The 505,540-nt window shown below is 44.0% G+C and overlaps 1 protein-coding gene and 2 long non-coding RNA genes across 3 annotated transcripts; 2 read left to right on the plus strand and 1 right to left on the minus strand.

Annotated features, from left to right (window-relative positions):
* Positions 1–24,792: 24,792 nt before the first annotated feature.
* Positions 24,793–26,815, plus strand: LOC119086843. Its single transcript, XR_005090208.1, has 2 exons — positions 24,793–24,858; positions 25,125–26,815. It is a non-coding gene; the product is annotated as an uncharacterized LOC119086843 (long non-coding RNA).
* A 26,604-nt stretch (positions 26,816–53,419) lies between these two features.
* LOC119086853 lies at positions 53,420–56,731 on the plus strand. Its single transcript, XR_005090221.1, has 3 exons — positions 53,420–54,037; positions 55,359–55,504; positions 55,746–56,731. It is a non-coding gene; the product is annotated as an uncharacterized LOC119086853 (long non-coding RNA).
* An 18,629-nt stretch (positions 56,732–75,360) lies between these two features.
* Positions 75,361–359,864, minus strand: Ust (uronyl 2-sulfotransferase). The gene is made up of 8 exons (XM_028861084.2): positions 359,010–359,864; positions 245,412–245,455; positions 191,223–191,378; positions 177,725–177,804; positions 169,394–169,547; positions 118,346–118,443; positions 116,223–116,380; positions 75,361–75,760 (listed from the first exon to the last, which is right to left on the minus strand). Exons 1-8 carry the CDS (start codon positions 359,266–359,268, stop codon positions 75,480–75,482), a joined length of 1,230 nt encoding a protein of 409 aa, XP_028716917.1. The 5' UTR covers positions 359,269–359,864; the 3' UTR covers positions 75,361–75,479.
* Positions 359,865–505,540: the final 145,676 nt, after the last annotated feature.

Below are 505,540 nucleotides of genomic sequence, written 5' to 3' on the forward strand. Positions count from 1 at the left end.
ATATACAGGGTTCACGGGGGACGGATACTTTGTCTCTTACACCATCACCTGTCTGGAGGGAACTGGGTAGAACTTGTTAAGAGGTTCAAATGTTGTGAATACATTTGGGGACACCCACCTTCTCCTAAGCCTTCATAAGTCTTGCTACAGAGCAAGGCTGGGTGACTTGTTATGACAGAGAGCTCAAGGACATGAGTCACCAACACTTCTCTGTCTAGAGTTTCCTCCTGTGGACAGATCACATTGGTCAGGCCAAACGCTGACAAATACTCAGGTAGAGACCCTGAAATACAGCTTGAGGATTGGGCCTGTGGCTCGGTGATAGAGCGCTAACACAGCATGCACAAGCTCCAGGTTCGATCCCCTGCATTGGGGAAGAAAAGAGTTGACATCAGAGGTCAAGAGAATCTGCAAAAGAAAAGAAGCGAGAGATAAAGGTAGGCATTGAAGGAGATGAGGGAGAGAGAGAGTTGGCATGGCTTGGGAAAGGCAGAGGAAACAGAGGAGCGATTAAGCATTCCGTGACCACTGGGTTGGGATTTCCTGTGTGCACATTTCAAGCTTCGGGAGATGCCCCCACTGGCAAGTAGTTCCCTTTCACTCAAACTTACCAAAATGAGTGGCCCTTTCTCCTGAGCAAACTATCCTAGAAATCAACAGAATCGGTAGTGATGGATCAGTCCTCCCATTGGGGCAAATCTTTCAGCTTTTATGGCTGGGAACAGGTCAATATATCTTTATACAGTCTTCAAGGCCAGTTATGTTTATGATTATACTTATAATTATTCTCAGGGGTGGAGTGTTGCACAGCTCTCTGGACAGTGCGTGGTTGGAGGCCAGAGGACAACTCTGTAAAGTTGGTTCTCTCCTTCTGCCTTTTCGTGGGTTCCGGGGATTGAAGTCAAGTCACCAGGCTTGTCTAGCAAGAATGCCTTTACCCGCTGAATCATCTCACCAGCCCTCAATACATTTTTTTTTAAATAGGAGGAAATTAAAACAAAAACATGTGACCACTGACTGTACCTCATTTGAAAATGCTATGGAGTTTTTCCTCTCCTATAGATAGATCATATTGGTCAGACCACATGCTGACTTATGCATTTGTTTCCACCAAATGAGTCAGTTGAGAGTTTTAAAACACCCAAAACAAAAAACCCAAGTATCTCCCGATTGTTCTGGAAGACTCTCTAAAAAAGGAGCTGCTTGGTCTTCTTGGCTTACACTAACGAAAGTAACCAAGAAAACCTGGCTTCACTGTATTTCAAACAATAATATTAACTGTTTCCACTCCACTGGTGGGAATAGAGTGGTGAAAAACTATACATCGGCTTGGCATGCTTTCAGATCGGGTGTGTGTGAAAAATATTTGTTCCATAACCCAAGGAGCAATGGGTGAGAGCAGAGTTACTCTGTTTCCTGAGGAGGTCTCCATATATACAGGAGCATGTATCTGGGATGGTGGGATGGGACAGAGACACTTTGAGGGATGTCAGCCCCTGTGCATTGCCACCAAGATCTTGCCTGTATGGAACTATGGTAAGAGTGGGCAAATGTAAGTAAACTGGGGTGGTTTTTTTTTTTACTTTTACAGTTACCCCCCCACATACACACACTTAACAATATTTCCAATGTCTATAGCTTTACTTAACCACTGTAAATGAGAATATTTCAGAACTAATTCTGAAGCGTTTGTGATTTTCCTTTTGGAGGAAGGGGAATCATGTAGCCCAAGCTAACTTTGAAATTGCTGCAAAGTTGAGGATGACATTGAACTTCTGGTTTCTCCTGCCTTTACCTCCAGAGTGATGGGGTCACAGGAACATTCCACCCCGCCCAGTTTTGTGTAGTGCTGCGGATCAAACCTAGTGCTTTGAGCATGCTGGGTTAGCCCTCTACCAACTGAACTCTATGCCCGGACAATTCTTTAGCTTTAAGTAACAAAGCCTGAAGAGTTAGGAAATCTTCTTCTTTCCTGTCTAGAACATGACATGTCATTTTGTCCCACATGTCCACACTGTATATATTACTCATCTGTCATTCACTCAGTAATTCTTGCTGAGCAAACTGGGTGTGATGATATGTAGCGTTTGGCACTCTCCAGTTTCAAGAATTCCTGGAGGTCTTGGCATGGATCCTCTGCAGATGGGGTAGGTAACTACAGTTTTGAATGATGTCATAGACAATGATAGGATGGTGTGATCTATTGGAGAAAAGACTTAAGACACCATCAAGGTTGTAAGCAGAAGCTCCGTTCCCATTTCTTTGCCATCTCCCAGAATTGAAATGCTGTGGTGTCTTAGTTCTCACATCCTGGGAAAGGACTCAGGCACGGAGATTTGTGTGGCTAGAGATTTACTGGGGGAGTGTTCTTGAACAACAGCCAATAGAGGAGGTAATGAAGCACGGTTGAGAAATTAAGCTGAGATGCTGTTGCAAGTGAGGTCTCAGCTGACCTCACAGGGATCTGAGGCTTGGATGGCTCTTCAGAGTTATCTTGGGTTAAGTCAAAGGGAGTAGGTGCTTATCTCTCCACATCACTTGCTCACCATCGGATGCTGGCTAGTCTTGTAGACATGAGGAAAACATTGGCAAGGCAATTTCCATTTGATGGGGGCTTTTCCCAAGGAAGTCCAGCCGTGGGCCTTTGACAACCCAACATATCTGATAACTGAAGAATCAAGGAATGCCCTTGGCCTCAAGGAGGACCAGGCCTGGGCAGCAAAGTATTTGCTACAACCCGGCTCTTACACCTCTTGAATCTAACATGGTATGTTCACTTCCACTGGGAAGGACTTTCCAGAATTCTGCTTGGGCTCAATTCTTTGATAAATTCACAAAAGACAGGTGACTGGAAAAACTACAGCCCCTCTCCCACAGCTGACTCTGAGGGGCCAACGTACACACATCGCCTTTATTACTGCCATTTGTAAGTTCCGGCCTCCATGACTAAAATCTGTCCTGGTACAGGCAACTTATCTGGAGAGCTGACCAGACCTCAGTCTTGAGGGGTCTGAACCCCTCACTCCAAGGTTCTTTTCAGACTGTGGCTTCTATGTTTGTTCATTTACTATCGAAGTAATTGGTCAGGGGTAAAAGCACCTGGGTGCTAAAATTATTCCTTCAGTTTTTATTCTAGCATTTGGGTAATTTGGGTCAGTTTATCCATGGGTATAAACTTACCATCTAAATTAATGGCCTTTTCCTTGTCTGCTGGTCTCAGGGCACTGGGTTCTTGATGTAACTGAGTGGCAGCCATGATTTAAAACTGAATGAGTCTCTCTGCAATGCTCAGTGGAAGCAGTATTGCTCTGGAGACTAGGACCTCCAATGCACTGAGCCTAAAGTTTCAGGGATGGGAGCTTCCAATTTATCAAGCAGGAATTTCAGCATTGTGTCTGTTTTCAGCCCCGCTTCCAGTTTCCTGGGGCTCTGTCATAGACTGCATTGGAGCACGTCACAGTTCATGGGCTGTAGGTATGTGAGATGAATAATAGTTGGAGAATGGTGTTCCATTCTTGAGGAAGGTCATCTCTGAGCTAACATCTTGGCTGCACCTTTTAATAGCTGCTTGCACAACTTCATCGGGCTGGGGAGTTCTAGATGATACATAGGACCAGTGAGTCCCACGGTCTTGCATCTACCATTGCAACTCTTTAGCTGTACAGTGGGACCCTTGTTTAATTGAAATCCCATGACAATTGGATTGCTTTGCAGGAGCTGTTGTATCAGTCTGGCTGAGGTTGGTAAGAAATTTTATGGCACATTCTTTCTTCAGTCAAGAGGAGGTCTTTCTTTTTAGATGGAAGTAGTTTGATGTAGTCAGCTTGTCAGCAAATGGGTGTACTGGACAGATGGTGCCAAACTTGGAACTCAGTATTGGCTCTGTTCTGCTGGCTTGCCTGTGGCAATAAATGGCAAGTTTTACTCATGGGGAGCTAGATGACATGGCCATTGTGGCTCCCTCCATGGCTGGTCACCAGTACTGGGGAGGCTGAGGACAGGGCTGGCTGTTGTCAGAGGATCAGGTCATTTCATCTGGTTATTTAGTGAGCCTTCAATAGTAGATGTTCTTGAGTGGGCATTGTCACAGCAAGCAAAGTCTCCCACACTTTGAGTACACTTCCACACGTACAACCACATGCCTCTTCCTGAGACTTCCTTGTCTCTGACTTTCCTTGTTGTGGTGGCTTGAATAATAATGCTCCCCATGGGCTTGTATATACTTGGTACCCAGTTGGTGGAACTGTTTGGGAAAGATTAGGAAGTGTGGCCTTATTTGAGGAGGTGTGTGTGTGTGTGTGTGTGTGTGTGTGTGTGTGTGTTGGGGGATTTGAGGTTTCAAAAGCCCATGGCATTCCCAGTTAGTGTTCTCTCTCTCTCTCTCTCTCTCTCTCTCTCTCTCTCTCTCTCTCTCTCTCTCTCCCTCTCCTCTCTCTTCTCTCTCCCTCTTCTCTCTCTCTCTCCTGTCTGTCTGTCTGTCTGTCTGTCTCTCTCTCTCTCTCTCTCTCTCTCTCATGCCTCATGTGTCTGGATCAGATGCAATCTCTCAGCTATTGCTCTAACGCCCTGCCTACTCACCTCTCACCTGCTGTCATGCTCACACCCATGTTGGTCATGGGCTCTCCCCTTTGGAACTGTGAACCCTCAAATCAAATGTTTCTTCCATAAGTTGACTTGGTCATGGTGTCTTTTCACAACAATAAAAGGTAACTAAGACACTCATCTTTTCCATTTTCTCTCAGATGTCACACTATTTATTTACTATATTGGGAAGAGGTAGAAGCACTTACAGAGACATCAACTTTATTTCTTCAGATGTAGTTCTTTCTGTTCATTCCAAACAACTAATATAAGTGTTCTGATAACTTCCAGAGTTCCCTTTCAATGATACACTTAGGGACCCAGGAAAAGATCCCTAAGTCTATGGACCACTGAATCTACAGACCCAGCACACTTATTGTGAGCTTCCTCTAGGTCAGGACATCACATGGCCTGGCTTTCACACACCTGTGCTAATAAGGCTCCATCATGATAATTTGGGCATTGGTAAGAAATGTTAATCTCAGACTCTGTATAAAATAGTTCTCAAGAGTCTAAATGAGCCGGGCACAGTGGCACATTCCTCTAGTACCTGTTATTTGAAAGGCTTAAAGGAGAATCACTTGAAAGATTTAAGTATTGACTTTCCACCCATGTAGCCACCTATAAAAGCCCAGGGGAAATTCACCACAGTGATTTTCCCTAGTGCTGTGTGGTTTTTCCCCCTCAAGACTCCATCTTGTTTCCAGTCAGTAGGCCTGTGTCAGACTGGCTCAGTTCTAGGTACTAGTTACAAGATCATGCATCTTTATTGGAATGACTATTCCCCCATAATAGATTTTTGTGGTCTTGATCAAGCAATGTTCTTATAAACTACTCATTCATGCTGGGAGGCCATATTCCTCGTCCCTTGTAGAACCTCTCTGCCAGCCAGGAATTGTGTCTACGTTCCTTAAGCAAGACCGTTCCCTTCCCCCAGCCCCTTTCTCTTTGTTTCACCAAACAGGCTGCTCTGCCAGGGGTAGGGTCCATTTTCATGCTCTCACTTCTGTGAGCCTCTGGCTCCCTCACCTTTGCCCAGAAGCTCCAGCTTCTCTTCCATTCCTGTTGGAACACTCGCATTTCCAAGTGGCCCAGAGCCATCTTGGTACTGTATTAGCACAACCTTCCACAGCCTTTGCAAAGATGTTGGATAAGAAGTGCTTCCATGGCAACAGATCTCCCTCTCTGTCCAAGTTCATCTTCCTCTCTTGACCCACCACCTTGGGATCCAGTCACAGGCACTCTCAGCTCCTGTTAGCACAGGTAGCCAGGTACTAGACTGTAGGTCCTGTAGAACAGAGACCCTTTGTCTAGAAGACTCAGAGCTACCCATTGGGACTCAGAAGACTTGATCCTATCTATCTATTGGTGTGATGTCTAATAAGACAAAAGGGACTCATTTATAAGTTAGAGGATTTCCTAATGTCTTTGAACAAGGGATGAGCAATGTTGGGCTTAACCGAGAGCAGCCTCAATGAATAGGCCACTTCTACATTCCCTAGGGTCCAAAGGCTGTGGTCTTAAGGTTTGGAGTACACCAAGATATATGTCCCCATTCTAAGTCTCAGAGGACCATAGATGCTCTCATGTTTTCATAAATAGAATTTTTTTCTCACTATTTCTGCTATTCTGATGTCTCCTTTTTTTTTCAGTCAGAAATAGACCTAGGGTCTTTTCCTATATCTACAACATAAATTTATGTTAGGTTGTGCCATATAAAATCACTGTTATTCTAATGCTTAGAACCTCTAAGACAGTGTTATAGAATAATTTAATAAAGCCTTTTTCTTGAGCTGGGTGTGGGGGCACACACCTTTAATCCCAGTACTGGGAGGTAGAGGCAGGTAAATCTCTGAATTTGAGGCTAGCCTGGTCTACAGAGTAAGTGAACTTCAGGACAGCCAGAGCTGCAGAGAGAAACCCTGTTTCAGAAAAACCACACACACACACACACAAATAAATAAATAAATAAATAAATAAATAAATAAATAAATAAATACTTTTCTTCTAACAAATTTCCCATTTTAGTTAGTAGCTCTCCCATTTGTCCAGTTGCCTAGACCAAATCACAGAGTCATTTTTTTTCTTCTTTCCTATATCTAATGTTAACAAATTCCATATGATCTATCTTCAGGAATGTGTGGAGATTTTTGCCATACTGTATTACCTCTATAGTAACCACTTTGTGCCATCTCTTCACCTGGGTTATTATCATATCCTCCTAGCGTTTTTTCTTCTGCTTCTTTGATCTACTTTCTGCCCATATATCAAAGATCCTATAAAACACAAATCTGGTCATGTCTCTCCTCTGCGCAAAATCTCTCAATGGTGCCTGTGATGGTTAATTTTAAGTGTCAACTTGTTACAACCTAGAATTACCTTGGAAGAGAGTCCTAATTGGGGAGTATTTAGACCAAGTTGTCCCATGGGCTTACTTGTGGGGAATTGTCTTGATTATTAATTAATTGATTAATTAATTAATTGATGTAAGAAAGACCTAGCCCATTGTGGGTGGCACCATTCCCTAGGCTCGGGGTCCGGAACTGTACAGAACAAAAGAAATCTAGAAGAGAGCAGAAGCAGAGAGAGAGAGCAGACGGTAAGGATCCATTCACTCCTCTCTGCTCTTGACTGTGGATGTGGAGTGACCAGCTATCTTAACTCCTGCCCCTGTGACTCCCACACAGGGTGGATTATAACTGGGATTTTAAGCCAAATAAACCGTTTCTTCCTCTAAGTGTCTTGTGATCAGGATGTTTTATCACGGCGATAGAAATGAAACAGGAACAGCCTCCCAGGTCACTTAGAATGAAAGCTATGGTCTTTGCATCAAGCCTTGCATGAACTGGCCCTCTGACCTGTTCATCCTTCTAGTTTATTCTTCTGCCCATAATTCTTCCTTCTCCCATCCACAGGCTCCTTGGTGTTCACTGGACACATTGGAATGGATTGGGAGTTTGGCTCAGTGGAAGAGTGCTCACCTAGCAAGCACAAAGCCCTGGTTGGGTCATTAGACCTGAGAAAGGCCCGGCATGACTTTAATCACAGCACTTGGGAAGCAGAAGCAGGCAGATCTCTTTGAGTTTCAGGGCCAACCTGGTTTACAGAGAGAGTTTCAGGAGAGACAGGGTTACTCTACAAAGAGACCCTGTCTCAAAAAAAAAAAAAAAAAAAGCCAAAAGAAGTAAGGAGAAGGAGAAGGAGAAGGAAGAGAAGGAGAGGAGGAGGAGGAGAAGGAAGAGAAATAGTTCTGAGGGTTCTGCTTTAGAGCCCTTGCAGCATACAGTTTACCTCAGTATCCACGTGGCAGCTCTTACCTCATTTAAATGTTGCTTTCCTTCCCAATTCTGAGTACCACCTCAGCCTCATTACTGTTCTTCTTTCCAATCTCACCACAGTGAGAAAATAAAGTTTGGTGGCCAGGAGGACAGAGGGGGTAGTTTATTAATGACAAAGTCATAGTAAACGTGCCTGACATGTAGCCAAGGATAGCTATGAATGTGACCCAACACAAAGTCACAAATTGACTTAAGGTGTTAGAAGATTTGTTGGTTGGCAGGGAGTAGTGGGTAACTTGATTGTGCAGCTCAGTTGAGTGTGAAGTTTGTGGAAGACCATGAGATGCTGCAACATCTAAAGGTTGGACCAGTATGTCAGGGTATTGTCTTTAAGGGGTCTAGCTATCAACATGCTGCATCTGCATCCCTGGAAAGATTTGCTCACTGACTGACTGAATCTGTAATGGCTTCATCATCAATGTTATTCACCATTTCCCTCAGGGGGTGCCACTGGTTTTGATCTGTTCCCATTATGAGTAAGGCATCCTTAAGCATCCTTAATGAAAACAAACCATTTGAAAGTTGTGAAAGTTAATGAAACTCATATTTCTCAAAAGACAAAAGTGAGCTGCACGATTTAAACAACTGATAAATAACTTCATTGTTTTGAAAATCTCGGGGGCTACAAAGTTTGCAACAAATAAACAAATGGAGAGAAAATATGCTAACTGAGGAACAGCAAACCAGTTTCTCTGCAGCCAGGCCTGGTGACTCGGGCTTGTGATCCTACTACTTGGAAGGTGGAAGGCGAAGATCAGAAGTTTAAGGCTCTCTTTTGGTGATGTGTCAAGTTTGGGGCCAGCCTGAACTCTGTTTAAAACAAAACAGAATGAATAAATAAGTAGGTAAATTAAGAAATTTTCTTCCCAACATGTGGGTATGATGTTTGTGGGAAGGCATACTGAAGTACTTAATTTTTTTTAAAGGAAAGCTTTTCTCTTTTCTCCTGTGCACAGTCCGTCCTCCTGACTCCCTTATTTACTGTCTTGGCAATGGCTGGGACTTAAAGAGTCAATCCCCTCCTCCATCACAAGTAGTCAGCATGGGGTCTGAATTCCAGCCCTTGTCATCTCTATTTCTTACATTATTTTTTTTTCTCAATCCCTGCCGTGCTTAGGCCTCATCTTGACCAGATCCCTCAAGAGCTAAGAAGAGAGGTTAAAAGAACCATTTCTCCCAACACCATACCCAAGAGCAGTGGTTCTCAATCTGTGGGTCACAATCCCTTTGGGGGTCAATGACCCATTCACAGAGGTCGCCTAAGACCATCCTGCATATTGGATATTTACATTTTGATTCATAACACTAGCAAAATTACAGTTATGAAGTAGCAATGACATTAATTTTATTATGGGTTTTTTATGGGTGTGTGTGTGTGGGGGGGTCACCACAACATGAGGAACTGTATTAAAGGGTCGCAGCATCAGGAAGGTTGGGCACCACTGCCCTAGAAGGAGTCTGACTTCTTACACAGTGATACCCATGTCACAGTTGGCTCTAACCAGTCACTGCCAGGTCATGTGATGGGGCTTAAACACATGTGGCCACAGCTGCACATGCAAATACATTTACAACCCCTTGTGGCATATTCGTGCCCCCACAAAGGAAATAGTAAGATTCGGCTTAGAGATCCCTGTGTCTTGGATTGGTAGGTTGCAACCATACCTTCTTGCATCCAGGATTGCTAGCACAGGTGACAGCACCTGTTCCCCTGCTGTGAAGTCTAGGCGAGGGAGACAGCAGCAGTGGCGTTTTAACCCTCTTGGGCTGAGACTAAAGGGCATGGAAGGGCTTTTTATTTCCAAGCCCCACTTGTCAGAAACAGTTGGGAACTCCCTCCCTCATCGCTTCAAGATGTTTGCAGGCTCTTCGTAGTTCCAAGGCTTCATAGTCTAAGAATACATTTCGTCTTTCTCATCTCCCAGCCAAGTTGCCAATACCGTCCTGACTTTCTGTTTCACATCCTTAATTTTTCCCTCCTGGATTAGCCTCGTGTGCATAAATGATTATAGAAAGGATACAACAGATGATGAAGTGAATCGTTGCAGAGTATGGAATTTCATGACCCAAAAGACATACAAGTGGTGCAATGTGGGTGGAGCAGGAATGGGGGGTGTGGGTACGCAGGGAAAAAAGATACTGAAGTACTTGAGTGCTTGATTGGGTAAGCAGACAGAGTCCAGGGTTAACCCAGGACTCCACTGGCTGGCCTGAGGCTCATATGGTGTCATCTAGACAAGAGTGTCAAGTCTGATGGCAAATCCTCTAAATGGACCCTACCTGGATTGCTATGCTCAGCCCGTGACACTCTGCTGGTTACCAATGACCTGAGAGAGGGGAAAGGTAAGTGCAATATCCACATTGTTACATAAGATGTATATTTTAAGGGTTGTGTGAATATACTAAGTGCTGACATTATCATACTGCATTTGGATATGCTTTTCCTGTCTTTGAGTTACATGACATTAAAATAATTGATTCCATTATCTTTTAAAGTCTTGTTAGTTGAGGCAACACTAGGGGACGATGACCTTCATCAATGTGTTGACTGTACTTGGCAGGCCTAGGAAGTGTTTGACAGGTTCAGATGTGTTAAGCATATAACTGTAGCATACATGTCTAAGGAAAATTGTTACTTAACAGAGAAAACTTTAGTCTTTTATGAGTTAATTTAAATATTTTCACAGAGCATGAAACTGATACTTCTTACACTTAGATAATTACTGTAATCCTAAATACACAAAGAAATAAAGGGAAAGGTTTGCAAACTTGATTTCATCACCGATAATTGACATTCTTGGTTTATAGTGTTCATGAATTGGCGGCTCATTTCAAGCCTTGTGACAAAAAATGCCTTTCTAGACGCAAAGACTATCAGGCCTTTAAAAAAAACGAAATCATGTTCTCAGAGCACCTTTTGTTCTCAGGGGCTTGGGAGACAGCTTGCGGGAAGCTAGGTTCTGTTGTTAACTTTGACAACCTCTCTGCACTGTCCAGCTCGGCATGCTCTTTCTGCTGTTCCTGTGGAAGCTGTCCTGTGTTCATCTTTGCTCCTCTTCAGGGCACTGGTTCTCAACTGGTGGGTCACAACCCCCTTGGGGGGCCAAACAACCCTTTCATAGATGTTACCTCAGACCATCAAAAAACAGATATTGCATTATGATTCATAACTGTAGCAAAATGACAGTTAAGAAGTGGCAACTGGAATAATTTTGTGGTTGGGGGGTCACCACAACCTGAGGACCTGTATTAAAGGGTCACAGCGTTGGGGAGGTTGGGAACCACTGCTCTAGGGACTGACAGTGGAGGGTGGTTTGGGTTTACCTTCCCCCACCCGGTTTTCCAAAGGATTTTGTTGTGAATATCTTTATTTCTTTTGTTTGCTTGTTTTGAGACAGGGTTTCTCAGTGTAGTTTTGGTGCCTGTCCTGGATCTCGCTCTGTAGACCCGGCTAGGCCTCGAACTCACAGAGATCCACCAGGCTCTGCCTCCTGAGTGCTGGGATTAAAGGTGTGCACCACCACCGCCCGGCTTTTATATCTTGTCTAACTGTTCTACACTTTTTTATTTGCATTTGAGCCTTTTTCGTCTTCTAAGTGTTTCCAGAAGGCAATTGAGTTGTTCAGAACAGCCCCAGGGGGCCAGGAAGATGGTTCAGGAACAAGCAGGAGGCCCTGAGTGCAGATACCCAGAACCCACAGACAGCCGGACACAGTGGCGCACAGCTGTAATTCCAGAGCTCATGTGACAAGAGGGGAAGCAGAGGCAGAATCCCAGAAGCTGGAGGGCCAGCCAGCCTGGAGTGCACAGTAGAAAAACAAGAGAGATCCTGCCTCAGCCAAGGTGAGAAATGAGCAAAAACACCAGAGGTAATCCTTGGACCTCCGAATGTACACCATAGCAAGCATGCACTTGTGTACACACACACACACACACACACACACACACACACACACACACACACACACACGCACACGCACACACACACACTACAAAGATTACAGACCCAGGTGACCAGGTGTCTGAAAGTGAGTTAGTGTCTACCAGGGACGTATATCAGGAAACAGTCTAGGGGAGGGCATTGTGTCCTGAGTGGGGTGTGTTGTTCTTTGTCCCTACTTGTTCCTTTCCTTGTCTAACTCAACCCCCATTTTTCAAGAAGCCTCACTTCCTCAGGGCTGCTCAAAGGCATCCATCAGTGACTTACCATTCTGCCGTATTATGGAGGTTCATCCATATTGAAGTTGGCGGCAGCTACTTCATATTCTGTCACGTCTGCGCTTCGTTATGGATGGAAATTAGGGTTGTTTCAATCGCTCTACTTATTATGAACAATGGCTTATATCCATTTCCTGGCTACCTGTGAAAGCATTTTGCAGGGCAGAGTTGATGGGCCAACCTAGCAGGCAAAGCCCAAGGTCTGACGGACTTCTGCTGGACCACACTGAAGCAGGCGTCCTTGTGGACACCGGACACTGCCAAGAAGTGCACTGTCTGCCCAGCATGGGGCTCTAAAAATCACGTACCACTTCCATTTGCATTTCTCTGGTTACACATGAGTCGAGCATCTTTTAATGTTTATTATTGATCAGCTTTCTTCCTTTGTGGAATATTTATATTTTTTTCATTTTCCTCATTGGGTTATTTAAATTACTTCTAGTAGCACACATGAAGATGTTTATATACTATACATATGTTATTGACTCATAGACATTCTTAATATTTTTGCCATCCTAAACCTTCGCCAGTTTTGTGTATGGCAGTTGTCTTGTCTCACCTGATGACATTTTGTTTTTATTGTTTATTGTGTCTTTGTATGTGTGCAGTGTTGTGTGTATATGTGTGGTATATGTGTAAGTTTGTGTAAGTGTGTGGGTATGTGTGGAAGCCAGAGGTTGGGTTTCTCAATCGCTCTCCACCCTCTTTTTTGAGACAGGATCTCCCTCTGGCCTGGAACTCACTAATTTGAATAGACTTACTGGCCAGCAACCCCCAAGAATCTTATGCCTTCCCAGTGCTTGGATTATTTTACTTGCTGTAACATCATGTGAAGGTCTGATATATCATAGGGGAAGGTCCTTAACTTTATCTTCTTCAAGAATATTGTAATGACTTTTCCTTTCATAGGAATTTCAGAATTAGTGCACTAATGTTCAAGAAAAATAATGTGGGAATAAACTTGTCAGTCTATGAATCTGTTACGTAGAAACTGATGTCCTTGCAACACTGAACTTCCTGACCTATGAAGTTAATATGTCTCTCCATTCGTTTAGTTTTTTTTTAATAAGACGTGGTGTGTGTGTGTGTGTGTGTGTGTGTGTGTGTGTGTGTGTGTTTGGGGTGGGCGTGCATGTGCCAGGGGCCACCTGTGGAGGTCAGGGAAGAACTGTGTCAGTTGTTACCTTTCACCTTGTGTGAGACAGGGCCTTTTATTGCTTTCTCCAGGCTCGCTGACTGGCCAGCTTCCGGGACCCTGTCTCTGCTCTCCATTTTGCAGTAGAAGCTGTGAGGTTACAGGTGTGTACCCCTGCATTCAGCTTTACTTGGGTTCCGGGGATCTGAACAGCAAATGCTTTCCCCACCAAGCTACCTCCCTAGCCCTGCTGTTATTTTTTTAAATAATACCTTTCACCAAATTCACTCCTATTACTGTACTGTCTTGAATTTCATTGGATGCTTTTTCTGGATCTATTAAGACGATCTATCGCTCCCTTTTGTGTGTTGTGTCCACTGCACGAATAGATTTTCTCACTAATACTAAGCTTGCATTCTCACATTAATCTCATTTGATTATGCCATAATACATCACACGGGACTATGGCAGACAAGATTCAGTTTGCCAACACTTTGGTTTTGCTTCTATTTTTATGTATTTGTTTTCTAATTTTGGATAAGAACAAATATAATTTGGTAAAAATAAATGGAGATACCATTTCCTGTTTGCCTGCTTCCTGGAGAGTTTGGTTAAATCTGACACTATTCACTGCTGAATGTGAGGAATGTGTCCCTCCAGGACCAGTCAACCTTGTGGGAAGGTTTTAAAATTCCAATTTAATTTATTAACAGTTACCAAATTGTTCACATTTTGCTATTATTGCCTGAAGCATCTTTTGTTATTTCTGTTTTTTTAAAGAATTTTCCATTTCACTTACAAATCTCAAAGGTAGTTTTATTAATCTACTCACTTTTATTATATATGTACTTATAAATTCTATATCTATGATTTGATTTTTTTTAGACTTAATACTTGTTATTTCTACCTTTTGCTCTCTTTTCTCCATCTCTTTTGCAAGACATTTTTCTATTTATTGGCTTTTATAAAGATAGAGTTTTTTGCAGCTTGGTCCTCTTTGTTTATTTTAACTTGCTTCAAATTTTCTGTTCTTACCTTTTTTGCTCTTTTTTCCCCTTGGGTTTGTTGTGTTGTTTTCCAAAATTAGCCTATGAAACAGGATGCTGAGTTAAAAAATGTAAAGCAATTAATAAAAGCAGTATAATGGCATATAAATTCCCTTCTCTATACTGCTTACCCACCCCCCCATTAGTGTGGAATTTATAGGTTCTCTTTTTAGTTTTTCAGTGTTCCTCTAGAAATCTTAGCATGCAATTTTAATTAACAGGTGGAATTTAGTCAAATTGTATCTTTTTGAAGAATCCAGTCCTGTCTACTTGCTTTATGCCCAGTTTCCTCTCAGTCCACTTACATGCTGTTATTATCCAGCATTTCATTGTATCTTATTTTAATTTTTAGTTCCCACAGCTCTAACAGGCAAGTTGCCCCTTCTTGGACTCTTAAGTTCCGAGACTGTCCCCTGACCTCCCTTGGCGTTCAGAGCCCTCCAGAGTGTGGACTTAAGTCTGGCCTCGACTTAGAGGGCGTCAGAACCATTCAAACCCTCACGTTCAAGAAACTCTCGCTCTTTCTGAGAACTGTTTGCCTCAGACAAATTTCCCCTCTCTAGAGATGATCAAACAGTGGCCACTCACTCACCCTTTTCCTGTTTTCATACCTGCTGTGTGATGTTTTCTCTCTAATGAAACAACTCTAGGGGAATTTTCTAGAACCCCTGAAAACCTGCTTTTAAAAACAAAGGTCACGAAATAGTTCCCCTCTTACTAAATTCCAGAAATTTCTGTCGGTTCCCTTTTCCTGTCCCCGAGGCTGAAGTCTAGGGGCCCTATTGGCAAAACAACTCCTTTGGGAGTCAGAAGGTCTGTGAAATTTGAAAACAAATAACCCTGAACAAGAGGGGAAGCCGGGCTTAACTTGTCAGAGGGCACACTGTGCCTGTCCTGATAAAGCATGGCATGGAAGTCTTTTAAGACAGCGTGCTCTAATCTGGCAAGCCCAGCACAAAAAATGATAAAGATAAGAGAGAAATATGATCAGTCACTCAAAAGAAGAGAAAGCCTGAAACAGCCACTAGAAAATAAAAGCCATTGAATTGTCACCGACGCTGCTGGAAGTAGAGAATTAGTTGGTTCTGACTTAGGATAGGGGGAGGAACCCTGTGTACATCAGAAACCAATGAACTCACGCTCAGACTCAAAGGAGTCTCTTTCCATACATCCCAGCACAACACACGGTGCTCTTAGTTTCAGAATCTCACAGCCTCTTATACAGCACATTCATAACAGAGGTGGTAGAGGGAGGCTGGCCTGTCTGCTGCATGAAGACAGAACAAATGTCCTCCCTAGCTACGACATGACCACAGGACAACCAGGCCCCAGTGTGGAGGCGGTAGAGGGGACAAGGACAGGTCTTTGGAAAATGCATCCACAAAACTGAGCCAATCTCTGACTCAGGAACTGGAAGGGAGGTAGTTCCTGTGGGGACAGGGAAAATTTTGTTTGCGAAATCTGTACTCAGGATGATGGTTTTGGTTTTTCAGAATCAGTGAAATGGGTTTTCCTAAGATAGACAATCATGTCTTGATTTGATAGTGGGGAAAGTCCTTCCATAAATATGCAAAACGAGAGTGCTTCTTTTTTTCTGCTTGAGTGTTCACTTCTGTTTTGTCTTCTTGCATCTCATCCTCTGGGCAAGTGTGCTGTCGGGACACTTTGTCTCTGATGGTCTTTTTTCTTTTTATGTTTCTTTTTTGCTTGCATGTATGTATGTACACCGTGTGCATGCCTGATGCCCATGGAGGTCCAAAGAGAGCATTGAATCCCCTGGAACCAGAGTTACAGATGGTTGTGAGCCACCTTGTGGTTGCTGGGACTCAAACCTGGGTCCTCTGGAAGATCAGCCAGTGCTCGTAACTACTGAGTCATCTCTCCAGCTCCATCTCTGGGTGTCTTAAATTTCACTTTTCTTTCTTAAATATTTTAATTTTTTATTATGTGTATATATGTGTATACGCGCATGTGTGTGCCTCTGAGTGTGGGTTTATACATGTGAGAACAGTGTCCAACGAGGCTAGAAGAGGGTGTAAGATCCCCTGGAGCTGGACTTGCAGATAGTTGTAAGACCCCTGAAATGGGTGCTGGGAACTGAACTCTGGTCGTCTGCCCTTAACCACTGAGCCATCTCTTCAACTCAAGTTTGCACTTTTCTCTCTTTGTGTAGGACCTGCTTCACTCACCCTTCTGGAAGAATTTGGCCAATACTGGCCATGTTTGCAATATTGCTAATACATAATCTGTCAAATGGGCACTTGGGGTGTATCTTTTGTAAATCTTTTCATATTCTATTTAGATTCAATTCCTCCCCTCCCTCCCCCATCTCATTATGTAGCCCAGGCCAGCTTCACACTCATTATGTATCCTGGGCTGGCTTCGAACTTCTGATCCTCCTGCCTCAGGTTCCCAGGAGCTGGTCTTACCATTCCTGGCTTAGATCTCACTTTTTCTTAAGATTGAAGTGTCTTGTGTCTTAAAATTTTTCTGTTTCCAAGAGAATATTTCATGTTTAATTTGTACCATATCCATGTAGGTATGATTGTAGGTAGCATTCTTGAGAGAAGACATTTGCTCTGCTTCTAATGAACACTTCAAAACTGTTGAAGTGTTTTGTGAGGCCGTGTTTTTAAATTTTGCATTTAGATATGTTTACTTAAGTTCTTATTTTAAGTTATATTAATATTTTCCCAGTGGAACTATGCGTCAAGTATTATTTTTTACATGTTTGTTTGATTCTCACAGTAGTCCCACATACATTTACTGTCAAGGTTTCCATGTGATATATGAAGAAACCCTGGCACAGAAAAGCTAAGTCATTTCCTCAGATCACATAGCTCAGTACACTGCTCCCAGCCTCAAGCCCAAACATCCTGGCTCAGTACACTCTAGCCATGCTCTGCTGTGATGACTCTCTACACAGATGTGTTGAGAATTTAGCCTGTTTCCCGAGTTCATTCGCACGGAGAGGGTGCATTGACTTCTACAAACCAACGATACTGGACAAAACCAAACATGCCGCACACAAGAGGACTAGCACTGTGTACTTCTACTTTTTGTGAGGCGCCTTCCGGAATAATTGCATAGAGACAGGAAGTAGAGTGGTGATTGACAAGAGCTGAGAGGAGAGGAGAATGGGGAGGTGCTTAAGGGGCTCAGAGTTCCAAGCTGGCATGAGATGCTGATGGTAACCCCGCCACAACACACAGATACGCCCCCTGGCACTGAACTGTGCCCCTAACGGGGGTAAATTTTATCTTACATGTATTTTCCCACAATTTGAAAAGCATGAGGTGGGGGGGTCTCTTCAGTAGACCAGTAGTGCAATGACTACAGAACGTCCGTTTGTCACTGGGAGTTTCCAGTTCCTGTGTTCAGCTTACTCCAAACGCTTCAAAAGTAGTGGGCACTTCAAAAGCAATGGACGCTTCCAATCAAATCGGAAGGTGGGCAGGGGAGAATTGTTCAAGACTGGGAGAGTCTGCAGAGACCAGATTTATTCACCTTCACAGGTTGGCTTGAGGCTGTTGGTGGAAAGGCCATATCAGGGCTGGGACTGGCTGGGAGGCCAGAAGAGCTCTAGATGTTGCCCCGTCCCAGCACAAGGAGAAGGACAATCATCATGTGCCATATGACAGTAGTCGTGTGTAGTTGGTGTGTCCGCCAGGCTGGTCTCTGAGAGTGGTCCTCTTGCTTGGGGTTCCAGCTCGAGTCAGGACAGTCTCTTCTCCATGTATGGCTTCAGGCATGGCCTCTCTCACAGGAATAACTGCGGCTACTTTATCAGGCACCAGGGCCCACACACCATTCAGTTTCATCCCCTTTAGCTCACTGTTAATTCCTCCAAATTCCCCCATTAAACTAGGGCCCCCGGTGCCCTCTCAGAGCACCGGGAAATCAACTCCCCTCCTTTCCCTTCATGTTCCTGGATTGTAGGATTCATTGTCAGTGCTGGGGATTGAACCCGAGGCCCTGTGCCTGCTAGGCAAGTGCTCTACCACTGAGCTACAACCCTAGCCCTTCTTTTCTCCCTCCTCTTTCTCCTCTTCCTTCCTCACTTCCTCCTATTTCTTAGATGAGAATGACCTTAAAGTCATTCCCCTGCCTCCACCTCTCCAGGCATTCACGGTCACACTTGCTTTTATCTGGACCTTTTCTACCAGTCAGTATATGCCCTCTCTGCTGCACTCCACAAATGACTCCAGCAAGCAGCGACAGGATGCTCCCTGTCACTAGGGACTGAGCAATCACAGGTGGGATGAAGGAAAGAGTTCCTTAACTCACCCAAGGCCACGCTGCTATTGAGTGACAGGTTGAAGAGCAGAATCTTAACAAAATCCTATCACAGATCTCTTCCTTGTTGTATGTTTTTAAATGGTATATGAACGCGCGCGCGCGCGCACACACACACACGGAGTCCTACACTCACACCCAGGCACACATCTATCACACATGCACATGTTAAGTCTGCAGAGGTTTTTCAAAGGCTCCTAGCTACTCTTGAACGTAAGTTCACACTCAGTGGCTTGGTGCTTTGGGGCCTGCCCCCTGGGACCTGCCACATTTTCCTGGCCTCTCCTAGTCCACATGTCTCCAGAGTGGCAGCCCTCCCTTCCCAGCCTGAGATCTGTCTGTCAGGTTAAACTTCTCTCTGACACCATTGACGGTCCAGTCCCCACTGCCGGAAGCTCCGGCCCTCTTCCACCCCACCCAGTCCATCACCGCCATGAAACCCTTTTCCATCTGCATGACTTCCCGTGAGAGGCAGCTGGGTCCCCAGCTGGATCACCCCAGTTTTCAGGAACACTCCCCAGGAGCCGGTCATCTTACCCACACAGTCCTGGCCTTCCATCCTGTACATCCTAAGATACTCAGGGACAAACCTCTCCTACCGTCGGCTTCCCATATGTGTCCCAGCTCTTTAATCTTCCGTAGCCCATGTCAATATACCCATCGAGGCCTTAATCGAAGTATAGACACAGGTCCCGCTTTCTGTATCTGTCTCCACAGTTAAACTCTTCCAAACCCCAGGCCTCTGGGTGTCACCAGGATGCCACATGCCAGCCAGGCATTCAAGTTCGTGAACTCACTTTTCTTATTAGGTCTTCAACCTTGGAGAGAAGAGAGTGAAGAAGGGAATTTGTGTAGTTTCAGACACTTCGGCAGGGGTGTCTTGCCCAAACTAATATGATGCAGTTGGGCTAAAATCCTTTATTCTTCTGTGATTGAAAAAAAAAGGCTACTTCATATTGTTAGTAAATGCTGTCATAGTCATTTGGTTCAACAGATAACATTATGTCTTACAAGATAGATATCCAAGGCAATTCTTTGAGCGGCAGCATTGAGGCTGGCAAGGTGGATCAGTGGGTTGAGGTGCTTATCTCTAAGCTTGAAGACCCGAGTTGTGTCGTCAGAACCTACGTGGTAGGTTGAGGGAGGGAACAGCTACCACAAGTCAGTCCTGACCTCTACACAAGTACCATGCTGCGTGCCCTACCTAACCATAGACACACAGGTAGACAAATGTAAAAAGCAAGACAACAACAAAACCATCCCCCAAGAGTGGGCATTATAAAGACAAAATGTCAAGCCAATGACTTCTTTCTTAGGCTAGCTGGCATGAAGGACCTCGCCTGGACTGGCCTTTTGGGGACAAGGAGCCCTGGGGTGACCAGATGTATAAGGGTATCAGAGAAGGGCTAGTTTATGGGACTACGGTCTTGATGGGAAGAGGGGAGGAACAGTTAGGTCACCAGATGAAAATGGGAAAATTCTAGAAAAAGAAACGCAAGAGAAAAGGGAACAGAAATGCATAAATAAAAATTTAAAAGACATATTTCTCTTAAACGTTTTGCCTTAGCTTAAGGAGTATGTTAAGACAAAGGATTCAGACTGATTTTTAAAAGTTCATTCAAGCTGGGTAAAGTGGATTACCGTAATCCCAGAATTTGGGGGTGGAGGCAAGGGCATCTGGGGCTCAAGGGAGTTGAAAGTTGCCCTGGGTTACCTGAGTTCCTGTCTTAAAAAACAAAATGAAGGAAAAGCGGAGAAGGGGAAGGAGGAGGAAGAGAGGGAGGAAGAGGAGGAGGAGGAGGGAGAAGAGGAAGAGGGAGAGGAGGAGGGGGTAGTTTATGTAAAAGCACCCACCACATTCTCTGTGTTCGTTGAAGTGCAGTTTTTCTCACTAGAATAATCAAGCGATCTTTTGCTTTCGTGTCCATTCTTCCTAAAGGGAAGCTGTTCTGTGGATACTTGCCCATTTCCTATATGCTACCGTGGGTTATGAGCTCTTAGGAGAAAATGCTTACCAAAGCGAACAGAAATTAGTATTGCTACTTTATCCCTCTTGGGTTCTGCGGAAGCTTTGCATTGAGACATCTTACATGCACCGTTTGATCTCTGCCTTATTTATTTTCATATCAGCACGAGTGTTTCTGGCTCCGGGTTGCCTCGGCAGGCAGATGTGGCCATGTCCAAGAGAGACCTGGCATGTGTCTTTCCATGTCGGCATGCTGACTTACCCTCGAAGGCTGAGAAACTATCCAAGTGGGGGTGGGGAGGACAGGGGGAAAGGGTTGCCTTTCTCCTCCTACCTCCTGGTCCAATTACCCAATAAAGATTTATCATGCCTTTTGTCGAGGAGCCCTGTGACCTAAGTTTGCTCTTTGCCTCCATTCGGGTATCACAACCTATTTTAATGCATTCAGCTTTCCCTAATGAAACCCACATGTCTTAAATCAATAAAGCCATTGTTTAGCTTTCTTCTCTCTTTCCACAGTGCCTCTTGCCTGCTCTGTTTTGTTTTCATCCTTGTTTGTGGGAAATATGGCTCTTTATCTAGAATCTTCCCTTAACTCCCTCCTCCCTATGAGGTCTTTTTCTTATCAATTCTTTTTTAATGGTCATCAGTTTGTTGGCACGAGGCTATTAAATGCTTTTTAATAGACTGGCCTAAAGGGGATTTCACTTTTTCAGATTTTCTTTCTTTTTCTTTTTTTTTTGTCTTGTTGTTAATGGTTTGCTTTAGATAGGCTAAGAAAATAAGAGCGGAAAATTCAATGTCTTTGTTCAATCTTTGTATATATACAGGACATGAAAAGCACCCTGTGTAAACTCGGCTTATTTTGAGTGCCTCCAGGCTCTCTTATCATACCATTTAACAAGACCAAAGCCCCCAAATTGCAGCAAGACCCTCTTTGGTGACTTTCTGCTTTGGATGAATCCAAAAACCCTCAGAAGGTTGCCTGATGCACAGTCAGGCCATTCTTGCAAGGAATGTTTATTTATCTCAAAATCCAGGACTTCAAAACAGAAACCTACCGAAGTCTCAGAGACAGTACAAAGGGATTTTCGTCTCCTTGAGTGGGTCTTTCTAGGTCTCTCCAAAAGCTTTCAGTAGCTCTCCAGTGGATGTGGATGAAGAGCTGACAGTACCTCCTTCGATTCTACCAGGGATCCTCTCCTTCTCTGAGTTATCCTGGGAAAGTGGATAGACCTTCAGAAAGGAGAACTAGGCCATTGATGGTGATGATGAGACACTGGGTTCTATCTAGGCTACAGTGTTAGCATCGGTTCATCTCATTCACCAAATTCTCTTGACCAAATGGGACCTAAAGGAGGCTGAACAAATGAAAGGCTGGCCTTCACCGCCAAGCTGCCTTCATGACCCCACTCTCCTCCTTCCTCGCTCACCTCCTTGACTCTCTTGAGGCTTCTTGCCATGGCTTTTTCTCAGCTCAAGCTGAGTCCTAGCCAGCCATTGCCTCCTTTCCACTCAGCCTCCTTTCCTGGGCTCTTATTAAAATCATATCCTGGTTGTTAAAAACAAAAAACAAAACAATTTTCTGTAGTGAAAGCTCTATTGTTACCATTCTGGACTTCATGGGAGACAGAGAGCTGGAATCCAGTCCCCAACAGTGTAGAGGTCACCGGACGATTTTCAGGATGTCAAAACACCAGTCTGACCCCCATGGTAGCCCCTCCACAGGGAAGCAGTGAAACATAGGCATGAACACAGATACCCTGCTTCTTCCCGGTGAAAAGTGGCGTGGTTCCCCAACTGTCCACATAGGTTCTTGGAGGACCCAGAATTCTGCTCTGATCTCCGTGTCATGCTGATACGTTCCTGTCTTCCTTATTCTTCCCTTGGACCCTTGCCTCAGGAAACACTTCCTCTTTCCTGTCTGGAATTATTCCTTTCTCACTTCTGTAAACTTCTGCAAGTCATTTCACAGCCCGATGTTGACGGGTTTCCCGAGGCCGGCCTTTCTTGGCCCTTTATTTCTTTGCTTTCTTTGCTTTGGGGAAGCGAGACGAGAGTGGACACAGATGGGAAGCTAAGTGTGGTTCCACGGTGCCAAATGCCTCCTAAGAGGGGAACTCTGCTTGAAAGTGAAAAGGGTTTTCTGGAGGAGGGTTCCATACAGTATGCCTGTGGCTGGGGACAAAGTCTCCAGGCTAGTTTGGGGACTGGAGTCAGACTTGAAAAACTTTCCTGGATGCCCCACAGACTCTGCCTCAGACAGAGACCAGCTTTAGATGGTACTTGAAGCTAAGATGCTCTCTACCTCCCTCTCCCCCTTCTCCCTCTCCCCTCCTTGCCTCTCTGCGCTCCCACGCGCTCACACACTCGCAGTCATATAAGTTAGCATGCATATTGACAAAAAAAGGTTGATATGGAGTGTCTTTTCTTTTTTTCATTAAGAAATTTTTTGGTTCATTTTCCATACCAATCACAGATCCCCCTCTCCTCCCTCCTCTGGCCTCTTTGAGTGTCTTTCTCAATCACTGAACCTACAGCTCACCAACTCAGCAAGACTTGCTGACCAGCAAGTGCCAGGGTCTTCACCTTTGTGCACTGAGTGCTTTCCTGGGTGAGCCAGTTCCCCAGCTCCTGAGGCCAAGGCGTCCTCACTCTGTCCTTCATTCTAGCAGATCCCTCACACTCTCTACCACTGACTGAGGCAGACAAGGAAACGGGGTACTCTGAGGATTGTCAGAGATGCACGGACATTTAAGAACTGGAGGTCTAGCAGAGCTAGGGTGACACATTGTTTTCGCCCTGAGTTAACTGACTGGGTAGTACCTGCTGTGGTGGCTGTCACTCCTGAGCTATACACAGGTCTCAGCCACCTTCATGGAAAGCAGGTTGTGTGTGAAAAAATGATGGGGTGGGGGCTTGTTGTCTTTGTTTGGTTTCTATTGCTCTGAGGACACATCATGACCTAGGTAATACTTATAAAGAAAGCATCTAATTGAAGGGACTTGCTCACACTTCAGAGGTCCAGTCAATCATGGTGGGGAGCATGGCGGCATGCAGGCAGATGGGGTGCTGGAGCTGAGAGTCCTATATCTTGACTCAGAGGCAACAGGAAGTCCACTAACTGTTACACTGGGTGAAGTTTGAGAACGAGACCTCAGAGCCCTCCCCCACAGGGACACACTTCCAACAGAAGGTGTGGCCCCAGATTAAAGGTGTGCTGTAGCGGGTAGCCATTCCAGATTTGATCTGGAAGTTCCAACCCCCATTGAAGCTTCGGTAACTGTCACACCTACGAGGCAGGGCCGAGAGAGGACCCTGAAGACACGAGATCCGGATGGGTCGGCTCTCTTGGTTCCTGGACCCTGGACACTGGAGGTAGACCCAGCAGAGTTCTCCAGAGAACACCGCCGGACTGCGCTACACCTTTCCCAGACGCTCTAGCCTATCCCTCCACTTATAAGTTACCCCACAAAATAAACCTCCCTTTTAACTACATGGAGTGGCCTTAATAATTTCACCAACAGTGTGCCCTCCAGCCTCAAGGTCTGGATTAAAGGCATGTGCCATCCAGACTCCTCCAGCAAGACCACACATCCTCCAACAAAGCCACACCTCCTAATAGTGCCACTCCCTGTGAGCTTATGGGGGCCTAATACAGTCAAACTACCACAGGGGCGTTTCTTTAGTGAAAAGCAAAAAAATGCTTCATCCCTATGGCTGCGTCCCACTACCAGAAGGATGCCCAATCTTTTAGCTTCTTTAGACCACACTATCGTCTACAAAGGCTGTCTCCCAGAGCCTGGAAACCAAACTCAAAACAAACAAACCTCGTAAAGTTTTAAGTGCTTTTATGCTGTTGTCTTCAGCTCTGTTCATAACCGTCCTGGGCTGCATGGAGCCCACAACCCACAGCTTGGACACTCCTAGAAGAGCTATCTGGGGCACTGTGCTAACAAAGGTGCCGAGGCCTTGCTGTGACCTGCAAGAAGAGGGTGGTGGGCGTGGCGTGGCAAAGGAGAGTAGCTGCAAGACTTGGGGGCCTTTGGGCCTTACAACTTCTAGAACAAGAGGAAGAAGGAATTGGCATTCCTTTCCCAGCATGCCTAAGGGGGCGAGTGTAAGCCTGTCCCCGCTGGCCTGTCTCTTCCAGCTCTTTTGGCCCCTCCCGGTCCTGATAATCCTGTCTGACCTTGTAAACTCACTAGAGAAGAAATGACTTGGGCGAAGCGACTCAGGAAAGAAGGGAACACATTGCTCTCAGCTCACGGGAGGAGGGTGGGTGTCCTCAGACTCTCTCTTACTGATTTTGGAAGAGTGCCTGCCTCCCGTGACAGTACCTCAAGTCGGCAGCACAAAGTGCCTGAGAAATGCTTATCTGTGGACTCAATGTGTTAACAACACAGACAGAAGACTTGGAATATCATCCTGACTGGATTCAGTGTGGTAACACAGACAGAAGACTTGGAATATCGTCCTGACTCCACACTGGTCAGCTACTGTCATATAATTGCTCTCAATGCAGTCTCTCCATTTCCCTCCAGGAAGACCTTCTCCTGTGGTGGCTCACGGCTGAAGATTCCGTGTTGTCCCGAAGCATGTCAGAGCTCGTGACTCACCAGGTAATAGTGGCACCACAAGATCTGAGCACAATAAATCTTGACGGAATCTTGACAGTCTCCTTCTAGTTCACGGAGCCAAATGAAGGTGAGTGAGGAAAGGCTGTGTGCTGCGATGGTGGCGGGTTTGATGGACAGCCTACGTGTGCTTATCATTCACCCTTGACAGCAGCCAACCCGCAGAGTGAAGGTAGGTGCCCTCAACAGACAACAGTGAGGGGAAATGCGCTGTAGACAAAAAGGAGTACTGCTCAGCCAGAAAGAAGAAAATTACGTCATTTGCAGGAACATGGTAGAAGTGGTGATCATCCTGGTAAGCAAAATCAGCCAGTGTCGCAAAGATAAGTCTCATACATAAGAGGTAGGAGAAAGACGAAAGGGGGACAAAATCTTCATTTCCAGTTTAATTGAAAGAAAAGACTATTAGGGATGGGGGGAGGGGACTGGAGGAAAAGAGTAATAGAAGAGGGGATATGATCAAAACCCATTCTCTCTACATGTGTGGGAATGTCATAATGACATTTAGCTTTGTATAATTAATAAATGTTATAACAGAGAGGAAAGGAAAGAGAAGAAACATCTTGAAGAAAACCACATGAAGAGGATGAGTGCTGTGTGGACTTCCTGCTTCATACTCATGCCCCCTGACCTCCCCACCCACCTTTCCTGCTGGTATCATCACCTTGGGTTGTACCCAGGAAGGATCCAGGCCTTACTCTTTAAGCTCATGAGTTCCCTCCTTCCCAGGGAGAAGCACAGGTGAGGCCCTGAGTTTATCTGGTTCTGGGGATGGAATCCAGCAGGAATGCCTGGTGTATGGGACCACTTGGCAGTGTTTACATTTTGCTAGAGAGAAGTATTAACTGAGATTATGGGGAGAAATGCAGTGCATATTTTAGCTCGCAGACCCTTTCATTTTCCGGTAGTGTGTTTCAGAAAACTGGAGCTAGAGTGTAGGTAGTTGATGATTCAGCGAGAGCCATCTCCTTCTCCATGCATCTCAGGACCAGAGGTGGGTAGTCCACTGTCCCCCACAGAGCTTGCTCCCTGACTGCTGAATAATCTTCATAGTTTCTCCGTCTAAGCTAAACGCTGTGGGTGCTGCTCCTCAGTGGAAACAGGATCAGTTGGCGACTGCTCCTGACAGAGAGCAAAGAACTCCCTGAGAACGTAGCTCACTGCAGCAGCCCCCACAGCCCAGCTCTGGGACTTGGCCGGAGTCTTGCACTTCAAAGAAGCTAGGGGCACCAAGCCTGTACCTGCTTCCTGTCACTGCAGCGTGTGTGACAAAACCTGTGTTTAACTTGGGTGAGCGTCAGAACATTCCAACTAAGAGCCTGCGCAGAAGGTCCACATGTGAACCCTGTGTCACGCTCCCAGCCCTGAACAGTTTCCAGTGGGGCCGACAAAGTCACCGCCATGTGGACACAAAGGCCATGCCTGGGGTTGAAACGAACTATTTATCCACTTACTAAACCGGGACAGTTACTCTCATGGACAGGGCTAACACCCAGAACTGCTGGGTCCAAATTCTGAATAGTCTCATTGTATTCAGTGTTTTCCAGAGCATGAATCTTTCCCAGCTTTGTGAAAATACAAAGATGGGTTTAAATTCAGAATGGATTCTGTGATATCTCTTCACAGTGTGTGCAATATACATCTAATCCAGAACGTCTTGTCAATACAACAAAACTTATCACCATACCTCTAATGCACTGTCTTCTTATTAGGATGATTTTTCAGTTGTTCTTTTCTTTTTAAGACTTATTTATTTTAGGTATGTCTGCATGCAGGCAAAACATCCACACACGAAGACAGACAGACAGACAGACAGACAGACAGATAGGTAGATAGATAGATAGTTAGATAGATAGATAGATAGATAGATAGATAGATAGATAGATAGATAGTAGATAGATAAATAGACAGATAGATAAATAGATATTTTTAAAAAAGAAGTGAGCTTACATTCCATCTACTACTTCTTCAGGTCCCTTGCAAAGAAGGTGAAGTTCAAGTCAGATGCTAGACACTGGTAATGTAACCCCCTGAGTAGTTTTTGTTTGTTTCTCTTAGACATCTGCTCTACCCACTGTCCCCTAGAAGGGCCACCCTCACCTGCATGTCATTACACATTGTCGCCGGCACTCCAGATGTGGGGTCTGGATCTGTCACTGGTCAATAATCCCAACAGCTCCTGCTCTTCCTAGGGTCTTGATGTCCCACCCTGGGTAAGCTGCCCTTCCTTCCTGTTCCCGGTGTTCTGAGCTGGAGGAAATGGAGATGTCCTGAGACTATGTGCTAAAGGTCTTCCTCTGTCTGCTGACGAAACCACAAACAGGGTGAAGGTGTAAAGATGAGCTTCTTCCATCACTCACAGATGAGAAACTGTGGCCTGTGTTAGACTGAAGGAGTCCTTTCTTATCTTGATATGATCCCTGTCACCCTTCTTGTCTAATAAATATTAGGAAGGTGCTGGTGTGTCGTAGTTCAAAGAGAAGGTGCTAAACAAGTTACCCTTCAGCTGAGAACTTAATTAGCAGAGTTATTAGCATCACACATTGGTAACATGATGGGGGACCCTCCCATCTTGGGAACAGAAGGCATTTCTTGCTCTCATAGTATTTCCCCCCCCAGGAGGCCTTCCAGCCTTGTGTCTTAGTCTGTGTGTTGGGAGTCAGGGAGTCTCTGGAGAGGGTGTGGTCCGTTTCTTTTGTCCATGGACAGCCAGTTGTTCTAGTAGCCTTTGTTAACAGTCATGTTTACTAAATAGAGTTCATCGTTAGTCAACCCAGTGTGGAGGATTTGTGTGAGTCTGCCTCCAAGTTCTCTGTTCTATCCAATTGATAGCTACCTGATTAGTATTAGAGAACCTTACTTCATAAGAAATATATAGGCTAGGGATATAGCTTACATGGTAGGGTACTCGCCTAGCATGCGTGATGCCCTGGATTTGTTCCCCAACACTGCGTTGAACTGTCCATGGTGGTGCACACCTGCAATTCCAGAATTTAGGAGCTGAAGGCAGAAGGCTCAGAAATTCGAAGTCATCCTCAGCTACATAACGAACATATAATATTGTCTGTTAATATTTGTGGTGGTTTGAAAAAAAATGGCCCCCAAAGGGAGGGGCACTATTAGGGGGTGTGGCTTTGTTGGAGTAGGTGTGGCCTTGTTGGAGGAAGTGTGTCACTGTGGAGGCAGGCTTTGAGGTCTTATCTATGCTCAAGCCATGCCCAGTGTCTCAGACCACTTCCTGTTGCCTGTGAGTCAAAATGTAGGAACTCTCAGCTCCTTCTCCAGCACCAGGTCTGCCTGTGTGCTGCCTTGCTTCCCGCCATGATGAAAATGGACTAAATCTTTGAGCTGTAAGCAAGCCACCACAATTAAATGTTTTTCCTTTATGAGGATTGCCCTGGTCATGGTGTCTCTTCACAGCAATGGAAACCCTAACCAAGACAATATTATATCATTAGTCTCAAAATCAAGTTGTGGATCTACCCACTTTGTTCTTTTTCATTTTCTTTTAGGCTTATTTATTTTATTTCATGTATATGTTTTTACCTGTATGTATGTATTCAGAAGAAGGCATTCGATCCTCTGGAACTGGATATACCAATGGTTATGAGCCTCTGTGTGGGCACTGGGAATAGACCTTGGCTCCTCTCAAAGAGTATCAAAGTGCTCTCAACCACTGAGTTATCTCTCCACCCGCCTCTTATTCACTTTTTTTTTTTTTTTTTTTTTTTTTGGCTATTCTAGTTCCTTCTCCTTTTCATACAAGTTTTGGAAAAAAATATTGTGTCTATATCGACAAACCTTTTCCTGATATGTTAGAAACTGCACAAAACCTATATATCATCAATTCAGACAGGATGGGTACCTTTTCTAGGTGAATCTTCCAGATTTCAATGTTTGTTTTCTCCCTGAGGTTGGGTCCTTTTTGGTTTCCTCATTAGGATTGTGTCACTCTTGGCCTCGAGAATCTACTCCTGATTTGCTGGATTCAGACTTAAGTGCTTCATTTTTGTCATAATAAATAATATATTTATTTGTTTGCTCATTCATTCATTCATTTTGTGAGACAGAGTCTCACTCTGTAGCCCTGGCTGTACTCAAACTCACAGGGATCCACCTGCCTCTGTTTCCCAAACCCTGGGATGAAAGGTGTGTGCCACTGTGCGTGGCTCTGTTTTACATTTTTTAGAGAAAATTTTGTGAGGGATAAGTGAGGTGCACAGCACAATGCAAGGCACCTGTAAAGATGTTAGAAAATGGCACTGGAGCAAATCCATTCAGCTGTGGTTTCACCATGGCCTTTTTTATGTGACAGCAGTAGCTAAAATCTACTCCTCCCCAAGCCCTAACATAGTCCAATTTTGTTAACTGCAGTCTTCATGCATCAGTCTCCCATGTTCATCCTTCACATCTGTTACTTGGAGTCATTTGATCTACACCTCCCTCTTCTATTCTCTGTCTCTAATAGCTGACTTTTAACAGAAAGATTCACATTTACATGAGAACATGTGATCGTTTTCTATGTCTAGCTTATCTCACTTAGCACAGTATCTTCTAGGCCTTTCCACGTGGTGGCAAATGGCAACGATTTCCTTCATTTAAGGCTAAATAATATTTCTGTCTCTGTCTCTGCCCCAATCCTCTTTTCTTTCTGTGTTTGTGTGTGTGTGTATTTTTATTTATCCATTTTATCTTTTATCCATTCATTCATTAGTAGATATTTAGGTTGTTTATATTAGCTATTGCAAATAAAGCTAAATGGAAGTAGGAAGGAGGAAATCTTTTGGATTATGAATTAATTTCATTTGGGTATATACCCAGAAGAGAGACTTTTGGGTAACTTGACAGTTCTAGTTTTAACTCTGTTTAGGAACTACTATCACATTTTAACAGTTGATGCACCAATCTACATTCCCAGCCATAGTAGGCAAGGCTCCTTTTTCTTTGCAACTTCACCTAAATTTGTTATTTTGCTGTCTCTGATAAGAGCTACTTGAACAGTTGTGGAGGGCTAGCCATGGTGGTTCTAATTTGTATTAAGTCTTTAATTTCAGTACATCTGTGTTTGTGGCTGGCCTATAAAGATATAATTGGGTTTATTATGTAATCCTGTGCTTGTGACCTTGTTGAACTCACTCATCAGCTCTAAGGCTTTGAGGGACGTTCTTTATGGAATCTCATATGTGGTCCCTTATGCCATCTGCAGACAGGGGTGGCTTTGATTCTTCCTTTTCAATCACTGTGTCTCGTCCATTCTTTTCTTTTTTCTTCTCTTCTCCTTTCTTGTCTTAATGCACTGGATAGTGCCTACAACACTGTGTTTAATTTGAGTTGTGGGTTCAAACATTGTTCTCTTATTCCTAATATTAGATAAAAAGTTTTCAGTACTTATATATGATCTAATGTACCAGTTAAAATACAGGGGTGGTGGGATGAATTAAAAATATGACCCAACCATATGTCTTCCACCAGAAACTCAATTCACTATAATGATACAGGTAGGTTGGAAATAAAACGATAGAATAATATATATCTTGAAAATCATAATCAAAAGAACATATCAGTGTCTGATAGTTATGAAATAAAGTAGACTTCTAAAGAAGGAAAACTATCAGAGACAGATAAAACTTTTAACATAATTATCAAAGGGTCAGTCCACTAAGAAGACATAACAGTCTACGGTGGTTGAGTTTCCAAGTGTTTTGAGAGTTTCTTCTAACCTGCATTATTATTCTAGTTGGCTTCCACTGTGGTCAGAGAAAATTCTCTGTAGGACTTCAGGTATTTTTGGTTTATCAAGTTTTGTTTTTGCTTTGGGGTGTGTGTGTGTCCTAGGATACAATCTATCTTGTTACATGTTCTGTAGGAACTTGTAAAGAATGTGCATACTATTGCTGTTCCATGGCACTACTATGGTCCAGGAAGTCCAACTCCCACTCAGTTTTTCTGCCTTCACTGAGATGTGGGATTGGGATGGGAGGGAGTAAAGAGGAAGGAAGGTTGAGTACTATAATGCAGTGAAGATAGAAATCTTTTCTGGTAGGTGGGGCTGTGGTGTTTGACTGGAATCGAGAAACTACTGTTTAGAAAAACTAGTTTTACTAGACTGCTCTTTTCTTGGCCTTCAAGACTACCGACAGGAGGATTTTTATAGAAATTTCCCATATTCATGCATTTTCCATTGCTTATTTCTTCAGTTCCACACCCTGGATGCAAGAGTCGAAAGGTCCTATGCACCCACCACTGTCGTTCTTTGTGTCTCTTCCTGATTTGTCCTGTTCCCCACCACTCAGTGTGGTCTTCACAAGCATGTTAACGTGCAGAGATACTTGCCTATCTCGCTATCATTTGCTCACTTGCCCACCTCTTTCTTCCTTTTTATGAGTCCCCACATCAGGCCAAACAGTGACATCCCTTTGGAGAAACCAGTGCAGCTGTCATGTTGCTTGAGGTACTGTGGGTTTGTGAAACTCTGCCTCTCCATCCTTCCTATATTCTCCTTCCAGACAGTAGGCCTCTCATGTTTATCTGGGGTGATTTGCTTTTGGAGTGTGTTCTGGGTCCAGCATGTCAAATACCTTTGGGAACTGTGGCCTGGACACAGACAGACTAAGGATCAAGTTCAGGTTATCTAGGTGAAGTAGGCACAGCTGTTGAGAATCAAGAGTTGGGATGTGAACGGTGTCAGCCAGAGGATCCTGCTTTAGTTTCAAGAGCTACTGTCACGAAGTACCACAGACTGGGTTACTTGAGCAACTTTTTTTTTTTTTTTTTTTTTTTGCTCATAGTTATAGAGACTATCAGTCTCAGACTAAGAAATGGGCAAGTGTGGCTACCCTCAGGTTTAGTTTCTACTGAGGCCTCTCTCCTTGGCTTGGACATGGCTGTCTCCTCCTGGTGTCTTTACATGGTCTGCCTGATTTTGACATATGAATTTCAGGGTGGGGCACAATTTGGCCTGCAACACTTCTCAAATGGCCACAATATGGGGTTTGAAACTGGCCAGGCATTTATTTGGTGGGGTAAGCCCCCCTGCCACCATTTCAAACTTCAGCCCCCAACCCCACCCCACCATCTGTGATTTCAGTTGATTCAATTTCATTTGCCTGCAGTCAACCACAGTCTGAAAGTACTGGGTAGAAAGTTCCAGAAACAAACAAAAAATTATGCCTTAAGTTGTACATGGTTCCGAAATTTGGGGCTGTCCCCTGCCTGTCGCTGTAAGTAAACCATCCATTTGTTCAATGTATCCATGTACCATAAGCCACCATCCACTAGTTACTTAGTGGCCATCTCAGTTATCAACTGGAGTGTTGCAGTACAGGAGTGCTTGCATTCCAGTGATCTTTATTTTAGTAATAATGATCTCAAAACGTAAGTACAGTGGTACTGACAATTTTATTGTATCATTGTAACTGTTCCATTCTATCACCATTGCCCTCTTATTGTGCCTAGCTTGTAAATTTTATCATAGATCTAATACATATATATATGTGTGTATATACATATATATAATGCATATATGTAGGGCTCAGTGCTATCCAAGATTTCAGTCATCCATCTGGGAGTCTTGGAATATATAGCTCATGATGAAGAGGGGTCTGTTTTATAACCTTGCTATTTACCTTTTCTGAACCTGTGTCCTTTTCAAACTAAGCCAAATAAGCCTTCCTGAGTGCTCTAGGAACTTCTAATAGAAAGTGTGTCCAAGGCGTCTCGAACACTGTAAGCTTTGAATAATGTCATGCTCTCATGTCACAGCATCTCCGCATTATCACTAAAGGGAAATTCAGCCTTTGCTTAAGCTCCTTTAAAATGAACACCATGCAGAACTAACCCAAGACTCAGATGCTGAGCAAGTACAGTGCAGCCGCGAAGTCCCAGGTTGGCTCCAGAGCAGCTTTATCTAATGGAGTTTGAATGGAGCCAGGCTCGTCAGAGAGATCAAGAAAATCCTAATAAAGTCCAAGACTCAGAGGAGAAAAATCCACCCCAGAGGTTGGAGTGGCAAGAATGAGCACTGGGTTAGGACAGGTAGAATGGTGGCAGTCTGTATTTTTGTGGCAAGACAGAGCTTTGGGGGACATTCTGAGATCATCTGTTAAGTGTCTGGGTGTCTCGGGGGAGGGGAGTCACAATCACTGTGAATTACAGGCACTCCTCCAAATGAATTCATGCTTTGGACCAATCAGACCCTTGATAATAAATTGAGTTGGCCTGAATTGTCACCCAGACTTGATCATACCTAGAGACTCACCGGATTGCTGGTTTCCTAATAGAATGCAACACACATCATTACAACCCTTTGAAAGGAGTACATGGCTCTTAGTCTTTCTCCCATAAAGTTCTGATGGACTCTATTAGCCTTCCTGGAACTAAGTCTACCACAGCAATGGACAAATCACACCCACCTGCTTAATTCACCTCCTCTGCTAGGCATCCTGGGACCTTGGTCGGTCACTTAAACATTCTGAGTGTTGGATTTCCTGTCCATCAAAAGATAGCAGACATCCTCTCTTGGCTAGATTGTCACAAGAACATGCTAACAAAGAAGGGCTCAGCCCAGTGCTGGCTACTTGAGCATGGATGACTTCTCTGTGGTCCAATGGTGATACTGTTCAGCATCCCCCATACGTGTGTGTGTGTGTGTGTGTGTGTGTGTGTGTGTGTGTGTGTGTGCTGTATTTGTGTGATGCATGTGGGTAAATGTGTGGGTATGAACACTCATGACCCTTGCAGAGACCATAGGAAAACATCAGGGACCGTCTATCACTCTCTGCCTCATGACCTCAAGACAGGGTCTCTCACTAAACTGGTGTTAGCTGTTTCAGCTCGGCTGGGAGACCAAAGCGCTCTTGAAGAGTCCTGTCTCTGCCCTCAATGCTAGAGTTACAGGCATGCATAGCCACGCCCGACCTTTTATGTGGGCACTGAGGATTTGAACTCAGGGCCCATGCTTGTACAGTGAGCCCTCTTGACCATAAGCCATTTCCTTATCTCCTTTCCCCACATCGTGAGAGACCCTGAGCTTAGGCCTCTTGTGTGCTTACCATTCTATCTCCAAGCCCTGTGAGCAGTTCTTGGTCTATAAAATTTGCTAGATTCATGGAATAATTGAGTGACTGACCTCTTTGGTCCCCACAGATGTTTTAAAGAAAGGCTCCGCTATAGTGCTTCAGGCTGGCAAAGGCTCCAGCGGCTGCTGTATAATGCTCTCTGACCTCTCCGTTCACTGTGTCTCTCTGTTATTGCTATCAGTTCTCATCAGGGTTTTCTAATCAGGGCTGGACAGAAGGCCCCTGAGGTATACAACCCTGGGCCTGCGTTTTATAATAGTTGTTCTTTCACATGATCTCTACTTCCTGCCTCTGTGGGGGAAGGGAAATAATGGCCCATATCAACTTAGTATTGGTTAATCTCTGAAAGGAAGATTTACCCTGCTCATCAAGTTGAGCATCGCTGACATTAAAATGGACCTTTACAATCTTCCTTTTTCTTTCTCTCTGCTGCTGGGGATTGAACCCAGAACCTCGGCTTGTAGACTCGATCCCTTCCCCCATTTCTTTTCATTTTTGAGACAGGGTCTTGCTAGGTTGCTTAGGCTGACCTCTGACTCACAATGCACCCAAAATCCTGGGGTTTCAGTCATGCACCCCTTACCCAGCTAATTCTCCAGTTTTGATGCACTAAATAAAATTTCCTGAGCACTCGGTTAACACACCTCCCCCCCCCCCTTATTTCCATCAGGATAGTAAAGATGATGTCAAGCAAAGTCTTGCACTGGCTTGGCTAATCTCGTTTTTTCCCCCCATTATATTTACAATAACCTGATCACTGGTTCCCACATGTCTTCTGAATATCCCACTGACCATAGCTTTACTCAGAAAGAGTAAACCTCAGAAGTGCATTGTGGAGCTCCCAAACCTGAGTGCCAGCAGGGCCTCAGTTGGAGCAGGAATGAAAAACAACTGCACCATAGTAACCAGCCATCATTCTGTCTGTCTGCTGCCCAAGAGGGATCTGAAAATAGTCTAAATTCAACTTTAAAATCCACTGTTCTGTGAAGGGCTTGTAACACTTGGCAGCCCTGGAAGGCTGCCTGAGAAACAGGACTGCAATTTAGACTACTGGTGTCCAGCTGTAAGCCTCCTCAGAGGGGAACAAGCCACCCATTCATAGAGCTGTTGTGAAATTTCCTTCCCAGCAGCCCTTGCAGCCAAGGAGGCATATACCTGGAGGAACGGTTCTTGGGAATTTTGCTCTTCCCAATGCGTTGCTCCCGCACCATTATTTGATTGTAAATTGCCCCGTCTCTTTCTCCTGCTTAACACTCTTTTGCTCTAGCCTCTCAGCCCCACAGTTTCTCCATCTTTCAGTTTTTCCTCCTTCAGTCCTAAGGTTGGACGGATGGGCATGAGCCAGAGCTCATTGTCTGGAATTTTTAAAAACAGTTAGTAGAGGAGCTGTGTATAAATTGCTAGACAAACCAGCCCACTTTGGAGAAAGGAAAGAATTGCCATTAATAATTAGAGTAGGGAGGAGTGACTTGGATGGAGTAGGGTCCTCCTGGGCAGGCGATAACGCCGTGTCAGCAGGTAGGGCTGGCTGCACCATACGGGGCTAAAAATGCATCAGAGAAGGCTCCGTGTGTAGTAGTGCTGGCCTCAGTATCACTCTGTAGTTACACTTGATTGTGGTGTTAGATTTTGTTCTCCACCTTGACCAGAGCACAGTCAATGGAGATTAAAACGGGGTTAGTGATGGGCTGGGTCTCTTTTTGCTTATTCTTTAGTCTGCGATCATTCTTTGTGTTCTGTGACTAAAACACGGCACGTTCAGCAGTCAGGTGGCTCAGCCCATTAGGTCACTAGTTTGAACTGGGACGTTAGAATGTAATATTCCAGTCTCATAAATACTATTTCCTACTTGATTCTCATTTTATAATATTTCATTTAGCACATCGCTGCTTTTAAACAGAGCATCCTCAGGGACTCACCACGTAAATGGCATTGCCATCCTTCACAGGTAGCATACATTTTGTACTTTTTCTTCAAACTAGATATCCAGTTAATACAGCTTACCAAGAAACATAATTTTTCAAAATTCAATAGGTAGTTCTTGTACAACAATGTGTGTGAGAAACCTTAAGAAATCAATTTAAAGGAGAATGCGTTTACATGTGTAAGCACTTGGGCCCCACCGCACTAGGAGGCGTGATGAATTAGAGCCCGAGTCTGTACAGAATGGCTGGAATATAATAGCTCTCACATGCAGCCTGGTGCAGCTGGGCTTCCCGGTGACTCAAGTCCCTTCAGAGGTGTAGACATTGGTATTGTGATTTTTCAAAAGGTGAACAACTCTTGGTAAAGCTCCAAGTCAAACAAAGCACACTTTTACACGGACCTGAGACAGCTGCATTCTGGGAAAACTTTCGGTGAACGTGCGATGCCGTACAAAAGTTGCTTTGCCGTGTTATGAAATACAGAGTCAGAACCTATGGCTGCATGACAAAAGGGCATTTTCACCTAGACGAATAGCTCGTGGCACCATCAGAGGTCATATGAGACTTTGCGTGGTTGTCCTCTTACTCACCAAACACCGACAACAACCTTTAATGATGATGACAAGGGTCTAGGCATTTCAAACATCCCTGAGAATGGTGGAGCAACCCTCGCCCTGGCAGAAAACAGCACACTGAGACCACGCTGATGCTCTTGGGTGTCAGGAACAACACCCCTCATTACTGAATGCCCACAACGGACGTTCTCCTCTTCCCTGGGGCAAGGAGAGGCAGAAGGAGGCAGAGAAAGCCTGGAAACCAGTGGGCGCTGCCTTGGGTAGCCCTCTCGCTGAGTCTGATGCCTAGATTTCTCAGCCTGTGTGTGGTTTTTATTTTTAATTAATTAATTTGTTTGTTTGTTTTTTGAGACAGGGTTTCTCTGTGTAGTTTTGGTGCCTGTCATGGATCTCGCTCTGTAGACCAGGCTGGCCTGGAACTCACAGAGATCCGCCTGGCTCTGCCTCCCCAGTGCTGGGATTAAAGGTGTGTGCCACCACCGCCCGGCTTGTGGTTTTTATTTTGTCGACTCCCACTACGTGTGAAAACGGTAGTCACTTCTGGCAGTTACAGAGACTCGGATTTCCTTTTAGGCCTCGGGTAGTGAGAAGTCTAAAATAGACGTGGAACTAAAATAGAACAAGGGTTCTTAGCTCAGTCTCCGTGTTGTGCTTCAGTGGCGCCCTCAGCCTTTGGGAACCCTTGCGTGGGGCCCAAAGACGGGTGGCATGTCAGACACTCTCTAGGTCATGATGCTTCTGTGGCTCTGTTTATGGTTTTTTATTTTATTTCAACCTGATGACTTTAAAATAAAATAGTTCCCATTTTGGGGAAGTAGAAAAGTATGCCAATGTGCCCCCTCCCCTTCAATATACTTGTTAATGAGACGTTCAACAGTTTGCTACAAAGCAGCCTTGTGTTAAATAATTTTACTACATTCGGGCTAATGTAGGAATGATGGGAACTTTTCAGCTGAGCTGGGATGTTCAGGCGGTGAGCTGGAGCAGATACATTTTTTAGCTTATAGCATTTAAAAGTGATGAGGAGTTTATCAGGATGTAATTGTACTCTGAATTCAGAACATAGAGATTTAATCAGATTCTTCTAGAACTCTAGGAAACAATCAAGGTCATAGATTATGGATGAGGTCGGCCTGATGCATAAGTGGATTGATGGATTTTTCCCAAGTTGCCTTCTGAACCACCTTGTTTACTTAGAAGCTTCTTTTACTGATACTCTACCTGCAGAGATTAAGTTCTCGTGACTCCGTGGTAATCAGAGGTCTGTGTGGACGTCATCCTTACTACACGATGTCTCTTGAGCCCTGGCTGAGTATAAGACATTGATCTAAAGGCCCGACGATTGACAGAACAAACTCACTGTCAGATGGTGATTCTGGGATGTGAGATATATGCCAGGACAGGGAACGTCCAGGACCTTTCAGGAATACAGAATGGCCTGCCTCACTCCATAATAGCCGAGAAATCCTCTGAGGAGGTAGCAGCCCTCCTGGGCTGCGCAGATGTGTCTGTGTATAACAGTCAGCTGCCCTAAGTGAACAGAGGTGTCCTGATGAATGCAGACACTGCCGGGTGGGGGTGGGGGGCTGCTGCAGTAAGGGGTGCAGGCAAGACTGGGGTGGAAATCGTCCAGCAGCATCAGGGCCTCAGTTGCCTCTCAGTTCTGCCGGCTCAGCTACTTGGTAAGCAGAGGGCCTTGCGGGGTGGCTCGTTAGCATGACTTGCATTTTGGTGAGCGTTAAAAGCTCCCATTTCTGTGGACTATCGTTACTTGTTGAGAATCTGTGTTTGGAAAGCAGCCTGCAGACTATCTGGGTTGGAGAATGAGGGGCAGGGAGGGTGGTTTCTAACCGGGAAACTATGTGCTGACTAGAACCACGCTGAAAGCGGTGTGGTTTCCACAGGGTGCATTCTGGAACGAGCATATTTTGCCTTCACCCTGGAACAAGGCCTTTGCTGAAAAAGAAAACATACCTTGGCCACGAAAGTGCAAAGCTTCTTCCCCCTCTCTCCGCAGCTCCGAGCAGCTTTGCCCACTGAGGGTTAACTAGTCCTGAGGCCATCTTGTCTCCCCAAACCACAGAGATCTTTCCCTGCCTCCCCCTTCCTTCACACAGATGTTTATGAAGAGAGAGCAGAAGTCACTGCCAATTCAGTAGGCTCCTTGCTCTTTTGTGCATTTTAAAGGCATTTGCTCTTTGGGAAGAAACTCATGAGAAACGAGGATCTTGCTGGCTTGGCCGGAGGCTGGTTCATTGTTTGCAGGGAGGGCTGGTTGCCATGGTTTTGGACGACAGACAGCTGCATTTTCTTAGAGTAATTTTTACTTGCAATTGGATCTATTAAATAGCCAAGGTGGCTAGTTCCCAGCAGCAAAAGGCCTGTGAGTTATTTGCAAACACTCCAGTATGTTATCACTCAAAATCAACTGTACACGGTTTTTAGTTACTCAAGTCTCCCCAGATAGGCCCAGTTTGGCCCAAATTCTGCTCCATAGAGGGCAAGCCAATCTTGTTTCAGAAGGCTTACTGTCCTGATTTTTTTTAAAGTTGTTTATTTTTATTTTGCGTATGAGTGTTTTGCTCACATGAATGTCTGCGTACTATGTGAGTGCCTGGTGCCCATGGAGGTCAGAAGACGGCTTCAGATCCCCTGGGACTGGAGTTACAGATGTTTCTGAGCTGTCATGGAGGTGCAGGGGGCAGCCCTGACAGCTGAGATGGTCACAGCCTTAAGGAGGCCACAGGACTGTTCCTTCTGTCTGTCCTTACAGGAAACATATGGCTTGTAGCAGAAAAACCTTTAAAAGAGGAGTGTGCTGTGTAGTTACTATAAAGTGAGGGTATTGCAATAACTTCTTTTGTGGGGTGCTGTGGTCTTCTCTACCTCCCTTGAATGGCTGATGCTCTGGAGTGTACCCTGACTTATTTTCCATTATGTTGGCTTTACTATCCTTTGAGCTCTCTTTCCATTTGTTAGAACTGGTGTCCTGTACCCTTAATGTAGATCTGAACCTGAACCAGACCATACCCCTGCACAGCTCTCTCTGGGACAGAAAGTTAAGGAGCTGTCTGTAATAGCCTGGAGAGATGGCTCAGAAGTAGAGAGCAAGTATTGCTCTTCCAGAAGACCCAAATTTGGTTCCCAGCACCAATGTCAGGTAGTTCACAACCAATAGCCTGCAACTCCAGCTCTGGGGGATTTAACATCTTCTTCTGGCCTCTGGGCACTACACTTAGTGGCACACACACACACACACACACACACACACACACACACACACACACACACTGTCTGTGCCTAACAACCACCCTTGATTTATGGTTCTAACCATAACCTCCCTGTTCTTTATCATGAACCCCATGTTGAATTAAATTCCATGATGTGGAATGTCCTACCACCCCTATAAGAAGTCGGATTTCTCCTTAGTTCCACGAACTGAAGCAAGCTGTGCTACAGGTCTGCTTGGAAGATGGCTCTGTCTGGTGGCCGCTCTTTGAAGAGCCTGCTCGACGGGCCCTCATCAGCCCTTCCTCTCATGGCAGCTACCTCTCTGTCATTCTCACTCCCCGGGCTTTAAGGGAGAGTCTGCGCTTCCCTTGAAGGCCCTATCATGTTTAGATGTTGATGTACTGCACCGTTTCTGTCCAATGCTCTCCCTCCCACCTGGAGGACCAATCATGACCGTGAGGCCCATATGTTCCAATATACCTCCCTCCTGAAGGGCATTATGAATTGTGTCAGACCTTCCGCCATTACCTTACTCGACGCCACTATTATCCGATTTCCCCTCTGCTCTTGCCTTCTCTACTAGGTCATTGGTTCTTTAGGTCAGAGGCCATTCGAGCTCTACTTTTGTAATGGTTCTTTCTCCACGGCCAACTTTGAATGTGCCCCCGGATTCCATGAGTTGGAAACTTAGTCTCCCATGCCCTAGTGCTGAGAAGCAGGACCTATGGGAGGTGACTGGGCTATTGAACATCTGTCCTTGTCAGTGTGTCAACCCATTCAGGGAGGAATGCCTTTGTTAGAGGAGTGAGCTCTAACATAAGCTTGCCATGTCCCACTCACCACGTGATGCCTTCAGCCATGTCATAGTGCGTTAAGAACCCCTCTGCAGGTCCCCACTGTGGACTTCTAAGCGCTGTGAACCAACAAACCTTTATTCTTTGTGAATTTTCCTGGGATTGCTTTAACTTACTCTGTCCAGATGTAAACATGTGTCTGTTCACCCCAGATGGGGCACCAGAAACAGACTCAAGGCTCCACCCAAGTTCACCTTGGTGAATCCATGAATTTATTGAGCTAATTTGTAGAGTGTGGGTGAGAGGTTATTTACTGTAGTGTGGATGACCCCCAAATAGCTGCCTCACTGCAAAGTGGGTGACAAGATCAGGGAAGTCTGTATCTTTCCCACTTTTAGCTAGTCTTGTACTTCCTGTATACTCGAGTATGACCCCTTGCAGCTGAGGCAAAGAGGGAAGGTGTAATGGCTGGAATCGTAGTGAGGGTCCCATGATGTCCCCCGCCCCTTCTGCTGCACAGTGTTAACAGCTCCATTATCACCACCACAGGTCTGTCCACCTCCGTGTTGTTCTGCTTATTTTGTTGCCATGACTACTGGTCCAAAGTGGTGATGGGGAGATCATGTTATGCTGGAGGAAAAAGCCATACTAACAGCACCCAGCTTCAGGTATTTTGTTCTAGCAACCAAAAATGGATGAAGGTACCTAAGATGGATTTCTGATGTTCACTCAAGAAACCAATTAGGCCCAATGCAAGCTTTCTTTTAAATAGCATTTTTTGTTGAGTAGACCTACAGCACTTTTTTTTTTTTCATGTTCACTCCTCTAAGCATCATGATTGCTGTGGGCACATGGTTTTTGATCATCTAAACACAAATTCTGTCAAATTAAAAAATGCAGAACAAGATCCATTGGCCGGATGAGCTAACATTGGCTAATGCTGACAGAATAAAGCTTGGGAATTCAATAAAAGGATTATACTCTAATCTCTGGTGTAATCATTGCAACCTCCCTTCCCCATTATCTGTCTTCTGGCTAGAGAAAGTCTTCTCTCCTAAGCAGCTCAAGCTGTCTAACTCTTAATGGAAAACACATTTGATTCAGGAGCCACAATTTCCCTTCTTTGAAGACCAATTTGAAAATATGGATACTACTAAATTCATTTTGAGATTGGCAAGCACGGAGCAGCCCAGAGTCCATCATGTGGTAAGTCATGGCATCAGGAGCATAAAACAGCTAGACACATCATATCCACAGTCAAGAGCAGAGAGAAACAACACTAGTGTACCTACCTATTCACTTGTTTATGCTCAGTTCATTTTCTTCACTCTTATAAAGTTCAGGATCCTCTGCCTAGAGAATGGTGCTGCCCACAGTGGGCTGGGTTTTCCTACACCAGTTAACTTAAAGCAACCCCTCACATATATGCCCACAGGCCACTGGTCTTCCTATGTGGTCTATTGATAAAAGAAAGACCTGTGGTGGTGAAAGAGAAGAGTGTGGATGGGGAAGGGGCTAGGTAGGTAGGGTGGGGAAGAAGTAGGAGAGTAAAGAGAAGAGGGTGAAACATCAAGAGGTAAGCAAGACAGTGAGTAAACTCATCCACAGGGGATTGATTGGTGAAAAGCAACATCCATAGCATACACAGAAATGACAGCTGAGTTTAGTTAAATGCCTTGCTCTGACATCCCATGTCTTTTGTACTTAAGATGTTTAGTTAACCATGATTTAAAATAGAACACTTGGGTCTGAATCACAGTACTACTTCTTCCTTAGCAATGTGAATTAAGATAACTGCATCCTTACCAAGAGGGTGTTAGTGGCTCTGTCACCCCACCACCACCGTGAAATACTATTTATTATCAAATTTAGATACAAAGCATTTATGAATCCTGTTTCGTAAGCATCTACCACACAGAACCAAAACAATATTGACCCTTAAATTTAGGTTCCCTTCAGTATGTGAATTTCCCTATCATGAAGTGATAATAATCCCAGCACTCGGGAGGCAAAGCCAGGTGGATCTCTGTGAGTTCGAGGCCAGCCTGGGCTACAGAGTGAGTTCCAGGAAAGGCACAAAACTACACAGAGAGACCCTGTCTTGAAAAGCCAAAAAAGAAAAAAAAAAAGAAAAAAGAAATGATAATACTTACTTTGAATCAAGTAAGTAAGTGAAGATGGGATCATAGTTCAACAATGTTCCATGTGAATTGTTCTGCGGATTTTCTGTCGAAACACGCTTTCAGTCAATATACATTTTAAAATGCCTTCTTGTGTGAGGCATTGGGTAGCACTGGGGAAAACAGTGGGGAAAAAACCTTACCATTCTTTTGCAAAAAAACACTACACTTCTTTCAAACAGGGATAAACTGGGTGGTTACTGCAAACTCTTAGGTGGTTGGGGGAGCCAGATATGAAAGCCCTCCAGAGTAGTGTTCATGGAAATGAGTCAGTACCTGTGGGAATGGACAGGTAGATAATTAACTAGAAAGCCTCTTTCTTCAATCCTTTTGGATCTGTGGGAATCTATAACCCCTGAGGTCTTCACACTGAAGCAGGAAGAAGATACTGGATAATTGAGACCCTCAGTCAAACAGCAGGTGGCCTAACATTGAGCACCAGGAACCCTATGACCTCACTAGACCTTCCATTGTACCGTGTGTGCTCAGTCCCTACCATCTAAATACTTAATGCCTCTTCAGTAGCCTAGGGTGTGGTGTGGGCATCTTATTTTCTGATGGTGAGCATCTTATATTCCATGCTGTGCTTGGGCTCATGAAGGTTGGCATGGTAGCCGAGAGAAAATAGGAGAAGTAGTGCCCCTAGAGGGTCTTTCACTCAGTCATTGCCTCATGCCAACCAGAGAGATGAATGTACTTTGAGTGTTTCTCTTCCCATAAAGAGCTCCTGGGTTTATGCATGGATGGAAAAAAAAATCACACAGTTCCATCCCAAGATGCTTTAATCCACTCAACATTGGAAACCCCATTTCTACTCAGGTACCAATCCTGGTAATCTTGAATTGTAGAATCATCAATAGACAATTGGTGTCTACCATTGTCAATGATACCAGGTCTGCTTGACAGAACTCCTTTATCAGGCAGTGTACCATTTCCAGGTGTATTTCACTGACCCTTGCTCCAAATTGGTGCATTGAGTTCAATCATTTTTTTTTCTTGTCTTGACTTAAAATCCAAATAATTCCTATTGAAGTATGACATCAACCTAAGTCACAGTGGCTTTCCCGCATGGTCTTCCTGCCTGTATCTTCTGACTGCCCTGCTACAGATCAGTAATGTGTGGGTCTATTTGCCTTCTTTGACTCCAGTTATTCCTCAACCAATGAGAGTGTTTTACCCAACCTGGTTTCTATCAAATTATTGTTTACTCTCTTGACAAATTAAAATCTCTTTGCAACCAGACTTGACAGATGAAATCCAAAAGAATACTTACAGTCTTAGCTTGAGTGTATCTTGCTGCTATGTTATTTTAAAATCAAAATAAAAAGATAACACACACACACACACACACAGCATACACAGCACACATGGCCACGGAATAATTTGGTTTTCTATTACTCCATGAGAGGAAAGAAATCGCTCTGGTCATTTTTCAAGTTGAGAATTCAGCTTCCTGAGTTCTGGGTAGTGTTCGGGTTTGTTTCAGATTACTTGAGTCAGGGCCCCCTGGCAATTACACTCTGGGATGTTGACCTCTTTCCAAGAATTGCTTAAAAAGTAGAGGAAAAGGATGAGTGAGCTGACCTTAGCAAAATTAGATGAAAGAATCAGATGCCATTTTCCAACTATAGTACATTGTGACTCGGCTGTCAAGGCTCTAGGTTTCCAGTCATTAAATGCTGAGTGACCTTTAGACACAGACATCCCCACCCCCTCCAGTGGATAGTAACACTACTGTATTTGATGAAGTCACAACACACAGGTCGTGACTTGCCATGGGATAAGAATTGTCTGGACTTACTTTGTACAAGACGGGGCAGTTTTTCAATGTGTTTTTTAGTCTCCGTGGAAGCTCTGCTGTTCAGTTATTGAGTTTTTGTTTCCATTAGCACCTTTGTGTTTTACCCAGCATCCTTCTCTCTCCATAAATCTGCCATGATGTTTCGGAGAAGACCCTCTGAAATTCTGGCCAAGCCAATCAGTCCCATTCAGTTAACCTTTGCTCTTGCTGGCTAATTCATCTTACCACTTCAGCAGCTGACGGTGCTACATTTTATCTTAGGATTAACCAAAGTTCTGATAAAGCCACTTAGTAACAATTAGATGGGTTCCTTGGAGCTTACCTAGCTCTAAGACTGTTGAAAGAGAACTTTTAACTCATGTGTGGCCGAGTCACCCTTTGGGGGATCTCAAGAGCTCTTCAGTCCCTTCCTTTTTCCTGTCTGCCTTCCTTGTTTAATTCAATTGATGGCTTCGAGTGTGTCAGGCTCTGCGGGGGCCTTTAGGGCACATGTCATGTGCAGGATCCACGGGGGCTGCAGTTTGCAGGCTACTCAGCCTTTTCCTTTGCCCCTCCTCCCCCGCCCTCCCCGGGGTTCTAGGGTACTTTCTTTAAAGGAAAATCGTCACGGTTTCACTTGGCTTCTTCACACCTCCCACTCTCTTCATCCACACTGCCGCCAGTCCAAGAGCAAGGCTAGGACTTCTTAGACGACCTTTGTGACGGTGACGCACACAGTGTGGGCGGGGGGAAGCTCTCATGAAAATGAGCAGGCAGAACATACAAGCTGCAGCAGCTGCTAGGACCAATGGGCACAGAAGATCAACACAAGAGCATCGGGCAGAAATAGCAAGGAGAAAGCCAAGAGCAGAGCAAGGTGAGGCACAAGGTGGACACTATCTTTATTAGGAAGAATGCATCTGGGCCAGACAGAACCAGGTACCCGCCAGGGCCCACCCACAGAGGGGTACCAGAGCTCAGTCCCAGTTTCACGTGAGGTGTGGGATGTCACCCTAAACCTAAGTTAGCTGGTGAGATCTGGCTTCCATCTTCAGGCAAATATAACCTGTGTCCGCTATCTAAAAAAACTCCATATCCACCTTCTCCCTTGTGTTGTGGAATGTTACCAAAGTAGAAAAGAAAAAAAAAAAAATCCATAAATCTCTGCTGGTCCAGTTCTTTCTTGTTTTGTAAAGGGGCCCAGAACAAGTCCTCCACTTCTCCAGCCCACACGGAGTTCTCCCCGTGAGCCCTGCAGTCGGCAGGCCTGAATCATGAAATCCACCCGTTAATCACCCTCCACCTCAGAGAGGGTGTGGGGCGGGGAGCCCTCCACGGCACCTGGAGGCCTGAGAACTGGGCTCTGGGCCAGCTCTGCTCCTCTGCATGCTGGTTAGGTCGCGGTCTCAATTTCCTCTTCAGCCTTGTTAAGAGACACAGGCTAAACCTGTGCACGCTGACTCGCTCTAAAACTCGAGGTTCCCAGATTTTCTGGTCGCTTGTTTCAAACCCTCTGGGCAGAACTCTTGGTTCCTATTGCTTTCTCCTTCCCATCACAAGGCTTTTGTTTCCAGCAGGCGTGGACGTGGGTAGCCCCGCAAACACATCGCTTGTCCCTTGGAGGCTCGGCACTTCTCACACTTGGGCGGCATCAGGATCTCCCGGAGGCTTGGGTGGAAACCCAGGTTACTGAGTTGCCCTCAGCACTCTGGCCTCTGCACTTGTTTCTCTAACAAGACGCCAGGTGAAACTGTTGCTGCTGTGGCTGGCGGCCCGTGAATTGGGCCCATATTGAGATCCACCAGCTTACTCACATCACAGCTGGTGACAATATTATATCTGGGTGGTATTACCATAACAGCTGGTACCTAAGCTCTCCTTGAGGAGGCATCTGGGAAATCCTGCTTGAGTTGGGTGACAGACACCTTTGGGTGTCAGCCAAGCAGCAACAGACTAGGAGTCGAAAGATGTCCCTCAGAAGACAGTGATGGAGACCAAGAGGCCACAAGAGGATTTGCCTCTCTCGTCCCAAGGGCTGGGAGGTCCCACAGGCTAGAACTAGATTTAGGGAGAGGCTGGAGCATGGGTTGCCTGGTTTTCTGAGGGGCCGGAGACCCAGGAAGGTTTCTGGGGATGCTAAGGCTGAAGCCAAGCTCTCGGGGAGCTCTCAAAGATGTGGACAAGCCTTTATTTCATGAAGTGTTTGTATTTAAACGTTAGACCTTTAAAGAAAGAATAAACTGCTGGGCGTGCTGGTGCACATCTGTAATCCCAGCACTCAGGAGGCAGAGGCAGGTGGATCTCTGTGAGTGTGATGCTAGCCTGAGCTACATAGTGAGTTCCAGCCAGGAACACATAATGAGACCCTCATTTTAAAAAAAACAAAAACTGAAATTCCACTAAAATCATTGTAATTAAACTTATACCACATTGCACAAGAGCTGTGAACGTTTCAAAGTTATAGGTTTCTTTGATCTTTACCAAAGTCTTGTCAGAGGGAAAAGAGTAGAATTGTTATTCCCAGAGGGAAACTGAGGCACAGATAGATGGACGGTAAAACCATGGAGTGTAGGTCTACAGACAGACAGTGCAGGCAGCTTCTTAGAGGCCCCGGAGAAGACCCTTTGTCCTTAGGGCTCCATTTTCCTTTCGAATGAGGTCAATCCAGAGTTCAAACCTACTTCTGAGTAAGCTGGCAGGTGGACTGGGGCTTCTGGAGGGCTCGCGGAGGAGATTAAATCATTCCGGCTCGCGATGAGCATCTGCTTCTCAGGCCGAGTCTCGGCCTCTCCTGGAAGAGCCGTCCATCATCCGCCTGCGGGAGGGAGGCAGACAGCAGTGTGATCAAGCCGAACCGTCTTTACATTTTACAGTCACACGTTGCACTCCAGCATAAATCTTGAACTAAAGAGGTCTAGAGCACATAAGAGCCAGTTGGGGCCAAATCCTCGGGCTTTCTGGCAATGCTTACTCCCTCTGTCTCTGTGGCCAACAAACAAATCAATTCCATTTTAAATCAAAATGACAGGATCCCTGGCAGTTTCCTGGGGCTTCCAGCACTATCCCTAGAGAATTCCAGGATGGCCAGGACCCTGAGGCTATCTCCCACTTAACCTGGCTCTTCCATCTTTAGTTGGGTAATAATACCAGGCTCCTACGAGACTCCTTAACAGGAAGAAGGCCAGATCCCACAACGCTAGACCAGGCAGAGGGGATCTGGGATTAAAAAAAGGGGCAGACTTTTTTTTTGGGGGTGGTGGGAGTGCTGACATGATCATCCATCTGTCCTCAATGTCATCAGCCCCATCCCCACAGACATCCCTGGACCTGGAGGTAAAGGAGAGCCCACTGATGGTCCCACAGTAAAACTGCTTGAGTTTACCAAAGCCCCCATGCACCTGAATGGTTTCCACCTCCTGGTTACCCTTCAGGGAAACGCTGGTAAAAGCTCAAAGTCTTTGGGACCTGAAAGAACCTGTCATGGATAACAGGTGGCGGCGGCGGCAGCGATGGCATTGGAACCTGTGTTCCCACAAAGCCCTTGTTCTTTACTGTGCCACGCAGTGGTTCATTAATGAAGAGCCTTGGAGAAAAGAAAAACGAGGGACTCTGCCCACAGATTCATCTCCTCTTATATGAAGGGATTATGTTGAATTTGGGCGTTAAATGGTTTCTTCTTTTCTCAATACCCTGGGAGTTACAGGTAGCGGTTCTCTCTCACCTTCCTCCTGCCGCCTCCTCCTCCCTAGCTCTTTACCGCTTTTTACTTGATGAGGGCTCTACACACACACACACACACACACACACACACACACACACACACACACACTTCCTGCTTTCATTAAGACTTTAAAAATTAATTTTATTATAATGAGCCACATTAAACTATTTTCCTTTTTTTTTTTAAAAAAAAAAAATTCATTTAACTTTATTTTATGTGAATTGGTGTGAAGGTATCAGATCCCCTGGAACTGGAGTTACAGACAGTTGTGAGCTGCCCTGCAAGTGATGGGAATCGAACCCTGGTCCTCTGGAAGAGCAGCCAGTGCTCTTAACTGCGGAGCCAGCTCTCCAGGACCCCTGCATAAAGCTATTTTCATACATGTTATGTACTTTGAGCCTATGTCCTCTCCCTTCCATTAAGATGTTTTTCTTCACCCGAAAGTCTCAGAGTCCAGAGCCTCTGCTCTATAGACACTCTCTCATCATAGTTTAAGGAGAGCGCTGCTCTGAAATCTGTGCGGTGGGTAGCATGCCAAACTTCTGCCTTAGAATCCACAACTTTTTTTTTAAATGTATTTATTATGTATACAGTGTTGTGCCTGCAGGCCAGAAGAGGGCGCCAGATCTCACTACAGATGGTTGGGAGCCACCATGTGGTTGCTGGGAGTTGAACTCAGGACCTCTGGAAGAACAGCCAGTGCTCTTAATGGCAGAGAATCCACAACTTGATACCATCCATTTCCTTTCAGTGTGACGGGAAACGTCGGGTGAGGACTGTTAGAGACTTCCTAGTGAGGGCGTCTCCTCCTAACCTGAACAACCTTTCTTCTTCCTGCACACTTCCGCCAAGGTGGCTGTGTCCCAGCTGAGTTCCGGTTTCTTGAAAGGTAAGAGTGTCCTAACTGGAAAAACTTCTATTTCCTTTATCTGTGGTGATCTTCTTTGAATGGTGGAGCCCAAATGTAGTTCTTGGAGTTTTACTGAGTATGAAGTACTTCCGCAGGAAGTGCCTCTGCCCTCATAAACCCAAATGAAGCCATGGGAATGGCAGAAAGCTGTAATTCAATAGCTGCCTCCCCTTGATAATGACATTCACTCGTGTCTACCAGCTACGTGACAAGGGTGCCTGATGACTCCCTGATTCTTGAGACCATCACTGACCACTGCTGATCCAAAGGCAGCTGTGAACTCCGCTCCCTCAGAGCTCTGTATCCAAACACAGCTTTGTGTCTCCATCATCCCACTCCGGGTGTCCACAGTGTCTCTCACTCAGGTCCTTTCATTTCCTTTATGGCCTCAGTAAATCATCCCACGCACTGCAGAGCAGGGAGACGTGTGATTTATGAGACCTACCTGCTTGGTTCTCTCAGCGGAAGATTCCCTCGGTGCACACTTTTCCCTCTTCACATCTTTCCTTTTTGGATTTTTAAGATATTTAAATAAAATGTTCCTGGAGTGTTGTGACCTGCCGGTGATGATTTTCCAGAGATAGTCAGTTATTATCGCGTGTGTGTGTGCGTGTGTGCGTGTGCATGTGTGCGTGTGTGCGTGCGTGTGTGTGTGTGTGTGTGTGTGTGTGTGTGTGTGTGTGTGTGTGGTGTATGCCTGCATGTGGAGGCCAGAGAATAACGATTATTCCTCCAGTGCTAGCCACATTTTCAAGTTCAGATTTTAATTTTTTATTATTATTATGTACATCTGTGATAACTGAGGCACATCCCTGTGCCATGGTGGGGGGCAAAGGGCAACTTTCGGGAGGCAGTTCTCTTCCACCATGGGTTCTGGGTTCAAACTCAGGCAAGTGTGGTGGCAATCGCTCCCCCCCCCCCTCTTCTTTCTGAGGCAGGTTTCTCACTGGCCTGGGGCCATGAGAGGCTGGATGGTGAACAAGCACGCCCCAGAGTCATTCCTGGCTCTGCCTCTCCAGCACTGGGATTATAAACACCCAGTGGCAAGCACCTAAAGGCAGCCCATTTCCCCAAACTCCAGAAGTCAGTCCGAACATCCAGAGATGAGCTCAACCTGAACTATAGAAGGATTTCTGGTGGTTGGATAAAAGCCAGCACTCCCCAGGAACTTGGGAAGCTGGCTCCTGTCTCCCAAAAGGAGTCCTTTCCCTTACCCCTGGCAGAAGGGACCTATGGACCTCCAGTGACTGTACACTTGTGGCAGCCACCAGCGTATCAAGCTCCATGCTGGCCCTCAGTCCTTACTCACAAGTACTTGTCATACATTTCAAAATCTCTGTACCAGTCTCCCTGACTTTCCTCCCAGCTAATCGCTGGTCTTGTAACCCTGTTGTTCTCACTATGCTCTCTCTATTCTGTCCCTGCTGTGTTCTCTCTCTCTCTCTCTCTCTCTCTCTCTCTCTCTCTCTCTCTCTCTCATATTTACAATAAAAACCTTCCCCTTAACCATACCATGGAGATGTCATGTCGGCAGTTTCTTTTCTGCAACCCCCCTGCATACATCCAGTATAAAAAAATATTATTTTTATTAAATACTGTGTATCTGTGTCAGTATGTGCACATGGGTGCTGGTGCCCTCAGAGTCCAGAAGAGGGTGTCAGATCCCCTGGAGCTGAAGTTAGGCAGTTGTGAGTTACCCCATGTGGGTCCTGGGAATCAATCACATCCCCTGCTGGAGCAGTCCAGGCTCCTAACTGCTGAGTCAGCTCTCCATCACCATGCCTGGCATCCCGCTGGAGCAGTACAGGGTCCTAACAGCTGAGTCAGCTCTCCATCACCATACCTGGCAGCCTGCTGGAGCAGTCCAGGTTCATAACAGCTGAGTCAGCCCTCCATCACCATGCCTGGCAGCCCGCTGGAACAGTACAGGTTCATAACAGCTGAGTCAGCTCTCCATCACCATGCCTGGCAGCCCGCTGGAGCAGTCCAGGTTCATAACAGCTGAGTCAGCCCTCCATCACCATTTTACAAGGGTTTGGGGGATTGAACCCACAGCCTGGGGCTTTCAGGGCAATCACTGACTGAGCTGCCTCTCAGGTCCGGTCAGTTTTCTTCTCCTCATCTCCCAGGGACCCCTGAGCTCCTTCCCTCACCGTGTTTTCCACCGGCTCCCTGGCCCTTTGCCCACGCATTCATTTTGAGTGCAGGTAGGGCTTACAGATTCAGCGCTCACCAGACACAGGAGCTGCCCTCACGGAGGTGGTTAAGGGAGAGGTAGCAGTCACATGTGTGTTCAAGGTGGTGACCACAGCAGGCAGACACAGAGAGCAGCCTCTGCTGAGCTGAGACAGACTCCTGGGCTCTGCTGTGGGAACCAGGCAGAGAAGCAAATGGGATTCTTGGAAGTGTCTGATTCGACTGAGCTCTGTGTTTTTATGTCTGTGGGGTTTTAGTTGGTCACCTGACTGTGGTAGGAAACCTGGGGGGCATGTGACAGGTAGAGGGAGAATCATCCCCTGGCAGAAGCTAGGAGGCAGGCTTCTGCGTGTGTCCCTGCTGTATTCAATAAACCCAGACATAAATGGTGCGTGGGTGTGTGCATGCGTGTGTGTGTGTGTGTGTGTGTGTGTGTGTGTGTGTGTATGTGTGCACGTGCGCGCGTGCGCATGCATGTGCACAAGCATGAGTTCACGAATGTGTGTGCGCATGTGTGCACTTCTCCATAGCTAACTAATCCAGTCTTCATCCAGACAACTGAACTCACCTTGGGAATTCAAAACACCATCTTACTAGGTTTTCCCCGAAGACAAAACAGAGTGCTGGACTAAGAATTTCGGGTTCTTTGTTTCCAAATCAAGACCAGCACTCTCCCTTGTCCTATTTCTCTATGGAGAGACCATTACTTGGATTTGCTTTTCCCTATTCAAGTGCTGAAGAACGTCTAAAAGGCACCGCTTACCTTTTTGAGTTAAAGCATCACTTCTGGCCAGCCTTGGTTTGGTTTTTACTCACTTTGCTCCTTGTATCCATGTTCGGTATCTAGAAATAGATGGGATCCCGAAACAGGTGGAAATAGACTTGGATGGCAGTAGCTGAAACTCTGTCTGACATGCAGATGCGTTTCCTTGGAAGGGAGGCTCATTTCCTGCCAAATGGTACTTGAGACTCCATCTCACCGCTTGTCTACTCAGCAGTGACAGAAGAGCCCACACATCCCTCGGTAGCCACTCTGGTTGTTAATCTAGATGCCACAAAATTCTGTGAAGAGTGTTTATTTTTCTCAGTCTCCAAAAGGGAGAAGAGAATGGGGACCTACCACTTCAATAAAAGCATAAAAGTCACCGGGCGGTGGTGGCGCACGCCTTTAATCCCAGCACTCGGGAGGCAGAGGCAGGCAGATCTCTATGAGTTCGAGGCCAGCCTGGACTACAGAGTGAGTTCCAGGAAAGGCGCAAAGCTACACAGAGAAACCCTGTCTCGAAACAACCAAAAACAAAACAAAAAAAGGGTTGGGGATTTAGCTCAGTGGTAGAGTGCTTGCCTAGCCAGCACAAGGCCCTGGATTCGGTCCTCAGCTCCAGAAACAAACAAACAAACAAACAAACAAACAAACAAACAAAACCAAAAACATAAAAGTCATGCAGTTGCCATCACTATATTATCAAATTCTCGAATTAAAAAATTCTAAATGAGAGCTGGGGAGATGGACTACTTACCATGCGAGCATTTGGACTAGGTTGAGATCTCCAACATCTGTGTTAATGCTGAGTGGGCATGGAGGGCTGCCTGTAATCCCAACACCTGGGAGATGGAGACAGGATTCTCAGAGCACGCTAGTTAGACTAGCCAAATTGGTGAGCTCTGGCTCAATGTATAAGGTATACAGTGACCAAGGAAGACACCGGACATCAACTTCTGACATGCATATGCACTCAAATACAAAATATTTTATTATATTTTATTTACTATTACTGTGTATGGTATCCCAATAATCCCTGAAAATTGTTATTAAAAGGTTAGTTTGTAATATATTAATATTATATCAAAATACATTAATGATGAAAACGTAACAGAGTTTGTAACGATGTAAGCAAGTAATTCATGGAATTAAAGACATCTCAGTTTTTTTCTCCCCCCTCCAATCCCTGCACCTGTGTTGGAGATTCTGCAAGGCTGATGAATTGCCCAGAACATTGCCAAGTTACAGCTCAATTATCGTGGGTTTCCTCAGCAGTTATTTGTTGCCTACCTCTGAGTGTGAACTAACATCTTTTCAGCTATCAGGCAAAACCTCTGGAATGTAATAGCTTTACTCACCATTGTTCACCAAACCCCAAGCTAAGAATATCATCAGTAAAACCTAAAATCTATAACAGAGTTTCCCCCACTGCACTATAACCTGCTGCTTACCAGGTGTTCCCACCAATGCGCTGGGAAAACGCCTTGATTTATGGCTTTCTTTTGTTCTGTCAATACAGAAGTTCACGTAACCGCTTTCACGTTGGTACACGTTGTTCTCAGGTCACGAGCAGTCACCTTTGGCTTTGGATAAATTATATATCGTCCCCTTTGCTGTGAGCGCTGTGTTTTGCATGGACGCTGAATGAGAACAAACGAGCGCCAGGCGGTAAGTTTAAATTTGAGAAGTTTCCAATGATTTTATAATTAAGAAGTGGAACGCTTTTTTTCTGAGGACTACGAACAACGCAGTAAATCAGAGAACGGACCAGAATGAATGGAGGCGTTTTTAAATGGCAGGCAGGACACATAAGCAGGTTAAGAAGTTCTCTTTTGACTGGAGACAATTTTTGATATAATATTAATATTATATATTACAAACTAACTTTTTAATAACAAATTTCAGGGATTATTGGTATACCATACACAGCAATAGCAAATAAAATATAATAAAATATTTTGTATTTGAGTGCATATGCATGGTAGTAGTCAGAAGTTGATGTCCAGTGTCTTCCCTGGTCACTGTATACCTTATAGATTGACAAAGGTGGTCAGTGGAGTTGTCCACCTGTCAGCCTGGCTCCTGGGCTAGCCCAGAGGGTGGATCTAAGGCCAGTGTGAGTCATACCCATTGCTCTCTGTTCAGAGTGAAAGCCTTCCCAGTGGGATGCCAAAATGGAAGTGGGAAGTGAAAATGAAGGTTAAAGTGTGCACCTGGGGGACAGGGAATGTGAGGTCCATGAACCCAAGAGAAGCAAGCTAAGGTACGCATGCAAACTGAAAAGGAAAAGTTGGTCACTACCCAATGATTCAGCCAGAGCAGACTCCAAGAACACTCTGAAATAGGACAATGGTGGACTATTGGCCAGGGAGGGTGACTTCAATAACTTTGATATTTAGTTTATATGGCCGAAGCTGTTAATCAGGAAAAAGAAAAATCCATGCTTGGGATTGGATTACTCTTGAATGACCTCCCCTGGAAATCACTGTTCCAAGCTCTGTTAGTGCTCAGGGATCCTGGTGTTTCAGGCAGTGAGTAGCTTTAGGCCAAACCGGTTTAGTCAGCTCTAAGGAGGCCTCAGAGTCAGCATCCAGATCCAAGCCAGCCTCCCAGCTCCAGCCTTCCCTCTTCCAAGTGCCTCTGCATGCCCCACTTCGACTCCACCTGACAGCCTCCTTCAACTGTTAACCCCCGCAGTTCATTAAAACAAGCTGTTTTAACAGGTTCACAAGAGTTAGTCACCCTGAGAGGTTTCAGAGCTCTGCTGTGACTGGAGACTGGCACCAGCAAGGCTCCCCCATGAGAAGAAGGTCTGGCTTGGAGAATTGTGGTTTAGAGTCATGCATTCACCGGTTATAGTTTGCCTATGTCATGAGCTTGAGACTAGTAGAGCATATTAATGTTTGGGACCAATGAATCTACAGTAATTTATAAGAATGTGCTTTGAAAACCCGAATTCCAAAGCTCTTGTCCCTTCTCTTTGTAACAGACCGCTTTTGGAGTATGGTGGAGATGTAAGCCCCCTCCAAGGAGAGACACACACCAGTAAGCTTCTACCTGTAGGATTTGGAATGCTAATCTGAGAATTCCATGTGTGTTCTGATGTGTCATAGATCCTCTAAGCTAATAGGATTTGTAAGTACAGAATGATATGAAGCATATGTTATTTTAAATATGTAGAATTATATTTTTACACGAACCTCAATAGTGTACAGGAAAAGATATACATAGGTAGAGAAAAACTTGGAAAGATGTGTGCTATGACGTGAATGCTTGTGCAATATCAGTGAGATTGTAGATGATTTAAATTTTCTATGAATTTTGTCTTATTTTTTTGAATTTAATTGTATTTTTCTCTACTTTATTTTCACTGAAGCAGTCGCACTTATGACAGATCTTCAAAACAGAAGACAGAGCTATCAAAAGCAAATCTAAAAAGACACTTGGGTGGATGCTGAGTGGCTGCTGGGTACAGATTCCCCACCTGCCTCTGGGACCACATGGTTCATGGGAATTTTCTTCCTGGCCTTCTGATTGGCTCAGATGTGGGGGCCTGACTCCAGCTAAACCCACCGGTGTCTTTTCTGAAGAGTGTGTGAACAATGACTATCGAGGGGCCAGGTTTTTCTTTGGGGACAGAGTAAGAAGCATTTGGGGTTGTGGGGGCCATTTTTCTGCTTGCCTCCAGGATGTAGACAAAAGCAAGTAGCTACTGAGTCCCTGGCTGCAGCTGCCTTTGAGACTGGTAGAACCAGCACCCTCTCTGAATTCTGAATCTTCAGTTCTTCCCATGGTTTTACAGAAGCCTTTTGTTCTTCTTTCATTGTTGTTTTGTTTTTTATTTGTTGTTTTGTTTCGTCTGAACTAGTTAGAATTTGATTTCGGGCACATGGACCAAGGACACAGTTAAGAAAATCCAAGAAGAAAGCACAACCCTGGTTTTGAAATACACGAAATTACCAGCACTTCCTGACTCCACAGGTCATAATTGTCTGTGTGTGTCTGGCTTGGGGAGGACCTAGAGAAGAACACCAAAGAGACAAGTGGAGATGACTGGCTAAGCTCTTCGGATCATCCTGTCTGTTGAGGAGGCGGAACTCATCTTGGCTGGGGGAAGAAACAGACAATACCAGGATTGTTCAAGCTAAGGTTATGACCATAAAAATTACATTGCTTCTCTCGCTTACGAATGTGATGTACGGGATAACACATTTACAGGGTTGTGAAGGATTTGTGTGCTTTTTTTCTAACTCAATGAGCTAGAAAGCAATCCTAGCACTAATTGGGCAACTGAAGGTATTTATACTTTGCTAAAACCTCAGCAAATTGATAGAAATAGTCTACAAAAGAAATTATTCTACATGTGGGTTTGTGTTCTTCAAAGTCACTGTATCCATAAGCACTGGGACTTGATTATTCTAGGAGTATATATGAATAATACTTGAAACAGTGAGACTCCAGAAGGAATGTGTAGCTGGAAGTTTTCCTGTGTCCTGCCCAGTCTGCAGACCACTTATAAAATAATCACTCCACTCAGAAACTTATATTAATTATAACTGCTAGCCCATTAGCTCAGGCTTATTACTGACTAGCTCTGACACTTAAATTAGCCCATAATTCTTATCTATGTTTAGCCACATAGCTTGGTACCTTTTCTCAGTTCTGCCTTGATAACTTGCCTGCTCTGTGTCTGGCTGGAGACTCCCTTCCTCTTCCCAGAATTCTCCTTGTCTGCTTGCCCCACCTATACTGGCTACCTGGCTGGCTACTGGCCAATCAGCATTTTATTTATCAACCAATCAGAGCAACACATATTCACAACATACAGAACAATATCCCACAGCAGGAATGTCTTGTCTCTCTCTCTCTCTCTCTCTCTCTCTCTCTCTCTCTCTCTCTCTCTCTCTCTCTTTCTGTCTGTGTGTAGGCATAAGGACAACATTGGGTGCCATTCCTTAAGCGCTATCCACTTTGTTTTATTTTTTTGAGACAGAGTCTCTCACTGGCCTGGGACTTGCCAAGCAGTTCAGCTGGGTAGCTAGTGAAATCCAGGGGTCTGCCTGTCTCCACCACCACAGCCTGTCAGTGGGATTACAAATGAGCACAATCATATCTGGCGGTTTTGTTTGTCAAGTGAGTTCAAGAGAAGGGGATCGAACTCGGGTGTTGACACTTGCAAGGGAAGCCCTTCACCAACTGGGCCATCATCCTGGTCCCAAAGTGAACCTCATAATAATGATCTTCTTAACGGAAATAGAATTCATCCAAGTGAAAAGCTGCAACTTCCAATCCAGTTCTATCTGTCTAGATCCATACTGAACATGAGGGAATGACGGTGCTTACATTTCATTTCAGTGAGTTTAGACTATTATAACATGTGGGAGAGGAGAGGAGAGGAGAGGAGAGGAGAGGAGAGGAGAGGAGAGGAGAGGAGAGGAGAGGAGAGGAGAGAGAGAGAGAGAGAGAGAGAGAGAGAGAGAGAGAGAGAGCAGCCAGAGGCGTCTGGAAGAGTCGAGGGCTGGGAGAGAAAGCAGTAGACTGAACATGGCCAGCGACTAGATAGGCTCTCTGGGAGAGCAGGGAGGATAGCATTGAGGGCAGAGAACAGAGAAAGCACACTGAGAATAACCTGGGCAGAGGAAAAAACCAGCCATTATAAAAAGAACAAACAAGTTCCAGAAGGAGGGAAGCCTGCGGAGGTGAGAAGGGCCAGTGTGGGCTTTGAAATGTGTAACAGGTACTCGTGATACCGGGGAAGCCAGGAGGCCGACATGGGTTTGGGTATGCACCCACAGGCAGCCATTTTGCCCTTCTGCCAGGGTGAAGAGAAAGGACTCCTTTTGGCAGATGGGAACAAGTTCGCGAGGAATGCTGGCATTTCTCTAACCGCCAGAAATTTAGTCTATAGTCCAGCTTGAGCTCATTTCTGGATAGACGGACTGCCTCTCGGAGCTTGGGGAATTGAGTTTCCTTGGACCTGACAAAAGGATGGTGTGCCTCCACACCATCTAGGTCCAGGCTTCAGTGCCATCCTTCAAGGAGGTCTGACAAATTGTTAGAACTGTGTGAGATCGCGTTCCAGAGACAAGCTCCCTGCCTGGCTGGGGTCTTTTTCTTCTTCCAGCATGGGATTCCTGGGGAAATTCCCATTCTTTGGGGCCTGCTCTTTGAGAGACACAAGTATCTCTTTCGATATCTTCATTTCTGGCAGGCAGGTTGCCAGCCAATAGAATAAACGAAATCCACCTACAATCTGAAGAGTTTTTATTTGTGCTATTTTATTTATTTATTTGTTTATTTATTTATTTATTTGTGCTATTTTAAGAAGCAGGAGAAAAGAGTCTGCAGGCAAAGGACCGTATTCCCTGTAGTCAGGAGTGTTTGTGAATCCAAGGACCTGAGGCTCTCTGTGGAGGAAGTCAGCATGTGGCCTTACCCTGCCCTTGCAGGTCTGCCTTTTGGTTTAGTCTGACCAGTCAGGTAAACCGCTAGTGGCCTGGATTAGCCAACAGTTCCAAGGAATAAAAAACTATGGAACTCACATTGTTCTATGATTAAGCTTCAAATCCAGGGCAAATGGCTGAGGTGCCTATTGAACATATCAAAACGGACCTGGCTGCCAGATTGTCGTGGGATCCCCCAGTCCCTACTTTATTACAGGGTAGACCCTACCCCCTACCCTGAACTCTCCAGTCCAGGGGGTTGGGCTGCTTCTCCCTATATAACCCAACCATTTTGGTTGCCCACTTTTTTTTTTTGCATTTCTGGGCCTCCTGGCTGCTGCACTTGGTTTCCCCCTCCCTCCTCCCTGCCCCTAGCCATCTCTCACATGGTCCAGCTCAGGTTGGACATGTCCACTCTGGCCTCTCCCAGATGTCCAGATCCCTGCCTATGACCGTGTTCTCCCACACGTCTCTAATAAACTTTCTCCTCCGCCACACCTAGATGCAGTCATGTCCCTTCTCTTTTCTTTTGATTTCTTTTTTTCATTCACTTATCTCACCTGGTCATTATCATGATGAAGTGTCTGGAAATGCAGCGGTGAACTGAATGTCTCAGGTGTGTGTGTGGGGGGGGTAAGTGGGATCGAGGTTGGTCCTGATATTTTTTTCTTCTTCTCCACCCAATACCCTTACTCCAAGCATTTCACATTGATCTTCAAGGACTTGAGAAAAGGGACACTTTTCTTATTTCTACTCAGCGAACCTCTCATCTTAATCCAGACACACTGATATTCCCCCCTTTACTTCCTCAAGACTAAGAATTGTACTTAAGTGATGGGTAGAATGTGGGGAAGATTATACCAGGTGAAACATTGACCCAGGCTAGGTTGGTATCTGCAATTATAATTTTTAAAAAATCCCAAATTGTTTTGTTTGAGGCAGGGTTTAACTGTGTAGCTCTGGCTGTCCTGAAACTCCTTCTGTAGACCAGGCTGGCCTCGAACTCACAGAGATCTGCCTGTCTCTGCCTCCTGAGTGCTGGGATTAAAGAAGTATGACACCACTGCCCAGCTGAGTTATTGTTTGTTGTGGAATAGGATATTTAACTATGTAAAGATGTGTTGCATTTATTTGTGTTGCAGAATAATTGTTTGACTATGTAAAGATGTACTGCATTTGTTTAACTATGTAAAGACGTGTTGCTGTTTCACCTTGCCTGCCTAAGGTTGCTGATTGGTCTAATAAGAAGCTGAATAGCCAATAGCTAGGCAGAAGAGGGGTAGGTGGGTCTGGTGAGCAGAGAGAAAAGGGGAGCCAGCCAGCTGGGAAGATGTGAGGGGATTGTGTGTGTAGATGGATTTTTCTTTGGAGTGTTAGCTCACACACACATACAAAAAAAAAAAAAAGACACAGAGACTTATTATTAGTTATGAAAGCTCAGCCTATAGCTTAGTCTTTTCCAATTAGCTCTTATAACTTTAATTAACCCATTTTATTAATTTACATTTTTCCTTGTGGCTTTTTATCTCTCTTCCATCTTGCACCCCCTGTTTCCTCTCTGTGTCTGCTGGCATCTCTCCCATGCCTAGATTCATCTCTTCTTCTTTTCTCTCTGCCTAGTTATTGGCCAGTCAGCTCTTTATTAAACCAACCAGAAGCTGTCTTGATAAAGACACATCCTCACAGTGTATAAAAAGATTATTCCGCGATGGGGGTTGGGCTGGCAACCAGCCTGTGGCCAGCCAGCCAGAAGCCAGCCAGACATGGAAGAATCAAGAAAGCAGGATGGACAGTATGTAGAGGTAAACAAACCCCGGGCCAGCACATAGATCAATAGAAATGAGCTAATTTAAGTTTTTTTTAAAGGCTAGCTAGAAACAAGCCTAAGCTAAGGCTGAACATTCATAATTAGTAAGTCTGTGTGTCATGATTTGGGGGCTGACAGTCCATGAAATCCTGCTAGAATTGTTTTTTATAGTTTTGCTTTGTTGCAGGGCTGAGGACTGAACACTGAGGCCCTGCCTCTGGTTGTCTTGCTGTTTCATTGGCCAAGAGTTCAAATGCTGCGTTCCTGTCAGCTTGTTAGAACCCTGAAGTTATGTCCCATGACTAAAGAAAAATGTGAACGATTTCCTGTACATTGGCTACAGCAGCATAATTCAGACAAAAGCCTGGTAAACAGGGTATTTTTGACAGGGACCTTCTAGAACCAATTCTACAACTGTGTGACCATGTGACAGTGCAAATCTTTCTGCCTGTCTGAGCTGTAGTTTCTCAATCCACAAAACTGACTACATCTGAGTCTGATAAAACATACATGACAACATTTTCAAACATGATACAGTGCTACACAAATGTACAACAATTATGTTGAACTAAGCGTTACCTCAGATTCTTAAGTTATCCAATTCAATATAACCTTTGTATTTTCAGCTTACAAATTCTGAAACATAATTTAAAAACTATTTCAAGTTTAGCATCTTTCACTGCTACACATTACGTTGAAAACTCTTTGTATGAATGTATATGAAGACCAGATATTGGTTGGTGTTTGAATCATCAAGGTTTAACCGACTAGTACATTTATAATTCTGGAAGCCTCACACCTTCCAATGGCTTCATTGAGAGAACGGTGTACAAGGTAATGACTGTGTATGAGGACAGGAAGATGCGTCTGATGCCTGCTTTCCTTAGGATGTAATTCTGAGACCAGTTAGTTACAATGTGCTTGAGGCTGGCCCTTGGGATCCTAAAGTCACATGCTTGCTTTTAGGTGAGTTCCACCCCAATGGGCCTGTAGCCCTGTGAGAAGATCGACTTTTGACCCTTCATCTTTGCTACAGCAATTAAATAAATCACTTTGTTTTTGTGAGTCAGTGCTCTGCTGTCTGGACATGCTTGCCTCTAAGTCAAGTAATGTTTCCTGTAAGAGAAAAGAAAGTAGATGGCCAGGAAAGACATGTGTTAAGGGGGAAAAGTCAAAACAAAGAAACTCTGTGCATTTGGGGTAGAGAAAATAAGAGCCAAGATTCTCTACACCCCCCGCCCCGCCCCACACACCATGTCCCGGTGCATGTAGAAAATATTAGATGTGTATAGTCCTCAGGGGTTGAACAGAGGTGGGTTGGGCCCTCGTTCTAGCTGCTTATGGCTACCAAGGTCTATGATGGCCACTGGGAGCCCTGCCTACTGCCCAGGACAATGAAAAGGAGGAAGGAGGAGAAATCACATTAACCTACCTCAGCTCATTTACACAACTTTCGACTGTCTGCGCCAGTCAGCTCTTGCACACATGTATTTCCTGGATATGGCTTCTTGAGCTCGGAATACTCCGTTAACGCCACGTGCTCCTTTTACACCATTCAGTTCAGTAAGGAAGCGTGCAAGTAACACTCTGCGGGTAACGAAATCCGTCACGCAGCAGCTTCCAGTTCTGGCTTCTGTCTTTGCTTGGCTCTATAGGGCACAAGTGCAGCTAGTGAGTTTCCCTTTGCCCCTCAGGCCTGCTGGAGGCAGAATTCACCCAAAGAGTCTCATTTTCTGAGTGACAGCCATTGGGCAAACCCCGGTGAAAGGCAATGGTAGAGAGATGCTGAAGGGGCATGATGCTTGGGAATCAATCAGCCTCTTAGGATACAGAGCCTGAAGGAAGAATAGGGGTCAGGGAGGAAGGGAGGGCAATAATCTAACCTATTAATTAACTCAGAGACTAGAAATCAGCAGTCGCTTTGGATGACTTTCCTGTTCTGAATGTCCAAGGTTCCTCATTGCCTTGGGGAAAAAAATAAATATTTTTCCTGCAAGTCCTTAACAATCAGGCGCAATTTTATCTTGTGTCTGATAAACAGTGAAAAACAGGGAGGTGGGTTTTAGATTCACACAGCAGCAGGAAGTGCTTGAGCGGTGGCTCTCAACCTGTGGGTCCCGACCCCCCACCATGGTCGAGTATCAGATATCTTGCACATCAGCTATTTATATCATGATTCATAACAGTAGCAAAATTACAGTTATAAAGTAGCAACAAAATAATTTTATTGGTTGGGGGTCGGCGCAAATGTATTAAATGGTTGCAGCATTAGGAAAGCTGAGAACCACCGTTTCTGAGCAGGCCTGTTTGTTTCTGCATTCCTCCAGGCCATTTGGGGGGTTCTGGTGTCTTTTCTCTATTTTCCAGACAGTGTTTACACAGATCTGCACCAAGGGCCGAGTACTGCTTCAGATCTGCTCTCACCCTCACATCACCCAGCCATTCCACTGAAGTACACCTCAGACCCCAGAGAAGTTGTCTCCTTATTGAGATGATCTTAGACACCATATTTAGCCACTCTGCATATATATATATATATATATATATATATGGTTTTCGAGACAGGGTTTCTCTGTGTAGTTTTGCACCTTTCCTGGAACTCACTCTGTAGCCTAGGCTGGCCTCAAACTCACAGAAATCCACCTGCCTCTGCGTCCCAAGTGCTGGGATTAAAGGCATGCGCCACCACTGCCCAGCACTCTGCATCTTTTGTACCTTAAAAAGTGTACACAGTTATCTGAATCTCTGTTTTTAGTTTAAACCCAGCTTTTTTTTTTTTTTTTTTTTTTTTTTTTTTTTTTTTTATTTTACAACATCATTTATTTCAACATAATAGCCACAGATTCCCCTGTTCTCCCACTCTTGCTCCCCTTCCCCCTTCCCCCATCCCACCCCCCATTCCCACCTCCTCCAGATCAAGGTCTCCCCCGAGGACCGGGATCGACCTGGTAGACTCAGTCCAGCCAGGACCAGTCCCCCCCTCCCAGACCGAGCCAAGTGTCCCTGCATATGTCCCACGATTCAAACAGTCAACTCATGCAACAAGCCCAGGACCCGGCACTAACACACGGCTGCCTCCCAAACAGATCAAGCCAAATGACTGTCTCACCCGTTCAGGGGGCCTGATGCAGTTGGGGGCCCCTCAGCCTTTGGTGGAGCACTGGGAGTCTAATTAGTGAGAAAGAAGAGGGTTTATATGAGCGAGAATTGTTGAAGCCAGGGTTGGATAAAGCACAGGGACAAATAGCCAAACGAATGGAAGCACAGGATCTATAAACCCAGCTTTTTTGATGTCCTCATACAATCTTGATTTTTTTTCATTGTACAATTTACCTTTATAGCTGCAATAATAGTAGGGCCTGGGAAGTAACTGCTGTAGTCACCACTCAAGGGCCATGTTAGAGCCAGGTGGTGGTGGCACACGCCTTTAATCCCAGCACTCAGGAGGCAGGGACAGGTGGATCTCTGTGAGTTCAAGGCCAGCCTGGTCTACAGAGTGAGTTCCAGGATAGACTCCAAAAGCTACAGAGAAACTTGTCTTGAAAAACAAAACAAAAAACAAAAAACAAAAAAAAAAACAAACAAAAAGGACCAACTTAGAATTTCAATCATGTTGTGACTTTAAAACCTTCCCAGGATAGGTGACATGAAAAAATCTACTTTTAAATAAAAAATAGGTTTAAAATCATAGCAATAAGAAAACAGTGTAGTTAGATCCTTGGGTATAACCTTCAATCCCACCATGTACAGTAAAAAATGAGAAGCTAATCCTTGAAGCTTGAAGTCTGGGTAGGAAAGGCTTTAAATGTCTGGGTTCCTGGAAAATGCACCGGAAAATCTTGGGTGCCGGCAGAGTCTGCCTCCTTGAATGGAAAGGTGTTATATGTGAGTGGCATTCAGCTTATGGAGATACATGTTGATGTACACTTATGACATTCACAGTTTTGTACAGGTCTATTGAACATCAAGACAAAGGTTTTCTGGGAAAAAAAAATAACAATAAACCCCAAATGGGCCACATGACTTAGAGAAGCTAATTATCTATTGACCGAGGGGGGGCTGTGTTACTGTGTTTTATTCACAACAACCATGGGTTCCTTCTGGACCACAAGGCTCTGATGAGCGGAGGGAAGTCAATCCATAGGGGAGAAGCATGAAGCTTGGAAAACTCTTGGAATCTGGAGATATTGTTGTGGATACAGCTCCCCCTAGTGTATTGAACAACACAGGTGCCCTGCACAGAGGCCAGGCCCTGCTCTCCCTTCCTCAGCCCATTCTGAACCACTTGGGATCTGTTTAGTATGTTCAACCTTTCTCTTCCCTAATCAACCCCAGGTCAGGGACGAGAGCGGGACAGACGCCCTGCATTCCTATGAGCACCAATAGACATGGGCGTCGTGAATTCACTTGAACTGTGCAAATACCACAAAAATATTAAACATATGTTAAAAGTATATTCATTTACTTTATTATTAGTTGCTCACAACTGCAGGGTATCACCTTGTAGAGCTGGCTGTCCTGGAACTTGCTGTATAGACTAGCTGGCCTCAGATTCACAGAGATCTACCTGTCTCTGCCTCCCCAGTGCTGAGAGTAAAGGTATGTGCCACCACGCCTTTACTTTTGAAAGTTTCTACACTAGTAGGTTTCCACGTGGCATTTTCAAAAGTCTTTATTAGTAGTATTTTCCATACACCTCCTGTGCCCTGCCCACCCATCACCCTGGGATGAAGGCTCTGAAAGGCAGCCTATGCTCCGACAGTTTGTCCTACACCCATGCACATATAAGCAGAACTAAATGGACTCAGAGGGTGTGAGAGAAGCGGGAGGGAGAGGGGGAGGGAGGGAGGGAGGGAGAGAGAGAGAGAGAGAGAGAGAGAGAGAGAGAGAGAGAGAGCATGTAAAGAGGTTGGGATGGGACATTGGAGGCAGAACAGGGGAAGAATTGTAGAGGACCGAATGGGAGGTGGATTGGACCCAAACACATTATAGGCATATATAAATATTAAATAAAACAAAATGATTTCAGAAAGAGTTGCCACATTTTTCTTGATGTAGGAGAATGTATGTAAAGGAGACCGAGCAAAATCAAAAGATGATTCTAAGCTATTCACTAAAGGGTTATTTGTCCCCATCTCGAACCTGCAAATCCATGTTCCTTGAGCAGGACACTTGTAGCCTCTGGAAGCAGAAGGAAGGCAGCTCCTCCCGTGAGGTAAAAGTGCTGCGTGACTTATCCAACAGGATGCTTCTCCAAGCGTTTGCCTCTGGAATATCCATCCCTAAGGATGTCAGTGGATCTTGCTCAGGTAAGGGTTCTATGTCAATGCTGAAGCACTTGGGATCTGGCAAAGATAAATAATTTTTAAGGAAACCGAAATATGCCTCAGAGCCCTGACGATGCTGTTACTATGACACCATATGTCAGGACAGCACTTGAAGAACTGTGGTATTTCCCAAATTAGCACGTTGTTATTTTTTCATGCTTATTTTCACAAACTCCATCCATTAATTTTCCTTTGGGGATACATACTGGCCCAGGATTTCAGTATCTTTCCATCAGAGCCAGAGAAGAAACAGCACAGAGTGCCGGCAGGAGAGTATACTAGGTCTGAGATAAATTTGAGAGCTCCGAGGACATTTGTGGTGAGGATCGTAGCTCTTTGCCATGTGTGAAAACTGGTACTGTAGTGTGTTAAAGTTTCAGTCACGGCAGCCCTAGACTAGATGTGGAGGGACCAAGACACTGTAGATAACACCAGTCCATTATCTCACTACCCCATGGAAGGCAGCAGGAACCCACAAAGGCACTACTATAACTTCTACGTTTTTATTTTGTTACAGCTGTGATTTGACTTCTAAGAATGAGAATCAGGACTTCAGAAGTACAGGATCATATACTGCTGATTTCCACTACTTTTTTTTTTTTTTTTAAATCAAAACTGTTCCTTACGACAGCCAGACATGGTGGTGCATGACGCCAATCTCATCACTCAGGAGGCTCAGGCAGGGGAAGCGTGAGTTCGAGGCAAGACTTTGTCTCCAAAGCATGAAAACAGAAACAGACGCAAAATCCTCTTTTTGTGTGCTGCCTCGGTGAGAATTCACATCGCTCTTCTTCTTGTGGTTGTGATTCATAGGATCCCACAAGAGACTTCAGAGAAGTCAGAGGCAGCACGTTGTGACGTAGGGTTGTGACGTAGGGTGGGAGGGATGGCTCAGAAGGTTACGGGACCTGCTGCTGAGATGACAGCCTGAGTTCAATCCCCAGGACCCACGCAGTAGGAGGAGAGAATTGACTCCTGTAAGTTGTCCTCTGACTTCCACACATGCACCCGGGTACCTCATCTGCTCACACACACTTACACATGCAGACACACACACACACTAAATACATACATGTGATAAATAAATGTAAACCAGAGGTGAATCCTAGAACTCACAGCGAGGCCAAGTCCCCTCAAAGACTTTGAGGAAAATCAAAATCCACAGTGTTTCGTCTCGGATAAAGCACATGAATTAGGACAACAGAGGCCAGGCCAGGAGGGACAGTCCTTGCTTTCTCTCTGACTCACGGGTAGTTCAGTGAGCCTGTCCATGTGGGCTCATTTCCCACTTCTGAAGTGCGGCTCGTAGACACAAGGGACTGGGAACCCACAGGCCTGGATTCACGTGTGATTATATGTTCTCTAGCTCCAGTTCCCTGGCTTAGGAAGCATTGTGTCTCTTCTGTTAGCATTTGGGGCAGGAGGGTGACAAAGACTCAGTGCAGATGCAGCTCTTAGATGTCCCTGGACCTTCTAGATGGGTTGATTTCAAGCACGCGGAAGTCAGTTCACACCAACGCCCGGTGACAGACTAAGCGGGATTTGAACTCTGGACTTTCCTATAGCTCGGTCTCCGTCCTGGTTTTGTGTAGCTGCTCCAGGCTCCACCTCATAGCCAGTGTGCTGTGTCTGGCAGACCCATCCTGCAGGCTGCTTCTCCTCACGACTGGAATCAAAGGCGTGTTACAGGTCAGGGCTGAATGTTCTGGCAGACACACCATGGACAGACGGCCCCATGCCTGTTCAAAACATACAGTGTCTGGCGAAAGCCAGATTGAAGATTGCTAACCTCACCCGCCAAGATTCCAAAAGGAAAAACTTAGCTCAGAGTTTTCCTCTTCGTAGTGATTTTTCTTCCTTTCCTTCTCTCTCTCTCTCTCTCTCTCTCTCTCTCTCTCTCTCTCTCTCTCTCTCTCTCTCCATTCCCTCCCTCCCTCTCTCTTAAAAGGGAATCCCCATGTTTACAAATTGAAATCCAAAATGCACAAGCGGTCAGTTCATGATTCTGTGACCCACGAACGTCTGTAGGTCTGGGCTTCCTTGGGAATCAGTAGCAGCCCGGGGAGCATTGAGCCAAGCCTGCCCTAGCTGGAAAGGAATTCTGCAGAGGGAAACGGTGAGGAGGCCTGAGCGCTCCCGGCCTGGTTAGCCTCTGGTTTGGACTTCCAGAGACATGTCTGCACTCAGCTTCTACTAGTTTTATGGGCTGCATTTTGAGTCTTTTTTTTTTTTTTTGAGGTGGGTTTTTCTAAACTCCTTATAGAAACTGAGACAGGAGTCTGCATTTTGAATTTAAGAGAAATAAGAATGAGATAGGTAAACGGGGCTCAAATCTGTTTACCGAAAATAAGAACATGGGGGGGGGGGCGGGGAGAGGGCTGAGTGAGCAGAGTGCTTGTTGGGTTAAGCACGGAGAGCTGAGTTTGATCCACCACACCCTGTCAAAGCCGGGTGACAACGTCTGTCACCCAAGCCATCGGGAGGAGCAGACACGCAGACTGCAGGGATTCCCAGGACTGTAGCGGTGGAAATTGTGAGGTCTAGGTTTGGAGAGGAACCTCGTCCTGAAAAATAAGACAGAGGGTGGTGGGTAAGATGGCTCCCTGGGTTCAACTCGCAGCTTGGGTTCAATCCCCGGGACCTCCATGGCAGAAAGGGAGCACTGATTCTGGCAGGTTGTCCTCTGACCTGAACACACAGGCACCCAGAATAAGTTCTAAAAAAGAAAAAAAAAATGTAGCTATAAAATGACAAGAAGGTGGAGACTAGAGAAAGACAGCTCTAGCCTTCACCGGCACACACACACATACCACACATGCCCTTAAAGGAAAAGGAGTGGGGCACCTTCTCTTTAAACCGTAACCTCTAAAATAAGGAGAAAATTCTAGAACAGAACATTAATTTCATATCTGCCTTGAATGTCTGTTTGATAACTAATAACTAATTATAAGGCCTTCTTTGGTGGAATGGGGCTACATTGCCAGCCCCAGTTCCAGGAGAGCCCAGAGTGGACCTGAACCCAAAACACTAGAGTGTGGTAGGTGGGCCTGGGTGTGTCTGGCTGCAATTTATTTTTACTCTGGGTTCTGGGTCAGTAGTTTAGAGCTGCAGAGATGGTTCAGTCTGTTAAGTGCTTGCCTGAAAATGTGGGGACCTGAGTTTACCCCCCCCCCAACCCATTTGGGAAAGAGAACAAAACAAAACAAAAGGAAAAAAACCCAGCTCGGCATGATGGTGTGCCTATCACCTCAGTACAGAGGTGGCAAAGTTAGGTGGGACCCTACAGCAAAGTCTAGGCCAGTAAGACCTTGTCTCAAGGGTCAGGTGGGTGGATTCGAGCTGGAGACATAGTTTCCTGGCTAGACACTTGCTGTACAAGCCTGATGACCCAAGTTTAATCCCTGGGACCCGTGGAGAAGTAGGAAGGAAAGAACTGACTCCACAATGTAGTCCTCTGACCTCCTCACATGTGCCTTGGTATGCGCATGCTCCGTCTGTCTCTACCGCAACAATAAATAAACGGAAATTTATAGAATGAAGATGGATGGAGCCTGAGGCTTGAGGAATAACACCTGAGGATGTCCTCTGGCCTCCGCATGTCCTCACTATACAAACACATTCACCCCCATGAACACACACATGCACACACACACACACACACACACACACACAGAGGGGTGGGGTGGGGTTAGCGTTAACTATTGACCTAGAGTGTGCGATATACTTGCCTCTCTCCTCTGAGCCTTGGTTTTCCGCTGGAAAATGAGGAGACGATCCAGGCTGCTCCGCCGTCCTCTACTGCAGCTCCAGGAATCTGACTGTGGACTTTCTTCCTCCTGGCTGGTGTTCAGTTCTGCTATGGCTTTTCTGAAGGAAGCTGGGGGTCATGGAATGAACGGAGTCCCCTCAAAATACACGTTGGCCTAGGGTCTCAGCAAGTTAAAAGGAGGCCTTCAGGGCGAGACCTGACACAGGACGGCTGGATAGAGACGTGTGAACACACCGAGGGAGGACCATGGGAAGACAATGGAGTGGAGATGGTCATTTGCCAGCCAAGGAGAAGCTTTAGAAGCCAATATGGTCAATGTCTTCATCTTTGCCTTCCAGCCTCCATGCTGAAGATTGCAGTAGGTGGTACCCTGCTACAGAAGCCCAAGATAATACAGCGGGCTCTAGCAACTTTTCTTGACTTTGAGAGCAATTCTATGTGTTTTTCTTTTTTTTCTCTTCCTTCCTTCCTTCCTTCCTTCCTTCCTTCCTTCCTTCCTTCCTTCCTTTTCTTTCTTTCTTGTTTTTTTTTTTCCTAAGTTTTTTTTTTTCTTTTCCAAAACAGAATCTCTCTATGCAGCTTTGGCTGTCTTGTAACTCACCGTTTAGACCAGGCTGGCCTTGAACTCAGAGATCTGCCTGCCTCTGCCTCCCGAGTGCTGACATTAAAGGTGTGCGCCACCACCGCCTGGCTTCTCATGTGCTTTTCTTAATAGATCGGGTTTTACCCCAAAGTAGGCTTTCTTGTATTGGGATTATCAAGTATTTTCTTCACTTTTTAAAAATACATTTCTTTATCATCAGATAAAGTAATTACAGTAAAATAAAACTACACTTTCTTGAAGGAAACTTCACAAGTTTGACCCTGCTTTTCCTATATAATTTTCTTAACTTTATGTATATTGGTTTGAGGGTGTCAGATCCCCTGGAACTGGAGTTATAGACAGTTGTGAGCTGCCATGTGGGTGCTGGGAATTGAACCTGGGTCCTTTGGAAGAACAGCCAGTGCTCTGAACCACTAAGCCATCTCTCCAGACCCGACCTTGCCTTTTAAAAGTAGCTATGGCTCATTATTCTACCTTTCATGACATGCTGCCTGCAAGGGTTAATTTTCATTGTCAATTTGACTGAATGTGGAATTACCTAAGAGACACACCCAGAGGTATGTCTGCGAGGGAGTGTCTGGGGAGGTTTCATTCAGAAGAAAACCTACCTTAAGTGTTGACATCACTATCCCACGACTGGGCCCCAGATAGAAAAGAAGAGTTGGGGAAGAAGCCAGATGCGCTCCAGCCTTCTTGTCTTTCTGCTTCCCAACTCCAGATGCAATGTGACCGGCTTCTCATACTTGCCTCCTACTCTCTCCTACCACCGTTTCCCCAACAGGATGGCTAGAGTCCCTCAAACCCAAAGAAAGTCTTCTTTACATGAATGTTGTCAGTGAAGGAATACAGTATATATATATATATATATATATATATATATATATATATATATATATATATATATAAATTGATTGAAAATCAAATAGTTCATTAGATTAACCCGTGGGTACTGACCTTAGAACTTCACGTAAGGAAGTTTAGAGCAAGCAAGCCATGCTGATGTGGCACAGCCTGCCTTTGGCAGTTCTCTGGATTTTAAATTTCATTCAATCAAATTCAATTTCCTGAGTTACAGGGCGGGGGGATGCATGAAGCAATAAAGAGCCCTCTCCACTTACCACCTGTTGAGGAGACACTCAGATTTCTTAAACAGTATTATCAAAATAGACTTTTCTTGCAGTGAATGCCCAGATTCTGATTCTTTTACACAATAGTCACCTGTAGCTGGAATGTAGTATACAACATTTACAAAACACTGAGGGGGATCTGTCTCTGTCCACCCCCTCTCCCTCTCTCCCTCCCTCTCTCTCTCTAAATTCCATTGCACCACAGCATTAACACTTCCTAGCGAGGTGTTTCCAGCATGAAGCCCACTCACTGGCAAGGTAGAATAATCAGCCTTTGAGGCTCTGCACTCCCGTGATTCCAGTGAGCTGACGCACTGAGAGATGCGGCAGGTCCTTCCTTTCCTACCCTATAGTGCACACTGTAGATACATACGGTGTGGCTGAAATGACTATTGCTTCCCCACACCATGGGCACGTATTTGAACACTTGGTCCCCAGGTGCTGGCACTGTTTTGGGAGGTTCTGTGTAGAAACCCACAAAGGTTTCCTAGTGAGAACTTACTCAGGTTCTGAGAATCTGAGCTTGCTTTACCCAGCAGGGCTGCCTAAGGGGATGATTTGACCACGGCTGGGCATGTTTACCAGGTGTTTGGAAGGGTCTGCACTTGGCTGTGCGGTATGCTTTGATCTAGCAAGGGGGAGGACTTTTGCCCCGCCCCTTAGCATTGTTATAAAAAGTCCTTTTGAAGAGCCAGAAGGGGCCGGTGGATTTTGATCCAGGTCCTCCTGAAGCTATCCTGTGTTTCTGTCCGTCTCCTCTCCGCTCTGTTTCTATCTAAAAGTTTCTTATTCCTCTCTCCTCTTCATAGGAACCCTTTAAAAGATGGGAGCTAGCCTCACACAGTTATGGAACCTTTAGGGGGTGTAGTTTTGCTGGAGGAAGTACATCCCTGTAGGGCTTTGGAAATTTGCAGCGCTGCCCTACTTCTCTGATAAAACGTGATGTAAGCTTCCTGCTTCTCCCATACCTGCCCGTTGCCATGACTCCCACACAATTATGGACTACCCCTTTAGTACCATAAACTAAGATAAAGCCTTTCTTCCTCAAGTTGCTTTTGGGCATGGTACTTTATCACAGCAACTGAAAAATAATTATACTACACTCACAGCAGATGAACAATAAGCCGATCAGCACACATAGGAATAGAGCCAATTTTTTAGTATTTTACACATACAACTAGATGAATGAATGGCTAGCTCAAGGTTTTTAGCAGGGGTTTTTAATTAATGAATTTTGGTGTGTATGTGTGTTTGAAATTTTTTTTTTGTGGGGGGGATCATAGTTACAAGGATGAAAGTTGATAGATTTTTCAAGGACACACATTAAAAAACAACAACAACACATCTTGAGGAAAGAGGGAAGTCTTTAATTTCCAACTACCAAAATAACAGAAAAAGGTCAACTTATTTATATTCATTTATTTCTATGGGTAATGAATAAGTTAAGGAACACTTCACCTCAAACACAGATTGTTTTTTGTTTAAGCTAAGCTAATGCTTTAGTTCCATATATATTTTCAAATTCCCATCAATGTCAAACACCATTTTTTAATCCTTAAAAAAAAAAAAGATTTACAAGCACTTTTACAGCATTCAAGGAAGTCAGCTGAGGGTTCATAAGAATAATTTTCCTTTTAAAAAACATCCATCTGACCAAAATAAAATCATTTTAATTAACTCCTTCCTGAGTAACTAAAACCTTGGAATGTGCTGAAAGGTTATAATAAATAAGGCAAGGACCAAACTAGCTTAAAATGTATTTTCTTTTTTAAATTAAACTATGTAAAATGTACAATATATTTCATGAGATACAAACTATGTCGGGCCAAGGCCCAGGTGAGCTGATGAAGTACCTTGACTTTTGGGGCCTAGGGGTGGGCTGTGTGCTGGGAGAAGACACCACGAGGGTCCTGCAAGTAATAATAGCCCCCTCTCCTGAGAAGTGACAGGGACCACGGGTGGGAATCAATGCCTTGGAGCACACAGCAAGTGCTGTGCAAACTTCTAGGAAGAAGGGGACCAGCTTTATGAGCAATCAGCTGTCCCGGTGTCTTAACAAGAGCAGGGAAAAACAAGCCAATACAACTTCATCTTCAGACTGTGAGACTGCACACTGGGTGTGTAAGCTCACCGACACTCTATATACGATGTCATGGACATGACTTGCTGCTCTTCTTCTACTAGTCTGGAGAATGGTGGCTGTTTTCTAGATTGCTCTGGAAAGTCTGATTAATGGGAAGGCTCAGGTCTCTCTGAACAGCATAAAGGCTATTTCCCCTTCTGTGAACAGTTCTGTTATTCACTTCCTGTCCCAGTTCTCTGAGGCAGAAAGGAGGCTCATGAGTGGCCAGTACTGGACTTCCGTCTCTGTGATTCCTGCCCTTCCCTGGGTGCCCGTGGGCTGGAGCCTTCTTAATGCATTTCATGATGAAGTAGCTTCAGTATGTATGCACTGGACTGTTTTCAAAATGACTGGCTTTAGACTTTGGCTTGTGTCGAGTTTTAGAGAAGGAAGGGGAAAAATGCTAGAGAGACTTGATGGTCTCTGGGAAGCAGAAACCGCGTGGCTTGTGTCAAGTCAGAGTCCTGTATAAACTAACTTACTTGGCTAGTGTTATTCAAGGGCCGGCTCTGGGGTAAACCTGAAGCAGATACAAGTTGTCACTGGTGTCCTGCCTGCTGCCACCACCACACTCTGGCTCTCAGCGAGTTGCACAACACCCAACAGAGAGAATATGCACTTTTCAGGACTTTTTTAAAAGACAGACACAATTCAAGGAATGGAAGTATCGTGGGTGGTGGGGAATTGGCGGGAGGGAAGAAGTGGAAGGCATATTTGGGTGCAAAAGGCTTGCCCAGTGTCTACTCAGGTCACAAGGGGTTGCCAACCTACTCAAACGCTGGCCGAGCAGTGCCCTGTCCAGAAGTCTTGCTGTTTCTGGCATTGATATCCCTGGGAAAGATTATTGGGAGCAAGCAGGTTCTGTAAAATACGATTCAACTGCTGTTTACACAGGACTTAGGGAGGGCCCTTTGTTACTGAATCACAGCAGCTCTTGCAGGTCTAGAAGTTATGAAAGAGACCAAATTCTGTAAAGCACAATTTGGCTGTGAGTGTGCTTGGGAGAACTGTGCCTGGTGGACAGCCACGCTTACGATCCCTGGCATAAATATCAAGGCCAAAGGTAAATCAGTGTCTGGTGCTTCCACTTGGAACCACCCAGGAGGCAGAGAGGCTTCAGATGGCCACGGCCTTCTCCTGATGCCACACGGCCCTCATATTTGATCTGTCCCGCCCACACTTGACATAACAGGCAAACGCCGTTCCTCGTTACGCTCCTTCCAAACAGAATGACACTTGAAAATGGAATGTCTCGGTGGAGCTTACCATGCGTGCGCTTTCATCTTGACAAGTTTCCCCGGCTCTGATTGGGTGGGTGCCAGAGCTGTCTTACGTTCTCGGCGACAAGTACTCTGTTCTTGGTGACAGCGTCCCCTGAGATAGACCAGAGGCTGCGTCCTACCCTCCATAACCAGGGGACCCTCCCTCGTGTTCCTTTCGGTCCCCTTTCTACTACCAGATGCTTTTAGACCCCCCTCTCTCTGAAATGGTTGTTTCTACTGCAAGATACAAATCTGGATGGATATCTACTGTGGAAGTAATATTTTTAGAGACACCTTATGATAAAATGATAAAAATGATTGGGCTGGAGGACACATTTCTCCCTCTTCTCTCACTGTAAGGGGTGGGCAGAGGATAGGGAAGGCTGTTTTATGACGAGGTGCCTTGTGCTGGACCAATCTAGTGTATCTGGAAAGACTCAAGGAGGCAAGAAAAAAAAAAAAAAACAGAATAAAATTAAACAAATAAAACCCGCAAAACCGGGCATCTCCCAATGACCCCAACATGTGGGAATGTTTTGTTCTTTTTAATGCACCCGAGCATTAACGAAAGTTCCTTCAGATGTTTTCTTCCCCAAAGAACTTTCTGGGAAGCAGGGCACACAGCCGTGGTGGCGACGTCACGCTGGTATCACCTCTTATAGATGTCTTCCAGCCACTTCTCATCATCTTGTTCCTCGTCGTCGATTGGCTCCTCGGTCTCCAGAGGGGTGGGAATGAAGAACTGTGGCCGCAGAGGAGGTCTGGTGCGGGACTTCAGTCCCAGCTTGCGCTTCAGCAGGTGGAACTGCTCTTTGACGTAGTGGTAGAACTCGTACTCATACCTCATTCTCTGGTAGAGGATCTGCAGGGCCTCGGGCGAGGGGACAGTCTTCTTCACGGTCACAGTCATGTTGCCAAGTTTCCTATGCTCTGGAAAAGAACCAGGGAGTCCGTGAGCAGCTATCCAGGAAGGCCTTGGCTCAGGAGTAACCAGTGTGTGTGTGTGTGTGTGTGTGTGTGTGTGTGTGTGTGTGTGTGCCCGCAGGCGTGTGTCTGGGATTGGACATTCAACGAAGAGAAGATGTCCCCCGGGATGTGGCCAGGTGTCTCATTTCTAGACTGGAGAAAAAGAACTCACTTGTTTACAGTCTCCTCCAGTGTGTTCCAAAGTGGGTAAAGGCAGGTGTGGTAGGCCCCCGCCACTTGAGTGGATTAGGAGGGAGGATCATGTTGGAGTTGGCAGTTAGCATATTAGTACAGTGAGACCCTGTGCCAATGAAAATGAATAAATAAATGGACACTGCTGTGCTTGTCTTCTACAAAAAGAGAGGAGAGAATGAAGAAGAGGAAGAAGAAAAGGTTCTTGTGAATAATAATAATAATAATAATAATAATAATAATAATAATAATAAATATTATTATTATTGAGACAGGGTCTATTATGTAGTCCTGGCTGTCCTGGAACTTACTGTGTAGACCAGGCTGGCCTCTAACTTAGAGATGCACCTGCTTCTCTGACTCACCTCACCCCCCAGCCCCAGGGCTGGAATTAAAGGTGTGCACCACCATGTCAGGCTGGAGTCTTGTGATTTTATTATTTACTAGTTAAATGATTGGAGCCAAACTGTTCTAAAATGAATCTGGAGAAGGTTACAAAAATCACATAAAAACGCAGCCATTGGCTGAATATTTCACAGAACTAGGCAGAGAGAATGCAGGCAGGAAAGGCAGACTTGGGGAAGGATAGCGGTTTCCTCCCCCCCACAGAAGGGCTCTCAGCTAGTGCTCCTGGTCTTCTGTTCCCACTCCTCTCCAGGGAGGTAAGCCATGTACACTGTACCCGTGGTTCCCATTTGTGTGCTGGGGAAGGAGACTAAGAAGCTGCTCCTGCCCGGCAGTGGTGGCGCACACCTTTAATCCCAACACTCGGGAGGCAGAGCCAGGTGGATCTCTGTGAGTTCAAGGGCAGTCTGGGCTACCAAGTGAGTTCCAGGAAAGGCACCAAAGCTACACAGAGAAACCCTATCTTGAAAAACCAACCAACCAACAACAACAACAATAAGAAGTTGCTCCCTGGGGCAGGTGCCTGTCTGTGGACCACACATCCTGTAGGATGGTGCACGACTTCATGCCACACATGTAGTCATTTTCTTGCCTACCTTCATTTGGCAAAGCTGGCATCTGGACTGCCATCTCTCTGTCTCCACTGTGCATTTATCAATCAGAGGAGAACCCAAGTGCGCGCGCGCGCGTGTGAGAAAGTGGGTGTTATTTATTAGCCCCTCAAATCCCACAGGCAAGTACCCAGAGCACATGCTGGGTCATCCTAATGACTTCGGTAGGAGGTAGGTCAATAGGCTGCAACCATTCCAGCAGCCAACAAAGCATTTTAGCACATTACACTGTCCTTAAAATAACAGAGCCACAATTATTACTAGGTATGAAACCATTTGGAAATGGTTTCCATGGAGTCTCTTAACAAAAGGCTTCAGTGGAATTAGCAACATTTTAATAGTATCCATGGAGTGAGTCCAGGATAGCACATCTGCTCCCGGGCAGCCACGGCTCTGGGGACTCTGCTCAAATTCCTTCATACTGCCTTACTTTAGCCACATTTTATAAGGCAATGAAATCTGCAGTGAGATCCCAAGGGGTCTTTCCACACAGTCGCACCACTGTCCTGACCAGTGTACCCACTTTTGGGAAGCATTGGTCATAACAAACAGGCCAAGCGGTCTGTCTGTCTGTCTGTCTGCAAACTCTTTAGAACAGGCAGAGAAAGCAAAGGGGAATTTCTCATTTTCAGTGATGAGAGTTTAGAAAGACCCTTTCTTGGGTAGCAAGAGATCCCCAAGTACACACACACACACACACACACACACACACACACACACACACACAGAATGGGCTCTTGCCCACCAAAATTCATTTTTGTGGGGGTGGGGTTACGGCAAGGACTTAGGTATCCTAGGCTGGTCTTGAACTTGCTAACTGCAGCAATCCTGGACATCAGAATATAACCATTAGGAAGTGAAGGGCATCCACGGGCACCCTTTAATAACTTCCAGGGGTGCATGGCTCTCACACTTACTGGGGACATTTGCAAATAAAGAATCCAAGCCAGAACACTTTCCATGCAGGCAGGAGATGGGGAGGCAATGCCAAGGTCAGTCTGGCAGTGCATTTGGCCCATGGAGTATTTGTTTAGAAATTGACTTAGTTGTAAGGACTTGGTCTATTTCATGTGGAATATGAATTTCTTAGAGGGAGGCCATAGAACTCAACATGACTATCCCCCCTGAAAGAGATGGTGTACTCAGACCCTAAGTGCCAGGTCATTATTTTATGTCACCTGCCTCACTGCTATAGAAATTCTCTAGTCCCCCTGCTTTAGAGGTTTAGAAACTCTGGGTTTTATACACGGAGAAAGCAAGTATTTTAAGTTGATGCTCCTCCAATCAGGCCTCCTCGCTGTGTCCACTGCCACCTCATTCCCCTCTCTGTACAAATATTTATTGAATAGCCGTTTAGAGCCAGGTGCGGGCTTCAGAAAGTGAATGGGACATTGTCACCACCACCATCCCCAGACATTCTGACAGCATGCCCTGTGCCAGGCTGGGTGAGATACACACACACAGGGTTTCCATTCTTGTGAACCCCCACTCACAATGCTATGGAGTCATTTATCACCTTTACAGACGGGGGCTCTGGAATCCAGGAGCCCTGCTCAGGCTCACAGAGCCGGAAAGCAGAGAAGCTAGAAGTTGGGTCTGAGACTCCGACAAGCTGAGCCAAGTTTCAACCATCTCCATGCTGAAGTGGAGCTGGTCTCCCAGGCTACGGGAGCACCTCCTCCTCCCACAGAACTAGAGGCCTCGGGCAGGGGAAGGCAAGGCATTCTGGTTTGTTGCTTGGCATTAGTACTTCCCCTCCACAGTCAGAAGCCAGTGCCGGTGGATTTGTCTTACGTACTCTGAATAAAGATGAGGCTTTCATGCCTACCTTAGAGATCTCCACTTTGCCCAGTTCACCAGCAGGCACCAAGGACCTGAGAGACTGGCTCAAGGTGATAAGCCTAGTGTGTGAAGTCCTGAGCCTGGAAAGAAGGCTTTCTGATTCCTTCCTAGCACCTTCTGGCTATATCACAGGCTATTAATTTCCAAATGGAGTGGAAATCTGTAACCACCCACTTCTCCTGGCCCAGTGTGTACTCTGGCATTAAGGGGATTGGCCAAAGAGAAGGGCCTTGAGTGTTCTATCACTCAAGGAGGGAGGCAGTAATGTGGGGCGTCCGGGAGAATCTGCTGAAAAAGGGAGCAGCCAGCAAAAGTCTTTTCAGAACGAAAGGGTCTGTGTCTTTCTCTGTGTTAGCTCCCCATGGTTCCCATCTCCACGCCAAGACTATAACAACGGTCCACACTGGTCTGTTGATTTGAAATCTGCATTTGAAAATCCATCGGGAAGACTGGATTAACCCCAAGGGCAACTCTGGGTGTTACATAGGCTGTTTGTTGCTTGCTAAATTCCCTTCCCACCTGAGGGTCTTCCCTACAAACCTCCATGTCTAGAAATCGGATTTCTTGACCCTTCCCACCTGAGGGTCTTCCCTACAAACCTCCATGTCTAGAAATCGGATTTCTTGACCCTTTTCACCTGAGGGTCTTCCCTACAAACCTCCATGTCTAGAAATCGGATTTCTTGAGGTAGGCTGGGGAAGTCACTGCTGCTCTGGACAGGTCGTGGAATCTGCTCCCCCGTCCCATTCTGTTGAAGAAGCCATGTAATGGTGATAGGTCACTTTCACAAACAGTAAAGCTGAAGAATTACCACCATAAGGGATGGTTTGCCACAGACTTAACTATCTGTGCTGACAGATCACCTTACAGTTAAAAATTTTGTGCTAAGTGTATTATAACGATAGGCAAAAACTGAAGAAATCCAAGCACCACTGGTCTGAGGGACATCTGTGGGACTCTTGTTGTATCAATGGTGTTCAATGATTTGGTTGGCCACCATTTTTGATATTTTTTCATGTTGTTTTTTTCCATCAGAACAAGAAAATGCTTTTTTTTTTTTTTTTTTTTTTTAAGTGAGGCTGGGCAGGAGTGACAGTTTGCCTCCAGAGGCTCAGGCAGGAGATTCTCAGGGCTCACAGGTAGCTAGACCAGCTGAACTGTTAAGCTCTGGGTTCAGAGAGAGACCCTGACTCAATAAATAACATGGGGAAGAACTGAGAAAGACATCTGATGTCAACTTCTGTCTCTCTCCACGTGTGCACATTGTACACGTGTATATACACCCATGTGCATGTACATCACACACATACACAGACAAATATAGAAGAAGTAAAACATTCATTCAGATCACACCCATTTGGCTCTGTGCCAAGGGACCCACTGTGGACATAATTTAAATGGGGTCCTTTTGGTCAGCCTTGAATATTTCCTTGTGGAAGATGTCATACTGTGCTCCAGGGAACATCCTCAGAAAATTGAGCTTTCAAGGGAAAGACTGCCCAGCACAGACAAGTCCTTCAGGGCTTAGGGAACCTCACCCTGGTTCAGTACCGTGGCACCACTACATGGGACACAGGGGCCATCACAAAATGTGCAGATGCTATACCAACACCTGGCCCTTCTAGGGTGCCACCCTACTCACAGTAGGCATTCAGTGTTCAAACATGAGAATAAATATTGCTCACCAAGAACCTAGCTTGTGTGTAAGACTGTGTGGTAACAAGCGTGATGTGTTTAACTCCAGCTGAGGCTATGAATGGATTTGGCTTTACTGACCCAGATCTGGACATTTGGCACAAGCCTCAACTCTCTCCACCTCTGCTGCATGGACGCGATGTTTAGACTGGTTCATAATCTTCGGGACTCTAAAAAGTCCCTTTGATGTAAATACAAAAAGAAATCACAAACCTGCCCCTTGCAGCCTCCCCCCCTGCCCCTCTTAGTCTGTCAAACACGTATAATGGAAATACATTGTTGCCTTGATTCTGGGCCAGGATAAACAATCTGGAAACAGTGTGTAAACTCAGCTGCGGCGGAGGACAGAGGCCTTGCTTTATGACCCTGGAGATGGTTAACCCAGTGTAAAGAACCAAACCTCATTGCTGACTGGAGCTGTGTTTTGATGCTGGACAGACTCTGCGGCTCCCCTTCTCCATTTGAGAGAATGAATACTCCACAGTGACTAGAGGACCTCCCCCTCACCAATCTAGACTTGTTTTAAACCTGTTGCGGCAGAGGTCATGCGCAAGAAATGGGTATGAGCTTCGTAAGTGAGGTCAAGTTTTACTGGGGTTGGGGGCAAGCATCATCAAAAGATAGGCATCATTGTTCAGCTTCCGGTTAGCTGAGTGGTGACTGCCGAGAGGCCCTGCCGCCTTAAACAAGCATTCTGTTTTTAATATCTGCATTTTTATTATTCCCTGGTTGGATTACATACAGAAATTTCCAGCACACAAAGAGAAGCACACTTTCTCAGGTGACAGGTGTGATGAAAATCACCATCAGGTGGGGTGGAACTGGAGCAGTAGGTAGTAGGAGAGGGAGCACCAGGGTATGCGCCCCCGGGGCTGAGGGAGCACCATCGTATGCGCCCCGGGGCTGAGAGAGCACCAGGGCATGCGCCCCAGGGCTGAGAGAGCACCAGGGTATGAGCCCCAGGGCTGAGAGAGCACCAGTGCATGCACCCTATGGCTGAGGGAGCACCAGGGCATGCACCCTAGGGCTGAAAGAGCACCAGTGTATGCGCCCGGGGGCTGAAAGAGCATCAGGGCATGTGTCCTGGGGCCGAAGGAGCAATGGGCATGCACCCCCGGGGTTGAGAGAGCACCAGGGCATGCGCCCCAGGGCTGAGAGAGCACCAGGGCATGCGCCCCGGGGCTGCAAGGCTAGCAGTTCCTGCCGAGCCTGGCACCATGCTGGCTGCCACGGAAACCGTGTGAACACGATGTGTGTCACAGATAGAGTAAACTCATTTCCTGAATTATGCAGGGCGGCCACACAGTTCAGACACATGAAATACCACTGCAGGGCAGCCAGGCTGCCCTGCAGCTGCGAGCGGCGGAAATGAATGTGTGTCACTTGGACTTCACAGCGATGGGCGGGGCTGGCGGGAGCAGCTTTTGATGTACCTCTTGCAGCATGATTGATGGCATGCGAAGGTCAGCTTCTTGGAGGTATGGCAATTAAGAGAGAAAGGGGGTGGGAGGGATGGGGGGAAGGCACTTCACCCAGCGACTCTGAGCTTAAGGTTGGTAAAGTAAACAGAGAGAATTTTTTTTTTTTTTTTTTTTTTTTTTTTTTGGTCTTCGTTTCACATCTAGAAGTATAAATAACTAAAAACTAAGTTGAGATCACTTTGAATTTCAAGAGAACCTTTGCTCTGTGCAGCCAAATGCAAATTACATGGTTTTCTCCATTCCCCCAAACTGCGAGGCTCCTTTGATGCGTGAAAATGAAGGCGTTTTAACACTCAAAATCGGCTTTGATACTTGGAAGCAGGGCCTCAATAAAAAGAAGCAGGAGAATGCACTTGGCTTGCGTGGAGTGGGTCACCGAAAGTCCACGAAAAGACCCAAAAGAGCCGTTGTCTATTTTGGGATGGAGGCTAGCTGGTCAGTGGTCTGCCATGGGTCATGTAGCTTTAGAAATGTCACACAGGTGGGATCTCCATTCCATAAAGATAAAGATAGAGGGTGGCCTGCCGGAGTGACTCCTGCCTGGGTGATTCAACTCCACATCAGTTATCTTGGAGCGTGCTGAAACTGCTAAGGAGGCAGTGGCCATGGTAGGCGCTGTGGCAGGGGCAGCAGCTGTGGTGAGGTAGTGGCTGGTGGGGCGATGGTGTTGGTAATTCGTTGCCAGGACTTTGCCTGGACTCAGTACACACATTAACTGATGCTGTATTGTGTATCCACTAAGCCCAATGCAAAGAATATGAGAACCTGTAAGAGCTGGAAACATAGACCCACCCCTGAGAAGGAGCAAACAATAGACAGACATTCAGACATGTAACAGTCCTGCTATTCCACCTGGGAATCCTCGATCCCCAGGGACCTGGTGGGCCTCCTTCTAATGGAAAATCAGAGAAGTGGCAAGAAGAGGTACCACAAGCTTTGATCTTTGGACTGAGCAAATGCGTTTTTGTTGTAGGTTCAGAAGAATGCTCTGGGTCAACAGATAACCTAGGATGGATACCAGCACCGGCAGGGGCTGTACACGGGTCTGGGGATCTGCAGTGTTGATGATCACTGCAGCCTTCTAACTACACATGACGATCCTGAAGCTTAGACCCAAGCACCAGGGCTGGGAGAGACACCCTGTCCCTCCTGGTGCCATTCACATGCTGAGAGGGATGTGCATGGGGTCACCCCAGTGCCTCTCTAGGTCAGGGAGCTAGCAGTTGGCTTTCCCTGGCACCCAGATTTGGTAGACAGAGGGTAAATTGCTTCCAGGTATTTTCTCCCCAAGACTTTACCCCAAATCAGTCAACACAGCTTTGAAAGACTCTACTACCCGAGACACATATACATGCTTCTCAAAATAGTGTTTTGCTGTCAGATACAGGCCCAGACATGGGATAGCAACAATAGAATGAATTTCTGTTTAAAAAATGTCTGGAAGAAAAGCCCTACTGGAAGGCTCATCATGGCTTTGTCAATAAGATGTACCTTCTTGTGGGCAATATATTATTGTCTTTTACTTGAAATCAGGACTGACAAATGTGGTTTTGTTACTCTTTGTACTTCCGTTAATTTGTCTGGTGTCAAAGTATGGAGACCCAGGTCAATGGCTGATGAGGAAATCAATACCCTGGTGAAACAGGTAGCTTACCGGAACAGAGACCAAACAAAGCAGGGTAGCATACAACTATTATCTCAACACTCAAGAGGTAGAGGCAGGAGCAGCTCATGTTTCAGGCTAGCCTGGGCTACACAGTAGGACTCTGTCTTAAGAAAAGAAAGAAGAAACAAAGATGGTTAGGAGAAAGATCAGCCTTGCCCTTCTAAGTTCCTTTGGCATTTGACAGTTCTAGAAGCTTGACAATAGGTGGGATACGGAATTCTTCATTGCTCACCACTTACATTGCTCATCATTTACATGGTTCTGGAAGGCTAGTGTTACTTATCTTGTACACATTCTCTCTCTCTCTCTCTCTCTCTCTCTCTCTCTCTCTCTCTCTCCCTCTTCCCCTCCCCCTCCCCCCCTCTCTCACACACACACAAAGGAGGCACCCCTAGAGAGATTTATTTCTCCTTCAGTGTGCTCAAGTTCACTGCTGAAATCTACCCCTGATGTTAGGTCTACGGCTGACACCCCCAGACGACAGCAGAGACACAGGGAAATTCTCCACCTGACTTTTTACGGTGGTTAGTGTGCTTCCCAGTAATCGGGTTACTTACGCAGTTATACATAGGGTTGTCATAAAGCCCGAGGGAGGCACTTTGTCCGCTTTATAGCTCGAACCTTTCTAAGAGACAGTAGTAGTTTTCAACTTAAAAATTCATATATCTGCACACACAGATGCTTACATGTGTATATATAAATACATTCATAAATAGAGGTTGGCAAAGTTTTAGGGAAACTTGTGGAAAAATTGAGACACTAAAATGCCTTTTAATCAAGCCACAATTATTACTATAGCAACGCATTTCCCCTCAGTGTTTTTATTTATGCATGTGAATTACAAATACATTGGTTATATTTTATTTAGTTTTATGCTCTTTGAAATTTAAATTGCCACATGCATTTTTCTTTATCCTTAATTATTCCAAGTTCACCACTCTACCCCTTTAAGACAAGATCTTATTCTGTATCCAGACTTCTCTGGAATTTATGCAAATCCTCCTGCTTCAGCCTTTCAGTAACTACTAGAATTTACAGGTGTGAGTTGCCACACCCAGCCTTTCATGCCCTAATTTGCAGCACATTTTAAGATATGATGTCTGAATATCATATAAACACAACATTTCAAGCCGGGCGTCGTCATCGTCGAATGCCTTTAATCTCAGTACTTTGGAGGCAGAGCCAGGTCTGTGAGTTCGAGGCCAGCTGGGTCTACAGAGCGAGATCCAGGACAGGCACCAAAACTACATGGAGAAACCCTGTCTTGAAAAAAAAAAAACAAACAAACCAAGAAACACACACACACACACACACACACACACACACACACACACACACACACACACAAGAACCCATTCCTACTCATAGGATTTTTGTTTGTTTGTTTGTTTCTACAACTCTAAATAATATGAGATGGCATCCTAATTGGCTAGTGAATGGGGGCCCTGTTTCCCTGAGTTCAATGCAAGTTCAGATGCCCAGGGGTCAGTTTTCTTCCTTCTCGTGCTGAGGCTTCAATTCCACCAGCTCTATGACATTCATATAAATTTTATATAACGCAATTCCCCTAAATGGCAAGACATAATCTGTGATCTGTCGCTTGGCTTCCTGAAGTTTCAGAGTGTTCAGTTCCGCCTCTATTGGCTGACTATGAGGGTGGAGAGAACTATGGCAGTGAACTTGTTGTGTAGGGCTGCTTATAGCGCATGCGACATGCAGCAAACCCCGGCAGTTTGTACTGTACGATGATTACAATCACAGACGTGAAACAGTCCCCCCGTTTTTCTTTCTTTTGGTCATTCTAAAAGGATTTTTAATAGGACAGAGTCCATTGCAGCCTCTGTTTGGTTTTGGCACTGTCTCTATCACTGTCATCGGTCTTGATGAGTGACCTGACCGTGAGTCCCCAGAGCCAGCAAGTCGGATGCTTTCTCTGGAATGTTAACCATGGTGACATTTTGATAAACCCTTCCAGGACCGTGAATGATGAAGCTGGTCGAGGAGGCTGAACATGCAAGATAAGGGAGATATTTAACCTCCTGCCCAGGCATTAAGAAGCTAAGTTAATGAGAAGCACTACTCAAAATAACTGTTCCCGAGTCACGGAGTGTGAGATGAAGTTCCGAGGATGCCATCAATTCCCCCAGTGTGAATGCGATGCCCCCCTGCAAATTTGATCCGCTCGATCTGGGCAACCCTGAGCACTGGGTGGCAGCAGGTGTCGGAGGGAGGTAAACTGCCTCCTATTTTCCCCATTAACTATAAGATCTACACTACGTGTGCTGGAGAGCAGGCCACACATTTGCAAGTATATCCAACAGTGTGCCTTAAGCAAAGGCCTAAGGAAAAAATGCAATGAAAGTTCAAATCCCATTCATAGGGGAGGCCCAGTTGGTTATTTAAGTTATCTAAGTTCGAAATTGCCAACTGAATGTCAGAAATGCCAGGGCCATCTGAGGGAACAATGCCACGGTAAAGTCACAGGGCTTTACAGCAGAGTAGCAACTGTTTGATATTACCATTTATGTACTGTAAAAACGTTACAGACACAGTAAACTTGCAAAGCCAACCTGGGAAGAAAAAAATATATCTTAAAAAATGGTACCATATAGTTTTGGAAGTTCTTGTTGTGGCAGGAACATGTCTTTGTAGTTGGAACTAAATGTTAATGAGAAACATTAAGCACTTTCATGCTTCTGATGTGAAAAAGCAAAAACAAACCGGAAGGAGCATGGATGTGTTTTAGGCAGAAGCTCGGCAGCGGGCTGTAAATGAAGGCCGTCGGGGGGGAGGGGAGGGGGAGGGCTCATGAGTGGAACTTTCAGGCCCAAGGTTAAGAGAAGCTGCAGATGCCTGTGGCGTTGGTGAAAGAGAGGACAGCCAGCCAGGACAGACTTGTGTTGCAGTGCAAGCCTGAAAGGTGGTGATGTGTGCCAGCTTCCTTGGCCCTTCCTGCACGCTCTCTCTCTCTCTCTCTCTCTCTCTCTCTCTCTCTCTCTCTCTCTCTCTCTCTCTCTCTCTCTCTCTTCCTTTCCTTCTATTTTGCCTCCCTCCTCCCTCTCTCCCCCTCCTCCTTTTCCATCCCTCTCCTCTCCCCTCCCGCCCCCTCCTCTCCTTTCCTCCCTTGCTTTCTGTGACTGGAATTGAACCAAAGGCCTTGTGCATGGGAAGCCAAGCACAGACCTCCGAGCTTACAGCCTCACCCCTAGCCACCTTCTCAGCTAAAACAGAACACAAGGTTTACAAGGAAACAACTCACCAGGGTGGAAGGAGCATGCGATAGATCGGAAGAAGCCAAGACAGAGGCACTGAGGTCTTTTTTAAAATGCTCTAGCTCTCAACAGGCCTCATCATGTCTGGTTCACTTTAGAATAGCTTTAAAGCCAGGTGGGGGAATGGGCAGGGGTGAAGGGATAATCTGAACTGTCATTCAAGGCAGACTTCCAGACTGTATTCAAAAGATGGAAAAGCAAAGATGTCTGAAGAGGAAAATTCAACTGGAAAAGCTGCAAGCCATTACATTCTAGATTTACTGGAGCATGAAATGAAATTTCACGATGTTCTAAAAACAACAGCCCAACTGCTTAAAACTGAGTAAGCGAATTGGCATTAGAGCCATACCATACTTTTATCTCATTTTGATATAATAGTGGAAACTGGTTCATAAGGGCACAATCCTCTTTTAAACCACGCACATTTAAAGAAACATGAAGAAAAATCACCTCTAATTGGTTCTGCCTTCCAACGAAACCATACTTGGATGACTTTCAGCAACTTTTCCTCTTGACACCTGTCACAGAGTGATTGATTTAAAGGTCCCCATGGACCTGACCTGGGCTGTCTACAGTTCTTATAGCCCCAAGGGTAGGGACCCGAACACACACCTTCACTGCTACATCTCTTGAGTTTCCACAATGGCTGTGGGTCTTCAGACAGAAATACCGGGGTGGGGTTGCGGGGCACGAGCTTGATTTTCAAATGTCCCTTCTCCCTGTCTTCCTCTTTGAGAAAATTACCAACGATGTCTGGTCCAGGGAACAATGCAGTCAAGTTCCATGACAATGTCATAGTCTCTATGTCACTAGCCTCTGGTCTCCCCCGCCCGGTGACCTCTCTTAGACTCACACAGTAATCTGGTACCTGTCACGTTGTAAAATAGAGTTCTTTGACAATTGAAAAAGAACCTATTACGTGTTACCTTTCAAAAGAGAGTTCTGACGTCACCACTCGTCTGTGTGTGCATGTGCTCAGAGGTCAGAGAACAACCTGTTGGTTCTCACCTTCTACCACATGGGTCCTGGGGAATCAAACCTAGATTGTGAGGCTTGGAGGCAAGTGCCTTTATCTTGAACCATCTTGCCAGCCCCAATAGTTTCTTTATAAAACTATATGAAGTCATTTGTTTTCTAGTGCATGTCCCCTGAGGCCCCAACATGTAAGATGTGCGCATTACTGGACTCATGATAGAGTCAGGAGAATCTTAGCATGCATGTGATTTCTTTTAGCAATGATAACATTGTGATGCCATGAACATAAATTGCTGTAGACAATGATCCCAACAAGTTGCGTACCCTCACTGGAAACTCCTACACCATTTCTACACAAATGGATCAAATGCCATATCTTAGATATTACAAATGACAATAAAATGAACTCCCAACTTCTTGGCAAATTAGAGGGGAATGAAATCTCTTTGCTTCTTCTTTGTGAGTGGATTTAATTCCTTCCTCCTTTTCTGAACATTTGCAGAAAAGCCCAGTACACAAGAAACTTCTACTTATTTTTTATTTTTCCCTCTCCATTTTCCCCTGCAAAGTCCAAAGCACCAGGTGTTATGGGCACCATGGGGAGGGAGCTAGAGCATGCAAAGTATCATTCCTGCTCTTAAATTCTGCTGACCCTGGTCAGAGGCAACACAGGATCATGGGAACCACAACTCCTGTTGTATCAATCCCATGTTGGGTGATTCTTGGAGATCAAAGTCAGGTGCAGCGTTTCAAACCATGTGCAATATTTTTGGCTACCAGAACCAACTGTTCAGAATAGCCTTGGAGATGAGCTCTAAGCATTCACTTTTTGGCCACAAGAATGTGTTGAAGGTGTTTAGACCACCATGCCTCTGTATTCTTGAGGTGCTTAGATCCCATTTCCCATATGTCAATGGTTGCAACATAATTCTTTAGATCCACATGGAGTGTTTAAGAGGGAGTTAGGTTTCAGTTCCATATAACACCCTTAGTTCATCTCCGGGCTGGAGAGAAACATAGATGACTACCTTTTCCTAATGTAAAATAAATATAGATGGAGTAGGTTGAAATTCAAGTTTATACTTTACAGCAGCAGATGATGAACAAGCCATTCCATACTGTCATGCTAAAACTGGATGATATATGAGTGTGGTCTATAGACCCAAAGATGAACATGGAGATAAGAATGCTAGCATTTTAAGGGGAAATGCATTTCACTGTAAGTGTGAAATCTTTTCAATTGCTATCCACAGCATACCAACTCAGTGATATTTATGAGTAATAAAAGGCCTTTGGAAAAGATTTGAAAACTAATAATTCTTTTTAGCACCTTAAGAAGACCCAACTACAATTTAAGTTGATTTTTACTAGTGAGTAATCGGATTTGTTTCTGACTGTGTATTTTGACATATAATGTAAAAATAAATGTTAGTGAATGTCAACTCACTTTAAATTGAATAGCGAACACATCCTAGAATATTTCTCTGCCTCTGCAACTAGAATGGTTAGCATACTAAAAAGAGCCTTTAAGTTCATCAGCCTTTGGTTTGCTCACACATTCTAAGGAACCTCAAGACGCCAGCAGTCGCTTAAAGCAACCAGGCAGAAAGGGTCTCCATTTCTGCTTCGCTATTTTAGGAAAATAAGCAGTTTTGCTTGGACTGTTTACGTTCTTAAATTCCATTCCCCGATGCCTTAAAGACCCTTATGAAAGCCAAAGTTGTTGACACAGCAGAAACAAATGGCTTCACTGTTGTCCAGGCTGGGCCTTTGCAAACACCTTAATAAAGTGGTCATTTTCATAATCCCAACCATTAAAACCTTTGCCCTATGAGAAAGAGACTAATACATCAAGATGTCAGTGAACAGCCTCATGTCAGCATCGCCCTGCTTCCTAGAAACACTGACTTCTTCTTAGGGATTTAGCAGAGGAACCTGCCCCCCACTCCTGCTTCTCAGTTAAGCTGCTTACCCACACTGATGTTAGTTAGCCTCTTCTCTTTGTTCTTTGCATAGAGAGGGAGTGAAGGTCATGGCCACACAGGCGTGTAGGGGTCACCCAGGCCTGGGTGTTAGAGCTGCCTCTACCGACCGCCAGCTCAGTGAGGGCAGAGGGAGGCCATGGATCCGCTCCAAGCTGATGGTTCTTGAATCTATAACCTCAATAAAATTATAGTTTCTAATTCATAGGACGGCTGTTAGGACTAAATAAAAAATACAACAAAGGGTTTGACAGCTGGTCCTGAAAACTAGAAGACCCCAACAAGAGCAAAAACTGCCATCACTATAAATGGAGTTGCTTGTACGAACCCTGACCAGTAACAAAAATAAATAAATAAATAAATAAATAAATAAATAAATAAATAAATAAATAAATAAATAAAACAGTCATTAGTCTAAGAGGTTACAAAGGACGGGTTCTCATGTACAGTGTGACCACAACTGACTCTTGTCAGAACAATCCTGCACAAAGGCCCTTTCACCTTTATACAAAAGACACTCCCTTGAGGACATCTGCCCAGCAATTGTTTGTTCAACCTCAGACCAGCACCACCCTTGTTAATCCTGCGGCCAAGGACTGCTAGTTCAAAATGTCTTGTGTAATCCGTCTCATTTAGGCTTAACAAACTTCCTCTAACCTTCATGTCTTTGAAGATGCTCATCATCTGCCATGGCATATATATTCCCATAGCTATGTTCTAGTGTCCCAAATAAATATCATTACTCCTTAACATAATAATAACACAAATCTCTGTTATTTAGATTGACAGAATAATAACAAATACAATTCTCTGTTTCAAAGTGTTCTATTGAAACATCAGTATTCTGTCATCAAACCAGAAAAAAAGTTGAATTCCCCTAATTAAAACAAAAAAGAATTCAAGTTTGAATTTAATCAAAACTGAGAGTATATTACTAACTCCATGGAATTCCTTACAGACATATCAAGTCTTCTTCAAAAATTTAAGAACTTCTAGTCCAGGGACAATATTTCTATTCTATACCATGTTCATGAACATTTATGGAACTTTCTCCATCTACGTATTCATTAGCTTTACAAAAGTCTCAGAATGGTTCTTGCTTATAGATACCACACAACTTAAAATCAAACATACTTTCTTTAAAACATGAACAATATATTTTGGAGGCTCCATGTATTTTTCTCTCTGGTCCCATTTGGGCAACATTATCTTTTTAAAATTTTGTTTTAATGTGTGTGTGTGTTTGTATGCAGGCATCTGTATGCATGTAAAGGCCAGAGAACAACTTTCAAGAGTTGCTTCTCTCTTTCTACTGTGGGCCATCTTGTTAACTTTCCATTTTTTCTTGTCTTGCTCTTGGCCTGTCCTTGACAAATAACAAGCCTTCAAAAAAGTTAAGCTTTGTGAGATCCCCATTGCCATCACCATACTAGCTGGATATTTGAGGGAAAAGACAATGTAATGATAAAGACACAAAGGGTACATCAGGTCCCTGTGGACATCAGGAACTGTACCATTTAATCCTTGATCTGATTTCCTGATTTATGTAATGTGAGAAAACCAATTCATCCTTGTTTCTTATGGAACGACATGCTATTTAATTAATGAAAAAATAAAAAAAATATCATTTTGGGATAAAATTGGAATTTCAGTCAAAAGTCCCAAGGATGCCCAGAAATTGGTATTAGAAAAAGCAGGTCCAGTCAAAGACCCTTTGCTTTCTGTGCTGGTCTGTCCATTTTCCCCAGAATGTTAGTTACTTGGTGGAGCCAGCTCTGTTTTCTACATCTCTTCTGATTGGATATAGGAATATTGGCTATTCTATCATTCTCTAACCTTGAGTATAACTGTTTCCCATGGATGTAGCTGTACAAGAGCTGGAGTATATTCCAGTGACCATTAAAGGAAAAGCTTGCTGTTTGCCTAGTCCCGGCCTGTGGAATCCACATCACACCATGAGGGCTGGCCTTTGACCTCCAACATTCCTATCAACTCCAAACCCCATCATCCTTCCCTGGAGCCTAAACTCTGTCTTAGCTGCCTCCCACCCAGTGGACACACATGCCTGGCTGTTGCCCTGGCTCAGGCTTCTTAAGTCATCCTAAGGCTCATGGGTCTTTACGAACACTGTGAATAAAATGGAGAAGAGTCAAGAGGACATGTTCAGGTAGTCCCGTTCCAACTCACCTCAGCACTCCATTTTTCTCCTATCTCTTGAGTTTCAACATTTTTCTAGAATTAGTATTCATCACATAAAAACTTGGAATCATTATTTGTATTCTCCAGGGGGTGTGGTGCTGATGGCTAACTTCTATCTAAAGGAGCGTCATGGCTTTTATATTTATCACTTAATTTTGAAGGAATTTCGAAAATATACTTTATGGAAAGATATCAAGGAGGCCTAGCTTCACTCCTGAATCATGCTGGTGTTTTCTTCTCAGCAAGGAGCCTCATCAGTCACCAGGAAGAGTAAATAGGCAAATGTCACTCGAGCATTCCTGCAGGATTGTGCTATGGAATGCAAGCAGAAGTTGGACTGTCCACACCTACCAAGCCTAATAAATCAGTGCCCTCTGGATGTCGCAGCATGGAGACTTTATTAGGTGCCACCTGTAATCACTCAATTAAAAACAAATAAAGGATGTATGCTTAAGTCTCAGCCCCTCACACTGAAAATAGCTGCACTGTTCACATCTGGTTTGGCTAAACCCTGATCCTGGTATTTTAATCTTAGAAGGTGGCACGTTCGCTGCTACAGAGTTAAGGCAATTTGTTCTCCAATTAAGGACAGTTATGCACTAATGGGAAAGATCTATGTGCTCCCTCATATAATGAAACCATCCAGTGTATCTGCATGGTTGTCCCAAATGGTCAGGCTCCCAGACCTGATGCTTGGCCTTCATGGTTGGTGTCTGCAATAAGATAAACATGGCAAGATGGTTAGAGAGATGAGAGAGACCTAGAATGTTAGTATTTCAGGGTTTGGAATCTACATACATTTCATACCTCCTATACAATAACCAGGAAGTACTGTGTGTGTGTGTGTGTGTGTGTGTACATGTGTGCATATGTGCTCATGCACATTCATCTCACAGTGGGTTTTTAAAGAACCACTGACAAGAACTTGGCAGATAGAATCCAAAGAGAAGTTGTTGAAGCAAGGTTAGAAATCTCTACAGAAAGGATCTGGCAGTGTGACAAACCACAAGTAGAATGCAGAATGGCGCCTGTGTGCCTGAGATCTTCACCTGCCCTTGGTCAACACTGCCTATCCTGTAGGGACTTACAGGGCGCAGGGGAGGGACAAAATAATGTGTGTCTTAGCAATGGCCAAGTGACCCAGGGTGTTCTCCTTTCAGGACGTTTTCACCTGACAATTGAATCATTTTTCCCGAAATGTTTCCCATGTTTAACATTCCACGTGTTTATGATATAATATGTGGAAAAGTTTAAAAATCATCTGTAACTGCAGCACACAGGTACATGACTAATAGCGTAAGCATTTTGAGGCATTTCAACTTTATCGTTTTCTTGTGCTTACACCGTTTCTCAAACACAGTGGTATTGTCTTATAAATACGGTTTGCTTTCCTTTCTTGCTTCAAGTCCCAACACATGTCACACACGTTTCTAAAGTGTGCTCTACTAGTTTACCTGTGTAATGGCTTTCACACTGGAGCACCAAAGTCTACTTAACCCATTGTACTGTTATCTTATTTTACAGAGTTGTTTTTATTTTTGTGTACGTGTGAGTGTGTGTGCGTGTGTGTGTGTGTGTCCACAAGAAGGCAATGGCTCCCTTAGAGCTGGAGTTACTGGTTATGAGCCCTCTGAGTGGGTTCTGGGAACCAAACTCAAACACTATAGAAGAGCAGGAACTATTCTTCACTACTGAGCCCTTTCTTTGGCTCTCCTCTTATTTTTATCTAGACAGTAGCTTCTATGCACTGATTTGAATGGCTTATGGTATACAGGTTTTTTTTTTTCATCCTCAAGAAGTTGAACAAATTAAGGAATTAAGGATGTGTATAATTAACACATCACGAGCATGCAATTTGATAAGATTTCACAGCTGTATAATCCTCTACAACCAGGACCACAATCAAGACCCAGGATTTTTCCTTCGGTTTACCAGCTAAGGGCACTTTGAAAGCTCATATTATACAGCATTAAATTACTTTTAGCCAGGCATGGCATCTCATCCCTGTAATTCCAGCACTTGGGAGGTGGAGGCAGGAGAATCAGGAATTCAACACCAGTCTGGCTACACACTGAGTTTGAGGCCAGCTGGGACTACATGAAACTCCATCTCAAAAATTCCAAACTAATAATGATAGTAGCAAATTATTAATATACACATCATGGAAATTACTCTTTTCCCCAGGTTGTATAGTGCACTCCTAAAGTGGCATTTCCCTGCACCCTTCCCATCGGGGGTTTTATACTGCTTAGCAGTTGCTCATATAACGGATAATAACAATGTAATGGGAAATGCACTCTCATTTTTAATGTGGATTTCTGCTACGATTTGGGTTCTGAGTGTTCTCTACATAGTCGGTGCTATTGGGGAATGGTGGGAACATTAAGGAGGAGAACTTGTAGCAGTTCTCAACCTTTGGGGTTCGTGTATCAGATATTCTACATATCAGACATTTACATTATGATTTTTTTTTTCGAGACAGGGTTTCTCTGTGTAGCTTTGCATCTTTCCTGGGACTCACTTGGTAGCCCAGGCTGGCCTCGAGCTCACAGAGATCCACCTGCCTCTGCCTCCCGAGTGCTGGGATTAAAGGCGTGCACCACCACTGCCCGGCTTACATTATGATTTATAACAGTAGCAAAATTGCAGTTACGAAGTAGCATTGGAATCATTGTATGGTTGGGGTCACCGCGATATGAAGAACTGCATTAAAGGGTCTCAGCATCAGGGAGGTTGAGGATGACCGAGTTAGAGGGGGGTCTTCGGGTTGGTGGGGGCATGCCCTTCAGAGGCGGCCATGGGACTCTGTTGTCCTCTTTCATTTCCTGGCTATGAGGTGACCCACTTTTGCTCTTCAGGGGCTCTGACCATGATGTGCTGTACCCCTAAACCTCTGACCCCCACCCCAGCCTGATATCTGATCATGGGCTGAAGCCTCGAGCCCAAATAAATGTTTCTACTTGGTAGCTGATGACCTCAGGCAATTTTTATAGTCAATATGAAGCCGACTCATACTTTCCTGGGGGTATTACTGAGATTTGGTTTATTTTTCAATATATTATTGAGTACTTGAGTTTTCCTCTACTTTTTATCTCTTAGTGTTTTTGTGACCCAGAAAAAAAAAACCCTTCATTTCTCAATAACACAATATCAACATAATGCCATGCATCATGGTTGCATGTATGACTAACTGTTAATTACATTTCAACATGCTTAAAGTTTGAGCTGAATATATCTATTCATTACTTTCTTTATATGTAGATGTCTCTTAGTGCTTTTTCTTATTTTTAAAATTACATTTTATTTACTTTGTGTATGCATGCTCTCGTGCTCATGTATGCATAACAGAGGAGGGAACCGATGGAGGTCTGAGGACAACTGTAGGAATCAGTTCTTATTCCTCCACTTCCTAGGTGGGTCCTGGGGGTTGAACTTAGGTCACCAGCCTTAACGTCAGGTGCCTTTACCCACCCAAGCATCTTGCTGGCTCCTTTTTTAGCCAGACCCTGTCAGAAAATCATCATTTATACTTTTGTGTATTTTTTTCTTACGCTTTTAATTTTTAAAAAGTTCCTAGTGCTAGAGCATCTGGAATTTGTTAAGACTCGTGGCATAAGATGAGACGACTTTTCCTCTGAGCAATTAGCCAATACGTTTCTCCTCTTTGTTTACTCATTTGGCTTAATGGTCTTTACTGTACCACGTTCCACTTTCACACAGCCCCCTCCCTTCTTCTCTTCACCCTTTGAGCCTCTGCTGCCTTCATTATTTTAAAACAGGAGCTTCCCAGTATTCTGGAATCTTCTAGGGCAAATTTCTTCTCAATTAAAAAAAAAAATCACTAGTCATCTCCCATGTTTATTTTTCCAGATGACACTGAGGATCACTTTAACTAATGAAAGCACATGCTAATTTGAGAAAAATGCCTCCTTTTTTTTGCAACAGCCCCCCCCTCCCCGCCCCATTCTGCATGAATATGAATGTCCTCATGCCTCACATTTCTGTGGTGGTTGATGTTGCTCTCCAAGCAAAGTTTGGTACCCACACTGCAAGTGGAAATTTGGGGCTTGAATTTCTCTCTGGGGCTAGAATTGTTAAGGAGAAATTCTGAGCCAGTTTAGAACATGCTACCCTTCAAATGGGTGAGAGAGCACAGAAGATTGGATTTCAGAAAACCAGGACTTTTAATGTTTAAAAAGCCCTATAAATGCTTTTGAAAATGTGTTTCTCAACTGACTACTGTGTTTTAGTGTGAAGAATCCTTGGTGGAGAATATTAAAAAGACAGGCTATCATTACAGCATCATTCTCCACATAGTCTCCATGTCAACGTTAATTCAGCCTTAGCAATGACTAGTAAAATATGGTTAAGTATTAGGCATCATTTCACACCGTTGGCTTGCTTGCTCCATTTCACAGATGTGTGGAAATAATGTCTGGCTTCAATTTGCATCGAGATGGGGTGGACGTGTATTTTTTACTCCTGGTTTATTTTTAAAATAAACAAGAGCAAATGGGAATGTGCCATCGGATGTGGTCAGTCAACTTCATGTGACCTCAGAATTTGTATTAGAAAACAACTCCAGTTACTAGTTTCAAAGGTGAGTTTCAAAGTAACGCAGGAGGAAAAGAATTCCTCCCTAACTCTAAACAGAAAGCTATCCAAGGAGCCAAGATGCCCCAATCAGAAGGCACCACATGGGTAACCTACTACCAAGATGAGGGCTGAAGCCTGCAGGGACCCATGCCACTCTTCACATCAAGTCTGCCAGCAACACTAGGATTCACGCTCGGACAGATGCTGAAAGGGTTGTGTTGGTCTAGCCTTGGAAGCTCAAATACTAGGCTAAGTCAAGCCCTTGTTCAAGCCTTGCCTGATCAGGGAGATTTGTAGAGCACACTTCTGGGTGTGTTTGTGAAGGCACTCCTACAGATAGTTAAGGATGGAAGACCTATATGCAGGAATGTGGGAAAAATAAAGGGAGGAAAGCTCGAGCACAGGCATGCTGCTCGCGGATTCCTGGCAACCCTGAAGTGAGCAGCCTTCTATCCCATGGGCTCTTACTCCCATAATGCTCTTCTTCACCAATATTCAGAAGAAACCAAAACAAAACAAAACAAAAAACAAAGCCAGCTAGACCAAGATCTCGGAAACCATGAGCCAAAATAATTCCTTTTTCTCTCAAGTTGCTTTCTAGGGTAATTAGAGTAACAGGAAACTGACTAACAGACTGCTCTGGGATAGCCTATGCTAACCACATATAGCCTGCATATCCACACCCAAGAAGGGTCTTTGAATAGACTTGATTACCTGTGAATTCTGTTCCCTTGCCCCAAATAGAACTCTGTGATCCATAAATAGTGTTGTGAGGGTATACTCCAGGCACATGTATTATAATTACATTAAAGCTATGTATGGATTTGAGGAAAAATTTCTTTTCAATTCTCTATCACATAATTCTTGACTATGGCCTGGAAGAAATGAGAGCTGTTGACAGCCACATGCCTGGTATCCAGAAATCTGGCATCTGTGTTTTCTATGGTGAGCTGGGAAAATTTCCAGAATGTTCTCGAGCAGATTTCTGAGAAGATGAGTTCTTTTTAGGTATAATTGAAAGGATTTTAAACTTCCAAACTTGGGTTGGGCTGAAGGGAAATCTGCACCTCTTTAAATAAGAACATGAAACCCCAAAAGGCAATTAGAGAGAAGAAGAGCTAGGATGGAGTTCCTTCACTCCTAAGACCCCACTCCTTTCTCTCAGGGGCACTGTGGGGCTTCCTAGTACCTTCCTGGTCCCATCCCAGGGTGGACAACCCAATCATCAGAGAAGTCAATGTTCCCAGTGTTCCCAATGTTCCCAGTGCTCCACATACACTTCTGAATGTTCTCTCCACTTGTCCTTCTTGTGTCTAGGATGATGGGATATCATAAACCAAACCATCATAATGTAAACTATGTTAGTAGGCCAGTGAGACCCTTCTCCTTAGTTCTCAACACCACTGCATCATTAGTAAGAAATGAAATTTACCCCAAAAAATAAAAAAAGAAGGGAAACAATGTAGGAAGACCTTCCATAACAAGCCAATTTTAGAAGAAATAACAAACTTCCAATAGGCTTCTGAGCCCTAAATAGCTCATGCTAGCCCACGTGAGCCCGTGGTCCCCACAGGCACTGTTTATCTAAAGGCCCAGGCCTGGGACTCAGCTTCAGATCTCCTAAATATCTCTGAATAGGAAAACAGCACAAGATGATAAAAAATAATGCCAGAAGAGTCACATTCATAATAGTAATAAAGAAGTCCTCACCAACTTACAAAATTTGGCACACAGTTGAGACACGGTTTATTTAGGCAATGTGAACTCATGACGGGGGGAAGACACTTTCCAATTTTTAGGACAAAATATTGAGCCTTTGATGTTGACATATTGGCTTCTTTCTTTGGGGGGAATTGTGCGAAGGTTCTATTTGTTTGTTTGATTTGTCTGCACGTGTTTTCTGCTTCAGATTAATCTGATAGCCGAAGTTTGTGTTATTGGAGGAGATTTTGGTTTTGTGCCCAAAGCATTAGACTACTGAGGATATCATTAAATGAACTTGAAAGTGACTTGGACCTTTTTTGAAGGAACTCTTCAGATGTGTGACTGCCTTCTCCAAGCCTTTCATTCTTCTGTGAAGATGAAGCCACAGGCATGCAGAAGTTGCTGGTAAGCCAATAAATTCCAAGGTTGAACAAGACATGGACGGCACTGCTCACACTCGATATTAAGCTCAGCCCATGGATGTGGATGTCTGAGTAACTTTCCCACTGACCTCCACTACAAAATGCTGAAAGGTAAGAGCGGGCAGACCACGCTGTGATCTGGGTGCCTCTCTACTGACGCTAAGAAAGAAGGGAGTGAGAAGAGCTGGGAGCTGTAGGTCCATCCCATCACCACAGCCACAACATGGCAACAGAAGTCAGAGACTCACGAGGCAATTTTTAGTCTTGAGATGGGACAACATGGACGGCATTTTACAACAATATGCTATTCCTTGAGGACGAGGAACTGGTAGAAATTTTAGGTTGGGCAGAGGGAACTGCTTAGCAGACACTTCATGAATCTGATTTATGTTTTATGAGGAATTAAGTTACAGGGTTGTTTTTTTTTTCTTTTTTAAAACTCTGGACTATTAAAATCAACCATTCAGCCAAAACTGTATTTGGGATTTAACATTTTCTTTTAGAAAAACATTCTTAAAAGTGACGTACTCCAGGCACTAAAAGGCTGTGCAACCCTATTTTAACAATATGATGGGGCCTACCTTCAACCAAAGCAAAGTTAATAATAATATGGCCTAAGATCAAGGCTAATAACACATGTGGTTCAGTGTCTACTTATAGACACTCTGGGAGTTGTGTGGTCTTTGGTGATAACCATTGGGGCTGATTCTGAGTTGGTAAAAGTAAGCTAATCTTCCATGGTCAATGCCAGGAACCAACTCACATGCCCTATTATACTTAGGCAAACAATATCCCATGCTATAATGTGGAAATTTAGAAGTGTGGCCGAGCCAAAAATCACCCTCCACAAACACAAGACTTCATCATCACTTGGAATGTCAGCACTCTATTCCAGCTCCGAGAAGACGGGCAGCCTCAGCCCACCAGAGCCAGTTCTGACTAAGAGGCAAGCCCAGATTACTCTGGGTTGTGTTCTGACAGATCACACCTGGCTGTGCTATCACTCATGGCTTGGGAGCTCACTCTTCTGCAGCGGGGTTCTCTCCTCTGCAGCGAGGCTCACTGTCAGGTAGATGGGTAAGCAGATGGTAAGTGAGCTCTCCCAAGGACCACCCTCTGTGACGTAGGGTGGGCAGTGAGTGTGCAGGCAGTCTGGGGTGGGGCGGGGGGCTGCAGAGTTGCCATATCCATAGACTGTTGGGGGTGGCTGAGACTGCGTGCACAGATTTCAGCGTTCTCCGCTTCTGGGTTGGGGGTGGACACACACACGATTTTTCCTTTGTGTAAGCTGGGTGATGATGGGGCCGTCAGGATTTCCTGAACACCAAGTGATGTATCTTAGTAAGATATGTAAGAATGTCTGCTAGGGGAAGAGCAAATGGTTGCATAAACAGTATCATGTGCTGGAGGGAAGGGAACTGTCTGGGCTGCTTCTCACTAGCATGGCCCTGCTGTGGATATTGCTTGCTCTGGATGCTGTGAATGTGTTGCTCTGATTTGGCTGATAAATAAAACACTGATTGGCCAGTAGCCAGGCAGGAAGTATAGTATAGGCAGGATAAGCAAAGAGGAGAATTCTGGGAAGTGGAAGGCTAAGTGAGGAGATGCTGCCAGCCGCCGCCACCATGAGAAGTAAGATGCAAAGTACCAGTAAGCCACGAGCCATGTGGCAAGGTATAGATTTATAGAAATGGGTTAATTTAAGATATAAGAACTAGATAGTAAGAAGCCTGCCATGGCCATACAGTTTATAAATAATATAAGTCTCTGTGTGTTTACTTGGGTCTGAGTGGCTGAGGGCCTGCTGGGACTGGAGAAATCTCCAGCTACATGGCCCCATGTCTGGAGAGATGCCATTGCTAATTATTTCCTTTAGAGTGACCAATCACAGGTGGTATAGGGAGCTGATATAGTAACTACATCTAAGTCTGAATCCTGGTGCTATGTGGCCTATGGCAAGCTACCTCAGGCCCCAGGATATAACTATTCCCCAAGGCAATAGATATAGGGCTTTCTTAGTGCTGGAATCTACATGTCCAGAATCAATGTATCAGCACAGCCTCACCACCTCTATGGAGGACTCTGTCCTGCTTGTTTTAGCTCCTAAGGTTTGCTGACCACACTCTGACAATGTAATCCTAATCTCTCCCATTTTCCATGGCCACTTTCTCCATGTCTTTCAATTTCTGTGTCCCATCAGGTCCATCCTGATCCAGTATGACCATCTTGAGTAGAGTCTATCTACAAATACCTCATTTCTAAAACAGTCATGGTCTCTAATATAAAAGCTTAGGACTTCACCACAATCCAACCCCTGATGCTACCAAACAGAGCTGTAAAGAAATGAGGCAATGTCAGTTTGAGGTCCTGTGCTAAGTGTAGAGAGGTAGTTGTGGTAGGAAGGGTCAGCTTAAATGTTTAGATCAGAAAGGAACTGAGTGCAGGAAAGGATCTTATCTCCCTGAGTTCTGGTGTCCAAATACTACTGTGGGGCAACACACGTCCAAGCTCGGAAGCCAAATCACACAGGGAACCATGGAGCTGCAAGAGCCCCAGACATCTGAAAACTGGTCTCCCCAAGTGAAGGCATTTTACTTCACAGGTTTAGGAATTCTGAGTCAGTAGGAGAAGAAGCTACATCAGGTTTCTCAAATAAGCTCTGAACCACCCTCTCCCACTCCCCCCAAAATCACCTCAGATGAATACTTTTGTAAACTACAATAAAAGCAAACTGTTAGGAAAAAAATGGCTGTGGTCTTGTCAAATCACTGTGTAGGTCCCCAAATGCTTATTCTCAGGCTCTGCTTTCATCTCATCACAGGCTGGCAGCATGCTGCTTGTGAACTGGCACCACTCTGTGCTCTTCCACTTGGGGTCACAGTGCGTGGTTAGGGCCAGGGTCACCGCAAACACAGAGGCCCCCTTGGGACATGCTCCCAGACAGGAACGCCGTTCCTCCCGTGACTCCTAGGACAAGTGACTGGTTTCTCAGCCACACCCGGGGGACAAGCCTGGCTAGGGAACCTTCCCTGTGTCTCCCTGCATGGTGCCTCTGGGTTTCCTTCGAGTTCTTTCCCTACTGACTGACTTTCCTTTCAAACCAGCTTTCCAAGTGCACACAGTGGATTCCAGCAGTCCCAACACCCCGGCTCATATGGAATATATTTAGAGAGGGGAGGGGGAGAAACTCCAATGGTGAGATGATTTTTGAACTGGCTTGGCCATAGTGTGGCTGGAATTTCAGCGCTGGCTTTCGTTTGCATTCGTCATGACACATTGATTATACAAGCTGTTGCTACTGCTACGCAAACAGCTGCAGCCCAGACCGCTCGATGCCTTCGTCTTCTGTACATCAGCTGACTGACAGTGTTCACTCAGCCAGCGCCTCGGCTCTCTTGCTTGGAAGCCGTCACCATGGTCTGTGGACATGCACAATGACGTTTCTCCTAAAGGAACACCCGACAGCCCAGACACAGAGGGGTCTTTTCTTACCAGGCTCAACTTAGGAGGTTATTTCTGAATAGCCAGGATCTCAGCTTATAATCTTTTTTTTTTTTTTTTTGGTTTTTCGAGACAGGGTTTCTCTGTGTAGCTTTGCGCCTTTCCTGGAACTCACTTGGTAGCCCAGGCTGGCCTCGAACTCACAAAGATCCGCCTGCCTCTGCCTCACGAGTGCTGGGATTAAAGGCGTGCGCCACCAACGCCCGGCTCTCAGCTTATAATCTTAAGAGTGTCTTTCTTTCTTTATCAGTTCTTCTTTTTTTTTTTTTTTTTTTTTTTTTGGTTTTTCGAGACAGAGTTTCTCTGTGTAGCTTTGTGCCTTTACTGGAACTCACCCTGTAGCCCAGGCTGGCCTCGAACTCACAAAGATCCGCCTGTCTCTGCCTCTCAAGTGGTGAGATTGAAGGTGTGCGCCACCACTGCCTGGCTCCTTATAGTTCTTAACCTGTGAGCCCTCTCCTAAAAGAGACCTCGAATATGGCACCAACATGTCTTCTAGCGATTTAAAACAGTGGCTGGAGCCCATGTTTAAATATGTTCACATCACTGTAACCGAAATACCTGACAGAAACATTAACAGAGGGAAGGCTTATGTGGGCTCCGAGTCTCAGAGGGCTTCAGTCCACGACAGCATGGAAGGGGTGGAGGCGTTCATGATGGTGGGAACATGTGGTGGAGACTTCACATCATAGTGGGCCAGCAAGAAGAGACTGAGTCAGGACGTGAGGCCAGCTATAAGTTTTGGGTGTTTTGTTTGTTTGTTTGTTTGTTTGTTTGTTTTCGAGACAGGGTTTCTCTGTGTAGCTTTGCGCCTTTCCTGGGACTCACTCTGTAGCCCAGGCTGGCCTTGAACTCACAGAGATCCGCTTGCCTCTGCCTCCCGAGTGCTGGAATTAAAGGTGTGCGCCACCACCGCCTGGCAGCTATAAGTTTTTTTTTTTTTTTTTTTTTTTTGGTTTTTTGAGACAGGGTTTCTCTGTGTAGTTTTGTGCCTCTCCTGGAACTCACTTGGTAGCCCAGGCTGGCCTCGAACTCACAGAGATCCGCCTGGCTCTGCCTCCCAAGTGCTGAGATTACAGGCGTGCACCACCACCGCCTGGCCCAGCTATAAGTTTTAAATACCTACAGCTTCCACCAGCTGGCACCCCCTCCTAAAGGGTCCACAGCTTCCCCAGATAACAGCTTGGGACCAAGCGCTCCAAACAGGACCCCGCGTGGGCCATTTCAGATTCAAAGTGTATCAGAGCCTCATCCTAAGAGCAATGTGCACAGGGTTCCACTGATGGCTTCCCATGAACGGGACCTTGAGTTGGCTTGTTTTGGGGCCTGAGATTTTGCCATCACTTCAAGGCACTGATGCTGATGGCAACCCTCGTAGTTTGTTCACACCCCGGCCTGGCTGATACTCCATGAGAGGAATGCGTATAACACATCAAGTCAGGATCAATGGAACACAACACTGGGCTCTAGAACCTTCACCTCCAGGGAGTTGGGACATTCAAAGTTAATTGCAATGTTCTGACGATGTGCCTCTACTTCCTCATCCTTGAAAGTCACTAGAACAACAGACAAGCAATTCTAACTTTGCGAAAGACCGCAAAGTCTCAGGGACGGTGAGTTGGAGAAGGACGGTCATGTCAGACAGATGTCCATCAGCTTCTGGCAGAGGGAGAGCAGCTGGAGGCTCGCATCTAGTTGGCGGAGCTGAGGGGGAGCTCCCGGGGTGGGGGAGAGAGCGCCAGCCCACCTACTGCAGTCTCTAGGGGAGCTGGGCATGAGGCTGGCAGTCTGGGTACGAAATAAATTCTCCCCGGGCTGCATGCATGCGTGCATGCGTGTGTGTGGACATGTGTCTCGTGATTCTTCACCTCTTCCTGAGGGAGACTTTTTCACTGCATGGGGAGCTGCAGCTGAAGCTCCAAGGGACTTGCTGACCCAGAGAAGACAGGAGGAGAGAGAGACATGGGCTACCATACAAGCTCTCCAGTGACCAGGGCATTCAGGGTGACCTGCTGACCTGTTCCCATGGCAACAACCAGATGTGTGCTCCACTTCCCTACCACACCACACTTCACCTCTTATCCCCCAAACAGATGTGTGCAGGACTTTCTAGTGGGAAAACTCAACAAGCTCAAGAGAAAAGGAGATCTGTGACAGTTACTAAAGTGTTCCCAGTGAACAGCCCGGGGTTGCTCGATCACCCTCCGTATGTTATGTCAGGACCCAGGAAGGCTCCCACTGCGTGGCACTTTAAGCTCTGTTTTCTCTCAGGACAGAGCTATGCCACCAGAGGGAAGCATCCAGACTGAAGAAGAGATGCCCTGACCAACCCCACTGTCAAAAGGAGCCCATGGTGAGCAGAGAAGTGGGTGTCACGGGCATAGAGGAAAGCATTTGAAGACGATCTTCCTCATTTGAAGAGCTTTAAGACAGCAATGGAAAGATGAGAATATTAGATGCAGAAATATCTTTTTTGTTTTTAAAGGAGGGAAAAAGTCAACGAGAAAGAAAACTAAGAGGGAAAAATAATGTACACGGAAAAGTGACTAGGGGTCTGGATATCTGGTGAAAAAATGCTCATGATACAAATCACTGAGAGCAAGCCGGGCGGTGGTGGTGGCACATGCCTTTAATCCCAGCACTCGGGAGGCAGAGCCAGGCGGATCTCTGTGAGTTCGAGGCCAGCCTGGACTACCAAGTGAGTCCCAGGAGAGGCGCAAAGCTACACAGAGAAACCCTGTCTCGAAAAACCAAAAAAAAAAAAAAAAAAAAAAAACCAAAAAAAAAAACCAAAAAACAAAAATCACTGAGAGCTACTGATCTGCAGTGTGTGTGTGTGTGTGTGTGTGTGTGTGTGTGTGTGTGAGAGAGAGAGAGAGAGAGAGAGAGAGAGAGAGAGAGAGAGAGAGAAAGTGACAGAGACATAAAGAGACAGACACAGAACCGAGCCTAGCATGGGTTTTGAAACCCCAAAGCCCACCCCCAGTGACACTCTTCCTCCAACAAGGCCACACCTCCTGATCCTTCTTCACCAGTGCCGACCATTCTTATTCAACTCGCCACACCCCCCTTCCTGCGCTTGGGCCCTCTGAGCTATTCTGTCATGCTGTGGTGCGACAAGGTGTCCCTCAACAGACATGGCCGTGCTACCTTGGAGTTCCAACCCTCTAGAACCACCAGTTCAATAAACCTGGAGTTTCCATGATATGCCCAGCCTGTGGTATTCTTTACAGTAGAAAAATGTGGAGTAACCCCATCCCATGCATCTCATCCTAGGAAGTGATGCAGGAATAACTTAGTAGAGTGAAATACTGTCAAGAGACAAAGTCCGAGGGGACCGGGAAACCGGGTACCTGACAGATCTCTGCAATGCAAGGCAACCGAGCAGAGCTGTGCAGGAACTTCCCGAGAAAAGAGCCCAGGCTCGAGCAAGAGGTTAGGAATTCCGAATCCAGGAGGACAGAGAGCGGGTGTCTGATAATACTGAAATAATATTAAAATAATATTGATGCAACATCAAAATTTGATAGGTACAAAATTTGATAGGTACACTTAGATAAATCTGAGTGTTTTCTTTTAAAGAAAGGCATTAATTAATTCCAGGAGAAAAAACAACATCTGGTGCTAGAAGTCAAACAAAACTGTGATACACTAGTGAGTAACTGTGATATACTCTGTGGGTCAGGAGTGAACCTCATGAACCTTGGCAGTGACGTAGATGGGGCTGTGAGGCCACAATGTCTGTCCTATTAGGAGGGTGGGGGAAGAAGTAGAAGAAAGGGTGATGGGTTAAAAGAACTAAAGAATGTCTCCTGTAAATCACTCAAGACGTGGCAGCCTGCGCACACTGGTTTAATAAACAGCACGGTGTGGTCAGAAGATCCATGTAACCACATGGAAGGTGGCAGGCTTGCGGAGCTGAGTCTGTGGCGAGGCTGGATCGTCAAGGATGATTCCTCGTGTGCATCTTTTGATAGCACTGGGTTTTCGTTAAAGAGGCGCCACTTTAATACATAGTTTAAAAGCAAGAAGGTAAAATTGTAGGAACCCATGCTTTGATGCACGGTTCTAGTCATGTCTGACTGGCCAAGCGGAAGCATCTAGAAGGACTTGGGGAAGACTAGGGAGGTGACACCTTAAACGCCCACTGTCGTCTCAGCAGCGGGAGTTCTGCCGGGGTTTCTCTGCGGGTCTGTGGGGAAGGGATGAAGGTGCTTGCCACCTTCCATGAGGCATCACACAGCACACAGTCATGCCAGTTTCTGAGCTCTTCATTATACCCTTTTACAGTTCGGCACTCTTTGTAAGACTAGACAAGACAGGGCATCATAGCCTGACCCCCCCCCCCAAAAAAAAAATGTCTGAGAGCCTACAAAAACACAGACCAAGAAATGATATGTCTACTTGGAAAAGATTTGGCTAGAGAAAAATAGAACATTCTGCTGCACACCGCTGAGTCAGACAAAACCGGCTAGGGCCATGTCACCCCTCAGCTGGGCTGTGTGCCCCTTGCCTCCCCGCCCCTCCCCCCCAGTTTGGATATGTTTTCTAAGCAAAGGGGGAGGGGGCTGGGTAAAGCCACAGCCCAGAGCATGAAGATGGTCCTCAAGTCCTTTGTCAAGAGCCCTCCTGCATCACCACGCCGATGTCTGGGTGGACAGAGGCTTTATAGAAAGGTTTATAAACACCAGCTGCCCACCTCTGGGGTCAGGTTTTTAATCTTGGCTCTAGAATAAAAACAATACGCAGGGAAGTCCAAAGGTGAAGTCTGTGATGAGTAAGTTCATCCCTTAGTCATAATCTCACTCAGGGGCCAAGCATGTTACTGTCGGCCTGACTGAAAACGACTCAGAGTGGAAGTGATTACGTTCTAAAGCAGAGGAAAATCTCCCCCCGCCCCCCCGCCACGAACGCAGATGGCTGCTCTCCCCTCCACGGCCCCGGATGCCACCAGACAACTGTCATTAGGGGAAATGACTCATAAAAGGGGAAACTGTACCCCCCCCAATCTAGTCTGGGAACACTGTGCAAATTAGGGAGACATGGGTATGTGTGCATTTGAGGTTCTCCACAGGGGGAAGCTGGGACCCAGAAAAGATCAAGACCCACGAGACGGAGGATAAAACCAGCACACGTGGGAATCCTGGAGGTCAGGGGCTGATACCTGGAGACTGAGAAGGGAATTCCAGCAGTTACTGCAAGGCACACAGGACCACTGGAAACTAATGGGTGCAGTCCTGAAAGCTGGGAGAAGAGATGGGAGAACTCTGGGTGGAGCTTAGGACCCGGAATTGCCCTAGTTACTGTAAGGAAGCGAGAGCCTTTGTGGTCAGAATAGGAAGAGGACAAGGGTGGCATCTGTGGCTTAGCCACCAGTCCGGAGACTGGTGTTGGTGACCCAGGTCCATGTTGCATCACAGACTTGAGGCTGTTGGTCCTGTGGCCTTGTCCAGACTGCTGCACACAGAAGGGTGACTGAGCCAGAGAGGGATCTGGGCTCAGCCCAGGGAGGCAGGATCAGCAGGCATGGGCCCCTGAAGGCTGCACCAGCCCTCATGTGTTCACTCGTGGGATCTGTTTTGATTAACATTGCAGTCTCCCACACCATGTGACAAACTCCTATGTATCCTTTAAGGCTGGGCCTGAATGCCCCTAACTGGGTCATGGGGCTCCAGACTGTTTGGGACATTTTTCTATGTGTTTTGTTCATTTTTTAATATCATCCTGACCCAGGGCTGGCAAAATTCAGACATCTAAATCTACATCCTCATGTTTAATGTGTTCAGCACTAGTTTCTGTAAAGTTGTTATTATTAGAAAAATCAGTGTTCTAAGCTAAGTCTTTTCTGTTGCTGTCACTGGAGATACATCTCCTAGAAGATTCTTTTTTAAAAAAAGATTTATTTATTTATTGTGTATACAGTGTTCTGTCTGCATGTATGTCTGCATGCCAGAAGAGGGCACCAGATCTCATTATAGATGGTTGTGAGCCACCATGTGGTTGCTGGGAATTGAATCTGCGTCCTCTGGAAGAGCAGGCAGTGCTCTTAACCTCTGAGCCATCTCTCCAGCCCTCACAGAAGATTCTTTCTCCTAGAGGAGGGATGACCTTAAGGCAAGAGCAATCGACAAGCAAATGAAAAATACGTTAAAAAAAAAAATACCAGTCAAGGTAGTTGCTATTTCCAGTAGAACAAGTAACAATAGAGGAAGCAGATAACACACACACACACACACACACACACACACACACACACACACACACACCCCTCCCTCCCTCCCTCTCTCTCCCTGCGTGTGTGTGTACTTTGCTATCACCTAAGCATTCCTAACATAAACGTGTCTAGAGGCTGTAGCCTCATAAGATAATGGTTCTGTAGGCTGTCACGGGGTTACCAGGCTGCAGTTACAGAATCCCTTCTTCCCTTCTGCCCTTCCAAGGAATGTGTTCTCTAAGACACTCCAAGTGTTTGAAAGTCAAAGTGAAGAGGCGCTTCTGGTCTGTGACAGTTTCCCACTCTGCCCCGGAGCCACTGACAGACACATCATCACCTGCACCAAGGACCTAGAACTCCCCTCTCCCCCCCACTCTCCATCAGACAGGTACCACCTTTTCAGAATTGCTGTCTGCAGTGTGGATTACCACACACACACTGAAGATCACACAGTGGTGACTTAGGTGACTTATGGTAATTTCTTTTTCCTTCTTTTTTTTTTTTTTTTTTTTGAGGTGGTGGTGGTGGTGGGTTCAAGACAGGGTTTCTCTGTGTAGTTTTTGTGCTTGTCTTGGATCACACTCTGTAGACCAAGCTGACCTTGAACTCACAGAAATCCACCTGGTTCTGCCTCCCGAGTGCTGGGATTAAAGGCGTGCGCCACCACCGCCCGGCTTTCCTTTCTTTTTTTCCCCTTTTCTCCTGATGCTGGGATTTAAACCCATGGCCTCACACCTGCCATGTAAGTACTCTACCACTGAGCTATCCCCCCCAGATCTTATGGTTATTTTTAAATTTGTGGTTTTTAATTAAATGAACTTTACATTGACAGAGACCATCTACAGATTTTAAGCTTGCACCTTCAACTGAAACACACTATGAACACTTAACAATCATGAGCCTGTGAATTAACTGATTGTGAAGAATATTTTTTAGAAGGACGCAACTTTTTGGTGTTTTGTGGTGGTTCTGGGGGCTAAGCTTGAATAGCACTTCTGTTACTTAGGACAGTGGCCCTGTCCATGGGACTTGTTAGCTCTGGGAGGGTTGTACAGCTTCTTTCAAGCCTGGGTTCCTGGCTTAGAAAATAAAAAGACTTGCCCAACTCAGAGGATTTGCCCAAGAAGCCAGCAAGGCGGTCTACCTGGAAGTGTGTATGAGCTTTGAATTGCTAAGCCCATGATCCTCTCCTAGACACTGTGGCTGGCTTTGTGATCTAGGACCATACTCAAGAAAGGATAAATAATGCATCTGCTTGTTTGAACATGAATAAGTCTACACACACACACGCACACACACACGTACATGCGATCTAGTACTAATAGTATTAGAGTCTGAGCTCAGGACATAGCTGATAAAAACTATATGGAGAATATGGATAGGAGATGAACTAGGAGCAGAGATGGGTCATAGTCTCAGCACTAATAATTGAGTTACTTAAACACTTTTTAAAATTGATTTTTTTGAAGGTAGGTTATTTGAATTTCTTCTGGCCATTATTAAATTATTTTAAGGCTCTAGGATGTCTTAAGTTTTTGTTTTAGGTCAGCAGCAATAGAAAGTGGGAAATAAAAATGGAAATGACAGATAAAAAGACAATATCTATTTAATTTGGATATTTTAGAATTGTAGATATGAACACTCATAACTAACAATATACAGACTTGTATATAAACATCACACAGAGAGGCACACTGTAGATAAACTTATTTGATTCCTGTAATACCAGTGGCTCTCATAAAATGTAATTTACGTCTACAATTGATGAAATTTCAGGTTGTTTGAAACCCAGGACCCCTAGCTGGGCCCCTAGCAAGGCATAATCATATATCTGTGTTCAGACATTATGTATGGGTACTGCCTCTGTAAGCACTGAGTTTTGTCTGGAAACCATGGTTACCTCCTGGCGAAAATGGGGAGATGCTGCCTCCTGCTGGAGAAATGCTAACAGTGCATTAATAACATTCTTAAGGATGCTTGGATATGAAAAACAAAGTTGCAAGATTGAAACCTTAAGAGTTTCTCTTTAGATAATAAAAACAATTTGGGCACGCATTATCTACTAAACAGCAGACAGTATGGGAGGTCCAATATTCAGCACCAGTTAAGGGTAACCAGTCCCAGGTCAAATCTCAATGGCAGACTTCATTTCAAAGTCCTAACTCCCTGGCATTTCTGGTTAAGAATTCAGGAATAGCAACTAGCCCTTACTGACTTGGATGATACGTGGTGTTTTTTAATCCTCTGAACATGTCAGTGTGGCTGTATTTCCAGTTAACATCCTCCCTCCAGGAACATGAAATTCACCAGAAGAGAATGGTTCCCCTTTTCCTGAGTCAGAAATAACAGAAGTGGTGTGTCTTCAAGGCGGAAGGTGCCAGAGTCATAGCTCAGCTGTAACGGATGAACTATGAAGTCCCTTGTCCACTCCTTCCCCCCCCTCACTCTTGCCCAATCTCTTTTCTTACCTAACCCCTCTCCCACCTTGTTCCCTCCTTCCCATTTCCTCCCCCCACCCTTTTCTGGCTTGTCAGATGACAGAAAAATCTGAAGTCATGGTTTCCCACATTTATTCATGCCTCTCAATAACTCATTACCAAATGTTCACATATGTTAAGGACTGTGGATCTGGCCAGCTAAGTCCTACCACAGCCCTTTAAAGTAGGTAATGTTTATGCACATTATAGGGAAACTGAGGCTTAGAGAGGCATACCGTGCCACAGCCATACAGTTAATAGAGGATGTCTCCCGAGTTACGCACACACGCACAGTGAACAAGCAAACACAAACTGCCACAGCATTTGATTTGTGCTCTCTGTCATCATTACCAATAAAATGAGCGAATTTATTTTCTTAAATACCTCCTTGTAAATGAACTTAGTTTGCGAAGTCAGCATTTAAGTCAATGGTTTGGAACTTATTCTAAGAGTTGGCAACTGTGGTCTCAAGACCTTCCATAAATGCCTAGTGATTTTCCCATCATGCTCCCAGAGGACTTGCAATGGAAACAAGCGGATGAGCACTCAGGTGATGTTAGTAACAGAAAGCAGTTCAAACGCAAGGTTAAAGGATCAGACACATGCGTTCTCACGCTCTTGAAGGAGGAAACTTGTGGGTGGACCACACAGTTCCGTCCGCCCGCTAGGTGGCGCTATTGAACAAGACTAACTTGGACGCTGGTCTGGCCAGTACTGCTCCCATGCCATACAGTCACATGCTCTTTGTTCTTAATTAACTTGCTCATTTACTTTGGCTTTTTACCATCCCTACAATTTCAGCTTACAAAATCAGGTCTGAGTAATATTCCGTTAGCTCACAGTATGCTGGGTTTGTTTGCGTTTGTGGTCCCGGAGAGCAAATCCAGGGCTCCGAGCATGGTAGGCAAGTGCTCTGCTCCCTCGGCCCAACATTTCAGTGTATGGAGAGTTAAGGAAGGGAGACACAGCTACATTAAAATCCACAGCTCCGACGTACCGGAGTCTTCCCCTTACTTTCACATTTCGCTATAGACTTGTCTGGTCTGGCTTCAGTTTCTCACTCAAAAAAGGGCTGACTGGATAGTAAAGGCGGTGGAGATTAAGTAATAAGAAGTAGAGCTGTGTGGTGGTCAGTCCTCACTGTGAACGTGACTGGACTGAGAGTCACCATGAAAATATGTGTCTGAGTGTGCTATGAAAATGCTTCCAGGAAGGTTCCAGTGAGGACAGAAACACCACCCATGGGTGGGTGGCACCATCCTATGGGGAGGCATCCCAGACTGAATTTTAAAAAAAGAGAGAGAAGGAGGGCTGGCTACCTGCTCCCAGCTCTCTCTCCTTGCTTCCAGACAGCTGAGGCCGTGTGACCGGCTCCCCTCACATTCCCGCTGCTACCCCTTCCCCACCATGTGGACTGGAGCACCTCTACCTGTGAGCATCCCCCACCCAGACCATCAGGCCACTTCTCCGTCATGGATTAGGTCACGACATCCAGAAAGCAAGGAACGCAGGAGGCATCTGTTACACCAGTGAGGCGTTTCCTCTCAGTTCAACCTGTGTCTTCCTTGTTCTCCAACTCCAGCTCAGTCAGGTCTGAAGACTCATTTAGAAAACACACTGCGAAGGACCTAGCATTTGTAATGAACCCGAAGACCTGAGCAGACTCTGTGCTATCCACCAGGTTCAAACCTTGCATTCTGTTTCACATTAATTAGTTATAATCATCAACTTCTTTTGAGATACGCTAGCTGGGTCTCCTAACAGTCAAACAGTAATATAAAATTAACATTTTTTTTTTTTTTTTTTTTTGTCATAAGACCAGTTACCAAATGGTCAGAGACAAACTTGCTCAATGACACCACACCTTTCTGCAGTCGCTGAACGGGGCAGGTGCAGTCAAAGCGGTACTTGGGGTGGGCCCCAGCTTCACTAAACGTTGCGCTGTTAAAACAGGCAGCGGTCGTTTGAAAGACACCACCCTTCCTATCTGAAAATAAGTGACCCTTCACCCTATTAAAGGACACCGCCACCGTCGCTAGTCCTGTCCCTGAAAACCCAGCGCTTCCTGCCTGCCGTTGGTATGAAACTCACAGGCATGTCGTCAGTGTCGCTGCAGAGGTCCCGATGACCAAAATGTACCAGGCTCCTGCATTTTTGTTTTTCAGTAACAGGGCATACAACCTGCGATCGGCAGCCACTGGAGAGTTTGCATATGAAATCGTTTTTCTGGGTGGTCAGTGAATCCACAGTGGTCACAGCTCCCCAGAATAATCCTCCTCAGTGACTCGCATTTTAGTGTTTCTTTGTTCTGTTCTTTAATCCTGCTTGGTTATAAGATGTGTGTGTGTGTGTACTGTACATACTGATCCACATGGGCATAGGTGTGACAGTGTGAGTTTGTGTATGTGGAGCCTTGAGATCAACCTCGGGATCCTCCTCAACTGCCTGCCACACCTTATCATCGCTGTTGCTTCTGAGACAGGTTCTCTCACTGAACCTATAGCTCGGTGATCCAGCTTGCCTGGCTGGCCTGTGAGTTCCCATCATCTGCTAGTCTCTGCCTCTCTGGTGCTGGGATAGATTATCATGAAGCAAAATCGTCTCTTTCCAAAAACCGTTGGAGGAATTTGGTCCTTTAATAAAAAAGTAGCTATGTTGCACTAGTGTGTAAACTTCATGGCGATCTTAGCTGGTGTCTTAGATAGTGTGCACCATGCCTGACGTTTAAGTGGGTATGGGAATCCAAATTCAAGTACTCATGCTTGTAGCAAGTGCTTTACTAACAGAGCCAAACTAAAAGTTTAAATGTATGGTTTTCCAGTGTTGGGGATCAAATCCAGGCTGTGGACATGCTAGGCAAGAGCTCTGCCATTGAAATGTACTAAGCCCTAAAAGTCTCAAATGGAGGAAGCGCCATGACTTTAGTGTGCCACCCATGAGAACAAGGTGGTCTGGTGTGAATAGATTAAAGAGATCTATGCCTCCTTTCGCCTGTCTGGCCCTCATGCACCAATCCACATTGGTGAGAGAACAGCATGGCGCTTTGTGTTTGCAGAAGCCCAGGTACAACAAGGAACTGGTCAGGAATCTCCGCTCACCCCTCATCCTCTGAATGAGGAACTCTTGGGACAGAGGAGCCATTTGATGGCTTGGCCTTCGGTGTCATCATAAGGGAACAGCAGAAGACATTGCCAAGTAACCACAGCGCACCGAAGTTACTGAGCTCTCGGCCCATGGTTCGTTTTGTCCCGCACACACTTCACGGCAGCAGAGAGCCAGACTGAGGTTATCAACTGGGGTTTATAAATGGATTGCCACAATTTCTACTCAGTAACTGAGTTTCCAACAGAGAGGGGCAGTCTTGGGGTCCCCTCTGTGCCAGGAATTATCCTTTGTACCACTTTGCTATTAGAAAAGGGTAGGATTGGGGCAGCCAAGATGCACCCTGAATGCAGAATAGATGCAGGGCATCAATGCAAGCCTCTGGAACAGCTGCACTGGGCTCCTGAAAGCCTTTCATCCCACTACACAAGAATACCAGATGTCCCTTATTCCTTCTGAGGCCTTTAACATGTTGTTACTGCCAAACTCAAAGGGGAAAGAGAGCTTTAATTTACTGTTAGGAAGACTGTAGCTGTAGGTAAAAGAGCTAACAGCCATCCAATGGTCACAAATCTTTTCTACTGTAAGCGATGGGCGTACAGATCACGGGATCAAGGCTCACCGTTCCCAAGATGTCACCTGGTTAACTGGAGAAAATAGAGTGTCCCTTTGAGATGAGCTTTTTGTTTTTGCATGTGTTTAAGAACAGAGATGTAAATGTCTTCATCTAAACGAGCAAATCTCCATCCTTGCCACTTAGCAAATGTCTGGATAAGCATGTGGCACCAAGATTCATTCAGTCCATCATCTCACATTGTGACACACATACACACACGCGCACACGCACGCGCACACACGCGCACACACACGCACGGTCCACTCAAGAATGACCGAATTCTTCCTTTAAAGATTCTAATGTAGGGTAAGCTCTCCTCCTGCATAAAGAGCAGGGCTCACACTGTCTTACGGAACCATTGTTGGACACAGCCGAGTGTTGACACCCTTCACATTTAAGGATGCAGACTCTTCCATGGGCCTGTGGTTGCAAGGGCAGAGGAAGTTCCAGTTTCCAAACTCAGCAGCTGAAGGCTTCTAGCTACTCAAACTGATATTCCTGATGAGAAGACTCACAGCAAAGCTCACCTTCGGGTGTTCCGGCATATTCTTACATGCAGATAAGTTAGATTTTTTTTTTTACCCTGAATGAGAGAGCTGGGAGACCCTTGAAGCACCTGCCAGCCATTATCCAAATGGCAGGGCCCCAGAGTAAGGGTCCCCCAGGCAAAGGCCAGTTTGCCTGGGCCTTGGTGATGCAGATGTGGTTCGAAGTCCCCATCTGACTGTCTGCAGACTTTGGGAGTGTTCCCTCTGTCTGCTATTTCTACCAGGCCATATGCCCTCTCCCAAGAGCACAAAGCCACAAGCTGATCAGTGAATAAGTATGCAAGGCTTGGCCTGCAGCAGTAGATTAAGGAGTTCAGGAAAGGGAGAGGCAAAAGGGCTTCTTTCTCTCAAGCTAAATACTAATGAGAAGAAAATAAGTGATGGATTTCTAGAAGTAATTATCTTCTCAGTGATACCGTGGGCTGTCCCGCAATCACGCTGCCACTTCTATTTGGGGAGCACTTGGTGTGTGAGAATAAAATCTTAATTGCGTTTTCAATTTCCTTCCCCTATCTAATCTGCTGCTGGGATTTTACACGCCAGAGTGCTTTTGTAACGGCAGCAGGGCAGAGCTGCCTCATCTCAAGGAGCTCTTCCCTCCCTCCTGTTTGCATCCAGGAGCTGCAGGTGTGCGCATGCATCCACATCCCTTGTTCACTCCAACAATACGCTGGAGTAAGTTGGTGGAGGATGTTGTGAACTTCTGTTTTTAAGGAGCGGGTCTTAGCCATTGGGACGCTAGCCTCGGTGAGTCTGTGTTTCACCTTAAAGCTTGAGATTTTGCAGTCAAAAGCCCACGGAACACAAGTCTTTGAAAGCCCAGGAACACAAGATATCACATCACACCTTCATCTCCCAAGTCGTTGTCAAGGCAAGAAAACCCGGGAGTGGACCCCGCAGGGAAGAGGGCTTACACATGGACTTACCTGGGTCCTTGTAGATGCTGAGCACGCCCTTGAAGTAATGAGGTAAGAATCTTTCCAGTAAAAGCAGCACGTCCTCCAACTCCTCCAGAATCCCCACGAGCAGGAAGTTCTCATTCACGTTCAGCTTGGCACGCTCCAGCGCCCACTCGCCAGGCTCCCTTGACAGACAAGAAAGTCTCTTTCCATCAAAGGCTTTGATGTGCAGCAATAACTCAAGGAAGGCTGATCGCTTCTATCCATCGTGTGTTGTAACTCTCCCCATCCCTCCCCCTCAAGGCATCTGTGTAAGCCCCAACCTGCATTCCTTCTGGGTCTAGCCGAGGTCTAGCCTATTCTAGAACAGCCCGAGGTCTAGCCTATTCTAGAACAGCCCGTTCTTCTCCCGTTTCTCTAGCTGAGGGATCTTTTTACATGCACACCAGGGGCGGGGCACTGAAATGAATATGCCTGTCTAGGTATTTAATGAAAGACAATTATAGGCACAGGCACTTAGGACCTGAGCAGATGGCTAGAATGACTTTTTTTTAAATAGATGAACCAAGTGGAACCCATTTACTGAAGTTAGAGTCACTGACAACATTTTTGTGATGATCAAAACTAGTGTCCAATAATGCCTGCTAATCATCTCATCCTTTAAAAAGCATCAACACTGGTTGTTATTATTGTGGTTCGTTTGAGTTACAGAAGGGAAGGAGCCGAATTTCTTTATAGGTCAGATTTGGGGGAATTTGGACAAGCCAAGATAACTCTTGAAACAATAACAACAACACAACAAGGCTCACCTGCTGCAAAGGACTGCTGTAAAGGTTCAACAAAGTGATATTGGTGGAGTGAATCTGGGGGTCCTCATGTGAACTAGATAAGGCACCCGAGCACACTGCTGAAGGTTTGGAAACAGCCAGTTTGAGGCCCACTTTAGGGAGTTAGAATCATATTCCTCAAATAAACCCCTCCATTGTAATAAAAAAGAAGTCATTTGATCCTGTATCCCCAGCCCCCAAAGCGCTGACACTGATCACTGATCATCCGTGTCAATGCTGGGGGAAGGCTGCCTGAGCCCAGGATGCTGATAATGCCTGAGCTTTGCATCATAACTACTATTCTTCTCTCACAGTAAGCTAATCAAAATGGCAGCATCAGGAAGACTCGCCATCAAACAGAAATGAAAATGTAAGCCCCCCAAATGACAAGAATATGTCATAATTTAGAATCAGCCATGCCCCCCCATGGCCAGAACCTAAGGACCCTTAATTCCTACTCAGTGTCCCAAGCTTTAGTTCCGCCATGCAAAGCCAGTGAAACTTTGCAATCTTTTCTTCTCTAGGTTGTAGCCGTGTTCTTAGAACCATGCATACGGTTTCCAACTAGTGCTACGCCAGTACCACCTAAAAAAGCAACTCGGGATGCTTGTGCCTGCCCTGGGGTATGCCATCCACCCGAGTAAGACTTTGTGTCAAACAGGTTCTGTGTTCAAGTCAGGACAGCTTGATCTCTGGAGAGTACTCTATGTTCGTCGATCCCAGCCTTCCTAATGCTGCGACCCTTTAATACAGTTCCTCATGCTGTGGTGACTCCCCAGCCGTAAAGTTACTTTCTTTGCTTCTACTTCATAACTGTCATTTTGCTACTGAATCATAATGCTGTGTTTTCTGATGGTTTTAGGTGACCCCTGGGAAAGGGTCTTTCGACTCCCAAAGGAGTCATGACCCACAGGCTGAGAACCACTGTTCTGTGGGACTGTATCTCATTAGAGACAAATTGGGTGTGTGCCTCCAGAGCGTTGGACCAGATGGAGCTTGCCAAGCACAGAGATGGTCATGGGTCACAAACAACCACTGTGGAGGAGCAGGCTGGCCACCTGACGCTGGTCTCCACTGTCTTGTTGGGTGGTGGTGACAGCTGTGTTTTGGGTAGATGAATGGGTTTGGTGGGTGTCGCTGTATGTAACCATCCCTATTGCTGTGCCACGGAGCCTCACGTTCCCTATATGACACCCAGAACGGCGGATGATACTCTTGAAAAGGTACTGTCATCATGAACTGAATTCCAAAAGGTTGAGGGGCTTCCTGCAGAACGTTCCCACAGAGTGCCCGTGTGGCGGGGTGCTATCCCAGCATGCTTACCTACACCTGGGGTGCTGTCCACAGAAATACGGAATGATGTAAAATAACCGGGGGTTGGAGCACTCAGGGTAGTTTTCCAGAATGCACTCATTGATGTCCTAGGAGAGAAGACAGAGCAGTGAAAGGCCCATTGTCTTAGCAGGGCTTTGCTGAATGCCATACAATTAAAAAAAAAATTGACACACAATTCACCCCAAACCCTTAGGCAGACGGAGAAAACTCACAGACTTCCTAAGAAGACTTTTCTTTCACCTCTCAATATCTGGGTGCACTGGCCAGAGATGTGCATGGCCTGGGCAGGTCGGGCTCTGCCTGCTTGGCTGAATACCCTGCATCCTTCATCTTCTGGAGGCTGGAACACTGAGCTGGGTCATAAGCAGGATAAAGAAAGTCCTACCCCAGTGGCTGTCTGCCAGCCCACAGGTCTACCACAGACAATTAATGTTTATGGAATTAATCCTGTAAGATGTAATTCTTAATGAATTTTGAGCTAATCATGGTGGCCAACCCTATACAAGTGAGTTTATGTATACAGACATCTGAGGAACAACTGTGAAGTCTGACAGTCTCATAAAGGGTTTCCAAATTTCAGAGAAGCTGCCCGATTTCCAGGGTTGTAAGTATGAAAACTACAGGGTTTGGGAACATAAGCATCCTATCACTTTGAAAGGCAGCGGTATGATTCTCAGGTTTCCTTTTACATGAGGCTAGAGATGAGCTTTGCTAGCACTGCAGGAGTGTGGAAAGTCCAGGGGTGGGGTGGAAACTGAGTGGATGGGCTTACATCCAGATCCCGATGGAGCTGGCAGGTGAAGGTATGGGGAGTTGGTTGGTTAGTGAAAAGGGGGGGTATGAGCAGAGCTGGTAGGCTATGGGGTTTCAGAAGGCCATGTCCCTATAGGACACCACAAATAACCCTGCAATGTCCACCCGTGGGAAGTCATAAATTTCCAGTTCAGAGAGTGCGGTTAACTAGGCTTCTTTTCTCAGACCAAGGCACATCCTGGGGGACTTCAAGGGGTTCCATTTGAGCCCATTAGGATGACGAATGGCACTCACTACAGCCCGGCTAAGGAAATTCTGTAGGAAGAAGTAAATAAAAGATGTCTCCGGCAGAAGGTCAAGGGTAGCACTCGGTATCCACTGCTTAGGGACACAGACAGGGAAGCTCCAGACGGAGGCCCTTGGGAATCAGCTCCTGACCACATGCACAGACGGCCATGTGAACTCCCAGGGTCAGAATCTCTCAGTGCAGTGTCTTGTTCAGTAGGGGTCTCTCAGTTTCTGGGGAAAATAGAACCTGCTTTATTATGATCATCTTTCTGTGATGGGCTTCTCTTGGCACATATGTATTTTAAAATGATCTCACAATTCCATCTCTTTTCATCCCTTTAATTTTTAAATTTTATTTTATTCTGTGTATATGAATGTTTTGCCTGCATGTATGCGTGTGTGCCGGTTACACGCCTGGTGCCCAAAGGAGGCCAGAAGAGGGAGTTGGATCCCTAGAACTGGAGTTACAGATGGCTGTGAGCTGCCATGTGGGTGCTAGGAAAAGAACCCAGGTCCCCTGGAAGAGCAGCCAGTGCTCTGGACTGCTGAGCCATCTCTCATACCATTTTTTTTACTTTTAACGATTTAAGTAGAAATGGTTTACTTTTATTTAACTAGTTTTTCTTGCTTAGTGTATATAAATCGCTATGAGACTTCCATACACATATATCGTGCATCTTGCTCCCACTTGCCCTGCACTCCCCTCCTCTCCCCACCCATCCCCTCCCCTCCCCACCCCTCCACCCCTGCTGGTTTACCTCCTTCTCCCTCAAGCCTCCCTTCTGCTTCTTTCCCTCCTGACATGCACACACGCGTGTACATCTGTAAATCTAGATTCTGCCTGTGAAGGAAACATCTGCTCTATTTCGTCTTTCTTCCCCCACTACACTGTCTTGTCTGCTTCCTTTTAGAACTCTTTCTTCCCACAATAAGCCCCACCCGTCTACCTTCATATTCTATATACATACACGCCACATACACAAAAACCCACATATATATATATTGAAGTGTAGACTCCCCATATGAGAGAAAGCATTATGAAATTTTTGTCTTCCTGAGTCTGGCTTATTACACTTCTCCTGATGACCTCTCCTTCCCTTTATTTTTTTTCTGGCAAATGACCTTTTTTAATTCTTCTTAACAGCTGGATAAAGTCCTATTGTGTGTGTGCGTGCATACATATCATGTGTGCTTCTGTGTATGCACGTGTGTATTTTGCGCATGCACGTGTGTGCATTTATCATATCACATTTTCTCTACTCATTCATCTATCTCTGGACCTCTAAGCTCCTGGCGTCTCTTGGCTGTTATAAGATGTGCAGCACTAAGCATGCATGTGTGTAGCCAGTGCCGTGGTGTGACGCTGCCTCCGATTCCTTTGCGTATCTGCCCACACATGGCGTGGCTGTGTTGTACGGCAGTTCTAATATTAGTTTTCTGAGGAGCCTCCACGCTGACTTCTGCAGTGGCTACCCCGGTGGGCGTTCCCACCAGCAGTGTGTTGGCTTCCTCTTCTCTTGCCGGAATCATCTGCTTTCTCTCTGACGGCGATTCTGACTGGGGGTGGGGAAGCTTCCCCCCTTATTTGCATGTAGTACTTCTAGGGTAAGAGTGTTTTTAAAAAAATCTTTAAAACTCACATCTGAATTGTCTTTAATTTAGAGTGGGAGGATCTAAATTACACTACTTCAGTAGTGACCGTAGTCAAGTTAACTTGACTTACTCCTCAGGACCTTGGGTTCAGTGTTCCCCCACAACACTCTCCCCTGCCTAAGGCGAGCACTCTTTTACAGTTAGGTCTTGGGCACAGGACTCAACTCCACTCATAATTTCACACCATTGGGGAAATAAAGAAAAATACTTCAAAGTGGGCACTGAGGATAATTGAAATCCTTCCTGTACCCAAAGCTATAACAATCTAACCCACCTGGAATTTATCCCAAGCAAATTGTATAAGCATTTGCTTTAGAATCCCAACAAACCCAAAGAAAAATGGCCTATGTATTTTGCTGTTTATCATTTGGGTAGCTAAAAGGAACCTGGGTTCTTGTCTCAGCTCTGCAATTAGCTGAGGGTCCTTAGCAAAATGATGACGGCCTTGAGCCTCAATTTTCTCATCCATGGGACATGGGGTGAACCTCACAACTCATTTTATGAACTGATGGACAGAGCTGTCCAGGTCTCTAAAGCAGGTTTTGTGTGTTGAAGAACTAGAAAAGATGATCGTTCTTTGATTCCAGTGTTACATGTAAATAAGAACCCTTAGTGTTTTCCATCTGTACTATTCTATATCAATGTTTCGGAAAGGTACTGATGTCAACAGATCTCACCCGGAGGTACTGCTTGCTAGAAGTAGTCCTTGGCAAGTATTTGTGTCTCACAGGCTCAAGTGTCTCATCTGTAAAATGGGAACAATGTTTGCACTCCACCCAGACCCTTAGAAAGCATGCATGCCCTTTATTTTACCTGCCACTCAACTCTTCATCTTATGCCAACAGACTGTACTTTCAGCATCTGAATCCCTTCCCCTTTTTGGTTCTATATAGTTTATACACAGTTTTAAAGTAATGACTTCTGCTAACTCAGAGAAAACAGGAAGAAAAATATGGAAATATGAAATGTGTGATTTATGTTTTGTCAAAAACACAACTGGTTGGAAACAAGCTAATAACATGAAGCAAAAGCAGGCAAAATTCCCCACCCCCACCTCTGTAGAGTGTGACTTTCAGCTCAGCTAACTTCCTACATGAAGCCACAAGACAATGTAGGAGAAAAAAAAAAAAAAACCCAAACCTTTTCCAATATGGATTTAAAAGAGATTGGGAGTAGATCTTCCCACTCTAAGGTGACAGACATTAGAGGAGAGTTGAACAGTAAAGGACACACAGAAGGGCGATTTATCGTGCTGGCTCTAACAGCTGTGTTAGAAATGGGACAGGGAGGAATTCCTGAGTCCATTCACTACCGAAGCATTAAAGGCATCCTTGGCCCACAGGTGGGCAGTGGCAGTCGGAGGACGAATTTGATGGGTTAGTCAACTTAAGTAAGTGGAATGGATGTGATCTAAGCTAACTTTCATTGCATACACTCTGCCTCATAAGCCTTTATTTTTCAAACTATATATATATATATATATATATATATATATATATATATATATATATGACCCAGAACCTTAAAAAATGACCCAGAACTGGAAGACTTCTCAGAGAAGTTTAATGGACTTCAAGGGGCCAGTGGCCAGGTATCCTCATTTCCCACTCCATGCTCAGGTCTGGCCAGAATCATGGGTGACATTATCCTTCTATAGGGGGATGGGAAGTGTCCTTTCGAGTGGATCTGCACACAGCCCTCTAGAAAGCATCACCATTAGGAAGTAGCACTTTCTTCTTTTGCAAGTTCCCATGGGGGTGGTAGAAGGTCACACCTGTGGTCACTAGTGACTTTGGTGTCCGTGTGGTCCTTTATGCCACCTTTGAAACCCTGGCTATATGTCTGTGTCCTGTGGTGGGATGATCTGGGTAAACAAGGCATCACTCTCCCTTCGCTATGACCAATATTCCCATTTGCTGGGGGGCCTAGTTTAGTGCAGCTCTTAAATCCTAGTTTGTTGCTGTGATAGACAGTCTGACTAGAAGCAACCTGGGGAGGAAAGGGTTAATCGATTTAGACTCCTGCATCACAGTTCATCACTGAGAGGAGTCAGGGCAGAGACTTAGTAAGTCTGCACCAGGCTCAGGCAGACTCTACTGTCCTCTCTACATGTACTCAGGGTTTGGGGCTCCTTGGCCCCAGGGTGTTAGCCAGTTTCTGTCGCTGTTAACAAAATACCTGAGATAAACAACAAGCAGGAAGAAATGACTATGTTGGTTCATGGAAACTATGCAATTTCAGTCCATTGCTACTGAGGTAGAACATTACAATAAGAGGGTGTAGAGAGAGGAGCAAGCTGCTCCCCTTGTAGCAGCCAGAAAGCAACGAGAGAAAGGGTAGGGAGAAGAGACTAGGGTCCCAAAATACCCTTCAATGCTCCTAATGACCTAAACCCTCCAACTAGCCTCTGTTTTATGCCATTTCCCGCAAGTTCCAACAGCTGGGTGCCAAGCTTTATCAACCTGTGAATTTCTGAGAGACATAAAAATCCAATCAAGATGCCCAGTATATAACATTCCACTCTCTCTTGTTCAATGGTTTCAGCCTTATATTATCTTTCTTGTCACGTCCGATCATGTGAACGTCCCTTATAGTGTGAAGGCAATACAGACTCCATCTTAGGGTAGGGCTATCATCTTAGACCACCTGCTGTACTCAGTTCCAGGAAGGACCTCAGGAATGTGCCATAACAACTCGAACGGATACAGGGCAGTATGCTCCCGCACACATTCTGTCTGTGGTTTATGGCCCTTGAAGATATCTAGATAATCCTGCTGAGCGGCCCAGATGATCCTGCTCAGCAAGTTGTGGTTTCCCACCAAAAAGTCTAACCCAATGGTTTCAAATGTGGTTTTGAGTCCAAAGTCTAGACCAATAGTTTCAAAAAAATCACCTTGCCCCATATCTCTTCTACCCAATCCCAAGTTGCCAAAGCAGGTAATTCCCAGCTTGCAGTTTTTCCCTATAAGAACTCTCTACCCCTGGGCTCTTGGCTGCTGGCACATTTCCCTCCATCTGCCATGCAGTGGCCCAGGTTCAAACCTGACAATAAAAGGACCCTTATGTGCTTGCATCAGAAAGAGAGACCTTGGTGGTCTCTGGGGGTTTCTCAAAACGGGTACAACATCAGCAGTTCTCAACCTGTGGGTCGTGACTCCACAAGGGGTCACATATCAGATAACCTACATATTAGATATTTATATTACAATTCGTAACACTAGCAAAATTAAGGTTATGAAGTAGCAATGAAATGATTTTATGGTTGGGGGTCACCACAACATAAGGAACTATATTAAAGGGTCACAGCATTAGGAAGGTTGAGAACTACTGCTTTATTATCTTAATGGGATCTTGGAAAATAATTACTGTGGTCCGATTATAATCTTAAATTGAAAATGAGTCAACAGGGCTAGTTTTCCCACATCTCTACCATTACTAATATGCAGCTGAAAAGCCAACAAAAAACAAAAAAAAACAATGACCACAACAAAGCAATACAAAAGAAAACTCAAACGGATTATGATGGCACATACTGGAATCCCAGCCCTCAGTAGACCAAGGCAGGAGGATTTTGAGTCTGAGGACAGTCTGGGCTACATAGTAAGACCCTGCCTCAAAAAGCCAAACACAACAACAGCAACAACCACCTCTGTTGTGGTTTAAATGAGAATGTGTTCCCCGCCCTCCTTAGTCTCAGGGCTTTGAATGCATGGCCCTCAGTTGGTAGCACTGTTTAGGAAGGTTAAGGAGGTGTGGCCTTGCTGGAGGAAGTGAGTCACGGTGGGTGGTTTCCTGAGACCAGAAGTCTCAGGCCACTTCCGGTTTGCTCTCTCTGCTTACGTTTCAAGATGTGATTCTCGGCTTCCTGTTCCTGCCACCCAGCCTGTGCTTCCTGTCATGCTGCCCTGCCATGATGGAACCTCATCCCTCTGGAACTGTAACCCAAAGCAAACTCTTTCTTCCGTAAGGTGCTCTTTGGCAATGGTGTTCTACCGTTGCGACGGAAAAGCAACTGGTACCAGTCCCCAAATTTTAAGACCCTCAAATTGGTTTTAACTTTCTGTGACTTTAATCCAGTGTAATACAGTTTGAGTCAAATCATAATGCAACATTTTTACATGTTAAATGTCTATAAATATTAAACAAGCTCTATTTTTTTTTAAACACACATTCTTGCCTTTGTGGGAAATCTTTTTCCCTCATGCCTATGGCAAATCAGTAGGGAAATCTCCTCTCACTGAATCAGTCAGTTCATCAGCCACAGAGCACAGCAGCCTCACCAGCAGGAACCCATCTGCAGCCATGGTTCATCTCAGAGAAGCGAGGAAGCATGCTGAGGCAGAAGTTCCCGAGTGAGGCAACATGGGAATATAGAACGTGGATTCAGTAAATGACTCTGGGCTCTCACTGCACTCTAGAAAGGTACATGAAATTCAAAAATGCAAAAAACCAGTGAGGAGCAGCTACATTCTGGGTCAGTACACCCTCTCCTACTGCTCCAGGTGGATAGAGCCCCCAGTCAAGAAAAACCTTGTGTCAAATATAAGTGGAACTTGGGCTAATCTAAACACTCTGAAAGGTCTAAGGAATAGCAGCTGTATGTGGGCTTGGCATCATTTGGGTTAGCATTCCCATTGGGCAGAGTGATTCTTCCTCCTGAAGCTTGACATTCATAACAATGATCAAAAATAGCTACTAGATAAGATTCAGAAGGACCGTTAGAGACAGAAGACAAATGATGAGCACGGCATGCCAAAGCAGCTGTGGTGGTCCCCACAGCTACGGAACAAGGGAAGGGGTGAGGCAGGTGGAAGTTCTGTCCTATATTTATGGCACAGGAAGAGAGCAAGGTATCTCACTGTGACGGGATGACAGACGGAGGCCCTGACCACCTTTGGTGAGTTGGTCGCAGGGTCTCATGGGTCTGTGTCGGCATCTGCTTGAGGTGGACTTCTAACTGTGATAACCACCTGGCTCAGTAGGGACAGAGCCAGGCACAGTTTCCTCACTCCCTTCTCTAACATACCACTTCCCACGCTAGAGTGGGAGTGATTGCCACAGTTCCCCATGCCCTTGAGGGGACTGACGTTCCCAAGGCATGCAGAGAGACCACTGTCCTACTGACTTCCTCCCTGACCTCTACCTACAGGAATGAGCTCTTAGTCAGGTGTCGGGTGGGAATGGTCTCATACATTAATGCATGCATAGTAAGAGGTCCAGTTCAGTGTGATCCCTGGACATGCTTTCATTAACTCAAAATGGCAACAGTGTAGTGGAGGGCGGGGAGAGGAGCAGTGGACCTTTATGGAACATCGACCACCATATTCATAAAAGCTAGTGGCATGAATGAGACATATCTGGGGACTTTAAATTTTTTTATCTTGTTTAAAGAGCAATGTTCAGGGACTACTAACAGGGTGGGAAGTGGGAAGGGTTAATTAAAGTGGAGGTTATGGCTGTTGAGGATAACATAAGTCATCCTACTCTGATGGCAGCCCACTGCCTTCTCTCAGACCCCCCCCCCCAATCACTCTGAATTCACTGCCAGGTTCTGAGTTCTGCTGTTGCTTCTGGAACTTTTAGCCAGGGCCACCAGACTCTCTCCAATTCTGTGGCTAAAACTGGGCTTGCACATGCAGGACTTCGGATGTCCCACTAAAACAAATCATAGTACAGAGAGGCCCAGTGTGGCTCCCTGCCCTCCTGAAGATGACTTATCTTTTGTCCGGCTCTACCCGTTGGGTGGTTTTAACACCTTATCTGATGTAAAGGTTCAAAAATCTAAAAATCTGGGCTCTAGTCAACACACCTAGCTCAAGACCATGTGGGCAGCTCAGGTGACCTATGTCTGCATCTCATTTCTGCCCACTGTCTGGTGCAGTCTGTCTGACCCTACTCTGCCCAGTAGGATCATGCTTTGCAGCTTGTGTCCAAGCCTCTGTCGTAGAAGTTTTCTTCATACCCTGGCCCCTCTAGATTCTAGAAGAGGATTCTCTGCTTTCATCAGCTCCCCCTCCCCTCCTTCCAGGTTAGGTACAGACTCTTCCCCTGACTATCACGTTGGTCAACAGCATAAGCTCTGGAGATGGCCATCTCCTGGATTCTGGGCATTTTCTGGACATCACCGACCCTCACTGTATCATTTATACCTTAACTTGCCCACTGCCGCTGTGCCTGCTACAGTGGGGACATTAGGCTCTTGGGCTCCAACCCAGAGCCCCACCCCACCCTCGCCCTGCACCTATGGGAGCAGGTGATCGCAGGGCTGAGGAAGTGCCGTCTCATGAACTTGAATCACGACTCCTTGCTCTTACGATTAAAGTGTGCCTTGTAGAAAAAGAGATCAACAAAACAACAACAATCTCAGCAACTACACACGTTTATCTTCCTTTTCCTTTCCGAGGCAGGGTACCGGCCATTGAGAGCTCTATTATTCCCACCTAACCTCTCCCGGAAGAGGCACTGCCCAACCCATGTTAAAAAGGTGAGGAGTAGCGTTCTTACATGTATAATAGCGTTAAGAGCTACGCGGCAGCCACATCTTTAATGCCAAAAAAATAGTTTAAATCTTGGCTAGGGAGACGGCTCCAGGGGTAAAGGGTTTTCTGTACTAGCATGAGGAACTGAGTTCAGATCCCAAGGACCATGTAAAAAGCTGGGTATGGTGCTAAGTACTCTCGGAGCTGGGAGGCAGAAACAAGAGCATCCTGGGTATTTGACGGCTAGCTGGTTTAGCCAATCAGTGAGCTCCAGGTTCAGTGAGAGCCAGTGGCTCAGAAAAAATATATGGTGTAAAACAATTGAGGAAGACACCTGATGCTGACCTCTGACCTCTGACCTCTGCAAGCACACATACTGGTGTCCTGGCCCAGCAGGTACACACATTCATATACCACACATACACAAATTTAACAACAACAACAACAAAAACATAGTGTCTTTTATAGAAAAGAAATTTAAGACCCAGTGAGGTAGTTTAAGCATATAAAATCATTTGTTCCTGTCTGACCATTTGAATTCAATTCCTTACAACCCATGAAAAGTGGAGAGAACTAACTCTAGAAGTTGCCCTCTGACCTCCACATGCACACCCATGTACACCCTCATACACACACACACACACACACACACACACACACACACACACACACACACTACATCACACACATAAATAGTAATAATAATAAATAAACAAATAAAGTAAAGTTTAAAAATAAAAAAAATTCTAGTGATTATAATTTCTGTCTATAATGTCACTATCTCACATTTCCAGTAAAGCATATTAATTCTTTGATCATTTCAGTTGTCATTATCCACTGTGAATGAACAGAGGCCCTTTGAGTCTATAAAAAGCCAGAGACCTCAATCTGGCCCTTAGGGAGGTATACTGCCCACAGGGTGGGTGCTAGGCTGGCTTTCTTCACTGAGCTCTCCGAATCTTCTGGAAACCATACCTGCCAGAGCCAATGCTGTTCCAGGCTCCAGGGCAGGAAGGGCAGCCAGGTATGTAGACTTTTGCCAGCCAACGTGGTTATTTTATTAGGCAAATCAGTGTCTACAGATTCTAGCCTAAACCCACCGGGCCCAACCCAGTTTTGTACAAACATTTTCAAAGGTGAAGTGGAATACATTAACAGTCGCTAATTCTCATAATTATAGTGTTTTTGGCTAATAATCCCTCTCCTTCTGCATCTGTCTCAAACATTAATACAAAGAATGTCTTTAAACAGGGGTCAGCCCCAGTGGGAGTTCCTTACAAAACCATCAGGTACTCTATACCAAGTGGGATATTGAAGGGCCTTCCTAAGACAAGAAATGTCTTGGCAAAAATATGCAGGGCATAAATTTTACAGACTCGTAAAATGGAAGGACTGAATTTAGGAACTGGTTGAAAGCATACTGAACGAAAGGCAATCTAAGCTGGGTCTGGTGGCCACTTGGAAGGGTGAGGCAGGTTCCAAGTTCAAAGCTCGCCTGGGCTACAGAGTAAGTTCAAGGTCAGCCCGGGTCACTAATATAGACCTTGTCTCAAAAGAAAAGGTAGCAAGAGGGCTGGGCATATAGCCCTGCAGCTGCCTAGCATGAGTGAGGCTTGGGTTCAGCAACCCATTTTCACATGCTGTACGATGTGTTGGCTGTGGCCGTTCTAAGTGAGAGATTCTCTCCTTTTACCCTGCTTCTGCTTCTCTTTCTCATGCTTCTCTCCTCCCTCCTTCCTTATTAATTTCATGGTTCCTACCTCCTGGACTCCTGAGCCCTTAGTCCAGAACCGGGTGTTAATACTTCTCAGCCTATGGGAACAATAAGGAGACTGTTGACCTGTCACAAGACAACAAGCTGCTCCCTTCCGATCTGCCAGTCTGTGGTTTTGTTCTTTATCTCCTGAGGCCTCAGCTTCTTAGGTTCACAGCTCCAGGCAGTGGGTGTCTTGCTATTACCTTCTGCATCCTTTCTTGAGAGGGACGGGAAGTGCAGGACCCCACCAGGGCCTGGTCTGGCCTCCACCTTGGCATAGACACCATCTGGACCTCTACCCTTTACCCACAAACCCATTCCAGGTAGCCACGGTCTGGTTCTTCACCAGAGCGAAGCTGCTATTGTGCCAAATCTCAGTTTTTATTCCTTTGGGTTTCCTCTTTGGCACTCGGCTGACTTTTGTGATATGTTTGGGGGCTGAGGGAATAAAACGTCACCGTACCACAGGCAGCATGTGTGGGCCATGCATGCTCCCTGCTACAGTGAGGTCTGTTAGAAAACCTCGTTCAGCAGAGGCACGAGTGACCTGAGATCTATGGAGCACAAGTCACAAGAAAGAATCTTGGTACTGTGTCAAGCCTGTGCCAAAGCCTCATGCAGACTGATTGAAATGGGATCATTTTTCGCTTCATCTATCAGAGTGCTGAAGCTAGACATCAGTGTGATTTTTTTCTACTGGTGCAGCGAGACACTCACATCACAGAAGCGATCGCCAAGCTTCAAGTCACTTCCACTGTGTTGTTTGAAGCATGCCGGGAATACAAAACTTTCATCAGCTTTGCTCTAAGTAGTCCATTATATAGTCCAAATTTCTAGACAATTCTTCTCTCTGCATTATAAAACACGCCCAGTGCCAGACAAGTACTTTATGGGAGTAGTCTTTGGAGATGATGAAATTTTTATTTGAATTGAGCTATGCTTGGGAAATCACTATGGGAATCTGGACATCTGATAAAAGCTTTTAGATGGTGGTGCCGCTTTCCAATAAACAACATCATAAAAAATTCAGCAGCAAAGTCAAGTCCAGAATACGACTACAATACATTTTTAAAGCAAAAAAAAAAAAAAAAAAAAAAAAAAAAAAAAAAAAAAAAAAAAAAAGAATAAGAAAAAGAAAAGAAAAAAAAAACAGTAATTTACTTCAGCGACAGAACAGGTGTGTCTTTAATAGTTATTTGCAAAATGGAACATGTACTGATCTACAACCCATTCCCCAATGTAGGAGGCAAATTTCAGACACGTGTTCCATTTGGAGGAATTAATGGCTGGGATTGTGCACCTTGGCGGTCTGCGACTCTGGTCCATAGATGGTCCAGAGGGAGCCAGATGGCTGGACCTCTGCCGCCAGCACTCTGTCGTGGGTCTCCCCAGCAGTGCCCAGGTTTGTGCCTCGTCCCACTGCCTGGTCCCATACGGGCTCCAGTGTCCTACTGCCAGAGATTCAGACCAGCACAGGGCTGGAGGCTGCTTCTGTCTGCAGAGGGCAGTAGTGATTATACTTGGGAACATAGAGTCCAGAGTCAAGATAAAGCTGTCCTTATCTTGATATTTTGATGCTGATACAACCTTTACAATAAACAGGGGGTCGGATTTATAGAGTCCTGCTTTCCTACCCCTTTATCTAGTCACATGGAAAATGGGCAAGACCCACTACAGTGGTCTTTATATATGGGTCACAGAATAATTTTATGAATGGACTGCCTTTGGATTCAATGGCTCTACCATTAGCTGGAAAATTTTCCCTTAAAAAAAATAACCATAGAAATACATTTTAAGGGGCTAGGGAGATGACTCCATGGTAAAATGCCTATTGTGGAAGCATAAGAACCCAGATTTGGATCCGCAGCACTCACGTAAAAAGTCAGATGCAATGGTGCATGTCTGTAACTGTAGTGCTGGTTAGGTGTGGGCAGAGACAGTTAGATCCCAGGGGTTCACTGTCTAGCCAGTCCAGTGAAAACAGAGAGCTCCAGGTCCAGTGGGAGATCCAGTCTCAAAAATGAGGAGCGGAGAGATAGAAGACACCCGACATACACCTCCGGCCTCCACATGCACTGGGAAGGGTGAGCACACCTGCACACCTCCACCACAGGTGTGCATGCACATCCAACCACAGGTGTGCACGCACATTCATCACAGGTGTGCACACACATCCCACCACAGGTGTGCACGCACATCCACCACAGGTGTGCACACACATACACACGCTCAGAAAGAAGAAACCCATTTTCAGCCCCAACTGCTCAATCTCTCTGATACCAGAAGGCCAAGGTGCTTGCGAGCTCTAGACCAGGGATCAGAAGGCCAGCTGCAGTTCAATTATGATGTGGAAAGAAACACATCTTTCACCTCCCATCACTTCACTCTGTTAAAAGAAGCTCTCGGGGTAAGGCAAGCCTCAACACAGGGTAGTGTTTCCTGGAGACAGAAGGACCAGAGCAAGCACGCTCAAACAGATTCTCCTGGCAGGAAATTTACTGAGTGTAAGAACGGTTGGAATTTCTGGGGAATCAAGTATTTTCTTTAAGGGTTTTTATACGATAAAAGTTATTTATGGCCCCTTTGAGCCGTATAAGTCTCTGAAAGCCACAGAAACTGTCTTAGCACCATAGAATTTTGATGATGCTGTCTTCCCAGTTGAAGAATTCCACAACTCTTTTTTTTTTTTACTTCCTTTCTTTCACATCCAGTAGTCCAAAGTTTGGGGCTGAAAATTCCAAAACAAACCACAAAAGTCACACTTTCAACTTCTGGCCGTCTAGAACACAAACAGCATGCCTGTGGATATTTTTAAGGCCACAGCCTCTCAACACAGAAGGTCATGACAGACCCACAATGAGATTAATGAAGAAACGGTGAAGGCAAATATAATCATCACTTGAAATTAGCCGGGAATTTCCATTTTCCTAGCATCACGGGTGACTAAGATTTGTCCATGTGACGGAACTTTACCTACATATTTTGTGAACATCTGACATTTTTTTCCGTAGTGGATAGTAAAAAGCAAATAAAAATTCCCAGGGAGAAAACACTGAGTATAGTCGCCTTCAGCTATAATTATTCTCGCAACCTACCCCCTTGTTTGCTTACTCACTCATGGACTGCTTATTCCCTCTTGCTACCTCCTCTTCCTCCTCCTCCTCCTCCTCCTCTTCTTCCTCCTCCTCCTCCTCTTCTTCCTCCTCCTCCTCTTCCTTCTTTCTCCATTCTCTCCTTCTCCTTTCCCTGGGCTGGACACCTAAGGCAGAGCCTGTGTGTGCTGGGCAAGCGCTGTCTACAGCCTCAGTTTCTGTTTTTCTCCTTAAACTTTCCTAAAGTTTCTTGGGCTGTTTCCCCGTTGGGGGAGACATTTATGAACCATCACCCTTCCACCTTCATAGTTTCCCGTCCTGAGTCTGCTGAAGCAGTGGTTCTCAACCCTCCGAATGCCACGACCCTTTAATACAGTTCTTCATGTCATGGTGACCCCCACCATAACATTATTTTTGTTGCTACTTCATAACTATAGTTTTATCATTCTTAGGAATCATGATGTAAATAGTTTTGGAAACAGGTTTGCTAAATGGGCCGTGACCCACAGGTTGAGAACTGTTGCTCTAGAGCCTCTGAATTTGAGAAGCAAATGCAAAGGGAAGGAAATGTTTTCTGAACTCAATTTAAATATGTAAGAGTTTAATGCTGACGGGGAGGTCAGGTCCATGACCACAGCTCATTTAGACACAGGTATAAGATTCACAGGAGAACATATTTGGTGGAGCTTTATTTCACTTTGTCTTATCACGAATGATTTCCAAAGCCACAGGGCGGTGTGGAGGGGGGAAGGGGAGGCAAGAACCAGTTCTTTGGCTTTTGTTTATTTGAATTTACTTATTTATTTAATTTTATGTGGATGTGTATGTGTGTGCCCCTGAGCTTATGTATATATACCATGTGTACGTAGGAGTTCAAGGACATCACAAGAGGGTATCAGATCCTCTGAAAATGGGGTCACAGAAGTTACCATGTGGGTGCTGGGAACTGAACCCAGATCCTTTTAAGAGCAATAAGTGCTCTTAACTGAAGAGTCATCTCTCCAACCCTGAACAAATTCTTAATAATAACTAGAGAAACTCATGGAATACTCAAGATGCAATGATCAATGATGGCTAACTAACCAGACGTAGAACAGTCTCCAACACTCTACTTTTTGGGCTACTAGTATCAGCTCACACTCTAGAATTAAGAAATTCCAGTGCCCACAGGTACCAATGAACAGGAAGACTCATGGGCTAAAGCCTGAAGTGAATTGGGATGGCACCTCCCTTGTCTCAGGGGGTCAAACACTGCCTAGATCCAGCTAACCACAGCCAGGTGGAGCTTGTGCCGGAGTTTCCTAACTTCAGGTGAGCTCCTAATTTTTAACTGTTCTTTAACATCAGTGAAGAAGATATGTCAAAAAATAATGCATGTATGACTCCTTTTTGTCCTCATTGTCTCACCATAGCCACTATGAGATTGAGTACTGTTATGGTTTGAATCTGAATTGCTTCCCATGGCTTATGTTCTTGGCGCTGTTTTAGGAGGTTATGGAAACTTAGAAGTTAGGGTCTATCTTAAGGAAATAGGTCACTGGGAGCATGTCCTTGCCAGGATAATATCGCTGACCCTTTACTATCCCTGTGCATCTCATGATGTGAACTGTCTGTCCTGCCACGCCTTCCCTGCCAGGGTGGGACAGACCCTCTGAAACTGTAAGCTGAAATTACTCCCCCTTCTTTTCACTTGTCTCCATCAAGCATTTTGGTCAGAGTGGCAGAGAGGTAATGGAAACAGGCACCCCCCTGGGAAGACATATAAGATTTATAACTTGCTTTGTTATATTTCTGAAAAGAATAAATCGATAAGGGAAAGAAATCTATGCTGAGACTAGAGCGCAGGAGAGAGAGATGGCACATGGGAGACGAAGAGAAGATTCTGGATTGTCGCCAGGTCATCTGGTTGAGGCTACCTGGTAGGATCCTTTCTACTGGACAGATTACAATGGGTGACAGGTTTCACCTTTTGAAGCATACATCTCCTGGCTTATAAGATGCAGGCCGTCATAACTCTTTCACAGGATGGTAGCGGGCACTGGAGAGCATGCATTTGAAAACGCTTTCTGAACTAAAGAGAAGCCTGCCCAAGGGTAGTGAGTGCGTCTATGCTTTGAATTGTGAGCCGGTTGGTTAAGGGATGTGGAAGGTTTAGAAGCACTGGATAAAGGAGCAGGAGGAAATAAATGCAAGGCCTCGAGGATTCCACTCAGCCCCAGGGGAAGACTGCCATGAGAGGGACAGGGAAGCTGGGTAAAAACTGGAGCCTGGCCAGCCTCAGCTACACAGTTCATGATAATCCTGGGCTACAGGAGATCCCATCTTACAAAACAAAAATAATCAAAAAAGGAAGTAAAGTTAAAAACCATAGCAGTCAAGAAGGAGAGCTGTGGTCTTTAGGGATCTGGTTTCCTTCAGAAAGGGACCCAGGACTATTGGTGAAATTATTAAGGCCACTCCACGTAGGCTACCCACTACACAGGACTGCAGGGACCATTGTGAAACCTGACCAGTAGAGCTGGGAATATCCATGGCAAACTGAAAATCTCAGACTGACTTTGAAATCTTGGAAAATGTTCACACCACTAACTTAACTCTCCACCCTAGGTCAAAGCGTCAGAATTCACTTCAATGAGGCCCACGGAATGTAACTCGTGGTGCAAGAACACCCTTGTGAGCCTAAGATTATAAACGATTCTTGCATTGTTGCTACTTTCAATGATAGGCACTCTTTTATGGAACTTTAGACAAACCTCTCTTTAGTTCATAAACTAGTTAATAAACAAATTGTCTTTTTGTAATGTGCAAACTGATCCCAGGGAAAGAGCACTTCACTGTGAGTTTGTTCTTGAACTTTTCCTTTAGGAAGCCAGACCTCTCTATACATTCTTTGCTTCTTAGCTTTTAGTCCTAAGGGCTCAGTTGATTCTCAACCCACTGGAAGCCCAAGAGTGCTGGTTTGATTTAAGAAGCAAAGAGAGTTATTGATGTAACAGAATATTTTAAAAAACAGTAACCACAATTTTAGAGAGTCATAGTGGAGTCTTCATAGTCTGGAACTACTAGGAAGGCAATGTCCATGATCTTCCGAACATGTGGCCCCAGGCCACTTCCTTTGGGGGCATTCTGTATCAGGCAGGAGACATATGCTTCAGTGGACGCTCAGCAAGTCGAGAGGGAAGACATCTTTATTCCATTTTCTTGCCCTGCCAAGTGGGGCCTAGAAATCTACCTTACTGACACCCAGAACCTGAGGACTTAGGGTGTCAATTGACCTGGAAACAAATTTAGAAGCAACTTTCAGCTGGCCCTGGCAGAAAAGGCCTGGAATCTCAGTTCCTTGGGAGGCTGAGGCAGGGGGATTGAAAAATTCAAGGTCTGCCCACACCATTTAGCCAGACTCTGTCTCATAAACAGAAAGTACAAAAGGAACTGGACATCTATATCTGGGGTAGAGCATTGGCCGAGCATGCACTGGACTTGGGTTCAAGCTCGAGCATCCTTGTCACCAAATAAATCAGCGCCGGTCACTTTCCTTTACCAGCGGGGACACAGGGAAGCAGAATGCTACAACTCAGTGTGTTGAACCCCTCAAAGGGGACCTCTGACTAGAATTAAATTTCATGATATAATGTATTTTTGTGCAATTCTAGGAATTTCATTGCACTCAGAATAAAGCATTCTGTAGGGATCATATTTGTGACATGAGAGAGAGACCCCAATACCCCTTTGGTACTGGATATGGCTTTCGTTCTGTAAAAAAATTTACTTATTTTATGTGTTACTATTATTTTTTGTCTGCATGTATGTCTGTGTGCCACGTGTGTACCTGGTGTCCATGGAGGCCCGAAGAGGGTATTAGATCCCCTGGAACTGGAGCTACAGACAGTTGTGAGCCACCAAGTGGGTGCTGGGAATCAAACCTGGATCCTCTAGAAAAGCAGCCAGTGCTGTTAACTCCCGAACCATCTCTCCAGCCTTGGATATGTTTGTCTTGAGCAGTTAATGTACATCTAAACCACTGAGTGCACTTCAGTTTGCATTATCTGGTGCATTCCAGTGCCAGGCTTCATTTGGACCATTAAAAAACAAAACAGCCGGGTAGTGGTGGCACACGCCTTTAATCCCAGCACTTGGGAGGCAGAGGCAGGCGGGTTTCTGTGAGTTTGAGGCCAGTCTGATCTACAAAGTGAGTGAGATCCAGGAAAGGCACAAAGCTACACAGAGAAACCCTGTCTCAAAAAAACTCACTTCTGATTGAGATTTTAAATTGTTTTCCTAAAAAGCATAGCTAAAACTTCCATTTCCAAGTTGGACAGTACACCAACCATCAAAGAGACATTTGCGCCGATAGCATCCCCCGAGTAGTTCAAGTGCCTAGAGGAATGTCTACACCTGCCACTTAACTCTGCCACAGTGGTCCTTAGAGCATGGTCTCCTGAACTCTGGAAGGGCCCTGACAACCTACAGGAAGTCAGAGCCATATCTGAGAACACACAAAATCAGTTTCTGCCTTTTGATGATGGTCCCATAGGCATAAGGTGACAGGAACACAGCCACTATCCCTGGTGTTCTTGACCATCACACTTGCAAGGGTAACAACCTATCAGTTTCTCTTGAAATGCTCTTGGTGGAACCATAACAAATTACTCATTGTACTACATGTCACGCCATGAGCACTCATCTTTTTTTTATATCCTGAGAAGAGACTGGGGAGGCTTGCAGGAAGCGCTACTGTGGCCTCTTGGCAGTTTGGCAGTGAAGTCTAAGAACAGAAGTCTAAGAACAGCTCGCTTCTCAGATCAGGGTGCTTAAACAGACGGTGAAAAAGCATAGAGAATTACAAAAGAAATCAAATATACAGATCACCCTCAAACAGTAAAAAATTATGACAAGGACTATATGTGCCGGCCTAAAGTACTAAGTAATAAGATTTCTCAGTGCCTTTAGAATCTGTCATGATTTCTACATGAGTGTTGGTAGTTTGCGTGACACTCTGAGACATCTCCAGTCACAGGGACACTTCAGGTTCAGGTGATGCTGCTGCAGCTTGCTGTTTATATTCAAAACTTTAGAGAATACTAGGTCTGAGGAATTGGGGCTGGAAAGAAGGATCAGTGATAAAGAGCACAGGCTGCTTTTCCAGAGGACCAGGGTTTGATTCCCAGCACCCACATGGCAGCTCACAACTGTATGTAACTCCAGTTCCAGGGGCTCCAACACCCTCACACAGACATATATTCAGGCAAAACACCAATGCACATAAAATAAAAATAAACAGATTTTAAAGAGAGGCCAAATTGTTTTCTATTGGGGTTCAGATGCTTTGGAATTTACCCACTGAACTTTTGGGAGAGTTCTGTGGACCCCAGTTAAAGACATCTGCTTTTTGAGTCTTGATAGACTAATATGCACAGTTTCTACACTTAGATTTTTATCATTTCCCACAACCCAACACAGTATGTATCATTTGTCTGTATGTTTAGAATCTGTTTCAGATCATGGGAAAACCTCTCTGTGAAGGTTAGGGTTTGAGTCCTTGCTCAGGGCTTAGGAGTACCCAGCCTGTAGTAGATACTCAGCCAGTAACTGAGGTGAATGTCAGGTGAATGACTAGACAGGATCAGCTGCCATACCCTTGCAGGGGTTCTCAACATGTGGGTGACAACCATCGGAAAACAGGTATTTCCGATGATCTTAGGGACCCCCAACCAAAAATTTATTTTCACTGCTACTTCATAACTGTAATTTTGCTCTTGAGTGGTGTCTCAGTTCCTAAGAGCACTGGAAATATGTGTTTCCTCAGTGGTTGCGACCCACAGATTGAAAACTGATGCCCTATTGGGTCTACATGGAACCTGGAACTTTCATCTTTCTGTATCTGCTCCTGTAGGTAATGTCATCATATTCATGCCTCATAAATGTTGCGGTTTGAGTCAGCCTCATTATTTGATCTAAACTGTCTTAGGGGAAGTTGATGTGTTCAAAGAACTCAGTGAGGGGCGAGCAAGATGCTTTAGTGAGCAAAGACACTTGCCAGTAAGTCTGATGACCTGTGTTTGATCCCTGGAACCCCAATGGCAGACAGAGGGAACTCCCACAAGTTCTTTTCTGACCTCCATACACACACTGTGGCATGTGTGCAAGTGCACACACACACATACACACACACACACACACAAATTGAGAGAGTCAGTCAGACAGACAGGACACAGAAAGAGAATAATTAAATACATAAATAAACAAAACCTCAATTAATTAACAGAGAGCCTCTTAGCATTGTGGGAGGTAGGGGGTTTGCAAGGTTTCTACAGAGTCCTGGCGGCTTCCCTAGAGAAAAAGCCAATGATCTACATGAGCCAGCATCTCCTGTGTGGTGATATATTGTGTACCCGAATAAACTTGCCTGGGGATGGAAGACAGAGCCAGCCACTAGATTAAACATAGAGGCCAGACAATGATGGCACACACCCTTCACCCTATCACTCGGGAGGCAGAGATCCATCTATTCTAGGCCACACTGGTCTAGGCTACATGAGAGAAACAGAGCCAAGCAGTGGTGGCACACACCTTTAATCCCAGCACTTGAGATCTCATGCCTTTGCTTGGGAAAGACACACACCTTTAATCCCAGGAAGTGATGTCTGGGCGGAGAAAGTATATAAGACATGAGGAAATGGGAACTCAACTCTCTTTAGACTGAGGATTGGGTAGAGGTAAAAACTTGTGGCTGGCTTGCTCTGTTTCTCTGATCTTTCAGCTTTCACCCCAATATCTGGCTCTGGGTTTTTGTTGTTGTTGTTATAAGACCTTTTAAGATTCGTGTTCCACTGCTGCTTCTGTGGGCTAGGAGGGAAAGTGTGAATGTGAAACTCTTGACTATCTGGGCTGTAACTTTACCCACAAAAACAGGCTATGTCCTGTGAAAAAGATCAAAGAGCTGAATGGAAACCCATTATCCAGTCAGCTCAGCAGAAAACATTTTCTTTGGCATCTCAATCTTAATACACTGATTGGCTTAATGATTCTCATTTAAAAGTAAGAAAAAAAATCCCACTGGCATCAAAACTTGCTTTTATTCCTCTTCAGATAATTAAATCACAAAGCGGTTTGTGCTGTTACAGAAAACACTGAAGAAAAATAAAACAAACAAACAAAAGCAACCATAAACTTGCCGCGGAGAATAAATATTTTCAAAGAACTGATAATAAAAATATTAAAATATAACAGAAACCAGAATACACTGGTCTACAGCCCTTTCTATAGTATTTTGTTTTGTTTTGTTTTTACTCAAATGGCCTATTTTTCTTATTGTGGGTTATCTTGACTGTAAGGGCAAACTCCAAATAAAATATTTAAAAGAATAAAGGAAGCAAAGTATTTGAACTTTCTTACTGGGCACACTCAATTCTCCTTGTGTCTAAATGTGAGATTTCATCACAGAGAGGTTAAAGTTATTTTTCATAGTTTTTTATAAGTGTTTTGTGTTCTTTTATATTAATTAAATTTGTGAGACAATTTCAACACACTGTATATAATGCATACTGGACAAAGCCACCTCCCCACCCTCTTTCACCCCCAACCACCATCCACACCCCTCTTCGACACAAATCTTGATGTGATTTTAAGTTAGATTTTCATTGACTTAGGTATTCCTCCATGAGGAAGGATAGAATTAACAAAGTAAAACTGAGTTCCTAAAGAGTTCGGAGCAGTTTTTATTTATCATACAAACTGGCCAGTTTTCATGAACTCTTACTTCAAGGGCAGTCAAGGATTCAGAAGGTCCTGATTAGATAGTCCTTGCCTCTCAGATCGGAATGGCTCAGGACTGACTTTGGCTTCTCACTTTACAGACTCTCTTCTTGGGAGATTGAATACAATTGCCTAAAATGAACAAGGTCTCATTGACCAGGAAGGACACAAGACAGAGCTAGACACCACGAGGTCCCCTCTTGCATTTCTTTTTTCTTTTTAATAATTATATCTATTTTTATTCTATGTGCATTGATGTTTTGCCTGCATGTATGGCTGTGTGAGGGTGTCATATCTTGGAGTTACAGACAGTTGTGAGTTGCCAAGGGGGTGCTGGGAATTGAACTTGGGTCCTCTGGAAGAGCAGTTAGTGCTTTTAACTGATGAGCCATCTCTCCAACCTGCCCTCACCCACCCCTCCCCACCCCGCACTTCTGTGGTCTATGATTAAAAAGCTCCAAGGTAGTCCAAGTTGATTTTGGTTCATTTGAACATGGATAAAAGCCAATCACTTTGTTTTCCTGAGGTGTTTACTCTCTTGTTTCTAAATTTGTGTTTCTTCTGTGTTCTTTTTGAGACAGGGTCTCATGGAACCTTGGCTGGTCTCAAACTTGCTTTGCTCTCAAGGATGACCTTGAATTTTGATTCTCTTCTCTCCGTTCCCCAAGTGCTGGGATTAAAGGCTGGTAGTGCTGGGATGGAACCCAGGGCCTCCTGGGTTGGTAGCGCTCTACCGACTGCGTTCTCACTATTTCCCCTTCATTTTGGTAATAGTTTCATGGGTTTCTTTTTTCTTCAATGTCCTCTTTGTGGTTTTTATTTTATTATTATTTTTTAATTTAATGGTCTAGCTTCTGTAAAGTCAGTTAATAGGCACCGGTAGTCTGCCCATGTCCTTTGTGAACACTAAAACTCTTGGTAACCAGGTGCTCTCCCTACCCCAGCCTGCCCTTCAGGGACTCAGCACCAGCAGCCATTTCATCATCAGCCCCCAAATGGGACACTAGTCCCTTTAAAAAAAAAAAACCTTTGCAATCACAGCCATCCCTCTCTTCCTCCCCCCTCCCCACCCTCTCTCTTTCTCTCCCATCCCTGCTCAGAAGCAGCCTTTGGCTCCCTCTCCCCCAATAAATCTCTTGCATGAGATTTGCTGCATTGTGTGATTTCTGCGGCATTCCTTGGTCCTGATCCACCAAGGTACTCTTCCTAAAGAAAACCTAACAAGGGGGCTGGAGAGCTGGCTCAGCGGTTAAGGGCACTGGCTGCTCTTCCAGAGGTTCTGAGTTCAATTCCCAGCAACCACATGGTGACTCACAACCATCTGTAATGAGGTCTGGTGCCCTCTTCTGGCATGCAGGCATACATGCAGGCAAAACATTGTATGCATAATAAATAAAGAAAGGAAAGAAAGAAAGAAAGAAAGAAAGAAAGAAAGAAAGAAAGAAAGAAAGAAAGAAAGAAAGAAAGAAAGAAAGAAAGAAAAGAAAACCTAACAAACAGAAGGTCAGGACTTGGACATCTTTGTGGCTTACACACCTTCAACATGAAAGCTCTGAAACTTCTAACCTGTTCAGAATTTCTTCTCAGCCAACACCCAACCCTCCCCCCAACCCCCACTTCACCTTCTTAATTCCTCATGAACAGTTTAGCTGTTCTCAGCAGGCGTGCATACTAAGGTCAAGGAACCCTACCTCCATGGAGCTCCATGAGCCAGAAATAGCTTCCTTACAGCTCTAGAGGGCTCCGATGGTAACAACACCCTAGGAATTCGAAGATCCTGCCTTTGAATACCTAGTATCTCATTTTTATTGGCTGACAGGAAACTGGGAGTCCCCACCCTTCTGGGAAGGAGTATTCCAGATGGAGCAGCTGTGGGCTGTGAATGTGGACTCACGCACTGCTGAGATGGGGACAGAGGGGGTAACTGGCTATGAACCACCGCCTGGGGTTATGAGTTACCAGACACAGAGGACAGGAAGGAGGGGACAGAGGGGATCACATCCTTGGGAAAGGGCAGATGTCTCCTTTGAAGGATGGATTTGGGAAGGAAAGAGGCCAAGATGAATCAGGCAGATGGAATGGAATGTGGTATGTTTAAGGGGAGGTAGGAGGAGGGTGGACTGTATTACAAGTTGTGTCTGTGGCTCTCAGGCACACATAGCTTCAGAGCAGGGACCAGGGAAGACTCACATGCTTCTCGTCCACCTTTCAGAGAACCCTAAAAGGAACTTGCCGGGGGTGGGGGGGGTGGGGGTGGGGGGTTGGCTGCTGCTGTCGAGTTTAACACACATGGAATTAACTAGAGTTAATTGACACATGTCACAGGCTCAGCCTAGCTGCTCAATCTCAAATTTCAGTTCTTCCTAGGTCCTGCCTTGTACTTTTGACCCCAACAACTTTCACTGTCTTTGTGAGATTCAGCTCAGGTGGCACCTCCCCTAGGCAGACTTAGGACAAGATACCCCCTGCCCCACCCACTCCGAGCACACCCCCACCTGTCATTCTGAGATAATAGGCCGGATCCTATTTGTGTGGCCACGTCTCCCCTAGGCCAGGACCCAAGGGAGCAGGATCTGTATCTTGTTTCAGCATCCCCAGTTCCACTATTGAATTCAACCAAAATTAGGATGCCCGTTGTCTCCTGGGCTTGAATGAACACACATTGGATGAACAGACATGCACAATGGACCTGATCAAGAACAAGAGATGAGAGATGAGAATACATATAATCACCATAGCAGCAAAGTCCATTCCAAACACAAGGAGTTATCTGCTGTGCGGCAAATACTCCACCAAATCTAAAAATCAATGCGTAAGGAAGAAATATTTTGGGGAAGTGGTATAGAAATGGCAATCTATGGATTGTTTTGCAGAGAGCCACAAACTCTCAGTAGCACTCTCCAGGGGTGTGTGTGTGTGTGTGTGTGTGTGTGTGTGTGTGTGTGTTGTGTATACGTTTTGGAATAGGATATATACATAGTACAGGCTTCCTGCAAACTTGCAGTGAGATCCTCCCGTGTCCTGAGATTACAGGGTTGAGACAACATGTGGAACTCTGGGTGTTCTTTCATGAGAGAGCGGGCTTCGTTCCACAGCTGGATCCTGTGCCGCAGAACTATTTCATCAGTCCACAGATGACACAGTGTGAAGAGACCAGAGTCTCTATTTGTTTTTAGTGTGTGTGTGTGTGTGTGTGTGTGTGTGTGTGTGTGTGTGTATGTGTGTGTGTCCTTACCCGTGCATGAAGGTGAACATGTAGAAGTCAGAGGTCAATTCTGGTGTCTTCCACCATTGCTATCCATTTTTACTTTTTGAGACAAATGTCTCCCACTGAATGTGGAGTTCATTGTTTTGGCTAGTCTGGCTGGCCAGCCAAGCCCCTGGAATTCTCTGGTCTCCACCCAGGTGCACGCCCCATGTCTGGCTTTTTTTACGGGTGCTGGGGTGCACACTCAGGTCTTCAGTGGTCTTGCCGCTAGAATTTTATCCACTGATCCATCTTCCCAGCCCCAAGACCACAGTCCATTGACATCTTAGGGCCGCCAGAGGCATACTATTGTGTCTAGTGGCTACGATCTCTTTGGCCAGCATCTTTTCATCCCTGTCTCCCCCAGACTGCTCTCTGCAGAGCTTAGCTCTCAGTCTCTGGGGATTAGGATACCATGAGGAAAGTCTGGGCTCTTGGAAGATTCAGTCAGTGCTCCTGGCTTCCGGGGAGGATGTTCATATCACTGTCTAGGCCACAGAGTAAAGGGCTGGCAAGATAAAACAAAAACAAAAACAAAAAACAAAAAACAAAAACAAAACAAAACAAAACAAACAGACAAACAAAGCTGCAATAAACAGTGAGATCAGGGAAGCAAGTAATTAATGTCTCTGTCTTTGGCATGTGGTGGGTGGGAGCAGGTGGGAAGCAGATCCAATATGCCACAGGCTATCACGGGCTACAAGTCTCCTATGAGGTCATCTGAAGGTTAAAACCTATTTCCCAGTAGTGTCAGTTTGACAAATGTAAGATCCAGGAATAGATCCAGTGGCTTCAAGCACATCCATTTTCGTGGCTTCCTGGATGCTTCCAGCCTGTACTCATCAATAGGATAAAGACAGGTACACACATCACCATCAGCAGCAAGTATTTATGGAGCTGGATGGTATGCATGGCTCTGAGAAGACGGGAAACGTAAGACCACTGGTGTCCCTCTTGAGAGGCTGTCCCTCTGGGTGGGGGACAGAGATGAGGATGGCAGGGGGAGGAGTACAGGGCACAGCCGCTTCTGTGGCAGGGACTCAGAGGATGGGGGACCAGGGGCAATTTGGTATTATAGGATCCTAAAGCCACCTGCACCTGGCACAGAGCTGGAGGTGTGGCTCTGGAGTAAGCGGCATCCCAGCAAATGCAGAACAATCTCCGAATATGCACGCACACAGACAATGCCCTGTTTTGCAGCATTAGAGATTCCTAAGGTATAAATACTCCTGACATGGCCAAACTGCTACAGTGTAATATGACTTGTCCCCTCGAAGGCACACGTTGACATTCCACTGCCAACGTAACGACACGGAGAAGTGTCGGAAGCTGTAAGAGCTGACTGGGTTACGGGAGCTCCAGTTTCTTGGGGACACTAACGCCACTCTCATAAGACTCCGTTAGTCTTGGAAGAAAGGTAAAAGGCACATCAGTCCCCTTGCTCCCTCTGCGGTGGATATGCCCCCCTCCCAGATTCAGGTGTGGCCAGTATGACGGTATCGAGGGGGTGGGGCTTAAGGAGGAGACTGGGCTAATGGAGGGAACCTAGTTGCCCTCCTGACTTCTAGGTAAGGGCTAGCTACAGCGATCACCTCCTCTGGAGGAACCATTATGGAAGCATAGAACATCCCTCCCCAACTGCTGCCTATGCCTTGACTGTGGATATCTAGTCTTCAGAACTGAGAGAATAAATGTCTATAAATTATCCACTCCTGGGCATTGTTTTTTAATTATTAGCATGAGTAGACGAAGACTCATCTATTCCATGGGGTGGGGAAAAGTCCAGTGAATCACCACCATAAGTAGCCCACAGGTAACTGGGAAGCCTGCCTGGGAATTAGATATGCAAATTACACATGAGATAGATAGATAGATAGATAGATAGATAGATAGATAGAGAGTTCAAGAAGGATATGCTGACAGGATAGCATCGTTTTCCAACTGTGACCCAAATATTTGTTCAATTACCCACTCCACAAACGATCTTTGGCTGCTTACTACTACGTGTCAGACCACCTTTTCAGGTGCTGAAGAAATGCAAGATGGACAGACAGACAGACACAGGCCCTGCCCAAATGCAGCACATCCTAACACTTCCCTAAGTGCTTAGCTCCAGGAAGGGCAACGTGAAGCCGCACACAAGGCAATGAAGGTGTTTCCTGCCTTCAGGAGCTGCCAGTCAGGCTGGGGAAGGACCAAGAAAACAGTCACCAAGTCTCACAGGATGGAAAGAAGCAGGTCTACGTGGTAGTTGAGAGCATGGCTTCTGAAGTCTGGCTGCTAGGACTTGCCTCTTAGCATCATTACCAAGTGGATGCAACTCAAGTCTGGGTGGGTAACCTCTCTGAGGATCAGGCCTCATGTGTGTGTGTGTGTGTGTGTGTGTGTGTGTGTTGTGCGTGTGTGTATAATGTGTGTATGTGTGTGTGTGTGTATGTGATGTGTATGGTGTGGTGTGTGCATGTGTGTGGTGTGTGTGTGTGTGTAGTGTGATGTGTGTGTGTGTGCATGTATGTATGTTGTGATGTGTGTGTATGGTGTGATGTGTGTGTGTGCATGTGTGTATGTTGTGATGTGTGTGTATGGTGTGATGTGTGTGTGTGCATGTGTATGGTATGATGTGTGTGTGTGGTGTGTGCATGTGTGTGGTGTGTGTGCATGTGTGTGTGTATGGTGTGTGGTGTGATGTGTGGTATGTGTGTGTGCACGTGTGTGTGGTGTGTGTGTGCACAGGTGAGTGGGCATGCTCACTCATGGGCATGTATGGGAGTCCAGAGGTTGACATGGGAATGTCTTCAGGTGCTCTCCACCTTATCTGTTGAGACAAGGTCTCTCACTAAGCCCAGAGCTCCTTGTTTCAGCTAGGCTGCCTGGCCGCCAAGCCCACAGAGTCTGTGCGTCTCTGCCTTCAGCACGGGCTTACAGGTGTATGCATCCACCTTGGCTTTAACTCGGGCACGAGGGCATCTAAACTCAGGTCCTCTTGGTTGCATAGCAAGCATTTTACCTACTGGGCCATCTTCACTGCCCTGGGCTTCTCATTCCTTTCTCTAGGATTGCTGGGAAGATCAAATTAGGTACACAGGTGCTCAAGACAACCTGAAGTGTAGCCAGACTCAAGAATAAGTCAGCGAAGAGAGCCAAGGACCCTGAGAATGCTGGGAAGGACATGGCTAGAGAGAGGAAAGAGGCAGAGGCATTTCCACTTGGGTTAGAGACACAGAAATGAAAAGGGAAATAAAGCTTCTCTCAAAAGAGGACGTGAGAAGTGTGGCGTGATTAGCATTTAATTGGGCAAGCAGTAGGTCAGGGCAAGAAGGATAGGTCCAGATTAGAAAGAGCCTAATGGCCTGGAGAAGGATTCTGGAATTGATCACAGAAGGCAGGAGCCAGGGGACTTCTCTTGCAGAGAATTAAATGGCAGAATGCATTTCAATACGAACCTGGCAGTGCCCTGCCAGCTGAGGAAAGGCAGTCAAGGCAATCAGAGGTGAGTTAGCTGCTGCTCCATGCTTGAAAGACTTCCCGGTGCGGGTGGCCCCAGCCAAAGAGGGAGAGGAATTCCGAGCGGCAATTTGAAAGGAAATTAAGGTTTGACTGGATGGACAAAGAACGTCTTTTAAAAATCAGGGTAAGTTGGAGCTAGGTGTTGCACAGGTATTGTTCAGAAGGCTTAAGTATCATAGGCATTTTGATTAGACAAAATCAGACAGAGGGACTGGTCTGCATGAAATCGTGCAGGAGTATGCAAAGAGGAGGGTTTGAAGTATCTACGGAAGGAAAGATGTGAGGCGGACTAGCCAGGCTGCAACCAAACAGAAAACACTGTCTAAATAAAAAAAAATAATCACTCGGCTTTAACACCTGGGGTTTTTACATTAAGGTAAAGGCAGGAGCCAATTAATGGTATTAACCATCTAAATTTAATCAGAAGGGTAGTGAGGGGAAGCCAGGCTGAGGTATTGGAGGCATGTCACCTCAAAGGAATTCAAATGAGCGTTTTTATTCTCTCAGGTCAATTGAACAGTTTCTACTGCAAACCATAGAGGGCTACGGGGTGACCATGGGAAGTGGGGGTCACTGTGAAGTGCTCCCTGCAGGGAAACCACGCCAAGTAGGCACCGACATTCCTCCTGGGAATCTCAGCTCATCTGCTTCCACGTCCCTAGTTAGATGGACACTCCAACCCAAGGGGCCCTCGCTTTCCCAGGGCCAGATATGCTCAGGACCTTCCAAAGATCTTTCTAGCTTTTTGCAGATGCTCTCAGGAAGTAAAACAGCCAAGCACAGGGGTACATACCCGTCATATGAGAACCTGGGAGGCTGAGGCAGGGGGATATGAAGTTCGAGCCTAGCCTAGCTGAGGATACATAGCAACTCCGACCTCAAAAACAATTACACAAAAATCAAGTCAAAGGAGACTTAGTAATAGAAGAGGTCTGTGCGTGTGTGTGTGTGTGTGTGTGGGGGGGGGGGGGGGGGGGGGGGTCTCAGCATCAGAAAGCGGCTGGACCTACCCAGGATCATAAAGAGGCAGCTCATTTTTTTCATCTCTATCACAGTTGAAATCAAAGTTAAAGGTGGTCCAAGGTCAGTTTCAACCAGCTGTTGTTTTTCATCTTTCCTCTGTATTACAGAATTGTGGATGATGAACCTATTCTGCATTCATTACTGTAGCTTATTAAACATGCTCGGGAGGCACTGGCTGCCAGGGAATCTCCACTCACGTGAAAAAGAAACACCCAGAGTCTTCAGGGGACCACAGCAAGACTGAATTCACTTTGTCCACACAGGCTGTAGAGAAGATTCCCCTGGAACTGGGGACCGTAAAATGACAGCTATGTAATAAATAGAGAAATGTGTGTGTGTGTGTGTGTGTGTGTGTGTGTGTGTGTGTGTGTGTGAATGCACATAGGGGAAAACATTCTTTAGCTTTTTCCTTAGGTTTTTTTTTTGTTCCTAGATATTGGGATTTAAACCATTCATAGTCCTAGTGAAAAGAACTCCCTGAGTCTGGATTCTAAACATTACACTCTAGAAGGGAAAAAAATGTGATAATGAACAAGAGTTGCGAATTAGTAATATAATTTTTACTTGGATCACCTGACTTCTGTAAGAAACCCATTCTTGCCACAATTATATATGACATTGTTCTACAGACATTAATGAAAACAAACAGATGAAACATAAAAATTATGAAAAAGGCTGGGCATGGTGGCACACACCTGTAATCCCAGCACTCAGGAGGCAGGAAGATCTCTGAGTTCGAGGCCAGCCTGATCTACATAGTGAGTTCCAGGACAGCCAGGGTTGTCACACAGAAAAAGAAAAGAAAAGAAAGAAAAAAAAAGAAATAAAATTGTGCAAAAGAGAAAATTATTATCAGCTGTGGATATAATTTTATCTAGAAATAGAAAAAATTTCCTAGAAATCGATGGATAAACTGTTGTTAATCCTGAAATTCACCAGAGAAAAACCAGTTCCATCATTTTGGCCCAATTAAAGCAAGCTTTCATTAAAAATTAACATGCTGACCAAGAAGGAATTTGATCAGGATCACCCCCTGGAAACTAGCAGGGCTTATATGGAAAAGCCCATAGGTCACCATACTTTTCCATGAGGCTTTGTTGTTTTCCAAGAACTGTAACTCCCAGCATTCCATAAAGTTACCTGGTCCTTGGGCAGGTGGGCTTACAGGTTAACTTAGGGTCTAACGCAGTAAGTTGGCTGATAAAAATAATTAGAAATTAATAGCAATGACAACAAAGAAGATTAGTTTAATTAATTAACTAAATACCTAGGAATTAGCTGAATGAGAAACCTGCGAGAGCTACATAAGGAATACTCTTAAAACCCTCTGCCAGGTCTCAGGCAGTACAGTGTTCAGAAATGATGGTCTTAGCTCAGGCTGGAGTAGAGAAGGATTTCTGATGGTCGGATAAAAGCCAGCATTCCTCCGGAACTATGGAATGTGTTCCCTTCTGCCAAAAGGAGTCATTTCCCTTACTTCTGGCAGAAGGGACACAAGGCTCCATTGACATGCAGCTGTGGTTGCATATCCAAGTGCATGCTGGCCTCCAGGCTCCCCTTTTCACAAGTACCTGCTATACAATTCAAACCCCACGCTGGTCTCCTGCCTCTTTTTACCTTCCCCAGGCTATTCCAGAGCCCCCATCCTTTATAATGGCTAAGATTCCCCTCCGCTCCAACTATTCTCCCTTCTCTCACAGACAGCTCTGGCCATGTCCAGTCTGCTTCTCTTTCTCTCTGTTCTGGACTCTTCCAGATGCCTCTGGGTATTTTTTTTCCCTCTTATTCACAATAACCACCCTCAACCATGGAGGGGCCATTTCAATGGTTTCTTGACTACACTTCTCACATACACCGTCTTGATTCAGAAGAAGTACTGAACAAAGGGGAAAGTTCAATTGCTATCAAACAATAGCTGCACTTAGAGATTTGTTAATCTCTAAGTGATTTGTTAATCGAGACTGTAGCGGGAAGCTGGAAGACAACAACAGAATTCTCTGAGTGTGTATGGCGAGTTGGGGTGCAGAAAGAGTTGATTCAATGATCCTTAGGAAAAATGAGAAAGGGAAGGATAGGATCTTAGCAGATAAGAAATGGGTATTATTTGGTGTCCACTGCATATTCTACAACTCTATTACTGTGTATTATATCACATATTATTCTATAACAAGTGTATCATATGGTTATGTAATAGTTTGCACATGGAACTGTCCATACATGTAATATATATACTAGTCTCCAATATCCAAAGATATGGAATAAGGTGCCAAAAGAAAAAAAATGATGCCTCTAGAACTAAAAATTTATGATAAAGATGACCATTTAGTGGGGAAACATGCTCTTCCATAAGGGTTGTCAGGCTAATCTGTGAGCTGTCCAGAGGGAAAAAAATACTGGGCTATATGTTATATCTGGCAGGAGTATATATTTCAGATAGATTAAAGACTTTAACTTGACAACAGCCACGATTTAGAACCCTCTGGTAGGCACCACGAAGGATGTGCTCCATGGGTTCAGAGTCAAGAGAGTCTAAGTGTAGCTAGCACAAGACCAGAAGCTACAACAGAGAAAGTAGCTACTAAATTTGACCACAAAGAAACATAAATTATGCATTAGGATACCACAAAGAGATTATAAACCGGGAGAAAGAATTTACAGCTTATACATTAAATAGCAGGCTAAATCCTGTCATAGTCAAAAGTTTCGAGAAATCATACTGATGGCAAAACACGGGGAAAGCTGCAATCAGAAAAAAGACATCCAGCGCCCCTAGAACACACAGCAACTCCAGTCAGTGTGGTGGTTTGAGTGAGAACGGCCCCTGTGGGCTCATAGGTTTGGATACTTGGTCCCCAGTTTGTGGAACTACTTGGGAAGGATTAAGAGGTGTGGCTTTGTTGGAGGAGGTGTGTCACTGCGGGGGGGGGGGGGGGGGCGTTGACAAAAGCCCATGCCAGTTCCAGTCTCTCTTTTTGTCTGCCACTTGCAAATTAGATGTGAGTTTCAGCTACTGCTCCAGGACCATGCTTGCCTGCTGCCATGCTCCCCGCCATGATAAACATGGACTTACTCTTTGAAACTGTTAAGCAAGACCCCAATTAAATGCTTCTCTATGTTGCCTTGTTGTGTTTGATCACAACAAGAGAACAGTAACTAAGACAACCAAATGCAGCTTAAATCTCCTGGAGACACCGTTTCTCATCCTTGAGGCTGACTGAAATGTCTGCTGACACACTGCCACAAAGTGAGGCTGGGGAACTGAGTAAGATCCAGCATAGACCTCTTTCCCCAAATCCAGACACCAGAAGGAGGTGGGCATGTCTCCCCCGATGCTCTTCGGATAGCACCGTGTGTTACAGACACAGTGGGGCCAGTTCATAACTAAAGAGACAAATACTCTTCCATTTCGGGTGTTTTCAATAACCATGTTAGCGCCAAACTGCCACGGTGAGAGCAGGCACACCACAGACATTTGCCAACAGTACATATTTGCTCTGCTCTCCCCTGACCCAGGTGAGTGTTCTGGGGACACCACTAATTACAGTTTCTGAAATCTCTGTCACGTTGATGTGTCCCTGGCAGTTATGGCTTTAATTTGCAAATCTGAGAATGGATGAGTACGGCTGAATGATTTTTAGATTCTGTGGCATTTTGCCTTTCATTTTCCAGTTGGTAGAGTCGTTTGTAAGGGCTTTTATTTCAGTGTGTTAAAGAACTAAGCTTTCATCCTACCACAGTAAGTTCTGTCTAACCTTTTTTTTTTGTACAATAAACTTAATTTATATTGAAACAAATATAAAATTCATTTCCTCTGTTTTCTTCCGCTGCGGTGAGCACCATGGCCCCCAGATTACTGGAGGGTTCTTATACATCTATGGTTTCATATATATATTTACATTCTCCTCTTACCATCTGGAATTAATTTTGTTACAAGGATAGAAGTATTAACTTTATTTTTATCCAATTTTTCCTAGAGTCTTTATTGGCAGTTGTATAGCTTTTTGATGGAATAATAATAATGATATCAAATTTTGATGATAGCCAACATTACATCAGATTTGTCCATGAAATGCTCTGACCACTAATTGGAAGGCAATGAGCTATGGGCCACAGGCTTTTGAAGAAGGCTGGGTGAGAAGTGACATGAGCTTTTTTTTTACCCTCAGGTGGGAGCTGGTCTGTGAGAAGCGACAGAGGGAACATCAGGCTGAGCAGGTGACTACATGCTCCAGCACCCACCTCAGTCCATGTTCTTTTCCACCCATTGCCGGAGCTTTATTGGGAAATCACTTGAGAACATGAGCCTCCACAGCTCTGTGTATCTCTTGCTTTCTGTTCAAAGTGTGGCACTCAGAGGTGTTCACTTGGCACTTGGATGAAAGATATGAAAGAAGCAAGATTTCTGGTGTAAACTAGGCTGCTGGTAGATAGAAGCCATAGATAAATGCTTCTCTCTTTCCTTCTTTAGGTCCAACAGATTTCAGGGCCAACTCTGATCTGCCCAAAGAATCCCTATGAGCTTATCTACATCTGCCCATGGTAGCTACCAGTTAAAAGATCCAATATGTACCGTGCCCTAGGGAGTTGGCTAGGTTTCCAGTACAAGGCATTATTTCCTTGTTGAGCAGTTCTTATGTCCAGTTAGAGAGCCATTGGTTACTGCTGAGGCATGTGTGCCACTATTAGACCCTTAGGGTTATCATGTCATACTGGTTGTTGTGGTTTGTGTATATCATAACAATTAATAAAAAAATAGGCTATAAATTTGGCAAACAGTAAGGAGGGGCATATGAAGGTTTGGAAGGAGGTAAGGCAGGGGAAAATTTAGTTATAATTTCAAAATATTTTTTTAATTGAAAAAAAGAATGCAATATACACCTGGGAATAATGCCCAAACTCTAATACCATCACACCCAGCTCAGACCTCTGGCTTTGATTCTAATATGATTTTAGGCTAAGATAGTGACCAGCCTGGTTTAAACATGGTGAGTGGTAATTTGAAAGAAAATGGCCCTCAAAGGGAGTGGCACTATTAGTAGGTGTGGGCTTGTTGGAGGAAGTGTGTCACTGGGGGGTGGGCTTTGAGGTCTTGAGGGTGGGCTTGAGAGTGGGCGAGTCGACTTCCTGTTGCCTCTGAGTTTTAAGATGTAGGACTCTCAGCTCTAGCACCACATCTGCCTGCATGCTGACATGCTCCCCACCCTGATGACAATGGACTGGACCTCTGAAACTGCAATCCAGCCACCTCAGTTAAATGCTTTGATTTATAAGAGTTGCCACGGTCATGGTGCCTCTTCACAGAGAAGAAAAAAACAAAACAAAACAAAAACTAAGACACAGAGTGCCCTCTCCAAGACATGGGCTGAACTCTGTTGCTGCAGCAGCACTCGGAATAGGAACATCATGAAAGGAGTAGATTGGGCTGGAGAGATGGCTCAAAGGTTAAGAGCACTGACTGCTCTTCCAGGGGTCCTGAGTTCAATTCCCAGCACCCACATGGTGGCTCACAACCATCTATAATGAGATCTGGTACCCTCTTCTGGCATGTAGGCATGCATGCAGGCACAACACTGTATACATAATAAATAAATAAATCTTTAAAAAAAAAACTTCTTTATTAAAAAATAAAAGGAAGCTGGGCGGTGGTGGAGCACGCCTTTAATCCCAGCACTCGGGAGGCAGAGACAGGCTGATCTCTGTGAGTTCGAGGCCAGCCTGGGCTACCAAGTGAGTTCCAGGAAAGGCACAAAGCTACACAGAGAAACCCTGTCTCAAAAAACCAAAAAAAAAAAAAAAAAAAAAAAAAATCCAAAAAAAGACCCCCCCCCAAAAAAAAGGAGTAGATCATAGGGGGTCATAGGGGTAGGACCTTCATGACAGATCAGTGCATTTCCTACAAAAATGTGTTAGCTATCCAAGGGGTTTGGCCACCTTCCTGCTTCTTTGCTGACTATTTATCTTCCACTCCATCACAAGTCCAAGATCCTCAGCAGGAACTGAATAGATGCTGGCACTATGCTCTGAAGACATCTGGCCACTAGCCTCTGCCCTTTAGCCCCGTCTCAGTAATAGAAAATGGACTGAGGAGAGCCATTTGCATATGAGGTGGAGGAGGGAAAGAGAAAGCTGGTAGGATGGCCCCAGAGTTTCTTGTCTGGGTGTCTGAATAGGTGGAGGTACCCCCTCACTGATAATAACATAGCAGGAAAATGCATGCTGCAGGAAGACTTGGAATGTAGGTCCATTTTGCCACAGCTACTCTCTGGACAGTGCCTGGCATGTTAGACTTGCTGAAAACCCACTAAAATTGTACACAGAAGAGGAGCAGAGAGGAAGACACTGGCGGTGCCTCCTCCCTCCCCCACACACTTTTATCTGTTGCCACTGTGTAACAGGAGCCATGATGAGGGCTGAGAATGGAGAAAAGGGACGTATTCTATTACAAATTGGACTTCAGCTAAAAATGGAAGGCTTCTACAAACATGAACTAATCTTAAGGATTTAGGAAGCAGTATCAGAGGAAGCAAAATAGACATAATCCACACTGAATAGCAATTACTTCGAGAAAGAAGATCAGAAGCAATAAAGTCAGCAGAGGCTAATCTGATTGCCTAGGCTCTGAAGACTGCTCATACTCTCCCAGGGTTTTTATTATTAGTGGGTGTGGATAGAACGCCTCAATTGGATCTGAGATACATAGCCATCAACGTCCCTCCTTCCTCACTCTGCTTGATAAACTCATCGGAAACGCTTCTGTGCATCGAATTCAAGAAGTCGGTTCATCTAAAACACGGAAGGTGTTTCACAGTCAACAAGGCAGTCACCTTACTACAAAGGTCGCACCAGGGTTGCTTACTTCTTTCCTGAAGAAGGAGCACGGTGTAAAACATGAGAGGCTAGATCTGGATGCAGACGACACTCCACTGTTTTACTTCTATGGTTTTTGGGTAGTCTTGCTGTTTTCTTTGTGGTGTGTGCCTGTTGGTTTAGAGGAGAAATGTTCCCTCCCCCATTGGATGAGATATTTGAACACTTGGTCCCTAGCGGGTGGTGTGGTTGTGGGGGAGGGTTAGATGGTGCATCCTTGCTGGAGAAGTGCATTGCAGGGGTGAGATCTGAGAATTCACAGCCTCACTCTACTTCCAGTTTATTCTCTGTTTCATGACCACAGTTGAAGATGTGATCTCTTGGGTTTGTTTTTTTTAAATACAACTATTTTAATGACTTATTTTTATTTTCATGTGCATTAGTGTAGCCGGAGTTTTCTCCAGTCCCGCCTGGGCTGGCAGCCACTCAGACTCAAATAAACACACAGACGTTTATATTATTTAAACTGTTTGGCCTAATGGCTCAGGCTTCCTGTTATCTAGTTCTTACATCTTAAGTTAACCCATTTCTATAAAAATCTATCCCTTGCCTTGTGGCTCATGGCTTACCAATATCTTACATGTTGCTTCTCCTCATTGCGGTGGCAGCATCACCTCACCCAACCTTTCCCTTCCCAGAATTCTCCTCTCTCTTTGTCTTACCTATCCTATACTTCCTGCATGGCTACTGGCCAATCAGCATTTTATTTATCAGCCAACCAGAGCAACACATTCACAACATAGAAAACATCCCACAACACATTAGTGTTTTGCTTGCATACCCTGTGTGAGGGTTGTCAGGTCCCCTGGAACTGGACTTACAGACAGCTGTGAGCTACCATGTGGGTGCTGGGAATTGAACTCAGGACTGCTGGAAGAATAGCCAGTGCTCTTAACTGCTGAGCTGTCTCTCTAGCTCCGATCTCTTAGTTTCTTGTCCTGTCCCCATGTCTACCACTTGCTGCTATTCCCTCCCTATCATGATGGACTCTTACCTGTCTGGAACCATAAACTGCTGTGGGATGGTCTGTATGTCAAATTGCTCTGATTGGTCAGTAAATAAAACACTGATTGGCCAGTGGCCAGGCAGGAAGTAGGTGGGACAAGGAGAGGAGAATTCTGAGAAGTGGAAGGCTGAGGCAGAGAGACACTGCCAGCTGCCGCCATGACCAGCAGCATGTGAAGACACTGGTAAGCCACCAGCCACGTGGCAAGGTATAAATTTATGAAAATGGATTAATTTAAGCTATAAGAACAGTTAGCAAGAAGCCTGCCACGGCCATACAGTTTGTAAGCAATATAAGTCTATGTGTTTACTTGGTTGGGTCTGAGCGGCTGTGGGACGGGCGGGTGACAAAGATTTGTCCTGACTGTGGGCAAGGCAGGAAAACTCTAGCTACAATAAACAGTACACATGCTTCCTTCTCTAAGCTGCCTTGGTCATTGGCATTTTATTACAGAAAAACAAAACAAAACAAAACAAAAAACATCAAATGACACAGGGGGCAATTTCCCACCCACTAAACAACTGGCAGCTCCAACACACCTGCTTTCTAGACGTTATTCTCGTCATGAAATTGACTGGACTTTGCTTAAAATTCTCACATTAATTCCTTGAATATCTGCACGAGTTTAGGGTCAGAGAAATGTCTGTCTTGGAGGCTTAGGGGATTCAGTGGCCAAATGAAGTCCTGCCCCACCTCCGTTCCTTCATTCTTGATCTCTTTCCTAAACGATCAGTGAAAATACCACATGGATAAAACAGAACATCTCTTGAAATTCATACTAAACCATGTTTATCGGTACCATCTCTTCTTTGTACCACTCATTAGTCTGTCATTAAAGGGACTGAAAGCAGTCGGTTAAAGTGTGCTTTGCGGATCTTACCACTTAGTAACCAAGACCACCCAGATAGCCAGTCTTGAGTGCTTATTCTATAGGCTTCCTTATACTCAGGGGCAAGTCAGACATTCAGCGGCATTTCAGGAAATCAAGTATGTACAACATCAGTCTCTCTTCTCCTCCCTTTCTCTGTTTTCTTTGTGGGCAGGGGTAAGGTCTCTTGCTTTATAGCCCACACTAGCCTCAAACCTGAGATCTTTCTGCCTCTGCCTCCCAAATACTGGGATTATAGGTGTGTGAGGGTTGGTTGTCAGATCAACAGAATCTTAAATGATCTAGCACAGTGGTTCTCAACCATCCTAATGCTATGACCATTTAATACCTCGGGTTGTGGTGACCCCTAACCATACAATTATTTTTGTTGCTACTTCACAACTGTAATTTACTGCTGTTATGAATTATAATGTAAAAATATATGCTATACAGAATATCATCTGAAACCTCCGTGAACGGGTCATTTGATCCCCAAAGGGGTCACCACCCACAGGTTGACAACGGCTGACTTGGGAAAAGGGTTTCCAGTCATACCTGTGGAGGATTATCTTGATATGTTAACTGAGGTGGGAAGACCTGTCCACTGAGGGCAGCACCATTCCCTGTTTAGGATCCTGGAACTGTATAAACAGAGAAATGGGACTAAACAACGACATGCATTCCCTGCTCTCTGTTGCTATTGGGGGGCTATGATATGGCCAATGGACATATCAAGCTCCTGCTGCCTCTTTTTCCTCTGCCATGATGGACTGTACCCTTGATGCCTGGCCCAGAATACACCTTTTCTCCCTTAAGTTGCTTTGTCAGAGTACTTTACCAATGCAAGAAGAAAATTAGTTTAACTATGCAAAGATGTGTTGCTGTTTCACCTTGCCTACCAAAGGCACCTGATTGGTCTAATAAAAGCTGAACGGCCAATAGAAAGGAAGGAGGTATAGGCAGGACTTCTGGGCAGGGAGATTCAGCAGGGGGAGAAATTTAGGCTTGGGGGAAGAAAGAAAAAGAGAATCCAGGGAGACTCCGGGGGCCAGCAAGTCAGACACAGAGGAAGCGGGAAAGTAGGACACACAGAATGAAAGAAAGGTTAAAAAGCCCTGAGGCAAAACATAGATGAAGAGAAGCAGGTTAAATTAAGTTAAAAAGAGTTAGTGGGACAAACCTAAGCTAAGGCTGAGCATTCACAATTAATAAGTCTCCGTGTCTTTGTTTGGGAGCTGGTTGGCAGACCAAAGAAAACTCCAACTACAGAGGTGTGTGCCACATGCCCAACTACATACCAGTTTCTTGTTAGGTGCCACCTCTTCACCCTTCCCCCATCATCTGGCCACCCGCTCCGCTCCTGCTGACATCTGCAATATGCCCTCAATGTGGTGACCAGTCCACCACTCCCTCTTCCTAGTCTCTATACTTCTTTGAGTCCAAAGTCCTTAGCCCTGTCCTTCAGTCTCTAGCCATTAGAGGGCAAGGCTGCCGTGGCTCACGGATCCTGAGACTTGTTTTGAGAGGCCGAGGGGAGGGAGTCTTTTTCCAATTACACACTATCTAATTCAATTTACATTTATTAGAAGAACTGCCAGCTATTTCATGTTAATATTGACATTTTCATAAGTGCCTGCAATTAGAATTCAAGCTGAGACTCCAATAAATCTCTCAGATGTCTTTACCCTTACTTTTCCTTGTCTTCAGATGACAAAATATTTTGGAGAACTTGTTTGGAGGTCAGGCAGCCTTTGGGGGAATTTACACTGCGTATGTAAAACAGCTGGGCAGAGGGAAAATACTGCGGAGCGAAATTGGGGACAACTCTGGCAGTGTGCCAGCTTTTGCAAAACAAGTGTGGGGTGTAAAATTCAAATTTCATCACGGATTAGTGGAGCCACTGGCTTTTCACTTTTTGAGGTTCTTCGCCCCATTGGTTCTAAGAGCGGTCTCCTGCAGCCTTTCCTGACGGCACTTGAGACCTGGTTCTGTTAGCCGGCGTCGTTTTATTTCACATGCCACTGTGTGAGTGTGCCTACGCTGAAAGAATCTCACACAGCCCCCCGAAGAGACAGCCACGCATTCCAAGTGCCCTGCCAACCTATGGAAGGGGAAGAGGTGAGGACCACATGTTAAAAGTTCTCCATTCATCCAAACGCTCACTCTCGCCTGTTGCAGGAAGAACAGCTTTCTAAAGTGAGATCTTAAATGCAGTGTGCCATACTCGTTGGCTTCCCAGTCATAAACATTCTCTATTTCGATTTCCAGTAAAATGCCTGGCTGAAGATACACATGGGATATTCATAAAGACAACAGATATTGCACTACACCGTCTGACTCTGTGTGTGTGTGTGTGTGTGTGTGTGTGTGTGTGTGTGTGTGTGTAAACGCTCATGCACACATGAACAAATGGACCTCAGAGGTCAATGCCAGGTGTTGTCCTCAATTACCTTCCACCTCATTTTTTTCCTTTCTTTTCTTTTTTTTTTTTTTTTTGAGAGAGGGTCTCTCACTAAATGTAAAGCTCACAAATTCAGTGCATATGGCTGGTTAACAAGTCAGTAGGTATGGCTGGTTAACAAGTCAGTGGGTATGGCTGGTTAACAAGTCAGTGGGAATGGCTGGTTAACAAGTCAGTGTGTATGACTGGTTAACAAGTCAGTGGGAATGGCTGGTTAACAAGTCAGTGTGTATGGCTGGTTAACTAGTCCCAAGGAGCCTTCGGTCTCTTTATCTTCTCAGCACTGGGACTATAAATATGTCCAAATTTAAAAGAAAAAAAATTGTGTGTGTGTGTGTGTGTGTGTGTGTGTGTGTGTGCTTGCTGACACATGTACCTGCATTCTGACACATGCTTCTGGGTGCTTTTAAAGGCTATAGGTTCTTTTGTCACTTTTGTGTGTGTGTGTGTGTGTGTGTGTGTGTGTGTGTGTGTGTGTGTGTGTGATCTGTGGATCAAACTCTGGTCCTTAGCCTGAACATAGGCACCGGCCCCCTCTGCTCCATCTCCTGGGCCAGATACCCAGCTTTTTTTATGTGGCTTCTGGGAGACCGAACTCAGGTCCTCACGCTTCTGCGGCAAGCACTTTACCAACTGAGCCGTCTCTCCAGTCCCTGGACTTCTTTAAGACCTTTATTTGTATGTGTCAATTAAAAGTCTAGAAAAGGGAAAAATTTAGGGGGGGGGCAAATATAGCTTTTTCTAAATGAGCAGAGGCACACTTCTCCAGTGAACACAGCCCTTGAAAATTCACCAGGGGAGAGTGGACATGTGGCTAATTTCACCAGTTCTCAGCCACAGCTACACATCACCCTCACTTCTGGGCCTTTAAGTAACGGAACAAAACAAAACAAACCCCTCAAGTCCAGGCTGCATCGTAGACTAGCCACATTCCTGTACTATGTTTCAGGCATTGGTGGTTTGGACTTGACTCTACCCCCACCCCCACCTCCCCACCCCCCCCACCCCCCCACCCCCGCCGTGACTCCCAGGAGCAGCCAAGGCTGAAGCAAGGCTTTAGTAAATACCAGCCACCTGGCCCTGCCAGGGTAGGGTGCCAGCCCACAGCTGCAGGGATTGCTGACTCACAGTGAGGGAGGGACAGATGAGCTCAGCGGACAGATGGCCAGCGGGATGCACCTGGCTGTGCTCTGGTGGCCGCTGTGGTTGTTTGATGGTCCTGATGGGACCTTGCTCGGAGAAAGCAGGTCAGGCGAAGCCGCCCTCAGGGAACAACATCTGGAGAAATGCTGCCTCTCCTCCAGCTCCTCCCCACCACGGGCTCCAGCCCAAGGGGTGGTTCTCCACAGAGTAAGCCTGTCTGCTCTGGGGAGTGTGCACGTTTTCTAGAGTGTTCCATCGCCAGCAGGAGTTCCCTCCTCTGCTCTTTATTCCTGCTCTCTCTGCACCCCATCCCTCCAGCCTCGGAGGCTTCTCCTCCTTTGGGAAGCCGCCCCTGTGCCTGCAGCGGACATTCCTGGATGTCACTCTTTTCCTGATTAAACAAGTGCCAGCCGGTGACAACTCATGTCACTGTATGAACCTGTCCCCTGCCTCCCAACCCCTCCCCCTCTCTCTGTCAAGTCCTCTCTCTGCCCTTCTTGGGCTACGCTAGGTTTGCACTATCTACTGCTAACCAGCAGGAGCAGCGGCCAGGACTTCTAACTGCTTCCTTCCCCATTGCCTCCCTGGCCCACTTGGAGCTGCTCCTTGTAGGAGGATGACAAGCTGGAGACAGCGGTTCCTTGGCCGATCTCACCCTTGGATCGCTGTAGTAGTAGCTAAGGGTGAGCTGGTACTTCTACATCCAATGGGAGCTCCTCCTCTCTACGTGGCAGCCTCAGTGACGTTTGGTGGTCGGAACTGGAACTGGATCTGTTCCTACACAGCTTCTCCTGGCCCAGCACTTGGCCTGCTGGTGTCGTGATGGATATCCTTACACAGCCTGACTGTAAGGATTCGGCCCTTAATTGCGTCATCAACCTTCGACAGCGTCCCAGCCTGAAAAGCGGGTGGGCCCTCTGTGCGCCCCTCTCTTTCCTTTCCGCTCCTGTCTATCTCTCTCCCCTCTCTTCTTCTCTTTCCTCTCTCTCCCTCCCTCCCTCTCTCTCCCTCCCTCTCTCTCCCTCCCTCCCTCCCTCTCTCTCTCTCTCTCTCTCTCTCTCTCTCTCTCTCTCTCTCTCTCCCTCCCCCCAATAAAGCTCTAAAAAGGTAACTCTGGCTTGTGATTCTTCCAACCAGCCCTCTCCTCCACCAGCATGGCCAGCCACAAGGAGCAGCGCCACAGCATAAACCAACACTGACTCTATGTAGTACTTCCTGATCCTCACTGGCAGATGGGTTCCTGTAGTTCTCATAACTACACATATCTTTCTGCTGACTTCCACGTTTTCCCTCTCCCTGGCAACCTGAGTGATTAACACAGCTGTGTACATTGGCCCTTTTCGGTGGCTCGTTTTTTTCCCACTTGCTTCTCCACTCTTCCTCAATGGTGTATAGGTATGGAAGAAGGGACAGAGGGCCGATGCTTGTCTCTGCACGGGGGAATGAATGCATTGACATGAGGGGCCACACACCATAACCTGATGTCCTAGTTGTTGTTGAGTTTTCTTGTTGTGGCTACTTATCATTTATTGTCAATTTGTTATCTGAGAAGGGGGAACCATAATAAAGAAAATGCCTCCACAAGACTGGTCTGTAGGCAAGCCTATGGGGCATTTTTTTAGATTGACGATAGATATGAGATGGTGCCCCCCCCCCCCCAGCAGGTAGGTGGTTCTGGGGTTTCTAAGAAAGTAAACTGAGCAAGCCATGGGAACAAGCCAGTAAGCAACACTCCTCCATGGCCTCTGCATCAGCTCCTGCCTCCAGGTTCCTGTCCGGACTTCCCTTAATGATGGGTTACAAGCTATAAGATGAAATAAACTTTTTCCCCCAAGTTACTTTTTGGTAATAGTGTTTTATCACAGCACTAAAACCCCTATCTAAGATAGAAATTAGTACCAGGAGTGGGGTAGATGACAGACTTGACCATATGTTTTGGGGAGGATTGTGGTGGTATTTAAACTTTGGGCTGGAAAAACCATCGAGTACTCAGAGATAAGCGGGTTATTCTATGGGAGTTTGGAAGACAAGCACATTGAGAGCAATACAGAAGACGGAGGCCTGTGTACAGCTGACGCTCTCTGAGGGCAGCTCAGGAGGTGGTTGGTGCCATTCTAATCTCCAGCTCACAAGGCTTCAAGCGCTCTGTTTCTCCTTTGTTCCAAAACTCCTTAGTAGTTCTCTGCTCTCCCTCTCCCTCCCTCCCCCCCTCCCCCTCTCTCTCCACCCTTGTTTGCCAGATGACCCAAAGTATTGTACATCTCACACAGTGGCTTTTTCTTATAAAATATCTGCAGCGGAACGTGAAAGACTATCTCTCAGCCAGGGGCTCCTAGGCCCCAGGAACTTGTCTTCCCCTCTCCAGTCCCTTCAGTCCTCAGAGAGGCAGGGCATACTGATCATATGACTTAATAACCCAGTGCTGACACGAGCTCCAAGCAAATAAACATGGGACACATGGCTGCCAGCCGACTGGGATCACGATGTATCTCCAGCTGTTGGGAATACAACTACCCCTATGGATGGGGTCCAGTGAGGCCATATGAGACCTTAGCAGGGGCAGCAGACCTGATAGTTCAAGGCTCAGCCCTGCATGTTAGGTGCCCCATAAAAGCAGCAGCCTTTGCAGGATTTGCAGGATCCCTGAGCAGGGAAGCTCCAGCCAGGGGGGGGGGGAGTAAGGGAGTGGGGAGTGGATGGGGGGTCCCTTTCACTAGAATACTAGCAGTTGTCTCTTGAAATGTGACTACTGAGCAAAGGGACCATTTTTAGGCCGCAAAGATCCATTAACAGAGCCAAGGGTACAGACATATCAATACTGATATGTGTTCTTGAAGGATTTTAGGTTCCCATAGAGGTTTTCAGGTTCTGCATAGATGGCTTAACTGGTTCTCCCAATGACTCAAGAGAAAGGCTAAGAAGATAATCAACAGTCCCATTGTACAGATCAGACAAGTGAGGCCCACAGAGGCCAAGCTCTGGCCGAGTCACCAGCTAGCACAGTTGAAAAGCAGGCAGCAATACACCAAGCCCCGGGCCCTTCACTGGCCTGCAACCAGAGGCCAAGTCTGTAGTAGCTAGAGAGCAAAGGCTTCCTTTCCATCCTCCAGAAAGATTCTGGAGACAGTTATCTGCTGAAACACTAAAAAATCAAATGCTTTACTGGTTTTTCTTCTTAAAGAAAAATGATGTCTCAGAATGGAGGGAGAGCTCGAGGATTCATTCTTAGAATGACGGAGACATCCGAGCCAGTGAAGACGGAGTGGAAAGTTCCACCCGCCAGCATTTCACACCTATAGCTCCCAGGCTAATGATGTCCAGAGTCCAAATGCTCAGGCAAATTAAAATGCATAACTTTCTGCAGCAGGGGACATTTAAGGGACAGGAAGGAGACTGGTGAGAGAGTAAGAGGAGGGACAGCGGACAGCATTGGGGAGGAAGTTTTTGAGCGAGATACAATGACACACAGGCACACACACACACACACACACACACACACACACACACACACACAGGTCAAAAGGAAACCCATTGTTTTCTAGGCTAACTCAAACTATTAGTAAGAAAAAAAAAAAAAAAAAAAAAGCTGATTCTGACCCACTGTCAGGCTTCTCCAGAATCTAAGAAGGCCAGCATGACTCACTGGATTCCTTATGAATTAAGAAGCTGTCAATTACATAGCCTTTCTTTGAAACAGGCATTATTTCCATGGTTTCCAGCCAAGTTGAATGACTCGTATCACAGAGGCAGCTTACTCGATGGGAACATGCTCCCCATGCCTTCCTGCCCTTCAAGTAGCGGGGTGGCCCATTGGGGCCACAGCTATAACTGAGGATGAAGCTCGACATGATAAATATTCCACCTTCGAAGTGTGCACAGCTGTTGGGAAACGGCGAGCAGAGTTATGGATGCACAGCTGGCTGAGTGAAAATGGACAGCACAGGAAACTCAGAGTCTAGAAAGGGCGAGGCTTGGCAGGAAAAGCCCTTGTCTTAGCGTTACTCTTGCTGTGATGAAACGCCACAACCATAGGCAACTTGTGGAAGAAAGGGTTCATTTCATGCACAGTTCCATGTATCAGTTCATCATCAAACACAGTGAGGGCAGGAACTCAAGCAGGGCAGAAACCTGATGTCCAGGCTAGGGAGGGGTGCTGCTTACTGGCTTGCTCCCTGTGGTTTGCTCAGCCTGCTTTCTTATAGAACCGAGGACCGCCAGCCGAGGGATGGTACCACCCACCATAGGCTGGGCCCATCCCCATTAATAACTAAGAAAATGCTCTACAGGCTTGCCTTCAGCCTGACCTATAGAGGCATCTTCTCAATTGGGGTTCCTGCCTCTCAGATGACTCCAGTCTGTGTCAAGTTGACATAAATTAGCCAGCATATCCCTGTCTCTTGCTTTCCTCTCAAAAACTCCCAGTTGCTTCGAGTTCATGCTCTCATTACAAAGGATCTGGGTTCCTGGTATCTCTTGCCAGCCTCACTCTGTGGGGTTGAGAAGACAAAGATGGTTGAGCCTGTGGCCACTGCCTTTCCTCGGGTCAATCATCTGTGTGTCATCAATTCGTCGAAACATTATTTGCTGGTAAATGTCAATAAAATGTTTTGGAACGAAACAGCAAGTTTGACAAAAACTAGATGTTTCTTGAAATTATAAAGAACCAGAAAATGCTTGATTACTTGAAAACAAATACCTACCCCTATTTTGAGATAAGGTCTGATGCATTCCAGGCTGGCTTCAAAGTCTATACAGCTGAGGATGACCTTAAACTTCCCACTTCCACCTCCCAACTGCTGGCACCAGTTTATGAAATGCTGGGGATCGAACCTGGGGCTTCATGGCTATTAGGTAAGCACTCTACCAACAGAGCTACAGCCCCCACCTCAAACAAATGGTTTTAGTGGTTGTCTCTGTGAAGACAAAGACGTGTAGGTGACATTAGAGCAGGTAACGATACAGGAGACAATTCTGCCCAGAAAATGCAGTGCTGCGCTGGGTCCTCTTTCCCTCTACATTCAGAAGATAAAACATAAGGTCTGAGGGGTGTTTGTCACACTGCAGGATTGGGAGGTTTGTACTCCTTCCAGTTCCCGACCCACGCTGCCAGTCCCACACCTGTGTAAAGAGGAAGTGACCTCATCACCTCCACAAGGCACACAGAGTCCAGTATCCCCTTCCATCTTTTTCCAAACCACCCACTGCAGCAAGGTACCGCCCCCTCTCCGGCCTCTTCAGCCAGAAGCCGGCTCAGCTGAACACTAAGAAGTGCCACCAGACTTTGGACCAAGAGCACACTGAGATTTTTGGCAGCTGGATAAAGCGAGAGGAGTCAGGGCACTGAGATCTGGAAGAGAGCCCCGATTCAGGCCATCACTGAGTCTGTGGGCATGTGGCATGCAGGGAGTGGCCTGGTGCACAGTCCCCAAGGGGGTGACCTGCTCAGTTCAGCTGAGGTGGCATCCTCTCAGTTTTGCTGAGAAAACACTGTCTCCCCACAGAGACACAAACAATCCCCTTTTTTGATTCACACAACTGACCATCCAGGCTTGCCAAATTGAAGATGGGTCTGACTGGGACAGTTTTCTGTCATGAGACTATAGAGATGAAAAAAAAAAAAAAAAAAAAAAAAAGACGTTTCAGCTATTAAAAAAGAAAAAAAGCAATAGACCATCTTCCAAATAAACAAACTATTCTCTGAAGAAGAAAACAGCCTTGAACAGGGTCAGACCAGGGCAGATGGGATCACTCGGGCTCTCCTCCCAAACCTCCACGCCCACCCCCAGTTTTCCCTCTGCCACAGTGGGGAGCCTGGCCAAGAAGCAATCTGGTGAGCTCAGCTGAAACAGCCATGTCCAGAGCACAGTGTTCATTTCTGGGAAAGAGGGCACCGTCAAGTCCCTGAGGGTAGAATTCCACCAGGGAATGTCCCTAGAACCTCTCAAGTTGGAATCCACCCAGGCACTTACCTGTGCAGCTTTCAACATCGGGAACTTCTAAGAACATAATCTAGGCCAGGCAGCAGTGGCGCACGCCTTTAATCCCAGAACTTGGGAGGCAGAGCCAGGCGGATCTCTGTGAGTTCGAGGCCAGCCTAGTCTACAGAGCGAGATCCAGGACAAGCACCAAAACTACACAGAGAAATCCTGTCTCAAAAAAACAAAACAAACAAATAAACAAAAAACCCCATAGTCTAGGGCTGGGGAGGTAGCTTGGGGATAGAGCACTTGCCTAGCACATGGGAAGCCCTGGATTTGATTCTCAACACTGAAAATGACAAAAAGCAAAAGAAAACCCACTGAACCATGTCTCACTCCCAGTCTGCAATTTCTCCTTCTAAAGATGATAGCTTATTACTCATGCAGGCCTTGGAGGACTGTGACATGTGGACTGCTGCAGTTCTCAACCTGTGGGTCATGACCCCTTCAGGGCTCAAAAGACCCTTTCACAGGAGTCACATGTCAGATACCCTGCGTGTCAGATATTTACATTACAATTCATAACTGTAGCAAAATTACAGTTAGGAAGTAGCCATGAAATAATTTTATGGTGGGGGAGGTCACCACAACACGAGGAACTGTATTAAAGGGTCGCAGCATCCTGAAGGTTGAGAGAACCACTGATCGACAGAACGGCACTAAAGTTTGACAGAGTAGAAGAATCCAGATGATTCCCCTCAACTCCCACATGCTATGTGAAAGACAAACTTGGAAGAGTCGTGGCCTCCCATGGAGATCTCTAAACAACCCAGGCTGACGCTAGGATAGAGGGTAGCTCCCCAAAAACTTGACAGTGGGGCCTTGTTGTGGAGGACAACATCCACACAGTTCACTGAATACAGAGAGATCGAGCTGGTGCCCACATGGAGCCTTCACCCCTATATTCTAGTCTCTTTGGTGTGCAAAGGTACCCTCCAAGCTACTGCAAGAGAAACCTGGACACCAACCCAGCCACAAAACCTTTGATTTAGGCTGGGCGGTGGTGGCGGCGGCAGCGGCGGCGGCAGTGGTGGCACACGCCTTTAATCCCAGCACTCAGGAGGCAGAGCCAGGAGAATCTCTGTGAGTTTGAGGCCAGCCTGGTCTACAGAGCGAGATCCAGGACAGGCACCAAAACTACATGGAGAAACCCTGTCTGGAAAAAACAAAAACAAACAAACAAACCAAAAAAAAAAAAAAAAAAAACCCAACAGCAACCTTTGATCTACAGTCTGTCCTTCCTGTACAATGTGCTGGGACAATGGTAGCACAGAACTTGTTTGAGTGGTAAACCAATATCTGTGGTTAACTTGAGGTCCACTTCACAAAAGGGAGCCCATGGCCTACACTGCCTGAATGACCAGGAACTGGGGAGACCAAGGGTAGAACCAAACACAACTGGAAAAAAAAATCAATGAAATAATTCCTAATAGATCAGTGCCTGTTCAGTCCTCATCAGAGAGGCTTCTCCCTGCAGCAGCTGGGAGCAGGTGCAGAGACCCAGAGCCAGACACTATGTGGAGAGACAATCTAAATTGGAGGTCTCCATTGGATCTCTCCCCTCAGAGCTTGGGGAACTCCATAGAAGAGGAGGTGGAAAGATTGCAGAAGTCAGAGGGGATGGAGAACACCAGGAGAACATGGCCCACTGAATCACCAAAGTAGGGCTCATGTGGCCTCACAGAAACTGAAGCAGCATTCATGGAGCCTGCATGAGTCTGTGCAAGGCCCTCTGCATGTACGTTATGGCTGTTAACTTGGTGTTTTGTCGGGACTCCTAATTGTGGGAACCAATCTCTGACTCTTTTGCCTGCTCTTGGGACTCTTTTCTTCCTATTGGGTTGCCTTGTCCAGCCTTCATATGAGGACTTTTGCTTCATCTTATTGTATCTGTTTTGTCGTGTTTGGTTGTTGTCTTTTGGAGGTCTGCTCCTTTCTGAGGAGAAACAGAGGGGGAGTGGATCTGGGGGAGAGGGGAGGTTGAGATTGAGGGGAGGGAGCTGGGAGGAGTGGAGGGAGGGAAAACTATGGTTGAGATGTATTGGATGAGAGAAGAATCTATTTTCATTAAAAAAACAGAGACAGTTCATTTCCATATCTTTTCCTTCTCAGCATTTTCTTAGTATTAAGACTAAGTCAGATCTTTGAAATATATTTTTAATTAAATAGGATGTACTCTTTTAAAACGAACATAAACCTATTGTAAGAGTCAATACAAACAACAAAGATAATTAGAAAACGTTATTCCTTTGGGAAGTGAGTCTGTATTTTGACTACATACATCATGTCACCAAATAAAATCTATCAGTAGCCGTACTCCTAACTGGTAATTTAAAGACAAAGATAAGGGCACCTGACACCATAAACTAAACTAAACTAAACTAAACTAAACTAAACAACTAAACTAAACTAAAGAATTAAAAAATCACCGGATCTTTAGGGAAATGAAATATTGAAATGCTTAGAAAGATTTTAAGAATCATTACCATGAGGTATCTTGGGGGATTACCAAGTCTAAGCATGAAACCGGAGCTCAGAGCTCCTCAGTAAGCTTCTGTTCCCATGTCAGGAAGAGACGAGAAATGGGCCTTTCATTCTGGTGCGTGGCAGGCTGGAATGAGGCACACAGCTCAGCCTTCCATTTTTGTGAGTAGTTCCTGTGCTCTTTTTAAACAACTGGAGGCCAACATTAGTCTGGAGATTCGGAAAAGCCAAGTTCAGCACTGCAGACAGTCATGGGAGGAAAGCTTGAAGTCAGAGGACTAGCAACTCCAAGGTATACCCTTGTGGGGACAGGACTCCTAGGTCCCTTTGGATTCTCAAGGTCCTCACGTGAAAAAGCCCACTCCCTCAAGAGGTTGCCATGGGAACTGAAGAGAAGGAAGAATGAGAACAAACATTGCAACTCTCTGAGAGAGATCCCTACACACATCTGTTGTTAACGACGACGGGAGTGGCAGGTCAGGGCTCCCAAGGAGTGTCCTAAAACTCAGCGATAAAGACAAAACTGAGCAAAGCCAATCTGGAACCAGCTGTAGTGCGCTGGGCCATCTGGAACAAGTTCTCACCCACAAAGGCTTCCACGGTGTGGGAGCTCCCAACCTGGACTCGCCACTCCAAGGGCAGAAGAGAGCCACCTCGGCCATGCAACAAAACTTACCAGGTAACGCTCCTCCTGCCTCATGCTGGGGGTGCGGATCATGTGATTCTGCTCCCCTCTCCAGTCTCCAAAGCGACGGAAAAAATAGTTTGACAGAAACCTACTGACGGGGTCTCTAATGATGTTGATGTAGACGGGCTGGTCTCCTCCAAACCTAACAAACAGGGCACACAAACAAGGAGTCTGTTACAACTCATCCCTGCTGCAAGAAAATAAGGCCTGCTGGGACAAATTTCCCCTCTAGGTTAACTGAATCCAACCATTGCCCCTTTTCTGAGGTGCCTCCCATCACTTAAACAGGCAACTATAAATCGATAGGCATTTTGTTACCATGCAGGAAACAGAAACTCATGATCCAGATGCCCATCCAGACACTGTAAGACCAGTTTTTTGTTTGTTTGTTTTTTAAGGAAAGCACTCTATATATCATGCCACATGACAGTGTTAAGGTACAAATGTCTTGTTTTCTCAGTAGGTACAGCTTTGTCGAGGACTGGACCTTGTATTCCCAGTGGCTGGTGCAGAACCCACCGGCATACAGGTGGCCCTTGGAGATTGCTTGAATCCATTGCTTGATCCTGAATGCTTTAGTGGTGACACAGCACTTCTATTTTGTAATTCACATTATTTCAGCCACTGAATATTTACTATTCATCATGTTCTTTTTTTTTTTTTGGTTTTTCGAGACAGGGTTTCTCTGTGTAGCTTTGCGCCTTTCCTGGAACTCACTTGGTAGCCCAGGCTGGCCTCGAACTCACAGAGATCCGCCTGGCTCTGCCTCCCGAGTGCTGGGATTAAAGGCGTGCGCCACCACCGCCCGGCTCATCATGTTCTTAATACTTGACACAGCAAACTCAGGGAAGACCTGCCATCTTCCATGGACTGAAAACCAGAGTTATCCCCATTATGTCTGGGGAAACTGAGGCATAGAGAGGATAAATAACTTGTGGCTATGCCAGGAGATGAACAGAAGTTATCTGGATCCAGAATCTTTACTTTTAACCACAGAAAGAAAATTCCAGAGTTAAGAAAAGTAATGATGCAAAGATATAAGAAAGAAGTGCCAATCAAGATAATTCTCCTCAGGTGATGGAATTATTCCCCAGCGTGGAGGCTGAAACAGGAGACGTAGGAGTTTGAGGGCAGCCTAAGCTACATAATGATACTCGATCTGAAAACAACAACTGAAGTATGTATCTACCAGGCATGTCCAACATGTGATGTTGTCATCTACAAAGTCTGTGCTCTAGAACTATGCAACTGAGTTCTAAACAAAGACCTGAGCAGTGTTTCCCAATGAATTAAGTAACTTATTCAGGTTTTTGTGTTGCGTTGCATTCATGGTTATCCCAGGGTGGACTTGGGCCAGGGGCCACAAGGTGGCCATTCTAGATGGCTGCTCTAGCTTTATAATACTTCCACGGGATTCCACATCTGCAGTAAGAGCCTGTCCAAGTGGAAGACCTTCAAGACCAACACCAGGAACCTGAAATTCCCTTCAGGTTCTCACCCTCCCACCCCCAACTTACCCCCACTCTCTACCCTCTACCCCCTACCCCGCCCTCTGAACTGCTCAAGGAAGTGATCCCAGGGAGAGGCTTGTGGCAAGAGCTCAGGCTCTGGGCAGAGGCCACTTTCTAGTGATCTTAGGAGAGAACCTATGGCCCTGTGATGAGGTTCCATTGACTTCTGGAGAGAACCTGCAACCCCCATCTGATGAAAGTGTTTAGCATTTTACCAAGGGACAGAAACTATTCAGATAAAACAGCTGACAGGATCCAGATCCCAGCTCTCTTGCTAGAGGACTATCTGCTCATCATTCAAAATCCAGCTTAAGTCATAATCCTATAAATTCAATAACTGTTCTGTTGTTTTTTAGAGTCAGGATCTCATGTAGCTCAGGCTGATCTCAACCTAAGTCTGCCCTGAAGTTGAGATCTTGTTCGGGCCTCAGGGGCACCAGGTTTTATACACTGTTAGCAATTGACCTCAGTGTTCTCAGTCCCTGAATTCCGGCCTTCGTACTGTGTTGACATGTCTGTCTCTCACAACAGACTGTGAGCCTCCAGTGGCCAGGGCGTATGTCGTCTAGCGGTGTAGAGCACACAGTAGGCACTCAACAGATGGTGACTAAATACATACAGGAATGCCTTCATGTATGCTTCCTGGTTGTTCAGCTTCTGTCAGTATAAGCATTATATTGCTAGAGCAAAGTAGATACAAGTCTCCAATATGTTTTTGTGCATTAAATTTATACATGGTTGGACCCAGCATATTTGTACATTTAAAGATATTCAATAAGAAGACATTAAAGACTGGAGACACGGCTCAGTCTGTAAAGCACTCGCTGTCCAAGAGGAGCTGAATTTGGCCCCCATGTAAAAAGCTGGGCATGGAGCCATGTGCTTGTAATTCCAGCAATGGTGAAATGTGAGGCAGAGAAAGGAGGACCCTGGAACTCACTGGCCAGTTAGCTTAGCCTATTCTTTGAAGCTCCAGGCCAGAGAGACCCTGTCTCAAACAAAAGGCACCTGAGAAATGATGCTAAAGGTTGTCATCATGTGCATGCGGGCGTGCGTATGCACACCCACGTGCACGTGTACAAGAAAGCAAGAAGATTCTAAAGGAACACAAAGGAAGGACTCTCTAGTTGTGAATTTCAGGCCCCAGGATGGAAACATGCTAATTTGGATTTCCCAGTACTGACATATAGGAAGACATGTTGCCTATGTGAGGTTCACCCTGCTAAAATGAACCTTGTCCATTCTGGGATATAAGCAAGATGACATCCGTGCTACTGGACAGATGGCTCACTATAGTCCCAGGAGCTAGCTGTGCCTATCACCATCTAACCTGCATAAACACAAACCCTAGATTTCTCATCCTCTCTTAACAAACTGGGCTCACAATGATGATAAACAGAAACTACAGTAATAATTCCAGGGAACAGGATGAGGAAAAAGGCACAGCGAGTTTACAGACCTCAATGGTATAGCCACCTTTGTGTAAGGAACAACGACCGTTGCCGACCAGCAGAACCTCTCTGTCATGTAGACCAATAGGCAGCGTCTCATTGGACACGAAGACACAGGCAGGAAGATGCCGAGGCTGGCTGTGCACACCAGTAGAAGACGTCAAGGCTGGCTGTGCACACCAGTAGAAGACGTCAAGGCTGGTTGTGCACACCAGTAGAAGATGTTAAGGCTGGTTGTGCACACCAGTTGATGTCGAGGCTGGCTGTGCACACCAGTAGAAGATGTCAAGGCTGGTTCTGCACACCAGTTGATGTCGAGGCTGGCTGTGCACACCAGTAGAAGACATCGAGGCTGGTTGTGCACACCAGTAGAGGACGTTGAGGCTGGCTGTGCATACCACCAGTAGACTTTGCTCTCTAGCTTGCACTGAGGGGAGGGAAGTGGAGTCAGTGCTTGCTGTGGGGAGCTGGTGACAACGGCCTGAAGGAGAGAAAAGGAGGGACCGGGCCGATGACATCAGGGTTCCTGCTCAGAGAGGAGGATGAAATGGTAAGGGGGAAAAAAACAGGAAAAGAAAAAAATCTATGAGGTGACCTGGAGGAAAACTCAGACTATGCTTGTCCTGGATGGGCTACCGTGATGGCTGAACTCATGGCCACAGGGGCCTGCTCCCTACAGTACGAAGCTGAGGGAGACTGCTGCCTGAGGAAGACAAATTCAGATCTAAATCGGGAGAGCTCACAATAAAGCTCTCCCCTTGAATGCCAACGCCCAGCTCTGTGTAAGTAGGTGCGGACAAGTGTTAAACACCCTGCATCCATTTTTTTTTCTTTATTTTGATTTTTCCAAGGTTGAAGCTTCTGGGTCAACATTAAAGGAATCAGAATCCAAAGGGATCCCACTGCTAGTGAGAAGGGGAGCAAAGTCAACAGCTAGAGAAGAGAGGCAGAAGCTGCAGTGGATTGTGGGAGTGTTGTGGTCTGACTGGCTCGGTTGAAAAGGACGCCTTCAAAGGGCGGCTGCTTTCAAGCTCTGTTCCCATAGTAATTCCGACTTCCCTTGAGAAAGTGTCAAACGCCTCTGCGGGCAGCCAGCAGCAGCCTCTCTTTGTTCCTCCCTTCTCTTCCTACCTTTCTTTCACAAGTCGGTGTTGACATTGGGGCTACCCTGTGAGCGGAGGAGGAAACAGAAATTGGGAGTGTCAAGGAGAATCCTGGGTAAAAAGGAGGCCTAAGAAAGGTTAAGGGAGCCGGGCGGGCGGTGGTGGCCCACATCTTTAATCCCAGCACTTAGGAAGCGGAGACAAGCTAGTCTCTGTGAGTGCGAGGCCAGCCTGGTCTACAGAACATCTTGCAGGACAGCCAAGGCTACACAGGGAAACCCTGTCTCAAAAACAAAAAACAAAAAACAAATAAACAAACAAACAAACAAAAAACCCAAAACTGAACCAGGAAAAGTTAAACGAAGAAGGTTTGCCATTTTCAGCACGAGAACCCCTATGGTTTACTTGACGGCTTCAGTGGCCTTAAGTCCTAATGTCGTTTACAAAGTTGCCACAAAAGGAGAACACAGTTGAGGGCGGAGAGAAAGTCTAGATTGGGACAAAATATTATCCTCTGGTCCCCACAGAAGTCCAGAAGACAAATAACAAAGAACAGGGGTGTGTGTGGGGGGGGTGTCAGGAGAGACAAGCTGAACTCCGTGTGTCGTAGACGGTGCAGCATACTCATCAAAGACACACTCCAGAGAGGCTGCTGATGTTGAAGTGTTGAGATTTAAATATATATCCTAAAGTTACTTCAACAACCAGTGAAAGACATAAGGAGCTACAACCCACAATCATAAAGGCCCATCTTCGGCGTCCCCATGAAGAGCAGCACCTTCTGGGCCAGGGTGGTTTGGACTCAGTTCTCCCTTCATCCAGAGGAATAAACAATTGTCTGGCCCACATTTCCAAGGAGTTCAAAATAGGTATCAGAGAACATCCTAGGGAGAACCCTACAAACCCAGGCCAAAGCTGAGCTCTCTGCCGAGCTGGTAGGGCTCTGGCAGGAAGCCGGCTCCACAGTCCCTGCAGTAACACCTGATTGGTGGGATGAACAGAGCTGCAAATGGCCAAAGGATCCCTTCGGACTCAGCAGAAAATGAGTAAAGAGCAAGGGGTTAAGTGATGGGTACATGAAGTCAGCTGACTAGAGAACAGTCCAGAGCGCCCAGGACAGCATTTTACATGGCTGTTCTTGCCTACATGTCAGATAAGAAGGCCATTCTTAATGGAGAAAGATAAAAGGGAGAAAAAAGCAAAACAAAAATTTGCTATACATACAGGGCCTTCAAGACTTCATAACACGCCTGTGAGAAAAAAGAGATGGGATCGGGGGTGGGGGTGGGGGTAGGGGTGGGGATCCAGCCTGATTCTGATAGGCTGTTCAACAGCAAGGATATTGCTACCAGTTAATGAAGCATGAAAGTTTAGAAGTATTAACAAAGGACAGCGCACTAGTCTGGTCTCTTCGTCTGGTTTCTCACTCGAGCAGCATCCACTGGTTGTAGGGGCAGGTTCCTCGAGAGCAGCTCGATACGTTTTATGCTCAGAATTCAAAAACAGAGAGCTCAGGTTTCAAGGTATCTAACAATTCCCAACTTGGCTGTTTTTCTTGCTCCTTGGGTTTTTTGAGAGGGACTTTCTCTGTGTAGTCACAGTTTGCTACTTATACCGAAGAGGTCCGTAAATAAAGATACGCCCTTGGAAACGAAGGTGAGCTGACTCTGAATCCCCTGGTTATGAGCTTAACAGTGGTCCTGCCAAGTATCCAAGCTCTTCTTCCCATCAAGCTCTTTATAGCTAAGGCCTGGTCCTGGGCTGCAGGAAGCGGGGAACAGAGGGATGCACAGCTCCCACAGGAACAACCTCAGCAGGCCATGCACAGCCCGATCTCCTCTCCAGCCAGGTCCCTCCTCTTGTCTATCCTTGGTGCATTTCCTCCAGCTCTTCTCTGGACTGCTTTCCCTCCTGCCGTTCCTCTACTGGGAATGTCCTCGCCTCTCATTGCTCTAAAGCCGACTGGAATCTCATGCTTAAGCAGAACCAGGAGGAGTCTGCCGCTCTCCCGTCTCCCCTAGGGGAAGCCCGATGACTTCTCTCCCTGCACCCATCACATTTGACCCCACACTTCTGTGGTGGAAGAACAATTCAAGGATTCCAAAGAAAGAGGGGGGAACGTTCTGAGTTCACTAGGGAGTCCCAGCTACCCTAGCATAGGGAAGGCGGAGGGAGGATGCTTCACCAATGTGCTCTGAGATGAGAGATGGGGAGAGAGGAGACAGCCTGCCTGTGAGTCTGTCTGCTCCAGCTGGAGGATCACTGTGGACTAGTGAGCCTAGAGCCAGCTTCAGGACTGCCACAGAGATGCATTATAAGTCACTGTGAGTTCCTGTCACATCCCTCTCTCAGAGGGCGTTTCCTCATGGTCCAACCATCTGTACCAGAAGGGAGGGAGAAGGAGCTGCCCCCCCAACTCTAAAAATGAGAAAACAGATAGCCTTCCCCCAAAAGGCTGCATGGCTTGCCCGCATCCTGGGCAGGAGGAAGACTGTGACACTTAGGGGCCCTGCCAGCCAGGGCTCCACCGTCTTCTGCAGATGTGGTATCTTCTAAAAGGCTTTTGATTTATTATTATTTTTTTTCATCCAAAGTTAAAGCAATCAAGATTCTACCCCTGTATTTGATGGTAGAGATCAGGATAAAATACAACTACCATGCTGGGCGCTGCTGATCTAATTAAGATACCGGTTTCAACTTCTCATTAGAGTTTTGAACTGGCCTAAGATCATTATTCAGATTTGTTGTATTGCAGCTCGGATGTAAAGATCTAACCTAGAAAGAAAGAGGAGTTAATGACTGAAGTTTGAAGGTGTGAAGGGTGGCGCAGAAGGAAGTCACTAGAACAAACCCAAACCAGAAATCTCTCTCTCTTTACAAATCATCAAACACATGGCCCAGAACATCCATCAAATCCCAGTAGCCTCATTATGACTAATGGCATGACTTCTGGAGGGGAGAATCAGGGTGCATACACCAGCCAACCCAGCAACGAGCCATGTTGAAAAACGGTGAGCGGGGCCAGCGCCCAGCCTTGTTACTGTTGGCCATTTTAAGCATTCTATTTCCTGTCCCACAGAACTCTGGCTCATCAAGCAGGCCCGGGGGACTTCAGGCCTGGGAGGCTCACTTTGAACTAGAACGTGGCAACTCCTCTGCTTAATAATGTACCTTTGCTGACTCGGATTCCTCCTTTATACTTAGTTGGCACAGGACCACCTGGGCAGCAGGGAAGTCCTTTGAAGGCTAAAACCTGCACCAAGCCTGGTGGGATGTCAGGCATCAGGCTGCGCAGCAGAGCATCTCCACAGCCAGCCTCCTGAGGCACCAGCCCACAGCGGCAACTGGGTCAGCACCAACTGACAGCTGGTACACACTGTGCGTGAATGGAGCACCCCGGTAAACTCTTTGGATCGTTTGATGGAACTGTTACCCTAAGGTTAAGATGGCCCTGTTAGACTGCTAGCCAGGGGTCTCAGGAGCCCTGGGCTAGTCAGCAGATCAGTCTCTGGACCCAGTGATCTTTTGACTGACAGATACCAACTGTGAGTAGACGGCCGAGCCAGTAGGCACAGCCATCTGTCCCTAAGGGCCACCCGTCCAAGGAGCAATGACACTCTAGGGGGTGATAATGGGCCAGAGAAAGGACACACAGAACTCGAAGCTGCAATTTAATCAAGAGAAGGCCCCCCAATCTGAGTTTGAAAACCTACACTATTAAAAGGGGGAAGCCACGGGACAAAACAAACGAGCAAGCAAACGGATCAAAGATAGCTCACCATCATCAACTACGCAAGACTAGGGATGCTTAGTTTAAAAACAGAAAACGTTGGTTGGAGGTTGGCATGAACTCTTTGGAGCAGAAGAAACATTCATTACCCTACTGTTGCGTTGATCCGAGAGTGCTATGCAGGTTCACACTGCAGAAAAACGTGTGACCAAATTCTCATTTCTCGTCTCTTTGTTGCAATACAAAAATCGGATCCCACCCCCCCTTCAAGTACTGTGCCATTGAAAGTCTTCTCACTGAAAATAATTCCATGTTTTTATACTATTTCAGATGTGTTGTAGGAACAAATGCTTCAGACTTTGAATTCTCTGTAGCAAAGCTAACTAGATTGAACAGGTGTCTCTGTCTTTCGAGGACGATGGCTCTGGGTTGTTGTCCAGGTAGCCTGCTAAGGCGTTGCTCCTTAGATGGCACATAAAGACTCAGAAGACAGGAAGTGACCACAAAGCTGGAGAGAGACTCACCTGGAGAAGTTGAGGAAGTGAACATGTCTCGTGAATAAATAGGGCTGTTCGGCGGTGCTGATATTCTTAATCAGTTCCATCTGTTAAAGGAAGGACAGGATTAGCATGTGCGGGAACTAAATCCCCAAGCCACATTAAACTGAAGGTTATCTGGCCTCCTCCTTCCATCCCCACTTATATCTTCTGGGCCGGGACCAAGCAGTTGAATTTGTTGCAAAGCGTGAGCTTGCCCCTAAGGTTCTTTCATGACTAAAGCAGCAGCTTTCTCTCCAGACTGATAGCCCTGTAACCTGATAGCCCTGTAACCAATTTAGCTGATCATTGCTCGAAGGACTATGCAATTGATTGATTAATCATTTTTTCATGTGTGTTCGGTGTGTGTGTGTGTGTGTGTGTGTGTGTGAGAGAGAGAGAGAGAGAGAGAGAGAGAGAGAGAGAGAGAGAGAGAGAGAGAGAGAGAGAGAATGAGAGAGAGAGCATATTGAGTTGCGAGTACAACCTTGGGTGTGCGTCCTTACCTTCTACCTTCTACCTTGTTTAAGAAAGAGTTTCTTGGCCATTTTTCCTCTCTGTATGCCAAGCTGTGTATGGCCTGTGAGTTCTAAGAATTCTGCCTCTGCCTCCCCTTTGGCCACAGGATCCTGGGGATCTGGATTTACCTTTGCTGGTGCTATGTGCATGGCTTTTACATTGGGTCTGGGCCCTCGAACTCAGGTCCTCTCACGTGCATAGTGAGTACTTCTCCCCGCCCAGCCATCCTCTCAGCCCCAGATTAAGTAATTTCAACCAAAGACATGAACTGCATTTTACAGGACTGAAATGCAGGTGTGGTGATACTTTTAATTGCCTCCTTTAAAGTCACACCAGGAAAAGGTGTTAGTCATTTTCTTATATTCCTGTGACATTTTTGAGATTACAGAAATATTTCAAGCTGGTGTTGTAGCATTTAAAGTGGGGATAAAATAAGCACCCCTTATTATTTTTCTCTTTGCGTATACAAATTCATAAGGAATATATTTCAGGGGGAGCTCCCAGGCCTCTGAAGGTCTTGGAATCTTTTGGTGGGTGGTCATGTGGATTATTTATTTGCAGTTATCAGTAAGGCAAAATGCATTTTATGTTGATATAAGCTGACTTTTACGGTCTCCTAGGACATGTCATGATACAGAAAACACTCAGTGAAATGAGTTAGAAATTCCAGGCATTTTTAGGCCTCCCTGACATCCTGAATTCTTTCTCTAGAATTTCCAGTTGGCCCTACCAAAATGGACATGGTGATTTTTTTTTTTTTTAAATGCATTCTGAAGACTGCTACTGTAGATAAATGTCAGAGATGCAGTATTTCAGAGTCTATGAGCCAGAGGAAGTTGAAAACTTAGAAACGAGAATGGCCATTCACATGTTCAGCACAGTAGCAAAGACAAGAGTGAACCGAGACTTTAGGACAACTTCAGTTGTTCTGAAAGAGAACAGGCCCTGGCTCTCTGTTTCCCAAGTGGAACACAGGGGCTGCCCCATGGGTATATGCTTGATCATTATTCATGTGATAAATTAACTCAGTCAAACACATGCTCCTTTACAGACCCAGACAATCAGTCTAAACCCGCTAACTCTTAATAATCGGAGAAATGATTATAAGTTAATTAATAGTTGGAGAAATCAAGTTGAATTTAACAGTTAAATGAGTCAGCTCTGAAACCTGGGATTTTTGTTAGCTGGGAGACTCTGGGGAGAGCATGGTGAATAATGGCCTAGTCCTTCCTTGGGCTTGAGTGCAAAGGAGATTGGATCCTGTTTCCCTCCAGTTTCCCTTCCAAGTACTCCCAGCAAGCCCTTGCTTCTGGTCGTCAAGCTTCCACATTGTTAATTCTGAGCTGTTATGGATTGCCCATCTATAGGCCTAAGCATCTCAGCATTGCTAATGTGTCTCAGAGGATGACTACTTAGGAAAAGAACTCTTGCCGATGTGTGTGTTTAAGACAAAGATGATTCATGCTTTTATCGCTGTATTATTTTAATTCAGATAGTTCTCTGTGTACATAGTAGTCATATAAAGTATGTGTCCAGTAGCACGGCAGAAGCAAACTGGAAGACATTGGCTCTTTCCCAGACTCAATACTCTAGCACCCCCTCGAAACACATTATCAATAGGACTTTTGAGAGCACTGCCATAGTCATAAAGCTGTCTATTTCTCAAGGAAAATGGATTAGTGGGGACGACGCGGAACCCTTTCTAGACATATCCTCAAACACACTCAAGACGCCAGCGCTCACATTTATCGCGTTAGTGGAATGAGGGCAGAGCGCATTCTTCCATGCTTGTCATTCTTCCCCCAACAGTAAGTCACTTCTGTCATACGCACAGGCTGAACACTCCTTGTCCAAGCACCATCTGACCTTCCCAAATGCTAACACGTGACCCATTTCTAGTGACAAGCAATGGCCTCCGGAACCCCTGCTGCCCATTTCCCAGCCTTCCCGCTGTCATTCAGAGCCTGCCCCTTCTTTCTCCTTGATCCTACCTACACCGGTGCCATCACGGCAGCATCGGCACTACCTAAAGTCACCAAAGAGTGCACCCCTGCTGTTCCTGGCTCCTCCAGGGCCGCGCCTGGATTCCTCCTGATTCCACCGCCCGTGTCCGCTCACCCTACTTACTTGGGCAGGAGATAAGCACACAAGCACAGAGGGTAGAGAGCCTAAAGAATGTCCCAGTGGAGCTGCTAGGCCCACCAGACCCAGAACCACACTCTCGAGTCTCATTCAGTTTACCCTCTACCCGCCCCGATGCATCCTGGGACCATCTGGCTCAGGTTACGGTTACTCTCTATATCCCATCAAACTAGACTACTCCTTACTTCTTACTCCTACCGACGTCTATACCAAAGCCTGACCAGGATGAAGCTTAGGAACAAGCTGCCTCCCTCTGGAATATTTGACTTCCCCCCTCCCTACATTTCAAGTCCTCCCTTCATTCCTTCCAGCTAAAATACATCCCTCTTCCAGCTTGACTCTCTGGGTCCCTCTTTTCTTTAACATCCAAGATCTCCAACTCAACCTTAGGGAATCTACCACTTGACATGTGACTACAAAGAAAAAAATATATTGGGTCCTCTCTCTCAAGAAGTTCACAGTGTTGAGGTGGGATAGACCAGAGGGAAGGTGAGATCCAGGGATATGCCACGAGTGGAAAGCACACAGGTGATGTTTCCAGCCCACCTGCACACCCGGGTGGGCACTTCTCCCGAGGGGGCGTCCTCTGTGGTGTGGATGGGTTAACAGTAAAAAGGGTCATCGTGGAAACAGTGTGAAGTCAAGGTAAAAAACCAACACAAATGGCTGAGGGAATTCTCTGGACCAGATATTGGGTCTTATTAGATCTAACTGTCAACTTGACACAGCCTAGTGTCCTCTGAGAGTAACTGCCTGGGCCCAATTTAGCGCATCTGTGGAAGATCATCTTGATTACTAACTGACGCACCACTGCCATTCTTAGGTGGTCCTGAAGCGTATAAGAAAGCTAAGCATCAGCCTGTGGGCACCACGCTGATGAGTGCTCCAGCATCCTGGTCTTCCATGTTTCTGTTTCAGGTTCCTACCCCGACTCTCCTTAATGATGAGCCGTGACCTGGACGTGTAAGTCAAATACGCCCTTTCCTCCCTAAGTTGCTTTTGGTCAGAGTGTTTTACCAGAGCATCAGAAAGGATTTTAGAACAACCAGTAAAGGATGGGCAAGGAAGTAGGTGACGAGAGAATGGATAGAGCCAGATAATGGAAAGCAGAGCAGACCATAACATTAACTCTGTGGGGATCTGATGTCAGAGAAGATTTATTTTAATGTATTTCATATCTGAGATAAAGGTGAAAAATGTGAAGAAGAATGACGATTAGAGGCTGAGGCCAGGAAGCTCAGTGGTAGAGCACTCGTCTAGCAGGGAGGAAGCTGAGATCTGGCCCAGCACGGAAGGACTGGACAGGACGCTGGGCCAGGCAGATGGGGGTGGCCGCGATGGCCCCTGCTGGCGTCAGGTGCTAGTGAATTCGAAGAAACTCTGGTGTTGGGTTTTGCAAAGGATGTTCTAACATGACCTACAGCAGATGTTGAGGCAAAGGGTCTGGAGACCCTTAGCCGTGAGAAGGATAAGGAACTGCAGAAAGGGCTTCGAGGAAGATCGAAGTAAGGAGCTTGGTGGGTACCTGGGGATAGGAAGCCGGGAAAAGAAGCCCAGACACCATCCCTCCTAGATCCTCAGCTAGGACAATGAGCACACCGTGGTGGTACCCATCTGTGGTGATGGGCTCCTGGAGGAGGAACAAATTTGGCTGCAGAAAGAGGGGAGATGGGTCTGTCTTTGATGATCTCTGCCTAGATAAGATGCACTTCTCTGAGCTTCCTCCACTCTTCATCTGAGGAGGTTTGGGGACGCCCCTTCTGATGGTCCACTAGCCCAGCCTGCATTCTCTTCTTTGACTTAGGCTAAGTTCCAGGAGGGCTGGGACCAGGCTTATGTGTCCCCTCAAGCCCCCACCAGGCGTCTCCAGGGAGTTTATAGGATAAGCACACCCCTTTAGAAATGCTTGGTTGGTATCAAGACACCTGTCAGTAGCTGAAGACATAATTGTCTGTCACCCAGGCAATGAAGTCAACCTTTCCTGGAACAGACTAGCAAGTTCATTATCCTACACAAGACTCACTGTCAGCCTTCGCCTTGTAATATCCAAGATGTGAGAATGCCAAGCAAAGCCATTTTTCTGAGTATTGGGGGAGAGATGTGTCACACATCGTACCAGATAATTCTTATTCCCAGTCTGTGCTCCAATTCCATAATATTTCAAGAGTTAAGTATTATTATCATCCATTCTTTGACATTATGGAATTGGAGCACAGACTGGGAATATGGATTTCTTTATTTTAAAGATTAATTTGTTTTGAATGGCATGTATGTGTGTGGGTTCTGCACGTGAGTGCAGGTGCCGGAGGACAGAGGCTTCAGATGGCCTGGAGCTGTAGTGACAGGCAGTTATGAGCTGTCTAGCACTGATACCAGGAACTGAACTTGGGTTCTCTACAAGAGCAGCATGGACTCCCAATTACTGTGCCGTCTCTCCAGCCCCAGAGTACACAGATCTCGTAAAGTCACCATGATCCAAAAGGTGATGCCAGAATTAAAATCCTCCAGCCCTGTTCTTCATCACCGAGTGGCTGTCTACGCACACTTCCCAGTTAATGATGTAGACATAAACTTTTTAAATGGAAACAGGGGATTGGTTGGCAGAATTGGTTGGGATTGGAGAATGAAGAGGGACTAGAGAAAATAAAACTTTTGGCTTTTATAGGATGTACTCAACAAGTGGTAGACCAAAAAAAAAAAAAAAAAAAAAAAAACCACTAAGAAATATAAGTATTGAGGCTCTAAGTGTGTGGCCCTGTCTTTTCTACACACACACACACACACACACACACACACACACACACACACACACACATGCACGCACGCACGCACACGGGAAGGGTAGAGTGAAGAGAGAGAGAGAGAGAAAGAGAGAGAGAGAGAGAGAGAGAGAGAGAGAGAGAGAGAGAGAGAGAGAGAGAACAGAGAATATAAAGATTATTTTCTAAAATTTCCAGAGTGGAAAAACAGTATATATCAATAAGAACAAGGGTGGATTTTAAATACTTAGAAAAAGGGTAAGTGTGCCATGAAATGCATCTAAAGGAGGAAGTTAAATCTACCTAGGGTGATGGACTGAAATGGAACCAAGGTTTAAAAAGGAAGGAAAAGACAAAAGTCAAACACCCATACTACACAGAGCGGGGTTAGGAAGCAGTTTCCAGTGGTTTGCTTCCCTGCTCAGGGCAGGATGGGCGAGCACAGACGTTCATCTGCAGCTCTGAGGATGACTCTGCTCCCTGTGTCTTCAGGAAACGCTTGACAGCTTGTCAGTAGGAAGGGTATCCAACCCTACTTTGGTCTGAACTCTTGGGTCACTCATCAACAGCTAGATGCCCTGTAATTTTGCAAAGCATCTTAAATCAAAGAAAGGATGTGTGCTTATTAGCACTTCAAAGCAAAAGCAACCAGCCCCAGAGGGGGAACTGCGGGTCCTTGTTCCAACCTTAGAGGTTGGAAAGGATGACTGAAGGTCTCGGGTTACCTGACCTCTTCTTGGGGTACAAGCAGACCCTCAGCACAGTCCTCTTTCTAACTTTAGCCCAGGGCTATAATAATCAGGCAAGTTCATGCCTGCAGTGAAGAAGACTTCCACCAGGGGGAGCAATAACATGAGCGTGGCAAGGGTCTGAAGTAGATACAGAAAATTAATGGATATAATACAATTCCAAGGAGAAGAAAAACTGTTTTTTTGTTTTTTTTTTCCAGGTCATATGGCTTCTCTCCGTTGTCTTTTATTTCCTTCAGGTTTGCATTAGAGGACTCTGCTTTTGTCTGAGGACCCCAAGACAATGTGGAACCCATCCCCATGGACTGACTGAGCTTATCTTCTGGTTTGATTCCAGAGACAGTTTGGAGCAGCACTCTTGAGACAATGGACGCTGTCTATCTTCTTGTAAGGGCAGGAAGCCTTGAGGGTTATTCTGAGAGGCTTTTTCAAAATGTTTCTAGGGGAAGAAGGTTCCTGGGATAGAAATGCAGAAGGAGACAAGCAGCCGAGGACGCATCTGACTCAGTATCATGACATACATGCTGTATTCCCAGCTACTTGGGAAGCAGAGGCATGAGGGTCATGAGTTCAAGACCAGCCTGGACTGCATAACAAAGAGAGTTTGTTTCAAAACATAAATGAAAACTTCATGAGGCCTTTGGGAACAGAGAATTCCCCCCTCATTTGGAGGATTTGCACAAGAAAAGGAGCGTCTTCAGTGAGCACTCTTCATGTGGAATTTGTGATCTGGTCACCCTTGGTAGTCTTTCCTCAGATACACACATACCTGGGCGCTTCCTTACAAACCCACTTCTCTACTTCTGCAGTAAGATGTGGGGATAAAGAGTGTGCGAACACCTTTACAGGTGTCCTTACACCTGGCACAAGAACCGTTTTGAATGGTTCCCCTTTAACTACTAAACAAAATTCCAGCCCTTCGACTCACCATTCAAACTTAGGATTTGATCCCGACTTGCTTTTATGGATAATTATTCCACATTCCCTTTGACTTACATGTATGTGTGTCCTTTGTTCTTGTACACACTTATTTCTCCCTCAAAAGCAGGGTGCAATACCTTCCTAATAAAATTGCTTCAAAGATCAGAAGGCAGTTACGTGAACGACAAGCATTGTGCGTGGTGCTCAGTGACCGCCATTAGCAGCAGATCCTCAATAAACATCTATCAAAATAAATGGATAACCACAGGAAGGATGATCAGGTGACCAAACAGAGGACCGAGTACCAGGGAAGCCCCAGAGGCCTCTCTGTGGTCTTGAGAACTGTGGTTATTATTATTATTATTATTATTATTATTATTATTATTAGTCTCATTGCTTTATAGTCAGAGTGCAGACTTGGATGCCGATGTGAGTGAAAATAAAGGGGCAGGGAGGTATGACACAGTGTACGATAACAGCATGCCGCCCTGCTCTGTACCAAGAGGTTAATACGGCCTGAAGCACATGGGCACAGGACTGCCATCTCTCCCAGCCTCTGAATGGTTTTCAAGGCTTATGTTATTCGAATGGTTATCTGACAGAATCAGAGCTGGTGTGAGGTGTATAGTGCAATACTAACCTTTCCTGCTATGATGGTCGGGAAGGATGTAGACTAGGCCAGTGCTTTCCAAATTATGATGGATAAATTCTGTGGGATCCAAAGGACATTCACAACATACATAAAAATCCCCTGACCAACCAAGACTGGGAAAGTCTAGGAGAAACTTGATGTCTAAAATATATTTGCATATATGTATATGTATATATATATATACTATATAATATGTATATGTAGGGCTAGATAGGTATGTAGGTAGCTAGAGATAGATAGATAGATAGATAGATAGATAGATAGATAGATAGATATGATAGATAGATGATGATGATAGATAGATAGATAGGAAGACAGACAGATAGATAGTAATATGCTTGACGTCTTAGTGTGAGGACTAGAATTTAGATCCCTGGCCTTTGTATATGGGGCAGTCATGACAATCTGCCTGTAATCCCAGGCCTCAGGAGGTGAAGACATGTGATTCCCAGGGCAAGCTGGTGAAGTAGGAAACTCTGGGTTTAGAGGGAAACACCTCCTCAGCAAACAAAGTGAAGAAAGATGGAGGAAGAGAGCCAATGTCAAGCTCTCCCCCACTAACACAATCACCAACACACGCATACACATGGGCACATACACATGAACACACACACACACACACACACACACACACACACACACAGTCATCAGAACATGTACACAAGTGTGCCCACAAACGTGAACATTCAAACACACTCTCATAGCATACATACACAGCATGCATCTTAAGACTATGCATCTTTAAAATGTGAAGAATCACTGTGAATCTCCTTAATGTTAAGGCCCAGAGGACTCCCCAGATTATGAGCTATGCACTTTCCCTTCTTCATCGATGGAGGGAGCCTGGAATCACAAGGAACACATTTTGGGGAAATGTTGATGTGAGGACCCTGACAGGGCTTCTTCCTTAGCCTGGCTGCTGCATCCCAGAAAAACCGTCTGTGCCACTTAATTTTTTTTTTTTTTTTTGAAAAGGAATTTTCTGGACTCCTTCCCAGAATCTACAGCAGAAGGGCACTGGGACTCTAGGCTTCCAAAAGCTCTACTGGAGAGCAAGCATATTGCATTATGGGAACAACCTTTGGATTTGGAAGAGCCCAGGTCCAGTCCAGCCATCATACCCAGTCAGTTCAGTATAATTATTTTTGGAAGGTGATGAATTATCTCAGGTTCTCACCCAGAAAACAGGGAATAACACTTACTCATTGGTATATTTTTGGTCCCAAATGGTAAAATGACATAATCAGAGGAAATAATTTACACATGGACATTGTTTCCCATTTGTTTTATACATCCTTGGGACCTTCAGTAGAAAAAAAGTGAATAATGAAGTTATTTGCTTTTGCTAATTTTTGAGGTTTAGAGGCTAATTTTTGCCTTTCTCCGACTAGAATAGATGGATTCCACTTGCTGTGAGAGGCTTGTGGTACTCCAACCATCACTGTATTGAGAGCACAGGACTAAGTCACTTTAGGACTAGCAACCAGGCTCTGAAGACTCATGGCCATAATTCCTTGCCTTCACTCACACTAGATGGAACCTCTGCTTTGCAAGAGATCATATAAATCACACCCCTAACTGAAATCTATATTGAGTATAGATGAGATAGTATCATCATGGGCTTATGTTACATGCAACACAAAAGTCCAGCACTTGGCCAGCAGCAGCTGCAAGCTCTTCTGTGGAGGAGAAATTATTCTGAGTCCAAATTTCAAAGGTGTGTCTATTTCTATGAGAGCAGATGCAGCGGGGTTTTTATAGGCATCCTAACATTTGGTGTTTTCATGCTCCTTTCTTGCTTAATAATCCCGTAGGCTAGAAAGTTTTAACCCTTAGCTATGAATGTGCAGATGTGTGTTTGCACATGTGTGTGCATATATGTGCATGACAACAACTACCATTTAGGGGAAAATGTACGTGTTCACTTAATCCTGCTCCAGGGAAATGTCTTGTGGGTGAATAAAACAGCACAGATAATCCCAGTCCTATAAATGGATGTAATTTTGAAGTTCACTTGTAAATCAGTAGTTTGGATCATGGAACACGTTTTCTCATGACAAAAAAAAAATTGTAAAAAGAGTCCTGACCCGGCACCCAAGAAACTGTTTAACTCCTACAGTGCCTGAAGCAAACAATTATTTTCATTATTTAGAGAGAACAATGTTTCCATGGGAACTATTCTGAGAGTTCTACTGTAAGGGTGAGAGCCACTGACTATAAAATTTTAACTAGTCTCTTAAATCACACTGCCCTTTTCCCTTAATAAATTACCAAGAAGAGAAGCTATTAATACCACAAATTATTTCCTGAATGTTAAGTTAAAATAATATTTCTTTCTCCGCTGTCGTATGTACTTTCAAACATTAGTAAAGGGGATCCCACAGAACAAGGACGAGTCTCTCGGAATGTTATGGAGATAGACCAGATCTGCTTCTCGGCCATTCTCCTGTGTGCAGGAGACGGATAAGCCGGCTCCAGGGAAGTAGTGGCTACTGTCCTCACCTTTATTTTTACAGACTGGGATATCTCTCTTTCCTTCCAAGTCTTTACCTTTGCTTTAGTCTTTTTGTTTGTCTGTTTTAACACTCATCTTATAGTTTAATAGGGATTGGCAATAAATGATGAAGTAGAGTCTTGGACACACTGACCACAGGAATCAGAACCATAATATGTGGAATATGATAGAAGTTGTATCAGTGTATCACAGAATCACAGTGCTGGAAAGAACCTAAAAAGATTGTCTCACCTATTCCCTGGCTTCCCGACAAGGCAACCATTCCAGGCAGAGGAGAGCTTCAGAGGGAAAGGATGGCATTGTCTTTAACACTTTCTAGACCTGACCACCTCTTCGCTGTCAGGCTCTTTTTGTTAACATTTTATTTAAATTATTCCATTCACAGTTACAACTGTATATTTAAAGCAGGGAACAAAGTAGGCTTATTACTCAAAACTTCTACAATGCACTCAGCGTTAGAGGTTCGTGTTCTCTCCCCTGGGCTGTCCTGAACATTCCAGTGTCTGATCGTCTAGTCCCCTCTTCTGGGCTCTCTGGGCTGTCTGTATGCCTTTACCAGTGAGCACCCGGACGGAGTCTAACAAGACATCTGGGAGTTCTGCATGGCATGCACACGAAGGAACATTGAGGTATAATCTGCTAAGCAGGCCCTAAGACTTGGATACAAAGGAAGGTAAAATTTAATAACCATAATAAAATTATAAGAACACAGACTATTTATTTATAATCATTTTCTTCTGGGTAGTAAAAAGATGCTAATCAGCCAAAGTAAGGGGATCAAGGGAATTCCATCACTATTAAACAATTTATGCATGAAACATGATACTCCCCCCCTCTATTTCTCTCTCTCCTTTGAGACAGGGCGTCACATGTAACTCTGGCTGGCCTGCAGCTCACTATGTAGACCAGGTTTGTCTTCAATCCATAGAGATGGGCCTGGCCCTGCTTCCGTAATGCTGGGATTTGAGGTACGTAGTTTTAAATGCCACACACACTTTTCATTCTCTGTGTTTAGTATGTACATACGCACGGGTGTTCATATTGTGTGTGTATGCATATGAACATGATTTTGGAGGCCCCAGGGGTTCAACCTCAGTCTTTCTTGGTTGCTCTCCACCTTATTATTTTAAAAAAGATAATTGTGTATGTGTTTGCACATTTGTGTGTGTGAATGCAGGTATAATATGTGTGTGGGGGGGGCATGTGTAAAGGTCAGAGGACAATTATGTAGGTCCTCACCTTATACCTTATTTTGAAATAGGGTCTCTGCTAGGTTTTTTTTTTTTTCCTGCATATGTAAGACTAGCTGGCCCTGAAGCTGTGGGTAACTCTCCTGTCTCTGCCCCCCCCCCCCGTTTTGTCCCAGCAGAGCTACAAGTATCTGTAATACTTGTTGACTTTTACAGAGGTTCTACAGATTCAAACTCAGGTCCTAAGACAAAAGCAAGCGCTCTTGCCCACTGATCCATCTCCCCACCCCCACCTTATTTCTTGAGACTTCGGTAACCCTAGAACTCTCTAGATTGGCAACACCGGATGCCCAGCTAGCTTCGGGGATCCACCGGCTTCAGCCAGCGCACGCAGTACAGGGGTTATAGACCTTTTGTGTGTACTCGGCCTTCTGTGTTTGTGCTGGGGAGTTTGAACTCAGGTCCTCATGGTTTGGGAGTAAACATTATATTCAGTGAGCTACCCCGCCCCTGGCCTAAACATTTTCTTTTTCTTCAGAGAATTTACTATAAGCCCTTGAAAATAACCTTTTCAGCTATTTTAAACCAGGAATGACACCCCTCTGTCTACAAGGATCTGTGTGCCTCCAAGGGGAAGATGAGGTCTGAAGAGTGGATGCATGCTGAGATTTCAATATTATGATCCCAACTTGACTTTAAGTACCACTCCTGGGGTAAGGTAAGTTTCTACAGTGACAGAAGCATTTTTTTTTTTTTGGATGCCAGGTTGTGGTTTGAATATGAAATGTGCCCCCAGTCTCTTGTGTTTGAACACTTGGTCCCTGGTTGGTGCTGCTGCTTGGGAAGGTTATGGAACCTTTAGGAGATGGAGTGTCTTCCTGGAGGAACTATGTCACTGGAAGTGAGTGAGTTTTGAAGTTTCATAGCCTGGTCCCACTTCCTGTTTTTATTCTCTACATCTCGACTGCCAGCCTCATGCCCCTGCCATCCTGCCTTCTCTGCAATGACGTGACTATCCTCTCTGGAAATATGAGCCAAAATAAGTGCAAGCCAAAAACCACACTTCTCCCCTTTTGTTTATTATGTACAGTGTTCTACCTGCATATACTCCTGTAGGCCAGAAGAGGGCACCCAATCTCACTATAGATGGTTAGGAGCCACCATTGTTGCTGGGAATTGAACTTGGGACCTCTGGAAGAGCACTCAGTGCTCTTAACCTCTGAGCCATCTCTCCAGCCACCCACACCCCATTCTCCCTTTTAAGTTGCTTTGGTTGGGATATTTTCATCACAAAAGAAACTAATAACCAGGTTGACAACAGACTTTATCTTGGCAAAAAGACCACTGAGAATACAGCACCTAAGACTCCCACACCAGCAGCTCCACGGATACAGATGTCCTTATCTCTCCAGGGGTTTACAAGGCAGAACAAGCCTTCAGAGCTTCCCAGAAGCCAACAGTACTGTCATCCCGCCAAAGGCAAATCCATCTCTGGGTTTTTTTTTTAAAAATAAAATAAAATAAAATAAAAAGGCCCTGCAAAGTAGGGAACTCTTTTGCATCCACTGAATATAACAAATGTTGCTTTGGAAGCTAGGATCCTCTGAGTTTATTACAAGGGGACCCTTATTCTGCATCAGCCAATCAGATATCCTGCACAAAGGTTTGCTCTTTATTATAAAGATTTAGGGTACAGATGAGGAACTGCAAAGAAAGACATACTAAAGGAAAAATTTCTCATTTGACTCCAAAGGTGTCAGCACTATTTATTTAACTCACTGGTTTAAATATTTTAAGATTATGCATTAATCTATTTTAGCAAAATAGACCATGGCTAATGTACACAATCCATCAGACCTGACTGAAGTATCCAGTTATGAAGGCTTCCTGAGTTTCAGATTTCCTGCACAAATCCTACCTTAAATTTCCTTGTACACACTGACAAAAATATGGCATGGGATTGAAACTCTGGCATGAAGATATTCTGTAAGGTGCCCACTCACTAATCATGTGATTTAACAATGGGGGATTCAACTTACTTGTTCATTTTTAGTAAGCCTGGTTTTGTTGTGAATGTCTGACGTGACCAAATTGAACCCGTGCTTCTCTGACAAGATTCTCAGAAGCAGGACCACGGTGCGGCTGCCACACTTGCCAACTCTGTTGTATACCACCTGGCTGGGGAAAGGAAGGACCTGGAAGGAGAACCAGAGAAGCAACATGAGACGTGGACAAGAATGCAAGTCTTTCCCCCACGTGACAACACAGAGTGTTGGGCATGTCAATAAGAAGGGTCTCCAGTGAGCTCCAAAGAGCAGAAGCCAGGAGCTACTGTGCAGATATAGCCCCTCATAATATTTCAGGGAGAGTACTGGTCTACCTGCACTCATTCAGACTTGAAATTGATCAAGTTACCTGACGTCTATAAAGACCGACCGTGAACTGGCTTTAAAGGCACAATAAGTAGAAATGTCTTTTTGCAAGGCAGGCTTTAGCAGACCAGCTTAATCAAGGAAAACACAGTGGCATTAAAGACTGATGTAGAGGCTGGGTGTACTGGTGCACGCCTTTGATCCCAGCACTTGGAAGGCAGAGGTAGGTAGATATCTGTGCCTTCCAGGCCAGCCTGGTCTACAGAGAGAGTTCCAGGACAGCTAGAAATACACAGTGAGACCCTGTCTCAAACAGCTACAGCAAAAATGATATAGGACTCATATATCATAAAAATCAAACTCATAAACAGAACAATTTAAGGAATTTCTTTTTGGTAGACCTCCCCCCCACATTATAAAAGCATTATCGCCATCAAGTTCCAGGAAATTGTCATCACTAGCAGAAGAACCTCATACCTGTTAGCAATCATTTCACTTTCCCACGCTATTCCAAGCTCCTGGAACCATTTACATACTTTCTGTCTCATAGTATTACATGGAGGATTCTAGAAAGATCATGTAAATGAGATGAAATGCATGTCTTTTATGTCTGACTTTTACTTAGTAGAACATTTTCCAGTATCAGCTGTTACACACACACACACACACACACACACACACACACACACACACACACACACGCGCGCGCACACACACACACACACACACACACACAGGTTCACACAGTGACTTAATACTCCATCCTCTTACACGCCCAGGTACCACTGTTTGAACAAACTGGACTCTTCTCATGCATCAGTTGATGGACACATGGCTCATGTTCTTTAGTAACACTGCTATGAGGATGCGTGTACCTGATTTTGTGTGGACATATGTTTCCAATTCTCTTACACACATACCTAGACGTGGAGCTTCTGGACCAACAACAATTCAGTCTCTGGTGTTCTGTGCAACTGCCAAACTGTTTTCAATACAGCTGCACTGTTTTGTATTCCCATCAGCAACATATGAGCATTCCAGTTTCCCCACATCCTTGCCAACCTTTGTTCCTGCCTGTTTTTATGTTTTTGTTTTTTATTATAAACATCCCAGTGGGTGTGAAGTGATATCTCATTGTGGTTTTGAGATATATTTCCCCAGTGACTAATAAGGTTGACCATTTGTGTGTGTGTGTGTGTGTGTGTGTGTGTGTGTGTGTGTGTGTGTGCTGGTCACTTTCTCGTTTCTTTGTAGAAATGTATATTTAAAATTTTTATACTGTCAAGTTGAGCTGCCTTTTTATTGATTCATTTATAGAGTATTGTATTCCTATCTTCTCTTTATTTATAAAGACATGAATTGCAAATGGTTTTTCCCCCTCATTCTCTGGGTTGTTTTTTCATTTTCATGACAGATTCCTTAGAATTCTCAAAGTTTTAAATTTTGGTTGGATCCAATTTTATTTTGGCGATTCATGTTTGAGATCTGTCTAAGGCAATCTGTAAGATGCAGACCTGTTTTCTTCTCTGGGTTTTACACTTGAGTCCTAACAACTTAGATCTCTGATCCACTTTGAGTTCACTCTTTGTATCGCATTGGGTTAGGCCTAGTTTGGTACATTTGTAGGTGACCATCAAGTTGTCCCAGAAACATTTAGTGAATGGATTGCTCTTTCTTCGTCTGTCAGCCTTGCTGACAATCTACTGTCTTGTTCATCTGTGCTCATCCTGTGCATAACCTAAGCGCTTTCATTAGGATAACTTTGACCAAAGTTTTGAATTAGGAAGGGTGATTGTTTCAACTTTGTTCCTTGATTGTGCAAGAACAGATTTTGGTCATTCTGGGTCCCTTAAATTCCCAGATGAAATATCCAAAGGAATTTTATAATCACCTTTCTGCCCAAAAATTCCCCAGGTAACTGAAATTTTAATAGCAATTCAATTTAATGCATTGAACAGTTGGGGGATGATTGCTATCCTAACAGTACTGTCTTCCATTCATGAACACTGGCTGCTTTCCTACTGATTTCATTCTTTAATTTGTTCCACTGATTATCTCATAGTGTTCAGTGGAAAACCTTTATAGTCTCAATTTATTTTTTTTTGATGCTGTATGGGTGGAATTATTTCCTTCATTTTATTTTTGGATGGTCCATTACCAGGAATACAGCTAATTTTTGTATATTGATCTTGAGTCTTGTCATCTTGCTAAACTCGTTAATGCACTCTAATGATGCCCTCCATGTGGATTACTTAGGAAACTCTACATACAAGATGATGCCATCTGCAGAGATATTTTTAACTTCATCTTTTCCAACAAGGCTTTCTCTGATTTCTTTTTCTTTCCTAATCACCCGGTGATAATGACCTTGATTGGCTACAGAAGCATTATAGAAAGCATCTATGATTAAATATTTATATCCCTAATAGAGTTATTATTTCTGTCTTGAAATGCTCAGCATTGTGCACTAATTGACGAACAATAATCAAAAGTTTCTTTTATTCAACATCTTCCCATAGCAGAAGGTTGTAAGAAAACCCAAAGGAAAACCACATAACACAGAACAAAAGCCACAGACAAACACACTCAGAACTCCCCTCCACCTACAGGGTAAGTTATTATCTTGAAATAGCTTACAGATATGAACTTAGAAACAGCCATAATATCTCCATCATTCACTTCGTAACCAGGCACATGCTACTGTGATATAATTCTTCCCATTCCTATTATTCTCTTATATCCATATCTTCAGGTCCAGTCTTCTGGGCTTCTATGATGCATCCTCACACTGCCTAGAATGCACCTTGTATATACAAAGTGTCTTGGCCACTCTGATGAATTTAATGTGCTGTCCAATGCTAACAGAGTGGTTCTACTAAAGTTTGAAATCAAGAAAATCTTCAAACACCGATGAACTTTCTAATCAAATGCTAACAAAAGTTTTCAGGATAAAAAGATAGTCACAGTAATAGGTCTTTACTTAGAATATCATCGGTAAGTACCCTCCCTCAAAGACTGTTCTCTGGTAACTATGGCAACCCAGATATTTAGAGAGATCAGTCATGTTTGTAGGTATGAGTATGAGCCAAGGAGCTTGGCCTAGGTTGTCAAGGTTAGTGTGAAAACGTTAATATAGCGTTGGTTACTTGGTCCTCCAGTATAACCAGGGTAGGTACTGACTATAGGCTGTATAGTCAGCTATAGACTATAGACAGCTGCCCATATAAACACGAGTTCAGTTTCTCTGTAAAAATAAATTGCTTGGGGCTGGTGAGATGGATCAGCAAACCAAGGCAGTTGTTGCTGAGCCTGACAACTTGAGTCTGAGCCCAGGGACTCACACGGTGGAAGGAAAGGACCAGTTCCTGAAAACTGTCCTCTGACCTCCAACACAGGGCATGGGCACCTTCTCCCACACACATAATAAATACATAACTATAAAAGATAAAAGGAAAGAAATTACTTAAAAATTGGCCTTTCCTGATAGATCTCACCTTGTAACACAATAAGAATCACTGAAGGGAATTCTTTTTTTTTTTTTTTTTTTTTTTTTTTGGTTTTTCGAGACAGGGTTTCTCTGTGTAGCTTTGCACCTTTCCTGGAACTCGCTTTGGAGACCAGGTTGGCCTCGAACTCACAGAGATCCGCCTGCCTCTGCCTCCCGAGTGCTGGGATTAAAGGCATGCGCCACCACTGCCCGGCTGGGAATTCTTATATCTGCCTCTGTAACATAGGAGCTAGGAGTTCAGATGCAAGTAGGTACCCTATTCCCGGGCTGCAGGCATATCTAAGAAGGGCTAAAGGGAGAAGTGGAGTACTTGCTAGAGACCTTAGGTGAAAGCATCCTTCCTCCTGAATTGCTCAGAGACCTGACCTAAAACCACATTGACTGTTGTACTGCTTCCTTTTGCTAATAGTTACCTTTATGTTAGGAATGAATTAGTCATTAAAAATGTTAATGCAACTCTTTCATCAGTGTTGTGGGAGGTCTCAAATTATAATAGTCACTGTGGTGGTTCGAAAGAAAATGGCTCCCAAAGGGAGTGACACTACTAGGAAGGTGGCTTTGTTGGAGTAGGTGTAGTCTTGTCAGAGGAAGTGTGTCACTGTGGTGGTGGGCTTTGAGGTCTCATATATGCTCAAGCCACACTCAATAAATGAGTTCACTTCCTGTTGCCTTCACAAGATGTAGAACTCTCAGCTACCTCTCCAGCATCATGTCTGCATACACTCTACTATGTCCCACCATGCTGATAGTGGACTTAACCTCTGGGCTGTAAGTCAACCAATTAAATGGTTTCCTTTATGAGAGTTGCCATGGTCCTGGTGTCTCTTCACAGCAATAGAAACTCTAACTAAGATAGTCATTAATATTTTCGATTATAAGAGATACTTATATAAGATAAAAAAAAATCCCTGCACCATGACTGCATCTATATCTACAACAATAACTGAAAAGAAGGGTGTCTTGAGACCCTGTCCCCCATGCATAACTTGATCATTGTCCTCTGGAACTATCTCTGAATAAGACTAGGCCTGTTAACTTTTCATCATGGAGGAGGGATTCATGTGGCTCCACAGCCACCCTCCCCATAGGATTCACAGACAGTTCAAGATTGTTAGTAGAGAGGTCTCACAAGGCTCTAACCCTCCCCAAGATTATATGTAGTTATGGGCTACTATGGGAACGGTCTCAGGAGGCCCTGCCTCTTCCTGTAGGAGTTTTTAAGCAGTTAACCTTTGCTGGGGGAGGGGAAGCCATGACAGGACCATGCCTCCCCCCCGACCCCATGAGAATGTATAGACAGTTAACCTTTGCCAGGGATATATGTTTTTCCTAAGTGGTGTAGCTGCCCACATGTTGTCTAAGACCCTGTAATTAATCTGGATTGAACTCACTGTTTCACCAGGCTAGACATGAGTGAAACTCTTTCTGTGGTCTGTCACTGGAATCCTAACAGGGATGAACATACACTTGTTGCCTTACCCCCACCCCCTTCCAGGACAAGTTCTCAAAACACAGGGAAAATACGATATTCCCACTGTGGCTATTTCCACCTGACACTGACGTGGAGCCACATAACGGTACCTGGGGAATGTGTCATCCCATAGGCTTCTCAAATCACACTGTGACCTTCAAAGACACACTATGATTCCCCACCACACACAAACCTCTCTCCAGTTTGAATCATCTTCCAAACAGCCTAGGAGAAGCGCTGAAGATGGGCAGGTGAGACAGGTTTAATCGATTTGTTGGGTTTGGCTACTGTTAAAGCGAACAGTAAGAAATTGATTCATAACTGCTCCAGGGAGAAACACGGATTTGCTCCTGAAAGTCGGCTTTAAAAAGCAGTCTCACCATTATGTGAAGGGTATTGTTTGGAGAGATGATACAAAGGGATGAGACGTTATAGAAGATGGATCCTGTCTTGGCCCCTGTGCTGTGCTAAATGGTTTTAATTAATTTCTTAAGAATTTCATATTGGAGTCCTGCTTTTACATCATTTCTTCCCTCCCTTTCCCCTCTTAAATCCCTCTCAAATGCACGGCCTCTTCTTTAATTATTATTGTTACATATATGCACATACGTATGTTTATACACACATACAAATTCACTGCGTATATTTAGTGCTGCTCCTGTGTACATGCATTGGGGGCTGACCACTTGGAATCAGATGATCTATCAGGAAGCTCATCCCTGGAAAAAAATGATATTCCCTCTCTCAACAGCCAATGGTGACCTGTAGCTAACCCTTCGAATCCTCACTAACAATGGCACATCAAATAGCCTCGTCTTTTAATCTAGCTGGGCATTTCCCTAAGAACTTACATAACCAAATGGCTTAAATGACAACATTAACCTCTATGTCACTCCCCTTACACTGTCCTCTTCTCCACAGACCACATAGTCTGTGGGTTTTGAGGTTTAGAAGCAACTCAGAATAGTGCGTGCACCCCAACCCATGGCGCAGTACTATCACCCACCACAGTCCAATCTGTTTCATTTGGCTAGAACTCTCCATCCCCTTCGTCATTTCAATCTCTCAAAAAACTCCTGTGAGAGAGCGGGATTACATTTAGATGAACGAAACAAAGCCCCGAGAGCTCAGCTGCCATTTGCAAGGTCACAAAGCTCAAAAGTCACATAAACGAGTGAAACCCGGCTCTCAGCTTTTCTGAGCCCCAGGATCTCCTTGCTCTACCATCAAATCAAAAGGCAAAGGGAGCTTTTTGCTTGACTTCTGTGGCAGAAATACCGTTTCCTTTCTTGGGTCATGCATTCAGGGAGCATCATTAAGCACGCTACTTCTCAGCAGCCGCCCACCACAGTCACTAAGGGCGACATTACTCAGGTGTTACCTGGCTACCTAAGTGGAGCTGACAGAAGTTGATTAGCCTCTTCCTCCATCCTCAGGACTCCCTCTAAGGAGCGAATGCAACCTCAGTGTCAACACCGCAAATGAGAAGAGGTAGCAGGACGAGCTTCCACATCACTCCTTCCCTACTATACCATGGCCAGTGATGTGCATGGCTGCCTAGGAGATGATGAAAGCCTTCCACTCAAAAAGGAGAAAAACAAGAAACAGTAGCATACAAGGGAACGTGTATAGACAAGCAAAAGTCTCTTCAGATGAGACACTTAACGGCTGTGAAAAGACACTAACCCACAAACCCCGTTTTCACCAATAGGTGTTTGCCAATTGTTGGGTAGGGAATCTGCATCCCTCATTTGAAGGATCCTATTAATCTCTGGGCACATGCTCTGAATTCATAGTCTCGCTTGGTGCCCCATAGAGGACTTATCCACCAAAAGCCTTCATTGTTGCCGACTCAAATAATTCAAGTTTGGCTAGTATGGGTATATGAATGTTATGTCTGTGGTTTCTATTTTATGGCCAATTTGTAAAAGTGAAGGAGCCTCCAAAACATTTCCCTCTATGAATTATGTATTTTTATGTTTCTGCCTTGTAAGTTCTGCAAATGCCACAACCCCCCAGAGCCTGACAGGCCCGTGTGGAACATGCCAAATAAACAGAAGTCCTTCCAACTCCTGAGCGCAGCAGTAACTACCACCAGATGACAGCCTACAAGTTCAATGGCTTATCCCCTGCTGGAAAGGGGGGGGAGGGGAGAAAAGGGGTTTGAGGCAGAAGAAGAAGTCTTGGTCTAGGTCAAGACTTCAATGGCCTTTGACTATAGAACTCTGTTAGGGGTTTGTATTACTGAAGAATCAACATGCATGCTATGCTGAAGTCCCTGTAAACTAGCATTTAATATAATATGTGGCTTTCAAAGGGCTGCATATTCTAATTCTTTGTAGAACTTTAAAAAATGCTGATATCTATCCCCCGTACTTAGATTCACTGAACGAGACAGTTTATGGCAGTGGTTCTCAACCTGTGGGCTGTGACCCTTCCACAGGGTCAGCTAAAACCATCAGGAAACACAGATATTTACATTGTGATTCATAACAGTAGCAACATTACAGTTATAAAGTAGCAACAAAAATAATTTTACAGTTGGGGGGGGGTCACCACAACTTAAGGAACTGTGTGTATAAAAGGGTGGCAGCATTAGGGAGGCTGAGAAGCTGTGATTCAGGATAAGGGCTGGGAATTCTAAATGGCTCCCAGGAGTCTTCAGTGCTACTGCAAAAACTCCAAAGCTTTCTGTGTCGAGTGGTTTAAAGGGTTCCCTATCTCCTAAATGATGAAAGTAGGTCAAAAGGTGGCCAGCATGATCCCAGCCAGGCCTGGAGAACTGTATCTCATTGTGTGCTGGTGGTCTGTCTTAGCTAGTGTTTCTATTGGTGTGACAAAACACCGTGACCAAAGAGCAAGTTAGGGAGGAAAGGGTTTATTTGGCTTACACTTCCAGATCATAGTTCATCATTACAGGAAGTCAGAACAGGAACTCAAACAGGGCAGGATCCTGGAGGCAGGAGCTGATGCAGAGGCCATAGAGGGGTGCTGCTTACTGACTTGCCTTGCCTGGTTTGCCCAAAATGCTTTCTTATAGAACCCAGGACCACCAGCCCAGGGATGGCACCACCCACCATGGGCTGGCTCCTCCCACGTTGATCACTAATTGAGAAAATGCCTTACAGCTGGATCTCATGGAGGTGTTCCCTCAACTGAGGCTCCTTCCACTGATGACTCCAGCTGTGTCAAGTTGACACAGAAAACCAGCCAGTACATGGTCCCTCCTTGATCTGGCAGTCGAGATTCACCTGAACATGTGTTACATACATTACATACTCCTTGATGAATGTCTATTCACCCAGATGGGCTAGAGACCAGGTGTGCTGCTTAACGGAATGTGTAGTTAACTGAAATTCTCATCCAACACTGTCATAGTATTACCCCTTTAGAGCCAATGTTACACTGAATAGAAACAGATTTTCCCAATGAATAAAATTGTTCTTGGTGACTTTCCAGAATTTCCACTTCATAGTTAAACATACCAAAGCAAGGGCAGCCACAGCCAGGACTTGTCGAGTCTGGATTGATTCCTGTTATGCACAGTCCACAGGACTTTGAGAGCAGTTCAAACTCACTAACCTAATCGGCATTTTTAAAGTTTCCCATAATACCATGTTGCTAGCGACTTCACACCTTTAAGCCTAGGTTTTCTTTATTTGTAAAAGGGAAGGCCTGAATTACCATCCAGTAAGTTATCTTCTGAAGCTAATGGGTTATTGTGTTAAGTCTGTATTCTTTTTATTAACCCATGGGCTAGAAATACTTTAAAAATGGTCTCCTCCATGAGAACTGGCTCTCATAATAGGGAGAAGAGCAATTGGCCCTACCCATCTGTAAAGCCTACAAACCACAGCAATGACCAGCCCAGCAAGATATAACCAATGATGCAATAGTGGCACTTTTATCTTTGGGGTGACCAACAACTGGACTTAAGGCCCGATCAATGGGAAATTTGTGCCTGGTACTGTAAACCTAGCTCCCTACCCATAGCTGGAGAGGTTACAGACACAAGACACAAGAACCTACTATTGACACTTTCCTAAACTAATATAATTTCTAGATGACTCTGAACACTTACCCTTATACCCACAGGCAGGAGAAGCTCGCTCTCACCCTTCATCAAAGAAGCTTTTTTCGACAACAGATGGGAACCGCTGTAAAGGCCCACAACCAGTCAAAATTCAGACAGTATGCGGCAGTGGGGTCACCTAACCCTACTTGATACATCTGCAATTCAACCCACAAACCTAAGGCTTGAGGACTATCACAGAAGGGTGTGTGGAAAGATGGCCAGAACCAGAGGCCCAGGATGCCTGCTGCAAGAAAATGTCCTCAAGACATGCTGGCGGACTCGGGAGATTTCAACAGTATGGTTGCTTGAACGACAGCTGCATCAGATCAATGTCAGCTGACATGCCAACCTGGGGAGGGGGAAATCTCACAAGGTTGCACCCCCAGGTGAAAAGTAGTTTCTGAGAGAGGGAGAATAGGTTTTCTCCAGGGACTTCCACAAAGACTGTCAAATTCCAAGTAGTCACCCTTGGATACATGCACATATAGGCAATGCTAAATTGTGTGTGTGTGTGTGTGTGTGTGTGTGTGTGTGTGTGTGTGATTAAAGAAGAGGTCACAAATTTGGGGGATTGTGGGAAGAACAAAAGAGGAGTTGCAGGGAGAGAGAAGCATGAATAACGTAGACAAAGTGTTTGTGTACAAAGTTCTCAAAAAATTTTAATCACTACTAGACTTTGCCGTGATTTACTATGAAGTATATTCAAAGCAGAAATGTGTGTTTCAAACAGAAAAAAAAAAAAACTTAAAAGTTTCAGTAATTTATGCTGACGACATGGGTCCACCTCCACAGGTGTGCACACTACTATTTTGAAAGCGAAGGCATTTTTTCTAGCTGTCTTACTCATGTTTGGTCTTGTCATGTAATACATCTACTTTATGTCTACCTAATTATTTCAGTTTTAATCAGCTCCCTGCCCTACTTAAGATTACCACTAAAGCCTTCCAGAACTCAAGACTGAGACTTACTACTGGCCTCTGACCATCAGTGTGCCCATGCCATGCCCTCTGCCAAACACACACACACACACACACACACACACACACACACACACACACATTCTTATCGCCAATACCACTCCTACCCTCTGGATGCCTTTCCTCTATCTTCTTAAAGAGGAAACACAGAGGACCAATTTAAAATCCCATTTCCTCTCAGTGCATGACCCTTGGATACAAAGCTCCTCCCAGCCACAAGTCTGAAATGACATCTGTGTGCTCTTCTAATTATTCATTCATAACCCATCTTCTCTCAGACACTGTGCCAAATCTCAGCCTTATGCTTTTCCCTCCCCCGCTTCCAATTATTGCAGTTCTGTGTCTAATGTGATCTATAGAAAGATAAAAATAGCTAATAAGTCCATCTGGGTCTCTCTGGGATGCACAGTGTAGATAATTAGTAATGTGCCTGTCTATTAATAAACAATTGGGATGAAAATATTAAGTATGTTTATCCTATAAAGTAGTCCTTTTCATTGTCTTCTCAAACTAGAGGGAAGTCTATGAATTTTTGTCTAATTTGCAATGTTAAATAAGAACAAGGATAGCAAAAATGTTCATTCCCTGGATGACCGAAGGTCATGAAATGTTGGCGTCCTCTGTGGTTTTGTTACTCTAAGTGGTCCAGTGAATTTGGAAGAGTGCCTCTGAACAAGTATTTTAGTCCAAAGTTTCCTTGGGTGTCCCCAGCAGAAGTGAACCTGAGGACCTACAGTTTCCTTCCTGTGGATATCCCATGTTGTAAAGCCAGGACTCTATAGTGTTGATGGACCATCCGGGCATTTGTCTGTGTGGCATCTTGCACTTCTAAATATTCATTGCATTCTGATCTATCTAATGTCTTCATCTCTGTCATTTAAGGCATCATCGCTTTACTGCAATCAACAAATAAAGAAGCCACATTCACAAGGAGACAGAGGCACATTTTTTTGGATGTGATGATAAAAGCCCCCACCACTGGAGCTTCTGAGAGCTCCTCATTGTTCAGTTTGATGAAGAATTCATCTCTTAGGTGACATTAAATGAGTGCCGTCAATGCTGTGGACAAGAAGATGGATACCTGCGCAGTTCAAAGGAATGAACACGCAGAAAATTTGCATAATTAAAGAGGAACATTCATTTCGAATTCCGGATGGCTCTCTGCTTCCTTCCTTGGCCAACACACACATCACAGACAGAAAGAAGTTCATGAAAACGATATCTAAATACCAAAAACGTTACAATTGCAAAAATTCAGACAGCTCAGTCAAAAGAAGCTGTGTCCATGGAGTCGAAGGACAATAAAGGCCACACGCTACACGTATGAAGCACAAGGAGCAAAGAGTACAAGGTGGGAGAGGCCAAGCCTTCCAGGAGGAATATTCCCAAATACCTCTGGGGACTTAGGCTTGCTTTTGCATGCATGGGGGGAGGGGTACCGTGATAAGGCTGTCCTTGTCAGCCTCTCTCTACTCCTGTGGGCCCTTCAAACCTTCTTTGTGGTTTTCTTTGTGGTTTTTACTATCAACACTACATGGAGAAACCCAGAAGAGGTGGGCATCTGTCTACAAGCTTCTCTTCCTGTGTGCCTGTGTGTGTGTTGGCTATGCCGGCGATCTTGAAGTCACGTGACTACCACGATGGTGGTGAATCTAGATTTTGGCCACTTCTGATCCTTTCTTGTGTGCTGTGCACTCAATTGGGCAAACGTCCTTAGGAGACAAAACTCTGGGAATGAGAGGTGCAGATTTCCTTGTTATGGTGGAGCAAGTCTCAGAGTCCTCATTTGGCATTTTTCCATCTTTGGTATTAATTCAATTGGTTTTTCGTATTAACTTTTGGATGAGAATATGTAATTATGGAAATGCATCTGATCAGATGATCTTTCTACTGGACGTACACACACTTAGCCTGGTTCTGTTGAGATCTTTTTTTTTTTTTTTTTTTTTTTTTTTTTTTTTTCGAGACAGGGTTTCTGTTGAGATCTTTAGCACATGCCTCTCCAACTTCCCTAACAAGATGCCTTCATTTATATGGACTCCTGCAATCGAAGCCTACTCTTAAAGCTTTTTTTCTTTACTGTGATCTCATTTCTAATTACAGCTTTATCTTCTGAGCCCAATCTAAAATCCCATTTACTATAATGAAATGAGGACTATTGGTTATTGATTGATTCCATAATTTATATCAGGTATTGTTGGCAAAGGACAACCATTCAATTCAGAATCGTCTCCTCTGGAAGTTGGGGGAGAAACGGTCAATCATCCTTAATATAAACTTCACAAGAGAACACTGCCCTCATTGTTAAGCACATAAACCTGGAGGAATAGCCACACTTGGCTATCACTCCTCTCTCTCATCAAAGCACTTTGTAAAGGTAGTAAAACCCAGAGCTTCCCTACATCACTTGTTGTGAACCACACCATCATTTTCCATGAAAATGTCTCAATCACATTCTGGTTTCTTGAGTGTGAATTGCAGCAAGGAACTTATTCTTGGACTCAACCGATCATTGCTTAAATTCCTTAGCTAACCTTAAAGTTTTTATAACATAACCCACATTTTAAAATAGTATGGCAGATTGGCAGTGGAATGGCTTCTAACCAATCATGCCTATTCCAGTTACGAACAACATCACCTCCTTCTCCATGGACCCCCGAGTTTAGCCATATGGCTTCCTTTGGCTGATGCAGTATTAGTAAGTGCCCCCACAAACATAGACTTGAAAATGAGCCTGCGTGTTGGGGGCTTGACTTGTCATGCTTCTGGAGCCCACTACCATGTGAAGTTGGGCCAGCCTCCAAAAGAGACAACGTGAAATATTGAGTATTCTGTGATCAAACTCAATAAATAGGTATTGAGCTATTGCTACATGCCAGTCACTGGGTTAGTAACAAGCAGTTAATTGAATTGTAATTATTTCACAGTCTGTCTCCAACTAGACTCTAGATGTCAAGGCTGCAGCAGCCACGTCTGCTTTCTTCATCTTGTTATTTTTACTGCTCAGCTTAACAGCTACCACACAATAAATCACTGAAAGAGTTACCTGCAGTCTCCTGCCCTGCACGAAATCACAATCTAACCAAAGAAACAAACACTCACACTAGCGCCACTTCCTCTGATTCCCCATGATCTAGAGATGTGAATATCACAATAAAAACAGGAGTGGTGTACTTAGCCTTGGCAGGTTTCAGAGGGAGCATGGCATATGAGTAGACCATGCAGTCACAGCAGAGACTTCTTTAGAAAGTGCTTTCGATAAGAGCACGGCCCTTCATCTGGACATGTAGGCATGTGCGGGGTAACTGAAGCTTGGCCTCTCTGCCTTCGCATACTGTACGTTTCTTTTTGATACCTTAAACTTCGGACTGGATTCCTTCTGAACCGTGCATATAGAGACATGTTCATCATTTAAGGAATGGTCATCTAAAATGCTGGCCACACGTGTTAATTAACTCTAAATATACCTAGTCACTCCTCCTGAACCCAAGGCTAAAAACGCACCGAGACAACATCAGCTTAGACATTTTCAAGATTTACAGGGTCATCACGATCAACTGATTGTGAACTGTCAGCTTTTCCAATATCCTGTTCTAGGCCACTGGAACAGCATCTGATAGTCTCCAACTGTTGTCCCAAACGTGAAAGCGGACCCATCATCTTAGACTCATCGCCTCCACTTTGCTTCCCTGTTCTCTGCCTGAGTAGACCTCTCCTAGCCCCAGATTATCTCAAGCTCCAGGAACAGTGATAAGCGACAGCAGTCAACCAGATCACTCGCTGCCCAGGACTACTTGACCACATTGGCTTTTACTCCCCTTCCCCATACGCTTTCCATCCCCTAGCTAATCCTGGAGTGGCTACAAACACCTAAAGGCTGAGCTCATGTCATTAGCCCCCTATGTCTTCCCAGTGTGACAATACTGAATAAACCACTTTTCCAGCTTACATTACTTCCCCTCTCTGGTCCACTGGGACTCTGGAGTCAGGCCCTCAGCTGGAACTCAGGTAATGTTATCTGTAAAACATGTGTAGCTTCAAATGGAAGTCAGGTCCCTTCGAGAAGTATACCAAAGCATGTTGGCTTGCATTAGGGAGTTCTCGGGCTCTCCATCTGGGCATAGAAAGTTAGCAAGCTAACAAAGCATCGGCAACAGCTAAGAACAACTGGCTGAAAGATGGCTGTGAGATCCCACGACTGCATGACATCTCACCTTCATCTATCAACGCGAGGGTGCCATTGCTTATAGGTAACTAAAAACACAACCCAACTCAGACAACAAGGAAAATATTTTCTCCTCCAAACAAAAATTAAACACATTGTTTTACAAAACAGAATTTAGGATTCAATTTTGATTTTTGTTCTCAATGGCTCTGTCATTCTCCTGTATCAGCACCATCCTCAGGTCAGGTTTTCCTGGGTTCCAAGATGGCGGTTGCAGTTTCAGTCCACAGCTGCAGCATGGTAGAGTTCAGGGGTAAATAAGATCGTCTTTTCTAGATGTTTCCTTTATGATCTAAAAATCTTACTAGAAGGCCCTGCGGAAATTTCTGATTGGATTTCCTTGGTCCAGGCTACCCGAATGCATCTTAATAACCATTACAAAGGGAACTGGGGAAGGGATTAGTCATCTGCCACCTGAAGGTAGGAGTCCTTTTCCCTTAGGATAAAACTTGAACAAAGTCAGTCCTCCAATAAAGAGGAAGAGACAAGGAGAGAATGCATAAAGGACAGGAAACCGACAATGGCAGCCGTACCCTGAACTCAAAGGGTCCCTTTTTCTTGGTTCTTCGAACAACCATTCAGGGAAACCCCATTCCTTATCTCTAGAAAATGAAGGAAAGTGGAGTCACCGGGAGGTCTGAACACCTGTGGCAAGGGTCCACTGCTAGCTGTCCCCTGCATGTGTCACTGGAGTAACAGCTGCTCTCGCCCAGGTGTGCCAACATCTGGAGAAGGGCAGTGACGGCACACATTCCCCTCCTTACACGAAACGACATCACCCCACGCAAGGAACGGAGACAGAGAATGAGCAACAAGGCAAACTGGAACTACAAGGTTAGCTTGAGCTGAGAAGCCAGAATTCATGAGATGTTCTTGGCCCGAGATGGTAATAAGATATTTAAATTGTTCTCCCATAGAAAAATGTCACGCTGCCTTCATGGTGGGGGATTTTAACAACCACATCCCTTTTTCTTTTTTTATGCAAATGGATTCACTTGGAGCAGATGTGACTGAGCAACAAGATGGGACTTTGTCAGAAAAGTTCATATCGAGATCCGTAAGTGAGATAAAATGCAGGAAATGCATTAAAATGGGGGGGGGGTGACTATAGTTTAAAGAGGCAATGATAGGCAGTACAGAGGCACTGCTGGGGCTTTCGATTTTGCTGTGCTTTTAGCCTCATGGAAATGCATACCTGTTTCTTCGAATTTTAAATGTTTGTCTAGTATTTAAAATGACCACAGGTGTCATGGGTCTCTGAGAAAAATCAAGCTCTAGGTTTCAAATTGTCCCCTAAGTTCCCACAACACATTGACAGGAAAACTGTAGGGCTTTTAGCTTAAAATTCTAGAGCTGTGAGCTGGACGGAGTGGCTCATGCCTTTAAACCCAGCACTCTGGAGGCGGAGGCAGGAGGATCTCTATAAGTCTGAGGCCAGTCTTGTTTACAAAGCAAGTTCCAGGACAGCCAGGCTGCTACACAGAGAAACTCTGTCTCGAAAAACCAAAAGAAAAAAAAAAATTCTAGAGCTGTGAACAAAACCGCGGGAAAGTCCTCATGAGGTGTGGCCACTCTTATTCAAGAGCTTCCCAAACCCATCATAGGACAATTCTAGGGTAGTTCATAAAATGCTTAGGGTTGGAAGTCAACGGTATAAAGAATAAACCTTTGTTACAAATATACACTGAGGTGGTTTGAATGAGAACGGCCACCATAGGCTCATAAATTTGATTGCTTTGATCCCCAGTTGGTGGGACAGTTTGAGAAGGACCAGGAGGTGTGGCCTTGTTGAAGGAAGTGTGTCACTGGGAGCCAGCTTTGAGGTTCCCCAAGCTTACGCCATTCTTAGCCTTTCTCGATCTCCATCTCTGTACTATAGTCATTGTCTTGAGATGTGAGCGCTCAGCTACTGCTCCAGCACCATGCCTGCCTGCCTGCTGCCATGTTCCATGCCACACTGGTCATGGATTCTTCCCCTATGGAACAGCAATCCCCTAATAAACTCTTTCTTGTATAACTTGACTTGGTCATGGTGTCTCTCCTTGAAAATAGAAAAATAACTAAGACACAATGTCCTCCTGGGCAACCAGTCAATCCCACTTGTGCAGCATTGGGGATGGACTCAGTTACGGTAAAGATTCCCTTCCAAGGATGAATAAGGTCTACTCAAAACGAAAAACAAAACACTTAAGTGCTCAAAAAGACAGCTGGAGAATCCCTGCAACCTCTTATCCTTCTCATGCAGTTTTTATACAAGAACATGGATTATCAAAACTCCCTATAGCTTGCACCTGGAGTCAGTAAACAAGTTTCAGCCCTGCTCTGCAAGTTGTCCCCAAGGCTAAATTGTGTTCTTCCTCCATCACGAAGCGTGACCTTATCGAGAGGATCACAGACATCCAAGGGTGAAAAATGCAATGTTATTCTTCAGGAATTTATAATCCACTCCTTTGAAGTTTCAGAAGAATAATGTTAAGGGAGAGTGAACACAGGCAGCGACTGCTCAGAAATGTGACTGGGACATCATTCCACCTACTCCACCGGCTGTTAGCTTGGGAAAAAAACCTACTATATACTCAAAGAATTTATTTTTCTCTTTAACTTCTCTTTTGATAGAAAAATTAAGTGTTATTATTAGTTGCAAATCCTTTATCTGCATTGTCAATTTCTTGAAAAAAAATTCCCTGTCTGTTGAAAAAAAAAGTGATAAACCTCATCTCTCCTCTTTCTCTTCCCTCTCCTCTCCTTTCTCCTCCTCCCCTTCCTCTCTTCTCCCCCTCTTCCTCCCTGACACACACAGCTCACAGAAACAAACTTTAAAAATTGCATGCCATCAATCATTTGCACAGCCAATTCCATCAATCTTTGGCCAGAACTCAATGGTGGAGACGAGGCACCCATTTCTGTGGGAGAAATCCAACATCAACAGGAATATTTGAAAAATAAGGAGAGAATTTTGCCCTACAGTAACAGAATCAAGCAGGCGGAATCAGGGCTGCTTCTCTCACTAAAACTCAAAAACGAATCCTGGCTCCCTCTCAGTGTCGCCCTGAGAAGGAATTCTGCAGTGTGTGGCTGAAAGCAAGGCCATCATACGATCCTGCCAGCATCTACCAAAGGGCAATGGATTGGACCAGTTATATCCAGGCCAAGCTCCCTCTCAAGAGAGCAGCAGAGAATACCTGAGGAGATGCTTCTTAGTGGAGCTAGGGAGACGGCTCAGTAGGAAAAGTGCTTGTCGCACAGGCGTGAGGACCTGAGTTGGGATTCCCAATGCCTACATAAAAAGCTGGGCTCTTGAAGGCTCATGCCTGTAATTCCAGTGCTGGGAGACAGAGACAGGAGGATCCCAGGGTCTTTCCTGGCCAGCCAGTCTGACTCTAATGAGAGAAATGATCTCAAAATATAAGGTAGAGTCATACAGGGAGACACCTCACTTTACCTTTGGCCTATTGCACATGAATGCATGGGTGTGTACATGTGTGTGCATTCATGCACACACATACACACACACACACACACACACACACACAGACACACAGACACACACAGACACACAGAGATATGCTCCTGTACACACACACACACACACACACACACACACACACACAGAATATGCTCCTGTACACACAGACACACACACACTCACAAACACAAAGAATATCCTCCTTGGAAGTTTAGCTCACATATCAGGGCTCAGGGAAAATGTACCATGTTCTACCATACTTATAGACTTCGGGATGAAGCTGGACCACAGATATGGCTCAGCTCAGTGGACAGCATGGGAAGGAGCCACCCCATCTGCACAGGACTCAGGCAATATTGTTCTTTGGAGATCTTACTCCCTCAGTTCCTTTTGAACCCTGAATGGTACTAACTTCCTACTGAGTAGCAGGAGATTTGTTGATTGGGAAGGCCCAGGGAATTCTGTGTGCAAAGGCCATGGTGGAGACAGTGTGAGTTGAGAAGGAGTCTGTATACAAGGTCAGGCCTGCAGGGGGGCTGGGCAGGGTGGGGACAGCTACAGGTGGAGAAGGCTCCACAGCCCAGGTTGGTGAACTTTTACTGTAAAGGGCCTATTAGAATATTCGAAAGTATGTTAAACCTTAGAACTCATAAACATCGCATCACACATTCTTCCATGGTTTGTTTTTCCTTTTTCTCTTTTAAAGGAGAGGAAGAGATGGCTCAGTAGCAAAGAGCACTCGCCCTTCTTCCAGAGGACGCTCGCTTAGTTCACAGAACCCACGGTCAGCTCACGACCATCTGTAATTTCAGCTCCAGGGACTCTAGCATCCTATTCTGACCTCCGTGGGTACCTGCATTCGTGTGCACATACACGCACGCACATAATTCTTTTTAATTAAAATTATTAAAAATATAAAAACAACATCTTAAATCATGGGAGTTGCCACATCAAGCTTAATTTTGCCTGTAGACCACTGTAGCTCACTAAAGCATCTTCTAAAAGAAAGAATATTCAAGCAAAGCATGGAAGGACAAGATACAAAATTAATTTCTATTTCATAAACAGTTTCATTTGTCGTTTTCTAGATGCGCTGTTTTAAAATGTTCATTTTACTTCATCATCAAAATACTACTTGGAGGGGCAGGGTGGATGGCTCTGCAGGTGTCAGTACTTGCTGCAGAAGCAGGAGGATCTGAGTTCAAATCCCCAGCACCCTGTACACAGACAGGCATGGCTAGATGCACCTGTAACCCTAGTGCCTGGGGTCTGGACTGAGACCGGAGGATGGTGGAGCTTGCTGACTTCCTGTCCAGCTCCAGGATCAGTGAGAGAGCCTATATCGAAGTAATAAGGTGGACAGTGCTTCTTTTCTGGCTTTGGGATGCACACGCGCACACATACTGCACACATGTATGTATAAATAAGAAATAAAATAAATGACATAAGGATTTTACTGTTACCAATATTACTTACTTCTGAGGGAACTGAGGCATGTGCACATTACATCACTTGTCAGAGTTATGAGCCCAGTTGAGACTGGAACAATCTACTGGCCTTAGAGAAGCCAAGTTCAGTTGTGAGTTGCATAGGTCATGCCCTGGACAAAGGCACTCACAGAAGTGGTGTGTGGGATGAAATTCCAGACTACACACTGCTGACCAATCCCTGATCATGAATGGGCAGCCTCATTCAGCACAGGAGTGGGCAAGGTGCTCAGCAAACCAAGCCACACATCCAGGAGTCAGTGTCATCTGGAAACAGAAGATAACCTATGTCTAGCTCATCCAAAGACTTTTATTCTTAGAGCTGTAACTAAGAATAATGAGGCAGGGACACTGGGGTTTGGCTGAGATTTCCTGAAATACAGAGCATGCCAACAGTGAAAAAAGGTTCTTCGGGATGCAATACCAGTTTACACCAAGTGACTGATGCAAAGTATGGAGAATAGTGAAGAATGTTGACAAGAATGCAAAGACATAGAAACCTTTGATACACATGATCTGGTATGAGTAGATAGCTAAGAAGTGGAGACCACTCAAATGCCTACTGAAGGAGGAACAGGTACCCAAGAGGCAGCATGTCTGTTCAACAGAATCCTATTTCGCTGTCTAAGCCACTTGCCACAGTGTGGGAAACTTGACAGCATATGCTTAGTGACAGAAAGCATATGGGAAGGCCGCAGAGCATCTGGTTCTGTGCCTGTGAACCCCCAAGAGAGAAAGTCAACAGGCCAAGTTGGACATCCTGGCACATGGCTTTAATCCCAGCACTCAAGAGACAGAGGCAGGACAGCCTGGTCCACATAGTGAGTTCCGTGACAACCAGAGCTACATAATGAGAACTCGTCTCAAAAAAACCCCAAAAAACAAAACTAAACAACAACAAAACCCCAAAAAACAAAGGAAGGGAGGAAGGGAGGGAGGGAGGAAGGGGGGAGAGAGGGAGGGAGGGAGGGAGGGAGGGTCAGCAGGCTGTCTCAAGAGGCTGGGATCAATGGGAGAAGGGGCACGTAACTGTCAATGGTACAGAGCTTCTTAGAGGCTGGAGAATGGTGTCGTTACATCTCATGAATATCGTAAAAACTGCTTGTTTGTATACTTTCAATGGGATAATTTCTCAGTATGAAAATCAACTCTTAAAAGAAAAAAAAGGAAGCCACCATATGCACTGTGGACATTTACCTCTCTTGCCAAGCATGAAGCTTTCCAAATGAATCCTTTCTCTCTGTTCCCCTTCACACACACACTCAGCTGACCCAAGGCCATTTCTCATGGCAGGTGCCTGGAGCACTGACCCCCTCAGCAGGTCCTTGTCACAGATGTGTGTGTTCTGAAGGCAGACCAAGATGGAGTAATGCTTAAGCCCAACCCAACATCTGGTCCCAGCAAGATGCTGGACACTGAGGGGTCTGGAGAGGCAGATGCTATAAATGATTGACACACAAATCCAGTTAGGAAAGGAAGCTCTGACTTGTTCAGGGTGCAAAGGTTCACATCTCCAGCTCCTCCCCATATCTCCATCCATCCATCCATCCATCCATCGGACTTACAGTCAGTACAGAGCGGGCACTACATTATCCTCAACTCCCTCATCTATAAGAATTTAGTCTTCTCTAAATATGCTGCAGGCTCCCTCAGGGGGGTAGTTCTGTCTTCATGGATCTTTTCCCTATTAGAACAAAGAATGATGCTTGGATCAAAGGGTCCTCACTCTGCCTGCCTGACTTCACTTGCAGTTGGCTACAAACTGATGTTATTTAATCATTCCTTGTTAGAAATAATTAATAGACTTGTCTTGTGTACTATTAAGGAAATGCCTCAGAGACTTCTGCAAGTCACTGCATCTAATTAACTCCGTAGCCATCTATCTTAGGTGTCAGACATGCCTTCTAAGGAGGGCACACCACCAACAGAGAGTCACTGGCTAGTTCGGGCTCACTAGGGTATGTGTCCATTTGCCACACCTAATAAGAACCTAACCAAAGTATAAATGGAGGTTTAGTAAAAAGAATCCCAGACATGGTTCCCATCACCATGTTTTTCAAAATAAATTTTAAAACACTTAGCTTTTTTTTTTTCCAAAAGAGCAGACCAACAAACAAAATCATGTTTGTTTTTTTTTTTAAAGGCAACAAAATCTCACCATGAGTATGTGTAAGGGTGTGTAGTGTGATAAAGCTGAGCCCCGTTTCTTTCCCCATTCATCCTGGGAAATATCAGAAAAGGTTAGGAAAGGGACATGGAGCATACCTGTGCCTAGAGAGAGCACGTGGGGGAGAGTATGGAGGGTGGGGATGAGGGGATGAGCTGGGGCCCCCAAGTCAGCAAGAGCTCTCTCACAATGTTGTGGGCCAAGAGATTCCCTGTGTTCACGTCTTCTTCTGAGGGCCAAAATCAGACCCAAAACACTGAAAACTAAACACAGTCTACAACAGTTAGCATCTGATGGTCTAACAAGGAAGAGGAAGCTTCCCAAAGGGATCCCAGAGCAACACGTGACCAAGCAGGAATGCCACAGTGACGTGTGACAGAGCAGAGCTGTGGAAGAGGCTGCCGTTGGTTCTTCTGGAGTGGGTATGAGACCTTCAGCTTGGCTGAGTGTCTGGAATGTGGCAGACCTGAGCTGTGCTTGCTCCTCTTACCAGTCCTATGAGGTAGGAGCTCTTGCCACCCTCAGTTTGTGTGTAATAAAACCTTGGGAAAGTTTGCAGCATTGAAGAGGCCAGGTTTATACTGTAAAATAAAGAGAGGACTTGGGCCCGAGTCTTTTGATGACCTATGTAATGGGCAGCAACATCATGTGGTTAAGTTGCAGGTGTAGGAAAACCTAACCTAGGGATCTCACTTTTGAAATGGAGAGCTGGGTCTCAGCCAGTCACAAGCTAGCATTTGATCAGACCATGCCCAAATAAGTCAAGACACCCAGCTTTAAATAGACAACTTCTCTCTGTATGTTACTTCCTTACTCTGTGTATAAAATCACTGTCCATGTTGCTCTCTGAACCTCTTCCAGTTCTGAGCGCTGCCCGATGCATGAATCATTTTCTGCTCCAATAAACTCTGTCAATTGTGATTTGCCAACAGCTTTTTCTTTTAACAACATTATGCTAATAAATACAGGTCTTTAAAAACCTTGGTCCTCCTGATGCTAGCTCAAAATAAGGCATTTTAACTTGAGGGTCATAAATTACCTAGCAATACCCTAGTAAGAAAGCCTTTACAGACACCAAAACCATAAAAAATAAAATGTATTTTAAAGAATGATGACAATAAAGTACTTGGTTCATCAAGATAGATAAAATGCATACAAGGAAAATATTAAGAATAATACTATGCAGAGTAATTCTCATAAGAAAACAATTTTGAAAACATGGGCTCAGCCTCTTGCAATGACCACCATGGCACTTGTAGTTTGGATCCTTTATGCACAGAGATATATTTCAACACTTCCAGTGGATGCATGAAACTGCATATAGTGTACTGAATTCTATGTATACTATGTTTCCCTATACTTGCATTCCTATGACAAAGTTGATGTATTAATTAAGCACAGCAGGAAATAAATAATAGTAAACAAAAGATAACGCAATCATTACAGTAGACTGTAGGAAAGGCAGTGTGGATGTGGCATCTTGAAATAACTTACTGTACTATCCTCCACTCTTGTGACAACTGATTCGAGAGATGATAGGACCCCAATACGATGAGGTGAATGATGCACCATGGTGGCATAAGGTTTTGCTATTACATAAGCGGTTTTTGATCCCTGCGATTCTAATACAGTCAATCTGGTAACAGACAGGACGATGAAGTCACTAACTAGTGGGTAGTGCATACAGCATGGATACTAGGGATGATTCATGTCTCAGGCAGAACAGAACAAAATTTTACCTTACTATCCACTGTGGTGCACAATCACCAGTTTCCCAAATTTTCCATTTAGTATCTTGGGGTACGGTTGACTTTGGGTAACTAAAGCCAGGAAGAAAAACATCAGATGGACTAAAGGATATTGCATCAAGCTAATTCGTGTGTGTGTGTGTGTGTGTGTGTGTGTGTGTGTGTGTGTGTGTATTCCTTGCTGGTCTGCAAGCTCACAAGACCCACTGTCAAGTATTTGCAGCCCTAGACACCAGAAGTGACTTAACACCCACATTCTTACCCTGAGCACACTGGAGAGAGAGGAGAACTTGCCTGGCTGAGATGACTTTAGCACGGTCCTTGGCTGGGAAGGTCTAGGGAGCAGGAGCAATTTCCCTGGAGCCAGCAGGACCCTGGGCAGCACCGCCCTGGGGAGGAGGGGGGACTCTTGCCCTGTGATAGCAATGACTGGAGAGAAAAGAGCCACCCTAAACTGAGTGGGAGAAGATAGATGGCCGAATGAAGACTGCGCATTGAGGGAGCTCTGTTTCATTGTTTCAAAAGCAGGGAGAAATCACAGTTCTCCGGTGCAAAGATCACCGGCCTTCACCACCATCTGTACAGGAATAAATGCAATGAGGCAAACGCTGGGTGTTTATAAGTGGATGTTCTTCTCTACTATGAATCCCAGTTTATTCCAGAAAGGATATGATTTAACTAAAAGGATATCTTACATGGAGCACAGAAAGAGAAAGTAAGTAAGGTACTATATGTTTGCTTTTAAAACAAGTCTCTGTCTATAGCCCGAGCTAGCCTAGACCTGCTGTGTAGTCCAAGCTGGCCTTGAACTAACAGCAATCCTCTAGTCTCAGCTTCTTAAGTGTTGGGATTATAGTTATGAACTACTGCGCTTTGTTAGAAATACACAATTTTAATTAAGTTAATTTATACAAATTTAATTAATTTTTAAAAACAGTGTGGAAAGAGCAGGGGCGGGGTGGGGGGTGGGGGGAGAACCTATGTATCTTGGGACCTGAAATGACACTGAGGAGTCAAAGCTAAAGCCTACACTATCAAAACGTACTGATATCTCCTGGAATTTTTTTGCTAGGCACAGGAGCCATCCATATAAGCCTGGTCATAAAACACTGTTAGGAAATGTGGACTCAATCGCACGCACTGCCTGTAATACTTTAATCAGCCTGTGAAAGCAAGTGCAGATAATAATAATAATAGAAAAGAGTCTTTTGCTTGACAAAGAAAAATCTGAAGATGATGGCCTCATAAAATGTCTATCAAAAGCATCCTGCAGGCCAATTTGTTAAAAGCACCTTGGCTGCAGACAAATGCAGGTGTTGGCTGATTAGGAGCCACTGAGGAAGGAGGGAGTCGTTTGGAGCTATAGTAAATCAAATGGCTATTTAAGAGCCGAAAGCCACAGCAAAGAGTCGAGGGAGAAGGCCTATTAATTTTGATAACAAATGTAAGACGGGATAGAAATGCTTCCTTTCCAATGCATTTCTCAGGGAAAAACAAGCCTTATTAGCTTTTTATATGGAAATGGTGTCTTAAAGCTCATTTAAGGGCATTACATGACAATTCTGCGCAAGAAACTCAAGTTCAATTGATTTAGGGGTATTTCAGGTTCTGTACTACTTGTGAAGCAATGGTATTTTCTCCTTACAGGTTATTTTGCAGTGAACACTGAAGGTCCTCTGGGATTCACAGTTGTCAATGCATAGGGTGAGGCCTACACTACAGTCATACCTACAATTTAGCATGCAGGAGCCACAGGGTTTGGAGAAAGACTGAGAAATGCTGTTTACATCCTCCTGCAAATTGAGTTCCACAGTCTACCTGTCTTTGAGTCACTGGGGCCACATGTTAAAATTCAGACTTCCAGTTCCTTCCTCTGTGTTAATATTCTGATCCCGCCCTTTGGCCTGACCCTGTGCCCTGATGTAAAAGCCTATTCTTAAAGGAAAACTCCGCCCCTTCCTTTCCTCTTCCGCTTTCTTCCCACGAGGTTCGCACCTCTCAACCCCCTCACCCTTCTCTCTATCTCTCTCTTTCCCTCTTCTTCTCTCCCCCTCCCCCCCCACCAAATAAAACTCTTCACTGAGCGCTGTCTGTATGACATCTCTGTTTCTCACCCACCGTGGGTGCTCTACCCGCCAGCACGTGCAATTCATAACACTCGGAGTTACATGCTATCACAGAGGGCTGGGAACATGACTCTGACAGCCCTCCAGGAAAATCAGGAGCTCATGGGTGTCCAAGCACCCCTGCCTTAGGGTGGGATGTGGGAAAGCTAATGTGTTTATAGAAGCAAGTGTGTTTGTGCAGCGTGTCTGTGACTTCAGCTCTCTTGAGTTGACACACCTCCGATAAGCAATAGCAACTCTCATTCATTTAGAGTTAACTAAAAGCCCTGGCACATCCTCATTCTAGTGAAGTAAACAAAGACAGTACAGATGGGAAGGTAAAGTAGGTCCCTCTCTCATGGGAGCCTGCATCTGTTGACCGAGGTGAGTGTAGACCAGTGCTGCTCAACTTGTGGGTCATGACCCCTCTGGGGTGGATGTCCCACATGCCCTGAATACCAGATATTTACATTCCAATTCATAACAGTAGCAAAATTACAATCATGAAATAGCAACAAAATAATTTTATGGTTGGGGACCACCACAACACGAGGAACTGCATTAAAGGGTCGCAGCATTTGAAGGCTGAGAACCACTGGTGTAGACCCTCCAGAAAACAGACAAGGGCTGAGAGGAAGGAACTGGGGAGGGGGGTCTGCCGCTGTGATGAAGTAGTCCTTCTAGCTGTTGTTCCAGTTTGGAGCCCAGAGGGTGCCCAACACTACCTCAGCCCAGCCAGGACCCCTCCCCCAATCTTAGTGTGTCCCTTCTTCCCTTCATCCACTAAAGGAGACTGGGCCATGTCTATAAGACCAGAAGGACACGGAGTGAGAACGGAAACCTTTGTGGACACTGAGGAAGCTGGAGGCGAAGGAACAGGGATTGGCTTAACCGTCCAACTTGATGAATAAAGCAGGAAGAAACGGCCTCCGCTCTGGTCTGTATCCTCCATCAAGGTTGGGCTCTGCCATACAGTTCAGTCAGAATTATACATCAATGAGCCATGCAGCAGTGCAGCTCAGTGTAAAACAGACCGAACACATAATACTGCACCCAAATCTGAAGTCTGCGGAATCCAGGAAGTGGTCTGGTGCTTGTGGGGTGCGGCTGGGGAGACTCCAGGGAGGTGTGCTGTGTTTTCTGGCAGGGTATCTGATTGTCGGGGCTATTCTCAGGGTGGAAGGAATGAAGAAGAGGTAGAGGGGAGAAGGGTTCCAAGGGATGATCCTAAGACCTTCGTGGGCTAAGCACTAGCACTGGCAGTGATGCTAATCCAGGATCAGAACCATTTCTTATTGAACTGTGAAATATAGGCAACTCTTCCCCGATTTGTCATTTATAATGAAACAGACCAGGGCCATGCCCCTCTCCTTGATTCCCCTCACAATTTACCCAGATTATTCAGGTAACAATTGCTCTGTTCAGTACACTACAGTACAGAGTATCCAGTCCAAATCCCAGGTCCACTTTGCTATCAGAAGTGTGACTTTGTCAAGTTACTTAATCACACTGTGCCTCAGTTTACCCACCTACAAAATGGGCTAGGGGTGGAACCAATTCCATGGACTATAAGCATATGTTCACAAGAAAGTAGGACACCAAGTAAGCAGCCAATTGATTTTTTTTTTGCTATTACTCTTTCTCTATTCAAATTTCCTAACAAAGGCAATGAGAAACAACAACATCAATATCATCAAAATGGTAACAACAAAACAGCTGCACAGACAATGTACTTTCATGTACTTTGAAAATAAAAGTGCAAGAAAGCTCCAGTCTCTGTAGAACAAAAGACACATCTGGAAATGTCTAGACACGAAAGAGTCTGTGGAGGGTCACTGCCTGGAAATCACCTGTTTTGTCTCACTACATATAGGAGTCTTGTCCCCACACCTGGCTTGAGTCTGTATTCCCTGATCCTACCTATTAGAATGATTCCTAAACCATCACTCAAATCATGCCTTTGTTTGGACACCCCTGAATTGAATTCTCACGTTAGCCTGTGCTGTGGGATGTCGTTCTGTATGTTAAATGTGTTGCTCTGATTGATTAATAAATAAAATACTGATTGGGAGAGTAGCCAGGCAGGAAGTATAGGCAGGACAAGGAAAGAAGAGAATTCGGGGAAGTGGAAGGCTGAGGAAGAGGAAACGCTGCCAGCTGCCACAATGAGAAGATGTTAAGATACCTGGTAAGCTACCAGCCACGGTGGCAACTTATAGATTAATAGAAATGGGTTAATTTAAGATATAAGAACTAGATAACAAGAAGCCTACTGCGGCCATACAGTTTGTAAATAATATAAGCGTCTGTGTGTTTATTTTATAAGTGGGCTGTTGGACTTCCGGGGCTTGGCGGGACCCGGAGAGAAAACTCCAGCTACAAGCCTGGTTTCTTAAAGATCATTGGCCACATTTTCCTTCAACAACTCCAGCTCTTCAAACACCATGGTCACCGATGTCACCACATTTTTATGCATGTCTCTGGATTTCATTTCTAGATCAGCATTTTTCCCCAGAGTTTGATAATCATGTTCCCATAATAATGGAATGTATCTTTACAATTCCATGTTACATGTAATAGGCATTTATCACTGTCCTTGTCCAAATTCTTTGGATTACTCTTTCAGTATTTTGACAAATGTTAGGTTTCTAATGTTTCCTGCTTTCCTGAAGCTATGAATGACTATAAATACACCAACATCTTCAGCCCAAATGGGGTCTCAGAAAGCTGCTTAGAAGAGGCTGGTTCAGCTGGGAGAGAGATTTTTATTTATATGCCTTCAGTAGTGACTGGGGACCAGGAGGCATCCAAGTACAGAAGCCATGCACTAGAAAAGATGGTTCCTTGGTGACCATGTTATAGTCAGGTCATTCTAGAAGCTGCTATCTCTGTGATTTCATTACAAAGGAAAACTTCTGCATTGCATAGGCTACTTTTCTATTTTACACAGTCTAATTCAATCTGGCATGCTTTGAATATTTGTGCTCCTCCAAATTCATATGTGGGACTACAATAACTGATATGATGGTGTTAAGAGTTACGGCTTTGGGGGAGTTGATTGGGTCATGAAGTGAAGCCCCCCATGAAGAGATTAGTGCCTTATAAATGTAGACTCTGAAGGCTGCCTTGCCTGTCCTGCCATGAAATACAACTAGAAGATTCCCAACTGTGATCCAGGCAAACAGGCCCTCACCATGCACCAAATACACCCACACCTTTATCTTGGACTCAAGGTAGGTCTTTAGAATTGTATGATGATTTGTTGCTTATAAGCTACCAGGTCTGTGATACTTTGATAGATTTGCCTGAGTGGACTAAGACATCTTTTTCTGTATTTTATTTATATCTTACATACAAAGTCAATATAAAAATTATAATTTATGTATTTAGTTCTAGTCTACTTTATTTTTTAAAATGTTATTTATTTATTCTGGGAGGAGCATGTGTCTGCCATGGTGTGTCTGCCATGGTGTGTCTGCCATGGTGTGTCTGCCATGGTGTGTCTGCCATGGTGTGCCTGCAGAGGTTGGAGGACAAGTTGTGGGAACCAGTTCTCTCCTTCTACCACATGGGTCCTGGGGACTAAATTCAAGTCACCAGGTTTGGCAGCAAGCACCTTTGCCCACTGAGCCATCCCACCAGCCCTTGAGTCCTAGTCACGATAAATGATATGCTTCATTTATCAAGGGCACAAAGTGATTTTTATATTTACGTATGAAAAGTATGACTGCATTTATGTATTAAATATTGAAAGGGGTTGGAACAAGGCATCATCCACTTCCCCAAATGCCGCAATGAGAAACCACGCAGCACCACTTCTGACATACTCTCACCAGAATACAGAACTGAAATCTCAGGATGTCTCTACACCTGAGCACCAAAGAACAGGAGAAAGAGAACGGGAATATGCTCTGCAATTTCTGAGAGATGTAAAATCCGGAATGCAGACCCATGAGCAGGACCAGTGAGTGGTCCAGTTTCTTCAAATGAAATTGCAAGATGAAGAGGAAGGAGTACAGACTTACAGATTCAAAGGGGCACATCATCAAGTGTACTGTGGAGAAATGTTTTTGAATAATGAGTTAAGCAAACAGGTATAAAAACCAACACGATGCAATCAAGGAGATGCACGTCAATGCATGGTTGTCTGGTGACATTAGCGTCCAACTGCTAAAGGTATAACTGTAATAAAGCCATTGCAATTATATTTTTAAATGCTTAGGTGCCTAGAGATAGCATGATATAGATGGGGGCTGATGATTCTGTAGATAAAATGGCTGATATCTGTAATTTGATTCCAGATAATTCAAGGGTAGGGAAAGGGAGTGAGCCTATAAAAGACATAAAAGTGTCTTAGTTCAGGCTGCTACGACGAAGCTATCACAGAGAGGTGGTTTGTACAACAGACACTAGTTTCTTACAGTTCTGGTGCTTGGAAGTTCAAGATCAAGGTGATGCCCAGTGCTGCTCACAGTGGGGAACTCTTCTGGTTTGCAAATAGGACATTCTTACTGCCCTCACACTGCAAACAGACAGGTCTTGGTTGTCCTATTTCTTCTCCAGGGGCACCGATCCAATTCGTGACAGCTCCATTCTCATGAGCTTGTCACTTTCCCAAGGCCTCATGCCCCCACCTCATCACACTGGGCATCTGAGATTCCTAAGAACCTGGGAGACGCACATATGCAGTCCCTAGCACATTTGACAACTGCTGCAAATGCAAGACAGGTATCAAATACTGAAAGACCTTGTCATATGATTAAAATGATCTACACTTAAAATTTTAAAGATCAGATTCAATAGTACTTCCATATTCTTTAATAGACTCCATATATTTCTTTGATAAAATATGTTTTCCAATATGGCAGATTCTTCTCTATATAATTAACATTTTTTTAAAATCAGAAGTTTATTCCACTTGGAATAGCAAAGCGAGAAACTGGAATCAAAAATGCATGTTAAGAAAACAAAACCTCAGAAAAAAGGTAAATTATATACTATGATGGTTACTCCCTGGAACTCTGTGTTTTCGTATGTCCAAAGCGTTTAGGATCCTTCAGTACTAATAGTGAATTTCTCTTTTTGACTAATTTACATCTAATCCAATCCTCAAATCAGCCCCACCCTCACAGATGATCTTTGGTCCGTATAAAGACTGCTAAACTATAGAAATCACTCACATGGAATACAATGTTTTATAGAGTCCCAGGAGAGTTCATAATAAAGACTTGTTTTCTGAGTCAAGGTTTCCTCATATAGCCCATAATAGTTTGGAACTTGCAATCCTCCTGCCTCAGATTCCCAAGTGCCACTGTGCTCTGCTGTTGTTAAGATGCTCTGTAAGCAGGTCCCAGCATCAGAAGCAACTGCAAAATCACAGCAGATGGGTGGCCCTGGCCGTGGCAGGGCACTTACAGATCACTCTTGCTGAAACTGCTGGTTCCCAGCCCAACCATTTCTCTCGAGATTGCCAAGGCGATGGTCCCGAAAAGCCACTGGTCCTGCAAGTCTCTACTGGCACCACGGATTCAATGGGAAGCTTCTGCTATTTGAGATTGAGAAACGTCTCTGGAACCGTAAAGTGAAAGCCAAGGACAGCAGTTATGTAACCCAGGAGTGCTCCAGACACTGCATTATACCAGATTCTCAGTAGGTTCCTCTGCAGATCACCTTTGCATACCTGATCCTGTAAGTAACAGCCCCGGTGTGCCAGATACCACTCATTAGCATACACCCTAAGGTGAAGAGTGAGTATACTGTGAACTGAAGTATGGAGAGTCTGTAAGACAACAAAGTACTAACTCTCCAAGAGATTTGTTTGAAATGCGCTGTCCTCTGTACTTATCAGAGGCTGAGTCATCACAAGACGAAGCGAGAACACAGACTCCCGGGAGTCATCTACCACATCTGATAACACTCGATCTTCATTTCTTGCCAAAGAAACTAAACACAGGCCCTAACCAGCCAGGAAAGCTTGCTTCGGGTTGCCTGTTTGTCTCTCTGCGGGTAAGTTATGGAAGCCCGTACAGTCCAGGGTCTCTTCCATCTTGTGTTCCCTTGCATTACGCATGGCAGGTAAGGGTTCAAACTCTCCGGAGAGCAGAATTTAATGAAAGGCAGTCCAGGGATGACACAGTGATAACAGCTTGTGCTTCTTTTGTCCTTCGCTGGTGGCGGTTAAGGGTCTGACTACCATCTGATAAGCGCCTGGAGATGAAAAGCAGCTGACGGTGAAGGGCAACCTCAGCGGCGTCCCCTCTGTGAACGATATGAACTCGCACGCAGAGGGAACATCCGAGTCCGTTAACAACTTTGCTCTCTGCTGCCAAAAAGAGTCTGAGGCATTTGACCGAAGTTTCCCCTAACCCCTGCCTCACAGCATCACAGAAACGTAAAGCAGCTAGAGCACAAGCCAAAGGAAAATGAGGAAGACTTTCGGCAAGAGCTACCATTTCCAGCTCAGCGCCTGCTGAGTGTTTTCTTCTTGATGTTTCACTTTTAAGCTGCTAGATTTCCAACAGTGATTCTTTGGGGAAAGCTACTGCCTTTCTGCTTGTCTGTTTTTATTTACTTCTTATTTTTTGGGACAGGATCTAGCTATGTAGATAGCTAGATTCGCAGGATACTCCTGCCTCTGCCTTCTGGGTGGCTAGGATTACTGATACGGCACCACCACACCCAGCTAGAAAAAATCTATTCCTCTTAAAAGCCCAAATTTTTTAGTGTCATGTGACTGACTGGAGTTCTCTAGAATATTAGGAAACAAAGCCTGGAAGCTTCTCAAAGGCAGACAATGTGTTTGTCAATACAAATAAGATTAGGTAGCACAAAGTAGTCGTCTCCAGAGAGACAGAGGTTCATTTTCTCAGCAGGATAAAGAAATCTCAAGAGTTGTCTGCATTCTCAGGAAAAGCTCTTGTGTTCCACAGTCTTTAATGTGGTGGGGAGAGGGATGGGAGAAATGCCAGATGCTTTCCTGGAAACCTGCATCTCCCGAGGTTCCAAGATGAGGGAGAAACCTGGTTTCTGAGCACAGTTAAGGGTGCTGAGGCTGAGATTCTGGGTGCTTCACAATGAGAAAGCTTCTAGAATGTTCCTGAAGCTGTAGGAAAGGCCAAAGGGTCTGGGTCCAGCCAAGGATTTAGGATCAGAGGCCACGGCTCTGATGCAGAAGCGCCAGAGCCAAGACAAGGCTGGTGAAGTGGTGTGGTCCTGGACAGCACTCTCGCATCATCTGCTCCTCAGCCCCAAGGAAAAGGATAAGAAGGGTTTGGGGATTTAGCTCAGTGGTAGAGCTCTTGTCTAGCCAGCGCAAGGCCCTGGGTTTGGTCCTCAGCTCCAGGAGAAAAAAAAAAAAAAAGACAGAAAAGGAAAGGAGAAAAGAGAAGGGGGATCACAGAGACCTTAAGATAAAACCAGAAGGAGACAGAGACAGGAACCAGAAGTTCCTTGCTAGCTACTAGGCTTATTTATAGTGGCCACAAATCCCCAGTGCCACCTTTTTGCGTGCCCCATTTCACACTTTTCCTAACGTACATACATAACCATCAAGAAACCCAGGAGAAAGCTGAACTAACTTTGGTTACCGGAGAGAGAAAAAGAGGGGCCCAGGGCATGATTCGGAGTTAAGTTTTCCAACTCAAGAGCTGTGATCCTATACGTGTGACCTAAAAGAACAAATGGGCGGAGGCAGGAAAGAAGGAGAGAGAGAGTATGGATTGTCCTTCACATCTGTTAGAGAGTTCTAGAAGGAGGAAAGGAATGACCAGCGTCAGAGAAGCATCCAGGGGCCAGGGGTTTGGCTCACTAGTTGAGAGCATGTACTGCTCTTGCAGAAGACCAGGGTTCAGTTCCCAGCACCCCCATGTCCTGTAGCTCACAACTGCCTGTAATTCCAGCTCCAAGGATTCAGTGACCTCTTTGGTCCCAGGCACACTGCACTCATGTTCACATAGCCACACACAGACACGTAAACATTATTAATAAAATTAATCAATTTTAAAGGAAGCATTCAAAGTTACTTTAGACGATTTATAGACTTTTTTATTTATGAAATATATCTGTATTTCCCTAAGGAAAGCAAAGTAATTTCAGGTTCTATTAACAAGAAACAACTTAATAATGCACCGGTATGCAGCAAACAATTCCATTACTTGCTCCGAATGAAGCAGAGCATGTATCTTTCGCTTTATTCCATTTGCTTTGCTAACATATATTATATATATATATATATATATATATATATATATATAATTAAAATTATAAACACTATTATATAAAATTAAGAACACTATTCCTAAAGTATCATACTATTTATCCTCTGAAATGAGACTTGCATTCTAGCTGTTTGAGCATCCCACATTGACCATCATTTTTGCTGTTGTCAAAAAGTGACTGGGGACTTCCTATCTAGATTGATCTTCCTATCAGGGATGTTGACCATGGCAGCATAATCGCTTAAGAAGACTGGTGATTTTCTAAGTGAAAATGGAGGTGGGATGCCCGCACATGTCCTCTCAGAGTTCCAAGAACACCAGCTTTATACTCCATGGCATAAACAGCAGATGCTCTGAGAGCCGCTCATCCCTGGGCACCTATAGATCCCACTGTAGAGCAAAATGAACGTCACCCGCCTAAGGCACCTTGAGGAACCTGAAGGAGAAGATCAGTAGAATCTTTTTTAGGATGATTGTGGGAATTCTCGGTCTGATACATACATCTAAGAATATTAAATCATACATTAAAAAATTCAAATATCTACCTGGAATGCTATCAGCACCATACTTTGGAAATCATTGCCATGTCTGAGCAACAAACAGGCAGTGTGTGTCCCCCTGTGCTGATGGAGTTTGGGGGATTCTTCAGGGAGAACAGTCAACAACAGAAGCACATTCCACCACCATTCACACACATTAGGAGCTACTACAATTACTACTGTTTAAAACAAGTGTTTTAGAATTTGAAGAAGTTAAGTTAGTTTCTATTAAATGTGACTCCCCACCCCCCCGGGAGAGGAATCACAGTATCATTGGGCGTTCGCCTCATTAAGTATCTACGCATTCTGGGATGGAAGTTTCCACAGGGGACAAGTAGCACCCTCCGTAAGAACATAGGGGACAGTCCACCAGCTCGGCAGTGACAGCCATGTTTGGAGAGTTTATGATGGATGCATTTGAAAAACATACACATGCTGAGTTGATTGCAAAAAGGTTGTTTACTCTGGTGTCTTGCGAATCATTTCATAGAAAGATGAAGTAATTCAACCAAATGCACGGTGAGGCTATTCCAACCGCAGAATGTAAGACTTTGAACAAGCTAGCACTTTTCAGTGTATGCAGCTGCTCTCTATTAGAAAACTAAATGTGAATTGTTTTTAATAAATAAAACTAACAGGAAGGGGAGAACACCAGGAGGGACGTAAAGAGAGATACGGGAAGACACCAGCCACCCTCCTCTGGCATCCAAACACACACCCGGGTATACACTCCTGCATACACCACACACAAACACACATACCAAATTATTTTAAGCACTCTAAACTGTGAAATACAGCACCTGCTCAGAAGTGTGAGAACTCATCTTCATGCTCCTTAACTTTGACGTACAGCTCATTACAATACATAATCCAGCATTCAATAGTCACACACCCATGCAACAATGGAGAATAAAGTACTAAATGCATTTTTATGTGTATTTTTATCCATGTATGTGTGTGGGAAAGACAGTGTATATAACACATATGTAGGTGCCCTTGGAAGCCAGAAGAAGCCACTCTATGCGGGTGCTGGGAACTGAACTCAGGTATCTTTCCAGCCCCTAAATATATATTTTTTACATTTAATTTTATGCATGAGTGTGTTTATGTATGTATGTGTGTATATGTATGTATGTATGTGTGTGTGTATGTGTGTGTATGTGTATGCATTTATGTTTGTAAATTGTCAAAAGATAACTTGTCGAGTCAATTACCTCCTTCCATCTAGAGGAGTCTAGAGGCCAAGCTCATGTTGCCAAGCTTAGTAGCAAATGCTTTTTACCTGCTGAGCTACCTCGCCAGGCCTTGAAGCTAAGTTGTAAGAAGGAAATTCATATGACCTGATAGAATCATTTATGTCATTGGAATTCTGAATAAAAGGGATGACTTAGCTTTTGCACTCATAGCTTCCTGTTGTACAGTAAAAATATTTTCTTCTTTTGCAACTAATTCTAACTGCTAAATCATTTCGCAAACAGAACGAGAGGAAAATTAACATTTTATTATCAATTATAAATTACATAATTTATAATTATATGCCCAGTTACATGAGTTACAAAATATGCTATCTTCATAGGAACAATTCAAATCACTTATGTTCAAACACTTAAAAATAAAAATTGATATTTATGTAATTAAAATAAATTGTGATGCTCTCAATTTGTTTTACATATTCCCCAAAATGTAAGACTTCAATTAAATGGCATAAGTAAATAGTTAATTATAATAAATAAAATAAAATTTTTCTCTTATTTGAAATAAATGGCAGCTGACTTTCTTATACTTGTTGTGGAATAATATTTTTGTACACTGTGAAGATTTGTCACTCAAATTAGTTTAATGAAAGGTTGAATGGCCAATAGCTAGGCAGGATTTTCAGGGCAGAGAGGATGCTGGGAAGAAGAAGGGTGGAGACTTAGGGAATCATCACCAGGGATAAAGAGGGAACAGACATACAAAAAAAAAAAGAAATAAAAGTCACAAGTCATGTGGCAACATGTAGATGAATAGAAATGGGCTAATTTAAGTTATGAGCTAGTTAGAAACAAGCCCAAGCTATTGGCCAGTATTTCATAATTAATAAGAAGTCTTTATGTGGTTATTTGGGAGCTGACAGGTGGGACAAAAAAAAATCCAACTACACATACTCATACAATAAAACCCAAAAGATAGAAACCTCTCAACCCTTAAGATTGTGAAATGGAAATGTTTCTTTTCTTGAAAACTTCACTGAAGCAGAAACTGGCTTTCAATGCATAATACCAAGTCATTCTTGTTTTTTTTTTTTTTAAATTAAACCAATCATTACTCCAAAATATATATTAAAATATCATTTATTTAAACTATGCAAAACTACTAAAATATTTAGTAACAAGGGCACACTTTTTGCTAGGAATAAAATCTAGTTAACATAAATTTTCAGATTTAAAAATTAACCAGACTTGAGCCAAATACACAAAATACATATAACCACACTCAAATCTTTACCTGACAGGCCTTTGCCAATATGATTAATGCAGTTGCTTAACTCAGATCTATTAATACTAGCAATTCAGATCAGGACTCGTGACGCACAATTCATTAATTAGTGGCACTAGGTAATGGAATCAGGTCAAGAAATGTGTGAGTACATTTCCATCCTGGGGTTCCGTAGACTCGGCCAAATTGAAAACTTTCCCTTTAGAGATTTCACAGTCTCAACAGGTACTTGAGCCAATATTAAACTGAAGAAAATGCTAAAGCCCATAAGAAATTGGCCACTTCTTTTTCTGCACATTAAGAAGTCCTTGAAATGGAGTGGCTCCCTTTTGCAAGGCAATTGTTCCTTCAACCTTATGTCTTATTGATCTTTTTTCGAGAAAAAGCACACGTCAGCCTGTGCCCTTCTTGAATCACCACAGACTTCTAATGAATCGGGTTCATCTAAAGGGCACTTTGCCCCTTCTATGCCGTGGCTTCCTTGAGATTATGTTTCCAAGAGCTGAGGTAATATTCAGTTATACACGCCTCCATAAAGCATCTAGACAGCTCTTTCCTGTGAGAGATAAATAACAGAGTAACCTCCAAATTATGATGTGCATTATGGTTTCTAATTTCACAGTTTTTGGTAAACATTGCTTTTGGTTTCACTTTAATAACCATGACTTAAAAGTACATTTATAATACTGTCAGTTTCACCATTGGCCAGAGAAAATACAAATGAAACTACTAAGTCTACCAGGTATAGTGATTTTAGAATTCATGGCAATGTGCACATTAAAGAAGTTCTTTGTACGGTTTAACTATAAAAAATATATTTGTGACTCTGCTTTAATTCCGTCTGTGGTTACCCAACTAGAATAATTGAAAGTACCAATAAAATCCAATGCCGTGGTTTAAATGAGTCTCCTCCAAAATTCAGGTGTTGATACTCAGTGGCTGATGCGATGGAATTAAAAGATAGCTCCTCCTCTTAGAAATTGGATTAGAACCTTACAAAAGAGGCTCCCAAGCAGCATTTCATCCTCTTGCCCAATCAGCCTCAACCTTGCAAGGATATGGGGCTCCTGCTCTTCTGAGGATGTGATCTTGCCAGACAACATCACCTGCCCACATCTTGATCTGCACCTCCCAGCCTCCAGAACCAAGAGAGAAAAAAAAACTTAACTCACCCAGTCTCTGAAATGTTCTTAGAGAAGAACAAAACAGCCCCAGACAGCCCAGGAAACCCAAACTCTGTTTTAGTATTTCAATTCTCCACCACTTCTCTTTATATTTGCAAACACACATCCATACCCGCCAAGCCCACTTACTCATCCCTTGCCAACAAGGGACCCAACATTCACTAACTGTGAATAGATTACCCTAAGCACTGGGTATGGTTCCTTTCAGTGAATCCTCTCAACAACCTTACCATGCAGGGCCTTTTGTCTCTATTCTACACGAGAGGAAACAGAGGATAATAGGTATTCAGAAATCAGGGCCAAATCCCACTGTTAGCCAGAGGCAGAAGTTTAATCTAAAAGTTCATTAAGCTCCAACAGCTAAGTTCCCACTACTGCCACAGCAATCATGAGGGGGGAAAAAAATCTGCCTCAGAGACCACACTGTACTTCAATAGTAATGGAACAAGCCTCATAACTGCTCTATGAAATACATAGATGATATTTATTATCTCGATTTGTTCTTGGCTATACTGGTAGTCTTGTAGCCATGGTACATTTAAATTACATTACAGAATCATATTCTAAATCAAAAGACCGGAACGTCACATAAACTTGTACTGTGCATACCGCTCTGACCTCCTCAATGCAACCACTCTAGTGGCATCCTCTTTTCAGCCATGGAATAGGGGGCATTGAGTTTTCGAGAGAAGAAGCAACAGACGAGGCACGAAGTTCAAAGTCAGAGAGAGGTGTAACTCGAGGCACTGGACACCTTGGGTGATCAATGTCCTTGCCATGCGTGGACTGGAATCGTGACTGCAAGCTTGCAGGGTAAGAACTTTCAACCACTGAGTCATCTCACCGGCCCAAAGCCCACAGGATTTGAATCTCTTCCTACCTGATCACTTCCTGCTGCTGGCCTGCCTCACAAGGGCCATTTTCTCTCACGCCTCACACAGTGACGAATGCCAGAGGTAAATGGGTCTCCAATTTCAATCACTGGAGGGGAAAGACAGGAAGCCTAGAGGGTCTAGATATGGTCTGGAGACGGTCCAGCTGCCTTTGCCCTGCTCTGGAGCTCAAGGAGAGAAAGCTTTCCTTCCTTCCTGGAACCTCTCCACCACTGAAGGGGCAAGTTGGTAAAATCATGAGGTCAAGAGGAGAGTGTGAATTTGAGGACAGTTAGGGATGCTACCCAGCCTGCCTTTCGCTAGGCTTTAAACAAATGTCAGAAGCTAAGTAGGCTTATAGCTCTGAATTCAGGCTAGCTCACCTGAAAAGCAGGCTACCTTGTTCATTTGCAGGATGCTCAGAGACCTGGGAAAAAGCAGATAACTCAAAGGTACAGAAAAACGGTCATCTCATCTTCACTCATTAGTGGCACAGGCAGCACCCTACTGTCCACAAAGCACTGGCCACCTTCCCACCTTCTGAAACAGTGACTCCCATGAAAACAGGGATGTTGTGATGAACATCCCTGGCTGTGATGAACATTCAAGGCTGTGGAAGTCTCAGGAAGAATAGTTGCCCTTGCAAGGCCTATAACCTGTAAGGTGCTAGGGATGAACTTTGGTTGTCTAGGATGTTCAAGGTAGGTTACATCCCAATCACACACACACACACACACACACACACACACACACACACTAATTAATCAGTAAAATTGTAACTTTTTTTTAAAGACAAGTAAGAATGAGAGCCAGGGCCTGCACCAAGATTTTCAAAGTTCTAGTCTTAAGTGGTCACATGACTGAGCACCCCACTCCATCTGCTGCAAAAGTTGCAGTAGTTAGGCCCAGCATTATAGAAAGGTAACCAGGGCAGGAGCACCCCAGGCAGTGACTTGGAGATACCCAATCATTCCTAAACTATATATAGAAGCTAATCACCACTACTCTTTTTATTAAAGATTAATTTCATTTTATGTGTATGAATTTTTACCTACATGTATGTTTGTGCACTATGTGCATGTCTGTGGAAGCCCTTAGAACTGGGGTTAGAGATGATTGTGGGTGCAGGAGTTAAAGCCAGGTCCTCTGCAAGAGCAGCCAGGGCTCTCAACCACTGAGCCGTCTCTCCAGGCCCTAAACTAACATTCTTATTAATAGGAAGATGATTCTCCGTTTCTATTACACATCAATGGATTCATTGGATTCAAGGAAATCAACTCTAAAACATTAGGACACCCATCCAAATGGCCATGCTGTCTTCCTAACGCTCTGTGGTTTTGTCATCCTTGAATATATATAAACTCTTATGGGGGCTGATTTATCACTTGTCGTCAGCTACTTGCTATCCCAGAAGATGCAGAATATCTTCCCTCTGTCTTTAGCATGTCTTATTTCAGATCTGAGGACTGAGTCTGCTTACCTACAGATCAGGGATGTGTTCAAGGACCTTGGAAAGAGTCGTTTACCTCAAGCCTATTCTCTCCGGTTTTATAGACTTGGGTAATTTTCCGAAGCTACTATCCTTTGTGACAAGAATCACGGTCAGTTTAATCTGTCCTTCAACCTCTCAAAATCGTTCTAATTCCTGGACAGTCTCCAGCTCAATGATGCCTCTCTCAATCTTGTTGAGGATAACCACACACCATCTTTCAGATGTAGCTAAATCATAGCTTGCCCAGGTCACACACAGTTAAGTGCTCTGTTCAAGATTGCGAGGTGCCCCTTAGGCAGCAGGTATTGAGTGGAAGGTCTTACGGGACACCTGGCAGTGAGTCTAAGCCTAGTGGATGGCCCTATGTAGTTTATGCCAAAAAAAAAAAAAAAAAAAAAAAAAAAAAAAGGTTAGGCACACTTGCAAATTCAGAACAATTCTTTTATTTTTTATTTATTTATTTTTAAAGATTTGTTTATTTATTATGTATACAGCATGTATGACTACATGCCAGAAGAGGGCACCAGATCTGATTATGGATGGTTGTGAGCCACCATGTGGTTGCCAGGAATTGAACTCAGGACCTCTGGAAGAGCAGTCAGTGCTCTTAACCTCTGAGCCATCTCTCCAGCCCCTATTTTTGAAAGATTCATTGATTTATATTTTAAGTGTGTGGCTGCTTTGCCTGCATGTATGTCTGTGTACCACGTACATGTGTGTCCTCGGACACTAGAAGAAGGCAGCAGACCCTGGAGCTAGAATTATGTATGGTTGTGACTGCCCATGTGGGTGTAGAAACCAAATCTTAGTCCTTGGGAAGAACAGTCAGGGACTACGCCATCTCTCCAGCCCCTCTGAACACCCTTTCTTCCGAGTGACCACAAAATCCTGAGCTATGCCAAACACCGATACAAAAATATGTCACTCATCAACCCATCTGTCCCTCCAAAATTTTCCCACATTTGTCCTCTAAAGAAAAACTCAATGTGACAACTTTCTAACGCCAGATAACAGGCCAGAGGGAGCACACATAACTGTATACTTCTAGAAGATTTTTAAAAAAAAAAAAAAAAATCATGTTACTATAACACGGGATATTCAAAATAAAAATTAAACTTAGATATAATGGTAAAGCGTATTAATATCACTAAAACTTCAAACAAAACAAGAGTCTCTATGACTACTACTCACTTATGTGACAATATTTACCAAATGCTACCTATCACATTCCAGGCATGATTTCTATAGGTGGGTTACAGTAAATACCTACTCCCAGCCACAGACTTCATATTGTTCCAAATCACACTAGAAAATTCGAGTCAGAATCAGGAAGAGGTAAAATGAATACTGGCTGTCCACTGTGCCATTCCTCATTAAGAAGAATAATTTAGGGCCTGGGGAGATGGCTGAGCAGCTAAGAGCACAGTCTGCTCTTCAGAGGACCAAGCTTGCTTCTCAGCATCTGTGTCCAACAGCCTAAACACATCTGTAACTCGAGTTCCATGGGATTGGAAACCAGCTTCTGGACTCCAAGAGCAGATGCGCGTAACACACACACGCACACACACACACACACACACACACACACACACACACACACACACACATACACACACACGGTCCACTCCAAGAATAAGTTTTAAATGACTGGATAATTAATAGCTCAGTAATACGGGCTAGAGAGACAGCTCAGTGTTTAAGAGTACTCACTGCTCTTCCTGGAGACCTGAGTTCAATTCCCAGCACACACACACACGTCAGGTTGCAACTGTTAACTCCAATACTAGGGTATCTGGCACCTTCTCCCAGTCTCTGCAGGCCATGCACACATGCGGTACATAGACATATATGCAGGCAAAACACCCTTGCACTCACAATACTAGAATAATAATTTAAGTTCAATAATATGACCATAAAACACAAAATTTATAGTTTTTAAATATTACAACAATCAGTTAAAATATAGTGGGACAAAAAAGATTCCATTAAGAATAGCAGCCAGAAATAATAAAATATGTAAGACTAACCTTTTAAAATAAATTTACCAAATGGCTCTACGCAGCACCAAAGGACTCTGTGATCAACAACGTTCAGGAAATAACAGGACAAGCTCTTAGAAATTAGAAATTGTGTGAGGAAGAACCTTGAGTGGATGGCGGCTGACGCTTTTCCAGATAGAATAGTGAAAAGACAAAAGTACGAAAAAAGAAATGTGGCCAATTCATCCCGGAAAATCAGTCTGCAAGTAAGAAGCAGCCAGAAGCCCAGAGAGCAAACTTCAGGAGGAGAAATCACACATTAAAAAGACGTCTTCTCATTTCCCAGGACGCTGATCTCCAGGATGCGAAGGTCACCGAGTATTGGATGAGGACACGAGGCTGACACACCCTGGGCATGAAACTGTAAACTTTCCGAACACTAAGAATAACAACTTCCATAGTGACAGATTCGATTTTCAGATAAAGCACCAGGAATTCCCCTTAATAGACATGCTGAAAACTACTATAAAACAGATGGAAGGCTTCCATGGTTTGAGGGAATGGCCCTGTGGCAGGGACACAAACTGCTCAGGGCACTGTGTGCTTGACTTCCCAGGCCCCTCGGAGAGTTTATCTAGTCTGGACAATGGACTGCTCAGAGAAGTGGCTGCGTCACATTTGGGATGAAGGGATGAAAAGTCCCCATAGTGACCTTCTGTTAAATGATGTCACAAGATGGAAACAGCCCAGGCCCCCCGAGCTAGCTCCTGAAGAGGCCTTCCCAAGAGCCAGTGGACTCACAGGGGGACTTCCAAGAGAAAGAAAGCTTTTGAGACACGGGAGTCTATGACCATTTCATCACAATACCCTGTTCTGATTACTGAAGATTTCCAAAGAAGAATTCTACATCCTGCAAGTGACCAGCTGAAGGTCAGATGAAGATATTTTCAAGAAATTCGGCCTTTCAGGAAATGCTGTCACACGAACTGAAGGCTGAGAAAAATAAAGAAATACATGTAGAGGGCAGTATAATGGCCCCAAAGAGATATGGTTCTATAAATTTCCAGAATCTGTGAGTATTTTAAATAATCCTACGACAAAAGAAAAAAGGACTTTGCAGCTTGGATGACTTGAGGGACTGGTGGGCGGGGAGAGTCTCCAGGTGAGACTGTCACAGTCACAGTGCTTCTGGGAAGGGCAAGAGGAGAAAAGGCAGAAGCAGAGACCTGAATATGCTCCACTTCTGCCTTGAGGTCAGAAAAAGAGGCCATGACCTCGGGAATGCTGGTGGCTTTTTGAACAGAGTCAAACAAATGGATTTCCCTTCTAAAGCTTCTAGAAGAAGTGTAGTTACCGACCTCTAGAGCTATGAAACAATAGACTGTGTTAAGTCACTGAAATTGTGTGAATTAGTGTCAGCCAACAGAAAGAAACTAACACATGCTTCAAGAATTGCTTTCCTGCACACAATATCTACTCCTTCCTTATAAGGCCCCGGTGGCAAACCAAAGTATTGATATGATCCCATGGAAGGGTCCCCTATGAAAACCGAGGAGTTCACTGGGCTTCTTTACAAGGCATGGGGGAGGGGTTACTGCAGGTTTGCGTGTCCTCCTCAGGGAGCTGCACTGGAAAGCCCCTATCCAGCAGGGGTGATGGATTTCCCACAGAGCACAGATGCCATTCCTACCACTTAACCTTCCCCAGCCTCCATCACTAGGGCATCCTAAGACCTTGAGGCTATGTACAACCTGAAAACATGTAAGAAATGAGTGGCAGGAGCAGCCAAAATCTCAGGTCAGGATCCAATGACCATTTCCACCTCCCCCTCCTATGAGGGAATCTCAGCAATCCACACAGCCAATCATGATGGACCCCTGCAAGGAAGTACAGCCAATGTGAAGAAGACAGTGGCTGTTTTGCCCAGAGGTCCTCATTCTAGGACACATGCTTTCCAGGAAATGGGAGGGAGCCCAGGAAAGGGTGAAGGGTGATCTCCAGATACTCCTGAGCAGTTGCCTAAGGATGGAATGAGAGCAGGTGAGAGGCCCCACGAGAGACATCATCGAGTGGACACTAGTCTATCATCTAGTATATGCAAAGTCCCCCAGAAGAAATTCCACAACTGGGGAGAGTTGGGTTTTGTAGAGATTGTAGAGAAGCAGATAAATAAATAAATAAACCAAAAAGCAAATGGATAATCAGGACAAGGAAGAAATGAAACTGACAAGAAGGGAACTGTGTGGCTGCAGCTGGAGCCACCAAGACGATTAAATTGTTGCTGCTTGGGAAGCCCTGAGGCAGCTGTCATGTTGCCTAAGAATGGTGGCATGTGTTTTTCTCAATTTACTGAAGCAATTTCTTGGGGGAAAAAATGCTTTCCAATGACTGCTTGCAATTTTCACGTCTGTCCTCCACTCTTCAAGACACCCCAACCCCACTACCAGCTAGAGCCACAGCTGTGAGTGGCACTGCTGGATTTGTTCAGATTTGAACAACACTGAGCAGGTGAGAAGGCGCCAAAGATAGAGACATTGCAATCCCAAGTTCAATTCTGGGATCTTACATGGTGGGGACAGAGAATGGATTCCCACAGCTGTCTTTTCATGTCCACACATGCACCCCCATGGCATATGAGGGTGCATCCATATACAATTGCGATTTGGAAGACATGGAACATCTATCTGTCCAGTGGTAACTGGTCCTTTGGGAATGAGGTGGAGAAGATGTTAAAACAACAGTTACATAAAACAAATATTTTTAAGCCTGTGGCTGGCCCAGAATTTTTTTTAGGAATGATGAAGATACGTTTAGTTTAGCAATCAATTACTAAGGGAGAAATGGGTCCCTGATGTTCTTCTTGGGAACACATTACATGCTCATAAAATGGACAAATTTAGAAAAAGTTCTGTGTCTGAACTTGGACACACACTTGCACTGAAAGCTGACCTCTGGGGAGGCATTTTAGCTGGGCCCAACACTTCCACATTAATGGCTTAAGAACTGGGATGGGTGTGAACATGTGTGTGTGTGGCGGGGGGGGGGGGGGGGGGGGGATATTGGCGACTTTGGAGAGAAACAGTCACTCTGTTACATAAGGTTGACCTGTTTCCCTTGTGAAGATTGTTTTGCCTTCTGAGCTGCAAGTGACCCAACTTACAGAAAACACCAAACTCGGGGTTCATTAGAGCACACACTGGCCTTGGAGGCTTTTGGAATTATTCAAAAACCAAAAGTTCAAGTCATGACTTTTCTTATCATTTGCAATGATCAAAACAAGAAAGAAAGGAATGAAGGCCAAGGAGGGACTCCTTCAAGGTCACGCTCATTAGAGTGAGGCGGGTTCCAACGCTTAGCTTCATTCTGCCGCGTTAAGTTCTTTCTCTGTACCTAATATGTTTATCACGAATCATTAAACACAAACCTATTATTCTGTGCAATTGATTCTTCCATAAAACAAGGAGCAGCTTCACTTATGTGCTTTGGGGTTTTTTTTTTTTTTTTTTTTTTTGTACCCCAGGTAAAGTCAAGTTTGAAAATAGATTAGGAGACCACTGTCTTATGTGCCCATTGCTTTTAAAAATCCAAAGAAAAATGTGGTAAGTGCATGGAAAGTTGGAGCAAACGGAATTATCAAGGTCTGTAAGGACTTTCGAAAAGGAAACACACACAGCACTAAAGACTCATTGTTAAGTGCTTACTGTGTGCCTGGCACCTGCTAGATGCATTCCAGCTGTTTCACGTAAGCTCACAATCTTGTGGCAGTCACTACTGCCTTGTGGAAACAGGAAACTGAAACTCAAAAAAACTATCCAGCCTAGCTAGGGGAGCCAGGGAAGCAGCCACATCACTGGGATTTGAAGTGAGGTGTGATCCCACGCCATGTTCCTCGGCCACCTTTCCACCAACGACGAATGAACAAACAGGTAGGTCAGCATGTAGATTCTGACAAGTTAGCCTGGTACTGTGGCAAACGCCATTGTTGGCACCTTGTGCATATGTATTAGTCTTGCTGATATTTTATATGTAGAATGTTTTTCAATTTTAAAATACCCTAAGGAGAAATGAGAAGATACATAAACTGGAGAATTCCGGTTGTGAAGGACAGCCGGATGCTGTTAGAGGAAGGAAAGCAGGGGCCCGCTACTTATTGAGGAGCCTCAAGAGAACCACGCAGGGCCTGCCACACACAACCCGACTTCACCGGGGCTTAATTTACCTCCTGCAGGACCTCACAGACAAGAAGAAAAACGAGGCTGATGTAGGCTGCATCTGCAGGTTTGAAGGCTCGGGGGATAGAAATAAGAAACGCATCATTTTCCTGACTCTGAGCCCCCGCCTTCTGAGTAAAGGTGATTCTGACCAAAGGAGGGAGACAGTGTCTGTGTATGAGTTCCCGTAATCCAGAGATGGCACTTTTTAGATTTAGAAACTTGACTGAACCTTGGCCCAACAGTATGAAAGTAATTGTGCTCTCAAGCCTGTCAAGTGACCTACCTATTCCAATTATAAAATGTTTTGGTTTACCTTTATGGACTCTAAGAAAAAAAAACAACAGAACTCTGCTTTCTCTATTCCAGAACTATTTTTTTAAGTCTCTCAATTACTGAGGTCTTAGAATTAAGGGGAGTTGTTGGGAGGGGGAAAGGGAGAGAGAAACAAGGATGAAATCTGCCTTACGGTTTTGGGAGCTGTGTTGTTAGATGTTAGGCTGAGAAGTGTGTAGAAATAAGGCCTTGTTCTGTAAAAGGTCAAGAGATGTTTCTGTTTTTCTTGTTACCTTCCTAGCCTCAGCCCCTGAGGCAGTCAGACATCTGGCTTCAGTGACCTTCTCTTAAATGAACTGTCACCCAAGGCTCTTTTTCAAGAAAAATATGATGCTGTATGTTTTTATATATAAAATGGCAATTTACACAGTAGAAATTAATTTCAAAGAAAAGAAACTGGAGTGGATGTTGGGGATAGTAAACTAGCAAGTGGCTGGCAAGATGGCTCTGCAATTCAGAGCACTGGCTGCTCTTGCAGAGGACTCAGGTGGGGTTCCCAGCACCCACTTGGCAGCTCACAACTATCTATCTAAGTCCAATTTCAGAAAGACCTGACACCCTCTTCTGACCTCTGTGGGTACGGGATGCATGTGGTACACATCCATGCAGGCAAAACACCCTTAGACACACAATAAAATAAATAAATCTTTACAATGATTTATAAGGAACAGTGAGGAAGGAAGGTTGGGACAATCTGTGGTCTGGGGAACAGCAAATGTTGTTTAGAAAAGTTGCATGCTATGGTAAGCTTCTAACAGTGCTCTCACCATTTATTAACTTAAATCAAGTAATGTATAACATCACTCAACAATAAACGCTATTTGAGTCACTAGAGATATTAAATGCAGCCGTTTATATTTCTGCTAATGCTGCCTTACCAAACACTGGGTGGCTTAAGCTAATCTGATGTGATCTCCCCTTAGAAAGACAAGGTCTGAAATGAGGTGAATGCAGTTTCCTGTGCTTTGGGATCACAGAGGAGCAGTTTGCTCCAAGCCCTTCTCTGGCTGCAGGGGTCCCCAATAAGCCTGGGGAAAACAAGTCATTCTCTAGCGTGTCTCTGTTCCTCAGCCCAAGTCTCTCTTCTTCTGAAGCCCTCAGTCATAATGTACTTAGGGTCTGTCCTGTTCTCATTCTGTTACATCTGGGTAGATCTTCTTTTTAAATGAGATTACATTTGCTGGCCTCAAATTCACTATGAAACCAGTGAAGACCTTGAACTTCTGATCTTCCTGCTACTGTGATGCATGCCTGCAATCCCAAGTCTCAGGAATTGTGATCTTATTTAGAAAGATCCTTACACATAAAATAAAATGAGAACAAGCAGACCCTATCATATACATACACATATATATATATGAATACAGTATTTTATATAAAATAATAGATTAGTATATATTTCATATATAGTGTTACTATATATGAAAATGCTTTGGGATGCAAAAGTAGACATCAGTTACACAGCTTAATCTACAACATAAACCAGAACCCACTAAGGCCAATTTTAGTGGGTTTTTTCAGCAATTCTAATTTTAAAGAGAAGAAAACTTCTACTTCCTAATTACCATATGGATCCACTAAGCCCTGAAAAAGAAAGAAAAAAAAGAAAGAAAGAAGAAAGAAAGAAATAAAGAAAGAAAGAAAGAGAGAGAGAGAGAGAGAGAGAGAGAGAGAGAGAGAAAAGGAAGAACAAAGGAGGGAGGAGAGAGGGACGGAGGGAGGGAGGATGGAAGAAACCCTAAGACCCATCCTGAGATCCTAGTGAAGTTACTTTTCCTAGTTAAACCATATAGGACTGTTTTATCCTAGGAATAATAGCCCTTCCATCAAGCATCAATTATTCCAAGGCATTTTCACAAGATGGACTCTGAAAGAATGATAAAACGTTATTCTGTGGTGTCCAACACAGCAGACACAACGGAACCTGGTCACATATAACCACGGAGAATTTGGAATGGGGCCAGTGCAATTAGAGTGCGGATGTTTACTTCTTGAATTTCAATTTAAACATTCACAGATAGTGTATTCAATGGTGTAGGCCTGTGGGAATGGTTCGTTAGCGAAATAAACACTCATTGTTATATCATCCTTCACATTGCTTATTGCATTAACCGAAGTATTACATTATTCATGGTTCTAGAAGATAGAAATAATGAGTGGAGAGACCGACTTTATAATCTGCTCTCTCTCTCTCTCTCTCTCTCTCTCTCTCTCTCTCTCTCTCTCTCTCTCTGTCTCTCTCTCCCTCCCTCCCTCCCTGCCTATCTTCCCCTCACTCTCCCCCTTCCTTCAATGGTGCTAAGGATCGAACCCAAGACCTCATGCATGGTGGGCAAGCACACTCTACCTCATCCTCAACATTCTGTGCACTTTGCTTTTGGTGTACATGGAAGAATATTTAGAAATGTTCATCCCTGACCCTAACAACAAAGACAAGTGACAGAGGGAGAGGTTCCACTAGCACTAGAAATGATTCTCAACCTGTAGACTGCGACCCCCTTTGGGGTCGAATGACCCTTTCACAGGGCTTGCATATCAAGTATCCTGCTTATCAGATACTTACATTACGTTAAGCGTATTTACATTCCGATTCATAACAGTAGCAAAATTACAGTTATGAAGTAGCCACAAAAATAATTTTATGGTTGGGGGGTCAGTACAACATAAGGAACTGTGTTAAGGGGTCACAGCATCAGGAAGGTTGAGAACCGCCACACTAGTGGAAACAGATGGATGCAGCGTCAGAGGACACTGGGGACGTCCGTGATGATGACAATGAGCACATGTGGAAAAACTTCAACCCTGCGTCTTCACACGATGGCAGCCCAGATTAATTCTCTCAGATCAAGACTCAGTGAACAGACCATATATTTACCAGCACAAGAAGGACATATGGTATTTTCACACAGTCATTTAAGAGGAAGGACCTCATTCAAATGATGTTCTTTGAAAAGAACAAGGCATGGCCTGTTTGGCTACATGAACGTGGAGTAGTGTTACCATGTTTATGCTTTGAAAATATACAAAGCACAAAAATAAACATACAAACAAAATGAATGAGGGAAGATAGATAAAGTAGATATAGAAGGATTGACTTTAAAATGAGACAAGTGTCCTTGGAAATCAAATGGTAAGTGGTCATGAATATTTTTTTCTGGAAACTGAAGGCTAAATCTTTATACCCTAATCAAAGTACTAGGTTCTTATTGAAACATGCCATGTCCCATAAACACACACACACACACACACACACACACACACACACAAAACATGTTTGTATTACACCTTTCATTTTGAAATTACGAAAAGTTTGGGCCCTGGAACTGCACACCCCTGGGATAGAATCTGAATCCCAACACTTAGTATCTGACCCTTGGAAAATTAGTCAGCCTTCCTGGGCTCCAGATCTCTTATCTGTATCCTTAAAGATCTTAAAAATTATCATCTCTTTTATAGAGCTTGATAGAGAGTACATTTTGCATATGAAGTAGTGGGCAGTTTTTTTTTGGAACACAGGAGGAGCTATAGACCAACCAAAGGTAGTGATTTCATTATCCTGGCTTTGCTTCGAACAGGTCTCTTGTTCTGTCATATATGGGAAGCCGAGACATGTGATATGAGAACTTGTAGTCTCTGCCTACCAACAGAACTCATCGGTGCTAACGGCTGCTCCTACCGTGACAGACATCCCAGATGAAGAGAGGATCGGGCAGCACCCTAGGGGACCAGCTGCTGGGTGTGCTGCCTCTTAAGCTCAACTTCAGTCCTCCCCCACCCAAGAAATTGTTTTCCCTGACTTTTCAAATGACCAGGCATTACTTTAATAAACTCCAATTATACACGGGAGTATAAGAAAAAGGAAAAAAAATCTACTATCTGAAGAGAAAAAAACCACTGGAAACCTTTCCTGCTTCTCACCGTAGACCTGGCTATCATACCATACGTGCTGTCTTGTGCCTCATTTTTGTATTCAAGAATATCTTTCCATTTCATTTGCTAGCAATGCACGCGTTCATTCTCAGTGGGGCTCCATCCTTACACAACACAGTGGTAATAAAAAGTGGTTGTCGGAAACAAAACAAAACACTAGCCTTTTGATAATGGCTTCACTCAAAGACTGAGGTAAGCTGTGAAGTCCAAGGAGATCTCAAAACCAAGTGAAAAATCAAAGGCATTCGTTTTTCTCTTATGAAAGTCCGGGAGAAAAAGAGGAGTGGGCCCAGTGTGCTCTGGATGGCACGCTCCATTCCCCACATGGCTAGTGCTTGTGGAATGGGAAACTTGTTGGCTTGAACTTTTAATAAAAGAGAACTTGTGGTAACTCAGTATATTTTCAGGGCTTAAAACTCTTATTTTATCAAGATCACAACCCTTGGTCTTGGCATCAAGAAGCTATTTCTGAGTGCTAAATAAATATGAAAACTATGGGTCTGGCCTCCCTTCGGCTTTTTTCTGCCAGGTGGGGTCACTGCAGAGGCCAGACATGTGTGAGTCCTTATCCTCTGGGTGCCACCATGTCTCTACCTAAGCCAGACCTAAACAATTAGCCTTTTGCCTCAGGGGACACTCAGGGACCTGTATCTGGAACGCTGCATTCATCACTTCTAGGGCTCGGTTTCACTCCAGCAGAAGTCAGAAGCGTGGACAAAAATATGTTCACATACAAGAGTGCTTTGACCCATCATTATGTTCTTGTTACTACAGTTTCTGCCCTACAAAGTCAAATGGGCCTGAGTCCTCAGTCCAAGGGGAAAAAAAAAAACTGGTTTATCAGACTGTACTTAAAGTGAAAACCCCACCAACCAGCCAGGAGACAAACAGAGTCTCCTTATCCCTTTGCCGCCATCAAGGCCAGGGCATAGGCACAAAAGCGCCACCTATCCCGACCAGAGAGAAAAGAACCAAGGTTAAGAATCCTTATATGTGATCTATGCTGTTCTTTTTCGTCTCTTCTATTCTCCCTCCTGGGCAGGTTGTTGACCAAATGAAAAATGTTTCACTTAAAACTTAAAAAAAAAAACAAAACCTTAATGATGGTGAATCATCATTTTATTAATAAGTAACCTTTACATAATAAGTCATGCAGGGAAAACCACAACAGCAAAGGTCTGGGGTGGGGGAAAATAGTTTCCTTCACTCCTGGCCTTTAAAGAAACTGCTCTCAAATGTGGACTCCAGACCCACGGTGTGGGCATCCCGGGAGCCTGTGAGAAACACAGACTCTTAGGTCCTACCCCAGATCCTGGAATTGGGCACTGTGGGGTTAGGCAGGGCAATGTGTGTTTGAAGAAGGCTCCAGTTAACTGGTGCTAACACACCTTTGAATCCTGGCCTCAGGGGAAGAACCTGGGGTGAGAGCCAAGAGTTCAAATTCAGATCCCAGCTCTGGGTTGCATGGCCCAGCCCAATGGACTCAATGAGGGGCCATTACTTGCCTCCCTGAACCAAGGGATGTACAAGGACATGAAGTGCATGTGTTAGGTGAAGTCTCAACCTTTGGCTGAGAACCTCTTCTGCATCCTTTTCTTCTCTAGGAGACTAGTTTTCTTGTTGCTTGCCACTTGTGTTTCTGGGGTCTGTAACATCCCAAACACACCCACCCCCCCCACCCCCCGCCTCACTGCACCCCTCCAAAAAAAAAAAAAAACCTGCACAATGGATCAAACAGTAGAACACCTTTCAATTTTGATGAATCATACTCTACAATTCATCAATAACCTTAATGTCAGCCCAGTAAGCACAGGCCACTGCTGATTTACTGACTGTCACTTTTCAGTGTTGAGTGCTGTTCAGACATCCTATGTTCTAGGCAGTGATTTTAGTCAAGCTCTGCCCAGGAAAAGCTGAGGGTCAGAATATTAAGTAATTTACGCAGTGCCATACAAAGTACATCTTCAGACAGTTTTTCAAGGGGCTGGAGATGCAGCTCACCTAGCATGCATAAGGTCCTGGGGTTGGATCCCAAGCATCACATAGGACCAAGTGAGGCTGTGGGTGACTGCCATCTCAGCATTCAAGAGGTGAGACGGGAAACTCAAGGTCATGCTCGCTCCATAGTGAGTTCAAGGGCAGCTTGGGCTAATATGAATCTCTATTTCTCAAAACAGCAACAACCAAAAAGAACACAAGGAATACCTATTTCCAAAGTTCATGCTTGAAGGTGTGGTGGAAGTTTAAACAGCATATCTTCTCAACACTATTACAGCTGTACTTGGCAAGCACTGCCTCCAGTGGTCAAATATTAAGAAACCAAGTATAGGGCTGGAGAGATGGCTCAGCGGTTAGGAGCACTGGCTGCTCTTCCAGAGGACCTGAGTTCAATTCCCAGCAACTACATGGTGGCTCACAACCATCTGTAATGAGATCTGGTGCCCTCTTCTGGCCTACAGGAGTATATGCAGGTAAAACACTAGATACATATAAATAAATCTTTTAAAAAAAGAAAGAAAAAGAAACCAAGTATAAGGATATCTAGGCTTTCACAGTCTAGCTATAAAAATCACACCAACAGGCATATAGTGACCAACTTTGACTTTGTCAATTACAACCTCCTCTTCCAAGGGCTGGCCAGCTATTACCATCACTTACAAGGGAAAGAGAAATCATGACAAAAAAGCATAGGAGACCTACATTTAGAATAGAGAGTCCATTGCATTACATGTATTTTTCTCACATGCCAAGGTCATTTTCAACTTGGGTTTTTGTTTGTTTTGTTTTATCCCCCATATTTCAATGAGTTTGCATTTGGCTTTCATGGAGGTCAATAATGTAAAGAGTGGCAGGAAATTACATTTATTAACTCTTCTGTCACCAAAAAGTTAAGTGAAACTGCTCATAGGAAGAGTGATGTGGCACAGCTAGCAGACTTGACATGGGAGGGTACTAACTGGGCTGGGGTAATCCAACCAGAGTGGGCCAGAGAGAATTTGAAAGAAATGAGACAAGTCCCAAGGTTCAACACCATAGGGAGGCTCCATCCTGCACCTCACATCAAGGGTCAAAACAAAGCAGTCAATGACAAGGACAATCAAGATGGGAATACAGAAGAGTTTGACATTGGTCTGCAGTGAGTCTGGGGTGGCAATGCCCAGGTACAGATGAAGTAATGTCTTTCCCTCCCCTGTCACTTTGGCCATCTTCAGGCTCTTCAGGTTCCTCACCATTAAAGTTGAAGATTCTTTTGACACCATCCATCTACCGCTTGCTTGCGAACAACTCATGGCTAGAAGGGACCTGGCTGGGTTCACTGGAGGCCCAGGAGTATAAACATATGAGTACTGCTAACGGAAAAGTAGATTATGCCACAAGCAAAGAACTTACCTTACTAGGAGGTGGTCCATGGTCATCCAAATAAGTGGAATTTCCTAGGGGGGAAAAAGAACATTGAATGTAAATGTTTTAGCCCCAAAATAATTTGGTGTAAAGCCATAAAAAAAAAGACATTCTAGACATATTTCTATTCTACAAAAATACCAAGGGAAACTGGGTAATTCATCACCACTCTGTCCAGTTGTGTTGATGTTAAGCGTCTAGTTACTTTTGGCAGGGACTCACATGGGTAGACATGCACACAAACATCCACAGGGAGAAACACACAACCAATACCTATTGCGTGTATTTCGTTTTCCTGGGTCTGAAACTTTAGTGAGCATCTACTACCTGACGGACTCGTTAACCCAGTGACTGTCCGGCCCCCTCCCAAAGTTCACATCCGGTGGCTCTGCACATGTGATTTTGTACCCAGGAATCAAGTGATGTGGGTGCTGCTGGGCCTAGAACCAGACTTTGGAGAACTTGACATTATTTCTCCAGTTTGCCTTGAACTTGCCAGCTTTCCTTCATCTTTCCAGCTTAGCTTGAATGTGATTAACGGCCCCCTGCTGGTGTGTTTTCCTAGTACATGGTTATTGCTTCCTAATGAGTGAAAAACAAAGAGGTTCAGGAGGGCTGGGTGAGGACTCAGTGGCGAGAGAGAGTGTTGGCTGCACAGGAATGAGAAGCTGAGTTTGGATCCCCATAACCACTTAAAAATCCAGGTATGTGGCAACAGCCTCCACCTCGGTGCTAGCACAGTGGAGACAGGCAGATTACAGGGCCTCACTGGCCAGCCATCCTAGCAGAAATAGAGAGATCAAGGAGAGACCCTGTCTCCAAAAAAATAAGGTGGAAAAACCGTTAGACAAGGCATCTCAGTGTCAACCATACACACCTGTGCGTATGACACACGTACACACATGTGACTCAAGGAAGTCTGGGATGCTTCGCTAAGTGCTTTATTTATATATACTGCTTTATCAGATCCAAATTTCAGAGGTGGATTAGAGCTGCTCCCATATTCCAGAGGAGAAAACAGAGACCTAGAGGATTCCAGTAACCCGCTCATGGCCACGTAGCCATAGAACTGCACACAGGACAGAAGGCTGAGGTTTCTAGCGTGTGTCTGGGCATCTGCCCATCTGAGAATCCAAGCGTCTTGCCCTCTTGACTGTTTCGTAGCCTGGGCACTGCACATGTTAGCATCTGGTGACACTGGATCACGTGGAGACATCTACCTGGAAGTTCCTAGCCAGCGGGGCCCTGAAGAACGAACCCAGGGGAATCTCCAGCCATGGAGCAAGATGATGGGCTTGCTACAGGAACAAACTCAGAAAACACCAGAAGCACAGGTACTTATAAATAATAGACTTGGGAATATGATAAATGTCCTACTTTGAGTAGATGAAAGGTACTTTTGACAGTACACCATAAAAATAACTTAGAAAATTGGAATAAAAAAGGAAGCAGGGTTTAAGCCAGGGACAATTCAGCTGGGGACATTTTTCCAAAGGCAATAAATAAGTAGGGTTTGGCATACAGATTTTTCCACCCTGAGTCATCAGCTATCTCTTTTGTTTTGGAGTCTTCTGATTTATAATCCACCTGACAGCCACAGGGACTGTACTCTAATTGCCCATGTGTGTATATTAACCAGACAGCAAGGTCCACTTTCAACTACCAGACATGACATAAATACCTGCTGTGCGCACGACAAGGCTGGAGGAACCCTTTAAATGTGAGCGCGATGAACAATTTGTTGGAGGCTTATTACTGTGCCAAACCCCACCAGGCACACACAGGAATAGGAAGAGCAACGTCAGACCTAATAACAGAATATGTCCTCACACAGTTGCCTATGTCTAGCAGACGGTTCAGGAATATCCTACAAAAGTGAAAGCAGAGTAGTTGCTCATCATGAGACTGTGTCTTCCCCCAAATGATGTAACAAATCCCAACACACTCCATTCAACGTGTTCTCCAGGCATCCTGCTCAAAACTCAAAACTGGCTTCAACAATGAAATGTTTCTGAAATTCTAAAAGTTTCCATATGAGTAAAAAGTTCATGAAAACTACTGATAGGTAGCACAAAGCCCAGAAATTCTGATGAGTATGACAGATGTCCCTAGACCTTGGAAGGAAATGGTTAGGGCAATGCCGGCATGCTCTTGTTTTCCCAGCATTCTCCTCTGTTTAGCCACCAGTTACAAAACACTGCTGATTCTACAGAAGGACCTAGATGCCCAATAAGGAAGTTTCTTTCTTGGCCTTCAGATGATATAATAACCTTGACCGAAGTAATTCTTTCTAAAGATTTATTTTATTTATATCTCTGTGTATGACTGTGTATCTACATATGTGTGAGTGCACATGTATGGGTTTCCTTGGCAGCCAGAAGATGGTATTGGATCCCCAACAGCTAGAGTTATGGGCAATTCTGAACTAGCCAACATGAGTGTTGGGAACTAAATCTGGGTTCTGTGTAAGAACAGCAAACATATTTAACTGCTGAGCTAGCCAGTCAGTCCCTACCAGGCACTTTAAAGGGATTTTTTTCCCTAGAAAGACCTTACAAAGGGACATAAGCATCTCACCTAAGATACATAGCCAGTGAACCCAGCAGAAACCAGACCCTTACAGTATGACTAGTGTTGATACATCCCACTCAGCACATAGCACATCTTAAGATTTATTATCTTCTTATCTTTCTCCTCCTTTTCCTCCCTCCCTTCATTATAGAAGACTTTCAAAAGCAGATAGTGTGCTGAAGGAGTAGGTCAACTCTAGTTAACCCTGCTTTCTGCACACGGGAAGGAACAGGGCTCATCACTACCAGCACCTGACCCTAGGTCCTGCAATTGTGTTAGCAGATCATTACATTTGTCCTTGTTTAGTTTATCACAACCCAGAGGTACTAAATGCCTTACACACACTGGCAATAGAGGTTCATCGGGGGTGGGGGTGGGGGGCAGGGGTGTGGGGTGAAGTTAGGGCAAAGCTACAGGGAGACAAGTATTTCTGAGACATGCACAGCCAGCTTCTCTCCTAAGGTGTGACTGCAATTCCTTGATGGAGCTTTTTATCCTAGGATATTAGACTTTCAAAACTGTCAGGATGTCTGAAAATGCAATAGGTAACTTGTTCGATACAGAGATCAAAGGACAATGAACTGTTATCAAATGCATTGCCCAGAATAGGCTCCCAGGCCACAAAACTGTTCGGCCTTGCAGATGATTATTATATTCAGTGTTAACTTTCAGAGAGGTAAAAGCATATCCCAAGCTCTTGGTGCCTTTGGGCATAGAGCTCAGGATCTAAATTCTGGAAAGGGAAAAATGAGAGGAAGGTTAAGTAGGGCCGGGCTGGGACAGAGGATGTGCCCTTGCCCTTGCCTGACACCACGCTCCTGTGCCTATGCACTCTAAATCCCACCGTCCTCTTGCCGTCTGTTGTGATGGAGTCCTCTAGGGAGGTTATACACAGAGCATAAGAAACCATCTGCAATCATGTTCCATCTAAGCACATAGGAGTTACAGCGTGAGCAGTCAGCAGATCTCCCATGTTCCACCACAGTCTCCCACGACGTGTTACCAGGGTCTCTCTCATTCTAAACTATTCTCAGCAACGATTTATTTGAGAAAACTCAGGGGAGGTCTAGGAACTAGGAGGCCAAGGATCTGGACTTTTGGCTCTTTGTTCTGTTATACCCAGATCTAGACTGGCAGAACCGACAGGGTAACCATCTGAGAGCCGTTGAAGCTTTATACGACAAGATGATGAACATGAAAAACAAGATATATACCTAGCAAGCAGGTTAAATGTTGCTTTTGTAGCAGGAAGTACCCCACCCAAAGTACTCAGATCACTGTGTTCTATATCCTCAAAGATTTCCATATGCACATTTGTAAAACGAAATAAACTCATAGCTTATAAGAAAAACACATGAGACTAACACCATTCGACAAAAATACTGAGAACAATGTCTGTATACAGTAGGCACCTAATAAGTGTTTACTAGGTTGGAATATGCTTTTATCTCTCTGAAAGTTAACATTGAATATAATCATCTGGAAGGCCAAACAGCTTTGTTGCCTGGGAGCCTGTTCTGGGCAATGCATTTGATAATAGTCCATTGTCCTTTGATCTTTGTAGTGAACAAGTTACCTAATGCATTTTCAAACATCCTGCTAGTATTTCTAGTCATATCAGCAGCAGGGTAGGAGCTACCTCCATACCTGTCCATCTTCTTCTCTGATCTTTCATTCCTTGCTGCACATTCCACTTGCTTGCAGAGCTTTGAAGAAATGCAATGCTAGGCTCCAGGCGCTGCAACTCGGATTTAATTATTCTGGAAAAGGTCCCAGGCAGTTGGTATCTTTAAAAAGCTCCTTAGGTATTTCTAATGTCTAGCCAGGGCTCAGAACCACTGAGCTATAACACAAATAAATATATTTCATAACTCATGCCAAATCCAATTTTCTAGAAGCAAAAAAAAAAAAAAAAAAAAGAATATAGCCTTTCCAGACTTGTCTTAATCAGGGGTCACCTCCATCGTGGATGATGAGAGATTTCTACACAACTATCATGTCAAAGGTGAATGCTGATGGAGTGTGCGTGATCATGGAGTTACCGGTTGTGGGGATGCTGATCAAGCAGATTCAAGTAACATTTGCTCCGGGGGGGGGAAGGGGGGTGTAAAGAAACTGAAAAGAGGGAGGCAGACTACAGACTTCCTGAAAAGGTACCAGCACAGTTCACCTTGAAGCGTACTCTAAACCCTTCCCAGACTCCAAAATTCCCGTTAAAAGAGTACTTCAGAATACACAGCCACTGCAAAAAGTATGCAGCTCTGTGAACTCTTGTGTTCAGGTTCATTGAGAAGGTGAGTGAATAAATCCATCCATCATCTGCCTGGAGTTTCCTGGACTCGACATAACTTAACCAACCAGAGTCCCAGAGACACTCACATATGATCCTCACACACATTTTATGTATCCACGAGACCCTGAAGAAGTCCCCTGGGAAATCCGAAAGCAAGGACACTCTTTAGTGGCAGCCCAAAGAGCCATCTCGTGCTTCCAGGCTGTAAACCCAATGGAGAGGAAGAAAAGGAACTTGAGCGGTACAGAAGAACCAAATGTCATACCTGTGCATGCACTAGAGACCAACACAGCCATACAAAGAAGCTGCCAGACTGTTGCCCTGGGCTAGAGAGAGGTGGCTTAGCCATTTAAAGGCCAGGTTCACAATCAGAACATCAGACTTGATAACTCAATGGATATCTCAACACTCTATCAGACTACAATATAGTTTAAGCAGCAATATTTGGTCTTATGTTAGAGGAGAAGTAGAAAGGAATCCCCAGGAAAATGATGTAATGCCTTCAGTAAGATAGCACTAACAGAACTGAGTGGTGACAGAGCGCAATAAAAAGCAGAGCCACAGGCTCCAGAATCAGAGGACCTGGTTCAGATCCCAGCCCGACCCTGTAGTTAGGTGACTTGGAAACAGCACTTTGTTGCTATGGCTGTTTGAGATGATAATGCCCATTGCTGTGGAATAATCCTTTCGTACACTGTAAAGATTTGTCACTCAGACTGGTTTCATAAAAAGCTGACTGGCTGGTAGACAGGTAGGAATTATAGGTCGGACAACCAAGCCAGGAGAATGAGGGGGTGAAGAAGGACTGAGTTGAGGGAGATGCCAGCCAGCCACCGAGGAATGTGTAGGAAATGAGGTAACAAGCCATGAGCCATGTGGCAAAGCATAGATAAGAAATATGGGTTAATGTAAATGTTAGAGTTAGGTGGTAACAAGCCTGAGCTATTGGCTGAGCATTTGTAATTAACATTAAGCCTCTGATTGATTATTTGAGTGCAGCTGTGGGACAGGAAAACTCTGCCCACATGTCCCTATTTGTAACACAAAGACCTTAAGCCACAGTTGAGAAAATTAAATAGATTAAATGTAAATATACATTTTGAATTAAATCTATTAGGTACATAAAACACAATACCTTCTGAAACATGGTAAATGCTCAATGAGGAGTCACTGTTCTATTAAGGGATCAGTGTAAGCTACCGGGCCACTCACGGGCCCTACCAGTGTGGATCCGTTTGTCGTCGGCATTACTTATAACTGATATAAAAGTTAGTCTGGAAACTTCCAAATCATACTTGTTAAATGATACACTTTTTTCGGGGGGGGGGGGATGGTTGTGGTTAGCTGAAAAACAATGTCTGCTAAAAAGACCTTGCCCCACCCCTGGCACCTGTAAATGTATCACGGCAATCACAAATTAGGAACTCATGGTCTCTCCTCTGACATGACCCAATCTTATCGCTTACCTTTATTTTTATAACTGTATTTATTATTCAGAAAAACAAAGGAAGTCTTGAGGCTAGTGAAGTAGCTTATAGCTTGAAAAACGAACATTCGTAGAACCACTCGCTATTTTCCATTTTCTAATATCATCCTGATAGGCCTTCTAAAAGGTGCCCCCTTTTAAAGCAATTATTCGAGCTACCTTCAGGAATGTGCTAATGACCTTACACAACCTCAAGGGTTATAATTTATTCTTGACTCTGGATCTTGCATTAGCAGATCTATTTTTGTCTGAACAGGTCCCCGAAGACTAAAAACGTTTAATACCCACTCCCCAAATAGAAGCCATGATGTGCGTTAGTGTGGATGTCAGAAAGCCGCCTCCATGCCATGTCACGGCAGATCAAACACACGCCACTCCGCTCAAAGCCTCCCTTCCCCGGGGCCTTCAAAAATCGCAACCAGAAGTGACTGAAGCCCTCTCTTTTTTTCTCCAGGACAAGCCATTTCACACAGAGTTTTGGGTACTGACCATGCAGTCACACACACACACACACACACACACACACACACACACACACACACACACACACGGCTGCATCTCCCCTGGGAGTCTAGACCTCTGATACGATGCTATTTATGAAGGAATTACTGTGGAAGAGAACTGAGCAGCCCCAGCTTGGTGCTTGCCAAAAAAATATGCTAATACCCCACTTTGCACCACTGACCATGGGTTCCGTTTCTCCACGAGGTCCTTGTTAGCACGCACCAGCCACCATTACAATGAGGAGTTTGTGCAATGAGTGTCTCCAGTCACTGCGTGTCTTATAATTAGGGAAATTGCTTGCTCAGCATTATTTATGCTTAAAAAAAAAAAACCAGTTTTCTGCTGAATTAAAACAAATGGCCCTATTATTAAGTATTTTTACAAAAATATCTTTAAAACATGCTTACTCAACCCATTAGTAAATAACATCCTGAAAACATTTTCATTAAAAAAAGATTTCAAAAATTGTTCATTATTTATATGTGTGCACATCTGTCTATGTGAGTACAAGTGCCGGCAGAAGCCAGAGGCATGTGATCCCTTAGAGCTGAGGCTGCAGGCAATCATGGGCTGCCCAACATGCATACTGATAACCAAACTTGGGTCCTTCAGAATAGCAACACATGTCCTTAGTCACCAAGCCATCTCTCTAGCCCCCTTAAAACACTTTCTTGATCCTACCTGTGAAGACTGGGCATTTAAGGCACTCACAAACAATACCCATATTAAACCATTACCATCTATGATTTAGAAAGTGACTTCCATTCTTAATTAAACTGAAAAGGAAATTAATATTCTCTGCTTTTATTGCTAGCCCCCAAGCACTACCTTGCTTTATAACTCATTTCTTTATTAAATTTGAATGTGTATTTGGGAATGTTAAGGGTAAGCTTGTAGAAGGAAACTACCTTTGCAGTCAAGTGGTCAATGTACCATTCCTATTAATAACAACTTCAGTATAAATATATATCGTTTCCAAACTAGCTCAGGAATCCGTGGCAATCCTATTACAGGGTCCTGCTGAGGTAGGAATGGAGTGTTAGTCTCTTAGGCTTCTGTTTCCTTCCATTATGTTTTTGCCCCAAAGACTACCACCACAGCCAATTGATCCACCCAGCAAGGACTCCGATGTGCCTGCAAACACAGCAGATGTTGGCCTGCACATCTGCTTCTACCTAGCAGCCAGTCGAGTTCTCTTCTAGCAGAACTAGACTCCATACGTCTGGAAGTACATAGAGAGAATGATGTCAGGAAGGCCAGGCAGAATCTGCCCCGAGAGAAATAAACCAAGGCCAGGCTGAAAACATCAGCACGCTTGGGACATGATAGCCATGGCTAGCCCAAGGCTCTTCTAAACCTAAGGCCAAGTAGTCTACAGACCTCACTCCACACAGTGCCTATACGACAGCACTGGAAATTAGAAGCCCCATTTCACAATACAGGAAAGGGGGTTTAAAAGGAGTAGGAACTCAGACATGTTGGACTGCTTCTGGACTTGACCTCCACCGCTTGACCCTAAAGCCACTTTGTACCCCACATACCCACTGCTTCACTCAAAGATTCCAGTCTGGGGCCTCAGTGTGTTCTGACAAACTGATCCCTTTCAGACAGGGGTGGCCTAAGCAGCGTGGGGTCTTCTCTGTGCCCTGTAAGCCATATGAGCCACTCAGCAGTTTAGACATGGACCTCTGACAATGTTGTCATCACGGACACCTATCAAGGACAAAGGGCTGTTCAGGAACTGACCCAGGAGCTCAAAGAACAGCCTAGTACTGACAGAGTCGGGGGTGTGGAGGGACCATCCAGCTACTGTGCCAACAGAGTGATCCCAGCTCGAACTGAGATTGGTGCCCTCCAACACAGATCCTCTTGGCAGTCAGCGCTACTTCGAAATACTTGATATTAGAGGTTAGTTTGAACCAGAAATTCATTCAGATACAAGAAATTTTAACATTACACTAGTCAGCAACAGAAAAGAAAGTGCTGCTTGGTTCTTGACCTGTAACTTCAACCAATGCACTTTTTTTGTTTGTTTTTGTTTTTTGTTTTTTTGTTTGTCTTTTGGGTTTTTTGTTTGTTGGTTTGTTTTTTTTTGTTTTTTGTTTTTTTTTTTTTTTTGAGCAGTATCTGTGATTAGCTGAAAAAGGACTTCCCAAACTGTCCTTATGCTAATCTCCAGAGCCTATTAAAGAGTATGTGACTTCACACACACACACACACACACACACACACACACACACACACACACACACACACACATCAGGGACATGATGGCTCAGTTCATCCCAGAAGATTAGGGCAGTCCATTGAAATCATGAGGGTTCTTGTAAGACACAGGCAGAGGATCAGAGTAAGACAGACTTGACTGGGAACAGAGGGTGAGTTAGAGAAAGAGAAGTCGCATGAGTCAAGGAATGTGGATTGCCTCCAGACACTTGGAAAGGCCAGAAAACAAACCAACCAACAAACAAAACTTCAGGCGCCTCCATGAAGGACAGCGCTGCTGACCAGTTATTTCAGCCCATTAAAACCCATATTAAACTTAACTTTAAAACACTGATTTTGTGGTGTTTTTGTTTGGTTGGTTTTTTGAGGAGTGGGGGGTAGTAGGGCATGGGGGCCAGGGAGTTCAAGACAGGATTTATCTGGCTGTCCTGGAACGTACTCTGGAGACCAGATTGGCCTCAAACTCAGAGATCCACCTGCCTCTGCCTCCTGAGTACACCACCATCACTGGGCTTAATTTTGTGTTTTTAAGCCACTGAGTTTGTGTTAATTTGTTACAAGAATAATGGAAGATTAACATCATTGTTAAATGTTTCTTTGTGTGTGGCCTTTTTTTGTCATCTTTTTTATCTGAATATAGGTTTCTTATCAATGACAATTCTAATAATTCTGAAGGAATGAGCATCTAAAAGCTGGATCAGGGTCTCAGGAGTGTTTCAAATTAGAAATCTGAAACAAGGTCATTGTTCTCAATTATAAATTTCAAGTGTGTGTGTGTGTGTGTGGTGTGTATCCATATATGCAAGGTTGTGCTTGTGTGGAGGCCAGAGAAGGACATTGGGTAGCCTGCTCTATCACTTTCCAACTTATTCTCTTGAGAAAAGGACCTTTCACTCAATTTGGAGTGGGCTGGCCCTGTCTCCACCACTACATCGCCAGGGTTACAGGTTTCTGTTTGACCACAGTAGGCTTTTTTCATGGGTGCTGGGACCTAAACTCAGGTCCTCATGTGGCATAGCAAGGACTCTTACCATGAGCCACATCTCCAGGCCCAGTGTTTTTAATTTGATAGTTTACCTATAACCTCAATATTTAATCTATTTTCTGTATTTTATATTTTGTATTCCTAATCACTATTTCACAAAAAGAGAATGAAATGAATTCTCATGTGATCAACCTCTCTCCTCACCAGTTCACTTCAATTGGATACAAACACATTTTCATTTCCTAAGTATTCCATGATTTTTGAAAGGTTAGGTCACTGACACATCAATTACTGTCTATGAAAGATGGTCTCAAAACATCGCTCTAAGCAAGAACTTTCTCTCTGGCTTGGCCATGATGAGTGACCTCCCTGAATGGGTATACATGTGTACATATCTTATGAAGAGGAAGGGACGCATCAATACCACATAGTCCAACCCCTCCAATTACAGAAAAAAACAACTTGTGCAGAGTAAGTCATTAGGCTATCATACCGTCTGTTTAGTAGCAAAGTTAAGAATAGACCTATGCGCTCATTCAACAACAAACATGAAATGCTACATGGCATGTGGTTTTTTTGTTTGTTTGTTTGTTTGTTTTTTTTTTTTTTTTTTTTTTTTTTTTACCCTAAATAGCCCAGATTTTCAGACTCTATTACCTAGCTTACTCTCTAGACTTGAACTGGATGACAGGGCTGCTCTTACATAACCAAATTATGTCTCTAAAAGTAAAACTACATCATTGAAAGAATTAAAATAGATATGACTCAAACACTGAAAGTAATTCCTGAAGACGGCACAGAAACTATTTTGTATATGGCTGCAGGGAGTTTTCAGCCTCTAAGTCGAAGGTTCCAGTTTTAGCATGTTTGTTGAAAAGCAGCAGCATGCATGAATATCAATGTCAGCAAATGCTCAAACATATGTGAAACCAGGTCTTGTGCAGAGGTGTGAGTGAGACGCTAAGTATCTGGAGAAGTACGGAAGTGGGGGGGATGAAGCAAAGGCAGAAGAGTAGCTACATCCTCCAGCAAGTTCTAAGCAAGATCTCCTCTGTGCCAGGCGTTATTCTGGGTCCCAGTTCAGGCCACCATAACAGATTAGCACAAACTAGCTGCTGACCACACATATTTCTTACAGCTTTGGAGGCTGGGACATAAGCAGGATGCCAGTGTGGCCTGGTTTGCATGGGTCCCTACACCATCAGAGGAAGAGAGCTCTGACCTCTTTTTCCCTTCTTATAGGGGCACTAATCCCATGATGGGGGCCCCATCCTCAAGATTCCATCTAAGTTCAATCATCTCCCAAACCTTGCCCACTTCCAAACACTATCACACTGTAGGTAAGGGCATATGGACTTTAGCATATGGACTTTCGGGGAACACCCAAACATCCAGCCCACAGAAGTTTGCAGTAGAAAGGGATGACAGATACTAATTGAATGGTTACAAAATGGGTGCATTACAATTGTGCCACCTCAGAGAAAGAGTCAAAGGCCTGGGTGGGTGTGAGACGAAACAGCTGAGCGCAAAGGCAGAAGAGAAGGCTAGAAAAAAGGAACATCATGGAGACGGGGCAGCCTGTGCTAAAGCCTCCTGCCAGGAGAAATCTGGCCACGGTGAGGGACTAGAGGCAAGGAGGACATGCTTCCTTGGAATACATCAAGGCACAGCCTCCATGGAAGAGCATACCTAAGTAGTGCCAGCAAGAAAAGGGCAGAGGAACCTTGCCAGGGTGTGAGCACTGAGCTGTGGGCATGGGGTCTACCTATGCAAGGGATGGCAAGCCCTTCAGTCTTGTTAAGAATATCCTCATGACTTGAAACCAAGTCAGGAGATAGGGTCTCATTTAGGAGACATCTGGAAATCTAAGTGGTTCTAGGCACATCTGCTATGAGCTTACATGCACATGAGGCATCACTGATGATTTGAGTCACTTCAGCAGAAGATCCTTGGAGTCAGTGATGGGGTAAAACAATGCTCCACCTTCTCAAAGAAGGAAGTGAAGTCACACAGTTGAGTGGTATCAAAAACAGACATGGACTTGGGTTGTGAAACTTCCAGCCCATACATAGAGCTCTGCACACAGCAGGGCAGTAGTAGACTGTCGTGGAATAATCTTATTGTACATTGTGAATACGTGTCACTTGGATTGGTTTAATAAAAAGCTGAGTGGCCAATAACTAAGCAGGATTTTCAGGGCAGAGAGAATGCTGGGAAGAAGAAGGCAGAGTCGCCAGCCAGACACAGAAGAAGCAGGAAAGCAGCATGGGCAGTACAGAGTGAAGATAATAAAGCCATGAGGCAGGAAATAAATTAATAGAAATGGGTTTAATGTAAGCTATAAGAGCTAGTTAGAAACAAGCCTAAGCTATCGGCCAGGCTTTCATAATTAATAAGAAGACTCCATGTGGTTATCTGGGAGCTGGCTGGAGGAACAGAGAAATCTGGCTACGGTAGTCCAAATGGTTTCTAAGCAATCTGAATATATATAAGCACCTTTTGCATGAAATAGGGGGAAGGCTCAGCCCAGATCTAGGTGGAAGAGGTTTCTGAGGACGAAACAGGAAAATATGTCAGTGGCTCAGCCATTTCCCAGGAATGACAAATCATTGCTGCATCATGGATCAATTCTTCTGTGAAGGCTGGTGTCAAACCACACATATTTTTAAAATGAACATGAAAGCTCTCGTTCCCAGCTCTGTCTCCTGCTGGACGGGTATCTGGGCCAGGGCCTGGGGCCACTGGAAATGACTCTCTGTGTCTAACAGTATCCATTATCAGTTTGAGAGATAAGTGGTTGGTAACTTGCCAATTGTTCTCATGCTTTAGGGAGATGAGTGGGAAGGATTGTTCTATTGGGTGTTTCAAATAAAATGACATGCATGCGACCAGGCTATCTGGAGACGCTCCTGAATGCGGATGTCAATTTCAAATTGGGTTTGATGGTCCTGCCAGACCAACACAGATGCCCTGGTTCAGAGCTAGCCCATCTGGGAGCAGCTTTCATATAAACTCTCAAGCAACACAAAGAAGAGACCATTGTTTCTTCTATATGAGGTCTTCAAAGGGAAAAGAGGGCTTTCAACAGAGCCAACAGAAATTACCAAAGCCATTCAGAACAGCAGCCTTCACAAAACAAACTAGCAGAAGTACGTGTAGGCCTGAAGCTCTCCATTCAAAGAAGGAGGGTTTCAGTAAACTCATCACATTGCCCCTCTGCTAATCATCTCTCACTCTGTGTGGTGACCATTTTCATAGGACCTGGGTATAGTGTGTGCTTCATAGAACTAGAATATTGGAAGACAAAAACAAGAATCCATTTCTTTTGTGTTACTCTGTACACACAACATCTAAGACATGAACAGCAAAAAGAAGTACTTAGAAATCAGAAACTCCTTGCCTAAGAAGAGAAAAGCGGACAAAGGAAAGGAGGTTAGCTTTCAGGCCAAGCAGTCTACTTGGGGGAAGGTCACTTAACCAGAGGTGACTTTGAGCAAGACCTTAAAGGTTCTCGGCCTCGACTTCCCATGGACACAAGAGTAGGGGTCACTTATCAGGACCGAGGACATCGACATAATAGTGCCATCAACCAACGGCCTGGCACACAGACTATAAAAGTTCTTGTGATTATATTAAAAGTGGAGCCAATTATACAACATGGCTGCATTAAATAAAAGCTCTTCTGAGTAACCGCATGCATAAACATCAGGTAGCGCTGGAAGACACATCCCTCATTATGCCCCAGCATGGCTTGTCATAGACACCTCCACATTTCCCAGGATTTATGACGAAAGGTTATACCTGAGCATACACTCAGTGTGATTTTTAAAACCCTGGCAGAATTTGTGTAGTCCTGAGCCTGGGTTATTCTTCTATGGACAAAGTGTACCACAGATCATAAATACTCTTGAGTATGTACTGCGCCGGGTTCTCTTCCAGCAAAATTTTAATTCTGCTCTTTTGACAAAATGGGTTAAGGAAGTCGGCTTTCTTACCCAGCAAGAGGAATCATTCCAAATGCACCCCTCCCTTGAGTTCTCTGCCGCCTCTCTAGACATATCACCCACTTTCAAAGTCACAACGATTCCCTCATTTTTAAGGCAGAGCACAGTGAGCCTGGGGTGGAAGCAGACCCAGGGCTTGAGGCAAAGGCCTCGGGCACAACATAGTAGGAAATCATTCATCATGGCATCAATCAGTTTCCCAGTTTTCAGGGCACTGATGCAGAAACTGCATTTGTGAATCCTGAGTATGTTCAAGCTGAGTAAATTTTGCCTTTGTTAAAAGGCATCCTTATATATAAAAAAGCAGTCTCCATCAACTGAATCAATCTGTATCTACCAAAAATACTTATTGATCACCAGGGGGCAGAGCTTGTAATGTCAGGGAGAGGCCTGGCTGGGCGAGGGCTTTGAGCACAGCCAGCTTCTCCCTGGGAGTGACAGGCCAGGGTTAAGTGGCTTCCCAGGAGACACTGAAGATGGGACTTGCGTGCTGGTGGAACTTGGCTGGGGTGACCTCCGGACCCTCCTTCCAGCTGTCACAGCCAGATACACCCAGATGGCCTTTTAAACAAGCAACAACAGCACCTTTAAAAACCTGCGTGTGATTAGATTTCAGTCACACACACACTTACTTATTTCAGTAAGTATGAATAATATCAAAAATAGATTTGAAATCATGAGACTTTTTAACATGAGTATGACTCTCTTGGGCGTAGTAGATGACAAATGAAATCGCTTTATACATGTAAATGTATGCATATATATACAAAATTTGGTGCTGTCTTAAGAAATGTAGTGACAGAAATTAAAAACTGGTTAATGCAAAATGAAGTTTTTTTTTTTTTTTCAGAAGTGACTTTCTCCCAAGCAAATGCTATTAAAGTAGGGCATAGTCTGTTTCCACTGTAGTGATAGGAATCAGCACCATGTGAACACAAAGCCATTGGGTTTCAGGACACAAGAACCGAGGTTGGGTAATGGAGGGATGGTTCAGAGGGTAAGGTGCTTGCTAAGCAACCATGAGGACCTGAGTCCGGATCCTGCACCCATGTAAAATCCAGGTATGGCAACAGGGGCCTGTAATGCCAGTGTTAGGAGGATGGTCACAAGAGATCCAAGGAACCCATTGGTCAGATGATCTAGCCAAAATGACAAACTGCAGCCTCAGTGAGAGACCCTGTCTCAGAAAGTTAGGTGGAGAGCAATAGGGGAAGGCAACTGAAGTCAATATCTGACTTCCACAGCTGCGCGCGCGCGTGCACACACACACACACACACACACACACACACGGAAGTTAGAGTTGAGCAGAGGTAATGACTTCATAACGAAGGCCTTACAAAAGCTACAGATCAAGGAATGAGAACAAGATTGGCTGATCTGGAGGCATTGTGCACTTCAGAATCAAGTAAAGCCACTGCAGGAAGAGGAAGAGGAGAGGGGGAGGAGGAGGGGAGGGGGAGGAGGAGGGGAGGAAGAGGATGAGGGGGAGAGGAGGTAGCAGCATCAGCAGTAAAAGAGGAAGAGGAGGAGGAAGAAAAGAAGGAAGAAAGAAGGGAGGGAGGGAAGGAAAAAAGGAGAGATAGAGAGGAAAAAGGGACAAGTTCACGCTTTTGAAGGTCATAAAATGATAAATTACAGAAATGCATGCAAATGCTCTTACACGCAACAGAGAATAATTGAAGAAACCACTCATCAATGGAGGAAAAATATTTCATGAGAGTGCAAAGAGGCACTGGAGCAAAAATAACTTGTCGGGATTATAAAAATAATAATGTAGGGCCATAAATAATATGAGAAAATGAATATGCTAATGAAACCACAGTGATGAAAGCTAGAAATAGAGAATGAAATTATGTTAGCTCCACAAAGCCAGGGAAATGGATGTGCAGGTAGGGAGCCCTTGATCTTTCCCGAAGTGGAGAGAAAGGGAAGAGGGAACTTGGGTGGATGGTGTGCCCGTGGGGATCATGCATTAGGCGACTCTTTGAAGACAGCTCCCAAACTCAGCCCTCAGGTAGCGGTGATTTTCTGCCTGTCCAGATGGTAAAAGGTCAGAATGGGTTCCCAGGAAGGGAGAACTAGGGAACAGCAAGGCCAGACTGACTCTGAGCAGGCTGGCTCCCTTAGCACTGTGCTCCCTTAGCATGGGGCCAGGACCTCGCTCGCTACCTACACTATCGCCTACTGACTCCAGTCAAACATTAGCGTTTTAGTAAAGGCATGGATTCAGAAACTGCATTTCATAGCAGAAGCAAGTTAGTAAAGGTGTGGATTCAGAAAGCTCAGAGCAGAGGTAAAGTGTGGGGCCCATCGCAGAATTTTAAAAATTAATTAATATTAATTAACTTTTGAGGTGCTGGGAATCAAACCTAGAGGCTCACACACTCCAGGCAAGCACCGTACTTCTTAGCTATCTCCCCAGTCTGTGGATTTTGTTTTTAATATGCTTTGTTTTGTTTTAATTATAATGCCATGTAAAATAACCAATGTTGTCCTAGAACAAGGTGTAAAAGGATTTTAAAACCCTCTATGTATCCGTTATCTGGCTAGGTGCAGATATAATCACACACCCAGGAACATACACATCCAAAAGTTAAATAAATAACATATAAATAGGATGCATATATGGGAGAGACATTTGTCTAAAAGAAGGCTGTCTGTTTTCATGTGTGTTTTATGCATATTTCCAAAAATGTTTAAGGCATGTTTATACATAAGCCATTTTCTCACCTAATATATTTTAGCCCCATTCCAATTTCAGGTGTTTATGCTTTATCCTCTGGTGTTAAATTTATTTTTTTCAGAATTCTAAGCCACGCTAATGTGTCAGTTTTCTGAGCTCTCTAGGGGAGACTAAGTATACACGCACAAATGCATATATATTGAAATATATACTATATATGTATCCACACACAGGTGTATGTGTGTGTGTCTGTGTGTGTCTGTGTGTGTGTGCACGCATGCATGTGTGTGTGTGTGAGAGAGAGATTTGAACAGAGAGAAAGTGAGTCTATGCAGACTCTGGGGAAAAGTCAAGTCGGCAACTGCACATTGGCATAGATCAAGCCTGTGAAAGGTGCCGCTACATTCCCTTTCTTTATGTCTGCTATACTAAGTAAAAAGTAAGTGGCTGGTGGGGGAGAAAAGAAGAAAAAAAACTTCAGAAAGCACCTGTCTGCTCCCCAGGGGATCTGACACCACACTGGTTTTTGTTTGTTTTTTCTTTCTTTTTTTACCTATGAAGGCTCATTTCTATAAAGAGTGCTTTCCACACGGTGAAGAGCACATCCCCACACCCCAAAGGGCACGTGAAGGATGACTTCAAAAGTGAGACTTCACATGACTCCTCTCCAGGGATCACTTTGAGCATCTAAGTCTGATCACTAACATAATAAACATGCCCTACATAGCAGAAGGCAAGCCTGGGTTTTGAGCCAAACTCCGGACAGTCATCATTTCTGAACGCCTGATGCCAAACCATCACAGAAGTACTGTGTGAGCCATTCCTCATTTACCAGGACACCACAGTGACGCTGAGAGTTGAAGCTTTAAGGGTTTGAAGCCAATGTAGGGGTCACAATCAATGTCCACTTCTGGACCTAAACATTGATGAATATGAAGGAGTAGCTTTTTACAGACTTACCTGAACTTTAAATCTCTTTTTTTCTTAAATAAAACTATATGTATAACATGAACCAAAGGTACAAATTTCTTCTTAGAACTCACGGGTGAAATACACAACAGCCCTCTGGACACTGCTTAGCATGGAAGAACACTACGTGAGGTGAAGCAAGAGGAACCAGAGCAAGGGCTCTATGCATGCTTCACAGCCAGAACACTGGAGCAAGCCATGCTATTTTCCCAGATTACAACCCTGCCCTTGGCTGTGACTGCTGGTTATAACATTTCCAGAAATGCTCGATGAGAACAACTCATTATTCCACGAATCCATGGCATCCCCAATTGATTCTCACAGAGAATTCTCCGGGTCTCTGAAGCCAGAAGGAATGCTGCTCTCCATAATCTCATTCCATGATGTGGTCATCAATCCAGTCTCAGACTTTTCCATTCTCATCCAGGTTCTGGATGCTGGCCTGGTGAGCATCCATACCCGGCCACTGACAGTAGCAAGCACTGTGCTGTGGTTTCTCAACCATCAGCCACCCGGGTCTGGGGCCAGACCAAAAACATAAACAAAGGCAAAGAAATGTGATGCTTCTTCCTCTTCACACATCTGGGACGTCTTGGAAGGAGTGAGATCATTTTAAGAGTATGTAGAATCTGGGTCCTGTCTTCACTATTCACAAGAGGCAAGCTACTACACCCCTTCCCTGGACCTCATTTCGGATAAGAAGATTGGGACCAAGTCCGATATAAGCAATCTTTGCTCTAAGTTCTATTTCTCTGCAAATGCACACTAACTTCTAAGCATACTTACCAAGCTGGATTGATGATTGATTGATTGATTGATTGATTGATTGACTAAATCCAGGGCAAAGGCAAGAGATCAGCATGACAGAATTTACAACAGATGTACCCTCAGAGCTGTGTCTTAATGCATGGGTGTGAGTCAGCTGCTGTGGTAAAGGGAAGGGCATCTATGGTGAAGAATGGCACAAACCAACGGGGTGATTAGATAAACAACCTGGTGTGTGTGCGTGTGCTTGGGACACAACACAGACAGCACATGGTGGGGGAGGTAACAGGAAAACAGGTCTGAGATTGCTCTGCTGCTATTCTTGGAACAGCCTCACAATTCGTCGTGGAACTGGTGGTTGGGTTTCTATGTTCTGTTCAGTGAATGGGCTTGCCAGTTTCAAGACCGTTTTAGCCAAGTTCCTTGTTTAAAGGAATGGCTGAAAGTGGCTCAAGAGATGGCTCAGCAGTTAAGAGCCCTGGTTACTCTTCCAGAGGACCCGGGTTCAATACCCAGCACCCACATAGCAGCTCGCAACTGTCTGTAACTCCAGTTCCAGGAAATCTGACACCCTCACAGAGACATACATACAGGCAAAACACAGATGCCCATTAGATAAATAAATAAATAAATAAATAAATAAATAAATAAATAAATAAATAAATCTTTTTAAAAAAGGAAAGAAAAAAATTATTTAAAGTCAGGTGGTAAATTCCAGCCCTTGGGAGGCAGAGGCCAGCCTGGTCTATAGAACCAATTCTAGGACAGCCAGGGCTATACAGAGAAACTTTGTCTTGAAAATCCAAAAAAGAGAGAAAGAGATTAAAACCTGAACCTAATATGACATAGTAGTACAACTACATTCTCTCTTTCAAATTAAAACAATATATATGCACATATATGTATCTGATTAGGCTTTAATCTCCAGTGTTACACTAATAATTCAATCAAAAAATTATCATAAAATGTAATATCTAGGATTCAAGGAGGGAAAGTGGAAAGTCAGTATCTGAACCACAGTTGGGAAGTTTAGATCCCAGTTCTCGGCACGCTCATTATATTACAGCCCAGCCTGAAATGCACCTAGGTCAAGTCTGTGCTTGCAATTGTTCTAGTCTAGTGAGTTCAAAGGCAGCCGTCCCAACCACTTCCTGTAACTCACTTATAAATACTTGATTTCACAAGAGCTTACGTGGGGAGGAGCCTCAAAGCCCTAGTCCCACTTCCTAAGAAAGAAGTCACTGCTCAGTCTCTGACATTGACGTGCCTAGTAGGAAACTTGGGCTAAGAGCACTTGCTAAGTAGGTACCCTCAAAGGTCCAGTTTCTGCGACTGCTTTAGAGCTGAAGGCCTTCCGTTTACCGGTACCATGAGATGATCGTATACTGCATAGTATCATGAAGATTAGTGTGGTGCTACTTCTGTTTGTTTAGGGTGAATAATTTTGTGAGCTTTTCCCATATTTACCATATAGGATAGTAAAAGTACCTTTGCAAAGTTACACGCTACTTCTCCAGGTGATAGAAAGCGGTCATTAATTCTCTACACACACACAGAGGATGGACTACCTCATCGACCCAGTGACTTGTAAGGTTGCCATGCTGCCCTAGCTCCTGCCAGGGCAAGTGTGTACGGCTGACACCTGAGCACTGCCCAGCACCTGGGGCCACATCCCATGCACACACTCTGCTCGGCTTTCTAGCCAATCTCAACAGCCCCGAGAGTCCCTGTTTCTCTTGAAGTCAACTCAGGTCCAAAACACAAGCTGATGCTCGCATTGTGACTGAGAAATGAACTTGCCTCTGACAAAACAGATTTCGGGTACCCATTCTCTCCTATCTCCATCCTTCTCCACACTAAAAAGAAACTGCCATGTGACTTCCTTAGGTACCTAGCTATCTGGCTCCAAATTAGTCTCTTTCCAGGAGAGCAGAGACCCAGCAGGCCACATGGTGTCCCTTGTCCCCTTTCTGTTCCTATTGGGCCTTCATGAGAAAGGGGCCCATCTTTCCCCCCGTGTGCCTGCTCAGCTCTCTAGAAAAGAGTTCTTCCCTTGGGCAAGGGGGAACAGTCACAGACTGAAAGGAAACCACTAGTACACTGTGAAAGAAGATTACGAACAAATCCCTAGTAAGGAAGGCAGCCTGTAAAAGAATGACTCTGAAGCACACTGAAAATCTTGAAAGACTACCACTGGATAATGCAGTATCAACCACAGCAGTTTAGCAATGGAGGCTTCCGGAATACCTTTCTCCCTTAAAAATCAGCCTCTGGGACTCTTTTCTTATGACATTGTGACTCACAGCACCATATGCAAGCTCCATGAATCTGGAAACAGGAGCTCTTATTCCCACCTACCCCTCAATCCTCACTCCTTCCCCACGCTGACATTTATATTACAATGAAATGTACATCATGCCTAGAATCTTCTAACAATGGCTTCTCCACAAACATGGTGTCTTAGTCAGTATTCTATTGCTCTGAAGAGACACCATGACGAAGGTAACTCCTATAAAAGAAAGCATTTAACTAGAGCTTGCTTATAGTTTCAGGGGTTTGATCCATTGTCATGCTGGGGGGCAGAGCATGAGGGCACACAGGCAGACATGGTGCTGGAGAAGTAGCTGAGAGTTCTCCATTGGATCCTCAGGCAGCAGAAAAAGAGAAAGAGAGAGACACTGGGCCTGGCTTGGGCTTCTGAAAACCTCAAAGCCCATCCCCAGTGACACACTACCTCCAACAAGGCCACACCTCCTAATCCTTTCAAATAGTGCCACTCCTTGGTGATCAAGCATTCAAATCAATGAGCCCATGGTGGCCATTGTCATTGAAGCCACCACACAGGGTAACGTTAAAGGTAAGATCAGATCCTAAGTGTATGCTATGGGCTGAGTGCCTGTGCCCCTCCAAAAGTCACCTACTGAAACCCAGGCTGTGAGGTGATGGAACTAAAAGGAGGTACCTTTGGGAAGTGAGTAGATCCTGGGATCTCTGTCCTTCGAATGGGACTAGAGGCCCTTTATGAGATTAGAGCCTATTCCTTTCACCTCCCTTCTAGCATATGAAGACGAGGCCAGAAGTGGAATCTATGGAACCTTGACGTGGGACTTGTGAGCCTCCAGCACTGTGAGCAAGGTGTCTGTGTTGTTTATGAATGGCCCTGCCTAGGGGATCCTAATTACAACAGCCCCCAAAGATGGAGGCAATGGGCCATCTTCCCCGACACACTAGGATCATACTTCTTTAGAACATGTTAGCATGGGAAAAGCCCATTTAGAAAAAGATGAATTCTCAGTTCTGCCAGAAGACAGGTCTTTAGGGTTTTTGCAGGCACACCTTTACCGCCCATGCCCATGCTTTCAGTGGCCAAGTCCAAGGCCACCTCTCACATCCTACACCAGGGGACTACTAAAAAGAGTCAGGTGTCCAGCTCCTGGACAGATTCTGGGAGGTAGGCTGTCCTTGGAATGCTTGGTGTGATGTTTCTAAGTAACAATTTTCTAATTCAGCCAAGGTGCCTTTGGTCCTGAAGACCACAGGCTTGCTTTTCCCTTGGTTTTTATTTTTCAATCATGTGCCACTAGCTATTACCCATAATCACTGGTGAACCTGTCAGAGAATACACAAGTCTATAAGATGATATGTATGACACATGGCTACCTAGAAGAATGGAAAATTTCTTACATGTGACCCCCATGGCTTCAGGTAGGCAAGGAGTAGTTACTTTATAGAACAACAAATGGCTTTGAGAAGACAGATGTCTTCATTTGCTCATGTGTTGAGTGACACTGTGTGATAGACATTGTCCTTGGTACTGGGGATAACAGTAGGAAGAGGAGAGTGTGATTCTGACTCCTACAGACCACAAAGTCTGCAGAGGTCTAGAGATAGGTAAGCAGGCAACAGTAACCTGGAGTAAAGGTTGGTGGCTGTGGGAAATGCTAGCAGAGGAAGAAGCAACTCGGACTTGAGGGGGTAAGAAAGACATCCTGGGGAGGATGTTGCTTGTGTTTCAATGAGAAAAATAAGCCAGAATTAAGAGACCAAGAAGGAACCTCATATTCTGAGCAAAGGCGTCAGGCGGGCCACTCCCATCCAATACACTCACAGCAATTTTGTTTCAAGACTCTGGATATTGTATGTCTTCAAACAAATGGATAAAAAAAAAAAAAAAAAAAAAAACAGACTTGGCTCTCACTGTGATGCACACTACTATGTAGTTCAGTAAATCCCCTGGTTGGAAATCAGTAATCCTGAGGACAGGAACCTCTGTGTAACATATACAAAGCTCCCTTCCTGCCCTGTAATAGCCTAAACATACATTCAGATCCAGGCATGCACCCCAGTCTTCGGAGTGGGAGGGTAAGGAAGAGATTAGCATTGAACTGAAAACGACATGTGTTTGCAATAGATTCTGCGTAATTTATCTGTTTACACGGACCGTCAACTTTTCCCAAAGGAAAAAGAGCAGTGTCCACACTTGTTTCTCTTCAATACAATGTTCCTGTGCCTCCTTCAGGATCTTTCTTAATGACATGGACAACAGTTCATAACCATACTTGCAAAAGAGTTGGGAATATTGGAATGCTAGGTTTAAGATATTTAGCAATAAAGGGGAGAAAAAGGTCACAGAAGTTTTGTTTTATTTTTTATTTTTTTGGAAAAAAAAAAAAGAACCTGGTGGTTGGTTTGCCTGACTCCTTTGGTGGCTAATTAAGTCAGCACCCAGGGTCATCCCTGGAGATTTTGTTTATCGCATGAACAAAGATGAAAATGTTCCACAGCAACCTTATCAGGGCAGCTCCAAGGACCACAGGTACAGCAAGCAGGAAGCGCTATATAATCCCAGATGACCTGATCAGTCTAATGTTCTCAGTTCTGTTGGCTAAAGGTAAGGTACAGTTCAGAATTTGCTAGCCAAGAAAGGTCTCCTCCCGGAAGAAAAAGAAAAACCTTGCCCATAGTTCCTTAGTATGGTCAAATTCTCATAAAGTTATACATGTGCATGCATGAACACACACACACACACACACACACACACACACACACACGCGCGCACGCACGCACACACGCACGCACGCATGCACGCGCACACACACATGCACACGCACACGCACAGGCGCGCACTCACACTAAGCCATCTCCCCAGGATGATACAAAGAGACAACTATCTAGACCCTGCCTAGGCTATATTTCAGAGACTAAATCCCTGTAACGGTGACCAGTGCTCAAAATGTCCAAGGTAGGAAGAGTGCTATAGCCAATAGAGTCCACATGGTTAAGTCTTCCTCTGCCCTCCCTGATCACCCTAATCAAGCTGTTCAATTAAGGACCACAGAGCTTGAGCCACTGCTTCCACAGATGATGCCATTTAAAGGTCCCTCTCACATCGTAAGCTTCAAAGCAGAAGGCTGAGGACTCTGAGGTGGCCTAACTCCAGCCTAGTGCCCCACAAGTTAGCAGGCAGATGCCACAGACCCACAACAACTCTGCCGAAGACACCTGCCATGTGGAGAATGGGAATGAGGAGGGCAGGTATCGGCGATGAGTTCATGTCACATACAAGACCACGGTGACACTTGAGGACTTTTCCACCACTCTGTTTTCTTTATCCTGACTCCGCTTTAGTTCTGCATGTCAACCTGGAGGCCACACTTCAAGATGTCTTCTGAGACATTTCACATAGTTCCATGCACGACAGCAACTTTCGGTGGTGTTTTTTGTTTCACTGGGAATGATCTTAGGTGGCCCTTCAGAATCAGAACCAGGCCATTGTGAGTGTTAATTTTCTTTAAAACAGCGAAGGGCAGGCTTTCTTGGATGGGATGTGATAGCCTCAGGGTTTAGTCCTAGCTGGAATGAGTGTATTTCTGTGGTTCATTTGTTTTCCCTAGGCTGGAATGCACTGGTTTGATGTGGACTCTTCAGTTGATTCTGGGTCGTTAGTGTCAGAGGGTGGCTATGGCCCAAATACAGATGTAAAGAAAAACTCTAGAAGACCAAGCGTTGCCAGAAGACAGATGATCTAGAAGTTCCTGCTGGGGCTGCTGGCCTTCCAAGTCTGGCCCTGCTACACACAGACTATGAAGTGTGGGGACAGGTGCTCAGCTTCTCGGGCTTTGTGCACCTCATCTATACAACAAGGACAAGAACGGCACCTACAGTGATCACAAAACAATGTCCAAAGGTGAAAACATTACTTTCATATAAATACAAAGAGTGTGAATCCAACAACTCGCTAGCAAGAGAATCAGCAAGGTGATTCAGAAGAGAATACATGGAGCTGGTGTACATATATTTCTAAGTTTGGGGGTGTTTACATGGAGCTGTTAAGGTTAAACACCCCCAAACTTATAAGTTATTATAAGATTAAATTTGTACTTATGCACACACTAGATAGATATGAACAGATTCTGGCATGCGATAGATCTTATGTAACCGGGACAATTATTATTCTAAACAATAAGGCGGCTTTCAATCTACACCCATCAAAGAGGCAATTTGCTGTTGCTATATTCTCAGTGTAAATAATCCAGATGAATCTGAAACATCACATTTCCAAATATATCTTAATTAATACTTATTAACATTTCTTTTTTAACTTGCAATGATAAATCATCTTTCACTTATTTAAAATGATTATTTTCTATATGCAAAGTATGTGGTTTATGTAGCAATAATTATTAAGGATTATTTTTTCCTGTCTAGTTGATGCTGGAGTCCATGCTCAGCATGAACTCTAATACTGATATACACCCTTGACTCAGGAGATCAAATTTTAAATAAATAGATTTTTTATTTTTAAGTCCAGCTACATAGTCTTTATTTTCTGAAAATATTCTAAAGTATTAAACTATTATAATAACATTTTCCACAAGACTAAAAATGAACCTCTGCGTTAGATTCAAATCTAAAATCATTTAGGGTACTTAGAATCCTCAACTATCAAGGATAGGCAGAATAAACAGCCATGCTCAAGGCAGGACAAGGCTCAGCTACCCACCCCGGGTACAAGGATGACCCCAGCTAAGACCCCTAGCGACAGTGGATATACAGTCTGAATTGACCATCTCCTGTGACCAGGCAAGACTTCCGGTAGAGGGACCCCAACCAGCCACACAACCTTTGACTTACAGTTTGTCCTCCTATGGGAGGTGTTGGGGTAAGGGTGGAGCCGAGACTGTGGGAGTGGCCAACCAGTGACTTTTCCAGCCTGAGACCATGCCATGAGAGGGAGCCTATCCCTGACACTGCCTGGAGTGCTAGGACCCAGAGGCTGGGTGGCCCAGCAACCTAGGATAGAACCAAACATGGTTGGAGAAAAAAAATGTCAATGTAATGATGCTTAACGATGTTCTGCTATACTCATAGATTGGTGACTATTCCAATTGTCATCAGAGAGCCTTCATTCAGTAACTGATGGGAACAGCGAAGAGACCCACAGACAAACAATAGGCTGAGTTCCGTGAGTCCTGCTGAAGAGAGTGAAGAGGAATTGTAGGAGCCAGAAGGGTCAAGGACATCACAAGAAAACCCACAGAAACAACTAACCTGGCTCATGGGAACTCACAGAGTCTGAAACAACAACCAGGGAGCCTACATGGGACTGACTGACCTAGACCTTCTACATGTATGTGACAGTTATGTAGCTTGGTCTACTTGTGGGACTCCTAACAGTGGGAGCAGGGGCTGTCCCTAACGTTTTGGCTGGCTTTTGGGACCCTAGTCCTCATACTGGGTTGCCTCACCCAGCCTTAGTACAAGGGAAGATGCTTAGTCTTACTTCAACTTCATATGCCATGTTTTGTTGATATCCATGGGAGGCCTGCTGCTTTCTGAACAGAAACAGAGGAGGAGTGGATGGGGGTGGGTGGGAGGAGGGAGGTGGACAGAGGGAGTGGGAGGAGAGGAGAAAGGGGAAACTGTGGTCGGGATGTAAAATAAACAAATAAATTTATTTATTTATCATGCGTGTGCCTTACCTGTTTTGTGAAGAATGCTTCCCCAGGCAATGTGCTTTCATAGAACCCTTCAGTTTGCAGTGTTTGGTCTGAGCAACCCTCCCATTTCAGATAAGCAAATTTATTCACAGGAAGTTTGGCACCCTACACTTGGGTCCTAGGGGTCACTGTGCCAACCTCTCTACTTCTTCACTCCATGGCGAATTTCAGAGCCAAGGATCTGTCTAGGAGCCGACTTGAGAAAAGCCTCAATTCATCCACTCTGAATGAACCCACTGAGAAGTGTTTATCCCCAAATCACTCCATGCTTTCCTATCAAGCTTCTGTACCCGTGGACATTAACGGCAGAGAGTTTACCCAGAACAGCGTCCCTGTGTTAGGGAAAGGCTGGAACCTCTGAAGATCATTCATTAGAACAGCATGGAGGGTGGAGGCACAGGACACGATGGGACACAGACTACCTTCCTCATAATGAGTCAATGTTCTACTTTTTAAAAGTAATTATTAGGGACCATCTGTGGCAGGCAGTATTCAAAATATCTGTCTAGTTCAAACACATCCTGGTATTCACGTCTTTGTATAAGAGACAAATAGACAACACTGAAAACCATCACACAGGAAAGGGGACATGTTAATGAGGCCAGAGGTGACAGGGTATAACTGGATGACTGTAAACAATTCATATCAGGCTCAGAAATGGATCATACTTATTCTAAGAAGGCATAATGTCCATTCATAATGAACAGGGAATTATGGGTGGCTTCTGTCGAAAAAACCAGTAGGAAACTGAGGCCTTCAGCCTGACAGTCCTCTTGGACCCAAATCCTACCAGTGACTAGGAGGGCCCCGAAGTGGTCTTTCCTCAGAAAGCTCAAACTCAATACCAAACCCAGGTGGCACCTCCATGGCAGCTATGTGAAGCCAGCTCCCAGTAAGTAATGTTATCCTCAACCACAAAATTATTTCATTGCTACTTCATTAACTGTAATTTTGCTACTGTTATGGATTGTAATGTAAACATCTGTGCTCTCTGACGGTCTTAGGCGACCCCTGTGAAAGGGTTGTTTGGGCCCCTAAAAGGGGGTCTCGTGACCCACACGTTGAGAAACACTGCACTAGAGTTTTGTTGTTAGAAACTTGATAACCATTCTCAGGAAAGTACTTTCATATGAGTTATATTGACTACGCCAGACACTGAGGTAATCATGGCCGATAGAGAAATGAATGACACATGTTTCCTGATCTTAGAAGGCTCACAGTCAAGCAGGAAACGGCCTCGTGAAAAGGAACCATGAAAGTTAAAATAAGCAGCAGCCGAAGATGTGAATCACAACCTTCATACATTAGCGGGAGTGCAACCGTGGACAGACACTTTGGAAAACTGGCAGTTCCTAGGAAAATGGCCCATGCGTCGACTCTATGAACTCACTGGTGTGCACCATGAGGAAAGTGAAAACATGTGTTCTCAAAGAAAATATCTCTTGTGTACGTGAACATCCTCAGCACTCTTGTCTACAATAGACCCTGAGGAGAAGCAACCCAAATTCCCATCAGCTGGAGAATGAGTGAACAGATGCTCATGAAATGAAAGGTTGCCCCAAAACGAAAATCAATGAACTGTCATATGGCAGATATCATCCATTTAAAAACAATATGAAGAGGAAAAGAAGGGAGAGACCTGTACGCACACTGTAGAATTCTATGACGTTCAAGAGCCCATAACTCTAATCCCAGGTAGCTGGACTCATAGGGACAGGGGAAGGAAGAAAGTTCTTGGGCAATGGGTGCCTGTGCCTGGATCGAGGGTCATGAATGTGTGTATTTGTCAAATCTTATCCAACTGTACATAGATGCTATGTGCACATCACTGAATGTAAATTTTACCTCAACTTAAAAATTAAAAAAAAACAAAAACAAAAAACCAACCCCCTGGAAGATAGAACCCAGAGACAGAGCATGTGACCAGCATGCATGAGGTCCTAGGTGCAATCCTGAGTAGCAGGGGGAAAATACATAAAATAAAAATAATAAAATTCAACACAATAAAGGAGTTGAAAGCTTCAGTAATCCATTAGACCTAGGTTCCTAGTACATCTTTAAAATTCACTGGATGTGACTGGAGCAATTGCTTCTGTCTGCTGAGCTTTACACCCCACACTTGTAACACGGGACAAAGGGGCCTTTCCCAGGGCTGCAGCAAGAGTTAACGTGTTCTCTTTTTATGTAGTTGAACAGCTAACAAATATTCTGTATGCATGTGCAGGGCTGGGGATTGAATCCAAGGCCATGCTCAGACTAGGGAAATGTTCTACCTCTGAACTGCATCCTGAGCTGTTACAAGAACTGAAAAGAGACAATATCTGTAGGATATTAAGCTTAACGCTGGGCCCAGTGCACAAGGAGTGAACGGATGTCCTTCTAACTAAAAGTAAAAAGCCACGAATGTCTTCAGGGTGTTAAGTCACAGAGAGACAAAAAAAGCAACTGGATGATGTAGACGAATTTCTAAACAGCCTTATTAAATAAGAAACACAGGGCCAAATACAGAGGTAAATAGAGAAGAGCCACGACTACTTTATCCACCACCTCGCCACAGTCGCTTCCCCCGAGAGAGAGCTTCTTCCCGTCTAACCTGTGTTTTTACTGCCTTCCTGTTCTGCCTTCTCATTGGCTCTAAGCCCAGCCACATCACTTCCCCATCACTGCTTGTCTATACAGACCTCCAAGTCTCTATGGTTGGTACTGGGATTAAAGGTTCAGGTCACCGCTTGGCTGTGTCCTTGACTACACAGAGACTCTGCCTGACATGTGATCAGATTAAGGACATGGGCTACCACTGCTCTCTAGGCAATCTTTATTTATTAACATACAAATAAAACCACATTTCAGCACAATTAAAATATCACCACCAGATGCCAAAGTGGGTTCAAGGACACTATCTACAGAAAAAAAAGTTTAAGCAAGCCCCTAAAGTAGGATTCACCAGTTGGAGAGAAGAGTGAAGACCATTTACCCTTGCACCTGTCTAAATCAAATTCATTCTCTGATTCTTTTACAGTAGGCACCTTTCAAGGGGCTCAAGGAACCTGAGGCAGAAATTTGCTGATTTTTGCTACATAGAAAACTCTGTGCTGGGGTCTATAAATGGGAGAAGCCATAAATATATGGGTCACATTAGCAGCGCTGTTCAATCCAGTTAACTGGAAAACCCTAGTCAACTTACATCAGTGCCTGGACCGGTTCAGCCGATTGGCACTGGCTGGTGGCTGGTGGGGCAGGTTCATGAGGCAGCATGGTTTTAGGTACACAGAGATGGGGACGGAACTAAAACCTGAAGTCTGCCACCTGGTTGTCATGTGGCCTTCTGAAAATCAGCTCGCCCACGGCCTCAGTTTTCTCAGTTATAAAGCGCCTAAGGAAGTTATCTTCAGGATTAACCATGATAACCCATGTGAACGCATCTATCCGCGGACAAGGCAGAGGGCAAATGGTGGAAACTTGGAAAACTCTCAGCTCGATTCTCACAAAAATGGCTATAGGAGGAGAAGCCAAAGACTTGAGTAAGAGTCTAAAATAAGAGGAGATAGGTGCCCTGGCCACAGTCTGAAATAATATTGCCTCCACTGCCACCATTAAGTCACCTGGTGCTTTGTGTTAAGTCACATACAGATGAAAAAGCAGCTGGAAGACAGTGGATTTGAGGATGCCGAAGAAAGAAGGAAGTTTGAAATTGCAATTGAATTGTATTGTAAATATTTGTGTTTTCTGATGGTCCTAGGCAATCCCCGTGAAAGGGTCCTTCAGCTCCAACCGCTGTTCTAGAGTTTCATTTTAATTTATAGTTATAATTTAATTTATATTTTAGAATCACAAAGCAGTCACGGAGTAAAATCCAGTATCCGGCAAGGGAGTCAGAAGTCCCCTCATCGAGACAGCATAGTGGGTAAACTGCCTGACACACAAACATGAAGTCTTAAGTTCGGATCCCCAGCACTCACGTAAAATGCAGGGCGTGACAAGGTGCCTACAATGCCAGGCTGGGGAGACAGAGACAAGGAGCAGGAGAACCTCTGGGGCTGGCTTGGTGAGCTCCGGGTTTGGTGAGAAACGCTGTCTCATTAAAAAAAAAAAAAACAATGGAAGAAGACAAACCATGTCGAGCCCTGACCTCCACAGGCATGCGCACATGCACAGGAATGAGCATGTACACACGCATAAACATGAATGTATATAGGGGCACATGCATATGCGCACACACACACACACACACACAGAGGGGGGAGGGAGGGAGGGAGGGAAGGAGAGAAAGAGAGAGAGAGAGAGAGAGAGAGAGAGAGAGAGAGTCCCCTAGCAGAAAATAAGCAACTTCAAATGGCCCAGACACCTCTCCAAGATGACATGAAGTGGGGTCAGTCAGCTCAGTCACCATCTGCTCCCTGCTTCCCTGGTGAACAGTCAGGATGTTCTAAAAAGTATTCTGTCTAAATAAGGCATTTGCTAGGTGCTGCTTTCCTGCAATTTTAATCTGGGAAACAATGTTTATTCTCATAAATCTTCAGGTGCCTGCACCACAGTCAAATTTAGGGTTTCAAATTTTCATTCCTGGCAATAATTACATAGGTGCACTCTTGATTTTATTTAACATCTCTTTCCTGTGTTTTATTTAGCTTCCAGAACCACACAGCCATATGTCATCACCAAAACAGAGTGAGTGGCTTGTAAACCCGCTAAGTGCTACTCCCCGGGAATGCCACAGACCAGCCCTGTTATAAGAAACCTCTGAAAAATACGCAGCTGAGGGCCACACTGTATATCTGCTGCCTGCAAAGCAAGGATCTAAGGCGCAGTGCAAACAGACACCCACAGAGGAAATGGCCTGACAGTCTAAACACATCCCACACTCCAGCAGCAAGAAGGAGCATGCGGTTGAATACACCTTACGTAATTCCACAGGTGAAGTGATGACCGGTGAGAAAAATGCTCCCAGGCTTCCCTGCCTGTTCATCCCTCTACCCCCTCTCTAAATGCTGCACCCCATCCTCCTAAAAGTCAGGGGCGGCCCACATTCCCTTCACACCCTTCTGATGTGAAGCACAACGTGCCCAGACCACACAGTCTTTGCAAATTCTCTCCAGCAGCTAGATCTTATAAATGAAATCACGGCAGTCTGAAGGTGCTTACAACAGGAACCTGCGAGTAGCTGTCTTTTTCTCTAAACAGACAAGAAAGGAACAAAACATGAATTGAAGCTCACCTTTTTCTCTGCCAGTCCCACCCCCCGGAAAAACAATGAAATAAATCTGCGCCATTCCACTGGCATTTTCTATACCCTAATGACAGGCTTCCGCCCGTTCTCAGGAGGACAGGTGTTGGCGTGGCTTGCAATTCACACGCAGCCTACAAGGGTAGAGGGTTCTTAACCTCAGAGACTATTGTTGGCTTTAGATGACGCAAATCAATAATTCACGAAACTGCCCAGCATCATGCAGAAACATGGCCGAGCTCCTATGAGCTCTCCCAGCAAGTGTTAGCAACGACCCTCTGTCTGTTCTCTACATTCTATACACAAAGCAAAAATCAGCTGTCGTGGGGCATTCTGGGGAGCACAGAGAAAAAGCAATAGCACTAACAGTCAAATAAAGCCTTGTACATACCAACCATCAAATAAGAGTTAAAACAACTAACAGGGTGTCTGGCCATCCCATCACCGGGGTAGGTCAGTTCCTGCCGTCTCTCGTCCATTGCCAGCAGTCTTTTCTGGCGGTATCTTTGTGGATCTCCGTTAGTTGTGCCATAAACCCCATCCAAGGAAGGTCTGAGGAATCTGGATGCAGACATCCATGGCTGGGCCCCTGGTGGAGCACTGGGAGTCTAATTAGTGAGAAAGAAGAGGGTTTATATGAGCGAGAATTGTTGAAGCCAAGGTTGGATAAAGCACAGGGACAAATAGCCAAACGAATGGAAGCACAGGATCTATGAACCAAAGGCTGAGGGACCCCCAACGGGATCAGGCCCCCTGAACGGGTGAGACAGTCATTTGGCTTGATCTGTTTGGGAGGCAGCCGTGTGTTGGTGCCGGGTCCTGGGCTTGTTGCATGAGTTGGCTGTTTGAATCCTGGGACATATGCAGGGACACTTGGCTCGGTCTGGGAGGGGGGGACTGGTCCTGGCTGGACTGAGTCTACCAGGTTGATCCCGGTCCTCAGGGGAGACCTTGATCTGGAGGAGGTGGGAATGGGGGGTGGGATGGGGGGAGGGGGAGGGAGGCGAGAGTGGGAGAACAGGGGAATCTGTGGCTATTATGTTGAACTAAATGATGTTGTAAAATAAATTTACTTAAAATAAAAATTAAAAAAAAAAAAAAAAGAGTTAAACCAAAGCAGGATCTGAAGCAAAGACATCTACCACGTTCGTGAGATTTTTTTCTTGTTCCTCTCCCCGGTTTCAAGGCGGTAGAACTTCTCAGAGGTGGGAAGTTAGGAGAGGGCAGGATCATTTCAATAATTACTTCCCTCCACAAATATTAACTTGAGCGTATGAAAAAGACCATGTGTAAATAAATACAGGTGTGGGGTTTGTTTGGTGATCTCAACTGCTGACGCCATGAGAAACCGTTTGACTTCATTTTTAATTCAGCTATCCCGTATGACCATCTTTATGTTAAAAAAAATTTTTTTTCTGCACAGGTTACAAGACATGCATTTTAGTCTACTTTCAATTTCACCAGTAAGAAAATACAAAGGAGGACCATTATAATTTTTTTAATGTAAAAACATTCTAAGACACTAAAGAAATAGAAACATTTCATAAGGCGGGGTGGTCGCTCACAAAAGCAAATTTTCATTAGTAAACATGGCTGGCCACAGTAAAGGAAGGACACACGCTGAGCTGCGGACAAAGGGTGACCACGAAGAGGACAGGGCAGGGGTGAAGGCTGGGAAGCTGGGGTTCAGCGGATGAGACACCACAGGAAGCAGAACTCAGCTGGCGGAGGCTACTCCCCCACCCCACCCTCACCCCCAGTGCTCGAGGATCACACACAAAACACCTCAGGGCAAAATTTTTTTTCTTCTTCTTCCTTCTTTCCTTTTCATCCTAATTTTTTAAACAAGGTCTCACTATGTGGCTCTGGCTGGTCTGTGAACTTGCTGCGTGGGCCAGGCTAGCTCACAGAGATCCGCCTGTCTCTGCCTCCCGAGTGCTGGGATTAAAGTGAAACCACATCCAGCCGTTCTTTCTTTTCCCTCCCTCCCATCATCCTCTTTCTTTCCTTCTTTGCTGTCTGCTGATTGGTTGGCTGGTTTTAGTTCTGGGGACCGAACTCAGGGTGTCACAAAGGCTAAGTACGTGCTCTCCCACCAGCAAACACCTCTAACCCCCAACGTGCTTCCCTTTGCTACAAGTACCGGAAAAGCTTTAACACGTGGAATTCACATTTTACAAGATTCCCAGGTGATTCCTCTGAACGAGAAGCTGGAGGTGACTTCTACAGGTGTCCAAGTGTTTGACGTTGCAACAGGACATTGTCATCTACAAAGTTCCTGCCCAAGATCTGTGAAATCAAGTCTCCACCCCAAATCGCTTAGAAAACCCAGAATGTTTTAAGTAAGTTTAAGATGTTGTGTTGGGCCATAGTTTCGTTTTTTCTAGGATGCATGCCCAAGGTTATACACACCACCTGCTGGGGTGTGGGAGTACCTACCTATCAGTAACAGTTTAAAATAGACCATCTTCATTAGTTGTTCCCAAGAAATTAGGACCTCAAACACATGCATAGTTAGGACCTACCGCCAGGAGCCAATGGGGTCCTATGAAACTTGTGTTTGTTGGGTTTTTGTGAGAACGAAGTTAACACAGGCTGGTGTGAGCCAATGTGAGAAAAATGATGAGTTGGTGCCAACTCATTACAGTACACATAACATTGATACCTAAGAAAAGCAACCCATGACTCAGAATAAGTCATTTCCATGCCCAGTCCATTGGCATGAGCTTCTGGCATGAGCCTTGAGTACCATAGCTGCAAGTGTCTCCTCCTCATGTCGCCGGGAAAGCTTCTCACTTGCCGTGAGACATCATGCACTTAACACTCCAGCACTCTGCTTTGAGCAGATACAACTCAGACCTCACTCTCAATACTTCGCTTTTTAGTATATGACCCGACAGCCCCAAAGGTGGCTTTTTCCAATCATAAGTGTGCAGCCATCATGAAAGGAGACCCAGATCCACCTTTCAACCAACTATAGCTCCTAACACTGTCCCTTTATGCGCGCGCGCGCGCACACACACACACACACACACACACACACACACACACACCAGAAAATTGAAAGATATTTTTACAAGGACAGCTGGTTGCTCTGAACTTCTTACCTCAAATGCTCCTGTTTTTTTATTTTACACTAATGTCAGAGTTTAAAACTAGGAGATATGCATCAACCACAAGCCCGTGTCACCTCAGGAAACACTAAAGCCCCCCACATAGCTCACAGGCTAGCCAATACTCTCAGGAGGCCAGTGAACCTTACCTTCCTCTCAACTAGCAAACAGACCACCTTCTATGTATTTCATAGGGAATTATAAAACTTTTTTATTCCTCCTTAATTCAATAAAAACTCGTTAGGGTTTTCCCAGGATGGAATTTGGAATGGGTGGCTGCATACTACCACCTTAAAGATTTATTCCTGTACTTGAGGTAATGCATCTGACTGGGTCATGCTGAATGGTGGGTTTTTACTAGTAAACTTTGTGTGAACTTTATCTTTCAAGGAGAGTAAATCAGATGCTTATAGGAGTCATGCCTTACTCATCTGAAGATCCCTGCCTATGGCAGGGTGCCTAGCTCATAATATCCTTTCAGTAACTGATTAGTAGGACTAAAGGAATGAGTGGCCTCCTTGTTGGAAATAATGCTGCTCCAGCAGAAAGAATTCCTTCTCCAAAATGCAGCTTCACCTAGGAAATTCAAAGATTATCTCCTGCTGAGTGTTTTCTAGTAAGTTATAATCGCTCGGATGTGTCAGTTAGTCAAGGAACTAGGATGACTGTAATAATGAAGATATTCTTCTTTTTAAATGTGTTTGTGGTTAAGATGACATCAATCTCCTAGCTATGTGTGTTGCTGTTTTTCCTCCAGCATATGTCAAGGTTAGGCTTTCCAAGTCTGTTTTAAGCTATTAGACAATGGAGAACCAAGCAAACAATAGGTAGAAAATTGACGAGTCTAAGACTCTCACCCACACTGTTTCAATAACAGTATCCATTTTATGAACAAAGAAAAAGATGAGGGAAGGTCAACCCAAGAGCTGCCTCAGTGAAGAATCAGCCGTTTCACAAAATGCCCTCATGGATAAGAAAACACTTTGCTCCTCCCCACCAGGGACAGATGATGTGAACCCAGGACACAGGACTGGGATCTTCAGAAAGTTTTCCTCTTTATATCTCTCTCAATGGAACGTCTGGTTCCAATGGTGTATGCTTAAAAAAAATAATACTCCAATTCATGCCTGTTGAATTTCGATCGCTCTGCTTCTGTGAGCTGTTCATTTGTGTAGTACACACGCTTGTGAAGTGTGTAGGTGGGTGGCTGGAATGGTGACAGCATTTCTGGCAGAGCTGAACCCTCTATAGCCTGCTTGTCTCCCACTTAAACTTCCTTGACCACAGGCATCCTTTTCATCTGGAATATAGACTTTTTCTCCCTGGAATTTTCTAGCTCTCATTTAAAGGCAAAGTGAAATCAGCCCATCTTTCTTTTTTCTTTTCTTTTCTTTCTTTTTTTTTGTATAGGTTCTACAATTCCTTTTTAAAAATGTTCATAATGTTTCGCAACCACTGCAAATACTATTGTTACAGCCTCTGGTGCCATTTCAGTCCTAAGCACAGCAGGGGGAAGAAGGTCACCAGTGACCCAGAGCTACTTCTGAGGAGAGTGAGGGATCAAGCATGGTTCCAGCAGGGGCTCTGAGGTAAACAAGCTCCTGCACACAAGATGAGAGCCTCCCCGGGCCTTTCTGCTATTTGTTCTCCAGTTATGACCCAGAAACGGCAGGAGCACAATACCAACCCACAATACTTCAAGTAACAACTTGAAAAATAAAGTGAGTTAACACTTCAGAAGACTTAAAATTTTCCCCCTAGTATCAGATAAAACATATCTGACTCTCATACACACAGATTACTGTCTTGGTTTCTTTCCCTGTTGCAAGACAAAGTACCCTGTCAAAGGCAATTTAAAGGAGAAAGGATTTATTTGGTTTACAATTCCAGGTTATAGTCCATCACTTCGGGGAAATCAGGGCAACATGAACTCAAATCAACTAGTCACGTGACACCCCCAGTCAGGAGCACAGAATGATGAATTAACACATGCATGTTGGTGCTAATCTCACTTTTCAGTTCTTACACAGTCCAGAATCCCCTGTGTAGAGAATGCTGTCTCTCTACATAGAGATATCCCATAGTGGGATAATCCTCCCACCCTAACTGATATAATCAAGATAATCCATCAAAAGCATGCCCAGGGACCCATCTCCCAGGTGACTCTAGATCTCTTCCAGGTTAACACTAACCTCAACCTTGACACCTACTCTTCTCCACTGCTTATCCCAACTCCATTGAGAAGAATGATGTCACTAGTTCTGCGGTTTCTAATTTACTTTCAAGTACAAGAGGGTTCGACTTTTCCTTCAGATTATGCTTCCCAAGCCCACTAATTCAATATAAGTATTATTACCAACTCATGGACAGATAGACCAGACATCATTACACATTTCTCTGCCACCACATCACCCACCTGTGCAGTACAGACCCCAGGGTGCTACACATAGTCACTTAACGATTGTATTTTCTTTATGTGTCTGTATGTTTGTGTATGCTGCTTGTGTGGGAGTATCCACAGAGGCCAGACCAGAGTGTTGGATCACCTGAAGCTGGAGTAACAGGTGGTGGTTGTAAGCTGACCAACATGCTCAAAACCAAACTCAGATTCTCTGGAATAGCAAAAAGCACTCTTAAGCATTGAGCCATTTCTCCAGCCCCTACAAAGACATTTTAATCCATGGAAGACTGACTAGCTCCTCAGTGTCTGTCTCTGTCTCTGTCTGTCTGTCTCTCTCTCTCTGCTACATTTTAAACTAAACTTTTATTTTCCTAAGACTGTAAGGACTTTACACTAGACATAAAAATTATATCTATGAATATGTCCTGTTTATAGACTTTTAAGGGCTAAAGGAAATTAATATGCACATCAAAATTTGGCACCCAATTCTGGATGATTTCAGTAAGTGTCTCACAATATTCTTAGGTACAACTCAGAGTTTTTTAAAAAATGCATTTTTTATGATGTCTGGCCTAAAGTGAATTAAAGGGCTATCAAATACGTTTGCAAGTATTAGAGCCATTACTTATAAACAGAAGAAGTTTAACTGCACGAGTCAAAAGTAAATATGTGATCACCATGCACCTTACTTTTAAAATGGGAATAATATTTGTACCTATCACTTAGGGTTTCAGGGAGAATCATGAGTTACTGTTTGTAGGACGTATAGATCCATGCCTTGCTCCTGGTGTCTGCTAAATAAAAATATTCAAAATATACAAAACACCTGATGGATGGAAGGAATTCCATAAATGACAGCTAAATCTGAAACCAAAAGCAATGGAGACCTAGCAAAGAGTGAAACTATAAAGTAAGTTTTCTATAACAGGCATGGATAATAGAAAGGATACTCTTTCATGAACCACAGATCAACAGTAACGTCATGTGACTTACTGTCTCTGCACCTGAATTTCTCCACCCGAGAAATGAAGGAATTATACCATACTGAGTCCATGTACTGGTACAGCTGTGAGTACAGAGGTGCTGATCCAGTCTGGCCAAGCAAGGAATGAAGGGCAGTGACTGATCATCATGAGGCCACAGTCAATAATTTGAAAGACTACCTTTAACCTGAGATTGGTTCCTTCTCTCCTTCCATCCTCTCCCCTCTTCCTTTCTTATATTGTTTGCTCATTTCTGTAGAGGTAACCAACTGTCTTATTAAATAAGAAACACAGAACCAATGCAATGAAGAAAACCAAGAGATCATAGCTAAGAGCCTTACCCACCTGCTGCAGCTAGCCTCTTCAGCCAAGAGACCTCTCCGAAAGAGACCTACTTCCTATCTGTTTGTCTTTATATAGACTTTCTGTTCTGCCTTCTCATTGGTTGTAAAACCAACCACATGACTGCCTTGTCACTGTCTGTTGGCTGTATCCTTGAACACACTGAGATCTACCTAGCTCTGCCTACCAAGTGCTGGGATTAAAGGCGTATACCACCAACGCCCAACTTTTGCTATGGCTCTAATAGCTCTGATCCCCAGGCAACTTTATTTATTAAGATACAATTAAAATCACATTTCAGTACAAATAAAATACCACCATACATTTCCTTTCTTCTGTTATTCTTAGATGAAAACATTTCTTTTTCTGTAACAGTTCAGAGAAGAGATGATGGGATTCTGTTTGTCTATTTGTCTGTTTTTGAGACAGTTTCACTACGTAGCCTTGGCAGAGTTGGTACTCACAGTCTCCCTGCCTCAGCTTCCTGAACATCCTCCTCCATGGTTCTTCACCTTGGACTTGAGACAGGGTCTCTCGCTTAGCCTGGGGCTCACTGGTGTGGTGGGACTGGTTGTTCAATGAGCTTCAGGGATGCTCCTGCTTCTACATGCTGTTTCTCAGTGCTGGGGCTACAGACATGCCCCACCACACCCCAGTGATAAACGGGAATGCTGGGGATCTCATCCGAGGTCCTCAGATGTGCAGGGCAAGCACTCTGACAACTGATCAGTCTCCCTGGATTGATTTCGGAATTAGATTGACCAGAACAGAAAACAGTAACAATCCTTACATGAATATACTCCTGTCCTATTTCCCTACTCAGGTTCACAATGATGCTGGAACATGGTTGACAATATTTACCTGAGTTTTCCTGAGACCTTAAGGTAAAGAAATAGTCATGAGTGTGGTCAGATGGCTGTGTGGTTGGAAGAATCAAGCAGAGTGGTGTGTGTGTATGTGTGTGTGTGTGTGTGTGTGTGTGTGTGTGTGTGTGTGTGTATGGGAAAATGGTCCTGGGAGCAGCGATTGATGTCCACATAATAATGATCTCATTTGGAATCTCCTCTGAAGCTATGAAATACATTAGGATTTTAGTTTGGTTTGGTTTGGTTTTGGGTTTTTTTGTTTGTGGTAGCAGTGATGGGTAATGAACTTAGAACTACTTAACCACATTAAACATGCCCTTACCACTTAAAACCAATCATCCCATTCATCTCAGAGATTATTTGGAATGTCCTGTTTTGCTTGTGGGCACCCTCAACTGAATCATCTCCTCTTAAATACACCCCTCCCCCAAGTCTCAAAGGAACTGGAGTCATTGTGTTTCTGGTTAACAATGTGTACTTTTAGTAAATCCTCTTTATTCCTTCACAAATAAATAGCACTCACCAATTTTTAAGGCAGAGGCAAATTTGGTTTCCATTGGCTTATTCAAGTTGGACATTAACAAAAAGTTAGCCACAGTGTAATACTGGTTATGGAGTGTTAATGTAACATTAAGTTGTTTTTTTACTGTTGATCTGATTAATTTAACATTTTGGTAGGCTCTGAAACATGGCTAATACTTGGTAAGTGTTCAGTTATAATTCCATAGTAAACAGTTTGCTCTAAAGTTCAGTAACAATGATAATAGTAAACAGCACTCCTCACAGGAAAACCCTGTTTAGTCTGTGGATCAGCAATTTCTCCCAGTACTCTGTGTGTATAAACTCATCTCACCCTCTCCTTCATTTTATAGATGATAGAAATGGAAACAGTGAAGAACCCTGCCCAAGAGCATGAACCTTACAAGAGGCAGATGTAGGAATTTCAGGCCAGCATTCTGGTTCTAGTGTCTATGCTCTTAATAGGACATGGACCTTCTTGTCTTAAGAAAACAAAATATATCTTCATCTAAGAGGCATATCAAACTTAGGTATTTTCTCCAAATAATATATTTCTATGGCTAGCTTTATAAAAATGATTTTTTTCCAATAGCTTCTTGGTGCTCTTTAGTATTGTTCTTTGTGAGCGCTTCCTATATATAATTATTTTTTACAGGAAAAAGAACACACAAAACTTATAAGGTGCCTAAGGGACAGGAGCACTAACTAGGCTTCCTTACATATAATTCTTGGCCTCACAACTGCTGGGAACAGTAATAGATCCAATTTCTAGACTGCACAATTGCAGTGTTCTTTAAAAACGGAGGGAGGCTATGTAGACTGGTAGTATAAGAAGTACCAACCGTTAGACCAAGTTGAACAAATATGCAATTTAGCTGAAATAATAGACTTAGGCTTTTACTGGGGCTAAAACCCAGAGAGTGAAAGGTAATGGTTTACTCCACCTTAAGTACATGGCAGCATTTGACAATTCGCTACGAAAAAAGCTATTTTTCCCCTGCAAAAATAACAAAATGATAATGGATTGTTATAGGAACAATTTCCCGCACACCATGATCTAATCATTTCAAAATAGAAAACTACTTTTAAAAAGATGTGCTGGAAGGTTAAGAAAAAAATTCCCTGTCATCTTTTTTTTTTTTTTGAAAACTATGTGTATTCATCAAAATATCATCTTGAGGTTACTTCTTAGAAATAAAAAGAAATTTCTAAAAAAAAAAATTGTAATTATATGTGTATGCAGGTGTGTGTGTGAGAGAGAGAGAGAGAGAGACAGAGACAGAGACAGAGACAGAGACAGAGAAGGGATAAATGCATCCCTTCAGTTATATGGAGGTCAGAGGGTAACTTTGGGGAATCAGCTCTCTGCTTTCACCTCTACGTGGGTTCCCGGGCTCTGTCAATAGGATTGTGTGGTAAACTCCTTTACCCAGTGAGCCATCTTGCCAGCCTTAGAGTAAATTCAAAATTACATTTTCTTGCTTCACCAACTACCATGATTTTTAGAATGAGAACATTTCAGGGTAGCCAGCACCATGTCAATCAGCTTGCTGGGTTTCTCCCCAAGTTTGAACTCTTTTTCTTTTTTTTCCCATGGGAGGCTTCAGACTCCTTCTACTTTTAGAATGAAATAGCGAAGTCGTATATGCTTCTAGTTATTTTAATTCAGCCCCACATTTAGTGAACTAATTCTACAGGCAACTCTGAATTATCAAATCTGTTTTAATGATCACCGCGATGCCCAGCAGTCCATTTGCTGGCCCATCCCTAAGTGCATCTAGTACACTATGGAACACGAAGTCTGCATTTTGGTCTTTGTCAACGATTCATCCTCATGCAGAACAAGAGTTCCTAATAGAACTCGGGTCTTCAATCCCACAGGCTGTGAAGGTGTAACCTTGCATGACAAAGGGGACTTGGGGAGATTATCCTGCATTGTCCCCATGGCCCCGTGTAACTAGGGAGAGGCAGAACTGAACATCTGGAATAGAGAGATGATGCAGGAAGTGTGGTTAAGGAATCCAACATGGGAAGGGCACAACTTGACATTGCTGGCTTTGCAGGTGGAGGGAGGGGACAGCACAAGCCAAGTACTGAAGGCACCCAAGACACCTTGCAAAGGAGGGAAGGGTGAGGAAACTGATTCTCCTGTAACACTCCCAGAAGGGAACCAACTCTGCTGGACCCTTGATTTTAGCCCAGTCAGACCAACATGGTACTTCTAACCTTGAGAAATAAAACATATTAAGTCTTATGTCATTTTTAAGCCACTAACATTAAGGTAATTTATTATACCTCAAAAAACAAACAAACAAATAAACAAACACCAGAGGTACATAGCAAGCCAAAAGTTGCATGGCTGATGACTTGATAGAGACTTGAAACAGCTCCTGAAATCAAATATTTAGAATGCATAATGTTTAAAGAAGTTGGAAAGTGTATGTCTTTGTTACTTTCCTATTGCTGTGAAGAGACGGCATGGCCAACGCAATCTATAAAAGAAAGAGTTTATTTGGGGCTTACTATCAATTTCATGAGCGTCATGGCAGGGAGAATGGCAGCAGGAAGGCAGACATGGTGCTGGAGAAGGAGCCAAGAGCTCACATCTGATCCACAAGCAGAAGGCAGAGAGAACAAGATAACTGGGAATAGTGTGGGCTTCTGAAAGCTCAAAGTTATGTCACCCTCAGTGACATAACTCCTCCAATAAAGCCACAACTTCCAATCTGCCCCAAACAGTTCTACCAACTGAAGACCAAGCATCCAACTGTATGAACCTACAGGAGGCATGCTCATTCAATTTCTAAATGTAAAAAATTTTTAAAAAGCATACACTTTTTTTGCATATCAACAATCAAACAAGTGTTCTTTAACCAAATTTGATAACATGGCATATAATGACATGCCTTTGCCAAAACATATGTATCTACAGTCAAACTCATACTATTAGCTCCAGTTTCCACATCTACATTTCAGTTCACTCCATAAGTGGCATCTCATAGAACAAATCAACCACATCTGTCAGTGTCTCTCAGTTATACCTCTTACAACACTATCTGCCCCATCTCCACAACACCCCCACCTACAATTCTGATGATCCTAATCCAAATGAAGGGCTATTTCTCTCTTATTGAAAACCATGCAGGATCTACCTTCCCTGTTTTTCATCAACAATGGACACTACTTTATACTACAGAGCTGTCTTCTTCCCTCAGACCTTCCTCAGTGGGAAAACATGGAAAATCTGGTCCCTCTCTGCATTTGAGAGGATGAAAACTTCCCATGGTCAAAAAGGTACCTCAATTAACTTCTGTTCAGCTGATGGCAATGTGATGCCAATAGTCACATTAACTGAATGTCGGGAACATCTGGATGTCAGTAGATCAGCAAAAAGATTATTATATTCCATTAAATAGTCACATTATATACCACCAGAACATTTTCAGTGCAGTTAAGGTGTCTTATGAGGTCCAGGAGTATTTGATAGTGAGGAAAGAGAAGATAATGAGCCAAACTATATTTCCCAGTTATGTAAAATTACCGACTGCAGTCTTAAGCACTAAGGTTTAGAATCCTGCATTTAAAGATAGAAAAGCAAGGGGAACAGGAAGTCTGTTGTGAACTTGCATCTCCAGGCAAGCTACACCTACAAAGTCTTAAGGATATGACTGCCTAAACAAGACCTGAACAAGGACACCAACAGACACGCTAACATGGAAAGGAACCCCACAGGGCCCGTTCCTAAACAAAGAACTACAGGCAACTAAGGAAAACTGGAGTGAAAGCAATAGTCTTCCCCCTCACCAGAGAAGAGCAACCCTGTTTGTAATCCAAGCAAGTGGTCAGCCCTGCTATCATATACAGACATGTAATAGGATATGGCCTGAGCAGGTTATAGCTAATCTATTTAAGACAATATACCAATAACTAAAGAAAAAGAAAAAGAGAGCATGTATTTGAGAGGAAGCAAGGGGCAAATACATGGGACAGATTAAAAGGAAAGAGGAGAGGGAAAGTAATGCAATTATATTTTAATTAAAAAAATAAAAGATTACTTTTTAAAAAACAGATATAAAGGGTTGTGTGTTTAACTGTAAATCTACTTGGCATAAGCAAGTACTCACTGCTATAAAAAACATTCTGTGATCATTCATAAGGGATACAAAACAGACTTGTGGCCCTATCCCTGCCATAACTCAAATCACACAAGCAATTTAAAGACATCTCCCCCACCACAATGATTTCAGAATGTGCTGAACCTACCATCTGGGGGCATAGGAGAGCAACCCACCAAACTATATCCAACATGCCTGTCTCCAGGAGCTGTCTCTCAATTCCAGACAGGGGTTGCTTCATCTCCCACATCTTTCTCCCCATACCATGCTACAAGAATTCCGAGGACCCACAAAACTTTATTTTCTGTATCTGGTGCTAAGAAAGCATTATTTATAATTATCAAATATGGACTGAAGAAACAAAATAAATGATGGATATACCTCCTCCCAAACATCTCCTAGCAGCCCACACATCTTCAGGTTATCAGTGTTCCCTTGCAATGATGAGGATTGGATAGTTCAGTAGTACCCACCCCATGTAGCCAATAGAATATATGCAAATTGATCTTTGGAGTTCTCCAGTAGTAGCTGTGATGGCTATTCTTGGTTGTCAGTTTGACTACATCTAGAATTAACTAAAACCCAAAAGTGAAGGGGCACACCTGTGAGGAGTTCTTGCTTATTTTGAAGTAGGTAGATCCATTTCTAATCTAGATCTTTGAGTTGAGAAGACACATACATGCCTTTAATCCTGATCTATTGAGCAGGGAAGACCCAACTCTAATCTGAGCCATGTATTCTGCTGCAAGCCTATATAAGGACATGGAAGAAGAAGGCCTTTGCTCTTGGCCTGCTTGCTCTTCCTGGCTAACAAGTCTGTTCCTTCACTGGCATTAGAGTCCACTTCTTCAGGACCAGCTGAGACATCCAACCTCATGGACTGAACAACTACTGTATTCTTGGACCTTCCATTCATAGGCAGCCATTGTTGGATTAGCTGGGCCACAGCCTGTAAGTCATTCTAATGAATCCCCTTCCTATATATGGAGCTAGATTCATTCTATAAGTTCTGTTACTCTAAAGAACCCTCACTAATACAGTAGCCAATTGATTACACTGCATGACATAAATCTTCAATGAATTTATTTTAACAGCAAAGTAAAATATATTGATCCTAGGATTGTTGAGCAGTAGGCCAAAGGGCTACCTCATCCTCTGTGATGGCATAACCACCCAGTGGCTGGGAACAGATCTTGCTTCTCAAAACTAGACAAAAGCCAACAGTTCTGTGACTCTGTCCTTGAAATCTCATGTCTCTACCACCTAGGCTTCTTTACACACACTTGATCTTCAATGCTGTTTACAACTGTGCTCAGAAGGAGCCACCACACCTAAAACTCCAACTGTGGTAGAAGTCTCGAAATACCGTACACCAACAGATATCGCTGTTCTTTACTTCCATTTCCTCTCTCTCTCCTTCAGCCTCTTTACCTCTTTATGTCAATCAAAACCATCCTTAAAAGCTTCTAAACACCAAGACACCCAACGCGATTTCCTCCTTCGATCATTCACAGGTGATAGGAAAACTGCTCGCAGACAATAAGTAGCGACGGACTAGCAATACCAAGGACAAGCAATCTCTGAGCACGCTGTCACATCAACATTGGAAGGGGCATTTATGAGATTTACTTCCACTGTATGCACTCTGCATCAAAATACTATAGAGCTCTCTTATCCCAGCCTGCTGCACACGAGATCAACTCCACCAGAAAGCAGTATTAACTGACACTCTGCACACAGAGGCTGCCTCTTCTAATTAGGGAGGAAAGACTAAAAAAAGGTTCCATCTGCATCCTCCAGAGCGAAGACAGAGCATGCCCACTGCTACGGCCAGAGCCCATTCACTCCTACTAGCTCACTTGCTTTCCTGTGCTGTCAACAGAATAAGGGACAGAAAACATGAGTAACAGGAAGCGACTGTACCAGTAGCTGGTATATGAAAGAAGAAAACACAATCTCCCCTAGGTTGTGCTGATCGTAGAAAGGCACCACTTTCTCTGTTGTTTTGAACACAAGAGGACAACTGTTCTTGCAGGCATTTGGATTACTACTGATTTCAATAAGACCTGATCACAGATGAAGGTGTAACAGAGAGCTGCAGAGAAATGTATGTTTCCTTTTTCTCCCACAGATTACTTTGATACTGTCAGTGATAAATTCCCTCTCCCATTGTGTTTTGTCTTGTTTTTAATGGTTTGCTGTATTGTTTTTGCCTTTTTTTAAAAAATTCTGTCCTTCATCTTTATACAATCTGAGAAGGTATGTAGTTATGCATAAATAATATTTCATGTGGTATTTGACACTTTTCAACTGAAGAAATGGTCTCTCCCTGCACCCTGTCCTTTAGTTTGTGTATGGGGGGGGATTCTCTCTAGCTTTGTGCTCACATGTAGACTGACTTGGGAACATGCTTGATGTCCAACTTGCACCCACCTGCATGCAAAGCCAACCACACATGGCATGTTTAAGACCCAGGTAAGAGCCATAAAGATATTGCATCAGCCCAGTTTGCACTTTTTAATAGCTAGGCTATTAAATTTATTAATTAAAAATAATTCAGATCTTATTTACTCTTCACAATCTCCCTCTCTCTCTCTCTTTTTGCACAGCCTATGTGCCCATCTACCTATCTCCACACTGTTTACCTTTTCAAGTCCTTGCAATAAGATCTTTATTTCATTGCAAATATAGTAATTTAAGCTTATTCTTTTACGTTTTACTGTTAACATTTCCAACCCCTCCCAAGAGGAGGGGAACCACGTTTGTTTGTAGCATTTATGAAATAGTAAATTACTCAAGTTCTCCCACAAAGGTGTTTCACACCTCGTAGTTATTTAGGCTCCGGAAGTAAAAAAAAAAACCTGCCTTGGGACCACACATCCAGCTCCCTCCCGTCTCCTTCTAGACACGTTTTAATCTCTATTTCTTCCTCCTTCGGTAGTTTTATCAGTCTTTCCCATAGGAATTAAGACTTTTTATGATGTAGTGTTTAGGCATGTGTGGCCACGGTCAAGCACAGACCCCACTGAGTGTTACTACCGGCTACATGCAGGGGCTCCAGCAGAGGTGTGGACAAAGTCCAACGGGGGTTGGTCAGTTTCTCCTCAGTCTGGGGGAGGTTCTAAATAATGTGAAAAGAGGGAAGAGTAGAATAAGGTCAGAATGCTGGATTGAAATTATATTAATGAAAGCAAAGGGTGTGTATGTGTGTGTAATATGGGTGTGGAGACCTGAGGACACCTTGGCTACTGTTACTCAAGAGCCATCCTCCTAGTTTTTGAGACTAGGTTTCCCATTGACCTGAAGTTCTCCAATTAGACTAGGTTGGCTGACCAGGGAGTCACAGGCATCCTCCTGTCTCTGACTTCCAAGTGCTGAGACTGCAACCATATGCCCTGCACCTGGCTGCTTTACATGGGTCTTGGTGTCTGCAACATATTTTTTTTTTTACCAATTTAACCATTTCCCAGTCCTAGCAAAGGGTTTTCAGCAGATAGATAAATCAGTATCAGGGTGTGTGTGTGTGTGTGTGTGTGTGTGTGTGTGTGTGTGTGTGTGTACATTTTCTTTTTATCTACTGGTAAGTCACAGACACAATAGTCTTCCAGTGACATCACGCATCCCTAGTGTCTAGATCTTGTTTTATAAATACCACCTGCCTGTACTGAAAAGAATGTAAGGTTCTTGGAGCCAGTTCCAGAAGAGAGAATGTGCAAGATGCGTCTGAAATGTCTTGTATAACCATAAAATAAGGGCAGAGTTCAAAGAGTGATGGGAGCATGTCTAGAGAACAGAAGCCAGATTGATGGAATTCTCAGGGGCCAGATCCAGAAAATTTTATGCATTAAAATAAACACTGAGAGCCAAAGAGAATGGGTCAATGGATAAGAGTGCTAAGCAAACAAGGCTGGAACCCCTAAAGTGTGGACTCCCCAAAGTTGTTCTCAGAAACGGGTGTTGTATGTAGCATGTGAATGTCCTCTTTCACATGTACACATGAACACAAGTAGAAACACACACACACACACACACACACACACACACACACACACACTGTTTTAGTCACTGGTCTATTCCTGTGAAGAGTGTGACACCATGACCAGGGCAACTCATGAAAGAAAGCATTTAATTGGGGGCTTGCCTACAGCTTGAGAAGCTTAGTTCATTATCATCGTGGCTGGAGCATGATCGCATGCAGGCAGGCACCAGAGTAGTAACTGGGAGCTACCTCCTGATTCACAGACACGCAGAGAGAAAGACTTTGGGCTTGGCATGGGTTTTGAAACCTCAAAGCCATCCCCCAGTGACATACTTTCTCCAACAAAGACCACATCTCCTAATCCTTCTAATCCTTTCAAATAGTGCCACTCCCTGATGACTAAACATTCAAATATACGATTCTATGGGGGCCATTCTTACTCAGACCACCAAACACACATACAATAATAATAATAGTAATAATAATAATAATAATAACAGTAATAAACTAAATTTTAAAAAAACTTGAATAGCCAAAGCTTTGACAATTTTGGTCTAGTGAGATAGCTCAACAGGTAAAGGTACTTACCATGTAGGCCTAGTGACCAGCGTTCAATCCCCCAGAGCCCACATAAAGGTCAAAGAAGAGAACTGACTCCACAAAGTTGTCTTCTGACCTCAATACTCCAGTTGTGACATGTGTATTCCCCCACCAGCACACACACACATCATGTGCACACACTACTGAATGAATGAATGAATGAATGAATGGAGAAGTAGAGAAATAAAGTGATAAAAGTGTATTATTACAGTCCATGAAAGTAAGATTTTATTACTCTATAATGAAGACATAAACCAGAAAGAAAGAAAATAAACATAAGCCTCAGAGTAGAATGCTAGGAAATAAATCTCTTAAGGGTGGAAATGAAGAAGAGCAGTGTTAGGCACCGATCTGGAAATAAGCACATCCATCCATGTGTGAGCAATAGAGCCTGTCAAGATGCACAGGCAGAAGGCAAACTGAGAAGAGCAGGAAGAACTAAGGAAGAATAGAACACGTGCATCAGTTTCAGTGCCTAAAATACAATAAGTAAGAGACATATGTCCACGTTCTAACTTAAGAGCCTCTAATACGTGAGTCCCCATCTCCATCCCCTTTCTGGGAACCTGACAAGGCCTGGGTGAGTTGTCACTAAGAAAATAAGAGGAGGAATGTAAGAGGCTCCTATTATCTTTCTCCTTCAGAGTCAATAGATTTTCCAGTCCGATTGGAGTCCGTCTTGATTGCTTTTACAAACGTTAGAGGAATGAGGTAACAGGGCCTGGTTCCTGACCCCATGGGAACTGCACAGTGAATATTATGCCAATTCATATTTGGTTCTACTGAGCAACGAGAGAGAGTAAGTCGGGAGCCCACAGAGGTATTTTTACAGTCGCTTTTAACATTTCAACCACACTTGCTTAGAAGCTCATTATCTCTGTTTACAGGATCATGGTCAGAACCCAGACTGCTCTTCAGGCTAAAAAGCAGCTTTAGCTGAAATCTAGTTCATCCTTTTGAAAATGTACTCCCAAGTCCCACTTGCATGGCACGAAGGTCCCTTAGAGAACCCAGATGGAGGTCTGCTTCAAACACAACCTCCTATGTGGTTAAAGGTTCAGTAAGCATTAATCCTTCACTTCTCAAATCAAAACTCACTTTATTCTTTCAATGAGGCCTTATAATACAAAACACCCTCAAGATTTAATTGTTCCCAACACAGAAAGCCAGAGGATATAAAGCATAAAGAGGTATAAATACCTAACATTTGAACACTCAAAGGTAGGAAAGGGGCAGCCAATTCCATCTCCCTCATCATCTTCCCCATTTTCCAAGATACTGTGTCTAAAGTTCAAGCACAAAAACACAGTATGAATGCTGACAACTTTGAGTGGACTCAGATGATGTTAAATTATTGTGCCAATCATACTTGGAACAACATAATCTTGTCCTCAAATAATGGAACATCACTTAGAATAGCTCACATTTTTCTTAATATCTGGCAACTACTCTTTGAACTTGGCTATGAGCCTAAAACTTCCTTACAATCACAGAAATTTGCCCTCAGGGTTAAAAGGCAGCCACCCACGTTTGAAACATTTATGTCTGAACCTGCAATTTGTTGGCCACCCACACGAGCTCATTAAAACACTGGAACCAAATCTGCTTTGCCAGCTAGATTATCAAAGCCAAGAACTCCAATCCTCACCATGTTAGTTAGGGACAGAGTTCTCCCTCAGTGGACAAATGTAGGACTTACCCTTTACTCCCTGTTCTACATGAGGTCCTGCACCTGTCTACTTCTACTGAAAAATAGGATTAGTGAACTGAAGATCCTGACATTAATCCACACACTTATGAACACCTGATTTTTGACAAAGAAGCCAAAACTGTACAATGGAAAAAAGAAAGCATCCTCAACAAATGGTGCTGGCATAACTGGATGTCAACATGTAGAAGATTGCAAATAGATCCATATCTGTCACCATGCACAAAACTCAAATCCAAGTATATCAAATACCTCAACGTAAGTCCAGCTACACTGAACCTAATAGAGGAGAAAGTAGGAAGTAGCCTAGAAAGCATTGGTGCAGAAGACCTCTTCCTAAATATAACACCAGTAGCTCAGACACTGAGAGCAACAAATAATAAATGGGATCTCCTAAAACTGAGAAGCTTCTGTAAGGCAAAGGACACAGTAAATAAGACAAAATGACAGCCTACAGAATGGGAAGAGATCTTTACCAACCCCACATCTGACAGAGAGCTGATCTCCAAAATATATAAAGAACTCAAGAAACTAGACAACAAAATACCAAACAATCTAATTAAAAAATGGTCTACAGATCTAAACAGAAGAATCCCAAATGGTTGAAAGACATTTAAGGAATTGCTCAAAATCCTTAGTCATCAGGGAAATGCAAATCAAAATGACTCTGAGATACCATCTTATACCTATCAGAATGGCTAAGATAAAAAACACTGATGACAGTCTATGCTGGAGAGGATGTGGAGCGAGGGGAACACTCCTCCACTGTTGGTGGGAGTGCAAACTTGTACAGCCACTTCATAAATCAGTATGGCGGTTTCTCAGAAAATTGGGAAACAATGTAGCTCAAGACCCAATGATACCACTCTTGGGCATATACCCAAGGAATGCTCAATCATACCACAAGTACACTTGCTCAACTATGTTCATATTAGCAGCATTATTTGTAATAGCCAGAACCTGGAAGCAACCTAGATGCCCTTCAACCAAAGAATGGATAAAGAAAATGTGATACATATACATAATGGAGTTTTACTCAGCTGTAAAAACAATGACATCATAAAATTTGCAGGCAAATGGATGGAACTAGAAAAAATCATCCTGAGTGAGGTAACCCAGACTCAGAAAGACAAACATGATATGTACTCACTCATAAGTGGATACTCGATGTAAAGCAAAGGATAACCAGACTACAACCCACAGCTCCAGAGAAGCTAACTAACAAGGAAGACCATAAGAGGGAGGTATGGATCACTTTGGGATGGGGAAACAGAGGAGATCCTGATGAGTAAACTGGGGATGCAGCGGGAGGGGGGGGGGGGGGGGCGGGGGGGCACTAGAAGGGAGGGGAATGGGATGATCAAGCTGGGGGAGGAATGGAGTGGGAGAGCAATGAGAGATATCTTAACACAGGGAGACATTATGGGGTAAGGGAGAAACCCGGTGCTAGGGAAGTTCCCAGGAATCCACAAGGATGACCCCAGCTTAGACTACTAGCAACAGTGGTGAGGGTGCCTGAACTGGCCTACCCTGATAATCAGATTGGTTAATACCCTAACTGTCATCATCCAGTAACTGATGGAAGCAGACACAGAGATCCACAGCCAACCACCAGGCTGAGCTCTGAGAGTCCAGTCAAAGAGAAGAAAGAGGGACTACATGAGCAAGAGGGGGTCAAGATCATGATGGGGAAATCTTCAGTGACAACTGAACCAAGCTCAAAGGAACTCACGGACTTTAGACAGACAGGTTCTGTGGAACCTGCATGGGACCGGACTAGACCCTTTGCATATTGAAGACAGTTGTGCAGCTCGGTCTGTTCGAGGGGCCCCTGGCAGTGGGATCAGGATCTATCCCTGGGGCATGGGAAGGCTTTCTGGACCCCATTGCCTATGGTCAGACACCTTGCTCACCCCTGATAAAGCGGGGAGGGGCTTGGTCCTGCCTCAACTGAATGTACCAGGCTTAGCTGTCCCCCCATGGGAGAACTTACCCTATTGGAGGAGAGGAAGGAGGGGTGGGAGGATGAAGGCAGGAGGGAGAGATGAGAGGGAGAGCTGTGGTTGGTACGTAGAATGAATAAAACAAACAAAATTTTTAAAAAAAAAGAAAAAATAAAAATGGGATTATAACAGGTCTTAAGTACATATCAAGAATGTCACTCGTTGGAGGTATCACCCAAGTTTAGTAAATGAAATATAATCATTTATTTCATGGGTCTAAGACATATTTTCAACTTTGGGCTCTCTGTTCTCTTCTACCATTCTCAGGCTTTTGAAATGTTTTGTTCCTACCAGAAGCATACTTCTAATTGCCTTTCTAAAGATCAAGTCTTCAGGGGAAGATCTTAACTGTTTTCAAGGAAACTAATGTAAATCAGGTGACTTTCCTACCTTTGAGTGTTTAAATGTTAAAGGCACCCTTTAAGAGGAAATGGTAAACTTTCTTAAAGGGTCAGATAACGAATTTTATTTATTTAATTTTTTCTTGGCTTTGTGAGCCATTTAGTCTGCCTAGCCAGTAGCTTTGCCACTGACAAATGACAGAGCTCACATTCCTATAATGAACTAAGGGCATGGCTGTGTTCCAATAAAGTTTTATTTACAAAAGCAAACCAAGATTTAGCCTGAAGGCTGTAGTTTATTCAATTTGAGTACTCCTTGGCTTTGTTTTCTACTTAGCAAAAACAAAAACAGAAACAGACACATTGGAACAGGGGTTTTGACAGAGACATCCATGTGGGACTTTGCATCAAAACCTCCTAGAATGTTTGAAGACTGTTCATTCATATTTCTTGACTTTACCCCCAATTTTCTGAATCAGGACCCCCAGAAGTAGGGTACAGAAATCTATCTGCTTACAAGCTTCCCAGTTAACTCTTATGATACAAATTTAATTTGAGTATGCATGTGTGTGTGTGTGTGTGTGTGTGTGTGTGTGTGTGTGTGTGTGTGTTGCATTTGTTCATATATATGAATACACATGTGATGATCAGAAGTTGGTGTCCAGTGTCCTCTTTGGTCCTTCTTCATCTTGTTTTTGAGGCAGGGTCTCTCATTGCACTACGAACTCATAAGTCTGGCTAAGCATGCCAATAAGATTCAGAGGTCTCTCTATTTCCAACTTCTCGGGTCTAGGGTTATAGACACGTACCAGGTTGCCTGGATTTTATACGAGTACTAGGAAACTGAACACAGGTCCTCTTACTTATATGTCCTTACTGACTGAGGCATTTCTCTGCCTAATTTAACATTTTAAAGGTCATGTGGTTCTCTGAAAAACCAGTTAGGAAGGATAGAGGAGTAAAGGGTTGTAGAAGATATCTTCCTCCATCGTTAAGGAAAGCTACTGAGACTAAGTATATGGCAGGGGAGTTCATGCACAATGGCCTGGAGCGGCCATTGTGGGAAGCTGTGAAAGTGAAGCCTGGATTTCACTGGAGACCCCAGAATATTGAATGTCAGAGCTGTCTTCCAGGGAGAGCTGCATACAAGGAGTAGAACCAGCCTGAGAGAGAGAGAGAGAGAGAGAGAGAGAGAGAGAGAGAGAGAGAGAGAGAGAGAGAGAGAGAGAGAGAGAAACAGAGAGAGACAGAGACACAGACAGACAGAGACACAGACACAGACACAGAGACACACACACACAGAGGTGCTGTAGTCAGCAACGCTGGAAAGGCAGAGCCATCTAAGCCTTTGAAATTGGACATAGATCTATAGGTTTTGGAGTTTGCTCAGCTGGGTTTCAGTACTGCTTTGGACCAGTATTTCTGCACTATGCTTCCATTCCTCTTTTGGAATGGTCCTGTGTATCCCATATAAGGTATATTAGAAATATGTAATTTGCTTTCTTTTACAGGGGGCTATAATTAAGAGGTTGTCTAAAGTCTCAAAAGAGACTCTGGACTCTTAAACTGTGTTAAGACTGGGAAGGACTATGGGGACTTTTGAACTCATGGGTTCATTTCTCTTGCCAACTCCAGAGAATTTTGAATGTGTAAATCTATTTGCATCCCAGACAGACCCTCCCACAGCACCACCCAACTGTCTGGAAGGATACATGTAGAATGGTGGCACCCTGTGGGCTACAGTCATTCTCTTGAAGACTTTTTTTTTTAAATAGATGAATAGGTAGATGAATAGATATAGATCATATATTTTGAAATTTTCATATATAAATACTATATTAACATCATTTCTACCCCTTGCTCTTCCCAACAATTCCTCTTGTCTCCCCCAACCATTTTAAATTCATGACCTATTGTTCTATAATTATTATTGTTATATTCATATATATGTATATATGTATATGTATGTATGTATATAACCTCCTGTGTCCATTAGTGTTGCTTGTGTGTGGTTGTGTGTGTGTTATTGTTCTATAATTATTATTGTTATATTCATATATATGTATGTATATAACCTACTGTGTCCATTAGTGTTGCTTGTGTGTGTGTGTGTGTGTGTGTGTGTGTGTGTGTGTGTGTGTGTGTGATCTTTTTGTATTGAAACCTACCAGGATTTGTCCCTATATAAAACTGATTCTCCCTCTGTTACCCGTAGCTCTCTATCTAGTGCCATGACCCTACAAAATTCTCCCCCATGCTCAGTGGCATGTCTACTGTAGTGGTCATTGTGTCGAGATGTCACAGGGGCAGTATGCCAGTCAATATCTGTTCTACAGCTCGTAAACAACAGCATGTCCTGGAGAAGGCAATAGAAAGGTGGTCTTCAAGTATGGTAGAATGAAAATGGCTTGGCCTCAGCCTGTCACTGCTATCAGTGAGCATCCAATCAGCAATCAAATTCTCTCACCATGTAACTTCAGTTCCTATAGACAGAGTTATTTAAACCAGAAGACAAGACTTGACACAGAAGAGGAAAAGGAAACTCATGTAAAAAGATATATCCAAAGAGCTCACTGTCTGCCAACCAAACAACTTCACTCTGAAATCCTTTTTGCTTATATGGTTTCAGTTTTCCTTCTGATCAACCCAATTTACATTCTGGATGACACTGATGAATACGTTATGTCAAAATAAAAAAGATGGTGGATTTCTACATGGCATGTGTTATGTCAAAATAAAACAGAAGGGGGTCTCCCATATGGCATGTGTCCCTTACTCTTGCAAGGAGTGTCCAAGCTCTAGACAGAAACAAACAGTGCTGACCTCTGACTACTCCTGAATAAAGATGCCTGGAGAATGCAAGTCCTTCCCACCCTGTCGTGCCTCAGATTCTGGAAAGTTCCCTGGTGGGTCAGAGAAAGTGAAGACAACAATTGAGATTCTGGAATCTATAAATCATCATCTTGCTCTTCTGGGGTCTGTAACCAACAGCAGCCAAGTGCCTCTCCACCCTGGCACTGCCAGGAGCTGACCAAATGGCCACGGGGTTGAGCGCTCACAGAGCTACAACCCTGGTGTCACACATAGTCCAGGCACCAGACATCCTAAATCTACAAGAATTTCTTGCACAAAGGCCCTTTTAGCATGGTTTTGTTGTTGTTGTTGTTAAATGCTAGAAGCTTTTTCTTTACACTGGCATGCCCTTACAAGAATGTAGAATGAGAGGACTGCCCTTTAAATCACACACCTACTATAGGTACTCTGGCAGCCCCTCTAAATCCTCCAAAGCAGAAGGGAGGACCACCCACACACAGTGAGTTCCATTCGTGCGGTATAATCCTTCAGCTGCCTGTGAAAGGTGGCCCTTCCCACACGTTCCTGGAACAGGTGGCCCTGCCAGCCTGTGGTGACCAGGACTTCATTATAAACGCAGACCCTGTCATTAGAAGGACCAGGGTCCTGTCCTTATTACCCCATCACTTAACTTGATGGACGGCAATTATCAAGCACCCACAACATGGAAGGCGCTATAAAGTTTATTAAATTTTGGAATGATGGAAAGTGCATCCTGTAAAGGAACCCAGGTGGAGTTCTTGAAAAGCTAAACAAGATTTTTACAGACACAAAATGAAATCTGTTATATTTTCTCTCACACAAATGGCTAGCGGGTAGAAGCTGAGCTCACAAAGCATACAAGTATTCATTTATAACATATTAAGTGAGTTTCACTGGCGGCAGAAAAGCCTTAGCAATCACACGGCATGGAATGACGCCTTCAGTTAAACATTAGTTAAAAGTCTCTTAGGTTACTTCAAAAATGCTAAAGACAGCACAGTGGCAGGCGCTGATGGTCACCAAGATACTTGACAACTGAGATGTCCTTTGTGAAAGGAACTATTAGTGACAGTAGCTCTCATTAGGTGAGGGGCAGTGTGGCCAAGTTTATGAAAGCCGGCTTAGAGATGAAAATTGAAATGACTCTGGCTGATGATGGAACTCAGCGGTTTTCTTCCTCTCCCCTTTCCCAAACTCTACCCAACAGACAGCATGTTCCAGCAACTTGTTAGCAAGTACCTAACTTACAAAACCTTTTGAAGTTTTCTTAACATATAATTAGTAATGTATATATGTGTATATATATATATATATAAGATCTTGTATTTTGTAATGTAAACATATGTACCCATTCACACGTAAGAATGTCTGAAGATGAAGAGAAAGAAAACTATTAACTCGCTTATCTTTATGATTTATGAAGTTGCTACGACAACAGACTTGCCTTCCCATTCATCACAAAGAACCATGTGAGGAAAGATGCTTCCACAATGGGTCAAAGATGAACCAATGATTCATGTCCTCTGCCATTCACACTTCCTCGAGCAACAGGGCATGCAGAAATGAAGGTACAGTGCTCCCAAAATTAAGCTGTGAGAAAGCATGGCTGTCATCAGAGTATTCTATGTATGTGCATATATGGACACATGTGAATTCCCATGTGTAGATGTGGGAGTGGGCATGCCACAATGCATGTGTACAAGTGGGAAGGCAACTTCAAATGATGCTTCTTACCTTCCACTTCAAGACAGGGATCTTCTGCTGTTTCCCTACTCCATACACCAGTCTAGGTAGTCTGTGAGCTTCTGGGGATTCTCCTGTCTCCAGTTCCTGTGTCTATGGAGAAATCTTGGGATCACAGGTCTAGCTATTCATCCTCATTTACACGGGATCTGGAGACTCGAACTCAGATCCTCACACTTGCAAAGAAAACACATTTACCCACTGAGCCACACCTCCAGTCCACGAGTACTTTCTCTTTCTGGCCCCACCCCTTTCTCATCACATACTCTGGAGGAAGTCAGCTGCAGGGTCAAAGCTGCCCAGTGGAAGGATTCACAGGACCAGAAATGAAACTTCCTACCAGCTATTGCATGAGTAAAGTCAGAGACAGATCTTCAAGCCACCGTCAAACCCTCAGGTGAGACAGCCAAGGATACATTCCCAACCTCAGGAGAGACCGAGGAGGAACCGCCAGGCACAGATTTCCTAACTCACACTCAGTGTAAGGTAGACCAAGTCCTTGGTTTTAGGGCACTACATTCAAGAGTTTTAGATAACCTACTCATGCTCCTAATCAATATAGTGTAGTCATAAGTAACAGGTACCTAACTGAGAACCTGCTACACTAATTAGGATGCATTGCCTTGATGAACTCCTAGACAATCACATTTTAAAACAATAGCATTTTTGTGTTTCTCCTAGAAATGTGTATATAACATGACTTGAAACAAAACAAAACTAGATTCCCGTCCAGCTTCAGGCACATACGGACCTGGGTTACTCTCAAACAGGGACAGAGGAGTTTCTTTTTGCAGTGAACAGAGTACAGTGGAGAGACGCAGAACTGGTCAAAGGGCTGACAATAAGAGACTGAGTGCTTGGTCCCTTTTAGGGACATTTATATTAAGCCTCCTACCATCGAGGCTCAGGGAGCATCTTGGAAGAGAAGGTAAAACATTTAGAGTTGGAGGATGAGAGGAGCAATGGGAAATGCTGTCTTCTGGACATGACATGGCTCACACAATCATGATCTCACAGCACCTGTGGTTATGTGCAACATACCTCCACAAAGCCAGGCAAAATCCCAGCATAGGAAGGCAGTCATTGGGGGAGAGAATCATTCTTCTCTGAGGATTCGTCCACTGGCAGGTTTCCCAAACTCCAGTGGACAGTCCCTTAGCCATCACATAGGAGCAATATTAACTGGATTTAGTGGGTTACCAAGAGACTAGAAGATATGAAGTTGGAAGAAGACATGGGGGAGGAGACATGGGGGAAGATGAGGATGGGGGAAGTTGAGAGCAGATATGATCATATTTCATTGTATACCTGTGTGAAATCCTCAAAAATAAAGACAAGAAAGAAAAAAGGAAAAGAAAGGAAGGGAGGGAGGGGGAGAGAGAGAGAGAGAGAGAGAGAGAGAGAGAGAGAGAGAGAGAGAGAGAGAGAGAGAGAGAATAGGCCAGATGCATTGTGTAACCACAGCCTTTGGGAAGCTGAAGAAGGAAGACTGCCAGCCTGGACTATATGCAAGATCCTCTGGGAAGAAATATGCATTTTCTCAAAGATCATTCCCTACATTAGTTTAAATTATATAGAACTACATAAAGATAAAAAATCTTCATGTACCTGATAAATTCCCTATTTAATATGAGTAGTGGGTATTCATGACATAAAGATAAAAGAACTCAACTTAATATTTTATCTGATGAGGGAAATTAATGAGTTCTTACATCATAAGAGAACTGATTTCTCTTTGTTAAGGAACTGATTTTTCCCATGAATAATTATGATAGAGACATAAATGGTAGAGATTAACATATATCAATTCTTCAGTCCTCTTCTTCTTCTTGAATAGGGCTAGTGTTAATGGCTTGCTTGTTACTAATAGAAGACACTGAGGTCAAGATTTATGGCTCTTAAGACCATGCCACACAAGGTCACTGGAACCTACTTGTTTCCCTAGGGATAGCTATTCTTCAGGAAACTCTCCCTATGCAAGTAATCTGAGTGTTTAAATGCTGGGGAAACCACACGTAAGCAGCAAGAGCTAACCATGTCCAAGAGCCACCTAGGATGTCCCAGTGCACCATGGGGTGACTTGCAGACCCTGCAGAAACGACTCCCAGATGAGAACTGCCGAGCTGAACCAGTCTCAAATGCTGAAGTTGAACAGAGCACGTTCACTTCATATCATCATTTAAGGGAAGGCTAGGCGGCAAAGGTGCCAGAACAAGCTTGACGATAAGATTGGTACTCTATCCTCACATCCTTTGCTGTGTGACACTGAGCCGCGGTGTCTTTCACCTTTTACATCAAGGCTGAATGTGGGGTGGCTTTGGCCAACAGTGCATAGCAGGGAGAACGGTATACTGGATTCAAGCTTGGGCTTCAGCCTTCAGCCCCTCCCTTCTCTTTGTTCCCTAACCCTGCTAGAACAGAGGTAGGTTTGCCAAGGTTTAAAAAAAAAAAAAAAAAACGACAGAGTTGAGTAGTGTTGTCCTAGCAAAGCCCAGGCCAACCAGATAAGAGAGCACAACATCTGACCAAGCCAGAACTGTCCAGCTGACACACAGGTCGTGAGCAGTAGGGGGCATTTGGACAAAGAAGCATTTGGGGTGTCTTCTTGCTCTAAGACTCACTGCTGGATATAAATGGGAGCTGGCATGGTGACTCATGCCCGTAATTCCTGCATTTACAAGGTGAAGGCAGGAGAAGCAGAAATTCAAGGCCACCCTCAGCTTCATAGCCAGGTCAAGACCAGCCTGGGTTACAAGAGACTCTGCCCCATAAAACAAAAATGTAAATACACTGTCTTTTTTTTTTTTAACTGCCTGTGAGCTTTTATGGATGTTTGCTATGTGGCACTGTTGTGGCAACAGACAGCTAATACAACAATAATGAAAGGCAATGTCTTTGATACACTGGGTATCTTTCATACCACTTGAAAATGGTAGCTTGCAAGAGCTTAGTGATGCCATGTGTATAGACTTTTCTCTTAGGATGCTAGTCCCAGCTTTGTTCAGGCTGGTTCTGTGACTTAGCTGTTATAGCTGATGATCTGTAATGTAGAATGATATCTATCTATCTATCTATCTATCTATCTATCTATCTATCTATCTACCTATCTATCCATCTATCTATTTATCTATCTATCTACTGTTCTATCTATCCATCCATCCATCATTCTATTTATCTAGCTACCTGTCTGTCTGTCGGTCTGCCTGTCTGTCTGCTTGCCTGTCTATCTATTAAGCACACGCACACATATATGCACACACACGGGGCGTGGGGGATGGGGAATATTGGCTGGCATTAGGTTCACTGCCAATGTGTGATGTCGGAATGACAATTTATCGGGGCTTTGAGAATTGCTTTTTCTCTGTGGTAATACAGCCTGTTGCAGTGCCTTTTGGTATCACTGAGAGAAGATAGGGTTGAGCCAGCTCCCCAGACTTCTGAGGTTAGAACTGCCATGGTAGTTGCTTTGACCCCGCTGGTGCTTACCAAAAGAACAGAAAGGTTCAGACATAACCAAATAGTAGGGTTGCAAAAGTAACTATCCTAATAATAGCCATCCCATAATTACATGCCCAGCAACTGCTCACCAAACCTCTGAGGAGATCTATTTAAGTAATATAGGTGTTAACGCTACATACAATGCATGCTTACTACTCCGGAGAAAAACCAAGCTCAAACACTATTTACAACAATTCAGATAATGCCCCACTACTGAAGCCAATAGCAAACCATGCAATGAAGTCCAGCAAGGACATTTTCTGGAATCATATTTTTAGCCTTGATTCTAAACTTGAGCCATGGCAGCTTACCAAAAATTTCCAAAGGCCACTATAATTCTAAGAAGGTCAAAAATGCATCACGAGTCAGTCCACCCTCATCATAACCTTTTGACCCCTAGATCAAGATGACCAGTCATCATGGTCAATATTACGGTCGGAGTTCAAGAGTTTTGATGGTCAAGCTACTTCTAGCTACTAAGTTTTCTCAGAACTCTAGCTGCTAATTTAACTCAGCTGGATCCCTAAAATTGACTCTGGAAATACCTCTTTCCTCTCCTCCCCACTTCTCTGCACTTGGCAGTGTAAGGCTTAAACAAAAGAGGTAACATGTGTATGAGTCTGAGGATGGAGTGTGGGGCTGGAGAAAGAGGCATTTGGGATGTCTCCTCATCCTACAACTCACTGATGGATATGAATGGAAAGGTGTTTGGAATCAGGTTGAACTAGTGCCAAAGACAACAGAGGAGCTCTTGATTTTAACAAGCCTGGTAAGGGTTACTTAGCAACTCCAAGACCCCCAAACACAGGAGGTGTCTACCCCAAATTGTGTCACTCTGCCACAGACCCCTACTGACTGGTCCCGAGAAACTCGGAGGTTTGACAAAGCCAGAGAGACCTGAGCAAGATATCCATGGTGCCTGGCCACTACGGAGGCTTCAGCAGGCCACAAGGTTCTCTGAATTTGCTCAGGTGCACTTCAAGGCCCGCACAAATGCAGGGGGGGTCAGTGTCTCAGTCGGCTCAGGCTGCTAACACAAACACCACAGGATGATTGGCGTTAACAATAAGCATTTACTGCTCAGGGTTCTGGATGCTGGAAATCTCAAGAACAAGGGGCCCTCAGATTGTGGTTATGGAGAGAGCTAGTAATCGGTAATCTGGTTTACAGTCAGCCACTTGTACACCAAACCCCGCCCCCACGATGGGGGCTCCATCTAAGTCTGCATCTTAAAGGTCTCCCCTGCTAACACCATCATACTGGGAGTTGGGACACCAATGTTCAACACACACAGATGACTCAAAGCCCTCAAATTCCAAATTTCTTGTAATATTGAACAAAAGTCACCTGCTTCTGAGGAGGGACAAATGCGTCTCCTTTCTATACCTGACTCTGATGGGACATGGGGCAAACGCAGGATGAGTCAGGGTACCCTCCAGTCACCTGCCCTCCCCATCCCAGATGAAGATGGCTGCGCTCAAAGCAGGGTGGATGACCACTCCACTCACAGCTATGAACAAGCCTTCTTCCCCTAGGGAAAGGTTCAAGCCGAGGATCCTGCGCTGGAGCACAATATAAAAATCTATTGCAAAGGCAAGGGAAGACTTTGTCTCGGAGGCTGGAGGACTAAGGTGTGTGCTGCTGCCACTGTTTCTAAAGCCAGGGACAGAGTGAATGGGTGGGGGGAGTGGCATTTCCAACAGGACCCTAACCACAAACACGTGCCCTCAGGTCACTGGCAGCACCCTTTCCAGATGGACACATGTCAATCCCACCACTGACGGACGCTCTGTGTTCCTGTCCTCCGTACACACCTCTGGATACTACAGTTGCTCGCAGAATAAGGATGCATGGCCTGGCCTATCTTAGCCCCATTCTGACAGTGCAGACGCAGTCAGCTTCACTCTGACTTCAGTCCTGACATCCCTGCCAGCTCCTGCTATCCACTGCCCAGATACGAGTTCATCCACTGGGGTTCGCGACACACAGCTACAAATCCCAGGATGTGTCTCACTGGTCCTCCCTGGGTGGTTTCTCCTCAGACAGAGTGAGTCCAGATGCCCTATTCACAGTCCCATCAGTGGAAATCTATACCACGGCACTGATGTTCCTATCCAATTGTTCCTTGTTAGGACACTTGGCCAGGGTGACTGCACACGCATACTGAATACATCACAAGACCTTACAGGCATTGTTCACCAACAAGAATACATTTCCTAACCTTTTTGCTTCTTTCTCCTGCTCTGACGCCCCAGTCAAAGTCACCAATTGCCATGTCTATCAGTGTATAATGTCCTTTCTCACCCTGAGTTTCCTTGGGTGACTTCATCTTGCTGCTCCAGCCCCAGGACCCCCACACCCAATCTGCTTCCTGATCTTCCAGAAGGAAAACGGAGAGATTAGGAAATAAATTAGGAAAACCCAAGTTCATTCTCCCAATTGCTTTACTGTGTCCCTCCCCCGCCAAAAAAGCAAAAGCCCAGGCAACTTGTGAATGGTCACATGCTTGGTTATCTAACAGGAAGAGAAACTAACATCCTTGGAGCCGTGTGACTTCCTTCACTCACTAGGGCCTCACAGGAGGGCAGGAGTGTGAGGAGAATACTGACCCTCTTCAGCCCACAGAGACTCAGTCAGAGGCATCCAGCCAGCCACCCACTGAAGTTACCAGCCTGCTTCGTCAGCAAGGTGCTCATAGATGAGGCTCCGGCCAGATCTGTAACAGAAGAAGTTTCTAGGAATCCTCCCTCATCTGACAGCTCTTTACCATTCATTGCTACTCTCTGTCCCTGAGAAACTCCAACCCAGAGCTGCTTCCCATATAGAGGAGTTAACAGGAAAAAGCAAAAGAACATGAACTTGACATATACGGAGCAAGTCAACCCTTTGCTCTTTGAATTTCAAACCTAGGATTGAGTGGCAGTAATTTAAGGACTAATGTAAGCATCTAGGCCATTGCCTAAAGATGGGGGTCTGATTAGGAACAGGTCCACAACAAGAAGATTAACCAACTTCAGGGTTCTCCTCAAAATTTAATTCAAATCAACCTGGTTCTTATTTCAAAACACTGCAAAGCACTGTTACTCCCAAGTCAAGCAGCAATTACATTGAAAACACAGACAAGAGGAAAATGTGTCCCTTTGATTTCCCAAAATGCTAGTTAGGCCAGCCAGGAAACTGTTCCTCCCAGTTCCTGTAAACTTGCAGCCTCATATTCTTTCTTTGTCTTGTAGAATAAGTTCTAGACCATCGATAAGGATAATGGAGAAAACCTGAGTTGCTTACGAATGCCTAGCGAGGAATTCTCCATTCTCTGGCTCCGCAAAGATTCTTCCAGATAAGAAAGGAAGAATTAACCTGGGGTTTAGTTTAAGCAGGCACTGTATCATCCCTGGTAACCTTGGTTGCTGTGAGCAGCCATCACTTTCCAAGACACAAAGAGCTCTAAAATGAATGATTTGAAGCAATAAAAAAAAAGAAAATCGTAAAATGAAATCTTAAGACCCATATTCTAAAGTGTTAGAAAAATTACATCAACTCTCAATGTCCTCTTCAAATACAAATAGCCTTAACTATATATATATATATATATATATATATATATATATATATATATATATACATATATATATGTGTGTGTGTGTGTGTATAGTTATATATATATACTTTCTCTTCTAAAAAACCTTCTTTCAAAAATTCTCATCATTACAGTAATCTTCCACGACAGCTGAACCCTGGGTTTTAAAGCAGAATATCCTCTTCTAGTTTGATCACATCTTTACTACATACCTTTTAGAAGAAAAACACAACAAAAAAATTTTCCAGGATCTAGGGTTTTTTCCAGTTGACTTTGGAAAGTTATCTCAGAATGAAATCTGCAGGGAGATTATTCACTTCCTATTCTTTTTCTAATTAATATGATTTACAGACATTTCTACACATGATAACAAACAGTGAAATAGTTCTTCAGAATCCCTTGAAGACATTTACATAAACCCCCAAATTGCATAATGGCTCTGGGATATTGAACAAAATCCTTCAAAAATGAAATAAGACATAGACAAAAGTCTCCAGGGAGGACAATTTGAGGTCCTTAACTATAAAAAACAGTCTTTCATATACATATTTATGTGAACCCTCAGAGAATTTTGTTCATATGTAATTCAAAACAAAACAAAACTGAGCACACAGAAATAAGAGCAGTCTGGGAAGCTATTATGTATAAAAATTATATTTCATTTATTTGCAAATATATTTTATGAGCCACACTGATGCGTACATGAACAGTCAGCACACTGAAAACATGAATACTAGTTAAATCTTCCTGTATTTGCTATGGCTTGCTCTACAAATCTGAACTCGGATTCCAAAATTACATGAGACTGTCTACATTCCCAGCGTATTATACTTGGAATAAATCTTAAAGTCAATGATTTTAGCATGCCCCAGAATAAAAATGAATGATAATGTCGCAGCTGTGATAATTTTCCCTCCAAAATATTCCCACAAAGCCTCCCACTTAGCAGCGACACACAGTGATGACACAGACATTATAGGCATGGCTAGCACAGGGTCTTTGTTATCTGAGCCTTGCAAACAGGTAGAGCATGTGTGACACTGTGGTCAGCAGGGATGGTCCAGCAGGGATGGTCCAGCAGGGATGGCAGAGGGGGCTTCCAACACCCGTAGACACACATGTTCTTGCAAGACACAAAGAGCAGGAGGGCAGCAGGGTATGTAGAGATGAGTGGGAAGGGGACCCTTTAGACGGGATCGTCTTACAGGGATGTCAAGAGATGAAGAGTTTCTTGCTTTCGCTTCTGAGACTGGAGCATGACCCCGTGCAACCCATTTGTATGGCCACTTCATCTCACCCCCTTCAACAATGGCTCAGGAATTCCCATAGTCTTTTCTTGAGTTGTAGGAGGAATGTGCCAAGTGAGACACTACCTCTGTCCTTAGTTCCCAGATCTCTCTTATCTGTTTTGATTTATTCATTCAACAAACGTTGACCAGAGTCCTTCTATACCAGACCATTGTAGGCCCTGGGGATACCGTGAGAACAACATCAAAGAATTCTCTGGCCCTATAGAGTAAATAGCAAGTGTTTGGGGGGAGTGTTTAGAAAGATTTAATAGCAACTGAGCTCAATCAACAATTTAGGGAATAGCAGGAAGAGTTCCCTGAGATCTGAAGGACAAGGAGTGGATAAATAAGGAAAGAGGACTTTTCTAGAGCAGGCTCTGATATGCAAAAGTCAGCAGCAAGTCAGAGCCAGGCAAAGTCAAGAGGGCCCATGTGGGCAGGAGGCCAAATAGTGGAGAGAGATACAGGCAGAGCCTCTTCAGCCATGTTGGAGTTCCAAAGGTCACGGGAAGTCCTTTGGGTTAATTTCAGAGCTGGGAGGCTTTATCTAGTTTACATTTTGAAAAAATCCACTCTGGTGCCGGCATAGAGAGCATTTGGCCGGAAACAAGAATAGATAGAGGTAAACTGAGATAATTACAATAGCCCAGGGCAAAGCCCATTGCAGCTTGCATTATGGTATCAACAGCAAAGCTGGACACAAATAATCTCACTGAAGAAGTATTGATGACAAAATGTGCATAATACTCTTGTTAGGACTGATACCCAAATAGGAGTCTGGACACTGGCCAACCTAGAGAGAGAAACAGTCCTCAATATCTTGGGAATGGTTCAGAAGCAGACATCCAAATCCCGTCCTCAGTTGGATACAAAGTTTCTTCCCTTCCTCCTAGGAGGAGAGGAGAAATGGATGGAGAAGGGCAAGAATGAGGTGATCTTTTCTTAGCTATGCATCTGCCAAGTGCCCACCTTCTGTAGAAATACATATTTATTTATCCTATCAAGCAACTGCATCAACCTGTGGGTCACATGACTCCACAGACTCTTCCACCAGAACTGCAGTCCCTGTAGCACAATTTATGGAGAGACCTCAGTCTCTAATGATGATGAAAACGAGGATAACAATGAATTTGCATACCACCATCAATAATACGAAGCAGTAACCACTTACAAAAGCCTCAGAGCAAGTGTTGAAACTGACCGGCTTAATCTCTGTACAGCAATCACCCCATAATAGAGGAGACAAATGAAATTCAGAGAGATGCCAAGTCAGAATCTGTCTAGCAAGGCCCTGAAAGCGCCCTCCTCTGTCCACCACTGTACATCATTCCAGTTCTAAGATCCCTGTCACCATTTCAGTCCAGGTCCCGAGACATACTCATTCCTGAGACTCCCTTCATGTCTTTGAATTTCTTCATGCTTTTTTCCCCATTCACAAAACCCAGGATGACATATAAACATTGCCTCCATCTTGGACCTCAGTGCACAGCACTTACAAATCTACCCAGAGTTCACAGTCAACCAAAAATGTGTCTATCAAGCAGTGAGAGAGCTCAGCGCGTATAGGCAATGGCTGCCAAGTCTGATGATCTGAGTTCAAGCCTTAGAATACACATGATGGAGGAAGAAAGCCAGCTGAACCCTGCAAACTGACCTCTTGCCCCCACACATGCACTGTGGTATGATTCACACACATGCACAGAGAGAGAGAACAAATAAATAAACGTAATAAAATCCTCTGTAGTTCAGATCACACACACACACACACAGAGAGAGAGAGAGAGAGAGAGAGAGAGAGAGAGAGAGAGAGAGAGAGAGAGAGAGAGAGAAAGTATATCAACATGCATCTAAGAAGTGCTCTCTAGAGCTTTAGTCTCTCACTTCTAACCTGGTGGGTCGTCAGAACCTTTCTACCCATAGTTAGACCCAGATATACCAAAGTTAGTTTCACTAAATCTCAAAATCATATATGCATTATGATGTTCTAGGTTACTAAGATACTAGAAAATCAGATGATTTAAAAAATATGACAGGCAGTTCGTTATTGACTTATGTGTTCATTGACTTCTGTTTTGCATGTAGTTTATGATTAGAGCCATGACTGAAGGGGAGGAAAGCATTATGATGATGACATACTCAGTTAGGTTCCTGAGAAGTAGGAGCTGAGAGGGAAATCCAAATGTATTTGTCTGGTAATGGGGCAACTGGCAGCCTTGGCATTCGGCATTTATGTGAGCTGGAGAAGAGGGCACCCTGCAAAGGATCCTGGGTATCTCATCAATTACACGCATTATAGGCTACTTTCAAAGTAAAATTTGCTTTCTTGTAAAACTTTTTAGTATGTGAAGAAGCCTATGAGGTGTTACACACCTTTACGGTGGAGAAGCTGGGACTTGGAGAAAAAGGATTACTCAGGCAAAGTCTGAAAGGCAATCAGTTGAGCTACCATTTAACCCAAAGCTTCAAATTCTGCCTTCCATTTCTTCACCCTGACAGATATATTTATCCTAACAACCTGAAAGTATTCCTGCTATAAAATACCTACAAATGTTGGCTAAGACACAATAAACATTGTTTTACAAGCTTGACAGAGCTCAGAGAGACTATGGGATGTGCCCAGAGGCCATAAAGAAAATGGGAACTGAAGGAATCAGGTGTTGATGCAATGGAAGCCAGGGAGGGTGTGGGTACAAAAGCCAGGAGTTTGGCTTTAACGGCCAATAATAACTGAGGGTTTGATAACGGATTGAAAAGTTGGCTAAAAGGAGAACTAATAGGGAATGTATCTCAGTTCATTTTCTGATGCTATAACAGAATACCACAGACCAAGTCATTTAAAAACAGTTGTGATGATTCATCTCAAGCGTCAACTTGATAAGTTCTAGAATAACCTGGGAGTCAGGCCTCTAAGGCATGCACGCCTGTAAGGGATTATTCTGGTAGGTTCACTGAGGTGGAAAGATGCTACCACTGCAGGCAGCCCCATTCCCTAGGCTAGGATATAAAGGGGAAAGTGAGCTGAGTATGAGCCTTCAGCTCTGCATTTAGACTATGGATTCGATGTGAGCAGCTACCTGCCACTGTGGCTTCCTGTCCACGATGGGTGGGACCCTCAAACTGTGAGCCAAAAGAAGCCATTTCCTCACTCGGTTGCTTTTGCCAGGTTATTTCCTCACAGCAACAAGTAACTAAGACAACAAATAGAAGTTTGTTTAGCTCATGAGCTACAAAGTCAAAGATCCGGGGACCCAGATCTGGTGAGGACCTTTTTCCTCCTTCATACTAGGATTGGAAGACAGAAGGGTAAGACTATGGGGGTGGGGGGAGGCAAGAGATTGAGTCCACAGCCTTAAACCATCTCACAGAGGTCTTTGTAATTGATATTAAACCATTCACAAGGGTAGACACAAACCATCCCCATTAGACGCCACCCCTCAACACCTTTTCATTTCATTTAATGGGTGCCCTTTTCTGAGGATACACATGAAATCGTGGCACCATGTCAAATGGAGATGTTCATAGGGCCACTGTATACTGTGCTGAGAGGCCATCTCGAGTATGGGCTTTGTATAGACAAGGAGAAAACTCTAAGAAAACTTGGGATCTAACATCCATTTGGCTTCCAAAGATCAAACCCACTCTACCAAAGTCGAATAAGCGATTCGACTTATGTGATAAGCAAATAACTTACTGTGGTGTCACATTAAAGGTATCTGGAACACCAGCCAGAAGCAGCTAGAATCTCTTTGCAGAGAAGCACCCTGACCAGACTGGGAAGGATACAGTCCACTGGAGGCAAGTCAGCAAGTCAAAACTACAAGATACCTGAAGAGGGGAATCTACTGCAACTCTGTCTGTAGACACATTAGTAACAAAACCAGATCCTCATGCTTGGACAGCCTGGTGTCATCCCTACTATTTAAATTCCAGGAGACTATACAGGTAAGAGACCTTCAGCCACACCCACCCAGAGTTCATGCTCTATCATGCTCTATCATGTTACGTTAAAGATCTATCCAGCTACCCCACACAACTTTTTCCTTGAATGTGGTATTCAGGGAGGAAATGAACACGGCCTTCTAACTCCTAAAATTAGTATTTACCAATATATCTCTGGTACAATTAAACACAGGCCTAGCCAGAAGAAAGCAAGTGGAATCGTTTTCTTCTTGAATTCCCTAAGGGTTTTAGGCATCCATGAGGATTCCTCTAGAGCCACATGTCTCAGTCAGTGTTCCAAAAGGAGGAAAAAAAAATTCTGATGTGCAAATGTTATGCAATTGTTGGCTGTAATCAGAAGGGGGCTGGGGGGCGGGGGTAAGGAGGCCATACTGTTTGCCAACCAAAACAGCAACTAGACTAAAAAAAAAAAGAACTCCTTTGGATCTGGCAGTCTCTCTGAGTGTGAATCACAAAGCATACAAATATTCCTTGCAGAAATCCAAAGGGGCTGCTGTAAACAATTAATACTCATTCCTCTTTATGACAGTGCAGGCCATGGGTGATAACCCAGTCTTGTGCTATGAGACAAGGTACGTTTTAAGTCAGACTTAAAGCGAGATCCTTAAGTAAGCGGAAAAAATTCCTCTTCCCCTGTATAAAATGATGCTTAGACGGATTTCAATGCTTTGTCTTAATAAAAGACAATAGGTTGGCAGAGGGTAAGTACACGTGAGTGGAATGTGGAGCAGAGGAAGAGAGCATGCTTACGGCAACCCAGACCTCTGTCAAGTCACATCCTAATAGTGTTTCATAGGTAACCTCATAGAATTTGTATGAAACTGGCTTAAGAAGAACATCCAAGATGAGAAATTCTACCCAGAGAGGGGCCCCTAATTGTTCAGAGTCATGAACACAGAGCCAAATGGTGGCAGACCCTCATCCACATCCTTCTAACCCCAAAGACTACCTTCACATAAGACTTTGTTCATAAAAATCCACATTTGAGAAAAAAAATAAACAATAACAACAACAACAAAAATCCCTCCTTCTGTGGACACACAGAAAGCTTTCATATTCAACACCTCATCCAGTGGGGTCCAATTTCAATGCCAAATGTGTTTCATATTGGTACGTGACAGAGACAGGCAGAATCACCCTGCTACCTCTCAATCCTATCACAGCGTTACCACCCACCAAGAGGCTACCAGCTCCACTTGGCATACAAAGTGAATAAAGTATGGTGCTGTGGTTTTCTGTACCTTCCGATGAGAGCAGGAATACAATAGCTATTGGATAGGAGGGAAAGGAACAGTGGAGGGAAGGAGGGAAGCAGTGGAAAAGGAAGAAAAGGAAGATAATACAGCAGAGCAGAAGAAGAAAAGACAGAGAAGGACAGAATGAGGAAGAGGAGGAAGGGAGAGGAAGAATCGAAGGAGACATGAAGCACAGAGAAGACACATGTTTTCTGGGATGACCAGAGAAGGGAGGGCGGTGGGGAGGGCACCACCCGGCGGTCAGGTCCTCCCGTCACTCCCACCAAACTGACTTTTGCAGCCGGGGTCTATTCTTGGACCACTTTGGGTAATGACTGTTATGTGACTGGCCCAGATGAAGGAGAGCCCATGATTCCCCTGACTATGAGGGAGCTGTCCATCCATGGGGGCAGAGACGACTCTTCCACAACTCCAGCACAAGGTGAGAGGTGCCCTGTGTCGCTGTGACAGTATAGAGTGAGTACTACGGGCAATCAGAAAGAAGAGATGGCTCCTGGCTGGGACAGAGATCGAAGGTGAGAGGGGGAATGAGGAAACTCACAAGAGCAGAATGCAGGGCAACGGCCCTGATGGTGACAGCTGTGTAGTGCGAATCTAATTGGTCTTAATAATAAAAACCCAGAGTCAGATATTGGGGTAAATGCTGAAAGATCAGAGAAGTAAAGCAGCTAGCCACAGTCATCTCTTACCTCTACGAATCCTCCGCCAAAAAGGGGTGAGCTTCTGTCTCCTCCCCGAGCCTTGTGTTCCTCTGTTCACCCAGCCGTATCACTTCCTGTCTCCACCTCCCTGGTGCTGGGATTAAAGGCATGAGTCTCCACTGCCTGGCTCTGTTTCTCTTTTAGACTGGATCAGTCTTGTGTAGCCCACGGTGGTCTTGAACTCCTGCTCTTTCTACTTCCTCCTCCTCCCAAGTGCTAGGATTAAAGTTTCGTGCCACCACTGCAGACCTCTATAGTTAGCTCCTTTAGTTCTCTGATCTTTCAGTATCTACCCTGATGTCTGACTCCGGGTTTTTGTTATTAAGACCAATTAGAATTTGTGCTACATCGCAGCCTTCTAGTCCTAGGAGTCTCAAACAGGTCCCCTCCATTCCTACCGAATAGTCTCAGCACAGGACTCTGACAAGTTCAACCTTGACTTGCGAGGTCTACCTCGCCACAGCTCATGTAGCGTAGCGCTACATGTCCTATATGCTGAGCACACACTGATCTTGCTGTTCTCCCAGCAGGGGGCAGGCGGGAAGAATCCACAGACATGGGTTTTCAAGGAGCAGGTGTATAGAGAAAGAGCCAGCACACTGCAGGGGTCCCAGGGCTCCCCTTGTAGAGCTTCCTTGAGTTATTGTACCTCAAAATGCTTCATTCCCTCACAGTCCTTCCACCAACTTGATTCATAAAATTTATATGCATTATGAAGAAATGTTTCTGCACCGTTAAGCAGAATCCTGCCTCCCTTGTAAGCATACAGACGAATTTACTGAAACAAAGACCAAGTCCCATCTTTCCCCTTCATGAGGAGACTTGAAACTACCCATCAGTGTCTTGAGTTGAAGTCTTACAGAAGACACAGGCCCTTCGTGGCATTGGTACAATCATGTTTGTTCAGTGATTAAACCACAGCTACACAAGATTGCCTGAACCATACATAGTTTCCTGGTGATGATAGTATTTGCAGGTGTAGTTAAGAGCCAACCTTCTGTTCTGCTTAGAATAAACTGTCTCAGCAAATGAGGCAAACTTAATGGCTGTTTATCATTTTAACTGGCCCACGGTGCTGCGGAGGAATGAAGGAATCAATATTATTACATTAGCATTTATCACACCTGACATAGCAGTTATGCAAATCAAGCCCAGGGCATGGTTTTATAGCTCCATTAGATTGTAAAAACATCGAGTCTAAGCAAATGCAGAATATGTGAGTAGGAGAAACCACAGACTCCAGCCAGACCTGCACCCACTCCACACCCCACCTGAAGAAGTTATTCTACCCAAGGCAATAGGTGGTGATGGGTTTTTGGTTTTTTTGTTTTGTTTTGTTTTGTTTTTTGTCTGTTTGTTTTTTCAAAGTCTCTGGATGAAATATTGCGGGAGAGGATTTCTTTCCTTTCTTTTCCTTTTTTTTTCAGGTGTAGTAAAGAAAACCCTTTGAAGACCTAGAGTTTTGCACCCTGCCCAAAATCTGCCACTTAAGAAAACAATCTCACACCAAAGTCCAAGAATTCAGACAAGGAGGTGCTTTGTGTCACGAATCAGAAGCACAGCCACAATACACAGGAGGAAAGCTGGGATGGGGCAACCTTCCAGGAAAGGCGGCGGCAGGATTTCTCCACGTCTGTCAGAGAGATCCCAGGGAACCACTGCACACCCAAGGCTTGAGTGGTTCCCCACAACACTGACACCACAGTCCAAACATGGGCTCTGGCCTTCTTCCTCCGGCCCCCACTTCATCCCCACCCAGCTCTCTCAACCATTTCTTATTCTGCTTTGTGAAGGTCTGAAATAGAGTTTTCTTTACCAAAAAGAAAAAAAAAAAAAGTGTTAAAAATCACATTACATAAAATCCAACAAACGGTTCATTGCAATGTGACCCGAAACAGAAGTCGAGAAAGTGCAGGCTGGCAAGGCTCTGCATCAACAACCAGTGCTCTTTAATATTTAGAAACCTCGTGAGCCAGGGCTGGATTTAAGATGACAGACAGCCTTTCCTCAGGATGTGGAGGAGACTTTCAAGAGAGCTGTGGAACTGCATTCTTAAACCGTGAGTGCTCAGAGACGGGAAGGAGGTTCAAAACTCATGCACAGCAGCATGGGAAGTGTGGGCGAAGTAACTGGCACCCTGTATTATTAGCTGTATCAGTTATTTGTGCGCCATAAATTAAAGACCTTCCGCACCGAGTTCCTCTGATGCTCTGATGTCTGGTGCCAGCCCAGAGGTGAGGAGATAGATATTCAGGCCCTAGATCTGAGCCAGCAATCTACAAGTGGCATCTCCCAGAAGTCCCCCATGAATTCCCTAAATGCTGGAATATTCCACTTTAAAAAAAAAAAAAAATCACCTCCAGAATGGACAATCTTCTAGCTAAGAATGACATCATTTACATAACATTCTGGCTTTTTTTTCCCAGAGTCAAAGTTCCTTATAAATACATTTGTTTTTTGTTGGAATTTTAAAAGTAGCATATCCTCATCATTCAAATAATGCAGTTATTAGAAGAAAAAATTTGCATCTGTTAATCACCAAACACACACATACACACACACACACACACACACACACACACACACACACACACAAATGTAAAGCTATTCTGAGAAAGGAGAAAATGAGGTCTGGACATTCAAACACCATCACTCTTAAAAAAAAAAAAAGCTGACCAATTCTTAGACTCTTCTGAACTCTCTATTTAATATCTGTATTAGTTATGTTCCTGCATTTCTGTGGCAAAAATACTTAGCAGAATCAATTTAATGGTGGAATGACTTATTTTGGCTCATGGTTTCATAAGGTACAGTCCATCACCATGTGGAAGGCTTGGTCCATCGCTGTGTAGAAGTCATATCAGCAGAAGCAGACTGGACAGAACTTGAGGTAACTGATGACATCATAGGAGCAGAAAGCTAGACCAGACCCAGAAGGGGAGGTGTGCGATCTTCAAAGGCTGGCCCCTGGTGCGCCCTACCCCAGAAGTTCTACAATCTCCTAACACAGCTGGGGACCAAGTATCAGAAAATGAACCTGTGGGAACCGAATCAAATCCTAACAGTATGCAACCTAAGCTATAATTCTAACAGGGGTTAAAAAGTATTTCCAATACAACATCATCAAATAACCCAGGAAGGGTCAGCATCCTCGGCAAATCTTGTGATCAAAGCTTTTCGAAGATAGAGAGGAAGAAGTGGAGTTGGAAGTATGAGTTGGTTCAAACACTTTGGGAAAACTGAGCAGAGATGGATGTGTGGCCAGCATCTCTCCTCCTAGGTATTGCCCAATAGCAAAATGTACTGACATGAGCAAAAACATGCTCACAGAGGCACCTTCTAGGACAGCACCCAACTGTGAACAACCCTGCTCTCCAGTGCAGGATGAGGAAAGGATTGTAGACCCAGGGTTTGGGATGCAGTTCAGGTATCAGAATGCTAGCCTAGCATACACAAAGTCCTGGGTTCAATCCTCATGTAGAACATCAACCATTACACCTCTGTAATTCCAGCATTTGGGGGGTGGAGACAAATATGGGAAGTTCAAGGTTATTCTCTACTACATAGCAAATCAAGGCCAGCCTGAAATACATACATACGTTTTGAAATTGTGGTGGGAGGTGGGGGGAGGAAAAGAGAGAGAGGAAGGAAGAGAGAGAGAATGTTCTGAGCCATGTCATTGACTAACTACAGCCAACACAGCAACACGCATGACTCACAAATCTCACAGTGGGCAGAAGCAGCCATGAATCTGAAAGGACATATGATTTCAATTACACAAAGTTCCAAGTCAAGCAGTAACTTCTGTAGCCAGGGGTGAGAGAGGAGGCAAAGAGGCTTAGTAACTTTCAGAGGGTACAAGGGACTTCTGGGGTTCTGGGTTCTTGTCTGCGCAGGATACAGGCTGTATCTGCAAGTATTTTCTATTCCATACTCGGTGGTCACATGACTAATGTGTGTTGCTATATGCACAAATCACACCCAGTACATTCACCTGTAGTAATTTTTTTTTACTTATTTATAAAAAATAACTGGTATGAGATGTAGAATATAAAGAATATTATTAACAAGAATAAAGAACTACATCTGGCTGGGTTTGCAGACTAATTATAGTTCGCTCCCCATTGCCACGGTCTCATTTCCACTTCCTATCAGATATCGTTTCCCATCATTAAATAGCCGTCTACAGCATCTTCTCAACCGCTGTATCACAACCCGTAACATGTGCACAGTCATTTATTTAACCAACAGTGCTTTGCTAGACATTCAGTTGTTTGTAATGAGTCATTAAGACCAACACTGTAAACAAGCATAATTATAGAGATCTTTAACCACATCAAATGATTATTTTCTTAAGATAGATTCCCCCAAAGAATGTCTAGCTCAAAGGATATGTAAATGACTAGCAGGAAGGAATTTTGCTAATTTGCATTTCCGACAGCCATGTTTGAGACTTTCTATTCATAGAAGATAAATTTTTGAAGAGCAAATACAGTAAAAGATAATTCAAGTGATGTTACATCAAATATATGGATAGCCCTCATACCCAGAGCAATTATTTAACAGGCTTTTAAATACAGACAAAGAAGTTAATTTTAAATTTTGCCATAAAACCCAAGGGCTGGAGAGATGGCTCAATGGTCTACAATATCTGCTGTTCTCACAGAGGACCAGCACCCACATGGCAGCTTACAACTGATTATAACTCCAGTTCCAAGGGATCCAGCACCCTCTTCTGACCACTGTGGGTACCCGGTATACACACATATGGTACATATATACATGTGGGCAAAACACCCCCATGCATAAAATAAAAATAACATCTTTAGGGGCTGGAGAGATTGCTCAGAGGTTTAAAGCAATTGTTGCCCTTGCAGAGGACCTGTATTTGATTCCCAGCACTCATGTGGTGGCTCACAACTATTCATAATTCCCAGTTCCAGTGAATCTGACACCTTCTTCTGACCTCTGAGGGCATCAGGCACGCATGTGGTGCATATACATACATGCAGGCAAAACTCTGACACACTCTAGAAAAAACAAAATGTGTATTAAAAATAAATAAAATCTTAGGTAGTGGTGGTGCATGCATTTAATCCCAGCACTCGGGAGGCAGAGCCAGGTGGATCTCTGTGCATTTGAGGCCAACCTGGTCTACAGAGGGAGATCCAGGACAGGCACCAAAACTACACAGAGAAACCCTGTCTCAAAAAACAATCAATCAATCAAATCTTAAAACGAAATAACCTGGAAAGCCCAGCTACATGAGACAGTTCTTAGCCTCAAATATGAGCTCAGGTACTGACGGGCACTCCTAATTCATCAGCTGACTGCAGACCAGTGAGGAGGGGGCTGTGCACAGCCAGACGGCTCTCACACATCCCTTTCTAGAAGATGTCTTTGAGTTGTTTGAAAGATGTCTTGAGTCTTTCCTCAGAACTGCCCTGTGGCAGAATCTGCACACATCACAGGCCCAGGGCACCTGTGGCTTTGGTGGAACTCAGAGTTGACCCAAACAAGGCAAGGAGACTGACAGCCCTCTCTGCCAGCCTAGATTAAAGCACCAGTCACTTCTTCATTGTATGAAACTCCAATATATTGGGGCTGCATAGTGCCAAGGATAATTTATTCAAAGGTAGAAAATATACATAAAAATCAAACTAATAGAAAAAAGATTATTCTAAAGATCAAGGCTTCTTAAACTTTTCCCACTCGTGACCCTTTGAGCCTGAGAAAATTTTATGTAACCCCAGGCACATAGACATATAAACTAGGTTTACAAATAAAAAGTTTACTAGTAATGAATCACAAAAAAAAAAAAATATTTTAAAAAAATTAGACATAAATATGATTTTACCATTTGTTAAAAATGAAAGAGCTTTTTCCAAATAATGAGATGAATATGCTTGGTTATTTTACATAAAGAATGAAATGGTGGCTGAATATTTGATCATGTAGAACTTAGAAAATCTTCAACCATTCTCAAAGTTAGCCAATATTTTTATTTTATAACCATACATGTTGAGAATGTCATATCACATAAATACATGCTACACAATGGTAGAAATATGGAGCTGGAGCAATGGCTCAGTGGTTAAGAGCACTGACAGCTTTTCCAGTGGACCCGGGTTCAATTCCCAGCACCCGCATGGCAGATCACAACTCTCTGTAATTCCAGTTCTAAGGCACCCAACACCCATGACAAAATACCAATGTACATGAAATAAAAATAAATAATTTTAAAAAATGGTCGAAACATGTTAAAGCCACTTCAGAAATGACTGAAAATTCTGACCAAATCCCAAGCCAATATTCGTTTAGTGATCTTTGATAAAAATCTAGCCGGCCGCTCAAATTCAAACATTCTAAGCACAGTCTAAAGGTATATTATTTTGATGAATGTTGAGAAATGGCAATAGGGAAAACATCCAAAGTCTTTGTCTTCTATAATTAAATCACTGTGTGTTTTTTTTAATGCAAAAAACTTTGTACATGCAGTAAGGTGTAGCAGTCAAGGCAAACTATAGTTCAGTTCCCAGCACCCATGTTAGACAGCTCCAGAGGTACGTGCTGGCTGTGCAAGTGCTAGGATCCAAGTTCCAACCCCCAGAACTCATGCAAAGTCAAGCACAGTAGTGCACACCTGCAATCACAGTGCTCCTGTGGTTCCCCGGTGCTCCTGTGACTCTCCAGTGCTCCTGTGGCTCTCCAGTGCTCCTGTGGCTTCCCAGTCCTCCTGTGGCTCCCCAGTGCCCCTGTGGCTTCCCAGTGTTCCTGTGGCTCCCCAGTGCCCCTGTGGCTTCCCAGTGCCCTTGTGGCTCCCCAGTGCTCCTGTGGGCTTCCCAGTGCTCCTATGGTCTTAAATGGAAGTGGAGAGACAGGAGCATCTCTGGACTTTGCAGGCCAGTTAGCTTGGTATATGCAATGATGAACAACAAAAGAGATCCCCTCCTCCCCTGACTGAAAGAAGGTGGACGGTGAGGTTGTCCTCTGACCACATATACACAGAAAGCAAGAAAAAAAAAAAAAGACTAAAAAACATTCATCAAATCAAAAATACTGCCTTCAGTATTTAAACATGATGCCTTGGACCTAAGACAACACAAAGTAGGCACCACTAGCTGGCAGGCAGTAAGTAGCTACATGGACTCTGGATATATTATTTACAACGTAAATACCACAAAACAAGCAATGAATAACATGACTTCATGTGAAAACGAGCCAGCCCTTAACCACAACATTTCCATGAACTGAACGGCCATTCACAACCATCCACTTCAAATGTCAGAGCCCAGCCTTGAAGCGAAAACAATTTGCTACAGACGTCATGTGGATGAGCTGGTTCCTCGGGGTTTTCACAAAGGAGTAACAGTTGATTTCAACCATCAGACAAACATACTTAAAGCCCAAGGCAGTGGAGTTTTTCTTGACCATTTTATTCCAGATTCCAGGCACTTTTAAAGGATGCTCTCTCTCTCTTTTTAAAACAGCCCTGATGATGTGTTATAATTGAGCACACTGGATCATATTTTTATCATTGTCATCCAGATTGGATGTGTCAGAAAGTGAATAGATGGTGATGATGAGTGGTCTGTGTGAGTGGTTCGCTGTGTGAGTGGAGCACTGGGGAGTCACAGGAGCACCAGGGAGCCACGGGGACGCAGGTAGCACTTGAAGCAGTGAATGATAACATAACCACATTCCTTAAAGCAATCTCTAATGTATCTTAATGATTTTTTTCCATGCAATAACCTTTCTCCAAAGATTGCCATACCTACATGATTTAAACACCCAGCAGAGTTTATCTTGATTAATGAGATAACTCACTAAAGGTGAATTTTTTAGGTCAATCTATTTTTAAAAAACTGATCTAAAAATTTAAGATGATAGATTATTTTAAAGTAGTGAAACAAGAAAAATATTCACAAATACAAGTGGAACAAGAAAAAATTCACCAATGTGGTATTAGTGGCTTTGATTATAATTTTCAATGATGTTCTCATCTGAACTATCAAGACTTACAAGACTGAGATTTATATTGAGCGAAAAGGTCTTAAAGATTTTGTCCCAAATGTGTTATTTTTTAAAAGCTGGCATCATTCTTGTTCCAATAAGACAAAATAAAAGATTTGTTAAAGTTTACTTCCCATAAATAGCAAATTCTATTCCCCTAGACCTTCACACTTCATTATTAACACAGTAGTTGAGAAAAAATACAGTCTTTACTACAAAAGTCTATTGATTTTACCCACCATAATACAATAGTAACCATCTTCTAGTCCTTCACTTACTCACTCACTCATGCATTCATTCATCCCACAACTACTCACAGTGCATCTATCACACAGCAAATACTGTGTCTTTGCTATGTGACAGATGTACTCAGTCTTTCCCACAGGCTACACAGACTGCGATCCAGCATATGATTTTGGAACTAGCCTGCATAACAACCAAGGTATCAATTGTGCGACACATCCTTCCAATAAGGAGCACAAGGTCTAATGAATGAGATGCAGACTGACTGTTGGAACTTGATGGGATCTTACATGGTGAATAAGCAGACAATGAACAACTAAGCCTTTTGTGAGGGAGCTGTTATTTCCGCCACAATTCTTTTCCAACATATCTCATTTGTATTTTTTTTAAGATTTATTTATTTATTTATTATGTATACAGTGTTCTGCCTGCATGTTTACCTGCAGGCCAGAAGAGGGAACCAGATCTCATTACAGATGGTTGTGAGCCACCATATAGTTGCTGGGAATTGAACTCAGGCCCTTTAGTAGAGCAGCCAGTGCTCTTAACCACTGAGCCATCTCTCCAGCTACCAACATATCTCATCACAAAATAGAGAACATTATAGTTTGGACTTAGCACATCTTTGGATTCTCTAATAATCTGATAACTTATATCTTTTAAGAGACACACTTCTAGACTCAGATTCTGAACAGCACTCATAACTAATTAAAGCTAATTAATGTATCTTTTCATTTCATTTATTTTTAGTCTTACCTTTTTTACCTTAGTCAAGTAGAACTGGTGTTGAATTTCTATATGGAATGAGAATATGAAGTTTCTTTTATAAATTATTTATATACAAAAGTCTGTATTCAAAATCGTGACACAGAAGACAGTACCTGGAACTGCGTGATAAAGTATGGAAGGCTGTTGACCTTAGGAAGAATGTCCTGATCCTTCTCCCACAGCCTACTTCCAGGCCAGTTTGTCTGAGTCTGAAGATGTCATTCGCTCCACAGCATCTTTGCCAAGTACAGGGTAGGTGATCAGTAGTGCACATGGTTCTGTGGCCAGCCCCCTAAGGGTAAACACACCCCACAAAGCAGGGGATCTTACTCCCACACAGAGGACAAGCTCATTCAGAAGTTTGGAAGGACATGACTGATTTTTTTTTTCAAGCTCCCAAGGCTTCTACTTCCCAGCACACTCTCCTCATCATGCCAAGAACATGCTTGAGAGCAGAGAGTCAGCGAATGAAATCATCAAAAAGCCTCTGCCAGCACTAAAACTCACAACTCTGACTTTAAACATAACTGTAGCAGAGACATCAAAGGCATTTCCAGTGAGATGAAAATATGCCTGTGAGCCTTCCCAGAAAGGAAGGATTATTTAAAGTATGATGGCTCTGCTGCAGAAGAAAGGTCTATGAGGGCAAGACTCCAGGAGAAAAAAATATTTCGTAAAGATGGCTATGATATGAGCTCTGTTAGATGATGGAAACTGATGCATTACAAATCAGGAAAAAGACTTCTACCTGGTTATACAATTAACTATATTGTTGTATGTGTGTGTGTGCATGTATGTGTACATGCATATGTACCTGTATGCATGTATTGTGTGTGTGTGTGTGTGTGTGTGTGTGTGTGTGTGTGTGTGTAAATATAGCAAAATGTAATCGCACCTCATTGATTCCTAACTCAGCGTCTGGAGACCTCTTAGATCTGGCATAAACTTGAGAATCACCACAAAGCAAGCAGCCAAAAGAAACATCGCTGTCTTTCCACACGAGAACACACGCCTTTCAAGAAATTCCACTCACAGCAGTTCACAGGAGCAGCTAACAAGAGATGGGGGGAAATTATTACACAAGCTAACTAGGATTAAGGAGTTCCTTCCTGCAGGACAGAGGACCTTCAGTATGCTAACATATGCTGAACATCCCCTAAGGAACTTAGTTGACCAGAGGTCTTTTATTTCAAAGCCATATGGGTATTTCCAGTAATTTGGAAAAAAAAGAAAAAGGAAAAAAAAAAAAAAAAAGAACAAACTTGTACTGCTTCATCTTTGAATTACCCAGCTCCTTCACATACAGAGCATCTCACTTTGCCCTTGTGATACTTAAAGGATGAGCTGGGTGAGAATTCTGACTTCCCTGGGAAGCAGAAGGAGCCAGAGCAGGAAGGAGGTCAATACCTGCCTCTCTACTTGTTCCTCCAGACCTTAGAATCCTCACTGGATTCAGCCCACCGAGTTCTCCCAGCCCTCTGTCACATCTCCTCCCCAGAGATGGAGACTTCCTTATGGATATCTAGTAAAAAAAAGCCTAGAAGATGAAGAAAGGCAGAAGACATTTCCTTGAAAATACCCCCAAATTCTGGAGTTATTCAATGAGAGAGACATGATGAAATTTAATATTACATAATGCGTCCCCCCCCATCTTTATTTCATTTCCTCAATGAAAGGACAAGGGTCTGAAATCCAGACTTGAAAAATGTGTCAAAAGTGTTGATTCAATGGAAGTCCAAGGGTGTTTCTGAAATAATGAAGCATTTTCCATTTAGATAGCACTTTCTGCTTAGAAAGAAAGAAAGAAAGAAAGAAAGAAAGAAAGAAAGAAAGAAAGAAAGAAAGCTCCACAAAGAACATTCTACATAAAGCAAAACACCTCAGTCATTCAAAAGAAAGAGGGAGACGTCCACATTGGCGCACAGAGTGGGAAAGACAGCCATAGGTGTGAGCCTCACCCTGGGGGCTGGAGCGAGGCTTGCAAAAATGAACAGAGGAACCAGAGCTCACTCCAGAGGGGTGAGAAAAGAGCGAGAATATGCTGAGGCTAGAATGGACAACTGTGGGTGATATCTGTGGCTCAGGAGCCGGCCCCTCACCATAGATGGCTCTGCAATCCTCACCAAATCGCCAAAGGCCTTAAGAGGCACCTCTTAAGTCATCACATGGCGAGCAATGGTCCCGCACAGCTTACGGGGTGCAGGTGGGTCAGCTGAACTCTACAAGCTCCAGGACTCCAGTCTGCAAGGTTCCTTTGAGGCCTTGCACTAAGCTAGAGGATCTGGGCAGTGTCATATCCGCACCAGGGGACCCTGTCTCACTTTGCCTGGGGGGACGGTGCAGTCATAATGGAGGCTCCCCTCCTGGATGGAGGGGAGCACTGTAATGTTAGCCCCACTGGTAACTTTTTCTTTCACTTTTTTTAAAGACTCAGTCTGGCCTCGAACTCACTAAGTAGCAAAAGCTGGTCCTGAACTCCTAATTTTCCTGTCTTCCCTCTCCCAAATATGAGATTACAGGGATGTGCCAGCATGTCCAGCTCCTCAGGACTTCAAAACTTCTAAGCAAATAGCTAGAGAGAAAAGAAGAGAAGAGAAGAGAAGAGAAGAGAAGAGAAGAGAAGAGAAGAGAAGAGAAGAGAAGAGAAGAGAAGAGAAGAAAAAAGAAAAAGATACTTACAGGCAAAAAATTCCCCTCGCCTAAATACTGAAATTTTTATCTAAAACAACAACAACAACAACAACAAAAAGCTTAGCAATTCTCCCAGGTAATCCTACTGGGGGTAGGGGTATGAGAGAACTGGGGTAGCTGGAGAGATGACGGACTAGTTAAGAGCACTTGTTGCTCTTACAGAGGATTGGAATTCAGCTCCCAGCACCCACAGGCCTCACAACCATCCATAACTCCAGTTCCAGGGCATCCAAAGCCCTCTTCCAACCTTCACAGGCACCAGGCACTCCCATAAGCAAAACACTCTCATACACATCAAATAAATGTTAAAGAACTTACAAAAAAAACTAAGTTCTTATTTTTAAAAAACAGAATTGGGACCAAAGCTCCGCAGCCCAGGAAATCCTGTGGGAGGGAAGCCAGGCCCCTGCTCTTTCCAAACCCTAATGAAAGCAGAGGCCAAGTAATCGTTGAGACTGTTGTGTTATTTTTACGTTTTGTATTTTAATTCTGTTGCTATGTCAATACGAAGGAAGCCAATTAAAAATATTTACACCACATTTTAGAAAAATGAACCTTTTGTTCCCTGGCTTCACCTCATGTCTGTTTTAGTATTATCTGAGAAAGATTGCAAGTTACATAATTCAATTAAGTCTTATTTATCCAGAGCTATCCCTAGCAAAGCAGAAAAAAAAATCTTCTAATGAGCTTTCCATTTTTTGTTTTAAATCAAATCCGGCTGATACTGAGGAGACACCGTGAGAGAGGAAAGGCAAGGGACAAGTGTCTAGAGGAGGTCGGTCCTAGCGGACAGGTGGAGGCGGCCATGATGCTTTCCGAACAGAGGAAGCCGCCATGCTGCTTTCGGTGCAGCCCCGAGAGCCTGTTGCTCTGGCTGGACAAGCAGCACCAGTGAGCTGGTATCGTCGGCGCCGCTGAGAAGCAGTTACGGGAGCAGGGGAGAGCTGCTGCTGTCTCTGAGAAGACAACAGACACCCAAAGAGCTCGTGCAGAAATGTCCAAGCTACAGCGGGCCTCAGGGGAGAGGAGAGCACAGCCCGGGCAGGTGTGGGGAGAAGGAAGAGCGGGCCACACCTGCGGGGACAGCCGCAGAGAACACCCCTGTGTCACCACAGCCCACGTTCACAAACCACATCTCAGCCCGACTGCGAGACGTAATCGGGTGGCTTTATCTCCGAGGAAGGACTCCATGTCGTATTTTCAAAGGGACACTATATGATTAAAGAGCATGAAATGACTAAAAGGACATATCTTCACTTTCCAGAAAACTCCATTATCTTGAACTCTGCATTTCCTAATGCTCCGGGTAACCAAGGTTTTATGTGTTAGACCCTCAAAATAAACCTGTAAGCCCCCACCTGCCCAAAGACCAGGTAACTTCCTGGAATGCTGGGAGTTGTAGTTCTTAACAACAAAGCCTCATGGGAAAGAATGGTGGCCTATTGGTTTCGTTCATATAAGCCCTGCCAACACACGTCTGGGGGCCACTCAGCTGGAAAGTTTCCAGGAGTGGTCCTGACCAAATTCCATCTTGGTCAGTATATACTATAAAAAGCTTGCTTTAATTTGGCCAAAATGGTGGGGCTGGTTTTCCTCTGGAGAATTTCAGGATTAACATAGGTAACTTGATTGACTGGAGTTTTGTTGTTTTGTTTTATTAAAAAAAAAAAAAAAAAAAAAAAAAAAAAAAAAAAAAAAAAAAAAAAAAAAAAAACCTCTTTTCAAACTATCTAACTCCAATTGCTGTATTTTATTAAACTCTTAAGTTCTGCTTCAAAATTAATCACGAGCAGAGAAAAATGTGTGGTTCTACACAACCCTGGTGGTCACAGTAAAAAGGCGTTACCTCCAAGCCCCTAAATGCTGTTACAACACTGACCCCATTCTCACCCTCAAAATTCCACCTCAGACACTTCTGCTGAGGAAAGGGCTCAACGTGTTGGAAAATATAAGCTAATGGCCTTTTTTTTTTTTTTTTTTTTTTTTTTTTTAATGTGGAAGAATGTTCACAAAGTACAACCCAGAGGTAGACCTCTGCTGGAAGCCAGGACACAAAAGCCCCACTCAGGACAGCAGAAGGGATGAGATCTGCCTTTTCCATTTGTTTCTTTCAGATGAGGAACACGCACCCTGTCAACTCAGTCCAAATAAACAGTTTTCTAAAGTTCGTACTTATGAAAACACGGAGCACCAAATACAGACGACAATGCTTCTGCTCAAGAGTTCTGACTTCAAAACGACCAAAGTGAATATCATCTCCTCCCAGAGTATATTTAAAAAAAAAAAAATCCCTATTTTGTCAAATACAGGCCGTTAGGATAACATTAGACTAGTTGCCAATGGGCAGAGGGACACATACCCACAGTAGTAGCACAGAGGAGCCCGAGGCAGGAAGATTGTGAGTTCAAGGCCGGACTGGTAGACGTGGGACTCATCCTAAATTGTTCGCTGTTTTTCACTTCAATATATCTGAACATTGAAGAGTTTGGAGCACAGCAAGAGATGGAGGAGATTTTGTTATACAGAGCACATCATTTGCTTCTCTTTCTTATTTTTTTAATTTGTTTGTTTGCTTGTTTATTTCGTGTGGGGGAGGGAGGGCACATGGCCCGGGGAGAGTGTGAAGGGCACCATGTGGGCACAGGGTGTCGTTCTAGGTTGGCAGGCTCAGTGGCCAGCATTCTTACCCACTGAGCCATCTCACAGGCCCCTCATCAGTGTCTGTCTAAATCCCATATTGATCCCCTGGTGATCTACCTGCAGAGAGAAGGTGGATCCTCTTTTCGATTTGGTTGAAAAAAAAAAAAAAAAAAAAAAAGAAGAGAAACTATCCAACCTGCCAGGGAGTTTGCCAGCCGCCACTCCCCACTCACCTCCCAGATGGCCGTCTTTGCATTGGCTCTTGGAGACACTGTGGGAATCATAGCAAGTCACATTATCCCCGCCCCCCCCCCCCCGTCATAACATGGGGGGGAGGGCAGGGTTGGGGAGGGGAGCTGTGGGAAAGGAGGGCCCTGTGCCCCTTCTCAGGCAGATCAGTTTTAGAAAGAATAATCTAGCAATTGGCAATGGGGAACTTGATCTTGGGAGGTCTTTGTGTGTCTGGTGCCTCAAGATATAAAACCCCCACTGGGCCTAGTCCTGCAGAGTAGTGTTGATTCATACTTTCAGCCTCGGGTGCTCCCTGACCGCATCTCTTTCATAAAGCAAGGACAATATGGATGTTCTGTAAGAGTATCTCCTCAAAGGGCCCTCGGTGAAAAGGCCTGTGGTATGGGTATGGGTGTTGGTGTGTCTGTGTGTATGCACGAACCAGTTTGTGGATGTTACCATTTACCTATTTAGACCTGAAAAATATGTTAGACTCTTCCTATATATGACATGAAAATATTATCATTTTTAAATTCCTACAAATTTTAGTAAAACTGAAGTGGAAAGAAAATTAAACCCCAAATTATAATATACTCTAAAATGTATATCACAACTCCTATTTCCTATAACTTTAAAAAAAAAAATCCTCACACATTTTCATGAGCTAAGAGACTTCGTGGTACCAACATATATAACTTACAAGGACTTGATGGATCCGAAAAGAGGTTCTGAAAAACACGCTAACAAGGCCATAGAAGAAAACTCAGTCCGATGAAGTCCATTCTCTCATGGGCAACTGCTGGAAGAATGAATGTTTCTGCAACCTTTGACAAGAAAAGCCCCCACCAGATCAGTACCGAATCATTCCCAGTACATGTCTTCAGAGACTGTCCCTCTGAGAGCCATGCTGGCCCTGGGCCAGCTGCAGCTTCAGAGATGAGGAACACCTCTGAGGACCAGAGGTCCCAACTGAGGCTGGGTCCTCACCATCTGCAGCAGACTCCGGCAGGCTGCCAGGGGTGGAGTTGGAGTAGGGGGGTGGGGAGGTGTAAAAGGATCAGAAGCCACCTGCATAATCATGAACGTCACCAGGCAGCTCACAAAGAGTTCCTTGCCCTCTGGCATTTTAGCATCACACAATATCTGGCTCTCCCAGTCCACCAGCGACAAAGCTGGAGAAGCTGATACTGAGCGTCCATCGGGCCCATGCTCTATCGCTCCATGACCATTGTGCTCCATGTTGTAAACACACTAAACCATGGAGAGCAATACCCCTGAACTACTGTGGCCTGAGTCCTCGGGGATTGCTGTAGCTGAGCCGGGTCTCCTATCAAATCTTCCCGTTCGTAAAGAGCCCGTGTCTAACACAGCTTAATAGAGAATGTGTCCTTGTTTTTCTGGGAGGGGGCAAAATGCTTCTATGGTAAGTGTTGATCACTAGAATACTCCATACATTTCTCTAGTTTTGGAAGTAAGAAAACAGAGGCTGCTAAAGAGCCGGCCCTCTCCACGGACGAGGCCGTGGTCATGGTCACGGTCACGGATAACGCATTATCTCCCTGTTCTGCCTCAGTCTTCAGGAAATCCGCAAGCAAACTTCATGTGTAGCTGTGGAAACTCAATTCGGGTTCACGTTCTAGCCGCTTTCATAAAACGTGCATCACCCAGTTATCACTGGATCGCGTGCAAGTCCTGGCAGGCTCCTGTGGGGCACAGAGCATCCCTCAGGGCTTTCCTGAGCTGTATCCCCTTTCTCTCTAAAAACCGCCTTCATATTCAAAGAAGCCACGTAATCATGTCACGTCAAAGATTCTCGGCTCACTGCCTCCATTGGACCATGGCGCAATGTGATGTCACTTAGGCCCTCCCTCCCCCAACAGTGCTTTATCAAAACAGAAGATTTAGAAAATTTGTTTCTGGTTGTGGGGCGGGGGGGGGGGGGGGATACCTGGGACATCTTCTGGCCTTGCCAAAGCAGGTGGCAGTATAGGGTGGGGTTAGATGCCATCCAGCAGGCACAGAGCCACCAAAAACCCTCTCAAACAGCTGTTTCCAGGGCTTATGGGCATGCTCAGTGGCTAGAGTTCTTGCCTAGCACACATGACTCCCTGGGTAGGATCAAAGCAGGTGTGGTGACACGTGCCTATGAACTCAGCACTTGAGAGTAGAAGAATGAATGTTCTAGATCATCTTCACACATCAGGAATTTGATGCCAGCCTACTTAAGACCCTGTCTCAAAAAAAAAAAAAAAAAAAAAAAAAAACACAACAACAAAAAACAAAACAAAACAAAACAAATCTGTACTCAGAACACGGTTCAGAAGTCAAGATGTAGAGAAAGCCCCAGCACTCAGAACTTGTGGCAAAACAGAAGTGAAAGCCACTTGTAATTGAAGCCACTTCTAAAGAGTCTTCAAGAATGTCACTGAGAAAATAAATCTTGGTGCATCGGAAATACATCTTGGTGCATCGTCACTTCTGAACAGCAATAGGCTGTTAGGCTAATACAGAGTGCGATCAAAGTTCTGGAAACAGTTGAAACCTAAGTTCAAGATAGGTTATATCATAACCTAATTTAAAAACCAAGTGGGATTTTTTTTTCTTTGCCTTGTAGCTAATCAGGAAAAAGACGTCATCAGCTGGCCGATTGCTATGCTAACAGAAATGCTCTAGTGCCGAGGAAGAGTGAGAGACTAGATAAACACCTGCAGGTCTCTCTATCAATCTAGAAGCCACACAGAAAATCGGTTCTCATTTAAAAAGGTTCAAACAAAAATTTTCAAATGGACTGGGTAGATGGCTCAGTGGGAAAAGGGCGTGTCGTACGAGTGTAAAAACCAAAGCTGAGATCCCCGGCAGCCACTTAAACCCCGAACATGGCAACCTGCCTGTAACCCCAGAACTCTGGAGGTAAACAGAGTCCCCAGAACAAGCTGGCTGGACCAGCCCCATCAGCAAAAGACTGGACTTTAGTGACTGAGAAAGAAGATATCTGATGTCAAACCTGATATCAACATCTGGCCTCTGTTAGGTCCCAAGCCCCAAGAAAGCCAGTGCCACTGACTAAGTCCCCAAATGACAGTCTGGGCTTATCACGGGCTGAATTCTGACAGGGCAAACAGGATTGCTTGTAGATAAATAAAAGCCTACATTCAGCATTCCTCAGAAACCTGTGACATGGATTTCTGTCTGGCAGGAAGAGCCATCCGCTCTTATCTCCCCCTACAGCTGACTAAGGCAAATGGAGGTGCCCGGTTCTCAATTACCATATACCTGTAATACACATCAAAGTCCCCTGCTAACCTCCAGGTTCCTTCTGTCCCTATCAACACATACCGGAACACACTTCAAAGCCACTTGGCTCTTCAGACCCACACACTTCCTCCTCCTTGACTACCCTAAACTTCCAGGCTATTCCAGTTTACAGGCCTCCCCCACCACCACCACCCCATTTTTTTCTTGCAGGAACTGGCAAGGCTTTCCTCATCTTTTTTGCTATTCTCTCTTTCCCTAAGAGATGCCTGTGGCTGCTTAGCTTCCTCCAAAGGTCTGTCTGTGGCTATTCTCGGCCACCTTGGGATAGCCACGTGGCAGTTTCATTATTTCCAATAACCCTTCTACTAACCCGTGGAGAGGCCATGTCAATGGTTTCACTACATCCTTGCTTACAGCCTCCACATGCATGCACCCACACAAGCCTGTACAGCTGCATGCATACCTGCACACACACAAGCAAACACACATGTTTAACATACACATACACACACTCACACACACATACACACCACATGCAAAAAAACAAAATACCTTATGCTTTTGCAGATATTTACCTCCATATGTCATTAGGTGCAAAGAGAAAGGCGAGTCTGGCCTGAGAATACCTACGTGGGCTGAGTACAGACTTCCCCTCACCCTGGCCAACCTGCAGCCGGCAGCTGCAACCTTCTGGTCTCCTGGGCCTGCCACTCAGACAAAAGAACATGGAACACAGAGGCATCATTTCGTGGTACCTGTTGGAATCTGAAGACCCCATCAGGGCCCTGCCCCGGATCATCCTAAGCTCCAGTATCTCCTCTCTGCTTCAGAGACATCTTTCTGAATAATACCTCTACTGTCCTACTTGGAAGGAAAAGTAACCACTGCAGGCCCGTAGACTGATACACAATTCCTTCAGGGTCAACCCTTTCGTCTTGGGAGCTCCCCTTGTGAGAACCCCCTTTCCCTCCTCTCTGCCACAGCTTCCCACCAGCTACACTCAGTTGCTCAATGTATCCAAAGGTGCCATAATTCTGGTAAAGGGCTCACCTCTGTGTGCCCATACAGCAAACTCCTATTCATGCTTCAGTACCCCGCTCAAATGTCACCTCGTCCATGAAGCCCTCTCCTTCTCTCTCTCATTTTCCCCTTCCTCATGGCTCCCTGTGGCTTGGGGAAGAATTTCTAATGGCCAAGAATATCTGCATGAAAATGAACTTACGCATCTGTATCACAAAGATTGCATGGACAGTTTTAGGAACATTTTTTTCCATTTTTTTAAAAATTCAAAAACATTGAAATAGTGAATGATCACAAGACAGATGTTTTAGAGCTTTTCAGCCATTGCACTATTCAGTAAGAGACTTTGGGAGACAGAAAACAATCTTACTGAGTGTTTGAGACAGGAGGAGGGGAGGGTAATACAGCCACACACTGGCTCTTATGTTCCTGTACTCCTATCCAGCACCTGCTCGGTCAGACTTCTGTGTGAATGCTTGAATTGAAGACGTGGAGTCACGGATACTATAAATGCAACTTTTCACAGTATTTGGGCAGGCAAGTGCCAGGCAGCATTCTCTCAGTGATCTGATGGTGGCTGTTCTAGGACAAAAAGAGTCCCTCTAAGGTCCCGTCCAACACTTAGAGAGGTTAAGTGAATTACCCAGGGTCACACAGCTGCATGGCAGCAATGCCCAGACTCAAACAGAAGACTTCTGATGCGAACCCCAGTGCTCTGTTTATTAATATGGCGCTGCTCTTGTGATATTAAACAGCCTGCCAGGGGAAATTAACAGGAAAAACCCGTGATTTCCCAAAAATGAAAATGCAGCTTTATTAGTCCCCCATCCAGGCCTTTAAACGTCTGTGTTTCTAAAACTGTGGTCCTTGGATTCTCACAAACACTCAAAAGAATGAACCCTCTCAAGATCCGTATAACTCTCTGTCAACTTGGTGCTCACAAAAGTAAGAGTCAGAACAAGATCTGTCCTATTTTCTAGATGTGGTATACGGTCGAGGACAGACAGCCAGGCCCTCACTGAGCTCACCCAAAGGGCACAGGTGCAAGCTTGCATGTGGCTGAGGAGGTGGCCCCTATCAAGACCCAGTCAGAGAGGTTCCTGGAGGCTGCCATCTACAAAACTCTTCAGTCCTAAACTCAGGAACTCAGGCAGCGCGGGGAAGGGAGCGGCTGGAACTGCCTGGCCAGAAGACACATTGCTGATACCAGAGTTCTCAGAAACAATGGCTGCTGAAGAGGAGCTCTGGGAAGCTAGCAGTGAGGGAGGCAGTTGGTGGAGGAGACGCAGCTAGAGACCAGATGGAATAGGCAGAGTATGGGAAATGCGGCTGCGGGTGGGGCAGTGAGAATTACTTTATAAGCTAATTAAACATTAAAAGTGACAGTGAGGGATAGCTGAGGGTCAGAGCAGGGACAACCTGAGGACGTGCCTCAAGCCCCGCTGCAATAGGAAGCCTAAGAGGCAGGAAAAGTTTCCAGATAACACGGGCTCAGGAGAACTGGCATCACTTTACACCCAAGATCAAACAGGAAGTGACCCTTCCAACCTCTAAACACAGCCAAAAAAAAAAAAAAAAAAAAAAAAAAAAAGCCTTTCTTCCCAATGCCTGAAAAAGGATCTACAGGTCAAGAAGTATATCATTCAAAGGTAATAACTTTGTCTCCAGCTTGATTTACAAAATCATCAAGTTCATTTACCTTATGCGCACGCGCGTGCACACACACACACACACACACACACACACACACACACACACACTGCCAAAGGGATTGGTAAGTCAATGCAAAAGTGAGGCCATAATAAGCTAGAGAAAAATATTAGGAATACGCATTTGAAATCAGGAGGCAAAGCCTTCCTAAGCACAAAAGCAAACAAAAATTAATGAGCAAATAAAGGAAAATTGATTTTTAGGCCCTAACAGGCAAATGAAAAGTGAGCAAATGATATCTGTGCCTGAAACACAGAGTTCATTCCCTTCATGTCTAAAGAACACTTGATGGATAAACAAGAGAAAAGCATACGAGAAAAAACGAGAAAGGCGTTGAAGACTCTTATTCCCCCAAGGAAGGTACCTGACAAAAACATAAATGGTTTTCACTAATACTCAAGCAAATGCAAATTAAAGCATAAGAATATCATTTTTCATCAATTAAATATGTTGAGCATTTATCAAAGATTATATGCAGTATAAGGAGTGGGGGAGGCTAGAACACATATGAAATGAAAGTGGGAAAGGTAATATTGGAGGTAGAAAGGTTTAAGTGGGGATGGGGGAGTCTGGGATATGGGGAGAGGATTGAAGAGAGGGTTGACCCAAATTAAGGCTATATGAAGAAGCCATAAGGGGAGCAGGCTACTTTATAAGATAATTAAAAATTAAAAGTGACAAGAAGAGGAGTTTGAATTGAGGTACTCTCTGGCTGGATAGGGCTGTTCCAGGAAGCCACAGGTTCTTAAACTGAAATCTTATCACAGAGAGGGTGATCTCCCTATGGGATCTTGGTTAGGGAGGCCTCTGATTTCTCCTCAAACAATACACCAGAGCTTGATGGTAACCTCATTGCCGGCTCTGATCACAGAACAACGAGACATCAAGCTGGAGCTGAGAGGGAAGCCTTCATGCTAGTTAGATTTTAGAGGGCCAGAAGGAGCTATGCAGTTTGATGGGGGGAAGAGTCACCAGGAGTCTTACTTAGCTGTGGGCCCCTGCACACTATGAGCTAGCCAGACAAGATGCTCTCACTAGTATATAGTGGCATGGCTGCTATGGAGACAACCAGTCAACCGCTTCCTGATTAGATTTAAGTCCTGCTTGCTCTACAAGAGGGAATTCATTCTTGGTATTATAAGCTTGGTCAAAAGCCTGTTCCTGGGGAGGTCACAGGACCTAGGTTGGGAGCTACTACTGTTGTCTTGCTAAGTGGGCATGTGCCCATCAAATTTCCTTCTGCATTATCTATGCTTACTTCCATAGATCACTGCTGCTCTCAGTTCTGGCTACAGATGCTTCTTTTTACAGTGGCCGGAGGGTCCTTCAGCAGCTCATTACTAGTCCAAGTACTGAAAACAAGTGACTGATAAATGCACAGCCATAACCATCTATATCACTGTGTGTGTATGTGTGTGTGTGTGTGTGTGTGTGTGTGTGTGTGTGTGTGTGACATTTGTATCACTCTTCCCCCCACCCCATCAGAGAAGAGAAGCAGAAAAAAATGTAAGAAAAACTCTCTTCTGGGTATGACCTGGTTGCTGTACTCATGAGCTTTCTCATACCTGTATAAGTCATAATAAAACTTTTACAAGATTGAGCTCATCACCAATCCACCATAGGGGTAGATGCCATCCCTCCCTGACGATCTGATAGGTGGTAATAGTTGCTGGGAGAGAGAAACATTTTCATGAGTGATGTAACCAGTGGTTAAGTTGCCTAGATTCCTATACCCCTAACGCATGGTCCTGTAAACAAGCCTAATTAAATTTATTAGGTCACCACCCACTCCCCCCTAAAAATTACTAGGACCTCTTGAAAAGTGGGAGTGAAAAGAGACAAGAGAAAATAATGATGTGTGAATGTAATAAAAATACATGATATGGGCTGGACAGTGGTGGTGCATGCCTTTAATCCCAGCACTCAGGAGGCAGAGGCAGGTGGATCTCTGTGAGTTCGAGGCCAGCCTGGGCTACAGAGTGAGTTCCAGGAAAGGCGCTGAAGCTACACAGAGAAACCCTGTCTCGAAAAAACAAAAACAAACAATATATATAAATGTGATATTTGTGTATGAAAATGACATCATGAACCCTACTGTTATGTATTATTCATGAGTGGGAATAACATCTTTTAAAAATTAGATCTACTGGGCTGGAGAGATGGTTCAGAGGTTAAGAGCACTGACTGCTCTTCCAGAGGTCCTGAGTTCAATTCCCAGCAACCACATGGTGGCTCACAACCACCTGTAATGAGATCTGGTGCCCTCTTCTGGCCTGCAGTCATATATGCTGTATACATAATAAATAAATAAATCTTAAAAAAAAAAACTTTAAAAAAATTAGATCTACTGTTTATAAGGGTATGGGTAAAGCAGGTTATAACCTGCTGATAAAACATACAAGTGTATATCAATGTGACCATTTGTATTTAAAAAAAAAAAAAGCTCTGGGGCTTACTAACCATTCAATCTAACTGAATCAATGACCTCCAGGTGCAGTGAGATACCCTGTCTTAAAACCAGGGAAGAAACCTGAGGTTGATCTCTGGCCTCACCCACATATTTGACAGTATAGACTATTGCTTCTTGGAGTGTGGTCTTCCCATTCACATTTCAGAGCCTGCTGGAAATAGAGAATCTCAGGACCCACCCGAGACCTGCTCCATCAAAACCTAGACGTTAACAAACTCTCAGCTAACTTGCATGTATGGTAAAATTCAGGCAACGCTGATATAAGAAACTGTCAGCTAAAATGTGACGGGGCCCACTCAAGAGATTATAGACAGAACTGAAGCAATCCTAAATGGAATACGGTGAAGGAACCGATTCACACTCCCAGCTCTCCGACCCTGTATCTCCTACTAGAGATGCCCAGCTCCACCCCTGTCCAAAGGAAGATCATTTCCAAAGCTCTCCCGATTATCTAAGCAACTACCCTTGAGAACCCTGGCCTCCAAGCATAACCCCAGCCTTAACCAAAGATAGCATCAGTGTAACTGCTGCCAGACACAAACAGGCCCTTGCTTCCAACCCTCACTCAGTCCCATACTGCAAATTCTTCTCTGTCCCCCGCCACCCTGAGTACAGAGTGCGCATGCGCACGCATGCACACAGTGTTGTTAGTTGCTCTAGCTCTAACAGCCAGCACACAACTGGTGCTTGCTGAACAGTTATTGAAGAACTGAACCTACATGAATGGGAGAGTTGACGGATGAAAAAGGAAAGATGCCAAGCCAACTGAGCAAGAGCATCTGAAAGCCATAGCAAAACACATGTCCAATCCCTTAAGTCTCATTGATGTGAGACTCCAACGAAACCTAAGCCTCCTGAGCAAGGTTCAGCCTGAAATTAACAACAACAAAATCACCTACCACTCCACAAAGGGGGGCGAAGGGAAACAATCCAGGGTGGGCGTGGCCCACGCTGGCACAGCAGCACATGATGCTATAAAACAGATGAAGCACAAAGACACAAAGACAGGAACCTACCTGGCAACCAAAGCATGTTCTAGTAGGTCTCCGTACCAGCCTACGGAGCTCCGCTAACCTGTGCACAAGCACATACTCTAGGCCAGAAAAGCAGCTGGAAACACAGCACCGTCTACCTACAGGTCAAGACACACCTTTCCCCAGCCAGAGGTCATGGGAGCAGGACATGAGGACACCTGTGTAGGGCTAAGGAGATAGCTCAGTATATGCATGCCGTGAAAGCATGAGCGTTTGGATTCCTTACACACACATTTTTAAAAAGCCAGTCATGGTGGCATGTGAACGCCGCCCCACCATTGGGGAGATAGAGGGATCGTTGGGGGTTGATGGCTAGCCAGCCTAGTCAAGTCAGTGAACCCCACATCACAATGAGAGACCCTACCTCAAAAAAAAACACTATGGGTTGCTCCTGAGAAATGACACCCGTGGGCTGACCTGTGGTATCCATACACATGTGCATCCGCACCCTGGAGCAAACACATCAACATACCTACATGTGCAGATGTAGAAATCACACACCTGCATAAAACATTCACTAAAATGCACTTGAATGAGTCACCGCCTTGCTTCAAAGGCATGAGACTTGCAATATGATCGTTCTGTGGTCGCTCTAAGTCAGGCTTTGTCTGTGGAAACAAAAGGTAGGGTCCGCAGGGTGCTTACCTAGATTTCCTTCTCCTCTCTGCTCTCTGGGGAGCCACTTCCTCCTCAGCGCAACTAAAAGAACATACCCGCACACTGAAGGTCTTCCAACTCTGCTCAGCAGGCAAACGAACAGCTTTTGGAACCAGAAAGAGCATGAGCAAGATGGCCTCCCTCCTGCCATCTGCTTGACTGAGGCGCGGAAACTGTCACTAGGAGTTTGTATTCGTGTAGCTTGCTGGCGTCTTCTCTCCATCTTTCCCCACGTCTTATGTCGGAGAGCTGCCTCCGTGGGCTGTCTAGAGAGCCCACCGCACACTTCCAGGAAACACCCACGTTACCCCCACGCTGCTTAAATTGGCTGTACACTCAGAGGCCATGCCAACATCCTTTGCCTTTGGGGAGAGATTCTGCAGAGTGGCCTCACCACAAACCAGGCCAGTCTGGCAAGGCAACAAGGCCAGGTAGCCAAGCCCCAGCTGCCCAGTCCCCTCCCTCCCACTCAGCCCCTGCCTCGGCTTCCCCATCAGTCATCACTTTCTGATTTTTTTTTTTTTCTCTCTCCCGTGGCAAAAAAATAACTTCCTCTTGGAGTGTCTGAGTCTGTCTGTGACGTCACCCACATTCCTTGGCATGTCAGGGGAGGAATTCTTACACGGCAGCAGAATGAGATTGTAAGTGATCCCCAGTCAGTCTGCGGGACTCCAACCAGATGAGTCAGGCCCACTGCTCAGGGGGAGACCAGAGAAACCACTTCCAGCCTCCTGGGCTGGAAGCCCTGAGCCAGTGCCTTCAGCCCCTGGTTCTTCCTCACCTAGTCAGCAGGTAGAGGGTACAGGGGATGCAGGAGACTAGTCGGTCTGTCCGGATATTGGGGCAGTTCTCCATGAGATTCCATGGGTGTGGCTCTGGACAGGAATGCAGCGTCTTAGTGGGCACATCACCCAGCAAATGTTCCCGAGAACTTGGTCACGTGTGCTCTAGGGACCCGGACGCTCACCCAGACTCAGCCAGGCTGCTTACTCTTTAGGCATGGAAGTAAGACAGTCCTAAAGAACACAGGTCCAAAGGTGGCTTGTGACAGCAACACCCTCACATCCAAGGAGCCGGAACCTTCACAGGAGGAGGAGGAGGGGTAGATACATAGAAGAAAGAGACAAAGATGTGGAGCATCATTGTGGTGGTTTGAAAGAAAATGGCTCCCATAGGCTCACAGGGGTGGCACTATCAGGTCGTGTGGCCTTGTTGGAGTAGGTGTGGCTTTGTTGGAGAAAGTGTGTCATTATGGGCAGGCTTTGACATCTCGGATGCTCAAGTCAAGCCAAGTGTGGCATTCTCTTCCTGCTGCCTGCCAACCCAGATGTAGAACCCTCAGCTCCTTCTCCAGCACCCTGTCTGCCCGCATGCTGCCATTGCTTCCCGCCATGAGATAATGGACTAAAGCTCTGAACTGTAAGCCAGCTCCAGTAAAATGTTCTCCTTTATGAGGGCTGCTGTGGTCATGGCGTCTCTTTAGAGCACTAGAAACCCTAACTAAGACAGTAATTAAAACCAGCTTATCTTCTCATGGACAAACTAGCCAGTTGAGAGCAGCCTGCTCAGTTGTGCTGCCCATTTGGCTCATGAGTTATCATCCCTATCTTGATCACTTGCTCACTTTTAACTATCTGCATATTAGTCTCATTTCCTCGGGAACAATCTGCACCAAGTCTCGATTTTTTTTATTATTTATTTATTATTTTTTGCTTTGTTGGAGGAAATTGATCAGAAGGTGTGGTTTTAATGTCCTTATTTTCTTTTCTCCTCTTTGTTCTTTCTGTGATGGAGAATTATTTCCAAAGAAAAATTACTGCAATCCAGGTAATTTTTCTAGACAAAATTGCATGTGGATGGGAAGCGACATGGTAGCCAGTGCTGTATTTTCAACTGTCTGGAAGGCTGGGAAGCCCAAAGAAATGGTCTATGGTTCTTCTGGAAGGAACAGAAATAAGCAGGAGCCCAAGAGTGCAAGACAGAGCAAGAGGTTCCTCCATCTTGTATTCTTGCTGAGGTTGTTTCCAGGTTTGACTACAGTCTAATCTCTTTGTGGAAAATCCCATGGAAACCTACCCAGCTCTATCTAGGAACCAAAGGTCAGGATGTCCTACTAACTTAGCCCTTGTCAAAGCTGCTTGCTTGTGCAGAACATCCTCCAGCTAACCATTTATCTTAGCTGCCTGTTTGTGCGGAACTCCTCTCCTGGCTAACCTCTTGGCTTCTGTTAAAACCGCTTGCTTCAAACTACTTACTCTGCGAAGACCCCTTTACACTCGTCAAGCAAGATGCCTGGAAGAGGTCTCTGCCCTTAAAAACACTGTGTTCAAGAAACCACTGGAACACAGACTATTCCTGGCTATTTATCTGAAGGACTTCCCAAGTCAATGCATCCCAGATACCTGAAGATAAATGTTTACTACCAAGCTATGGGATCAACATAGGTGTCCATCAGCAGAATGGGTAAGACATGGTACATACATATCATGAAAGTTTTTGGTGTTGTTTTGTTTTTTCGAGACAGGGTTTCTCTGGGTAGCTTTGGAGCCTGTTCTGGAACTTGCTCTGTAGACTAGACTGGCCTTGAACTCACAGAGATCCACCTGCCTCTGCCTCCTGAGTGCTGGGATTAAGGACTTGCACCACCACTGCCCGACACCACAGAAGTTTTTAAAACTTTATTATTATTGTATGTGCACAGACGTGTGCATGCATGCAGGTGTGTGTGTGTGTGTGTGTGTGTGTGTGTGTGTGTGTAAGAGAGAGAGAGAGAGAGAGAGAGAGAGAGAGAGAGAGAAGAGAGAGAGAGAGAGAGACTGTAGGCACACATGGCCACATGGTGTGTCTATGGAGAACAGAGGACAGCTCTCTGGAGTTGATTCTCCCTTTTCCCTGTGGGTTCCAGGAATCTCTGGCCATGAGGCCCAAACAGTAAGCACTGTGACCCATTGAGCTATCTCACTGGCCCCACAATGGAGCATTTCTCAGCTCTGAAGAAGAATGAAGTCATGCCATTTTGCAGGAAAACAGATGCAGTCAGAGACAGTCACATTATATTAATTAAGGCAGACTGAGGAAGACACACAAATACTGCCATGTTTTCTCTCACCGGCACTTGCGTGATTTCACATAGAAATAGAAAGTCACTAGTGTATGTGTGACATGAAAAGTAGAAGTGAAATTGTTCAGGGGACGAAGGGAGCTAACGGGAACAGGTAGAAGTGGGGAAGGAGGTGGGAACTGTATCAAACCCATCGTACAGTCGGTATGAAAATGCCTTTGTGTAACCCAGTACCATGTGCAATAGATGCACACCAATGGAACGGAAAAAATTTAAAAATTGTAAAGGAAAAAAGTCCTCCTTTCTTTAATTGCTATCATTAAATGACATCTCTATGAGCAGGTGATTTTAAGATCGCAAAGGGGCATTAGCAAAGTAGTAACTCTAAAGAAAAGATACTGTCCTCTGGAGTAGATTTAAATGTTACCGACGGGGAATTCTAGAACCCTTAAACTGTATTTCTCCCTTCTCCGGGCCACGGGAACTCATTCTCAGACTGACAGTCAAGCTCATGCTAGAGGTGAGGGTCTGAGGAAACCATGGATCTCATCAAACTCCTGGTGTTAGAGGCGAAGAAACGGAAAACTAGCAAGTTTTCCGGTGCCGTCACCACACTCCTACTGAACTACTGTCCGTCCCCTTCCAAACTGTGGCACAGGAGCCCTCCACATACCTGCACTACTTTGTCTGACAGTTGGACTTGTCCAACAGAAAGGTGACCATAAGCCGTAGTCCCCATACCAAAGCAGGAAGTTCTGTGCTTGGTTGACAAGCTCATGGATCTTAAGGCTCTACAGCAAGATTTAACTTTCTTTTAAATTATTAGAAAACAGGCAATTGCTTTCAGATGCCCAAGGATGCAGGGATGAGTGGTAGCCCAAGGATGCAGGGATGAGTGATAGCCCAAGGATACAGGGATGAGCCACTGCCCAAGGATACAGGGATGAGCCACTGCCCAAGGATGCAGGGATGAGTGGTAGCCCAAGGATACAGGGATGAGCCACTGCCCAAGGATGCAGGGATGAGTGGTACCCCAAGGATGCAGGGATGAGTGGTAGCCCAAGGATGCAGGGATGAGTGGTACCCCAAGGATGCAGGGATGAGTGGTAGCCCAAGGATACAGGGATGAGCCACTGACCAAGGATGCAGGGATGAATCATAGATCTCATGTGCCCCCTGTCCCTGTCAGAGACCAAAGCAAACAGAGAAACTAAGAATTGAGAACAGAAATAAACTCACCCCCCACACTTGGTCAACACCCCCTCCTCTTCTGTGGTACACTGCTCTGGCCCTAACCCCGAACAAGAGCAGTGGGAACAGAGAGGAGAAAGTGGCCATGCTGCTGGAAGGTTCTTCCATGAGAAGAGAAGGGCTAGGATCCATCATGGTGAGGGCCTGGTGCCATGACTGGTTCAAGCAGGCCTAACTTAGAGTTCACTGCTCTAATCTTAGCGCACCCAACCTTCTGGGCCTCAGCCCCCAGTGCTATTTTATCTTGTGAATACGGGGAACAAGTGAAAGAGATAAATTCAAAACAGTAAAGTTTTCTGTGGGAAAAAAATATGTTCTTAATCTCAGAAATAAAGAAAAAGAAAAAAAAAGAATGTGTTCTGTCTTTCCCCACTTTGGGGATATGTTATTTCCAGGGACTGAACCCTATAAAACAATGATTCTCAACGTGTGGGTCATGACCCCTTTGCAAATCAAATTGCCCTTTTCACAGGGGTCGCCTAAGACCATTGGAAAACACAGCTATTTACATTACAATTCATAACAGTAGCAAAGTTACAGTTATGAAGTAGCAGCAAAAATAATTTTATGGTTTGGGGTCACCACGAGATGGGAACTGTATTAAAGGATCACAGCATTGAGAACCAATTACTACAGATGTTCACACATGCTGGGCAAGAATTTTACCACTGAGCTACATTCCCAACCACCAGCACCCCAACACACACACATACACACTCTCTCTCTCTCTCTCTCTCTCTCTCTCTCTCTCTCTCTCTCTCTTTTTTCCAGAACATCCTCTTTAAACACATTTCTAGGAAGCAAAAAAGAGGCTAAGAATGAGGAAGGTTCTTGCGTATATGTAACTAACAGCGCAAATGCTTGGAACTTGTCAGCTGCTGACAAGCCTTTGTCAATCTAAGGGAGACAAGAGAAGCCACAAAAAAAAAAAATCGCTAAATCACTGGTTATTTGGTTAGGTAATTTCACATTTCTGGGTTACAATAGTTTCTGTATTGGGAGCCGAGTCATAAATGAATTTGCATCCTCCCACTCTATGGGTGTTCCTGTGAGTGTCATATACACATATGTGCTTAAAAGAACAAGGTGGGAAAGCAGGCATTTGTTAAATTAAATGCCAAGCCTTGGGATAGAGAAGTACAATTAACAGTTTTAAGAAACTAACTCACACGTGTGCTTTGCCCGTGTGTGTCCGTGCACCATGTAAGTACCTAGAATGACAGTTATTAATCCCATTGCACAGTTCAAAGCACCCATGGCTCAAAGAATTAAAAAGAAAAGAAGAGAAAAAAAAAAAAAAGCCTGTTCAGGTTCTCAAGGCTGCTAAGCAGTAACTATGACTCATACCCAGATCTCTATCCAGAGCTATATTCTTTCTGAACATGATGCTTCTGACACAGCCTTTGGTGACTACTGTTCAAATGACTGAACACAGGAAATTACTTATCTCAGAATACTTGTATTTTTCTTTTCATTGAGGTCATGAAAGTCATCCTTACTAAACTGGGGGAGGGGGGGAACAGTGGTATGCCTTACAAGCCGTGAAGCTGAATGCAATTGAATGCTGTTTAGAACATCTGCCAGGGCTGGGGGACGGGACTCAGTAGCAGAGCCCAGGCTTAGTGTAGACCAACCATGGGTTCAGTCCCTAGAACCCATGAGACAAACACCTATCAGTGAGTGGAGTAAGAACCAGGCAGCCAAATTGACAACTTAGAGTAGTCTCCAGACCTTTTACTAAAACAAAGAGAAGTAGTTTGGTGCACTGGGCTCTAAGTTTACTCTGGCTAAAATCTATAGTCACCATTTCAAAAATCGAACACCAGACAGCTACCTCCTTGAAAAACTTGAAGCCATACTTGAAATGTGATGCCCAATTTTACACAGATTGCTAACGAAGGAAGTCTCTGACCTACAGAGAGAAATACGATGCTCACTAGCAAACTCCCAAAAGGAACTGCTCTGGGGTTCAGGGAGATGACAAGAAACAAAAAGCCTGCATTCCAGCTGGACACAGCCAAAGCTGTGAATTAACCTCAGGTATTAATTACCTGGAGCTCTAAAAATGTAACTCTAAATCCTCAGAGGTGGGAGGCACACAATTATCCCTGCGCACAGAAGAAAATGTTTATTGAGCTATCTGTCATATTGATTTTATATTTATCTAGTGTGTTGGCTTCCAATAGCAAAGAAAAATTAGACTGATGACATCAATTGAGTCTTCCTCGTCCCTCCCCCAACTCTCCACCGATGACAGAGAGCCAGTAAATAAGTTGACAGCGTTAGCAAAGGACAGTCAATACGACAAGCACATTCAACCAACAGCTCCTTCCCAGGAGCCGGAACACAGCACCAAGGAAAGAGATGAAGAGAGGGAGAGGAAGTTCACGCCCCCTGCATTTAAGGAGGTTGCCTTCAACTGATCACAACACCAGGTAGCACACCATCCTTCAGAAAAGATGGCAGGAGAAAAACTACAGGGGTTCAGAGGTGCTCACTGGAGATCTCAGCTTCCTCGGCAGCCAACACAGAGGATCAAAGACACGAAGGCAGTAAGTGAGAAAAGAAAAGGGATTCACTGACTACCATCGGGAAATTATAGACAGCTCTTATAAAATCTGACAGACCAAGAAGGATCAGTTAGCTGTATCCTGTTTTAGTTAGGGCTCCATTGCTGTGAAGAGACACCATGACCACAGCAACTCTTACAAAGGAAAACATGTCATTGGGGCTGGCTTACAGGTTCAGAGGTTTAGTCCATTGTCATCATTGCAGAAAGTATGACAGCGTGCAGGCAGATATGGTGCTGGAGAAGGAGCCTGGAGCTCTACATCCGGATCAATAGGCAGCAGGAAGAGAGAGTGACCCGGGACCTGGCTTGAGAATTTGAAACCCAAAAGCTCACCCCCAGTGGCACACTTCCTCCAACAAGGCCACACCTACTCCAATAAGGCCACACCTACTCCAATAAGGCCACACCTACTCCAACAAGGCCACACCTCCTAATAATGCCACTTCCCATAAGGCTATGGGGGCCATTTTCATTCAAATCACCACACTTATTTTCTAGTAATTTGATATGATTTGTTTTGCATTGCCCAGATTAAGTGTTTAGTTAGTGTACAAATCATGACATTTCCACACTCATAAATCACTGTACTTTGCTCCATTTTAATTCCCTTGCAAATACTCTTCCCCCACAAATGCTTTGCCAACTGCTTTTGTTACACACACACTTAGATACTGATCCTTCCTATGAAGGAAAATGTGATTTTCTGCTTTATCCCTAGTAATTTCAAATATGGCTGTTTTAAACTATACAAATTAAAGTTCTAATAAACAACATTAAAGTGTCTATACTTAAAGCTTGTTTTAAATTTTAAGTTTAAATTTAAACTTTTAATTGAAAAATAAAAGATTTAAAAATTTAAGTTTAGAAATTTAAAAATTTCCAAAGCTTTTAGACAATTAATAGCTTCCTAAACACAGTCATGTCATTTCACTAAATAGAAACATGCATTGAAAATGCAGCTAAGTATAAATTTGTCCTGTGCATTAATGCAGTGGGTATACAAAACTAATTAACTGCATGTGAACCCTAACTTTTCAAAAATGCTCAAGATTTCCTTGATAGCATCATGGTACATTGTGTAAAGGAGCACAATGTACCAAAATTTTTAACCTGATAAGCTTATCAACTCTATTCAAGTGAACAGATAGGAAGACAAAACACATCCATTGTATATAACCTGTCACTCAAAGTTGGCTGCATTCATATTCCTCATGCAAAATACAGTGTTCTTTGTGATATCTCTAAAGTAGATAAGTGGTGACTGTACATGAGTTATCATACATTTTGTGCATATGTTGCACATGTCCATGTGTGCATTCACATGTGTGTGTACGTGTGTAGGGGTGGACATGCATGCATGTGTGTGAGCATATAGAGGCCTGATGTTGACATTGTGCATCTTCCTTAATCACGTTATACTTTATTTACTGAGGCACTGTCTCTCAATGAATCCAGAGGTCACGGACCAGAGGATCCCTGTCTCTTAGTCCAGAATGTTGGGATTACAGGTGGCCACAATGCTTGCCCGGCTTTTCTATAGGTTCTAAAGATCCAAACTATGGTTTTCATATTTCTTTAAAAATAATTTAGTTATTTTTAGGTGGGCAGTGGTGGCGCACACCTTTAATTCCAGCACTCAGGAGGCAGAGGCAGGCAGATCTCTGTGAGTTTTGAGGCCAGCTTGGGCTACAGAGTGAGTTCCAAGAAAGGCACCAAAGCTACACAGAGAAACCCTGTCTCAAAAAAACCAAAAATATAATAATAATAATAATAATAATAATAATAATAATAATAATAATTTACTTATTTTTATTTTACATGCATTGGTGTTTTGCCTGCATGTATGTCTGTGTGAGGGTGTCCAATCTTGGAGTTACAAGCTGCCATGTGGGTGCTGGGAATTGAACCCCAGTCCTCTGGAAGGGCAGTATTCTTAATCATTGGGCCATCTCTCCATCCCCCAGTTTTCATACTTTCATGGCAAGTACTTTATTCACTAAGCCAGTAGTTCTCAACCTGTGAGTTGCAACCCCCCCCGGGGTCACATATTAGATATCCTGCATATCAGATATTTACATTACAATTCATAATAGCAGCAAAGTTATAGTTATGAAGTAGCAATAAAATAATTTTATGGTTGGGGGGTCACCACACATGAGGAATTGTATTAAAGGGTCACAGCATTGGGAAGGTTGAGAATCACTAAGCCATTTCCAGCCCAAGTTAGCACATACTTAGACTAAAATACAGATAACCAATATTTATTATTCAAAGAGATTCATCACTAGAAAACAGTCCTTCAAGATTCCTCAAAAAAGGCCCTTGTTTTCTCAATCAGTTATTAGAACTTTTATTTTGTCTGTCTATTCCAACTCTATACTTAACACCTTGGAAATGGCTGCTGTATAAAACTAGCTTTGTTGCTCCTTGGGAAGGATGACGCAGAGAATATATCAAGAACATTGTGTTTAAATCAGTATCATTTTTCCCAGCTCTGAATTGATAGTAAATTCCTCTATCTGATAAGAGCCTCTTATCCAAAATACAAAAATACTTAGAACTCAACAACAAAAAAGAAAAACATTTTAAAGTTGCAAAAGAAGTGAGTAGATATTTGTCCAAAAAAGATACGAAGTGGTCAAGAGACTCATGAAAGCATCTAGGATCCACTAAGTGCTAGCCAAACACAAAACACAACCACAGTGGCACACTACTTCATGCTTGTGAGGATGGCAACAAGTTTTTCATGGAAAAATAAGTGTTCATGACGATGTTGGGAAACTGGACCCATATATCACCGACGGGGCCATGAAAGGACATAGCCAGCCACTGTGGAAACTCCTCAGTGACTTAAATATAGAGTTCCCGTGGGACCCAGCAATTATACCCTGAAGTACACTCTCAGAAGAATGGAAAACGGTGTTCAAGCCACTAACAATGTTACAGTAGCCCAAAGGTGGACGGACCATCCTGCTGCTTGCAGACCTCCATTGCTGACCCTACTCAAAAGACATCACCTTTCTATCTTCCTCCTCTCTGTTTCTTTTGTCCTGGCATTATAATACAAACATATTATATATATATATATATATCATATATAAAAAATTTCAAAGGTTAGTCTTCAATGTTAGGATTAAAGCAGTTGGCAATACTAGGAATGAAAGATAAGCCGGGCGGTGGTGGCGCACGCCTTTAATCCCAGCACTCGGGAGGCAGAGCCAGGCGGATCTTTGTGAGTTCGAGGCCAGCCTGGGCTACCAAGTGAGTTCCAGGAAAGGCGCAAAGCTACACAGAGAAACCCTGTCTCGAAAAACCAAAAAAAAAAAAGAAAAGAAAAGAAAGATAAAAGGCCTTGTAACTGAGTATGAGACAGCCAAAACCAGACAAGAGTAAGCACAGGTCTCTGGGGAACTGCTCTGGATGGCTCCCATGAACTCCTCAACATCCATTAATAAATGAATGGATACACAAAATATGGTCTTATCTATAAAATGCCATGGAATGTTCTTTTCCATAATTTTTGAAAACCAGTTATGGAATATTAGCTAGCTATTAAAAGAAATCATGTGCATTGTGTAATATGGGTGAGCCTGGTAAACATTATGCCATGTAAAAAGAAGGACCAGTCACAGCCAGGTAGGTAGTGGTAGCGCCCATCTTTAATCCTAGCCCTCCACAGAGGCAGTCAGAGCTCTGAGGTCGAGGCCAGCCTGGTCTACAGAAGGAGTTCCAGGACAGCCAGGGCTACATGGAGAAACCTTATCTAGAAAAACAACCAACTAACCAACCAAACAAACAAACAAAGATCAATCATGAAAGATTATATATTATATAATTCCAGTTCTAAGAAAGGAGCCAAACAAGCAAATCTACAGATGTCGGAAGACCAGTGGTTGCTTAGAGCTGGAGTAATAGGGTCCTATCATCACTGGGGTGCTAAATAAAGGCGAGGCATTTTCTCCTTCTGATGAAAATATTCTTAAAGTGTTTGTGGTGATGACTATATCTAAGGAATACACTGAAAACTGTTAACAATATTAAAAACCTTTAAATGGATCAGTTCTACGGCTCGTGAAGTGCATCTCAGTAAATGTCAAAAACCGAAGTGGACATCATGTGGAATCGTCCTGCCGAACACTTGCTGCATTTTGCTGACTTTTGCAAATAAGAATTCCCAATGGCCAGCGTGTTAGCCATTCTACCCCTACCTCTAATAAACAAAACGACGTAGGTCACTGTTGGCTAGGGATAGGTTTCTATAACACGATAAATATGAGTAAGACAAAGTTCATTGTGGTCACTGCTTCAAAAAAAAAATGAAAAGAACTGAGCAACAGCTAATAATTCTAAGGGCTGCAACTTATCAAATGAGGTGCCTTCCACTGCCCATCACCTGACCACATCAGTACAGCTGCAGGGCCAACTATTTCTTCTCCTTCAGCACCCCTCCGCTGGGCAACAGACACGGTTTCTCTCCTAGAATGAAAAAAAGCTTGACTATTTTATTTCTAGCCTCTCTCCAACAAAACTAACTCGTGTCTTAAGCCTAGATGGATGTCAGGGAATGTGGAGAAAGAGTGTATCTAGAGGATCCATATTTGTGCGTGTTTTTAAACAATTCAGACCGAGACTAGCCTCCATTAAAAACAGTTTACCAGTCAGAAGGCACCCCCCACCCCCAATCCACACACTGTGTTTACAGAAGAGGCTGCCACAGTTGGGTGTCTTTTTCTGTCTTTCTTCTAATACAGTGCTGCTGTGTCCCCAACCCACCCTCCGAGATGACTGGGCGGCTATAAACAAGAGTCTCATTTTTCCATGTCAACAATTTCTATTGATAACCTCATATTTTATGCATTCCTACCCAGCTGACTGTGTGCGGCCTCCAGTATGGCATTTAAGCCACGTGTGATACGTAGAAGAAAGATAGAATTGGGTTTTTAAGGCTTAGTGAAACTGTTTCTGTAACTGATCTGGTCCTCTATTTTCACATTTCCCTTTAAATTTATTTAAAGTTAGAGAATCTCAAAATTCAGTAAAATCACATTTTTTTCCATTTTCTGACTCTAAATTCCCAGGCTTGTGAATATAATACATGTAGAAATCGGCAATTCTGAGAAAAAGCACTATGTCTCCATTTAAAATGCTATAAATTAGAAATGGGAAGGACAGTCTACCAACTGTAGATCAATCCAGCAAATTTAGCTCTCATAAAGGCTAAATCACATCTCCGAGGCTTGATGATAAATCTTTAGCGTCTGCCAGTTGTACAAGATCAGTAGTGAACCATCTGGTCCATTTTGTTTATATCAATCTAAATAATGTGTGTCCAAGTTTTTGATATTTCCACGGCTCAGAAGTGATAAGGCTACTGCCAAGCAGGCTGCATCATAACCTGATTTTGGGCCAGGGTCAGGAGGGGGGGCTTCGTTTTGTTTTCTATAGCAAATCAAAGTTTGAATGCAGAAACAAGGTGAGGGCAGGGGACGAGCTGGGAGCAGTGGCCCATGCCTTTAATCCCAGCATTCCAGAGGCCGAGGCAGGTGGATCTCTGTGTTGAGGGCCAACCTGGCCTACCTAGTGAGTTCTAGGACAGCCAGAACTACAAAGTGAGGCCCCAGAAAGAATTTTAGGTTGCTAAGTTCACATAATGGTAAAAGGCATTTGCTGCACCAGGCTATGGCTGTGAGTTCAGTCCTGGGATCCATAGGAAGGCAGGACTGACTCAGTCTAGAGAGTTGTCTTCTGATCTCTATGCATGCGCTGCAGCACCTGCACACACACACACACACACACACACACACACACACACACACACTATGTAGACAGACGGATGGACAAATAGAGTGTGCATATGTATGTACATATGTATGTATGCATGTATGAAATCATATATATAATTATATACATGTAATTATACATGTATACTTAATTGTTAAAAACATTTTCCACTGGATTGGAAACCCTATGGGCTCCTACCCTTAAGTACAGCGTTAGCCATGCTTTACCCCACTGCTTCATTTTCCTCTCCCAGCTTATTTCTTCTTTTTGAATGTTGCAGCAGGAAGTTCACTTTAGAAGAATACAGTCTGCCCTTCCTCAAACTGGCTGGAAGAAGGAACCCTTTGACCCTAGCTCCTTGCTGTACCCTGTCTCCGGTCTCTTCCCTCCCCACACTCTGCTTCCTGGAGGACCCACTTTGGCCCCTGCTCCGTGTCTCTCATAATCTCGAGAAGTATAAAGCCAGGTAGGGCTGGGGCTGCTAGCTGCTCCCCCCACCCCCACCTCCCACTCCCGAAACAATGGGCTGTAAGCTGTAAAGCAAATTGCATTTATATCACTTGAAATTAAAAAAAAAAAACGAAACCATGGTTATGACCTTGAAACATCGCTATAAATCAGTTCCCTTCCCACCTCCTCATTCTCTCAAATGCCTTCAACGGCTTCTGAAAGCAATGGTTGACTACAGAACAATGGTTTTCAGGCCGCAGCCCTGGCAAGATCACCTGAGATCTCGCTTTGGTGCAGCCTGCTCGGCCCAGGCTCAGCCACATTCAGAAAGTCTGGAAGGAAATTCAGATTTCCTGAGGATTTGAATATGTAGCCAATTCCCAAGTCATGCTGATGCTACAGATCCAAGGACCCACACGGAGAACCAGGAGCCTACACACAGAACTTCTAGGAAAAGACCAGGGGGGATCTACAGTTTCCCAGTCCCTCACTTCTGGCTGTCCTGCTGTCAGAGTCCGTGGGTTTGTTTTTTGTTTTTTGGTTTTTTTTTTTTTTTTTGTTGTTGTTGTTTTTTTTTTTGTTTGTTTTTTATCAAAGGTAGTATGGGCCGCCATTAATGGGATCGTGGTTCGAATGTAAGATGTTCCCAAAGGCTCGTATATTTGAACATTTGGTCTCCCGCTGATGATGCTCTTTGGGGAGGTTGTGGAACCCTTGGACACAGGGCCTTCCCAGCTGGCAGACCCAAGCTACTAGCAGCAGGCCTTTGAGGAGGGAGAGCCAGGCCTTGCCTTGGGTTCCTCCCCACGTCATAAGCACTCGCCCTACACTCTGCCTTGACATCCCCAGAACAGACGGACGCCATGAACTGAAATAAAGTCCTCCTCCCTCAAGCGGCTTGGGTCAAGGTCATCTGTCACAGTGAGAGGAAACGTAACTAACATAAATAGAAAGGCAGAGTTCGGACAGACCCGTGGCTACGATTATTTCCCTTCTCTGCCGGCCTCACAAGAAACGGAGGAAAAGGATGAAGGGAAGGAAAGTGAAAACGTGGGTGTAAACCTGAAGATGGTTTAGCCAGTCGGTGGGCGAAATTCCCCTTCTCATCTCATCTCATCTTTGCTGTATTCACACTTTCTTCAACTTCCCATGGTGCTTTTCACCGGGCGCTGGAATCCGACAGCTTTGGAGGCAGGTCCCGCTTCCCTTTCCCTACGCTCACCCGTGAGCAGCTTTCTATTGCTGTACCAAGTACCTGAGATGAACCAACTTCGAAGTCTTATTTCGGCTCCATATTTGGGAGCCACTGATGCAGAACTGACTGATGCCCATTGCATTGGGCCTGTGGCGACCTATGGGATGTCATGGAGGGAGCACACAGCAAAGGAGACTCTTTCGCATCAGGTCTGGATACTGAAAGAGGAAGAGGCCAGTGCTCAGCAACCCCTTTGGAGAGCACACACCCCTCCCCAATGGCCTGACCTAAAACCTCCTTCATAAGGCTTCCACTCGTAATGTTTCCACTCCCTTTCGGTAGCACCACGCCAAGGATGAATGGGACATTTCACAGACCGGCCTTTGGTGGCCATCCTAGATCCAATGCCTCCATTAATTCTTAGCCTTCAATTTTCCCATACAAACCTGGGACACACAATAGAAGGTGCCAGTAGTGCCACATTGTGGATTAGCTTTCATCTGCATGTGACTGACTGGTGCAGTTAATGTTCACGTGCTTCACGAATACCTGTAACGTTTTGCTTTTTCATAATAATATCCAACACATTAAATATTACTCTACCTACCTGGTAAAATAAGTTCAGTCGTTCATGTGAGCAATAATAATCAAGTAGCTCTCACGCAGGAAATGTATAATATGCCCCAAATATTGAAATTATAGTCCGTAAAGAACATGTTTAATATAATGTGTTGATGTAGAAATACTGAACTTTGTACACATCTATATTTGAGGAGGAACCTCCAAACCTGGTTAAAAGAGAAACTGAGAGGATTTTTTTTACTAACAATATATTCTGTATGGATAAACTCTAAAATACGAGAGAGAGAGAGAGAGAGAGAGAGAGAGAGAGAGAGAGAGAACATTGGCAAGCAAGTCTGCAGATAGCTTGGCCTGATATAATCCGGGGTATGTTTGAGGCCATTCTAAAGACCACAAGCCCACTTTCCCCAGAAATGATTGTCATATCTATGTGACAGAACAACAAGGAAGAGATTTGGCAAGAGAATTCCGGTTCCATTTCACAAAGATGGCATGTCTAACCCACCACGCCCATCCGAAAATGGCCAGTTAGTGAAGATGATTCAGCCCTCCAGGTGAGCATGCATGGCCAGTTCTCTCTTCTACCACCCGACCCTCCAGATGCATCATGTCTCACCTTCTAAAATAGTGATCCCGTGAGGGCCATACCTACTGACCTTTCCTGACTATCTTCAAATACCCTTGCTCCTCACCCCCACATCGAGTTTCCTCCTTCACATAAAGGGTAAGAGAACCACAAAACTGTTCAGGGTTGATGAAAATTGTTATCTAGTCCCTAATTACAACCATGAAGAGCCAAAGCTATACATTCTGAGCACAAAGCCAAGCTCTCCTGGGAAGAGTGGACACAGAGGCTTCCCAATCTTATACAACACATTTTTGCTCTATACCCTAGACCTTGCACTTAACTTGAAAGGAACTTATTGGGGGGCGGTGCACTACGAGACTCTCTGGGGGAAATTTCCTGAGCTTCCACGCTTCTCCATCCTAGTGGACACTGATGTTCCTGACAGTGAAGACAAAGTTACCAGGAGCAGGAGCAGGTGTCTGAGAGCTGGGAAGGAAGGCCCAGGATTCCAAAATGCAGGATTACAAGGAATGAAGGTTACCCTGACCAATAATAAAAAGGGCCTATTAACCCGAAACCATGAAGCCAGATGCTAAGAATTGTGCTTTGGAAATCTGACCAGGGCAATATTTTCTTTACTCTTCCATTGCGGTTCTTGCAAAAATCACAGTGCCCCCAACACTTCTACTGAAATGAAACTTTTAACTTTAAAAAATCTGAATACTATTTTATCAGTTTACTCCACTCCCAAACGCCCTAAAGGCGTTTGTTGGTGTGGTTTTGAGGTTTTCTTGTTTTTCCTTCCAAACGGCCTACTGTCTAGACCTGTTGCTTCCGCGAGTTAAAGACCTTAGAGGTAAATGTAGAAGTCTCCAGTTTGGCAGGTCATTCTGCTTCCAGCATTTTGACCGAGTCTCCACCTGAATCGATTCTGGGCCTGCAGATGACCACTCTTTGCGGTTCTTCTGCTCATGTTTACCATCTCAGAGGCAACCTCCACACGACCTCTTCTGGCTACAGAAGTCAAAGGAATTTGCATCCTCGCTTGGCCAAGGCACAAGAGCCAGCCAGCATCATCCCTGGGACCTCAGTGAGTGCTGGCCAAGCCCTGGCACTCAGAAGCCCCGGATGAAAGAACAGCGAGGTCACACCTCACTGAAATCTCTGTTTTCTTGGGTTCCAACCTCTTCCTTAGCCACAAACCGAAAAAAAAAAGAAGTTCTGACTTGAGACACACACACACACAGGGCAGAAGTTCCACAGTTCACCGGAGGCGAGGCCGCTGACGGGCACCTACCGGACAGTCCCCGTTCCTCCCATACCCTCGCTTCAGTCTGCAGGGTGAGCAGGTGCTGCCAAGGGACAAGTCAGCCCAGGGACAGAGTGGAGCCTCACCTGGGCCAACCCACAAAAGGGGGACCCACTGGATAGAATTTCCAGAAGTGACTGGAAAGCGGGGCTAAACCAACCCACACAACCAGACCAGACTGGATTGGAAGTCATTAACCATAATCACTGAGTGAACTGTTCCCGCACCACCAGGCCAGAGAATACACGCACACTCACAAACATACACTGCGCCAATTAGAGTGGTGGTGGTGGTGGTGGTGTTGGGGAGACAGGTACGTGGTGCCCCAGTCTCGGGGTACCTGCCTGGCGCCCTGGACAGCTGCGGACAGCCTTGCGCGCAGAAGGAAGCAGGCGCTCCCAGCTGCCGCTTGGAGGGATGCTCTCTGGCATCGCACCTAGGGAGCCTCGGGGACCGTGGTGGCTGTGACAGCTTTAGATGTTCTCCGCTCATCACTCTTTCCCCGGGTGCCCAACTTTGTCGGGCCGATTGCCGCCCTTGCTTACCCAGATACTGCCGCAGGTCGAGCAGGAAGCGAGGGGGTCCCCCGCTGAGCTGGTAGAAGAGAGAGCCTAGGCAGAAGACCAGCAGGGTGGCCATGCAGAAACCGTAGTCCCGGAGGGAGAAGCGTAAGAAAGGCAGCAGCGGAATCCGGCGCTTGCAGCCGCCCAGGCACGGAGGGGCGCCCCCCACAGGGACCCCATGGGGCCAGGGATCCTCGCCGCCGCTGGGATGCTGCTGCTGCTGTTGCTGCTTCTTCTTCATCGCCGGCTCCGCCGCCTCGCACAGCCCGCCCGGGCCAGGAAGAGGTCACCCATCCGCCGCCAGCCGGAGCGCCTGGCCGACCGGCTGCACATGGAGAGGGACGCGCCGAGGGCAGCCGGGTGGGGGCGGGGAGGGGCCGAAGTTGCCGGGCTCAGGGCACTCTCCTCATCTTGGTCCCCGCCGCCCTCTGCGGCCCCGAAGGGCCCGAGATGTCCCGGGCCCCGGCGTGGGGGTGGCGATCGTAGCCCGCGCCCTGTCGCACGTCCCGCTAGCAGCAGCCCCGTGCCCCAGGTCCCTCTGTGCCCCGGGCTCGCTCACGGCTCGCCAGGAGCGCCAGCGTGGACCCCCCGGGCTTTGTGTGGGTCTCGGGCGGCGTGTTTGGTCCCGACTCAGGCTCGGCTAGCTCAAGGCAGGGAGGATCGGGAGGCGGACACCACCCTCTCGCTCCACCTCCTTGACAGGGGCTTCCCTCCTCTCCTCTCCTCCCCTTTCTCCTGGGCGCAAAGCCGCCCCGCTCTCTGCCCTCCCCGGCTCTCTCCTCCTTCCCCACCCGGGGGCTCCTCGCTCGGCTTGGTGTCACGTTACGGCTTCTGCCGGGGCGGGCAGGGAAGGAGGAGGGGGCCGAGGATCAGCAACAAGGAAGAAAGTTTCTGGGTGTGTGTGATTTTTTTTTTCTTCCTCCATTCTCTACAATCTGGTCTCGGTTCCTGCGCCACCAGCGACCTCTTGGGGCCCGCTGACTTCCCTCTCGTAAACAGTCGTGTGCTGGAGGATTTGACTAGGTTTGTCTTCTCACTTTGGAAACTTGGTTCTCTTTCTATCTTTCGACCGACCCGTCTACCAAAGGCTGATAAAGGGTACTGGGATATAGGTTCAAGACCTAGCTGAGATGGTAAAAGGGCAAGCGGTAAGAGTTATAGTTAAACATGCCGGGCATGGCCAGGCGCAGCGCCTGCACGCCCTGGCTGAGAGCAGAGGGTGCTTTTCTCTTGCCCTCCACTGAACACAAGGGTACACAGCCGACTTCAGGAAGTCCTTCCAGCAGATATGAAAGGGGGAAGCTCTGTTCTCTCACATACCTGCTTCACTCCGGTCTCTCTCGCCACCGCTGGGAAGCTTCTAGAGCGGAAAGAGTCAGCGGAGCTTCTCCGACATGGATCCTCTGATGGAGCTTCTGAGAGTTGGCCGAACTGCTCTATCAGGCACACGTGATCGTTTTTTTGCTTTGTTTTAATCGCCAGATACAGAAGTGATATAGCCTGAGAGTTACATTACGTTTCCAGTGTCCTGGTTTGTTTTTCTGGTGCTGTGATAAATATCATGCCCCAAAATAACATGGAGAGAAAAGGATTTGTTTGGCTTACCAATTACAGTCCGTTACGGAGGGAAGCTGAGGCAGGGGGAACCTAGAGGCAGGAACTGAAGCAGAAACCTGCTGCTTACCTGCTCACCTTCAGCTACTTTTGTTAGGGCCACCTGCGTAGGGATGGTTCAGCCTACAGTGGTCTGGCCCTCCTCCTCCATCAATAAGCAATCAAGACAATGCTCCCAGACGTCTCCACAGGCCAATCTGTTGGAGGTAATTCCTCAATAATAGTATCCTTTTCCAAGATGTATCCAGTTGCCAACAAAACTGACGTTCAGTGGCATAAGTTGGTATGAATAAGCCAGATATATTAACCACTGCAAGGTGGCACAGGCCAGATGGGGCTGTCTTCATGGTTTGCCTGGGATTCGAAAATAGGTCATTTGGCTTAGACCACATGTTCCTGATGCCTCTCATCTCTGATCCTAAATATTCTCTCATTCGAAATATTCCAGTAATCAGGGGCTGGGGAGAGGAGAGGATCTAATAACTCCAGGACTGTCCTCCTGAAAACCTTTAAAAAGTTGTGTATCCAGAGAATGTTCCGTGGAAAGTTGAGGAATGGGAGGGACCCTGAGAACAAGAGCTCACAATAAAAGAACAGTATATATGCTGGTTAGTTTTAAATGTCAACACACCATAACCTAGAATCACTTAATAGAGCCTCAATTAAAGGAATTGCCTAGACTGGATTAGTCTATGGGTGTGTCCATGGGGAATCGTCCATTATTATTTAATATGGAGGGCCCAGCTCACTGTGAATGGCACCATTTCCTGGGCAGATGGCTCTGAACTGTATCAAAGAGCTGGCTGAGCATAAACTTTCAAGCCAGCCTGAAAACAGCATTCTCCCGTGGTTCCTGCTGCGCTTCTTTGGCTGTGAAGCGAGGTCACTCATTGGTCAGGGGTAACACTGTATGGACTAGCAAACAGGCTTGTCTTTGAGTTCCTGCCCTGAGTTCCTTCGGTGAGGAAATGAGATTTGGAATTGTAAGCCAAATAAGTCCTTTCTCCCTAAAGTTGCTTGTGGTCACGTCATTTGTCACGGCAACAGGAATAAAAACTAGACAAAGTTGGCTTACCCATGACCTCAATATGAACTTCACACTCTGGAGCGTAGGTGAAGACAGCACAAACCACAGGCTGGAGCAGTGTTTCTCAGCCTGTGGGTCGAGACCCCTTTGGGTCAACTAACCCTTTCGGGGGGGGGGGTTGCCTAAGACCATCAGAAAACAAAGATATTTATATTATGATTTGCAACAGTAGCAAAATTACAGTTATAATGTAGCGATGAAAATAATTTTGTGGTAGGGGGGCACCACAGCGTGACGGACTTGTATTAAAGGGTTGCGGCATTAGGAAGGTTGAGAACCACTGGGCTAGAGAGTTGTGAGGTGGGCAGAACCACACTCAGCTTGTACTCTCAAAGAGTCTCTCCTGTACGTGAACAGATTGTCCCTATCTTGCATTGTCCCAGCCACTTTCTAAGGTCTACTTAGGACACCAAGTAGAAAAGAGGCCCTTTGTTTGCCATAGGAACTCCCAACTAGAGTGTTAATGGTCTGCTTCACATTTACTCCCTGAATGGGAGGTTTATCGGGATTAATGTGCACACTTTAGCAATGTGACTGCCCTTTAGAGAATTCAGCCCATCAGTCATTGCTCATTAGTGTGAATTACTTTAATCAGTACAATGAGTAGCCCAGAATAGACTCCCAATTAATAATTTCTGAGTTGCTAAAGATGGGCCAGGAGATGGGAGTTGCCAAGCAATCTTCGTAATGTTTTAGAGACCTCCTCTGACAAAGTGACCCTGGAGCAGACAGAGCCTGGTCCTGTGAGCTGAACCCTGGCTGTGTGTAAGAATGTGTCTAAGACCCTCTCTGTGTTTGTGATCTCACGCTTGGTTTCTGAAGCCCGCTTTCGGCCTTCTGTGGGGAAAGGTCCACTTGCTGTGAGGAATCTGATGAGCAGGAAGGAGGCACACACACATCTGAAAAGATAAGTAGATGTAGAAATTAAGAAAAAAACAAACAAACAGTAAGGGGGGCAGCCAGTAGCTCAGTGGGAGAGCGCTGGTCTACCATGCACACAATGTCCTGAGTTCAGTTCCAGTAGGGAAGGGATAAAGCCCTGCACAGAAGACAATTGCGGAGAGCTGGGGAGGTGGCTCACTTGGGAAAGTGCCCGCCTTGCAAGCATGAGGACCTGGGTTCAATCTCCAGAACCGGCAGAATTAAAGATGGACATGGGACCGCATATTTATAATCCTGTTGCTAGGGAGGTGGATCTCTGGGGCGGGCTGGCAGCCTAGCCTAGCCTAGCCTACTTGGTGAGTTCCAGATCCGACCGACAGAGACCTTGTTTCAAAAAACAAAAACAAAACAAAGGGAAAAAAAACCAAAAATTAAAAAAGAAAGAAGCACACACAAAGGTACACAGCACTGAAGAACAGTACAAACGTTGACCTCTGGCCTCCACATGTATGTATATACACATAATCACACAGCTACACATACATATGAACCTACACACACAAGAGCCATGGCAAAGGTATGAGCAAACTATGACAAGAATAAAACAGCCCTGATTTTTTTTTTTTTAACCAACAGCCTAGCCATCCTTTAAAACCTTAAAGAAGCTGGGTGGTGGTGGTGGTGGTGCATGTCTTTAATCTCAGCACTCGGGAGGTAGAGGTAGGCGGGTCTCTGAGTTTGAGGCCAGCCTGGTCTAAAGATCAAGTTCCAGGACAGCCAGGGCTACACAGAGAAACAATAAAGGAAAGCCAGTACGAGTAACAAGAGATTCCTATATAGGGGGAAAAAAGTGGTTTGTATTTTCACCCAAGTGAAACAGACATGTGTGGATAAAACTTCATTCTTCAAAATCCCATAAATGTTTTTTAAAAAAAAAAATCAAATGTTTGCCGGGCAATGGTGACGCACGTCTTTAATCCCAGCACTTAGGAGGCAGAGGCAGGTGGGTCTCTGTGAGTTTGAGGCCAGCCTGGTCTCCAAAGTGAGTTCGAAGCCCTGTCTCGAAAAGCAAAACAAAACAAACAAAAAAAAAAATCAAATGTTTATCCTAATAAATGGTATCTTTCTCTTAATAAGCTAATGCATCTTTAGAAAGGATCTGCCCTTGTATATTTTTCAGAAAACAAACTAATTCAACAAGAATCTAGAAGACTTCTTGACTGTGTTTTATTTAAATGAAGGCTACAGAAAATCTCCAAGATAGACATGATTTAGATATTGCCAGAAAGAAATCACATTCTCAAAGAACTGTCATTAAATGCTAACATGGTTTCACCCTAGAGACACAATCCCAGCTGTTACAATGTAACAGACACAGCCTAGTTGTTACAATGTAGCGCACACACGCTCCTAGCTATTACATTGTAGTCAACACAGCCCCAGTTGTTACAATGTGACAGATACAATCCCAGTTGTTACAGTGTAGCAGCCACAATCCCAGTTGTTATGATGTAACAGTCGCAATCCAGCTGTTAGAATGTAACAGACACAAATCACAGCTGTTACAATATAACATACACAATCCCAGTTGCTACAATGCAGTGCTGTCTTCCTGTAAGATAGATCCCAGAGATTTTTTTTTTCTCCTAGAGTGAATTTTCATTAAAATTCTTGGTTTCATTTGTCTTAAAGCCTGCTCAATCCATTTGTAAATTTACTTTTAAAAGTAAAAACTGTCCGACTGGAGAGATGGCTCAGTGGTTAAGAACACTGGCTGCTCTTCCAGAGGACCCTGGTCCCAGCACCCACAAGGCAGCTCAAAACTGTCTATAAACCCCAGTTCCAGGGGATCAAACACTCTCACACAGACATCCATGTAGACAAAACATCAATGCACATAAAATAAAAATAAATAAATAAATAAATAAATAAATAAATAAATAAATAAATAAAAACTGTCATGACTCTAGATGAGGTGGAACCTGGGAGAATGGAGCCGATACATGACAGACTGATGTCTCATGCAACTGCCGACTTTATTCAGAGCCCCAGACAATTTATACTCTGAGGAGGGTTAAGAAAGGTCACATGAGTAAAGTTCTCAGGAGGCCAACCTGTATACAATCACAAAGATAAGCCACACATGTCAATCAGAAAGATATGCTTTTCTGCAGAGGAATATGAAGAATGGTTTAAACATTTAATTGAAGGACAGCGGCAAGCAGTAATGAGTAATCTGAAGTAAACTCATTCCTTTCCACTACACCTGAGAGGATCATGAAAACACATTCTAAGAACAATTCCATGTTTTGAAGAAACTGAGATCACAAGACTCTTTTCTTGTTTTCTTGGAGTGTTCTCACAAGCACTCAGAATTTTCCTCATACAATTCCATTCTTGGACTCTGTTCCAACAACAACAACAACAACAACAACAACAATAACAAAACCTTAATAACATGTCTAAGAGCTAAATTCCTTACCTTAGTTGATAAGTATTATATCACTTAATGGTGTAAATTGTCGCTGGCCCAGATTTTTAGATGTCTGGGCAACACAAAGTCTTCCACTAGTTACAGTGGGTTGTTTAGCTAGCTTTGGTGTGCTACTGTTCCCCCAAGAAGTTCTAAACTGAGTCATCCTGCTCATTTTTTTACTTCTATATCTGTCAATATAAAGTCAGTTTACTCCTTTAAATCATGTAGCACATAAATAATTACTACTGGAAAGTGACCATGACTGTGCCAAACAGAGATGTGTGTGACAAGCTGTGTTGCCTTGAAGTCTCAGGTTTTCCCAGAAGACAAAATTGAAATGACATTAATACAAGGTAGCAGACAATTAAATGCTACATTGTTTGTCATGCACTGTAATATTAAAGTCATTCAGATCTTTAGAGATGCCCAGTACTCAATTTGTTTGCAATAGAGTAATTTTTCAATTTAAAAAAATTATTATAGAAGTGCTCATTCTTTGTGAATAGAAATGATCTTTAGATATGAGAATACTTTAATTGGAGGGTAGATGTGGTGCATGTCTGTAATCTCCGCATTTGTGGGGATAGAGACAGGAGGATCAGGAATTCAAGGCAATCCTCAATAACACAGAGAGTTTGAGGCCAGCCTGAGTATCTTAATTACTCTTCGATTGCATGATAAGACACAATGACCAAGGCAGCTTCTAGAAGAAAAGAGATTGTTTGGGGCTTACAGTTTCAGAGGGTTAAAATCTATGACCATCATGGTGAGGAGCATGGCAGCAGGCAGTGGTGCTGGAGTAGTAGCTGAGAGCTTACATCATGAGTCACAATATGAGGCAGAGAACACTAACTGGGAATGACCTGGGCTTTTAAAACCTTAATGCCCAACCCCAGTGACCCAGCTCATTCAACAAGGCCACACCTCCTAATCCTTCCCAAATAGTTCCACCAACTGGGAACAAAGTATTCTCTATGAGCCTATGGGGACAACTCTCATTCAAACCATCACACTGGAACATACTGAGACTCTGTCTTAGATGAAATACCAGTGTGTGTAGTTTAGGCTGGTTTTGGCTTCCTGGGCCACAGTGTGATCCTCCTGCCTCAGTCTCCTGAGCATTTGAAACTACAGATGCACCACCTTGCCCAGCTAAATAGTGTGTCAATGAAGTCATTGGATTGGCAGTCTTTTCAGGCCAGGAGTGCTGTGACTCTGCAGTTGTGGTGGGGGTCTCCTTGCATGGCCATTACGCTGATCTTATTGCTGCACAGAGCACAGAGGAAAGAAGATATCAGGCTGCCAGGGTCAAGAAAAGCCCTGGAAGTGGGACCTCATGGGAGGTCTCCAAAGAACAGTTCTAGTAACTCCCGGAGTCATTCTCTCTCTGGATGCACCTCACATTAAGCCATTAAGCGGTGTTGATGGCCTGTCGTGAAATACACCTGGTGATTTTCATGCAGCTGGGTGCAGAAATGAATTCCAACATATTCATTTGCCACAAAGATGTTTTGGCCTCTGTCGGGTTGGTGGTTTGATTGACTCGGAAGCCTTGCCTAAATAGCGTGAAAATAAAGGAACTGGATGCATTTTAAAAACATTAATCTAAATGAGTGCTATTCCTTTCCAATGGTGGTATTTGTTTTAACCCCAAAACCCACCCCCACACCTACCCCCACCCCCGCTTAAAATACAAAACTTCCCTTTTTTTCTGAAACTGGTTGCCTGCAAACTCCACTCCCTCCTGAGGAGAGGATTAGAAGGCCAGGAATTCATCTAGCTCTTCTGCTTCCAGCCAGAAAACAGAAATCTTTCCCCACTGAGTACTATCGGGATTAGTCTTCAGTCAGATTGAGATGTAAACTGATATCCCCTATTCCCACTCAAGGTGGTTTCTTTTAGATGCAGGTGAAAGTCCCTCACCAAGGCAGGAGGGGGCGCTGTGTGGCTCACCAGCACGGCCTCACAGATGCCCTGCTGACTTCAGCCTTGAAGTCCACAGCAGGGAAACCGCATTTACTCTCGGATTGTTACTGGCGTGGCTTCTAACTTAGACCCATCTGATCAAAATCTCCTCAGCCAGCATGAAGTGCCCACCAAATCTGAATAAGCCACCTTCACCTTGAGAGTTAGGGACTTCTGGATTTGGGGGTATCTACTTGCCTAGGATGTACGGAAAGACCATCTCATGCCCTTAACGGCTTAGATTCTTTCCTGAGCCGCTTCTAACCTCTGGCCCCTTGGCACTAGAGCAATTCTTCAGGGATCCTAATGAATCGGCCATCAGTTCTAGATGCAAACAAGCCCCATTGTGGAGGGAATGCTCCTGTCTTATTTTTGGCAATCATAGTAAAAATGCCACAGATCAGGTGGCTAAAAAAACAATCATTTTTTTCCCCACCTGTGCATCATGGAAGTCCAAGATGAAGCTTTGGCAGATCCTCGTGAAGAACCATGTCCCTGGTTCTGTCCCCACACCATGGAGAAGGAAGGGACCTTGATCTTTCTCACAAGCACATGAACTCCAGTCCTGAAGGCCCCAACCCCATCACTAAATCATCTCCCAAAGGCCTCATCTTCACGTTCTATCCCATGATCACAGGCTCCCAACATATGAATTTGGGAGGGACACAAACATCCAGGCCGTAGTAGCTTACAGATTACCCCAGTGATTTTAGAATACCATGTCCAGGGCTGAGACCCAGGCTGTAATGGTGAAAACTGGCATGTATCACAAACTTAATTTTTTCTTTTTCCCTTCCTTCTACCTCAGGGTCCATAAACCAGAAGTGGTTTCCCTGTCAGGATTAAGAAAATAATGCCAGAGGGGGAAAAGAAACACCAGGAAAGGCATTCAAGGAAATTGTTCAAACAACATTAACTTCATCATGGGCCTGTGGCTTTTTGTTTCTGCAATTCCTTTAGTGTTGGCAGCTCCGTGAATGAAATGTTCCCTCACACTCTGAAGACTAATTTGATTTTTTTTTTTTCAGAGAAAGCCAGAACTATTATGTGGCAATGCTAATGGACAGAGCAGGTGAGCTGTGTGGTCAGTAGACCAAGGTTAGAACAGAGGGAAAAGATGCAAGAAAAGAGAGAGGTTGCTCTCGTGGTAGCTAACCTAGTCCCTGGAGAATGAGACTCACTCCCAAGAGAGAGACACCAATCCCTCCAAGCCAACTAGTCAGCTATTAGCGTCCCCCCCCCAACACCAGCACTATAGCAACCAAATGAAAACAGACTTGGAGGGACTAGAACACACCCAAACCACAGTAGGAAGCCACTGGAAAGTTGCTCTGCGTTGGGGTGGGAGTTGGGGGAGAAGCACACTGGAAATAGTCTCAGGCTTTCAGTTTCTGCCCCACCCCCACCCCCACCCCCCAAAGTTTCTTAAAGCTGTTGTGTGACCAGAGGACATTGAAACACCATACTTTTAGACTAGGGACACTGCTCAGCGGTCAAGCACTTACCCTAAATGTACAAGGGAAGGCTGCTTTAAGTTTTGCTTCCGTTTTTACCGTGGATATGATAAAATAACAAGAGCAGCTGGAAGGGGAAGGGGCTTGTTTTACAGCTCAGGGCAGAGAAGTCAAGGCAGCCGCAGCAAGGGTTTGAAACATCTGGGCACACTGTATCCGAACTCAGGAAGCAGACAGGGATGAATGCCTGCATGTTTGTACCAGCTCCAGGGTACCCAATCCAGGATCACATGCTGGTGGAGTGAAGCAGCCCACAATTAAGATGTCTTCTTACATCTATTAATGTAATCAAGATAATTCCCTAGAGACCCATCTCCCAGGCGATTTTAGAGTCTGTCAGGTTGACAAAACCATCACAAAGCCCTTGGTTCAGTTAACAGTACCACTACAAAGAAGAAAGCATGGGGGGTGGGGAGGTAATAAGTGAGGAGGGGCTAGAGAGATACCTCAGTGAGTAACGTTCTTGTCGTGCAAGCATGAAGACCTGAGTTCAAATCCCCAGAGCCCATGTAAAGCTGTATGTGGTAGCATCCATTTAGCACCCCAGCATTCCTACGAGGACATCCAGGGTGGACACGAGAGACTCCCCCAAAGTTCACAAGCCAGATAGCGTGGCATTCTCAGAGGAAATCAACAAGAGATCCTGTCTCAAACAAGGTGGAAGCAGAAGACAAACTGAGGTTGTCCTCTGACCTTCGTACGCTCTCCATGGAACATGCACTCATCATGGTACACACGGATATCTACACACGCTGTACACATAGCTTTTAAAAAAGAAATGGCAACATTTACACTTCACATTTGGTCTCTAAAACTAACCAGGGTGATGTTATCAACCACTTAAAAGGCTTTGTAGGAAACTGTCTCAGTATTGCTTCTATTTTTGGCACAATGAAACAGACCCTTGGTATAAACCACTTCAAAGAGCCAAATAGTTTCCAGTTGTGCTCACGTTATTTCCAGTTGCATCTTAGCAGGCCGGGTACCTACAGAGCTGCCTCAATTCCTCATCCCAAGGTCCTTACCAATATGGAACATGAAGGGAGCCCTCTTCCCACTGCAGAGGACACTGTCTGCTGCTAATGCCTGTGAGCTGGAATCAATAGAGAGGTGATGTCCTCTCTCTTCCCTTCCTAACAACGTCATTAGTCCTTGTTCAATGGGCATGTCACAGGCCTCCCTGTCCTCTTAGAGAAAAATACGGCTCATGCTTTGCAAAGAACTTTGAAATAACTTTTTGAAGAACAGCCAAATACTGAACTGTGAAGATGAGAGAGAAAGCTCTCTCATCAGGAGGTCTAGTCAAGATCGCCAAGGTCATCCTAATAGAAAATTTAGCAAGAGATTACAGCTTGAAATATAATCTTCTGGCTCTGCAAATTACTAGCCTTTTGGCGTAAAGCCAGCTACTCCTTCTCTTTACACTTGGGTTTTCGTTTCTGTCAAGAATATACGCTAAGGCGCACACTCCCTGGCTCATAGAGCTTTTATCTGACCTAGGATGGGACCCTGGAAAGAAAGCCACACAGCCACCTAGCTACTCTTCTATATGGTACTTGAGGGAAAGTGATCTAAGAAATCACCCAGGGGCACCGAGCTGATAAATGACAGCAATACAGACTCTTTAAGGAGAATGGGTGATTTAAGGAGCAGAAGAATCACTGGTCCTGATCCAGAACTTATTTGGAGACAAAAAAAAAAAAAAAAAGTACCATAGCAAAGTGTCCTGAGTGTACCACAATCACGAACAAGAGCCTTGAGTATACTGAGGAATGTGCTGTCGTTCGTATGTGGTGCAGTAACGCAGTTGCTTCGGCAAAGACGAGATGTACCTAAAAACATTCTTACTACATTTGGTGTGTGTGTGTGTGTGTGTGTGTGTGTGTGTGTGTGTGTGTGTGTGTGTGTTTGCAGTGTGCTGTGGAGCATACATAGAGATCAAAAGACTGCTTATGGGAGCTGGGTTTCTCCTTCCATGAGGTCCCAGGCATGGAACTGAGGTTGTTAGAGTTGGTGGCAAGTGCCTTAACTGGTTGAGCCATCTTACTGGCCTGTTAAAACACATTTTTTTTTTTTTAAAAAAAAAAGGTGTTGCCCGGTGATGGTGGTGCATGCCCTTAATCCTAGCACTCGGGAGGCAGAGGCAGGTGGATCTCTGTGAGTTCGAGGCCAGCCTGGGCTACAGAGTGAGTTCCAGGAAAGGTGCAAAGCTACACAGAGAAAGCCTGTCTCACAAAACAACAAACAAACAAACAAACAAAGGTGTTGATGCATGTATGCAAGAATACAAAAGAACACTTTTGGGATGAAGAAACCAGAATCCAAATAAGTCACAAAACCTGTACTAAGAGTATTGCTTGCAAGTGGCAAGACCAGAATTCAGACACCAATCTTGCAAATCTATCTCTAATGTTTTTCTACAATATGGTGACATTTATTTGGACCACTGGGTCCCTGGAGAATCTGACCAATCTATGAACTCAGCCCCTTACACAAAAATGCACACAAATTTAAAAAATGATTTTGGCTTATCCATGGCCTCTAGGAGATCCCAAATTCTGATTAAGAATCACTACACCATGCTCTCCTGGATATGTCTGAGGACATTGACCAAATGGGAATATGATGCTTCACTTTTACTCCTGAAGACAAAGGTAGGTTTAATATTGAAAGTGGTTGGGATAAGCTTTTGAGTAACAATGGAAATAAGAGTCTTTCATCACACTGTTCTGATCTTTAAACACTCCAGAGATAGTGGGCATTTTTCCCAATGGGAGCCATATTGGAAAACAAGAGAGTGATGGGTCATGAAGGCAAGGAATCATAAGTATTTCAAGAAGCCAATGATCAACTATGGTCAAGGCTCCTAAGATGTAGCAACAGATAAATGCCCCCACTTCCTCCTGTTTTCTTTTAGTAATAGAAGCCACAAACTAACAACAGGACATGTGGCCACTAATGTAGATACTACATTTTCTCGGCCCCTTTGCAGGCTGGTATGGCCACGTGACTGAGGTTGAGGCAGCAGATTGTGAGAACAAAGGAATACATGTAAGTACTAGATGGGTGTGCACCCTCCCCTTCTGTGGTGGTTTGAATGCCCCCATAGACTCATGTGTTTGAAAGCTTGGCCCATAGGGAGTGGCACTATTAGGAGGTGTGGCTTTGTTAGAGTAGGTGTGGCCTTGTTGAGGAAATGTGTGACTGGGTGGGGGCCAGGCTTTAAGGTCTCACATACGCTCAAGCTATACTCCGTGTGGGACAGTTCACTTCCTGTTGCCTGAGGATCAAAATGTAGAACTCTCTGCTCCTCAGCACCATGTTTGCCTACATGCTGCCATGCTTCCTGCCATGGTGATAACAGACTAAACCTCTGAACCTGTAAACCAGTCCCAATGAAATGTTGTCCTTTACAAGAGGTGCCATAGTCATGGTGTCTCTTCACAGCAATAGAAACCCTAAGACACCCTCTTATTTCCCAGTTTCCATGAACTTGAATGTGGACCTGGCAGTGGCTCACCTTCGGTCAAGGACATGGGGGCAGGGTTTTGATGAACATCAGAGGAACTGATGAGAGGAATGTGGACCCCTGAATGATTTCGTGCAGCAGATCTGTCTGCCTGAGGTGGATTGCCACCACCCTCTGCTCCCTTGTGAAAGAAAGAAATGAACTCCTCCAGCATCTCTGTGTGCAGGGGTCTCCTTGGTATTCCAGCCAACACTACAACTAATTCACACATCAGAAAAGATGGCAGAGAAGTTATATGGAGCTGAGGGGTGGCTGACTTTGATGATTTCAGACATATGGCTGCACCAGAAACCTGATAGAGAATTTAAAAGCTAATTTTTACAGCCCCTAACCCCACCTCCCATGACCATTATAGGTTCTAGAACAGCGGAGAACAAGTGAGGTGATCTGCCCTGTGGTACTTGCTTTCTGATAGACAGGTTATAAAATAAATACATCAACAAACCAGGAGCCCACCACCAACTAATCACCCTCAGTAGCAAACTGTCTGTGGTAGGAAAGAAATGTGAGAGAAGGGTCTCTCACAGCAAATACAGAGCCCCAGAGGCAGGGATTCACAATCTCAATATCCTGTTTCAATAATGCTTTATTTTAATCAGGTGACTTAAATTTTCAGACAGAGAAAAAAAATCCCCTGAAACTCATTTCATGGGTAATTTCACTTCCCTGGCAGCTAGCAGGACAGTATCACCAGATGAAAGCTTATATTCAGTACCAATTAATCTATCAAGTAAGGTTTCTTTTCTGGCCTGAGCTGCTCTGGAAACTATCAACTATTGCATTGGTCTCCTCCTGCCAGATGGGTCTGCCATCAGTACATATCCACTTCCTCTCAGGATGCACCAGCTCCCTCTCAGCTCAGAACTGTTTTCTCTCAGCCAATACCTGTCTTTGCTCAGTACATAACTGCTTCCTCTCAGCACATACCTGTTTTCTCTCAGCTCATACCTGTTATCTTTCAGCACACACCTGCTTCCTACCAGCACGCACCTGTTTTCTCTCAGATCATACCCCCTTCTTTCACATTTCTTTCCTACCACAGACACTTTGCTACTGAGGGTGATTAGTTAGTGGTTTACTTTTAGAAACTTAACCATGTCGATGTGTATGTTCCTAATAAAACAGGTCATTTTGAACCAGTGTCTTGGAGAAGTTAAGAGGTTATTCTGGGTGAAGGTGGCTTCATGTAGTCCTGTGATGAGGTGATTCAGTAGTAGGTAGGTGTTTCAATGGCCCTCCTGAAACAAACACAGTAGGAAGGAAAGGAAAATATATAGTAACACAACGTTTCCCTTTATGATAAGGACCACGCAAAGCAGGACTGGAGAGGTGGTCCAGCAGTTAAGAGCACCTGTTGTTCTTCCGAAGGACACACTACGACAGGCAGCTCCTAGCCACCTGTAACTCCAGCTTCAAGGGACCCAAGGCCTTCAGCCTCTGAGGACATCAGCACTAGTGTGCACAGACCTGTACCAGGCTTTTTCTTTTAGGCCACCAACCAGCTCCCAAATCATGACACAGAGACCTCTTATTAGTTTTGAATGTTCAGCCTCGCTTAGGCACATTTCTGGCTAGCTGTCTTAACTAAAATTAACCTGTTTCTCTTTGTCTGCCTTTGGCCTTGGGGCTTAGTACCTATCTTACTTCTGTCTATCTTACTTTCACTGCTTCTCATGTCTGGATGGTTGGCATCTGCCCAGCTTCTGGCCCCGGGCATCTCCCTCATTCTCTCTTCCTCCTTCTTCTCTTGCTCCTTTTTCTTAAGCTAGATTTCTCCTGTTTATTCTCTCTGTCTGGCAGCCACACCTATCCTTTCTCCACCTAGCTATTGGCCATTCAGCTTTTTATTAGACCAATCAGGTGTCTTAGGCAGGCAAGGTGAAACAGATGTAACACATCTTTACATAATTAAACACGCACCCTTACATTTTTAAACAAATATCGCATAAACAAAAGTAACACATCTTTACACAGTTAAATATTCTGCAGCATAAACAAATGTAACACATATTTGCCCAGTTAAAATAATATTCCACAACACATACCCTTATAAACACACCACATACACACACACACACACACACACACACACAGAATTTTAAATACTAAAAACAAATTATTTAAAAATTTTTCTGTAGCAGAGATCTGGACCTGAGCTACAAAAATCAAGGATACAGGTGTGACATCATGTAATGTTTATATCCTAGATATCAGTTTTAAAGCTTTTTCCCCTCCAGTTATTCTTGCTAGAGGAGGGACATAGTTATCCATTTTCTGGGTTTAAAAATTATTGTCCAATTAAGAAACAATCAAAAGGCATGCAGCCAACATGTGTAATGAAAATAATATCATAGAGTTATTTCAAGAAATTAAGAGAAACATCATGTACATTTTCTAGATTTTTGTCACGTTGATAGCATATACTGTATTTATAAACATAACTTACTATAAGTATTTTTGTTATTTTAAATCAATGATAACTAATTCTGTATTTGTAACTTTGGGTCTTATCTTTAATAAGCTTCCTCAAATTATATTTATCTCTGGCCTTAAATCTAGATTATTATCTGTCTTAGAGTCTTTATTACTATGAAGAGACACCATGACCGTGGCAACTCTTATAACAGAAGATTAGTTGGGGCTGTCTTACAGTTTCAGAGGTTTAGTCTGAATGGGGGGAAGCATGGCAGCATGCAGGCAGACATGGTACTGGAGAGGTAGCTGAGAGTTCTACATCTGGATCTGCAGGCAGCAGGAAGAGAAGATGAGACACTGGGCCTGGCTTGCACTTCTGAAACCTCACAGCCCACCTCCAGTGACCCACTTCCTCCAACAAGGCCACGCCTCCAAATGATGCCGCTCCCTGGTGACCAAGCGTTCACACCCGTGAGCCTATGGGGCCGTTTTTACTCAAGCCACCGTTTCATAATTCTCCTCCTGCTGAGTTTAGACTCTATGTTCTTGTAAAACTCCGGTCAAGCTTCAGTGCTGCTGAACTTCTCCCCTGCCCTGCACCCAGCTAAGTGGGAGGAGCTACGGGAGAAAACAGTGAGGGGTGCAGGCTGGTGGTAGGTTCTGGACCACCCGATTCCGGTAAGCTCAGCCCCATTCTGCAGTCCTTTCTGAATGTCCTGGACTTTCTGCCTCACCACTGAATAGCCATGCCACTGCATGCTCCCTAGCGTGCCAGCCACTGCTCTGCCCAGCTCTCACCTGGGTATCTCATGTCTCTGATAAGATGATTGCCACCATGGGGGATGTCACACTAGCTTCATTCCTGACACTGTGATAGAGCACTCTGATCCAAAGCAGCTAGGGCAGGAAAGGGCTGTATTTGGCTTATACTTCCAGGTAATAGCCCATCATAGGAACGTCACAAAGAGACAGGACTTGAGACAGCTGACTACGCCACATTCGCGGTCAAGTGCAAAGAGACATGGGTGCACCCATGCTGCCTGCTCGAGTATGCTTGGCTAGCTTCTCTCATTCTCCTGCAGTCCAGGGCCTGTCTGCCTGGGAGCAGTGTTGTCTACGGTGGGCTGGGCCTTCCCACATGAATTAACAGTCAAGACAATCTCCCAAAGACGTGCCCGCAGGCCAACCTGATCTAGACAATTCCTCAACTGAGACTTTCTTCTCCGGTGATTCTAGGTGGGGTAAGTTAGTAATTAAAAACTATCCAGTGTTCTCATTAATAGATTTATCTCCACCTGTCAATGGATGAAATATCTTTGTTCCCGTTAAGTTGTAAACCATCAGTGGGAGATGTAGCTCAGAAAAGAAGAACTTGCCTAACATGCCCAACACCCTCATCACCCTCTCCACCACTGTGAACAACAATAAAGAGTCAGCTTTAGTCATGTGTGGTGGTATACATCTGTAACTCCAGACTTCAGAGAGTGAGGAAGAAGGAGCGCAAGTTTGGGGCCAACTTATATAACATTGTGAGATTTTTTTTTTTTCCTCAGGTAAAGAAATAATGGAAAACCCCACACCACGTAAACCTCTGCTCTTTTCTGGGCCCATCTTCTCCTACCCGCTGTCACTACCCATGTGCCTTTTTCTCCTAGGCCTTTGTTGGTGCTTTAATTTGAATATCTCTCCTCTTTAAGGACTGGAGAGATGGCTTGGCAGAAAGCAGCATCTACTGCTTTTTAGAGGCCCTGAGTGCGGTTCCCCACACTCATGTCGGGTAGCGCACAATGGCTTGTAACTCTGTGGACACCTGCACTCACACGCACACACATAACATCAAATATCTAAAAATAAATATGTCAAAAGAGGAGAAACGAAACAGAGAAACAAGCCAGACACCGGAGAGTTATCACCCTGTCAACATCCCAGCTAGTGTACACACAGCACACACACTCCCAAGCCAGAAAATGTCGCATCATCCCCACCACTGTTATTCAAGTCCCATCCACCATCATCTTTGGCCAGGACAATTCACCTAGAATGCCACCTTTGCCCTCATGTCCTGCTCTTCAAATAATAGCAGCAAGAGTAATATTTAAAATGTAAACTGTCATATTCTTTGGGATTATCACATTGGCTTTCTGCCATTCCCCTCAAAATTAAAAGCCATTCCTTGGCCTGCAAGGACTTGGACAATTCTAGCATCTCTCTCTAATTGCATCTTCTGCTTCATCTTACTTCAGCCACTGTGTGCTACAGTTTGGACTCTGAATGCCTCCCAAAGGTCCACCTCTTGAAGTTCCACAGGAGCTCTTGCAGTCTGATGAATCCAATTGGTGGTAGGTATTTAGGTCACTGTGGGAGCCCATGCTCTTCCTCTTTCTTTTTCACTGCCTGGATACAAGTGAGAGGCGTGGTGTCGACCACATGTTCCAACCATGATGTGTGCCTTTACCACAGACCTAACCATAATATGACCCATTGATCAGGGACTGAGATCTCCAAAACTAGGTGGGAAAAACAAAGCATTCCTCTTTGCAAGTTGATTAGCTTAGATGTTATTATAATAGCCAAAAGCAGGCTATCTCACTAAAAAGTCATTCTTGCCCAGAAAAATTACTACTAGTCCTTACAAAGTTGCTCTCGATGAGGGATCTTCTTACAAACACATCATTTAGAACCATAGAATGATTCGAGAACATCATATAATTTGAAAACGAGCTCATTCAATGGTAGTTAATTTTTTTTACATTTAAGGAGAGGAGAGAGAGAGTTATTTCACAAACTTAGGATCTAACTAGATCATCATTCTCAGTGGCAAGTGCTTTTCACCATAGAGCCATTTTGCTGGCCCCTAGGCTTAGTTTTGTGCTCCAACAGAATAGGTAGGAAACTGAGGGGAAGCATAGTTTACATGCTCTAGAAGTTACTGATTCCCATCATTTCAAAGTGTGACCAGTCCTTGCTGTCACCTTCCAATCAGGTAATCTCTGAAGTGCTTTCTTTTCTAGACGTGACGACGGGATCATGTGTACTTAACCTGCCTGGCTCTTTTGCCCAGATTTATCCACCACTGCATGTGTTAGCAGCTTGTTCATATGTTTTTTTTCTACACTTTTTTTTATCGTATCTACGTAACATAAAAATTTGCCATTTTAACTATCTTAAGTGTCCAGTTTGATGGTGTCAAGTACAGTCACAATGCTGTGTAATGATTGTTGCTTTCTTCATTTGCAACCTTCCGTCTTCCCAAATTGAAACTGTGCTCAAAAAGCACTAACTCATGGCTTTTCTCTTCCCAGACTCTAGTGAAGGCCAGCTTTCTTTCTGCTTGTGTGAATCTCCTACTTTACCTCAGATAAATGGAATCATATGATATTTATCCCTTTCTGGTTGGCTTCTTTCACTTAGTGAACATGTCCTCAGTATTTACTCATGCCATAGCCTGTATCAGAGTTTCATTCTTTTTAAGTTTGTTTGGTCTATCCATGTATTTGGCTTCTTCCCACACATCGGCTCTTGTAAATAGCGCTGTTATGAACACTAATTAGTGGGTACATACATGTTGTTCTTTTCAGAGCTTTTATTGCTTCTTGAATCACTTGTAATAACTGAGGCCTCCCTAAGAATTCCTAGTGCTTGGTTACAGATGTTACTCATGTTACAGGTTCAGGAGAAAAGCTTTCAAGGCAGAAGAGGAGACAGGACAAGTCCAAGTAACTGCGTTGTCATGTCATATATATAAAGCCTTGATTTCTCTAGAGATGAATTGTTGGGATAGAGAATTTAACATTTTATAACTTTATATGGAATATATATATTCACACATACCTATGCAATACACAGAGATCAAACAAGTCCATAACTGTCTCAGTTTTGATGTAATAAAGTACTCCGGCAAAAGCAACTGAAGGGAGGAAGGGCATATTTGGCCTACAGTTCTAGGTCACAGCCCATCATGGCTGGGAAGTCAAGACAGCAGGAACTTGTAGCGTCAGTCACATCACACTCATGGCCACAGTGGAGAACAAAGGGTTAACGAATGCATGCTAATATTCAGACTGTTTTCTCCACTCTTCTACAACCCAGGACCACCTGTGCAGGGAATAGCGCTGCCACCACCAACAGTAGGTGGGTCTTCCCACCTTCATTAACATAATTAAGATAATCCGATACAGACGTGCCCACAGGCTAACACATGCTAACAATCCCTCCTTGACACTCTTTTCCCAATGAGCCTAGAGTGTGTCAAGTTGGCAACTAAAATTCATCATCACAGTAAATTTCTGGGAGTATGGATGTAAAATGTTCTTAATGCTGGCTTTAATTTTTGAAGGACTGGTAGTTTATGTTCCCTTTTCATTAATAACATTAGTAATTTGTTTCTTTTTTTAAATCAAACTAGCCAGAATTTCATCAATTTTATTTTTTAAGGACTTTGGTTTCATTGATTTTCATATATTGTTATTTGGTTTCCTTTTTATTAGTTTCTACTCCAATCTTCACATTTTTTTCCTTCCTCGGTGTTCTGTTACTCTTTCTTAGTTTCCTAAGTAAAAACTTACATTGTGTTTTCTGACCTCTAATATATACATAATAAGATTACACACTTTCCCTGAAGCATCTTTTAGCTCTATTTAACCTTCTTCATCTGCTGTGATGTAATTTTAATATAGTTCCTGAGAGTTTAAACCTTTGTTTTGATTTCTTTCTTTTTTTTTTTTAACACATAAGCTGCTTTGAATGTGTTGTTCAATTTCTACATGTTTAGAGATTTCGTATATTTCTCTGATTGGTTTTGAACAATCTGGTTGTTCTCAGGGTGCATTTTAATAATTTGTCATTGAAATGAATTTTATGGCCTTTAGTCAATCTTGATGTGTACTCCAGGTGAAGTTGAAAATAATGAATATTTTGCTGTTTGGAATGGAATGCTGTACTTATGTGCCTTTTTTTTTTTTTTTTTACAGAAATAATATCCTTTTTTTTTGGACATTTACTTCTACAGACTGAAGTCAGCATCTGGTACAAATTAATTTAATCTAATGACGTTCCTTTACTATTTCTTGTAGTGGGGCTGGAGAGATGGCTCAGGAGTTCAGGATGTTCACTTCCCTTGCAGAGGACCAAAGTTTAGTTCTCAGGATCCCCATGAGGTGGCTTACAACTACCTGTAACTCCAGCTCCGGGGGATCTAATGCCCTCTTCTGGCCTCTGAGGGAACTACACTCATGTCACACACACACACACACACACACACACACACACACACACACACTTAAATATTTTAAAAAATAGTTTTTGTAGCACCTTTTAGTAGAAATTATTCATGTACATCTTCATTTGTCTGAAAATATGCTTCCTCTTTACTTTTTAGATAAGGTTTGGTGAGTCTTGAAACCCTGAATAGTCTTTTTTTCTTTAGCAGCTTGAGTATACCAATCTCTTACTCTCTGAACTTCACTAATTTTCATACATTGTAAGCTATTGCATGTATATATATTTTTTAAATGTATGTGGTTTGTAATTATTCTCTTTCCATTTTCAAAATTTTATCTGTTTTTCTGAAGTTTGACTATGATATTTCTTAGTGTGGTTATCTTTGCATTCAGTCAGCTTGTTAGTTGGATGTCTCAGCTTATTATATAGGAACATTTTTACTATATTGGAAAAGTGTGGCATCATTTCTGTTAAACTGTTTAGGATCTCTTCTGCCATATGTCTAATGTTTCCCATTTTCTTTCAATTCTTAATTTTTTTGTAACATTCATTTACTGGAGAGAGACACAAGATTGTCACATTATACTAATGAAGGACACAGGAGTTGGTTCTCTTCTACCATCTAGGTCCTGGGATTGAAACTCAAATGGTCAGGCTTGGTGGCAAGTGCCTTTATCCACTGAGCCCCCTTGCCAGCCCTCTCATCCTTTTCTATTCGCTTGTGTTCCTGTAGGACTAGTTAGATAATCCATTGCTCTGGCATTCGAACTCACGTTTTCCTTCTTCTGAGATCACCAATCTGAAGTTGAATTCATCTCACAAATTTGAAATTTCAGCTATTGACTTTTTTTTTTCTAGCTATAGAATTTCCATTTGATATTATTTGTAGTGTCTGTTTTTCTATTGTTGCTAGTTCTGGGATGGGTTGTTAGCATATTTCTCACAAACTCTTGGAAGGTGTTTGCTTTGACATCTTTTAATCCTAAAATCCAGCGTCTGAGCCTACTTGGACTCAGTTCCCACTGACTGTTTTTTTAATGTAAAAAAAAAAAAGGAAACTTTTTTGTATTTATTTGTTTTGCTTGTTTATTTTTACATCTCAATTGCAGTTTCCCCTCCCTTGTCTCCTCCCAGCTCCTTCTTCCCACCCCACCTCCAGCCACTCCTCCTCCATTTCTCTTGGGGGGGGGGCAGGGAAGGGCAGGCCTCCTGTGGAGATCAACCAGCTATGGCCTATCATTGCCGTGAGACTAGGCACCTCCTATCCTATTAAGGCTGGATGAGGCAACCAGGTAGGAGAAAAGGGTCCCAGAAGCAAGTAACAGTCAGAGACAGCCCCTGCTCCTACAGTTCAAGCCCCACAAGAAGACCAAGCTACATAACTGTAACATATATGCAGAAGGCCTAAGTTAGTCCCATGCAGGCTCCCTGGTTGGTGGCTCAGTCTCTGTGAGCCCCTCTGAGTCCAGGTGAGTTGATTCTGTGGGTTATCTTGTGGTGCCCTTGACCCCTCTGGCTCCTACAATCCTACTGAATTTTTAAGAATGAGTTACTTCTTGTATATTCAAATGATGGAAATTTTTAAATTGAAAATTGGACACTGTAGCTAATAGGCTGTAATAAATATTCTCAGTTTCAATATTTTCAAGCATTACTTTACATTTTAGTAAATTGTCCATACTTAAGCAGGGAATTGGCTGTGCCCTAATATTCAGCTTCTGATGTCTTTCTCAGATAGATGATTGCTTGATTTACCCTCATTACCAAAGGTCCCCATGCCTGTGTAGTGTAGAGGCCGAGTGATTGAGTGTCAGAGGTCAGATTCAGATATTCTGAGCCCATAAAACTTTAACCCTGCATTGTTCAGCTCTGTTGAGGAAATTCTTCTGGAGTGTGATGGGTTTTGCTTGTTTTTATGACTAATTTCTGTTTGTTTGTAAAAATGTCTCTGCCTGTAACCCAGCCTGGCCTTGAACTCATTATGCAGTCTTGTATTGCCTCAAATTTTCAATGATCCTCCTGCCCCAGTCTCCCAAGTACTCGGGCTACAGGTGTGAGCAATCATGCCCCACAAATGCTCTTTTAAAAAAAAAAATTATTTACTCTGTGTGTCTTTCACATCATGCACCTTGATCTCAATCATTTCCTCATCCCCTGTATCTGCCCTCTGCCCTTCACCCCTGCAACTCCCTCACCACCACCAAAGAAAATTTTTTGAGAGAAAAAAAAGGAACAAATAAAATATCTTGTCATGGAAGCTGCAGTGTGACACAGTGAGTCACGCAGTAAACCCCTCTGTCCACATATCTTCACTTGCAAGTGTTCATTGCAAACAAAGCATCATTGGTCTGGTTCAAGGCCTCTGTTTTCTACTGCACTATTGATGCTGGGCCTGCGCTGCACTGGGACTCTTCTTGGATAGCCTGTTGTTGCCCTGCAAACTCTTTAAGGCTCCTTCAGTTCTCTGCCTGCTGGCCGGTGTTCCGAGATGTCCCCCACACTGTCATCCAGAACCATGTGAAGGGTAGTGCTTCCGCAGCTCTGTGTGCTCCCTTCCCATATCACACAGAGAAACGTCTTTGTCATCAAGCTGTTTTTCATCTGCCTTGAGCTGAAACAGGAGGTATTGTCTGCTGAAGCTCCAAGTTCCGTACCCTCGCACTCAGTGGAATTTGTCACCTCTTGCTGGAGAGACACAGGTTTGCCTCTTACAGAAACGAATCTGTGTCCTCTAGATTATGGACTTGGCGGCTTGCCCGGGGGAGAAGGACAGCAGTATTCCAGCAGACCAATAAGTTTGTCCTGAATAGCCTCCATTTGTTTTCTGCCTTTGGTCATTTTCTTGTGCTTGGAGACAATTGTTTATAATAATTCTGCCCACTTCTCCACATTTTTTTTCACAAAGGAAGAAATTTACCATAGATTTTAAAAAAATCATACCGAAGAACTTGCTACTATACTTATGATTGTCAACTACCAAATATTCTGTGTGTGTGTTTCATTGTATGTGCATGTAGACACTTATGTGTATGATACATGTGCATCATGTGCATGTAGTGGGGGCAGAGGTAAATGCTGAATGTCTTTTTCAATCACTCTTTGCCTTATTTTTCCAAGACAGCATCTCTCAGTGAACCTGGAGCTCACTGACTCTGCCAGGTAGCTGGCCTGTGAGATCTAGGGGTCTGCCTCCCCTCCCAACACTGGGATTACAAGTGCACAGCATTGTGGCCAGCTTTTAGTGTGGGTGCTGGGAACTGACTCAGGCTTTCAAGTTTACACAGCATGCAGGCTCCCAATTGTCTTCCCAAAACCTATACTTTAAAAGAACAATATTGGAAGATATTCCATTGTAAAAAAAAAAAAAATCTTATAAAATGCAAAGGAGCAATGAGAATGTCTCCTAATGTGCCTAAATTGTACTGCTGTTGTGTCTACGGGGTGATACATCTAAGAACATTTTTTCCATAGGAGCACGATGTCTTCACATATTGATGGGCAAGTACTGATTTAAATAAGTGTAAAAACATGTCGGTAACTACAAATCCCAGCATGGATCATGTTAAATAACTAAGGAATACTGCAAGGTGTACAGGAAAGAGCAGACTTGGTTTTTACTGAGTCTCACAGATGTTGAATGGAGAGCTGGTAAGCCAACAGAGTTCTGCTGGAACAGGCAAGGTGACCCGGAAGTCAAGCTGATAGTGCATTGCCATGTTAACTGGCTTCCTGGGTACTGTGACATTGGCTGCGGAATGTGCCAAACAAGAGCCAAGGTAAGGCCAAGTCACCCAGAGCCAACTCTGAAAGACAGTTGCTGTCCGTGCCTCAGAGACCAATGGGGTACTCCACAATCAAGGCACAAGTCATGGTCAGAGGATCCCTGAATCAAGGACATTTCCTCTCCCTTCTCTGCTCACACCTTTGCCTTGTTGTAGGGAGGGAAGTCTCCGTGAGAGGTAGAGCTATTTGATTTACTAGAGGACCAATGTGAAGTACTGGGATGAACTCAGCTTGAAAGCAGATTGGACATTTTCTTCATAGTTTACAGCTGGCCAGTGCCTGGGGAGCTTACATAAAGGACTGCATTAGTTATAGACCAAGTCAAGAAATTGTATTTTTTCTGTACATGACTTATTGTTGAGGTAAATGATATGACCTTCCTCCCTCAGATATATATTCCATGTGGAAGGCAGGAGAAAAAGAAGCCAAAATTTCCAGGAAAGCCGGGGCTGGACAGCACAGTTACTGGAGAAAGAAATGAGATTCCCTGGACTTCTCAGGAAGGGAGGCTCCGAGGCTGCAGCTGTGGGAGTGTCGATCCCGGACAGTGTTGGAGCTGATTTGAATCTGCTTGGATGATTCAATCCAGGACTATTGGTCTGTGCTAACAGCTTCTGTCTGTTCTGAATCTCTTCTCTTCATTATTCTTTGTTTTAATTTTGTCGGAGCTGAGGACCGAACCCAGGGCCTTGCGCTTGCTAGGCAAGTGCTCTACCACTGAGCTAAATCCCCAACCCCTCTTTGTTATTCTTTATCCTGGTCTTTTGGTCCTGTCAGTGTTTTCTACAATGGTGACTCAGTGGTTGGGGAGGTCTGTCCCTCTCTGCTTTTGGCTTCCTTGTTAGATCTCATTTCCTGGTGTGCTCATAAATTGTACAATAAATATATTCATTATAGTAAGGCATTTGGAGGACTATTTTCCTCTCCAAGTTAACTGTGTGTAAACTAAAAGAAAACAAAAACAAAACAAAACAAACGAAAAAACAAAACACCTAATCCAAATTTAAGGTCATGAACTTGTAAAGAGACTGTTAATGATGTGTTTTGCAAGAGTCTCATATGCAAAAAAAAATCTTGAAAATGTTCTTATAAAACTACAGACTCTCCCCACGGAAGGAAATCCCCAGCAAAGCGAAGAGATAACCAACAGAAGGAGAATATTTGCAAGCCATACATCTGACAAGGGGTTGAGAGTCAGAATACACAAGGAACTTCAGAAACTCAAAAGCAGAAGACCAGCTAACCCAATTAAAGACTGAGCAATAGACCTAAGGAGACTGTGCTGGGAATTCATTCCATTCAGCCAATGGCTTTGGGGTACAAGCCCTAGGGTGTGGCTTTGTCTGCCTATGTGACCCCATAAGAGCTGAGGGGGAGGAGTTGTTTGCTTTCTTGGGTGGTCGAGACCAGGTGAAATGATAGAAAGTGAGTTCTTGTTGCAGAGACCTTGCTGAGAAAGAGACATACCAAAGGCTAATAGGTATTTGAAAACATTTTCAATATTTCTAATCATCAGGTAGTCATAAGTCAGAACTCAATTAGCTTTTACCTCACTCTAGTAAAAATGTAGGTATTGTATTATTAAAAAAATAAAGACAAAATACGGCAAATGCTCAAAAGGAAGTGGAGAAAAGCAAAGCCTCATATAGTTAGTTAGTGTGCAGTTGGTCAATCAGCACAGCCATGACGGAAAAACGCATGGGCACGTCTCAGAGTAAAGGGAGGCTTGTCATATGATCCTGCAAGTCCACTACTGGGTATGTGTGTCCACAGGAAATGAAATCAGTATGTGGAGGGAGACATTCACACTCATTTTTATCAAAGCATTGTTTGCAACAGTCAAGAAAAAGAAGCCTTAAGTATTTTCTTAGTTACCTTTCTATTGCTGTGGTAAACACTATGACAACTTACAGAGGAAGAATTTATTTGGGCTTAAAGTCCTACCTCCCACTTTTCACCACCTCCCATAACACCATCATAGCAGGAGTCCACCAAGGCATGAAGCCACTCATTCAAACAGAGCTTTAAAGACTCGGTTGTCTTGGCAATGCTACAGACACAGTCAGAAGTCTGCTTTGCTCTCCTTGCTGTTCCGCTTCCCCATCTGCCTCGGACATGATTCTTCCTTGCTGTGAGAAGGAGAGCTTCAGGAAGGCCTGGGAACAGGGGCAGCCATATCCTTCCCAGGACAGGGATTGGGAGTCTCAGGTATGTTACATATACCTGTGCTTTGTTCTAGACCACAGCCTACAGTCTCTAGCCTTGACCCAAGGGAACCAGGACTGTGACATCAAAGGTACTCAGCAGTCCCTCCATGGCAGCCTTAACTATTCTCCTGTGGTTATTTAAATAAAAATGTCTCCCACAGGCTCATAAGGAGTGGGAGTTGTGGCCTTGTTGGAAGAAACATGTCTCCGTCTCTTTCTGCTGCCTTTGGATCTGGATGTAGAATTCTCAGCTGCTTCTCCTGCACTATGACTGTATGCCACCATGCTTACTAAAATGATGACAATGAACTAAACCTCTGAACTGTAAGCCAGCCCCGATTAAATGTTTTCTCTTATAAGAGTTGCCGTGGTCATGGTGTCTCTTCATAGCAATAGAAACCCTAAGACATCTTCCACGTTTTTTTCCAGGATCCTTCCCCAAAGACCTATTACGAAGGCAGGGGCTATATCTGATTTTCCAGGTGCACAGCAGATCTTAGAAGTATGACTTCCTGAATAGTCAGACTTGAGTGTGACGTTCCTCACTCTTCTTGTTTCATAGATCTAGTTCTTTGTGTCATACCCCTGGAAGCCCCACCCCTACAGTCCTTTGCACCTGACTGGAAAGTAAGGAGGCCACAGTTAGACTTCTACCCATACAAACGCCCAAGATTCATAATGCTAAGTAGTACTAGGTAACAGGTTTGGAAACACTGAGCCACTGCTTTCAAACAGATGTTTAGAACACTATTGATATCTCTTACAAATTGGCAGACACTTTACTTTTGTGGCTTCAGATTTGAAACTTGATCAAAGTAATCCTTCCAGGAGTAAGCACCCCAAAATCCAGGAGTAAGCAACCCAAAAAGTGAATGCAACTCCCCGTGAGTCAGTACCAATTGCTTATAAAGTAGATTTTCCCCTTGGCTCTGAACTAATTCGTACAAAGCTGCATTTGGATGAGTGGCATTCATGTGCCTTAAAAACATCCAAATTTAATTCTCACAGAGGTGCATAGGGGTTTGAAAATTTAAAATGTGTGCTTGGAGTTTTTAGAGTTTAAGTAACTAAATGTGTATGTCAGTGCAAATTATTTTCAAGTTTCCCATGCTTCCTTCCATTTCTGCTCAGTACAGGCTCAATTTTTTTTTTAAATTAAATTTAAATGCTAATCATGCATGTGTTTGTATATGTGTATGTGTTGTGAATTTTTGTGTGCATGGAGGCCAGAGGATAACCTCGGGTTGTTCCTCAGATACTTTTCATATTTTCTTCTGCTCAGCCCTTCTCTCTGAGACAAGATCACTGGCTCCCTGTCTTAGAACTTACCAAGTAGGCTATGCTAAACTGGCTGGCTAGTGGATCCCATTTGTCTTTATCTCCCCAGCACGGGATTAAAAGCATGCTGGGATTGAACTTGAATGAGTTCTGGGGACCACACTCAGGAGCTCACACTTGTAGGGTAAACACTTTACAGACTGAGCCAACATCCCAGCCCCTAAAGCCAGTTGTTAAAGGATGTACAACTCATGTATTTTTTTTTTAAATTTAGATTTATTTTAACAAATAAACCATGTGTATGACTATTTTTGCCTTCATGTATGTATTGCACTGTGTATGTGTGTGATACCCACTAAGGTCAGAAGAAGGCATTGGATCCTCTGGAACTGGACCTAAGAGATGATTGTGAGCTGCCCTGTGGGTGCTGGGAGTCAAAGCTGGGTCCTCCATGAAAGCAAGGGTACTCTTAACCATGGAGGCTACTCTCCAGCCTCTGTCAGTCACGCTTTGATTAACTATTGTTACTTCCAATTTTCCGAATGTTTAAGTTTTGCTTCCTAATTGTCTCTGGGACGGTAAAGAGAGGGCAAGTTGACAAAGAGGGGAGAAATGGGGGAAGTTAGTGAGCAGTTGGAAATTATACATCTTCTTTTGGTCATGATTTTTCCCTCATGACTGTTCAGGGGTTTTTCTGGGAGTCCCAGGAAGGCAGAGATGTGACTGAGAGGGTTTGTAGTGTCCTCGTTCAGGAACAAATAGAGCACTCAAAACAAGATAAACTGTCTTAGTCACTCTTCTATTGATGTGAAGAGACACCATGACCAAGGCAACTCTTATAAAAGAGAGCATTTAATTGGGGCTTGCTTACAGTGTCAGAGGGTTACAGGGGGTTAGTCCAGTCCATTATCATCATGGTGTAAGCAAAGAGGCAGGGGTTGGAGCAGCTGCTAAGAGTTTATATCCCGATCTACAGGCAGCAGGGAGAGACGGAGGGAGGGAGAGAGGAGAGGGGTGGGGGAGGTTATAAGGTTTTTGCTGTTAACTTCAGAAGTAAAATTTTAATGTGTCTTCTCTTTCCTTCTTTAAAAGCAGGTCTTATTGGTTCTTATTTAACAAGGACTTAACAGTGAGAAAGAAAATGGAGCACTGTGATATTAATATTGATCATTAATCTGACATGGTCTAGAATTGCCTGGGAGGTAAGCCTCCTGTGAGGGAGTTACTGGATGATGTTAGTGGAGCCCTCCTGTGGGGGACTAGCCAGGCTAGGTTAGTTGAGGTGGGAAGACCTAGTTTAGCACTTGGGTGGTGCCGTTCCATAGACTGAGAGCCGGGACTAAATAGGAGAAACGGAGCCGGACACCATCGTTCATTGCTCTCTGCTTCCTGACCATGGATGCAGTGTGGCCAGCGGCCTCAAGCTCTGCCTCCTGGGTTTCACTGCCATAATGGACTGTCTGTACCTGTAGATGGTGAGCGCAAACAAACTGTCTTCTCTACGGTTGTCATGGCAACGGGGAACCGTAAATGACACAAGCTTATAAGCAAGTCACCTTCTCACTTCAGTGACGCAGAGATGGGGTCTGATCTCCTCGGTAGCCAGCCTCCTTTTTCTCTTAGTTAACTCTTGTTTTTATGTCACTAAAGCAATGACCTTTATTGGGGGGTGGGGGTGGAGGGTCTCTAGCCCAGGCTGACCTCACACTCCCTGTGAAACCGATGATAATCTTCGATTGCTAATTCTCCCGCCTTTACCTCCCAAGTGCTGGGATTACAGGCATATACCACCACATCTGGTTTAAGCAGTGCTGAGGATCAAAGCCAGAACCTTCTGGAGGCTGCCAATTGAGTTACAGCCCACAGTGTTCTATTAACACGAAGTTGTTTGGACTTATATCCTTAGGGTTGTAGTCACAGAAAGACCACAGCTGATATGTCTAAAGTAAATGTCTTTTCCTGTTGTTGCTATATACTGATACCTGAGACCAGAAAACGTTTAAAGAATGTAAGTTTTGCTGGGCGGTGGTGGCGCAGGTCTTTGATCCCAGCACTCGGGAGGCAGAATCAGGCGGATCTCTGTGAGTTCGAGGCCAGCCTGGTCTGCAGAGCGAGATCTAGGACAGGCACCAAAACTACACAGAGAAACCCTGTCTCTAAAAACAAACAAACAAACAAAAACCAAAAATGTTTTGATGGCTTATATTCAGATGCTTGGGAGTCCAAGAATATGGTGGTGTCATATGCTTGATATCTGGTAAGGGTCTGGTGAGGGCCTTTTACTGTAGCCTAGCATGGCAGAGGACATCATGTGGTGAGACATGCCAGCTCAGGTCCATCTTCTGTAGACTGATTTTTCTATCCCACCTGCCAGCTCCCAAATAGCCACATGGAGACTTCTTATTAATTAAGCTCGGTCATAGCTTAGGCTTGTTACTAACTAGCTCTTACAACTTAAATCAACCCATTTCTATTAATCTATGTATTGCCACATGGCTTGTGGCTTTACCTGTCCCTACAGCATGTCTTACTCCTTCTGTGTCTCCTGGCAGCCCCTCCTTTCTTCTCCCCAGCATCCTTTGTGTCTAGCTGTCCTACCTCCAGCCTACCTAATGGCCATTTAGATTTTTATTAAACCAATAAGAAGGCACCTTGGCAAAGACACATCTTCACGATGTACAAAGAGATCATTCCCCCCAAATCTTCCACTTCTTAAAAAAGCTAATAATGCTATCATGGAATCCCTACTGTCATGATTTCATATAATTCTATTTATTTCCCAAAGGCTCAACTTTCAGATACCATCAGCATGAATGTGGAACTTTGGGGAGAAATACAGTGAAATCAAACTGAATTCTCAAACAGGAAATTCTCATATGATTTATTTATTCTATCATTGTAATTTTTAAACATTTAGTGTGTATGTGTGTGTTTGTGTATGTGTGTGTGTCTGTCTGTCTGTGTGTGTGTGTTCATTTGGCTGCATCTATAGGTAAAGATGGAAAAGTGACCAACCCTGGCTGAAACACAGGCATTAAATGGGGCTTTTTCAGAAAGTTTCGGACACACCCCTTGGCCTTCTGTTCTTCGCTCCCTGCTCTTCTCCTTGCCTACAACATAGAGGTGAAGTCTGGACGTAGAGAAACCGTAGTCATGAAGCTAAAAGCCATTCTCAAATAGTGAAAGAGCAGGCGGGCAGAGTGGGGAAGGGGCCAGTTCTTGATGCCATCAGGCTAGCAATGTACTCGTGACTTACTGACATATACATGACCAGCGAGCGCTAGGATTTCTATCATCTGCAGCCAGGGATGATTCTAACTGAGTGCTTCTGAACCCAGAAACAGTGAGTTCCATGCAGGAAGTTAAAGAGGGAATGTCCATGGGACCATCACCTTAGGATTAGGAAGAGGGGAAGATGAGCCATGGATACCTCTGAGCTGAGGTGGCCCAACAGGATGAGATTCTTAGAGATCAAATGAAATCTGAGCAAAAGAGGGTGCCTAGAAGCAAAGCAGAGTCTGGATAAAAGTGGGAAAGGGAAGAGAGCCAGGAAGTCTCCAAAGATATGCCACTGTATGGTCAAGCTCATTGCCAAACAACAGAATGGGGAGTACTCAGTCTATGAAGCCAGACAAATCAACCTCAAGTTCATGGAAATCAATTTCATGTAAAAAATGAGAACCACAAATGGATTAAAGTCAAATCCCACACAAAGAAAACAAGCAGAAAAGTATCCCCATGGGCTGGCAAGATGGCTCATCAAGCCATCTTGTTGAGTTCAATCTCTGGAGCCCACATGGTGGGTAGAGAGAACCAACTCCTGAAAGTCATCCTTTGACATCCACATTCTCACACACAAAAAGTAAATAAATAAAAATATAATAAAATTATTTCTAAATGATTCCCCCAAAGTAATGAAAGCATGCCAGTAAGCCATATTCTCAAAACAGATGACTCATATAAACTGTATTTTTAAATATAAAATGCAATAGAAAAATGACGAAATACCAAAAAGAATACAATCTGAAGAAAACTTCAGGGATGAAGAGAAAGAATAGAAATAAACACAAAAGAATTGACTTTTAAAATAACCTCAAACCTCGAACAACATGAGATTACAGAAGCAACAGATAAATCTTTAAGAAAGTTAGAGGCCAGGGCTGGTGGAATGACACAGTGGTTAAGAACACTTACTGTTAATACAGAAGACAGGAGTTCAGGTCTCAGCACCAGCTTGGGCAGTGGATGAAGGCCTGTAGGGGATCAGATGCCCTCTTCTGGCCTCAGTGGTCAGTTGTACTCATGAGTACATACTCACACATACCAATTGCACTCATGAGTACATACACATACTAATGCACATAATTAAAAATAAAAATAAAGTCTTTAAAAACAGAGAAACGTGAAAGTTAAAAATGAGTAAAGCTTTTACTGAAGCCTTAAAGAGGTAAAAATGATCGGAGAGAATGTGGCTAGCACAGAAATGGAACAGCTGAGCAAGAAAACCAGTGTGGGAAAATGAGCAATTGATAAAACCACACAGCCACGAGAGACCGCCGTGTGTTCTTTTGTCCCATTGGAGTGATCAGTGTGCCGTACAGTCACATGGCCTATCCTGCAGACTTGTTTACATATTTTGAAAAACAAACAACAAAACCCACAAAGGAAAAGATTTTTTTTTTTAATTTTAGTAACAATAGTAAACCTGATGCCATATATTGGAAAGTCACAGTAAAAGGACCAGGAGATAATGATAAACATTATATAATGAACTTTAAAAATATCAGGCTTTTCTGTTTTCTTTTGTTGTTGTTGTTTGGGGGTGGGGTTTGTTTTTTTTTTGTTTTTGTGGGTTTTTGTTTGTTTGTTTGTTTTTGTTTTTTGTTTTTTCAAGACAGGATTTCTCTGTGTAGTTTTGGTGCCTGTCCTGGATCTTGTTCTGTAGACCAGGCTGGCCTCGAACTCATAGAGATCCACCTGGCTCTGCCTCCCGAGTGCAGGGATTAAAGGTGACTGCCACCACCACCCAGTCTGTTTGTCTTCTAATGAGAGACAGAAAGGGAGTGGATCTGGATGGGGGCATGGGAGTCGAGGGGGAGGAACTGGGAGGAGGAGAGGGATGGGAAACCTCAATCAGGATATATTCTGTGAGAAAAAAATCTATTCTCAATAAAAGGAAAAATATTGGGCTTTCATTTTTGTTTCACTTTTGACACATGTGTGTAGTGTGTGTGCCTGTCTGTATTCATGGCTGCACGTGTGTGGATGCATGTGTGCGCGAGTATGCTCATGTGCCCAGGCATGTGAATGTCTAAGGTTCATGCTGTTGGCTTTCTCCATTGTCCTCTGCTAGGTCTCTCTCTGCCCTATTAGCTCATGCTTACGCTAGTCTGGCTAGCCAGCTCGCCTTGGGGACCCCAGTCTGTGCCTCCTGTGCGCTAAGATTACAGTTACTACATGGGCTCTGAGGAGCCACACTCAGGTCCAACTGTGTGTGGCCAGTGCTTTATCAGTTAAACCATCTCCTTAGCACGACTGAGCTTTTAAGAAACAAGAAGCCACAACAAAACCTGAGCAGTCAGCCTAAGGTCACACCCTAAGGTCACAGCAGGGATTGACTACAGGAACACATTATGATGTTAGGGAAATGGAACACATTTAAGAGGCTCCAGGAAAGGAAACCTTGGCTAAGGATTGTCTATTCATCCAAGGTGGCTTTCACGTACTAAAGACCATAGTCAAAAACGGAGTAGAATTCAAGAACTCAGAAAGTATTGTTTCTATGACTCTTCTTTGGAGCGATGGAGAGAGCTACAGGACAAACTTTAACATCAAGACGGGTGGTGAGCTGGAGCTGTGTGCTTACACGGAGAACTAACACTGACTGAAAGAGAAGGGAGGGCTGGAGAGATGCTCAGTGGATGAAGACACTCGCTGCCAAGCCTGCTGACCTCAGTTTGATCCCTTGGACTCACATCACAGGAGAGAACAAACTAACTCCCCCATAGGTCTGCCCCCAGCATGCACATGTATACACAAATACATTTACTTATTTAAAAGTAAACAGAAGAGAAAGGGAAAAGTAAACTATAGTCACGCGTTCTAACAGTACGGACTAGTATAACTGTGCACAAACAAGGGGAGGGCTCACCCAGAAACAACATTGGAAAGGTTTTCATGGTCACACTGCTGAAAAGCACTGTTTTCTTATTCTTAGACCGCTTTCTGCGGACTGTAGAGCAAGCCAGGCTAAGCGCACCGAGGTCCAATCCATCATTTCTACTGTTATTGACAAGCAGGGTCTGTGGTGTGGGTAGAAGGATAAACACATTTCATATTGAAGAGATTAAATAGCGTCGCCCTCGCTCCGGCTGCCTCCACGACTTGGTCTCTTTTGCTGTTGCCTTCACTGAGCGCTATAGAGGGAGGGACTTAGGAAGGATGAGGTTTGTTTAGCTCAGTGCTGGAGCCCAGGAAATCCGAGCACTTGGTACTGGCATCTGCCCAGTGTCCAGCTAGGACTTCCTGCTGGTCAGTCCCGAGGAGGCGTGGAACATCACATAGGCAGAGTGGGCACTTAAGACTTTCTCGTGAAGGCCCTGTTGCTAATCCATCTAACTCTAATTACCCCCCAAAGCTCCCACTCCCAAACAGTATTAACATATGGCTGTGGGTATCTGGTTTCAACACGGCTTTTGGAGAGAACATTCAGACTGGAGCACTTGAACTTAGAAGTTCTGGTATCGTTTACAAAGTAAGACATACCATTTCTATTTTTTCAAGTTACTCATCGTTTAAATGTATTAGAACTATTATATACATATATCTATATATAAGTGGGTTTTGCCTGCATGGATGTTTGTACCCCATGTGCATGCCTGGTGCATAAGCAGGTCAGAAGAAAGTGTCCTATACCCTGGAACTGGAGTAATGAGTGGTTGAGGGCCACGATGTCGGTGCTGGGAACCAAACCCGGGTCCTCTGTGAGCAGTGAGTGGCTCTTAATTGCCGAGCCCTCTCTCTAGCCCCATCATCATGTTTTAATGAGTGTACAAAGTGTAAAGTTTTACTATAGAATTTTCATACATACTGTGGTTGATCCCCCCCCAAGCTCCTCTTCCTGCCCACATCTATACCTTCCTACCCCAAGTATTCCCCTTCCCATGTTCACAGCAGTTTTTAAAATCACCTTCCCTATGATCTTCCCTTAAAGCTTTTCTCCCCTCGCACCCGTCCCTTTCTAGTAAGAAGCATTACATCTAGACCACAACCCTCCCTAGGTAGATGCTTCTTTGGTTTCCACTGCTGGAATATGTGACTTTTCCTGCTGATACTATATGAAGCCACACAGACCCTAAATGCCACTCTGAGAAGATTTAAGAAAAGACACTGACTTTGGAAGTACCCAAAATATTACAAGTGGTTAAAGACGGATGGCATTCAGTTTTCTGCCGCCAGTGGATAAGAGCTAGAGGTAGAATTCGGTTAGGCTATAGACAAGCAAGGACACCGTCTTTCATTGGTATTTCTAAGTATGAGATTTGTTTCTCCTTTATTTTTGTTACTCTCATGAAGAACAAGGCAGCTCACAGTGCAGGCAAGGAGGGGCGTGTGAGAAGCTTAAATGGAAGACCTTACAATAGTTACTAACAGGAAAACACTGAAATTACCAGGGTTATTGAGCAGTGTTGAGTGCTTTGTGAGGTCTGTGGCTCTGAATGAAAAGTTAACAGCCAAGCTAGCTGAAGACTATTTCTGTGGTGATTTGAAAGAAAATGGCCCCCAAAGGGAGTGGTACTATTAGGAGGTGTGGCCTTGTTGGAGAAAGTGTGTCACTGTGGAGGCAGGCTTTCAGGTCTCATATATGCTCAAGCCACACCCAGTGTGACAGTCCCCTTCCTGTTGCCTGCAAGATGTAGAAAGTTCAGCTACCTCTCCAGCACCATGTCTGCCTGCACGCCCCCATGTCCCGCCATGACTGAAATGGACTGAACCTCTGAACTGTAAGGGAGCCACTCCAATTGAATGTTTTCTTTTATAAGAGTTGCTGTGATCGTGGCATCTCTTCACAGCAGCAGAAACAACCCTGACTAAGACAATTTCCAACCATCTGTGAGAGAGAGGCTGAGTATAGCTGGGACTCGGGACCACTGTAGGGAGTGGAGAGATGGGAGGTTTCCAGAGTCGTTTGGTGCCACACTGTGTTTTTCTCCATTAGAACTGAGAAGTGCAGTATCGCATCAACAAATATAGACCATGGGTGTAATATTATCTTATAGCTACGATTTCCTAGAAATAGCTACTGTGTGCACTGCTGGTATCACAAACAAAAGCAGAATCTAGTTTTATTATCTCTAATTTGGAATTTTTAAAATGTTATTTTGTGGAGCTGGAGAGACGGCTTGGTAGTTGAGATCATCACTGGCTACTCTTGTAGAAGACCTGGATTAGATTCCTAGAACCCATATAGCAGCTCACAACCATCTGTAATTTCAGTCACAATGGATCTGATACCATCTTCTGTCCTCTGTATGCACCAGGCACACACATGACATACAGACTTATGTGCAGATCTTTGCATAAAATAAATACATTTTTAAAAAACTTATAAAAATAGCGAAAATGTTATTTTGTATATGAGTTTTCAGTGGGGGTGTATTAAGGAATCTGATTTGAATTACACTTATTTGACTTCAAAATCAACATAGGATTTTTTAATGAATTGGATATATTAGTAGGGAACATAGAAAAAAAGAATAACTATATAGTAAAGTCTTGCTATGGATTAAATGTTTGTGTCCTCTCCAAATTCATCTTCCAAATCCAAATCTCCAACATGACTGTTGCCTGTGAGTCTTCAAGAAGCAAAGAAGATTCTGATGATGTCATCGGGATACACCACCATGATGGCCTAACACCCTTAAAGAGGCTGAGGAGACCAGAGCACATGCATTTGTATTAGTTATTTTCCTATTGCTGTGATAAAACACCATGGCCAGGGCAACTTATAAAAGAAAGTATTTAATTGGGCTTCTGGTTTCAGATGGTTGGAGTCCATGATGACAGAGCAAAAAAGCGTGACAGTAGGAACAACTGAGGGGTGACATCTTGATCCACACAGAGGAGACAGAGAGAACATGCTGGGAATGCTGGGAGTCTTTTGAAACTTCAAAGCTCACTACCCACCCCCTACCTCCCAACCCTGCTGCCCATGACCCACTTCCTCCAACAAGGCCACACCTCCTAACCCTTCTCAAACAGTTCCATCTACTGTATCCAAGCATATGAGCCTAGAGGGGGCATTCTTATTTAAACCACCACAAACTGTCCCCACCAAACTTTTTCCTTCTCTTTCATCATTTCCATCACCTCTGTCAGACACTGCTGGAAGGCATCTATCTCAAAGCCAGGAAGTAGGTCCTCACCTGTACCCAACTATGGTGGTACCCTGATCTTGGACTTTGGGTTTTTAGAACTGTGAGAAATAAATATGTGCTCCTTAAACCACCCAGGGTGTGGTCTTTTTCAAAACAGCAGCCTCAATTAGCCAATACAAACACATAAAATACCCTGAAATGTTGGGGTCATGATGACAATTCACACTTCAACACATGTGAAAATTCTCAGTTAGAACATTCTGTATTTGCATCCTTCCTGTAACAAAGAAATTAAAGTTTATTGGACTCTAAAAACCATGATGGTCTCTTTATAAAGATTTATAAAATACATTTATAGAATTATGTATTTAATTATACATTCCTTCCATTGAAGGTTGGGGTTAAAAAAAAAAAAAACCTCCATTCATGAGGCAAACCCTTATCAATGGCACCAGTCTCTGCCAAGCGCTGTTTTTTGTGGGAATCTTTCCCTGCCCCCTGAGCTGGCTGAGGTAACCCTCCAATGTACTCTATATGTGGTGGTTTGAAAGGAAGAGGCCCCCAAAGGGAGTGGCACTATTAGGAGGTGTGGCCTTGCTGAAGGAAGTGCGTCACGGTGGGGGCGGGCTTTGAGGTCTCTTTTACTCAAGCTCCCCTCAGTGTGATACACAGACCACTTCCTTTTGCCTGCAAGCCAAGATGCAGGACACTCAGCTACCTCTCCAGCACCATGTCTGCCTGCACACCACCATGTCCCACCATGATGATAATGGACTGGACCTCTGAACTGTAAGTGAACCACCACAATTACATGTTTTTCTTTATAAGTGTTGTTGTGGTTATGGTGTCTCTTCACAACAATAGAAACCCTAACTAAGACACTATAGCATCCTGCATCCCTCCTCACTGAGGGCTAGGATAACTTCTTGCCTGCAGGTCTTTGTTCTTTACAGCAAATCCTTGGATGGTGGGGTGATGGCTTGTCCAGGATGCCTCTGGCATGCAGCTAGTGGGAGCCTTTTCTAGGTTGGGTTGAGAACATGAATTAATCCTAGAACAGCGTGTTTTGAAGATGCACAGGACAGCCTTCCTTCTTATTTTTGTTGAATCAAAAAGGAGTTGTGGTGGTGGGGTCAGAGTTCAGTTTTTAAAATTATCCATGTGTTAGGAACGTTGGAAAAAAAATAAAACAAAAAAGCCCTTCAGAACACTAAAGCAAAACAATGTGTTTTGCCAAGAAGGAAACAGAATGTGGCATTACAATTGGCACGGCCATGCCAGAACTCAAGCAGGCCACTTTCTAGCATACAATGCTGGGTTTTGTTAACATGGAGCTGAGTAAATACATGCATAGTACACACAAGAATTTTGTTCTCGTCACTTCGTTTCCTGCAGTCCAGAGCGTGAGCCCATTTTGGCGCTTTTGTTTGTTGTCGTCTTTGTCCAAAATCATGTGTTTTGAGGAAAACTATGAGTTGCTTTAAACATTAACAGATGCTGGACTTAAAGAGTGATCCACATCTAAAGTGCTGATTTCCACGGAAAAACTAAACACACATTCTCTCTTCTGCACCAGCTTTGAAACTATTATCCTATGAAAAGGTCGCTTATGTCTGAGAAAATGTAAAATATGTGCCATAAAAAGCAACGGCTTAATGGCTGGTTGTTTCTCCTTTGTATCTGGCATTGGTTGACGTCAACCTTTTTTTTTTTTTTCCTAAAATGTTCCTGGCATGATAATAATAGTTAACAGTTATGAAGGACTTGCTATGTGCCAGGCATGACAGTAGGGGCTCTGCATGTATCCAGTCATGTAGGCCCTATATTGACTCCACAAGAGGTATGACCACACTGTTAGGAGTGAGGAACCTGAGTTGAGGAAAGAAACCTCACCTAAGAACATGAATGCTGTGGGATGGTCTTTATGTCAAATTGCTCTGATTGGTCAATAAATAAAACACTGATTGGCCAGTGGCCAGGCAGGAAGTAGGTGGGACAAGGAGAGAGGAGAATTCTGGGAAGCAGAAGGCTGAGGCGGAGAGACACTGCCAGCCGCAGCCATGACCAGCAGCATGTGAAGACACCGGTAAGCCACCAGCCACGTGGCAAGGTATAGATTTATGGAAATGGATTAATTTAAGCTATAAGAACAGTTAGCAAGAAGCCTGCCACGGCCATACAGTTTGTAAGCAATATAAGTCTCTGTGTTTACTTGGTTGGGTCTGAGCGGCTGTGGGACTGGCGGGTGACAAGGATTTGTCCTGACTGTGGGCAAGGCAGGAAAACTCTAGCTACACATGAACCAGTAGCTGAGGCATCAGGGATCTAGAACAAGAGGTATCCATCCCGAGAATCCGGATTCTTCCTAGTTACCAGCAAAATCCAACATGGTTCAATGTCGCAGAAGGGAAGTTTCTCAATGGATAATGAGAAACCCATAGAACTTTAAGGAATGTTGGAGAACGGACATCAGTCTGGATAGCCAGGAACAGGCCTGGCTGTCACCCACAGTGCAGAGCTGCTTTGGTGAAGAAATAGGTTTTGTTCCAAACCACTGACTGCTGGATGTGCCTGTGCCGTGTAAAAGGCGGGCATGGTTATATTAAACTAGGTGGGCAAGTCGAGAGTGTGGAATACAGGCGAATCCCTGGAACTGACTGTCTAGCCAAGTTTTCTTAAACCTATGAGCTCTAGGTTCTGTGAGGTGAGGGTGTGCTTGTATCCACACACATGTGCACACACATAAACATGTACACAAGCATCCACCACTCAGATAATACTCAAATACTCAGATTTCTATCAATCATGTTTCATAAATGATCTTCAGTGAGCTAAAATATAGTCAAAGATTTCTTACAAATTATACATTTGGAGCAGTGGTTCTCAAGATGTGGGTCATGACCCCTGTGGGGTTGAACAAGCCTTTCTCAGGGTTGCATATCAGGTATTTACATTATAATTTGTAACAGTAGCAAGATTACAGTTATGAAGTATCAACAAAACAGTTTTATGGTTGGGGTCACCACAACGTGAGAAACTGTGTTAAAGGGTTGCAGCATTAGGAAGGTTTAGAGCTACTGATTTGGAGGATGAAACACATACAAGAAGACAGAGACAGAAGAAAAATAATGTTCTCAGTAAGAAGAGTAAACAAAGCACTAAAATAAGAATGAATCACCCAAGACACCACTTGTAGTGCATGCCTGGAATCCCAGCATTTAAGAGGCGAAGGCAAGAGCATGATGGGTTCGAGGCCAGCCTACAGTACATAACCAAACCCTAGCTGAAAAACTAACAAACAAAACAAAACAGTTACTATTACCTGTCAGAAATGAGCAAGCCACAGTTAGCCTGATGCATGCATGCAATCTCCCTCCTATATACAACCTGCATATATTCTTCCTCGGAAGAGGCCATTTTGTTATAACTTAGCATCTTAACGAAGACCACCAAAGAAATGAGACGGGGAGGGATGGCAGAACCACAGGCCTTGACCAAGGCCAAGAAGCCGAACTGCTCCACTCTGTTGCCCAAAGCAGCACCAAAGGACCATAGAGAAACAGAGAGACAGGCTACAGACGCCTGCATTTTCCTCCCTTATCTTTGCACAAAATATCTCAATGCAGGTGGCCAATAAGCAGGAGCTGGGGAGCCAAATGGAAGGTTATGTAGCCTTAGCGGAAGTCTCCGAGCCTCTGTATTCCCTCGGCAAATGGCAGTTTCCAAGCCATTCTGACGGTTGTGTACTAAAGTCCCAGCACCACCTGTCACATAAGCCATCACACATGAGGCCAGTCAGTGCACTTGTCTGAGGATTTTCAAACACATTGGGAAATACGGGGAAATACCAGCTCTCCAAAATGAAGGGCAGTGGCTTTTTTTTTTTTTTTTTTTTTTTAAATCAGGTTTCTGCAACTGCTGGCCATGACAACATCTGTGCCTGACAGGTAGAGCCCTGCGTGATGATGTCATCGATCTCCTCGAGGGAGTGCTCCGACAATGTTGGGCAGCTTAGGGATACTGTTAGTACAGTACCGTGGGCTTGGTACCTTAGCCCACAGAAATCGAGTCTCTGACATTTCTGGAGGGTAGAAGTGTCTGGGGAGGGCTGTCCTCCTGACTTTCAGCATCTGTCTGTGTCCTCGTGTTTGGTGCTTACATGGAGGTAGGGCATGAGGCAGGAGCTGTCTGGTATCTGTGTTCCTAAGACCCCATATGGTCTATTTTCCTATCAGCTCAGGGCTAACCTCAGAGACCTCATACCAGCCACACTAAAGTTTAGGACTGCCAAACATGACTCTGTGAAGGACACCAATGTTCTTATCACTACACCTGTTGCCCACAGCACAGTGGGACAGAGGGTCATTTGGGCTGTAGTCTCCAGCTCTAAGTAGAGCACCTGTCTGTAGCTGAAGTTAACCTGTTCCTGCCCGGCTCCCGCAGCCCTCAGACCCAAGCAAACACACAGAGACTTATATTATTTATAAACCGGCCTAATGGCTCAGGCTTCTTGTTAGCTGTTCTTTTATCTTAAATTAACCCATTTCTATAAATCTATACCTTGCCATGTGGCTCGTGGCTTACTCGTACTTTACATCCTGCTCCTCATGGTGGTGCCTGGCAGCGTCTCTCTCTGCCTCAGCCTTCCACTTCCCAGAATTCCCCTCTCTCTTTGTCCCGCCTACACTTCCTGCTTGGCTACTGGCCAATCAGCATTTTATTTATCAACCAGTCATCCACAGCACCTGTCAATGCTGACTGTTAGAGTTCTACCACTGAGGTTCCCCTTTAGAATGAGGAAAGAGATTGAGGATCTTTCTTTCTTTCTTTCTTTCTTTCTTTCTTTCTTTCTTTCTTTCTTTCTTTCTTTCTTTCTTCCTTCCTTCCTTCCTTCCTTCCTTCCTTCCTTTCTTCCTTTCTTCCTTTCTTCCTTTCTACCTTTCTTTCCTTCTTAAGACTTATTTATGGATGTGAGGGCGATCTGGCTGCAACATCTGTCGCCCCATTGATCGCCAGGGTTGATTCGGCTGATCTGGCTGGCCAGGCAGGTATCCCCTTCCTCCCTCACTGCTCCATGTGCGTCCCTCCCGAAGCTGCGTGCTTGGTCGAAGAGGACAACCTTCCCTGAATAGAGGAGGACCGGTCTTCGGTCAAGGGTATACGAGTAGCTGCGCTCCCCTGCTAGAACCTCCAAACAAGCTCTCAAGACTTATTTATTATGTATACAATATTCTGCCTGTAAGCCAGAAGAGGGCACCAGATCTCATTATAGATGGTTGTTAGCCACCATGTCCTTGCTGGGAATTGAACTCAGAACCTCTAGAAGAGCAGCCAATGCTCTGAACCTCTGAGCCATCTCTCCAACCCCCAAGGAGCCATTTCTTTTAGGTAACCAGAAGTGGAAATAAAAAAGGAAGGCAGTACAAAGGAGGTCCTAAGAGGGAACCAGGAAAAATCCTATGTGATTTTTATCTGTCCACCATGTCTGTGCACACCTACTCCCCACCCCCAAGTAAAGAGGCTTTTTCACTTTTGGAGTCTTACATAAGGCGCTATGGCCTGTGAGTGGAAGCTATGCCAGACCTGCTGTTGTGCTCCCAAAATTCCCAATAGCCAAAAAACAGAACCAGTCTAGATGTCTGTCAACAGGCGAGTGGATAAACAAAACATGGCACAAACACACAATGGAATTTTATTCACCTATCAAAGAAAAATGAAATCATGACATCTTGTAGGAAAATGGATGCAGCTGGAAATTGTTATATACACTATTTCTTTCATATGGGATCCTTACTAACTTTCATATGGTTTCCTTACTAACATGTGTAGAGGTAGGTATGAGAACAGCTCAGGAAATTAGAAGGGGGACCAGAGGAGGGAAGAGGAGGTCTTTAGCTGGGGAAGAGGGTAATAGAATATAGACGACATCAAAACAAAAGAGGGACTCCCAGGGGAAGGATGGTGACCAGGGGGAGGGGAAGGGAGAGAAAAGGGTCAACGGGAGCAAAGTCTGTGGAAATGCTGTCACGAAGTTTATTACACTGTATGCTAACTTTAAAAACTAATTAAAAAGAAAAGAAAAAATAGTGAAAGGAGACTTTATAAAAAGTTCACAAAACTTAAAGAGAAACTTACTACACATGAGATATATCCCAGGCTGTGAAGTGGAGGAGGAAATCAAAGGCTTAAAAAAAAAAAAGCCTTAATTTTAAAAATTAGGGACACAAATTTTAAAATATTAAGCAGTTTTATTACTATAAATGTTAACTTAATGCGAAGTTTAATTATACTAAATATTAATGAATCAAATCAGTTAATATTGGAATTTAAATGTTAATGCATTAATATTATTCATGTAAAAATATAATCAGAACTTATTAAAAACCAGGGATTATACCATTTTAAAATATTGATTTCATTAACGTAAACTTTTAATAATATTAAAAGAATTAGTCACAATTAATTAAAATTTAGAATAACTTTTAAAGCATTTCGTTAAGTTTAAATATGGGGGGTGGCATTGGAAGAGATAACTCAATTGCTAAACACACTTGCTATGTAACTATTGTGATTGAGTTTGAATCCCAAAAACCATGTAACAATCTGGGAGTAGTCTAACACATGTCTGTAATTTTGGCCCCAATGCAGAGGCAGAGGAATGACTAGGGCTTTCTGGCTGCCAGCCTAGCCCAAATACATGAGCTCCAAGTTCAAGGAGAGACCATACCTCACAGGAGTAAGGACTGTGGTTATGTCCTATCTAATTTACTCCATATTGGACAAAGTGGTTGTTTCTCAGGCTGTGCCTAGGGGATTCCATTTTACAAAAAGCTTTTGACTCCATTTGGAGGGAGAAAGATGACTGTGTACCCCATGGACCCAGAAACTGCACCATCCAACGGACTGATAAATGAAAAATTCCCAGGAATGGAAATAGTGCCACTCTGTAAGTTTACTGGGGTGGACTGAGACTGTTGGAGGACATGGGTGTATCAAAATCATATCGGGAAGCTGTGGTTTCTAACTGCTATCCGTGTATATCGGACACACTAAAAGGCACTGATAAAAGGCTACAACTCCCTCTCCTAGAGTGGCCCCACATCACCTGATACTTGGGGTGTGTGTCAAGGACCAACAAGTGGAGGTCTGTTTAACTGACCCTGGTGCTTCAGCTTGGCTTTGGGGCCCTGTCTGTTGATGCAGCCCACTTGACCACCTACCCATCTACTTGCTCATTCATTGGTCTGGACCTAGCCCCAAACCCGCTGTTCCCTCTGTCAACTGTGGTTCAAGTTTTCATCTTGCCACTGGACTTGCCAGCTTTGCTCCCAAAACCTGACTCCACCAGTACCAGCATGGTCCATGGCTGGCACAGATTTGGTTCATTATCTTATCAATATATACTCTCATTCCATTCCTGAAAACTTCTGAACTCTGCTATAGCCTTTTTTTAAAAAAACATGCTTCGTTCTGTAAACCAAATACACACACATACATAGACATATTACTGTGTGATGTGTGATATGAGAATTAATATTAGTAATTAAGATTGAAATAAAAGAACTTACATTCACCTTGGCCAGATCACCAAGGTAGGTGGGACTCTATGACAGATTGCTACTATTGAAATTGCTGAACCTTGTCAGTTTACTGTTTAATAAATTCTGATATTATGGAAAAACACACATGTGTTCCTCTCTGCTTCTGGCATAGTATGCTAACAACAAAGTGATGGAGGACTCTTGAGGTCCTTCTCTGGTCTCTGTGCTGTGCACCGACATGCATGTACATGTGTAAACACCCTCCCACCCCACCCTACCCCCATGCACATGCATGCATGCATACACACACACACACACACACACACACACACACACACACACACGCTTGCTGGGTCTAGTATCAACATCTATAATACCAGCATTCAAAAGGCCAAAGCAAGAAAATCTTGAAATCATGGCCAGTGTGGGCTACACAGTGATTTCAAGGCCATTTTAACTTATGTGCTTTTCCGAGGAATCCTGATTCTGCAATGATAGTGGTGAGTCCAAGGCAGGTCCTTGGAGTTGTCATGGAGATGTGCCTAGGTATTGCTGTGATGTCTTCTAAGCCTGAGACCACCTCAGTGATGCTCAACTGGCTCTTTAATTTTCTTTGAACAGTCTCCATTTGCTGTTTGCTAACATGTGGGCTTTGCCCACCGTCTAATTACAACATTCCATCATTACAGAGGGTGAGTCTGCACTAGCAATTTGAATGAAAGGCAATGTTTTACACTGACGTTTTAATTAGTGGAACTCACTGTCATAAAAATCTCTGTGAGATGGTACTGATTTACAAAACCGGGTATCATGTCTTTCATGGAGCCTGGCATCTGTGTACAATTGACCAATTTATTAGATGCATGTGGGTTCATTGATTTTTCTAGACAGAAAATAATTGGACTGCGGTTTCTAACTGCTATTTTCTTCCAGATGATCATGTTGGCACGCATAAAAATTCCCTGTGCTCACACACTAAAGAAACTGAGTTTCTACAGTGTGGACCAGTGGCTGAACTAGCGTCGGGCCTTTTCATTTTATGTCTTCTTTCCTAAGCTCCTCTTCTGAGGTGCTGCTGCAAACCGTTTTGAAGGTTGTTCCCGTCGAAGGAAATTCCCTCATAAAAGACTGCTTACTTTTCAGAGTAGATATCGCAGCAGCCTAGCATTAGCCCATAAAGGATTTGTTAGAAGTGACTTTGATTTACAAGTATGCTGAATGGAGAGACATTTATTGACAATATTGGGACCATTTTCAAGGCCAAAATGACTTTCAGAAAATATTCTTTGTGCTTTGTTGCAGTTGTGGTTTGAATGGGTTTGTTCTACAAAATGTAGACACAATGTTCAAGCCCAAAGCTACACAATGAACAGAATGGTTTTATCTTCTTCCTTGCATAAAATTTGATGGAACACACAGGGTAAGGTAGATGGCATGCAACATACCAGAATTTAGAATTATTGGCCTTTCGGAGCTAAAGAAAAAAGCTAGAAATAAGGGGGAGGTAAAAAGAGAGTAAACACGCCGGGCGGTGGTGGCGCACGCCTTTAGTCCCAGCACTCGGGAGGCAGAGCCAGGTGGATCTCTGTGAGTTCGAGGCCAGCCTGGTCTACCAAGTGAGTTCCAGGAAAGGCACAAAGCTACACAGAGAAACCCTGTCTCGAAAAACCAAAAAAAAAAAAAAAAAAAAAGAGAGTAAACACAGATGGAATACTATGATACCATCACATACTTAAAACCCAAACTGGACAAAGACATCAGAAGAAAAGGAAACATTAGATACACATTCCCACACAGGAAAATTTAATTCAACACTATGTAAGATTACATACCATGACTTAAGAAAATATATTCCAGCAATGCAATGTGGTTTTGATATTGGTAAATCAATTAATGTCATGTTATGATTATAATGATAGGCTAAGGAATAGAGTTACATGATCATATCAATAGATACAGAAAAACATTTGCCGAAATCTAATAAACAATTATAACAAAAACTGTCAGCAAACTATAAAAACAGGGGTGCATCCTAAACTGGTAAAGAACATTCAAGAAACCTACAGGTAACCTCAAAATTAATGGTGAGCAGCTGGACATTTACTGATATCAGGAACAAGGCAAGGCTATCTGCCCTCCTCAGTCTCATCTGACGTCATACTAGAAGCACCAACCAAAGCAGTAAGACAAGAGAAGGAAATGAAAGAAGTGCAGATTTGGATAAAAGAAACAAAATTGCCTTTGAACACAGAGCATGATTGACATTTCAGGGGATCTCAAAGACTCAACAAGTAAAAATCTCCTCCAATTTAATTAACAATTATTAGCACATTTTTGGATGAATGGTTAATTTACAAATTTAATCATTTTCTTACATGTTAACAATGAACAATTGGAATTTAAAAATTTTAAATGTACTGCTACTAACATTAGCACAAAGAAACATTTCAGTACAACTCAAACAAACTACACATCTCCATAGAACAAAACAATAAAGCTTATGAAAGAAATCAGAGAATTTAAAAACATAGGTTACAGTTCACAGACATTGGCAGGAATATTTAATATTGTCACATGTCAGTTCTTTCCAACGTGGTCTGCAGAGTCAAGGAAACACCAGTGAAAGTGCACGCAAGCGTTCGCGTGTTTGTTTCGACAAACGGAAACAAACTGACAAACTGATCCCAAAGTCTACGTAGAGATCAAAGACACAGTAGCCTAAGTTAATGCTGAGTGATAAGAACGTTTGCGAGCGCCCACCACGCAACTTCCAAACCGATATATCACAACAGTGAACACAGTCATCACAGCAGTGTGTGTGGTCATCATGACAGTGTCACAGTCACCACCACAGTAGTGTGTGACAGTAGACATAGACATCACGACAGTAACATACAAATCATGACACTGGGTGTCACCATCACGACAGCATGCACAGTGGGCATGATCATCACAATAGAGTGCATCATCACCAGGACAGTGGCATATCGTATATGATAATCACATCAAGGGCATTATAATCAAAAACAGTGGGAAGAAAATTAGCCCAGAAACAAGGCCACAGAAATAATTTTTTTCACTAAGGAGTGAAGAAAATTCAATGGAAAAATTAATGGTTTTTTTTCAACAAATGATGAGTTATAGGGGGCTCTGGAGTTTATAATCAATTTTTCTTTGAGTCTAAAACTGAATTAAGGAGGAAGAAAAAGAGGAAGAGGGAGGATTCTTGATTGAAAGGGAAAACAGAAAATTTAAAAATAGAATCCAGAACAAAAATATAAAGGGAGAAATAGAATTATGTAAACTTTTTTGACAGAAGGGAAGCCTTAGTATTAAGCTGGACACACAAAACAGGGTCTAAACACATGAAATCAAGACTAGGAACACCCATAGCTTGCAAAAAATTAGACCCAAAACACAAAATACAGGAAATAAGTAGCTAGAAAGAAAAGAAAAGACACATCTACTCAAAAGAAAAGAAAAATCTCAACCATCACAATGAGTGTTCTGAGCAGTCTTGTCATGAGCAGAAGCTGAAGCAGCTCATTTTAAACACTGTGGTGATAGCAGAGGCTAGCCCAAGCGTCTGCCCCACGAATGTCCTGTAACAGTCAAGGTCAGCGAGCCTCTGCACTGTGGTGGAAGCTCCCTATGGCTTTACCCCAGTCACGTTAGAGTCCCTGAGAGTCCAGAGCCCTCACTGAGACAAGGCAGCTCCTTGACACTGGACTTTGTAGCCTCCATCGTTGTGAGCAGACACATTTTCCTATTTGGTGTGGATCACGCAGCCCATGGCATTCTGTTAGAGCAAGCCAACACACTGACCTCAGAGAGTCTTCCTCTGCTTGCTCACCCTGGGATTGCCGACACTATTGGAGGAGATGAGTGACTTTTATTGTGGTTTCTTATGCAGGAAGTTACCGCTGCCCTCACTCTCTTCCTGCTTTTCCTCCTGGCTTTCCAGGCTCATGATCCCAACCCCCAGCTGGCTCAGCATGCTGGTACTACTTGTTGGAAGGAAAGCAGCAGGCATTCACATAGCACACCCAAGCCAGGTGGTATCACTGCAGCCATGAGATCAGCATCGCAATTGAGTTGAGCCAATTAAACCAATAAATTCAACTAATATAGAAAAAGAATCATAATTAATGGCTATTAACCTTAAATAATTAATTCAAAGTCACTTTAAAAGGATACATAATTTGAGGGGGGAGAAACAACTTAGTTGGTAAGGTGTTAGCTTCGTAATTGTGAGGTCCTGAGTTCAAATACTCAGAATGCAAGTTAAATGTCAATCATGCTTGTGCTTACATAATTCCAGCTCTGGAGAGGCAGAGTCCAGCAGATTCTTGGTGCTCAGTGCCCAGCCTGCCTGGCCTAGGTCCAGACCAATGAGAAACACTGTCTCAAACAAGAGGTGGAAAATGCCTGAGGAACAATACTTAAGGTTGTCTTCTGACCTCTACACACACACACACACACACACACACACACACACACACTCAAAATATAATAAAGAATGAAATAAAAATTTAAAGATAAGTAAAATGTTCTCTCTGCTCTATATAATGACACATAGATGTTCAAACAAAATGAAACTAACATTTTTAATCAATCAGTGACACTTAGGGTTCCTGATAGCGATGACATGGGTTGGCTTTTAGAGGCTCCTGGCTGGAAAGAACGTGGGCAGGCAGCATGTCTGCTCAGAATCTGGCTGCTGGGCTACAGGGCTGGACTATATGGGCTGTAGAAGCAATTTTCCCTCTGCTTTTTCACAAGCCAGAGGCTGGGCTGAACTTTATGGTCAATAGCAGGGAAAAAAACCCAGCAACAATACATTCAGAGCAGAGAAACTAAATCATCAGAGCCTGGGGTGGAGGTGGAGACAAAGAGAAAAAAAATGGTGGAAATAAAACCTACCTAGTCATTGAAATATAAGATAACAAAAGAAGATTTTTAGAAGAGAGAGGGTTATAAGAAGGTTAGTGTCAGAAAGAGAAGGAGAATTTTGAAGGAAAAGAGGTGTGGGAGTGTTCTGGAAACACAGCTTCCAAGGCTTCAGGAAATGAATGGGTTATATTTTTCAGGAAATGAATGGGTTATCTTTTTCAGAAGAACCCAAAATTGCTCAATTACTCTTTGGAGTTAGTACAAGATTAAATTAGAGACATAAAGAGAAGGGAACACAGGAAAACGGCGAATGATTCCTCTATCATGGAAATAAACATCTACTTTCTTTTAGAAAAAGGAAACAGAAAAAGAGAAACAAAAAGCAAATACTTGAAGAGTTTTCACTTCAAAATATACTTAAAGCAATAAACTCCCTAATGTTTATGAATATACAGTTACTCAAATTCATGAGAAGATACCAGAAACCAGCAACTAAATCCTGAAGAAATGATATGTTTTTACTTATAATGTTGCTGCACCCACTGGGTTTATTGCAGTAAGATAATGGGCATATTGCAATTGTTATTTTAATCACAATAATGATAGTAGATCCTTTTTAATGAAGAATGAGGTTGACGAATTAAAGGGAACAACCTACATTCTCTACATTATTGACCATCAAGAATATCTTTTCATATCAGAAAAAAAGTTAATGTTAAAATATTTTATATGACAGAGATAGTTCATATGGAATAATCATAATTTAACAGTCTACTTCCAAGTTGAAGAATATTGTCCCTGAAGAGCGGATCAGAGGACAGACCCTGGTACCAGGCTAATTATGTCAAATCCTCTCATTTATTTGGGGCTCTTAGACAAACTAGCTGTTCTTTGTGTCTATTTCCTCCAAAACTGGGGGACTTTTAATAAGACCTGGTTCTATAGGGCTGCCGAGAATATTAGAAGCATAAAATAAGGTGAATGCATAGAAAAGTAACTTGGAAGGCCAATGGGACAGGAAAGAACATTTTCATGGGCTCCCCAAGGCAAGAAGCTGCACCCTCACTTCATGTCCACCAGGAGTCCATGGTGGTACATGACACGTTCAATCTCTCTCCTATGCCCTGGTGGGTCCACAGAATCAGCCAGACAGTAGTCTGCCAGCCAGTGTTCCAGTAGAAGTCAACGTGGAGCAGGAAGCAAGAGGTGAACCCTCTTGTAGCACCCTGGGAGCCATGATGGTGTCTAAGTAGGAGACCATGCCCACAGGACCCTGAAAATAGTAAGAGTAAGAGCAGCGCTAATCCATCTGAGTAAGGAAATCCTTCAGGGAGACAACCCTAAGGCCAAAGGATCCTGATTTCACTCACAATCTTCAGGAAACCTCCATGAGACCCAGTTTACCAGGAGAAGGAATGGGCACCAAAAGTCCAAGCATTTAGCCTCAAAGAGTTTGCATTAAGTTGAAAACCACAGTCCTGCTATTCTTTTTATCTTTTGCAAAAAAAGAAATTTATTTATAACTTTGTAATTATTTGCCTGTGTGTATGTAAGCCCAGCATATTTGGAGTCCTGGGCTTGATTGAGCTCCACCACTGCAGCAGTAAAGTCAGCTCAGTCCCAAGCAAAAGGACCAGTCCTGGATGGAGCACAGTACCTGATTTCAAACTATACTACCAAGCCAGAGTGACAAAACGGCGCGGTGCTAGCCCCGAAACAGTCACCAGACTTACAGGATGGAATACAGGGCCCAGGACTACATTTACGTGGCTGTGCCCATCTGATTTTTGACAAAGTTTCCAAATATAGGGTAGTGAAAAGACAGACTCTTAAACAAATGGTGCCAGGAAGATGAGATAGCCACATGCAGAACAATAAACTAAATTGCTCACTCTCTCCCACACCCTACATAACAATCAGTTCAAAATGGATCACGGATCTTAATGTAAGACCTGGAATTTTGAAACCACTGGAGGACAATGCAGGGAAATGCTAAAAGATAGAGGCATACATAAGAGCTTTTTGGATAGGTCTCTGAATAGCCCAGGAAACAATAACAAGAATTGACAAATTGGGCTGGATAAAATGAAATCACTCTCTACAGCAAAGGAACGAATCAGCAGACTTTAGACACAGCCCGCAAGACCGGAGAAAGTGTTTGCCAGCTTCTCCTCTCTAGACAAGAATAATATCTAGACTGTGTAACAAATGCAAAAAAAAAAAAAAAAAAAAAGCCCATCAATAAGTAGGCAAATTAATTGAACAGACTATTGTAAAAAGAAGTACAAATGGCCAATAAATATATGAAAAAGGGGGGGCCACATCTTTAGCCATCATGGAAACACAAATCAAAACTAAATTACGATTCCATCTCACCCCAGTCAGGATGGCTATTACCAAGGAAACAAATGATCACAAGAATAAAAGGAAAGAGGAGCCCTTATACACTATTGGTGGAAATGCAAATTAACGCTGCTACTAAGGAAATTACTGTAGCCACGGAGCTAAATTTTGGAATCAGCCGAGATGCCCATCAATGGATGGATGGATGATGTTTGGAGCAATAAACAGAGCCCTGGGGCCAGTCAGGAGCCAATCAGATCCAGAGCTTACTGGCCTTCATTGTTCCTCCCCGGCATGGACAGAGACAGACACACTCCTTGAATGACAGAACCATAAAGAGGTGATGGGCTAGCACTTGAAAGGGGGGAAATGGCAGAGACGGAAATATTTTCTGGCCACGTACTGGGAGGTCTTGTCTTTGACTGGGTCATCTGAGGCGCCTGCATGTGTGAAGCACCATAATAATGACAAGATATCAATATGGTGGAAAGTATGGTGATCCTGGTGCCATGGGACTGTAATTTCTAGCCAGTGGGGAGGCGGAAGCAGGGAGATGACATGCTCAGAGCCAACCTGGAGAACTCAGTGAGACCGTATCTTGGGATAAAGAGTAAGAAAAGGCTATGATGTGGCTTAGAGTGCCAGCCACATGCAGGAACCCAGGCTTCAGTCCTCAGTACTGCAAAAACAAAACACTGTGGAGAGCCGTCCAAAGACCTGCACTTGGCAGCTCTCAGACTCTATATTTACACTTGAAAGAACCCTGAATTTTAGTGGAATTGGTTTTTGTTTGTCTGATATTAGAAACTGGGTCTTTGCTCTATAGGGCAGGCAGGCTTTGAACTCAGGATACTTCTTCCTCAGCCCCCCAAATCCTGGGGCTACTGGCATGTGCCACCATATCCAGCTTAACAGAGATTTTTTTTTAAACTCAAATTAAATATTAAGGCTGGAGAGTCTCTTTGATTTGGGGGGAGGGAATAATAGAGATCCATCAATTATCACCATTAACAATGCTTCCACAATCTTAGTTGCAGCTTAGATAATAACAGCTAGATTTTTAGTGGTTAACAACAGCCTTTACCTACCGACATGTTCTCTCCTTTATTAATCCCCCCATTCGTTGCAATTTTTTTCATTGTGTGTTTCTTCTTGTTTACCTAATTTCAAAGCACATCAAAAATGGTATCTGCGGTGGTTTGAAAGAAAATGGCTTCCAAAGGGAGCAGCACTATTTGAAGGTGTGACTTTATGGAAGTAGGTGTGGTCTTGTTGGAGGAAGTGTGTCACTGTGAAGGGCTTTGAGGTCTCATATATGCTCAAATCACACCCAATGTCTGAGACCACTTCCTGTTGTCTGCGCAAGATGTAGAATTCTCAGTACCTCTCCAGCACCATGTCTGCCTTCACGCCCCCATGTCCCACCATAACGATAATGGACTGAACCTCTGAACTGTAAGTCACCCACTAAATGTTTTCCTTTATAAAAGTTGCTAAGGTCATGGTGTCTCTTGACAGCAATAGAATGCTAAGACAGCAATCATTAAAATATATCATTGGACTCTGGTTGTTTATTATTTTTGTTAAACCTTTTCTGGAAAGAGATATGGACTTTGCTATTTTCATTCCCTAAGCACTTTATATTTCATAGCTAAGTGATGTTGTTCCCGAAGAATCTATCTCTAGTGCTCTCTCTGTGTATGTGTGTACATGTTTGTAGTGTGAGCACATGCTACATGCACATATGTGTACATATGTGTAAAGACAAGAGATGAAATCAGGTGTCTTCTGCCTTATTTTTTAAGACAGGGTCTCTAACTGTGCCCAGAGCTCACCGATTCAGCTAGACTGACTAGCCAGTGGGTTCCAGGGATCTGCCTGTCTCCATCTCCCCAACTTGCCACAGCACCACTCATTATTACATGGGTGTGGTGGGTCTGAACTCAGGTCCTTATCCTTGTTCAGCAAGCACTTTACTGACTGAGCTGTATCGCCAGCCCTAGCTCTGCAACAAAATACTGGAGATTTTAACAGAAGAGAGAAAAGTGCCCAGTTATGGAGCAAGAAAGAAGATGGAGTAGGAAGGAATTATGCACGCAGACAAGAAGGGAATAGTATCTAGATTTTTCCTCCAGCATCTTAGGGAAGGTATAGGATGTCAGAGCAGATGGCAGAGCAGGGGTGGAAGTCCCTCTGAAGGGCTAGTCTCAGGATAGTTTGAGTCCCCTGGCCAAGAGTGGTATCGAAGCTGTAGACGTTCGCATGGACTTAGATAATTAAAATATCAAGGGTGGCCAAAGCGGGCTATAAAATGCTGCAGCTTCCCAATGGTTCTGCTTTGCCTATGACCACAAGAGCCCTCAAGGGACCCTGGCTGGGAACTAGGGGAGACAGGAGAAATTCGATAAGCAAGTCCCAGTAACAACTACTATTGCATTTTCTGTCCGAATTAAATTTAACTTAATGTTTGAAAAAATGAAGTTAATGGCCTAGTTCATTTCTCCTTGCAGGAAGCACACATGGGTTATAGCAAAAGAAATTCACTAGGAAAGGAAGAAACTAACTACGGTGCACAGAACATCCCAAACCTATCAACATTTTGAGTTTGACTCTTTGATGTAAAGCTGTAAACAACAGAAATTGACTAATACACATTTTGCTTATTATTCACCCTCTTTCTAATGGACAGTCTAATGAGACAGATATTTAAGAAGGAGAAAAACCCAGGGTAAAACCAACTGGCCACAGAACAAGAATAATTGGCAGGTTTATTGGCAAATCAGCATTGAAATAATTGAGAGGAAGTCAGTATCAAGTAGCTTTAATACTAGTTACGCTATCGCATTAGAGATGAGTGACAATCTTAACCTTTGTTTTACCTCTGAATAAATAGTCTTGACTGTTTTGTCTTTTTCTATCCATCTGTCTGCCTATCTATCTATCTATCGTGTGTGTGTGTGTGTGTGTGTGTGTGTGTGTGTGTGTGTGTGTGCATGTGCGTGCACACATGCCATGGTGTATAGAGGTCAGAGGACAACTTCTGATAATCAGGTCTGTCTTCCACCATGTGGGACCCAGGGACCAAACTCAGGTTGTCGCGTTTATCGGCAGCGCCTTCGCTCACCTCAGCACTCACCAGGGAAAAATGACCAAGGCAAAGTTGGTTGTGTCTTCAAAACTTCCATGTCAGTATGCTGCACACCTAAATATAGTTTTTGTTGTTTTGCTTTTTGGAGCTATTGGCTCCATTTCAATGTGATTCACCAACTAAGAAATTATCTGAATTAAGGATTAATCTTCATCATTGATCATTTTTCATATGTCCTTATCAGCTAACACTATTACTATTATATAATCTCTAGGGAGGATCAGTTTTTGAAGAAGAGACAGTTCTTAGTTGCTGAATGTTTACAACAAATCACTTTGAAAGACAGTTAGCTGTAATTACTTCTCATTAAGTAATTTACAAGAAAATAACACCACGACACATTGTGGGTAAACAAAACACATTTAATTTATGTCAGGGGACCTCACAACCCATATTTCTAGTAATATATGTAGTGTGGAAGAAATTAACAGAAACACTTCTGTGAAGGGAGGGGGCTATCCAAGCGTTTGGTTAATGCACATATCTATGTGTAGGCCAAGGTGAGCTATCTGGCTTCAGTATTTTTGGAAAGAGATATCTAGCTGAAGACAGAGTTGCTCTGAGGAGCTGAGTCTTCCCTGAGTTTCTCTTAAACCCAGCGCTAATGGCATCCACCTACTTCTACATGGGTGCCAGGCTTCTGCCTGAGCTGGTTACGAAAAATAAAAATAAAAAGTGGTCAACTCATACCCTGGGTCTGAGGTCATTATTATAGGGCTCTCCTCTGCTTCAATGTAGCTGAAGAACAGTCTAGCCTTGCTGACTCCATCAGTCTCTGCTCCATCCTCATTGTTTGAGAATATTTGGCTCAGGGCAGATCTGTGTGGAAGTGAAGGAACCAATATTTAAGAGTAAATAGCAAATAGAAAAAAAATTAATTAGAATCTTATCATAAAATGTACAGCTAAAGTTATGAAAACAACTATTTTTACATTAAGAATTTTAAGTCGTAATTGCATTGTTCTGCTGATTCTTAGGATGAGAGAAGAATTCAGCTAGAACCATTTTTGGAGGGTATGATTTTCCCAATAAAGGTAGCTGAGAGTTTGGGCTGACATTTTTCATATCTGAGTTCCCCAGCAACTAGAAAGAGGCTAATATCTCTTCCTGAATATATTCAAGGATCTCTTTGTATTTCACAAGGCCTTTTCTTAATCCTCTTATATTAAAATCACTCTCTCCCAAATATCTCTATCCTGCCCAAATTTCTCATCTTCAACTGTTAGCTGGTCCAACCCTGCCCAGTCATTATCTGTCAGTGGCTTCCTCAGTCAGTGGCACAGTTTTGAGCAGTCTTATCAAAGACTTTATCAAGTCCTATGTCTCTAGCAAGATATGGAGCTTTTCTTTATAATTAACTCTCATTGAGTTATGGAATATTTACAGTATAAAGCCTTCACCAATTTTCAGATAACCAGGTTTTGGCACCAGGAGAACAGCCACCGAAGTAGGAACCCTTGTGTGAATGGGGCCACCTGGTTGTTAGAATTTTCCAGTTTCCAATGTCTTTTACAATGTGATGACATCATGGACTTGATAATGATTGGTTAAATAATGAGCAAAGTTCTATACAACCAAGAAGTCAGCAGAAGGGCAGCTAGATGGGGAAGGATATAGATCTAGTTGTCGGTTTCAAAGGAAAAGAAGGGAGGGAGGTGGGGGAGGGAGGGATGGATGGAAGGAGGGAGGGAGAGGGGAGGAGAGGAAGAGGGAGGGAGGGATGATGGAAGGAGGGAGGGAGGATGGAGTCAGCTCATCAGGTGGCTCAGCAGGTAAAAGCACTCACTGTGCAAGCCCAACAGGCTCAGTCTGATTATTAGACCCCACAGTGGATGGTAATAACCAACTCTTGAGAGTTGTCCTTGACCTCTATGCATGCATGCCATCTCAAGCACACATCATCTACTTGAACATCAATAATTTCCAAAGGAAGAAAACAAACACATTTATCCTTCCATTAAAAATAAATTGAAAATTTCTAGTCTTTCCATTCTTGTTACCTCTCTCATTCTCCAAGAATTGTGTCAATATGACAGGACAGTTCTTCCTGCAGCACCACAGAGGGACAGTCTGTACAATGGCAGGGCCTTTGGGACATGCTCTGAGAGGTGTTGCCATTATATTATTTACTAATGTTTATTGACATCCCCTACTGTGGTGATTTTACTTGAAGGAGCATTACTCAGCATATTTTAAGGCCAAGGAAAGAAGCAACCTATAATTTAAAACCTATAAAGCAAAAGTTTATGAATTGGTGGACATCGGTATTTCTCTCTGACTCGTAACTATGGAGTAAAAAATGAGTCTTACTTGTCAAGGACCTTTGACATTCAGCTTCAGAGGATATGGTACAGCCTGTAGATGTAACTATATACACTTTCTGTCAGATTGAGGTTCTAATTATGCACTTTAAAGCTGTATAATCTTAAATTTATATGTATGTGAGTCTATGTGCATGCATGTGATGTACATGAAAGTACCTTCAGAGCTCAGAAATGGCTATTGGATCCCCTGGAGCTGGATTCACAGGCATTTGTGACCTCCCTGACATGGGTACTGGGTCTTCTGCTAAAGCACCGAGTGTTTTAACCAGTGAGCCATCTCCTCGGCGCAGAGCTATGTAATCCTGAGCAAGTTACTTAACTTCATCGTGTTAGGAAGCACATAAGCAGGAATAATACTAATGTCTATTAAACAGAGTTTCTTTAAAAACTTAGAAAACTATGTATCTGTGACACTTTTGAAACAGTGACAGTACCTACTAAGTATGCAAATGATTCCACAAACACACAGACAGAATACACAGGCTGTTGTTGCATCAAAGAACCACAGTGGCAAGGGACACTGGGGAGGGGCTTTCCCCAAGTGCATCTTCTTACTAACCTCCATAAAATCCCTGGGAATTTCAGGGAATCCATATATCCAAAGGGTATTCATATTTCTTTAGCTGTTGTTTTATTGTTTTAGCTACAATCCCAGGTTGGCATCCACTCACTATATAACCAGAGATGACCTAGAACTCCCGATCACCATGAACCCACCTCCCAATTGCTGAGATCATAGGCATGCACAGTCTTAGGGTTTCTGTTGCTGTGAGAAACACCATTGCCAAAGGCGTGGGGAGGAAAGGGTTTATTTTAGCTTATTCTTCCAGGCAACAGTCCATCACCAAGTGAAATCAAGGCAGGAACCCAGAGGAGCAATGCTGCTTACTGACTTAGCCTGCTTTCTTTTATATATATTTTACAATACCATTCAGTTCTACATATCAGCCATGGGTTCCCCTATTCTCCCCCCTCCCACCCCCTTCCCTTACCCCCAGCCTACCCCCCATTCCCACCTCCTCCAGGACAAGTCCTCCCCCAAGGACTGCGATCAACCTGGTAGACTCAGTCCAGGCAGGTCCAGTCCCTTCCTCCCAGACTGAGCCAAGTGTCCCTGCATAAGCTCCAGGTTTCAAACAGCCAACTCATTAGCCTGCTTTCTTATACAACTCAGGACCACACGTACAAGTGTGGCACTCCCCGCAAGTGGGCTGCATCCAACCACATCAATCATCAATCAAGAAAACGCTCTATAGACTTGCCTACAGGCCAATCTTACGGAGGCATTTTCTCAATTAAGTTCCTTTCTTCCTAGATATGTCTAGGTTTGTGCCAAGTTGAGAAAAAAAAACACCATCTCAAGGGCAGCCACACCTGGCTCTCAAACTTCATGCTTAAAAATATGTAAAGACTTTCTTTCCACTCTACTCTGAATCTTCTTCTTCAAAAAAAAATCACCATGCCCTACATGGGCTCATAGATGTAGTGATAGATTTCTAACATGGTTCTCTGTATATTTAAGGGTCCCACAATAATTACTAGATCAAAGCCTGCACACCACAAGAGCTGCTTTAGCTGAGACTCTGGCTTCAGACTTCAATTTCTCTTATTCGGATTCCTGTGTGCAATTAAACAAGTTCCTTAATCTCTGTGACTCGGTTTCGTTCTGTGCAAAATGACAATGACACATCCTAGGTTGTTTTGGAGATTAAATAAAACGATCTATATAATTCTAGTGGCTGACTGTTGTAATATGACAGCCTTTTCCCCTCTCTGTGTAACATGTTGACCCTCACTGCCATCTTAGTAGAGACTATGATGGCCTGGTAGCCACGGCAACTAGCAAGCCAAACGATACAATGACGTCACGTCTGTGGTACAAGATCCTCATCCTGGATTCAAGTTACATCTTTCTGTCCTCCTCCAGCGGCATGGGAGATGCCAGAGAATGTAGAAAGTAGAAAGTTAACTAGAAGGGGTACTACTCTATGATGCAGCGTCTACGAGGTCATCATTCGTAATGGGGTGGGACTTTGCAGTGATGTAGCTGTTTTGGGGTCACCCTTGCACCCCACAGCCACCCATGTTCTGGAAGCAAGCTCGATAAACTCATTGATTCATTATGTTGGGCTTTGGTAGACTTGTAGCTTGGTCTGTCACTGGTGCCTTATTTGGGATGAATAAATGCTTATTCTCATCTTCATAAGAAAAGTTAACAATGCTGACCCAAGACAGGAACTCAGTAAATATTATCTGTTACCACCTATGATTATTTCTCTAAGAATTCTTAAGGGCCTAATTGCCACTTCAAAGACTAGAATATTCATGAGACTGGATGGTGTGAAAAAGAGACTTTCTGAAAGTTTGGTCACACATTTTTTTTTTTTTATTTTTTAGCATATGATTTCATCAGATCACAAGGTGGTCTGTTTAGGTCAGCCAAATGGAAGAATGGGAAAGAAAAAATAGCAAAGGGGGAAAGAGAGGTAAGAGCTAGGTGTGGTAGCTTAGGCCTACACTTCTAGTACTCAGGAGACAGAAGCAGGAGGATTGCTACAACTTTGTCTGCATAGTGAGTTCCAAGTCAGCCAGGGCTACATAGAAGACTGATTCAAAAAAACAAAACAAAGATAGAGGCAAAAAAATGAAAGGAAAGAAGGAAGAGAGGGTGGGAAGGAGGGAGGGGGGAGGAAGGGAAGAAGGAAAGAGAGAAGCACCTTGACTATAGAAAGGGGGAGGATAAAAGATAAAGAAGTTATGAATGAATATAAGAAATTATACAAGTTTGTTTATACAGTTCCTGTAGACTGGGGCTGTAGAAATAAAAATGATGTTTCTTATTCTTATCTATATTCTTATAGATAGCTATATTCTTTTTTATATTTATTTATTAGGTATACAATTGGCACCAGATCTTATTATAGATGATTGTGAGCCACTATGTGGTTGCTGGGAATTGAACTCAGGACCTCTGGAAGCGCAGCCAATGCTCTTAACCTCTGAGCCATCTCTCCAGCCCAGATAACTATATTCTTATCACACACACAGAAACATGCATATACACAGAGCAAACCCCACACAGGAACACAGGGGACTTCCAGAACAATAAATAATCCATACCTTGGGTTCTATATTTATCAATGCTGTCCCCTCCACCCCTTGTCACCCAGCCTTCCCAGCGATGACAGGTCAACTACCGACTGCAACAGCTGCCTGAGATCTAATAATTAGAAGAAAAAAATTACTCTAAACAACCCCAAGATAAAATACCGCCCAGATAATCGTAATTTGTGCATTTCAAGGGCTTGTGAAATTTCAGGAAAAATATTAGTAAAGTTAATTTTCCACAACATATCTAGGTGTAGGATTTCTTGAGATCATGAATTATCTCAACCTTTTTATTCTCAAGGGAACTCCAGGCTGTCCTGGAATAAAGGAACTATATAGCTGGGGGTCTTAGCCTCAGTGAAAATTGCAGATAAAATACTTCTGGTGTACAGGGTTTTAAATTTAACTTCTGTAAAAGTTATGTGAGTCTTCACTTATGTGGTATTTAAGCTTAATCCAATTGGTGCTAAAGGGCCATTGACAATCTGTATGCACACATACATAAACATAATAGGAAATATATACTGTATATAAATAGTACATCTATACACGTTTCTAGGAGAGAAGCTATAATTCTCAACCTGTTTCAATATTTATATCTGAGCCTCATGTAAGGCATGCCATTGGAATGAATTCTGAGCATCCTACAAAATGGAGTGCCATAAGGCAAGATGTGGAGAAATGAGTTTCCACCATTTGAAAAGATCTTGGACAGCAATAATCTCAATCTTTTATCCCCTTCTGCAAAATCTTGGCTGAATAAAACACTCTACTTTATGTAAATGGGCACCCTATGCTACCACTGAACAGAACACTCTGCCTCATGTAAATGGGCACCCTGTACTACCAGGCTGTGCTGTAAAAATATGTCATGGGATTACAGAAAATATTTAAGCCCTGACAATTTATCTCCTCTCTTCGGTTCTATTTTTTCTTAATGTAGCACATATGCTTCTGTTGTGGAGTTGTACAGCTCTGGTGTCTTTTATTGACAGGCTCTCAATATGTAGCCAAGGTTGACATTGAACTTTTTTTTTTTTTTTTTTTTTTTTGGTTTTTCGAGACAGGGTTTCTCTGTGAAGCTTTGCGCCTTTCCTGGAACTCACTTGGTAGCCCAGGCTGGCCTCGAACTCACAGAGATCCGCCTGGCTCTGCCTCCCGAGTGCTGGGATTAAAGGCATGTGCCACCACCGCCCAGCCGACATTGAACTTATAATCTACCTGCTTCAGCTTTCTGAGGGCTGGAACATTTTTGGATGTGCCACCACACACCACACTCACACCTAATTCTTTCTCAACATATCAATGTTAATAATGAAAATCCGGTAAGTGCTTATAGACGATCCTTTCATAGGACTCAGATATAAATTCTTGGGTGCTGGTGGACAGACTTGAGAGACTGGCATAGAATTGTATTCCAAATTGTTTCTCCCAAGGACCACAAAGGCTCTGTGTCCATGTCAAGATGAGTGTGCTTGGCTCCTTCTTCCCTTAGGATGGATTACAGTCTAGAAAGTTCCTTAATGGCTGCAAACAGACATTTCATGATTACATCTATCCCTGCCCCAGTGCCCACATGCCAGCGTTGGCCATAGCTCTGGCTCAGGAGAGCCCTTCTGGATATCCTGGACAGACTTAGAATGGAATGACATATTCCTGATGTGGGGGTTTCCAGGCCTGGGGGATGAAGAAGGCAGAGCGAACGATGGTGCTTAAATTAGCCCTTGACTTCAACAGCGCCCACACTGGCTCTAAAGAGACTGAATTCACCCTCTCTCTCTCTCATCATAGCGTGTATTTGCACTTTTAAAGTGTTTCTAAATGGCTCTTTATTCAACTTCATTTTGCTCAGTGTTCTGTTATAGTCATTAGTGAGCTTTGACATAGTTACTGATAGCCTTTCTGATCTATTTCAGGGAGATTAATTACGGAGCTCTAAAAGAAGTTAGAGCATCTTTCTTAATCTCAGAAAGATCTACGTGTAACTTAATTTCTGAGAAATAATTCATACTTATATGCCATATACACATGCACACCACATATGTAATAACTTATACCTCTATATCACACATATGCACATACCACACATGTGAACGCTGCAAAAATATACAGTGCATTCTATAGAGAGCATTCTTGGGATTTAGGGTGCTCCCAATTATCACTCCTTATATTTTTTTTTCAGAATTTATTTTTATCTTGTGTTGTGTATGAAGTGTTTGCCTGAATGATTGTCTGTGCCCCATGGAGGCCAGAAGAGTGTGTTGAAGCCCCTGGGACTGGAGTTGCAGACAGGTTTGATCCACCATGTGGGCACTGGGAATGCAACCCAGGTCCTCTGAAAAATCAGCCAGTGCCCTTAACCACTGAGCCATCTCTCCAGCCCCACATTACACTCTTGATCCCCTCTGGGTCAGGAGATGCAAAGGAGGCCAGTACAGGGGAGTTGGGATGGATACCATGGTTTCCTTCTCCTCCCCAGGCATGGCTTGTTTCTTTTAGCAGGCACCAACAGTGGTGCTGGCCAGCCTGAAGTAGGAGTTTTTCTCTTCCTCTGAGCTCACAGAATGGGAAGACAGAATGGGGAGGAGTCAGGTGTGGGCTCCTCACAGATGTGAGGCTCCACCTCTGCACTGGCTCTGTTCATAGCCTGTTGGACTGTCCATTCATCCCACCAGGAAAATCCATGCCTTCTTCCAGAGAAAGAAGGTGAACAGGGGGAGAACTGAAGAACTCCTGTTCAGTATTGCCCAAGATGGTGGGCATGAAGGTAGAGAAAACGGAGGCTCTCATGTTAGGTATTAGAGTGAGTTCAAGTACAGAAAACCTCATCTTTTTAGCATAAGTACTCAAGCTATGGGGCAAAATCTGTTTTTGCTATTGAATGTAAATTACTGGAGAGTTTAGATAAACAGAGAAGTCATTTTCAAAGTAGCATAATAGAGCCTATCTTAAATTTTCATTCCACCTTTATGTTAAACTATTATATTTTAGATTGGGGTCTTTTAACTTAAAATTCTGAGTAGGTTGTTGTGCACCAACACATATATACAAGCATATATATGTACAAATCGAGTAATAGGAGAGGAAATCACAAAGACACTTCTGGAAAATGAGAAGTGACATTGTTTTCCATCCTTTATCTATTTTACCCATAAGCTTCTAAAATTCTACTTTTGTAACAAGTGTGTGTGCCTGTGCCCATGTATATGTGTGTATGTCTATGTATGTATGTGTGTGCTTGTGTGTATATCTGTGTGTGTATGTTTATATGTGTGTGTGCCTCTGTGTGTGTGCCTGTTCCTATGTATGTGTGTGCCTGTGTATGTGTACCTGTGTGTGTGTGTGTGTGTGTGTGTGTGTGTGTGTGGTGTGTGTGTGTGTGTGTGTGTGTGTGTGTGTGTGTGTGTGTGTGTGTGTGTTTTCTTGGGTACTCTGACTTAATAGTGGAAAGCAGGAAAAGAAACCCAAACCAGGAAAAAACAAAGCCAAACTGTCTCTGTCCTGGGGAAACCTTGGAGGCAGATGAAGGGCTGGCAGCGTAGGAAGCTTAATGCCGGTAAGATTAAGCAAGAAGAGCCCCTTATGTGTAGATCACGAGGGGACAGCCTTGGTCACATGTCACCATAAGACACATGGAAGGCCATTCAAAGCTGTGAGGGAAATTAAATCAAATGAGAGATGACAGCCAGAGTTACTGGACTGTTGACATTCTAGGATGTTTACAAGTTGGGCTCTCTCCCCAAATACTCTTCCAGGACACTAGTTTATTTCAGCCTTCTATTTCTCCTTATTAAAACCTATTTTTGAAAATCAGAGGGAAGATTGGATAGGTACCAGCCAGAATACAACAATGTAGTTATGAGGGATGACTTCGAGAGATTGACTGTGTAACTTGAGGGCTGTAGTTAATTTTAAAAACCTGTAAACTTGAAAATTGGTGTGAGTTTTTAAGTCTTTCGCTCACTGAAAAATAAGTGTGTGAGGCGGCTGTGGTTTGAATGTGCATGTCCTCAACAAGCTCATGAGTTCGAACACTTGACCCCCTGCTGGTGTGTGTAGGTGGAAGTTTCTCTCCCATCTGCCTGTTTCCAAATATCCAGCAGCCACTTCCCCAGTAATTGACTGCTAAGCAAGCAGTCTGTCAAATGAGCTACACCCCAGCCACCCTCCAAATTTTTAATTGGCAAATCAAAATTACACCTGGAATTGTGAGCTATAAATAAACCCTCTCCATCTTAAGTTACTGTTGGTCAGGGTACCTCTCACAGCATGAGAAAGGGACCCATGCCGCCACATCTGTCTATCTGGCTGGAAGGCATGGCATCAGGAATGCCAGGCAGTTGGTCACATGGTATTCTCAGTTAGGAAGCACAAAATGAACAGGACGTGGGCTGAGGTTATCAAGCCTCAAGTCCTGGCACCCGTGGCCTGCTTCCTTCAGTCAATTGGCTCCCAGTTCACCCCTCCTCAGTTTTTTGTTTCTCTGTCTGTCTGTCTTTTCTTTACTCCCTCACCACCCCAGTCAGGTTCAAGTCCCTGGAGCCATTCAAGGATACAGCACACATTTTTATTTAAGATGATAGCATTGATGTGCAGGGGTCACAGGCTAGAAGGAGATTTTCCTTGACCAGAAGCCTCTAGTAATATTTTCCCCTTAACCTATAACAATATTATAAAGAGATGTCTTGGTTGATGTCTTATTTAGGGGTTCTATTGCTGCAAGGAAACACCATGACCAAAAAGCACGTTGGGGAGGAAAGGGTTTATTTGGCTTGTACTTCTAGATCTTAGTCCATCACTGGAGGAAGTCAGAACAGGAACTCAAGCAGGGCAGGAACCTAGAGGCAGGAGCTGATACAGAGTCCATGGAGGAATGCTGCTTACTGACTTGCTCCTGATGTCTTGCTCAGCCTGCTTTCTTATAAAACCCAGGACCACCAGCCCAGGGATGGTACCACCCACCAATAGACTGGGTCCTTCCCCATTGACCACTAATAGAGAAAATGCCTTATAGCTGGATCTCATGGAAGCGTTTCCTCAACTGAGGCTCCTTCCTTTCTCATGACTCTAGCTTGTGTCCAGCTGACACACAAGACCAGTCAGTACAGTTGACATTCCCAAGGCTAGGTTTTAACAGAGTTCAGTGGGAAGATTAACCCGCCTGAGCTGGACTCTCATCTGCACTCCCCCTCCCCCATGACTATGTCCTTGACAAGGTAACTCAGACACTTGTGATGGTTTGTTTCCCTCCAAATGGGATCCATAGTGTTTATTTCATACGAACACTGAGAGAACATGTAGGGTAATGCTCAAAGGCTGAGCACATGGTATCTTTTTCATATTTCTTCTGAAGTCTAAAGATTAATTTAGTCTAACTAATAACTAAAAAAATTGTATATAGTTACTTTTTTTGTTTTGTGTCTATGGGTGTGGTGTGTGCTGTGAGTTAAAGTGCCTCCAAGGATGTCAGAGGACAACTTTTGGAAGTTGGTCTCACCTTCCATCTTGCTGGAGGCAGGCTCTCTTTTATTTCTACTGTTGCCCTGTGTGCTGTAGTCTAGCTGGTCTACAGGCTTCCAGGCGGTTTTCCCATCTGCACCTCCCACCTCCCCATAGGAGTCCTGGGAATAGGTGTGCACTACCACATATGGCTTCTCACATGGGTTCTGGGGTTCAGACTTGGTTTCCCAGGCTTCTGTAGCTAGTGCTTTACCTACTCAACCATCGACCCAGCCTCAACTAGTAAAATTTCTATTTGTCCTTCATCCCTTCTTAACTGTCTCTGCTGAATGACGGGCAAGGATATTTATGCTTAGTATCTACAGAAAGAATTGCTATTCTCAGTATGGAGACTCAGCCACCTTCTACTGTATCTCTGGTGAAGAAGAAAAAAAAAAAAACTCTAAATGTTTGATCTATATAAATCCAGCCGCACACCTCTGGATCAGTAACTATAGATGCCAGGAAACAGGGTCCTCTAAGCCATGCACAAGTTCCTCCTTCATTTCAGGAGTACCAAATGATCATTGAAGGTCAACAAAAAAAACTCCCCCTTATTAGTTGCTGATAGAAAAAAAAACCACTTGTGTTCTAATTTATATTCATCTCTCTCTTTTAAATATAGCCTCAAAATTGAGAGGTGAATAAAGTGTATTGAGAAACCATTTAGGAGATAACGTCATCAGTAAATAAACTTTTATTTTCATCCGGGAGACTTTGCCTATAAACTCATTCCAAGGGAAAGGTAATAACATAATGATATCAGATGTACGTTGTAAAATCAATTAACTGTGTCAGGCTATAAATGACTTTCTGGGACTTCAGGGAGCCTTAGTGGCTGGATCCTTTTTATATTACCCAGGGCTCCTAAGAAGATACACTATTTGCCATTGTTTTCTTTATTCTGTAATTTAAAAAAAAAAGTCTGAATTGTCTTGTCATATAGAGAAGCTCCAGGTGTCCCCATGTGCTTGAAATGATACAGAATAGATTATAGCCTGGACCAGTTTTAGAAGATTCACATGATTAGGTCAGGAAAAGATGATGTCCATGGTCACATGAAAACCCTGATGAAAATCTAGAGGCTGGAGCCATCAGCCCCACGTGACTGGGGGGCCACCCCAGCTGTCACAAATCTTCTGATCACGTTGCTGCTCAGTGTAAGAAGGCAGCAGCTGTCACAACTGCCCGCCAGAGTCACTCAGCAACCGACAGGCTGGGCCCTGGAAAACTGAGGAGCAGACACAAGGAGGCGTTGCAGCCATGATGTGGCCATGTGGGACACTTCCCTGGGGAGACAAGTCTGTATCTCTAGACCCAATCCGTGGCCATGACATGTCTGCACCCTCGTCTGCTATGAATCAAGAAATGGTTTCATGGTGCCCACGGCTGGCTTCTAAGTCTGTGGCCTTCCTGTTACTCTTTGTCTAGCCTTCTCTCTTGTCTGGGCCCCTGGCAGTGTTTGGATCCCTGAAAAAGACACGAAGCTGGCTGATCCTCCTTCCAGAAGAGTCTCTGAAAGCTGAGCAGCACAGTCAACTCTGTGTTGCCCTCAATTTTGTCTTCATGTGTGAGGGCTGGGAATGTAACCTGTGACAGAATGCTTCCTCAGAAAGGCTTGCTCCATCCCTCACACTGCAGAAGGAAAACAAGATGTCACCATTCAGCATGGGATGCTAACAGCTTCTCCTGTGCCCAGCTCAGTTTGCTTAGACGGTCTGAAGAAACTCCAAGGGCCTGCAAGGTGCTGGAGATGGCAGCTGCTCCTGAATCCTGAATCTTTGCCTCAGAGAATCATGTAGAAGAACACCTAATGGCACAGGGCTAACTCCCGTGGTGATCTGAAGGCATCGATTCAGTCCCCTAAAATGAATGGCACCCTAAAGAATGAGTTCTCCCACTAAGAATGCGGGGCCTGGAATGTCCTGGTATGCTGAGCCTCATATGAGGAGGAAACCCTGGAACCCTGGAACAGAGAAGCCTGGGGAAGGAAAGGGAGCCTTCCCAGAATGCCCCATTTCTCAGCAGCTTTCTACTGGCCATATTACTGTTCCCACTTTCAAGACCATTGGCTCACAACCTTTCAGAATTTTCTTTCCACCAAATGAGTCAAATTCTTCTCAGCCAGGAAGAGTCCCTGGCTGAGTGCCTCTCTTCTCAACCAGTGAGGTGGATTTGAGTTGAAATTTTATGATGTGGCTATAATACCCCTTTTTTGCTCTACCAGCTTAGTGATACCTGTGCCTTCGGGCTTCTAAAAAATGCACGGGCCTGCCAAAAGCAGCCATGAATGAAGCAGGCATTAAGCACATTGGTTCCCCAGCCTCCTAAGACCATTAAGTATATGGAAACCAGGTCCCCAAACAAGGCAAGAGGCTCAGTAGCTCATTTTCCTTCAGATGGTCCCAGTATGGTCTCTAGCCACCAGGACAGTTCAAAGCTATCTATCCCAAGCAGAAGCCAGTATGAGTGTGAATGGGAACGAGAGTTCTCTGGGGCCAAATTGGATCACAGATGTAAAATTAGGCAAGGCCTGGCCTGCCACATGCTGCAGGTGGCCATGGGACACTCAGGACAAAGGAGAATCCTGACTCCGGATCCTCCATGGCTCACCGTGTGCAGCACAAATGTTTGAAAAGAAATCAAAAGGAAAGAGGTGAAATTAAAACTTTATATTTATTTTTTTGAGCAGGGTTCTTGCTAGATTGCCCAGGCCATTTTGGAAATCCTTCTTTTAAGAGACTCTACAGCCTCCCCCTCAACTCCTGTCTGAGTCATTGGAACTACAAAGGATAGCCCCATTCTAGCTAAAAACTTCAATGTAAAGCTAGGCCTTTTTTACTTTTAAGTGTCAGCTATAAAAACAAAAAGAGTGTGAAACTCCAGAAAAAAAATAATAAAATGTTCTTCATTTAAATTTTTTAAATGCAGGAAAGCTTCAAAAACAAACAATGCCCCTCTCCCCCAAAAATCCCACAAAGAACTGCTAATGAAAGGAGTTATTTTAGAACAAGCCTTGAAAGTGCTTAACATGGTCTTTTAATTCATTGATTCTAAGGATAGTGGTGGAAATCCTTTTTAAGGACAGAGAAAAATCACTGCCTTCGCCTTCTGGGTAGCTTTGGGTCGCTGGTTTGGAAATGTCTGGTTTATTCATCTTTATGGAAGTACTAGACTCAATATTGTTTTGGAAATCATGGACCCAAACGAGAAATAGGTGGTCCTGTGTGATAATGTAGTGCTGTGGGAGTTGGGGGAGGTGCTTAAATTTTCCAAATTACTGTTGGCACAAATCTGAATGTAAAACTTTAAGGTGTGGCCTTGGGTTCAAGCCTTCTGGCTTCTTTTTCTTTCATGTGTGATGTGGAGACTAGTTCAGTTGTAACTAAGGCTCTTCTCTTCATCACGGTAATATCTATTGTTCAGATAAAAGGTTGGTGGCTTTGGTATCGACACAACAATGTAATAGATGGTTTGTTGTCCATTCTTAGTCTAGGACCTCTTTCTCTTGGCTCATTAAGAAGCAGAATAAGGCAGGAAAGACCAATTATTAGATACTGATTTATTGATTTAGTGTGTGATTCTTTAGAACTGCTGGTACTGCATTATTGCCAAACATGACCTCACAGAACAGACTGACGTAGATGGAGAAATAGCTGAAATACAATATGCCATCGCCCTTTGCACCCTGACCACAAAAGCTTTACACCTGTCAACTGTAAATATGCCTTTGAAAAGCAAGAGCCCCCAAGGTCACTGCCACGTATGCTTCTGGAAAACCCGCTCGCTTGCTCAGCCCACACTGTGGTTTTAGAGTATAAAATGGGAACACAAACTGGGGTTGGCACCGAAGCCTTTCAGGAGCTGTCCTGGCTTCAGTCCACCAGTGACATCTCCTCTCTTCCTCTCTCCTCGGTGATGGAGTGCTAATTCCAGGGATTCCTGCAACAACGGTCCAATGCTCTGTCCCATCTACTCACATGCTTGACATCCCAGAAGGCAGAAAATATCTATTGATATAGTAGATAGGACCACAAACTGCACATCATACAGTGTGACCTCAATGAAGAGGTCTGCTGAAAGGAGTGAATTCTGCCCCACATAAAAATAAAAATTGGAACTTGGTAGCTCCAGTTGGTAGAGTGCTTGCCTAACACGCGTGAAGGGCTAAGTTTGGTACCTAGTACTGCATCAGCTGGATTTGGTGGCACGGGCCCTGTAATCTCAACATTCAGAAGGTAGAGATAGGAAGATCAGAAATTCTATGTCATCCTTGACTACGTAGTGAGTTCGAAGCCGGCCTCAGGTACCCGAGATCCTATCCATAAATAACAACAGCAACAATAGGAGTGTGGAAACAGCTCGGTCAGTGAACTGCTTGCCAAATAAGCCAGAGGATTTGACTTTGATTCCCCAGTACTCACATAAAACATTAGGCTATGCAACGTCCCATCACTGGGGAGGTAGAGGCAGGAGGATCCCTAAGTGTGCTGACCAGGCAGTTTAGCTCAATCAGTGAACTCCAGATTTGAGATCTGTGTCAAGAAAATAAAGTAGAAAGCAACAGAAGAATGTGCTTAGATAAACAACTTTGTCTCCCACTGCACACCTCATTTAATGCTTTGTGGGGTCTATTTTATTCTAAATGTGGAGACTTTCCATTGTATTTGTGTGAGACTAATTATTTTTGTATTATTGAGCAATTAACTCATTCTATTTACAGTTCTGAAACTTACTGCCAGGTAATTGCTTCCTGGGAATTTCCTCATTTGCAAATGAACCGAGTTGATTTGAAAAGGGCTCCGATTAAACCATTTGATTGTTATCAATACTGACACAGAACCAAGAGAAAGTCACTGGGCTGCATCCTCTGCTCTGCTACGCTAGGATGCACACTCCTCCTACAGATCTGCTCATGTAGCTGGTCTCTCACATATCATAACTTTCCTAGTACTTGCACAAAAGAGTAAATATTAACCAGTAAACTTTGAACATTTGCCAGTATACAAAATAGATAAAAATGATTACAACAGACGGGGAATTTAGAGTTCCATTATCTCAACTCCCTGGTTGCCTGAAAATCATAGGACTGCCGGGCGATGGTGGTGCATGCCTTTAATCCCAGCACTCTGGAGGCAGAGGCAGGTGGATCTCTGTGAGTTTGAGGCTAGCCTGGGCTACAGAGTGAGTTCCAGGACAGGCTCCAAAGCTACACAGAGAAACCCTGTCTCAAAAAACCAAAAAAAAAAAAAAAGAAAGGAAGGAAGGAAGGAAGGAAGGAAGGAAGAAAGTTAGTTTTAGGACTGAGAACACTCAAGTCTTGTTTATAAGGATTCTCCCAAGCCTTCACAATTAGTTAATGACAGAAATAGGCCCTGACTGCTCTGAGCCCCATGATTTCCTGTGTACATTGTGATTTCTTATGGAAGTTCATAAAATAATTGTTGGACATTTTCGCAATCTATCTTTGATAATTGGATTAAAAAAATATCAGGCATGGTGGCTCATATGTGTAATCTCAGCACCTAGGAAGCAGAGGAGGGAGAACTGTGGTGAGCTCAAGGCTAGCTTAGGTAACATAGTGAGTTCCAGGCCAGTCTGGGGCATAGAGTGAGACCTTGTCTAAACAAACAAACAAAAACCAAACAACCAACAACAAGATAAAGAAAACAAACAACAAAAGTCATTGTTGGGCTAGAATGTAGTTCAGTGGTAGAGGCTTACTTAGCATGCCCCAGACTCCAGCAGGTTCCATTCCAGCCATGCAAAAACAAAACAAGCAAAAAGAAGAAACCCATCCTTTCTTAAATGCCAAAATACAAGCCAGTAGGAAATTATGCCTTAGTCTTTGAAGATATTAAAATCAGTTAGGATTTAAGATGGCTTAGAGAAAGGAAGCGTGGTATTTAAATGGCATGCTAAAATACCACCTATTTCCTATGTTTTAATTAACAGTAAACATTTCTAAGCCTTTATGGGTAGTGCCTGCCCTTCTATGATGTAGCTGTGAGTCTCCATTAACAGCCAGAAAAGAAAATACTAGACCATGTATGCAATGCCAAGTTTGGGGTCATTTCCTGAAAAATGCCTTGAAAGTTCCTGTCAAGGGTTCCAGACCCAGAGTTCCACCTGTTTTGGTTCAAGGCTGTTCACTGTTCTCCTGCCAAGCTAATCTGACCTACTGATGGTCTACATCTCTCTCCTTCTGATGGTCTACATCACTTGCCTTTTGATGGTCTACATCACCTTCCTTCCAATGGTCTACATCACTTCTTCTGATGATCTACTTCACGCTTTCTGATGGTCTACATCATTTTCCTTCCAATGGTCTACATCACTGGCCTTTTGATGGTCTACATCACTCTTGAGAGCAGGTGCTTCTTGGTCCTTCCTTCTGGAATCTTCTTAGTCACCACTAGAAACAGTTCCTCCTTCTTTACACTCTATAGTAATTTTCATCTGTGACTCCCCATCCCTGCTGATCACAGTATTAACTAGGACCATTCTTGCTTTGGTTCCTGCCCCTTTTCTCTCTCTTTTCCTCTCCCTCTCTCTCTTTCATATATATATATATATAACTCCACTTATCCACTTTCAGGTATCTGTGGCCTTTACGTGACCTAGGACAGGGCTCTGTGTGGCCTAAGTGTCCTAGAAATATCTGATGAATAAACAAATGACTAGACATACATGCCTAAAGCAAACACTCACAGCTGGTACAAACTGGTTGCTAAAGAAAATACAACATATTTAAATATGTTTAAGATGGAAAAGTTTAATATAAAAAGAATCTTCTATTTCTTATAAATGTATGTGGATGACCACAATTCTTAGTGAGCAAACTTTCCTGTCTAGTGGGTGGGTTTATCTGTTGCTTATGGAAATTGCTTTGTATTTGTACTTGCCTGTGTAGACTGACAATAGTCCTATTTCAACTACAGCAAAGACACTTAGGATAACACAAATTTCTCAGCACATAGCTACCACCATCAGGGCCTGGAAAAATTTACTTGTTGAAGGTTCAAAAGCAAGGTATAGACATCAACATTTGCTGTAAATGTCAAATAGGGTTTGTGTGTCTGTGTGTATTGTAAATATGCATGTACCTGTAGATACTTCTGATTTTTTTAGTCACTGTGCTTAAAAGATTAACATTTGGAAAACAATTAAAATTAAAACTGTAGGGCTTAAAGATTCTACATAAAGATGTCATTAGCCTAGCCTAACTTTTGTGCAAATGTCCTGTAGTGAAGGGAATTATATACTGGGGTATATGGATTATGAGACAAAGGACAATAGAAAAGGGACAGACTTGGGATTTGAATTTCTCTTGATGATAAACATTTTGTTTTTAAAAGAGATTTGATTTGTCTTTATTGTATGTGCATGTGTGTTTTGCCTGTGTGTATGTATATGTACACTCCATGTATTTTGGATGCTCACAAACCCAGAAGAGTGTGTCTGAGCCCACTGGAATAGAGTTACAGATAGTTTTGAACCACATAGTAGGTGCTGGGAATTGAACCTGGGTCCTCTACAAGAGTATTAAGTGCTTATAACAACTGAGCCATCTTTCTAGCTCCCTCTCTTTTTATCTTAAGGCTTAATAATTATGGACAAGTACAAAAATGCTTAGCTATTGGGCAAAGAGTAGGATTTAAAGAATGAAAGAGGACAGGGTTTTGGATGGCCAGATATTGAATAATTAAGGCTTTTCTTACATGATGTACAACAATCATTATTTTCAGTTGAGTGTTTAAATAAAAGATGGTTGAGAAACACAAATTCTAGTCCTTATTTATTAGGTGATGCTCCCCACACTTCCTTCCTCATTGGAGTCCTCATCCCAGTCACCTAGTCTGCCTCTGCACACTGCCCGCCCGAAGCTCCTCTCTTTCCTCCAGCTGATTAGTCACTTGCACAGCTCTGGTCTTCCTGCAGTCGTGTGCCTTCCTTGCTGGGGTTTCAGACAAAGCCTAGTCATTCTTCAAGTCTGACTGAAAAGTTCTGTCCACTAAGTACTTTAATGCCCCGTATCTTACACACTCTCTACATTGCATTTCAACATATTTTTCCTACTCACATCTGGATTTTATCTATGACCTGAATCCTCTGACATTATGGGAGCCTCACAAGTTCACGTCACTCTGTGTTTGATCCTAGGTTTGGACAGAAGATCTGAGTCTGGACTTCCTCTCTCGTGATCATTGCTCTCAATTCCATCCTACCTTCTCCCTTTCTTCCTTCCCAAATCCTTCACCATATACTCTGAAAGCCATATCGTACAACTTAGGAGGGTTTTTTTTTCATTTTTTAGCAAAAATGAGCAGAATATATCCTTTTTCACAAAATAAAAAACATGGAATATACATGGAAGTTTTATAAGATAAAATGTAGTGCATTCTGGTATCTTCTATTTTCTGTTATTGAAAGCAATCGTGTGGGTTGTAAAATAATTGCCACTATGATTTGGATAGTTGCCTCTCAAACACCCTTGTATTAAAGACTTGATTCTCAGCTCAAGGTACTACTGGGGAGTTGGTGAGATCTTAAAGAGATGAAGGGAACCCAAAGGGAAGTCTTGGGTCTTGAGTCTTACATCATAGAGTATGGTCCTTAAAGGGGTAGCAGAAACCCATCTTGTAGTGCAGATTCTAATTGGTCTTAATAGTAAAAACTCAGAGCCAGATATCGGGGTAAATGCTAATACAAAAACAAAAACAAACAAACAAACAAAAAACAGAAAAGTAAAGCATCCACAGTCACCTCTTAGTGCTACAACTCCTCAGACCGAAAGGGGGATGAGCTCCTGTCTCTGCCCAGCCATATCACTTCTTGTCTGCCGTCTCTATAGACCTCCAGACCTCTATTAGCTGGAGTTAGCTAATGGCTAGCTCCACCCTCTGATCTTCAGGCAAGCTTTGTTAGAGCACAAACAAAATATCACCACACCATTTGGGGCCTCTTCCTCTCTCTTTTGCACCCCAGCCATGAGATGAACAGTTTGTCACATTCTGCTACCATGATGCCTCACCACAGGAGCAAAATCAATAAGGCCAACAAGCCATGGGTTCAAACTCTGTTATAGAACTCCGTCCTCTGAGTACGACATGGTCATTACCATCTTGAAGTCAGAACATCTGTATCATCCATACAGAACCCTCACAGGGTCAAGCCTATTGACATTCCCTCATAAGAGGAGTGTGAGAAGGGTCACCATACCTTCTCTGATGACAGCCATCCTTTTCTGTTCCTTCTACATGGCTGCATGTAATCCTATCTCGGCTCTATGTGGAGGTGCTAGAATATACAGAGGACAGAATGTTAACTGAGGGAGCAGGCATTCCATCTATAGAGCTTTCAGAGATTATCATCCTCGTTGGGGTGGGATTTTTTTTTTTTTTTGGAACTACTGTTTGGGGGGTCGTCGATGCTTCTGTAAGTAATATCAATAAACTCACCGGTTCACCAATGTCAACTTTGGTGGAACTGTGTCTTTTCTCTGTCATTGGTATCCTATCTGCACCAAACAGATATTTGTCCATGTCTTCCCAGGAAAGGTCATACAGTCCTCCAAAATTGATCCAAAATAGCTTTTTTTTCTCTTTGTAAATTTATTTATCACATGGATTCATTACGGTAATGGAAAGCTAATGAACGGGAGCACACACATAGTAATAAAGTTATATCCTTACTATATTAATCATGGTTCTCTAAAAAAAAAACCCTGATAGAGTGAATCAATACATATGTATATATAAGTAGGAGACTTATTACAATGACTTACATACAGTGGCCCTGGTAGTCCAACAATGGCTGCCTCCCGACGAGAAAAATCAAATACCCAGTAGTCATTCTGTCCACGAGACCAACGTCTCGGCAGTTCCGATCTGCTGCTAGAGTCCTAGCGAGGTTGCAGAGAGCTGCCAGTTTTCAGTCCGTGTTGGAATTCAAAAGAAGTAAGTTTGAACACCAGTGAGGGAACGGATCAGGATCGATGAACTTGCCGGTGAGAGTGGGAGCAGGCAGACAGAGAGCCAAATTTCCTTCTTCCGTGCCCCCTTATGTGAGCTGCCACCAGAAGATGTGGCCTAGATTAAGGGTGGACCTCCTACTTCAAAGGACCCAATCAAGGAAAATCCCTGACAGGCATGCCCAGATGCTTGAGTGTTAGCTAATTACAGGTAGAGTCAAGTTGACAACCAAGGTTAGTCACTACACTATATATATATATATATATATATATATATATATATATATATATATATATATATATGTTGTTATTATTATTTTAATCTACCTTGTTTTAAATTAGCACACAATAATTATACATATTTGTGGGGCACAGTGTGACAATTCAATTCAATTTCAATTCAATGTGTAATGTTCAGAGCAGGGTAGTATGTCTATCACCTCAGTTATATATTTTTCTCTGTGCTGGGAATATTTCTAAAAAAAATCTTTCTTTTAGGTATTCTGATATAGTTCATCATTGTCAACTGTAGCTATCCTACGGGGCTCTGTAGAACATTCGAGGTTATTCCTCTTCTCAAACTGCACCCTGCAATCCTCTCTCTATCTTTCCGGGCCTCACACTTTTCTCAGGTTCCGGTTACCACAGTCTGATTCCCTGTTTCTTAGAGATCGACTTTTCTAGCTTCACACGGAAGTGAGAACACATGGCAGTTGTCTTCCTGAGTCTGACATTTCACTTAGCGTAATGTCATCCAGTTCCATTTGTACTACTGCAAACAACAGAATCACATTCTTTTGTGTGGCTAAACAGCAAGATGCCACACTTTCTTCATCCGTTCATCAGTCAAGGGACAGCTAGGCTGGTTGCGTATTTCAGCTATGTGGATAGTTCTGCAATAAAAAAGACGTGCGGATTTCAAAGCTTTTGGGGAAAACCAATGTGGTGGTTAGTTTTAATTGCCAATCTGACACGGTCTAGATCACCTAGAAAGGATGTCTTGAAGAACTGTCTAGATTAGGTTGGCTGTGGGCATGCCTGTGAGGTACTTCCCTCATTGTATTAATAAATGGGAACACTTACTGAGAGCGGACAGGGCTGGGCTCTGAATTGAACTGAAGTAAAGGAGGTGGATTGTGGTAGAATGTTATTTTACGGTGTGTTACTTTTGTTCATGTTGCATTTGTTTAACTCTGTGAAGCTGTGTTACTGTGCCTGTCTAAAACACTTGATGGTCTAAGAAAGAACTGGCCAATAGCAAAGCAGGAGAAAGGGTAGGCGGGGCTAGCAGGCAGAGAGAAAATAAATAGAGGGAGAAAGGGAGAGAGCTAGCAGCCAGAGAAGGAGGATACCAGGAGCCATCCACCCAGCTACACAACCAGCCAACCACAGAGAAAGAAACAAAAAAAGGTATACAGGAATAGAAAAGGAAAAGCCCAGAGGCAAAAGGTAGTCGGGATCATTTAAGTTAAGGAAAGCTGGCTAGAAACTAAGCCAAGCTAAGGCCATGCATTCATAATTAAGAATAAGCCTCTGTGTGTGGTTCATTTGGGAGCAGCCCCCCCCAAAGAGCAAAAATAAACAACAGTGGACAGCATGCATACATTAGTTTGTTCATGTCTGCTCGCAAGTACGTATGCCCTGTGACCAGCTGTCTCAGGTGTCTACCGCAGTTACGAAGGACTATAGCCCAAACTGTGACTGAAAACAACCTTTCCTCCCCTCAGACACTCTTGTCAGGGTATGTTCTCACAACAGAAAGACAATCTAATAATGGATTTGCTGGGTTCCATTGCAGTTCCATTGCTAGTTTTTTGAGGAACCTCCATATTATTTTCCATGATCGCTACAATAATTTCCGTTCTCACAATACAGGAAACATCCCCCTTTCTCTGCACCCTCACCAGCTTTGACCTTTTTAATACCACCTACTATTATTTCATTGTGGGTTTGATTTTCTTTTTCCTGAATTTGAATCATTTCACATATACATCTACAAAGGACTCTCATAGTTCAAGAACACAATGAAAAGCAAACCAATTTCGGAACACGCAATGGGCTTGAAGATATGTGAATGGTGGAAAGCACACAGATGTGTCACCCACCATGTCAGGAGGAAGGTAGGGCCAAGGTGAGATTCCCTGCCCACCCACTAGGGGCGCTATACTGAAACAAAGACTATCCGCTGGAGGAGGTAGACCTTCTGAAACACTCTTCCATCCCTCACAGGACTGTAAATGCTGCTGTGATCTGAAAGAGAGTTGGGAGGGGCATACGGGAGGATGTGGAGGGAGGAAAGGGAAGGGGGAAATGATGTAATTATAATCTCAAAAAAAAAAGAAGAAATCCTTTTGTATTTTTATATTTTATAAAGTTAAGCATAAGCTTGTTATATGACACAGGGATTCCACTAAGAGATCCATGTTAAAAGAAAACATGCCAAGCTACAGGCGTATACAGATGTTCATAGCAGCATCATTTATATTAGCCACAAATCGGAAAGTATTCAAAAAGTTTGTCAGCTTGTGGGTATACACAGAGAGAGACAGAGACAGAGACAGAGACAGACAGACAGACAGACAGACAGACACACACACACACACACGATAAACATAAATGAGATGAAAAAAAAAAACACACACACATACCATGAGAAGTAAAAGAAGCCAGACACAAAGCACTGTGTGGTTCCATTTACAGAAGTATCCAGAAATGGCAGACTCTCAGAGCTAAAGCAGTCCGGGGTGAGGAAGGAAGAAGCGGAAACCACAGGTGGTCATGAGGAGACTCTTGGGACCCTGAGAAATGTTCTACTAATGTCTTTTGACTTTACTAAAAGCCACAGAAGCATGCATATGCAATAGACAAATGTTAGAATGTGTAAATTATTCCTCAAAAAAACCTACTTAAAAGTTGAAAATTATGCTGGCCCAAATCTACTACCTCGATTTCCTGATCTTCTGAATTGTGATCCATTTGTAGAACTGTGTGTGAGCCAACGGCCTTCAGCACTAAACTGCCAGGAAGGTCCTTTCTGCCTCCTGCCCTAACTGAAGCCACAGTACCCATTCTACTTCCCGGGGTTTGCTCTGGTCTGCAAACCCAGGCTCACACCCCATAGTACCCATTCTACTTCCTGGTGTTTGCTCTGGTCTGCAAACCCAGGCTCACACCCCACAGCATCCATTCTACTTCCCGGGGTTTGCTCTGGTCTGCAAACCCAGGCTCACACCCCATAGTACTCATTCTACTTCCCAGGGTTTGCTCTAATCTGCAAACCCAGGCTCACTTCCTCTCTGTGAAGCCTTTGGGTCATCCTTCCTCTATACCTTCCTCACATCCAATCAATAGCCAGAGTTCCCACTGACTGTTCCTCAGGTCTACTGACCTCTTCTTGTTTGTTTTCTCTGCCTCAGTTTCAGACCCAGCATCTCTTGTCTCTGTTCCTCAAAGAACTTCTGTCGCTCTGCCTCCGATTTCGCCACTTCACAACCTTCAGGTCCTTCTAGTCTCCTTTAAAACATCCCGAAAGCTTCCAGTGCCGACGGGATGAACTCTCCACTGGTTGACAACGCAGGGTGTCCAGATGATGTTAGATGATGAGTACAATATGTTGAAAGATGGAATGAATGTGTCTCATATGACTTACTGTTTTTAAATGTCCATCGTATCTGTTTATACGGGAGCCTGCCTCTCCTACAAATGAAATCTGTGCTGGCACATGGATCTGTTTGCTCATATCCACCTGTCTTCCCTGCTCTAAGCAAGGTGCACTGCGCACACTAGGCATCGGGTATGCATCTGCAAGTGAATGAGTGGAGGCGGCCTTCTCAGGCTTGTTTGAGGTCCCAAGAGTTGCTGACTCCCTTTGGATTCTTGGCTTTAGTTAAACCAGCAAATCCAATAACAGGTTCCTGGTACAATATGCAAATTCGCCAAATGTTCTCCACCACAGAAATCTACCCAGGGGCTGATCATCTGGGTGCTGTTTGGAAGGAGGAGAATTGATCAGCTCAGTTCTGGACTCTATTCAACAGCCTCTTCTAGAATCTTCCAGAGAGAGATAGAAAAAAAATGCCTTTAGCATTTTATTAGATATAGAGATCTGAAGGATGCTCCTCACATGTGCAATGATAGTTTGTTTCCCAAATGTCACCAGAAAGGCTTGGTCTGTCTCATATTATCAGGCCTGACAAAGTGACGAAGTTGCTCTGCAGGAAGAAGGGAAGGAGAGTGTCCCTGTCCTTTCTCCCAATTTGAAAATAAAGCCTGTTAAGGGTACATCTTCTTGGCTCACTCCTAAGAGAGAGCCAGGGACCTTCATGAATTACTTGGCTGCCTGTGTCTAAAAGTTTGATTTGTCATTTGATTCTAAAAGTTCAGCTAAAGAATATTTCAAAAGGAGCCTTCCTAAAGCTCTAACTGAAAAGAAAATAAATCCCCATTATGTTTAACCAAATTGAGGCTGCCTTCTCTTGAGAGAATATAGACTTTGATTATAAAAGACTTTCCATGTGCCCATTTAGACTCTGCTGTTGGCCTTCTAAGTAGCAGGTATGATTAAAATGATCTTTTCCCCAGAAAGATAAAGATGAAAACAAAATAGCAAGGATTCATGGAGAATAAAAATTTTCCACTGAATTAACTCCCAAGAAAGAACCATTTTTAAAATGTTAAACTAGGGCTAGAGAGATGGCTCAGTGGTTAAGAATATACAATGCTCTTCCAGAGGACCTGAGTTCAGTTCCTGGTACCCACATCAGGCAGCTCGAAACAGTCACTTATAATTCTGACTTCTTTTCCTGTCCTCCATGGGCACCTGCACACAGGTGCACATAAACACACACAGATATACACACCATTTAGCATAAAATCATTAAAATATCTTTGGGTCATATTTAAAGACTATTTGGGGTTTTTTTTGTTTGTTTTTGGGTGTTTTGGGGGGGTGTTGAAACAGGGTTTCTCTGTGTATTTTTGGTGCCTGGCCTTGAACTCAGAGATCGCCCTGGGTCTGCTAATCCCAAGTGCTGGAATTAAAGGTGTGCGCCACCACCAGCCGGCTAAAGCCAGTCTTGAGGTATTTTCACAGCTAAATTCCCATGCACATCCCATTCTTGACAACGTTTTGTTTTCACTTACGCTGCCACCTTATCCTGGAAGACATCTCTCTTCCCCCCAGACCTAAGCCTCCTCCTCTTCCACTGCCCAGTTTACATGCCGTCCCTCAGAACGCCCTTAAAACGTCAGCTCTCACTACATACTGCATTTGAGTGGGAGGTGAGATAAGGGCAGGAACTGTGGAGACAAGAACACATGAAGAACAAGGAGTACTCGGAAACAATACTAAAACAGGGTCTGCCAACATATTTCTAGAAGAAAGCGTTCTTATTTGCTGTGAGGAATAGAAGCATCATCTTTATGCAATGGAAGACAGGCTTTCACACTGTGGAGATGGCCCAGTCGATAAAGTGCTTGCAACGCAAGTGTGAGGACCCCAGTTTAGAACATTAGCACTCATACAAAGGCCAGGTGTGGCAACATGCACCTGTGATCTCAATGCTGGGCAGCCAGTCTAGACGACCTCTGAGTTCCAGATTCAGTGAGAGTCCCTGCCTCAAAAAATAAGGTGAAGAGTGATAGAGGAGGACACCCAATATCAACTCTGGCCTCCACATGTGCACTCATGGGTATGTATGCCTGCACACACACACACACACACACACACACACACACAGATACACACCATACACACAAAAAATAAAGAAATGAAGGTCTTCTCCCTTGCCCTCATCTTTCCCTTATCAGGGAATGTTTTTCTTCCGTTGAGAAAGCATGGAACCTACACACCCTTGTGCATTTAATGCTAATGCTCATTATGTGCAAAGTCTTAGCTCCCGTGGGGGCTTAAGCACATTTCCAATTGGTCCTTAGTACAGCCCTGCAGGTATTAGACTGAGTGTCCTGGTTTGTCTCTGGGACAACAGACAGTAAGGCGGTTTAGATTAGGATCTATATCTAGCTTGCTTGCTTTGGCACTTTCCATGTTCTCTTATTGTTCACATCTGGTTTCTCCAAGATTTGTAAGGTTTTGTTCTCCCAAATTTCCCACTCTGTCTAGCATACTTATGGGTATGGATAAATAGAGGGCTAGATGTATTACAAAGACACACTTAGGTTTAAGATGAACTCTCACCAGGCTGAAATTAGGGCTATAAATGTGTCCTTCTGTTGCTATTTTTTAAATTAATAATTCGCAGAAACCCTGAAGCTATTTAGATGCTAATCACAACTATTCATATAGTTCAACTGGGAAGACTAAGAATTGAATCAAGGCTACCAGTCCCTCATACAGAGAAGAGAAAGAGCCACTGGCATCCTCCTGTGCTCGTTAGGGGCTATTTCTCTTTTCCATGTCCATTTGAGCATGCTTATCTATACATTAAGCAGGCCTCTTTAGTGAAAAGTAGCCTGGCCTTTGATAAAGACATGAAAACAGCTGGTAAATAATCAGAAAGCGGTCGTTAATCTCGTCATCAGGTATTATGTTTCCATATAAACAAACACTTCCTTTCTCAGACTTCCACGGTGGGACGAAGACTGGTTATTAAGCAGGTCTGTACATAACAGAATTATCTGTCACTTCTGCTGGAACGAATGAAGTGCCTGTGCAATCTGGTTATGACTTCTGCACGAGTTTAAATGGTTGGTTCATTTGGTGTCGTTGAGTTTTGATCACTGTTTACGTGGCGTTGAAGCAAATACTACAAGTTAATCAAAGTTGTCTCCTCTGAGGTTAAGAACACTGGGCCACTTGCCAGCCTCCCACTAATGAAGACAAAATAAACAATTCTCACAGTTATTCATCGGCACATGAACTACACTGCTGTGGGAAAATGTATGTCATTCCCAGGTCCCTTCAAATGCATACAGAGACTATTCCAAGTTATTGAATCTTTCCCATAAATTTCCAGATTTGTGAAGAATTTGATTGTTGAGACTCTGCTGTTTGCCAGGTGCTTGTAAGTGCATTGTTTTATTTTTATTCAGCTGCTACAAAAACCTCAGACTCTTCCCAATGTGGCACTGTTTTCCGTGACCAATGATCGGCAGAGAAAGTGCAGGCACAGTAAGTTTTCTTAAATTTTGTCTGACAGGTATGTTTCATGAAAGCAAAAAAGCAGAATCTCACCATTTTGAAAAATAAGGGGAAAAAAAACCTTTATTATAATAAGTGATGCAACTAAAACTTTGTTTTAAGTGAACTCCTTATGGGCTGAGGTTCAGTTGGTAAAGTACTTGCTGGACAAACAAACCTAACTTCTTCCCCAGCATCCATATAAAAGGACAGGCATGGTGGTGAGTACCTTTAATCTCAGCATCAGGTAGGCAGAGACAGGCAGATGGTTGGGGTTTGCTGACCACCCAACCTAGTGCCATTCACAGATGAACCTCCAGCCTCAGTAAGAGAACCCATCTCAAACATCATGGTATATAACTCATGAGAAACAATACCTGAGGTTGTCCTCTGGCCTTCACATACACACGCCATAAACATACATATATTGAAAAGAAATATTTTGCCCCCAAGAGTATTTTATAATTATCAATTTCTCTTTATTTATTCCAGACCAATTGTCTTTCAGAGCTGGCCGAGTGGTGGAAATGACATGATAATTATTTTGATCATAAACATATACCAGTTCCCTAATGTTATGACCCTAAAACCTTTCTCTCTAAATATTTTAAAGACTTTGAATTAATGTTTAAAAAAGGGGGTCTTCAAATGTCATACTGAAATACTTTCTCCCCAGAGACACTACCATCTTTTACTAATTAACCAATCTGATGGCTTCCAGCCAAAATAAACTTTTTAGCAAAATTACATTCATCTGTTTATCATGGTGAAGTTATTTAAACACTTGGATTGCAGGAAATGGAGTTTTAAAACATATTTAGGTAAATACTCTTTAACATTACCCAAATGGCTCCATTTAACTTGATTTACAAAATTACTAGCAATATCTGTCACGAAGCAGATTTGCAAAGATGTTCTCACCAATCTGTCATGAATGACTTGCTGTAGATGATCCCAGATTTTAAATTTTTTTCTAAATATTTAATATATAAAGATTCCCCCTGGGAGATAATGCTGACATCAGCACACCTGACTTTGGGCAGAAATTTCTAGTTATTACGGAGACTCTGACGTGATGGAGAAATGGCACCAGCTTTCACAGGCTCTAATATCTACGCAAAACCTTCCTAAAAGAGACTCAAACTTTTATTGCTTTACTTTTCAGTGAGGATGCATGCAGTTGTGACTGAATCAGTAAAAACCAACTGTAGCAGTGAACAGCCATGGTGAAGCTCTTCTCCCCCACCATTTGTGAGTGGGCATTTCTGCCTTGCCTTGTGGAAAACTAGAGCCACTTCCCACCTAAGCAGTTACCGCTTCGATCCATCTAGCCCCAGTCTGAACCTGATGCTCACCGACCTCACCTATCACTGCAGCCTGTCTGAACCTGATACTCACTGGCCTCACCTATCACTGCAGGCTGTTTGAACCTGATGCTCACCGACCTCACCTGTCACCAAATGCCCCTCATCGCATCTTGGTTTCTCGCATTCCTCTCCATAACACAGTCTTTACCAAATGCATTTTCAAATTAGTGCCTTAGTTAGGGTTATCATTGCTTTGATGAAACACCATGGCAGAAGCAACTTGGGGAGGAAAGAGTTTATGTGGCCCCAAAGCTTCACTGTTCATCACTAAAGAAAGTCAGGACAGGACCTCAAACAAGGAGCTGATGGAGAGGCCATGGAGGGGTGCAGCTTACTGGCTTGCTTCCCATGGCTTGCTCAGCCTGATTTCTGATAGCATTCAGGACCACCAGCCCTGGGGTCTTCCCTGCAATTACCAGCAGAATTATCTGAACAGTGAGAGTGCGGTGGTGGTGCAGGGGTGAATTAGGGAGGGATAGTGTTTTTGAAGGCACAGAAAAAGCTTCCCCACATCGCTCTAGTCATCACTACAGTTTCTGGCCCTCCTGGGTAGGGAGAAAAGATGGAGACTGCTGATAAGCAGGTTGAGGAGGGCAAGGTTGAGCAGTGAGATGTAATACGTACATCTCAGACCACAACTGGCTAACTACCGTCTCTACCATCCTCAGGTGAAGTCTCCCAACATGACTCTCTAGCAGTAGGGAGTGAAGAAAGATAAGACGTGAAGACCTTGGGGCTGGCATTTCCCCCACTGACCTGTCTGGGTTGTCTATGGTAGTTTTTTGTTTCCTTGTGTTTTGTTTGTTTCCTAAAGACATTTTCTTTCCAGTCACGACACACAAGATTTTAGAGAAAGCCCCGGTTTTCTCAAAACACCGTTGAAAGTCTTTAAAAATTGTTTCATAACTGGTCACGTTGAGATTTTCAAGAACTTCATTTTTTAAAAAGTAATAAAAGTTTACAACCTGATCTTTTAAAAATTCATTTAACTCGTAAGTCATAGCACTCCATTTCCTAAAGCTTCCTCCTGTCCCATGCTATCTATGCTCAGAGATATGAAGACCTACACTAATTATGCTCAAATTACTGCCCCTCCTTCCACGACTCCTCCTCCAGGAGTGGCAGAATAGACCTTTCAGGACATTTTCCAGGTTATTAGTACTCAAACAGCGTATGCTACTGAGTAATATACACTATCAGGTTTATTTTATGCTATTTCACCAAACATACCAACCCCACATTTCCTGTACAGGAGAAGGATGTGTTAAGACTTACCAGTTAAATACTGGAAAAACCAAGTATCTGTGTATATGGAGCCAAATCATTTATGGTGAGATTAAATTAATAAAAGTGTTGAGCTTGCTGATTCGGTGAGCATCTCTACAATGTGGGTGAATCTCAGAGACTCCTGCAGCTTGACTACAGGGTCTAGATAAATAACCCCAGTCAAGCCTTTGAGTTTTCTTCCTTCATGACTCTACAGAGCTCTTTATTTAAAAAAAATACCCACAAGAGATTAAGTAACAAGCACCCTGTGCTCTCCAAAATCTTGTCTGGGCTCAGAAGTAATATAATGGGCAATGCCTTTAAATCCCGGCGGCTTCGCTCTGAGGGCGACACAGCCAAGACTGATCAGCTCGCTAACGACACAGTAAGCTCAGGTTCATATGATAACCCTGGAGGCTAAGATTATGTCTGCCTTGAGTGTCTGAATTCCTGGGCATTTGTTTATTCCATTGTTGGGAAGTTCCAAATGTAGTTTCATTGTACAAAGGTTATCTGCCAAGTGCAAGGAGCTTGGGCAGACAGGATATCTTTCGAGTAGAGATGAATAAGGGAGAAGCTTTTACAAAGAGCTCATACATTTTCTTTGTTCTTGTTTTTTTCTCGTTCTGGATGAAAATTGTAGTACAGAAACAAACACAATTATAAAATCCAGATGATGTCCCATGTTTGGACATCTTTAAAAGGTCTTCTTTTATCTATCTTTGAGAGCTGACATTATAGCCCTTTCTGTATTAATTTCTGTTCTGTCTCCACGCCCTCTCTTTATTGCCATCCTACTCATGACCTTAGTCATAGGCTCTACACTGATGTCACTATGTGTCCCTGGTACCATTTCAAAGATGACCCTTATCCTTATAAACCAGACCATGACACTACTATTGTCAGGGTATGTACAGAGAAAAGCCACAGCAGTCAGAATGATACAAATTCTGAAGAGTAGATTAACAGCTGATATGGAGAAAAAAATAAAAGGAGAGACAAATTGAAACTCTGAGAATGTGCTTTAAGAGAGATCCTACACACGTGAACATATATCTTCTGATGTGTCACAACCTTATTCATAAGAACTTAAGGTGATTATTTGCCCCTTGAGTTTTCCATCCACAGAATATGGCACAGCCTCTCAAAGCCACTAGAAGATAGCTATAAAGATACAGAGGCCCTTGGACAACCTTGTGTTCACTTTCTTCTAGACAGAACCAAAATAAGACAGATTGATGTAAAGAATAAGATGCTGACGAGGTCAGTCATCATCACTGCCCTTCATCCATTTCTCCACACACCTGCAGACTGGCACATTAGCATACGGTCCAGGGAAATGGCACATATCATATGGAGCTTTTATGCTCCTGCTAATGTTCCCTGGCAGAAGATCTAAGAGACTAAACTTCTTGAGACCACCCTCAGATGAGAGTCACCAACCCTCCCCCGCAAGCTTCAACATGGTTACCTGTCAGGAAAGCCCCCTCTGAAAACTCTGAGCAGTTCAGTAGGCACCTGATGACCCCAGCTATGCCCCGGACTAGCAAGGATACTGGAGTAATATCGACCCCAAATGAAAGAGAGTATGTTACACCAGAAGCCAGGACTGTCTCGACTCTCTGGAGTCTAGAGAGTGAGGCTCTGGGTACTCTAAATTTGAGGGTACACAGGCAGAAAATTACAAGGTTTAGGGATAAACTGAGTCAACCCATGGTTTATTTGTTTCTGAAAATATATAATATTGGGCAGGTAAATTCTTGATATCCATTTTCTTCATCATAAAATGGAACTATTTTTCATAGGTGCCTTGAACAAAACCATTTTGGAGATGTCCTAGTATTGTTACTTATAACTATGTAACTATGTAACTGTGGGCTAGTTATTAAACTTTGTGTTCCCATCTTATTTGCAATATGGCGATAATCATGAGACCTGCTTTCCTGGGGGTGTCATAAGTATTTAGTGATATAATACATGTAAATGTTTTGAAATTGTTTTGGGGTGCATGCTATCAGCTACTCTTAGTAATAGCAATAAAGTTTCACTCTAAGGGAATGTCTGCTGTCTGAGCTCTCAGTGAACTGAAATTGCAATCATTACCATTGCTGTCATTATTAGCAACATTCCAAGACTAGAAGTGAGTTAGAGAAACACTCACTATGAGCTTTTCCAAAGCTCCAGATCTGCTCCCCGAAAAAAAAAAAAAATCTAAATCTAATCTCCCTTTCTCATAACCAAGGTAATCACGGTGTTGTTTGCAAACAGAAATCTCCAGGTCAGTCCATGGAATGCATTTCTAAGTCTTCCTCAGACTTAAACTTCAATCAAGAAATGTCAAACGTTTATACTTTTCTGAGTCCTTAGAAGTTATCTGAATCCTTGCAGAACCAAGAGATGCTTGGATAAAGATGACATTTCAGTGTTGACACATGCCATGTGTACTGACACCTGTGTACCACTTAGTTGCAAGGTTCAGATTTCCTTGTGTTCTGGTGATTGGAGTAGCCAGACCCAATACAGCTGCCTAGACTGCACAGTGGATACTTGCCATATCATTTGGACATCTGCTCTATCAGGTTGTTGCTCCCTTGGTGGTTATATCATCCAGCTGTTTACTCAGTTAGATGTTCAGCAGCCAAAAAATCGCATTCAGCCTCTTTCTTGGAGGGAGAATGCATTCATGCCTGGGCTTTGATCATATAATTTAAATCTTTTTTATTTTTCCTGTATGGAACTAAAATCATCCTTGCAGAATCTTCTTCCCAGTGATCTTATCTCTGTCCTCTAAATATGGAGACTCAAATGGAAACACTTTCCAATGAAAATACTTTACCACGAGTTTTAACAGAGTAACAGAGCTCTCCCCTTCATGCCCCTAGTCTGGCTTTTCTAGGCACCACTCATCCAGTCTTCTCTGGACAGCACAGTGGGAAGATGACCCCAGGGTGCACATCTGCTGGGCTTGGTCGTCTGGTGCCCATTTTCCTCTGCTATTTTTAGTCTTTCTCCTTCAAATGAGACGCTACCACATGAATCTAGACAATTCCAAAACCAGGGTGAACACGTGACCTTTAAATGACTACCCCAGGCAGCCTTCTTTCAAGTTAGAGATGATTTATTTTGGTATAATGCTTGAACATATTAAGCTCACTATCATGTCATGATACCATCTTTATATCTGTATGTATATTTGTATATGTGCATATGTGCATGTATGTTTGTGTATGTGTGTGTTTATGTTTGGGTATGTGTAGGTTATTGGGTATTAAACTCAGAACTCTGTTATAAGCTAAGCAAATACTCTACCACTGCACCAAATTCCCAGCCCCATCAAGCTCATCAAGAATGAAGTGTTTTGCACATGTTCATCCTCTGTATGCTTACAAGCATGGCTTCTGTGGCTCCATATACAGCATTAATATGCAGTCTAAGTGAGACGAGGAATGTCAGGTTAACCTGACTCGTCTTTAATGTTCTTTGAGTCTGGTTAGCCAGCCAGCTGCAAAACCCTCGTTTCCCTTCTTTAGATCACATTGCACGTATGGTTTCTAATCCATAAACCTACCTCCAAAGAGACTTTGAAAAATACTTTTCTTAAAGGAGAAAAATATCACTCACACATGGCTAGCTTCCTCTAGGGGACCTGAATTTTATTTCTGCTGCTTCAGTTCATGCTGAACTTTGACTGTCTTTCCTGACATGGCTCACTCCAGTGTCTGCAGCTCCATATTGATGTTCCTCCAATCCAGTAGATGTCTAAGAATTGAAGGGTGAAAGCTGCAGAATAAGAAGATATAACACACCAAATAATTGTTTAAGGACTTACTTAAGAGATCTTCTTATTTAATTATTTAAAATTTGATATTTTAAAAACATTTAACTATTTTAAATGATTTAAAAGATCTTGTTACATCTTGCACATTGATATTTGAAACAAAACAAAAATACAGGAGACATTGAAAGTGGGGGGAGAACACAGATGGAGGCTTTGGTCCTAATACAGAGAGTTCAGCTCAGTCCTTTTAAGAAGTCTGTGACAGGGTGACATTGGTTCTTGTCATATCCATACTTAGTTCTCCTCTAAAACTGGGCTGTCCCTGATACTACTGTTTAATATATAGTTACACATATGAAGCGTGGTTAAGAAATTACTGGGTATTGAACAGACTAGTAAAAAGGGAGGAAGAGGGAAAAATAAAGGAGACAGCTGGGTGAGCGGGTCTGCAGATCACAGAAGACAGAAACAGGAAATGAAACACACAAAACTTGCTGGATCCCATGGAGTAGACCGAGTTACCCCTTCATTGGCTCTTGAACCAAGTTCCAGGAGGATTATGGTTTGGGTGCTGAAAAGTGTCCTCCAAGAAGAAGAGGGGACACCCACCGTTTGCTTTTCCTAACATGGGGAGCTAAACGGGGTTTAGATGAGCTGGAATGTGTGGTATATGCAAAACAAGCCTCCTTGCAACAAACATTTGAGTGTCCTGTGTCATTATCATAACATTTCATAAAACAAAGTCTCTATTTGTATTTCCATAACAACCATGAGGAATGGTAGTATTTCCTTCTGCTTTGTTGTTTTTGTTGTTAGTAAAGAAATGAAGGCTTAGAGTCCGGAAATGATTTAAGATATGACCAGAAGGGACCATGGAGTCCATCTTGTCAGGCTCATAAGGCAAAGGACCCCTGGGTTTAGAGCTGTCAGGATTTTATTTATACCTTACCACAGACGAACGGGTCAAGTGTGTTTATCATTACCTCCTGTTTTTGAATGTCTGTATTCCTTTTTTTATAGGCCAAGCCGTGAACTGCATTTTATCACTTGCTGTTTTTGCAATAGGATTTTTAATAAACGTTGACTTTCAGCGTCTCAATTGGAAGCAGCGCACAAAGCCCTTTGTAAGGGCTTATACACCCCCTGTGCTCTGTAGGGTATTTGCTTGCTTGCACGTGAAGAGTGATACAATGACTCTCATCCCAGGCACTCAGCGAGATGGTGAACCGAGTCTCTGGGAACACATGGAACATCTGGCTGAAACATTTAGACTTCCTGCTGCTTCGGTTTCCCCCTCTCTCCAGTGCCCAGGAGTAACCTCTGGCGACCAGTTAGGATCCTTGCATGTAGAGCCAAGCAGTTGGTCATCTTGTCAATATTTCTTTTGTACTATCATTTTTATTGTCGGGAACATTACAAAGCCAAAGGACAAAGGACAAAGATAATGAAAAAGAAGAAAGGAAAAGAAATCCATTTTCAATGAAAAATTCCAAGAGAAGTTTGCAACTTCACAGCATTTATAAAAGCTCTTAATGGATTCTATAACTGGATGGTGCTTTATTCCTTTAATAATTAATTAGACATGAAATGAATCTATTATTATGAGTAATTACTTAATGGATGCCATTAGAATAAATTTGTTAAAAGCAGAATGCATTTCAACTAACTGAGAGGATCTAACTTTTTTAGATCAGAAACTGCTTTGGAAGCAGGCAGTGCCTATGAAGCCTTGTGTTCTCTGTCGGCAGCACACAGCATCTGAAGGCTCTTCTCCTCTTCCTCTTTCAGGCTCCTACCCTCACCATTCTGCTTCATTACACTTGAAACCACATGCTAAATTTAGAGTAGCTCGGTGCTGGAGAGAGCTCTGCCTCTGAGCATTTCCAACTAATGCTAGACCTAGCCAGGGCAACGTTTTCATACTAGGAGCCGGGAAGGGTTGGCTGGTTCTGAGCTTTGGAGTGATATGGCTGGGCTGTCCACTGTCCTGGATGATAGGTTAAGGTTCCCCATCACGTGTCCCATGTGGCAAAGTCAGGAAACGAGTTCCAAACTAGCTCTGTTTTTCTGATTTATAATGGGCTGAATCTACCTGTATCACTGACAACCCAGAGCCCTTGGGGACCCTAAATCAGAGTTTGGTGGCAGAGAGATCCCTATGCAAATTGCTTGCTTGAAAGCCTCATTCTTCCCTTGTCCTGTTTAATGTTTTAAAGAGACTTTTGGGGTATTAGAATGTGGGTGACACGCAAGAACTTATAAAGGGGCCGTGAGCTCTGAGGACAAAGTAGCTAAGAATAAAATGATTGCGATACTTGGTGGCTAAGGGGAGGGACATCTGCTCGATGAATGTGAAAGAGGATCTCATTGAAGCTGTGGATGTCCCATGCTTAAGAAGAAAACTCGTGGGCATAAGAGAGATCACAAACCCTAGCAGACCCAATGGAAGGCAGCCATCATCGGCCCTGATAGCAGAGTTGGTATATAGAGCCACTCAAGTTTAACTCTCGCATTTATTAACCCTGTCACGTGGCTGTGTCTGGACCAATGGGAGCTCAGTAGATTTCCAAAAAAAAAATAAACCCAGGGAAGCTGGCTCTCAGTAGCAAAGATACTTGGAAAGGGTCTGTTTCAGAAGTGTCATGGAGACTAAGTCTGGTAAGGGAAAGATGACCCCCACCTTCCAGAATTACATTCAAAAAGGCCCAGGAATGGAATTTCCATTTGTCAGGGATAACATGGACTCTCACCTCCTTCTGTCTGTCTGCCTTCTCTGTTCTCTTGCCCCTTACCTTCCTCCGTCTTTCACCTCCTCAGAAATGCCACAGTGAGCCTCAGATTTCCAGAACTTCGTGATTCAAATCTTTCTTTGCAAAACAGCGCAAGTTTTGAGTTGGGGAAAACAGATTTGGACTGCAGATATATCCAAGGCACACTGCGTGTGGGTAGCTAGCGGCTCAGGCTGCCTCTGGAGTCTGCCCCTCAATCAATCAGGGTCATTACTCAGTGGCATTTGGCTCTGCTTCTTCTAGAACTTATGAGTGGGATAGCCACCAGGAAACAAATTATCATCGAGTTTATAACCAAGGTGGTGGTAGGAAAGCTGGCAGCATTTAAATATGACAGAGATGAGGGGAAATATGGAACGGCGTGCACCCTTAGCCAATGACCAGTTCTGGAGCTCTTTATGTGCAAAGTGCTTAGGACACCTGCAAAGAGTTCATCATCTAACTAAAGCAACAATCTTCTAACTCTTTATCCATATTCATCATCTAACTAAAGTGACAGATTTCTAACTCTTTATCCATAATACAGTGGGATAAAGATGCTTTCTAAAGGTTTAGATTCATGGCCATCTCCAAAGAGTTGAAGAAAAATCCCTTCTTCTAGGAGACCTAGGGAACCCTTCAAAGGAGATGATATTACTCTTGGCCCTGGAAGTAATCTGCCAGATATTTACAATAGATGAACATAAAACAGCCTTAAAAAAACATTATGATGATTTAAATCTTCTAAAAGAGCATGAAGTACATTGAGCACATTATTTCCATTATATAAGTGAGAAAAATGAATCCAAAAGTTAAATTAACTGACCAAAGCCATGTAGCTAGTATGGGGTGAGTTCAAGACTGCATCCCAAGTCTTCCAACACCTAGTTCACTGTTTGTTTGTTTGTTTGTTTTTCTTACTTGTTTATAAACAGCGATAAAAGATAGACCCACTCTACTACTTTGACTACACTAAAATTGAGAATCTTTTCATAAGCCTCTCTCAAGTTCAGTCTCCACTACCCCCTTTATAAAACTCTGTTTGAGAAAGATAATAAGACTGGGCATGATGGTACACACCTTTAATCCCAGTACCCCAGGACAGAGGCAGACAGATCTCCATGAGTTTGAGACCAGCTTGGTCTATATAATGAATTCCTGGTCAGCGAGACCGATATAATAAGACTCTGTCTTGATAAATAGATGTTAGACAGACAGACAGACAAATGATAGATAGATAGATAGATAGATAGATAGATAGATAGATAGATAGATAGATAAAGAAAAATCATATGTAATAAAATAAAATCTCTTACATTTAGGAGTTATATTCATCCAAGTCTTGAAAGGAGGTCAATGACACACTCAATTTAACTTGTGGAAAGTTAATACAGTGATTATTTACAGAGCTTCAGGTCAGGTTTAGGGGAACTGAAAAAGGAGAGTGTTGGACCCTCCAAAGTGGCACTTGGTTGGACATACTGCCACTTTACTGCCTCTACATCTAAGGGAGCAGAATTATAAATACCGAGAAGGCAGCATGGAGGCGCATTGTGAAGGATATGACATTTGCAGAGATCACAACCAACGTGATACCCACAACCTCTCTCTGTCCCAGCTTCAGGAGTGCTGAGAGTGAGTGCCCTCCAGCTGGTCCTGGTCCCACTGGAAGTTAAAGCAGGTAAGAGTTCCTTGTTGGGGTTCATAAAGGGCAGCTTCTTGGGGGCAAAGTCACTGGAGAGAAGAGCAGGGAGAAGATCTAAGGAAGCTGGAGAAACCCCAGCCCAGGGAATAAGAAATTGAATGGAGTGGCTAGAGGATCTGATTTCTAGTCTTGTTTTTCCCTATTCTTCCCTCCACACCCCACCATTTGCTTTTTCCTGGCCTATGACAATTTCCTTTTGCATTTTGGAAATCTGGCTACTCACTAAGTACCCTGAGTTTCAAGCCAGGAATCGACTCCAAGGCAATGGAGCCAAATCTACTGTGTCTCAGTCTCTTGGTCCTTGCAAGTCCTGAACTGCACTGGGAGACGTAGACTTGCCAAGGACAAGGATGTAGGACACAGGGAGCACTGATGTGGCTCTGTAGTGTTCCAGACCTTGGTGTGCTCAGGAGTGGTGACACTGTGCAGCCATTTTGGTGGCAAAGATGGTGGAGATCGAAACTGAAGTTCTTCATGACTTCTGACCAGATAAACCAATGGCACCAATGTAGTTCAGCCACAATAAACTGATGTCTTCGGCAACAGGTAGAAAGGGCCAAGGTGGTCTATCCTGGATTGGATGTATTGCACTCAGCAAAACAACAGGTGAAGGAGGTTTTTAGAAGGGACGTGCTGGGAAAAGAATGATTTTTCCATCTTTTCTTTCTCCTCCTTCTCTTCTTCCTTCTCCCTTTCCTCTTCCTCCTATTTCCCCTTTCTTTCCTCCTCCTCCTCAGCTAATAATGTAATATGTGAATTCAAAAGTTTTTCTGTGTACATGAAGACAGATTCTTTGGACTATTTAGCTAGTGAGCAAAGATTGCCTCCACTTCCACTTTTGAAAATTTTACACATGTCGATATTCTTTTTAATATATTCAGTTTTAAATCATAATCATTTTTAATCATACTCAGTCATAATCACTTCTCCCTCTCATAGCTTGGGTAGTAAAGGAAATTTTGTAGAAAGATAGAAAAATCATCATTTAAAGGTGGTGGGGTAATGGTGTCTATTTTGTATCATGAAGATTAATTTTATAGTATTTGGCATAACAACCACTAGAATAACCCAAAACATTGTAGCCAGGGCTGGAGAGATGGCTCAGAGGTTAAGGGCATTGGCTGCTCTTCCAGAGGTCCTGAGTTCAATTTCCAGCAACCACATGGTGGCTCACAACTATCTATAATGAGATATGGCGCCCCCTTCTGGCCTACAGGCATACATGCTGACAAAACTCTGTATACATAATAAATAAATAAACCTTATAAATGATAAATAAAGTATAATAACTTATTTAAAAAATTTGTAGCCAGATGATATGGAGTCTTAAATCAGGAGCCCCAAGAATGATAGGCTAAGATGTGCCTGGAGAATCATTCCTTGTGATGTATGTATGGTATGCTCCTACCTTTATATCATCCCTCTAGTGGGAAGCTGCCCCCCCACTAGGTCTCTCTCTCTCTCTCTCTCTCTCTCTCTCTCTCTCTCTCTCTCTCTCTCTCTCTCTCTCTCTCCAGATGTTCAGATACTTCAAAATACTCTTTATTTCTTCTATGAGAGACAACAGAGAATTTGGTTGTTCTGGGACCATTTTATCCAATGAATGCCTTGCAGAACACCAAGGCAGTTTTGTTCCATGTCTTAGTTAGGGTTTTTATTGCTGTGAGAAGATGCCATGGTCACAGAAACTCTTATAAAGGAAAACATTTAATTAGGTCTAGCTTACAGTTTCAGAGGTTTAGTCTGTTATCATCATGGTGGGAAACATGGTGGCATACCGGCAGCATGGTGCTGGAGAAGGAGCTGAGAGCTCTACATCTTGATCTGCAAGTAACAAGAAGTGAACCATCTTCTACAATGGGTGTAGCTTGAGCATGTGAGACCTCAAAGCCTGCCCCACAGTGCCACACTTCCTCCAACAAGGCCACACCCACTCCAACAAGGCCACACCCACTCCACCACTCCAACAAGGCCATACCCACTCCAACAAGGCCACACCTCTTAATAGTGCCACTCCCTATAGGTCAAGTATTCAAACACCTGAGTCTATGGGGACCATATCTATTCAAACCACCACACTGCAGAGCCAAATCTTTTGTGATAGGACAACATTTTGTAGAAAGAAAAATTTTTATGAAACAGAAAGAAGTTGATCTTTTTTTCTTTTTTTTTTTTTTTTTTGGAACAAAATGTCTTCTTTTTTTTTTTTAATCTTCTCTGCTTTCCCGTCCTTTTCTTGGCTGAACTTTTAGAGTTGGGAGGAAGTATTGAGTAAGCCTCTAATGTGCAAACTGGCAAAGTAAAAGTTCCTTACAGAGTAAGCAAGTCTATCAAATGCTGCCTGGCATATGAAAGTACAGATGTCAGATCAGGTGGGGGCATATGAAGTAGGTTTTTGTTGTCTCTTCATCCTATGATGGCTAGTTTCTTGGGACAGATCTTCCTGAAGATGTTATTGCTGGCTCAAAGACTCCCACGCTTAAAATTATAACCTTTGCATCTTGAGCCCATGAAAACCCACTTGCTCTCAATGCCCCGTTATCCAGCCTGGGAAAGCTAGCTTGTTCATACAGCATGAGCAGAGAAGGAAGTAGTTACCAAGTAGTATATCTGCATTTAAATTAGAACTTCCTGAGCACATTGCTCACACATACAGAAATTAATGGCAACTGGGGGATGCTTAGCTCACAACAGGGCAATCACGTTCTCCATAGACAAAGCCTACTGGAAGCTTCCAACGCTTGCCGTTTTTCTCAATTGTGCCTCTTCAGCACAAAGGCAACACTTCCAGTTTGCTGCCGGACTGGTTGGAAACTCACGTCCTTCAGACCTGACAGTCCGATGCGGGGGAAAATGTTGTCATTATTTGGTTCCACTTGTCTGGTCTTCCAGACAAGGCAGGCACCATTCAGTGAATCACAGAGTTAGTGGCACTGTGGCCTGATGACCAAAGTAATGAAATGAAATAAGTCTTGGTGCTGGCACAGTGGTGCACAACAAATCCCACAGTGTCAGACGCTTCGGCCAGATGGATTGCTCAAGCTTTTGGACACATTCTCAAGAACACATGCTTAATCACCACAGGCCCAGTTCATGGAAAAGTGACCTGGTACTTGTGTGGGTGGAAGTTCCTGTTACTGCCTTTGGGCAATCAATCCTATTGTCAGAGCCTATAGCCAATATTGTCCTGATTTCCTCTTTTAGGGGCTTAGCAGCATTTAGGTATTAGAAATAGGATGCATTTGGGTAAAATGATATCATTTCCAAATATCTCAGATCTTTCTAGAATGGGCTTGGTTTCAAGTGGGCTGTGCCATAGCCTTTTAAAGTTTAAAAGTACATTCTGTACTCAAAACATCCAGTTCCAGATTTTGACTTTCAAAGTCAGTGATGGCATTTCTTTTACTGCATTTACTTAAAAATGCAATTTGCCTGCCCAGAAAAGACAAATGTATTGAAAAGCAAATTAAGTCTTGTCAAAACACATTTAAAACCAAATATCCAATTCACTTATGTTAATAAATCAACAAGGAATTAAAAATTTCCTTCAATCAATATTTGCCACATACAGGGAACTTAATGAACCAGCAGGATGTGAGATCCCTTCTCAAGGAGCTCCACTTAGTTGAAAATGCAAAGCTGGTATTCTTGATTGATTGTCAACAAGGAACGTGGATAAATAAACAAGTGTGATTACTGCATGGTAGGTTGTTATGGTCACAGACGTTTAAGGAGAGAGAAACAAGGGAAGAAAAAAACCAAGCAAGTCTGTAGCACAAATCCTAATTGGTCTTATTAATAAAAACCCGGAGTCAAATATCAGGGTGAACGCTGAAAGATCAGAGGAACAGAGCATCCAGCCACTAGTTCTTACCTCTATGAAATCCTCAGCCAAAAGGGGCCTGAGCTTCTGTCTCCTTCCGCCTTATATTCCTTTTCTTAGCCCAGCCATATCACTTCCTGTCTCAACCTCCCTAGTGCTGGGATTAAAGGCATGAGATCCCAAGGGCTGGGATCAAAGGTGTGTGCCACCACTGCCTAGCTCTGTTTCTCCTTTAGACTGGATCAATTTTGTGTAGCCTTGGGTGGCCTTGAACTCACAGAGATCCGTCTGCCTCTGCCTCCCGAGTATGGGGATTAAAGGTGTGTGCCACCACTGCCTGGTCCTTATGGCTAACTAGTGGCTAGCTTTGCCCTCTGATCTTCAGGCAAGCTTTATTTGTTAGATCATACACAAAATATCACCACACAAGTCTTAGAGAAGGATGGCAGATATAGACTTCTGAAGTCTTGTTGACTTAGAACATCTCAGAGTAAGAGTTTCCAAGTAAGGAAAATATTAAAGCAATGGGAACATGGCAGGCATGTATGGCAAGATTAGACAGACAGGGTGGAGCTTTGGACTGGTGAGAAATGATAGTGAAAAGAACAAAGTCTGGAAGTGAAAAGTCTCAAGATAGTTGGGAGTCAGGCCTGATAGGATGATAAACGAGAAACCACAGAGAGCTAGATCTCACTTATCGTCTACTGGATAAAAAATGAGGTCAACCAAAGGTCTTGTGTTCTGATTCAAGAACAAGTAGGAAGCCTTAGACCAAGTTGGCACAAGAAAATTGGAAAAGGAGAGAGATATGCAACTGACATAGAGTAAGACCAGAGGAGGCATGAGAATTAAAGGAGATGGACAGGTCCCAGGTTATCTCAAACCCAGAGACCAGAGTATGAATGTAACATCACTTGGAATTGAGAAAATATGGATGTTACTATCAGAGAGGAGACCTTAGAAGGTATTTTACTTTAGGAATGTTTAGGTTTGAAAGTAATGGAGTTGAGATGATGAAGGGGAATCTAAATGATAGTATCTCTCAAGCAAACAGTGGGAGACCCAGGTGAGAGACCCTAAAGAATAATTACCTACAAATTTGTGACCCTGAAGCCATGACCATGGCTGAGCACTCTAAGGAAGACAGTCTGTAAAGAGAGCAAAAGTATAGACAGCAGGGTTAATGATAAGCCTTAAATCCAGGAACCAGTTAGATCCACATGGAAGGTGTGCTTGGGCTGAGAGATATCACAGTGACGGACCTCATCAAATGGCTCTAAATATTGAGGCAATAAAAAGGCCATTTCAAAGTGTATTGGCTATGATTAAATATAAAAAAAATCATTTTCAAAGTTAACAGATGTGTTCCGCCTCAGCCTGAAGCGCTCTATAAATCAGTACGGTGTGTGGCCAGACTTACCCTTCCACCGTTCCTAAGATTACTATGTCACAGAGAAGTAGGTTTTACATGGGACTCTGCAGAGCACAACCACCTTGCTAAGTTACAGCTATTATTTGTCCAGTTCTTAGATGAGAAAACCAATGTCTATAGATATCTGGGCCCTTGTTTCAGATGAAATAGCCAGTAAACAGCAGAAGTAAGGCTTTAAGTCAGCGCTGTGATTCCAAAGGTGTGCTCCCCTTGCTGTATGGTAAAAGGTCTTGTTCAATAAATAGCAATACAGAAAAGGCAGGACTTTTCCTAATTACCAGATGAACAAATTCCTGCCTTGCTCTATTTCCAGCAAGAATGCCCAAGGGCAGAAGGCTGCTGGTTCCTCTTCACTTTCTATATTTTCTGTGTCTGCACACATCCATGGGTATCACGAAAGGCTTATCAACAGTAAGAGATGAATCATGGTTGATGGCAGTTACATAGGTATGGGGGATAATGATGCTGTGATATGCTCATATATACTAAATGGAGGTATCTTTTCACAAATTTTCAGCTCTGCTCAGCTCTTCATTCAGAAAAAAGTTGTTTGTTTGAACAAAACTGCTTTTCAGAGCAACAGCCCCCCATCTCTAGGTTTTGCCAACATGCGCAGCACCATAGACATTTTGGTCTTGATTTAAACTGTGGTCCAAATCACATATTCAGGAAAAGTCAATAAATGAAGTGGAACTAATGGAAGACAATGGGAAATAAAGGCCTTTGATGTATAGGCAAATCTCATCCCCAGTCAACTGGGACCCCACCATCACAAGATATTCCAATTTTCCAAGATGGTGTGAAAATTGTGATCTCTATTTTTTAAAAAAAAGCACATGGTGGTTTCATCGGACGGCTCATTACATCTTATGAAAGCACTTTACAGACTAAAAACATGCACATCTGTAGGCCAGACTGCATGTGAATTTTTTTATTAGTTTATAACATCATTAAGTTCATTATGTCCGAAAAGCGCAAAGCATAGAGAGTGATGAGAACAATAAGAGAGCCAAGAAGAAAGGCTGCTCCAACCTAAAGCCACAAACAAACACCCCCAGTTCTCTGGAGAGACCTAAAACTATGCAGATACAGACACATTGACTGATGCAGAAGTTACATCTTGAAAAGCCCAAGGGTGGCCTTATAATCAGCTTCTAAGACCCTTACATGTTCATTAAGAGAAAAATCAACAGCACACATCTGTATTGCGGACCTTATACTCAGAAGGATTCCTGGGGATGGAGAGATATAGCCCAGTGGTTAAGAACACTTGCTGCTCTTGCAGAGGACCCAGGTTCAGTTTCCAGCACCCAAACTGGGATGGCTCACAACTGCCTCTAACACCAGTTCCAGGGGAGCTAATGCCCTCTTCTGGCTTTCATGGGTACCTATACACACATGCTACAGTACATATACTGGACTACATACATACATACATACATACATAATTAACAAATCTTTGAATCAAAATTAATTTGCTAACATGTTTGCACATGAGTCATTGTTCTGTCATTTTTGAGTGATTAAAAGGCTATGAATTCTTTAAAGTCACACCAAAAGTGAAATTAGAGACAAAAATAACCTTGAAAAAAAAAAGAAAGGAAAAAGCCACCTTTACCACTAATAAGGGGAGGAACAGAAAGGAAGATGCCATGATATGATGAAAAATCTCCATGGGTTTTGGATGTAGCTCTGTCATTAATAACTTCCTGACCCATGGAAAATCCAACCCATATGTAATTCAAGTTCACTTTCTATATAATCGGGGTTATTAATGATTTTCATTATAAACCATTTGGTTTGAGTTGGTGAGATGGCACAGCGGGTGGAAGCCTTTGCCACCAGGCCTGACAAACTGAGTTCGACCCCTGGATGCCACATGGAGGAGAGAAGTGACCCCAGCAAGTTGTCCTCTGACCTCCACCCTTGTATGTGTGTACACACACACTCACATCTCCCACACACGCAAATGAACAGATGTGTGTAAAATTGAGAATGATAATATAATAATATTATGTCGTTTATAAGTTATGAACAGTCAACAAATACATAATTTTAAAATGCTATTGAAATTAGAGTGAAAAGGAAGAAGAGACAGGGATCTGGGGGTAGGCTGGGTAATGTAAACAGCAGACAAATGCATGAAGCAGAAGCCATTTGTACCCTGGAAAAAACAATCTCTCCTGGCTCTGTGTGGATTCAGAGGATGCACATTTTCTCACTGTGTGATGTAAGGTACATTCTAACAATGGGGACTCCGGAAAGACAATTACTTCCCAACAAGGCAACTGAAACAAAATCATCTTCAGGACCAGAATATAGTAAGGGATAAAAAAAAAAGTTTATCCTCATTTTAACAAATAAAATCGTTTCTGTTGCATTGGGAAAGCTTGGCTTATGGGTGGGACGTGTCGGGTATACTCATCTACAGCATACTGTTTTCAGGCATACTCTCCTACTGTAGTGAGAGAAGTCCAGTGCTAAGACTCAGGAAGCAAACAAGATGACAGGAGAGAAGGTTTTATCTGGCCATCTCTATATAATTTTTTAAAAGATGTATTCATTTATTAAGTATACAGTGTTCTGCCTGCATGTATCCCTGCAGGCCAGTAGAGGGCACCAGATCTCATCACAGATGGTTGAGAACCACCATGTGGTTGCTGGGAATTGAACTCAGGACCTCTGGAAAAGCAGGCAGTGCTCTTAACCCCTGAGCCATCTGTCCAGCCCCTCAATATAATTTTTGTTGATAATTATTATATATTTATACCATTTCATAGCCAGAATCATTGTTATTGTTTGAAAATGCCATACATGTACATAATGTGTTTTAGTCTCACTCCCTCCCCTTCCCCTCTCCCTCCCCCTCCCCACCAGTTCTTCCCCTATCTCTGGCTACTTGCCCCTCCCAACTTCATGTGCTCTTTTTTAAACCCACCAAGTCCACTTAGTGCTGCCTTTATGTCCATGGGTGTAGGACTGTGTCCCCCAGCAGCCAGCAACTGGTAATAGCTCCTCTCTTATAATGGGACTTCATGAACCCCTCCCCCATCTGTGCTGGGATTTGGGCCTGGGTAGCCAGACTTTGGTGGCATATATATCAAGGTTTCTAATTTATCTGATTAACACGTTTAAAAAGATTTTGAGAAAAAAAAAATCTGTTCTGGTTATTACTGAACAGCTAGCACTCAATTTACCCTCCACCACAAACAGCCTGAAAGCTGAACAAAATCTGAGCAAAGCTGAACAAAATTTGAGCAAAATGGATGACAGCAGGCCATACAGGACTGTGGTCCCCATGACAATAAAGACAAAAAAGGTGACCCAGACTCTGCTTGTAAGCATTTTCTACATCAGAAGGGAGACTTCAAGTGGCGCAGAGCACCATCACTATTCAAGGGGATGGGTTTGGGTTGACTGAAGGTAGAAGAAATGGGGGAGACCCCAAGTAGCCATAACACCATCACTCTATTCAAGGGGATGGATTTGGGTTGTTTGTAATGGGTAGGGAGACAGTTTCAGAAAACTTCATAAAGATCAAACAGTATTGAATGCAAATGGTTTAAGCACTAAATGATGGAGATAATCAGATTGGGGATGTAGATCACTTGCTTAGCAGGCTGGAGGGCCTGAATTCCATGATCAGAACTGGAAAAAAATTGCTACATTGGTTAAATGAAAGCCTATACATTAATATTTTTAAATCTTCTCAGTGGAAAAAAAAGTGTAAATAGTTAGTGCTAACATTATTTTAATTATGAAATTGCTACTCTCAGCTGTTCCACATAGTTGAGAATCATTGCTTTTCTCTTTGAGCATTTATTATCTATTTATTCTTAGAAATTTTCATGTGTGCAATGTATCTCATTTTTATCACCTCCCCACTCCCTCCCCCAACTAATTTCTCCCAAGCCCCTGGTGACATATTTACCTCCTGACTTCCTCTCTCTTTCTCTCTCTTATAACCCACAGAGTATGATGAATACTTTCTGTATTATGACGAATGGTTTCTGTATGTGCAATGGATATGGGGTCATCCACTGGGATACGGAGCTTTTCTTTTTATTAGCTAAATTTCAGAGTGATAAAAGGTGTTATGCAGACTGCTGGGGGGAAAAATATCAGCAGTCTTTTCTAGCACTGGACCCTGCATAGTACAGTATCAACTCACCAAGCAAGACATGCCCCTGGTGTGCCCCTGGTGTAGTAGTGGCAAGACTGTGTATGGGAGTAACCAACGGCTCTCTTAATTGTATTCGAAGTGTGCTCCACAGGAGATAATTCATGCTTGGCACTATAAACATAACCAACACCCAAGGCTGGAGAAGTCCTGGGCCCAAGAAGAACCTATTTGTGTTGCTTTGCCAAATGGTTATATTGCCAAAGTGCCTTCTAAATGTTTATGTCTATTGATTTGCGCTGTTCTCAATCTTGGTCAAAGAAGCGTCTTATTGCAGAGGGCAGTGGTTAAGGCAGAGAACCATAATTGTTCAAAGTGCCAAGAATAAGCAACTGTGAGTGTCCGGCCATCCATGGGACATCTCTATCTACCCTCCCCTGCAAGGCTCAGAAAACACTGCAGACATGTATGTGGAAAGAATGAGAAGCCACAGGATGAGAGGAACACTGTGAGATGCTGACCTTTCGACATGCCATGACTCTGGCACACATGAACTCACAACAGCTGTGGTTATGTGCACAAGACCTGCCCAAGGTCCAGTCAGTTAAGAATCCCAGTATGGAGGGTGGAGGGGCTCCAGAGGCCCCGCCCCTCACGGAGGCAGTTGATGGTTACTGGAGAAGGGAAGTCACTCTTCTTTGGGGGTGGCCACAGGCAGGCCTTTTCTTTTCCATTAAAAACAAAAAACAAAAAACAAAAACGGCTTTTTAAATTTCTGTTGATGTTTTTGAAAATAAATGAAAACCAAGCAAAAAGAGCAAACAGAGACAAAGGCTGGCACAAAGAGGGGAAACCAAGCATGGGATAAAACGTATGCCTCAGAAATCATTTGTTCGAGGTGAGAAAACGGTCTCTCCTGGGTCTTTTCGTGTTGAAAGACAGCACGGGTTTCTCTGGCTCTGGTGCTATTCAGAGCTTACAAAGCAGCTGCCGTTGTCTGCCTCTTGGCAGAAACTCAGGTAGAAGGACAGAAACGAGGTACTGAAGGAAGAAAGGCGTCAGGTGAGATCTGAAGCAACTGGTACCAGACAGCTATGGTTGAGTAAAGCTGTGGAGGAGCGGGACCATCCATCCTCCATGAGCACACACTCCGCTTTCTCTGGTTAGCCTTAAATTGGAAATGGCAATAAACACTAGGAAAACATCAGTTAGCAATCAAGTCCTGTCTGCTTTAGCGGTCATTACCCAAATTATTGTTTGCCTTCCTGCACCAAGGGCCACAGATACTGGTCTGACTTTTTATATGTCTGCTTTGTGGAAAACTGGCTGGTCACTGGCTTCCACCCAACTGTGGCTTTTGCCTAGGCCTCAAGCATGCTAGACAATGGCTCTACCACTGAGCTGTATCTCCCCCATGGTGTTCTATGTCTTTAACGTAATGTAATCTCTCAAATATCAGAGTATTCTAGCTTCCAGGGCATTCTATTACTTTTAATTTTCGTAAGACAGAATACCAGAAATCCTCTGTTCTATCTCAGCCTAAACTTGTCCTCTACCAGGCATGCTTGCGACCTTGGAATCAACATCCTTACCCATTGGTAATTCCTCTTCTATTGGCTATATTTACATCTACTTAACATGTCTTCCTTCCTCTTGTGTCCTTGTCCAGGAATCTTGCAGATTCGCTTCTAGAGGCAAGGGATTGACTAGTTACTTAGTTGTTGCCATAACAACAATACCTGACAAAGGCAGAGTTAGGAAGGAATAGGTTATCTGAGCTCATGGTGTGACCAGAAGTCCATCATGGCTGTCAAAGCTTGAGCTTCCCGGTCACGTTGCAGTAACAGTCAGGAAGCAGAGTCATGAACATAGATGTTCGACTTGCTCTCTCTCCCTCCCTCTAATTCTTCCATGGACACCCCACTCCCTGCCTGACCCGTGGAACAGCACTGCCCACACCTCCAACGGGTCTGCCCATCTCATGTAGCCTAATCTAGACATTCCCTCAGAGACGTGTGCAGAGATTTGTTTCCAAGGTGGTTAGAAACCCTGTCACACTGACGATATCAACTATCATAAGGAGTGCATGGGGGTCAGGGTGAGGTTTGTGCACTCCAGTGTCTTTATCCTAACCTTAATTACTGATAAGAACGTAGGTGGAAATGCCCAATGAGGAAACCTTTTTTCCTCCAAAACACCTTATCGCCCAGAACTTCCAGCATTTTGCTAATGCCCTTTCACTTTCAAATGCTGTGGCATCCAGGTTCTCCATTCTCTATCCTCAGTCTGTTGTATTCTTCTCTGGCCTCTGGTACTTTCTCCTCAGCTTACTCCAGGGTCTAAAATCTCCCACCTTTTATTTCAGTAGAGCTGAATCCAATCCCTCTCCTCTCTTTGAGACAATCTTAAACAAGTCTTCTGTGATACTTAAGCCTGTTTTATTTTTTTCTTTTACACTATGCATTCATTTTTCATTTCTTAAGAGAGCAAAATATTTTACCTAAACGTGTCCCTCATTTTGGGCACATCAGCGTAGTCAACATTTCTTGAGCATCTGTATTATACCAGATACTGACAATACAAAAATAACAATAGTTAAAAGAAAAAGAACAGCCATATGGCAGCATCAATTACAGTCATTTGTTTATAACTGAGACAGACTGGCTTTGACATAGGCAAGTTCAGAGCCCTTTGTACCTCTGAACAGTCCTGAAAGGTAATAGTACTTGAACAAACAGATCCTAAATTTCCTGTTCGACCCTGGGATTCTGAAAATGTCTTTAAATTAACTCAAGGATTTGTTTTGGCAATGAAATGCATTACCAAAATGATTTAAAATTTTCTATTTTGAATACATTTGTAGTTCATCTAGAAATAATGGTAGAACTGGGTAAGAGTAACAGAGGATACGGCAAAGCAACGGCAAGGAGCCTGGGAGACGCAGGCAAATCAATATTTGAGCTGCATCCAAAATCCTAGCAATATTTTCTTCATCACAGGATGTAGTTTCAAGGCTCAAAATCTATCCCTGGAGAGTATTATGATTTGGAGCTTGCTAAGAGTTCTTCTATAAATAGTCCAGCAAAGGAAAGAGAACAAGCCATCCGCACTTGCCCTGGCAGGGATTTCTCAAGCAGGCAGTGCTAAACTCCTGTCCTCACGGCTGTCAGGTTATAAGGCAGCAGAGTCATCATTCAAGGGGATTTAAGTGTCCGTTGTGTGTAAAGACCTCTCGGGGCTAACAAGTTAAGATGGATAACACACAAGTCTCTCAGCCTTTGGGAGTGCTTGACACAGCAAAATACAAACACTGGAAAGATAACTTCACTCCTGGTCTGGCTGACGGGAGCCCATGGTGTAGTGAGGATGTAGAGAGCTAAAAGCTGTCCACACTTACGTAGAGTGGGATTTGTGACCCTGTCAATTCTCATTTCCTACTGGGGTGACCCTGGGCAGGTTGACTTAACTTCTCCCAATCTTATCAGATTGTTGGAATATGGAAATGGAATAGGATATATGCTACGCAGTTAGCACAGCACATGAAATATATTCAAAAAGTATTTGCTGCCTTGGCTGATATGAATAGTTAGAGTTAATATTAGCACTACAGTCTTTTTAGAACTGAGTGTTTAGATTAACTCACATGCCTTGCAGGGAGTCAGACTCATCCTCAGTTATTATACTTCATCACTGGGTGATTTTTTTTTTTAGCTGAAGACTTAATATTTGGGAATGGTTAAATTAGGGGGAAATCTCAAGAGAGCAAGAATACCCAGACTTGGGTCTGAGATCTAGTCTTTCTTCCATGGAGTTTCATGTCTGAGCTACAGAACATAGACATGATGTTAGTGGTGTAGTGGTTTGAAAAAGAATGGCCCCCATAGGCTCATTAAAAAAGGATTAGGAGGTGTAGCCTTATTGGAGGAAGTGAGTCACCAGGGTGGACTTTGAGGCCCAATCTCTCTCTCTCTCTCTCTCTCTCTCTCTCTCTCTCTCTCTCTCTCTCTCTCTCTCTCTCACTCACTCTCACTCTCTCTCTCTCTCACTCTCTCCCTCCCTCTTTCTATCTCTCTCTTCCTGAAGATCAGGATGTACTCTCAACTACTTCTCCAGCACCATGCCTGCCATGCCTGCTGCTTCACATCGTGATAATAATGGACTAAACCTCTGAAACTGTGAGCTAGTCCCCAATTAAATGGTTTCTTTTATAAGCATTTTTATAAAAATGCCTTGGTCATGGTGTCTCTTCACAATGATAGAACAGTAACTAAGACAAGTGGCCATTTCTCAATTTTTCAGGGATGGTTCATCCTAGAAACTTGGACAGGAAGCTAATCTATTACCTACTGCATTAGTCAGGCTTCTCCTAAGGGGTAGAACTGATAGAACTTATATGATTCATTAGATCGGTTTATAGCATATGGTCCAGTAGTCCGACAATGGCTGCCTCACACTAGAGAGGCCAAGAATCTGATAGTTATTAGGATAGCGTATGAAATATATTCAATAAGTATTAGCTGAATGATATTAAGAGTTAGAGTTAATAATATCCACAGGGCTAGATATCTCTGCAGTCCCAATCTGGAGCTGAAGGCCTGAGGGAGTGATACTGTTCTTCAGTCTAAATTGAAACCTGGAGAAGTTCGTTCTGATATCAATGAAGGAATGCCACAGCAGTAGACTAGATGGAGTCACCAGCAAGAGCAAAGACAAAAAGGCAAAAAGAGTTTCCTTCTTCCAGGTCCTTTTGTCTAGGCTGTCACCGGAAGATGCCACCCACATTTAGGGTGCAACTTCCTGCTTCAAATAATCATGAGTGCCCATCAGATTATGTTTTAGCCCACTCCAGAAGCATCCAGTTGACACACAAGAATAGTCATTACACTTTTCATGGAAACACTGCAGCTTGTGAGGTCAGGCTGATCCCTGCTCTAAGTTATTCTATATTGTACAAAACAGTAGCTTTCAGGCTATCCCCTGCCCAGGGTGACACAGTTTTACAAAATGGCAGTTTGTTCCATTCTGAGTGCACATGCTGAGGCAGAAGACTGAGTCATTTTTGTTCTGGTGAACCACCAACAACTGTCCAACACAGACCACGAGATACAGGCTAATAAATAAATAAATCATTTGCACAAATAAAATATTACCCCTTATGAGCCTATTAATAAAGTTAAATTAGGAACACATGGGCTCATGAATTTTTCAAAACCACATCATAATAAGCAGGACCATCAACACATCAAACACACCAGACCAATCACTGATGTAGCCTCCTCCTTGGGATCATATTAAAGGAAGGACCATTAGCACTAGGCATGATGGCACCCACTGATGTGCCAACAGAGCATCCAGTGGATGCATCATGGGATGAATAGGTGGTGAACAGGAACTCCCAACTCTACCCAAAGTCTCAGTTCAGCTCAGCTCTCTCAGCTTCCCTCTGCTTGACACAAGCCATCCAAACAGCCTTTCACCTAGACCCAGCTCTGTACCTTGAGATGTGTCTACCGGATAGTTCTAAATCTATGCTGTCAATGAAGGCCAACCATCACACAAGGGCACAGAGTGGTGAGAAAAGTGTTAGTGATAGAAATGAGTGAGTGCAGAAGTAATTGTGAGTGTGTGGAGGAATGCTAAGTCGTTGGAGAGTCATGAAAAATGAAATAGCAGAGGACAGCTTGGATCCAGTGACAGGCTATGGCTGGGTATGTTATCTGGAGGTTCCAGTCCAAGTGGACACATTAGACACACTGAACACCCTTTTGTCTCTGTAACTCCATCCTTGGAAAGGGACATACAACCAGGGTCTCCTGGCTCCTACTTAGAATCTTTATCACATTGTTACCCAGTAAATTATTATGCCAATTATATTATTAGTTGAACTATTGTATAACCCCTAACTCAGCTTATCTCTAAGAAAAGAATGTTCAGGTGAGAATCCTTTATGGCAAAACCAGTTGAAACTGGTTAGATCTAAGATGCTCCCTAAATGACCTCTAGTAGTACTCAGAGAGTTGATTACCATGATAGAAGCCAACACACACACATACACACACACACACACACACAGAGAGAGAGAGAGAGAGAGAGAGAGAGAGAGAGAGAGAGAGAGTAGAAATTGATAGCATATGAATTTCCAGAAAATCTCTGCCTTTTCACAGAAAAAGAAATTGAGCATTCCACCCTTTATCAGACAATCTCTCCCTTCATTGTTAATATCTGGCACAGCAAAACACAAACACAGAATTGATAACTTCACTTTTGCCCCATATTTATGACTTTCCCACCCACAATGAGTTGAAAACTTGATTTGCAAGCCACGCTCTTCTATTCTGTGGTCACGGAATATACTTGATCTCATCCCTGAAGTCTCATTATCAAATGGACAATAAATACCCTTGGGGAGTGGGAGTCCATCTCTTCAGAGAGGGTCAACAGTCACAGTGACTGATCAGGGCTCCCCAATGTCAGTCATTCTCACAGGATTTCTGTACTATCACTCCACTGCACTTATTTTCCCCCCAGCTCTCTATATTTTGGTTGTCTTAACTAAAAATAATTATGTAGTACTTTGTTTCTGTGTCAGTAAAATTTTCTATTTTGAAGCACTTATTAAAAATGGATTTTAGGGCTGGAAAAATGGCTCAGCAGTTAAGAGTGCAGAAATGCTTTTGCAGTGGACCCGGGTTTCATTCTCAGCACCCATATCTGGTAACTCACAATCACTGGTGACTCCAGCCCCATGGGGACCTGTGCTCCTGGCTCCCACAGCTACCTGCCCTTGAGTGCACACACTCAAGTATGCAGGGTGACCATGTACATACACATAATTTTAAAACTACAAAAAAAATTTTTTAAATGACATAAAACGATTTTTTAAAATCATCAATTTATATCCCACCTAAACTTTATATCCTACCAAAGCATGTTTGGGGAAGTAATGGGTTACATTGTATATTAAATATAATATATGCTACATCAGGTTATTATTGAGATTATTGTGACTTTATTCTTTAAAGCAGAAGAGGTGTTCAGTATTTATAAAGTATTTTTTTTAAGACAGATTTCTCTGTGTAGCCTTGGCTGTCCTGGAGCTCACTCTGTAGATTAGGCTGGCCTCACAGAGATCCACCTGCCTCCCGAGTGCTGGGGTTAAAGTTGTGTTCCATCAACACCTGGCTGGAAAGTACGTTTTAAATGACACTGATAACTTTCGTGACATTATTTTTAGTTGGCAGACCAAGTACATGAGTGGAAGTTCATCAGGGAACAAAAATAGCAACAAATATTATGCTTAAGGGCAATATTGAGTGTGAATTACACTTCACACCTGTGGGAGAGGCCGGAAGTAAAAAGGCAGCAAGAGATGTCAGAAGTTGAGGGAAAATCTTTCCTCACTACCCCTGCTTTTATCCTGAGGACACTGGGGATCCCAAACCCTCAGGGAACTGAAAAGTCAGGCATTTCCAGGAGCTAGAAAGAAGTCTTAATAGAGGGCCAGTGGAGACATGTCTGACCAACGGCACCCCCATTTCTGGTGAGCCAAGGTTGCTGTTGGACAGCAGGGTTAGCTGTGAGGAAGAAGTGTCCTGATTTGTAGCAGGCAAACATGAAGATGAACCAGCAGTAAATGCTATCTTGGTGTCAGTTTTTCCCAGAAGGGAACTGGCCAACTCCAACTCAGCCATACTGGGAAGGGGGTGCTGGGAAATGTAGTTCTAGTTTAGACCAGTTCATACACCACTGCACTGTGTGATGGACAGGTTAAACACCAGCATGTAAGGTAACAGAAAAGGAAAAGAAGGAACACTGAGTCTAGGCAAGAATAAAGACCAGAAGTATAAACATGACTCTGAGGTTAAAAACGAATGGAGAACCAGGGTTACTTGGATTTCTTGTTAAGAGCCATGCTTCTCTGGGCTTCTGTGTTGAATCTGTCTGGGATTTAAACAGCTTTGTTAAATAAGAACAGCATACAAGAAGCTGAGATCAACTTCTTCTATCAGTCCTACAGATGCATCTACGTTCACTGTGTGGAATGGCAGGCTTGTGAGTTGGTAAGCCATAGAGCAGAAGCATGAGTAATAGCTGATGTCACCTAGTCATCATTCAGTCAACATGGATCCATTGCTCAGCAACAACCCAAACTCCGTTCCAGAACCGGAGGATGCAGCAGTGAACATGGCCATGTTTCTGCTCTCTTCATATCTTAGTCAGGGTTTCCACTGCTGTAAAGAGACTCTGTGACCACAGCAGCTCTTATAAAGGAAAACATTTAATTGGGGCTGGCTTACATTTTCAGAAATTTAGTTGATTATCATCGTGGTGCATCATGGTGGCATGGAGGCAGACACGGTGCTGGAGGAGGAGCTGAGAACTCTGTATCTTCATTAGTAGACAACAGGAAGTGAACTGAACTAGGCATAGCATGAGCATAGAAGACCTCAGAGCCCATTCCCACAGTGACACACTTCCTCCAACAAGGCCACACCTACTCCAACAAGGCCACACCCTATGAGCTTATGGGGGCCAATTACATTCAAACTACAGCACTTCATATTCACATTCCTACAAAGGGATATGTCGAAGCTTGGAAACAGCCAATGGGTGTGCTGTGTAACAGAGAGGTTCAGAGCTATGCATGGAAATCTGGGTACAGGTTTAAAAAGGGATTGGGGATGTTCTTTTAGCCAAGGTAGCCAGAGAAGGCCTCTGTGAAGAGGGAGCTGAGGAAGGGAGGAGCCACAGTCCTCTCCGGGAGGAAGGTTACAGGAACAGCTCGTGTGTAAAGGCCCAATGGTCAGAACTTTCTTCCTAAGCCCCATGGACAACACCAGCAAATATGACTTCATAGCAATGACCAGGAGGCGAGAGGCAGGGGAAGAGCCTAGAGATCCACACAGAGGTACCCAACTTAATTTCAATAGCGAAAGTGCCTGGAGGGTTTGGGCAGCAATGTGGAAGCTCCTGCCAGGCCAGAGCTGACTGGATTCTGTGGGTCATTTACACTGGTAACAAGGAGGGCTGGAGAAGGAAAATTTGAGTGATGAATGTTCCACAGAATGGAAGTAGTAGACTATCAAACAGCCCGCTGCTTTTCTAGAAGATGGAGGGTGTCCTGCAGCTCTGTCCTGTGTCTAGTTGAGAGCCTCATTTGCTAAAAATCACAGCCTCTGGCTGTTGAGATAAATCCAGTGTGGCACCACTAGAACCCTAGAGGAAGTAAGAGGTCACCGGACAAGGCGTTACTTCTACTTCCTGTCCCGCCTCTGTATCTGACCGCAGTGCTGGGAGCTGGGGGTGAGGGGGGGGGTTGCTGGCAGAAAGGGGGCTTAGCTGGTGTCATAGAGGCCGTAGTAGGAACAATTTGCTAAGTCAGGAAGAAGCCAAACACAGGGAACACAACTTCTATTTCATGGTCAGATGCCGGTTCTCGTTGCCAGGAAGTGTTAGAGCTAGAACGAAGTAGTTCAGAGAACTTCAAGTCCTGTGGGTGATCAAACTGTGCTGAGGTGCCCTGGAATTCCACAGAGGTGACTGAGGGACACAACCAAGGGAAGATGGGAAGGGAAGCGGGGGGGGGGGGGGGGGGTGTGCTCTTTGATCTCTCCCTGCTGTTCTATGTGTTAGAATAAAGTTTTAAATAGGAAGAGCTCTCTCTCTCTCTCTCTCTCTCTCTCTCTCTCTCTCTCTCTCTCTCTCCCTCTCTGTCTCTCTCATGCACATACGCACACAGAAGCTCAGAGGAGAATCACAAATGTTTCATCCTCCCCTAAGACGCCACCTTCTTCTCCTTGCCCAGGATCACAGCTACTTAATGAAAACTCACTGGCTGCCAGGCACTACTCTGATGCCAATGCCGATGCCGTTACAAACTGTATCGCTCCTCCAATAATCCTGTGATGACGTAGAAATCATGGCTTTCTTAGTGGGAAAGGTGAGGCTTAGCTTAGCAACATTTCCACGTCGTACAGCTGGTGGCATAGGCAAGATCTGAACTCAAGCCAATTCACCTAGTATTGATATTCAATTCTTAACTTCCATGGTACCACCCCCTTGAAAGAAAACCTATGAGCGAACATTATATTCAACACCAAAGAGATGTTTTAAAGCATCTAGAATGGCCATTGGGTTTACTTGTTTCAGCTGCCATAATGAAACAGACCATTTAAAGCAGTGGTTCTCAACCTGTGGGTCACAACCCCTCTGGGTTCAAGCAACCCTTCCACAGGAATCACCTACGACCACTGGAAAAAAATAGATATTTCCATTATAATTCATAAGAGTAACAAAATTACAGTTATGACGTAGCAAGGAAAATCATTTTATGGTTGGGGGGTCACCGCAACATGAGGAACTGTATTAAAGGGTCGTGGCATTAGGAAGGCTGGGAACCATTGATTTAAAGCCTTACAGGGTTTTCACAATAGCACTGATAAACTGTACGGCACTATAAGGCAGCAAGCTGTTTGTTGTAACATAAATTTAGAATATGAAAGTTCAAAAGCATTGACAGGGGCCAGTTCCAGATTGAGAGAGTCTGAAGAATGAAAGGTTCTGCCTGCTACAGTGTGGCCACCATTATAAATTCTTTCATGAGCTCTCTCTCCCACTTAAAATTCAAGTTGTCCCTGTATTCTTTGGAAAGGCCCCTATCAGCTTTATTTCCAACTTCAAATTTACATTTTAAATAAATGATAGTTATGGCGTGGATTTTTTGAAAACATTAAATAGATGAGGAAATTTATAGATGAATACTGGCATGGAATTTGATATTGGAAATCATTATTCTTACGTTTTTATAAAAGTCGTTTGGGGAGGTGATATTCGGATTAGCACTTTTTTTCTATTCCAAGTCATTGTCTTCATAGTCTAAGGGAATGTGTGATAGTTCCAAGGAAGGAGACTGTCCCAGTTTGCTTCTTTGTTGCTGTGAAAAACACTGACCAAAAGCAACTTGGGGAGAAAAGGGTGTATTTCCCATCACTGAGGGAAGCCAAGGCCAGAGAGAACTGGAGCAGAAATCATGGAAGAATGCTGCTTACTGACTGGCTTGCTCAGCTTGCTTTCTTCTGCAACCCAGAACCAGCATGATATCACCCCCAGCTGGCTGGGCGCTCTTACATCAGTCACTCGCTCACCGAGAAAATGCCCTGCAGACATACTCATAGGCTAGAGTGATGGATGAATGCATTTCCTCTGCCGAGGCTCCTCTTTCCTTGGCGACTCTAGTTTGTGTTGACAAAAACTACCCAGCACAGAGAGTACGCTGTTGTAAGCATCCAAGGGAACTCTCGACTTCAAGATAGATGGTCATAGTCCCTTTGACCCTCAGCAGTGCCGGAAGAACGGCTCCTTCAAATATAAATTTTACTTGGTCACTTTCTGTAGTTCTACATCTCCAGTGACTACATGAAATCCAGACTCATTCCTGTGGCAAATCAACCAATGACTTTGTGCCAACTCGTCTTTGCACCTAGTCCTCCAGTTGGCCTAGGATGATACAGAATGGTACTCTAACCAGCTTTGGGATCAGTCTAGATTATATTTAGACAACGCGTGTTCGGTTTCAGGGGATAAGCAGCAATAAATTTAAAAACCATATTCTTTAGCATTTTAAAAAATTGATTTATAGCCAGGCAGTGGTAGCACACGCCTTTAATCCCAGCACTCAGGAGGCAGAGGCAGGCAGATCTCTGAGTTCAAGGTCAGCCTGTTCTATAGAGTGAGTTCCAAGAAATCCACAACTACACAGAAAAAAACTCTGTCTTAAAGAACCAAAATTTTTTTAAAAAGTTGATTTATATATAAATAAAGTAGAAAAGGAAATTGACTCAGTATACAGAAAGCATAATGATTAAAAGTCCAGACAAATAAGACATTTTGCAATAAAGAAAACAGGATGATAGTAGATAAATTGGGTCTTGCGATGGATGTTCTTTATAGGAACACACTGACATCAATGTCCTTATTGATTCCACTAAGAATAAAATGGAACTATGGAAGAAGGGGAAGAGAGGCTGAGGGCTAAGGAACACAGCAATATTACATTTTCATCTAGTGTAACAAAAAATCAATGTACAATATCTGAGTAGAAAAATAGTGCCATAAGCATACTATGGAGAAACCCAGCATGAAATACCATCATTTTATTATCCCAATTAGAAAGACATATTTTCATGTCCTGGATGCTGAAGTTGAAATTGTCTTTCTCTCCTAAGAAGTATATATTCATTGTGCCACACACACACACACACACTTCGGCGAAATCTTGTTTGAGGGAATGTGCGTAGATCTCTATTTTTGACTCTTTTCTGGATCACTTTCAATTTTTAAAACCAACTTCTTAGAAGAAATAGTTAGATGATATTTAACCCTAAGATTAATGATGAGGAAGTCATTCTGTGGTCATCCTGCCTCTATTAGCTGTGTGTGTGAGTTATTGTTGCTCCCTTGTCTCCTCTGCAAGGACCATTTCTGGGAGATTCAGTAACAGAATCTTGAAAAGCACTTGCATGGGCATAGGAAACTGTGGGAAATTCTCCAGGGAGCGTGAGTGGGGCCTTTGTCATAACTTGTCACTCCTGTGGTGTCACAGAACATTTTCCTCAGTGACATAAGGCAGTGGGCATCAGCCACAAAACATATACATACATACATATGTGTATTTACAACATATATTACACACATATAGTCACATGCATTAATAAAACTGTATTTCATGTAAAGGTTAGCTATACTCCCAAGTGTTTTTACCTTTTACTCTAATGAATTGTCGTCCACATCCCACTAGGGCATGTCCTCAAAGGAGCAGCACTTCTGGGAATGACAGACTGGGGTCTCTATAGAAGGACGCTTTGGCATGTGGGGCATTTCCTTGAGTTCTTCCATTCCACCTTAAAGTTTTATGCAAATTTATCTTCCATTTAAGGACATTAGACTGAACATGTCTTTAGGGAGCCCGTCAGCATCAAACACAGTTAAGTCCAACAGAGACAGTGCAGAGCAGAGGTCTGCCTGTGACTGAGCACTCATATCTGAACATATCCGTAAGACAAAGCACTAAAGCTGACTGAATTCACCATGAAAGAGAGCCATCTATTGACCAGAGTGCTCCCTCGCTGTCTTAGACACTCCCCAGGAGCCTTGGATTCCCAGTTATATTAATAAAACCCCTCAACTTAGCTGGGCAGTAGTGCCACAGTTCCTATAATTCCAGCACCCAGCACTCGGGAGGCAGAGGCAGACAGATCTTTGAGTTCGGGGCCAGCCTGGTCTACAGAGTTAGTTCCAGGAGAGCCAGGGCTACACAGAGAAACCCTGTCTCGAGAAAAAACAAACAAACAAAACAAAAACAACAAAATCCCCAAAGTTCTAAGTAATGCCTTTTTAAAAAGCCCTTGCTTTGAACCCTAGCCATCAACCATCTTAAACCTTGAGAAGGATATTTGACTGCTCAAATAACACAACAATTATAGGAAGAGATAAAACAGTGAAGTATAAACACAGTGACGTGGTGCACATCTATCATTCTGTATTAGGAAGTGGAGACAGGAGGATTTTAAGTTCAAACCCAGGCTGGGCTGCACAGCGAAACCCTGCCTCAAAAACCAAGCAACTGCGAAGGGGACATGCAGTCCCAGTGTCAGTCTGTAGGGGGCAGCAAAGATACGGCTCAGATCGATGTTCCTTTCCATTTTGCTCCAAATTAATATCTTGTTGGAATACCTTATTTAAAAAGCACATTGGTAGGCTCAAAGTGCCAATGGAATATAGACCTTGTCCCCAAAACATGACACCAGTATACAAGGCAGAAGTTTAAAACATCGTGCATGGAGCGCAACAGGAACGGAACAGAAAGTTAGTTCTTCCTAACCTAGAGAAGGAAATGAATACAAAGACAGGCATTGAATTTTAAGGAGGTGGGGGTTTCAGTGGGCAAGGGTGCTTGCCTCACAAGCTCTCTGATATGATTTAGATTCCCAGAACCCACATAAATATGAAAGGAGAAAAACTGACTCCACAAAGTTGTCTAACTTTCGTGTGTGTGTGTGTGTGTGTGTGTGTGTGTGTGTGTGTGTACACGTGTGCGCACACACCACACACACACACACACACACACACACACACCTCAGGGAAGATCTTGAAAAGGATCTTAGGAAAGGGAACCCCAAAATTCAAAGGGCAAAAAAAGAGGGAAAACTACAACTTAGGTGTACAAGCCATTTCTAAGAGGGTTGAATATATTTTTAAACGATAAGTTGGAAAGGCATTTGTTTATACTTCGAATCTTTTTAAATAACTGACTTCATTCCTCATACAGAATGATAGCCTGGTTTAAAAAAGTTTTTGCCAGGCGATGGTGGCACACATCTTTAATCCCAGCACTCAGGACGCAGAGGCAGGTGGATCTCTGTGAGTTTGAGGCCAGCCTGGTCTAAGGAGCAAGTTCCAGGACAGCCAAGACTACAAGAAACAACTACGTTTCGAAAAAAATTTTTAATTTGAGTGAAAGTAATCACTGATTCTCTACATGTAACCATATGGATTTTGTTTGTTTGTTTTGTTTTTTGAGACAGGGTTTCTCTGTGTAGTACTGGTGGTCCTGGAACTTGCTCAGTAGACCAGACTAGCCTTGAACACAGAACTCAGAGTTCTGCCTGCCTCTACCTCCCAATTGCTGGGATCAAAGGTGTGCACCACTAACCACCCAGCTAAGAATTGTAATTTTAAATTTAAAACACGATATGTTAATCTGGAGTGCTAATTATATTACTGTCTTATAGTCATTCTTTTTATAAATACTGCTTATGTCAGTTTTTATCTGGCAAAGAAAGTTAAATAATGTGAGGACTTAAAAAGGCAACTCCATGTAGTTAAAGAGGAGGTTTATTTTGGGGTAACTTACAGCCAGTAAATGTACTGGTTACAGGATCTGGGAGCAGTGAAGTGCACTCCAGCAGGGTTCTCTGGAGAACTCTGAATTAGTCTGCCATCCTGCTGGCATCCAGGATCACGAGGAACCAAGAGAGTCAGCATGTCCAGATCTCAGGTTTTAAGGGCGCCAGTCTCCGCCCTGCCCTAGGGGCATGGCAGTTACCAGAAGCCTCTCTAGGGAGTCTATAGACTCCCGAGCGGTAGTCACGTTCGATTCTTCATCAGAGGCGTTTGATAGTTACTTCCACATCTCTAAGAAGGATGCTGCTGTAAATGTTCTGAACTTGGCATCATCTCTTGAGTTTTCCTTGTACATATGAAGAGTGTCTGCTACTCAGTCCTCTGCCTTCGCTTCTTCTCTTCCCATCTTCCCAACCATTATTTCCCATTTCAGCCAGACCAGTCCTGGCATCAATATTACCGTTTCTGAATAAATAATATTCTCTGCAGAATCAAAGTCATCTATTATTATTGCTTTCTTCTGAAATGGCTTATTTTCCTGAACATATAACTGCTGGGTTTTTTTTTTCTTTTTAGGATCCCCCTATATATTAAAGTCTTCATTTATCTCCATCATATTGCCTATATATCAACTGAGCTCTTTTGTGTGTGATGTATGCATATGTATGTGCAGAAGTTTGTGTGAGTGTGTACATGTGGGCCTGTGCCTGCTTGTATGTACATGTATGTGGAGGTCAGGTGTTGACATTGAATGCCTTCCTTTGTACTTATCCACCTTGGTTTTGTGAGACAGGGTCTCTCACTGCACCTGGAGCTCGTGGTGGCTTTGGCTAGGCCAGGTTGCCAGCAAGCTCCAGGGATCCATCTGTCCTGTTTTCTCCGGCTTTGTACATGCATGCTGCAAATTCGAACTCGGGTCCTTATGATTGTGAAAGACCCTAACCCTTCAGGCTTACACCCACCCCCACCCCCCCCCGAACCCCACCCCGCAAGCCCTAGGAGAATAAGGAACTAAAAAGAAAACTAGCTCCAAGGGCAACCTGACTCAGCCATTATTCAACCACCCCTGCCCCAATGTAACAATGTAAAGAGATCTCTGTTAAGAGATGCACTCAACTGTGACTGGGATAATTGCAAGTGTTCCAGGAAGGACCACTGTGACCTTTGTGTAAACTCCACTCCCACCCTGATACCCCTCTTGAAGTTTCGGGAAAAATGTGCATGTGGACATGACTATACCCACCCTGTGATCAGGCCATGCTCTTATGAAATTAGCCTCTAGACATAAATAAATTGAAATGAAATTGTATGGGAATTGTAATCTTATGGCTTTTGTGGGTTTTTCCTTTAAAAGTACCCATGTGATTGCAATAGGCGCGACTCTTGCTCTCTGGAGCTGAGTTTGCCCGACTGTACAGCCGCAACAATAAACCTCTTGCTGTTGCATCAACTGGACCGGAGTCTGGGTTCTTGGGGCGCCCACCTGAGAAGGTAGTACCCTGGGTCTGGGGTCTATCAATTGTAATGTACGCATGTTATCCATGGAGCCATCTCCCCAGATCCTCAACTTTTAGATACTAAAGCATAACAGATGGTCTTCATTGTTTTATTTTATTTTTAAAAATTTAATATGTTTAATTATGGGGGTGCTGGGAACTGAACTTGGGTCTTCTGTATAAGCGGTACATGTTCCTAATCACTGGGCCATCTTTCTAGCACCCATTTTTCATTATTCTAATTTTTTTCTGAAGATTTTGCTCCAACCGCTCTGCCACCCATACTCCTCACACAATCGGAGCTGGTTCCTTTCTAGACCTGCCACCCGGTTGCCATCCTGTTCCTTTGTTGGTTTGGGTCAATTTCCTGGCTCTTCTACTTTCTCTTCCCCCATCTAGTCACACCTTTTTCTGCTTCATCTTTCAAGAGTGTCCAGTGGCATCTACCTCCCCTCCCCAGTAAGCCTCACTTCCTGTGCCAACTCCTCTGTACTGGACCAAGACCGAGTAAGCAGTAGGTTGAATGCAGTGTGTGTGACCATGTACAACATCTGAGGCCAGGTCTTGTAGGGCACTGCAGTCTCACCTTGCCCCCAAGACCACGTGTGTGTACTGTGGAAGTTAGCTGCTATGTGACTGGCCACGGGAATAGAAAGATTCTTATGTCCCTAGATGTCAGTCCATGGGAGAATAGCAAAGACACACATCACAAAAATTTTGTTTCAAGTTTGCTTTGAGCTAACACACTTCAACCTGTTGCACATGGAACACACAAATGCTCCCTAGTTGTATATGTGCAGTTATTTACTTCTGAGCAAGGAAAGAGAAGGTATCATCCATCACCCTCAGGCACCATTTGGCCCATTACATTGCTAATGGCGATCATACTTTCATAAGCTTAGCCAAGGATGCATGATTGCCATTGGCACCCCTGGGAGGGAATGGCCTCAGCTGCCAGTGCCGTTCAACCTGGGTGTATCCGTGAGCCTCCAAATCAGCGAATCACAAAACGTAATCCAAGATTTCCAGAGTGAAGTGTGCATAGGTAATCAGGATGCTATCATGAGAAATTGCACCGCTGTTTTGTGAAAGTTTAAACACTTTTGATACATTAGTAAGGCAAATGCTAACACCGATATCCCTGATCACTTACAAAATTCATTGGTAAATAAATGTACCCGTACTTGTAGAGTCCATTCAAAACTTTGCAATAGACAGGTATGCAAGTTAGGAAGGCTTGCCAAACCCCGGGTTCGCATCTCTTCTCAAGAACTGCATCAGAGGGAGGAGTGTTGGTTCTGAGGAATTTTCTATGGCAGCCTGACAATGTGCCTGCCATACTGCAGGCCTTAACACTCCTCCAAGTACGTAGCTGTGGTCTAACCATCCAATGTGAGCCTCATGCCCTATGTATACTTTAGCTCGATGACATGATAATGATCTGCATTATACAGATGAGGACATTGACACTCTGTAGCTTTAGCAGCTGGTGCTATGTTATCAGCGCCAGGTAGCCGCACCTCTATTTGAACCAGATTATACTCGGAAGCCCATGTCCTCACCATGCTGCTCTGAGTGTTTATCAAAGTGGGTCTTTCTACAGATGCATTTATTGTTTCGTGAATATTCTGTTCTACCATTCCTAACATGTCTAATTGTCTTTCTTATCCTGGAAAATCTCCGGAGTCAGGCTGCCTCCTACAGCAGGTGGGGTACCATTCTTGTTCCTATAACCAACTGACAGCCTTAATACATTCATCATGTCTCACGCTATGCACACCTGGCTGGCCATCTGGGATAGTGACATGTAGTGACAGTGTGTGGTTTCAAATCACAAGCAGCTTAAGCGTGTGCCCACACACATATTCTAAACATGCACGTAGAGGACCTAGGACTGTTAATGGGTAATTGGGATTTATTAAGATATAAATTGGAGAAATATCACTCACAGATACAGAACTGAGTAAACAGCTGAAGTTGTGTGGTGATATATTGTTTGTAATCTAAGAAATAAAACTTGCCTGAAGATCAGAGGACAGAGCCAGCCACAGAGTTAGCCATAGAGGTCAGGTAGTGGTGGCACACACCTTTAATCCTAGCGCTCAGGAGGCAGAGGCAGAGATCTGTCTGGATTCTGCGAGTTCAAGGCCACACTGGGATACATGAGATTAGTCCAGTCTAAAAGAGAAACAGAGTCAGGCAGTGGTGGCACATACTTTTAATTCCAGCACTTGGGATCACACACCTTTAATCCCAGGAAAGTTAAAAACAAGAAGTGATGTGGCTGGGCAAAGAAAAGAATATAAGGTGGAAAGAGACAGGAACTCTGGCTATTTCAGGTGAGGCAAGAGATGGGGGATGTGGTTTGCACTGCTTCTCTGATCTTTCAACTTTCGTCCTGGTATCTTAATTAAAACCTGGCTCCGGCTTTTTCTTAAGACTAGTTAGGATTCATTCAACAAAGTCGTCCTCTGTTCTGCCCTGGAGCAAATGCACCTGGCCGTCAGGTGTCCCGTGTCCAATCACACCAAGAAGAGCAGCGTGACCCCTCCCTCTTTCCTTTTAAGAGGTCATGTAGGCAGGCAAGAAGTCAAGAAGTCATGTATGCAGGCAAGAAACACCGCCCAAGGTCATGGGCAGAGCAAATACCACTACACTTAAGGGTATGGGGATTCTATCTCTTTCTAGGTTTAATGTTCTCACTTCCTTCACCATTCCTGATGTAAGTGTCCTAACAAACCATGCCCAGTTCCCTTACGGCCCTTTTCCATGTCCTTTCTTCATTGTAGAGTGTTTTACCTTCATGTCTTCCTGGTCTGCTGTCCTCCAAAACTCAGAACTCAAGAGATGAATCCAAGAGTTGCCGTAGGGAGCTTTCTTTCAGCAGTACTTAACACACTTTCCCTTGCCATTCTCTAGAACTACACTTTCCGTTCTGGGTGAGCAGAGCCACCGCCATCTCCAGGCCTCTCCGCATATAGATACTGCTATAGAGTAGTAAGGATGCAAGGTGAATATCTGTCCAACAATTCACCAATGACTTCCATTAGACAGAAGCCGGGACATCATTGTGTACCAGGATTAAGCACAGTGGACCGGCTCAAGAAACGGCCCAGTGGTTAAGAGCACTTGTTCCTTTGCAGAGGGTTGGGGTGGAGTTCCCAGCACCCACATGGTGGCTCACCACTGTTTGTCACTTTACTTCCAGGGAATCTGGTGCCCTCTTCTGGCCTCCACAGGCACTGTACACATATGGCACAGTCACACACATGCAGGTAAAACATCTGTAGACATAAAAATTTTAAAGAAGTCTTTACAAAGAAGTACAGTGCCAATGGTCGTATATGGACTTTTCTCCATAGGTTCATGTGTTAATGCCTAGATCCCCAGCTGGTAGTACCATTTTGGTAAATTCTGGAAAATTAAGAAGTACAGCCTGGCTGGAGGATATAGGTCATTGGGGGCAGGCCTTTTGGTATATTATGATACAGGTCCCTTCATGTCTCCCTTGCTCTGCTTCCTAGTCATGATATTACGATGTTTTGCTCCACACACCCTCCTTTCCATGTTGGACTGGCACCTGTGAAACTGAACCAGAGTGTATATTCCCTTCCTTAGGTTGTCAGATATTTGGTCACGGAGGCGAGATGTTAGTTAACTAGCACACAGAAGGACGTGACTGTATGGAGGAGCAGGGACGTGACTGTATGGAGGAGCACTATGCAGGAGATGCCCACAGCCTTTAGAATAAAAAGGGTAACACACTTGGAGTCTCAGCACTGCCACTTACTAGCAGCAGGAGCTTCGTAAATAGGGATGACAATACACCCGTGTGACAAGATGGACAAAGGACAAACTAAAGTGTCTGGTACGTTCTTTATATACGTTCCCTTTACCCAAGCATCAGCTGGGATTCAAGCAGGCAAGTAGAGACACTTATCACACAGCAGTGAATTCTTAACCATTCTATGCTGTCCTGCTACCCATTTAAAATATAACTTGATTGCTCTTGTACTGGGATAAGGGAACAGTCACCTTTCACAGTTTTCCTCAAAGTGGTTAATCAATACATCTGTCTTAAATACCCCCTTCCTGCTGTTCACCTTCCTATGGGACTGAAAGACCGAGTATATTCAGCTCACCCCTCGACCTCTACTCTTCACTACACATGCTATGCTGTAGGGACCATCTTTCCACCACGGCATGACCCCAGGAAAGCACCCAGATAGTAACCAAGTCTTTGGATCACAGGTCCCCTCTCCTCTGTTTTCTCTGGCTCCTTCTCACCAGGTGAGCATGTATGTCCCACTCGGCCCTGTGAAGCACGCCGCCCTCTTCTTTCTGCCATCTTGTGTGCTATGCTTTGCTGCCTCCCTTGTGCGTCACACCCAACACACCCAACGTTAACTTCTTTCTTGACTAGAGCTCTGTTAGAGAGTGGTTATCTTAATAGGAATAAGCCAGGCACAAGTGAAACAAGAACCATAAAGCTGTTTACCAGTCTACACAAATATCCTATGAGGGGAACTCCCTGGCCTAGGCTGGACACATAGCATTAGGCCATATCCCAGAATAAAACCATATTCCATGAAAGGACGCTACAAATATCTGTGACCAAATCTTCAGATGTATCATGACAGGAGGCACTCTTTCTCCTAAGAGATTCCTCAAGAGCAAACCAGAGGAGACTCTAACTCATAGCTAACACTCCTTTCACAAGGGTGTTAGTGATAAAAGGGAAAACAGATCTCCAAGTATCTGTCTTAGTTAGGGTTGGTTCTATTGCTGGGAAGAGACACCGTGACCATGGCAACTCTTATAAAGGAAAATAATTAATTAGGGCTGGCTTACAGCTTCAGAGGTTTAGTCCATTATGGTCATGGTGGGAAGCATGGTGGCATGCAGGCAGACATGGTGCTGGAGAAGAAGCTGAGAGTTCTACATCTGGACTCACAGGCAGTAGAAAGATACACTGTGGCCAGTAGACCTGGCTTGAGCATATGAAACTTCAAACCCACCCCCAGTGACACACTTCCTCTAACAAAGCCACACCTACTTCAACAAGACCACACCCCCCAATAGTGTCATTCCCTATGAGTCTATGGGGCCATTTTCATTCAAACTACCACAATATCTTATAAGGTATCATGGCATGCATTTCTAATATCAACACTTAAGAGATGGAGGTAGGAGAGTCAGGAGTTCAAGGCCTGCCTCTGCTATATACTGAGTTTAAAGCCATCCTAGGCTATATGAATTCCTACTCAACAAACAAAAAGATTAAAAAATATATCATAGTGCTAAGTAAACTTAAAAGAGATGTTGAACTGCTGGGAAATTGTATCTTCCAAAATGTACATGTTGAAGCCAGAAGATGACTTTATTTGGACATCAGAGTCATTAGTTATGCTAGAATTCGATATAATTAGTTATAATAAGGTCATAAGAGAGTAGGACAAACTCTAAATCAAATAGATCATCCTATTGAAAAGAGGATTTGGACCCTGAAAGTGCACACAGGGAAAACTTCATGTAAAGAGAAAGACAGAGATGATGATGCTTTCCAGTGCCCAAGAGCTGCAGCAAGCCAGTGCAAGATCATATCCATCATCTCCCAGCCCACCAAAGGAAAGAATGCTATCAGCACCTTCAATGCAAGCCTTTCCATCAGCAATACTTTGTCACTGGCAACCCTGGAAAACTCTAATCCTCACCTGGAATCCAGGCCCCATTACAGAGGTTGCTCAGTGGATTATGGATCACTATGCCGATTTGACCCAGGTCAGGAATGGCCCAAGGTGTACACAGGGCTGATGCCGAGAAGCATACCCCAACTCTCTTAGACAGCTAGAAGCCTCTAAAAACTTCTGTTCTCAATGAGATTTCCCTGGTAGGCAGGAAGGAGCATGATGAAAGTCACTAAAAACCGTGTGGCGCATCCCTTGATGGAGGTGATGAGCAGTGGATGTCCACTCCCCTGGTGGCCACGTAAGACAAGCTACAAGGAAAGAAGAGAAGCACACTGCGTAGTGGACAACCTGGCTGACTGCCCTGGTCCAGCTAATTGTCTCTATTGGCTTGGAATGGAGAAATGCCCCCAGTGCTCAGCTACACGGTAGAATAAACAAACAAACAAACAAACAAACAAAAAGGTAAAGTTGAGTTGGTAGTTAATAAGCTGGCAGCTACCTCACCTACCTCTCTCTCAAGTATAGAAAGAGCACTAGACAAGGCACTATTTTGGAAATTACCTGTTTCCACTTGAGAAGTATCAAGCAAATACTACATGGTCACATGGTAGAGTGTGGGGCGTTTACCCACCACCCCCACAGCTTCCCAGAGTTTTCTTGAGTGCGAGCAGCAGGAAATATTAGATAGAAGGATTTATAGCGGAGAATCTTGCGGAGATAAACAGATAGAAAATAAAGGATAGCCTCGAGAGGGCCTGGAACCTATTCCAACGGGCCCGGACTGTCTCTGGTCCAGGGTTTTTATAGAGACGCCAAGGGGTGGAGCAAAAGACCTCCTCCCCCAGCACAGCCAAGTGCAGACCATCTCAGACACCTGCACTCAGGCCCGTGGTCCTGATCATCCTCTATTCGGACCTGCTGGGTAAAGCCACGAGGAACCCCAGAACGGGCTCCCACAGTAGAGCTATTATCACAGGGGTGTTCAACATTTTGGGGTGCCATGAGATCCTCCAACTGCCTGGTAAAATCTAACATTGCTTCTCAAAATGTGTTGCCTAATATAATTTTTTAAGTACATGATACAGTGTAGGGGTTAGTTTTATGTGTGAATTTGACTGAGTCATGGGCTGTAGAGAGCTGCGTGCAGCCGCGCCTCAAAGATGGCTCTGGCTTCCGCTTTCCACCCTCCCGACCATGAGCGCTCTCTGTGATAAACAACTCCTTATTTGGCTAAGGCTGACGATTTGGCTTGCTTCCGCGCACCTGGACCTATCCGCAGTACCCACGTGGCAGATTGGGGTTGGCTGCCCAGAAGCTATTTAGGTTGTGGGTTGGCTTTCCCCGGGGTCAGAAGATTGTTTCAAGATTCCTGAATAAACTGCTTGGAGAAGAGCCTGGTGTTGCGTCTTCCTTGCTGGTCGAGGCGGACTCGACAATGGGCTACCAAGATAGATGGCTAAGCATTGTTTCTCGGTGCACCTGTAGGTGTGTATTTCATACTGACATAATCATTTGAATGTGGGTAGGCGTAGGGGATGGTTGTTTGAGCCCTGCCTTGAAGCACCGCCCCCCCCAAGGTAGCACGTAGCTGTTATACCTGCCTATGACCTTGAGGTACATGCCCCTGGAGCATGGCCACTGAAGACCCTTAAGACCTAAGATGCATGTGCACGGGTCTCTTCACTTAGCTACCTCATGGTTTTGGATGTTGGTATGGACCAGGGCAGAGCTCACCAGAGAACTGTGTTGGACTGTGCCTCAACCTTCCTGGATCCTGTAAGAAATTCCTTTATTCTGTCTTGTGAGTTAACCCCCAAATAAATTCCTTCGATCATTAAATAGACTCTGTAGATTAATCCCAATAGGTAGGTTGTAGACGAAATTCTAAACAGTCTTAGTAAATAAGAAACACAAAGCCAAATACAGAGGTAATACCCAAAGAGATCAGAGAGTTATGACTACCTTATCTTACCACCTCGCCACCGTCGCTTCCCCAGATAGACTTCTTTCTGTGTGACTTATGTTTTTATTGCTTTCCTGTTCTGCCTTCTCATTGGCTCTAAGCCCAGTCACATGACTTCCTTGTCACTGCCTGTCTATATAGACCTCTAGGTCTCTATGGTTGGTACCAGGATTAAAGGCTCGTGTCACTGACCACACAGAGACTCTGCCTGCCATGTGATCAGATCAAGGGCGTGTGCTACCACCGCAGGACTACTGCTTATGGCTCGCTATGTGGCCTCGCTATGTGACCTCTGATCTCCAGGCAAACTTTATTTATTAACATACAAATAAAATCACATTTCGGCACAGTTAAAGTATCACCACAGTAGGTGTCATCCAATCTACTGAGGGAAGGTATAGAACCAAAACAGATGGTGGAAGGAGGTGTCTGTCTGGATGCTTGAGCTTGGACATCAGTAGTTTGCCCTTGGCAAGACTTCACACCAGTTACATGAGTAATACCCTGACTGAGACACAGAGCACACAGGAGCGTCTCCGTCAGTGTGCTAGAGGCAGCTGTGGCCATGCATGTCAGAGTGTCATGATGTCGTGGCAGTAACAGCTTAAAAGACATTGTGGGGAGCCCACAGTGCTGTGAGTCAGTATGAAGGTGCCCATGGTTGGGTGGCCACTTGGTGTCATTACAGAGGATGCTGTTGCTAATAGCTGTTGCTTATATTCAGAAGTGGAGAAAATGAAATTCAATTAGAAGTTCATGGGGAGGAAAAAAATATACAATTCTGTTAAAGTGAACAGAATTCTGTTTTTAAAAAAAGATACAATATTGATCTTGCAAGTGGAGAAATCTTTTGGGAGGGGTGCCATTGACATTAAGGTCAACCCAGATGTCTTTGCATGCCAGATAGCCAGATAGGTACTTTTTATTTCTGTTTTTTTGAGACAAGGTTTCTATGTAGCTTTGGAGCCTATCCTGGAACTCACTTTGTAGACCAGGCTGGCCTGGAACTCACAGAGATCCACCTGTCTCTGCCTCCCAAGTACTGGGACTAAAGGCATGTTCCACCACAGCCCAGCCAGATAGGTTCTTTTAAAGCTCACGTTATAGCTGGGCGGTGGTGGCTCATAAAGCTCACATTAGGGGGACTAAAGACCCAAGCACAAGTGTCAGCCACTTCCCTGCCCTGTCTAGGCACAGAAAACACTGTTTGGGAAACTTTAGGTACCTCTGCAGATGACCCGATGTGGCTTGTTATGCGTCATGCCACAATATTGCTGCGGCTGCACAGAGCCGCATTCAAAACACAAATGCACGCGGCCTTGAGCATGTGGAAGAAGGAAGCCCCCGGCTTCACAATGCTGGCTTACATGAAAACACAATGGGATCCTTGATAGGTTTTGGTGAAGGGTCACTTGGCTCTGCCCACACTCAGCCAAGCGAGTCGGTTGAAAAGGAAACGCTTGTGTATTTGCACGGGTGGTATTGGACGGCATAGCTGACCCACTGACCACTTGGCTGATGGCGATAAAGACAAGACTGACTCCCTCATTGTGCTATAGAACTCACACCGCAAAGTCCCGGAGGCAGACACAGGCCAGAGGGCAGAGGGGCCAAGACTGGCCAGCACAGGCCAGAGCAGAGAGCTTGAATCCAAAGGCTGCACATTTGTTTCCTGTCCAATTCCACTCTCTTTGGGGTAGCCTCCTGTAAATGGGGGCATAAAGGTACAAGTCTACTTTATTGGCACATACCGTTCATCCCGTATCTCCTGAGCCCTGGCTTGTGCTAAGCACTGGCTGGGTGAGGGGGAAATAATGACAAAGTAAGTATGCCAACTTCTTGCTCTGTGTGAGTTCGGTTTAGGTAGGGGAAGAGATGAATGAGGTGGTCTGCACAGTGTGGTGTGGGAACTTTACAGGTGACCCCTGGCTTCCAGGGGAATTACCTGTGGTAAATCCACCGTACATTGAAAATAGCATGAATCAAATTATTCCTAATACACTTAACCAGTTGACCCTCCTGCTAGCCGACAGTCAGGCAGAAGCATCCAACATGGTGGCGTTTAAAATAAAGCACTGAGTAGTTCATGGACTGAAGTGAATACTCCACTGACCATGAAGAGCAGTACGCCTGGGTGGGTGACTTTCATGCCATCAAGGTAGAAGAAAATCAGTAAGCCTGCCCTTGTAAGCTGAGAGTGCCTGCTAAGGTTCGTGAAGTCTGTTCCAGCACTGTGGGAGCAAAGAGGCAGGGGGTATATCCTTCGTGACATACACACTGCTTTACGGTATTACAAGGAACCCCTTGAATGTTGGGGTTCTTTTTAAGGGTCTTAATATTTACACAGACCTGTGAGTTAAGGTCTGGGGGAAGGATAAAGGGACTGAGTTACTGGCCATTGCCCTGGAGAGAGGACTGAGATCCACCACTTCCATTCCAGGACACCTTTGTGCTCGGCCCACTGTACCCTACAGCAGAAATGTGTGGACATAAGAAACACAAAGATAGAACAGGTGTTTTAAATCCCTTAGATCAGGCTAAGGGCGTAGCTTGGTGGTAGAGTCATTGCCCCACACATGCAGAAGGACCTGGACTTACTCCTTAGCACCACAGGGGCGGCGGGGGGGTGGGGGGTGGGGAGGGTGGGGGGGACCACGACTAGATCCAAAGATCAATTCTGGAAGCCAACTGTTTCAGATGTGAGCAACTCACTGCCTAAAGTTGCCTGAGGAGAACAGACACAGAATCCAAGACCTCTCAGACCCTCTGCAGATACAGCATGGAGGGTTCAGCTGAGCAGTAAGAGCCAGCTCTGGTGGGACGTCTGCTCCCAGCAAACCTGACAGAGGAAGGCTGAAGGATTCACACTGTGGCCTTTACACTGAGGAAGGAAAAATCTCTAGGTGACCGTTTCATGACAAGCTATCCTTTTCCTGGGTTGGGCAGGGGAGAGAGAAGCTGGGGTGGACAAAGTGGACACTAGCATTGGGGATCTCCATGCAGCCAAGTCATAATATGCTTCAGGGTGGCTTTGGTACATTCATGGGTACTGGCACATCACCCTTCCTTCTGCGCCAAAAAGATGTGAGTAAATGAATCGCCAGATCCACTCAGTTTTAGAAAGCATGGTGATCCAAGTCAGCATATGTAGGGGCTTACTCTGCTGGCCCTGAAGAAAAACCTATTTATTTCCTCATTTATGAGGTTAATTCTTCATGCATCTGTTGACCTGATTCCCCAGATGGACACTATATATTTTCTCTCTTTTGGAGAGGAAAAATACCCACAAGGAAAATTTGAGTATTTGTCATATCTTCCAGGACTACAGCAAGCCCTCCATCAGATGCTCCTTGGTGGGCAACTCCCTTAAACCTCAAAGCCATCAGGGGAGGAATTGTGGGTCAAGAATGGGAGATCCCCTAAGGCTCAATGGCATAGCCACAGTCCCTGGGTGTCTTCACCACGGCCCGCTTCAAAGGGCCCTGTTCCATACGTTCACAGCCTCAAACACCATAGGAAATGCCCAGGTGCCAAAGTAAATGAGTCTCCTCCCGGCGGGGGTAGCGCCAAGGCCCTGGAATCTGACCGCAGCTGAAAGGGCCCTTGGAAAACGTTTGGAGCACACAGCTAGGAAGATGCAAGAGGTCTACACACCGGCTTTGTAGTCAGCAGAGGCAGCCGGAACCCAAACCGCTGAGCAACCAGGGACAGGCTCTGCAGGAAGCTGCAGCTCTGGGGCAGGGAGCATGAATTTGTCCCCAGGTGGCCCTGGAAGCCAAACCAAGAGAGGCTTTTTTTTATGTCTTCCCCCTCATCCTCCTGACCCCTAAGCCCACCACTACTCACTGCTCCAGAAGCAGAATTTCAATTTAGCACCTGAGACGCTTGATGCTGCTTGAGAGGCCATGGAGCAATGGGACCCGTCTCCTGATGTAACACGATGCTTATGCAGGGCACCCTAGGAGAAAGATGGGTTCTGGAAGTTGTTCTTGGGCCTACCCCACACTTACCTGACCTCCACAGGGGGCCTCACACTCCCAGGGGAGATGTCCTCAGGTTTATCCTTCCTTAAAAAGGTATAGGAGCCAGCCCAGAGACCACAGAGGAGGGAGGGGCCGGAGGGAAGAAGTCCCCAGTGGCTCTCACGTGGCTTCCTTGTATTCTTTCATTATGTGGAGTTTGGGCCCCATCTGCAAGCTGCTCCTGTGTAGTAATTTCAGTGGCACCTCAGGGTGATTCCCATTTAGGGCAGAGTCACAGATTGCCCTGGGACGTTTGTGCCCGGCAAAACCCAGACTTTCCATCTCCTTTGCTATGCAAGGTAGTCACTCTTGGACACTTTCTGACTGCTGTGATGGAACAGATATCCAAAGCAACATAGAGAAGGAACGTTTGCCTGGGCTCAGAGTTTGAGGTACCGTCCTTTGTGGTGAGAGAAACATGAAGGGCTTGGTCACATTGCAGTCCAGAAGCAGAGAGAGATGAATGCCTGAGCCGGTTAAGCGCAGAACTCTAGTCCCTAGAATGACGCCATCCACACCGAGGGCAGATATTCCCATCTCAATGAACGTTATCTAGGAACTCCTTAACAGACGCGCCCAGAGGTTTATTTTCACGGTGGTCTCTAAATCCTGTCAAATTGACATCCGGTCTTAACCATCACAACCGATAAATGTGAACAAGGATCCAAGTTACCTCCTCAGAAAGAAAAATAGCCCCCCAACTTTTCTGTTTTTTAGACTGAGCCATATCAACGTTCTTGGATCATGTGGCATTATCACCCCCAAGAACCTACTCCAAGAAAGGATGGGTCTAGATGTGCCCTGGGTTCAATCTTCCCATCATTTGAAGGTAGGTTTCAGCAAGCTTCTCATTGTACCAATTGCTCCGGAGAAGACTCTGCCCAAAGAGAGAGCATCCAGGATGCGGGAGGTGGCTGAGTACCAATTCTTACCTAGGGTTTAAGCCCTGGGCAGTCACAGCTGGAGGGTTGGAGACTGTCCTTTGTCTGCCCTCAACATCAATCATCCCTGGTTTTGAGTTTGTTGACGGTGATGACAGCAGAGGACATGCTGAACCACAGAGACCTGGCTTTTTAACGGGGCCACTGTGGCCAAAGAAATTATGATGGCGGAAAATTGGAGCCCGTCAGCGGTGGAGAAGCTCCTCTGGCTTGGAGCTGAGCCTGTTGTCTGGAAGAAAAATGGGCCTCTTTAAGTGAAGCTTGGCATTCTTTTTGTTTTGTTAGTTTTTTGTTGTTTTGTTGGTTCTTATGAGGGAGGATCTCACTGCATAGCCCTGCCTGTCCTGGAACTCACTCTGTAGACCGAGCTGGCCTAGAACTCACAGAGATCCCCCTGCCTCTGCCTTTTACTCTCGGAGCCATCTTGCCCGGCCAGGTTCATTTTGGTTTGAGTAGCATTTTGTAGCTCATGCCCAGAACAGCCTGACATTATAATAAGAGCTGGGGCCATCCTTCGATCCAGGGAGTGCCGGGATTAAAGGTGTGGGCCATCCTGAGTGGCTCAAGTCTGACATTCTTGAGCAATCATTTAGCAGGGGTATATTAGGGAGAGAACAGTTTGTAATTCGGGCAAGTGGGCCAAAAGCAATTAAATTAACATGAAACTGCTGAATATGTATGAGGTATAGTAAAATGTCCTTGAAAGGAATTTCAGCCAATTTATAACTCTTTCAGTCAGGTTTCAAGTTGACCAGGAAGAAACAAAGGAGAACATGAGAAGCTCTGCAGACTCGGGGTGCTGCTGGGCCTCATTCTGAAAACTCTTTTATGCAATCCCACATGCTGAGGAGGCATTGCATGGGGTCTCCAGGGATCCTGGGAGCAAATGCTTCAGGGCAACATCGAGAGAAGAGATCTGGACTGTTAAGAGGGATGACATCAAGATGAGAGGCTACTCATCTTGTTGATGACGTCTAAGTTCTAATGGTGGGTTTAGGTCTGTACTAGTTAGGGTTCTGTATAGCAACACAACTTAGAGAGTGAATCTGCCACTATATATATATCGAGAGTGATATTTCATATATAATGAAATATACACGAGAGTGGTTGGTGTGTGTGTGTGGGTGTGTGTGTGGAGAGAGAGAGAGAGAGAGAGAGAGAGAGAGAGAGAGAGAGAGAGAGAGAGAGAGATATTCATTCTAGAAGTTCTATTACTCTAGAGAACCCTGACTAATGCAAATTTTGGTACCAGAAGTAGTTCTAGAACAACAGAAGTATAAGGATGAATCTTTTACATACCTGGAATAGGTTTTTGAATACGTCAGCAACTACAGCTACCGGAGCCTCTCCAGTCACTCCCCATCTTGGGAGCTTGGAGAGTACCGAAAGCCCGTGGTGTGAACTATATTACAAATTTAAGGAGATACATGCATTTGATTATCCTAATTCACCAATTGTGCTTTGGTGACCTTGTATATGAAACTTTTAACAGTTTGGGAGAAAATAAGGATGTTGCCAGTTGGTTGTTCTTAGCATCTCTGGGCAAACTGATAAAGGATGAGGCTGAGCTCCGTGATAAAATTAACCAACTTCTACCATCTCAGAATATGGCGACGGACAACAACGAACATCGTGATAAAATTGATGGGCTTCAGGTGTGCATAAACAGTCTGAAGGTTTCTAAGTGTGCCCTGGAAGAGACTCTTCTCTCCAGCAGCCACAGAGCTCAAGCTGCCGAATATCAAACTTAAACCCTCCTGATGTGGTTGGCTGAAACGCAGTGAAAATCAAGTCCCAGCCTTGGAGGGTTTGGGTGGTTAAAGTCAGGGCATTGACTGGTAAAGAGTGGGTCCTATAACTCAGGATGAGAATGTGTGGGAGGGCCTATTGAAACTGAGAACTTTGGATCCTCAGATCCTCGAGGGTTTATCGCACCTGAGGAAAGCAGTACCTTCAGCTCCATCTCTTGAAATATTGCCCATTTCACCTTTGACTGAGGAAGTTAATCCTTCACTGTCTGCTAAGCCAGCAGAGACTTTCTCTGAAGAAAATGATCCCTCAGGGTCTACCGATACTTGCCTCTCCACCCATAACCAGACTCAAGGCCGGGCAGGCTCCTAGAGGGGAGGTAGGAAGTGTAGTCCATGAGATGTGATAAACCACTAAAACGCTTAAAGAGTTTGCTAATCCATTCAAGCAGAAGTCTGGGGAATGTGCGTGGGAATGGATTTTAAGGGTGTAGGATAACGGTTGAAGGAATATAAAACTGGATCAGGCTGAGTTTATTGATATGGGCCCTGTGAGTGGAGATTCTAGGTTTAATATGGAAGCTCACAGAGTTTAAAAAAAAAAAAAACTGTCACAAGTCTGTTTGAATAGTTGGCTGAAGCATTTGTCAAAAGATGGCCTGCTGAAAAGGAGCTGGAGATGCCCGATGTCCCTTGTCTTAGTGTTGATGAAGGGATTTTTAAGGCTCAGGGAAACTGCAATGCTAGACTGGGTGTGCTGTGTAAAACCTAGTCCTCCACAATGGGAAGGCCCAGAAGACAGGCCCTTCACCAATCCTGTAAGACCCAAAACGATGAGAGGGGCACCAGCACATCCGAAGAGGTTTATTGTTGCTCTTTTTCTTGTGCCATAACTTAGAGTTGGAGACGCTGCTGCTCAATTGGAGGAAGTGGGTTTATTTGGGCCCTGAGGTAGCAGGGTCCAGGTGGCAGTACTGAGTCACCAAAGGCAGGTGGTTTTAGTTATAGTAATGGGCAGCACAGGCAAAACAATGTCCATAATGGCCTTGCCCACAGTGGTCAGCATGGGCAAAGTGAATTTTATGCTGGCCTGACTCATATAAACCTTTTGTACTGGCTAATCAATCATGGTGTTTCCAGGCATGAAATAGATAAGAAACCTTCTGAATTTTTGTTTGATCTGTACAAGAGGAAACAATTCTTAAAAGAAAGAAAGGCTATATTGGATTTTTGGCAAAAGGCAATCTCGGCCAGTGAATCCATTTCCAAGTGTGAGCCAGTTTGCTGACTCAAAACCCCTTGAATGAAGGAGTGGCCAGGTTCCCATGATGAAGGACCCTGATAAGACACTTAAAAGTTTTACAGTTAGCTTTTCTCCAGTTCTTCCCCAGAGGTTGGGTGATTAATGGAGTTTTGGATGAAGTCTGACTCACAGTCAGTCCTGTGGTCCCCAAACTCATCCTGTGTTTATTTCTCCATCACAGAATGTATAATTGGGATAGATATACTTAGAAGTTGGCAGAATTCTCACATTGGTTCCCTGACCTGTGGGGTAAAGGTTATTATGGTTGGGAAGGCCAAATGGAGACCTTTAGAGCTGCCTCTGCCTAGGAAAATAGTGAATCAAAAATCAAATAAAAAATTGTATCCCTGAAGGAGTTGCAGAAATTAGTGCCACCATTAAGGACTTGAAAGCTGTAGGGGTGGAGGTTCCCATCACATCTCCCGTTAACTCTCCTGTCTGGCCAGTGCAGAAGACAGATGGATCATGGAGAATGACAGTTGACTATAGAAAACTCAATCAAGTAGTGACTCCAATTACAGCTGTTGTACCAGATGTGGTGTCCTTGAGTAGATTAACGTATCTCCTAGGATGTGGTATGCAGCTATTGATCTGACACATGCTTTTTTCTCCATGCCTGTCCATAAGGACCACCAGAAGCAACTTTGGAATGGGCAATGCTTTGTCCTTACTGGGGTAGATAGTTACTCTGGTTATGGATTTGCCTTTCCTGTACATAATGTTTCTTCCAAAACCACCATCCCTGGGCTTACAGAACGCCTGATCCACCCTTCATGGTATTCCACACAGTTGCTTCTGACCATGGAAGTCACTTCACAGCCAGAGAAGTATGACAGTGGACCCACAATCGTGGAATCCACTGGTCTTACCATGTTCCCTACCATCCTCAAGGAGCTGGCCTCAGAAAGATGGGATGGCTTTTTGAAGATACTGTTACAGTGCCAATTAGGTGGCAGCAGCCTAGAGGGCTGAGGCAGGGGTCTCCAGAAGGCAGTATATGCTCTGAATCAGTGTCCAATTTGGTTTCTTCTATAACCAGGATCCACGGGTCCAGCAATCAAGGGTTAGAAAAGGGAATAGTTCCATTCACTATCACCCACTAGTCACTAGTCACACTAGGAAAATGTTTGCTTCCTGTTCCTGATACCCTAAGTTCTGCTGGCCTAAAAGTTTTGATTCCAGAGCGGGGAGTGCTCATGCCAGGAGCCATAACAAACATTCCATTGAACTGGAAGCTCCACCTGGTCACTTTGGCTTCTAATGCCCTTAAGCCAACAGGCTAAGAAAGGAATAACAGTGTTAGGAGGGTGATCAATCCAGATTACCATGTGGAAATTAGATTGTTTTCTCCACAACGGAGGTAAGAAGGATTATGTCTGGAGTGCAAGGGCATCTCCTGGTCCTACCGTGTCCTGTGATTAGAGTCAGTGGGAAACTACAAGAACCCAATCCAGGAGGGATGACTAAAGGCTCAGACCCATCAGGATTGAAGCTATGGGTCACTCCTCTAGGAAAAGAGCCAAGACCTGCTGAAGTGCTTGCTGTGAGTGGAGGAAATACAGAATGTGTAGTAGAGGAAAGTAGTCATAAATACCAATTAAGGCCACGTGACCAGTTATAGAAATGATGATTATAGTTGACCTTAGTGTTTCTGTTATATTTTGTTAAGAATGTTTTTTTGCACAGATTTTTGTGTTTTCTTTCAATTTCTTTATCATTTGATATAATATCAATTAAGAGAATATCAATGGTTATCATATTTAAGTTCGAGGTACTCAAGGAATATCCCCCAAGGGACATTGTCACCTATTCTAAATTTATAATGTGTTTGTGGTTATACAAAGGACAGTTATATCACACTAGGCATAATTATGAACTGGTTAAATATATAATGCATTTGCAATTATACGTGGGATAGTTATGTTTAGGCATGATTATGACCTGGTTGTTTTCATTTGGGAAGTAATCATGACATAAGGAGATATAACTGTGTCTCAAGTTGACAAGGGATAGATTGTGATGGCTATCTTTGATTGTCAACTTGACTACATCTGGAATGTACTACGATCCAGAAATGGAGGGCACACCTGTGAGAAATTAGTTTTGCTTGGTTTGAGGTGTGTGAATCCACTTCTAGTCCAGACCTTTGAGGTTGGAAGCCCCGCAGCTTTGACCCGGATCTTGAGGAGGGAAGGCACACCTTTAATCTGGGCCACACCCTCTGCTGGAAGCCTATACAAAGACATGGAAGAGTCTTTGCTTCCTGTTTGCTTTCTGATTGCTTGCCCTCCCCTTGCCAGCACATCCATTCCTTCACTGGCATTAGAGCCTACCTCTTCAGGATTCCAGCATGTACTGAAGACCAGCTGAGACATCCAGACTCGTGGACTGAGCAAATACTGGATTCTTGGACTTTCTGTCCACAGCCGGCCATTGTTGGAAGAGCTGGACTACCTGTAAGTCATTCCAGTAAATCCCTTATATAGAGAGAGCAGTGGTTCTCAACCTTCCTAATGCTGCGACCCTTTAATACAGTTCCTCATGTTGTGGTGACCCCCCACATCATAAAATTATCTTCACTGCTACTTCATAACTGTAATTGTGTTACTGTTATGAATTTAATGCAAATATCTGATACGAAGGGTATCTGATATGCAACCCCCATGAAAGGGTTATTTGACCACCCAAGGGGTCATGACCCATAGGTTGAGAACTGCTGAATATATATATATATGTAATGATATATATAAATAATGATATATATAAATAATATATATGTATATATGTATATATATGTATATATGTATATATGTGTATATATGTATATATATCACTCCTCAGTGGTGGTTCCTCACTGGCTAGAATTGGGTCCTGTGCCCAAGGAAAGGGGTCAGAGTCATTTTTCAATGCCATGACTACTTTGTAACAATCATGAGCCACTCTGAGGGAATAATGAAGGCAAATAAATTCTCTAGTTAAGACAATGGGCAGCAGCTGTGGGCAACAAGCTGGGGTTGGGCTGGCTATCTTCCACATTCTTCTCCTTGCACGGATAAGTAGATGCTGGGAAATGAAGGGACCTTTCTAGGGCCATACGGCACACAGTCAAAGCAGGCCTACCCTGTGTGATTCTAATAATCAAGACTAGCAGTGCATTTCAAATCCTAAGGCCCAGGAAAAATACATCTTAATCCTCATTATGCATCAGAATCACCTGGAGAGTTTGAAAAGGTGTAAGAGTTTTCCCAGCTGTGATCATGTTTGGGAGGTGGTAACTTTGGTTTGAACCCAGTTATTCAGGCAAACACCAATCCAGGTGTTAGTCTACAGGATTTGGTAGATGTAATTGAGGTTCATAGTCACCTGACTTGAAAGAAGGAGACAGTCTTGGAGGGTCTGGGTTGGTGTTGAAAGGCCTTCAGGCTGAGTTGAGCCTTCCTAGCTGATGAAGAAATGGGATATGGACAGTAGCTTCCGCCAGCTTCCAAGAGTTCCAGTCCGCTCATCCTGGTGGCCTGCCCTGTGGATTTCCATGCCCTAGCCAGCTTGCACAGTTATTCAAGCCAACTTTAGCTGCTACATTTCTAAATGTGCACCTCCTGCTATCTGTTTATCTACGAGGGGTGTGGCTGATACATACACCAGGTGGTTTTCTTGTGTGGCTCTGGCTGAGATCTAGCAAGTATTTTGCAGCAGTTAAGCCAAAGGGCATCAGAATAAAACAAGACCTAGGTCATGCATCACGTTTTCTACCTCTGGCCTTTGGTGGCAGTTCCCTCAAGCTGTGACATGGACCACGAGCACATTGTGACGTTTAATTGTTCTCAGATGTGTTGCTCTGTGGACATTGGATTAAACGATGGCCACAGCTCTTATTATAATGTTGGGCTATTCTGGGCATGAACTATAAAATACTATTTAAACAAAAAATGAACCTGGGCCAGCAAGATGGTAAAAGGAGCTTGCTGCCAAGCCTGACTACTTTAGTTCAACACTGGAACATACACACACACACACACACACACACACACACACACACACACACAGTCTTCAAAAAAAACCTGATGTCCTTCACAGTGTAGCATCGAAAGTTGCAAACTTCTAGAGTTACCTAAACATTGCCCCTCCCCCAGCTTGCTCCTTTCACAGGCAGGAAGGCACTTGCTACAGAAAGAAGCGCTCACAAAGTTCAGGGAACTGAGGCAGGTCACCCGGGTCCTGAAAAGAATAAATCAGATACCCGGGCATCCAAGAGTGCAGCAAGATTTCTTAAGAGTTTTCAGTTCTCTGTGGATCGCAAACACTTGGAGCGTGTTAGTGGTGTTTTGGTTCCAGGGAACTTGGAGACGTATCTGACTTTGCTTTCTGCTGCTACAGTTCGTTTGGGGGTTGGTGGCGTTGGGGACCTACCTGCTTTGGGCTCTGCCCTGCATTGCCATCCTTACGTTCCCCGGAAATCCTCCACCTGCAGCCCAGTCCCCCTCCCCAAAGGGTGATGGGCATGAGGCTAGCAGACGGGCGCCCTCAGGTGGCCGCACGCTGCAGTCACCGCTCCCTAGGCAAGTGCTTGTATGCTGAAAGCTGCTGTGAGGTCGGTCTAGTGTGCTCTGGTTTCTTCCTATAAAAGGCACGGATGCACACACACGCTCGTTAGACCTCTGATGGGCTGTGAGCAGCTGCCTTTTTGTATATTCCGTGTTTGACCCCAGTCGCTCCTGTCAACCCGTCAGCTGTCGTCTTCAGCTGTCACTCAGGATTCTGAGGCTGGTTCGTTGAACAAACACTGTGTGTCAAGTGGTGCCGTTTCTGGCTTATCGGAGAGCAAACCTGTGCATTCCTGGCTTTTAAGTTGCAGCAGGGGAGATAGACAGTGACGATGAACAACAAGAAATACTCTTGCAGAGTAGCTACATGGTGAGTGGTGAGTTGTTAGGAAGGTAGAGCGCAGGTCTCCGAACAAAGTAGGGGTGAGGCTAAAACCTCAGAGCAAGGCTTGAGGGATGACAGCAGATGGAGTGAGCCATGGAGATGTTCTGGGCAGGAACATTCCAGGCAGAGAAAACCTGTAAAGGTCCAAAGTGAGATACGTCCTGACAGGGTTAAGGACCAAGAAGAAAGCCCCCAGAGACTTCTCTTAATGTGTTTGTGTGGTTTTCAGCTGGGAACATAGAAACAAACGAAACAAATTCCCTCTCACGTGGGATCTTCACTCTGGTGAAACAGGGGTCGGAACAAAGGGCCAGAGAGTGTTCAACGGATGACAAAAGGGTGTCAGTTGCACTCACAAGAACGCATTCTCTAGTAAACAGCCCTTTCTACTGCCCAGAGGAGGGGTCCCTGCTTCCCACTGCTGGAGAACAAATTGTGTTGTTCATATTTTTGGGCTGAGGACGTATTGGGCTGCAGCCTTCCAGTTTTACTCTAGCACCAGAAATGAGACAACCAGGGATGGAGAGATAGCTCGGCCACTAGGATCACTTGTGCCAGGAGGCGGTGGCACAGGCCTTTAGTTCCTATACTCGGGAGGCAGAGGCAGGTAGATCTCTGTGAGTTCCAGGACAGCCAGGGCTACACAGAGAAACTCTGTCTCAAAAAACAAACAAACAAACAAACAAAAAGATGACTTGTTGCTGGACCCAGGTTTCATTCCCAGCACCCAGATGGTGATTCACAACCACCTGTAACTTTAGTTTTGGGAGACCCAATACCCTCTTCTGATCTCTGTGGACACCAGGCATGCACCTAGTGCACATACATGCATGCAGGCAAAACACTCATACATAAAATAAAATAGATAAATCTAATAAAAACAAAAAGAAACAAGAGGGTCATATATCTTCTCTGCAGAATACAGCCTCAGGATTTTCTTCTGTACTCCATTGCTTAGATACTAAGGCCCAGCACCCATACCAAGAATGAAGCTGAGCCAGGCGGTGGTGGCACATGCCTTTAATCCCAGCACTCGGGAGGCAGAGGCAGGCCAATCTCTGTGAGTTCGAGGCCAGCCTGGTCTATGGAGTGAGATCCAGGAAAGGCGCAAAGCTACACAGAGAAACCCTGTCTCGAAAAAAAAAAAAAAAAAAAAAAAAAAAAAAAAAAAAAAGAAAGAAAAAGAAAAAAAGAATGAAGCTGGTGCAAGAGGAGACAAGGACGGGCCAGTGTCACAGCATGGAAAACCTTAGATGGTTAAACTTCCTAGTTCAATGAAGCAAGTCTGGCAGCCAGAACCAGAGCTGGCTCCAAGAGCCCCACCCAGCCACATAGCCAAAGGCAGATTCTGGGCGCAAGACCAAAGTGAGTTCAGGCCACCTCCCACTGTCAGATCAGAAGGCCACCAGTGATTCAGGGCAGCTCATCTGATTGGCTGTGGTTAACGGCAGCTAGGCAGCTGTGATTGGCCGGGGATCGGCTCTCTGTTACAGTCGGCAGCTCCTATGCAGGATTTCTTGTTGCGCCTATACCTAAGTTAGGTTGTAGCTCCTTAAAGAAAGGGCTTGGGTCTGGAGAGTTCCTCTGAGAAAAACTGGTTGAGTTTGACCAGTGACGGATATCTGGGATGAGTCTAGGCTGGCTCTGAGGAGAAAAGGAAACTACAGAGGGGAGAGATCCCTACGGGTGAAGCTGTCACTGTCCCAGCAGGAAGCAAGATTCTAGAGAGTCTCTTATGCCCCCGTCCCTTTGGCCATCATCGATTATTGACACCATGGGCTCTAAGGCATTGGGACTTCCCTGAGAGTCTCAAGCTGGGGGAAGGGAGAAGCAAAGCCTTGACTCCAGTAGAGGAGGAACCATCTCTGCTCTCTGCAGATGAGATTTCATTTCCGACGACTGGCCACACTCCAGTGGAAACCACGATGGACGGACCGCACCTTGACTAGGACTCGGCTTTATTTCAACTTAAACATGAGGACTTCTAAGATGGACGTGGGTTCACTGAGCCTCTCTCTCTGTTCCTCTTTGTGCAGACACATTGAATGAATCTCTCCTCTCCATTTTCCACTACTACATGTTTCTATAATTAATACATTGAGCCTAGCTTCTCAGGGCTGCTAGGGCCCAGGATTATGCTCTAAAAACCCCAGTAACACAAAGTCCTGGGAGACTGGAGAGATGGCTCAGTGATTAAGAGCACATACTGCTTTTCCATGGGACCCTACGTTGGCTCCTAGCACCCACAGCCAGTGGCTCACAACCACCTAAAGCTCCAGCTCCAGAGGGATCTGGTACCTTTAGCCCCCAAGGGCACCTGCACACATGTATTACATACCACCACCACCCCCAACTGAAATAAAGTAGTCTTAAAAAAAAGGGGGGGGGCTGGAGAGATGACTCAGGTTAAGAGTACTGACTGCTCTTCCAGAGGTCCTGAGTTCAATTCCCAGCACCCACACGGTGGCTCACAACCATCTGTAATGAGATCTGGCACCCTCTTCTGTATACATAATAAATAAATAAATCTTCAAAAAAAATAAAAATAAGCGGAAGAAGAGGAGGAAGAAGAAGAGGAGGAAGAGCAGAAGCAGCTGCAGCAGCTATGTAGTGAAAATCTGAGTCTCCAGAATATCTAAAGGGTGGGGCAGGTAGATGAGGGGAATGAGCTGGCACTGAATAGGCAACACTGTCCAGTACTGAGGACAGCAGGTTAGTGGTGTGAAACCTAGGAGGCTGCTAATGAATTCATCAATCAGAACACAGTTGCCATTGGTGGCAGTAGAGAGCCGAGAGCGGACTGGGAGATACATAGTCCATAAGGAGGAAAAGACAGTTTAAGGTATACGGCTGTGAAGAGCAAGAGTGAAGATCATTTAGATGGGAGAACTGGAGCATGAGATGCCAGTTAGTGAGTCTATTCTTCATAGGCAAATCCAACAAGCAATTCTAGCTCATGGATGACAAAAAGGCATATTTTGGGAGAATGCCATGTAGCTTATGGCAAAGTCTTCAGTCTGGGATTGTTTCCAAAGAATTGTGCCTCTGGTGGTCTTGGTGAGGGACTCATTTTCCGGACCAATTTGGTTCTGAAACTGACCACACACACACACACACACACACACACACACACACACACACACACACGCATCTGGGCCTCCACAGGAACAGGAAGACACGAAGAGTGGAAAAACTGGTGTAGGGACACTTTCTAGGATCAAAGCTGCATTAGATATTTAATGTCAGTCTAGTTTCTACATTTGATCAATATTTATTAAACATCACCACATAGCAATTACAATATTGCTAAATTGGTGATGATGATAAGGATAGAAAACTTTAGAACTTTTTATGGATTCGAACAATAATCATAAGAAAGGAAGTTAAACTTTCTCTTTTTTTTGGGGGGGGGGGGTTCAAGACAGGGTTTCTCTGTGTAGTTTTGGTGCCTGTCCTGGAACTCACTCTGTAGACCAGGCTGGCCTCAAACTCACAGAGATCCACCTGGCTCTGCCTCCTGAGTGCTGGGATTAAAGGTGTGAGCCACCACCGCCCGGCTAGGAAATTAAACTTTGGCTCTCTCCTTTTGGAAGCTGACATGCTATTCCTATTGAGGAAGACACAGAGGCCGCAGGACCACATGAGCCATGACCATGGCATCACTAAGAGGTTCATTTTGACAAGTATCCCCCAAGTTACTCTGGGGAAAGTTGCTACAGAGCTTCACCACTGATATTGGGGTGCCCTTGCCTTACCTGTCAAGCTTGATATAAATGTAGTAACTATTCAGCTAGCATGCACAAGTAAATGCTGCCCCAAACAAGATTGGAGCTGCCTCATCCTGGACTTGGTACCATCAGACTGTTCTGAAGTTGCAGAAGATGATGAACCTGCCTGTCCTGAGGAGGGCCACCTTATTCAGCAGACGAACTGAGGTTAAGGGTCTTGGAGGCACCTGCACCTTGGGAGGCTGGGAGCCTTTAAACCTTTTAAAGGACAAAATTCTTAAGAGATGTCTCCATTAGGACTTCATATGAAGTTCTTGAAGTGAAGTCCAGTTCATAATAAAGTTGTTACTGAAGAAAAACAAAACACAGCCCCATGAAACCCAACCTACCACAGCAAGGTGTACTCTGATGAAATTGGTCTGTGGATTTGGAATATTTGATCCTAATTTAGAATATGTACAATTGTAACCCAACTGTCCTGCCTGCCAAGTGATAGAGGTGTTTAGGATGTTCCTAACAGCTTAACAAACAAACAAAAACTGAAAAGTGAAAGTTTTCATGCTTGTAGAGTTTTGGTTAAATAAAATATCTTCATGATAGGACACTACACAGCCTTTAAGAGAATGAAAGGATGTTGACATGAGATTGCCAAGATACATTCATTTAAGCAAATGAAGAATATACTATCATCTGGGTGCAAGAGACATGGAATTATGTTTGTAACTACACACGACTATGTCTGAAAAGCTAGGCCAGCACTGGTGTAATCACTGCCTGTGGGGAGGAGGAAGGAAGTTGAGCACAAGAGAGTATTTTGTTTTGTTTCAAGAGCATATATTATACACTCAAGAAATGTTATTGTTGGAACCCTCCTCTTGGGGGGGGGGGGCTGTAGCTCAGGGGTGGAGCACTTCTCTGGCACATGCAGGGGCCTGGGTTCAAGCCCTGACACCACACACACACACACACACACACACACACACACACACACACACACACACACACACACAAAAAAAAAAAAAAAAGTCAAACCATGCTCTTTATACCAACTCTGATTCACCAATGTTGGAAACACATTTTTGTCAAGTTGGCTAATTCCTAGACTATCTTTCCCTCTCTTTCAGTAGAGCCACGTAAGTTTGGTTATTACATTTCACTGTGAATTATTGGTCAAGTCAACCACCTCTATGGCCCCAGATTCTTCATCTGAAAATGATAAGCTTAGAGGAGAGATGACCTCCAAACATCTTTCTTTTGAAAGATGCTGTGATTATGGCTCTCCATTGTGTGTTCAGAAAGAAAAATAGTACAATAACTTGGCAGGTCAGATAGTGTGCTTTGGCTGTGAGAAATGAGTCCGGCGGAGAGATGGCTTGCGAAGTAAATGCTTACCCTGTTAGTGTGGGGATCTGAACTTGGATACCCAGAACCCAAGCAAAACTGGATATAGTAGCTCACGTCTGTAACCCTGATGCTCCCATAGTGAGATCAGAGACTGAGACACGAGACTCTGGAAGCTCGTGGGCCAGCTGATCTGGTGGTGGACACAGCAGTTTACAAACAAGAGACTCGGTCTCAAACAAAATGGAAGTCAAGGGCTGACACCCAAGACTGCCCTCTGACCTCGATACATGCATGCCCACATATACACGGACACACAGACATCGGGCAAACAAAAAATCTTTTTGAGTCATTAAAAAAAGGACCCCTGTACAATTAATATTTTCACAAAACACTGCACTCCTTAACCACACTTTAAAATTCCCTTTCATTTTTCTTCTGTCTTTGAAGCACCATAGGAACAATAAAAGAAACAGACTCGACTGAAGAAATTTATTTACTTTTTCCCCTAGGTACATAGATGACATAATTATAGACAAGTTTTGATACACAGGAAAACCCTCCTGTCCACCTTCCTTTTTCTAAATGGATCATCACAATAATTTTTTTTTTTTTTACAATTTTTAAAACAATACACAGCTTTCTTGGGCTGAAGCAATTGCAAGAACATATTGGTATTGGTATATTACAGCTACTTACAATGTTTAAGAACAGTAATGGAGAAAAATAAGTTATTTAAATATTGATTTCATATACAGAAAGTGCAATGTTGTTAGTTGTCATAAAACTTGCTTGACAGTTTGTTTCTCTTTTCTATCAATTTAAAAATCAAGATAACTTGGACGAAAGACAGTTAGATTTTTCCGGAACCTCACTCA

Source organism: Peromyscus leucopus, chromosome 8a (assembly GCF_004664715.2).
Source record: "Peromyscus leucopus breed LL Stock chromosome 8a, UCI_PerLeu_2.1, whole genome shotgun sequence".
Taxonomy (NCBI): Eukaryota; Metazoa; Chordata; class Mammalia; order Rodentia; family Cricetidae; genus Peromyscus; species Peromyscus leucopus.

Excerpts from the sequence above, each read along its gene's own strand:
- Ust (XM_028861084.2), bottom strand. The coding sequence starts at position 359,268 with ATGAAGAAGAAGCAGCAACAGCAGCAGCAGCATCCCAGCGGCGGCGAG. Across the intron at positions 191,379-245,411 it reads ATGGACCACCTCCTAGTAAG|GTCCTTCCTTTCCCCAGCCA; the intron begins GTAAGTTCTTTG and ends TTCTCCTTCCAG. Across the intron at positions 177,805-191,222 it reads GGCTTACTAAAAATGAACAA|ATGGAACTGATTAAGAATAT; the intron begins GTAAGTTGAATC and ends TTCCTTTAACAG.